This window comes from Triturus cristatus, chromosome 12 (genome assembly GCF_964204655.1).
Source record: "Triturus cristatus chromosome 12, aTriCri1.1, whole genome shotgun sequence".
NCBI lineage: Eukaryota > Metazoa > Chordata > Amphibia > Caudata > Salamandridae > Triturus > Triturus cristatus.
The window spans coordinates 46617371-47194086 of NC_140595.1; the positions used below are offsets into that span (position 1 = coordinate 46617371).

General features: G+C 48.3%; 3 protein-coding genes and 1 long non-coding RNA gene across 7 annotated transcripts; 3 read left to right on the top strand and 1 right to left on the bottom strand.

Annotated features, from left to right (window-relative positions):
- Positions 1-64908: 64908 nt before the first annotated feature.
- On the top strand, positions 64909-365366 carry SEMA6B (semaphorin 6B). The gene is made up of 17 exons (XM_085638458.1): positions 64909-65456; positions 267386-267537; positions 268691-268820; positions 286928-286988; positions 289113-289175; positions 304073-304174; positions 305235-305325; positions 308433-308552; positions 311238-311326; positions 312375-312592; positions 320542-320673; positions 321416-321565; positions 330832-331017; positions 333869-334009; positions 350097-350174; positions 351241-351299; positions 353465-365366. Exons 2-17 carry the CDS (start codon positions 267417-267419, stop codon positions 354466-354468), a joined length of 2745 nt encoding a protein of 914 aa, XP_085494584.1. The 5' UTR covers positions 64909-65456; positions 267386-267416; the 3' UTR covers positions 354469-365366.
- Positions 365367-458353: 92987 nt separating this feature from the next.
- Positions 458354-464246, top strand: LRG1 (leucine rich alpha-2-glycoprotein 1). Its single transcript, XM_085640122.1, has 2 exons — positions 458354-458466; positions 460567-464246. The coding sequence occupies exon 2, from the start codon at positions 460581-460583 to the stop codon at positions 461631-461633; it is 1053 nt and encodes a 350-aa protein (XP_085496248.1). The 5' UTR covers positions 458354-458466; positions 460567-460580; the 3' UTR covers positions 461634-464246.
- A 48212-nt stretch (positions 464247-512458) lies between these two features.
- LOC146772391 (uncharacterized) lies at positions 512459-537151 on the bottom strand. Its single transcript, XR_014972094.1, has 4 exons — positions 536957-537151; positions 530597-530631; positions 520999-521144; positions 512459-513066 (listed from the first exon to the last, which is right to left on the bottom strand). It is a non-coding gene; the product is annotated as an uncharacterized LOC146772391 (long non-coding RNA).
- An 8810-nt stretch (positions 537152-545961) lies between these two features.
- Positions 545962-553881, top strand: LOC146772392 (perilipin-3-like). 4 transcript variants are annotated; one of them, XM_085637992.1, is made up of 8 exons: positions 545962-546088; positions 548569-548673; positions 549318-549513; positions 550087-550169; positions 550638-550935; positions 551636-551772; positions 552151-552267; positions 553162-553881. In XM_085637992.1, exons 2-8 carry the CDS (start codon positions 548608-548610, stop codon positions 553522-553524), a joined length of 1260 nt encoding a protein of 419 aa, XP_085494118.1. In that variant the 5' UTR covers positions 545962-546088; positions 548569-548607; the 3' UTR covers positions 553525-553881. The 4 variants fall into 4 exon arrangements, with proteins under 4 accessions (XP_085494118.1, XP_085494116.1, XP_085494119.1 ...); XM_085637990.1 differs by having other exon boundaries at positions 545963-546088; positions 551636-551835; XM_085637993.1 differs by having other exon boundaries at positions 545976-546084.
- The last annotated feature ends 22835 nt before the right edge of the window (positions 553882-576716 follow it).

Here is a 576716-nt window from a genome sequence, read left to right on the forward strand (position 1 = left end):
CTGCCCCACTCCTCTTTGAGGCTGGCTCACCCCTCCTCTTTGAGGTTACAGTAGCACTCCTCTGGGGGGCTGAGTGTCTCGCCTCTGTGAGGTTACTGCCCCACTCCTCTTTGAGGCTGGATTCCACGTCCTTTTTGAGGTTACTGTCCCACTCCTCTTTGAGGCTGGCTCCCCCCTCCTCTATGAGGTTACAGTAGCACTCCTCTGGGAGGCTGAGTGTCTCGCCTCTATGAGGTTACTGTCCCACTCTTCTTTGAGGATGGCATCCCCCTCCTTTTTGAGGTTACTGTCCCACTCATTTTGAGGCTGGCTCCCCCCTCCTCTATGAGGTTACAGTAGCACTCCTCTGCGAGGCTGAGTGTCTCGCCTCTGTGAGGTTACTGCCCCACTCCTCTTTGAGGCTGGATTCCCCGTCCTTTTTGAGGTTACTGTCCCACTCCTCTTTGAGGCTGGCTCCCCCCTCCTCTATGAGGTTACAGTAGCACTCCTCTGGGAGGCTGAGTGTCTCGCCTCTGTGAGGTTACTGTCCCACTCCTCTTTGAGGCTGGCTCCCCCCCTCCTCTATGAGGTTACAGTAGCACTCCTCTGCAAGGCTGAGTGTCTCGCCTCTGTGAGGTTACTGCCCCACTCCTCTTTGAGGCTGGATTCCCCGTCCTTTTTGAGGTTACTGTCCCACTCCTCTTTGAGGCTGGCTCCCCCTCCTCTATGAGGTTACATTAGCACTCCTCTGGGAGGCTGAGTGTCTCGCCTCTGTGAGGTTACTGTCCCACTCCTCTTTGAGGCTGGCTCCCCCCTCCTCTATGAGGTTACAGTAGCACTCCTCTGCAAGGCTGAGTGTCTCGCCTCTGTGAGGTTACTGCCCCACTCCTCTTTGAGGCTGGATTCCCCGTCCTTTTTGAGGTTACAGTTCCACTCCTCTTTGAGGCTGGCTCCCCCCTCCTCTATGAGGTTACAGTAGCACTCCTCTGCAAGGCTGAGTGTCTCGCCTCTGTGAGGTTACTGCCCCACTCCTCTTTGAGGATGGATTCCCCTCATTTTTAAGGTTACTGTTCCACTTCTCTTTGAGGCTGGCTCCCCCCTCCTCTTTGAGGTTACAGTAGCACTCCTCTGGGAGGCTGAGTGTCTCGCCTCTGTGAGGTTACTGCCCCACTCCTCTTTGAGGCTGGATTCCCCTCATTTTTGAGGTTACTGTCTCACTCCTCTTTGAGGCTGGCTCCCCCCTCCTCTATGAGGTTACAGTAGCACTGCTCTGGGAGGCTGAGTGTCTCGCCTCTATGAGGTTACTGTCCCACTCTTCTTTGAGGATGGATTCCCCCTCCTTTTTGAGGTTACTGTCCCACTCCTCTCTGAGGCTGCCTCCCCCCTCCTCTATGAGGTTACAGTAGCACTCCTCTGGGAGGCTGAGTGTCTCGCCTCTGTGAGGTTACTGCTCCACTCCTCTTTGAGGCTGGATTCCCCGTCCTTTTTGAGGTTACTGTCCCACTCCTCTTTGAGGCTGGCTCTCCCCTCCTCTATGAGGTTACAGTAGCACTCCTCTGGGAGGCTGAGTGTCTCGCCTCTGTGAGGTTACTGCCTCACTCCTCTTTGAGGCTGGATTTCCCTCATTTTTGAGGTTACTGTCCCACTCCTCTTTGAGGCTGGCTCACCCCTCCTCTTTGAGGTTACAGTAGCCCTCCTCTGGGAGGCTGAGTGTCTCGCCTCTGTGAGGTTACTGCCCCACTCCTCTTTGAGGCTGGATTCCCCGTCCTTTTTGAGGTTACTGTCCCACTCCTCTTTGAGGCTGGCTCCCCCCTCCTCTATGAGGTTACAGTAGCACTCCTCTGCGAGGCTGAGTGTCTTGCCTCTATGAGGTTACTGTCCCATCCTTTTTGAGGTTACTGTCCCACTCCTCTTTGAGGCTGGCTCCCCCCTCCTCTATGAGGTTACAGTAGCACTCCTCTGCGAGGCTGAGTGTCTTGCCTCTATGAGGTTACTGTCCCACTCTTCTTTGAGGCTGGATTCCCCTCATTTTTTAGGTTACTGTCCCACTCCTCTTTGAGGCTGGCTCCCCTTCCTCTTTGAGGTTACAGTAGCACTCCTCTGGGAGGCTGAGTGTCTCGCCCCTGTGAGGTTACTGCCCCACTCCTCTTTGAGGCTGGATTCCCCGTCCTTTTTGAGGTTACTGTCCCACTCCTCTTTGAGGCTGGCTCCCCCCTCCTCTATGAGGTTACAGTAGCACTCCTCTGGGAGGCTGAGTGTCTCGCCTCTGTGAGGTTACTGCCCCACTCCTCTTTGAGGCTGGATTCCCCGTCCTTTTTGAGGTTACTGTCCCACTCCTCTTTGAGGCTGGCTCCCCCCTCCTCTATGAGGTTACAGTAGCACTCCTCTGGGAGGCTGAGTGTCTCGCCTCTATGAGGTTACTGTCCCACTCTTCTTTGAGGATGGATTCCCCCACCTTTTTGAGGTTACTGTCCCACTCCTCTTTGAGGCTGGCTCCCCCTCCTCTATGAGGTTACAGTAGCACTCCTCTGCAAGGCTGAGTGTCTCGCCTCTATGAGGTTACTGCCCCACTCCTCTTTGAGGCTGGATTCCCCTCATTTTTGAGGTTACTGTCCGACTCCTCTTTGAGGCTGGCTCCCCCCTCCCCTTTGAGGTTACAGTAGCACTCCTCTGCGAGGCTGAGTGTCTCGCCTCTGTGAGGTTACTGCCCCACTCCTCTTTGAGGCTGGATTCCGCTCATTTTTGAGGTTACTGTCCCACTCCTCTTTGAGGCTGGCTCCCCCCTCCTCTATGAGGTTACAGTAGCACTCCTCTGGGAGGCTGAGTGTCTCGCCTCTGTGAGGTTACTGCCCCACTCCTCTTTGAGGCTGGATTCCACGTCCTTTTTGAGGTTACTGTCCCACTCCTCTTTCAGGCTGGCTCCCCCCTCCTCTATGAGGTTACAGTAGCACTCCTCTGGGAGGCTGAGTGTCTCGCCTCTATGAGGTTACTGTCCCACTCTTCTTTGAGGATGGCATCCCCCTCCTTTTTGAGGTTACTGTCCCACTCATTTTGAGGCTGGCTCCCCCCTCCTCTATGAGGTTACAGTAGCACTCCTCTGCGAGGCTGAGTGTCTCGCCTCTGTGAGGTTACTGCCCCACTCCTCTTTGAGGCTGGATTCCCCGTCCTTTTTGAGGTTACTGTCCCACTCCTCTTTGAGGCTGGCTCCCCCTCCTCTATGAGGTTACAGTAGCACTCCTCTGGGAGGCTGAGTGTCTCGCCTCTGTGAGGTTACTGTCCCACTCCTCTTTGAGGCTGGCTCCCCCCCTCCTCTATGAGGTTACAGTAGCACTCCTCTGCAAGGCTGAGTGTCTCGCCTCTGTGAGGTTACTGCCCCACTCCTCTTTGAGGCTGGATTCCCCGTCATTTTTGAGGTTACTGTCCCACTCCTCTTTGAGGCTGGCTCCCCCTCCTCTATGAGGTTACAGTAGCACTCCTCTGGGAGGCTGAGTGTCTCGCCTCTGTGAGGTTACTGTCCCACTCCTCTTTGAGGCTGGCTCCCCCCTCCTCTATGAGGTTACAGTAACACTCCTCTGCAAGGCTGAGTGTCTCGCCTCTGTGAGGTTACTGCCCCACTCCTCTTTGAGGCTGGATTCCCCGTCCTTTTTGAGGTTACAGTTCCACTCCTCTTTGAGGCTGGCTCCCCCCCTTCTCTATGAGGTTACAGTAGCACTCCTCTGCGAGGCTTAGTGTCTCACCTCTGTGAGGTTACTGCCCCACTCCTCTTTGAGGATGGATTCCCCTCATTTTTAAGGTTACTGTTCCACTTCTCTTTGAGGCTGGCTCCCCCCTCCTCTTTGAGGTTACAGTAGCACTCCTCTGGGAGGCTGAGTGTCTCGCCTCTGTGAGGTTACTGCCCCACTCCTCTTTGAGGCTGGATTCCCCTCATTTTTGAGGTTACTGTCTCACTCCTCTTTGAGGCTGGCTCCCACCTCCTCTATGAGGTTACAGTAGCACTCCTCTGGGAGGCTGAGTGTCTCGCCTCTGTGAGGTTACTGCCCCACTCCTCTTTGAGGCTGGATTCCCCTCATTTTTGAGGTTACTGTCCCACTCCTCTTTGAGGCTGGCTCCCCCCTCCTCTATGAGGTTACAGTAGCACTCCTCTGCGAGGCTGAGTGTCTTGCCTCTATGAGGTTACTGTCCCATCCTTTTTGAGGTTACTGTCCCACTCCTCTTTGAGGCTGGCTCCCCCCTCCTCTATGAGGTTACAGTAGCACTCCTCTGCGAGGCTGAGTGTCTTGCCTCTATGAGGTTACTGTCCCACTCCTCTTTGAGGCTGGCTCCCCCCTCCTCTATGAGGTTACAGTAGCACTCCTCTGGGAGGCTGAGTGTCTCGCCTCTGTGAGGTTACTGCCCCACTCCTCTTTGAGGCTGGATTCCACGTCCTTTTTGAGGTTACTGTCCCACTCCTCTTTGAGGCTGGCTCCCCCCTCCTCTATGAGGTTACAGTAGCACTCCTCTGGGAGGCTGAGTGTCTCGCCTCTATGAGGTTACTGTCCCACTCTTCTTTGAGGATGGCATCCCCCTCCTTTTTGAGGTTACTGTCCCACTCATTTTGAGGCTGGCTCCCCCCTCCTCTATGAGGTTACAGTAGCACTCCTCTGCGAGGCTGAGTGTCTCGCCTCTGTGAGGTTACTGCCCCACTCCTCTTTGAGGCTGGATTCCCCGTCCTTTTTGAGGTTACTGTCCCACTCCTCTTTGAGGCTGGCTCCCCCTCCTCTATGAGGTTACAGTAGCACTCCTCTGGGAGGCTGAGTGTCTCGCCTCTGTGAGGTTACTGTCCCACTCCTCTTTGAGGCTGGCTCCCCCCCTCCTCTATGAGGTTACAGTAGCACTCCTCTGCAAGGCTGAGTGTCTCGCCTCTGTGAGGTTACTGCCCCACTCCTCTTTGAGGCTGGATTCCCCGTCATTTTTGAGGTTACTGTCCCACTCCTCTTTGAGGCTGGCTCCCCCTCCTCTATGAGGTTACAGTAGCACTCCTCTGGGAGGCTGAGTGTCTCGCCTCTGTGAGGTTACTGTCCCACTCCTCTTTGAGGCTGGCTTCCCCCTCCTCTATGAGGTTACAGTAGCACTCCTCTGCAAGGCTGAGTGTCTCGCCTCTGTGAGGTTACTGCCCCACTCCTCTTTGAGGCTGGATTCCCCGTCCTTTTTGAGGTTACAGTTCCACTCCTCTTTGAGGCTGGCTCCCCCCCTTCTCTATGAGGTTACAGTAGCACTCCTCTGCGAGGCTTAGTGTCTCACCTCTGTGAGGTTACTGCCCCACTCCTCTTTGAGGATGGATTCCCCTCATTTTTAAGGTTACTGTTCCACTTCTCTTTGAGGCTGGCTCCCCCCTCCTCTTTGAGGTTACAGTAGCACTCCTCTGGGAGGCTGAGTGTCTCGCCTCTGTGAGGTTCCTGCCCCACTCCTCTTTGAGGCTGGATTCCCCTCATTTTTGAGGTTACTGTCTCACTCCTCTTTGAGGCTGGCTCCCCCCTCCTCTATGAGGTTACAGTAGCACTCCTCTGGGAGGCTGAGTGTCTCGCCTCTGTGAGGTTACTGCCCCACTCCTCTTTGAGGCTGGATTCCCCTCATTTTTGAGGTTACTGTCCCACTCCTCTTTGAGGCTGGCTCCCCCCTCCTCTATGAGGTTACAGTAGCACTCCTCTGCGAGGCTGAGTGTCTTGCCTCTATGAGGTTACTGTCCCATCCTTTTTGAGGTTACTGTCCCACTCCTCTTTGAGGCTGGCTCCCCCCTCCTCTATGAGGTTACAGTAGCACTCCTCTGCGAGGCTGAGTGTCTTGCCTCTATGAGGTTACTGTCCCACTCTTCTTTGAGGCTGGATTCCCCTCATTTTTTAGGTTACTGTCCCACTCCTCTTTGAGGCTGGCTCCCCTTCCTCTTTGAGGTTACAGTAGCACTCCTCTGGGAGGCTGAGTGTCTCGCCTCTGTGAGGTTACTGCCTCACTCCTCTTTGAGGCTGGATTCCCCGTCCTTTTTGAGGTTACTGTCCCACTCCTCTTTGAGGCTGGCTCCCCCCTCCTCTATGAGGTTACAGTAGCACTCCTCTGGGAGGGTGAGTGTCTCGCCCCTGTGAGGTTACTGCCCCACTCCTCTTTGAGGCTGGATTCCCCGTCCTTTTTGAGGTTACTGACCCACTCCTCTTTGAGGCTGGCTCCCCCCTCCTCTATGAGGTTACAGTAGCACTCCTCTGGGAGGCTGAGTGTCTCGCCTCTGTGAGGTTACTGCCCCACTCCTCTTTGAGGCTGGATTCCCCGTCCTTTTTGAGGTTACTGTCCCACTCCTCTTTGAGGCTGGCTCCCCCCTCCTCTATGAGGTTACAGTAGCACTCCTCCGGGAGGCTGAGTGTCTCGCCTCTATGAGGTTACTGTCCCACTCTTCTTTGAGGATGGATTACCCCACCTTTTTGAGGTTACTGTCCCACTCCTCTTTGAGGCTGGCTCCCCCCTCCTCTATGAGGTTACATTAGCACTCCTCTGGGAGGCTGAGTGTCTCGCCTCTATGAGGTTACTGCCCCACTCCTCTTTGAGGCTGGATTCCCCTCATTTTTGAGGTTACTGTCCCACTCCTCTTTGAGGCTGGCTCCCCCCTCCCCTTTGAGGTTACAGTAGCACTCCTCTGCGAGGCTGAGTGTCTCGCCTCTGTGAGGTTACTGCCCCACTCCTCTTTGAGGCTGGATTCCGCTCATTTTTGAGGTTACTGTCCCACTCCTCTTTGAGGTTGGCTCTCTCCACCTCTTTGAGGTTACAGTAGCACTCCTCTGCGAGGCTGAGTGTCTAGCCTCTGTGAGGTTACTGTCCCACTCCTCTTTGAGGCTGGCTCCCCCCTCCTCTTTGAGGTTACAGTAGCACTCCTCTGGGAGGCTGAGTGTCTCGCCTCTATGAGGTTACTTTCCACTCTTCTTTGAGGATGGATTCCCCCTCCTTTTTGAGGTTACTGTCCCACTCCTCTTTGAGGCTGGCTCCCCCCTCCTCTATGAGGTAACAGTAGCACTCCTCTGCGAGGCTGAGTGTCTCGCCTCTATGAGGTTAATGTCCCACTCTTCTTTGAGGATGGATTCCCCCTCCTTTTTGAGGTTACTCTCCCACTCCTCTTTGAGGCTGGCTCCCCCCTCCTCTATGAGGTTACAGTAGCACTCCTCTGCGAGGCTGAGTGTCTCGCCTCTATGAGGTTAGTGTCCCACTCTTCTTTGAGGATGGATTCCCCCTCCTTTTTGAGGTTACTCTCCCACTCTTATTTGAGGCTGGATGTCCCCTCCTCTTTGAGGTTACACTGACACTCCTCTTTGAGGCTGAATTGGCCTCCTTGAGGTTACGCTAGCACTTCTCTCCGAACCTGGACGCCCCTCCCTCCCCACCCCACCCCCACTCCGCCATGGTGCTTAAGTATCACTGGCGACGAGGCTGTTATTTCCATGGGTCGGTTCGACCCCCTCAGCATCCACAGCGCTTGAAGTGTCTGCAGCCGCTTCTAGGCGACCCATCGGCCTCGCTCAGGCAAGCCCTGGCATTGTCCTCGCTTTCCTTCTTCTACACATAAATCGCCCTCTCTACTTTTGTTCCATTTTTTTCCTTTTCTTGCCGAATGTTTAAAAAAAGAATGAAGGCTCAGGCAGAGAAGGCTTTCATGGCCTGACCTCGGTGAAGAATGTAAAAAAAAACTCATTCTTTCAGATCACCTAGCTCTCAGTGCGCTGTGGGGGCCCTTCACTCCCTCCGCCCTCTCCTCTCCATAGAGATAGTTTCTCTCTCCCTCCTCCAGTCCAGCGTCTCTCTAGAACTCCCTACACCTTTCTTCTCCCTGGAGACATCTCATCTCTCCCTCCCCTCCATCCCAGCGTCTCCCTTCACTTCCAGCCCCCATCTCTTCTCCCTGGAGACAGTTTCTCCCTCCTCCGCCAGCCCAGGGTCTCCCTCACTTCCTGCCCCCATCTCTTCTCCCTGGAGACAGTTTCTCCCTTCTCCCCCAGCCCAGGGTCTCCCCAACTTCCAGCCCCCATCTCTCCTCCCTGGTGGCTGAGGGCTCTCGGGCTCCTCTAGCGCTGTCTCCCCATTTGATGCCATTATTTTTATATAGCGCCTTCTAATAGCCGTGTTTTTCTGCGCTTTACTGAATGGAAAGACAACGGCAGAAAAGGGACTGACGGGCCGATGTATCAAAGGGCTTTACCCATTCTGTGTCTATAAGAAAATGCATGGCTACATAAAGAGCCCTGTTTCTCCATTCGGAGAAGTGCAGAGAAGCACGGCGGGTGGTGGGCACTACCATGCAGCAGCTCAGGGAGCCGCAGAGTTCTGTGAGCTGCTGTGACATCCCACCAGTGGAGAGACACTTATTTAGGCAACATATACCTGAACTCTTTCAGTTATCGTACCAGTTTATGAAGTCACAAATCCAGGTGGACTCAAATATGAAGAGGAGTTTTACTTAGGAATGTAGTAATTCTGAAAAAAGGAGATACTCACATCTAACTTATCACTTGTCTGTTTTTATTCCAATATTCAGAGACGAGGGATACTGTGGTATGACTTGATTTTTCACCCATTTTTCTCTTTTTGTCCTCTATGCGCTACCCGTCTCTGTGGGACTGAATTATGATGTAGAATTCATGTACCTAATGCAGCCTTAGAGCCCTCTGTAGCGGGCTCTACCGACCATTAAAGGCCCGTTCCAGCATTTCAACTTGGGCCTTTAATGGCTTGTAGAGCCCGCTATTAGAACATTCAGCCCCTAGAGGGCAGAATGTTCTAAATAGTAAAATAAAGGCCTCATGGAGCTTGAGGCGGTTGAAATCCCCTTGGGATCCATGAGGCCTTTGTTAACAGCAACAGCTGTAAACAAACATTGGAATGTTGGAGCTCCAGGCTTCTACCGGCCATTAGTAGCCCGGAATACTCCATTGTCTTCAATGGAGCTATCAACACTCCAATGTTCTAATTTTCTTTAACTTCTTTGTGTAGTATACTATACACCACGCAGGTGTTGACGTCTGTGTGCCTGCAGGAAATCAAGAACAGCTCACAGCTTACATGTTCTTCTGTCTCCTCTGGATTTCCTGGTCGGGGGTAATTGAAAGCAAAGCCCCCCTGGAAAGCTGCCCATTTGGTGGGACCCAGGACTCTGTGGAAGCTGAGCCAGAGACCAGGGAAGCAGCTATGAGAAGATCTATCAAGCGGACATAGGGAGCCCCAAACTGTCTCACAGAATCAGCGCTGAACTCACAATTCATTCTTTAACTTGTGCCCCCCCCAACCCCGCCGTCATTCTATGTGTAAGCGACATCTTCATGTTAAAGTTATTCAAAGTCACTAGTACCTTTTCTTTGTGCCAATAAGAATCATATTTTCCTGTGATGTGCATTAAAATTTAAAGAGTTCCTCCATCTGTTCGAAGTGTAACTGTCTGCTACAAGCACCATAGATCGATAGATAGATAGATAGATAGATAGATAGATAGATAGATAGATAGATAGATAGATAGATAGATAGATAGATAGATAGATAGATAGATAGATAGATAGATAGATAGATAGATAGATAGATAGATAGATAGATAGATAGATAGATAGATCTGTGTCTTAGCAGCTGATGAAATAGTGAAGTGTTCTCCACAATGTGTTGACTTGTAAATACAGATATATTGGTAGCAGGCGTTCGGTTACATTGGGGCACCATAAATGTTACCAACCACTTCAGGAGTTAAGATACGTGGACTTTTTATTCTATTTTATTTTATTTTTTTCCATGAATTTGATCTCACTTACATCTAACTCTTTAGTGCAGGATACTAAGTAGTGCCCCAGGGGTACTTACCAGTGTTAACTGAGGCAGTCATTGCGAGTGTCACAGAATTGTGTGGGTGTGTCCCCGCGGGGCTGCAATCACGGCTGGTATTCCATTCAAATGCCTGAAAGTACAGGAGTGTTTCCACGAATTGAGGAATAACTGCTCGGTCCTGGTAGTACCAGGTCCTATTCGAGCAGTTTTCACGATGCCAGAGGGAAAACCGCTGACATTTTCTGCCTGCCCTAAAGTGATGGACACTGTCACTGGGTGGGCCAGTGGGGGTTTGCAAAGGGGCGGTGCAGGCAGGGGTACAGGGCAGGCCAGTCCAGAGGGGACAATGAACTCTCCACCCATACCGCTGCAAGGGTTGGGCAGGGCCGGGCAGTCACGCTGCCTACAGCCCCGGTGTCTCTGAACATGGATGTCTAGACCGGATGATTCGGTGCCGCAGACTAGTAAGTGTGTGCGTGTGTGGGGAGGGGTGGTAATTTCACCCGCAGTTCTAGTTCTGGATGAAACACAACTCGTGGTGATGAGCAGAGGCCTCTCTTCACGGTACCCCGGGGGAAACTCGATCCCATGTGATGGTGCACCATTTCAGCACCCCGGACAGCTCCAACCCCATAAAAGGCGCTTAATCGCCAAAGGAACATTCGCCCCTTAGTCCGGACTGAAACCCCCTCTACCTATTCTCAAGCCACAGCCCGCACCCGAGCCGTGTTTTTTCCAACCACACTGAGTCCAGACGAAATGAGTTGTGTTATAATTTCTTAACAGTTAATACCATGACCATCGCATCATAATGTTCCGGAATGTTTACTCTACGGCAATTTCACGGGGTAGCGTCTGAAAGTAGTAACCTTGGCAGGGCATGTCATGGTCGTTTCGAGTGCGATGAGGGGTATACCCTGGGCTAGTCTCACCCGTGAAGTCTCACCCATGGGCGAGGCCTTGAGCGCCCCTCCAAGCTTACCAGAAGGTTAAGCAGACTTCCAAGGTCCAACTTTCCATCTCATCTCAGATCCCCAGCCTCCTGGTTGCTAGGGAACACGCGCCATGTCACCTTTGCTAAGTGGTACCGAGTGGTTAAGGTGGGTAGGAAACGCCAGACACCCTTCGACGAACAGGGGGTGTTTCACCCACACCGGTGCCTACCTGACATGAGAGCACCCTCTCCTAAGATGAGGCTGCCAGTGTGAGCATCGTTTCTCGTGCACTAGCCCTCTCTGCGTCTCCCACACCTGGGACTGGCTGACACCTCTCTCTGCAGGGATGAGAGTGTCAATGGGGAACACGGAGCTGGTGTCCTGGCCTGAGATGAGGGTGTCAGCGGGGCCCACAGAGCTGGTACCCTGGCTGTCTCGGTGATCATCAGGGCCTGCGTCACCTGGAGACCTCCCTCTACACAGATAAGGCTGTCTCTAGGGCCCTCGAGGTATGTCTCTCCGTGACATCAGCCAGGGCGCCTCTAGCGGAGAGCTCAGAAGCAGCCACGGTTCATGTGCCCCAGCCCCTCTAACACCAGGCAGAGTATAATCGCACACACCAGGCCAGGCGGAGCCCTCTCCCCTTCGAGATGTGGCTCTGAGGAGGCGTTTTCTTCTGTACCCGTGTCCTCTCACTGGCCCTACCCCCGCTCTCTGCACCCCCCATACATGAAGGCGTGTGGGGGCATGGGACAGACGTTGTGAGGGAGTTGAAAGAGCGGCCAAAGGTGGCGAGACAACTACAAAGAGACTGCATTTACCGCCGGCGGAGAGGACATGGGCGGAAGAGCTGGAAGCGGGGCGCGTCCTTCACAGGAAAGGTCTGCAGTCCGGCTGTGGCCTCATTATCGAGACCCCCAGGCCCTCCCTCTGATGCCCCGTACGCCTCACTTCAACACTGTATCCCTCCGCCTCACCCCGCATCATCCACCCTCCCACAGAGGCAGGGCCAGACGCACGTATCATGCGATGCAGGATTCTGATCTCAGACAGGCCCATGTGTGTGTTTCATGTGAAGCAGGATTCTGATCTCAGACAGGCCCATTTGTGTGTTTCATGGGCCCTGTGTTTCCTGTGATGCAGGATTCTGATGTCAGACAGGCCCATGTGTGTGTTTCATGTGATGCAGGATTCTGAACTCAGACAGGCCGATGTGCATGTTTCGTGTTTCATGTGATGCAGGATTCTGATCTCAGACAGGCCTATACATGTGTTTCATGTGATGCAGGATTCTGTGTTGGACAGGCCCATGCGTGTGCTTCATGTGATGCAGGATTCTGTCTTAGAGAGCCCATGCGTGTGTTTCATGTGATGCAGGGTTGTAATCTCCGACAGGCCCATGTGCGTGTTTCATGTATTGTATTGTAATTGCATTTATATAGCGCTTAGTACCCCTGAAGAGCCGTCGAAGCGCTTTTTCGGCGAGTAGCACGCTACTCCGGAACCCATAAAGGATTAGTGGTGAAATAGTAGAGTGAAGTGTGACATTTGAGAAGTGGAAATGTTAGTCTGTTATTTTGATTGAAAAGGATAGTGGAGGGATTGAAGAATGAAGGATTTAGGGCCATTTGCATGAACACATTTTCCCATAGACACAGAATGGGCAAAACACTTTGATGCATCTGGCCCTTAGACTTTTCATCTTTTTTTTTGGAGGTCATAGCAGTAGGAAGAGGCTTGGGATGAGTAAAAAGGGATGTGGAGGGAAAGAGTCAGAGGGAAGAGTTTAGAAAGGCTTATTTTGGGGGATCGGTATAGTAAAAGAGGTGTTTGATGATGCAAGGAGGAGTAGAGTAGGGAAGAGTCGAGAAAGGGTTATTTTGGGGATCATAGTACTGGTATGGGGTTTGGGATAAATGAGACAGTGGATGTGGAGGCTATATTGATAGAGGTATAGGGTGAGAAATATGGTAGTGCATTGGATATGGTGAATTAGAAGAAAGTAATAAATATATAGATCCATAAGTACATAGAAAGTTTATAGAAGCATAAAGGAGGTAAGTATATGTAGTTCAAAGATACTGATAGAGGAACAGGACGAGAAATCGGGTAGTGCATTGAATATGCTTTTTTAGGAGAAAAGTAATAAATATATATATCCAAGCACATGGAAGGTATATAGATGAATAAAAGAAGTAACTATATGTAGATTAAAGATGCATCAGATAAACTCTGGTTATCAAGTGTTGTTGTACTTACAAATTTGTTTTAAAAAAGCAGAATTATTCTACATGTTTATATAAAGCAATATACAGAGGGATATGCTGTATATTTCTGTTTGCGTATGGTGCTTATGTGGGGAAGAGCCAATTCTTAAGTAGTTTTCTGAAGATAAGGTGGTTGTCCTTGCATCTTATGTTGGGGGGTGTAAAGAGTTCCTTATTGTTTGGCTGCTTGAACAGAGCAGGATGTGCCACCCATGTTTTTTTTCTAGTATCTTGGGATTTTGAGGCAAGGTGCCACTCTGGAGCGCTGGTTCTTTTGTTGAATGTCCTTGGTGATTTTATTCCTGTTGAAGAGCGGTCCCATTCCATGTATTGCTTTGTGGGTGATACAAAGCAACTTGAACGTGGATCTTCTGGTACCTGGTGATGCAGAATTCTATCTAAGACAGGCCCATGTGCCTGTTTCATGTGATGCAGGAGTCTGTCTCGAATATATGACGATACTTCGCAAACTAAAACAATGCATACTTTTACAATGTTGGTTTTAGTTCGCAAGTACCATTACAGAACAAGTTACTTACCTTCAGTAACGGTATATCTGTAAGAAACATTAGTAGTGATAGATTCCTTACCTTAGAATTACCACAGGCATCTGACTGGATCCGGAAAGTTTTCGTCAGCAGTACCCTTGCGCGTCGGTAGGTGGTGTTGTGCGGCTCCGTGTCCGTCGTTGGTGTTGTGGTCACCCAGATGACGTCGTGGGCACTACTTAGATGCTGCCCACGTGTGCTGACATCAGTTCTGTACACGAATGTCCGCGCCAGGGACACAGAGCCATGCAAGATACTGACCACTGGTGCATTGAAACTAGGGCCCGGAAAGGGATGACCTTAACCCTAGAAATCATTTTGCAGAACGGGGAGGATGGGTGGGGCGGTAAGGAATCTATCACTACTAATGTTTCTTACAGATTTATCGTTACTGAAGGTAAGTAACTTGCTCATCTGAAAGAAACACATAGTGATAAATTCCTTACTTTAGAATAGATGCCCCAGCAATACCAACTCCGGTGGTGGGTCTGCGCAGGAAGTCACGCACATGGGCCTGTCTGAGATCAGATTCAGAGGGAGATAGTCCTCTTGTGTACCGCCCGACCTTTCTTGGTGCCAACGTAGCCAACAAAGAGTTGGTCATCCACTCGGAACTGTTGTGTGCAGTTGAGATAAAATGAGAGCGCGCGTTTTGAGTCAAGACGGTGGAGCCTCTCTTCCTCTCTGGAAGGATGCGGAGGTGGAAAGAAGGTGGACAAGGTAATAGTCTGCCCAATGTGAAAGGCCGCAACAACTTTTGGCAAAAATGAAGGACGGGGCCTGAGCACAACCTTGTCCTGATGGACCGACAGAAAAGGAGGCTTACAAGAAAGAGCCTAGAGCTCACTCACCCACCTAGCAGAGGTGATGGTCACCAGGAAGGCAGTCTTCAAGGTCAAAAGACGAAGAGGACAGTTGTGAAGGGGCTCAAAGGGAGCGCACATCAAGTACGTAAGAACCAGATTCAAGTCCCACTGCGGCATCACAAAAGGAATAGGAGGGAAAAGGTGAGTAATGCCTTTGAGAAATCTATTTACAACAGGGGACTTGAAAAGAGAGGGCTGATCAGGGAGCCTGAGAAAGGCCGAAATGGCAGAAAGATAATCCTTGATAGTGCCCAGAGCAGAGCCCTGCCAGGCTAAAGAAAGAAGGAACAAAAGGACCTCTGACAGAGGGGCAGAAAGGGGATCCACAGCCTTTGTTGTGCACCATGCCACAAACTTGTTCCACCTGCAGGCGTATACCACTTTAGTAGAGGAATGCCAGGCTGCCAGAATGACTTCACAAACTTCAGGAGGCAAGTCGAAAGGAATCAACTGCCGCCGCTCAATCTCCACGCAAAGAGGTGGAGGCTGGACAGGTTCGGGTGGAGGACCGTCCCATGCTGCTGCGACAGAAGATCCTCCCGAAGAGGCAGTCTGATCGGAGGATCAATGCTCATACTGAGTAGCTTGGGATACCATACTCTTCAAGCCCAGTCCGGAGTCACAAGGATAACTTGCGCCCGGTCGCGCCTGATCTTCTTCAGCACTCTGGGTAGAAGTGGTATAGGCGGAAAGGCATACAACAGACCGCAACTTCACTCGCGACGAAAAGCGTAGCTAAGCGAGTGCCGCCTTGGAAATTCCAACGCGTAGAACTGATGACATTGCACGTTCTCTTTGGTGGCGAATAGATCTAGCCAAGGCTCTCCCCACTGCTGAAAGAGACCTTGCACCACCTCCGAGGGAAGACGCCATTCATGATCCATCATGCATCTGCGGCCGAGTTCGCCCTGATGTTCTAACCATGTCCAGAGGCGCAGATCCTCCTGACAGAGGGTCCACAACCCCACCCCGCCTTGCTTGTTGCAGTACCACATGGCGGTGGTGTTGTCTGTGAACACCTGCACTACTCTCCCCTTGACAGAGGGAAGGAATGCCTTCAGTGCAAGTCAGATCACCCGAAGCTACAGAAGGTTGATATGGAGCTTTGACTCCTCCGGAGACCAGAAGCCTCTGATCTCCGCCTCTCCCATGTGGCTGCCCCATCCAAGGAGGAACGCATCCGTCACCACTGTAAACTCCAGTTCGGGAAGGTAGAGGGATCTGCCATCGACCCAATGCCGGTCCGTGAGCCACCACTGCAACTGTCGTGCAGTGCCCTCCAACATCTGGACGTGATTGGACAGGTTTTCCTGATGCGGCGCCCACTGGAACTTCAGGTCCCACTGCAGAGCCCGCATATGCCATCTGGCATGATCGAGCAACAGGATGCAGGAGGCCATGAGACCCAGCAGCCACAGGGTGACTCTGACCGAAACCCAGGACAAGGGCTGAAAGATCGGAATCAGAGTCCAAATATTCCGGACTCACTGTTCGGGAGGATAGACCTGAAACTGCGCTGTGTCCAGAACCGCTCCGAAGAAGAGGAGCTTCTGAGAGGGAATCAGGTGCGACTTCGGCACGCTGATGGAGAACCCCAGCAAATGCAGGAGGTCGGCCATAGTCTGGAGGCGGGAGACGACTGTCTGGGGCGAGCCCGCCTGCAACAACCAGTCGTCGAGATAGGGGAAGACTGAAACCCCTGATCTGCGCAGATGAGCTGCGACCACCGCCATCACTTTCGTGAACACCCGAGGGGCGCTGGTAAGGCCAAAAGGGAGCACAGTGAACTGAAAGTGCTTGTTGCCTAACGTGAACCGCAGGTAATACCGGTGGGCCTGCAGGACTGGGATGTGAAAATAGGCATCCTGCAAGTCTAGCACTACCATCGAATCTTGTGGATCGAGAGTAGACAAGACCTGAGCCAGAGTGAGCATCTTGAACTTCTCTTCGCGTAGGAAGCGATTGAAGTTCCGGAGGTCTAAGATAGGACGTAGACCCTTGTCTTTCTTGGGTACCAGAAAGTAGTGGGAATAGCAACCACGACCTACTTCTGGCGTCGGAACGCGCTCAATGGCCCCCTTGGCCAAGAGGGCCGCAACTTCCTGCTGAAGAAGCACCAAGTGATCCCCCGCCATGCGGTGGTACTGAGGTGGCATGGCTGGAGGGGTAGTCTTGAAGGGGAGGGAGTAGCCCCTTCGGACTATCTCTAAAACCCCCCTGTCCGATGTGATGGAGCGCCAGTGGGGAAGGTGATGGCAAAGACTGCCGCCCACTGGACTAGGAAGGTTTGGAGGCAGTGGTGGCCGGGGTGGAGGTAGACTGACCCGCCCGCTGACCCCTGGTTCCGCCATGGCGGAACCCGTGTCGCAGCCGTGCTGGGATTGCTGCTGTGCAGGTTTGTAGCTCTGTTGCGAATGCTGTGGGGCACCCCTTACGGTGCCACGAAAGGAGCGAAAAGCAGAAGGCGGAGGAGGGCGGACTGCAGAGTCCCAAGGACTTGGCTGTAGTCTGTGAGTCCTTAAACCGCTCCAAGGCGATGTCTGCTTTGTCGCCGAGGAGACGCCCATCAAAAGGCATGTTCATAAGTGTGCTTTGGACATCCCCCGAAAATCCAGTTGTCCTCAACCAGGTGTGGCGTTGGATCGCCACCGTTGTTGCAATCGATCTGCCCAGTGAGTCGGCGGTGTCTAGGCCACAACGAATCATGAACTTAGCTGCATCTCTCCCCTCTGCAACAGCCTGGGAGAGAACTGTCCGGGCCTCCTCCGGACACTGAGGCAGCACTTGTGCCACCGTATCCCACGGAGAGTGGGAATAACGACCCAAGAGGCATGCAGTGTTCATGGACCGCAGCGCACAACTGGCGAAAGAAAAAATCTTCTTTCCAAACTGATCCAGTTTCTTGGATTCCCTATCCGGTGGTGCGGAAGGGAAGGCGGTCGGGGAAGCAGAGGCTTAGACAACCAAGCTCTCATGGGTGGGGTGTTAGGAGAGGAAAATGTGGTCACCCGGAACCGGGCCACGTTCCTATCAACAGGAGCCCCTGTGGTGGGCCAGGACCAGGTGCCCAAAAGAACGTCAGAAAGTGTTTGATTGAAGGGAAGCAGCGGCTCCGCAGAAGTAGCTGCTGGCTGAAGCACTTCTGTCAGGAGGTTAGTCCTGACGACCACAGTAGGGAGCACAAGGTGTAGGGCCTTGGCCGCCATACGCAACACCACAGCATAACTAGCACCCTCCTCCGTAGCCATGGTAGAAGGGGACAGCATGCCAAGGTCTGGTGAGGTATCCAGACCACTGGCTTCCCCCAACTCCTCTGCCCAGTCCTGTTCATACTCTCAATCAGCTGCAAGGAGGTCCTCAGACCCCTCCCAGTCCTCCCCTTCCTCCTCAGGCTGGTCAACAGGCCTAAAATAAGGAGCAGGGACATGGGGATAGAAATCCCCGAGCAACGTTGAGAACGGCATCGATCCACGTAGGCCTGACGCTGCGTCCACTTCGGGGCTGAAACCGGGGTCGACGTTGTCCCGAGGAGCAGGCGACGTCGGAAGTGGTGTCGGTGGGGTTGACGTCAGTGGAGATGTTATAATGTCAGCCGGCATTGACCGGGATCCAGGCCTGGATCCAGAGGGGTCCTGCGGTGCTGAGACCGGAGCCGACAGCGATGCCGGGGCCGGAGCCATCAGCGATGAAAGGCGAGGACCCCAAGTCGGGACCGCGGGGCCTGAAGGCGCACCAGCGGGACCTGACGGCCCAAAAAGGCGAGCCATGGCTGATAGGAATTCCTGTATTTGGGCTGGAGTCGCTGACGGACCTGGGAAGGGCGAGTAGGCCGGCGCCGTCTGCACAGGCTCCACCGGAGCCGTGGGGGAGGCACCACCCGCACCCTCAGCGCGTCGTGGGATGACGTTTCTTCGACTTCTTGTGCTTTGCTTTACCTGACACCGAGTGCGAAGACTTGGATCCCGAAGACCGATGGTGATGACTCCGCGCACGCTCCCTCGACCTCCCACGGGACCGGGACCTCAACGGCTCGGAGCCGACTGCCGGGCCTCCAGCAGCTTTTGGGACCGCTCCCACAAAGACTTTGGCGCCATGGCCTAGCAGTCGGGGCACGACTTGGGGCCGTGGTCGCGCCCCAGGCAGAAAAGACACACACGGTGCGGGTCCGTCACCGACATCATACTGTGACAGTCCTCGCAGAACTTAAAACTAACTGCACCAGGAGTCAAAGACTCAATGAAAAATAGAGACAAAAAGGCCTCAAAAAGTCAGTCAAAAATTGAATGGAGGTTCCTGCTCTTCCCAGACGTGCGCTTGCTGGCGCGGAAAAAGAACTGATGTCAGCGGGCGTGGGAGGCGTCTAAGTAGGGCGACCACGACCTCAACGACGGACGCAGAGCCGCACAACGCCACCTACCGACGCGCAGGGGTAGAGAAGTGTGGCTCACTGGTTAGAGCAGGCAGACCCTGAAGCAGAGGTCAGACCCGGGACCAGGGTTCAATTCCCGACGCGGCAGGGTCTTGAGCTCAAATGTCCATGGACTCGATAATTCTCGCTTCGGTGCCAGACCTAATCATGGGTTCACACTCTGCAACTCTGGGCATTAAGCTTGCTTAATCTCCACAACGGCCCCCCGCGGCGGGATGCCTGGCTTTCACCTTGGGGATGCCCTGTAGGGGCTATCTCACAGGGAAAAGCCAGGACGGGTTCCCAAGGCAAGCGCGGAGATACCCCTTCGGGGGTCGATTCAGGCGCTATATAAGAAACATAATAATAATAATAATACTGCTGAAGGAAACTTTCCGGATCCAGTCTGACGCCTGGGGGTAATTCTAAGGTAAGGAATCTATCATGTGTTTCTTTCAGATACGCATTTTTCTATAATGCATACCATTACTTTGCATTTGCTTAAAAATTCATATGAAATGTCCAAATCCTAATTCCCCGCATAGATTAACAACGCATTTTTTTAAAATAACCCCCAACACTACGCTAATTTCGACATCCATATACACTACCCTACATAACACATACTCCACAACACTACCCTAAAACACTAGCCAACACTACTCTAGCCTAAATCTTAAAACACTACCACCTACACGACCCTCCCCCGATTCCAGTCCCTACACTTAAACACTACCCTGCAGGACCCCCCGACACTACCCTAAACCCTAAAACACTACCCTACACTACAAAAACACTACAACACTACCCTAAACCCTAAAACACTACCCCAAGCACGACCCTGCACCTACCCCTAGTCCACTCCCTACACTGAAACACTACCCTGCACGACCACCCGACACTACCCTAAACCCTAAAACACTACCCCAAGCATGACCCCCATCCCCCACTCCTGTCGCTACACACAAACACTACCCTGCACGACCCACAACAGTACCCTAAATCCAAAAACACTACTTCTCTAACATAAACCCTTTAAAAATGCACAGCCCATCTTACCTCTCTCTCCTCGGTGCACGTCCCTTGTCCCTTGTCCTCGGCTGCCAGCGTTGTCAATCAAAGGAAAGCAGAAGTGCCCAAAAAGACCCCAGCCAGCGCACAGGAGCCTGCAGATCCGCTCTGTCTGCAGCCAGCTTTGCCTTTTGGCACCTGTGAGATCAGCTGCATTTTGACGAGGGTGCTCTGAATTACGGGGCTGCTGAGAAGAGTGCGGGGGTGCCCAGAGCCCTTCGTGCCCCTGCTTCGATGCTGTGGTCACCAGGTCGTCTTCCACCACGCCGTCTTGCAGGTCGAGCACCACTTCCGGTTTTCGCCTGGTGGAGTACATCACAGGGGGACATAGGTTTTGGATAGCACTGCAGGGGCTCTACGCATCTCCATCCGTGGAATGATTTATTTTCCGGGGTTGAGGAAGGGGGGGATCAGAAGTGAGAGCTGTGGGGACATAGGGCTTCAGACCCTGCCCTCACTCCTGGGTTGAGACCCCTCTATGCATCTGTTTACCCCACAGCTGAGGCCGCCTCCGCCCCACTGCCGTCATCGCTGCCTCCTCGTCACTCCATCATCGCTGCCTCCTCGTCACTCCAATTCCGGGCGCAGCCATACACGCATTACAACGCATATGTTGTAACAGCGCATGCGAAGTAATAACATGCGTAGTAAAGGCTACGTATTGTTACAGCGCATGCGTTGTTACGCTTGCGTTGTAATGGTATGCAAACTACAAGTCGCGTACTAATGGTTGGTTACCTTCTGTCTCAGACAAGCCCATGCGTGTGTTTCATGTGATGCCGAATTCTGTCTCAGACAGGCCCATGTGCGTGTTTCATGTGATGCAGGATTCTGAACTCAGACAGGCCCATGTGCATGTTTCGTGTTTCATGTGATGCAGGATTCTGAACTCAGACAGGCCCATGTGCATGTTTCGTGTTTCATGTGATGCAGGATTCTGAACTCAGACAGGCCCATGTGCATGTTTCGTGTTTCATGTGATGCAGGATTCTGTCTCAGACAGACCCATGCGTCACCCCGCCTCCGCGAGACAGTCCTGCCTCATCTTCCATTAAACACGCCCCTCGATTTTTTAGCCTGACTGCCTGGTCCTCACCTGCTCGGACTAGATCTCATCTTGAGGATGCTCCTAGGTGGACGCCCCCTTCTCGAGCGCCCTCACATCCACAATCGTGGGTGTTAGCTCCGTCACTTCCCCCGCGAGGTAGGCCTGGTCCCTTGCCTTTGGGAAGTTGCCTTAAATGCGTACCTGTGAATCCCCCGGGGATAAGCTCCCTCCGCCTGGCGGTCCCAGTGGCCTGGTATCTCAGATCCCAGACATGGTTCTTAGTTACCCACACAAAGAGAGCGACAGTCAACAGCAGAGAAGATCCAAGAGGGATAAGATTGTAATTACCGCCTTCCGCAGCATCCCCGCTCTCATGGATGCGGCTGAATAATGGAACAACTAGAATCAGAGCGGTCTATCTCTGAGCCTGATCCATTCTGGGCAGTTTTCTTTCATTTGAAAGTTCACTTAAGTTGCTGACAGGAAGCCTAGCAGACTCCTTGGAAAGCATTGACGCGGTTACATAGCAGTACCGGTCCTGCTCGTGGGCCTGGTACGTTCTGATGGTGTTGTCGATCCCGCCCTTGCAGGGATACTCCAGTGAATGATGTCACAATACATCTCAAAACCCAAGCAGACATCATCAAACAGGAACGTTCTAGAACACCTGCTTTCGGCAGTGGTACCAGCACAAAACTCAGAGTGGGCGTGCTGCCATCAATATTACATCACGGAAGTCACAGCGACTGTGAAAAATGCAAGCGTCACACAAAGAACAAGTGTAGCAAATGAACCACGTCCACTCAGCAGGAGAGTGGTACGGGTGTACTGTGTGGCTCGTAGTGCCCTTCGGAGCTCACTGTTGCAAATGTATCACTAGAGCATGGTGCAGTCATTTATGGACAGCAACATTTCTATTGAAATGGCCACTACATTTGCAGAGAGTTTTACTGATAAAGCTATAAAGTGCACAAACGATATGTGGAAATCCGGTTTCAGCAAATGTTTATAATTTCCACGTCAACAACAAACTTGTTTTGTATTCGATCGATCCCATTAAAATCTTTGTTTTGATCACAATTTAGAATTACATGAAAATTAAAATATGTGCCTCATGTATGCTTTCCCAATGGCTGATATATTTAGAAATATTTGCACTGTTCATGTACAAGCATTTAAATGTTGTGTGTTAGATTAAAATTGCGCTCCTACAGCCTTTCGCTTCACTCTACTTGTACGCAGCAATATTGTCACATATTTCACTTTACGAAAACCTCTCACTTAGCAGTCAGATAAAGAAAAGTAAACATCAATCATAATGTTAAAAATAATCAGCAATTTGTCAGAGGACATAGTCTGACATTTCACCTGGTATTGAACTCGTAACAAGAACGTGATAAGATAAAAGCAAAATTTAAATGCCTCTTTATTCACCTTCTGAACTCCAGCATGGTTAGTTTAGGGGTGCTCCAGCACCCCTACTTCCAGGGCCTATGATTTTTTGGGCGACAGGCAGGGCTGAGCTTATAGGCGAGCTATAGAAAGCGATGAAGGAAGTGGAGGGGACAAAATGCAGCCTTTTTCCTGCTGGGAAGTAGGGGAAAAGCAGGGATGTGCATCCTGAATCCACATTAATCGGAGCCAGGCCAGGTTTTCAAAATCCCCCCTGGTGAGATCAATTATTCTCAGGCAGATGCATGTTTGCAAATGCATCCGATGCTTGAATTTTAAACATTTGGCAAGGAAACAGTTTTCCTGGAGCTTCATTGGACACTCTTGATGCAGGGAATGTGGCAGAGTCCTATAGGTGAACCCTAAGCTCATGTAGTATCAGTCCCTGTGAGAAGTAGGAGTTTTATACGATGGTGTAGGAAAGATGATAGCATTAGGCCCACTACTAACCAGCCCCGGCTTAACTGACCATCAGACCTAAAAGCTTAGTGATGTAGGGCATTGGTTCTTAACCTGTGGTGCGGGGATCCATGGCGGTCCGAGAGGCCTCCTCTGAGGGTCCGCGACTGAGCTACCAAATTAAATAATAGTAAAACTGATACACTACAAATCATAAAGTGTAGTGAAATAAAGAAGCAAAACTGAAAACGTGAAAACTTTTTCTATATTTGATTGTGAATTAAACAAAATATCTCAATATCTGAGCATTTGTTTGTTGTATGTTTGTTTTTGCACTTTTGTGTATTGGTTTGAAGTTGAAATGAAATATATTGCTCAGGCAGGGGGTTCCCAGCTTCCAATAATGCCTCAATAGGGGTCCCCGCATTCCAGTAACGATTCAGTCGGAGTCCACAGAAGTCAAAAGGCTAAAAACGTTGAAGAAGGCTATCAATAATCCCGGAGATCTGACACCAGTAGCCATGCAGAACACTTCCTAGATCCTGGAAAAACAAATGGAACATCTAGCTGTTCCAGAGGAGGACATGTGTATTGTTCCTTCATCCCGGGAGACAGGGAAATAAGGATGCGGAGGATGACAGGACCCTGTAGCTGCCTTGATTCATCCGGACGAACAGTGGGTGAACAATCGGGGCATAATATCTCCTGGAGGTGGCTAGCGGTCTGTATGAGGTGAAGTATAAGATGAATTCTACTAAAGTCAGTAATGTAATTCACCAGCCAGAGTTATTTACTATTCACGATGAGTGTGTTTATCAATACGCAGATTAATTAAAGTACAGCCGAAGTGAGTCTAGCACAGGAAAGTCTAAGATTCTAACTCTAAATGTTCCAAAATTATGGTCGACTAATTATCTATACAAAAGTTGGGAATGTTTTATGCATGGGACACAATGGTTCCAACGTTATCCTAGGGTGACTAACTTTAAGTCAATGACACAATGTTATTCAACGGGGCTAGTGTTCAGTCAATAACACGTTAATGGCCAACATCAAGTCAGCGACACAATGTTATTATATTGTAGCCAAACTTCAGTCAATGACACGATGTTATACTATGGTGGTCAAAGTTCAGTCAAGGACACAATGTTATTCTACTGTAGCCAAACTTCAGTCAATGAATGACACGATGTTATCCTATGGTGGTCAATGTTCAGTCAAGGACACAATGTTATCCTATGGTGGCCAAACTTCAGTCAGTGACACAATGTTATCCTATTGTGCCAATGGTAAGTCAATGACACAATGTTATCCTATGGTGGCCAATGTTCAATCAATGACACAATGTTATCCTATGGTGGCCAAAGTTCAGTCAATGACACAATGTTACCCTATAGTGGACAATGTTCAGTCAATGACACAATGTTAGCATATGGAGGCCAATGTTCAGTCAATGACACAATGTTACCCTATGGTAAGTCAATGCCATCCAATGTCACAATGGTACCCTGGGTCGGTTCAGCAACTCAAATAGTGAAGTTTATGTTACTTTACTGCGAGTCTTGCCATCATGGGAAAATTCCTTTCAATTTGTGAGGATGGGACCTTTGCAGCGCCTCTTTTTACCTCACTCACCCGCATGCTTCGACACTATGAGCCAACCAGACACCAAGGTTCATGAGCATCAGCAGGGCCATGCCACAACAATCTCATGTTTTAGAGCTTGCCTACCAGCTATGTCCTACTCAACCGGCTGGCCAGATGCCTCCAGTTGGCTGACAAAACCTATGGCCCTTCCTGGCGAAAGTATTTTGAATTTGGGGATGGGTCACTGACGCTTCAGGGCTCCTTCCTCTGGAATTCTCACCCAGGGACCTGACCGTGTGACGTTCAGAAGAGCGTCGGAGGCCCATTTAAAAACCTCATAGAGATGTCAAAACTTCTCCTGCGCCCCCTTGCATGCCCTCCCGTTCTGGACCCTAATGCTCCCATCCAGCACAGAGGTGCCCGAAGATCCGTATAAGGCTTGCAGGAGCCCAACCCACTGAATTGTCTGGACTCTCCTAGAAGTTGTTTTTGATGATGCTGCTGGGCACATCGGAGTACTGGACTAGGACTTTATGTGGGTCGGTTACTGCGCCAAGATCCGCCTATAGGCGCACGTACGGTGGCGGGCTGTGTGCACCTGAGTGAAGGGATGAGTCAGGGAGGCCGCGGAGAGCAGGCCTGGGTCTGGCTAGGTGCTGTTCGGTGCACCGAGGTACATGCCGAGTCAGCCCTCATCAGCTGTGCTTAATTAGGCGTGCTTGATACACAATTACCTGGCCAGCCTCCAGGAATGCTGAGGGGTGCAGGCAATATCTGAGGCTCATTATTGCACAGAAGCAATTAGCCATGTGTTCTGTGCTCGGTGCAGTGCTCAGGTGGGAGCACCTGCAGGGCTGGAGTGCGGCCTGCCAGCCCCTGGTCTCTGGAAGTGGCACAGAGGCTGTGCCAGCCTGCTCAACCTATCAAGGGGCCAGGCTTTTGTATGCCCATCGTGGGAGGAGGCAACCACTGGGTACCCTTCACAGGGACAGAGGCAGACCTTGCGTGCCCATCTCAGGGACAAGGTGGCCATAGGGTGCAAATCATAGGTCAAAAGCCAGACCTTGAATGCTCATCACAGGGACAATGCAGCCCTTAGGTGACCATCACAGTGACAGACCCACACCTCGATGCCCTGATGCTGGCAGTCCCGGCTTTTGAGGAAACACTTCAGGGCAGTGCCAGGCTTTGATGCCCGTCACAGGACTGTTGACCACCTTTTTATTGCAGCCTTTTCATACTCGCCACTGTGTCGTAGAGGTAGGGCCAATTCTTTCATGTTCTTCACAGGGCCAGGGCTGGTATTTGGAAATCTCTCACATCAGAAGGGCCAGCATTTCAATGCCCTGAAAAAATCAAAGAGAAGATGGATGCAACAGAGTTGAACAGAAAAACTGACCATGCAGATGTCTGTTAGGCGTCCGCAGAAGCGGGCAACACTCGTTTCAGACTGCGGATGACAGAGGTTGCCTGCAGCGGCCACACGCGAGCGCTGGACCACGAACTCCCCGCCAGCTGTGCGGATCCAACAGAGGCTGAACCATCGGAGACAGGCTTGTATCTGCAGGTTGTGTGGCTGGAGAGAAGGGCATTTAGCCTTCTTTGAGTCTTGTTGCCACCAGTGGCGGCTGGCTTGTACCGAGGGCGGGGAGCACCAACAAAAAAATAAAAAATGTAATCCACTCATTTCCGCAGCGTGACGTCCTCCTGCCTTGTGTGTCTTCTAGGAAGCTGCTGATGCAGGAAACTGCACTACCCAATCCTGGTGCTGCTTTCACAATCATGTAAGCAGTGCCAGGATGGGCTACAACAGACTCTCCCAGTGCTCCTAAGAGTCCTGGAGGCCTGTGCTTTCTCTAACCCAGCTGTCTAAGACGGCTAGGTAGAGAACTTTAAAATGTGCATGTCTGGCAGACCATTGCAAGACGGCCGGCCAAAGAGACAAATGCATTTTAAAGTGCACAGCTCCCTGCTGCTGCCACTCGTCAGCATAGGCCCCGCCCAGTCCTGACACTTAGTTCGGGACGGGTTGCTGAAAAATAAAATAACAAATAAACATTATTACCGTTTTATTATTCAGCTCTGAGGCATGTGGGGCGACCCTCCCCCGCTCAAATGGAGGAGCAGCCCCAAAATACCACCGAGATGGCCCTCACTGCCACTCTTAGGTGGGGACGCCACCTGAGGAGGGTGGCACGTACAGAACCTTGGCGGATCATCGCGGCTCCACCACTGCCTGCGGATACAGCGGGTGCCGCTGGAGGAACCATTAGAAGGTGATAGAGGAGACATCTGTGTGGATCTACTGAGGAGAGAGGTGAAGCAGCCAATGAGGACCCAGGTACAGCAAAGGTGCTCTTTTTTGCTGCCACACAGAGTTGTTGCTGATTAAAGCATTTCAAGAGCTGGAGACACTGCCTTGTGCTTCAGCTGGAGCATTTCTCTCCAGAGCCAAGGGAACTGTGTTTCCAGGGGAACCACCAGCAGATCTGGCAGGATCCAGCGCCTCTGGTTCCATCCAGGGCCTCAAGGCCCTTAGGTGCTCATGCGGCTGAGATGGAGTCCTTCACCCAGGACACAGGCGTGTTGCTTCTACTCCAGGACTGGCCCACCCTGTGCTCTCCCCGGTGCACTGGACATCAGTGCACCCACCAGAGAGACCCCATGGGTTCTGGGCTCCTTCATCACCAGGGCCCTGCACTAGGGTGCAGCCGAAGTGAAACCACACCTACAGTGCGCGGGTGGGGGGATTGTAAGGAGACGCTGGTGGCATCCGAGATTCACGTGAGGGCCAGGGTCACTGGAATTATGCGGCAGGAGAGGATGAAATAATGGAGCAGGGTTGCCCAAACTATGCTTCAAGAAAAGTGAAATTATGCGGCCTAATGCGGTACATTGTGGCAGTATTATATCCTTATTTTGACATTTTTACCCGTTACCACGGTTTTATCAAATATTTCGCCTGATAAGTACCACTTTCACATTAATACCTAAATACAGCAACAAGCTATGGATGGCGACCGGTCAATCCTTGTGAAGGGCCTTCCACTGCGTTGCAACTCGCGTCACTGCTTTTTCAGTAACTTTGATCCACTTGAGCTAGAAATACAATGTATTTCTGTATTAAAATCTGCAAATTATGCAGCTGATCGTGGATTATGTGGCAAATGCAGCAAATCCATAATTATGCAGAAAGTGGTAAAGCGGCAGAATCGCACAATGCCAGTGGCCCTGGTGGGGGTGCAGGGCTTTTTACATGTACCCATGGGAAAAGGGTCTACAGAGTCACTCCATTCTTTCCGCCCCTTGTTTTAATCCACGCCCGAGTGTACCTTTGCTCTGTTCAATAGGGAGACCACTCCCACTGTAGGAGGACTCCACGGTGGGGGTCTCCGCACAGGGGAACCAAATCCCCTACGCAAATTCACATTTGTTTTGTACCAGTGGGAAACCCCCTTCCTCTACACCCCACCTACCAAATCTGGGGCTGATCCGTTTCCATTCACCCCCTTGGAAAAGGGTTTATACCAAACCTTGAGTGGAGTGGAAACACAGCCATCCATCCATCTGTCTCCCCCACCTTCCCATTTGTACCCCCCCCCTTCCCATAAGTCACAGTCACCCTATAAGACAGATTCACCCTAGATGACTATATTTACTTAAATTGTTTAATATAGCGCGAACAAGACCAGTGAGGGTATCAGAGCGCTTTACAACAGAGAGAGAAAGAGGAGGCATGTAAAGCACACAACAAGGAGTGTATTCGAGATTATTGAGCACAATTTACACGTTTCTGAAATTTAGGCCCTTTAAGAACAAGGGAGCAGGGATTACCCATGAGTTGCGCACCCCAAATCAAAGTGCTTGCACTTAGAAGATGAAACGCGCACTTGTATTGTTGTTACTGTAAAAAAACAATACATATTATGGAAAAAAAATAATTATACAGCCATTTTCAAGCTGGAAAGGAAAATCTGTGGCTGCCCACAATTACAATTGTTTGTAGGTATTCACAAACTTCTACGGCAACTGCCAGCCCTTGAGTGGGGTTTGCTGGTGTAGAGTAGAGATCGCCATGGGGAAAGGGTTCTGCTCGCCAGGAACCTCTCTTAGGTCCATGACCACATTTTCCATAGTTAGGAATCTAGAATTAACGAAAAACACCCGGTGCTTTAAAAAAAAAGAAAAAAACATTCTTTTTGTAAAAGCAAGATATTGTTGCAGCTGTTCTCTGCAAGGTAAAACTACTCAACAATGGGCACTGATTGTAATTAGAATGTTCGGGTTTCTCATAACATTCACCAAAAGAATGTTGATGACACGTCTCAGGTTTCTGGTGTTATTTACAAATCAATCAGCATTTGATTTATGATGTCACCAGAAAAAATGAATATATATATATATATATATATATATATATATATAGAGAGAGAGAGAGAGAGAGAGAGAGAGAGAGAGAGAGAGAGAGAGAGAGAGAGAGAGAGAGAGAGAGAGTGTTAAATGGAACAATATTTCCGTCCAAAGGGTCTGGTGATATAAATCATCTTTTATAATTTCTCTCTCTATATATATAAATATATTCCCTTCTGCCTTCCTACCCCTCTCACATTCCCTTCCATCTTTTTGTCTTTTGTCTCTCTCCACCTGCCTGTTCGCTCCTGTCGTTGCGTCTCTCTCCTCTGTCGCGTCCTTCAGTCTTCTTCTCTCCCCCAGTGCCACCTTCCCCCCCCCCTCCCTCTCCTTCCTGCCACACTCTAGCTGCGGTGTGAGAGCTCAGTCAGGAATGATGTAATTTCAGGGTAATTTATGAGTTTTTGGTTTCTCGGCCTGTTCTAATCCTGCTCGCCCAGCGCCAGCAGTTTATTTACTGTGATGCAGTAAAAATACAGCCGTGAAGGCGAGGCAGAGGCGGCCGCAGTGACAGGCGCCAGCCGAGGAAGAGAGGCGGCGAGGGTTTACAGAGATGGGCACGGGTGCCTAGACAGGGAGTGAGGGCTGGCAGCGAAGGGCACCGGTGCCCGGGCGAGGGCTGGCAGCGCAGGGCACCGGTGTCCAGACAGAGGGTGAGGGTTGACAGCGCAGGGCACCGGTGCCCAGACAGGGAGTGATGGCGAAGGCTGGCAGCGCAGAGCACACCGGTGCCCAGACAGGAGGTGAGGGCTTACAGAGATGGGCAGCGGTGCCCAGACAAGGAGTGAGGGCTGGCAGCGCAGGGCACCAGTGCCTAGACGGGTGGTGAGGGCAAAGGCTGGCAGTGCAGGGCACCGGTGCCTCGACATGGAGTGAGGGTGAGGGCTAGCAGCACAGGGCACCAATGCCCAGAAAGGGAGTGAGGACTGGCAGCGGGGTCACCATGTCCAGACAAGGAGTGACGGTGAGAGCTGGCAGCGCAGGGCACTGGTGCCCAGTCAGGGAGTGAGGGCGAGAACTGGCAGCAGAGGGCACCAGTGCCCAAATGGGAGTAAGGGTGAGGGCTGGCAGCGCAGGGCACTGGTGCCCAGATGGAGTGAGAATGGGGGCTGGCAGCGCAGGGCACTGGTGCCCAGACAGGTAGTGAGGGTGAAGCTGGCAGCGCTGGGCTCCTATGCCTTAATCAGTAGATAAGAACTGGCACATCTGGCAAACTATGCCCAGACAGGGACTAAGGGCAGGGGCTGGCAGAGCTGGGCACAGGTGCTTAGATAGAGAGTTGGGGCATCGACTGGTAGAGCTTGGCACTTATGCCCAGGTTGGTAAAATGCCAAGAACTTGCAGAGATGGGCAGAGGTTTCTCCTCACGAAGAGGAGACAAGGGGTGGCAGAACAAGTGCAGTAAGGCCAAAAATGGTATGAGGACAAAGGCTGGCAGAGCTTGGCACCTGCATTCATATAGTTTGAAAAGACAAGGAGTGGCAGAGCTGGGCACTGGTGCCCAGAGAAGAAGAGGTCACATGGGCTAGAATGGGCACTAGTCCCAGACTGGTAGAGGAGAGAAGAACTGGCAGAACTGGGCACTGGTGCCCAGAGAGGTAGAGGTCACATGGGCTAGAATGGGCACTAGTCCCAGACTGGTAGAGGAGAGAAGAACTGGCAGAGCTGGGCACTGGCGCCCACAGAGGTAGAGGTGGCAAGGGCTAGAATGGGCACCAGTCGCAGACTGGTAGAGGGGAGAAGAACTGGCAGAGCTGGGCACTGGCGCCCACAGAGGTAGAGGTCACAAGGGCTAGAATGGGCACCAGTCGCAGACTGGTAGAGGGGAGAAGAACTGGCAGAGCTGGGCACTGGCGCCCACAGAGGTAGAGGTCACAAGGGCTAGAATGGGCACCAGTCGCAGACTGGTAGAGGGGAGAAGAACTGGCAGAGCTGGGCGCTGGTGCCCAGAGAGGTAGAGGTGAGAAGGCCTGTTAGAGCCAGGAACTCGGGGACGTGCAATAAATAACTTCTGTAAGTTGTGTTGCGAAGAGACACATTTCAGGTTGTGTTTTTTAACATTCCATAGTGACAGTTAGCCCGCATCAAGGGGGAACGGAATCCTGGATCAAGAAGGGACTCTCTGCAAACAATGTACAACGGTTCTTTCTTTTTGAAGCTGGGCTGTTACTGAACGTGCGTGGGCTTTACAAAGTGTGTGTTGGAACATCTGGCCTGCCCCTGGTGCTACATTAAAGAGACTAAAGTGCTGGATTGTGAGAGACTGCCCCGAGCTAAGAGTGTGAAGAGGCGCACACTGTTCCTCCTGCAAACTTCCCAGAATCCTTAGGGACATTCCCAACACCTCTGTACTTTCAAAGTCACAAAGAAAAGTTTTAAATTAACTCACAAGACACTGCAAGCTTCTGAGAAAAGAGAGTCAGTTTGTCTGTAAAACTGCTCCTGGACCTACTTGTAGGAAGGCCTGGACACCACGAACTACCGACAGCCAATCACGACTTTTCTTGTATAATTGAACCTTCGCCCCCACCAATCAGGTAAGCTGTACTCTACTCACCTAGGTGCCCCCAAGCCAGCCAGGACCCACACTTTTACTAAGAACTCCCGAGATTTGGTCTGTAAAAGAGATCTTGCTACCGCAGGCTACGTCGCGAATTGGCGCCAATCCCGCTGGTGAGGTAGAGCCGTGAAAAGCAGGCCTACAGCGCGTACAATACATCGTCGACAACTAACGGCCTGATGGAGATCTTGGCGAATGGGATACTCCGTCACAAACACGAACAAAAACCTGTCCGCCCTATTGCACGCGCCATTGGATATAATGCACTTGTAATACGTCAGACGGGACTTCCGTCACTTTTGTGACGGAGTTTCCCATTCGCCAAGATCCAGATCATGCCCCAAGTCCTTACCAACTACATTATTATTAGTTTTACAACCATATATCATATCACACACCACACGCCATATAAATAACCCTATTAACTATTGTATCCATCTACTATGTGTATATTAACTTGTTATGAAGTGGTTAGGGCGATATGTAGATGCAAAATATTTGTCATGCAATATAATACATGCAATTTAGTTAAGCTGGGCAAAGTTTACATAACACTGGGATAATTTGCATTATTTCTAGAATTTCTCTGTAAGTTTCTTAAGAAAAATCCCTGAAACTATGCCATTTTGCCACTTGGCGTAATTATTTGGCATTTGCAGCTAAAATGTGCTGTGCACGCACGGGAACAACAGAGCATACGCAGCTGTTCTTCGTGATGCTTTTGTTTGAATGCATAGTTGTGCCAAAAATAAACATAAGGACACATTTTGTGCTAACATATAGCGTGAAATGACAGATTTGCATTTTACAGAATTACGCATAATTTTGCATAGGTTTGCTGGGATTTTCTGTAATCACGCAAAAGCAAACTAAGCAAATTTCACACAACCTAACAATTAACCGTGGGCGTAGTGCTCCGCTCCGTCCCGCGGAGTGTGCGTAGTGTTGCCTACTTCGCGGTCTGCGAAGTAGGCGTAGTAGGCAGGCTACGCACACGCCACGGTGGAGCAGAGTTGCCCGCCACCCACATCCCTCCCGCCCTTTTTGAAATGCCCTTACAATCTTTAAAAGCGTTTTAAAAGTAATTAAAATGACTTAACTGAACTGCGGCGTTTGTGAGGAAGAAGTCGGCGATAAAGCAGGAAGTGGGAGCCCCGGGACGCCGCAGCTCAGGTAAGTCATTTTAACTACTTTTAAAACGCTTTTAAAGATTGTAAGGGCATTTAAAAGAGGGCGGGAGGGAGGCGGGCGGTGCTTAGTAGGGCTACGCGGAGTGTGCGTAGATTTCCCCCACTCCGTGATGCTCCGCGTAGCCCCACTACGCCCCACTACGCCCAGGGTTACTAACAATAAGTGAATATGATTCAATAAGCTGAGTGACTGCCCAAGGAGATACAGGTTTGAATATTATCTGCGTAAATCTGGGATTGCAGCTGGTTATTCAGACCAATTGTCTGCTGGAGATGGTGGAAAGTAGCCCAGATACAGGAGAAACTTGAAGGACCCGGCAAGGTTTCACTAACGAGGCTAGTGGTCGATTTTCCATTTGCTGACTGGAGTCTGATAGGAAGCAGTAAAACCATGGACGGGCTCTACCTCCTATCTCGGATTCTGGGGTCCATAATGTTGTAGGCTGCAGATATTCCGGGGAGGATTGGAATTCCTAGTTGACCGGGATCAAGAGAACGGAGCAGCCCTGCTCTGATATTGTGAATTGAAGCTCCCCCCCACCAGTCTAACACCCTATAGTGTATCAAGTGAGATGTCTGATTCAGTAAAGTCCAGTGATTGGCTGGACACAACTCGCCATGATTTTGCACAGGAAAAGCAGGCCTGAGATGAGTCTGTAATTTGCCAATTCTAGGGCATGCGTTGGGGGTTTCTATAACAGCCGACGATGACTGCCTGTTTAGTGAGTCAGGGACTTATATGGTTAATACCAGACCCTCCAACTATCAGGGTTCAAAGAGCCAATACAGCAAGCTAGGATGGACTACTAAAATCAGTTGCCCCATTCAGTCATGAACGGAATGGGGAAATTAGCAGGGGAACGGTGTGAGAAGTTAGCCTGGTATATGCTGTCCACTAATTCAAGTGCACCAGTCCAAACAACCCTTATGGTGATTTAAGAGGTCAAAGATAACCTTAGAAAGCTATCCAAGTGGTAGTTGTGGAGAGCAGCCTTCAGTCATAGTTTTGAAGGAATGTTAAGCAGCTTGTTTTACCAGAATGTAACCTTATTGTATTGGTTAAATGACACGAGAACCACACAGTAGTTATAAACATATGTATTTATTATTATAATATACTCTAAATACCTCACAGTATCTGCTACACGCAGATAAACACAAAGCACACAATACTGTATCACAGAAACAGTCGTAAGTAGCACTAGTACACAGTAGGCTCCAGGGGGAGACCAGACCATATACTAAAATAGTGGTATAACAACCACGACTCGAGTCAAGACAGTGTATAGAGGATATAGAATCGCTGGGACGCCACGGAACCACCCAAGGTGAGTAAGTAGGGATCCCACGGAGGACGGGTGCAGTGTGGAAGCACGACCGCGGGCGCCATACAATTCTATGGGATAGTCATGGTTGCAATTTTAAAGTTTAAGGACTCTTGCCATTAGATTAGGATAAACCCCTTTGGATCAGAGGAGGTTGAGGAACCACCCCACCCGTGGACACCGAAGTACCAGAGTTACCTATCCCAGGGAAGCCGGGTGCATAGGTCTAAAGTGGCGTCGGAAACCGTCATCAATCTCAATGGAGGACTTCAAGAAAATGCCACGGTGGGAAAGAAGAAAACTGTCCGATGGAATCCAAGGGTAGATTTTAGTTGAAGAGTACCTGCTGAAAGCAGAGGGGACAGAGTCTGGGTCACTCAGGAGTGACCAGGGGCTTGGTAGACGAATGCCCACCGATGGCGGGTGCTTCATGTGCGTTGAAGGGGTTCTTGACTCTGCAGCCAGCGGGACCAGGAGACATCGAGGATGACCAGGAGCTGGATACGAGCTGTCCCATGAAGGATGTCGAGTGCTGAGGGGTCGGTGTACAACAGGAGCACCAACAAGCCTTGGCAGCGGCAGACCCGAAGATGGTCAAGAAAGGTTACAGTTCGGACCAGCAAGGTCCAGGAGACTTACCAAACACAGGGGAGTCAGGGAAAGCCTGGAGCAACCAGGGGCACCCAAGAAAAGCAAAGATGACCCTCAAGAGGACCCAGAGGCCAGAGGCACAGGAGTCGCGAGGGGACCTCGAGCAGATTTACAAAACAATGGCCCGCGGAGCACTCAGTGTAAAGAGGCCAAAGTTCTTTGGTGGAAATGATGCCAGAGGTCGGGGCTACTCGGATCCCAGTGCACTTGTTTTGGGAATGCAAACAAGCATATGCACTTGCAAAAGTAAGCAATGCACAGGGGTACGGGTAATGCAGCCCCCACAATGGATTCTGACCTCAAACTGGGTGAGAGGGCAACTCTGACCTCGAGGGAGAACCACTGCCTGTTTTACTGGAGCCTTCAGAGTCCGTAGGAGCTCAGCAGCAGATGTCTTTGGTTGTCCTTAATGCTCCACAGGTCCTACACAGAACCTGTATGGTGGAGTGGGAGACAAAGTTGGGCCCAAACGAAGTCAAGCGAAGTCCAGAGTGTCCAAGTTCATTGGTTTCTGGTTCAGAATCTTGTCCATGTCGAATCTAGGCTTCGACAGCAAGGTAATCCCTTTTTTACCCACGGGAGAGGGTTGGACAGATTCAGGGGACCCTCCCTGGGGAGGGTTTGGACAGTGGGGAGGTTACTCCTATGTCCTTTGTCCAGTTTCGTGCCAGAGCAGGAGCCAACAGCTCCCAGGACAGGTTTGAACTGGACTATGCACAGGGACACCAAATGTGCCCCTCATGCAGTCTTTCGATCGCTGGCAAGCGCACCCACCCAGGCCCAATACACTAAATCCTGTCTGGGAGGTGGTTGCACCTCCCTGTGACAGGATATCTATTGTTCTGCCTTCCCCTGCTCGAGCTTGGCTCAGCAGCAGGAAGGCAGAAAGGTGTCTCTGGTCGGCAGCAACCATTTTAGGCTGCCCGGGACTATAAGGCTGGTACTGGGAACACCAGCGACCTCACAAAGCGGCTACCGGTTTGGGGGTATGATTCCACAATTTTTTATGCCAGACACGGTAGTGTTACTTTCAGCCGTTTTAGAGTTGGTCATCATGCGGTCGCATAATGCCACTCTATATGTCGTAAATGGCAGAATCACTAACAACCCGGGAGAATGGTCTCCGTAGGCTGCAGGGGTGCTCTGCTCATGCAGGGGCACCCTTTCACTTGGAACCAAGCACCCTGCCCTCAGAATTGTTAAGGTCTGCATTAGGGGTGACTTATAGGTTTTAAATGCAGTGACCCTAGATATAGAAAACCTATATCTTAAGTGAGTGGTGCATGCACCAACTTACACAGGCTGCATGGAAGGCCTGTAGATCCACTTTGTATTGCCTCTCATGGGTGGCATAATACATGCTTCAGCCCCTGGAAGGCCTCTGGGGTACCTATGCCCTGGGTACATGGCTACCGTATACTAGGGACTGAAAAGTGCACCCCAGTATCCAATCTGGAGTGTACCTAATTCCTTGACATAACAGTTTAGGGAGAAAGCAGATAGACTGGGGTCCTGATTAGCAGGATCTCAGTCAGACTAGTCAAAAACAGTGTAACATGAAGCAAAAAGTGGGGGTAACCATAAGAAGCAGATCCCACTTTCCTACACACGGTCAAACGTTTCCATTTACGACTGAATGGGACAACTGATTTTAAGAGTCCACCCTGGCTTGCTCTGTTCTCTCCTTCCACGAGGCCCGACAGAGAAGGGCCTCGCCTGATGAAGGGATTTATCCAAAACTTTGTGCAATAAGTCTTGTGTTTGGGGTGGTTAAGTCAGGCTCTTATTTTTCTCCTTCTCTCCTCAAATTTGGGGCCTAGAGCGATGTCCTTGATAAAAAGCCAACCCTTGTGGATGTGTCAAGTCCTGTCCTCGCTGTCTCTTTCTGCCAGTCACCTCTTGTTCTGTGTTCCTGAATAAATGACCCTCTCGACGGTCTCTTAATGTCTTCTTCGAGGTGATGGAGCGAACTCCTTCTCCCCCAAGACCTTGTCTGCTGATCTTGAAATTATGTGTGGTTCATTCCTTTGGAGGCCTGCCCCTAACCTGTGCGATGCCAAGAAGGCCCCATCACTCCTGCGATGGCATCGACCTCCATGTCCGGGTCATTGAGAGAGAGGCCTGGCCCCTGTGGTGATCAGGTCTCTGGTTCTTGGTGAAAGGACGACCTCCTCAATGTTAGTCTGACCTTCTATTCTGGGGGAGACCTTCTTGGGGGATCCTGGTACCCTGCTCCAAATGATGGGGTGACCTCTCCTGTTCCAGGTGATGGATTCAACTTACTCTGTGGGGGCTTGGCTGCATCTGGCTGAGGAGGTCCCCTCTCTCACCACGGCTTTGCCACCAGTTACAGGTGATAAGGTGGTACCCCAGTTGTGACCGGGGCTTCTCTGTCGGTGAAGGCATGTACCCCAGTATCTTACCTCTAGGAGCCTGTCCTTCTATGAAGGGGTGCTCCCTCCCCACCTTAGACCATGGTGGTCTGTTCTTTGGAATCTTAGGGTTGTGCAATTTAAGAAAAATGAAGCGTAATTATATGACCTGGAAATCCAGTTTTTAGCACTATATTTCAATGCAAAATGCTTGGTTGCGTCCATTTTGGAATCAAGGACACATGTTGTGCTAAAACTATATAAAAAAAGAAGTATAAAAGAGCTGCTCGTGGTCAGGTCGTTTCCGTTGTTCTTATTTTCCCACGATATTATTACAAGAATGGCCTTTATTTACGCAACAAGGCCTAATGGCGTAATTTCAGGAATGTTGGGAGATTATGCCGGCGTAATGAACATGTCGCCGTGGCCTACGCTGGATGTCGGTCAAGTGGGGTTGCCCGCTCTTCCCCCTGCTTCCCTCATAATGGTCTGTTCTTCTGTTCCGGGGGAAAGGGGTGCTCCCCTCTCCCCGTCAGTGGTCTGTTCCGCTAAGGGTGAAGGCGTGTTCTTTCCTGTCTCGGTCACTTCCATAACTCTTCCTTCTCAGGTGGGGCGGCTGAGTCTGCAGTCTCGTGGGTCAGTCGACGCTCTGCTGAGGTCAAACTGGAAGTTTTTCGCTGCTCATCATTTTCTTCATATTTCCATCCATCGCATCGACTGGTCACGTGGCTCATTATTGTCAGGCGGGCTAAATTTATCCGAGAGGAAAGTTATACGTGAGCGGGAAAAGGTCGTTTTGATACCAGAGAATGAGCGGAGATAGGGGCCGGCCAGGGTGGGGTGTCTTGGAAGGGAGAGTGTGTGTGTGTGTGTGTGTGTGTGTGTGTGTGTGTGTGTGGGGGGGGGGGAGGGGGGGTTCTTGTCGCCTGCTCAGATCTCTACCATGCAGCCCTCAGACGTAGTTTCCACCTCATATTGTGGAGTCTGAAGTTTTTTTGTTTTTTTTACTGGACTCGCAGCGCTGAGATGATGCCTCAGGATCCTACAGCCGCCATTTTGGAGCGCATGGTTAAGTGAGGACAGGGACGCAGTTGTGCAAATGCCACCATTAGGGTGGTTTGTATTCTAAGGCAAAAGCCACCATTGATTCGGCATGGAATTGTGGGTGCCGCTGGTGATCGGAGTGTAAGAGGTCCAGCCAGTGCAAGCACGGTAACCCTAAAAGAGCGCTCATTGTACTAACAGCCACAATGTATGCCCTGAGGAGGCCAGGAAGGGTTAGGCCGGGGCGAAATACGAATTTTTGCTGGCGCAATTAAGGGAATTTCGATTTAGATCAAGTTCGTAAAAGTACAGTATTACACCCAGGGCTTTAAGTGGGATGAAAAAACGGTGGGGGGCGGGGTCTCTCAAGGGGCGTGGCCAATGTAATTAGGGGCATGACTTAAAAGCACCTAAGCTAAAAATCTGTGCTTAGCATAGTGTGCCGCTCGACTTGTGTTTTGCTGTTTCTGTCATTGCATCCAGATATATGATACAACAAGTAGCATCATACCTACCAGTCAGGACTATTGGCTTTGTCAATGGTTGTTAGTTGCATAGGATAAATAAACAGCAACTATGGCTTGTATATAATATTGAAAAACCTTCCACTTAAAGCCCTGGTGACACCACGACAATGTTGCTGCTCCTGAGTTTCAAAATGAGAAGGGAAATCCAGAGAGAAAATTACTCCCTTTAACCCCTTGAGTGCCCCGCTCTTACCACGCCCTGTGCCGGGCGTTTCATTAGCGGGCGGGGCTCATGACGAGATAGTCTCGTCATGGGCACAGCGCAACCGCAGCCCATGACGAGACCATCTCGTCATGGGCACTCAAGGGGTTAAAGGATTCCCCGTCCCCTACAAGCTCACCTTGCATGACGTCATGCCGTAACTTCTCCACTAGTGAGCAGTGTGAGCACGCGCACATCGATGTGCCGCTGTCACTGCAGTCCGCCTGTGCCAGGGCACAAAACAGAGCCCGACAGTGACCCGTTTCGAGGTTCCCTTTAAAAAAACTGCCGGTGCTCAGACCCGGTGAGACCCGGCCCACTTAAAGGCCTGATTACAGCATACAACTTAAACATTTACCGCAAACACGGAGCAATAGAACATGAGTGACTGCATGTGTGTTTTGCTTTTCTTTCTAAACTTGTTTTAGTGCGAAATGCATCCTCATGTCAAAATTTGGCGTATGGACTCAATTCACAATACAATATAGCACAGAATGACGAGTTTGCATTTCGCATAATTACACTTAATGTCACGTAATTTTGTTCAATTTTCGCATATTTGCATTAAAGCAAATTATGCAAATGTTGCACTCCGCTAGTAAGGAAGGACTAGAGCTGCTGTGATTCCTGGGCTGTGAGTCCCACAGCCCTTCAATGTGGCTGGCGATGAGATGGCCAAAGGGAGGGGGTGCTGTGAGTGGTCCCACGGACGAGATGCATGCAAGTTACCACACAGGAGGCAGGATAATGGTGATAGGTGGGGGTGGATGGGTGGATGCAAAATTCCGCTCTGCTGGCGGAGTTTTGTCCACTCCGCGTTCCACTTGGGACATGGAGTTCCGGCAAAACTCCACCAACCGCCATGTGGCAGAGTTTTTTCTGGTGCCCAGCTCACCAACGTTAAATTGACAAGAGTGAATTTGCATTTCCTAGCACAAATTTCGGGTGCTAAAATGCCTCCCGGTGAGACTTCTCAACACAGACGGTCGCAACAGGTAATGACCGATCACATTGAGAAAGCTGCAGCTCGAGTAGAAAATATACTTACGAGACAGAAAAAAGCAGCGCCCTCCGGTGTACTGCGTGGTGCCGTTCGCAGCGATTCGACCGTGCGTAACAAGCTTGTAGCGCTAAAAGTCAGTGCAACATGCCGAATTCCACCCGCTCACGGAACTCTGCAGAATCTCGCTGAGTTTTTACGTAACTCTGCGAGCTGCGAACCGTCCCAAGATGGAGGTGGGGGGGTCGAGGTGGGCAGGATGAGGGGTAAGTTGGAGCATCAGCTCAGCTGTGAGGGGTAAGCTGCTTTCATTTACCACAACAAACCCCATATTTTAGCAACAAATACAATAATTAAATATGGCGTATTTTAAGTGTGCCTCTGTGTGGTACCTCCTCAGTCAATCAAACAGGATGGACGGAGCGTCCTCCAGCACTGACCTCCAATGGGTAACGGGGCTCCTGCCCTTGTCGCTGCATCACCACAAGCATCCCAGGAAGGTGCAGACCCCGGTGCGCTCACCCGGGTGCTGACGGCTGCACTGTCAGTCATAAGCCTGGTCCATGGTCCTAGCATTGACTTCCCTCCTACCCTGCCCTGGTGCAGATCTGGATGGTGCTGACTCTGTTCTGGTTGTGGCCTGGTCCATTTGTGCTTTTCCCGGTTTGCTGCTGAGCTTGGCATAGTTCAGAACCTGGTCTGCTATGCCCTGCTGGTGCTGACCCTGGCACTGATGACCCTGGTCTGGTGGTGCCAACCGTGGCGTGCTGCTGACCTTAGACCAGTACTGATCCTAGTCTCCTGGTGCTGCCCCTTAGAGTGTGTGGCACTGCCAGGCTAGAGAATGATCAGTGCTGGGAGGGATGTTGTTCTCTAGGTTGGCACCCGTGCCAGCCTAGAGAGTCCTGCTGGCTGCAGCAGCGAGCTCTGGGTGTAGGAATGCCCCTCTACCGTGTGCAGCGCTGGTGTGGAGGGGTGACCAGTGAGGCCTCAGCAGTTGAAGTGTGGCAGTGCCCACACACTCAGAGGGCAGAGTACCAGCTAAGTGTGCAGCAATGCCAACCTAACATGTAGCAGTGCGAGACTAGGGCATTCACGGAACTCTGGACTTTCCAATGCCAACTTAGAGTTTGCAGTAGTGCCAGCATCGAGTGCAGAGTGCCAGCTAAGTGGGCACCACTGCTGCCCTATTGTTAAGCAATGCTATCTTAAAGAATGCAGCAGTGCCAGGTGCCTGCCGGGCATGCAATAGTGCCCACTACGAGGAGAGTACAGCTGAGTGTGAGGCATTGCCAACCCAAAGTTCAGCAATGCCATGGGTTTGCAGCAGTGCCAACTTGGACTTCAGTAGGGCATTTTAGAGCACAGCAGTGCCAGCTCGGGTCGCAACAGTCTAGGCTGAGAGTGCAGCGGTGCAAGATTTGAGCGCAGCATTACCAACGTAGAGTGCAGCAGTGCATATTAAAGACGAGAGGCGCCATCTTAGAGCGCAACACTGTCAGTTGAGAGTGTGGCAGTGCCAATTTAGAGTGCAGAAGTGCAAGCTTTGAGTGCAGAGCTCCCCCTTTAGAGTGCAGCACTGTATACTAGAGATAAGTGCCATCTTAGAGCGCAAGTGTGAGCGGAGAGTGTGACAGTACCCATTTAGAGTGCAGAAGTGCAAGCTTTGAGTGCAGCACTGCCCCTTTAGAGTGCAGCACTGTATATTAGAGAGAAGTGCCACCTTAGAGCGCAAGTGTCAGTTAAGAGTGCGGCAATGATAATTTAGAGTGCAACTGTGCACGCTTTGAGTGCAGCACTGCCACCTTAGGGTGCAATAGTGTATATTAGAGAGAAGTGCCATCTTAGAGCGCAAGTGTCAGTTAAGAGTGCGGCAATGATAATTTAGAGTGCAGTTGTGACCGCTTTGATTGCAGCATCGCCACCTTAGAGTGCAGCAGGGCACCTTGGAGAGAAGCAGCGCTGTGCTAGAGCGCCACAGTGTAAGCTGAGTGTGGCATTGCCCGTTTAAAGTGCAGCATTGCCAACTTAGGGTCAGAAGGGTTACCCACAGCCAGGCAGGGCGAGGAGTCCTGCGTGTGGGCCCAGCAGCATTAGGGGCGCTCGAGGAGGGCGTTGATACGCGAGAAGGATGTTTTCTGAGCATCTTTAACATTTTAAATCCCCGTGGCTCCGCCTTTCACCCGGCTCCCGGCATCACGCTTTATATATAGAATAATATATGTGCAGCTGAATGTTTGCATCTGAACCGGAGAGCAGGCAGGCTGGGGCTCGGAGCCCTGACAGGAGCTCTGGAGCTCGGGCCTGTCTGCCTCGGTGCATAATGCGAGTAATTTTCGGTTTCCTCCCTTCCTTTTTTCTAAAGATTGAACGTGAAGTAGAAGGGGGCGCTGCGGGGGGTCTGGGGTGGCTCAAATGCCCCAGAAATGGGCGTGGGGATTGTATGTCAAAGGGAGTAAGATACGGATCATTGGGTTAAGAGACAGGAGGGGGGGGAGGATATGTCAGAGGGTGGAGGAGAAAGGTCAAAGAGGAAGGGAGCAGAGGACAACGCGATGAGGGAGGGGCTGGGTCGCAGTTTTCATTCGTGCACCAGGTGCAGTGGCACCGGGCTTCGTTGGCCCGATCCCTGCTTTTTGCTGTATTTTGAAATTCGTACAGCAGACGGGTGGGGGGGGGGGCATGGCCTTCTGTGTACTAGGGCCTATGACACACTGGTACGATACTGGTGGAGGGAGGGGACACGATAGATGGGTGGTAGACAGTTCAGCGGGGAAGGGCGTCAAATCGGATGGGTGACAGTTCAAGAGGGGTAAAAAGGGGTCAGAGGGTCAAGAAGACAGGTCTGGGGTGGCATTAAGACAGTGGAAGAGTTGAAAGTGACAGGTCAATGGGAAAGGGTGCGGGTCATCACGAGAGACAGGCCAGAGGGGGTTGAGACAGGTCATGGGGTGATTGGTCTCACTAGGGGTGGGGTGGAGGCTGACGGGGTAGAAGAAAGGTCACGGCGGCCACAGGCGGTGCAGAAACAGAAGGTTAGAGTCCAAGACTTCTCTTCTGTCGTAGCTCGTATCCTGGTGCGTCATTGCAGCTGGTCGAAAAATAATGCAACAAAGACCACAGTTCCCAGAATGCATCTAATTGTCAAACACGGGACTGGATTATGCATAAACTGCGGTGCCCCTAACGCTGACTCTCCTCTCTCTCGGGGGTCTCCCTTTATCCCTCCCTCGAAGGGAGGGGCTGGCAGGTAGGCTATCTCTCAATTAGAGAACGCCCCTTATTGGGGGGAAAGATGGGGGGTTTTAGCAGGAACCCTCCAGCACTGCCTTTTCACAACTGCAGGTTGCACACAGCCCACCATATAAAAGGCCTCAGGCTGTCAGCACCTCGTCACCTCACAAGCCACATACTAGTCGAGTCCAGTGCGCCCCAGGCAAAATGAGAGTTTGCCATTTGGGCACTCTTCCTCTCCTAGAAATTAGGCAATTTCTGAAGCCATTTATTAAAATCTTGCACCCTTTTGTCTCCTCATGTAGTGACAGCGCAAGGCAGCTGGCAACAGAGGACTTAATGTAGCCCTGTCGGCAGGGTTGGAGTGGCCATTTCTCGGACACTCAGGGGAGGGTTAGATGCCTGTTTAAGGCCCCATGATAGCTCCTTTTGTCACTTTCTCCAGCTCATGGTAGTAGGCACAGGGGCCACGAGCAGGGCTTAATTTTAGCCAGTGGTTTGCAGGACTCAGCACCGGCACTTAATTGTCAACACCGGCACTTATGACACTTTGCCACATGGTGGCGCTGCTTGTCTAATTTAGAGATGAGAGCAACAACAGTTGTTTATTAGTTCAACAGACGTTAAACTGATTCATTCCTGCTGCCCAAGCCATTCTTATAGTTTTGGGGGCCTGGAATAGTTTGAATTGTCACAATTCTAGGAGTGTGATGGTTGATAATTGGGTTGGTACTGTCATTGGCAGCGCTGGTATGGGCAACGGGAGGTGCAAGTTGCAGTGGCCTTCTGACGAGGGCCCTGGCACTTATGTTTTTTACAAATTAAGCACTGGCGACGAGGCGAGAGGGAGGATAGAGAGAGAGAGAAAAACTAAGAGAATAAGGCAAGCACAGGGCTGATTTGTACATTTGTGCCAGGACTGTCTTTGGGTCCCAGTCAGGCTCGGCCTGGGCATTTTATTTTGGGGCGCCGTCTCACGGAAAATCCACCTGCGAAGGGCCTAGAAAGTAGGCGCTATAACCAACCCCGGAGAGCGCATAACAAGCAGTGAAATCAAACAATAAAAGTCTATTTTTGCACTCAGCGCACATTAAAAACCCAGCCAGTGGGTTCTACTGGGAGACAACACAAGTCTAGAAAACATTCCACTTTGTGAAATAGTTGCCTTGGCTTCACACAGATTCCACCCTTTGTGCTCTCTGGACACAGTGTGCCAGCTACAATCTGTAGAATGTCTACACTCCCTTTGAAAAAGTGTTGCCCTGTTGCCGGAAGTAGAGGTCGTGTGACTGCTACAGCGCCCTCTGCCGCAGAGGATGGAGGCTGCACCCAGACTGTGCTGGACAAAATAAACGCATGAAAGGGAAAATATATACATATCCGAGTGCGGAATGGTTGAGTTCTGGCGGACATTCTGGTAAGAAACAGGAGCCAATCTGGAGTTTGAGTCAGTGAAATCATTCATAACCTTTGACCCGTTGCCATCATGCCCGTCCTCCTCCAATCAAAGGCAACCATCCTTGGCCTAACTTCGACCCAGCCAATGCATCTGTGGGAGGAACTTGACCTACTGGCGCCCTCTGGCGTAAAAATGCATTTGTATTCGTTTTATCCGAGTTTTTTTTTTTTCCAGTAAATCTACATAGTAAATGGTTAATTGATCTTTTCCCCAGTGTCTCTTGGGTTTGGTTCTTATCTGCATGTTTTTATTCAACCCTCCAGTAACCAATCAACATAAAGTGTTAGCATTCCTGGAAAATCTCTTTTTTCCTTCCCTTCATCAAATATCTGATTCTCCCAGGTGGTGTGTTCATCATTAGCACATCCAATTCAGGAATATGTTCGGAATTGTGGGACTTGTAGTCCTCACTTTCATATTAGATCAACAGGAACACAGATCCCAGAATCCAGACAAAAAACCTGGACCTGCAGTGTGCGCTGGGACTCAAGAGTTCTGAGGAGCCTAGGGTTTGTTTGCAACCGGTTATCCAGGGGAGTAGATTTATTTGTGAATATCATGTATATGTTACATTAAACTATTACAATCTTCTTCTGATAGAAAGTCACTTAGCGCTTTTTTGCTAAATTGCTACGTTTACCAGAGGCACGCCCAACTAGTGGTGCCAGTCCAAGTTTTTCTGTGCTTTCTGGGACATGTAGTCCAGATTATAGCTTGACAAACAAGGACTACACATCCCAGAATGCAGAGTAAAACTTGGACTGGAGTGTTAGCTGCTTACAGTCCTGCGAACATTCGCAAGGCGGTTTCTGTATCACAATATGTGTTAATTTTTGGCTCCACCCCACCCAAGAATTCTACCTTTACTGGCCCAGTGTGCCAGGAGCATGGCACCCAAACTCTCCCAGGTCCATGTGTGAGTAGTTCATCCAGCCCAGTATTTCCTTTGCATGCTGGGACTTGTAGTGCTGATTTTATAATGGGGTAAGAAGTTTTACATTCAAAGAAACTTCCTGGGTTGGATAAACTGTTCAGGCATGGCCTTTTGAGATTAAGGCGCTCTGCAGGATGGCCACCACTGGGTTGCTTTTCTATGTTGACATCAGATCCAGCCCTGTCAGGTTTCCCAGGTCCATGCGTGACTAGCTGGACCAGTTCCAGTTTCTCTTTGAATTGTGGGACTTGTAGTCTTGTTTATTCTGTCATACAACCAGGCCTACAAGTCCCAGCATTCAGCAACTCCTCTTGCATGAACCTTAGAAACTTGGCAGCTTTGCAGATTCCATGGAATACTGGCACGTGACCCTTCTGGTTCAAAGTCACCCAGTACTCAAAATAGAAAATGTAGGCAGTCACGTCTCACAGTCTCAGTCGTGCCATGATTCCCATGTCCAAGCATGACAACTTCTCCATGCCAATGTATTCTGGGACTTGTTTTATTTTATCCTATTATAAAACCAGGACTACAATTCCCAGAATGCAAAGACCAAACGTGCACTGAGCAGCTAGGAATGGCATGCCATTGGCCTCTTGGCAGCTGTGTGGCAGGCATAACTTTCAAGGGATCCCGTCCCACGTGCACACCGCCATCCACTCCTGGTTTTCCAGCCGACCACACTTTGCATTCAGGGACTTGTTAATCTGGTTTTCTTGTTAGAAGCATGGTCTTAAAAATAGTCATTCGAAGGGCAATTTGCTGAAAAGCGAGAAGTAGTTGAAGGTGTCACACGTGACCTGAGCTCTCTTGACAGCTACGTTCAGGTTTATTTTAATTTCCCAATGTATAACAATAAATTGATACTACTCTAATGTAATCACATTTATAGCTCACAACACACACTGAATTATTTATTGGCGCTTCGATAATCAGTGCTCTTTTAATGTGATCCGCGCATACCCCGCTTGTAATCAGCATATTTATAGCGCACAGCACAATCTGAATTATTTATTGGCGCTTAAATTACCAGTGCTCTTATAACCCGACTCTTTGTTTCAAACTAAGGAGAATGAAAGGCTGCGTCAGCCCTGGTGGGACTCAAGCCTGTGATTTACGACGCACACCCACACACGGGTGCTCGCTTGTCTTTGCTGCAGGGGCTCAGCCCACGGAGCTAACTTCGCTTTGACGCCTGGGCACCCCCCACACCGGTCTCACAAGGTCACGACCCCTTATCTAGAGGTAAGGTCGGGTGGGACCCGGGGCCGGTGTCTGCGGCTGTACCGAGGACTGACATTGACAGACGCCAATTACTTCCGAGGAGCTCCCATGATGCACCGCTCCGGATCCAGCCCTGTATTATGCATAATTGATTGATTGCGATAATAATGCAGCAGGAATGTGGTGGGTTCTAAGTTCGGGAGTTATGAGCGTGTAATTACGCGCTTATTTTTTATTATTGTGGATTACAAGGGGCATCAATACACATTACCAGAAATAATTGAATGAGGATAAACCACATTGCATTAAAGCGTGGACCGGAGGCGCGCGGGGACGTGATCCTGGGCCGGGCTCGCGCGGGAGGCGGGGCTTACAGAGGAAGAGCCAGTGTGCTGGAAGTAGGCGTATAGCGCACTCTGGGTGCTGGACAGCTTCTAGGCGCCAGAGCGTAGAGAACACTAAAGCCATCGCTTGCGCCTTCTTCATGTACAAAGGTCTGCAGGCCGACCCTCTCACCCCCGGGGATCAGGGGCGTTTTAAGGATTTTGGGGGCCCTGGGCCAAACGTATCCGGGGGCCCCTGTTCGGAATAGTTTTGAATTTATGATCCAGTTTCAAGTCTTTTATGCCCTCTTTGGCCAGGTCACTGACAGTGCATAAATGTACTGGTCCAAATTCTAAATATGTTTACATCTAATATTCAGGGATAGTGAGGTATTGTTTTTATTATTGTAACAGCAGCAGCTCCCTAATATGACTGCAAATAATTTATCTCTGTTACACTCTCCCATTTCTTATATGTCAGGTCCTGCTATGATCTAAAAGAAGCTTTTTTATGGATGTTACATGAAACATAAAATCAACATTTCTCTGCAAACTATTTGTAATAGAGCTGGCTCTATTAGGGGGCCCCCTCAAAGGTTGGGGCCCTGGGCTAGAGCCCACTTTGCCCATGCCTTAAAACGTCTCTGCCGGGGATCATCCCAGAACAAGACATATGGAAGACACAGGATACAGCGACTCCCCCGGGGAGGGTGTTTACAGGGTGTTAATAGTGCGGTGGAGTAGAAGCAAGCCCCCCACGGGCCACCTCGCCCCCCTGAGGTTTAGTGCACTACGTTTCACAACGGTAGGGGCCCCCTGGTGATCCAAGGTGGGACCTTTGTAGAAAGTGTATAGTCCTTGAGAAATGAGGGGTGTGATTGCAGTTTGGGCCACCATAAGGCGGAGTGCACGGAAGGCTCTGGCCTTGGAACTGGGGAACCAGGTCCAGGTCCGAGTCCCGGCCTCGGCTCGAGCCCCAGTGATCCTGGGCAAAACACTTAATCTCCCCACTGGAATGTTATCTCGTTCTCGGGTAAAGTGCTCGAAAGACATTCGGGTAAATTCGCGATTTATACAAATGCAATAAAAACAAACCTAAAAGATACAGCTAAATTGTGGTTGGTTTGGGGGAGAGGGAGCGGTTTAAAGCAATATACCAGGGGGCCCTGAATGAGAAAAGGTGCATGGCAGACAGAGAAGCAAAGGAGACTCTTCCAGTTGGATCCAAGATTAAACATTAACAGAAACAGCCGGGGAGTGTGAGAAAAGAGTGTGATGGAGGCGCGAGGCCGGGTGCGGCAGACGCCCTCTGCTGGCAGGGTTAAGGATTCTGGGGGATGGCTTCATTGGCTTCTGAGGCTCGCTTCTGAGGCAATCAGGGGTGGGACCGAGCCAGGGCCACTTCAATTATGCAGCACGGACGATCAAATTATGCGGCAGGGTTGCTAAATTATGTGAGTGAAAATATAGTATTCCTTCGCTATTGTGACGTTCTTACACGTGTCTGTGCTAAGATTTCACTTCACTGGTACTAATTTAATTTCTAAATTCAGCAATAACCATCTAGAGGGACCTTTAAGTCTTTGCGAAAGGTCTCCGTTTGCGTGGAAAATAGGTTACTGTGTTTTCAGTAACTTTTGATCCATTCAAGCTGGAAAATGTTTTTTTTGCTAGAAGCTGCAAATGATGCATCTGATGCTGGATCATGTGGCAAATGTGCAAAATCTATAATTGCGCTGAAAACACTGCAGCTGCAGAACCACATAATTCCAGTGGCCCTGGACACAGGCAAGGCTTGCAAACAAGGCGGCAGCCCTCTTGGGGTTCTCACTTCAAGTGCACCAGCAGGAAAGAGAAAGAACGCTTGCCCACGGGGCCCTCGCAGGCCTTCTCTTCCCAGGGGAGCCTTCAGGAGCGGAAGTTTACAAGGCCAGACCTCACCCGCCAATGGAACTCACCTCCAGACCAATGCTGCCTCCTCCTCTCCAGAAGACTGAGATCTGCAAACTCCACCTCTGATCTGGAAGATTCCAGTGAGATCCTCGGACCACAGGTTCAATCCGGAGAAAGCAAATACCCCACCTAGATCCCGCCCAAAATCCAGGTGCCACAGAAGGGAGGTCAGTCCAGAGCGGCAGTCACTCCTCCTCAGTCCCTCTGGAGCAGGTCCTGGGCCTCGGGTGAGGCAAAGGAGAGGTCAGTCCAGAGCGGCAGTCACTCCTCCTCCTGTGTCCCTCGGGAGCTGCTCTAGCGCTTCAGGAGAGCCGAAGGTGAGGTCAGTCCAGAGCAGCAGTCACTCCTCTACCTATGTCCCTCCAGAGAGGCTCCAGTGCTTCAGGTGAGGCGAAGGTGAGGTCAGTCCAGAGCAGCAGACACTCCTCTACCTATGTCCCTCCAGAGAGGCTCCAGTGCTTCAGGTGAGGCGAAGGTGAGGTCAGTCCAGAGCAGCAGTCACTCCTCCACCTCTGTCCCCCCAGAGAGGCTCCAGCGCTTCAGGTGAGGCAAAGGAGAGGTCAGTCCAGAGTGGCAGTCACTCCTCCACCTATGTCCCTCCAGAGAGGCTCCAGCGCTTCAGGTGAGGCGAAGGTGAGATCACTCCAGAGCGGCACTCACTCCTCCACCTCTGTCCCCCCAGAGAGGCTCCAGCGCTTCAGGTGAGGCAAAGGAGAGGTCAGTCCAGAGTGGCAGTCGCTCCTCCACCTCTGTCCCTCCAGAGAGGCTCCAGCGCTTCAGGTGAGGCAAAGGAGAGGTCAGTCCAGAGTGGCAGTCACTCCTCCACCTCTGTCCCCCCCAGAGAGGCTCCAGCGCTTCAGGTGAGGCGAAGGTGAGGTGAGTCCAGAACAGCAGTCACTCCTCCTCCTCTGTACCCCCAGAGAGGCTCCAGAGCTTCAGGTAAGGCAAAGAAGAGGTCAGTCTAGAACAGCAGTCACTCCTCCACCTCTGTCCCCCCAGAGAGGCACCAGCGCTTAAGATGAGGCAAAGGAGAGGTCAGTCCAGAGTGGCAGTCACTCCTCCACCTATGTCCCTCCAGAGAGGCTCCAGCGGAGGCGAAGGTGAGGTCAGTCCAGAGCAGCAGTCACTCCTCCACCTCTGTCCCCCCAGGGAGGCTCCAGCGCTTCAGGTGAGGCAAAGGAGAAGTCAGTCTGGAGCAGTAGTCACTCCTCCTCTGTCCTTCCGGAGTCTGTCCAGAGCGCCAGGTGAGTTTCAGGAGAGGTCACTCCAGAACAGCAGTCATTCCTCCTCCTCTGTCCCTCTGGAGCGGCTTGAGAGCTTCAGGTGAGGCGAAGGTGAGGTCAGTCTGGAGCAGCAGTCACTCCTCCTCCTCTGTCCCCCCAGAGAGGCTCCAGCGCTTCAGGTGAGGCAAAGGAGAGGTCAGTCCAGAACAGCAGTCACTCCTCCTCCTCTGTCCCTCCGGAGTCTGTCAAGAGCGCCAGGTGAGGCAAAGGAGAGGTCACTCCAGAACAGCAGTCATTCCTCCTCCTCTGTCCCTCTGGAGCGGCTCGAGAGCTTCAGGTGAGGCAAAGGAGAGGTCAGTCCAGAGCGGCAGTCACTCCTCCTCAGTCCCTCTGGAGCAGGTCCTGGGCCTCGGGTGAGGCAAAGGAGAGGTCAGTCCAGAGTGGCAGTCACTCCTCCTCCTGTGTCCCTTGGGAGCTGCTCTAGTGCTTCAGGAGAGCCGATGGAGAAGTCAGTCCAGAGCAGCACTCACTCCTCCACCTCTGTCCCCCAGAGAGGCTCCAGCGCTTCAGGTGAGGCAAAGGAGAGGTCACTCCAGAACAGCAGTCACTCCTCCAACTCTGTCCCTCCAGAGAGGCTCCAGTGCTTCAGGTGAGGCAAAGGAGAGGTCAGTCCAGAACAGCAGTCACTCCTCCTCAGTCCCTCTGGAGCAGGTCCTGGGCCTCGGGTGAGGAGAAGGAGAGGTCAGTCTGGAGAGGCAGTCACTCCTCCTCCTGTGTCCCTCGGGAGCTGCTCCAGCACTTCAGGTGAGGCAAAGGAGAAGTCAGTCTGGAGCAGTAGTCTGTAGTCACTCCTCCTCTGTCCCTCCGGAGTCTGTCCAGAGCATCAGGTGAGGCGAAGTAGAGGTCAGTCCAGAGCGGCAGTCACTCCTCCACCTCTGTCCCTCCATAGAGGCTCCAGCGCTTCAGGTGAGGCAAAAGAGGTCAGTCCAGAACAGCAGTCACTCCTCCACCTCTTTACCTCTGGAACGGCTCGAGAGCTTCAGGAGAGCCGAAGGAGAGGTCTGTCCAGAGCCGCAGTCACTCCTCCTCAGTCCCTCAGGAGCAGGTCCTGGGCCTCGGGTGAGGCAAAGGAGAGGTCAGTCCAGAGTGGCAGTCACTCCTCCACCTATGTCCCTCCAGAGAGGCTCCAGCGCTTCAGGTGAGCCGAAGGTGAGGTCAGTCCAGAGCGGCACTCACTCCTCCACCTCTGTCCCCCCAGAGAGGCTCCAGCGCTTCAGGTGAGGCAAAGGAGAGGTCAGTCCAGAACAGCAGTCACTCCTCCTCCTGTGTCCCTCAGGAGCTGCTCCAGTGCTTCAGGCGAGGCACAGGAGAAGTCAGTCTGGAGCAGTAGTCACTCCTCCTCTGTCCTTCCGGAGTCTGTCCAGAGCGTCAGGTGAGTTTCAGGAGAGGTCAGTCCAGAAGAGCAGTCATTTCTCCTCCTCTGTCCCTCTGGAGCGGCTTGAGAGCTTCAGGTGAGGCGAAGGTGAGGTCAGTCCGGAGCAGCAGTCACTCCTCCACCTCTGTCCCCCCAGAGAGGCTCCAGCACTTCAGGTGAGGCAAAGGAGAGGTCAGTCCGGAGCGGCAGTCACTCCTCCTCCTGTGTCCCTCAGGAGCTGCTCCAGTGCTTCAGGTGAGGCAAAGGAGAGGTCAGTCCAGAGTGGCAGTCACTCCTCCTCCTGTGTCCCTCGGAAGCTGCTCTAGCGCTTCAGGAGAACCGAAGGTGAGGTCAGTCCAGAGCAGCAGTCACTCCACCTCCTCTGTCCCTTCAGAGAGGCTCCAGCGCTTCAGGTGAGGCAAAGGAGAGGTCAGTCCAGAGCAGAGGTCAGTCCAGAGCAGAAGTCACTCCTCCACCTCTGTCCCTCCAGAGAGGCTCCAGCGCTTCAGGTGAGGCAAAGGAGAGATCAGTCCAGAACAGCAGTCACTCCTCCACCTCTGTCCCTTCAGAGAGGCTCCAGCGCTTCAGGTGAGGCAAAGGAGAGGTCAGTCCAGAGCAGCAGTCACTCCTCCACCTCTGTCCCTCCAGAGAGGCTCCAGCGCTTCAGGTGAGGCAAAGGAGAGGTCAGTCCAGAGTGGCAGTCACTCCTCCTCAGTCCCTCAGTAGCAGGTCCTGTGCCTCAGGTGAGGCGAAGGAAAGTCAGTCCAGAGCAGCAGTCACTCCTCCACCTCTGTCCCTCCAGAGAGGCTTCAGGTAAGGCAAAGGAGAGGTCAGTCTAGAACAGCAGTCACTTCTCCTCCTCCTGTGTCCCTCGGGAGCTGCTCTAGCGCTTCAGGAGAGCCGAAGGAGAGGTCAGTCCAGAGCAGCAGTCACTCCTCCACCTATGTCCCTCCAGAGAGGCTCGAGCGCTTCAGGTGAGGCGAAGGTGAGGTCAGTCCAGAGCGGCAGTCACTCCTCCACCTCTGTCCCCCCAGAGAGGCTCCAGCCCTTCAGGTGAGGCAAAGGAGAGGTCAGTCCAGAACAGCAGTCACTCCTCCTCCTCTGTCCCCCCAGAGAGGCTCCAGCCCTTCAGGTGAGGCACAGGAGAGGTCAGTCCGGAGCGGCAGTCACTCCTCCTCCTGTGTCCCTCAGGAGCTGCTCCAGTGCTTCAGGTGAGGCAAAGGAGAAGTCAGTCTGGAGCAGTAGTCAATCCTCCTCTGTCCTTCCAGAGTCTGTCCAGAGCGTCAGGTGAGTTTCAGGAGAGGTCACTCCAGAACAGCAGTCATTCCTCCTCCTCTGTCCCTCTGGAGCGGCTTGAGAGCTTCAGGTGAGGCGAAGGTGAGGTCAGTCTGGAGCAGCAGTCACTCCTCCTCCTCTGTCCCCCCAGAGAGGCTCCAGCGCTTCAGGTGAGGCAAAGGAGAGGTCAGTCCAGAACAGCAGTCACTCCTCCTCCTCTGTCCCTCCGGAGTCTGTCAAGAGCGCCAGGTGAGGCAAAGGAGAGGTCACTCCAGAACAGCAGTCATTCCTCCTCCTCTGTCCCACTGAAGCGGCTTGAGAGCTTCAGGTGAGGCGAAGGTGAGGTCAGTCCGGAGCAGCAGTCACTCCTCCACCTCTGTCCCCCCAGAGAGGCTCCAGCGCTTCAGGTGAGGCAAAGGAGAGATCAGTCCGGAGCGGCAGTCACTCCTCCTCCTGTGTCCCTCAGGAGCTGCTCCAGTGCTTCAGGTGAGGCAAAGGAGAAGTCAGTCTGGAGCAGTAGTCACTCCTCCTCTGTCCCTCCGGAGTCTATCCAGAGCTTCAGCTGAGGCGAAGGTGAGGTCAGTCCGGAGCAGCAGTCACTCCTCCTCCTCTGTCCCTCCGGAGCGGCTCCAGAGCTTCAGGCGAGGTAAAGGAGAGGTCAGTCCAGAGTGGCAGTCACTCCTCCTCCTGTGTCCCTCGGAAGCTGCTCTAGCGCTTTAGGAGAACGGAAGGTGCGGTCAGTCCAGAGCAGCAGTCACTCCTCCACCTCTGTCCCTTCAGAGAGGTTCCAGCGCTTCAGGTGAGGCAAAGGAGAGGTCAGTCCAGAAAGCAGTCACTCCTCCACCTCTGTCCCTTCAGAGAGGCTCCAGGTGAGGCAAAGGAGAAGTCAGCCTGGAGCAGTAGTCACTCCTCCTCTGTCCTTCCGGAGTCTGTCCAGAGCGTCAGGTGAGTTTCAGGAGAGGTCAGTCCAGAAGAGCAGTCATTCCTCCTCCTCTGTCCCTCTGGAGCGGCTTGAGAGCTTCAGGTGAGGCGAAGGTGAGGTCATTCCGGAGCAGCAGTCACTCCTTCACCTCTGTCCCTCCAGAGAGGCTCCAGCGCTTCAGGTGAGGCGAAGGTGAGGTCAGTCCAGAGCGGCAGTCACTCCTCCACCTATGTCCCTCCAGAGAGGCTCCAGCGCTTCAGGTGAGGCGAAGGTGAGGTCAGTCCAGAGCGGCACTCACTCCTCCACCTCTGTCCCTCCAGAGAGGCTCCAGCGCTTCAGGTGAGGCGAAGGTGAGGTCAGTCCAGAGCGGCAGTCACTCCTCCTCAGTCCCTCCGGTGCAGGTCCTGGGCCTCGGGTGAGGCGAAGGAGAGCTCCGTCCAGAGCAGCAGTCACTCCTCCTCTGTCCCTCCATTTTGTGATAGTAGAATAGTGCTAAATGCAACAGAACACGAAAAGTAGCAGACAGCAGCTGCTCGCGCTCGCTAAATTCATTGTCCCTGTGCCCCTGCTGTAGAAATTACTCATAATTACAGGAATGGGTGTAATTGCGTAAATTTCAGTCATTTTGCCTCAAAAGAGTAATTCGAAATTACCAAAATTACTCCAATTACTTTTGCGTGATTAAAATTTCAAACAGGCTTAATTAGAGCTGACAGATTGGTGAAATATTGCATCTCCAACTCTAGAGAAGGCCTTTATTCTCTTTAAATTGAATATGTCTGTCTGGAAATGTACTTTGTTGTATTGTGGGCTGTATTGTTTTACAGTTGATCTGAGACCATGCGCCTTACCACCTCCAGGAGTAAACCTCGACCACCTACCTCTGGATAGTTAAGAATACAAAGGGCCCCTTGGATGACCTTTGCAGTAAACGGTGTCCTGTGTCCTTGGGCTGTTGGGAGATACAACAGTACCCATCCTAGCGCTGCTCTTGTGCCCAGGAACTGGACAGAAAGCGTGGCACCGGACATCTTGACTCTCACGCAAGCTCACATCACCTACAGACTTCCATCCATTTCAAGATCATTTCAGAATTTGTATGCAAAAAACTTCCATATAGTCATTAAGATACAGTCAGCATAAATAAAAAATAAAAAAAGAGTTTACTGATTCTCTCGACAATCACAGTTCACCTTAAAAATTAGCAATAAAAGTGTCTAAGCATCAGAAAAAAATCAGTTTAATTCCCACCTTAAGAACCCAGTTGACTGGAACGGAGTTGCTGCACTACTTCTCTTGGACCTCTCGGCTGCCTTTGACACGGTTGACCATGACACTCTGATTCAAAAACTCTACAAAGCCAGCACTGAGTGGACTGCTCTCGACTGGATCACATCCTACCTTCGGGACAGAACTAATGTCATCCATACCCCCCTTTCTCGTCCAAACCGTACTGCACAAAAGCTGGGGTCCCTCAAGGCTCTATTATCTCAGCCAGGCTTTTCAACATCTACATGAAGTCATTATCGGCACTGATCAATCAATTTCGCCTCACGTGCTATAACTATGCAGATGACACGCAAATACTCCTTCAACTGGAAAGCCCCCAAGATATTAGATATGCACCGATTTTCAGTTGTCTCAGAGCCGTGGATCAGTGGATGACACGGAGCCATCTCAAATTGAATGCTTCCAAAACAGAAATACTTACGAGTGGCGATTGGAGACATTATGGCCCACTCGCCGCATGGCCTGATGATCTGGGAACACCGCCTCAAGTATAAAAGGAAGTAAGAACCCTCGGAATGACCATGGACTCCAAGCTATCAATGAATGCCCAAGTGGACAAACTTGAAAGATCAAGTTTTGTCACTATAAAAACTCTGCGACAAATCTCCCCCCACCTAGGATTTCCACACAAGGTCCAGGCTACCATCTCTCTTGTTCTGTCCAAATTCGATTACGCCAATAGCCTCTACCACCGATCACCTTTAACGACTATGAAAATACTAGAACTGATTCAGAACTCCGCTACCGGACTACTCTTACATATAAAGCCGCAAGACCACATCTCCCCTGCCTTGAAAGCCCTGCATTGGTTACCGGTTGCCAGAAGAGTCACATTCAAGCTGCTTTGTATCACCCACAAAGCGATACATGGAATGAGACTGCCCTTCATCAGGAATAAAATCACCAAACACATTAATCATAGAAACCTCTGTTCTAGGGTGGCATCTCGTCTCAAAATCCCAAGATACAAGAAAAAAACCATGGGTGGCACACCCTTCTCTATTCAAGCAGCCAAACTATGGAACTCTTTTACCCAAACATACGATCCACGGATAACCACCTTACTTCAGAAAACTACTCAAGAGTTGGCTTTTCCCCACATAAGCACCGTACGCAAACAGAAATATGCAGCATATCCCTTTGTATATGAGCATTTATTTGCACTCTAGATCTGTGCCTACATATGTGCATTGCTTTGTATAAATGTGTACAACAAATATGTTCTTATATATATATAGATATTCGTTAGTTCTACTTAACAAATGTACATATTACTATTGGTTATATTATTCTATGTTTAACATGTATATAGGTGACTGCATAAATAAATAAATCTTTTATCATAACTATCTACAATTGATTCACCATTGAATAACAAAACAAAAAAAACACTTTAAATAGGGCAACACTTGAAAGTCTGAGTTTATTAAATGCAACTTTAATTTACATATATTACCTTCCTTATACCTTCCATGGACTTCTGTATCTTTATATTTTTTACTCTGCTTCTACTTCAGCATATTCAATGCACTACTCTATACCTCACCCTATTCCTCCCTCAATACATCCTCTACCTCAACTCTCTGACTCATCTCAAACCTCATTCTACTACTCTCTCCAATGCACTACCCTATTTCTCAACCTATACCTCTATCAATACATCTTCTACCTCCACTGTCTCATTCATACCAAACCCCATACCACTACTACGATCTCCAAAATAACCCTTTCTGGACTCTTCCCTCCTCTACCCCTCCTAACATCATCTCATACCTCTTTTACTATTCCGATCTCCCAAACAAGCCTTTCTAAACCCTTTCCTCCGACTCTTCCCCTCCACCTCCCCTTTACTCATCCCAAACCTCCCCCTACTGCTATGAGCTCAATAAATACATTTAAAAATTCTACATCCTTCCCTCTTCTATTCCTCTATTACCCCTTTCAATCCAACTAACAAACTTACATGTCCACCACTCAAATTAATTTCATATTCCCCAATACAAATTCCCCACTAATCCTGTTTGGGTTCCGAAGTAGAGTGCTACCCCCCGAAAAGCGCCTCAACGCCTCATCAGGGGTAGCAAGTGCTATAGGAATAAAAATTAGATTCCCTGAAGTTATCGGGGGCTCCACCTTAGTTCAGTATATAGATGACTTACTGCTAACATCACCATCACATGCAGCCTGTACAGACGACACAGTGACTTTGCTCTGTCACTCGGCACAGAAGGGATAGAAGGTCCCACCAAAGAAATTACAGTTCTGTTTACCAACAGTGAAATATCTGGGATACGAATTATCAGAAGGGACAAGTAAAGTACTACCAGACAGAATAGCTACTATCACGCATTTCCCAAGACCACGCACACAGAAAGAGGTCCGAGCCTTCTTAGGAGTAGCAGGATATTGTATGCTCTGGATCCCTAACTTCTTGATTGCACACCCGCTCCAAGCCCTCACACACAAAGACATGCCCGAAACAGTGCCATGGTCCCCAGACTGTGAAAAAGTATTGGTGTCACTAAAGAATGCTTTGTGTACAGCACCAGCATGAGGCATCCCAGATTACATCAAAGATTTCCGCCTGTTTTGCCACGAGAAGGGAGGTTGTTCACTGGGGATGCTGGCACAAAAGCATGGCTCTTTCTACCGCCCGGTGGCCTGCTTCTCGGTTACTCTATACCCTGTCGCTGCAGCACTGCCGCCATGTTTAAGAGCGTAGCATCAGCTGCCCTGGCAGTAGAACAGTCAGAGAACATAGTCCTAGCACACACCCTGATCCTACATGTTCCACATGCCAAAAGTGCAGCATCTGACAAATGCACGCCTCACTAGATACAAACTCACATTGTTAACACCCCACATCATTATAAAGAGATGCACCACCTTGAACCCCACTTGTCTGCTTCCCTCTGAGTATGCCATCGATGACCCTATAACAGATGATGTTCCCGCCAAAGTCATCGAGAAGATCGTCAACAAACAGCTTGCCGCCTTCCTCGAGACGAACAGATCCCTCGACCCCTCGCAGTCCGGTTTCAGAGCCAACCACAGCACCCAGACTGCCCTCATCGCAGCCACCGACGACATCCGAGCCCTGCTCGACAACGGGGAAACAGCGGCACTCATCCTCCTGGACCTCTCCGCAGCATTCGACACTGTCTGCCACCGCACCCTAGCCCAACGCCTCGACAACACCGGCATCCAAGAGAAGGCACTGAAGTGGATCATCTCATTCCTCGCCGGAAGAACACAGAGAGTCCGCCTCCCCCCGTTTCGATCCGAGGCCACCAAAGTCATCTGTGGAGTCCCGCAAGGATCATCACTCAGCCCCACCCTCTTCAACGTCTACATGAGACCTCTAGCCGCCATCGCACGCCAACACAACCTCAACATCATCTCCTACGCCGACGACACCCAGCTGATCCTCTCCCTCACCAGAGATCCCCGACACCGCCAGAACCAGTCTACACGAAGAGATGAAAAATGTCGCCGAGTGGATGAAGAACAGCCGCCTGAAACTGAACTCAGACAAGACGGAAGTCCTCATCCTGGGACCATCACCCTCCGCCTGGAACGACTCCTGGTGGCCCCCAGCCCTGGGCACCGCCTCCAAGCCAACAGACCATGCACGCAACCTGGGCTTCATCCTGGACTCCTCCCTCTCGATGACCAGACAAGTCAACGCCGTATCCTCATCATGCTTTCACACCCTTCGCATGCTTCGCAAGATCTTCCGATGGATCCCGACCGAAACCAGGAAGACGGTCACCCAGGCCCTCGTCACCAGCCGACTGGACTACGGAAACACCCTCTACGCCGGAACCACAGCCAAGCTACAGAAAAGACTCCAACGCATCCAGAACGCCTCCGCCCGACTCATTCTGGACATCCCCCGACGCAGCCACATCTCCGGCCACCTGAGGGACCTGCACTGGCCAAAAGACTAACAGAGACTTTCTGTTATCTTCATCGTCAGGTGCTTCAGGCCCTTCCTGAAGCAGAGACATCAGCAGCCCACGGCCTCCAGCTAGGGGGTTGGGTTTGGATAAAAGTCCACACCAGACGGCACTGTCTCCAACCTCGGTGGAAGGGGCCATATCAGGTCCTGTTGACAACACAACAGCGGTCAATTGTGAGGGCATGACTTACTGGATCCATGGCTCTCATACAAAAAAAGCAGTAACACCACCGCCACCACAGGAGCCTCCAGTGCCTTCCCCTGCACCACAACAAGGACAGCCTTGTTACAACCTGCGTTCCACAAAAGGTACCAAGTGAGAAAGGCACCCCCAGTTCATCCTGAGGGCTACACTGCTGCACACAGCAGAGAAAGGAAGAGTGTATAAGCGGGCCCCAATGTCTGGAACATCAACGCCCCAACCTCTCAGTCTACAAGCTGTCACAACAAGACATCTGTATTTTATTTCTCATCACTTTGTTTTCGTCATATTAAAGTGCCTGACTAATCGAAGTGCTAGTTAACCTCTCGAATTACTTGAAGACAGGCACCAACGGTTACTTTTCTGTTTACAGGTCTCATCTCTGAAGATCTGCATCCTTCCTCAGCAGACTTTCGAAAAGGGTGATAGTGTAACAGAAGATCAGACATTCTTCCATCTAGCCACACGTACCAACGACCGGAACAATGCCTCAAGATTCTCGGAACACTGAGAGAAAATGGCCATGGGTGCTACTAGAAACATTCACCCCCATTCCTGCCACTGTAATAACGACGCTCCTTATAGTGTATTCTGATCACATTGCGATACCAAGCCCTGACCATGAGACAATGATAAATGACACAGACCTGTTTTTCCAAGGTGAACAAGTAGAGATTGAAGAAGTTGGGGAATCAGAACAAATGATGCGGCAGGATAGCCGTAAAAAAGCAAATTGGGAAAATTATGCAGAGAAGAAATATGTTCAAATAGTAAATTTCTACGCAGAAGCAATGAATGTATCCAACTGTTATGTTTGCACACATCTACCAACATCTGCTGACGAACAAGCTAGATACAATGTTCTGACACTGGGAAAAGCGGTTGCGTGTACTTTGTTCAGAGACATGCTAACAGAGCAATAGAACGTGTCTGCAAAAATTGAAAAAAGATAATGGCAGACTTCATTGAGCAGGCTCAGCGTAAAGATGAAGGGGTAGAGGGTTATGGAAGCAGTGTCCGGAAAACGAAGAAAAATGGCTGCAGAATTGAACACACATGATAATTCACTTTGCCAGAACATGAAACTTGATAAGGGTGACCAGTCACTTATTGACCAGCTTAAGAAAGGTGAAGGAAGAAAAATGGGTGATGGGCCCTACCAGGGAACATGGTCCATTCCAGGGGATAAGAGGGCGGAGGACCTGCCTATCCCCAGTCTTAGGGTACTAACACGATAAGAGCACCCTGGTGTATTAGAAACACCAGGGATAATACCCGAATATCGACGGGTGGAGGAAAACGCAAGACAGTGCAGAAGTCAAGTATTAACATGGGCACCAGCAACTGCTCCTACTAGGCTAATATTGAGGGTTTGAAACAAGGGATTTCACAACTTTCCCCTAGGCTGGTAGGCTATAAAGGTGTGTTCTTTGTATATGAAGAACACACATTCTTTTTCGAGCCAGAGGGATGGTATGGTAGCCGCTATCTATCCCTTGTGATACCCCAGTCGACCCATGTAGTCCAGTTGTCACTCATAAGTCCGAAAGCAAGGGTAAGGGACCGTTTCAAGAGAACTGGGCCATGGGTGGACCGCATGCTAACAGCATTCGGCTTTATGATACCACCCGTGGGACAAATTTACAATCCTGTCAGAATATACCAACTGGCAAATCATATTGAAGACTTAGCAGACTCCACAGCAGCAGCCCCAGGCAACATCACAGAAGAACTTACTGCTATGAGAGAAGTAGTAATACAATATAGAATTGCGTTCGACACCATTCTTGCCAAAGTAGGAGGAGTCTGTCAGGTCATCCATCAATTTTGCAGTGTATTCATACCGGAAAACAGAAACAACATACACCGTGAGGTAGACAACATACACAAGGTGCAGAAAGTGGCAAAGGGAATACACATAGGTGAACTGTGGGGTTCAATTGGAAATTGGTTCTGGGGTGGGGTTCCTGGCTACTAGAAGTCCTATTAATAGGAGTAGTGGGACTCCTCACCTTATGTGTACTGATACAAGTATGCCCACCTGTCTCAATGCAATGATAAACACCTGATGCAACAGAAATGTTAACTCATTGGGTAATGAGACTTATGGCAGGGTGAACAGATGATACCTGAAGGGAGTGCAGGATGAACAAGACAACGAAAAACAGAAAATTTAAAAATGTCTGAATAAGACATCATCATGGTTTATCAAAAGGACGGGAATGTGGAAGCTAAGTTTGAATGATACAGGTGGCATCCATGTTATATAGGTTGACATTGTGATAATTCAATGATGATGGGAATTATATGCAAATGTATATTAATTGCTTGATCTCATGTGCCAGTCCTAATAAGAGTTTGCACTTTGCTTAGTAATCTGGCTGTAACGCGACACATTGCAAGGCCTGCACAACGAGTACATTTCTATCTTGATCCATTCTGCCTGCTTGCATTGGCGACAGGCCCTGTAGGCCCCCAAATAGTATTCATCCACATCAGTAAAAGCACACCATTGTGATTGTATTTGGGCGTAAGTGTAATAGTTAACTGTCTGGGTTTCCAATCTATACTTGTGTAATGATGTACTGAAAGTTTCCGAGCACAAAATGTTCCTTCACCATCTGCCGGGACAGGAAGACCTGTTACTTACGAAAAATTATAATGAAATTGTGTGGTTTGCGACTATAAATGCTTGTGCACGTTAATAAATGGGGTCTTAGAGGTCTTTCCGTTTCTACACCTTTCAATCCAATTAACAAACTTACATGTCCACCTCTCAAATTAATTTTATATTTCCAAATACTAATCCCCACTAATCCTGTTTGGGTTGTGAGTAGCATGCTACCCCTCGGAAAAGCGCTTCAACACCTCATCAGGGGTAGCGAGCGCTACATAAATATAAATGCAAAACCTTCCCTCTTCTATCCCCCCACTATCCTTTTGAATCCAAATAACAGACTAACATGTCCACCGCTCAAATTAATTTCTTGTTTCCCTGTGCTAAAGCACTACTAATCCTTTTCGGGTTCTGGAGTAGAGTGCTACTTGTGGATAAAGCACTTTGACGCCTCGTCAGGGGTAGTTAGTGCTATATAAATGCAATTAAAATAATTGAGTACAACAGCTCCATGTACCTTATGAACAGCAGTGGCTGACAGGGAATGAGGGGGTGGGGGAGTGAGGGGTGGTGGGGGGACAAAATAATTGAAAAAAAAATACCACTTACCTCTTTCGCTGGCTGCATCTCTCCTCTGCTTTTCTGGGAGTCCTGGAACCAAGAAGCACCCAGGCTCCCCATAGCCAATCACAATGCTGCAATGCAGCGTTGTGATTGGTCTGAGTGTCGCAGACCAGCGCTCAGATGGGGACTGGGGGCCTGGGCAGGTTCCCAAGCAGGCCGTGTAATACAGCCTGGTGTGGGAACATGTAAAGTGTGCATGAATGTTTGGCCGGGCCAAGATGCCCGGCCAAGCAGTTATGTGCACTTGGAGTGTGCAAACTGCTCCTCCCCTTGTGCCTTTAGCCGCGCTCGCTCTAGCCCGCCCGAACCTGCGAAACTTATTATCATTTTATTTTTCCTGCTCAAAGAGCAGTGGGGAGACGCTCCTCCACCTTAGCGGAGGAACCACCTCTGTTTATGAATTATATAGTCATAGCAATGTCCAAATTAGCCAGTGATGCCCATTAAATCCTAACAACAAAATGCCTGGCTTGGCAGTTCGGGCTGGACTGTTCCCATGAGGCACAGGGTCAAGACTGATTTGCATATGGCCATGTCTAAACTGGGGTGGTGTAGTGGCCAAAAGATTGATGGATTTAACCCAGATCTCTTGACTGGGGGTGAATGTTTTGATTTGTTCTGCATTCCGTCCAGCAATAGTTCTTTTGCATTTGTCACCCGGAGTGGGACGCGTATGCTCAGACGTGAGTCCCGTGCTCTCCATGCCACTGGAATCAAGCTATTCTGGCTGAAGAGGGGTGAAACCCCGAAACCGGTCCTAGGATGCTTGTTTCCGGTCCAGGGAGGACCTGGCTTGGCAGTTTGGGCTGGACTGTTCCCATGAGGCACAGGGTCAAGGCTGATTTGCATATAGCCAGGTCTAAACTGGGGTGGCATGGTGAGGAAAAGGATGATGGATTTAACCCAGATCTCTTGACTGGGGGTGAATTTTTGATTTATTCAGCATTCCGTCCATCAATTGTGTGTCTCTTGCTTTCTCGTCTGCCTCAGCCCCGGGACTCAGCCAAAGAGCTTCTTCACGCGAACTCGGTGGATACTCAGTAGAGAATGGTTTCTTCCAAGCACCCAGGCATCATATATTTATACCAAGGGCAGATCCTCAAAAAATGCGCCTTGCCAGCGGTGCTGTTAACGGGACAGGTGCATCATGGGAGGTTCTTCAGGTCCACTGCACCGAAAAGGCTCGCGGCAGCAAAGCACCCAATCGGAGATTCAGACGGGCAAAGCTCCAAGGGGGTGGCCAGTGGTGTATCAAGTCCGGGGGGGGCGGGTATGGCACGAATTTTGGGGGCTCTTACCTGCTGTCTCAGGCGGCAATTGAAAGCCCCCCCCGCTCCACAATGCGGCTGCCATGGGGCGGCAAATGCAGGGACCGCCACGGGTGGCCAAAGGGCTAGCTACGCCACTGGGGGTGACCATCAAATCTCCATACCACCTCATTCTGCAAACTGTTTAACAGACACATGGTTAGGGCCCAGCCTGCTTTTGAAAATCATAATAAGGCCTAGATTGACTAAGGGTTGCGCCGAGGTTTGGGCTGCGCCATTTCTGCTGCGCCCACTGCCTTTTATAATGGTAAGTGAATCAATGCAATGTTTTGAGTCACTGCGCCACGCGCGTGCCCACACAAAAAAAGTTTAGTAAATCCCTGCCTAAGTGTCTCACAAGACACATACTCCAGGTAACTCTGCACAGCCCCATTTAGGACATCTCTACATTGTTATTGAATCTGACTAGACTTGGTTTAAATCCATTTTCAAGATACAGACGGAACATGAGAAACCACACGGCTCCCAGGGCATTATTACACGTTTGGGGCCCTCTTAAACTCTGTGGGTATCCTTAGGAGAAGGATTAATGCACACCTTTGTCCGAAAAAGCGTTGGTGCAACATCCTTTACTTCTTAATAAGCATGTTAACCTACAAAGTATATAGGGTAATATTAAGGACAGTGTCTGTTGTTTGTGGGACGGTAATATGTTACGTCAGAGTGTTGTTGGCACTGCAATTATTATCATTAGTAGTAAAATAAACTAAAACAGCAACATATATTCAATGACGTTAAATTCTCCTAAAGGCGCTTGAAAATGCAGCTACAGTACAACACAAGGCAACCCCAAAAATAACAATTGAACTTTTGGGGCCTTAAATTCGAATCCCAGCTTCACCGCCCTCAGCCGCAATGTGCGATCCTGGGCAAATCACTCTGTCTCACAAGGGCACTGATACCTTCACAGATATGGATAAGGACACGTAGAAACCGAACATCCCCGATTAAAATAATATGGATAAAGAAGGCATTTACAGAGAAGTAATTGGCAACTAAAACTGCAACTGTCGGATCTGTGCATGTTGATACCCCCCGCCCCCACCCCGTTGAGTACGTAGATAATTGTATGTAGAAAATGATTGCGACTCGTTGAGGGCTAGGAGAAACCTTTTAATTAATTACCAGGTGATTAAACACCTGATTCCAGGCTGGATCCAGACCGGGTCTTGCTGTCAGCCAGAGGGGGCCGATCCCACATTTGAGGGGTGCTGGTGCGGCATCAGATGCGATCCGTCAGTAAATAAAGCGATAGCAGGGTGTGAAGAGCCGCTCCGCGCGCTCCGGGACGGGTCTTGCCGCCAGCCGCCAGGAGGCTGAGCCTGCACCGGAGGGGGCGCAGCCGGAGCTGCGAGGGCAGACACTGGCACCAGCGGGCTGAGGGCAGCCGGGATGGCAGCCGTGGGGCCCGAGCCCCGGGGGCCTCTGAGGGGCCTGGGAGATGGGACCTGAGGCCAGCGCAGCCAGCCCCCCGGAGAAGAAGGGGCCGTTGTCTTCACAGCAGCCCAGCTGTCCCCCAAGTGTCAGGGGCAGGGGGCAGCGGCTGTCGGGCTGAACCCCCCCAGCTCCCCGAGGGGGGGTCGGCATCTTGGTGTGTGCACAGGGGGCACTCGCGGACCTGCCCTCCTATTGTTTCCCTCTCCTCCGCCCTGTCCCCCACCCCTGTCCACACCCACCCCCTCCGGACAGGCTGCCAGGCAGGGACAGGTGCTGGAGGTCCGCGCAGGAGCCGCGGTGGAGTTCGCAGTCAGACCGGGCTGCTGCTGGACCGAGCGGGGGCTGCTCCGTGGACTTGGAAAGCCCGCTTCTTCCCAAGGTAGGACATGCGTACCCCGATCCTTGCTTGTGCGCCCCGAACCCCTCTGCAAGCTGCGCGCGCCTGCAGGGACCCCGATCTCTGAGTGTGCCAACCCTATAGAATGTGTGCGCGCTACGAAGCCATGTAGAGACTGTGTGCGCTGCAGGGACCCCGATCTCCGAGTCTGCCATCCCTATAGGAGGTGTGTGCGCCACCAACTCATGTGCAGGCTGCGCGCGCCAGCAGGGACCCCGACCTCCGAGTGTGCCATTCCTATAGGAGGTGTGTGCGCCACCAACTCATGTGCAAGCTGCGCGCGCCAGCAGGGACCCCGACCTCCGAGTCTGCCATCCCTATAGGAGGTGTGTGCGCCACCAACTCATGTGCAGGCTGCGTGGCAGGGACCCCGACCTCCGAGTGTGCCATTCCTATAGGAGGTGTGTGCGCCACCAACTCATGTGCAAGCTGCGCGCGCCAGCAGGGACCCCGATTCCCGAGTGTGCCATCCCTATAGGAGGTGTGTGCGCTACGAAGCCCTGTAAAGGCTGTGTGCGCCGCAGGGACCCCGATCTCCGATCGTGCCATCCCTATAGGAGGAGGTGTGCGCCACGAAGCCCTGTAGAGGCTGCGTGCGCCACCAGGAACCCTTATCATCCGCTGGAGCTGCGCACCCCGATCCCCGCGTGTTCCTTCCCTACAGGAGCTGTGCGCCCGAGTCCCGCGCAGGCTGCTGAACCTCTAGGCACCAGATCTCTAAATGTACCGTCCCTACAGGAGCCTTGCACCCCAACCCCTATAGAGGCTGCGTGAGATACCAGGCCCCCGAACACCGAGTGATCCTACAGGAGCTGTGAACCCCGAAGCGCTGTACAGGCTGCGCGAGTCCACCTTCCCCCCCGTCTCCAAGTGTGTTATCCCCACAGGAGCTGTGCGACGCGAACCCTGCACAGCCTGTAGACCCTTCCCTGCACCCCGATTCTCTCCTGTACCACCCCAGCAGATGTGCGCCCCGATCTGCAAGCGCCCCGATTCTCTCCTGTACCATCCCAGCAGTAAATGTGCGCCCCGATGTCAAAGCTCCCTGACTGCCAGGCACCCAAGATTGAACACGCACCCCAGAAACAACATGCATCCAAGAACCAAGCTCCACCCCAAAGCATAACGCATCCTAGGGGGAAAAACAGGGACCCCACATTTGCTCCGCGTGAACACACACCGCAAACGAAATGCGCGGAACGTGCACCCCTAGTCTCAGCCTCCTAGTCACATAGGTGGAACACGCACCCTGGAATTGCAGCACGTGAACAATATTCACCCAGGAAGCTCGCTCCCACCCCCTGCACCCCGGATACACACATGTACTGTACCCGTCCGCCCAGCTGCCCACACGTGAAGCCCCGTAGGTGCAGCCGTTCACCTCCTGCAGAGGGTCGGCTCAGATGGAGCACGCACCATGCGCAGGGCGCACTCAGTGTGCAGAGGGTGGCTTGTGCCGCTACAGTACAGGTACAGTCACCTCGAGCACTCGTGCAGCTACAGTACAGGCCCCTCGTGCACTCCAGGTATAGGCACCTCGAGCACTCGTGCAACCCAGGTAAGGTCACCTCGTGCAGGTGTGCAATCCAGGTGCCGGCGCCTCAAGCACTCATGCAACCCAGGTACAGCACCTCAATCACTCGTGAAACTCAGGTACAGGCACCTCAAGCACTCGTGCAACCCAGGTACAGGCACCTCGTGCACTCCAGGTGCAGGCGCCTCGAGCACTCCAGGTGCAGGCACCTCGTGCACTCATGCAATCCAGGTACAGGCGGCTCATGCATTCGTGCAGCCCAGGTACAGGCACCTCAAGCACTCATGCAACCCAGGTACAGGCACCCAGAGCACTCATGCAACCCAGGTACAGGCACCCCAAGCACTTGTACAACCCAGGTACAGGCACCTTGAGCACTCATGCAACCCAGGTACAGGCACCTTGTGCACTCATGCAACCCAGGTACAGGCACTCATGCAACCCAGGTACAGGCACCTCAGGCACTCCAGGCACAGGCTCCTCAAGCACTAGTGCAGCCCATGTACTAGTACCTCGTGCACTCTAGGTACAGGCACCCAGAGCACTCATGCAAACCAGGTACAGGCACCTTGAGCACTCATGCAACCCAGGTACAGGCAACTTGTGCACTCATGCAACCCAGGTACAGGCACCTCAGGCACTCATGCAACCCAGGTACAGGCACCTCATGCACTTGTGCAATCCAGGTTCAGGTGCGTCAAGCACTCGTGCAACCCAGGTACAGGCAGCTCAATCACTCGTGCAACCCAGGTACAGCCACCTCGAGCACTCATGCAACCCAGGTACAGGCACCTCATGCACTCCAGGTGCAGGCACCTCGAGCAGTCGTGCAGCCCAGGTACAGGCATCTCAAGCACTCATGCAACCCAGGTACATGCACCTCGAGCACTCATGCAACCCAGGTACAGGCACCTCCAGCACTTGTGCAGCTCAGGTACAGGCATCTCGAGCACTCGTGCAACCCAGGTACAGCCACCTCATGCACTCCAGGTACAGGCACCTCGAGCACTCGTGAAGTCACATTACAGGCACCTCCAGCACTTGTGCAGCTCAGGTACTGGCACCTCGAGCACTCGTGCAGCCACAGTACAGGCTCCATGGGCACTCATGCAGCCACAGTATAGGCACCTCATGCAGTTGTGCATCACAGGTACAGGCCCATCGAGCACTCATGCATCCACAGTACAGGCTCCACAGGCACTGGTGCAGCCCAGGTACAGGCATCTCAAGCACTTGTGCAGCCCAGGTATAGACACATTGAGCATTTGTGCAGCCCAGATACAGGCACCTCATTCACTCATTCAGCCCTGGACCAGGCACCCCATACACTCATGCATCCACAGAACAGACACTTCAAGCACCCATGCATCCACAGTACAGGCACCTCATGTACTCATGCAGGCACAGTACAGGCACCTCAAGCACTTGTGCAGTAACAGTACAGGTTCCACATGCACTCATGCAATCCAGGTACAGGCACCTAATGCAACCTATGTGCAGGCACATCATACAAAATATACAGCCCAGAAACCTCGTACAGAACACATGACCAGGTACAGGCACCTCATGTAGGGTAATATGCACATCCCGCACATGCCCCTTTAATGTGTGAACACCATTCTGCAGCTTCTATGCACACCACATATGAATGTCCCCATCATTGATAGCTCCCTGCCCCCACAAGAGGTGCCAGGAATCCGGGGCTCGTGCACCATGGATAGGGCGCAGAGGGCTCCTGCACCATGAATAGGACACACACAGGACTCAAGCACCACGGATAGGGCACACACCGGACTTGTGCACTACTGATAGGGCGCACAGGTCTCGTGCACCATGGATAGGGCACACAGGTCTTGTGCACCATGGATAGGGCACATACAGGGCTTGTGCACCATGGAAAGGGCACACACAGGACTCATGCACTACGAATAGGGCGCACAATAGTCTTGTGCACCACAGATAGGGCACACATGACTGGTGCGCCATGGATAGGGCACACACAGAACTTGTGCACCCCAGATAGGGCACACGCTGGGCTTGTACACCACAGATAGGTACACAGGGCTTGTGCACCACAGATAGGGCACAGGGGGCACAGGCAGGGCTTGTGCACCACAGATAGGGTAAACAGGGCTCATGCATGATGGATAGGACACAGGACTTGTGCACCACAGATAGGGCATACAGTACTCATGCACCACGGATAGGGCACACAGGACTCATGCACCACAGATAGGGCACAACGAGGGCTCATGGACAGGGTTCACAGGGCTTGTGCACCACAGATAGGGCACACAGGTCTCGTGCACCATGGACAGGGCACACAGGACTCGTTCACCATGGATAGGGCACACAGGACTCGTGCACCAAGGATAGGACTCACAGGACTCGTGTACCACGGATAGGACGCACAGGACTCGTGCACCATGGATAGGGCACACAGGACTCGTGCACCATGAATAGGGCACACAGGACTTGTGCACCATGGATAGGGCACACAGGACTCATGCACTACAGATAGGGCACAACGAGGGCTCATGGACCATGGGTAGGGCACGCAGGACTCGTGCACCATGGATAGGACTCACAGGACTCGTGTACCACGGATAGGACGCACAGGACTCGTGCACCATGGATAGGGCACACAGGACTCGTGCACCATGAATAGGGCACACAGGACTCGTGCACCATGGATAGGGCACACAGGACTCGTACACCATGGATAGGGCACACAGGACTCATGCACTACAGATAGGGCACAACGAGGGCTCATGGACCATGGGTAGGGCACGCAGGACTCGTGCACCATGGATAGGACTCACAGGACTCGTGTACCACGGATAGGACGCACAGGACTCGTGCACCATGGATAGGGCACACAGGACTCGTGCACCATGAATAGGGCACACGGGACTCGTGTACCACGGATAGGACGCACAGGACTCGTGCACCATGGATAGACCGCAAAGGGCTCAAGCGCCATGGATAGGGAGCACAAGACATGTGTACCACAGATAGTGCACACAAAGGTCTTGTGCACCACAGATGGGGTACACATAGTTCGTGTACCATTGATAGGGCGCACAGGGCTTGAGCACCACAGACATGGAATACATGGTTCGTGCGCCACGGATAGGGCGCAAAGGGCTTGGGCGCCACGGATAGGGCACCCAGGACTCGTGCGCCACTGATAGGGTTCCAGATCCATGTGCACAGCCCCTGTTAGCGCTTCTACGCCCTCCTACTGCATACAGTCTTGCGGGGTCCTGCCGTGACCTCCAGGTCCCTATGCACAGCCTCAGATGGCGCTTCTATGCCCCTACCACAGCATACAGCCCCGAGGGACCTGCGGCGTCCGCAGGTCACCAGCTATTGAAGCTGCATAGACCCCCCTCCCTCCTTTAACCTGCCGTCAGTGAAGCAGCTACAGCAAAGAGCACTGCCCCGCCCACCCCCTGACCGATGCCCAGGCAGGGGGCACACATTCCCCTTGCTTTCAGATGTCACTCCGTCCTGTTCCCCATGACCTGTAAGAAAGGTCTACCGACCGTGCCCACAGACCCGGCCCACTCTGAGGTGTGCATTGCCGTCCTCTTCTCCATGCCATCCTGACCGGGCGCCTGTACCCACTGTGGCCGATGCCCTCTGGCGTTACGTGCTCTTGAGGTGGGCCACCTCTTGTGTCCAGCACCCCCATGCATACAGTGCCACCCACAAGTCATTCGCAAACTATTGCCAGCACTCACGGTGCGCAAATCCCTTCCCACCTCGTCTATCCCGTGCCAGCCGCAGATATCTGTGCTTAGGTCATGCAGTGCCCGACGTCCCCACTGTCCAGTGCCCGCAGGAGCTGCCAGTAACAGAGACGCAGTACCCGAGGGTTCCACAGTTTAGTGTCGGCGGGAGCTGCCGGTGCCAACGGCGCGCAGTGCCCGTCGTCCCCGCTGCCCTTTGTCCTCTGGAGACTGTACCTAAGGCGCGCTGTGCCCGTCGTTCTTACCGTCCAGTGCCCGCCGGAGCTGCCAGTACGCTGTACCAAGGGCGCGCAGCACCCGACCACCCTCTGCCCTTTGCCAACTCGCCATGCCTCTACCCGGGGTGTGCCCAGTACCCCTGGGGCTACCTATGCCAGAGGTGGGCAGTGTTTTTCTATGGTTTGCCCCAGTGATGTTCCTGTAGTTTACATTGGGGTTATGTCGCCCCCTCTTTACCGACTTTCTGCCACCCTGTCTTTCCACTGCCCAGTGGGCCGCCCTTTCCCGAGATGCGCAGTACCCCTGCCTGCTACCTGGAGCTCGCTGCCCCGAGGCCTTGGCGCCCCTCCCACCACCCTCGCCCTGCTTGGCACCTCACATGATTAAAGGGTGCAATCAGCCTGGCACCCTCCTCCCTGGCAGGGTGCTCCTGTTTCCGGTTGTCGGGGTTGCAGGCAGCGAGGAGCCAGTGCACCCCTTGCCCTCTGCACAGGTCTGCTTCAGCTCTTCAGAGGAGTGAGTCTGGGGGTTCAGAGCCCTCCCCACCCCCAGATAAACCGTAGATTCTGAGCATGAGGGTGGGGTGGGCATCATTATCAGGGCGAAGGGCGGACAGGGCAGGAGGAGGGGGCACACCTTGGTCGGGGCTATATCCTTCCAGGCTGGCAAACTGCGGAGCGCTAGGGCTTGTCTGGTTAGTGGGCACGGTGCCCGGCCTTAGGGGCATGCCTTCTCCTTCTCGTCTAGGGCCCAGGAAGGAAGCAGCGAGCACTGGCATGCGTCTCACAGAAGGGGGCATCCGCAAGACACAGTGCTCACATTACTGGACTGGACAACCAGGGGTGACTGCCCACCGTGCGGGCACGGGGTTGGGAAGGAAGAGCCACTGCCCGTCTTCCGTGCCAGGGGCGAGAATGGGGGAACCCCGCTGACTTTCCAGCGTAGAGGCATGGGCGACAGCAGGGTCACCACTCTTATTTATGGCAGAGGGCACGGATGTAAAATGATGCTGCCCACCCTTCAGGGTTGGAGCAAGATCCCTTTGGTGGCAAAGGCCATCCATGGCCAGGTAGGTGGGCGTTGCCCACAACTCTGAAGCTGTGCCAGTCCTCCGGGGCACTGCTCCGTCTCCAGCCGGCACAGGGCTGCAGCGGGCATCGCTCGGAGGCATTGACTGGCACTGCGTAGCTTCCCCATCGTCGGTGAGGGATACAAGCACGTCTGTTAATCCCTGTGCCCACTGGCAGAGGGCATTTTCTGGCCCCAGTCCCCTTATCTGTCAGCAGGGAGCAGTGTTCGTTATGTCTCTGGCTGGCATCTCTCACCAGGGAACAGTATTTTTTTAACTGGTCTGATGCCAGGGTGCAGAGGGCAGTGCCCACTTTCAGATTGGAATCCTTCATTAAGGTTTATTATTCGTTCACGGGGCTAGTGCCCGGTTACATGGCAGCGGAGGGAAGCTTTCACATTGCCCCTGGGTGCCAAGCAGCATCACTCGGGTTAGGCCGCGGTACATGGCAGGAGCGGCACGTAATTTCTTTTATTCGGTGCCAGGATCTGGGGGGCATGGACCAGTGTCAGACCTGGTACATAGCAGCAGTGAGTCGATGCTTCTCTCGCGCGGTGCCAGACTGTACGGGGTATCGCCCAGTGTCATGCATGGTACATGGCAGCAGTGTCGCTCTCGCGCGCTGCCAGGCTGCAGAGGGCATCGCCCAGTGTAACGCCCGGTGCATGGCAGCAGTGTGTGGATGCTTCTGCTGCTTGGTGCCAGGATGTAGAGGGCATCGCCCAGTGTCATGCCTGGTACATGTCAGCAGTGAGTCGATGCTTCTCTCGCGCGGTGCCAGGCTGCAAAGGGCATCGCCCAGTGTTATGCCCTGTACAAGGCAGCAGTGAGTCGATGCTTCTCTCGCGCGGTGCCAGGCTGCAGAGGGCATCGCCCAGTGTCACGCCCGGTACATGGCAGCAGCGTGTCGATGCCTCTCTCGCGCGGTGCCAGGCTGCAGGTGCAGCACAGTGCATTGTCAGGTGCCCGTGGGCTGGAGGGGGCGTGTGCTTGTTGTGATAACCAGCGGCACGCGGACTTGTGTCTCTGCTTCAGATTTGCATCGCTTGTGTTGAGCCAATATTACCTCGCGGGTCCTCGTCTCCCCTGGCAACCGCTCCAAGTTCCAAGCTGGAAACAGAGCGCCCTCCTCCGAGGACCCGGGTTCTGCCGGAACGCTCATCCGATTGCGGTGTAGGACACCAGCGCGAGCTGTAATGTTCCTAAAGAGTCTGCTGTAATGTTTGTGAGCTTGTGTTAAAGAGCTCCGGAGTCTGCTGTAATGTTGGTTACATTTTGGCAGAGCACTAGACTGAGCTCCAGCCTGGCACTGAGGTACAGAGCTCCAGTCCAGCACTGAGGTACAGAGCTCCAGCCCAGCACTGAGGTACAGAGCTCCAGCCCAGCACTGAGGTACAGAGCTCCAGCCCAGCACTGAGGTACAGAGCTCCATTGCCGCTGTAATGTCGGTTAGATTGAGGTACAGAGCTCCAGTCCAGCTGTAATGTCAGTTAGATTGAGGTACAGAGCTTCAGTCCTGCTGTAATGTTGGTTAGATTGAGCTACAGAGCTCCAGTCCTGCTGTAATGTTGGTTACATTGAGGTACAGAGCTTCAGTCCTGCTGTAATGTTGGTTAGATTGAGCTACAGAGCTTCAGTCCTGCTGTAATGTCCGTTGGATTGAGGTACAGGGCTCCAGTCCTGCTGTAATGTCGGTTAGATTGAGGTACAGGGCTCCAGTCCTGCTGTAATGTCGGTTAGATTGAGGTGCAGAGCTGCAGTCCTGCTGTAATGTCGGTTAGATTGAGGTACAGGGCTCCAGTCCTGCTGTAATGTCGGTTAGATTGAGGTACAGAGCTCCAGTCCTGCTGTAATGTTAGTTAGATTGAGGTACAGAGCTTCAGTCCTGCTGTAATGTCGGTTAGATTGAGGTACAGAGCTCCAGTCCTGCTGTAGTGTGGATTAGATTGAGGTACAGAGCTCCACTGCCGCTGTAATGTCGGTTAGATTGAGGTACAGAGCTCCAGTCCTGCTGTAGTGTGGGTTAGATTGAGGTACAGAGCTCCACTGCCGCTGTAATGTCGGTTAGATTGAGGTACAGAGCTTCAGTCCTGCTGTAATGTCAGTTAGATTGAGGTACAGAGCTTCAGTCCTGCTGTAATGTCCGTTAGATTGAGGTACAGAGCTTCAGTCCTGCTGTAAAGTTGGTTAGATTGAGGTACAGAGCTTCAGTCCTGCTGTAATGTGGGTTAGATTGAGGTGCAGAGCTCCAGTCCTGCTGTAAAGTTGGTTAGATTGAGGTACAGAGCTTCAGTCCTGCTGTAATGTTAGTTAGATTGAGGTACAGAGCTCCAGTGCTGCTGTAGTGTGGCTTAGATTGAGGTACAGAGCTCCACTGCCGCTGTAATGTCGGTTAGATTGAGGTACAGAGCTCCAGTCCTGCTGTAATGTCGGTTAGATTGAGGTACAGAGCTCCAGTGCCCTGTGTAATGTTGGTTAGATTGAGGTACATAGCTCCAATGCTGCTGTAATGTCGGTTGGATTGAGGTACAGAGCTCCAGTGCTGCTGTAATGTCCGTTAGATTGAGGTACAGAGCTGCAGTTTCCGCTGTAATGTCGGTTAGATTGAGGTACAGAGCTCCAGTCCTGCTGCAGTGTGGGTTAGATTGAGGTACAGAGCTGCAGTGCCCGGTGTAATTTCGGTTAGATTGAGGTACAGAGCGCCAGTGCCCTCTGGCGCTGTAATGTTGGTTAGATTGAGGTACAGGGCTCCAGTCCTGCTGTAGTGTAGGTTAGATTGAGGTAGAGCTTTAGTCCTGCTGTAATGTTGGTTAGATTGAGGTACAGAGCTCCATTGCCGCTGTAATGTCGGTTAGATTGAGGTACAGAGCTCCAGTCCTGCTGTAATGTCAGTTAGATTGCGGTACAGAGCTCCAGTCCTGCTGTAGTGTGGGTTAGATTAAGGTACAGAGCTCCACTGCCGCTGTAATGTCGGTTAGATTGAGGTACAGAGCTCCAGTCCTGCTGTAATGTCGGCTAGATTGAGGTACAGAGCTCCAGTCCTGCTGGAATGTCGGCTAGATTGAGGTACAGAGCTTCAGTCCTGCTGTAATATTGGTTAGATTGAGGTACAGAGCTCCAGTCCTGCTGTAATGTTGGTTAGATTGAGGTACAGAGCTTCAGTCCTGCTGTAATGTTGGTTAGATTGAGGTACAGAGCTGCATTGCCGCTGTAATGTCGGTTAGATTGAGGTACAGAGCTCCAGTCCTGCTGTAATGTCGGTTAGATTGAGGTACAGAGCTTCAGTCCTGCTGTAATGTTAGTTAGATTGAGGTACAGAGCTCCAGTGCTGCTGTAGTGTGGCTTAGATTGAGGTACAGAGCTCCACTGCCGCTGTAATGTCGGTTAGATTGAGGTACAGAGCTCCAGTCCTGCTGTAATGTTGGTTAGATTGAGGTACATAGCTCCAATGCTGCTGTAATGTCGGTTGGATTGAGGTACAGAGCTCCAGTGCTGCTGTAATGTCCGTTAGATTGAGGTACAGAGCTGCAGTTTCCGCTGTAATGTCGGTTAGATTGAGGTACAGAGCTCCAGTCCTGCTGCAGTGTGGGTTAGATTGAGGTACAGAGCTGCAGTGCCCGGTGTAATTTCGGTTAGATTGAGGTACAGAGCGCCAGTGCCCTCTGGCGCTGTAATGTTGGTTAGATTGAGGTACAGGGCTCCAGTCCTGCTGTAGTGTAGGTTAGATTGAGGTAGAGCTTTAGTCCTGCTGTAATGTTGGTTAGATTGAGGTACAGAGCTCCATTGCCGCTGTAATGTCGGTTAGATTGAGGTACAGAGGTCCAGTCCTGCTGTAATGTCAGTTAGATTGCGGTACAGAGCTCCAGTCCTGCTGTAGTGTGGGTTAGATTAAGGTACAGAGCTCCACTGCCGCTGTAATGTCGGTTAGATTGAGGTACAGAGCTCCAGTCCTGCTGTAATGTCGGCTAGATTGAGGTACAGAGCTCCAGTCCTGCTGGAATGTCGGCTAGATTGAGGTACAGAGCTTCAGTCCTGCTGTAATATTGGTTAGATTGAGGTACAGAGCTCCAGTCCTGCTGTAATGTTGGTTAGATTGAGGTACAGAGCTTCAGTCCTGCTGTAATGTTGGTTAGATTGAGGTACAGAGCTGCATTCCCGCTGTAATGTCGGTTAGATTGAGGTACAGAGCTCCAGTCCTGCTGTAATGTCGGTTAGATTGAGGTACAGAGCTCCAGTGCCCTGTGTAATGTCGGTTAGATTGAGGTACAGAGCTCCATTGCCGCTGTAATGTCGGTTAGATTGAGGTACAGAGCTCCAGTCCAGCTGTAATGTCAGTTAGATTGAGGTACAGAGCTCCAGTCCTGCTGTAGTGTGGGTTAGATTAAGGTACAGAGCTTCAGTTCTGCTGTAATGTTGGTTAGATTGAGGTACAGAGCTCCACTGCCGCTGTAATGTCCGTTAGATTGAGGTACAGAGCTCCAGTCCTGCTGTAATGTCGGCTAGATTGAGGTACAGAGCTTCAGTCCTGCTGTAATGTTGGTTAGATTGAGGTACAGAGCTTCAGTCCTGCTGTAATGTTGGTTAGATTGAGGTACAGAGCTCCATTGCCGCTGTATGATCGGTTAAATTGAGGTACAGAGCTGCATTGCGGCTGTAATGTTGGTTAGATTGAGGTACAGAGCTCCAGTCCTGCTGTAATGTCAGTTAGATTGAGGTACAGAGCTCCAGTGCTGCTGTAGTGTGGCTTAGATTGAGGTACAGAGCTCCACTGCCGCTGTAATGTCGGTTAGATTGAGGTACAGAGCTTCAGTCCTGCTGTAATGTTGGTTAGATTGAGGTACAGAGCTTCAGTGCCGCTGTACTGTCGGTTAGATTGAGGTACAGAGCTCCAGTCCTGCTGTAATGTCAGTTAGATTGAGGTACAGAGCTCCAGTCCTGCTGTAGTGTGGGTTAGATTAAGGTACAGAGCTCCAATGCCGCTGTAATGTCGGTTAGATTGAGGTACAGAGCTCCAGTCCTGCTGTAGTGTGGGTTAGATTGAGGTACAGAGCTCCACTGCCGCTGCAATGTCGGTTAGATTGAGGTACAGAGCTTCAGTCCTGCTGTAATGTTGGTTAGATTGAGGTGCAGAGCTTCAGTGCTGCTGTAATGTCGGTTAGATTGAGGTACAGAGCTCCAGTCCTGCTGTAATGTCAGTTAGATTGAGGTACAGAGCTCCATTGCCGCTGTAATGTCAGTTAGATTGAGGTACAGAGCTCCAGTCCTGCTGTAATGTCGGCTAGATTGAGGTACAGAGCTCCAGTCCTGCTGTAATGTCAGCTAGATTGAGGTACATAGCTTCAGTCCTGCTGTAATGTTGGTTAGATTGAGGTACAGAGCTTCAGTCCTGCTGTAATGTTGGTTAGATTGAGGTACAGAGCTCCAGTCCTGCTGTAATGTTGGTTAGATTGAGGTTCAGAGCTTCAGTCCTGCTGTAATGTTGGTTAGATTGAGGTTCAGAGCTTCAGTCCTGCTGTAATGTTGGTTAGATTGAGGTACAGAGCTCCAGTCCTGCTGTAATGTTGGTTAGATTGAGGTACAGAGCTCCAGTCCTGCTGTAATGTCGGTTAGATTGAGGTACAGAGCTCCAGTGCCCTGAGTAATGTCGGTTAGATTGAGGTACAGAGCTCCATTGCCGCTGTAATGTCGGTTAGATTGAGGTACAGAGCTCCAGTCCTGCTGTAATGTCAGTTAGATTGAGGTACAGAGCTCCAGTCCTGCTGTAGTGTGGGTTAGATTAAGGTACAGAGCTTCAGTTCTGCTGTAATGTTGGTTAGATTGAGGTACAGAGCTCTACTACTGCTGTAATGTCGGTTAGATTGAGGTACAGAGCTCCAGTCCTGCTGTAATGTCGGCTAGATTGAGGTACAGAGCTTCAGTCTGCTGTAATGTTGGTTAGATTGAGGTACAGAGCTTCAGTCCTGCTGTAATGTTGGTTAGATTGAGGTACAGAGCTCCATTGCCGCTGTAATGTCGGTTAGATTGAGGTACAGAGCTGCATTGCCGCTGTAATGTCGGTTAGATTGAGGTACAGAGCTCCAGTCCTGCTGTAATGTCAGTTAGATTGAGGTACAGAGCTCCAGTCCTGCTGTAGTGTGGGTTAGATTGAGGTACAGAGCTCCAGTGCCGCTGTAATGTTGATTAGATTGAGGTACAGAGCTTCAGTCCTGCTGTAATGTTGGTTAGATTGAGGTACAGAGCTCCAGTCTTGCTGTAGTGTGGGTTAGATTGAGGTACAGAGCTCCACTGCCGCTATAATGTCGGTTAGATTGAGGTACAGAGCTGCATTGCCGCTGTAATGTTGGTTAGATTGAGGTACAGAGCTCCATTCCAGCTGTAATGTCAGTTAGATTGAGGTACAGAGCTCCAGTCCTGCTGTAGTGTGGATTAGATTGAGGTACAGAGCTCCACTGCCGCTGTAATTTCAGTTAGATTGAGGTACAGAGCTCCAGTCCTGCTGTAGTGTGGGTTAGATTGAGGTACAGAGCTCCACTGCCGCTGTAATGTCGGTTAGATTGAGGTACAGAGCTTCAGTCCTGCTGTAATGTCAGTTAGATTGAGGTACAGAGGTCCAGTCCTGCTGTAGTGTGGGTTAGATTAAGGTACAGAGCTCCAGTCCCGCTGTAATGTCCGTTAGATTGAGGTACAGAGCTTCAGTCCTGCTGTAAAGTTGGTTAGATTGAGGTACAGAGCTTCAGTCCTGCTGTAATGTTAGTTAGATTGAGGTACAGAGCTTCAGTCCTGCTGTAATGTCGGTTAGATTGAGGTACAGAGCTCCAGTCCCGCTGTAATGTCCGTTAGATTGAGGTACAGAGCTTCAGTCCTGCTGTAATGTTGGTTACATTGAGGTACAGAGCTTCAGTCCTGCTGTAATGTTAGTTAGATTGAGGTACAGAGCTTCAGTCCTGCTGTAATGTTGGTTAGATTGAGGTACAGAGCTTCAGTCCTGCTGTAGTGTGGGTTATATTGAGGTACAGAGCTCCACTGCCGCTGTAATGTCGGTTAGATTGAGGTACAGAGCTTCCGTCTTGCTGTAATGTCGGTTAGATTGAGGTACAGAGCTCCACTGCCGCTGTAATGTCGGTTAGATTGAGGTACAGAGCTTCAGTCTTGCTGTAATGTTGGTTAGATTGAGGTACAGAGCTTCAGTCCTGCTGTAATGTTGGTTAGATTGAGGTACAGAGCTTCAGTCCTGCTGTAATGTTGGTTAGATTGAGGTACAGAGCTTCAGTCCTGCTGTAATGTTGGTTAGACTGAGGTACAGAGCTCCACTGCCGCTGTAATGTCGGTGAGATTGAGGTACAGAGCTCCATTGCCGCTGTAATGTTGGTTAGATTGAGGTACAGAGCTTCAGTCCTGCTGTAATGTCAGTTAGATTGAGGAACAGAGGTCCAGTCCTGCTGTAGTGTGGGTTAGATTGAGGTACAGAGCTCCAGTCCCGCTGTAATGTTGGTTAGATTGAGGTACAGAGCTTCAGTCCTGCTGTAAAGTTGGTTAGATTGAGGTAAAGAGCTTCAGTCCTGCTGTAATGTTAGTTAGATTGAGGTACAGAGCTCCACTGCCGCTGTAATGTCGGTTAGATTGAGGTACAGAGCTCCAGTCCTGCTGCAATGTCCGTTAGATTGAGGTACAGAGCTTCAGTCCTGCTGTAAAGTTGGTTAGATTGAGGTACAGAGCTTCAGTCCTGCTGTAATGTTAGATTGAGGTACAGAGCTTCAGTCCTGCTGTAATGTCGGTTAGATTGAGGTACAGAGCTCCAGTCCTGCTGTAGTGTGGGAAAGATTGAGGTACAGAGCTCCACTGCTGCTGTAATGTCGGTTAGATTGAGGTACAGAGCTCCACTGCCGCTGTAATGTCGGTTAGATTGAGGTACAGAGCTTCCGTCTTGCTGTAATGTCGGTTAGATTGAGGTACAGAGCTCCACTGCCGCTGTGATGTCGGTTAGATTGAGGTACACAGCTTTAGTCTTGCTGTAATGTCGGTTAGATTGAGGTACAGAGCTCCATTGCCGCTGTAATGGCGGTTAGATTGAGGTACAGAGCTCCAGTCCTGCTGTAATGTTGGTTAGATTGAGGTACAGAGCTCCACTGCCGCTGTGATGTCGGTTAGATTGAGGTACACAGCTTTAGTCTTGCTGTAATGTCGGTTAGATTGAGGTACAGAGCTTCAGTCCTGCTGTAATGTTGGTTAGATTGAGGTACAGAGCTTCAGTCCTGCTGTAATGTTGGTTAGATTGAGGTACAGAGCTTCAGTCCTGCTGTAATGTCGGTTAGATTGAGGTACAGGGCTCCAGTCCTGCTGTAGTGTGGGTTAGATTGAGGTACAGAGCTTCAGTCCTGCTGTAATGTTAGATTGAGGTACAGAGCTTCAGTCCTGCTGTAATGTCGGTTAGATTGAGGTACAGAGCTCCAGTCCTGCTGTAGTGTGGGAAAGATTGAGGTACAGAGCTCCACTGCTGCTGTAATGTCGGTTAGATTGAGGTACAGAGCTCCACTGCCGCTGTAATGTCGGTTAGATTGAGGTACAGAGCTTCCGTCTTGCTGTAATGTCGGTTAGATTGAGGTACAGAGCTCCACTGCCGCTGTGATGTCGGTTAGATTGAGGTACACAGCTTTAGTCTTGCTGTAATGTCGGTTAGATTGAGGTACAGAGCTTCAGTCCTGCTGTAATGTTGGTTAGATTGAGGTGCAGAGCTTCAGTGCTGCTGTAATGTCGGTTAGATTGAGGTACAGAGCTTCAGTCCTGCTGTAATGGCGGTTAGATTGAGGTACAGAGCTCCAGTCCTGCTGTAATGTTGGTTAGATTGAGGTACAGAGCTTCAGTCCTGCTGTAATGTTGGTTAGATTGAGGTACAGAGCTCCAGTCCTGCTGTAATGTTGGTTAGATTGAGGTACAGAGCTTCAGTCCTGCTGTAATGTTGGTTAGATTGAGGTACAGAGCTCCACTGCCGCTGTAATGTCGGTTAGATTGAGGTACAGAGCTCCATTGCCGCTGTAATGGCGGTTAGATTGAGGTACAGAGCTCCAGTCCTGCTGTAATGTTGGTTAGATTGAGGTACAGAGCTCCACTGCCGCTGTGATGTCGGTTAGATTGAGGTACACAGCTTTAGTCTTGCTGTAATGTCGGTTAGATTGAGGTACAGAGCTTCAGTCCTGCTGTAATGTCGGTTAGATTGAGGTACAGAGCTCCAGTCCTGCTGTAATGTTGGTTAGATTGAGGTACAGAGCTCCACTGCCGCTGTAATGTCGGTTAGATTGAGGTACAGAGCTCCAGTCCTGCTGTAATGTTGGTTAGATTGAGGTACAGAGCTTCAGTCCTGCTGTAATGTTGGTTAGATTGAGGTACAGAGCTCCAGTCCTGCTGTAATGTTGGTTAGATTGAGGTACAGAGCTTCAGCCCTGCTGTAATGTCGGTGAGATTGAGGTACAGAGCTTCAGCCCTGCTGTAATGTCGGTGAGATTGAGGTACAGAGCTTCAGTCCTGCTGTAATGTCGGTTAGATTGAGGTACAGAGCTCCAGTCCTGCTGTAGTGTGGGTTAGATTGAGGTACAGAGCTCCAGTCCTGCTGTAATGTTGGTTAGATTGAGGTACAGAGCTCCAGTCCTGCTGTAATGTTGGTTAGATTGAGGTACAGAGCTTCAGTCCTGCTGTAATGTTGGTTAGATTGAGGTACAGAGCTTCAGCCCTGCTGTAATGTCGGTGAGATTGAGGTACAGAGCTTCAGTCCTGCTGTAATGTCGGTTAGATTGAGGTACAGAGCTCCAGTCCTGCTGTAGTGTGGGTTAGATTGAGGTACAGAGCTCCAGTCCTGCTGTAATGTTGGTTAGATTGAGGTACAGAGCTCCAGTCCTGCTGTAATGTTGGTTAGATTGAGGTACAGAGCTCCAGTCCTGCTGTAATGTTGGTTAGATTGAGGTACAGAGCTCCAGTCCTGCTGTAATGTTTGTTACATGTGTTTACGAGCTCCAGTGCAGCTGTAATGCTGGTTACATCTCTCCGCAGCCGCATGGTTAACCCAACGAGCTTTAAAGCTGTTTTTAAAAAACCCTCCTCCTGCTCGAGCGTTGATGCGCTATTGTTATCCGTCTGAGCGCCTTGAAGCCCTATCTCTGAGCTTTGTGAGGAAATTTACTGTCAACGCGAGACTATGACAAAGAGCCAGAAATCATATTTTTTTTTGTGTGTTGAAAAACTGTGTTTTGAATACTGGAGGAGAAAGCTGTGAAAATGTGACACATGGGAGAGAAAAAAGCATAATGCTTTCAAAGCGAAAACAGTGAGACAGCGGCAAGGTGCTGGGTAGGAGATAAGTGTGAAGAACAAGCGGCGAAAGTGATGCAGGCAGCGTTAAAAATGCAAGCATAAGCGGAACGCGTCCTCTTTGAAGTCGGCAAACATATACAGGTCCACATAAACACTTGCACACACACAGCGCTACCGGGATCACTTTACCCGCTCTCAGCGCACCCGCGCCGCTCTCTCTCAGCCCGTGACCTTGCGCCACCGGGGCGGGCCCAGGACCAGGCGCCATCAGCGTGCAGGAGGTAATCGCCAGGTTTGCTCAGTGGGTTCGTGTGTCTGTTGGAGTGATCTGCGTGTAATCTGAAGGTCAAAAGTTTGAATCTGTCAGCAGGGTCATCCTAGACGTTTATCCTTCCGAGGTCGATTCTAGGAGAACTGTTGAATTGGGTCTTTCGTAGCAACTGCTATCAGAGAGAGGTGGTTATGGAGCGCTGTGAGATGTGAACCTCAAATTTATTTTGACAAGAAAAGCCTGAAATGGAACACGTATGTCATGTTAAGTCCGTTTGTATAGCAGAATTTTACTGTTTGTGTGGCCCATGCACTGGAGACTGTAGTTTTGTTTCGTGATAAACTATCATATATTTTATAGACTCCTGCAAGTGCACGATCGACGAAATTTATTGGGAAATGATGGTTTAAAACTTTAAATGAAGGGCCACTGGTTGTATGCTGTTCTGTGTATTTTCTGTGTCAATGTGGATTTGCCACATAATCTATCACCTGCCTCATAATTTGCAGATTTTAACAAAAAAACTGTTTCACGCTCAAACAGATCAAAAGTAACTAAAAACATGGAGTTGCTGTGCAGCGGCAGCGCCTTATGCCGCGGAACTAGCCACTTATCTATTGCTGTATTTAGGTCCTAAAGTGATATTAACGATGGGAAGCCTTTGCCCAGATAGTGTTAATATATGCTCATGACAAAATACTCAAGTAATACTGACACAAAATGGGGCACATTATGCCACACAATTTACCTAATTTATTCCACATAATTCCAGATGCCCTGATTGCACGCAATAGTGGCTCCAACGTCATGATTGTGGTCTGTTTGGAGGATTTTGCACATTGGCCTGGGTGCCAAAAGTTGTTGTGTCCCTAATGTCACTGCATTTGTCAGCAGAGAGCGTGCTACTCACTGAGCCATGCTATTTGCTGTGTTTTATAAAGCAATAACTTGCAGCATCAAACACCATATCAGCATCGTATTAAAGCCCGAACACCATACCAGCATCGTATTAAAGCCCGAACACCATACCAGCATCATATTAAAGCCCGAGACGGCTTAATGATGAAACAGGTATATAATTAGTAGCATTATGCAGCTCAGGCTTTAGAATTGTCTCTGTGAGCTGATTACACGATCAATATATCGATCATGTATATCAATAAATGAAGTTAAACTGTCTTTCGACCCTTAAATAGCGTTCGGTTTGTGCTGCCTGCCCGGTTCAATGGTACTGATTTTATTGACCCCAGAAAAGCGAGGGTCTATTCAACCACTCATACACACCTACCTCACAGTGTAGGCATTAACAAAAATAATAGTGGATTACTTGATGTACAAATGAGCAAATCAATTAATCGGACTGACAGCCTGTTAGATGTCGATATAGCATATACACCAAACAGATTTCAGTCCTTGTACATTCCTTGAACTAAAAGTCCAGACTGCGATTAGTTAACGTCAATTCCAGTAATGACAAATAACAGATGATTCAGCCCGTGTATTGACTGTGTGACTGTATCAGGAAGATGTAAAAACACACCTACTACGCTAAATGAAGTCTATTATTCTTGATATAGTTTGGACTAGGGTTCATGGATTTTTCTGGGATCTTGCCGTAACATGTTGTGGCAACGGATGTGACAATAGTGTGTGAGCACCAAAGTATTGCGATCACTAGGCTTTAAAGGTGGGGATGTGCGACACTTACACCACAGTTGCCCTTCTTTGTTCATGAGTGTATGCATTAACCTCTTGAGCTAACACGCTGTCTCAGGGGGGTCTCATGCAGGTCCTCTGATTAAGGATGCTGGTAAGATGTTATATATAGCTGGTGGCGACCTAGTCAAGGCTTGTCTGAGGGTGAAGGAATTTGGCCATTTCCGAATCAGTTCAGGTTTCCTTTGGCTCTCAGCCTGCACCCCAGAGGTTCTTGAATGTGAGCTGCAGGTGCTATGAAGTCACCCCATTTCGCACATGACCCCTTCAGCCAGCTCGGACTGTTTGGTAAAAAGCATCTAGCACTCTGCGACTTGTAGTTCCATCACTGCGCATTATAAGTAGGGCTCCCGGTTTTATGGTATTTATTTTTTTAACATTTCCATCTGTATTTATCCATATTTATTTGCTGGCTCAGTTCATTGGTATTTTTCCATATTTATTTTGTGTTTTGAGATTAAATGGAGCTGTTAAATGGTATATTTCCACGTTTATTTAACTCTTGGACGTGCACTTCTACATGGATGCCTGTCACGTTTTAGCAAATTAAGCAGCCACTTATAACAAAAGACTACACTCACAGGGACATATTAACGTTATACTACAAATATGTGTTAGCATATTCCTGTATTTAAGGAAATCTCATCCTGTTTTTTTAACTCTCTATGCTGTCTGTCTGCTCAGCTGTTGTCTGAAATTCATGAAAGACAGCATGGAGAGTCTCTCAAAAGAAGCACCATTCTCAGTATTTTTCCATTTTTTTAAATGAATACGGACAAGAAATACATCGTTTTCTGTCTGTATTTATCTGTAAAAATCAGTAAAAACTGAAAATCTGAAGCTTTAATTATAAGCAGGTCCAATGAAAAAACGTGCCTGCTCAACAGCAGCTTTTTTTGTAAATATGGTTTTGTTGCGCACTGCACGTACTGCGCCATCTACTGTCTTTGCATATTGTGCCAAAAATGTTGTTTGTAGCTCAAACAGATCAAAAAAGATTAAACAAATGATGCACAGCGGGTGCTACACGGCGCCACACACTTTGCAAAAGTGATCTGGTCTCCATTTAGTGGCTAATTGTCATCATCAGGCATTAAAAGAGATGACAATAAGTCCCATTTTGTGTAAAACATTGTCATGAGAAGGACCAGGGGAAGGCTCCTATCTGCAGCAGCAAATGAAAACCATGAAGTCGTTCAAACTGAGGGGACATAGCGATTCATTCTTTGACAAAATCATTTTTTTGATGCCATATTCTCAAAGTAGCACTTCTCACTAGTGCCTCGCACACTACCCATGTGCACCAATGGCTTCTTTTTCTTACGGAACGCCAATCGGTGAAGCCATAAGAGCTGCTAAAATCTCGAGCTCTGTCTCACTAAATATTCAACCAAAACGTAATTCACCATTTATAACAAAACTGGAAGGTAATTGAGTTATCTTATCCAGATCGAATCGAGCCGTTCTAGTTTGAGCCAATTCATTATGAGCTCACAGAATGTTCATACCCTAAGGGTCTTCAGTCTACATATATATTTTTGGTCCTGAAGATGGTCTTCCTGATACTTTACAAGACCGAAACGTCGACAAATATAACCCGCTTTCAGCATCATTGTGATTAAGCAGTTGATCATCATATGTTAAATGACAATTTGTTCAAATATATGGAATGGGTTGTTACAAAAATGATTATGAGATCAAATCTTAGTAAAGGCTAATTTTCTCAATTACGTTTGTTTATGTGAACTGACTTTTGTACCCTCATCTTATGCTATTTATTTACATAAATTTGTATAGAAAAATAATACACCAGTTTGTCCTAGTTTGTTTTGACTTCGTTCAATTTTGTTTGTTTGAGCTTGTTTGTTCTGTTTGAGTTTTGTTCTGATTTAGTCCTTTGAATTAATTTTTTTCTAAAACTGAGTTTAAACAATTCAGTTGATTGGGGCCACTGCTTTGGGTTCTCTTAATTGATCTATTAGAAATAAAATAGAACTGTGTATATAAAAAAATCCCTTGTAGGCACCTTCACCTGACAAGAAGTTTTACCCAAGCCTCCAAGGGTTTATAGGGTCACCCAATTTTCAATTATTATATTCTCAAAGTAGCACTTCTCACAAGTGCCTAGCTCGCTACCCATGCGCACCAAGCATGCTTATATAGGATTTGTGGACAGGTAGAGAGGAGGGGAACCCACCCTACTCTCCTGAGCTCCGAGGATACTTTAGAGAAAGTCACCTCAGTTTCCACCCTGCCCAGCAAGTGAGTACTGAAAGCCAAGCCCCTCTTCCTGTTCTCCACACAGTAAGGGGGGGGGGGGGAGACTGTCCCACTCTCCAACCGACCGCAGGGGGTTGGCCCATCTCCCCACCTCCTTGGCCACCCACAATTGTAACAAAGTAACAGCTTGTCCACCCCTGACAGCCTTTGGGGAAAACAGTTATAGCTGCTTCAGTCTGAAGAAGTGCCTCCTGTCGTCTTAAAGGGTCATGAACTGCCCCCTCTGTTTTCCTTCTTTGTGAGCCCACTAAAAAGTGTCGAAGCCACAGCCGCAAAGAACTCTGGGCCTGGTGTATGGAAGGGTTTTACCCATTCTGTGTCTATAGGGCAATGCGTCGGTTCCTAACTTCTGCATTCCTATTTAAGGGGACAATGCTGCTTTTCCATGATGTTCAGGGTTAGTAAAGGGAATGATAAAACAAGCATTTGCAATGCAATAGGTCTCGCATTTACGCGAGTTTGAGCTATTGACATTGCAAATGGCAATGCCTTTTATTCTTGTTTTCGTTTTTAAAACATAAATAAAAGGCATTGTCATTTGCAATGTCAATAGCTCAAACTCGCATAAATGTGAGACCTATTGCATTGCAAATGCTAACGGCTGTCCTGCAGTTCCCCCGGGGCACAAGCAAGCATCCACTTCTGTGAGGACAGCTGATCTCAGCAAAAAGACAGAAGTGGATGCCTGCTTGTGCCCCGGGGGACTGACATTTAAAAAAAAAAAAACACGCGAAACGGCCTTTTTTTTGCTATGTCAACAAAATGGCGTGGGACTGTCCACAGTTCCAGGGACACGCGCATGCTGTTTGCAATGGACAAATGGCTAGAGCAGCCATCTTTGTCCATTGCAGATGCAAGCATGAGGGCCTTGGCAGAATTGATTCCAAAAGGTGCTCTCCTGATTCCAAAAGGTGCTCTCCTGGCTAGGCCAGCGCATGCGCTGCTTTAGCCAGGCGAGACCTAAAAAAAAGTTTGAAATGTGTACTCTCAGGTTTCTAATCTCATATGGGTGTAGATTTCTGACATTTTGGACTTCACAAAACTTCTGCTAAGAGACCTTTGATAGTCGCAGATCACCAAGCAAACACCTGGAAAACTTTGTGATTGCAATTTTTGCCTGTGAGAATGTGCACATGTATATGGTTGCAGGGAGAAACAAGCATTGGTAATGCATCGGTTTCGCCTATGTTATACTGTTTTTATCAAATAACCGTCCGGGACGAAGGAAAGAGCTCCCTGACAAGTGTCACAGAGTGGAGAGAATGTGGCACAGTGGCCAGAGCTGCTGACTCAAGAGCTGGGGATCCCGGTTAGAGTCTCAGCAGAGCAGCATCCTGTGAATCTGGGCAAATCACTTAATCTCTCTGTTGCGCTATATAAATCTGCTGCAAAAACGAAAAGCAGTAAGAAGCAAAACTGTATGAAAATAAAGTTCCACCAAAGCGGATGTGAACAGTATTCTGGGTACGGGAAACTGATAAGAGAAGCAGATGAGGAACAAGCATTGGTAAATGCAGGAAAATATGCCACAGCCAATAGAAAGGGAGGGGAAGTAAATGAAAAGCACACGAACTAATGAAACACCAGGAAAGAGAGGGAGCTGGATGTAATCTCCTTTCAAGTTTAGATTAAAAACAATAGATTTTTCAAGCACAGCGCAAAGCTGTGCAGGTGAAGCCTAAAAAATGAGACAGTGTGAACCCTGACTTCACATCCTCCATCTTTTAAATGTACCCACTTCTTTTTCTCATCCTCAAAAGGGATTTAATCCTGTCATTCACAGAAGTAAATCTCTGGCCGTTTTTAAGTTGGGAAGGTTGTAGAAAAAAAGTTTCTGAATGTTCACAAAAGAATAGTTGTCGGTGTTCACACATTTGCAGGGCATTCCCACCCTAAAATGTCTATTCCCGCCCCATATCTACTGACATAAAAATCTTCTTGCCCTGAAACATGTTAATCTCCAAAAGCCATTCTTGGCTTGAAGGGCTAGTCAAGTAGTCGATTGTCACAAACATAGAAGAAGGACACACGGAACAGCAACACCATTAACCTCAGGATCATGGTTTCAAGTACTGGTACATTAGGCCTTTTAAGGGTGCTTGGCGGCTGCTTCAGCCATTAATAACGTCGGAGTACGCAACATGATTTGTTATTATCTGCTATGCTACGCTATTCTATATTTCTATGTTATGCTATGCTAAGTGTGTTGTTCATGTCCTAAAATGGCCGCCATATTCCAAGCCACCAGGCAGCTCCCTTTGATTCCTGTTTTGAAACTGGCAGCAACAGGCAGTTGGGCTCCTGGCCTCCCCTGATGGGCCACAGTTGTGGACTCAATACAAGGAGCCTGTTATATGGTGTTTTTATTGGCTAAGGGCTGTGAACTGTCTGGGAAAGTTCACCAGAAAGGAATCTGAAAAGGAGACACCTGTTTCTGAGAATCAGAGGGGAAGTTGCTTGGTTCTCAGAGAGAAGTTTCTCTTGTGAGGTGGGACCTCTGGCTGGACTATGACGTCAGAACTCAACTCTGATAAGTTATTAAAAGCTATTTTTGAGTTCACGCAGTAGCCCTATAAAAGCGTAGTCAGGAAGTTATAAGGAAGGGTCCTGGCCTACGAAATCAGCACGCAGGCGGCGGCCTCTAGAGAAGATAAGAAAGGCCGGTTATGTGGCCTCCTAACTGAAGGATACAGTAGTTTATTCTGCTGTAACAAGAACTTATCTGCATTGCTAGTTTCAGGAAGTTTAACATATTAATTAAATGAACGCATCCAGACCAGATCCATATTATCTAGAGAATTGTGGTGATAAGAAAGGTGTTCAACGATAGATTAATTTTTTGTAATGTTTTTACATTTTAATCTGATATTTTATGATAAACGTATTTTAATTAATATCTAAAACATATATCTATAATATACTTTATTATGCTAAATGGTCAACAGTAACCGCAAAAAGTGAGATGAGAGATTGACCAATGGCCTGCAGCCCCTTGACAGTCAAATCTTTTTCCACAAATTCAAAGTTTTTCATTGGGAACCTCTGTACCCTTCCGATGTGCAAACATGTTCACTTCAAGGCGTACATATCGACAATGAAGCGCCCAAACGCGAATTAAAGGCTCACTTATCGGCTGATGTCGCCACAGCACACAGTTACAGGGCCATGGAGTTCTCATCAATGGAGGAAATTGAGAATCTTGGATAAACCAGAGCTCAAGAGATCAAGAAACTGCACCTCACCTACGACTTGTTGACTCTATGAGTAGATGTGCACAAGAAGCCACTGTGTAACTCAAGGGAGGTGTGGGAGGCGAGTCTAGGTACATTACAACACAATTATCACAGTCGACTACGAATATCAAGCTATGGTTGTGCATAACACAAAACGTTTAATAATATCTCATATACCCTAAATATATTTACACTATAAACAGTAATCAGAAAGTAAAAACCACACAAAACACAAATGTAACACAGCGATGATACAGTGTCATGGAAATCCCACAGCGACTGCGGTAATCCCTCGTCGGAATATAGTAACCAGGTAAACTGCTTGTTAAACTCAGTATACAACACCAATATCAGGGGCCCTAGTTAAACACTCAATTTGATGTTCGCTCAGCCCTATGGCTCTTATGTTTTCAAAGCTTGGAACACACCTGGAACAGACAGACATGGACTCATGCAATGCAGAACAAGGACAGAGGCAAAGGTTTAAGAGGAGACCATTGCAACAATGGAGGATTGCAATCTTCCTGACAAATTTGGTTACTTTGATCTCCTAAAGGTTTGCAAACATCTACTTAGCACAGGGCACACCAAAGCACTGGCCACTAAGGTGGCAGGGGATCCCACAAGGAAAGGCGGCCATGTGTTAGAGGTTAGTACAGGCTTTTCCAACAAGTAGCTACCCGGTTACCTAAAACTAGGTCTGGAGCCCATCCTACTAAATTAGATGTTTTTGCTTGGTTGAATTAATATATGGATACCAAAATTAAAAAGTGTGTACTCGAGAGGAAAACATGCAAATTTTTAGAACACGTAAGCTGATGTTTAGAGATAAAAGGTGGAATTTTCAAAATATACTTAAAGCTCATATTTCAGTGATAAATCATGCGCCGTTGGGGAGATTTATTACTAATAATACTACCATGGTGCCGGTGGCATTACAGCCATGGTTGTTATGCATTACCCATGTAAAGACATGCCACGTTAATACTTCTTAGTTTATATCACTGCTGGCGACCCAGCCTGGTACCCTGAGGTGATCACTGCTGGTAATCTTGGATATGGTGGCCACTAACGTAATATTAATTGATGAGGTCACAATTGTACCACTCAAATTATTTGTAGCTCCCGATGATTTCCATTGAATATAAGTAAATCTTATCGAGGAAAAGGTTTGAGCCCCCTATTTTAGGTGCATCACTGGGGTCATAAGGGCTATACAAATGCAATGCAATTTAAACTCCGGGAAGGTACTCGGACCTCAGGATGTCGAGGTGGACTTAGGGCTGCTAACCAGTCGGCAAGAGGACTACCATAGACAGGTTGAAAAGGGTGGAAGTTAATGGATACAATTAGCACAAGTCAGAGCAGAGAGAGGCGTACTACCGCCAGTCGCACCTGCACGTCGCAGCGTACTTCTCGAAGAAAGCCCTCCCACCGTCTTACGTGTGGGCTTCAAGCCGTGTGGTGCAGTAATGGGTGTTCACCAATGGATGTAACATTTTGCATGCATACCTGCCAGACATCGGCCAACGTGCAACTATACACCAGTTTTGAGCATTGATAATAAGAATGATAACTAATGCGTATTCTTTTTCTATATCTCGTTCCAGATAAAAATAGGGCAATTCCCTTTGAATGGTTTGTAGTTATATGCATGTTTTTCTGTTTGTGAGAATGTCACAACTTAACAACGTATTTCAGTAGTGATAAATCATCACTTTGAAACTAGGGATCTAGAGAGAATTAGGTCCTGAAGAAAGCCTATTGACCCTTCTGGGCAGTTAATAAGGCTGAAACATGTCGACCTTGGATGTTTGTGTTCATCATATACCCTAAACAACATCCTCTCATAAGTGTTTTTAATCTTGCCAAAGGTATCCACAATAAACAAATTAACCTAACTAGAACTCGAGAAACCTGCAGGCAATTTTAACCAGAGTTTCTGCAATAAGAGCACAGCTCACAAATGGCGTCGAGCCCTCCCACTCACATTATGTGTAGTAGGTGGGGAGCCGATGATGAAGCATGCCACTGGTGAGACTAGTGGGTGAGGATCCTTTAATATAATCTAAGAGATTCCAGGGTCCTCACTGACCCCTACCACCTGAACTTTGTGGGGACGGGAAAAACACAGGAGAGCCCTCTCATTTTGATCCCACTGCCAATCAGTGCCAAGTTAATCTTTTCAGTTCAAATGTCTAACCAATCAGGATTGGTCTATCTTTCCCTCCTCAGGGAGTGTTTTATGAAGGTCACTTCCATAGAATGCAATGCACCGATGCTCGTCTTCTTGCAGGGGGACAGGTCAACCATCTATGGTGATGCCCAGGCGGAAGACTGTGTCTCTACCCTTCAGGTGGCCCTTTGGCACAGAAGTAACAGGAAGAAGTGAGGTATGGTGTCTCCTGCAGGAAGCACTTACCCTCCATCTCCTGAAGTTATTCTCACACAGTTGCATATGTTGTTAATGACAGGTGCACCGGTAATGGACCCAACGTCATTTACTGTAATGTATTCTTGTTAATGTCACAAAGGGTTACAGCTGTGCGTAATATCCGAGAACATTGCATTTATTGGAAAAAGATAAAACACTGTCTGGCGGGAGCTACTGGAATTAATTTAACATGGGATGGGAAATAGACAAGTTCTCTGCATGCAACTATGCACCTCTAAAACAGCAATCAGATGACACTAGGCTGCGCTTGTGCATGTGTGCGCCGGGGAGGTTCACGGAGGGTAGCCCCCGAGACTACAAGTAGGGGAGACCCATGGGGACTCCACCAGTGGTATAACGACAAATGATGGGCCCCCTGCAGAATGCGAAGAGGGGCCCGTTAGTCTCCCATGTCTCACAGATATTCAAAGGCTGTGGGGGTGAATGGGGGGCCCCTGAAGCGTTTGGGGGCCCCTGAAAGGGGAAGCTGTACTGCAGGGGCACGAGTTACCCCCTGGCTTCTAGCTATTCTTGGGGAATCCCAAGAATGTCCTTGAGAAGCCCTAGAGCTGAAGTTTGAGGGGTCTCTAGCAGTCAGGGGCCACACGGTGGCAAATAACAAAAATTGAGTGCAAAACTTAAAGACGAAGGAAAGGTGGTGGACATGGCAGAGCTACTTTGCCAGTTCTGAACTGGCATGTCCTCCCCAACTCTGGAGAACGCAAATGATCTCGCCACACACAGAGCTCTGTAACACACATCTTTATTATTCGGCATGCAACCGTTAACTGAACGCACTACATCATAAACTTTATTGACCACTCGTTCTGGGGGAAAAACATTCCAAGTCTGTGCTTCCTTCCACTGGAACAAGCTACCCTTGTCCATTTGGACCATCCAGGAGGAACTCCCCTTCCGGAGAGCTCTGAAAACTTTTCTCTTCTGTTGATACTTTTGAGTTCAGACACAGCTTCAGCTCTCACATAAGTGCCGGGACACCCCGTTGGGGTATCTGTGCGCTATACAAGATTCCCAAATAAATAAATAAATAGATACCTCCCAACTGATTATGTAACTGTGTAAGGATCACAAAGGTCCTACTGCACATGATCATCTGACACTACATCTCCCCCTTTGTTAAATAAAAAGTTTGGACAACATATATACATTAGAATCCCTAAATGAGTCGTCGAGGTGCTCGCACCAATATTTCCGATTGAGCTGTACAAGGTGAAGGGGTTGCACTGTCATCTGGCATCGTAGATGTAGACTCAGATGCTTTATTTTTATTCTGAGATGCAGGTGGAAAGCGCCGGGACACTCTTTTCGAGTAGCCGTGCGCTATAAAAGAACGCTGTAACATAACATAACATAACATAACTCAGGTGAGCTTGTCTCACTCGTGATGTCTGGAGCCGACAAACATCTAGGCAGATGCTTGAAATGTGACGATTCTCTCGTAATGGACTTTCTGGGATGTTGAGTGGTCACCATTTATCCTTTACTGGTTATGACTTTTAATGGATCAGCATCAATTCGAACCGTCAAGTCTTGTGTCACCATTTTTGACTCGGAATCCATCTCCTTCTTCGAAAACCGTATCCCGAGTGCATCTGCATAGGCCTTCATCTAGCTTTTGTGAGAAGTGTCCGTGACACGAATCTCATCAGTGTCTGGTAGTCGGCTCGCGGCCTTTTGTGGTAGCTTTGTCCCAATGGCTCTCCCTAACAGAACGGCGGCAGGGCTTTCACCTGTTGTAGAATGGAGAGTTGACTGATAGGCACGTAGGGCTTGTCACAAGGCCGACTTGAGATCGATTCAATCGAGCGAAGCTCACTGAACCACTTTCTTCAGGGTGCCCATAAATTGATTGTTCAACAACTCCATTTGCCTGTGGCCAGATAGGACTGCTTTTATGATGCTTGGCATTCAAGCGAATAAGAAATTCCTTAAACACTCTGCTATTGAAGGGTGGACTGTTGCCAGCATTAAGAATGGCGGGAACACCCCATGTTGCGAAAATATCATCCAGTCTCTCGATTACTTTGTCATGCATGGTTGATGATAAATCTTCTACTAAGGAAAAATGTGAGCACTATAACTACCATGAGAGGAAGGCCATTGTCTAAGGTTTAAAAGAAATCAACTGCAATGTTCTTGCATGTTTGTTTAGGAAGATCAGACATATTTAGAGGATGCTGTGTTGTCTTGGGAGACGTACAGTTACACAGGTGGCGTGTTTTCAGTTCCTTCTTGACTCGTTCATCAAGGCAAGGAAATCATACTCGATCTCTGAGGGCTCTCTTGGTGGCTACAATGTCACGATGTCCTTCGTGTGCCAGTTCATTGACTTAAGCATTCAGGTATGACCATTCTCGAAACTCGTAGGACAATGCCTTCTTGAGTGACAGAAATGTCTTCTTGCACATTTTTACATTTTGGTACTCAACGCCATCTGTGAAAGGTCGAGTATGTTTTCTCCTTGAGTGTGAGCATGTCTCCGTCAGTGTTGGTAACAGCTATGATCTTCTCAATGGGTAGAGCTGCAGGGGTGCCAGACTTTAGTATAAAATTGATATACTCTTCAGCCGCTTTAGACGTTGTACTGTCACAATGTAACAACAATCGTGAGAAGTGATCTGCGGGGTTTTGATCCTTCCCCGAATTATGCTCGATAGTGTAATCATACTCTTGCAATCGAAACCCCCGCCTATCGATGCAAGGGGGCATCTTGGCTTTGAAGTTCCGAAAATGGTGAGCAAAGACTGGTGGTCAGTGGCAAGGATGGAATGCTTTCCGTACAGAAACAAATGAAAATTTTCACAAGCCAACACTACAGCCAGGCTCTCTTTTTCTGTCTGAGAATGAGCACGTTCAGTTGGAGATAGACTTCTGCTAGCATAGGCCACAATGTGCCTCTGAACATTTGGATGTCCATTGTGTTGAGCAAGAATCAAGCCCAACCCCACCGGGCTTGCATCTACTATGATATCAGTATGTAACTTTGTATCAGAATAAGCCATTTCAGTAGCATTTATGATTGCATGTTTATTTTTCTTGAAGCTTCGGTCATGTTTAGAAGACCACTGGAAGGAAATATTCTTCTTTGTCAACTCTCTTAATCGGGAACTCACTGCGGCAAAGTCACAAATGTATCAGGAGCAATAGCTGGCCACGCCTATGAAGGATTGCAGCATGATTACGACTTGCAGAGGACAAGTGGATGACCATGCTTGTACTTTTTCAGGTTCCAGAGCCCTTCCCCCTTCAGGGAAAATATACCCAAAGAATTTGAGTATGGTTTAGTGAAACTCACACTTTTCTGCATTTAAAGTGAGACCTGCATCAGTGAGCAGAGGGCATACTTGTGTAAGATCTTTGTCATGCTCCTTTCGTGTGGCCCTAAACTCCAGTATATCATCACTAGTTAAAGGCATATGTGACAGGTTGAATTACTCTGCGATTTTCTGCAGCCGATGACACACCAAAGCGGAGTCTTTTGTATCTGAACAAACCTACATGAGCTGAAAAAGTAGTTATGTACCTACAGTTCTCTTCCAGCTCCAGTTGATGGTATCCATCGAGACGGAAGAAGACTTTGGCACCATTCAGCTGTGTAATTATGTCCACTGTATGTGAACCTAGATGTCTTTCTCTCTTGATTGCTTTGTTGGCCTGGCGCATATCAACACAAATGCTCACTGCACCTCCTCTGTCCTTTTTTTGGCACTACCACTGTGGGCGAAACCCAGGGAGTCGGACCATTAGAGCTCTTGATGATGTCATGCTTTAATAATGTTTATAGTTCTTTCCCAACCGCCTCCTGTAAATGAAAAGCAATCCGAGGATGTCGCTGAGCAACAGGGCGAATGTCCTCGTTAATGTGAAGTTGCACCTTCATTGCCTTGAGTTTCCCTAGTCCATGGATTTATCCTAGAATTGACTACTATTTCAGAATGTGCATCGAGGTTGTAGTTGATGGATATCAGTCCCATGTCAGCAGCAGTGCTGAAACTGAATAGACATGCACTTGACAAAGTATCATGGAGGACATGAGCTGGTGCTTGTACTGTTGTTTTCTTTTGCCTCATGGTCGCTACAAATGACCCTTGACTTTGCAATGGGATAGAGGCAGCCCGTGTGTACACCTTTGATTTTGATGGCGTTAGATGTGGTATCGGAGATAATTAGTTTTATTTTTCTGCCAGCCTGATACTTATTGATGCACCACGGTCTATAATAAAAGTTTTAGGGCATCCATTCACCTTTAGCATGATCTTGGGGCAATTTCCAAATGAGTTTGGTCGCTTCACATGGGAATATCTCTTTGAATTATGTTCTTCTTCGCAAGCAACCGATCCTACACGTGCACACCATTCTGTGATCGACATCAAGATTGCACATCCATCTTCTTCACTTACTTGTGAAGCTTGCTGTGTCTTGCTTGAGAAAGACTTATAAAGCCGCTGTAGGCCTCGAGTCGTGGCCAACGGGGTAAGTAAGAAAGTGAGCGGGAAGGACTCTATGTGATATTTAAGAAATTGAAGAAATAATACACGCAGAAGAAGACATTAGGAACTTTGTTGAAAAAAAAACAATGTTTTATGTGGCACTGATATACACGAAGAACCATAGGATGAAGAAAAACCCTGACAACTCTCACCCAAATTTCAACCCTATCCCTCATGCTTGCCCCAGCACCATCCTGTACTCAGAGCCACTGGAATTATGTGTCAGGAGAGGGCCAAATTATGTGGCAGAATTGACTAAATCATGCAGAAAGAACAGGCAAATTATGCGGCAATATGCGGCACGTTTTGAGGTGGTATTACTTCCCGAGGCTCTCACCCAGCTGTGTCTGGCTCTGTTGCTGAAGTCGATGGGGGCAGAGGTGCCCGCCAGAGCTCTTGACCATGGCTAGATTTTGGCGGTTTCTCAGTTCTAGTTTTGCAATGGCAACTGCAGAGTTGTTTACTATCGGTGTGGGCCTTTTGGCTTCTGTTCTCATATTTTTAGACTTTAAGAAGGTATCTAACGTTTTTGGAGGACCAATGTTATTCCGACGCTTCACTCATGGCTTGAAGATATGTTTGATGTGGCTAAGTTTGAAAAAAATATTTATAAATTAAACGACAATTTACATCACTTTGATCATATATGGGGCCCTTTTCTAGGTACAGGATGTTTCTGACTTTAAATATATACTTAATGCTGATGGGTTTAAATATATTTACTATATATTGCTTATAAAATATCCTCTTTTTGTTGCAATACATTTACATTTTGATGTGTTGATAGATCAGCTATGCATGTAACTGTAGTACTTGTAACACGTTTTCTTTTGGGTTTTTTTCTCTGTCATCATTTTTGCTTATAACTTTTTTTGCCTAAATCCGTTTATTCGTTTTAAAGGCACAAGACATAATACAGGCACAAGGTATGGGTCGACATTACTGCAGTAATGCTTCTCATACTTATTGCAGCAATACCTGAAAAGGAGCATTTGATATTGATACAGGTGAGAGAAAGTGAGGTGTGTGAGGGGGTAGCATATGATACATTGCCCGTTTGGCCCAAGGTCATAGGGCACCGGAGCCCATAGTAGCCCTTGCAGTGTTGTCAGTGCGAGGTCTAAATAATGTATTGCCGCTTTTGGCTTATAACTTTTTATGCATCATTGGCACTTTATGTTTATATGGAGGCATTTGATTCAAGATCATTATATGTTTAATTTTGAAAAATGTAATAAAGAATTTAGATACAAAAAAAAAAGGAGTTTGGTGCCCTGGCTTGCCTTTAATAGTGGATTATAGACCTGAAAAGCTGGATGTTGTGCCTTCTGGAAGGTGAACAGCCATTTCAGCGCAGTTTTTACCACGCGTTGCAATTACATTGCATGCGTTACAACGCATGCGATGTTACAATGCGTGGTAAAAACCACGCATACCATTACATCGCATGCGCTTTTACAACGCATGCGATGTAATGGCTATCCACGTCATTGTGAGGAAACTGACGCTGTTTCCTCACAACGACATGGACCTCTGACGACGCAGGAAGCGGGAACTGGGAGCAGAGACGGCGACGCTGGAACCACGAGGAAAGATGTAAGGCTGATTGTGCTTGGGGTGGGGGTAGTGGTTTAGTGTAGGTTAGGGTAGTGTAGGGGTGGGGGTAGTGTGGGTAGTGTAGGGGTGGGGGTAGTGTGGGTAGTGTAGGGGTGGGGGTAGTGTGGGTAGTGTAGTAGTGTTTTAGGGTTAGGGGTAGTGTAGGGGTGGGGGTAGTGTGGGTAGTGTAGGGGTGGGGGTAGTGTGGGTAGTGTAGTAGTGTTTTAGGGTTAGGGGTAGTGTAGGGGTGGGGGTAGTGTGGGTAGTGTAGGGGTGGGGGTAGTGTGGGTAGTGTAGTAGTGTTTTAGGGTTAGGGGTAGTGTAGGGGTGGGAGTAGTGTGGGTAGTGTTGTAGTGTTTTAGGGTTTAGGGTAGTGTAGTGGTGGGAGTAGTGTGGGCAGTGTTGTAGTGTAGTAGTGTTTTAGGGTTAGGGGTAGTGTAGGGGTGGGAGAAGTGTGTTGTGTAGGGGTAGGGTTGTCACTTACCTTGCATACTTTTACCACGAGTATAGCTTTACCACGCATGCCTTTGCGTTGTAATGGCATGCGTGGTAAAGGCATACTCGTGGTAAAAGTATGCGAAGTAATGGCATGCAATGTCATTGACATCGCGTAGTAATACCCGCGTTGTAATGGAATGCGTGGTATTAGTATGCGATGTAATGACATACATCCCTTCTGGAAGCACCTTGGTGGGTTCTAGAAAGGGCAGCCAGGGCCGGACTGGCCGTAGCGGGCACCGGGCGTTTCCCCTGCGGGCCGGAAGAACGGGAGCCAGTTTTGGACCGGTGGGGCCATTTTTGTTTCTGAGGCCGGTTTTGCACCAGTGCTAAATAATCGAGCACTTGTAACAAAAGTGCAGCAGCAGCATTCCCGCCAGTACGATACCTCCCCACCCCCCAGCTGGCCGGACATAATTGCCAGAGCTGGTTTGCATCCCAGTCCGGCCTCGGTGCGTACGCCCTAGGAATGTGCAGGGGGCCAAAACAGGCCAACTCCACCCGAAAATAATATTTACCTATTCCCATGGACAGACCATGACGCCCAGTGCTTTAAATGGAAAAATAGAAGTGCAGGTACTCACTCTGACACTACCTGTTTGCTCCTGAGAAGTTCCGGTACTCTCCCTTTTCAAATTAAAGAAGCGTAGTGCCGGACAGTACCAGCCCACTTAAAGCCCTAATTACGTCAGATAAAGCAAGGAGAGCCATGTAAAGGATTGAATCTCTGGAAACAGCATTCAGGTGGTTACAGAGGAACTAATAAGGCACCTCTGTTTCTTAATGTGACTGCCGCATGTGTCCCTGAGTGAAAGTTTCCAGGTCAGAGGTCAAAATCCCAGAAGAGACAGCTTTCGGAGGTGAACACCATGTGTGATAATAGAAACTATTTAATAAGGCTTAATTCGAAGTTAGTAATGGAACTTTGAGACTTTCGTAACTTATAGCGATGTAAAATATAAATTAGCATTAATACTCCAATATGCATAATTGATTGATTGCAATAATAATGCAGCAGGAATGTGGTGGGTTCTAAGTTCGGGAGTTATGAGCGTGTAATTACGTGCTTATTTTTTATTATTGTGGATTACAAGGGGCGTCAATACACATTACCAGAAATAATTGAATGAGGAGAAACCACATTGCATTAAAGCATGGACCGGAGGCACGCGGGGACGTGATCCTGGGCCGGGCTCGCGCGGGAGGCGGGGCTTATAAAAGAAGGGGTGGGTGTGCTGGAATAGCTGTATAACACATATTACAAAGTGGGCAGCTTCTAGGCGCTAGCGAGACTCGGAGCCATCATCTGTGTGCTTCATATAGCAAATGTTTGCAGAGTTAGGGCACTGAGTGGAAAACAGGAACCTCTGCCCTGCTGCTCAGTGGGGATGGCTTTGGCCAAGCCAGGGAGGTACTGGAGTCATGAGTTATTCTTATTTATTTATTTTTGCAACTTTTATAAAGCACGGACACGGCCCGAAGGCACCAGAGCGCTTTACAGCAGTAGCGTGATACAAGGGTACAACAAGTTACAGTTACAATAATTACAGTCAGACATATTGCATCGGTAGCTGCCAGCAGGACACATGCAGCTGTTGGACAAGAGGTGGGTGAAGCCCGCTCTGTACCCCCCACTTCACCCCATTAAGTCAGCCTCTGCTCCTTGTTGACCCCTGACCCCATCGTTCATTGCTCTGCTCCTTAATCCCCACTTCACACACTCACTTCTGCCCCCTCACCATTAGCTCATGACCTCACTTGTGTGAAGTCCCTGCCCTGACGCCTTCCATCACACCACTTCCGGGTTCCCGATCCTGCAGCACGTGACTTCGTCCTTTGAACCCTCAGGCCTCAACTCACCCTTCTCTGACCTCCTCCCTTGACACAGGCCTCGAGTGCCCTCACGTGACTCCAGGGACGCGCACTACCTCACCACCAGCACCCGCTGGTGTGTGCAGGGGTGGGACCCAGCACTGCTCCGAAGGGTTGGTACCCAATGGTCAGGGCCACTGGAATTATGTGATTCAGCGGCCGAGGCCTTTGTCACATAAATATGGATTTGCCGCAATTGCCACTTAATCCAACATCTGCGCCATAATCTACAGATTTTAACATATTTTTTTTTATTTCTAACTCAAAGAGATCAAAAGTTACTAAATTTGCTGTGACATGTTTCTGTGCACTACAAGGCCCTATGCAAATGTAGTTAAACTAGTATTAGTGAGGTGAAAAACCTATGCCCAGACAGTGTTAACATGTGTAAACATTGCAAAATTAGGAAGTAACACGGTCACAAAATATGCAAAATTAAGTCGCTTGATTTGCCTTTTCTTGCCACATAATTTAGTCAATGCGCCTTCTGAGAGCGTCTGTGCCCGCGACTGCAATACAGCGCAGAGGCAAAGCGATTCCCTCATTTGCATGGGGCACATCCCCTGCAAACGCCCTCCGAAGATAGCTTTATGTGCGCCAGCGCTATCGGTATTACAGAAGGGGCCGCACAAGTGTCTGCGGCCCCGTCTGTAATACCAAAGAGCCCCGGGGATGCGCAAAGAGGGAGCAAACGCCCATTGTGCCCCCCGGGCACCTCGGGTAATATGGTCCTTGGTTCGTAAACTATATGCCTACTATATCCAGGTCACGGATCCATCTGGTATCCTAACATATGAGCTCTCACCGCACTCCCAGACTCTCACCACACATTCGAGCTCTCCCGGCCCCGCACCACAGGGTTTGACGTTTTCGGGACCCTAGCCAAGCCCAACGCTCTTTCTTATTTTTGCCCCTGTGCTTGTGGTCTGTTTTCATAACTTTACCTCCCGGTAGGGTTACCACCATTCCCAGAGAAAAATACCAGACATCTGTTCCCATTTTAATATTCTGCAGAGGCCAATGGCCTATTTGCCTTTGTTTACTTTCATAGTCAGTCTGGGGTCATTAAGGCAGCTGTAGAACACATTTTAAAATGGCTTCTTCCTACATTTTCTGTTTAAAGTATGTACTGATAAGGGGGAAATAGTAGGGTTAGGTGATTTTTCCTAATTTTGACACCAATATAGCAGCAGGGACTGTAAAATACTGGTCATATAAAACTGACAAGGTTGCAACCCTACCTCCTGACTCCCGCTGACACACTCTGTCATCGTCAGCATCGCCCACTGTTCTTCCTCTGACTTACTTAAGTCCCCAGAAGCTCAGCCAGTTAACTCACAGGAGGAGCTCAAAGTAAACAGAAATTATGACATTCCTAGCTTAACAAATCCCGTTTGGACATTTTCCAAACCCTTCTGAATTCCACAGAAACCAAACACGAACAATGCAGCACAGAGACAGGGGGAGGGAGGGAGAGAGATTCACAGTCGCAGAGAGATGAACCTGGCCTGGAAACACAGCATTCTTGAAGACACTGCCCCTGCGTTTCATCCTGTTTATAAGTCAGTGTGTCTATAAATGTATCATTATAATGTGGGCTCTGCTGTATCCTGGAGTTGCATGTTGGGGGGGCGTCTGTAGGCATTTCTGGGAGCCTGGACTTATTTTTCATCATCAGATTTTAGGAAGAGAGAGAAAGGGAGAAGGAATGAAGAGGAGGAGGGAAGGAAAACAGAGGTAAACAGAGAAAACACGGATGGAAAATCACTAACAATAAACATTCTAGAATGCTGCTTTGTTTGATGACGTCTGCTTGGGTTTTCACATCTACTGTGATGTCATCATCCGTCACAAGGCGCTCAAAGTAACGAGCCTGCCTTTGCCACAACACCATCCTGGAACAAACAAGCATTTGCAATGCAATAGGTCTCGCATTACTGATAGTTTGGGTTATTGGCGTTGCAAATAATAATACAACGCCAATTGCTCGTACTTTTAGTAATGCGAGACCTAGTGCATTGCAAATGCATGCGTAGTGAGCCAGGAACCGGCATTGTATTTCTCGGTGCAGTACCGCAAGCTGCTCCTAGAGGTCCCTAGTGAGCAAGGCACCAGCACTGCATGTCTAGATGCAGTACTGTAAACTGCTCCTAGAGGTCCCTAGTGAGCAAGTCCTCAGCACTGCTTGTCTAGGTGCAGTACCGCAAACTGCTCCTAGAGGTCCCTAGTAAGCATCATAAACTTTTGGTCACCCTGCAGAAGATATGGTAAATCCACCCGACCCATAATGCATTGCTTGCAAGACAGTACCACAAGTACATTAAAATAGCCATGTCCATATATACAATTAGTAGCTTTGAAATGTGACAAAATAATTATTATATTAATTCCGGATTAAGTTGTACTATATGTGGAGCTGATGAAGGGACATTTATAGACGGTCTAATATAAATGTGAGATGTGCTAGCGAGTGAGTAGAGTAACCACTGTCAACCTAGCTTAGGACCAAGCGTGGGTCCAGCCTGAAGCCTTTAAGATAATAGTGCCTTGAGGCTGTAATTAAAAAAAGCTAGGGTGTAACAACACATGTAACAGGGGTGACCTCATGGGAGGTTACAAGAAGAGACAAGGTGGCACTAAGCAGGGACTACTAAGCCTAATGACCAATGAAAAGCCACCATTTACAAAGGACAGGGACAGGAGCCAATTAAAAATATGGGTGGAAAGTAGGCGGAGATTTATGCACATATCCTGAATACAGCATGTCTCGAAGAAACAGCGGAAGCGCTGCCTAGGTGAGACCCAAAAAAATGAGCCCATGCAGGAGCTGTTGAGAGGCCATGCTTGGCCTGTTCTGAAGTAGCCTAGCCCTGCACGAGGCACTATATAGAGGCCCAATAACTTTACAATATAACACAAGGGCAGTGAGCCAGAAGTCATCCTTGGCACTACATTTTATTAGGTATCAAAAGAAAGTGACAACAAATATATATTCACCTCAAGAATAATGTGGCATTCACCACTGCCGAAACTAAGGTAAACCACCCTATGTGAGCCATCCCAGAGAAAGCTGTAGATTAATTTTAATGACTTTATGCTACCATAAATGAGACAGACAGACAGACAGTGACATCACCACAAAGTAAACATTTACCAAGCATTTGCAAGCCAGTTTGAAGTTTAGAAGGCATGCCATTGACTTCTAATACTTGTAGGGGTTGTAGGGAGCGAGCACAGTCAAATACAGCTGGACGATCTATGTTATTAAAAAGCAAGCATTGGCAAAGCCAATAGATCTCCCTTTCAGCAGAACAGTTGGTTTTGAGCATTTTTTCCAATGCTCTTTAGCATTGGCAAAAGAGTTAAAAACATCATTTTTGTTGATGCTGTGCAGTATTGGCACAAAAAAGAAAGAAGGGGGAATGCGTGCACGCACTTGCATCATCACATACTGCAACCTATATATACATCAATAAGGTATGTCAGCCCAGCCTGATGACGTAGACATATACATGCACTCCACATCCTCGCCATTAAGAGAACCTCTGGGCATATTTCGGCCGAGCATCCCCTCCATCCATCTCCTCCCCCCCCCTCGCCTCAGTGCCCCAGTCTGTGATGCTGGAGGGCTGCTCGCGAGGCCTCCTTCTGCAGGGTGGCCCTCTCCTTTCATTAGCAGCGCCGTTCGTCTCCCCCTTGGGGACATTCAGATCAAGAGCGGCAAATTAATGAGCATTAAAAACCGATCTGGGAGGCGGCGCGCCTCGGGCGCAACGTGTTCGCGTCACGTGTTTGGGCTGTGGTGACAACTGTGAAAGGAGGATGAGGGGGGCTGTGGAGCCTGGTGAAGGGCCAGGTGTGTGTGATGGCTGTGGCTGGTACAGCACCAGGTGTGTGTGTGTGTGTGTGTGTAACGGCTGTGACTGATACAGCACCAGGTGTGTGTGACAGCTGTGGCTGGTACAGCACCAGGTGTGTGTATGATGGCTGTGGCTGGTACAGCACCAGTGTGTATGTGATGGCTGTGGCTGGTACAGCAGAGTGTGTGTATGATGGCTGTGGCTGGTACAGCACCAGTGTGTATGTGATGGCTGTGGCTGGTACAGCAGAGTGTGTGTGTGTCTGTGTGTGTGAGAGAGAGAGAGAGAGAGAGAGAGAGAGAGAGAGACGGCTGTGGCTGGTACAGCGCCAGGTGTGTGTATGATGGCTTCGGCTAGAGCGCCAGATGTGTGTTTGTGGTGGATGGATCAGGTACAGCACCAGGTGTGTGTGTGTGATGGCTGTAGCTGGTACAGCACCAAGTGTGTGTGATGGCTGTGGCAGCAGAGTGTGTGTGCGTGTGTGTGTGTGTGTGTGAGAGAGAGAGATGGCTGTGGCTGGTACAACGCCAGGTGTGTGTATGATAGCTGTGGCTGGAGCGCCAGATGTGTGTTTGTGGTGGATGGATCAGGTACAGCACCAGATGTGTGTGTGTGTGATGGCTGTAGCTGGTACCGCACCGGGTGTGTGTGATGGCTGTGGCTGGTACAGCACCAGGTGTGTGTGATGGCTGTGATTGGTACAGCACCACATGTGTGTATGATGGCTGTGGCTGGTACAGCACCAGATGTGTGTTTGTGGTGGATGGATCACGTACAGCACCAGGTGTGTGTGTGATGGCTGTGGCTGGTACAGCGCCAGGAGTGTGTATGATGGCTGTGGCTAGTACAGCACCAGATGTGTGTTTGTGGTTGATGGATCACGTACAGCACCAGGTGTGTGTGTGTGATGGCTGTTGCGGGTACAGCGCCAGGTGTGTGTATGATGGCTGTGGCTGGTACAGCGACAGGTGTATGTGTGACGGCTGTGGCTGGTACAGCGACAGGTGTATGTGTGACGGCTGTGGCTGGTACAGCGACAGGTGTATGTGTGACGGCTGTGGCTGGTACAGCGACAGGTGTGTGCTGTTTATGGTGCTTCGCGCAGGTACCGCAGCAGCCATGCAGGACGGTGGAAGCTGATAAGGTTTATTATAGTTGCCAAGTGGCCCCATTTAATATAGGCAGGGCCACTGGAATTATGCAATTGTGCGGCCGCGGGGACTTTCGAATAAGTATAGATTTGCTGCATTTGCCACATAATCCATCATCTGCCGCATTATCTACAGATTTGAACAAAAAAATAGTTTGTAGATCAAACGGTTCAAACTTTAGTAAAAACGCAGCGACACGTGTTACCACGCAGAGGAAGGCCCTTTGCAGAGGTTGACTTGTCACCTTTCTGTAGCTTATTGCTTTATTTGGGTGTTAAACTGGTACTAATGAGGTACAACTAATGCCCAGACAGTGTTAACAAGCTTAAAAATTACAAAATTATGAAGTAATACTATCACAAAATGTGCTGCCTAATACTGCATAATTTACCGTCCCTTACCCCTTAATTTACTCATCCTTGCCACATAATTTGACCCTCCCCTGCTCCCTACTTCCAGTGGCCATGAATATAGGACACCTTCAGACTGTAAAGTTCCGTTAGCTATCGGCACTGAGCATTCTGGGAGTTATTGACTCATAGGGACAACATAACTACAAGCCCCAGCAAGTTGTGTGCCCTGGTAAAAAAAACAGAACAAGGACTGAAAGCTGCACCCATGACACATTGACAAAAGGGGTGGGTGAAATTGGCGTAATTTGCTTTCGTATAATTATGTGAAATTTCAGTGAAATTATGCGTAATTACCCACCATGTGAATCCATCATTTCGTGCTATTTTTCCAAAATGCAACAATAGAGGGGTGCTTCAGGGACAAAGGAAAGCAGGCTGGCATTAGACATCCGGATTATCAAGCTGGGTGGGGGCTTTCCTGTCCATGTGGTGAGGCAGTCAGGGTCGTGACCTGGAAGCAATCTCTCCTCCACGGTTAAAGGGATAATCCCAGGAGTCACTGGCAGCCATTACTTCTACCTCGCAGAAAGAATGATGCCAAGGGCACCTCTCAGTAGCCCGCCTGGCTCCGCAGAAAGGCTGGTGGTAGGCGCTCCGGCCCAAGTCACTCTTACATAGAAAAAGCCCTGATGCTCGTCACTACTATCGTTCATGTTGAAATCGGGGCCACCGTAATTATGCGGCATTGGAGGACCTAAATGTGTGGCACAGTTGACATAACTATGCGGCAAAAAAAGGGAAATTGTGCATGTTTTTCACTCAGGCTGTGCAATACGGCCGGGTGGAGAAATGCTAAGTGTGCATGACTGTGTGGCCGGCCCAAGATGGCCGACTAAACTGTCATGCGCACTAAGAAAGTACCCACCACTCCTCCCCTGCTCTGTGGGCAGCACAGCCCGGTCACATCTAAACATAGCCAGTACGGAAAAATAAAATGATATTAACATGGTCTTATTATCAGTTTATTTTTCCTGTAGGGCGAAGCTCCTCCGCCTTAGCGGAGGAACCGCCACTGGTAGTGACTACGGATCTTTTTGAGCTCGAAACAATATTTATTTTTTTATGACATCTGTAAACTAAGCAGCAGATGCTGAGTAATGGGGATATGGGGATAATGTGGAAAAGCAGTAAATCCATAATTATGCGGAAAACAGCCCTGCCACAGAATCAGATAATTCCAGTGGCCCCTGGTAATAATTAAGGCTCCTATCTGCATTTATTTTTAAAAATGGAAAATGTAAACAGCAGGTCCTGTCGTGGATGAGTCTCGAAGCTGTGAGTCGTGACTGCCAGGTCTGTAACGGCGCAGACTGACAGCCCGAGGAGTTAAAACACACATGACGTGTCCTTAAATCCCTGCAGATGGGCTTGTGTTTGGACTATGATACGAATATTTACATAATATGATGCGGGTGCATTATATATGGCTGCCTGTGCTGCAAAAACCGGACAGGTATTTGAGCGAGAGTGCATGTTAATTTTTTTAATAAATGTGAAAGCACATTAGTGGCCATTTATGTTTTCCACAACACAAAATAACTATGGATAATGCTGCTAAGATGAGCAGAAAATAAGCATGACTAAGTAAAGATGTTAACGTTTAAATAATAAATCGTATAAAAGCTGGAGGCCTGGGAACACACGTGTAGCAGTGAATAACGTGCTTACCTTGGCATCTGACCGGAAGTACAAATCCCAGCGTCAGCCCTTCACCAACAGTGTGATTCTGGGCAAATCACTTCATTTCCATGATGGCGCTGGTACCTCCATAGGCAAGGGCGTCACCACTAAATGGAAAGAAAAGGAAGGAAACACAGAATTTGGATGAGTGCACAGGGAGTGCTTAAGGAGCAAAATTTGACTAAATTATGTTACAGAAAAAGGCAAATTGTGCGGTTAAATCCAGCGCATTTAGTCATACTGTGACTTCATTGTGTTGTCACTTTTACACATATTAACACAATCCGGACAAAGGTTTCACCTCACGAGTACCAGTTTATCACCTGAATACAGCAATAAGCAACAGAAAGATGGCCCGTCAACCTTTGCAAAGGGCCTCCCACTGCGCGGCAACACCCCCCTGCGCGGCAACACCCCTCGCTTAGTTTTTAGTACCTTTTGCTCCGTTTGAGCTGGATTTTTTTTTAACTTCAAGTTATAAAGGAAATAATTAATTAAGTGGCAGATGCGAAATAATTAATTAAGTAGCAGATGCGGCCAATCTGTAATTATGCCCAAAAGCAAGCAGTCGGAAAACCACATAATTCCAGTGGCCCTGTTACTAGCAGTCACCTACCACCCCATAGCTGTGTACCCTTTCAGCAGCACCAACATGTTTTTATGTACACCATTTCTGGAAGACGTGCCAAATTCGAAAATAATGATTTAAATGAATAGCAGGTGTTCATTGTAGGGGCTCCGACTTCACGGATGGGTTAGCAATTCATTCGTGCCTTGCAAAGTCCTGGCGCCACCACCCCCCCACCCCCCCCCCACTCTTCGACACTTTCCCTGTTCCGCGCTCCCCACCGCAGAGATGGTCCGCTCCCCCCCCGCTCCCGCAGGCCCCTCCCCCACCCCGGCTCCCACCCGTTCAGCCGTTTCTGATCCAATTCACAACGCTCTCGCAGAGATGTTTAATCTTATTTAAACGCAGCCACGTTTTTCGAAGCGTAGAAATTTCAAATGAAGGGCCGCGATCCCGGGCGCGCGCAATTAAAGTTAACATTTCGCAGAGCGTGGTAAAGGAGCGAGTCAGACTGAGGGGGGGAGAGGGGGGTTAGAGAAGGCCAAGTGTAAAATAAACAGATTATAATCTGCAAGGAGAAATGTTTGTTTTCTGGGATAATATGGGTTGTGAGAGGCAGAGCTGAGAGCCAGGCATGCGCTTGGAAGCATCAGAAATCCGCACGCCCTCTGACCTGCAGGGAAAGCCCTGCCAGGCTGGTGCGCCTACACGACACCCTGTTTTCATTTAGCGCTTCATACCGCACTTTCGTTGTTCTACGAGTGGATAATTACTACAGACGTGGTAAATCCTGTTCTCGCACATGCCGGAGTTAAAAATGTCCTCTTTCTTTTCGCATCCGTTACATACTCGCTGCTTCCATAAATGTTTCATCCTCTTTACATTTAGTTGCAGAAAGAGTCACCGACATTCTGTTACATTTCGTGGCAAAACTCGTAACGGGCGTTAGTCCTGGCATCCAATAAATTGAAAACACCTCGATATTGGAATTTATGGACACAGTTATTAACGTCTCAAACACCAGACTACTCGTAAATAGAAGATGTTTCTATTTTCCAGTATTATGAGCCTCAATGTACAGGATCTCGGGATGAAGAAAAGTTGAGTTGGCATTTTTGAGGCGCAAAATCACAAGTTAAGCTCACTGAAGATGTCAGCAGCGAGCGTTTAACTCGCGTAGCCCTCTTGCAGACTGAAAGCACTGGTGAGGAGCTTGGCCAGGCCAGCCACATATCAGGGCCTCGGCGTCCAGCAAGCGCAGAGTCCCTCCTCGGAGCCTCGGAGGGGCCCCTCTGACGCCTGGCACGCCAGCCCTTTCCCAGGCAGGAGCCTGTCCGCGCCCTGCCCATGCCAGAGCCCTCAGCGCTGCTCCAAAAACAGCAGCAGCCCGGCCAAAAAGGGCTTAGTGTGAACGTTTCCTCACTGGAACCCAGGGTGGAACAGAAGAATGGGAGGAGGCGAGCCCGGGGAAGGGCCTGCAATGAAAGGTGTAGAGTGTTTGAGAGTGAGTCAAGGTCTGTGTGTAGGTGAAGAGGTGCTTAATTTGTGCAGGTGGTTTCCGGGGCTCAGCACCGTCTTTTAATTATCAACACTGGCGCATTTCATGAACACCAGTTAAGGAGACATTCACTTATGGTAGGCACTGGGAGAGATGAAGTGATTTGCCCAGAATCACAAGATGTTGAGTCCACGCCGAGACTCTAACCTGGTTCCCCAGCGCCGAAGTCGACAGCTCTGGCCATTACGCCACATCCTCTCCACACTTTCCTGGATAGTAATTGGTTCTGTTTTGGGCAGTACTAACAGGAGACATGGGTTGGTGCAAGCTGCCTCTTGACGAGAGCCCCGGCACTTATTTTTTACAAATTAGCCACGGAGGTGATGTTAATGGGCGGAATTTGCGTAGTCGCGCTCCACCAAGCTCCGCGAAACTGTAAAAAATCTCTGCGAACACGCAGAAATTCTGCGAACACGCGGAATTGCTTGTTCGCGATGCTTTTTTCCTGTTCGCGATCGCTGTTTGCATGCTCGGGTGTATATATCTCGCGAACACGCATTTTGAGAGCACGAACATGCAAAAAAATCCGCAACGCCGTGGAAGGCTGAATTTTGGGCAATTCCGCGTTCTACATGGAATGCAAATTTACCCAAATTCTGCAAATTCCACGAGCGGAACGGAATTTACCGCCGAGGCCTAGTTATGATGTGGCTGGTCGGGGGTGATTTGTGTTCCATTCTTTAGGAGGCCTCGCCTGGTCGCTCGGGATGAACTTTTGCCATGAGTTGCAGGGCCAGTACCGAGTAGGGTGGCCAGATTTTAAAAATCAATTAATGGGGACATTTAGCCAACATAGAAGAAGGACTACACTGTTACATCAGCCGAGGGGCACCAAAAAAACTTCAAAGACAGCCTGCATCAACATAGAAAAACAGACAACAAAGCACTAAGGAAGTAATTTAAAGGCCACTTTTTTAACCCACCTTCATGGGTGTTATTTGAATTGTGCGCGGATAAGAGCTGCTCACTGGTCCTGCCTTTGAGTGCATAAAAACCTGCCTCCCTATGATTTCAAAGCAAAATCCAAAGGAAATGATGGACGATGTGTTGAACATTGCAAGCACTCACCCCCAGTCAACTGATCTGGGTTTAATCCATCACCGTTCTTTAGCCCACTCTGCCACCCCAGTTCAGACATGGCCATATGCAAATCAGTCTGACCCCGTGCCTCATGGGAACAGTCCAGCCCGAACTGCCAGGCTTGCTTGAATCCAGTGGCAAAGTGAGCAAGGGACTCACGTCTGGGCATACCCTGCCAACTTCTGGCGAACAAAGCGGTACAAAAGGGGGTGGTGATGGACGGAGCATCAGAACCAATCAAACACTCACACCCAGTCAACAGATCTGGGTTTGACCCATTACCGTTCTTTAGCCCACTCTGCCACCCCAGTTCAGACATGGCCATATGCAAATCAGTCTGACCCCGTGCCTCATGGGAACAGTCCAGCCCGAACTGCCAAGCCATGCCTTCCCTGGACCGGAAACAAGCTTCCTAGGACCGGTTTCTGGCATTTCAGCCGTCTTCAGCCAGGCTTGCTTGAATCCAGTGGCAAAGTGAGCATGGGACTCACGTCTGGGCATACCCTGCCAACTTATGGCGAACAAAGCAAAAACCAAAGGAAATGATGGACGGAGTGTTGAACATTGCAAGCACTCACTCCCAGTCAACTGATCTGGGTTTAATCCATCACCGTTCTTTAGCCCACTCTGCCACCCCAGTTCAGACATGGCCATATGCAAATCAGTCTGACCCCGTGCCTCATGGGAACAGTCCAGCCCGAACTGCCAAGCCATGCCTTCCCTGGACCGGAAACAAGCTTCCTAGGACCGGTTTCTGGCATTTCAGCCGTCTTCAGCCAGGCTTGCTTGAATCCAGTGGCAAAGTGAGCAAGGGACCCACGTCTGGGCATACCCTGCCAACTTATGGCGAACAAAGAAAAAACCAAAGGAAATGATGGACGGAGTGTTGAACATTGCAAGCACTCACCCCGTCAACTGATCTGGGTTTAATCCATCACCGTTCTTTAGCACACTCTGCCACCCCAGTTCAAACATGGCCATATGCAAATCAGTCTGACCCCGTGCCTCATGGGAACAGTCCAGCCCGAACTGCCAAGCCATGCCTTCCCTGGACCAGACACAAGCTTCCTAGGACCGGTTTCTGGCATTTCAGCCGTCTTCAGCCAGGCTTGCTTGAATCCAGTGGCAAAGTGAGCAAGGGACTCACGTCTGAGCATACCCTGCCAACTAATGGCGAACAAAGCAAAACCAAAGGAAATGATGGACGGAGTGTTGAACATTGCAAGCACTCACCCCCAGTCCCTATGATTTCAGCCAATCTTCTCTAAAAGAACCGGGACAGGAGCAACATTTCTCAAAGCCTGCTGGGACGGCTGGTGGAAACCTGGGACTGCCCCGGCAAATCTGGGCCACCTGCCCACCCTACTACTGAGTTTTTTTCTTTTTCCCTTGTTTTATATAGCGTGAAATCAACCAGAAGGTATTGAAGCGCTTTACATGAACACTTGTTACGTTACACAAAGACACATTCATTTTTTGGTAGGCACGGGGAGATTAAGTGATTTGCCCAGAATCACAGAATGTTGAGCAGACGCGGAGACTCGAACCTGGTTCCCCAGATCCAAAGTCAGCAGCTCTGGTCCTTAAGTTACATCCTCTTCCTCAAGTTGCATAAGGCAGGTGTGGTATGGTCTTAGCTGAAGTGAGATGGTGGACAAAAACCGATGGACTGGAATGCGGCCCCAGCGATCACCAGAGGGTGCGATGATTTCAAGGATTCCATGACCCTGTTATTTGTTGCAGTGAATGTACTATTAGCATTATTAATGAAGACTTTGTTTTCCAATATATTACTTAGGAGCGGTTTGTATTGTTTATTGGGTGAACTAAAATGTGTCCCGTTTCCTAAGGGATCTTCGTAGTGTACTATGCATATGACTTGAGACAAAAGACCCTTTTATTTTGTTGCTCTGGGGTCAACAGAGGTTCATCGCCCTTTTTGAGTAGACCATTCTCAAGGCAGGTATTGCTAGAAAATAAAATAGCGTTCATGCAATGGGCGTTTATACAGAAGATAGTGAAAGGGAACATTGAGACACAAAATATTGTGTCAAGAATTTCGAAAACAAAAACAAAATGAAGGTAAGTTTCTATAGGTAAGCAAAGTTTTACTATTTATAACTCCACATAAATGTGCCTTGACAATATATATATCTTCAATGTATGTGACATAACATGCATTTGTAAAGCACAGGTTCACCCGTGGGCTTCTTGATGCTGAATAATGGGTGTTTATTGTTACCCAACTCATTGACACTCCTTTTATCGACCGTAGGAGGATGAACGGCTGACTGGACTCACCGAGGTTTGAACTTGTGGATGCATTAGTCCACTAAGCCGCTAGACCCGGCTTATGTAGATGTGGAACTATGGATAGTAAATCTACACTTACCTATTTGCACTTACCTTCTCAATATTTTGGCCCTCTGTATTTTTGTTTCCGATAGTCTGTCAGTGATCCGATGCAATGTGCCTCGGAGAATGTGTTATGCGCAAACTACTTTGTTCAGAATAGTTGTAAAATGTATGTCAGGGTGGTGGAAGAAATGTCACAAGGTTTTGCCACTTAAAGGGCTCTTGAAGGCGCAAAGCTTCACCAGGACGTCGCTCAAGGGCTGTCTGAGGAGGGTGAATTATAAACATAGCTGGACGATACTATGTACCGTTGAATGATAACTGTCAGGAGTTTACTGACCGCCGACGATATGTCAAATCTGAAGTGTATTGGATGTGAGTTGAGGTCTGCTTCATGTGTACTGTGGGTGATTGGGTGTTTTTTCTTGGTGTTGCGTACTGGTGTATTGTGACAAGAGCCTAATAGGTATATCCAGTGCTCAAAATGGAGAAATAGAAGTGCAGGTGTTTCTGAAAAGTGCCGGTACTCTCCAATTAAAAGTATATCATTTCTCTTGAGAAGTGCCGGTACTCTCCAATTAAAAGTATAGCATTTCTCTTGAGAAGTGCCGGTACACTCCCCCTCAAATTAAAAAAGTGTCGGTACTCCGTACCGGACATTACCGGCCCATTAAAAGCAATGGGTATATCCGTTCCATGTTGTATCACCTAAGAGGCATTAACGAGTCCTTTTGAACATTGGGCTGTCCCGTACGATGGAAGCAAACAGTACAAACAATGAAAGCTTTATAATACGTGGAAGCCTGCAATCCTTATTGCAGCCTTATTGTGACGTCTCTAACCACCTGTAATAACGGAATGTCATAGCTACTCAACTGGGATAACTTATTACAGTTCAGTCGTGACATCACAACGCCTGGGCCAGCAGCCAGAGTCACAGAGCAGCTGCAGTTCAAACAACAAAAAAGATAACTAGCTTTACATTCTTATAATCTGTTTTTCTAAAATGAACAGTGACCAGCAGAAAAGATGCGTATGGCAAGACCCTTGTTTTTTTTTAATGCTGTGCTTCGTTACAGCAAAAACAAAATCTCTGCACAAAACCACTAATTCTGGTCTCTAGCCTCTTTAAATCCGATTTACTTTAAAGTGACTAAATTATGTTTTTGAAACAAATTACTCACTACTTTTAGGTGTGTTTAATTTCACACTACAGATTCCACGTTTAGCGTTCACGTCCGCAAATTTATTATCTGAATCCTTTGCAAGGATTTAAGCTTTTTTTTTTAAGGGTGATAGTGTGACCATGTTTTAAAAGGACCGGAATACACTCGGCCGAACTTAAAAAGAATATTGCAGGACACTGCAGAGTTCCATGAACTTCTAAAGGCACTCCGCCGTGGGCCTATGTCCTTTATGTGCCATGGAACTGCTCTGTGACTTGCAGTCTCCCTATAATATACGGGGACTACTTTATCCCATATGGAATTTAGATAATTAGATCATTGCTTTATGAAAATGTAGGGGCTGTGTTGCCAGCCCACACGTCTATGGGAGCAGGAAGGACAGTGGAAAAGACCTCAGACATTGACAGAAAAAAAAAGGATTCAGGAGTGAAGGGTTGCTGTGGGCAGAATAAAGTCAAAATAAACTTGTGGCCTGGACATTCATCTGTTTGATGTCTGCATGATAACAGCAAAACTGCCACATTTCTCAAAGCCAAGCAGGTTAATGCGAGTAGTTCATCTAATCCAGACTTCTTCCTTTGCATTCTGGTACTTGCAGTCTCGGTTATTGCATCACAAATTAAAAAGTTGTGCTAAGCCTCATCTTCAGTCTGGTAAGCTGTCAGAGAAAGACCCGGGGTGCACTCGTTCCAGGCTGGTTAGATGTGGCCAAAAGCCCACAAAAACAATGGGATTTCTTTTTATTTCAAGATCCTTTAGAAGTGTGACTTTTTCTCCATGGTAACATCACAGAATCTTAAATTGCTTATATCCTGCTGCGTTCTCTTCGTGAGGTCATCACTCTGATGTAATATTCCATTTTGTCTGTGATGTCTGTGATGTCATCATACACTGATATTATTCATTGCAGACCATCTAGGCCAGGGGGTCCTCACGCGTAGATTTCGAGAGAGAGGGGACGGTCTCACAATGAGAATAGAAAAGTTCCATTTACGATAACATCACACAGAAGTGGAACATGCAATCCGCGAGTGATGACACAACGTAGATGGTGGATCACTGGTATGCTTTGTCCCGTTTCAGCTTCCTTACAAGGCATCTGTACCTAGACTGGAGTCTTTCGTAGACTTCAGTGCTTAATTTGTAAAACCATAAGTGCCAGGGCTCCCATCAGGAGGCCACTGCAGCTTGAACTACCCATTACGCCTGTCAGCCCTGCCAATAATAGTACTAACACAACTAACTACCACACCCCTACAGGTGTGGCAGTTCCGACTATTCCAGACCCCCAAAGCTATAAGAATGCCTCTGCAGCGGGTATTAATCCTTTTTTAGTTTATCAATTTAATAAATGACTGTTGCTGTGCTCATTTCTAAATTAGACAGACAGCGCCACCATGTGGCAGTCACTCATAAATGCCAGTGTTGACAATTAAGTGCCAGAGCCAAGCACCGGAAACCACCGGCTCAAATTAAGCACTGGCTGGACTGGCACAAGTCGAGCCATTGATTACAATTGAGAGATCAGGAACACACTTTATTTAGAGTTTCAAATAGGTATTTATTCTCACAACCAGATGAATGCTGCCTGATAGAAATCTGAAACAAGCCACCCTGCAACTCCTGCCTAATCCGAGCTTCTCTTGCGGTGCAGACCAGCCAATGGTAGGCCGGGCTCCGCCAGAGAGCCTGTTGTGGGGGTACAGGGCTATGGCTGCAGCGGCACCAAGTAGGCAGAGGGTGCTTGTTCTTTATGCTTCCTGTGGCATAATGTGCTGCATTTAGCTTCTTCCAGGATAAATATAGGGCCTGGAAACTACGAGGGTTGGAAGCATCAGGTAAAACTAGGACTCAAGAATTATGCGGCAACTGAGAACCAGATTACGTGGCAAGGTTGACCAAATTATCCATAAAGAGTAGACAATGTCTGTGGCTGTGTTCTTCATTTTTTTTTTTACATTTCTAACACACATTATCATTATCTGGGCAAGTGTTTCACCATATTAGTGCCAGATTAACACCAGAATACAGGATTCATACTCTGAAAGGTGATCATAGTCCGCTAATCAGGACCAGCTTTAGGGCAGTGCGACTGGTGCGGCCGCACTGGGCGCTGACCTGTGGAGCTGGGCGCTGACCTCATGGGGGGAGGTAGCGCTGTCTTTAGTGATAACTTATGATTGGAGAGATGAGGGGGACTTCTGCCTGGTGGTAGTGAGAGAATCCGAGAAGATGGTCATAGGGTGCGAGGGCACCAAAAATGATTGTCGCACCGGGCACCGCCAGCTCTAAAGCCGGCCCTGCGGCTAATGTGTAGAATCACATAGGGCTCTTTTTAGGAACTTCGATCTCGCTGAGTGAAAAACATTTTGGTGCGAAATTTGCTAATTATGCTGCAGATGGTAGAATATGCGGCAAGTGGGGTTAATTCATATTTTTGCACAAAACGCCAGAGCTGCAGAATTGCATAGTTTTCGTGACCCTGGGAATAAAGGAGGTGGGGGAGAGCACAAGGAGAGGACTCGGCTGCAAAGGAAGCTGACAGGCACCATGGAATGGGACGGAGAGTAGCGTCTGGAAGAGGAAGTGGGCATGAAAAAGCACTATATATGGGGCATGCATCTGCAAACGCTTAGGTTTCCCAGCTGAGCAAAGGAAAATCCCAGTTCCCCAGTCATCCATCCTTCTGAGACGGCGATGCGCCGAGAGTGGGGCTTTTGAACGCCTTCTTTTCAATCTATGCTCAATACTAGGCCTGCACAAAATGTATTTGTTTCCCGCCGTTTTATATAGCACGAACTTGACCCGAAGGTACCAGGCATCAGAGCGTTTTACATGAGCACCAGACTCGAACATGGTTCCCCAGATTTGAGGTCGACCGCCCTAACGTTGGGCCACATCCTCTCCCCCAAATGATGGCGTAATTTGCGTAATTTTGGGAATTTGACATTTGTTTTATAGTGCAAAATCCCTAAAATTACACCACTGTGCATAATTATGTACCATTCGCTTTAAAAGTTTATTGTGAATGGCAAAGTTTGTGGTAAAAATATACCGCGAATAGACGAGAACAATAGAACATGGGCAGCTGTTCGCGCTGCTTTTGTTTAAATCTTTAAAATCTGAAAGAAATTACGGATTTGCATGTGACGTAATTACACATAACTGTGCCATCATTTCTTGTATTTACGTGAATTTCATCCGCCGCTCCCCAATATCTGACTTAGAGCCGTGCACAGGACGGACCGGTTTCAACCCCCGTCCTTCTGACACTGCCCTGCCCCAGGAGCAGGGCGCTGAGACGCCTTCTCGCCCATCTATCTGCCGGGCACCGACGAGGCCCGGTCCTATCGGAGCCCGAGCCTTTCCCTGACGCTGTCTAGCCCCGGAGCTGGGGCCTGGCAGGACTCGCCGGAGCTGCTGCCAATGTCAACTGCCCTCCGCGGCCACAGGGACGCACTTGATGAAAGATAAACAAAAAAGCGTTCCAAGTGCCAACCGCATCGATGAGCCTTTGCTTACGTCAGGAATCCCCGGGGAGGTCGCCTCCCTCCTTGCGGGCGTAGAGCCTCAGACCCGGAGCACAACCACTAAAGAAAATAGTGTGGGAACTAATTATCATATGCTATTTACAATGACGTCATAGGAAGTGACGTCGCAAGAAGCGAAAAAGGTCAAGGACCTATTTTACAAAAATAACACATTTACGTAATCATAAAGAAATGTAAAAATAACAAGTTTAGGTTTTAAATCCCGTATACTTTTTTTTTTTTTACCAATTATCAAAAGTGTCTCTAAGCTCCGAAATGATTGAAAGTGACAATATACTTTAAACAGATCTGTGGAACTTAAATTACATGTTTACATTGTTTTAGTGAGAAAAGGAAACATGAGGAGTGTGTTTTTTGAACATTTACATTTGCTGTTAATGCATGTTTTGTTTTCTGCTGGTGATTTTTTTAAATTAAGATTCAAAGCAAAAATAATGCTTCCCATTTGTAGCTAGTGATAGAAAGGTTAATGGCATGAAGGTCTCTTTTCCTTAATTAAGAGATGAAAACATAACCCCCTCCTGGACCTTTCTCACAAATAAAAGGATGGAGGTTCACGATCATCCCAAGGCCAGGCTGAAAGCATGCCGTGTTTGGAAGTGCAAAGGGCTGTAGTGCAAGGGTACAAGGCCTTGTGCTAAGTGGAACAGAGCAGAGCCGGCTTTAGCGCTGGTGGCGCCCAGTGCGACAATGCTTGTTGGCGACCCCCTCTGTCACGGATTCCCTCCCTATGACCCTTTAACTGTGCCCATCAAGTCTCCATAACCACTCTCTCTCAAATGCATTTAATTAGTTTTATAGTGCCACTCATACCGGTGTAGGGTGTCGGAGCACTTTACATGACACACTACACAGAGACAATCAATCATACGAGTGTAATTCAGCGTATAGGAAATGTTATATAAAACGGAGGAATGCCAGGTGTAGGAGTCGCATGTCATCCCTACTGGTAGGCAGGATAATTTAATAGTGCTTGGTCTGCAGAAGTAAAAATTCAGAATTTAAAACGTGACACCATGTTTGGGGGTTCTCTTTAATAATCAGAATTGATTTCTCTCCAAATGAACCCTTTTTCCAACAGTAGGATGAGGAAAGACTGGGGGAAAAAATCATAACATTCTAATCTATGCCTTGCAGTTTGCATGCAGCTCTTAGAACAGTGAGCTATTAACTGTCATCCATGTGAGGAGAGGATTATAACTTATAAACTGCAATTAACAAAAGCATCTCTCTAACTCCACTAGTAACCCACTGACCTATTTAGGTTATGTGCACTTTGCGATTGAACAGTACACGCTCTTTGCAGCAGGCCTATTAACACTCTGTGCTGCCTTACCATGAGTCTAGGAAGAACATTAATCATTGGAGTTATCTTGACATTTTTATTGTTGCCTCAAAATTGCTGGAGGCCAGTAACGTGGCAGCAGGTGCTTTTAAAACCATAATATACTTCAGCACAACACCCCAACCAGTCGCACCGCCCTAGAGCCGGCCCTGATACGGAGCCCCTGCTCTAAAAATAGTGGGGGAACTCTGGCCACCCATCGCTCAGACCTCAACTCTTGCTTCACAGAGCCAGAAGGTCGCCAGAGCCCTCCTTTGTCCCCGAGGGCTGATTATCTCTTGCTCATTGTGTTATTTTAATATTTTATTAGGGTATTTTAATAGGTCTTGACATGTAAACAGAGGGAGGCCAGGCAGGAAGAGGAAAAAAAACTGGAGATAGGTACACACCACTCAGCGAAACACTGCCCAGTGTAGAGTGGGGGGACTTTAGGGCATTTCAACACCCCATCTAGAGCAGAGAGCGGCCAGGCTTCCACCAATGCAGCACTACTAGCTCTACTGGCTGTAACCGGTGACCCTAAATCACTTCTGCCACAGGACAGCTGGCTCACAGCTGGGCATCTCCCAGCCTATTTGGGCCAGGCATGCGCCACATTTTTTTCGCAACTGGGAGCCCCATGGAAAGTAGGTTGGTCCAGTGGCGTAACAAAACTTGAGGGGCCGCCCTGCAAAGTACATAGAGGGGATCCCATCCCCCCCCCCCCCCCTGTCCGCACCCAGTCAGGAGCTCTCAGCTGCTGCCCATGCACTGTACCGAAAGGGGGCCCCGGAGCTCACCCCGCACTGTGGGGGCCATTGTTACGCCACTGGGTTGGTCCCTGGCAGGAAGGTTGAAAAATATCCCCGATGTGCAGTGGGAAAATGTCCCTGATGCTCATGGGCATTTATTTTGCTTTGCACCAACAAACCTCTGCTTTAATATCTAAAAAGCAAAAAAGATTGCCAAGCAGACCGCATCAACATGGCGGCCCGCTTGGTGTTCATGGACAGATTGCATCTTCCACACTGGTAGATGGTGTTTTCTCACAGAGATCCCTAGCAGGCAGGTGGAGGCGTCTGCATAGCGTGGGTGGTCCACCGCGGAGGGTGGCAGAGGCAAGGGTCTCGGCCAGGGCACAAGTCCTAAAAAAAAAAAAATTTAAGTGGGGGACTAACCAAGTTAGGCAGTATGCATGTGACATCATGGCATGTGACATCACAGCGCGTGACACTGCACGTGGCATCACAGGAAGTGTCATCACAGCCCATGGCCTCAAAGGAAGTGACATCACAATAAGTGACATTAGATCTTAAGACCTTCCACATATGTTCAGCAGGTCTATCATGAGAACATTAAAGCACATTACAGTATTAAACGAGATTTTGCGTGCGGCTTGTGCCAAAAAATGTATGCAGCACCGAGTCAAAATGGGGGCCTCAACTTATACATATATTTTTTTTTAACCCTGTCACAAAGAAATTGGCAACAAGGGGAAATGTGACAGTAAATCTGTTCTGCTTAATTATTTGCAAAGTTTGCATTGTAAAACATCTTTTGGGTAAAATACCTCTGGAGGTTAGAGTATTTGCAGGAGAGGTCTGTGTTTTGCCCAATCCCAGTTTTGAATCAAAGTAGCACAGAGGGTTGATATGACTCCTACAAAGCACATTATGTAACACGCAGATGACAGATTTGTATTTGATGTAAACAGGTGGGTGGGTCACTGCTTTTAAGACAGATCGGTTTGTCACTTGCAGTTCATACATTGTAATCCGTCTAATACAGCTCAGCAAGCAATGAAGAATGTGACACCTACACCTTGTAACTGTCCACAGTAACACATACTGTATACACACGTGATTCTTTGTCAATGCATAGTGTGTACTGTGATGTAAAGCGCTCTGACACCTTGCATCGGAATAAGAAGCACTATAAATGAAATAAAGCAAAAAAGTGGAATTCAAATTGTTATTTGTGTAAATCCTGGGGCCACCAACACCTCTGACATCCTTACAGTGCATCTCCCCTCTATACAGGGTCTGAACAAAGTCAAAAGCGTTTCTCTCTTAAGCACATGTGAAGGGATTAACTGTGAGCCTTTGTTCCCCTCCAATGCATCGAGGTGTGAGGCCCCCCTAGCTCCCAGCCAGGAGACCCCAACACACGGAGACCTGGTGGCCCCACACCATCGCCCTGCCTCACCCCTAGAGTACCATACATTGCTGCAGGCAGTAGGCACCGGTTGGAGGTTCGTGCCCCTGGTGCCCACCGCACAGGAAACCACGCGGATGGGTGCCTGGAGGGCTTGTAGTTAAAACACATTACAATGGTGCGGGCTCCTGAGACATGCTCCGCGGGGGGCACCGGGTGCAGGCCGCTGGCCCAAGCCGCCCCAGCCGCGGTGAGATAGTACCCTCGAGGTCTATGGCTCCAGGAAGGTCTGCCGAGCTGACGAGACATCAACAATCGATGTCAGAGTGACGGAGCGGTGCCGGGCGGCCCGAGGCCTGGGTGGCAGAGCAGTGGCCCTTTCCTCACCGACCGACTGACTGGTAACCAAAGAGGACTCTGCTCCGCAGGATGATCGCCTGGTCACCAACCGGCAAGGCATGCAGGCCAGACCCACCTTTTAAACAGAGCCTAAAGAAATGCGACTTTTAAGTGCCTTTTCTACTGGACTGGGCCATGGGGCAGGTCCACCGATGGCGGCTACACGCGGGCAAGGGAGCCTTGTACAGGTTCGGGGAGAGAATATGAAGCCGTGCACCATACGGGAGGTGTGACGGATAGAAGTGGTACTTGTGAACTGTGAGAGTTTACTCTTCGTGTAGTGCAAGTGAAGCCGGTAGATCAACCCACCTGAAAACACAGAACTTCAGAAAGACCAGGCCTGGAAAGTTGACTTCCTTGTGGCACGAGTCGGACGGTGATGATGTCACACCAGAGCTGCCATGTTTTCCTGGTCTGGCTCACTCTGTTTCCTTTGCATTCTGGGACTTGTAGTCCTATTCATTCCATTTTGGAATCTGGACTACGAGCCCTAGAATGCAAATATAAAATCAAATTCCTTTCCGAAGCTAATCATTAAATGCATCATTTAAATCTGCGGCTTGCACTGTTGTTTTTGAATGTTTGGAAGGCTCCGGGAAGCGATATCTGATCAAAGAATGGCATTTGGAAGGCTGCAGTTTTAACAAGGTGAGCCCGGCTGGTCACGTGAAACCTGGGCTGACTGCACAGAGTGACGGGGACATTTTTAAAGCGACACACGCGCTTGTGGGGACGGTAATCCGGGCCTGCCCTCTGCCCCTCCCCGTAGCACCCCCCAGGCCGCGCTAATTTCACATTAACGAGAAATGACATTTTAATTTCCTCGCGATGACTCCATCACCACGAACACCACTTTTTTTTTAATTCCACCTAATTGCGATCTGGCCTTCGCGGGATTTAATTTCCAACACGTCAAAGACGCTAATTACCATTAATAAGGCCCAGAGCTTTCTGTACAAGTCTGTGCTGCAGATGCGTCTTGAATGATCTACCCCAGGGGTGACCAGCAGGGGCCCAGGATCCACATCAGATTTCACGATAATCTCCAATTATGTATTTGAGCACAATTTAGATTAATTGCATATGTATTTTATGTAGATAGCCTGGACATCCGTCACTGACCTGTCCCTGCGTAGCATATGTTGAGTCTCAGAAACCCGGCTGCCGAGAGGCTCTTAGACATTATGACATTTTAGCTAACAACACTGCACTCTGGGACTTGTAGTTTTGATTTTAACATTATAACTATGCAAAGTGCGCTGGGGCTTGCTGGCAATCTTTGTAAACGGATCATCTTGTCTCCAGTCCTGCTTGTTTTTATCCTAGTGTGAAGAACAAAATATGATAACGACCATAATAAGGGAACCTTTGTTATAAGAAACAAAGGTCCCCAAACGCCAAAATGACAAAAGAACTTGTACTTGGAGAGAAATGGGTCTGGCAGGTGGTAGCGTAGCAAAGATGCCACAGGCCCTGGGGCGGGCAAGGAAAATGGCCACTGTTGGGGAAGTAAAATGCAGCAATTATCAAAGTTCAATGGGCCCCTCAGGGTGGGAGCACTGGTGCCACTGCACCTGCTGCACCCAGGGTGGCTGCACCCCTGCTGGCAGGCCCAAGAACGAGGGGAAGTCAGAATACTGTTTAGAGTGCAGTGCGTCCGTGTGTCTTGTTTTCGCCTGTCAGATTCCATCTGACAGCGGTGAGTTTTTGGATACCGAGGCGATAGCCTCATTACTCCACATTCATTTTGAGTTTTTTCGTCGCTGTTTCGGTTGTCTTATTGATGTGTGACGCTTTGTCACAGTTGAGGTTGGATCACAAGGTCAGCGCTGTGAAAGGCCGCAGGTTGCGGTCAATATGGTTTGTGGAAGTGTCAGCAAGTTTAGTCGCAGAGTCTTGTATTCGTCTGCCAAATGTCGTCTGGCGGTGATGAGCTTTTGATGGCAGAGTGCAGTGCACCCCCTGATGAAGCTTATATGTTGCCGGCATTCCAAGACGAAACACTGACGTGCACTGCTCAGGAAGAAACGTCCCGATCGTAGCAATAGAAATAGGACTACCAGCTAAAAGAGCATAAACCAGACCTGTCAACTCACACGGTGTCACCGCGTGTCACACGATTTCGGCACGCTTGACACGGTCACCAGGTGAGGACCTGCAATCACACTGTGGCAGGGAAAACAAGCCGAAAACCACTTTCAACAGTCAGGGCCAGCTGGGAACATAAACCAGCCCTGGCACATTGCTGCTCCACCGGCCCTGGGAGCGGGGAAGAGGGGTGGCGGAGGGGTGCTAGCAAGAAGCACCGCTCCCGCTTTTGTTACATGGGTCCGATATAGCAGTGCTGCTGCAAAACTGGCCCCCAGTGACAAAACCGGCCCCCACAGGCACTAAACCTGCCACGGCCCACTGGGGAAATGCCCGGTGCCCGCTACAGCCAGTCCAACCCTGTCAACAGTGGATTTCCAGCTTGTTTTCCGAGGCTGTAAGCAACCCATGTCCATAAAAAGCGTGAAAACACCCCAGGACATTGGTGACATCCTGGATCAGCCTTTGATTTATGTTTTTTGGAGAGGGGATGGGAAGGGCTTGGTGAGGGGCAGACTGCCTCTTAGATTGCTCTTGGTACCAGACCCACCCCCACCAGGCCCCGCCCCCTGCTCACAAAGTGAAAATATTTTGTACGTTGGCATGTATGCAACACAGAGGAAGAAGAACAGAAGTATGAATGCCAACTGTCCTCATATCATATATGACCCCCAGCCGGCGCTGGCATTTTAGCCAATAACAATTTGCATGCAGAGATTTTCTAGCCTGCACCTAAAAGTGAAACTTCATCCCAATTATATGTTTTTTTTACTGCCAAACCAGGGTATTGATTCCTCACCTTTTGAGAATAATGATTTTCAGACGATAAAGTGTGTCCCAATTATAATGTCAAACCTCAACTTAACCCCATGTCCAACTATAACTCACCCTATTTGTAACCCTTACTCCAGTGCCAAACACAACTAGTATTTCAGAATACATCATACATTTGCGTTGCCTATTTATTTTTCTTGATAATTAAGTAGCTGGAAATATTCTTTATTCTAAGATCTCTTCCTTTCGGCTCATGGTCCTCTGTGGTTCCATGACCAGTCATCTCCCATGTGCTTGCGGCCTTTGAAAGTTGTCGACGGTGCCACCTGGTAGACCACTCTTCCTGTCCCCTTGGTATGGGTCTGCCTATGGCTGGAGTGGGCATGGTGCCCTTTGCACCAGCCCTGCTAAATTGCCCAGGTCCCTGTGCGAGGAGATGCTCTAGTCTAGGTTTTTCTTTGAATTCTGGGTCTTGTAGTCTTCCTTGTTCCATCATGAGAACCAGGACTATAAGGCCCAGAATTCTAAAACCTGGCCTGGACCATCACATCACACATGGGCCTGGGAAAGATGGCAGCCAAGTTTCACTCCACGAGTGGGTAGCTATAAATGGCATCTGAACAGGGGCCTGGTAACTGGACGCTCCATGCCACGGCTCGCGGAAGCCGCCACTTTAAAGAGTGGAATCCGTAGCTGGCGCGGGGACACTGGATCCCCTCTGCATCCAGTAGAGAGGGTGACACCAGATCCATCCAGCAGCCAGAGTATACCGGCTCCAAGATAAATTCAAGGGCCCCCTCAGGCCGCCTGTCCACGCCGCCGACCGACAGCTGTGTATGTTCAGTGAGGATGAGGTTTAAGAGTGTCCCACTCCAAGGTGTGGAGTGACGGCCCTCCGCGGAGGAAGTTGTTGCAGCTGTTAAATAGAAGAGAGCAAAAGAAACTCTCACCTACAAAGTCTGGAACATTTCAAGCCTTCACATCAGCAAAGTCAGTCTAATTTTACACTTTTCTTCGACTTTGCTGTTTTGAAGTTTCTAACATCTCCGCCTTGCTCCGAGTCCTTATGGACACTGTCTCCAGACCTCAACGTTTCACCTACAAATCATTGTTTTCAGGTGTGTTTGTCTAATTAGTTCAATGGAAGCAAAACAAGACTACAACACCCAGAATGCAGCAGGCTATGTTACAAATGTCCAGGACTGGAAACAATGTCTATATTGACCAGAAAGAAGTTAGTCACCCAAAGATTCCCTACATGTAGAAGTAAAGAATTTGGTATTTTCCCTTCCACAGGATATGATGCACTTGTGGGGAGGGACTTCCTGAGGCTAGGAAATGGCTCTTGGGGTATTTCAAATAAAGCAGGGCAAGTGACAGTGGTGAGTGCACGGTGGCTAGTGGGGTGTTCTCTTGGGCAATGTGTGGGGTTGCAAGAGCCCTGGCCAGCCTCAACTTGGTAGGGAGGGATATGGACATGAGGCAATTGTAATATATATGGCACCCGAGAAAATGGCTCCGATGGGTTTGGGGAGTGAAAGGCATTTGTTGGGGGCTCCAACCCACTCATCTGGTCATTGCAAGAGACACACCCAGCATTGACCCTGGCACATGCCATCAGCATGTCTGAAGCTAAGGTGAGGCGTGGTTGGGCGGGTTGTGTGATGGCTTGATCTGGGCTTGGAGGGCGGTATCAGTGCAGCTCTAAGTTAGGAAGGGTCTGACATGGCTTCTGTTTGGCTGTGGACACAATTAGGTGCTTAGTTTTAGGTCTGGCTCCAGACAGCTTTAAGTCTCTATTAGACCCCATGTTCTCAGTGCTTTACAAAAGTGCAGTGAGAAGTACAGAGAAAGTGTGCGCCTTGGGTCATCCACCCTCCGCCTTTGGCTTTTTCGTGGTTCGCCTTTGCTTGAGCGGACTGTGCAACATGACCGCGCACTCGGCGATGGATTATTGTGTGCCACTTGCGCTCCTGTTTATGGTGATGGGGCGCCAAATAGTGCCTTAGCCGGACTGCAGCTGTGACATCACATGAAGCTTGTAACTCATAGCCACCTAATGCTCCCCAAAGCAATGGCTGTGCTGAAATGATCACAGTGTAATAGCTAATTCATGATTTTTTTTTTGCTCTTTGGGTGTCTGCACCCGTCGTAAATACACAATGCTGTTCACTGATCACCCTTACGAGTTCATTTGTTTTGCTTTGCTGTCATGACAACACCTCCTTTGCGTTGCTTGGCCCCCAACACCCTGACTGCTGTTTTTACACATATTGCACAGCTGTGCGGGGGGGGGGCGGCTCGGATCCTTGTATGGCGAAGAAAATTAATTAAATGGGCGGCGACGAGGGCAGAATACCCATACGAGAAGCCCAAAGAGGCATGGGTACAATGGAAGTAGCCAGGGCATGGGGAGCCCTAGTAGATAGATGATCGAACCCGGAGCCGGACACACCTGTGGGGTCACCTCCACGTTTGCCATGATTGTCCATGATTGGAGATATACTGCCTCCTCCCTGTGCAGCTCGTGCTGCTGTGCAACATGTCTAAAAAAATATTGACAAAGCCAATAGATCTTCCATAGGCGAAACCTATTGATTATACCGATGCTTGTCTTTTAGAGGAGTAGTTTGGGTGCAAGTGGTCGCTGGTAGTTTGTCGTATGACTAGATGCCGGACAGCAAGTCATCTGCCCCCATTCCACCACTGGCTTATTTGAGATATGGGGGAGGTTTTGTCAACGAGTGCTGAGCAAAGGCTCCTGTCTAAGAGCTGCGCACATGTTTGTAAAACTTCACAAGCTTCCAGAAAGGAAAGACTTGCAAAGTTTAGCAAAAAGTTTAGGGAAAAGGCTCTTCAGCGGCCCTCGCTGCAGCAGGAAGCCATTCCGCTGCAGGATAGCGCGGCACGGGGCAGTGCGCGAACTGCCCCTCCCCCTTTAATGGCAACCCCCTTTCTCAGACCCCAATGCCACATTTAGGTTTGCCACCTAGGGCCTGTTGCAAGGTAGTCCATTAAAATGCGATCTGCAATGATTGCCATTACAAGGGGGGCGATGTTTAATTCACCCGGTAATTACCAGGCGCGATAAAGTTTGCATCCTTCGTTAAATTTCAGCAGGTCAAATCTGCAAGAGTTTAACTAGGGCACAAGACTAGATATTTTGCTGTAAAGCACCAAGATCCACGTCATTTATTAAAGAAATTCAGACAAGGCAATGATGATTGGATATGATAAATTCTGAACACCTTGTTGTCAGACTTTATTGGATGCAAACATTTTCGCACCTGACAGGGGCCACTTGTAATCAGGTCACGTGGCAGTATTTTACCAACACATTTGTTTTTTTGTAAATCAAGGCTGGTGAAAAAAACTTTGAAAAACAGCAAATGCCGGCATTTTGTTTTATTTGAAATTTAAACTTAAAATAGTCATTACCTCAAAGATGTTTCTTAGCTTTACAAACTATTTCTAAATAATGATTGAAGCAATTGCCAGGCTAAAAATGAATACAGAGACTTTGACAGTAATTCTTGTACAAGTGCATCTCCAAGCCCCTCTAGAATCTCAAAACAAGAATAAAGTTTGGTGATTTTATCTGAAGAAAGTGGCAACCCTGCTTTTTATATGTCTGCCTTCAGAAGCTCCACCCCTTGACTCTCCCCAGCTGCTGCAATCCCCACGCCTCTTTTCACCCTGCCTACCAGAGTACCTGACATGCCTATTTCCTGTTGACACAGGAAGTCCCGCCCACCAGATGTCCTGCAGCTAGCTAGCACCTCTCCTTCTACCTCTCTACCACACATCTACCTGTCTCTGCCTCTCCCCCTCCCCTCTTGGTGCCAGTGGCCCCTAGCCTGTAGAGTGTCACTACTAACTACTACAAACGTTACAGTAAGTTCAGATACTGCTGTGGCCGCTGATTCCTCACTGACTGACCCACACAGAGACATTTTAAGGCATGGGCAAAGTGGGCCTAGCCCAGGGCCCCATCCTTTCAAGGGCCCCTTGATAGAGCCAGCTCTGTTCTGCAGAGAGTCTTGCCCTGATGACCTTCAATAATTCATAAATAGATTTTAAATAGCGTTTTCCTTTAAGTTCTTTTTATTGCAGGTGATGTGTGCGAGTCAATTGCACACATTTTGCATAGAAACGTTCTTTTTTAATTTCATGCAATATCCATAAAAAAGTTTTTTTAAGATCAAAACAGGACCTCACATATGAGAAATGGGAGGGTGTCACAGAGATTATTTGCAGCAATATCAGTGAGCCGCTGCTGTGTTGCAATAGCGAAAACACAGGTCAGCATCCCTGAATATCAGATGTAAACAGAATAATGTGGAAGAGTGTGCCTGTGCACTGTCAGTAACCTGGCCAAAGGGGGCATGAAAAAGCTGAAATTGGATCATAAATGCAACGTTGTTCCTAACAGGGGCCCCCACAATACGTTTGGCCAAGGGCCCCTAAAATCCTTAAAACACACCTGGACCCACAGATAAAATATTAGGGTTATTGGCCCTTCCATGTTAGGGTTAGTTACCCCTCCTTCTTTCTTAGGACTCTGGCTCTTCCCATGAGCTCAAGGCCACTGGTCACTGACACCTGGTGAGAGGTCCAGTGTGTAACATATTCTTAGAATCACTAACTGCTCACATCTTCTTATTGCCACTGGCCCTTCACGCCTTTAAGGCCATTGCCATCCTCTTCTGCTTAGAGTCACTAGCCCCTGATTTCCTTGGGGTCTGCTTTGCAAGGGCCCTGACTCCTTTACATTTCAAGTGCCCCAGAGACCCTTTGTGCCACTTCCTCTCTCAGGCTCAGCGATGCAGGACCACTGGAATGATGTGCTTTTTCTGCTGCAGAGTTTTCCGCACAATTATGGATTTGCCACATTTGCCACATAGTCCATCACCTGCTGCATAATGTGCAGATTTTAACAAAAAAATGTTGCTTTTAGCTCAAACAGATCAAAAGTTCCCAACATCGCGGTGATGCATGTTGCCGTTGCTTTTAGCTGTACTTGGGTGTTGAACGGATACCAATTAGGTGAAACCTTTAGTCCAGACAGTGTTAACCCATGTAAAATTGACAAAGTAAGGAAGTGATGCTCTTCTAAAATGTGCCGTATTACGCCTCACAATTGACCTTTTCTGGCCACATAATTTAGTCAACACTACCGCATAATTAGGTGCTTCCCTGATGCACAATTCCAATGACCCTGATTACATGCAATACCGCCTCCATTCCAGTGGGATGCGCTGTACACACAGCTAACCAGGGGGGGGGGGGTACCACCCTAGGCAACGATGCAGGCGGTCTGCGACTGACGCGGGGAGTGAGACAGCGCACTCCGGGACACCCCAAGGGGAGGCCGGATTGAAAAGAGCAGACACCAGCTCCTGCCAGTGTAATTACATTTTTAATTGAATCCGTCCCACTTATTTTGCTACTTTTTCATGAAAGACATCAAAATAATTACTTTCATATAATTAAAGTTTTGCCTGGCGGTCACCTGATAGCGTGCACTCGCCCAGCTGTCTAAAGGATGCAGTTGGCAAGGGGGGCACTCTGAGCCTGTTGTGGTAGGTAGGCCCTGGGTGTCCATCGTAGATCTTTGATGGATGTCCACTTGCAGCATAAACGAGTTCTATATCGATCAATTGTGTATATACACTTATCGCAGACGGATAACATGAACATCCAGCTTCGATCCGGTCCTCTTGGACCTATGCTGGACACCCCTGCTGTGCTGGAGAACTCAATGCGAACATCCTGTGATTCTGGGCAAATCACTCAATCTCTCCGTGCCCAACAAAAAAAATGAATGTGTCCTCATGTAATGCAACTGGTGCTATGTAAAGCGCTCTGATACCCGATTCGGGTCAAGTTCGCGGTATATAAAACTCTGAGAAAAAAAAATGTTCGGGGAACCCTAGAAGGAGGAAGATGGTGCCTTACTACTGCCTGCTTCCTTCATCAGAGCGTCTTGCTTGTTCTTGAGCTGTTGGCATCACCAGCTTCTTGGTGGAACCAGTACTTAATTTGAGCCGGTGGTTTCCGGTGCTTGGCACCAGCACTTAATTGTCAGCCCTGGTGCTTGTGACAGTCTGTCAAAAGGTGGCGCTGTCTGGCTAATTTAGAGATTACCATAACGACAGCTAATTATTAATGCAATATACTGTAAAAATGACTACTACCTGACGTCCAAGACATTCTTATAGCTCTGGGGGCAAAGACATTGTCCGAATTGTTACACTTGTAGGAGTGTGATGGTTAGTAGTTGTGTTGTTACTATCATTGGCAGCATAGCAGGGGCTATGCGAGATGCAATCTGTAGTGGCCTCCTGACGAGAGCCCTGGCACTTATGTTTTTTACAAATTAAGCACTGGTGGACCCTGGGAGGTTCAAGTGCTGGGGTTGAATCAGGAGAACAGGCGTGGAATTCGAGCTCGGGCTGCCGTATCCTGGTGGCCACTAGTGTTTGTGTAATCGTTGCCGAGAAGAGCTGCACCACCAACAGGTGACTACTCATCGGCAAGAATCAACCAGAAATAAACTCAGGAGTTGTTGCAACTCATCACCTTTGGATAGGAGTCTTATATTCGATGTAGTTATGTGACACTGGGGAACTGGATTATTAATCGGTTCTAGATCTCAATCCTGGTGCACGCACTCTGAAATCCTGGTTGTTGCAATGCAGGCTTTGGTAAAGAGAAGCAGACCAGTTGGAACAAAAGGCATTCTAAATTTCTTATTGTTGATGTTGCGTAGTAGGGTTAAGAGAACCAGACAAGACAAGGGGACATTCTGCCGAAATGCACACTGTTGGTGATGGTTCATGAGGCAGGATGGTTTAAAGAGAAGAGGACACGTTGAAACAAATTCGTTTTCATCATTAGCGCTGCATGGCATGGAAGACGTCATCAAACAAAGGGACATTCTGGACTCATCGCTGTTGGTGATGCTAAGTTGGGTAAAGAGAACCAGAACAATGAAATAAGAGGACATTCTAGAGTGCCTGTTATTTGTCTTTGTTTGGACTGCAGGAGTTGGTAAAGAGAACCATATTCACCAAAGGGAGATTCTAGAATCCTTGTCGTAAGTGATATTGGGTCATCCAAGGAGAACATTGACAATAAAGTAAAGGGAGATTCTAGAATCCTTGTCGTTAGTGATATTGGGTCGTCTAAGGAGAACGAGATCAATAAAGTAAAGGGAGATTCTAGAATCCTTGTCGTAAGTGATTTTGGGTCGTCTAAGGAGAACGTGATCAATAAAGTAAAGGGAGATTCTAGAATCCTTGTCGTTAGTGATATTGGGTCGTCTAAGGAGAACGTGATCAATAAAGTAAAAGGGAGATTCTAGAATCCTTGTCGTAAGTGATATTGGGTCGTCTAAGGAGAACGTGATCAATAAAGTAAAGGGAGATTCTAGAATCCTTGTCGTTAGTGATATTGGGTCGTCTAAGGAGAACGTGATCAATAAAGTAAAAGGGAGATTCTAGAATCATTGTCGTAAGTGATATTGGGTCGTCTAAGGAGAACATGATCAATAAAGAAAAGGGAGATTCTAGAATCCTTGTCGTTAGTGATATTGGGTCGTCTAAGGAGAACGTGCTCAATAAAGTAAAAGGGAGATTCTAAAATCCTTGTCGTAAGTGATATTGGGTCGTCTAAGGAGAACGTGATCAATAAAGTAAAGGGAGATTCAAGAATCCTTGTCGTTAGTGATATTAGTTTGTGTAAGGAAAACTAGAACAATAGGGTAAAGGGAGATTCTAAAATCCCTGTTGTTAGTGATATTGATTTGTGTAAGAAAAACCAGAACAATAGGGTAAAGGGAGATTCTAGAATCCTATTGGTAGTGATATTGGGTCGTGTAAGGAGAACCAGAACAATAAAGAAAAGAGAGATTCTAGAATCCTTACTGTTAGTGATATTGGTGTGTGTAAGGAAAACCAGAACAATAGGGTAAAGGGAGATTCTAGAATCCTATCGTTAGTGATATTGGATTGTGTAAGGAGAACCAGAACAATAGGGTAAAGGGAGATTCTAGATTCCTATCGTTAGTGATATTGGATTGTGTAAGGAGAACCAGAACAATAGGGTAAAGGGAGATTCTAGAATCCTATCGGTAGGGATATTGGGCTGTGTAAGGAGAACCAGAACAATAAGGTAAAGGGAGATACTAGACGCCTTTTCTTTAGTAATATTAGGTTGTGTAAGGAGAACCAGAACAATAGGGTAAAAGGATATTCTAGAATCCTACCCTTAGTGATACTGGGTCGTGTAAGGAGAACCAGAACAATAAAGTAAAGGGAGATTCTAGAATCCTTCTCAATAGGGATATTGGGTCGTGTAAGGAGAACCAGAACAATAGGGTAAAGGGAGATTCTAGAATCCTATCGGTAGTGATATTAGATTGTGTACGGAGAATCAGAACAATAGGGTAAAAAGAGATTCTAGAGTCCTACCCTTGGTGATACTGGGTTGTGAAAGTAGAGCCAACGCAATAAAACAAAGTGAAATTTTAGAGTCCATGTTGTTGGCGGTTACTTGTGGTGTAACCTTGGTTGGATATAGGAACCAGACATAACAAAGGAGAGAGGCCTTGTACAGTCTGTATTATTGGTGATTGTTGGTCATACATGATTTTGTAAACAAAATCAAACGAAGCGACATTCTATGTTCCGTATTGTTGGTGGTAATGATCATACAAAGAGACATTCTAGAATGCTTGTTGTTGGCGAGATCCAGTTGTGTAAAGAGAACCCGATGAAGGGATAATTCAGAATCCTTGCTTTTGGTGGGACGGAGTCGGTGAAGAGAACCAGACATAATCAAACACGTTCCATTTTGTTATTGAAAATGCATTGGTTCTAAGGAAAAATACATCACCAGACAGAGGAACTTTCCCTACTCCTTATTGTTGGGGACTGTTGATAAATTAAAACTGAGTAAAGAGAACTGACCCTATTAAAACTTTTTTTGTGCTATATTCCAGAAAAGCAAACTAGATTAGAACATGCGCCCAAAGCAAAGACTGATGTCATCTTTTGGCGTTGCTGGAACATGAAGGACAGAAGGGAGATAAATGCCTAACCCCAGGTTAATTCTCAAAGATTCAGTCTGAGAAAATATCCTGGGGCACAGGGGTATGGATTAAATAAAAAGCTAGGATGGGAGAGTAGGTGAAACCATGCTATTATGCTCCTACTGCAATGCCACACGCAGCGCTGCTTCAGCGCCGCCAAATCTCTTTATTGTAATGTAAAGAAGTCTCTGCAAATTGTGTTCTCCTGCATTACAGGCCTTGGTGGCTTTCATAACAGACACAACAAAATTATGAGAACAATTCAGGGCTTCGTCTGGTCCTGAAGCAGGCTCGGGAAGTAATCCCTGGATGCAGAATAACCTCATTTGAAGGCCATATTTTTGCATTACTCTAAAATGAATGGCTCGTAATACTAAAGTTCCAGGCTCTGAGCCACCAGATAGAGTGCAATACTGCTTTTTTCTTAATTATATTGTATTGTATTGCATTTATACATCACAGTGTACATCGATGAGGAGCCGAAACGCATACGTGGACAGGTTGCATGCTACTCTGTAGCACTGCCTTGGATGGAAGACTGGATATATGACATGTGTGTAGTGTTTCAATGTCGCATGTGAGGGACTTTTCTCATGTCTCATTCCCGTACTTATGTTTGAAGCTGAAATGAACAAGCATTTGCAATGCAATAGGTCTCACATTTGCGTGAGTTTAAGCTCTTGGCATTGTAAATGGCAATACATTTTATTTATCTGTTTTGATAATTAACAAATCAATAAAAAGCATTGTCATTTACAATGCCAATAGCTCAGACTCTTGTAAATGTGACAGTTATTTCACTTCAAAGATGCGTCTGCCAGTGTCCCGGGCTACTTGGAAAGTTAAAAGCGCGCATGGAGCGATGAATGTTGCAGGAAAGCATGTCGTGTCTGCAGTAGGAGAAACTCATTAAAGAAAATAGTGCTTACAGACTAAATAAGACGTATCATGTAACAACAGAAGTAAAAGGGCCAGTCCTCATGGGAGGTTACAAATGAAGACAAGGCGGTACTAAGGAGGGACTAACAAGCCAAATAACGAATCAGAAGACAGCATTTACCAAGGACAATGACACAAGCCAATGAAAAATATGGCCAGGGAATGGGCGGAGCTTCAAGTCCATACTCGAATACAGCATGCCTGGCAGAGCAGCGCAAGTGCAGCCCAGGCTCGACCTAAAAAAGAGTGAGGGATAGGATGTGTATGAGTGGGCAGACCAGAAAATTAATTCTGCTGACTTGTCGCTGGGGCAGGGATCTCACTTGGCTTTAAGAGCCAAAAGAGGAGCCGAGCATCAAGTGATTTGAAATTTAAATCAGACAATAAATGCCAGGTAAAAATGTTATCAGTGCACTGAGTGGCATTTATTGAAAACAGTGTCTGACACTTTTGTCAAAAGGCAGCGAAGAAAGATACCAATGTTGTTTTAGCTGGAGCATCCGGATTGCTTACAAAACCATACAGGAGTGACGTTTTGCGTGGCGCACATCCTGAAGTGTTAATTTTAATGCTGCTAGTCTGAAATTGACTTAATCACTCAAAAAATACGAGTATATGTGAAGTAAAATGATTTGCCGAGGGTCACACAGTTTGGCCAAGTGAGAGACTTGGGATCAGAGTTCAGCTTCCGGTTCCATGTCTTCCTCAATCTCCCATTTAACAACAAAGTGTTTTATTCTTTCAGGAGCTAAATTAGTCAACTGTTCAATAAATACAAATACTAGCTAAGTCAATCTTACTCTACAGTACTTTTTTTTTTTGTAAAGGACTTGTTTGAAGATGCAAAAACTTACAATGTTAATTGAAAGGGAAGGCAGGATACTTTATTTTTAATGGAAGTATCTCCGGCTTCCTTACGGGCGCCAACCGGGCTGAGGGGTAGCCACCAACATCCCTTAAATCAAAGCAGTGCCCAATATCAAATATAAATTCCTGGTGAAAAAATAAAAATCACACATGTGTCCATACATTCAAAGGTCTGTCCATTGCTTTCCTTTGTTTCCTCTAGCCAACGCAGGTTTCGTCAGGCTCCTTTTACCAGCACTTCCTCAGGGCTCGAAAATACACAAACAAATATAGAACTAAGTTCCCATAAAAGATATTCACAACCATCACCCAAGGACTCTTGTGTCTCTCTCAAAATCAAATTTCACAACAATTCCAATAGGGCAAAAATCTTTCCCAAAACACCCAGAATATAATGACTGTGTCAGCCAAAATCTTGAATGTACTAGAGTGAAGTACATAGTAGAGTTGAACTTGATATCCATCAGTGGCCAACCATACTATGTCCTATAAGTGTGTAAGAACAACCAAGGCCAACACTTGCTTACACAGTAAATCAACCCACAATGTGAGAAACAACATTGTTGTGTTTCCCTCTTTAGAACCAATAGTGCTAAAGTGACTCCAAACACCTACCTCTATGTTTATTAGCAGTTCCGTATAGTACCGCCAATGTGGTTTGAAGTCAATAATACATCTCCTATGAAAATGAAAAACAAGCCGCTAATGCCCTGGCTGCTGGGGTGTTTGTCCTCTCTCTAGTTTGGGGCCAGTCTCCTTAGAACCATCTCAGAGTCTGAGTGAGGCCTTCAGCTCTGGCTTTTCTTGGCTTGCCACCTCTATCGTTTGAAGGCCTTGTGGGACATGTTTTCATGTGGTGCGTTGACTACTCAAACCATATCGCCACAAGCACGAGGCTTTGCGTACACACATGTTTAGGAGAACTGTGAGAATAGGCGCAGTCACGCAAGCAGGCACACAACGGCCATCTTTAAAGGGGTCTGCATCTTACAGTGTGACCCACTTGAGTAAGACGAGAGGGAGGAGCCAGAGGTCAAAGGTGATGCTCTGGGTGCCCATGCTTCCATTGAATGCAGAGTAACCACTGGGGTCCAATCAGGAGCATCAGAGGAGGAACCCATAGGAAGGGGTACCAAGGAGCCAGCTCAATGTATACTCTGGGGGTCCACTCAGGAGTGACAGAGGAGGAACGCATGTGAAGCGGCATTAACTTAAATTTCACCATACTACCCAGCACTAATCTTTTTTGGGTTCCGGAGTTGCGTGCTACTCGCCAAAAAGTGCTTCGATGCCTCATCAGGGGTAGTAAGTGCAATATAAATTCAATTACAATACAACCAGCCGCAATATATGCTGTTGGGGGTCTACTCGGGAGCAGCAGACAAGAACCCCATAAGAAGGACATAGTGCAGTGAGCCCCTGAAATTCACTTAGGTTGCAATGTATTACTGCTACAATGTGCATATCTACCTTTCTTTGGAAACCTCACACTCTAATTTTCATAACATCAACAAAGCAAGTGTGTCAAGGCCAATAGGCCTGGCATGCATTTTAAGTCCTGACTAACATATTAAAAAAAACAACTTTTGCAGTGAAAAGGCAAAACAAAAAAATGATTACTTTCTGCATACAGTGCATTTCTGGGTAGTAATGTATGTACTTTTAAGATGCAAAAGAGCTCCTCGATCATTGCAATGCAAGCATTCCATAGGAGTCGGAATGATACACCGAACCGCCAATAGCGCAAGAGAAATGCTACTCTGGGCAGAATCGAAGCCCAATCTACATATATTTTGGTACCAAAAGTTTACCCAGGCGGCTGTGCTGCCAAGCCAGGCCTAACAGGAAAGAGGTACAGGACTCATAAAAAGAAGAAGGGTGGGGCGTTTACCAACTCGGGGCCCCAAGCAACACCAGCGACAAGTTGAGATTCACTTGGTGAAAACTATTCCCCTTGCAGACAGCTTTACTCTTGACAATTCTATATGTGCGTTCGTTTCATAGTTTCTCTTAGAGGTTTCTTATCGCCCCTCACTGCATGTACACAAGCTTCCAGTCCACGGTATTACATTGTCATCTGACCCAAATGTGTATGAGAGGGACTTCTTCCACCAAGGAATGCATTGGAGGGTAGTTAGGTCAAAATATTGGCTTATTTCCTATCTGCAGCATACAGCATAAAAAAACAACACAGACTGAAAACAGCATGTTTTGCCTCGATATCATTCACAGTCCGTCATCTGTTTTTAAAAGTTAGCCTACTTTAAGCTGTATTCCAGTCCTCAATTTCTAATATTATGCCACTGGAATAGCCCTGCGCCCCGGTATCCCAGCCGCCCAACTTTTTAGGTCTGGCATTAGCCAAGAACTTTTGATTTTTAGGATTAGCTTTAGCTAAGACCTTTTGAATTTATTAAATTTATATGTATGGTATAATTCATTATAGGGACTTTCAGTCAGCTTTCTTCATCTGTTGGTGTGTTATTGTCTTGTTTACATTTTCTTCCTAAGAACAGCATGGGGCAGGGGGTCAGCCCCCTTCAGCCATTGGCTTACTTCGTGTGAGTGACAGCATCCAGCTGTTTCACAAAGAACAGATCAGTGCACAAAGTATTTGCCTTTGGTGCCAGGGACTTCTATGGCAATTAATATTTTTTCAAACCAAAAAATATTTTTGCTTTTAGCCCAAAAAAGTTTTATATTAACAAGAGGGCGAATCTCCTCCAACATAAAAGTTCTACAAAACCTTGATAAAACAAGCATTGACAAAGTTTAAAGACTGGCTGGCAAAACAGACCTATTGGTTTTGCCAAAGCTTGATATATGATTGCAGATGGGACATTGTAGTAAACCCATGGGAGTGTGTTTCGAGACTCGTTCCACGTGTAGCTTCCTTGCGCATGGCTGGGATGCCCTCCGCCATCTTGAGTTTGCAGTATTCTTATGTGAGGTCAGAAGGGACTGGACACCTCTCACGTTGCCTTTATACAAACTGCTCCTGGGAGAAGGTGAACTTGAGACATTGATTCTCTGCTCAGTTACACTGGCTGCAGGAGCCAATTATTGTCTGCAGAAGAATAGGAATATATTGCAGATAGAGATATCCGAGTACCAAGTGGCTGCACGTCATGCGTCTCACCTTCAGCCAATCACAGCTTTTTGGACACCAGCATGAGACATTGTAGGGCTTGTAATCTCATATTAACATTGTAAGTATGGGCTGAAGGATCTCTACAGGCAAAGTGTTTTTGGTGCATACTTCTAGTTGGGTTTGCAACTACTACAGCTCCTTGCAACCATTTGTCCAGGTACAGGCGGCGACTGCTTAGTGGCGGGGAAATGATGGTCATCATCTTGCCGGTACTGCTACCTCTATGCCCCGTTCTGCTCCAACGGAGTTGGTCCATCCTCAAGCCTGGTGAACCAATGGGATTCCACCCTTCACTTCCATGCAGGTACAGCAGTGCAAGAAGGGGTGGTCCAAGGGGCCCCAGGGCCTAGGCGATAGGGGTAGTCCGAGTTGCTGTCCTCCCTGTAGTGGGTGCGAATATATGACGTTACAACGCAAACAATTACAACGCATGCCTTTACAAAGCGGTTTTTAACATCGCAGCATCCATTACAACGCATGGTTTTACAACCCATGCCATCACAACGCATTTTTAGAAACTACATTTACAACGCATTCCATTACAGCACATACCATTACAACGCATAATACTTTTAGGGCAAGGGTAGGGTAAGTGTTGGATTGTGTAGGGGTAAAAATTACTATTCCAAATGCAGTAAGTGCAACAGTAGGGTAAGTGTTGGATAATGTAGGGGTAAAAAAACTATCCCCATATATCCCAAAACCCATACCCACCCTAAAACTAAACAATCCCCATTACTTACCTTATAATGCGTTGCAATGGCATGCGTTGTAATGGTATTCGGTGTAATGGCATGTGTTGTAGTGACATGCGTTGTGATGGCATGCGTTGCAATGGCATGCAATGTAAAGGCAACTGCGTTATAATGACTGCGTTATACTGGTTGTTTCCCAGTGGGTGCGCACCTCAGGCTATAGGACAACCCCCGGAGGAAGTTAAACCTTTGGTTTGCCCATGTCTCCAGTGGTTCATGAGTGAGGACAACCCTTTCCCACTTTTCAGATGTCAGGAACTAGAGAGGGTTACTACTCAGGAGAATGTTAGGCCAGGTAAGGAGTGAAGGGGGCTATGCAGTAGCGGCTCGCATAGGGCATGCTGCGGGACGGTGAGGGGCACGTGGGGGGGTAGCAAACGTGGAAATTGGACAGAACGGAGGAAAGTAATTATTACATTTCTCCGTTGCGTCGTATGTCCGTGTTTGCTACCCCCACCCTGCCCCACCCCACCTCACTGCCCGCAGCACGCCCTATGCGAGCCGCTACTGGGACTATGCCAGCTCGTTCCTAGTAGGTCATAGGCATACTTCCAGTCCTAGCTACTAAGAGATAGGTGCCTAACTTGTCAGTGAACTGGTGGCCTGTAGGCTGAGTGGAGGTGGCCATTACTAAACAAGTTTGGTGGCACCCAGCCACCCCACCATCTTCCTGTCTTACTTTCGGGATGAGGGAGTTAAGCCAAACGTTGAATATCCTTTCCAAGGACCCTACGGACTCCACCACCTAAGATTAGTACTTTTCAACATTCTGTCAGATGCCCAAACCTGGGCAGATATCTAGTTGCAACCTATAGAATGGAACCTTCATCAAGACACATTTCCAAACTTCGTTCACATTTCAATGCCTGGCAGCTTTTCCTAATATTTCTATCAAAAACAGAGTACGGCCCTGGACTCGGTCTTTTTTAGGACTCCTCAATTCTGGCTTCTACAGCACTAAATGTAAGGGCAATTTCAAAGGGCAGCTCTATCCACACGGTGACTACGGGTGGGCCCCCCTGAATATCGAAGACAGAATATCATGGTATAGGAATATCGATGGTAAAATATTGAAACCAAAATATCGAACGATAATAAGTATACATTTTCAATATCGAAATCCACGTATATGTATCTTGACAATATATATCTTTAATGGCTGTAGATGTGGAGTTAGGAATGGTAAATCTATTCTTCCTCTATGCGCACTGACCTTTCAATATTCTGGTCTTCGATATTTCATCCATTATATTCTTGTATCACGAAATCTATATCCTCAATCTATATATAGTACGATTGTGATTGTGGGATCTTTAAACAAGACTTTTCTGGGAAATTGATCAAACATTTTTCTTCCCCCCTCTCAGTAAATATCCACACTTTCACTATCCTTTGACTGAGCATGGTGTCTGCAACTCTCATTTTTAAGACGTGGAGAGGATGTGGCCTAATGGCTAGAGAGGTCGACCTCGAATCTAGGGAACAGGGTCGTGTTCGATATCCTGTGATTCTGGGAAAATCACTTAATCCCCCCATTCCTAACAAAAATGAATGTGTCTTTGTGTAACACAACTGTTGCTCATGTAAAGCGCTCTGATACCTTCGGGTCAAGTTGGCGCTATATAAAACTCCGGGGGAAAAAAAAGATATTAAACGGTTAACCGATGTGCACAATCTAGGAGTTTTTATGTAACAGAAACGTTTAAAACATTAGTATTATGACTTTGGGACGTGTAAATACCTATGCTAGACCTCAAAATGTCTTGACAATCCACAAAACATTGCTGATTACTGTAAAGTGAACTTAAAAAACGTTTTCACATAAGACCTTGGATCTAGAAAGCCAATCCCTTCCCGACAGAGGAAAGACGCTCGCAGGTTACATCCTGAAGCGCGGCCCGGTTACCTAGCAGCGGAGGCTTGTCTGGAGTGAGGCGTCTTTCATCGCTGTTTACATCTCTTCCCGGTACAGCGTGGGCTCGTCCGCGGAAAAAATAATTGCGCGCTGTCTTTTGAGAAACATCTGGAAACTGTTTCTTTCCCACGGGTTTCTCCTATTTCAGATCTTGTCTGACTCGTGTACTGTTACTGAATATTTTTCTGATTTCTTTTAGATGTATTTTCATGTTTCCTCCTGTATTTTGTCTTTTTTATTTTTTATACGGAACATTTTCAGGGTGTTCAGTGCAGAGAAATGAGAAATAGTGGATTGTAATACATATATTTATTTCAAAGTTCCAAATTTACCTTGTTTGTTCACCATAGAACTGTAAAATAGACAGGACCGAATCACCTCACTCTATGCCATGGACTTATTTGTAAGGAAGGCCCTGAAACACGAACAGGGCACCAGGTTTCCGCTTCAGTCTCCCTCCTGAGGGCACCGGGACTCAGCTTCAGTCTCCCTCCTGAGGGCACTGTGCCTCAGCTTCAGTCTCCCTCCTGAGGCACCGGGACTCAGCTTCAGTCTCCCTCCTGAGGGCACTGTGCCTCAGCTTCAGTCTCCCTCCTGAGGGCAGCGGGCCTCGGCTTCAGTCTCCCTCCTGAGGGCACCGGGCCTCGGCTTCAGTCTCCCTCCTGAGGGCACCGGGCCTCAGCTTCAGTCTCCCTCCTGAGGGCACCAGGCCTCAGCTTCAGTCTCCCTCCTGAGGACACCGGGCCTCAGCTTCCTTCAGTCTCACTCCTGAGGGCACCGGGCCTCAGCTTCAGTCTCCCTCCTGAGGGCACCGGGCCTCGGCTTCAGTCTCCCTCCTGAGGGCAGCGGGCCTCGGCTTCAGTCTCCCTCCTGAGGGCACCGGGCCTCGGCTTCAGTCTCCCTCCTGAGGGCAGCGGGCCTCGGCTTCAGTCTCCCTCCTGAGGGCACCGTGCCTCGGCTTCAGTCTCCCTCCTGAGGGCAGCGGGCCTCGGCTTCAGTCTCCCTCCTGAGGGCACCGGGCCTCGGCTTCAGTCTCCCTCCTGAGGGCAGCGGGCCTCGGCTTCAGTCTCCCTCCTGAGGGCACCGGGCCTCGGCTTCAGTCTCCCTCCTGAGGGCACCGGGACTCAGCTTCAGTCTCCCTCCTGAGGGCAGCGGGCCTCGGCTTCAGTCTCCCTCCTGAGGGCACCAGGCCTCCGCTTCAGTCTCCCTCCTGAGGGCACCGGGACTCAGCTTCAGTCTCCCTCCTGAGGGCACTGTGCCTCAGCTTCAGTCTCCCTCCTGAGGCACCGGGACTCAGCTTCAGTCTCCCTCCTGAGGACACCGGGACTCAGCTTCAGTCTCCCTCCTGAGGGCACTGTGCCTCAGCTTCAGTCTCCCTCCTGAGGGCACCGGGACTCAGCTTCAGTCTCCCTCCTGAGGGCACCGGGACTCAGCTTCAGTCTCCCTCCTGAGGGCACTGTGCCTCAGCTTCAGTCTCCCTCCTGAGGCACCGGGACTCAGCTTCAGTCTCCCTCCTGAGGACACCGGGACTCAGCTTCAGTCTCCCTCCTGAGGGCACTGTGCCTCAGCTTCAGTCTCCCTCCTGAGGGCACCGGGACTCAGCTTTAGTCTCCCTCCTGAGAGCACTGTGCCTCAGCTTCAGTCTCCCTCCTGAGGCACCGGGACTCAGCTTCAGTCTCCCTCCTGAGGACACCGGGACTCAGCTTTAGTCTCCCTCCTGAGGGCACTGTGCCTCAGCTTCAGTCTCCCTCCTGAGGCACCGGGACTCAGCTTCAGTCTCCCTCCTGAGGACACCGGGATTCAGCTTCAGTCTCCCTCCTGAGGGCACTGTGCCTCAGCTTCAGTCTCCCTCCTGAGGGCACCGGGACTCCGCTTCAGTCTCCCTCCTGAGGGCACCGGGACTCAGCTTCAGTCTCCCTCCTGAGGGCACTGTGCCTCAGCTTCAGTCTCCCTCCTGAGGCACCGGGACTCAGCTTCAGTCTCCCTCCTGAGGACACCGGGACTCAGCTTCAGTCTCCCTCCTGAGGCACCGGGACTCAGCTTCAGTCTCCCTCCTGAGGGCACCGGGACTCAGCTTCAGTCTCCCTCCTGAGGGCACCGAGACTCAGCTTCAGTCTCCCTCCTGAGGGCACCGGGCCTCAGCTTCAGTCTCCCTCCTGAGGCACCGGGACTCAGCTTCAGTCTCCCTCCTGAGGCACCGGGACTCAGCTTCAGTCTCCCTCCTGAGGACACCGGGACTCAGCTTCAGTCTCCCTCCTGAGAGCACTGTGCCTCAGCTTCAGTCTCCCTCCTGAGGGCACCGGGACTCAGCTTCAGTCTCCCTCCTGAGGGCACCGGGACTCAGCTTCAGTCTCCTTCCTGAGGGCACTGTGCCTCAGCTTCAGTCTCCCTCCTAAGGCACCGGGACTCAGCTTCAGTCTCCCTCCTGAGGACACCGGGACTCAGCTTCAGTCTCCCTCCTGAGGCACCGGGACTCAGCTTCAGTCTCCCTCCTGAGGGCACCGGGACTCAGCTTCAGTCTCCCTCCTGAGGGCACCGAGACTCAGCTTCAGTCTCCCTCCTGAGGGCACCGGGCCTCAGCTTCAGTCTCCCTCCTGAGGGCACCAGGCCTCAGCTTCAGTCTCCCTCCTGAGGACACCGGGCCTCAGCTTCCTTCAGTCTCCCTCCTGAGGGCACCGGGACTCAGCTTCAGTCTCCCTTCTGAGGGCACCGGGACTCAGCTTCAGTCTCCCTCCTGAGGGCACCGGGACTCAGCTTCAGTCTCCCTCCTGAGGGCACTGTGACTCAGCTTCAGTCTCCCTCCTGAGGCACCGGGACTCAGCTTCAGTCTCCCTCCTGAGGGCACCGGGACTCAGCTTCAGTCTCCCTCCTGAGGGCACCGGGCCTCAGCTTTAGTCTCCCTCCTGAGGACACCGGGCCTCGGCTTCAGTCTCCCTCCTGAGGGCACCAGGCCTCAGCTTCAGTCTCCCTCTTGAGGACACCAGGCCTCAGCTTCAGTCTCCCTCCTGAGGACACCGGGCCTCGGCTTCAGTCTCCCTCCTGAGGGCACCGGGCCTCGGCTTCAGTCTCTCTCCTGATGACACTGGGCCTCAGCTTCAGTCTCCCTCCTGAGGGCAGAGGGCCTCGGCTTCAGTCTCCCTCCTGAGGGCACCAGGCCTCGGCTTCAGTCTCCCTCCTGAGGGCACCGGGACTCAGCTTCCTTCAGTCTCCCTCCTGAGGGCACCGGGACTCAGCTTCAGTCTCCCTCCTGAGGGCACCGGGACTCAGCTTCAGTCTCCCTCCTGAGGGCACCGGGACTCAGCTTCAGTCTCCCTCCTGAGGGCACCGTGCCTCAGCTTCAGTCTCCCTCCTGAGGCACCGGGACTCAGCTTCAGTCTCCCTCCTGAGGGCACCGGGACTCAGCTTCAGTCTCCCTCCTGAGGCACCGGGACTCAGCTTCAGTCTCTCTCCTGATGGCACCGGGACTCAGCTTCAGTCTCCCTCCTGAGGGCACCAGGCTTCAGCTTCAGTCTCCCTCCTGAGGGCACCGGGCCTCAGCTTCAGTCTCCCTCCTGAGGGCACCAGGCCTCAGCTTCAGTCTCCCTCCTGAGGACACCGGGCCTCGGCTTCAGTCTCCCTCCTGAGGGCACCAGGCCTCAGCTTCAGTCTCCCTCCTGAGGACACCGGGCCTCGGCTTTAGTCTCCCTCCTGAGGACACCGGGCCTCGGCTTCAGTCTCTCTCCTGATGACACTGGGCCTCAGCTTCAGTCTCCCTCCTGAGGGCACCGGGCCTCAGCTTCAGTCTCCCTCCTGAGGGCAGCGGGCCTCGGCTTCAGTCTCCCTCCTGAGGGCACCAGGCCTCGGCTTCAGTCTTCCTCCTGAGGGCACCAGGCCTCGGCATCAGTCTCCCTCCTGAGGGCACCGGGCATCGGCTTCAGTCTCCCTCCTGAGGACACCGGGCCTCAGCTTCAGTCTCCCTCCTAAGGGCACTGGGACTCAGCTTCAGTCTCCCTCCTGAGGGCACCGGGTTTCAGCTTCAGTCTCCCTCCTGAGGGCACCGGGCCTTAGCTTCAGTCTCCCTCCTGAGGGCACCGGGCCTCTGCTTCAGTCTCCCACCTGAGGGCACCGTGCCTCGGCTTCAGTCTCTCTCCTGATGGCACCGGGACTCAGCTTCAGTCTCCCTCCTGAGGGCACCGGGTTTCAGCTTCAGTCTCCCTCCTGAGGGCACCGGGACTCAGCTTCAGTCTCCCTCCTGAGGGCACCGGGCCTCAGCTTCAGTCTCCCACCTGAGGGCACAGGGCCTCGGCTTCAGTCTCCCTCCTGAGGGCCCCAGCTTCAGTCTCCCTCCTGAGGGCACCAGGCCTCTGCCGCAGCCTCCCTCGAGTGGGCCCCAGCCCCCCCCCCTGTATCTTTCCCTCGTGAGGGCCCCAGGCCTCACCTCACTGCACCATTAGTCGCTCCGGGCCCTCTGCCCCCAGACCTTGCCTCCATCCTCAGCCCCCAGACCCTGCCTCCATCCTCCGGGCCCTCTGCCCCCAGACCCTGCCTCCATCCCTTGCCCCAGACCCTGCCTCCATCATCTGCCCCCAGAACCTGCCTCCATCCTCCGGACCCTCTGCCCCCCAGACCTTGCCTCCATCCTCAGCCCCCAGACCCTGCCTCCATCCTCCGGGCCCTCTGCCCCCAGACCCTGCCTCCATCCCTTGCCCCAGACCCTGCCTCCATCATCTGCCCCCAGAACCTGCCTCCATCCTCCGGGCCCTCTGCCCCCCAGACCCTGCTTCCATCCCTTGCCCAGACCCTGCCTCCATCATCTGCCCCCAGAGCCTGCCTCCATACTCCGCTGCCCCTCGACCCTGCCTCCATCCTCTGCCCCCAGCTCCATCCTCTGCCCCCAGACCCTGCCTCCATCATCTGCCCCCAGAGCCTGCCTCCATACTCCGCTGCCCCTCGACCCTGCCTCCATCCTCTGCCCCCAGCTCCATCCTCTGCCCCCAGACCCTGCCTCGATCCTCTGCCCCCAGACCCTGCCTCCATCCTCTGCCCCCAGTCAGACCCTGCCTCCATCCTCTGCCCCAGATCCTGCCTCCATCCTCCGGGCCCCCAGGCCCTGCCTCCATCTTCGAGGGGCGCCTCGCCAGGCCTCCAGGCACTCAGCCTGGTGAGTTTGTCCTCGTCGACCTTGCGGTCTCGCGGCCCCGGCGCGTGGCCAGGCGGGGATCACATTAGATTATCAGTGAGCCCCGCAGCAGGTGCGAAAACAGAGTTTGTCAAATCCCGGGCACTTTGCAGCCATTAAAGGCCGCCGGTGGTTTAAGCGCTCTCGCGGGGCCCCTCTAAGGGCAGGGGCTGGCTCTGGTGCTGGGGGGCGGGAGGCCCGAGGTATCAGTGCACGGAGAGGGCGTCACGCGCCTGCAGCCCCCTGAAGATTACTACTGCCCCGGTCGGATTTCACTCCATGGAGTAGGGGGTCACAGACTGCTCCGAATACTGGAAGAGACGTCGACGCTCAGATTTCACTGCACGAGGGGGTGAAAGGGGGGGGCACTTCTTCAATGGCCAGATCACTGCATAGTGCAGGAGTTGCCCACTGTGACACTGCGCAAGAGACTGAATGGAAAAGGCGCAACGTGTGCAGAGGGTCACACGGCGACTAGCGTGGCAGAAGGGACCCTAATCTACAGGGAGTACGCCGTGGGGTGGTGTAGGGTGCAAACAATGTGGTCTGAGTGGTGAAATAGGCAGTAGAGTTACAATCTGTATATCTGCTAAACGAACACGTCTTAGTGTCGGCCGTCAGGTGTAATATATCCGTTTTAACTGGTAATGCGCAACGCCTCGTTTTTACCACATAATGTGCAACACGCCAGATTTCACATCAAGTTTAACTTGTGCCCCCGGTTAACTTTCATTTGTTGTATATATGCAGCACCTCAGTTTCGCCGGTAGTGGCTTTAATTAGTAATGTTCAACAAGTCGAATTTCACTTGTCTAGTTTAACGAATTACGTTTCACCTGTGCTGTGTAACAGGTCAAGGTTCACTAGTGTTGGGTGGCACGGCACGTTTTACCGGCTTCACGTTCCACTTCCGAGTAACACGTCACGTTTCTCTTGTAACCGACATGAGGTCGGGCCTCGGGTACACCCACTAACACCACAAGAAACTATGGCTCTAAGTGAGTCACAAAGATAAATGTACACTTTTGTGCACATTTACTATTTTTTTGGGTGCAAGGTACGAGTTAGATTATACTAAGAAATGTTATGACTGTAGAGTCTGTGCAGTCGGGCGGAGAAGTCTGCACATAAAAAGACAGGACAGGCCTAACTGTTTATATGCTGAGTCTAGGCAGCCCTAAAATTACCCATAGTAAAATTGAGCTCTTCGTTTGTGAATACCAAACAAATAGTAAACTTACGCAAAGTGTACGGTTCGCTTTGTGAATCAGGACGTACGGTATGATAGATAACAAAGGGGGACCACTTACTCCACGTGCCCCATCACACTCCCAGGGTAAATTAATACATTCTGAGGGCAAAAACTCCCCATTGTGGTCAGAATTTTTGCTGACGATGTGTGCAAATGTTCACCCTGCGCAGGAAGTGAATCCATTTGCGCAGCGAGCTGGGAGGTCATGCAGCCGGAAGTGCCCGAAAAGCACACTACAGTTCAGCACTGACACACGGGGAATAAAAGGATGACCAGCCAGCTCGGTGTGTGGGTGAGGGGGACGCTGTGAGCAGCGGGAGGGGGCAGGAGGCCGCTCGCTGGAGCAGGGACTGCGCCTCTTCCCGCTCCGAGGCGCGCAGGCCCGTCCTGCGTGCGCGCTGATGCGCACTGTCCCACAAATGAGATTTCTGAAAGGCCGAGCGCCTTTAATCAGGAGAAGGCCCCTTCAGGTGAATCGCGCCTGTCGGAGTCACTCGACGCCTCGTCCACCCGGGACAGGAGGGCGGTGGGTGCGAGGCCGGCCCGGTAGATGCGCGCGTCGAGGCCACCCGTTGGCGCAGCTGCCAGGGTCCCTCTGCGCCGCCAGGTTCAGCTGAGGCGCCCTCTCTTCATCCAGAGCACGTCCTACAAGCTTCTCTTCCCAAACCCGAGCTGTCTGCGCTAATGGGATCCGCGCTCCGAGGGCGGCCGTGGGGATCGAGGCGCGTGTTCGACGGCGTCCTCTGCCCCAAAGAGGCCACCCAGGGAGGACTTCTCTGAGCAGGGCATGTCCTGAAATATTCACTCTCCCAACGGGAGCCAGGGCGTCCTCTCTCCGACCAGGATATGTGCACTGAATCATTCACTGTCCCAACAGGAGCCAGGGTTAGAGGGCTTCCTCTGTCCAAACCAGGGCATGTTCTGCCTGCTTCCACTGTCCCACCAGGAGCCAGGACACTAGGGAGTCCTCTGTCCGAACCAGGGCATGTTGTGACTGTTTCCACTGTCCCAACAGGAGCGAGGGCATTGACTGTCCAAACCGGGGCATGTACACTGAATCATTCACTGTCCCAACAGGAGCCAGGCTCGAGGGCGTCCTCTGTCCGAACTAGCATGTTCTGACTGCTTTCACTCACTGTCCCAACAGGAGCCAGGGCACTAGGGAGTGTTCTGTCAAAACCAGGGCATGTTGTGACTGTTTCCACTGTCCCAACGGGAGCGAGGGTGTCGTCTGTCCAAACCAGGGCATGCTCTGAAACATTCACTGTCCCAACAGGAGTCAGGGCTCGAGGGCGTCCTCTAGCCAAACCAGAGCATGCGCTGACTGCTTGCACTGTCCCAACACGAGTCAGGGCGCTAACGAGGGTCCTCTGTCCAAACCAGATGCTCTGACTTCCTCCCCTCCCCAGGAGGAGCTTGGCTGTGAAGGCCCCCTCTGTCCAAAGCACAGCGCCCTCTAGAGCAGGGTTGACTCACTGCACATGTAGAGAGCAGCAAACAGGCCTGTGTTCTGTGGATGGAACATGTCTATTAATGAGAGAATTTGTGGTACCTTGACCGCCCCTCCAGCATCCTCACACACACTAGCAGAGACAGAAGTGTGTCACCCTCTCTGGTCCAGGGCACGTCATGCCAGGCTATAAGTGCTCGCACCGCCACCTACGTGGAAATGAAACCGGTTGTAACCAAGCGCCATGAACGTCCTGGAGGAGACGCTATACCCACGCCATCAATAAATGACTACTTTACATGTCATTATATATTCATGTGTCTTATGCATATTCATGTTGGATACCCTGACTGCCAGGAGCCCTTCATGACCAGAATACCACAGCACTGATCTAAAAGCTTCTTCGGTCTGAACCACAGCGCCTTCTGATGTGTGTACTGTGCAAACCACAGCACCTTCTGATGGTTTGAACGGTGTGAACCACAGCGCCTTCTGATGGGTTAAATTGTGTGAACCACAGCATCTTCTGTTGGGTTGTACTGTGCAAACTGCAGCGCCTTCTGATGGAAGATGCTGTGCAAACCACAGCATCTTCTAATAAGTTGTACTATGTGAACCACAGCGCCTTCTGATAAGTTGTACTGTGCAAACTGCAGCGCCTTCTGATGAGCTGTACTGTGCAAACCACAGCATCTTCTAATAAGTTGTACTATGTGAACCACAGCACCTTCTGATAAGTTGTACTGTGCAAACTGCAGCGCCTTCTGATGAGCTGTACTGTGCAAACCACAGCATCTTCTAATAAGTTGTACTGTGTGAACCAAAGCGCCTTCTGATAAGTTGTACAGTGAAAACCACAGCGCCTTCTGATGGTTTGAACTGTGTGAACCACAGCGCCTTCTGATGTGTACTGTGTGAAGTATGAACCACAGCGCCTTCTGATGGGTTGTACTGTGCAAACCACATCATCTTCTGAGGAGTTATACTGTGCAAACCACAGCACCTTCTGATGGGATGTACTGTGGAAACCACAGCATCTTCTAATAAGTTGTACAGTGTGAACCACAGCGCCTTATGATAAGTTGTACTGTGCAAACCACAGCGCCTTCTGATGGGTTGTACTGTGCAAACCACAACATGTTCTGAGGAGTTGTACTGTGTGAACCACAGCGCTTTCTGAAGGGCTGGACAGTGCAAACCACAGCGCCTTCTGATGGGTTGTACTGTGCAAACCACATCATCTTCTGAAGAGTTTTACTGTGTGAACCACAGCGCCTTCGGATCTAAATTCTCAATTCCATATTTGTAAAGTACAACTTATCACCCCTAAGGGTATCCAGGCGTTGGGGGTCGTCCGGGAGATTACGTGAGCTATTGCCCAGAGTCACATGGTGCTGAGCTGAGCTGCTGCCAGGGATTGCACCCCGAGCCCTGCACTCTGGAGTCTGCTGCTCTGGCCGCTGTGCCACACCTCCCACTTTGATGGTGTACTGTGTGAACCACAGCGCCTGCTAATGTGTTCCATTGTGTGAACCACAGCGCCTTCCCATGGGTTCCATTGTGTGAACCACGGCACCATCCCATGGGTTCCAGTGTGTGAACCACAGCACCTTCGCATGGGTTCCGTGTGTGAACCACAGCACCTTCCCATGGGTTCCAGTGTGCACCTGGGCATGTTCTGAGGCTTCGGGTGGGTTCCTTTGTCCGAATGATAGCGCCTTCAGATGGGGTTTGAAGTCCATAGCGAATATTCCTAGACTGTGGGTGTCCAAACGACAGCATGGCCTCGACGCGTCCACGGCCCGTATCATGGCACTTTCTTAAACTTCCTCCCTCCAAACTAAAGCATGCCGTGGAGCAGGGGTCGCCAACCTCTTCTGTGGAAGGAGCTACTTATGTTGAACGGAAATCATCGAGAGCTCCTAATATTATTAGTGTTGTGATAATAACCACATCAAACACGATTGCACTAGTGGCCACCATACGCAAGATACGCGCAGCGAGCCGCTCAGTTCCCAGCAGTAATGCTAAACAAGCATTTGCGATGCATTAGGTCTCGCATTTGCGAGAGTTTAAGCTATTGGCATTGTAAATGACCATTCCTTTTTTTAATTTGTTTTGATAATAAATACATAAGTAAAAGGCATTGTCATTCACAATGCCCATAGCTCAAACTCTTGTAAATGCGAGACCTATTGCATTACAAAGAAGCGGCCGCCATTGTCACGGGCTGCTTGGAAAGTGAAAGGGTGCATGGCACGTTGAATGTTGCAGGAAAGCATGCCGTGCCTGCAGTAGGAGAAACTCATTAAAGAAAATAGTGCTTACAGACTATAGATTAAAGACTGTGTAACAACAGAAGTAAAAGGGCCAGTCCTCATGGGAGGTTACAAATGAAGGAAGACAAGGCGGTACTAAGGAGGGACTAACAAGCCTATTAACGAATCAGAACCTAGCATTTACAAAGGACAATGGCACAAGCCAACGAAAAATATGGACGGAGCTTCAAGTCCATACTCAAATACAGCATGCCTCGCAGAGCAGCGCATGCACTGCCCAGGCTCGACCTAAAAATGCTTTGTCAATGTGGAACGCCTCTACACAGGCAATGCAAACCAGCTGTAGCTGCAGTGCCCCTGGCACCAAGGGCATAATATTAATAATAAATCTCCCCAACACCACGTGGTTTATCACTCAAATATCACCTTTAAATATATTTAAATTGAAATTCAATTATTTTTCTCCAAACGTCAGCTGATAAGTTCTGAGCATGCATTCGTTTTCATCTTGAGTATTTGCTTTTCAGTTTTGGTTTAGATATATTGATTGAACCAAACAACAGCTTCTTATTCCGTTGGCTGCGCGGCACACAAGAGAGCTACTTGTACATAGAGCTCCCATTAGCCCATGAGCTACTCGTTGGAGAAGCCTCTAGGGACCTCCAACATCCACGACAGAGAATCTTCCTTCCTTCCCGATCCAGGCAGCGTTCTGCCCGAATCCGCACGGTTTGGGGCCACAGTGCAGGTTTGAAGGACATTTGGAATCCTTGCATCTACTTCAATCATGTTTGGGGGTCATTCTTTTCTCTCTCTTGCATCTTTAATATTTTTTTATTTATAAAGTTTTAAATAGTGCGAACATGATCCAGAAGGACATCTTTACTTCTCCCTTCTTCTACTATCACTCCCCACACTCACCACACCCTGCCCCCCACACAGAACCATCTCTTCCTGGTTCTGTGGTGGGACTCTGCAGGTCTGGCCTGGACATGTGCAATTAGAAACCAGGCCCTTTCTCAGATTCCCAGGACTTGATGAGGAGTCCATATGGTGGGCATGTTTGTGGGGAGGGGCTTCCCCCCTGAGCCCCCACCACCAAGTGTTTACTGTGATGCAGCCCACCAAACCCCTCCCACCATGTGCCTCACACAAGTCTCCTTATTACTGTCCACACAGGCTCATCAATACACTAAGTGTGACATTCTCTCTCCCTCCTCCCCCCTTATTATCTCTGAATAAGCCACCTCCTCATTAGGAAACCTGCCCAGAGCACGCCCCTCCCACCACCATCCCAGGCAACATTTGACTGGCAGCCTCATTGTTTGATCCTGGCCTTCCCTGGACGGCCCAAGGGCCCTAAAGTGTCATTGCTCTCGAGGGCCCCATCAAATGTCTGTGTCTTCTGACCCCCCCCCCCCCCCCACGCCAAGACCCTCCCAGACACACATAGCTCCTCTCAGAGATTGATTGACAGTCACCCCTATGCTGATTTTCCGAACCTGGCAAATGTCATGAGTGTTTTGTTTTTTTAAGTGCCGAATGGGAACTTGTTAAACTTTTCTTTTGCTCTTACAAATAAAAGAAGAACTCTCCCACAAAAGAACTTTACATACTTGTGGAGTACATATATGTTGTGCCTCGTCAGCGAAAATCTAACTTTTCACTCCCATGTCCTGTTTAGAGAAGGGCTGATTCACATGTGTTCGTTTAAACATGGCCCCTCATTCTTTCCCTAACACACTCCTGCGAGTAAATTTGCTAATTCACATACACCTCCTGCGTACATAAGTACATTTGACTCTGGCTTAAATGGTCATTTAATGTATGTGATGCATAATATAAGAGCAAGCTGGTCACTGGGGTCCCACATGCAAGTCCCACATGGGTCCTACCCTTTGCAAAGGAAATTACTATGGTATTTTTTTCTACAGTTAGAACGCCTCTCTCATCTGAAAAAGTCTACTTTTGCCAATGTAGGGAAAAATAATCTATTTTCAAGATGAAATAAAAAAAAGTCTCAGCTTTCACTCCAGTTACAAACATGAACCTTTTAACAGTTGTCAAGCAAGAATCCGCACTTGTTCGATTTGGCCAAGCAAATTATCGTCTTTTTTTAATGCAATTTTTTCTCCAATCCATAATACATAGAACATTTTTATGTTTAATTATTATAAAAAATTGGTGCTTGTTGGATCAACCTCTGAAGATGAAACGCATCGTGTTTTGCCACAAAACAGGTAGACAACCTTGGCAGTGGGGCGATAAATGAGGGCGAATTCAGGATAGAATTGGTTTGTGGAATTTCATCTCATTCCGGGGCAGGAGTACCTCGTGGTCTAATGAGGGGCTACGGACGCCCATACAGTGAATGTCCAGGGCCTTCCATGGTGGTTCCATCACACGTCCACAGGACTTTTGAATGGATGGTGGCTTCACTGGGGAACCAAGGTATGGCCCAGTTGCCCAGGCCTATTTCCCATTCGGTACTGGGGTGGGGGTCACAGTTTGGGTGGCTCTGGTACGGTAGTTGTCAGACAGATTTCATGCCAGCCTGCGCTCACTCGATCTTGAGGGAACAGGTGAGTTCGCCTTGTAAGCTGCAAGCGTTGTGGTTTCCTACCCTGGATCCTCGTGTCCAGCTGGAGAGCCAAGGCCCAGAGGGGTGGTCAACAAGGACTCCTTGAGAGGAATTTGTTTGGAGATGTGCCGGATATGGTTCTTATGATAAAAACATGTTTTGCAATTGTAAATACAGTTGAAGTGCATTTTGATATTTTGATGTCCTATTGCTTATGCGTTGTCTTGTTTTTTGTTACTAAACCCATCCTGAGAATTGTTTTTGTTCTCAAAACGCAGAAATGACAATGACCTAGTTTCTGGTCTCTCTGGTCCTGTTGGGTCAGGGTACCCTACCAGAAGGGAGAGGGTTCTGTGTCTGGGGTGGGTAATGTGCTAACCCACAAGGTCTTGGTGCAGTCGTCTGCCTGTCGCATGTACTATGTAGTCGTAGTCAGGCTATCCAGTGTCACCTCTGACACTTTCCCTTTACACACTTCACCTCCGGGATGTCTTAATAAAAGTGAGTGTGTAGGTGAAGCTTCAGTTGCCTGGCACTTGGACGTATACAATGGTCTTCAATTCCATTGTGTGGGGATCACTGGTGTGCATAACCAATTTAAATTACCTAAGAACAGATGTCCTGTCTATGTTTTCCTATCCCTCCATGTGAAAAAAGCATCATGGTCCTTGGGTGACTACCTGTACTCTAACACACAGGAGAAATAGGTCCTCTCCTTCTCCAAACAACTATAGGCGACCCACCTTTCATAGGAGCAACAGCAGGTATTGGTGATGTGTCTGTCTCAAGGAACTTGCCCTGGTGTAGTGTCTATCTCTGGTGATCCTCCTGTCTCAGGAGCTATAAGAGACCTGCCTGATATTCCCCTCCAAGAAATGAAGCTGATCTGCCCTTCCCGGGGCCTGTGGTGGCCACTTCAGAGGTAACCTGGGTATCTTAGGTGGCTTGTCTCTCTCAGGAGCTACAGGGCTTCTGCATTTTTCACATAATTGTGAATGTTCCCCATTTGCCACATATTCCATCATCTGCTGAATAATCTGCAAATTTTAACAAAAAGAAATGTTGTTTGTAGCTCAAATGGATCAAAAGTTACTTAAAATGTTGCATCATATGTTTGTGCACTGTGGAAGGCTCTTCGCAAAGGTAAACGGGTCATCTTTCAGTTGCTTATATCTATATTTGGTTGTTAGACTGATACTAATGAGGTCAAATCTTTTCCCAGACATTATATCCACGTGTAAAAATTACAAAATGATGAAGTAATACTTTTAAAAAAACTGCCATATTATGCTGCATAATTTGCCCTTTCTTGCAGCTTAATTTAGTCAACCCTGTCACATAATTTGGTGCTCCCCTGCCGCATAATTCCAGTGGCCCTGGTTGTAGAGTACTTGCCTGTCTCTGGTGACTTTCCTCTCTCAGGAACTATTGTATTGCAGTAGCAGTATTAGTGACGCATAGGGGGCGGGGCCCAGGTAACCAGGGAGGCCTCGTGCAGCAGGAGGGGCTGCTTTGCCACCTCTCCTCCTGCCTTGCATGTCCTCACACCAGAGCCAGCCCCTGGCTGTGCTCTCCGAGGCCTCATTTCCATGAGTTTCATCCGCAGTGAATTGCTGCCTGTTTTACTGTAATGCGAGAGCAGGGAGTGAGCTCTGTCTCTTCCTTCTACCTCCCATCCCCCTTGCCTTTGTTCCCTGCCTCGCTATCTCTTCATCCGAGTCTCTCTGGCTGATTCTCTGCCTGTGGTTTTCATTCATATTCTAATGATCTCTGGTGACTTTGCAAATTACACCAGTGGTCCAAAGATAGCACGTGGGTATAACCAGGGCCACTGGAATTATGCATAATGGAGTACAAAATTGACTATATCATGCGGCAAGAAGAGGCAAATTATGCGGCACATTCTCAGTCAGTCTTTCTTTGCTCGTCTGTCATTTTAACACATTGTTGTAGTGTCTGAGTCCAGGGTTCACTCGTTAGTGCCAGTTTAACACTTGACTACAGCAACTGGTAACCAGGAGGTGAACAGTTAACCTTTAAAAATAATCTTCTAATCTACATGGTGCCACACGTGGTGCTTTTTTTTGGTAACTTTTGATCTCTTTGACTAAGAAACAATATCAGTTTTCGGAATCGGCAAATTGTGCGGTAGATCATGGATTATAAGGTAGGTGTGGCCAATCTACAAATATGCGGACAACACCAGAGCTGCAGAATGGGATAATTCCTATAGATATGGATTTAACCTATGGACAAAGCAGCAAGAGCGTGGCATTGTGACTTACCCGGGTTGACATTGCGGTATGTACACTAACATAATTACATAGTTGAGTAGTAATGCCTTATGCCCTATTTAGTTTCTCTCAAGGATGTACTGATTCTGACAGCTGATTCCACCACTGCTCGAAGTTCTGTTGAACGATACACAGTTCTTCTGATTCATTTTATTTTAAAAAGCCCTTAAGATATTTTCCTTCCAAGACGGCATAAAAAAATATGTTTGTCTCATATCACTGTATCTTGGAGAGTGGATGAGGAAATGTCTTTTCATTCTTCTATGTCACACTGGGTGCAGGGCCAGGCCTCTCCGGATTCCAACTTCAGAGTATGTGTATCTGCAGTGCTTTAAATGGTCCGGTACTGTCCGGTACGGAGTACCAGAACTTTTTTTTTTGGAGAGGGAGAGTTCCGGCACTTCTCAAGAGAAATGCTATACTTTTAATTGGAGAGTACCAGCACTTCTCAGAAACAAGCAGGTACTCTGGTACAGAGCACCTGCACTTCTATTTTTCCATTTAAGGCACTGTGTATATGTGAGGACATGTTTCGGTCTCCAGTTTGTGATTACTAAGCCTTCACCAGGTGAACGTTTGTCTGTGTTGGGGTTTCTTGATTGAGGGAGTCTAGTCTGCTGGGTTGTAGCTCCTGTGCAGAGACCTCAAAGAGTCTATGTCGGTGCTCCTTTCTATCTGCTTTGCCCAGTAAGTGTTTCATCTGCTTTCTGTGACTCACTGCTCTTGCTGGATTCTGACCTCCTCCTGAACTGTGCTAGTGTTCAGATCGACCAGGCTGCTGATGTTCACATACTCAGGCAGGTTTGCTGCTCATTGCTCGTGACTGTAGACTCTAAATGCTTTCTTTTTGATTTGTGGAGTGCATGTCGGCGCTGTGAGTTTGCAGCACATTTCTCTTATGTAGCTAAAATGTAACTGTGTGTGTGGATGCTTCATTTCGCCTAGTGGGTGCCTTCACGTGTGGACTCTGCTGCTGTTGTTTGGGAGTTTCTGTGCACTTGTAGTATGCTTTTGTTGAACTGAAGATGAAGACCGTCTAAAAGAGTTGTGTTCAAGGGTAGGTGATTTTGGGTCAATAATGATCTACATGCCTCATCTCCATGCAACAGAATTAATACAAATATACCGCTAACTGCATGAATCAGTAGTTTTTTTGGGGCCTTATTTTTAAGTCTCGCCCGGGACAGCGTGCATGCCAGGTCACTTGCAAGAGATATTATTCACTACCTGGGGCTTGGAGCCCTCCCATTTCTTAACATTTGTCGGCTTCATTGATAATCTTATTTGCTGCCTCCTAATTGGCCAGTGCAGGCTTGTTTCACTTTCTCTTCTTTCATGTGGAACATGGACCAAGTACTGATTCCTTCATTTTGATTTGTGTCCTGCTGCTGCTGTGATTAAGATACAATTTATCTTTTTATTTCTTCCCATTGTGTTGTTTCTTCCCTCCCACCCCCCCACCCCAGTTGTCTGTGTTGCGGTTTCCCTCCCACACACTTTATCCATGTTGTTTATTCCCTCCCACTTTGTTGTCCACGTTGCTTTACTAGGGTGACCGTGTTGCTTTTATAACCTCCCACCCAAGTTGTTTGTGTTGCTTTAATACCCTCTCATCTCCCTGTTGTCCATGTTACTCCACCCTCCCCTCTTGCTGTACTTCATGGCTAAAAGACTTTGGCAAAGCCAAAAGCTGTGACATAGATGAGACCTATTGGCTATGCCAATGCTTGTTTGCTAAGCCGTGCTTTTTCTTCTAGCAATTCGACGGCCAGTTTAGTGCCCATAGGCGCCTTAAGCAGGAGGCCAGTCTGGGCATCCTATGAAATATGATATATTTCTGTTAGAATGAGAAAACATTCAATTCATGATACTTGCCTTGGGCTCTAAGTTGGAACTCAAAGATCTTAGCATCTTCCAGTCACAGTCACATGCAAACCTATGTTTTGCCCTAGGCAATAGCATCCATTCCCCGATCTCTCGAGGCGCATCTCTCTTTATCTATCTCTCTCGCAATTATTATTTTTATTTCCTCGCTCTCTGTTTCACATCCCACTCCACCTCTTGCTTTTCTTTATATCTTTCTTTCTCCCTCTCGCAATCTCAGTTCTGCTTACCCATCTCTTTCCTCCCCGTCCCACCTCTCTACTTCCTCTTTGTCTCTGCCTCTCCTTCCCCTCTCTATTAGTCCCTCTTCTTCTCACTCCACATCCTTCTCTGCCCCCTCTCTATCAATCTTTCTTTCTCTGCTTCTTTTACTCTCTCTCCCTGTGCTCTCTAACTTCTTTCACCTTCCACTGTCATTCTCCTCTCTTCCCCATCCTGTCCAGCTTTTTCTTTCCCTCTTATTATACCTTCTCTTCTCTGTTATCTCGTTCGGATCCCTCAAAGCTCCTGTACCACACCTGCTCGTCTCTCTCTCTTTATATTTGTGTCTCTCCCACTGTCTCACTCCTCCCTGTGCACTTCTTTGTTATCCCATTTCTCCTTTTGTCTTTTTTCCATCCACCTTTTCCTCTTCTTGTTTCCACTCTCTAATTCATTGCTCCTTTATCCTCTCAATGCAGATAAATATTTTCCCCAGTCCTATTCCCTTTTTCCTCACATTTGTTTACCAACCCAAACAGGCTTCTTTGCCTTTCCCTCTTAAGTCCCCTCTTTGCATTCCCTGACCCCTTGGCCTGGTGCCCATATATCTGCGTCCACTCCTTCTATGGTCAGGCTTTGTCGCCAGAGTAGCCAGACAATTATGTGAGACTCACAAGGAGAGTGGCTTTAGCTCCGCCCACACGTTGCCTGGAGTACATATTTTGATTGGGCACACATTGTGTACTTCAATAAAAAGTGCTTGTTCTCAACACAGCTCTAATCATTTTGTTTATTCATCCGGCTGCCTGAGCTTGAACTTTCAGGGGCACTCACATGACTTTGCAATGCCTTCAAAGTGCCTTAGATAACCAGATAATTTATAGTGTTTTTCCTCTGGCAGCAGCACAGATGGGAGGAGGACAGTCATTCACATACAGTGGATTTTTAGGGTTGGCCTCGCAGTTCAACTCTCACCTGACCTTTTAACCTGCACCAACATTCTTCCAGAGATCTCTGCTTCCACTGTAACACATGTCCATTCCCATGCTGTCTGCTTGTAATGCCTCACGTTACCATGCATCATTCCCTTAAAGCCAGACCTATTAGCATTAATCATTTTAGTCAACATGGTAGTTCTTAAACAGGAAATCTAGCTTTTTGTTTTGTTTAATACCATTATTTTAGTTAAGTTGGCATGAAGTCCAAATGAGAGAGAGTGTGATTATTTGCTTTGAAGAATGTATGCTGTGTGGGAAAATATTGCTCACTACCTCAATTTTGCCTCACTGGAGTACCTACCTTGGTCACATGATCGTAGCAGGCGGTCAGAGAAAGCGGAAGTGGGCAGTATGGGTCACTGTGCTTTCTCCTGCCCTACTCTCTCCTGCCCTTGCTTTCTCTGCCCCTGCTCTCTCCTGCCCCTGCTCTCTCCTATACCCTTTTGCTTCCTGCCCCTACTTCCCTATACCCACTCTCTCCTGCCCGTCCTCTCCTATCCCTGCTTCCCCTGCACCTACTCTACCTATCCCTGCTCTCTCCTGCCCCTGCTCTCTCCTATCTCCTCCTTTCTACTGCCCCTAATCTACCTATCCCATCCTCTCTCCCACCCCTGCTCTCTATTGCCCCCCTACTCCCCTGCTCTCTCCTGCCCCTATTCTCCCTGTCCCCTGCTCCCCCTATCCCCTGCTCTCCTGCCCCTGCTCTCCCTATCCCCTGCTCTCTCATATCCCTGCTCTCTCCTGCCCCTACTCCCCCTATCCCCTGCTCTCTCCTGCCCCTGCTCTCTCCTGCCCCTGCTCTCTCCTGCCCCTACTCCCCCTATCCCCTGCTCTCTCCTGCCCCTGCTCTCTCCTGCCCCTACTCCCCCTATCCCTTGCTCTCTCCTGCCCCTGCTCTCACCTGCCCCTACTCCCCCTATCCCCTGCTCGATCCTGCCCCTGCTCTCTCCTGCCCCTACTCCCCCTATCCCCTGCTCTCTCCTGCCCCTGCTCTCTCCTGCCCCTGCTCTCTCCTGCCCCTACTCCCCCTATCCCCTGCTCTCTCCTGCCCCTGCTCTCTCCTGCCCCTGCTCTCTCCTGCCCCTACTCCCCCTATCCCCTGCTCTCTCCTGCCCCTGCTCTCTCCTGCCCCTACTCCCCTATCCCTTGCTCTCTCCTGCCCCTGCTCTCTCCTGCCCCTACTCCCCCTATCCCCTGCTCCCTCCAGCCCCTGTTCTCTCCTATCCTTGCTCTCTCCTGCCCCTGCTCTCTCCTATCCCCTCCTTTCTCCTGCCCCCACTCTCCATATCCCATTCCATGCTCTCTCCTATCCTGTGTTCTGTCCTGTCCCCTCCTCTCTCCTGCCCCTGCCTTCTCCTGCCCCTACTCTCCCTTTCCCCTGCTGTCCCTATTCTCTGCTCTCTCCTGCCCCTACTCTCTCTGTATCCCCTGTCCCTCCTCTACTGTCCCTTGCCCTCTCCTGTCCCTCGCTCTCCTCCTCCCTGCAGACATCCCAGAGCTCAGGCCCTGATGGCGGCTGCAGCTCGTGTTCCCGCCTCTGAGAGGCCTCCTTTGTCTCGATTGTCAGAGAGGCCTCTGGTGCCTCTCACCCCCACAGCCACCCTTGTGTTCCTGGACACAATATCCCTCTCAGGACCAGAGGGTAATTTCCAGTCCTTCTGATGTTTCACCTCTGCCTCCCTAAATTGCCCCATTTTTTAAAACCCATTGATTTTGATACTAGATCTTGAGGGGGCGTGGCCAAGAGAAAAGATATGGTTGTTCTATACTTAGACATGAGTTAGAGTTTGGTCCAGGCTTAGTCACAGATGTTACAGATATCCCTTCCACCCCATTACAAGTGCATTATACCCAAGGCTGCTGGAGTGATGCGACGGGGGAGGAGCAAACCGTACAGCAGGGTGGACTGAATTATGTGGCAAGAAAAGGCAAATTATACAGCCTAATGCGGCACATTTTGTATCAGTATTACCTTGTTAATGTGGCATTTTTACACATGTAACACCATCCGAGCGAAGATTTCACCTACTTAGCACCACTTTGGCACCCAATTACAGAAATAAGCAACAGAAAGATGGCCAGTCAACCTTTGCGAAGGGCCTTTCACTATGTGGCAACACGCGTAGCGCACTTTTAGTAACTTTTGATCTGTTTGAACAAGAAACACATTTTTGTGCGGAAATCTGCAGATTATGCAGCAGATGGTGGAGTATATGGCAAATGTGGTAAACCCATAATTATGCGGAAAGCGCAGCAGACGCAAAATCGCATAATTCCACTGGCCCGGATTATATCCTAATGCAATTGGAATAAGGCAGACAGGTTATCCGTTATGTTTATAGCCGAGTACCCCTCTGGCAAGCTCTAGGTCAGGGCCTTAATCTTTCTTCACTGCTAATTTCGCAACTGCTCAGCGCTTAGAAGCAACATGTGACTTTTACCGTGCTTTAAAAATATAAGGGGCAAAAAGAACTGGGCTACAAATTTTTAATACAAGTAAAGTTGCTGGTCCACTGTGAGGCAGGTACAATGTCCCAAAGAGATCTCACCTTTTGTTTTGGAGTGGACATTAAGAGACCTGGGGCCATTTTAATCATTGTCATTGTTTGCGCCCGGCGCCCCTTTTAAAAGGTACGCCGGGCACAAACAATGGCAATGCGCCCTATTTCGATGAATGCGCTGCCCCAGGGCAGCCGCAAACGGCAGCTGCTCTGTTTTTTCACAGTGCAGGCGGCATCCACCTGCACTTTTAAAAGGGATTAGAGATCCCCTTGCAGGCGGGTGCAGTCAGTGACTGCACCCGCCTGCAAGGGGATGTCTGGGGGGTCCATAGGACCCCCTTTCTTCCCTCCAAAGGACTGATCTCAGGGGGCGCACTCACGGTGTGCCACCTAGAAGGTGGCTCACCGTGAGTGCACCCACTGAGGACTTTTTTGGCTCTGCGCCCGTGTCTGTAATATGGCGGGGGCGCAGAAACAAAGGAATTCCCTCATTTGCATACGGCACACCCCTATACAATTGAAGGAATGGTAGCGCTGGCGCTTGAAGTGCGCCAGTGCTATTGGTATTACTGAAGGATACGCACAAGCACCTGCACCCCTTCTGTAATACCAAAGTGCCCCAGGGACTTAGTACAGTGGAGAAGTGTCTTTGTTGTTTGTGCTGAAGGTGCACCCTTTCGAGGGACGCTAGCCGTCCACTGAGCAAGGAACACACCAATAGCTGGCTCTCTTTAGGTGCCTCTGCGCACCCCGGTAAGTAACGCAAGTATTGTTTACTGGGCCGCTTCCATTGTTCATTCCATTGCTTTCTAGCTGGGTTTATGCTATATAAATAGATTTACATACATACATCCATGGATACAGTACGGTGGTGTGCAGTGGATTGGGTGCCCATAGACAAAAAAAAATTGCCTTAAATTTTCTAACTTTTGACCACCCTATTAGCAGCGTGTAGAGCTGCCTTTAGAGCCGCAAGGTGGATTCTGGGGATTGCCATGTTCAGTGGTAGCAGACACGGATCAGGGGTGGGGGGCGGGGATGGAGGAGGGGCATGGGAGAAGCCGGTGCAAAAAAAAAAGAAAGTAACTTACCTTCTTGCTGCTTCCTCACCGTGCCTCTCCTCCGTAGTCCCTCGCTCCGGCCGAAACAGGAAGCACACCCAGGCTCTCAGTCAGCCAATCACAAAGCTGCCATATAGCATTCTGATTGGTCAGACACTGACAGGGAGCCTGGGCATGTTCTCCACATAGGCTGTAACGCAGCCTGCGTGGAGAACATGCGAAGTGCGCATGAATGTTTGGACGGCCGAGAGAGCCAGCCAAACATTCATGCGCACTTACAGTGTCCCCACCACTCCTCCCCTGCTGCTGTCATGAGAGCAGCCCCGACCCGCAGAGCTGGCGGACATCAGGACAAAATAAAATTATAATAACGCAAGATATTATTTTATTTTTCCTGAACTTCCCTGCTCAAAAGCAGTGGGGCGACGCTCCTCCGCCTTAGTGGAGGAGCCGCCCCTGCCAGTGTGCAAGGATTTGCCATCACGAAGCCTTTATTGGACCAGTGATTGAACCTCTGAATTCGGGGCCTCAGCTGGATGATTTGATGTTGTGTCCTCCGGTTGGGCATGTGGGCCAGTGTGTAGTGTGAGATGTTCGTCCAGGATGAAGCCTCAGGCTTTAGAACTTTCAATAAAGAAAGTCTTTCCGTAGAGTAGATTTGGTGAATCAAGGTACGATTGTGCGGGTATGGATCACGCGAAAGGTGATAGAATACTTGCAAATATTCCAATCACAGGCAGTCGCTCTGGGTAGCATTCCAACCCATTGTGTTTCAGCCGCTGCACCACTCTAGACCAAGGCCCGTCTTATGCAAATCAGTACTGACTCCACTCCTCATGGGAACAGTCCATCCCAAATTGCTAGGCAGGGCACCATCTAGAAGGCAACGCAAGAAACCCAGGCCAGTTTCAGCCTGGTTAGGCCTCGTCAGTGAGGTATACCTAGGTTCCTATGGCAGGATGAGCATGGAACTGACAACTGGGCGTACAATTGGCCTCGTAGAGCGTTACATCAGTCACACAAAAGATAATGGGAAAAATACTTGCTAATAGTCCTATCACTGGCAATTGCATATTTTGCCCCCTGTGCCACTCTAGACTTTGCAGCTACGGAACAGGACTCATGCCTGTATTTCCCCATCGAGTACTACATGAACTTACAGCCGTTTTCTAAGATTACCACTGCCTGGGGTGCCACTGATCGTGCTACCAGGTCTCTTTCCAGGATTCACTCTGGTCCTTTTAGGGCTGTCCTTCACTTTCCCCCCACCCATTCCAGTCCTGATGAAGACCCGCTCTTGACTACCCAAGGGAGCACAATTGGGTCGAAACGTCGACAACCATACTAGGCCCGGATCATCCAAAGGCGCTGCCTGGGGAAAGAATCATCATCCTGCAGGCCTATTGCATTCCCTGTATTATCTGGCCCATTACCCACTTGTAAAATATTTTCACCACCTTGTAAATGTTGCACACCACTGAACACCGTGCACTAATGTCACCACCACTTATTTTGTAATTTTTTATTGTATTGACAGCTATTAATATTTGTGTAAAGAATGTGAATGCTACTATTTGGATAAAACTTACACATTAGACAGCAATTTGAGTCATGTGCCTTATTGTTTGTGAAATAATTATCCACATCTAGGCATCCTGAGATACGCTTGTGACATGTAAATGCGCTATTGTAATTAATCTGAAACCCGACAGAACCACCTTTGACTATTACTCCAGACAAAGGCTCACCTTATGCAAATCAGTAGTCACCCCCGTTGTACGGGTATGAAGCCATATGGGGGAGGGGGAGGGAGGGGCGAATAGGAACTCCATTTTGGGTTGGCGATCCTTAAGAAACATGGAAGATTGAAGGTCTGCAAGCCCTTTCTGGGCAGAGGCTTTCACGTACAGCTGAGTGGCATCAGAGTTTTCAGGGCCGCCTTACACCCTCCCAGGACTGTTCCTTGTCCTGCTGCAAGCAGCTCATCCATTGGCTGAAAGTTAGACTACAATGTCTGTAGGCGCTCTCTCAGTAAGCTTCTTCCACGTGTATTATTTGAGGGCCACAGTGGGTTTGGACATTGTGTGACCTTTACATGAAAAACCCTAATCCATCATATCACTGACTCCATTCCAACTCTACCGGCCTTTCAGAAGTATGAAATCTCCAGGCCAGTCCAACAATTTCCCCTTTGCATTGGCATGTGCACCATTTTTTTTCATATTGCACTATCACCAACCTGGGCTACCGTTGGATACCACGGAAGGTTGAAAATTCGGAGGACTGTGCTACATGAATGCAGCTATAGGCAGCTGCCTTATGACTCCACCACAGATGGCCACAAGAGGGCCACATTACTAACGGCATTCAGAAATATATGTCAAATTCTGTGAAAATGTAGTAAATCTCTACAGGAAAAAGGGTCAAACTTGCTTTGTAACCTCAAAAAACAGAAGAAGATTGTTACAATGTCATGCATACAATAACCAAATTGCATAAAACTGCACTCACTGTATGCACTTAAAAAAAAAACATTTCCAAGTGTTTAAAAAGCAGGTTAATTGAAATATTCAGGTCACTGCCCCGCTCATCCAATTTCCTCCTCAGAACTGGGCGTCCTGGTGGCAAGGGCTCTGCAGACCCTTGTCGGCACCTCTTCTCAGCCTCCCTGTGTCCTGTCTGAGCCTCCGTACTTCCTGTCCAGTTTCCCTCGTCAGTCATTTCCTTTTTAGGTCTGGCCTTGAGACAGCTTCAGTTATCGCATCGGTCTATTGTTGTTTTACCTAATAATCATGCATAGAGGGGCTTTTGTACAGGCACGTTCATCATAAAAAATGTATGTGATAATAACGATTAAATGCCAATAAAATATATATTTTTTAAAAATGCATAGAGAGGCTTTTGGTCAGCAGGCTTCCTCCATTTGCATGTTATGTTGTCTCTCACAATTTTTATCTTCCGCGCACCACAGCGTACAGTGTGGGGCAGCCCTCTTTTCTCTCTGGCTTCCTTCCTGTGGAGTGACTGCACACAGCCTCTGCACTTTGTTCACATGCATAAAATAGTTCCATTTTACTCCGTCGCAAAGCTGGTCAAAGTGTGCATTTTTTTTTAAATTATCAACTTTAAATATCATCTACTTATTTTGCTAGCTCTCCTTTGTAAAGTAAATGTCATTAAGTCTTTACATGGCATTGTGAAGTCGTAGCGCTCTGTGTTTTGCGGTTAGTTGGTAGTTAATTCTTGACTCCTTTAATAATATTCATCATAATATTAAACATGCACAACTAAAAGGCTTGTCGTTTGAAAAAAATCACTAGAAAAACAGCTGCATCAAGGAATGATTTTTAAATTTAAATTTGTTATTGCAAGCATGAGGCGGTCAATATTTTTTTTCCTTTTTAACTTTGCACCATATGTTGGCAATAGGAAATGAAACAAAAAATTCAATATTGCACCATCTTGTCAGTGCCAGGCCTATTGGCATTGCCAATGATGTTGATGTTTTTGCAGGCAGTTTCTCTGCCTGGAAATGGCAGCAAAATACAAACTCCTCAAGAAATTACCAAAATGTCTGAAATTGTCAAGAAATTTCCAACATTTCTGAAATCCATGGGATTTAATAAATCACTGTTTTCTGCTGACAGGACACTAATGTATATTTTTTGGGGGGGAGGGGGTCTGTTCATTTTACCAGGTGCCAGCTCTGATCACCTGGCAGAAGGTGAGCTTGCAGTTGTAAATCTTTTTGCCCATGCAGAATATGTAACCATGAAGATGTATTAATATGTATGAGTTACTGCCATGCGCAGAAGGCGTGTAGTGTTGGTTCCATATCATGGTTAGCCTTCAGCGTTTCTACACAATAACACATAAGTGAGTTATTTTTTATTTTTGGAAGTATTCCCAAACTCCTCGCCAAGCCATTACCACCCTGTAATAGGTTGGAGATTTACCCCTGTCAAGGGCAAGAATAGATCCCTTTCCATGGTGGGGAGGGAGAGAACAGCCCCAACGTTTGTGAGGGTGTAGTAGAAGGGGTTTCCCGACAAAACAAAATATTTTCCTCGTAGGGCAGGTAAGTGTGTGCCATTGCACGCTGGCCCTGGCATTGCACAATGCGTAATTGTTCAATTACGCATTGTGAATCCTCCAGGGAGGAGAAAAGAAAGTTCTCAAAACTGTTTCAGGATTACCCTTGGAAAAGTACAACTGACACTGCTTTTCAGGCATAAAATGTAAATGTTTGCAAAAAAAAAAAAGAAAATGCATAAAAATATGCCCATGTAGTTGTAAAACTCTCTTTGTGTAGGTTTATAATTTTGTGGGAAATTCGGGCCCATTAACACTTGCCCTGTTGCCTTTCTGTGCATCTGTCGCCATACCGCATTTATGGCTTTGGAGTAAAAATATCATTTGTATTTTTATTCCCTGTACCGTCAATGATGAGTTTCCCTCCTGTCATCAGTCAAGGTGGTTCATTGATTTGCAATCATATTATATATGGGATTGAAATAAAATAACAAGGTATTGTGAGTCCCCAAAGAGTTCTGTGACCATATACCGGAGTAAGTCAAAGGCAGAGTTTATTTATTAACTCACACAACACTGGGGTGATTTGAAATATTCTCATAACATACAGCAGAGGGTATTTTATTCCTTATAATATATAGTCTTCCTGCCCCCTTTAAATCATTGATCCCTTGTTTTCTTCAAAAAGCGACATTATGCTCGCAGAAATACAGAATGGATGTGGAATTTCTAGGGTTAAAATAAATATGCCAATATGCAGCTTCTAATGTTGAGAAAACCTAATTTAATCAGTTTAATGTAAGTCACCTTCAAAACCAGCTGTGCTTCAGGATGTGTGTTAAATGGAAGATAAATTCTTGCTTGCCTGTAATGAACTGCAGCATTGCATACAATAAACACACTGCATCTGCAGTGGATGTCTGCTTCTTCAGCCGCCTAATTTCCAGTAAAAATAGTTAAAAGTAAAAAGCCTGAAAAACGAGTTCTCTGTTCTATTATGTTGGGATTCTCTACTCGATGAACTGCTCTTCACGTTGTCCGCTAGCTCTAGCCGGATGCATTGTAAAGTCACAACTTCACTGTAATAAAACAGTACAATAGAGTAGTGATGTCATTTTCGTATTACAGGCAAACAGTGATGTTATTGGTAGACCACAATGAGGAAATTAGAGGCAGGTTTTTGTTCAGTTGATGTTGACTTCCACGGATTGTAAGAGGTTTACAACAGCTGCATTGTGCAGCCCTTGAGTGTGCATTGCTTTCTTCACAGGTGTCTGGCAGGCCCTGTGTTGTCATGCTTTTGTTTTGCATCTGCTTTCGCTGCTGGTTGGGTTCTGCTTTACCTCTGTTCTTGTTGCACAGGCAGGGAGCTTGTTTCAACCAGTGCTCTGTGCAAATTTGGTGGGTTTTGTTTGAACATAGAGGCGTTTTGTATATTATATCCCTTAGTTTAGATGTTTAATGACACTGAGTTGTGGCAGGGCTGGCAGGGCATGTGATGCCAGGGGGCTCTGCGCCCACTCTATTGCTGTGAGTCCTTTGCACTTAAACCCTCTGTCAATCACTCAGGCCGAGTGCCCTTCCCAGAGTGAGGTGACTTGTTTTTTCCCTTCCTCTCATCCAATCGATGTTCATAAACTGCTTGACCACAGATGTTTTAGGAAGGTTGGTTGGAATAATATTCAGTTATTTTTTGACTTAGGAAATCTAAATACGGGTGTTTTTATCGTTCCATCCTTTGTGTGGTTTATGAGCCACAGGACTTATGCAGCTGGAGATGATCAAATTATGTGGCAGGGTGGCTAAATTATGTGGCAAGAAAAGGTAAATTATGCAGCATAATGCAGCACATTTTGGGTTAGAACTACCTCATTATTTTGGCATTTAACAAGTTGCCGCTATCAGGGCGAAGGTTTTACCTTATTTTGACCACTTTGACACCTAAATACAGACGTAAGCAACCAAAAGGCTACCAGCCACTCTTTGTGACGGGCCTTCCACTGCGCAACGATATGTGGTGCTGCCTTTTTTGTTAACGTTTGATCTATTTGAGCTAGAAATGTTTTTTTTTTAATGTGCAGATTATACAGCAGGTGATGGATTATGTGACAAATACAGCATCTCTATAATTTTGCAGAAAACGCCACGGCTGCAAAATCGCATAATTCCAGTGGCCCTGCTTATGAGTAGATCTGAGGGGAACAATGTTTGTTAGTTGGCCCCGTCAAACCTCCAAGGGGATTGGAAAGAACTGGGAGCTCCTGTGGACCAAACCCCGCAGAGGTGGAACCACCTCCAATTTTAATATTTATGTACTTATACATAGTTTAACCCCAAAGTCTGATTTTTCAACAGTATGTGCAACAGAAGTATTTTTTTTTATGCTTCCACACCTGATGAATCAGATGCAGGGGACAATCCAACTTGAACAGTGAAAAAATTCGAGACTTTGATGAGTTTGTATTCACTTCCAAATTCTTCGGTTTGGAAGCTGCCAGGCTGGTCCTGGGGGTTCCCTTTCTCTTGAGGTTTGCAGGAAGGTGCTTCATGAAAATTTTGTTGAGTAGAACAAACCGTTCGCTAGTAAATTCTACATGTAGGGCCTGGTTACGAGGTGCACGGTTGAGGGGTGCTGAAAATATCATAGAAGGAATCATCGATTCCGAATGGAAAAGCCCCCTGTAATGGTGCAGGAGGGCAGGGATATACTTAGGGCCGGATTACGAGTTTGGTGGTGCGCGAGCGGGGCAGCAGGCCACCGCCCACTCCTGCACCGCCAAACTCGCCTGCCACCCGCCCGCCAGATTAGGAGTTTTCTCCTGGTCTGCGGATGGGCGGTTATTTGGCATCCCCACGGCAGTGCCTTTCAAAAAGGCACTGCAATGGGAACGTACCGCACCACCACCATGGGTTTGGCGGTCCAACTTGTAATCAGGCACTAAGTCCTTTTCCGGATTGTTGTCCCTTATGTGATTCCAATAATGTTTTTGTTTCCTTTGACCATGGGCTCTGGTGAAACCGGCATTACGTTTTTGTAGACCGGACTTATTTTAAATTTTCAGACTTTGATCTAGAGAGAAAGGTAGAGAAGAAAGAGGAGAGGAGATGGAGAAAGATAGGATAACAGCGACCAAGGAAGAAAGCAGAGATGAAGAGAACCTGCAAGAGTGAGGTAAAGGGAGAGGAAGCCTAGGGTGGAAGAAAGAAGCAGGAGGGGGAATCAAGACCAGGCAGCCTCGGTGTACATGAGATAAAGAGACAGGAAGTGTAGGGGTGGAAGAAAGAGGCATGAGGAGGAATCAAGACAAAACAGCCTCGAAATTCATGAGATAAAGAGACAGGAAGTGTAGGGTGGTGGGAGAAAGAGGTATGAGGTGGAATCAAGACCAGGCAGCCTCGGTATTCATGAAATGAAGAGACAGGAAATGTAAATGGTGTAGGAAAGAGGCTTTAGGTGGAATCAAGACCAGGCAGCCTTGGTTTTTGGCAGCCTCCGCACACGCCAGGACTCTATCCTTTAGCATGGGAGAGGGTGGACATGTTTCTTGCTGGAGGTGAGGCCTGGATGCAGCTGCTGCAGCCGAGCACGGCTCATTTGATTAAGAAAGCAGCATTAATACTCCCGCTGAGTATTAATACTCCCAGGCAGCTATTAAATGCCTGCAGGTGATTTTGAGCTTTGTGGCGATCACCCCCAGAGGAAGTGGGAGTAATATCTTCGCACAGGTGGTGGACGCGCACCGGCGAAGAGAGAGGAAAGATTTAATTATTGCAATTAAAACCTTAATAGGTTTTGAAAAAAAAGTGTCAGAAAAAATGATTTCTGGGGATGGTCAGCACAGAGGAGCTTTTATGAAGACTGGCTCTGTTCCCTGGCACAGAGACGGGCGGGGCTAGGGGAGCAGAGCAGCCCAGGGAGACGAGCTTACTGCCACGGGTAGGAACATGCAGCGACGTCATCCGGGTAGGGTGGGAGGTAGACTGGCCTGGTGGATAGGGGGTGTTGATTGCAGTACAGGTCCCGCGAGGATGTCACTGGTCCAAGTGATGTTTTGCTATCTGCAAGGTACATGTTGCTTGCAGCAGGCACAGTAACCCTCTGCGCTACTTTACAATGAATCAAAACTGCCACCAGACAAAACTGGATCTCTCTCCAGGCAGAAACATTCATCACAGGGTTATCTTGCCATTTTTCTTGTTGCCTGAAAACTGCTGGATACACAACGAACTCTGCAGCACATGCTTTTAAACCAGTAAGTTATTTTAAAACAATGCTCCCCCCACCCCCCAAGGTCAGTGCCAGGTTCAGTTGCACCGCTCTCACCACCCTAAAGCCGTCCCTGCTTGCGGAGTTAGAGCAGTAAGCAGGAGGCTCTTACGTGTAGCGGCAGGTCGTTCCATAATTCAAGAGCAAGGTAAGAAAAGGCTCAACCGCCAGAATTGGTTTTCCGCATGCGTGGGATGTGTGAAAGTAAGAGTCCAGACAAGTGGAGGTGTCTGAAAGGTTTGTGAACGCAGATGTGATTGTTGAGGTACGCTGGACCAGTGTTATGTATAAGCCTGGGTGGAGTCCGTGGAGTTTACCTACTTGGAACTTGCGAAGCGACAAAAAAACTCTGCTGCGCGAAGTTCCGCAAGCGGCGGAGTGCATTCGGGTCATGCCATTCGCGGTGATTTTGAGCGCCGGGTGTTTGTTCCGCGATGTAAAATCCTCATGAACTGCACCATGCGCAATGCAAGAGGGCGCGGCTTCCTTTCTGCTGCTCGAGTAGATTTTCTACTCGAGTGGCAGCTATCTCACAATGAACGGAAGGTTTCTCAACGCGAGTGGTCACGATCTGCAGCAACCACTCGTACTGAGAAATCGCCCGTGATGAGAAATCTTGCCAGGAGGTCGATTTTCCTCGCTCGCACTCACCAACTAGACCTTGGTGAGCGTGACCAAGGAAAACTCTCACCGGGAGGTCGATTTTCCTTGCCCGCCTACTTGACGTTGACGAGCGCGAGAGAGGAAAAAAACCTCTGCTCCACAAAGCGGGGTTTTTGGGACCTCCGCGTGCTCTGCGGAGCATAAAAAACTCTGCAAACTCCGCGAACGGAGCAGAGTTCACTGCTTAGGCTTAGTTATGTAGTGTCTTGAAAGTGAGGGTGAGGAGTGTGAATTGTTTTGTTTGTGAACTGGGAACTCCTTCAAGTGTGGTGTGCTGTGAGAGCGACGTGGGAGGTTGAGAGTTATTCTAGCTGTTGAGTTCTGAATGATCTGCAGCATTCAAGTGAGTTTTTTGTTGATAATAACATATATGATGTTCCTGTAGTCCAACCTGCTTATGAACAAGGCATGTATGAGGGTTTTCCGGGTGCTGATTGGGAGCTAATTTAAACTCTTATTCAGGGTATGGAAGCTTGAGGTGGTGATGGCGTTGACTTGGGCGGTCATGTCGAGTTTGCTGTCAATGATCGATCAATCAATCAATCAATCAATCAGGGGTTTATAAAGTGCGCTACTCACCAATAAAGGTCTCAAGGCGCTGGGGGGTGCAGCTCCGGATCAGTCGAAGAGCCAGGTCTTGAGTTCATTTCTGAATATTTGCAGGGTAGGGGAGCGTCGGATGTTCACCGGGAGCGTGTTCCAGGTCTTGGCCACAATGTAGGAGAAGGCTCTCCCGCCTGCTCTGTTTCTGCGGGGGACCTCTGCCAAGGCGAGGTCGGCGGAGTGAAGGTTCCTATTGGGTACGTGGAAGGAAACCCTCTCATTGAGGTATTTGGGACCGATGTTGTTGAAGGATTTGTAGGCATGAGTGAGGAGTTTGAAGGTGACCCTCTTCTTGACGGGGAGCCAGTGGAGGTCTCATAGGTGTTGGGTCATGTGTTTGTGGCGCGGTGTCCCGAGCACGAGTCTGGCTGCAGAGTTCTGGATGGTTTGGAGTTTGTGTAGAAGAGTTCTGTTGATTCCGGCGTAGAGGGCATTGCCGTAGTCCAGTCTGCTGGTTATCAGTGCGTGGGTGACGGTCCTTCTGCAGTCGAGGTGGGGATCCATTTGAAGGTCATGTAGATGTTGAAAAGCGCTGGGCTGAGCGATGATCCTTGGGGTACTCCACAGTTGATATCTGTGGGTTCGGAGAGGAAGCGAGGGAGTCTGATCCTCTGTGTTCTGCCGGAGAGGAAAGATTGGATCCAGTCGAGGGCGGCTCCTTGTATCCCCGCAACTTGAAGTCTGGCTGGTAGCGTGCCGTGTGAAACGGTGTCGAAGGCTGCGGAGAGGTCTAGTAGGATGAGGGCAGCAGTGTGTCCCTGGTCTAGTAGCATGCGGATGTCGTCAGTGGCGGCGAGGAGGACGGTCTCGGTGCTGTGATTGCTGCGGAATCCTGTCTGGGAGGCGTCTAGGATGGAATTCTCTTCAATAAAGTCGGTCAGCTGAGCGTTTACGAGCCTCTCAGTGACTTTGGCCATGAAGGGGAGGAGAGAGATGGGCCGGTAATTTTTCAGGTCCATCGGGTCAGCCATAGGTTTCTTGAAGAGGGGTTTAACCTCTGCCCGTTTCCAGTCATCTGGGAAAATGCCGGCTCTGAAGGAGGCATTGATGGTTCGTGCTAGTTCGGGTGTGATGGTGGCGGCAGCCCTGTGGAATATGTGTGGTGGGCAGGGGTCCGTCGAGGCTCCTGAGAGGGTTTTCTTCATGGTCGCTTTGATGTGTTCGATGGTGGCGGGATTCCAGTACGTGATGGTAGGCTTGTCGGCGGCGGTGGGGAGGGAGGTGGTGTCCGGCGTCTGTTCGCTGAAGTTGTCATAGAGGACCTTGATCTTCTGATGGAAGTAGGAGCAGAGCTTGTTGCAGAGTTCCTGGGAAGGTGTGACGTTCGTGGCTTCGCTGGGGGGTTTGGTGAAATGCTGTATGACGTTGAACAGTTCTTTGGCTTTGGTCGTGTTGGTGTGCACTTTGTCTCTGATGAAGGTCCATTTGGTGTCTCTTATGCACTGGTGGTATTCCTTCCGGGCGCTCCTGTGGTTGTTCCGTGCTTCTGTGGTTTTCTGGTTTTGCCAGGTTTTCTCTAGGCGCCTGCAGAAGTGCCTGGCTTCTTGAAGTTCAGTGGTGAACCAGGCGGTCTTTAGAGGTCGTTGTTTGGCAGGGTGGCGGAGGGGAGCGAGCTTGTCGGCGCAGCAGGAGATCCAGTGGTGAAATTCTATGGCTGCAGCGTTGGTGTCGGTCGTGGCGCTGGGGGGGTCTTGGAGGAGGGTGGTGTTGATGGTCCAGAGGTTCTTGGTGTTGGTGGCAGGGGTGGTTGTCGGTCCTAGCTCTGTGGACCACTACGTGCCTCAGGCTTTTTGAATTTCATTATGGGGGTTCTCTAACTGTGAAAATGCTAAAAGCTTGCGGCACTGTCCAGCACTAATGCAGTTTTTTTATTGTTGTTGCAGTTTTATGTAGCGCGAACTCGACCCAAAGGTATTGGAGCGCTTTACATGAGCTCCAGTTACGTTACACAAGGACACATTCATGTTTTGGTAGGCATAGGTAGATTACGTGATTTGCCCAGAATCACAGGATGTTGAGCCAACGCAGAGACTTGAACCTGGTTCCCCAGCTCCAAAGTCGGCAGCTCTGGCGGTTACACCACACCCTCTCCTTCCTATGAACTCTCTGTACTGCAAGTCTCTAGGGCCTGGAAGTCCAGGGGTGACTGTTAGGGATACAAGTTTAGAGATGGGAGACAATTGGGTAATTGAGGGGCACAGGGCGATAATTGGGGGGTGAGGAGGGTAATTGTGATGAGCGCCGGTGATGACTTAGAGCTAGCGAGGTGTCCTGGGGGCATTGGGGAATGGCCGGGTGACTATAAAGGACACGAGGGGTGGGATGAAAGGGGACAGTACTCTCATTGAGGGAGCACAGGTTCAGGGGGAGAGTGGAGTGACTGTAAGACACGTTCATATGAGATGAGAGTGGTCCCTCCCGGCTGAGGGAAGTTGAGGGCCAGGTACGTGGTACCGGGGCCTCTCTGCAAGGACCCCCAGCTACCAGTAGCATTGGATTGGTAACGCGGGCACTTGGGCAATGCCCGAGGGGTTGGTATCCGAATTTCAGCTGTGGGCTGCATTTTTAAGCAGCCTGGGGGGCCAATTTGGGCGGTTTCTGCGATGTTCGATGCCGCCAGAGGCCCAGTGGGTGCCTGAGTGGCATTTCTGGAAGGAGATGGGCATCCATTACCTCCCTTTTATCAACGGGCAGAGGTGTCACTCTCTTTCTCTCGCTGGGCCGGCCCATTAATATATGCATATTGAGCGGGGGTGGGGGGCCTGAGCAAAAGTGGCTTCACTTGTTTTCAGGTGTGTTTCAACAGTGTAAACTAAACTGTGCTTTTTTTTTATCCCCCCCCCCCCCACCCTTTTTTCAAATAAAATGTTGCTGAAGCAGTGTTTTGCGGAAAGGCAATATGCAAATGTGGATCACTTTTTTTAGTGTGCCCGGGCCGATTTTTAATCCCAATCCAACCCTGGCTGCCAGTACCCGATTACTCCCAACCCAGGCTCCATCAAGGCTTCTTTTGTTTTTGTAAAATAATGGCCAGTCTTCGCTGCCCTCTGGTGCAGTTGCACTCGCCAATCAATGCTCATTAGCTTCATCCAGAACCACTCTCCCTCCAGGCCGATCAATTCCCTCCGCGACCCATGAGATCCATCCCTCTGCTCGCCACAAGCGATGGGCTCCTCTGTCCTGTAGCAAGCGCACCTTTTTGGGCACTATACTACTAGGAGCTATACAGAGGAGACAACTTCTTATTCCCTCATATGCGGTTTGGAGGCCTCAGAATATCGAGGGTGGCGATAAAAATAAAAACATCCCCCAGCCTGGCTTGTTTTGTGATCCCAAAAATGGCTATTGGAGGGCAAAATGATTTGACGCCCTTCCTCCGCCTTCTGGTTGGAAGAGAACCAGAGAGTGAAGAAAACACCTTTCTGCAGCTGCCCTAGCACATTTTCAGGGGGCACAGGGCTCCACAGCAGGGGTCCTCGAACCTGGGCCTACCCCAGCGCACTGGGAGGTGACCTGGTTGCACAGATTTAACCCTTCGCTGAACAGATTTGTATAGGCAGCGCTGTATGTGGCATCAACGTGCAAGGTGAATTTCTTCTCACCTGGGACAGTGAAAGGGAGAATGGAAACAAGATAGGAGAGGAATCATTAAAAAAAATCATAATAAATAAAACAAAGATGGGGGAAAGCGAATTTTGGAAAATAGAAAGATAAAAAGCAAAAAAGGAAATGGCATCTTGATATGTTTCATTGTGGTGTGTCACTTTAAGCTGTCTTGCATTGTTTTGTTTCATTATGTCATGGACGAATAGGACACATTACAACGCATGCATTTACAACGCCTGCCATTACAACGCAAAATCCATTACAACCTATGTCATTACAAAGCAATCCATTACAACACATAATCCATTACAACGCAAATTACTAGTCTAACTTCGCCGGTGTAATGGCATGTGTTGTAATGACATGCGTTGCAATGGATTTTACGTTGTAAAAATTGCGTTGTAATGGCACACGTTGTAACGTGTGCACTGTAAACAATGTGTCCTGTTATGGACATTTGCATAGCGCACTCTCTGACATCACTATGGCTTCATAACACCGTCATCTTGCTAGAAGGCGGGGGCTGCATACATGTTTCTGTGGTTTTCACTAGAGAGCAGTCTGGGTCTTCCTCTGGTGATGTGTTCTGGATACTGTGTTACTGTTTCTGTCTGGTTTGGTTTTGCTGTCAGGGTCAATTAGCTGTGGATGGGTGATTTTGGTGTCACAGACTTCTGCTGAAGGGCTTTTACCGATCACTCTCGCTCTGAGGATGGTAACATGCCCTCTGCTCAGAGATTAGACATAGACCAGGTCTGGTGTTGCTGGAATGCTGATATTTTGAGCTGTGTAGGTGTCTGTGGGATGTTCTGTGTCACATTCTGTTGTTGTTTTGTGACTGTGTATCTTAGAGACAAGGGCTGGTTATTTTACATTATTTTCTCCAACATTTCTAGTCTCATTACTGCTATTTTTTTTTTTATAAACACACAAGGTGTGCCATTTTCAACAGCCCTTTGGTTCCTAAGTGGAAATGGCCTTGTGTGCCTTAGATCAATACGTGTCTTGATATTGCCACCCCTGTGGAGGAGATCAAACGAGAGGGCAATTAAGGAGGAAAGTTTAAAAAGAGAAGAAGATAAAATAACACATCTCAAACTAAAAAAGTGTGGGAGAAAGAAAAGAGATGCTAAAAGCATCTAGAACGAGGGAGTGCACAACATGCGGGAACGAGGAATCAGTGCAGAAATGCTGATGCTCACTAGTGTTCACCACTCTCCAGGGCGGGGCTACCGGGAATGGGTCCATATCCCCTATGTCTGGAAGCACCTCTCTAGGCCCTTAAACAAATCTGGAGTGTGTTAACCTTTGGGTAGCCTTGTGAATGTTACCTTTCTCCTGTTTATCTAAAGGTGACCGAGGCGCGAGCCAGTTTTGTGTAAAATATCTGGTTCTGGTTCGGCTCAAGGTCTTCTCGGGCCAATCTTTCATGTTGTGGTAAATAATTTAATTACCGGGACTTAATTTGATGCGGAAAATCTATAATAATAGCTCAGTAAAATAAGAGGCAGAATCCGTGGTATTAGAGGTTCAGAACGGGTTTTATTCCTATACAAAGGAACATAATTCGAATTATGGGCCTTCTATTCCATCACCACGAGAGTTCAGGAAGGAAGGAACATATATTATTGACAGATAAGCAGTTTTATAGAAAATACATTACAATGAAACAGATGCAAGAGGCGTAACAGCTGATAAGAGGTGCATACGTAGCTAATAGAGGGCGTAATTTAATAAACGTCATCATACATGATGTAATATGTGGGTGGATCCATAAGAGAATCCTGCAATGTCAGCAGAAATAGTTGGCAGAGATGCGCGCGCAGCCGTATGACGTGTGATTGACGTGCAACTAGAGGGAGAATGGGACTTGACATTTAGCTCTATATGTGGAGACAGAAGTCTGGGGTTATGTCAACCTAATCCCAAATCATATCTAATATCCTATGTTTAAAGAACAGTGTTATCCAAAAAGAGAGGTCTCTTAGGATAGAATCTTATTCTATACTGACTATACTGACTGTTAGTGCGTGTACAAGCGTCTAAGTGTCTACACTAGATGCGAGGGGGTAGGAATATTCCATGGTAACAGGGCTATGAATTACTTGCATGAGGGCAGCGAGGCCTGGCCCTTTGCACGGTAGCTGGAGGAATGTTTACCTAAACTACCAGACAGGAATGCATCGGATGAGGAGCGGAGCAGAGCAGATAATCTTGAAGGTGAAATACAGTTTTTGGCAGGCAGATAGGCCGACAGGCCGAGTCAGGCACCGTTAGCCGCGCAGGGAGTAGGACAAAGTTCATGGATACAGATGCGAGCTCAGACTGGAGCTTTCAGAGGCAGAAGGCAGGAAAAGGCTTAATGGCAGAATCAGGGCCTACTCGCCTGGACTGTAAAATGGGATAAATGAACCATATAAAGCCGGTGGCCTTTCATACTTAGGAATAGAATATCCGGCCCATTCATGGCGGATCTGAAAGAGGACATGTTGACGGTGGACGCACATGTGTTTGCGTCTTCATAACTGGAACTGGAGGGAACATACATGTACTTGTGATTTATACATGAAACCGTTGGGGTCCAAGATAGGGGACATAACCGACCATAAAAATCCATATTTCCACATTCCCTCCTTGTCCCCTACTTGCCCTTAGGAGATATCAATCTTCATCAATCCATCGATCTGTTCATATAACATCATTTGTTCTTCTTTCTTCTTCCGGGATCTTGAACGAAAACTTGGATGTGGGATACACGAGGTGGCACATAGACCACAAATCGCTGGCCCACATTGTAGACATAAGCAGCAACTGAATAGTATGAGAAAGCCAATACCTAGGAAGGATAGGACCCTCCATCCCCAGGCTGACAATACACCCCAGAACCAACCGGACCAAGTCCAGGTGCCTGGATTCTGGTGTATCTGGCTTACAATCTTATGAAGGCGGGTTATGGCTTTATATACTGACGGCGAATTTTCTGGTATGAAAATGCAACAACTTGATCCGATGACCCTACAAGCTCCGCCCCTGTCGGCCAGGATGACGTCAAGGACAAGACGATTTTGAAGCACAACAATCCGCATAGCAGACTGCTCTTCTGTTAAATTGCCTAAGGCGGAAATAGTTTCGTTCACTATTGCTTCAAGGGTTCTTGTTAATCTACGTATCAGCTTACTATTAGTGACTGTACCTATATAAGGGAAGAAACCTTTATTGAAATCTGTGTATTTTTCCCATGCTGTTTCAGTGTAATCGACAATTGGGAGATCTCTCTGCTGTCTATTGTGTACTAAATGAGTATTTCTATGATAATCAGGAGGAGCTAGGAAAACAGGTGGTAGAAGGAATGCTATGTAACAGGTACCATCCCAATCTAAAGGTAGGCGTATATATGCGGTCTGGCCACATATAAAGTAGGAATGACGAGAAGCTCTAAATGTAGACTTGCCTTGATCACTGAATTTTATCACAGTGGTGCATTTACTATGGCCCATGTGTATGGAGCCATTCTTTCTTATGCATAGTTCCCCTTTAACTGGGAATACGGACATGGCGGGCAAGATTGGTGTAGCTTCAGATTCAACGTTCAGGATCATGAGGTTAAGTGTAAAATTACCTAATCCATATACTTCATTTTCTAGATCAGTTCCTGTTCTTTTGGGAAGTCCCTCCTTGTTAGGGTAGCAGACTTTAAGCAAAACTAAGTTCAGGTTTCCCCATACCCAGTTGTCTTGATAAACTGCTGAGTTTGAATCTAAGGAATTAATTAAACTAAACCATGCTCCACAGGAGCCATTGTGTGTGAACGGATATGGAAAGAGGGGCAAAACTCCCTTATTGTTCTGATAGGGAGGGAGTCGGCCACATATCCAACAATTTGTAGCATTGCTAGTCTGATGGGAATGATGTAACATACTAATAAAAGTGTTGTTGCGCAGCGCAAATCTATAGGACAACTCATGCGGGGGTAATTCACTAAAAGAATGTTCAGCAGTAACATTGTAAACATGTTTAGAAATAGGATAATATATGTGCAACAATATACTTGCAGCGATTATTAAAAGACATAAGAAAAACAAAATTAATAACGTCACTGTGCAATGACTACGCAGTGATTTACAGTACGCATGTTTTTTCAACTGCATTTGATTATTTCTTTCTCTATTCCGGTCCAGAGGATACATGTCAGAGACAAATTCAACCGATTCACCTTGGAGAGGACTTAAACAATCAAATTGTCTGACTGACTGGACCTTAATTTTAGTCTGTATAGATCTGAGTTCGATTTCTCGACCAAGGGGAGCTTTGAGTCTGTCTTTGAGGCAATACAGGGTTTAGTCTCTATATCGGATGGTAGTCCATGAAATATCTTGATATGACTCGAGTGTATCCAACCTTTGCGACCTTCGATCTTCACGGCTGTCCTCGTGGTGAGCAGTACAAGTTGAGGCGATTTCCACCTAGGATCCAGCTGAGTCTTCCGGTCAAAATTACGCACTAACACCAAGTCCCCGGGAACTACGTCATGGGGTTTCACCTCGGTGTTGTCGAGAAAGGCTGCAGCTACCTGTGAACGACAAGATTGTAGTGCAGACATCAAGGAAGCCAGGTAATCTGTCAGCATATTACAGTCAACGTCAGTTATTTTACGAGGTATAGGCGTCCCCCACATATTTGGTGGTCTACCGAAGATCACCTCATACGGGGATAGCCCTGTTCGAGAATGTGCTACCATTCTCATGTAAAAGAGTGCAACTGGTAAGGCTACTACCCAATCGACACCTTAATGTCTACATATTTTGGACAATCTAATTTTCAGAGTTTGATTATGTCGTTCCACGAGACCTGCTGCCTCGGGGTGTCGGACACAGTGAAATCTCCATTGATAACCTAACAAAAGTGAAACGTGTTTCATTAGTTCGGATGAGAACGACTGGCCGTTATCTGAGTAGACAGCACGTGGTAAACCGTACCGTGGGAAGAATTCTCGAACTAACTGTTTGGCAGTAGTCGGGGCAGTGTAATCTGAAACCGGGTATGCTTCTGTCCAACGGGAAAGAGCACAAACAACTACAAGAACATATTTGAATCCTCGACATCGTTCCATCTGGATATAATCCATCTGGAGGACTTCAAAAGGGTGATCAGGAGGCTGAAATCCACCCTGTTCTACGGGAATGCTTTTACCTGGGTTAAACTGACAACAGATCATACAGGTACGAACTTTTTGTTTAGCTGCTGCTCGTAAATGTTTGTTGAACCAAATGTGTTGAATGCTGTCTAGCATAGCCTTTTCTCCTAGGTGCGCTGGACTATGTATTGTATTAATGATAACTTGGACCATTGAGTCGGGAAGAAACCATATAGATTTTTCCTTCGTCATCCATCCCTGATCAGTTTGGATCCCTCCTAATTCAGTCCATTTCTTTATTTCTTCTGGTGTAGCATGTGTCTGTATGTCAATTACGTCAAGAGCGGGATCCTTAACCGTCATGCAATGTGTTGGTGTCAGAACTATTGTCTTTGTCATGTCAGATGTGTGAGTTTTATTCTGAGCAGTCTGTTTAGCTGTTCTGTCAGCTAGGTCATTGCCTTGGGAAATGATATCAGTAACTTTCGTATGAGCTTTACATTTCATAATTGATATTGCAGTGGGTAGATGTATTGCATCTAATAAGGCATGAATGAGGGGTCCGTGCTGAATGTGGGCACCGTGAGAAGTTAAATAACCTCTCTCTCGCCACAGTACGCCGAAGTCATGTACAACTCCGAATGCATAACGCGAATCTGTGTATATGTTGACTTTCTTATTTGTGGCTTGAACACAGGCTTGTGTCAGAGCGATGAGCTCTGCTGCTTGAGCTGACAAGGTATTAATACAATTTGTTTCAATGACTTCAGTGTCTGTTGTGACTGCATACGCGGCCACTAGCTCTCCTGTACTTGTTCTCATACATGAACCATCTACATACAACGTCAGGTCTGGATCTGTCAATGGGACGTCTGTCAAGTCTTGTCTGGGTTTCGTCGTGATAGTAATAACTTCAATACAATCATGTGCTAGTGGGTCTGTTCCGTTTACTGTCAAAAGTGTGGCAGGATTCAATGTACTACAACGTCTGATTTCTATGTGTGGCTGAAACAATGTTAGTTCGTAACCGGTGAGTCTTGCTATAGTCAAGTGTTGTGTTTGCGTGCGGTTCAAGAGAACCTCTACTGCGTGTGGTACTTGTACTGTCAATGGATGTCCTAACACTATGGCATCGCTTTGTCTGATTGCTAAAGCTGTCGCTGCCACTGACTTCAGGCACGCAGGCAGAGCCTGAGCTACGGGATCTAGTGTACTAGAAAAATAAGCACATGGTTTGTGTGATCCTGCTTGTTCCTGTGTGAGTACTGACAAAGCAGTACCTTCGCGTTCTGTAACAAAGAGTGTAAACTGTTTACTGTAACATGGTGTTGCTAGGACAGGTGCTTGACATAAAGCTTTCTTTAAACTTTCAAAGGCGTGTGTATGTTCTTGAGTCCAAGGGAGGACAGTCGATGTGGCCGCCTCCTGTGTTGTCAACTGAATAAGTGGTTTTGCTAGAAATGCATACTGAGGGATCCACTGCCTACAATATGAAGTGAGGCCTATAAAAGCCCGCACCTCCTTTTGTGTCTTGGGTACTGACATGTTATCAATTAACTGTATGCGGTCGGGTGTAAGCTGCCTTCCCTCCTTGGACAGCGAGTGACCAAGGTAAACAACTCGCTGGACACATAATTGCAGCTTAGAAGGGGACACCTTGTGCCCCTTTTCGGCCAAAAATTGTAAAACCGTCAGTGAGGCTTTTTCACATTCAGGTTCGCTTCTAGCGGTGATCACCAGATCATCGACATATTGAAGCAGGGCAGTGTTGACTGGCATGTGGATACTGTCAAGTTCTCGTTTCAGTGCTTGGCTATAGATGCTGGGGCTTTCTGTGAATCCTTGAGGTGCGCGTGTGAATTTAAAGCTTCGTCCATTTAAACTAAATCCGAACAAGTATTGGCTTTCCGGATCTATTGGGACGCTGAAAAAGGCATTCTTGAGATCAATTACAGTAAAGAATGTTGCTTCGGAATCAATGGCTGTCAGTAATGAAGAAATGTCTGGAACTACGGGGTATTGTGGTACAATACATTTATTTAATTCGCGCAGATCAATAACCAATCGATATACTGGCGGGGCTTTTGGATCAGTTAGTTTAAGAATCGGAATTATCGGGGAATTACATACATTGGAGTCGGTTTCCACAACCACTCCTTGGGTAATAAGCTCGTCAATGATTTGCAGTAAAGCCACTACAGCATCTGGTGGTAACTTGTATTGTCGCATTCGTGGTAATACCACTCCTGTCTTTAGTGTGACTCGATATGGTGTAATGTTCATGCAACCAACATCTGTAGGGCCTTGCGCCCATAAATGTGCGGGTAAAGTCTGCAGTCGGTGATCCATGTCTCGGAACACATAGTGCCCTTTGAAATCACGTAAAAACAATCTTACTCCTTCCGGAGAACAACATATTATAGCTCCTAGAGCTTTCAATGTTTTTATACCTAACAGGTTTTCTGGACATGATTTAGTAAGCAATAAATCTGTAGTTCGTGTCAAGGGACCAATCGTAAGTGGAAGAGGCTGTGACACTTCGTTAATGATAGGTTTTCCTGAAAAACCAAGGGAAATATTCTGTGAGCCTGAGAGGGGTGCCCCTGGAACTTCACTACGTTTTATGGTTGTTCGGCTTGCCCCTGTATCAAGTAAAAATTTTCTATCTTGGCCTAATAGTTCACTGTGTACATAAGGTCCTTCTTGATCTACAGGGACCTCGATAAGGGGTAAGCCAACTTCCCTCTCTAGGCTGTTTCATGAGTATCGTTGATAATCAGGATAGTCATACTGTGCAGTCTGGTACATCTGTCGTGTCGTTGTTGGTAGGCTGCGGTGGTGGAGCTGGCATAGACTGTTGCGGAGCTGGCATGGCCTGTGCATGCTGCGGTGCTCCTTGTTGGTTCTGATCCTGTCTAAGTGGCCGTGGTCTTTCTTTTGTATTACCTATGGCGATATTATGTTTTAAAACTGGACAATCGTGTACATAATGACCTGGCTGTTTACAATAGTTGCATGTCCCTTTTACAGAAACAGCTGAAACACTGGACTGTATCATACCCTTTTTATGACCGTCAGCTGGAACTGTCTGGGAAACTAGCATTTTCATTTTCGTGTCTTTCATGCGTCTTTGTTCATGTTCTTGTTCCTCTCTAATTCTATTGTGATGGTACTGTAGCATTTGTAACATTTGTGACGGAGTGTTACCTTGCCAGGTACTCTCGAATTTCAATACTCTATTCTTAACTTGGGGCAGGGCATTTTCAACTAATTTTGTCACAAACAGATGTGGATAAGATTCGCTACTTGCTTTTATTCCACTATTTATACAAAAACATTTTTCGAATCGGGCATAAAAGTCACTAGTGTCTTCATCTTGCTTTTGTTTACAGGCTGAGATTGCACCCCAGTCTTCCTTTTTCGTAGTTAATAAACGTGGCAGTACCTGTACTAGTAAACCTGGTAGTATTTTGGTCTTATCCCCAAGCCCTAAACCTGGACCTCGGGCTGTTTCTTCGTTTTCTAATGCTGTCCAATCTATCTTTTGGTCTCCCACCTCCCAATCCTTTTCTTTGAGTTTTTCATAAATGCCCGCAGGCATTAATACCTTTAATATTTTCATAATGTCGGGATAGGTATACTCTCCCATGAGCAACATGTCTTTAATTTCACGGTGGAAACCCGCTGGATCTTTGTCATGACTGGGTACCACTTTCTTCATTTCTAATAGTTCCATTTTAGATATGGGTGTGTATACAAACACACGTTTAAACTGATTGTCATCACCTTTTATCGGGTGGACTTCGCGTAAAGGATTCTGTCTATCCATATAATACGTCGTTCTTTCCTTGATGGGCAGTGAGACATGTTCGGGGCATACAAAAAGAATGTACTGCTTTCTGGATTCTAGTATTTCTCTAATTAACTCAGTACCTGAACCTCTCCATTTATTCGTGAGTAATTCAGTTAATATATCAGGTAAGGGACCAGGATCGGAGTGTTGGCTTTTATATAATATAAGGAGTTGTTGAATCATGTAGATACCAGCTAAACGCTGTTCATCTGGGGTGAGGTTCAAAAACGTGTGTGCTAGTGTATCATCACTATATTTTCCGGGACTGTCAACCCAGTGAACGGCTGACCTGGCTAATTCTTGTTCGTCCATAGAATCGAGTATATGATAACCCCTTCGTTCTCGGAGTAATTTGTCAGCGGCTTGGAACGCATGTTCGGGGGACCTTATATTTATTATAGGTGTTTGGAAATTTCTGTTATTATCTGGACGTATCGGACGTATCGGATCAGTAAAGCATCTAGTATTATTACAAGATCTTCCTCTACCTACATAGGCCATAGTTTCTAACTGTCCTGTGGGCAGTTCTAATTCTTCCTCCTCTTCGGTTTGTTCAGGCTGGTCTACTGCTAATCTTTCTTCGTGTATTCGTTCTACTTCTTTGCGTATTTTTCGGCACATAGCTATTATACTTAATCGTTTATCATGTCTCCCTTCTGATATATTCCGACTCCATGTGGTAAGAATTTGCATTTCTTCCGGATTTACCCCTGGTCGGTCTTGATTTCTGACCACACAATTTATGAGGAAACGTAATAGTTCCCCCTGTATCTCCACTTTCTGGTACTCCATGGCTCTATTAATACTTTCAGAATCTCGCCCTGACTGGACAAAATGATATATATTTTCTAAATGTGTAGTCATTCCTGGTAGCCTCCCTAAATATATTGCAGCTCGTCGGATACGTAATGAGGCCAGCAGCATTTCATCCTTTTTGCCGGGCACAGGATCATATCTACAATCTATTAGAAGTTCCTTAAGCGTGTCAGGAGTTACTAGTTTGGGCGTACGTTGGTGGGCTAATTCTTGAAAGGAAAGTTTATTTACTCTGGGTGGCGTGGAAAAAATGTTTGTTGTACCTCCTGTAGCACCGCCTGGGGTGCTGGGTGTGAAAGGATTCGTTGAACGTGATATAGCAACCATAGGTGTGGGTACAGCTGTAGAAACAGATGTGCTGGCCGGAACTTGTGTCGGAGTTTGTTGTTGCGGAGGTACAGACGGAGGGTCTTGGCGTTGAACCCCCTCGGCAGGCGGTCTATGTGGTGCAGTATTAGCATACTCGGGAGCTGCGTCGTCTAAATAAGAGGAAAGGAACACGTCTTCTGCGGTTCTGGGATGCCCTTTGGGATGTGATTTTATCGGAAACAACGGAGGTGGCAAGTCTTTTGGTATCTCCAGAGTAGCCTTAGGTAACCCTTCGGCCAGAAGAGGATACATACCATTCATAAGGGCATTTCTTTGTCTGTCTACTTGTTCTGCTTTTGCTCGGGTACCTTCTTCAATTAATAGATTTTCTCGGACTTTATTTGAATTCTCCTTACTCTTCTCTTCCTGTCTGCGTGCTTTTTCTGTACGTCTATACGATTCTTTACGCCATAATTCAATGGCATCTTTCTGTGATTGTCTAGCTTTCTTTTTCCATAATTCTTCCTCCACTTTCATGATGCAATCTGCATCCCAGGTCCCAGTTGCGGGCCACCTCTGACTTTCTGGTAATTCCTTGGTGTAGTCTACCCATAAATCAAGAAATAATATGGCGTCTAGGCCATGTTTATGATACATGAAGTACCCTGGAGTGTCCCTAGGAGGAATGGGAACAGCTTCTTCGAGTACCCCTTTTCTAGTTTTGATCTGTCTTAATTTCGAAAAGAGCGGCATATTGAGAACTGATCTGATACCTAATTTTGAACACGTTTAATACAACAAAACACAATAATGAACAGTCATTCACACCACAATATGCAGAACGTATTTAAAACATTTAACATTTAATATTTAATGAACAACAATGATGGCCATTTAGGGATCTAGTCACTAAGCATAATACTCGACACTAACTAGGTAATTCTGAATTATATACTAGACATACTTGATATACTGCTGAACAGTACAGATACACTGCTGAAACAGTGCAGACCGGATTTGTGTACCCAAACCCGTCTTGACCGGCACAACCTATGTGCACGTCAGAACGCCTCCCCGATAATGGTACTCACCGGGTAGCTCGGAACGGAAGGCCTCGGAACTGAACTGAACTGGACTCGGACTCGGACCGGACTGGACTCGACTCGAAACTTCGGAACTTCGGAACCTGGTGGGCCTCTGTATACCTCGGATCTTGCTCTCTCAGCTAGGCTCTGGTCGGGATACTTCGCACTTCTCACCGCCTCGTCTGGGTGTTGATCGCAGCCTCAGTTACCCCCGCTCGGCAGGAGGGAGATACAGGAAATCCTGTGGGTACGCGTTGTTGTCCGTCCAGCTGTGACAGGAGACCGGGCCTGCAACGCACCTCCGGCGCGTGAGATGAGAAAGTGTCCCTGTTCGGGCGCCATTTATGTGGTAAATAATTTAATTACCGGGACTTAATTTGATGCGGAAAATCTATAATAATAGCTCAGTAAAATAAGAGGCAGAATCCGTGGTATTAGAGGTTCAGAACGGGTTTTATTCCTATACAAAGGAACATAATTCGAATTATGGGCCTTCTATTCCATCACCACGAGAGTTCAGGAAGGAAGGAACATATATTATTGACAGATAAGCAGTTTTATAGAAAATACATTACAATGAAACAGATGCAAGAGGCGTAACAGCTGATAAGAGGTGCATACGTAGCTAATAGAGGGCGTAATTTAATAAACGTCATCATACATGATGTAATATGTGGGTGGATCCATAAGAGAATCCTGCAATGTCAGCAGAAATAGTTGGCAGAGATGCGCGCGCAGCCGTATGACGTGTGATTGACGTGCAACTAGAGGGAGAATGGGACTTGACATTTAGCTCTATATGTGGAGACAGAAGTCTGGGGTTATGTCAACCTAATCCCAAATCATATCTAATATCCTATGTTTAAAGAACAGTGTTATCCAAAAAGAGAGGTCTCTTAGGATAGAATCTTATTCTATACTGACTATACTGACTGTTAGTGCGTGTACAAGCGTCTAAGTGTCTACACTAGATGCGAGGGGGTAGGAATATTCCATGGTAACAGGGCTATGAATTACTTGCATGAGGGCAGCGAGGCCTGGCCCTTTGCACGGTAGCTGGAGGAATGTTTACCTAAACTACCAGACAGGAATGCATCGGATGAGGAGCGGAGCAGAGCAGATAATCTTGAAGGTGAAATACAGTTTTTGGCAGGCAGATAGGCCGACAGGCCGAGTCAGGCACCGTTAGCCGCGCAAGGAGTAGGACAAAGTTCATGGATACAGATGCGAGCTCAGACTGGAGCTTTCAGAGGCAGAAGGCAGGAAAAGGCTTAATGGCAGAATCAGGGCCTACTCGCCTGGACTGTAAAATGGGATAAATGAACCATATAAAGCCGGTGGCCTTTCATACTTAGGAATAGAATATCCGGCCCATTCATGGCGGATCTGAAAGAGGACATGTTGACGGTGGACGCACATGTGTTTGCGTCTTCATAACTGGAACTGGAGGGAACATACATGTACTTGTGATTTATACATGAAACCGTTGGGGTCCAAGATAGGGGACATAACCGACCATAAAAATCCATATTTCCACAATGTGGCTCCCGCCTGCCACCCACACTCTACCCCATGTGCCAAGAATAAAACTCAAAACCAACAAGGCGCTGGATGGAACGCTTAAATTAATCTCAGGCAATGGCTGCGGCCGCATCCCAATCCATAATTTATTTGCCCACCATGCCACCTCAACTGGTAAACACAAGCATTAACTTTTGATCAGTGGTTAATTTGTAAACAAATAAGTGCCGGGCCCTAGCCAGGAGGCTGTTGTAGCTTGCACCGCCCATTGACCTAAACATTGCCGTCAATGACAGCACCTACACAACCTCTAACCATCATACTCCTACCAGTATGATAATTCAGACTATTTCAGGCACCCAAAGCTATTGAAATAGCTCGGACGTAGGCATTAGTCATTTTGAATGTATTTTGTGTTATTAAACAACTGCTGTTGTGCTGATCTGTAAATTAGGCAAACAGCGCCAGCCTGTGGCAAATTGTCATAAGTGCTGATGCGGACAAGTAAGTGCTGGTGCCGAGCACCCAAACCCACCGGCTCAAATTAAGCACGGCTTTTGAGCCAAACCAGGAGAGGGAAAGAGATACCCATCTAGTGGCTCAATTGCATTAATAAACCAGAAAACCTGGGATTCATCCTGGCTTCTCTGCTTGACCAAACTGTATGATTCTAGGCAAATATTTTATTTTATCGAGCCTTCTTTTTCTTTATTATAACATATCAGACCACTTTCAAACACTTGACTTCAGAACAAGAACTGCTCAAACGTCTCGTATTTGATTCAATAGACTATAATGTTGCTCTGTGTATAATAGGAATCTAGGACACACAAACTGATTAAGAAGAGGGTAGGAATGAGTCGAAGTTCATGTACAATAACAGTTTTTTTAAATAAAGTCCTGTCAGTTCAGTGATTTATTCTGGTGTAGAGGGTGAAATACTTCCACACCTTCACCACACTGTTTCGAATTTTAAAGAGCCTTTATTATATTTTTACTAGGCCTGGGCGGTAAATTCTGAACCGCTCGTGGAATTTGCAGAATTTGGGTAATTCCGCGCTCCGCGGAATTGCCAAAAATTCCGGGAGCCGCGACTTCGTGGAATTTTTTGCTTGTTCGCGCTTTCAAAATGCGTGTTCGTGGGATATTACGCCCCCGAGCACGCAAACAGCGTTCGCGCATAGGAAAAAAGCATTGCGAATGGGAAGAACAAGCAATTCCGCGTGTTCACGGAACTCTGTGTGCTCGCAGAGATTTTTTACCGTTTCGCTGAGCTTTGCGTAGCATGACTACGCAAATTTCGCCCACCCCTAATTTTTTACGTGGTTTGTTTCACCGTCTACATGTCAAACATTCCCATGGCTCGGCTCGTGCAAGGGCATTTAGAGCCAAGCCAGACCCCTGGCCCTGGCCCTGGCTCGGTTCTCCATGTTAATCTGTTGGCTCGCCCACATCTGTGTATACCCGATCTCTGTCCTTTCGATCTGTTTGGATAGGATTGTGTTTGCACTGAGTCCGGTGTGATGTTAAGCGCCTTGACTCCCTTCGTGTGGGATGTTCGCGCTTTAAATACACGGATGGCCTCTACAGAGGGCAGAATGTTCTTTCGATCGGTTTGGATAGGGTTGTGTTTGCACTTAGTCCGGTGTGATGTTGAGCGCCTTGACTCCCTTCTTGTGGGATGTTCGCGCTATAAATACACGGATGGCCTGTACAGGGGCCAGGAGGCTGCCTCTGGAGTGGCTCAGGTGCGATGCACGCATGGCCAGGCCCTTGACAGGACACGGGCTCCATGTCACAGCGCCTGGAGCCGGGTCCTCTGGGAGCTCTGCCGGCAGCGGAGCCTCACCCCCCCAGGCTCCTGGGGGGGCGTTTATTAGCGAGCTTGGAGGACGGCCTGATTGGGAGCAGCTATCTCCCAGCTCAGCTGTTCCCGCGGCTCTGCACCTGCTGGGTCCGTGGTGGGGGGAGGGGAGGGGGGGGGGGGCTGTCAGGTGACCTGGCTGTCCTTCCAGGAGGGTAATGAGATACAGCATCAAACAACAGCCACCGGCGCTCAGTGTCACTGTCTCACCGCGGCCTCTGGTGCCACCCCGCCGTCTCCTCTCCTTTCACAAGCCTCTCCCCTCTCGCAAGCTCCAATTTCCTTTCGCTGGTCTCTTCCAGCCCGTCTCCTCCCTAGCTCTTTCAGCTCAGTATATTTCCTTCCCTCCATCCCCTGCTCTGCCCCTCCTGTCTCTGCCCCTCTCTCTTCTTTCCTGCATCCTTGCCTGGCTTTCTCCTCTTCCTCCGCACTGGGAGAGGGGTAAGTCCACAAGCAAGCGCTTGTGAGTGGTTTGCTGTCACAAGCAGGCGCTACATACAGCGATTAAATGCGGAATTAAATACACTTCAACTGTAGCGCTTCGAGGAATGAAGCTCTCAATAGCGACCTATTGTCCCGCAGCACTATAAAGAGGAGCAGTCTAAACAAACATCCCTCAAACCATCATGTTCCCTCTTTCATCACTCCTTACACTCCCCTTTAGTGCTCCTGTCCCCTCTTCAAGCCCTACTCCTCTCTGCTCCTGTCCGCTTGTAGTGCTTTGAAACACCTTAAGTGTGTCACATGCGCTAGAGTCTAGACAAACATCTTCCACTTATATATGTGTTCCCCTTACATCCTTCATTTATTTTTAGCGCCAGGGCCTGTTCTAGGATTTGTGGGGCCCTGGGCAGAAGGGGAATGTGGGAGGCCCCTCTAATTTGCATAGACCTGACCCATTCAGGGCTGTTTGCATCTCAATAGAAGCCCTCTGCTCCTGAAGTTGCTGCCTCTCCCTGTCAGCCACCTACAGGCACCACTCAACAGCTCATAAAGGGCTGGAGGTGTGAGGGGTGCTTATCTCCAGAGCTAAACAGCAGCGCCATCCCGCTGTGCCTCTGCGTAGTTGGGGGGGGGGGGGGTGGACTAATTGCCAGAGAAATCTGTGTTTGCAACTGGGAATGGGGAGGGCCCTCGGGTTCCCCTTGCTACACCATAGCAGCCCCAAGGTGGCGCACTTGCAAGGTAGCACCTTTCTTACCGTGCCCTGACTCTGTCGCATTGGTGCGGCGCCCCACGTTGGAGGGCTTACTACAGGGCTCTGGGCAGCTGCCCATACTGCCCATGCCTAGTGCCGGCCATGTCTAGCGCCCCCACCTTCCCTCGCATGTCCCCAGCGACGCTTTGAGCTCACTTAAGACCGACAAAGGCGCTATAAAAAGCAAACACCATATCTCACGTCGCGACCTATCGTGACATGAATCGAGATGTGTTGCCCACCTTTCTTCGCCACTTCTCACCTACTTTGCAGGCTGACGCAGAGCCCCGCCCGGTGGCCGCAGCTTCTGAGACGCCATCAGTCGAGCAACAGTCACTTTTCCTCCCTCTGTGCGCTTCAAAAGTTGTCTGGCCTCGCTGGCTGTCCAGCCATGTGATAACCCCTATGGAAGATACATATATTATCACCACAGTTGTTATGGATCAAGTGCGTAACTGGGCGGGGCTATACACCTGGAAGGGTTCCCCGAACAGAGATCCACCCGTCCCAAGGCGCCAGGTGCTTTCGAGACATTTGCCGGAGTCTCTCCGGTTTGTAAACTTTGTCCTCTGTCTCTGCAGTTCGAGGCACGTGCCTAGCGCAGAGAGGAGTCTGTCGATTTCTGTTGATGGACTAGATTTTCTGTATCCATGGAACTGTTGCAATACACATATGAGTCGACCAGATGCCTTCACCACACTGAGATATGTGGGTGCTTTCATGACCCCCTATAGTTTTGGGGTGCATTTGCAACCAGTCCAGATGTTAGGGTGAGCACCTAACTTTAGATCATGACAGACACTATAAATCACTGATTACAGATGTGTTAGTCTAATGAGTGCAATGAAAGCAAAACTAGACTACAACTCCCAGAATGCGTTTGCCGATCATGGAAAAGTCGGGAACTGGAATCCAGAATGTCCAGGAGGGAGGTAGTCAGCGTACCAGCTATTGAAACAAGCGTTTGCAATTCAATAGGTCTTGCATTACCGAAAGTTCGAGCTATTGGCGTTGCTAATAATAATGCAACGCCAATAGCTCAAACTTTCAGTAATGTGAGAGCTATTGCATTTGCAAATCAATTGCGGTACTTGCGCTTTAGCTTTAAACATTTTAAGTTTACGGGCGGGTGCTGTGATTGCTTCAAAAGTAAAGAATTAGACAAAAACATTTTTTTTCTGTTTCATTACTTTTGAGGCAATTGCTGGGCCTGTGCTTCAGCTTAAGATGTTTAAAGCGAAAGCGCGGGTGTGGCCATTCTAAAAAAAAAAAAAAAAAAAAAATAGAAAAGAAGGCCAATTAGCCAAGTTCGACAACTAACAAAAGAAAGGTGTGGCCACCATTATTCCAGCTGAGGTGTGCCACGCTGGTTAAATAAAAAATAAAAGCGTTGCAGTAGAGCGTGTCCAGGCAGGCGAATGCGGTTTAAGAAAATAGTGCTCCAAGGCTATAATTAAAACATACTGAGTAACAACACATGTAACTGGGTTGTCCTTATGGGAGGTTACAGGAAGAAAAAAGGCGGTACTAAGAAGGGACTACTAAGCCTATTGACCAATGAAATGCCACCATTTACAAAGGACAGTGACAGGAGCCAATTAAAAAGATGGGCGGAAGGTGGGCAGAGCTGAATACAGCATGTCTCGAAGAGAAAGCGTAAACGCTGCCTAGGCGAGAGCTAAAAAACCGGAATAAGCATCAGGAGCCTCATCGTCTGAAGTTATTGTCCCATCTCCTGAAGCCGTCTCTGTGAATTTGAAAACTTAAGAGCGCCACCATCTAAGAGTACGATTTTTGGGTAGCCGAATAAAATATATCAAAGCCTATTGTTTCTGGATATGTAAAACAGCTGCACGTGATTTTAAAGAACAGTTTACTTAATGAAATTTAGTTTGGAAAAACTTTCTCCACCACCTATAAGCAAATCGGGATACATCAAGTATTTTATGACATGCAATACTCTTACGATGGTCGTAAGTGAAGTACCGATGGGACGAAATCCTTTGTCAGTCAGGCATGTAAGTCATAAAGTACTTTCATATGTAAGAGGATGCTACACTCATCAGAATTTGTGACTTTCTTTCTGAATTGGGCCCGCACAGACCCTGCCTAGATGCCTCCTGAATTTAATGTCAGGAGATAAAACAAAGGGACTCTGATCACCTTTATGGCACGGCAAAGCACTCGGCACCGAGGGGAAAAAATACATCCGTGCCATTCTTTTATGCAAAAAATATTTACGTTCAATTTTCTTTACAAGGAGGATGACATAAATTGTTAGTAGCATCCTCTGGATGTAATTATGGATTGGACACATGGCTTTGCCTGCCTGGCACCGAGACCATAGATCACTGAACATTGCTCAGAGTGTGGAACACCAAAAGCAGGGACGGGGCAAGGGAGAAATGAAAATGCCAAATCGCAGATTAATAGGGAGAGCTTTTCTCAGAAAGCCTCGGTTCCATGGAGATACATCTTTGCCGTTACAAGTCACTGCTTAAAGCAGGCATTGTGGCTCAAAAAATTATTCCCAGACTACGCATGTTAGCACATTTCCCGGAGAAAGAGCACATTAACTGAACTGATTTTTTTGAAGTGAGCTGATCACCTGGGCTTCAAATGTGATAAAAGGGGGATATTTCAAATGAAATAGACTCCAGACTATGAGCAATTCCAGTGCACAAAGATCGACACACATCCGGGATCACCCATAGTTCTTCCAGGTATGGGTCTGTGAATGGGTATGCGAGTAGTTGTGTGGGTGTCTGAGTACTGGTATGGGTGTGTGAATAAGTATGTGAGTGGTTGTGCGGGTGTGTGAGTGGGCGAACGAGTGCTTGTATGGGGGTATGAGTGTGTGTGTGTGAGTGGTTCTGTGGATTATGTCAGGAAAGATGTCATCAGTGATAGCATCAGTGATGTCACTGACCATGTCATGAGAGATGTAATATGTGATGTCATAAGCAGTGCATTGCGGGGGTGTAAGTTATAGTTAGCTTAGGCTACTATAACTACTGAATTTCTATGGTTTTGTACGAGTGAAATCTGAGCCTAACTATAACGTTCCTGTAACCATGTCTGTTTTCTTTCTCAAATGGCAAAAGTGGTCGCGTAGGGTTAAAAAAGGTTTATCCCTGCTGCAGTGGAAAACCTCTTGCCCGGTTGCACTGGTCTGGAATTAGCCGGTGAGCAGCCACTGACTGTGGTTGTCAAGCATCACCCCCATACCTCTCAGCTCCTTGCTACCGGAAGTCCCAGAGCTGCACTTCTAGAATCAGCAGAAGACAATGCACTGTCAAACAACAGCTATTGTGTTTCCCCACTACTAGTCCGCATCAGCGGGGAAGTGCAGTTTCTTCACACCTCAGTGATGGAAAACCACACTTTTGGTAGAGTCAAAGAAACAGGTCTAGCTACTCACTTGGCCCGACCCCAAAAAGCAAGTTAACAATTAGTGGCCCTGTAGTGTAGTGCATGGCCACTGCTCGAAGAAACCAGATATTCAGAAGTACTTTTCAATAAATGCATGCAAGAGTCCAAAATCGATTATGAAAACTAATACAAAATTATGTCTGTGCTGCTTTTTGCACAATATATCCAATAGGTGAAAATTGTGAGTGAGTGGGCCGAAAGGCTAAAGGCCTTTGAGATAGGGTAGATAGATATCTTACAAAAAGTTGTTAACATCAATGAATATTATTGCCTTTGTGTTTCCTAACAATTATACTCAACAACTCAAACTTTGCAAAATAAGATTTCCATTTTGAAAAAGAAAAATTTGCCAAAACACTAATGATTTTCAAAGACACACACGAATGGTCTTAACAAGCCTCATTCTTTCTTCTTGCCGAAGCTTCCACCCCTCCTACCTTTGGCAATCCTTTGTGTCTATCATGGAACCCTCCCCCCAGCAAACAGTTTGAAGTTCCCAGAGTTAAAGGGATTTGTCTCGAATCACATAAAGTGGTTCAATGGGAATATCAGGGTTACAAATTCCATATTTGGTAACCGCACCTCTAAATCATATCATTGTCTTCGCAAGTTCACTCCACAGAAAGTAATGCGCTAATAATGAGCGAAGACATTGGTAGTGAGAATATTGTATCCGGTTAAAGACTAGTTTTTTTATTGCCAGGAACCTCACTGGATAAAATCTTACACGACTAAAGACAGTTTGTAATATTTATATATTTTGGGGGGTTTATAGAACAAAAACGGCTTCACAAATTTATCACATTGCAATTTCCAAAACAAATGTAAATTTTTCAGCTAAATGTCAAGGCATTAGATATGACTCGGAAATCCTTGCTGGCTGTAAAGGATGCAAGTGTCGGAATTAATTCTTTAAGCGAATGAATCCATTAACATCTATTGCTTTTGCCCTTGGTCGCAAACTTTCGTTGTGTGAATTCTGCTTAGGTCATCAATTAAATGTATGACTTAACTCCAATTGCACATCGTCATAAGCTCAGAGAATTAAACCTGACAACATTATAAAGTTATAGACTGTGCAACGCCGTGAATATCAATTATTATCAAGAGATTGCTTTCCAGTAGCGAATACCAATAAAAAGTTATTAATCACATGAAATGATCCATGGAGTTGAGCGATTGTTTATTGGGATTTCTCATAAGATCAAATATATTAAAAAAGAAATCAAATAAAATTAGCTTGTCGTTCTCTCTCGGCCCCTCCGTGTCGCGCTCATATCTAATGTGCCTGTAATTAGTGTTTTCGTTATCTTTCGGAAAACAATATTGAGTAGGTGTGCTAGTCACGCAAACCGTCCTCCTCGCCGGTTGGCATATTGGCAATTATTCCCCCTTGAGGGCACATTACCGGTGTGGCTGAACCATCCTGCTCTCAAGAGGGCACGTTGCCCACGTGGATTCGTGTCCCAAGCCTTTCTCTGCCTCAGTACCCTCCCGCCCCGGGTTCTAAGGACCCACTGAAAGATTTCCGGGCCCCCCATTCAACATTTGTTGGATTAATGTCTGTAGGCCCTAGCTTATTGTCTGGGCTCGCGGAGCCCGGTCGTGTCTCGCTGTGCACTGCCCTCCCACCCTCTCAACCTCCCACCGACTCTGGCATATATGATGGGCCTTCTATATGGCTTTCTGGCACTCTTAATAATTCATTCCCAATGCCTCTCGTGGCTGGATTGTTTTCACACCCATTTCTTAGTATTTAATACACTGCAAGATCAGTGGTTCTTAATTGCTAATATTTCCTGGCAAATTATAATGTATATATTGGGGCGTGGCCAAGATGGCAGCTGGGTAGCAGCAAAATTCATGACATAAATGATAAAGAGGGGAGCGCACACTCTGAACTGAGGCAACTTCGGTCTAAATCTGCCCTAAGTTGGTTCCATCACAGACCACAGAGGGTGGCAATAAGCCAGAGGGACTTCCAGAGAAGGACTGTCGCACAGACGAACCTGGAGCAGTCTTTTGGTCAACAATGAAAGCCGAAAGGTATACAGAGCCTGCGCAGGCCCAGGTATGGACAGGGAACGCCTCCGCTGAATACCAAGAGATCTGCTAATAAGCACTGTCACATATTGCCCAAAAGGCATGAACACCACCATATGAGAAGGACAAAACAGAAAGAGATACACCTATGTCGGAATATAGCGCCAAAAGGCCATGTAATTCGCAAACACTGAGCTGTACCAATACCTAGTGACATCACATAGCATAACATAACATTAAAAGAGGATGAAAAGGGACTCTATGAATTTGGTTATAACACAATAGACCTTCCCATGTTAATTGCGTTTTTTGAGGAAAAGGGAATGGATCAAATTTAGGTGATGAGTTTGGTAGTTGATGGATCCTGTAAGACAATATCTTTCGGATGCTCGCCTCTGAGTGTGAGCAGGAACAACGCTTACTATCATGGTGGAAACTGAGCAACACCCTCTTCTCCTCCTCTTCTGTGTTTTTCAGATATCTGTTGCTGGCACAGGTGCCCAGCGGTGATTGACTCCACCGAGCGTGTAATGTAAGCTCCTGGCTTACTCATTCCCCCTGAGAGAGTACGGTGGCGCGCCCTGCGTGGAAATTCCAGGCATATATCACTGCACAGTATAAAACAATGCAGAGTACGTCTTTGACGTGCCAAGTCACAAAAGACACTGCTTACTGAAAAATAATACTTCAATTACAACTGTGTACAACGCAGTTTCCATTCCATGAGCGATTTTGCATTTTATGTTGCGTATCATGTCTGATGACAGCCGTCGGCAGGTTTCCCAGCCCTCCCTTGTGCTTTCTGATTACTGGGTAGAGATTTTCCACTTCTGTCTTACTCAATCCATTATTTAGGTTTTTTACAAATTCAAAACACACCACACTCCACAAGCAAAAAATGCATTTTATTATCGCCATTGTAGGGTGTTTACGGGCACATGAGTATTGGGAGAAACAAGGTATCAACCTGGAGATATAATGTACAACTAACAGGAAGCAAGAGGGTGTTGTAGGCTGGGAATATCGAACCCGAAATATCAATGGGACAGAATATTGTTACAACAATCGAAAAAAACATCGAAAGGTAAGTTTCTATACATTCTCTTTACCTAACTCCACATATACGTACGTACCTTGGCGATATATATATATCCCCAAGGTACGTAGATGTGGAGTTAAGAATAGGAAATCCTTACCTCCCTTTGTGCACTCACCTTTCAATATTTTGTCCGTTAAGATCGTTGTTAACGATATTGTGTCCGGTCGATATGCGGGATTCGTTATTCCCTACTACGATCAAGGGGGCTAGGTAAAGAAAAAAAAGACTTACTGTTAAAAGAATAAGGCGGCCTACGAGTCTCAGACTTTAGTGGATTTTCTCACTTTGGAATTTTCACACATTCTTAGGAGCATGATGAGAAATTCACAAAAATGGTACATTTCAGGCACGGTCTTAGTTCCTGTAGCCATAGCCATGTGGGCTATACACAGTCAAAAAATCTACAGATTTAGCAGAACTTTCTCCTGTCTTTTTCAACTTCATGGAAAACTTTTTTTTCATGTGGAGAAATTCCACCTCCTAATCTCTCTGAAAATATGGGGTAATTTGGTAAACTTTTATATCCTGAATACAAATCTACTATAATTTACTTTCCTTGAAGTAATTGAAGTCTATTAAAGCGTGAGGAACGTTCATGAACACGCTCAAACTTCAGACTTTGTAGGTTTTTCCAACATTCCCAATAACCAGTTGCTTAACTCCCTCATGGGACCTCCCATCTTCACACTTCTTTTCCAAAACTACGACAGCAGAAATTCAAGGTACCTGGCATATTTTACACAGCCATAAGTTCCATCTGTGAGCATAAATACCCAGAGATCCTTTTTCTGTGAATCAAAATTTGCCATTTACAACCACAGCGAATAATTTTTGTACCCCTAACGCTTTTTAAGTGAATATAAAATGTGAACAATTGAACCATGGTTGAGGGATGTTGTTCAGAAGTATGGAGGGAACCTCATCTGTTGAGGTGCCAAATAACAGGGTTTATCGATTGTGGGGATTAATGATAAACATTATTTGTCCTCAAATGGATAAAAGGATTAGTCATTGCCTGCAGATATCAAATTTGCGACCTGCAGTTCATACAAAGATATCAACCGCATGCTCTTAACTCCTGGAAACACCATGCCGGACAAGTATTACTGCACAAATTAGCCTAGTAAGAGATTAGTGCTTCCTGGAAAGACAGGATATTCAATCCATGGTATCTTAACCTGTTGGTAACTTAAGTGTGCTTTGTTTTGGTGCAGTGAGAGGATAAAGAGACTAGGACGGCATCATCCTCTGGCAAGGGAGGGGCGCAGTGGGCACGAAAAGTGACAGACGGGTTTGCTTACAATTGATGACGTCTCAATCAATAATGTGATTTAATCATACAATTGATCCTAGGGTTTTGGCCTGATTAAGAGGTTTGAGTTGTAGCTGTTGAACACAAATGATGGGTGTAGTGTAACACTGGGATGCGTGCCAGGCAGTAGCGTGCTTTTCACAGGCATTTTACATGTTCAGCATAATTCTTAAAAGGATATCGAATGCTGATGATATCACTGTGTACTGTACGGTGTATGATCGAGTTAGACAGAATCAATAAGCTGACCTTGACTCAGTGCATGTACGCTTGGCGTCTCTAATGTGGATTTAAAAAGTGTTCATTTTGTCTAGAAAATAATTCAGTGGGACCGGGGAAAAAAATCTCTTTTGAGCTGATTTTCTTCAATGCCTGAAGATAGAATAATAGTTGCGAACGTCGGCTCAAGCTGTTCTCATTCGGCTCTGTGTGCTCGTCTCATTTCATACACCTCTCTTTGAAGAGAAGATTGAAACTAAATTGGTACACAATCATTCCTCCAAAATATTTATGCCAAATTATGAAACTGTTGCTGGTACAATAATAGGGATTTTTCATAAGAGATTAGGAAAGGTAAAAATTTCTTCACCGTCCACCCCTAACAGCACTGTCGGATACTGGAAAATTGACCAGCTCCATGGTTGGTAAAATTAATTTCTAGAGTGTGGTGTTGGTTACCTAATTCTAATAGAAGCATCAATACCCTTTTCTCTTCTACTCTAGTTTAATTTTGTCTCAATAAAGTTTGAAATACTTATTCGCTGGAAGCATGAATATTTTTGTTAACTTTTGTACTACTTCAAGTTTTCCGTTAATAAAGTTTCAAAAATGTCTCTGTTATCCACTGTTTTAGAATTATTAATGGGATTAAAAGAACCTTTGTTGTTCAAGGTGTATGGTTTAAGTAGCGTGTCACCCCATAGAGATACGGGTGGTTGCGTCCGCAGAATCCAATATCGGGTGTTTTTTCTTTCTAAACTCATGTAAAACACAACATACTCTCTGATACAATGCCTAGCCAAATAGTCCTGATGGCTAACGACAGGCTTCTAAAGAGATTGATGCTTCTTAAGTCTCAAATGTGATGTAGGACAAAATGTTAACTCTCCTAAACTCCTATGTGTTTTTTGACTTGGAATACACGGTATCCAGCAAAATTAGTCCGGAAGATGGTGTGATTAATAGTTGGAGACATTTGTACCCCACTTGTCCGTATTTCTCTTTGGTTTATCTTGTAACCAGAAAGCTTGACCACTGGATTGTCTTTACATCTGAGTACTGTGCGATCAGTGTAAATCCCTTAGGAGCATGTCTGCTGGGAGCCCAGTCATCCGCCTCGTTGTCCAGCGGCTCCCTCGCCATGTGTGACTCTATCAGCAAGTTCTGGTTTTTACCCAAGAAACTTTGCATGAAGGACACCTGATGTCACTTTTCACATTCTAGTGTGGACTGAAATCCTGTGATGCCAACTAGATTTGCGAGCGCATCAGAGCATCATTGGTGTCTGGGAGGCTGGAGAAATGACACTAACCCTGAGAGGGAGGAACCAGGGTAGTGTCTGGAGTAGTAGCAATGGTGGTGTCTGAGCGGCCGAGCTAGGGTGGTGCCTAGGAGGCCAAAGCTGGGATGGAGTTTGGGAGGCAGGAGCTATTACGGTGGAGGTCAGAGCAATGGTAGTGCCTAGGAGGTACAAACTAAGGTAGTGTCTGGGAGGCAGGAACCAGAGTAGTAACTGGGGTCTGGAGCAATGCTGGTGTCCAGGAGGTCAGAGCCAGGTCGCTGTTCGGGAGGCCAGAGCCATTACGGTGTCTGGGAGGCAAGAACCAGCGCGGTGCCTGTGATGGCAGATCTGTGGTGGTGTCTCGAAGGTGGGAGTTTGTAAGGCAAGTAAGCAAAGAGAGTACGAAGTTCCTCTGTGTATGGAAGGTAGAAGACCAGGAGGAGGGCAAAGCGTAGTGAGTCCAACGAGATCACTCCATGTGTGCAGAGAAAAGGGAAGGGGGGATTCCCTTGTCGGAACTAGGGCTCTCACACACCCAGCAAGCTAGGTGTCATGCTTCACCATATGAGCCTCCCCCTCGTCAGGTCGGCGCTGCAATACCTGACGGGCACCCAAACCGGGGCTCTTTGTCGAGGATCTTTTGTTCCTGCCGGTGGGTGCAGTGGGAGTAAGAGGCCTAGTGTGTAGATGTGGGGTGTAGGTGGATGTAAAATAGGTCAGTTAGTCCTAAACAACTTTATTGGGGGTGGTAAACTGCCTAGTTAAAAGAGTGAGAGGGGCACAGGACTAGTAATGATGTATCTAGTAGTGTATGTCAAGCTCACAAGTGATCGACATGTTTCGTGCCATTGTTGTCCTATAGATCAGGGCACTTCCTCAGGATGGAATAAAACGCTATCTACACTACAGAGGTAAGTACATTTCTACGTACCCAGAACACAGGTAGTTGACCTGGTCTGTATGTGAGATATACTCGCTACAGTGAGTCGGCGGTATGAAAAAGGACACCAATTGGGTCCGGCGTGTTAACGCTTCTTGCCTTAAGACCTACCCTGCCGCCGACACCGGGATGGTAAGGCAAACCATTGTGCCTATCAATGTGAAGCGAGACACGGTCCAGTACCGGGGGTGGATGTGTTTGGTTCTATGGTGGGGCATCTGATAGCACCACCTGGGGTTTTTTCAAGCAGTTCTGGAAGGCGATCACTGCTCTAAAGCACTGTACATCCTCCGTGGGAGACATCCTGCCTTGAAAAATCACATGACCGGTACCAGTGCTCTCTGAAGGGATTGCACAGTTTTTTAATATCCATTTCTTATTTATTGTCCTCAATTTCCCTGTACAAGGCAATAAGATATGGATCATAAATCAGACAGAAACCTGCATTACAAAGTCATTTTCCCAGCTGTTCGTTCTCAACGCCTCTATTTGGATAATTGCACAGTACATTCTTCTGACACATATTAGAGATTTCGATTCTGAGTTTTCAGCGGACTCCAAACAGGACACGAAACCGTTCACCGCGGTCACAATGCCTGCCCTATCTTCGGAGGAGGAGCATCCTGCCTCATTTTAGGTCAAGCCTACTAGATAGCTCATTCGCTGTTTGTTGCAAGGCATATTGTGGTTTACCAGAAACACAGAAGGGCTTGGACCCCGCCCATTGCTTACAATTGGTTGGCTTTCGTGTCATTCTCATTTGCCTGCTTCTTATTCATGTCTCAGCTTGTCAATCTTTTGGTTGTTCCTCCCATGGGAAACAACTTTTACAACGCACTACCTTTACAACGCAGTCATTACATCGCAACATCCTTTACATTGCATGCCATTACAATGCAGCCATTACAACGCATGTCACTACAATGCATGCCATTACAACGCATACCATTACAACGCATAGTTTTTACACCTACACTATCCCACACTTACTCTACTGTTGCACTCACTGGAGTGGGAATAGTAATTTTTACCCCTACACTATCCAACACTTACCCTACTGTTACCCCCAAAAATTATGCGATGTAATGGTATGCGTTGTAATGGTGTGCGTTGTAATGGCATACGTTGTAAAAACATGCATTGTAATTGATGTTGCGATGTAAAAACTGTGTTGTAAAGGCATGCGTTGTAAATGTTTGCGTTGTAACATCATACATTCCCCTCGTATGGAGCATTGCCTCTTTACTGACACTTTTAATACCTGGCATTTTCGCTTACACTGCTTGATTTTTAAGCATTACTTTTTTTCTGTTAAGCAATCCACAGAAGTGCATGTGTTTTTTTGAACTGCCTCCCTCCCTGTTGTACTCACCCATGTGCTTCTCCCCTTTCTCTTCAGGCACCCTCCATGCTGCTTCCCCCATCCACCTCTGTGTTGCTTTCCTGTCCTTCCCGCTCTGCTCAGTGTTGCTTTGGCTTTCCCGTCCCTCCCACCTCCCCGTGTTGCTTTGGCTCACCTTCCCGCCCTGTATTTGCTTTGGCTTCACCACCCACCCTCCCCGTGTTGCTTCCGCATTCCCAATCTTTTTTTTTTTTTAATACTATTTTATTTTTAATTAGTGACCCAACCAGGATCTGCAACTACAAAGAAAACAAAAGCTCCTGCGCCATTTTGTAGGCATGCGCATGCTTGGTGCGCGTGTCTAAACATACCACAGTGCTCATGTCAAAGGCTTTCTTAAAAAAAAATCGATTTTTAAAACCATTGCGTCCAGGCCGCTGCTACTGTACAGCGTGCCAGGTAAATAAATTAAAAATAAATCACTACTGCCACCCAGTGCAATGTCCAGGAGACTCATCACACCTTGTGGCTCCTTCTGTCTCTTCCTGCCATCAGGGTGCTGGGACCAAGCTTACAACTCAAAATGCAAGTCAAACCTACTGGCTTTGGCAATGCTTATTTTAAGTGAATAGGCTCAAATTTAGGTCCAGCAGGACTTGATCCTTGCCATGTTTTTGGGATCACCAATGACTATGTAATAAGTTCCTTTTAGATTCATTGCAGCTAATTGATTGAATTTGGATGTCTTTAAACTCTGGCATGGACCTAGCTCTCAGGGACATATGTTGGGCACCTCTGGCTTTAAATTTCTCAGAGTTTCCGAACTGACTGTAAGGCCGCCTATAAGTACCATGTACATCAACAAAACTGAAATATGATGACAGCTACAGTTTCCGATCGGGCAAGTGTGGATATTAGACGGGATGCTCACCGTGGAGTGCAAACCAGGCTTGCAAAGATGTTTTCTAGAAACAGGATGTAGCTCATTGAGAAGAATCCGTTTGGCTATTGATGGCGGGCGGAAGAGAGTGGGTGTATACAGGAAGCTGAACTACAGCTTCCTGTGCCGTGCATAAACCATACCTTTGCCGTGTCGAAACCTCAACTTGCTACAAGACTTTGGCCTCTCAAGCACAGAAGCGCAATGGTCATGAAAAAGGGAAACATCTACTTCTGCACCTGATTGGCGAGGCAAAACTGCGCAAGCGATTGTTCTGGTGAGACCGGAAGCTGGGTAAGAGGATCAAATAAACCCTGAGACCCTTCATTAAATTTGTATTCAATGCACCCTTTAAAATAGCAATCCAGGCTAGAACCCAAAGTTCAGGCGGGGAAGTAGGAACTGCACATGTTCTAGAGCTGCGTTCAAAACCTGTGGTCTGCAGATCCCTGGGGTCTGCAAGGCCAACTCAGGGGGTCCACAACTGTTTTACAAAAATTAAATAATATTAAAATGAAACAATTAAAATCAAGCAAGTATATACAAATGAGAAAGCGACATTGAAAATTTGAAAACTTTTTCTATATTTGTTTATGAGTTACACAAAATATTTCAATAGGTCAGCATTTGTTTGGTGCATACTTGTTTTTGTATTTGTGTGTATTGTTTTGAGGTTCAAATCATAGAATTTGCTTAGGCTGGGGATCCCCAATCTCCAATAAGTCAAAAGATTAAGAACCGCTGTTCTAGAGTTTAACCTGCTGACATTTCAATAAGGGAGACCAGGATTTAGTCCCAATTTCAGCACTTATATATTATATACTAATAATTTATGATTCCAGGCAAATCACTTTTCTCTTTACCTCCTCTCTGTGTCTTGCATTTATTATTTATATAGTGGGTTGCTATCACCTGTATGACCACCAAGCAATGTGTGTTCCTTGCCTTCTTGGCCACACGACAGCCTTATAGGCACGATTAGTACAGTTTGTTTAGAACGTAACCTATGTAGGAAGTGTTGGCGCTGCCCGCGAGGGCCAGAGGGCTGCCTCCATCTTGTCTCTGTGGGCAGTTCCTACATCCTATATTATGTTATCCTTCGGAGAGCTATATGCTACAACTTCCTCTATTTCCAATATCAACTTGGTGCTGTTTCGGCTGATATGTTAGTGGCCAAACTAAAGGGTCTTCTCCTGGAGGTCCTGTGCGTGATCCTCATCTCATTGCTTTGTGTTCTTTCCTCGTAATAAGTTGTGCTTTCCTCGCCCGAGTGTGGTGATCTGAACTTATTTTGTATACTTCTTACACCTTTTGTTGAGGTTCCATTCGTAGACTGACCATTAACTCAATCTTGATAATGCAGGATTGTATTTAAGGCGTTGGGGCTGGCCCCCTACTGGTTTAAGGTATTTCCTTTGCTGTATCAGAACGACTTCCCTGTAGATGTGTGGGAATGTATTTGGAAAGCTGTGCATAGCTGCAGGTGTGGGGACTCATTTTTTTGTCATCAGACTTTGACTTATAGCAAGGGGGATAAAGACAGGATGAGTAGAAAATTGGGTAAGCGAAAGATGAGAAAACTGTGACAAACAGAGAAAGAAATTAAAAAGAACTTGGAAGAGTGAGATAAAGAGACAGGAAGTGTAGAGTGATGGAAAAAAGAGACACAGTGGAATCGAGACTAGGCAGCGTTGGTATTTGTGAGATAAAGAGACAGAGTGTAGGGGGTGGAAGAAAGAGGCATGAGGTGGAATCAAGACTAGGGAGCCTCGGTATTCACGAGATAAAGAGACAGGAAGTGTAGGGGTGGAAGAAAGAGGAATGAGGTGGAATCAAGACTAGGCTGCCTCTGTATTCATGAGATAAAGAGACAGAAGTGTAGGGTGGAGGAAATAGGAATGAGGTGGAATCAAGACCAGGCAGCCTCGGTATTCATGAGATAAAGTGACAGGAAGTGTAGAGGGTGGAAGAAAGAGGCATGAGGTGGAATCAAGACCAGGCAGCCTCGGTATTCATGAGATAAAGCGACAGGAAGTGTAGGGTGGTGGAAGAAAGAGGCATGAGGTGGAATCAAGACCAGGCAGCCTCGGTATTAATGAGATAAAGCGACAGGAAGTGTAGGGGTGGAAGAAAGAGGCATGGGATGGAATCAAGACCAGGCAGCCTCGGTATTCATGAGATAAAGCGACAGGAAGTGTAGGGTGGTGGAAGAAAGAGGCGTGAGGTGGAATCAAGACCAGGCAGCCTCGGTATTCATGAGATAAAGCGACAGGAAGTGTAGAGGGTGGAAGAAAGAGGCATGAGGTGGAATCAAGCCCAGGCAGCCTCGGTATTCATGAGATAAAGCGACAGGAAGTGTAGGGGGGAAAGGGAGAGAGATATGAGGCGGAATCAAGACCAGGCAGCCTCGGTATTCATGAGATAAAGCGACAGGAAGTGTAGGGGGGAAAGGGAGAGAGGTATGAGGCGGAATCAAGACCAGGCAGCCTCGGTATTCATGAGATAAAGCGACAGGAAGTGTAGGGTGGTAGAAGAAAGAGGCATGAGGTGGAGGTAGGCATCCTTGATGTTTGACATTGGTGGCATTCAGCAGTTGCCTCCTGAGGAAATCTTTGGACCTTTGCACTTAATATTTTTTTCGATTATAATGTAAATGCCACACCTGTGCTGTGGCTAATCCTTCCCTGTCACTTCCTATTCAAATGCTGACCACCCGCAGCCTCGCGGTCACAGTGTGCAAGCTCGCAGGAGGGGCTTCCTGTCACGTGCTCATGACTTCCTGGGGGGTCGCTGGATGCTTCCGAGCCCACCCCGTGCCATTGGTAGTCGTGTTTTCTTGTCTCTCTCACCAAATACTTTCTGTCCACCCACTGCCCCCGCTCATACATGTTTATCACCATGGAAACCTGCAGTAGAGGGCTAGCCACGCGACATACGAACACCTCGTGTGAGTGTGTGGCACTGAGGGACGTGTGCTGTGCCTTGGGGAGGGGGAGGGGGTGCTGGTGTGCCCTTTCGTATTAATGATGGTGCATATCTAAGTGTAAAGTACACAAGTAATTTAAACAGTGCAGTGTGCTGCCTGGTACTGCCCCAAATACACGTTTCCTCCACACCACCTCCTCTCGCATGACTCGAGCCCCACACCACACCACACTGCCCTATGCACCAACCCTCATGGCCAGCACACTCCTGCTACAACAAAAATGTTCCCTGCGCACTTGTCGGTGTGCCACCGTCTGACAGGATTTCCAGGGGCGGCTGCACGGCTGGCAGAGCCCAGAGAGGGCAGGTTTGTTTGGACTCTTCCAGCTGTTCCGGAAGGCCCGCCCCGCTCCCAGGAACCCTTTCAAGGCCGCAGCATCTGACAACAGAGCCCGAGTACCTTTCACCGCTGCTGAGTTTGAGAAAACGTTGCTTCACAGATAATTACTCTGCCGCTGTGAAATTGTATTCTTGCCTGCGTACCGTTTTTACTCCGTTCATTCCGGCGCGCTGCTTGTTACAGTGCACTCTGTAATATAAGGATATTTCAATGCCTGTCAATCTCCCAGTTGGGGTAGACTAAACGGTCTCCATGGGAACCCAGATAATTTCATTTTGTTTTAAGCGAAGCGTTTTCTGTTGGCAACCAAGGTTCGATAGCCCCACCCACAACATTCCAGCGAGAATTCCCCCAAAGTGCATGTATGAATGGGGTCAGGCAAGGTCGCAGGACAGGGTCGTCCCAGGCGGGATCTGTTTGCAGGGTTCGGGGGTCCTGGTGTTTCTAGGATTGACTTACATCCGTCTGTGGTATGCACTCACTGTTTGTTGTAGACCCCAGACTTCTCTCCCACACACTAGGAGTATTGAAATGATGAAAGGGGGAGCCCATTGTTAGTTTAACTGTCTGGTTAAAGCGTTGTCAGTTATTTAATAAGTGATGATATTTAAAGTGTTTTTGTATAGCGCCACGTTGGCCAGTTCTTGGCCTCTTGGCGATATATGCACTATGGCGGCGATTGTGGGTTTGCGGAAACCTCATTTGGAGGATGTCGCGAGCATCCTTCCCCTGGTCCATATGAGTGTGCGTGACGTGGTTTGCCGTATGTTTGCCACTGCACAGAGGGGGTTAACTTGCAGCGGTTTTAGAATGTGTTTTATGTAGGGGTGGGCGGAATTTGCGAAAGCGACTTTCGCAAATTATCGCGAAAATGTTTAAAATCTCCGCAAACACGCAGAAATATCGCGAAGATGCGGAAGTTTTTTTCCCGCCCGTTCGCGGTATTTTCTGCGTGTTCGCGGCTCGCCAACTTACCCATGCGGTTGCTTGCGGGCGCGGCCATCTTGTTTTCACTCTTCTTGCGGTGCATGATCGCGAGAAGAAAGACGGGATCGCGCGACGCATGACGTCACTGCGGGCGCGAACTGTCGCGAGACAGCGCAAATGGCTAAAACAATACAACATCTCATGGAGAACGCGACCGGATCGGGAAAACTTGTCGGCGAACGTGGGGATTCAGGTAAGGCGATCGCGCGGGCGCGAGAATGTATTATTTTACAGCGCGAGCAAGAACCAAATTATCGCAAAGCTGCGGAATGCGGAAATTTTGACATTCCCGCGCTCTCCGCGGAACGCGGAAATGCCAAATTATCGCAAATTCCGCGAACGGAACGGAAATTTTGCCCAGGCCTAGTTTTATGCCTCCAGAGAGGTTGATGTGAACCCAGAGTGAGAGGGGTCTGTGGTTCCGTCTGTTTTTCATCATTGGAAAACGATGATATCCCATAGTGTTAACAGTGCACGTGAAGCACTCATTGAAGGCTGGTGGATGCCAGTGTTTGGGTGAAAAAGTGAAAAAGTTTGGGTTGAGCTCGGCTGGAGGCGTGTCATAACATTTGACTCTGGTAGGTGGTTGCTTTTTCCTGCAATTTTCATGGAATTCTGTTGCCCTTGTCTGTGATTTAGCAGCATTTTTGGGGGATTCTGTACAGGACTACATAACACAAAACAACACAACAATGACAAAACAATACTGAAATGAAATGAATTTATATAGCGCTTATGACCCCTGATGAGGCACTGAAACTCTTTTTCAGCGAGTAGCACGCTACTCAGGTACCCAAGGTTAGTAGCTTGTAGGTTAGTACAGATTTGTGTTTTTTTCTGGTGCATTAGTTGTGTTAGGTTTGTGCTTTTGATTTCAGTACAGATTTTTGTTTTTTTCTGGTGCATTAGCTGTGTTAGGTTTGTGCTCTTGATTTCATGCATGTTTAGTTGTTTATTAGAGTTTGGAGTAGGCCACAGAGTGAATACACTGGATTGAAAAGGGTAAGTACTTTTTTTTTTGTAAGTAGTGGTCGTGTGTGCCTGTTAGTCAGGATGAGCGGGCTAAAAAGGAACAGTGAGAGCAGTGCCAGGGCTCTCGTCATGAGGCCACAGCAACTTGCACCACACATTGCCCACCCCATCCCGGCACCGCCAATGACAGTAACAACACAACTGCTAACCATCACACTCCTACAAGTGTGAGTGACTATTTCAGGTCCCCAAAGCTATAAGAATGGCTTGGGCGGCTGGTAATTGTCATTTTCAATGTATATGGAATGAATGATTCACTGTTGTTGTGGTCATCTCTAAATTAGCCAGACAGCTCCCTCTTGTGGCAGACTATCACAAGAGCTGAAAATTAAGTGCCGATGCCGAGCACCAGAAACCACTGGCTCAAATTAAGCACTGGGTGAAAGTTTGAGAAGGATGTTTGGGAGTTCATAGTAGTCAAAAAAGTTAGGTACGAGAGAGAGAGGAGAGATGGGAAGGATGGAAGGAATTGTTTTTTAATAGCATGATGTAAATAATGTATATATTATATATAAATATATATTTCTTTCTCAATCTCTCTCTATATATATATGTGTGTGTGTGTATATATATATATGTTTATTTATACACACACACACACACATACACATGATCTTGTTAAAGTTATGTTGCTTGATTAAATTCCTCTTTATAAATACCCATATGTACATTGAAGCAGCAATATATACATACATAAAAATAGCAAAACCTATTATGTCAAACAACCTCAACTTATGTATATATGTCATAGAAGTTGTATAGAACAGGAGTGCAACAGAGCCCTGAAAACATAACAACAATACAACCATAGCACAACACATTAACAGTGCAATACGCCACAACATGACACAATTATTCACTACTAAATACAAGAGTGTAGACACAACCGCAACACAACTACATGCAACAGATCCACAACAAAATACCACCACACCCATTCAATGCAACCTAACTCAGCAACAAAACAGAACACAGCAACCCTGTAAGCACCAAAACCCCCATTTTCTGGTATTTACAAGTAATTTTCCCCAATGAATAACAGGCTGGATCCTTTGAAACATATCTTGGGAAATTTGTGGGTGTCCAGTGTTTGATGAAAAACTCTTAATTCTGATATGTGTTTTACTACGAATTATCTTAGATAAGGGGGGGCACGAATTTGAGTCCAAAGAGTTTCAGAATCGTTTAATCCTGTGTGCAAAATCGGTGCTCGAAAACCCTAATGACAACCACATTTGTACCAGGCGTGCTACAAGTGTTTGTGCAGAATTTACATTATGCGTGCACAGAAACGATATTTGCACCCCTGGCACATTTTTTTTCTCCCATTTCCCCCAGTTGGTTCTTGTAGTTAACCCAATGATAAACTGGTGGTAAGTGTGAACATGCAATGGCATTGAGAACAACATTTGCACTCTGCTTTTAAGATGTGTTAGTGGTAAAAAGAAAACACACCATTTGCCCCTGTTTTAGCACTATCACAAGGGTCTAAATAAACTGATTTTGGTCACAGGGCTCTTCCAGTTTATAGTGTGTTATGTTGTGGTATATTTGGGTGTGTTGCACTATGTTATATTATATGCAATGGTGCCTTATAAGGTTGTAGCACACACGTTATTAACCAAATAATTTCTAGGTGCGCAGTAGGTTCATCCTCATGTCCTGGTTATGTTATGTTATTTGGGTTTGTTGACCGCGACGTATCACCTGCAGGGCCTCCCGGTGCTGGAGCTGGCGTATATGTCGTCTGTTGAGGGTTAGTTGAAGACTCAGGTCTTCTGCTTCTTGAGGAACCCAAGAAGCGAGGAGGAGGCCCTTATGTGTGGAGGGAGGCTGTTCCGTGTTTGGGGTGCGATGTAGGAGAAGGCGAGGCCACCTGTTCTCTTTTTGCGGATACAAGGGGTGTGAAAGATAGAGTGAGGCAGAGCGGAGGTGTCAGGTGGGTTGGTGGAAGTGAAGTTGGTAATTGAGGTATGCTGGTCCAGTGTTGTGTAGTGCCTTGTATGCATGTGTGTGGAGTTTGAATTGGCAGTGCTTGTGAATCGGTAACCAGTGGAGTTCTCTGAGGTGTGGCATGATGTGTGTGTGCTGTGGAAGGTCCAGGATGAGTCGAGCTGTGGCGTGCTGGATGGCCTGAAATCGGTGGAGGATGAGGTTGGAGATTCTGTCATACTCTAGTCTGTTTCTAGCTAGTGCTTAAGTAATGATGCGCCTGGTACACCTGGGGATCCACTTGAAGATTTTAATGAGGATGCAAAGTAGGCAGATACAGGAGGAGCTGACTGCGCTCACCGGTGAGACCATTTCGAGTTTGCCATCTAAGATGATTCCTAGGATTCTTGCATGGTTGGAGGGTGTAGGTATTGGGCTGAACTCCGACAGCCACATGGTGGAGTCCCAGGGGTGCTCTTGTTCCCAAAGATCAACATTTCTGTCTTGTCTGAGTTGGGTTTCAGGCAGGTGGTGTTCATCCAGTCTGCTTCGCAGATCATGCATTTGGTGAAGTTCGATCTGGGTGTGGAGGACGGGTCAGTCATTGAGAGGATGAGCTGGGTGCGATCGGCATAGGAGTGAATGGCGATGCTGTGAGCTCTGACGACGTCGGTGAGTGGTGTCATGTAAATGTTGAACAGGGTAGGGCTGACACATGATCCTTGAGGGACTCCGCAGATCTAGTCCTTGGGTTCTGATGTGTAGGGAGGGAATCTGACTCTGTGTTCTCTCTGTAAGGAAGAAGCAAATTCATTTGAGGGCTGGACCTCGGATGTCTTTAACGTGTAGTCTTTCGATGAAGCTGGCACGTGACACAGTGCTGAATGCAGCAGAAAGGTCCATCATTAAGAGGGAAGCTGTTTCTCCTCTGTCCAGTAAGGTGCGGATCTCATCTGTGCCAATGCTGATGATAATGAGTGCTGTCTCTGTGCTGCGGTTGCTGCAAAAGACAAATTGAGAAGATTGTAGAGTTCAAGGTGGTTGGTGAGTTGAAGGTTGTTTACCTTATACATTCATTTTTATGGGTACAGTAGACGGGAGATAAGGTTGTGTTTGTTGGAATGAGGCAAACACTTTCTTTGAAAAGTCCATGAAGAAGCAAACATATCCCCTCTGTTTGTGCTCTTCACTTGCTACAGAGTCTGCAGGGTGAAGATGTAGTCCAAATTCAATTTCCGAGAGGAAATCTATTTGTTTCTTATGCAAACTGCTCATTCCAAGTATGTAAAGTCAATAGACTCTGGGTTGCCAGACTGCTGCCATGTTTGCTGATGTCACTGTCAAGCTAGACAGCCATGACATATTTGGGTCAAGGGCATCTCTGTAGACTAGTGCAATAAACATGACTGATGATTAATTGGTCCGTAGACTGGAGGTGAATGTTGGACCCGGAACTCCTGCATTTCACCATAGCTGGATTTCCAATATTTATTTAGGAAGTGGGATTTTTATGGAATACATTTTTTCCTTCCATTGGTAGTGACTAGTTTCTGGGGTCCGGTGAGGGTTAAAGATTATTTTTCTACGCCATGAATGTGTTTTAAAAAATATATTTTTGTGGCTATCCAATGGGGATGCACATGCAGGGTTTTTGGAAATAGATAGCCAGGTGTTGGCATCATACATAAGTTGACCAAGTTTCCTGGCTGGATAAAAATAGTTTCAAACAGAATAAGAAGAATTGTTATCATGTTCAATATATGTTCTGATAAGCTTGTTGTTTAGTCATTTTTATGTAGAGTGATTTGTGACATCTTAGCTCTTGTTGGTATTTAGTGCTTAAATCAACATCTCAACATTTTGGTAAGATGTTCGACTAACATCCCCTGTTTCTTGCAGCTTCTATGTCGCTCCTGGCTCAGTTTTATATATGTAAATTTTCATGTTTTTTTTTTTTAAAATTAGTGAACTGTTTCTATTTTGGAATACCAATCAAAGGGCACATCTTAACATCTTACATACAAAAGCGTATAAAATAGTATAAATTTCGTAGAACAGTGTTGATTTTGCACAAAATTCTTGGGGAGGGTGTACGAAGGGGTGGATATGGCGAAGCCCTATGTATATCAAAATTAAAATTACATTTCATTTGACAAGTCACTTTCACAGCAAATATGAAGCGTGCCAAAATCAGAGAAGAGGGTCAGGAGAATGAATTTGGGGATTTTAGGCTTCTCCAAATGGACTGCGATCTCCTCAGCATAATGAAAGATTAACATCCTTGAGTCAGGAAAGGAATAAAACTTTCTTTTTTTACAGTGGAAGGGCTAAACGCCTATATTTTTTTGATTAGAGAGATGTATCCCATCAGAGTTGGTGATTATGATATAAAGTCCTGTTTCAGTCCATGAGATGCAAAAATCAGAGCCGCCCCTCCAATAATAGAGTCTGGCCAATACAAGATGCTATGACATCTAAGTAGAAACTAGGGACAGTCCCAGTTAGTGATATGTTATGCTCCCAGTTCTTACATTTTATACATTTTACCCCTTTTTTTCCACACAAGTATGTGACTACAGGAATGGTTCCTCCCCAGTGTGACTGCTTGCTTTACAACCCGACAATATTAGTGTAAATTGGTGCACTAGTCGTGCATGCTCGCCAGTGTGCTTTTCACGTCTGTCTGGCGGGCTGTGAAAAAGCACTTTTGCACTTATCACGGACCACCTCAGCAGAAATCGTTGTTAACTTGATTGGTGAAATGTTTTCATAAATTGTCATCTTTTACTTTTTACTCTTGTGTGTTTTTGAATTTTTTTTGTCTTTTTATACGCAATAAGTGAATCAGACAGAACCACTTTGTCTGATGCAGTGTTTAGAGCCAAGTTTCTGAGGAACACAGGGTAGCCACCTAATTGATAGCAGCCTTGTAAGAACTGTTACCACATACATTCCTTGGCTGGCTACAATGAGCATTAAGTACTTAGCAGCAACTGTCAATTACATTAGTTGTGATGACAAGAGGTAATGTTAACACATTTATTGCATTGTGTCCCCTGGTTACAACGACTCCAAACATTGAATGTCTTAGTGACGATGTAATCTGTTGATGAATAAAAAATGCATTTTAATAGATTGCTTTAAAGTAATAGCCGGCCATTTGAGGCAGAAGGCTATAATTAAAATGCCATTATGTTTTCAAAACATTCTATGTGGTTATGTTTGGAAAGACGTTCTATTTCGACTACGCATCTCATTAAGTATGTTGAGTTCCTATGTCGTATATGGCACAATTTGTGTATTAGACCTGGGCGTAATTTTAATGACACCCGGGTAATTTCGTTAATTTCGCGTTACTCTTACGCTACAGCAAATTACGCGAGTTATGCCCACCCCATGTGTATATGGACTTCATTTTTAAAGTACGCACAATGAAGCGCTCCGTGTGTTTTTTTTTTTTTTTTGCAGAGTTTTATATAGCGCGAACTTGACTCAAATCCAATCAGGTATCAGAGCGCTTTACATAGCACCAGTTACGTTACATGAGGACACACATTCATTTTTGTTAGGCACCGGAGAGATTAAGTGATTTGCCCAGAATCACATGAAGTTCAGTGTCATTACCGAGACTCGAACCCAATTCCCCAGGTCCGAGGTCTAGCGCCCTAGCCGTTAGGCCAACTCCTCTCCCCAACCCCATAGGCTAGTGGGATTTTGGGGAGAGCCAATAGGTCACTGGGAGAAAGGGGTGGGGAAGTGGAATGGCTGGCGAGTTTGAATTTAAGGGTTTTTCTCTCTTTTTAGCAATCACCGAAGTATTACAGACAGCCACCAATATAGTTTACCAAAGCCTTTTCTGTTCTAAGCAAGGCCCAAGTATACAGTTTTTATTTAGCACTAATGTCCCAAAAAGTATTACTGTGATTTACGTGACACCAATAAACACAGAGAAAAGGCCTATGTTTTAAGCAGGGGCAGCTGCTGTCAATCTGAGGTGGGGGGCGGGAAAGGAAAAAACACAATAATAAAAATAGAAACTTCCTTTCCTGCCAGCCGCTGCGATCTCCTCCCGCGCCGCGCTGCTCCACTGCTTCCCTGCTCCCGTTCCAACCGCATACAATTCCCATGGGCACAGGCTCCCAAACCCCACCCAATCCTAGCGCTTCTCCCAGCATGAGACAAACGCTGGGATTGGGCGGAGCGGGCCCGGTCTGCGCTCCAGCAGGGTCTTGGAGCCTATGCCCCTGAGCACTAGGATATCTCCAAGGGAACAGCCTGGAGACATCCAAGTGGCACATGGGTTTGGCCGGCGGGGGACGGCCAACCAAACCCACATGCGCACTTTTACTGCCTGCCTACCACCACTCCCCCTGCTGTGTGGCGCTGCTGCCGGGCCCCGCCACAAGTCGGTGGGCTGGAAGTAAAAATAAAATGAGAATAAAATAGTTTTATTGTCATTTTATTTTCCTTCTTACTGCTACGTTTTAGCGGTGAGGCGACGCTCCTTCGCCATAAAGGAGGAGCCACCCCTGGCTTTAAGACAGGAAACATACCTTAGTTTAAATGTAAAGGATAACACACTGGACTGAGAGTAGTGAGGGTGTTTAGTATGTTTGTTGCAGGATTTCTTATTTTAATCAAGTTTAGGAACATCAGGAGAATGAGGAGGTAAACTGCAGTTTCCTTAGTTAACTAACTTAAACAACTAACTTAGTTAAGCTAAGAGGTCAATGTAGTTGTGGAAGTTCCAGAGGCAGACAGTTACTTGGTTCCTAGAAAACTAGATGTGAAATGTACCACAATGTGTTTTACAAGGAATGTAGAGAGATGCTCAGGACCTAAGACAAGTTGAAGGGAGTGGTCCAACCAGCTGCAATGCACCATGAGCATAGATACTCTGTTCCTAAGTATAGTGAACGTGAGGCCCACACTAAAGCGCATTACAAGAATCGTACATATTTACCTGTGGGGTCTAGTGAAAAGCGAATTAACCAGGAGTGAGTCGTTTTCAGCCCCTAAGAAGAGTGTTTGAGTGGTCCGCCCAGAAGCAATTTAGAAGGGGTGTAGCAAGTTGCTCAGTCCCTAGGAAAACAAACATTGGAAAAGTCGATAGGCCTGCCATTGGCCACCCTGCATTTTTTTCCTTTAAGAAAAAAAGATACATATATATATTCAATAGATATTAAGGGCCTTATTACGATGCCGGTCAGACCGGCTTCCGCGGTCCTGTTGGAGGTGGTCAGACCGCCGCGATCTCATCAGAAGCAGTTGGTCCAACCGCCGGATTACTATGCATGCCTCTTGTACTCCAACTGACTGCTGAAAGACCACCGACTCCGACAGCCTTTCTCTGACCGCCAAAATGGCAGTCGGGGAGAGAACAGCAGTATAGAGATCTCCGACCACCGTCCGGATTGCGATGTGGGTTTCCGACGACCCAACCATGGTGGTCCGACTGCCTGTCTCGAGTCATCTGAAGCGATAGATTTGGGGTGCATACTCACCCAATCAGCTTCTCCCCGACAGTCTCTGGCGTGGATCTCTTCCTCCAGGTCTCCCCTACACCGCAGCACTGAACCCTGAAGACTACGATCCTGTGAGCGCCGGAATGCAGGTAAGTCCGAAGGTGGCATGTATCTCCATTGACTGGACTGCGCACAGATCACCACACTCCAGCAATGAGGTACATGGTGCAGAAGGCATATCCCCGCATATGTGGTGCATGTGTGTACATATCACATGTTTCAGTGAGTTTGCACGCACTTGTAGCATTGTATGTGGGGGTATGTGCACCGCAGTAGATGAGCCCTCCAGAGTAGCAGTGGATGCATCGTAATACAGCGGCGGGGACTTTCCCTGGCCCCGGTGGCCGGAATTGGATCACAGCCGCAGCAGTCAGATGGTCAGTCCAACTAGCTTTGTGATAAGGCCCTAAATGTGAATCAATAATAACAAGCATTGGCATAGCCAATAGGTCTCGCCTTTGGGACCTTATAAGTGTTTAGCCATGCAACAGTTGCATAACTAAATATTTATAAGGTCCCAAAAGCGAGACCTATTGGCTATGCAAAGCGGCCGTGCGGCCGCGAAAGTGAAAGTAATCGCGATCACACACCAAAGCAACCGCCGTGCGGCCGCAAAACCGAAAGTAATCGCGGTAAAGCGCGGTAAAGCGCGCCCGCACACATGCACTGTGGCTCTAGGTTGGCCTGGTAGCACTTTTTGGAGCCCTCTCAATAAGTCTCGCCAGACCAGCACATGCGCTGGGTCAGGCGAGACCTAAAAAGTCGGACTGTCACCACCTGACCGTGATGTGCACATATGTGCAGAAAAAAATGGTAAACAATGAGTATTTCCAAAATTAAATTAAAAAAACAAGAAATTAAAGCCCAGATTGGCCTACCAGACCAGACACTAAAGTACACTACTTTCCAGGTGTATTTGCAGATGTGCAAGAGCAAAATGTTGCCATTCACTGTGAAGAAAACCAATGGCTAGAGTGGGCTGCCCAACTGGCCCCTGCTGTAGGCTGTAGTGGGTGAAACCAACATGCAAACAACACTAGTATAGTGTGGAAATGTGGATTTTCCTGGTCAGTTATGTCCCCTATCTTGGACCCCAACGGTTCTATGTGCATGTCACAAGTACATGTATGTTCCCTCCAGTTCCAGTTATGAAGACGCAAATACATGTGCGTCCACCGTCAACATGTCCTCTGTCAGATCCGCCATGAATATGTCGGATATTCCATTCCTAAATATGAAAGGCCACCGGCTTTATATGGTTCACTTATGCCATTTTACCGTCCAAGGCAAGTAGGCCCTGATTCTGTCATCAAACTCCTTTTGCCTTCTGCCTCTGAAAGCTCCAGTCTGAGCCTGCATCCGTGACCATGAACTCTGTCTCATTCTCTGCGCGGCTCACGAAGCCTGACATCAGCCTATTCTCTGCCAAGAGCTGTATTTCACCTTCGAATTATCTGCTTCCCCCTCAGCCGATGCATTCCTGCCTAGTAGCTTAAGTAAACATTCCTCCAGTTACCAAGCAAAAGGCCCGGTTTCTCTGCCCTCATGCAAGTAATTCATAGCCCTGTCACCATGGAATATTCCCATCCCCTCGCATTTAGTGTAGACACTTAGACGCTTGTACACGCACACACAGTCAGTATAGAATAGATTCTGTCCGAGAGTCCTTCTTTATGGATAACATAGTTCTTTAAACATAGGATGTTAGATATGATTTGGGATTAGGTTGATCTGACCCCCAGACTTTTCGTCTCCACATGTAGAGCTAATGTCAAGTTCCCTTCACCCCCTAGTTACACGTCAATTACACGTCATGCTGCTGCGCGCGCATCTATGTCAAGTATTATCTTATAGATCCACCTATGTATGATAATCATAGCCAATCATGTTTCTTTTTACTCCTTATTACGCCCAGTTTCGGTTACGCAGGTACCACGTCAAGTTCCTTATCAATTATTACGCCTACTGTATTTGCTTCATTATAACGTATGCACTATAAAAGTTACTTTCTTGTCAATAAAGTATGTACTTCACTTCCTGAACCCCGTGGTGCTGGAACATGAAGCATCCGATTATAATCGATTATTGGAATAAAGCCCATTCAGAAACTCTAATATCACGGATTCTGCCTCTCATTTTACTGAGCTATTTTATTAAGATTATGTATCAAATTCAGTCCCGGTAAAGGAATTTTTATTTACCACATGATGGCGCCCGAACAGGGACACTTTCTCATCTCACGCGCCGGCGGTGAGTTGTAGGCCCGGTCTCCTGCCACAGCTGGACGGACAATTACGCGTACCAGCAGGATTTCCTGTATCTCCCTCCGGTCAAGCGGGGGCGACTGAGACTACGATCAACACCCAGACGAGGCGGTGAGAAGTGCGAAGTATCCCGACCAGAGCCTAGCTGAGAGAGCAAGATCCGAGGTATATCGAGACCCACCAGTTCGAAGTCTAGCCCAGTTCCCGACGAGTCGAGTCGAGTCCAGTCCGGTTCAAGTTCAAGTTACTGAGGCCTTCCGTTTCCGAAGCTACCCGGTGAGTACCATTTCTGGGGAGGCATTTCTGACGTGCACATAGGTTGTGCCGGTCAAGACGGGTTTGGGTACACAAATCCGGTCTGCACTGTTTTAGCAGTGTATCTGTACTGTTTAGCAGTATATCAAGTATTCCGAAGTATCTAGTAAGTGTCAAGAATTAAGCATGGTGATTTAGTTATGCAGACGATCATCAGTGTTGTTTCAGTTAAAGGTTTAATGTTTTAATGTTAAATGTGTTAAACGTTTCGCATATTGTGGTATGAATGGTTGTTCATTAGTGTGCTTTTTGTATTAAGTGTGTTCAAAATTAAGTATCGGATCAGTTGTCAATATGCCGTTTTTTTCGAAATTAAGACAGATCACTACTAGGAAAGGGGTACTTGAAGAAGCCGTCCCTATTCCTCCTAGGGATACTCCAGGGCACTTTATGTATCAGAAGCATGGCTTAGATGCCATATTATTTCTTGATTTATGGGTAGATTATACCAAGGGATTGCCGGAAAGTCAGAGGTGGCCCACAGCGGGAACCTGGGATGCAGAGTGCATCATGAAAGTCGAGGAAGAATTATGGAAGAGAAAAGTCAGACAGTCACAGAAAGACGCTGTTGAGTTATGGCGTAAAGAATCTCATAGACGTACAGAAAAAGCACGTAGACAGGAAGAGAAGAGTAAAGAAAGTTCAAATAAAGTTCAAGGAAGTCTATTAATTGAGGAAGGTATCCGAGTGAAAACGGAACAAGTAGATAGACAAAGAAATGCCCTTATGAATGGTATGTATCCTCTTCTAGCCGAAGGATTACCTAAGGCTGCTCCAGAGATGCCAAAAGACTTGCCACCCCCATTATTTCCAATTAAGGTACATCCTAAAGGACATCCCAGAACCGCAGAAGATGTTTTTCTTTCCTCATATCTAGATGACGCAGCTCCCGAGTATACTAACCCCGCACCACATAGACCGTCTGGCGGGGGGGTTCAACGTCAGGATCAGGTATCTGTCCCTGTGCAACAGCAAGTCCCAACACTAGCTTCGGCAAGCACATCTGTTTCCGCATCTGTCTCCACAGTCGATTCTACAGTGGTGTCCACACCTATAGTTGCTGTGTCACGTTCAACGAATCCTTTCACACCCGACGCCCCAGATGGGGCCACGGGAGGTGCTAGCAATACTTTTACGCCACCTAGAATAAATAAACTTGTTTTTCAAGAGTCAGCGCATTCACGTACACCCAAATTCGTAAGTGAACGTGCGCTTAAGGAACTTCTTATAGATTGTAGATATGACCCGGTGGTCGGTAAAGAGGACGAAATGGTCCTGGCATCATTACGTATCAGACGAGCCGCAGAGTATTTAGCGAGGTTACCAGGAATGACTGCGCATCTAGATAAAATATATCATTTTGTTCAAACAGGGCGAGATCCAGAATGTATTAACAGAGCTATGGAATTCCAGAAAGTAGAGATACAAGGGGAACTGCTACGTTTCCTCATAAACTGTGTGATCAGAAATCAAGACCGACCGGGGGTAGACCCGGATGCAATGCATATTCTTACAAAATGGAGCCAGAATATATCAGAAGGAAGACACGATAAGCAAAATTGTATAATAGCCATGTGCCGAAAGATCCGTAAAGAAATAGAACGGATACACGAAGAGAGATTACAGACCGACGAGTTCGAACAAAGCGAGGAAGAAGGGTCAGGACCACCCGCAGGACAGTCGGACACCATAGCCTATGTAGGTAGAGGAAGATCTTGTCATAGGGATCAGACTAGATGTCATATTGACTCAATACGTCCGATATGTCCAGATAATAACAGGAATTTCCAAATACCTATAATTAATATAAGGTCTAACGAGCATTCGTTCCAAACTGCTGACAAACTACTCCGAGAACGAAGGGGTTATCATTTTCTCGATTCTATGGATGAACAAGATTTAGCCAGGGCAGCTGTCCACTGGGTGGACAGTCCCGGAAAATATAGTGATGCTACAGTAGTACGCACATTTTTGAATCTCACCCCAGATGAACAGAGGTTGGCTGGGATTTAGATGATTCAACAACTCATTATACTATATCGGAGTCAGCATTCGGACCCTGGTCCGTTACCTGACATATTGACTGAATTGCTTACAAATAAATGGAGAGGTCCAGGTACTGAATTAATTAAAGAAATTCTAATGTCAAGAAAACAGTATATTCTTTTTATATGCTCAGAGCATACCTCATTGCCCAGCAAGGAAAGAACAACGTATCACATGGATAGACAGAATCCCTTACGAGAAGTACACCCAATAAAAGGCGAGGGCGACGAGTTTAGGCGCGTATTTGTATATACGCCCATATCAAAAATAGAACTGTTAGAAATTAAGAAAGTGGTACCTAGTCATGACAAAGACCCAGCGGGTTTTCACCGAGAAATTAAAGACATGTTACTCATGGGAGAGTATACCTATCCCGACATTATGACGATATTAAAGGTGTTGATGCCTGCTGGCATTTATGAGAAACTCAAGGAAAAAGAGTGGGAGGTAGGAGACCAAAAGATAGAATGGTCAGTGTTAGAAGCGGAAGAAAAGGCCCGAACTGCAGGAGCAGGACTCGGGGATAAAACTAAAGCACTACCAGGTTTGCTAGTACAGGTACTGCCACGTTTATTAACTACGAAAAAGGAAGATTGGGGTACAATTTCAGCCTGTAAGCAGAAGCAAGATGAAGACACTAGTGATTACTATGCCCGATTTGAAAAATGTTTTGGTATAAATAGTGGCATAAAAGCAAGTAGCGAATCATACCCGCATCTGTTTGTAACAAAATTAGTAGAAAATGCTCTGTCCCCGGTAAAGAATAGAGTATTAAAATTCGAGAGTACCTGGCAAGGTAACACTCCAACACAAATGTTACAAATGTTACAGTACCATCACAATAGAATTAAAGAGGAACAGGAACATGAACACAGACGCATGAAAGACACAAAAATGAAAATGCTAGTTGCCCAGACAGTACCAGCTGAAGGACATAAAAAGGGTATGACACATTCCGATCCAGCAGGACCGGTAAAAGGGACATGCAATTATTGTAAGAAGCCAGGTCATTACGTACACGATTGCCCAGTTTTAAAACATAATATCGCCATAGGTAAAACACAAGAAAGACCACGGCCACTCAGACAGGATCAGAATGAACAAGGAGCTATGCAGCATGCCCAGGCCATGCCAGCCGCACAACAGCCAATACAGTTTGTGCCAGCTGCACCACCGTTGCCTGCTGCTGCCACACAGACCACAACACGACAAATGTATCAGACTGCACAGTATGAATATCCTGAGTATCAGCGTTACGCATGAACCAGCCTAGAGAGGGAAGTTGACTTACCCCTTATCGAGATTCCTGTAGATCAAGAAGGACCTTATGTACATAGTGAATTATTAGGTCAAGATAGAAAATTCTTACTCGATACAGGGGCAAGTCGAACAACTATAAAACGTAGTGAAGTTCCAGGGGCACCCCTCTCAGGCTCTCAGAATATCTCCCTGGGTTTTTCAGGAAAACCTATTGTTAATGAAGTATCACAGCCTCTTCCACTTACGATAGGACCTTTGACACGAACTACAGATTTATTGCTTACTAAATCATGCCCAGAAAATCTTTTAGGAATTAAAACTCTGAAAGCCCTAGGAGCCATAATATGTTGTTCTCCGGAAGGAGTAAGGTTGTTTTTACGTGATTTTAAAGGTCACTATGTGTCTAGAGACATGGATCCCCGACTACAGACTTTACCTACACGTCTATGGGCACAAGGCCCTACTGATGTTGGTTGCATGAATATTACACCATATCGAGTCACACTCAAGGCAGGAGTGGTGCTACCACGAATGCGACAATACAAGTTACCACCAGATGCTGTAGTGGCTTTACTACAAATCATTGACGAGCTAATTGCCCAAGGAGTAGTTGTAGAAACAGACTCCAATGTATGTAATTCACCGATAATTCCGATTCTTAAACGAACAGATCCTACAGCCCCGCCAGTATATCGATTGGTTATTGATCTGCGCGAGTTAAACAAATGCATTGTGCCACAATTCCCTGTGGTCCCAGATATCTCGTCATTATTGACAGCTATTGATTCCGAAGCAACATTCTTTACTGTAATTGATCTCAAAAATGCCTTTTTCAGCGTCCCAATAGATCCGGAAAGTCAATATTTGTTCGGATTCAGTTTAAATGGGCGTAGCTTTAAATTCTCACGCGCACCTCAAGGATTTACAGAAAGCCCCAGCATCTATAGCCAAGCACTGAAACGAGAACTTGACAGTATCCACATGCCAGTTAACACCGCTCTGCTTCAATACGTCGATGATCTGCTGATCACCGCAAGAAGCGAACCTGAATGTGAAAAAGCATCACTGACAGTTTTACAATTCCTAGCCGAAAAGGGGCACAAGGTGTCCCCTTCTAAGCTGCAATTCTGTGTCCAGCGAGTTATTTATCTTGGACACTCGCTGTCCAAGGAGGGAAGGCAGCTTACACCCGACCGCATTCAGTTAATAGCTAACATGCCAATACCCAAGACACAAAAGGAAGTACGAGCTTTCATAGGCCTCACGTCATATTGCAGGCAGTGGATCCCTCAGTACGCATTTCTAGCAAAACCACTCATTCAGTTAACCACACAGGAGGCAGCCACACCGACTGTTCTCCCTTGGACTCAGGAACACACACAAGCTTTTGAAAGCTTAAAGAAAGCTTTATGTCAAGCACCCGTTTTAGCAACGCCATGTTACAGAAAACAGTTTACACTCTTTGTTACAGAACGCGAAGGTACTGCCTTGTCAGTACTCACACAGGAACAAGCAGGAGCACACAAACCATGTGCTTATTTTTCTAGTACATTAGATCCCGTAGCTCAGGCTTTGCCTGCATGCCTGAAATCAGTAGCAGCGACAGCTTTGGCAATCAGACAAAGCGATGCTATAGTGTTAGGACATCCATTGACAGTTCAAGTACCACATGCAGTAGAGGTTCTTGTGAATAGAACGCAAACACAACACCTGACCATAGCAAGACTTACAGGATATGAACTTACATTGTTTCAGCCACATATAGAAATCAGACGCTGTAACACATTGAATCCTGCCACACTTCTACCTGTAATAGGAACAGACCCACTAGCCCATGACTGTATTGAAGTTATTACGATAACAACGAAACCCAGACAAGACTTAACCGATGTCCCATTATCAGACCCAGACCTGACATTGTATGTAGACGGTTCATGCATGAGAACAAGTACAGGAGAGTTAGTGGCCGCTTACGCAGTCACAACAGATACTGAAGTCATTGAAACTAATCGTATAAATACTTTGTCAGCTCAAGCCGCAGAGCTCATCGCTCTGACACAAGCCTGTATTCAAGCCACGAATAAAAAAGTCAACATATACACTGACTCACGTTATGCATTCGGAGTTGTACATGACTTCGGCGTGCTGTGGCGAGAGAGAGGTTATTTAACTTCTCACGGTGCCCACATTCAGCACGGACCTCTCATTCATGCCTTATTAGATGCGATACATCTACCCACTGCAATATCAATCATGAAATGTAAGGCTCATACGAAGGTTACTGATATCATTTCTCAAGGCAATGATCTAGCCGACAGAACAGCTAAACAGACTGCTCAAACTCAAACCCCCGACATGACAAAGACAATGGTCCCGACACATTGCATGACAGTTAAAGATCCTACTCTTGACGTAATTGACATACAGACACATGCTACACCAGATGAAATAAAGAAATGGACTGAATTAGGGGGGATCCAAACGGACCAAGGATGGATGATGAAGGAAAAGTCTGTATGGTTCCTTCCTGACTCAATGGTCCAAGTTATAATCAACACTATACATAGTCCAGCACATCTAGGAGAAAAAGCTATGCTAGACAGCATTCAACACATTTGGTTCAATAAACATTTACGAGCAGCAGCAAAACAAAAGGTCCGTACCTGTATGATCTGTTGTCAGTTTAACCCAGGAAAAAGCGTTCCCGTAGAACAGGGTGGATTTCATACTCCTAACCATCCTTTTGAAGTACTCCAGATGGACTATATCCAGATGGAACGATGTCGAGGATTCAAATATGTTCTTGTAGTTGTCTGCGCTCTGTCCCGTTGGACAGAGGCATACCCGGTTTCAGATTACACTGCCCCGACTACTGCCAAACAGTTGGTTCGAGAATTCTTCCCACGATACGGTTTACCACGTGCTGTTTACTCAGATAACGGCCAGCCGTTCTCATCCGAATTAATGAGACACGTTTCACTTCTGTTAGGATATCAGTGGAAATTCCACTGTGTCCGACACCCCGAGGCAGCAGGCCTCGTAGAAAGACATAACCAGATCCTGAAAATCAGAATGTCCAAAATATGCAGAGAAAAAGGTGTCGACTGGGTAGTAGCGCTACCCGTTGCACTCTTTTACATGAGAATGGTAGCACACTCTCGAACAGGGCTATCCCCGTATGAGGTGATCTTCGGCAGACCACCGAATATGTGGGGGACGCCTATACCTCGCAAAATAACTGATGTTGACTGTAATATGCTGACAGATTACTTGGCTTCCTTGATGTCTGCACTACAATCTTGTCGTTCACAGGTAGCTGCAGCTTTTCCCGACAACACCGAGGTGAAACCCCATGACGTTGTTCCGGGTGATTTGGTGTTTGTGAGGAATTTCGACCGAAAGACCCAGCTGGAGCCCAGGTGGAGAGCGCCCAAGTTGGTCCTGTTGACCACGAGGACAGCCGTGAAGATCGAGGGCCGTAAGGGCTGGATTCATTCAAGCCACGTCAAGAAATTTCATGGACTACCCTCGGATATAGACATTGTGCCTTGCACTCCCTCACAGACTGATTCAGAACTTCCCTTTGTTGAACAAAGTGACTCTAAGAACTATAAACTAAAGCTTAGGCCCAAACAGTCGAGCAATTTGATTGTTTAAGTCCTCTCCAAGGTGAAGCGGTTGAATTGTCTCTGACATGTATCCCTTGGACCTGAGTAGAGAAAATACCCGGAAAATGTTGAAACGACAGGCGTATTGTAAATCACTGCGTAGCTACTGTATGGGGACATTATTAATTCTGTTTTTATTGAGTCTTTTAATAATTATTACGAGTATGTTGTTGCACATATATTACCCTATTTCTAGACATGTTTATAATGTTACTACTGAACATTCTTTCAGTGACTTACCTCCGCATGAATTATCTTATAGACTTGCGCTGCGCAATAACACATTCATTAGTATGTTACATCATTCCCATCAGACTAGTAATGCCACCAATTGTTGGGTGTGTGGCCGACTCCCTCCCTATCAGAATTATGAAGGAGTCCTGCCTTTCTTTCCACATCCATTCACACATAATGGCTCCTGTGGAGCATGGTTTAGTTTAATCAATTCCATAGACTCAGACACAGCAGTTTACCAAGATCATTGGATATGGGGAAACCTGAACCTAGTCTTACTCAAGGTCTGCTACCCTGACAAGGAGGGTCGCCCCAAAAGAACAGGAACTGATCTAGAAAATGAAGTATATGGATTAGGTAATTTTACACCTAATCTCATGATTCTAAATGTCGTATCCGAAGTTGAACTAGTCTTGCCCACCATGTCAGTATTCCCAGCGAAGGGTGAATTGTGTGTAAGAAAGGTTGGTTCCATACCTATGGGCCATAGTAAATGCAATACTATAGTAGAATTCCGTGATCAAGGCAAATCTTCATTTAGAGCTTCTCGCCACTCCTACTTCATATGTGGTCAGACTGCATATATGCGTCTACCTCCAGATTGGGATGGTACCTGCTACATTGCATTCCTTTTGCCACCTGTTTTTCTAGCTCCTCCTGATTACTACAGAAATATTCATTTAGTACACAACAGAAAGCGGAGAGATCTCCCCATTGTCGATTACACTGAAACGGCATGGGACAAGTATGTAGATTTTAATAAAGGCATCTTTCCCTATATAGGTACTGTTACTAATAGTAAGCTGATACGTAGATTAACCAGAACCCTTGAAGCAGTAGTGAATGAGACTATTTCCGCCTTAGGCAATTTAACAGAAGAGCAGTCTGCCATGCGGATTGTTGTGCTTCAAAATCGTCTTGTCCTTGACGTCATCCTGGCTGATAGGGGCGGAGCTTGTAGGGTCATCGGATCAAGTTGCTGCGTATTCATACCAGAAAATTCGCCATCTGTATATAAAGCCATCACTCGCCTTCATAAGATTGTAAACCAGATACACCAGAACCCAGGCACTTGGACTTGGTCCAGTTGGTTTTGGAGTGTGATATCAGCCTGGGGATGGAGAGTTTTATCCTTCCTAGGTATTGGCCTTCTCATGCTATTCAGTTGCTGTCTATGTCTACAATGTGGACCAGCGATCTGTGGTCTGTGTGCCACATCGTGTATTCCACCACCAAGATTTCATTCAAGATCCCGGAAGAAGAAAGAAGAACAAATGATGCTATATGAACAGATCGATGGATTGATGAAGATCGATATCTCTTGAAGGGCAAGTAGGGGACAAGGAGGGAATGTGGAAATGTGGATTTTCCTGGTCAGTTATGTCCCCTATCTTGGACCCCAACGGTTCTATGTGCATGTCACAAGTACATGTATGTTCCCTCCAGTTCCAGTTATGAAGACGCAAATACATGTGCGTCCACCGTCAACATGTCCTCTGTCAGATCCGCCATGAATATGTCGGATATTCCATTCCTAAATATGAAAGGCCACCGGCTTTATATGGTTCACTTATGCCATTTTACCGTCCAAGGCAAGTAGGCCCTGATTCTGTCATCAAACTCCTTTTGCCTTCTGCCTCTGAAAGCTCCAGTCTGAGCCTGCATCCGTGACCATGAACTCTGTCTCATTCTCTGCGCGGCTCACGAAGCCTGACATCAGCCTATTCTCTGCCAAGAGCTGTATTTCACCTTCGAATTATCTGCTTCCCCCTCAGCCGATGCATTCCTGCCTAGTAGCTTAAGTAAACATTCCTCCAGTTACCAAGCAAAAGGCCCGGTTTCTCTGCCCTCATGCAAGTAATTCATAGCCCTGTCACCATGGAATATTCCCATCCCCTCGCATTTAGTGTAGACACTTAGACGCTTGTACACGCACACACAGTCAGTATAGAATAGATTCTGTCCGAGAGTCCTTCTTTATGGATAACATAGTTCTTTAAACATAGGATGTTAGATATGATTTGGGATTAGGTTGATCTGACCCCCAGACTTTTCGTCTCCACATGTAGAGCTAATGTCAAGTTCCCTTCACCCCCTAGTTACACGTCAATTACACGTCATGCTGCTGCGCGCGCATCTATGTCAAGTATTATCTTATAGATCCACCTATGTATGATAATCATAGCCAATCATGTTTCTTTTTACTCCTTATTACGCCCAGTTTCGGTTACGCAGGTACCACGTCAAGTTCCTTATCAATTATTACGCCTACTGTATTTGCTTCATTATAACGTATGCACTATAAAAGTTACTTTCTTGTCAATAAAGTATGTACTTCACTTCCTGAACCCCGTGGTGATGGAACATGAAGCATCCGATTATAATCGATTATTGGAATAAAGCCCATTCAGAAACTCTAATATCACGGATTCTGCCTCTCATTTTACTGAGCTATTTTATTAAGATTATGTATCAAATTCAGTCCCGGTAAAGGAATTTTTATTTACCACAATAGAATAATGGTTAAAAAGGCACTCTGTGTATATACATTTTAAAAATGATATGGAGGCACATGCATCATGCCTGCATTTTGCGATTCCCAAATAGCGAATTTTACCGATTCGCTATTTGGGAATTGCAAAATAATATGCATGTAGGAATCAAAACAATTTCCGATTCCTTAACCCCTTCAGCGCTGCGCGGATTCCCCCGCGGTGCTGAAGGGTTCGAGCGCGGGCGGGGCCATGACGGAACGGTTCCGTCATGAGCACAGCTCAACCGATGCTCATGACGGAATCGTTCCGTCATGAGCATAGAAGGGGTTAACAGTACCTAATAGCATTTCGGAAATTGCGAATCGCTATTAGGTAATGTGACTCCATTGCATTCGCTAATTGCCATGACCAAATTTGTAATCGTAAATAGCGAATGCAAATCCAAGGGTGCCCGGGGGGCCTGAGGTCCCCCTGAAGCACCCCACAGAAAAGGTAAGTCTGCACATGTAAAGCACACATTCCTGCTACATGGCACTTTGAAAAATGCATTTTTCTGCATTTTTCAAAGCATGCACATTTTACCATCAACTTGAAGTTGATGGTAATTAGCATTTCCTAAATGCACAGTTCCCATTTAGGAAAGGCTACATACATTGGCATTAGGGAATAGCAAATTGCGATTTCCTAAATGCATTCACAATTTAGGGAATCGCAAACAATTGTGATTACCTAAATTGCAAATGCCAAAACCTACATGCAAAGGAAAAGGCCTTTATTCTGCGAATCGGCCCATTTGCGAACGGGAAAAGGCTTGATGCATGTGCCCCATAATGATTTTTTTTTTTCCTGGCTTCTGCCTTGCCCCCATTTCCTGCTAATTGTTGAATATCTTATCTGTATTTGGGGTGACCGCCTCCTTCCAGGTCATTACGAGCGCTGAATCCAGCTCTGGACTTTGTATTGTAACCTAATGCATTCTGGGTGCTGTAGACTTATTTTGCTTTCATTAGAAAACATCCAAAATGAATGATTTGTAGGTGAAAAGTTCTGGACTGGAGAGACTACCTCTAAAGACCTGGCGAGAGGTGGTCACCCTTCCTGCACTTCTGTTCCTTTCATGTCCCGGGCTCCTGTCGTCCACCTAGAGCCATACAGCGTCTCACTCCGGCAGATTCCAAGTTCCAGCGGTGTCTCCAGCGCCTGCCTGGTCCCAAGCACCTGCAGTCTGTGCACTTCCTGCAGTATTCATGTTCTTTCCGTGTCCCTGCATAGTCGTTTTTAGGTTCCTGCCATGTCCCCTACCATGACTCCTGCCCTGGCCTTGTCCACAGCTCTTGTCGTATACATCCATGGAAAAGAAAGAAAGAGAGAGAGAGAGAGAGAGAACCCACTTCCTGTAGTGTGTAGTGCCTACATGCCCCTTGGTCCTGCCTTTTCTCCTCTCCAGTCCCCAGCGCCCCCACCCCCGCCTCTAGTTCAGTTCCCACAGGGTGCACAGCTCCTGCTAAGCCCTGCAGCTCCTGCGGATGCAGCTCGTGCAGGACTCTCTCTACGTCATGCGGCGACGGCGAGCTGTTGCTGGGGCGATGCCTTCACCGACTGCATGCATGAGCCATCGCGCGCAGCTCAGACAGGAAGGGAGGAGGAAGCCATTGCATGCTTGGCAGAGGGGAGCAGCGGGGCTCCTGGAGCGGGGCCAGCATGTTTCAGTCACTTTGCGACACCTATTCAGCGTCCTCTGGCTGTCACATACAGACCTCTCTCTAACGACTGACCAATCAGAGACTTCATCCCCGGAGCATGGCTCTCAGTCCTCCCTTGTTACTTGCCCCCCTCACCTCCTCCCCGCTGAACCCTCTTGCCCATAGTGTGCCCTAAAGGAACTGCCCAAGAGAGTGGCACACACAGCAGCATCCTACCAGTGTCTGGCTCTCCTTACCCTGCCAGTGTCCCAGGTGGCTGGCGCTGGAGGCCACAACCTTACCCTGCCTGTTGGCCAAGTGAGTGGCACTGGGCAGAATACCCTTTTTGAGGACCAGTGCCTCCCTGCAACAATCTCTCTATCCTCCCTAAGACTCACGAGACTGGCACTGAAAGTGTCACCCTGCTGTGCTCCAGGCTGGTGGGTAGCCCTTCCTGCCTGACCTCTCCATGACTACTCTGTGTGCACCCAGTACTCTGGACAATATCCCTAAAACCCAAGTGTCACTCATTTGGGGTGAGACTCACTCTTTTTAACGGCGATTTCACTCCAGGCTAGTTTCAAGTGTCACAGAGAAAAACAAATGACTCCCTTACCTGTGTTTACTATTTTCTTACAAAATATCACATTTTTGGCTGCAAACCTACAATTTTGCGCGTGCGGTCCATGGCCCCTGAGCTCTCTCAGCTCACTCTGCTCCCACCGCGAAGCCTCCTGTCTCCCTCCGCCATCACCAGCCCATGTAAGAAGCAGCATTTAATTGTAAATTATGATCATTTCAGCCGAATGCCTGTCATGGCGACATGTATTATTAACAGTGCAAACGCTGTATGGGGGCGGCTTGGAGGGGGACATGAAAGCTGCACAGCACTGGCAAAATAATGAGATGATGCTCTTTGTGTGGGAGGGGGTCAGTGGGGGGGATTAATCTGCTCAACATCCGGTTGAAGTCTGAATAAAGAGCAGGGGGGGCGGTTGCATTTTTACCCCAGATGCGCCAGTGTAATGGGGGGTAAAGCCGCCATTGAGAGAGGCGTCTCCTCGACGCTGTGCACTTGGAGCACAGACTATCACTTTCCAGAAGCAATCTGTCACAAATTACTGAAGCAGTGTGTGCATTACTTAGACATTATTGACTGCTAAATCAAGGCATTAATCAGAAGGGCGGCGGCATCTCTTGGTGACTGTGCAGTGCACCCGGCTGCAGGGCCAAATGCAAGAGAGGGGGGTCTGAGCCCGAAATAAAGGGGTACAGCACAAGTGATCTGGCAAAACCCAAAACAAGCTCAACTGAATAGACAGGGCATCATAGGGGTAAGCTCTAACTTGACCGGAAATAACTGGGCACAGAACTGTACTGGAATTTGCTGGGCACAATAAACACAAAGTCTCAACAGTACATGAATTCACTGAACACAAAAAACAAGAAGCCACAACTGTACTGGAAATCACTGGGCTCGTTAAACAAGAAGCTGCAACTGTACTGGAATTTACAGGGCACAATAAACCAAAAAACGCAACAGTACTGGAATTCACTGGGCACAATGACACAACACCTCAACAGTACCGGAATCCACTGGGCGCAATAAACAAGAAACTGCAACTGCACTGGAATTTATGGGGTACAATAAACAAGAAACTGCCACTTTACGGGGATTCACTGGGTCCAAAAAGAACAAACTACAGCCTTACTAGAGTCCTCTAGCTCCAATAAAGAACAAGTTAAAACTTCAGTGGCATTCGCTTGAAAACTTTTTTAATGCCGCGATTAAAGTTAGGTGGTAGTAGGGACAGTCAAGCAATGAACTGAATGTGGTTGCTGCACAGTGTATGTTACAAGTGCGCGGCCAGTGAAGGACACTGGCTGACGGAAGTAGTACTTGGTCCCACCTCCACAGCAAGGACAAAGAAGTGAAGCCGAGCACGAAGCTCAAGGTAGGAGGAGGAGCTGACCAACAGGAAGAAAGGAAACAAGAGTGACATGGGAGCCAACCAATGGTAAGTTAAGGTAAGTAATGGGCAGGTTCTAAGCCCCTTTTAAGATTATTTTTTCCTTTACAAGAAATTTTGCAAGCATGGCGCAAGTGCCGTGTAGACAAAACCTAAAAAAGGTGGTGTAGCGATTGTACAGAGGAGGTGATACAGAAACAGTAGGCTGTCTGTAGAGTGACCACCTCACTCCAGGTCATTGCAGACACGGTTTCAAATCCTAAACTTTTCAACTACAAATAATTAAGTTCAAGTGAGTTTATCTAATTAGGACCATGGAAGCAAAACAGGACTGTAACACCCAGAATGCATTAGGCTATCACACAAAAGTGCATGACTCAAATCTGTCCTCGTAATGACCTGGAGGTAGATAGTCACGATAGCAGATTGCACAGACGCTGCTGTGGAAGCTTATTATATTGTAATTGCATTTATATAGCGCTTACTACCTCTGACGAGGCGTCGAAGCGCTTTTAGCGCACTACAGTAGTGTGAGATCCTCAGTAATGAGCTAAGAGAGTAAATCATGAGCAGACATGTCGAGCAGGTTACAGAAAAGTACTTGGAGTCGCAGTGCTGCATGCAAAATAGTGCCTTTCCTGCTGAAGTGTTTTCCAGGCGCTGAGAAAAAAAAGTGTTTTCAGGCCTTCTGTAGTAATTTGGTGCCCAGACTCGATGGCGCCCTAAGCCTCGTACCTTAACTGGCATTATGGAACCACTGACCCTGTCAAGATACAAGTGAATGGGTTTATAGGGCAAACAAGACCCTTCAAAGCATTGTCACTTCGGTAAGCAACTAAACGAGAGGTGTCTATTCTTGGCAGGACCACTGGAATTATGTGATTTTGCAGTTTTCGCATAAATATGGATTTGCCACCTAATCTATCATCTCCTGCTAAAGCTGCAGATTCTAACAAAAGTGATTGTTTCAAAATTAAATTACTAAAAAGCAGCAAAGCATGTTGCCATGTAGTGGAAGGCCCTTCGCAAAGGTTGGCTGGTCACCTTTCTGTTGCGTTGCTGTATTGGTTGCCAGACTGGTGTTAATGAGGTGGAAGCTTTCCTCAGACACTGTTAACATGTGTAATAATGACAAAATAATTAAGTAATATTATAATAAAATATGCTGCATTACACTGCATGATTTTGCTTTATTGCCACATAATTTAGTCCATCGTGCCGCATATTTAGTCCTTCTCTGCCGCATAACAGTGTTTAAGAAAACCACAAGCCATTTCTGTTTATATTAATTGTATGTACAATCATCGGGGAAACTTTGAAATCTGTCATGGACCCGACGCTCCTGGCCCTCCATACACGGGTTTAAACACACCCAGGGAAATGAATATTTTAAAATGTGAAACAGTTCACCTGTGTTAAACACCATAAGCTGTGAACTTGAACCTCGCGAGTTACAAAATGAAAAATGTTTTGAACGTTCAGAGTACATAAGTCTCAACTCAGAAACATTTGTCGAAGATCTGTTAAGAAAGCCTCAGAGAGCATTTTAAATTTTCATGCAGTGACAGCGATAACCACTTAGCAAAGATTCTTACGAAAACAGGAGGAAAAGATTTATGGCGGGCCTTCCGTCATTTCGAGTTTAGTGGGAAAATGTTGATGGTTCGGGTCTAAATTCTGGATGGTAAAAAAAAGAAAAGATTGCTGTAGGAATGATTAGAGTGAGGAAAAACAAAGTACACGCATTATCACAAAGTCTTTTGTGCTACGCGAGTGAAGTGATACGCAGCTTATGTTTTAGCGGTTACGGATACTTTCGTTATGGTAGATTTTAGCTCAGTGCAAGCTACGGGCTCATTCATACGATTTTTTTTTGCCATTTTGGCAGAATTGCATTTTGCATATGCGCTAAACATCCGAAAAAATTTCAGCAATTACATTTATTTTCTTTTAGTTTAGTTAGGTTTGGTTTAGTTTAGTTTACTAATTTTTAGTGGTCTTTCAGTCTACTTAATCTAGTGGCCTTTCACAAATTCAAAGGCCTTCCTCTACCCCCTCCAGGTGCTGGGAATATGATAGTCATACGGAATAATTAACAGGAATTTCTTTCACGTCAAATTTACGTTTTCATTCATTCTGAGAAGTGTTTTTTAGTGGCGAGCATCTCAAAGCTCTTTTGCATGCTCACGTCTCCTAAATTCTATGTCTGCGTTAGGCCTGGGAGTAAAATTCGACCTCACTTGCAGAGTTTTGCCCGCTCCGCATAGAGCATGGTGTTCCGAACAACTCCGCATAGCGACGTGAAGCGGAGTTTTTCCTCTCGCACGGCTCACTAACGTTAAGTTGGCGAGCGCAAGCCTGGGAAATCATATGCTGTGCCACCTTCCGGCGAGATTTCTCAACCCGGGCGGATGCGACAAGTTGCAACCGCTAGTGTTGAGAAACCTGCCACTCGCATAAAGGAAGCTACCACTCGAATAGAACATCTACTCGAGAGGCAGAAAGAAGCTGCGCGTGGTGTTGTTTGCGCTGATTATACAGCGTGGGACAAACTCCTGGTACTAAAAATCAGCGCGACTTACCTTATTCCGCCGCTTGCGGAGCACGGCAAAGTTTTTCCGGTACTTCGAAGAGTCCCGGTAGCAGAACTCCGCAAACTCTGCCCAGGCCTTGCCTGCAAGCATTTGTTGTAATCATAAATATAGAAAGATAGATAGATAGATAGATAGATAGATAGATAGATAGATAGATAGATAGATAGATAGATAGATAGATAGATAGATAGATAGATAGATAGATAGATAGATAGATAGATAGATAGATAGATAGATAGATAGATAGATAGATAGATAGATAGATAGATAGATAGAATTGTTGTCATGGATGCATGTTCTAGGAACTAATCTGATTGGTGGCTCCTCGGTCCTACAATTGTGCATGGTGTGGGCTAATCTGATTGAGGGCCTCTTGCTGCCATAGATGTCTATGGCTTGGACAAGTCAGAGTGAGGGCTGCTTGGAATCAGTGGTGTGTGTGTGATGTGGACTAGCCTTGTTGAGTGTATCATTGCTGTCAGAGCTGCTTGCCACCTTTGGTGCACCTGTGTGTGATATGGACTAGCCTGATTGAGGGCATCTTTGCTGTCAAAGCTGCTTACCACCTTTGGTGCACCTGCGTGTGATGTGGACTAGCCCTATAGAGGGCATCTTTGCTGTCAGAGCTGCTTGCCACCATTAGCACGCCTGTGTGTGATGTGGACTAGCCTTGTTGAGTGTATCATTGCTGTCAGAGCTGCTTTCCACCAGTGGTGTACATATGTGTTGGATTGTGGACTAGCCTGGTTGGGTGCGTCCTTGCTGTCAGAGCTGCTTGGCATCACTGCCGTATCTTGTGTGATTTTGAGCCTGAGGGCTGTGTTGCTGCATGGAGGAGTATCATGATGGGACTACTTGAGTGATGGTGTGTGTGTGAGGCGTGGGGGAGTAGAAGCCTAATTGAAATAATAGCAATCAGCACATATGATAAAGAAAATGTATTATAGAAGGCAAGATAATGCAAATATGTGCAGCACGGAGACAGCCAGCACAGCCACTGAGTGTCCGAAGAGGGGAGGATTCTGACACCTTTTATTGATGCAAACCACAAGAGGAAAGCAAATGCAAATATATTCAGTAAAAGTACAGGATGATGACACTTCTTCTTCTGCCCATCCGTAGCCTCTGCAAGTTACACAAGTGTAGAATACGAGGCCAATCAGAAGAGGCCAACACTGCGCGATACCTGCATGGTCTGAGGTGGTGTGACTTGTTGCTACCCACGTGATCTCTGTCCGTGACATTTTGGGACTGTCTAAGCTAATGCAATGTACCAGTAACGCCAATTTCTACAGAAGTGACTTTGCAACATCTGGTCTAGTGAAGGGCACGTAGACTGTGCTATTTCCATATATGGTGTGTGTGCTCAAGCGCTTGTGGCTAGGCTGGCATCATGTACTGTCTGAATGTGGTTCTTGAGCAAGCCATGCATACAAAAGCACCTTTACTTTCAGCAGCTTCAGAAACATTTAATTAATTATTTTGTGCCAACGTTCTACACGCCTTTAAAGTAGATATTTGGTATCACATTATAAAGGTGGCTTCTACGGGGGGGGGGCAGTCTGATTGACAGCTGCTATGCTGCACCAATATGTGTTCTGTATTGTGATGCATCGTAGGCTTGTCTCGTCGAGGGCTGCTCGGCGGCTACGGGGTGTGTGGTGTGGACCTGCTCTGTTGCGACTGATGTGTGTCATTTATTGTTTTGTATTGTTTGAATTATCTGGTCGAGGGCTGCTAGGCTGCCATAGGGGTGTGGCATGGATCGGTCAGAGTAGGATGCTCCTGGTTGGCCAACAAGAATGGCGGCTGACTGTGGCTGTGACATTATGAGAAACACAGACGTATAAAGCCATCCAAGGGGTTAAGTGCTGAGCCCTTCAGCTCCCAGGTCTGGCACCCTTTCCTCCTGGAGTGATGTGTTGTTGTGTAATTTCACACTTGACAGCTTCCTCGGTGTGGGAAGAGGGGAGGAGAGCTCGCGCTCTTCGTTTAAACTAAGCCCCAGCTCGTCGATTGCGGTAAATTAGCTAATTAATAACTACAGTGGACATTGATGGGTTGGGATGGCTGGGCAGGTTCCAGGGATCCCTGGTTCTGCAGTAAATCTTCACAAGCTGCGTGCTTTAAATGGGTCGGTGCTGTCCAGTACTGAGTACCTGCACTTCTCAGCACTGCCACAATACATTTAAATGGGAGAGTACCGGCACTTCTCAGCACGGCAACAACACATTAAAATGGGACAGTACCGGCACTTCTCAGGAGCAAACATGTATTCTAAAGAGTGAGGACCTGCACTTCTATGTTTCCATGTAAAGCACTGCGAATATACAATGTCAGTCCGTGGCCTTCCAAGAAGGTATTTCCATCACTGCACTCTGTCAAACAAAGGGAGTACACACCTGTTATGCTCGACATTTCCAGAGTTCACCTTTTCCATAGAGCATCGGTGTTCTGTCCAACCCATGAGCCAGGTTTTCAGAATACCTGCATGAAATAACATATGTGATGTTTAAGCCATCAACAGAATGCACAATTCAAGGCTGTGGTTACACAGCAACACAATTGATCTTTTCAAGAGTGTTGGCACACGGACACAAGCCATCTTTCCCACAGGGTGCGGATATTTCCACAATTATTTCTTACCTTACAGCATACACATTGCCACTGCACAATAACACAAAGCAGTCTTCCCACTGAGGATACACATAGCCCCGCTGCAGCATTCCGTTAGAGTATACACATTGCCGCCACACCTTGACACACTGCAGCATTTATATAACGGAGTAACATTGCCACATTGCAGCATTTTTATAGGGTATACACACTGACACAATGCATCTTCCTCATAGAGAGAACACATTGCCACTACACATTACCACACTAAAGCATTCACACAGATAGTACACATTGCCATGCTGCACCATTACCATAGAGTGTACACATCGCCACACTGCACAATTACCATAAAGTGTACACATTGCCACACTGCACAATTACCATAGAGTGTACACATTTCCATGCTGCGCCATTACCATCGATATACACATTGCCACACTGCACAATTACCATAGAGTATCATATTACCACACTGCACAATTACCATACAGTGTACACATTGCTGTGCTGCCTATTGCCATGGAGTACACACATTGCTATGCTGCACCATCTCCAAACAGTATACATATTGCCAAACTGCACCATTATCATAGAGTGTACACATTGCCATGCTGCGCCATTATAATAGATTGTACACATTGCCACGCTGCACCATTACACATTACTGTGCTGCACAATACCACACTGCACAATTACCATAGAGTATCACATTGCCACACTGCACAATTACAACACTGCACAATTACCATAGAGAGTATCACATTGCCACACTGCACAATTACCATAGAGTATCACATTGTCACCCTGCACAATTACCATAGAGTATCACATTTCCACACTGCACGGTTACCATAGAGTATCACATTGCTGCGTTGCAGCGTTTATCATGACATTAAGTTCCTGCAGTGAACCACCCCAGATAAATGTTAGATCCTCATTTAGATCTTGCTAGAGCGCTATCTGCAAACATCTAAAGTTGCCAAGCTGTCTATCCTCAGACTGATAGTCCCACAGATGCACAGCTGTGGTACAGCAGTCGCGCTGAGTCACAATTAGGTAAAAACTTTCATTTGATTGATACTTGAAGGAAATTAATTTTTTATGTTGCTTTAAATCCCAGAGTGGTAGGGAGGTATCTCAGTTCTCAAATCAATCTTCATTTCATTGTTTTATTAAATCCTCTTTCTTCCCATGATCCGCGGTGCAAATGCTTTCGCGGGACCGCTGTCTCCTGGCCTGCGGCACTCTCTCCCCCAATTTCACGCACTCCCGTCTCCTAGCCAGTGATACTCTCTTCCCAAGCCTCAGACTCTCTCTCCCCCAGCCTCGGACACTCTCTTCTGCAGGTTCGGGCACTCCCATCCCCTGGTTGGCAGCACTCTCTCTCCCCCAGCCTGGGGCACTCCCATGCCCTGGCCAGCAGCCCTCTCCCCGCCAGCCTCGGGCACTCCTGTTCCCTGGTTGGCGGCACTCTCTCTCCCAGATTCAGGCACTCCCGTTCCCTGGTCAGCAGCTCTCTCCCCCAGCCTCAGGCATAACGTTCCCTTGCCAGCATTACTTTCTCTCCCAGGTTTGGGCACCCCCGTTCCCTGGTTTGTGGCACTCTCTCCCAGGTTCAGGCACTCCTGTTCCCTTTTTGATGGCTCTCTCTCTCCCAGGTGCGGGCACTCCCGTTCCCTGGTTGGCGGCTCTCTCTCCCAGGTGCGGGCACTCCTGTTCCCTGGTTGTCAGCACTCTCTCTCCCAGGTTCGGGCTCTCTCGTTCCCTGGCCAGTGGCACTCTCTCCCCCAGATGTGGGCACTCCCGTTCCCTGGTCAGCAGCTCTCTCTCCCCCAGCCTCGGGCATAACGTTCCCTTGCCAGCATTACTTTCTCCCCCAGGTTTGGGCACTCCCATTCTCTGGTTGGTGGCACTATCTCTCCCAGGTTTGGGCACCCCCGTTCCCTGGTTGGCGGCTCTCTCTCCCAGGTGCGGGCACTCCTGTTCCCTGGTTGTCAGCACTCTCTCTCCCAGGTTCGGGCTCTCTCGTTCCCTGGCCAGTGGCACTCTCTCCCCCAGATGTGGGCACTCCCGTTTCCTGGCTGGCAGCACTCTCTACCCCAGGATCGGGCACTCCCGTTCCGTTCCCTAGTTGGGGGCACCCAGGCCTGAGGTCCTCTATCTCTCCGAGTCCTAGGCAGGCGGCACTCTCTGCCATATTCGGGCACTCCCGTTCCCTGGTTGGAGGCACTCCCCCCCAGTCTTCCCCCCCTTAAGCTGGCTACACTCTCTCCATCAGGCTGGCAGTACTCTCACCCTCTGCCTACCGGTCGTGTTCTCTCATCAGATGAGGCCTCACCTGCTGATCTCCTGCTTCAAAAGCTCTGTTCCCCACACTAGGGGCACTCTCCTCTCCTTGCTGGTGGAACTCTCTCTTCAGGCGCCCATCTCTTCCGTCCCATGGCGCTGTTTTGCAGTTGACAGCACTCTCTTTGTCAGGCTGGCAAGCACTCTGTCCCTCAGACTGGCGGCACACTCAACCCGCAGGTTCACAGCACTCCTGCCCGCTGGCTGCTGGCCCTCTCTCAGTGTTTAATTTGTAAAAAATAAGTGTTAGGGTCCTCGTCAGAAGGCCACTGCAGCTTGCTCCACTAATTGCCCCTGCCAGCGCTGCCAATGACAGTAACAATACAACTACTTACCATCACACTCCTACAACTGTGACAATGCAGGCTATTCCAGGCCTCCAAAGCTATGAGAATGGCTTGGGTGGGAGGTATTTGTCATTTTTAATGTATTGAATTCATAAACAGCTGTTGTTGTGTTTATCTCTAAATAAGACAAACAGTGCCACCATGTGGCAGTCTGTCATAACGGCCGGTGTTGGCAAGTAAGTGCCGGTGCCAAGCACTGGAAACCACTGGCTCAAATTAAGCATTGCACTCTCTCCCCTGGCTGACAGCACTCTCTTCCCCAGGCTTTCAGCATGCCTACCCACAAGCTGGAGGCACCCTCCAGAATTACAGACTTTCCCTCCCCAGTCTGGCGGCACCAGTTTTGTCACTAGGGAGCCTGGTGGGTCCAGTGCCCCACCTGTAACTGTCCTGCCCACTCCACTTGTGCCCCACCACTGGGCCACTCCTGAAGCAAGCAAAGGCACACTGGCTTCTCAAGCTGCGAACAGCCATGTTGTTCCTGTTTACATTTCATTACAGAATCATGAATGCCCTGAGAGTGTGTTTATGTAGATTTTTGCTTACACCATATCACTCGTGTAGAGCGAGCTGCTTATATATATATATATATATATGTGTGAGTTCAGGTTGTGGGTGGATGTTTATCACAGACCGCGGTTAACAGCTGTGGAAATTAGGCTGTTGGTAGAGCAAATATCTCACAGTGCCCGTCCTAGCTCATGAAGGGGTTCAGAATACATGCTCATCCAATCCCTGGCCTTTCTGCAGGGCGTGTGGGGCGATGGTGCGGTGTGCCAATTGTAAATTTGATTCTATATGAAAGTATGTGAATGAGGTGCACAACAGTCGAAAGGTTGCCAGGGCGAAGGTGAAGACAACGATGTGCTTACCAGTGAGTGAGTCAGCGTGTTGGGGAGGTGAGGGAAAGAGATGCTAGGAAGTATGTTGAGTAAAGAGTGAAAAGAGTGCTGATGAGGAAAGAGAGACGGTATGAGCTATGCAGATTAAGGATTTCAGAAAGATTTCAGAGAAAAAGGGTATTAAATTCTAACTGAGAGACTGCAGGAAAAAAGTGATGTGGCGAGGACAACTGGAGTGATTGAGGCTCTCTGGAAACCACTACTCATTCCTCAAACCTAAATAATGTTTAATCCATAGTCGGCATAAAATTGTTAAATGACTGTGAGTGTGTAAATATCTTTTTATATTTTGACCCTTAATATTTCAAAAACTACTGATCGGATTTACACCAAATCACAAAAGGCACAGGCTCCGTGCCAAGATCTAGCTCCCTGCCCGATTTGGTGTAATTCGGTTCAGCAGTTTTTGCTGCAGCCATGTCTAAAGAAGTCTGTGGAAAATGCATGAGGATTTTGTGTTTTGGGACCCCCTTTTTTTTCTTGGCTACCTCTCGATGGATCACCCCAAAACATTCCAGGAAGGAGCTGAGGTAGATGAACTTTTTCTGGGAAACCTTTGGGAATATTAATCAACTCTATATTGTGTGTGTGTGTGTATATATATATATATATATATATATATATATATATATATATATATATATATATATATATATATATATACACACACATACATATGTATGTATGTATATATGAAGAAATCTCGCTCTTCAACGCTCTCATCCACGGGAGACAAATATATACACACACACACACATATATACACACACACACACACGCATATATATCAGCAGTGGAGCACAAAAACGAATACCACCTACAGTAGTCCAAGAATTGGGTTTTTTACGCATAGAAAGAACTATGAGCCTACGACCTCGACCTCCCCGCCAGGAAAACAAAAATACAAGCAGGGGCCAACAAAGGGAAGGCGGAGAAAAGACAGACGATGGGGCAAGCACCACGCAAAAAACAAACAAACAACCTTACAGAAGAAACAGACGGAGGTAAACAGAAATAAAGACAGTGAAAACACAGTAATTAATTTAACCAATATGGCGCTGACCGAAGAAGAACAGAGAATCCTTGCCCTTGGCCTCTGATTCTGTGATAAGACTAACTTTGATTGCACACAGACCAGAATAGATCTGTTTCAATTCGTAAGAAAACGAAAACTTCAAAAATATTTTTTCAACATATCGAACAAAGACAATGACAACACAATGAGTGTTGAAAGCAACAGTGGTCTCAATGTGGAGGATATGTCTCTTTTACAGGATCTAGTCCAGATGGAATGTGAGGAATTCAATAGCCAAGGAACATCAATGGAAGGAACGACAGATATTGGCCTCGACACATGTGAGAGTGTGCGGACACCGTTCAGACCAAAATCGGTATTCACCCCTATGATGCCGAAAGATGGGCTCGACGTTTTCGCTGAGAACGTGATAAAAGACCTCAAAATGTTGGCTCATACCAGCAGCAAAGAGTTCAACAAAGAGCATAACAAAAACAGGACTGACTACAACAATTTAATCAACAAGATTAAACAACATCAAGATGTAGTGGTCCGATGGTCAGATAAGGGCGGAAATGTGGTCCTTTGGCCACTAGAAAAATACAACGCAGAGGTAAGATAGAGATTGTTATAGCCGCATAGCCCCAGCCAGCATCATGGGAATTAAAGAAAAATACCACAGAGCACTCTATGAATGGAGAGGAACTGGGCTCTTCACCAAACCTGAATTTGAATATCTGAAAACAGACTACCCAATAACACCACAATTGTATTTAATGCCTAAAATACACAAGAATGCCCTTGAGCCACCAGGAAGGCCAATCATTGCAGCAATAGGTGGTTTAAACTCTTCAAGATTTATCGATCACTTTTTACAACCACTAGTGTGTGAATTACCTTCACACATAAGAGACACAGGTGACTTTCTGACCAAAATTTATGATGTAACTTGGAATGATGATTGTGTATTAATGACACTTGACGTTAATAGGTTATACACAAGTATCAGACATAGGGATGGACTGTCTGCATTGAAATACTACCTGGGAAAAAGACCAATACATCTTCATCAACATACTTTGATGTTGCTGAATATGGTAGAGTGGTGCTTGGAAAATAATATCTTTATCTTTGACAAGCTGTATTATAAACAACTGCAGGGCACTGCCATGGGTACTTGCTTCGCTCCCAGCTATGCTAATTTGCATATGGGCTGGTGGGAGGAGCAAGTACTCATGAAGACACAGGAAAAAGCAATGACGGAAAATGTGGCGCTTTATGTCAGGTACATAGACAATATATTCGTTCTATGGCATGGGACACAGGAAAGTGCAGAGACCTTTGCTAAGGAGCTTAATAACATCACTCTAAACCTTTCTATTACTAGCAACACCAGTCGAGAATGCATACAATTCCTGGATCTAGAAATATTTGCAGAGAATAACAGACTCCAATCCAGAACATATAGAAAACCTACTGCTGGGAATCCTATTCTGCATGCAAGCAGTTTTCACCACAATAGTGTCAAAGAGGGTATCCCCTATGCAGAGTGTCTGCGCATGAAGCGTAACTGTAGTACGCAAGAGGGTTTAGAAAAATCTTCTGATGACCTTTTCAATAGATTGCAAAGGAGAGGGTACAAGACAGAAACCCTAGTTAAAGCTAAAGCCAGGAGTGCGAAACTCACAAGAGAAGATCTGCTTTTTAACAACAAAAACAAGAACAATAGCAGTAAAAGTTAAATTGATACCCCGCAATTGATAACAGGCTTTAATGCTTACCACGCTTCCCTGCGCAAAATCCTATAGAAACATTGGGGCGCAGTACGTAATGACCTCATTCTGGGCCCCACCTGTGCGAAAATTCCATCAATAAGCATTACAAGAACAAAATACATGCGCCAAGAATTAGTGCGTAACGCACCAGCAATTGTTAAAACACCAAACTGGTTGCAAACTCAAAAGGGATTTACCAAATGTATCAAATGTAAAGCCTGTAAACATGGCGCCAACACCAAAACAGTCCAAATACCCTTCAGACAAACAGCATATGAAATTCGTGGCAGCTACATCTGCAAAACGGACTTCGCTGTATATGTCCTGCAATGCACATGTAACAAAAGGTACGAGGGGAGCACCATCCACCCTGTGCATGTCCGCATCCTTCAGCATCTTAGGGCCATCTCCAATAATGACCAATCATACCCGGTGGCGAGACATATTATCTCATGCCATGGGTGAAAAGCCCTAGACCTTTCCTATTATGTCATTGATGCAGTCCCCAAAAATCCAAGAGGAGGCAATAGACAATTGACATTAAGGAGATTAGAGAATTCTCATATATACACATAGTATGCCCAGCTGGGGCCCGACTCCTAATATTGTGCGCTGTAACCCTAGCTTCATGTTAATACTGTTTTTAATTACCAATTTGCCACCACATCTCTGTTTACATATATGGTGCTGATACACATTTTTCTATTAAGAAGGCAGAGGAAATATACATGTAGCTTTGTGGGAACTGTGACAGCGAGTGATAGTACATACAAGAACATTTACACGCACAGTTATTCTCTTGACACAATACGAGACTTTAACAGTTTCTAGATAGGACACCGCAAGGTGAATCCGTAATATTGAGCCCGCACTCACATTATATAACTCCCGTTGATACTTAAGGCGGTGCCACACCTCACACATGCTTAGATATCCAATTAGTGCCCAGGTTGATGGTTTTATATACACGCACCTTTTGTTACATTTATGTTGATTGCCACTGTGATTTGTTTTAACATTAGCAATCATTTTCCTTATTTGTATAATTGCCGGTTAAACCTTTTCATTTAATGTTGTCCGACTGTTTTCTGCATTGTCATTTGTATAACGGCGTAGATCTCAGTCTGTCTATTGCTGAATGCTGGTTGCTGTGACAACCTTTGAGAGTAACGCACACACACATATATTTGCAACTAATGACAGAGTACCCGATGTAGTGAACAAGGTGGTTCGGCGCCGAAACGCGTCTGGGGTCGTTGTATGAATAAATATTCTCTTTGTCAAAGTCTCACGGAGTCGGTGCCTGTGTTGATCTCGCCAGGATTGGAACTATATATATATATATATTATATATATACACACACACATTATGAATTATGATTGCCCATTGTAGATGGGTCCTACCATTTTTATCTGTGGCCACCCCTAAAAATCGCTCCTAGAGTCTCCACTGAGTGGCCCTCTCTTCCAGCACTCGAACAGCCTGGTCGCATGGTGCTATCGCTCATTATATGAGGCCACAGTGCTGATTTGCAGGTGACAGGTCTCCACCAGGGATGGCGCGTTTCCCCGGTTGGTTTCGTCAGACTGGAGGGGGTGGATTTTCTTATCTGTCTGCTTGGGTCTGCAACGCATTCCCATTGATTTTCTTACACTCTGTACACCACCGCTTGATTGCATTTCAGACAAGAAACAAGTTAAAAGCTGCCAAGTGGCGGGGAGCTTAGCTCTCTCTAACTTCGGATGAGGGTGATACCTCCCCTCCGTACGTTTAGCGCCTTGGCGCCTGCTCTTCGGAAGATGTCTGAGCGGAGAAAATCGAAAATCGACCAGCGACTCTTCTTAGAAGGTCGGAGATATGGATTACGTCTCTGCTGTTGTCCCTACAGGCTTCCGTAATTGTACCGCCGAATGTCTGTTTTTGGACTTCTCGTGTTAAAAATGAGCAATGAACTGCCGGATACATTTGTGTTTTATTATGCGTCGTGTTATGTTGCATTTTATTGTAAAGTGCACCATCCTCTGCCCTTTGGCGCACAGATCCTGCTGCAGGCCCTCATTACTACGTTTTCACCCCTCTGGGTCTTGTATGCGTATCAGTATTTGTATAGCACAAACCTAGCCAAAAGTCCCAGAGTGCTGCACAGGATAGAGTCGATGAGTCGTCGGAAAGGGAGCTGGTTTCTGAGAGCAGAAGTGGACTGTTACCTCATCATGATGCAGTGTTCTTTAAAGAGATTCATCTTCAACTTTTTCCTGAACTAGAGCAGGGTTGGGCGGTCTGATGGATATGGGGATGTTGGTGCAGATCCTGGCTCAATCTATATATTGATAACCTGTCGCTGGATATAGGCGTTGAGAGCATTCTTGAAAACCAATTGTATATGCCGCACGAGAGTTTAGCTGGCAAGGTGCGTTACGGTCCAGCCGTTGAAACCGCTGATGTTTTTCCTTTAGCCCGTGGGGTGCGTCATAGGTGCATTTTGGCACCGCGTTTGTTAATTTTATATGTCAACAATTTATGCCCTCACCTGGGAGCTGCTAATGATGACTTCCCCAAAACTGCTAACATTTCGGGTCTGGTGGCTTAGTGGACTAATGCATCCACCGCAGGGGCCTGTGTTCGACCTCGTGGTCACAGGTTCAAATCCCGGTAGGTCCACTCAGCGTTTCATCCATCTGAGGTCGATAAAATGAGTACCATTGAGTTGGGTAACAATAAACATCTGTTATTCAGCGCCTTGAGACCCATGGGTGAAAAGTGCGCTTTACAAATACACGTGTTATGTTATGTTATTTCGGTCCCAGCATTACTTTAAGCCGATCATGCCGTCTTGATGGCTAGGACCCTGAGAGCCTTGCGTAGCCTAGTGGAATTTTTTGTCTCATTTATGGCCAGCCTGGATTAGCAACACACTTTGGTAAATCCCGTATTATGGTGTGAGACGTATGTTCATTCTGACAGTCAGGGATATGTCCTTGACTTGTGTGAGCAATTTCTTTTACCTTGGGGTTACCTTTAATTCAGGTGGTTCTTGGCAGCCACAGATTTACATCTCACGTATGAAACTAAGCAGGGCGGCTCGGGCCATTTTGAATCTTCCACAGACCACACTTAACGTCTCAGTTTTGCCATGTCTTAAAATATATCATCAGAAATGTGCCGTAGTGTCCCTGTATGGCGCTCGGTTTATCAAAACCCTTCCACTCTGCATATCGAAGAAAATCGTATTTAAAATTCTCTGCCTTCAAGTCCTCATTTTATTTTGCACTGGGAACTGAACCTGACCTGTGTTTCCGAAAGGATAAGGTTGGCCCCCCTTTTGTCATGGGTTAGAGTCTGAACCAACAAGGTTGGTTTTAATAAGGAGGTAATCCTAGACTGTCTGGAAAAAGGCCTCTCTATCCCTTGATTGAACTACATATACAGGACTCTTAACAAAATAGGTTTTCCTGATTTATTCAGTGCACGGCTCACTTTAGTCAAATTAGATTTAGGACAGGTACCGTGTGGAGATTACATTGTTTTTAGGCAGAAGCTTACCAACGGGGGGGACTAGCATTTCCTCCTGAACTTGTGATGAGACTTCCTCGCGATCATTGCTACACTTCCTGTTTTATTTGTAAATTTTAAAGGTATTATTTTATCTTGTTTCTTAAACCAATTTTAAAGCATACAGGAATTAAGAAGTGTGACGAAGCCTTACTGTGCATCCAGCTTTTAGGAGGCCCTGATGTGTGTTTCAGTGTTTGTTTGTTCCTTTCTTAAATCAGCAGTTAAGAGTAGAAACCAATGGAGGTTGTTAAACTGGATATGCTGATGAGTAGAGAAGATTTAATTGGGCTTGGGATCTGCTTTTCTAGCCTTTTTGTTTGTGATTATTGTAATTAATGCACTTTATGGAGAGACGTATTTTTAATGCTTGGTATTTAATAATGGTTTATTATCTTAGCATTCTGATATTAGTGTCATTGTGTTGCACTTGATTTATCTTTTATGGTTAGCTGTAAACCGAATAAAGATTGATTGATTCTGATAACCTGTCTTTAAATATTCCAAGTCCAGAAATCCATTATTTACTATACAAATTAATCTTTATACACAACAATTTGTTTTTTAATTTCATCACAAGAATCATCAATGTTATCAAAAACCTTAAAATAGCATAACAGTGACTCTTCTAATAAAAGACCTAAACCTAAACCAAGTAGACCATTTATTAATGCTCTAAATACTTTAAAGTACTTGGAGGAGGAAGTCTTTCTGGATGTAGAGCAATTCTTTAGTTGAGAGTCTTTTCCACCTTTCTCTATGTGTATTCACCGCCTCCTCTCTATACCGTCCTATTAATCCTTTTCCATCACCGACTACCAACTCATAGTTTCGGCTGGTCAATTTCAGGCCTCCATCAGGATGTTAACAACTTACGTTGCTATATACAGTGTCAAATATCATACACAGATGTATCCAAAAATTCATAAATCTATAGAAACATTGCTGATTTTTAAACTTTGGCTCGATCTATATGAAAACCTAAAATTCACAATGAAATGTAGTTCTGGTTGTGTATGTGTATATATATATATATATATATATATATATATATATATATATATATATATATATATATATATATATATATATATATATATATATATATATATATATGTCTTTACAAGGATGAAATCTGAGAGTTCCCAGAAAATAATCCAGCAGCACACCCAGGACAAAACAATACATTTTTTATTGCTTTAAACGAACAGAACTACGCGTTTCGGCGAAGCCTTTGTCAAGTTAGTGACCTGTGCCCCAATTCCCTTAGAAATACAGGTCATGGTTGATAGACAGTGAAGAAATATTATCGCCGCCAAAATTTCATTTGTTGAAATTTCGTAACATCATTAATATTGCTTGTAGGTCAGTCAATAATGTTAATAATCACAAAATATGATTGTTTACACGGCCCAATGAAAATTCAAAGGGAAAGAAATGAAAATCACATTTCCGCCTATGGATGCCAATGTGCAATATCTCATGGATACAACGACAATTCATATTCCGTATCCTTGTTAAATAACAAAAGGGTACTAAGAGTGCAGGGGTAATGTACCCACATTGCGACATGTGAATGCTCCACTCTATTCATATTCCAATTATGAAAGTGCCATTTGTTCGAATTCAGTCACATCATTAATATTGCTTGTAGGCCAGCCAATAATGTTAATAATCACATAAATATACGATTATTTACATACCCCAATGGTAAACGAAATGAAAAGAAATAAGAGTCACATTTCCGCCTATCAATGCCAAAGTGCAATATCTCCTGGATACAACGACAATTCATATTCCGTATCCTTGTTAAATAACAAAAGGGTACTAAGAGTGCTCGGGTAATGTACCCACATTGCGACATGTAAATGTTCCACTCTATTTATAGTACAATTATGATAATTCAAATCGTCACCGGGTAATGTACCCGAACTCTATTCATATAGCAACACAGAGCATTTAAGGAGACCAACCGGCGTTCAGAAATTTGAGTCCTGTTACGTCAACTTTATGTTAGAGGCTGAAATATGTAAAGTACTCAATATTACTTGGCCTTAGATAGACCATAGGAACTATAGACCTAAAAGCGTAATATTTGGGATTTTTGTGCCCATGCGGCAAAGTCTATCTAGGCAAGACCAAGAGAAAAAGGAAAAACTAGAATCATGGAAGACAGGGAAGCTATAAGATCGAAAAGGATATTGCATTCATAGTTTTTACATTTTACTAATGTGAACCACTGGGAAGATGACTTAAATGGTTAATTATAGTGAAGGTCACCATTAATATCAGGAAACAAATGACATAGCAGACAGATCCACTTATACAGAATAGAAATACATTTTTAACAAGCATGTGAGAGAGGCCTTAAGGAGAAAATAGACTGGCCCTCATTGGGCTTATGTAAATATCAGCACATGAGATACTTATGAGATTATTCAAAATCATAATTTTAATAAAGTAACTAGGTTATAATATTGAAAGCAGAATATAGTTTGATAAGACTCACATATATTTTAAAACATATAGATTAAAGTGACCTTTTGGATGCCCCAGCAAACAATAATGGATAGCTACCTCTGTTTATGTACACAGTGCGTTGGTTATTTAAAAGAAAAAAAAACTATCATATTCTTGGGACTGGTTTGTGTAGGACTGATCAATTTGATAATCTCAGTAGCACTCCTACATAAATGGAACTTGAGCTGACCCTAGAAGAGATCTAAGCCTTCAACCTTTGTGCGGAATACTAGTCCTTAAAACATGCGCATTGAAGCGCTGGTGGAGAATAGGATCAGCGCCTTCACGGCCGCTGAATATAAATATCGAAGAGCTATGTCGGGATTTTTTTATTGCTTCTTGAAGATGACTTGTAGCACATGCTGACTCGAGGTGAGTGAGAAAGAAAAGTGCTCAATAAAAATAAAAAATAGAATGCTTTATAGAAGGAATGATATTATTTAACTTCCTTTATTTGTAGGATTACGATACGCTCAAGGCCTAAATTTTAAGTTTTCCTGTTTTGTCCTTATTTGTATGCATGCACTACGCTGAAGGCTTGGTTTTCAAGTCGTTTGGAGATTTAAGTCAAAAGATGGTACCTTTCAGACGTTCAGAAAGAAACTTGGTGGCATTTAGATCAACCAAAAACTAAATTGAACAACTTATTCGAAGAAATTGAGTGGTTTATATTTTAGTAGATATTACACATGGATAAGCATTAACAAAAGGTGACGTATTATGTTTATTATCAAGCTCGTCTTTCTAGGAATAACCATATTAATGTAATCTTTTACTTACAATTTTAAACTGTTGACGCCCAAACAAAATGTGTTTTCTGTCGGTGTATTTAGTTGGTGGCATTACCGTTATTTTAGAAAGGAGTGATGATGACTAATTAATTAGGCAATTGCAATAGAGCTATGGTATAAATGGAACTAAGCGGACTCTAGAAGCGATCTAAATCATTGTCTGCTATCGGGTGAACACGTTCCTAGAACTTGAACTCTTAGACCCCAGTTAGGGATAGGATTGATGGCCTTGGGATGCTGAATTCACCTTTTTGATTAAAATTGCCAGAACACGGTTATTCTGCTGGCTCTTGAGGAGAGTGATATAGTAATGGAGAGCGCTAACGTTTACTTTCCTGTATTTGCAAGATTGTGCTATCCTAAAGGTCTGGTTCTGAAAAATTATAATAAGCATATATAGTTTTCAAAGCTAATGTAAAAAAATACGAATAAAGGTAGAAAATAAATTACAACTACTGAGAATGAAGAATGGAAACGATCCAAAAGGATGTGGTAACTAGTCTCCATCTACATTAAATAAAAAAAAAATGCAAACTAGATACAAATGATAAGGACAATAGAAAGAGCCCTAAATATAACCCTGGTTAATAATGAGATTATTTAGGAATTAATAGGGATTGCCCATAAAAGATCCATTATATTCTGACAAATTACATAATATAAGAAAATAAGTCAAGACAGTGGATGAGGCATTGATAACTTGTTCTTCTATTATAAAATATTTAAGGACAGGCATTAATATATAGATCGGGTACCTACATACCCTCCTTGATTTGGGCCGACCCAATATATTTTACATTCAACTTCCGGACATATAGGGCCATATGTAGGTAAATTACATTTACCGATTCTTAAATACCGAATTTTACCGATTCGGTATTTATGAATCGGTAAATGTAATGTAGGTAAAAAAATACCGAATCGGTAAGTGTCGGTATTTTAGAATCGGTATTTACCGATTCGGTAATGGCAACTCGCTTCCCATTCATTCCTATGGGCCTGGAATGGGAAGCCAGTTGCCAGTACCGAATCGGTAAATACCGAATCGGTAATGGGGGAGGCATCATCATGGGTGGCAGGGTGTCACATTGACACCCTGTTGCACCCCTGATTCGTCCATGTGTGCACATGTGGCGCACATACATGCCCTAAGGGCATGTATGTCTGCCACATTGCACACTTCAAAGTGCACAAAAATGCTTTTTTACACCTATTCGTCATTTACCACCAACTTTTAGTTGGTGGTAAATAACGAATCCCCACACCCACGACACACTCCCCCTACATCTCATTTCAGGATTCGGTATTTACCGAATCGGTAAAATTACCGATTCGGTAATTTTACCGATTCGGTAAATTACCGAATCCTGAAATGATCCCCCTACATAGCAAAAGCCTAAATACCGGTCGGTAACGGTATATTTACCGAAAATCGGCCGTTACCGACCGGTATTAGGCTTCCTACATATGGCCCATAGATAGAAAAGGCCTGCTGCCTTGTTTTTTCTTTTTTACACTTCTTAGTCTGCAATGGGATGGTTTCCTGGCTGTGGTGTGCTGAGAACCACCAGAGATGCTGAATTGTCAGCAAGAAAAGTTGGGGTGCTGGTCATCGTGGCTTTGTAGATGATGGAACTGGTTTTGAAGATGGTGTGGTCCAGTTTGGGGAGACAATGAAGTTCCACCAGGATGGGGGTGGTGTTCGTCCAATTTTATTTTCCTAGTGACTTGGTTCCAGAATCAGCTTCTTGCTGTGTGTGCGGCCAAACCTCCCTGCCAACCTCTGTGCCTGTCCCTGTGTCCATGCCTCCCTGTCTCTATGCTCTTGTAGTCAGCTTGCCCCTTCGCCTCACTTTTCCTGTGTCAATGCCCGGCACACTGTCCATGTCTTGCTTTAGCATTTTTGATGTCCACAGAAATGTTAATGTAACATTATTCAGGTCTTAAGAAAGCATAATGTAGCATTGTTTGGGTATAGAGAAAGCATAATGTAGTGATGCTTGGTTATAGGGATAGCTTAATGTAGCATTGTTTGGCTTTGGGAAAGCATAATGCAGCATTGTTTGGGAATAGAGAAAGCATAATGTAGTATTGAGTATAGTGAAAGGTAAATGTAGCATTGTTTGGGTATCGAGAAAGCTAAATGTAGAGTTGTTTGGGTATGGAGAAAGCTAAATGTAGCATTGTTTGGGTATAGAAAAAGCATAATGTAGTATTGAATATAGTGAAAGGTACATGTAGCATTGTTTGGGTATCGAGAAAGCTAAATGTAGCAGTGGTGGGTATAGAGAAAGCTAAATGTAGAGTTGTTTGGGTAGGGAGAAGACTACATGTAGCGTTGTTTGGGTATGGAGAAAGCTAAATGTAGCATTGTTTGGGTATAGAAATAGCATAATGTAGCATTGAGTATAGAGAAAGGTACATGTAGCATTGTTTGGGTATCGAGAAAGCTAAATGTAGCAGTGGTGGGTATAGAGAAAGCTAAATGTAGAGTTGTTTGGGTATGGAGAAGACTAAATGTAGCGTTGTTTGGGTATGGAGAAAGCTAAATGTAGCATTGTTTGGGTATACAAAAAGCATAATGTAGCATTGAGTATAGAGAAAGGTAAATGTAGCATTGTTCAGGTATAGAGAAAGCATAATGTAGTGTTGTTTGGCTCTTGAGAAAGATTACTGTAGCATTGTCTGTAGAAAGCATAATGTTGCATTGTGTGTGTATAGAGAAAACTAAACGTAGCGCTGTTGGGTATAGAGAAAGCATAAGGTTAGCAATGTTTGGGTATAGAGAAAGTTTATTGTAGCATTGTTGGACACAGAGAAAGGTAGATGTAGCATTGCTTTGGCATAGAGAAGGCTCAGTGTATCATTGCTTGGGTCTGGAAATCGTTTAATTTAACAGTGTTTTAGTGTGGCGGATGCTTAATGGAGTCTTTTCCGGCAAAGGTTTTAGGTTATTCTAGGTAGCATTGTTGGAACCTAAAGAAAACTTAATGCAGCCTTGTTGGGTGTTGAGAAAATGTAATGCAACATTGTATGGTTTGCAGAAAGCTTAATTCAGCAACGGTTGGGGAAAACTTAATGTAACATTGTTTGAGTCTGTAGAAAGTTTAATGTGACATTGTTAGGGTCTATAGAAAGTTTAATTGTAACATTGTTTGGAAAACTTAATGTAACATTGTTTTTGTTTGGAGAAAACTTATTGTAGCATTGTTTGGTCTGTAGAAGGTTTAATGTAAAATTGTTTGGGTCTATAGAAGGTTTAATGTAACATTGTTTTGGGTCTTTAGAAAGTTTAATGTAACATGGTTTATGTCTGTCCCACCAGGCATTGGTGCTACCACGAATAAAAGCTAAGAGGCCTTACTGGCCGGTTCCTAATTTCTCCCAGTTTGGGCTGAGAGGGGGTGCCAGGCCTGACCTGCAGTTCTGAGTCATACAGGTGGATACATGTTGAAGTTCTGCCTGGACACTTGGTGGGCAGTGTTCAGTTGTGAGACGCTTATATTTCCCCATATTTAAGGCAGCGTTTTCTCACAAATCGATGCAGGCACTGGGCTCTGGGACTCACCCGAAGAGACAGGGTGAGCTGAGACTGGATGTTATGCGCCTCTGATTTATGGTGACGTTAGAGGGCGAGTTTCATGGCTTAAGGTTGGAAGAAAGTCACGATTTTATGATGGCAAGAAGGAGAGAGGAAGGCGCCATAACTCCTCTTTATTGTTCCCCGGAGCGGAAAATAATGAAAGTTTAAAGGAAAAAATGCAAAGGTGTGTGAGGCCCAGTTACTGTTCATTAAGGAGGAGTCCCTGGCCATGGTATATCATGTTGAAACTGAGTCCGCAGGAAAGGGAGCTATACTTGGGGCCCGTGTTATGTTATGTTATATAATGTCATGTTATGTTATGCACTGTCAAGTTATATGTTATGCTACACCATGTTATGTTATGCAATATCATATTATGTTTTACAATGTCATGTTATATGTTACGTTATACAATGTTATGTTATGCAATGGCATGTTATGTCATACAATGTCATGTTATATGTTACGTTATACAATGTAATGTTATGTTATGCAATGTCATACTATGTTATACAATGTCATGTTATATGTTATGTTATACAATGTAATGTTATATGTCATGTTATGCAATGTCATGTTATACAATGTCATGTTATATGTTATGTTATGCAATGTCATGTTATGTTATACAGTGTCATGTCATATGTTATGTTATACCTGGAATGTTATATGTTATGTTATGCAATGTCATGTTATGAGAGGTGACAAGATAAAGTGCACGAGGCAGCAGACCCGTGCATGGGGTTACACTCTCCCCCCTCCCCCACCCCCCGCACGCCAGCTTCTCGCGGGAAGGAGTAGAGGTGCCATCTAAGCAGGCAGCCTTACGCCTACATCTGGTTGGCAGAGGGGTACCAAGGGTGACAGAAGGAGCAGCCTTAAAGGGGGAGGAGAGGGAAGGAGGTGGATCCTTTGAGGTGGGATAGTGCAGTGAAAAGAAGAGACGTGTTCATCCTCATCTTCCTTGCGTTGCCTCTTTGTGGGACCAAGTTCTTTCACTTCTCTTAGCTTCAGCCACCAGATCTGCCTCTGGTACACGAATGTTCCTCTAAGTAACTACCTAAATGTCTTCTAAGGGGTTGTTTTTTTTTAAATACAATTTCTTCTTGAGGTTACAAATATAGAGCAGAAGGATAATTTCTGATAAAATTGTAGGCAAAAGATACGACTTTTCTTGATTATCTCTGAAAATACGCAAATAGGTTTCCGTCATTTCAAAATTTACACGCAGATCATAGTTAGCTTTGAATTCCTGCCACACTTGGTAAAGTTCTAGTCGACGGTTTTTGGAGTCCTTAACTCTAGCTGGCCCCTATTTGAACAGCAACCTCACTATGTGGACCACCTACAAATTATAACCCTTCGATCATCCTCGAAGATGGCAAAAAAAAGTCACTTGCGCAAATTGTTGTTCAAATTTGGTGTGAATCCGCTCCAAAGAAAACTCCAGGTTGAGTTATAAGCCACTAATAAATCCGTAGTAACCTAGAATGTTAGTTGCACCTTTAATCTGTATTTCAGTCCTGTAAAGCCCACACCCCTTGACCGAGCGTCTTTGGGATACAGCCTTCGACTGGGTCTGGACTTCTGAGTATGTAGGAGAACACTGACTATCCTTCTCGTTCAACCGTGACACTTGACTAAGGGTAGACATCTTGAGACCGCATCCCTTAACTGGTGGAGACATCATTGACCCATACACATTGACTGGGTAGAGACATCTTTAACCAACTTCCCTTGACTGAAGGCTGACCTCTTGCGTCTGTGCTTCTTGACGGGAACGAGAGCTCTTCGATCCACACTCCATGAGTAGCTACAGCGCTCGGCTGCTTGTTGGCCTGATTCAGGCGCTACAAATATTACACACATACATGGGTGTGGGGCCCTCTGAAGCATTCTGGAGCCTTCTTGGGAGATGTAGATTCCTTTTAACTGTACCCCTCACTGTGACTAGATCAGTGCTTAATTTGAGCCAGTGGTTTCCAGTGCTCGGCACCGGCACTTAAATGTCAACAGCGGCACTTGTGACAGTCTGCCACAAGGTGGCACTGGCTGGCTAATTTAGAAATGACCACAACAATAGTTCATTATGAAATCAATATACATTAAAAACGACTATTACCTGCTGCCCAAGCCATTCTTATAGCTTTGGGGACTGAAATAGTCCGATTTGCCACACTTGTAGGAGTGTGATTGTTAGTAGTTATGTTGTTACTATCATATGTGGTGCAAGCTGCAGTGGCCTCCTGATGAGGGCGTTGACACTTATCTTTTTACAAATTAAGTACTGGACTAGATCAATTTGAACCACACCCCTCACTGAACTGGGCTCTTTCAACCATCCCCCTTACTGGGAGTGGCCTCTTTATACCCGGCCCCTTACTTGGAGGAGGGCTCTTTCAACCATACCCCCTACTAAAAGTAGGGATCTTTATAGCCGAACCTTAGTCTGAGTAGACTTCTTTTTTTTAGACTTCTTTGAAACCTTACCCTTTGCTGAATTGGTGAAAGAAGCTGAAACAGAAAATAGAAACCTTCTTGGCCCAAACCACAGCTTCTTACACTTTTCTGTAAACATGATCAGCTGTTGTAAAGGCAGTGCTGACAAAAAAAAAACACTTTTACACTGTATTATTGCATTTGTATAGCTCTTACTAGCCCTTTGTGCGGCACTGAGAGCTGAGTCACACGGGTAGCAGGCTACACCATGCGGGTTTGTTGTTGAAAGAGTGTTGTCTTTGCTTTGAGCCTATGTGGGAAGTGTTTCCATGTCCTGTGTAACCTTAATTCCAAAGTACGTCAAATACCAACAATTTTCCTCTGTGGCCATCCTAAGGAATTTTCTGTTCAAGTGTAAAGCGTAGACTGCGTCTGCAGATCAGCGACCGTCCTCTCAACCTTCACAGTTATAGGACCTATGAAATGGTCGTTCTGGAAAAGCAACTCCAATCTCCACATTTTATAAGGGCACCGTTTGAGCTCCCCCCTCATTTAAAGCGTAAAGCTGACATTGAACTGTCATTTTACAAGAATCTGCATTTTTTTGTCAGATTTTGCGAGGTGCATTAACTACCACAGCAATGTTTTATAGCATCTCCTGGGGAGAAAAGCAATAAAAGAACACTGTATTTAGAAACAAGTTTACCAGACTCCCTCTGAAGAAATTACTAGTTTGAGAAACCACAAGGCACACACAGAGGAAGCATTACATCAAACTGCTGATCCGTTTGTGTAAAGTAAAAACCTTCATGCAGGAATTTGTGTACGTCAGACCATGAATTTCACAGGTGAAGCCACCTGTACTTTATTTGTTTCCCAGATAAGTCCCAAATTTCCAAGATACCTTTTTTTTACACAATGGCAGTAACTTTGAACTTGGCACGCAAGTTTGCGATGTTGTGTTATCTGGCGACGGTCAAAGGGCCAGCAGTTTTTACACGTGTTGAAATATTCCTGGTTTTCATAACCGGAACATAATCCGATTGCCGGATAAAGATTGTTCGGAAGGTGATTCTGTCTAGACGGATCCCAGTCAGGTTGGGACATCCATGCGGAGGGTGTCCCCGCTGGAATGAGAAGTAGGCGAATAAGAGAGACCATCTAAGATTGGGAGCCTCTGGTTGGAGGCAAAGGTATTTCATTCTGGGTAACATTGGGTTCCTACAGAAATCCCATAAACTCTAGTGACACTCTTTAACAGAAGCTCACATCTTCAATCTCGCATCTTATCACTCCTTCCCAGTGTCTCTTAACATGACTGTTAAAATATTATCCATGGCCTATGCGAAGTGCACGCTGTACAAGAGGCAATAAAATAACTTTAACATATCAAGAATTAGTCTAGAACCGTCAATGTCCAATCTTGTGTTCTTGGGAACCCTACCCTACTGTTTTGTCACTTGAGGTTTCTTCCTTAATGTTGGGGCTTAAGCCCAATATCACCTAAAGCTTTGCTCCTAAGTTTAGGGTGCCCTTTACTTTTTGGGGTGTTACTGAGAAGCCAATGCCCTGAAATAGACATGTCGTCTTGTGGCTAATTGATGACTGTGGAGCTTGAAGACCAGGGATCTAATCTCGACTGAAGCACTTGAACAAAAAGAGACTAAATGTTTGATTCTGGGCAAATTACTTAGGGCTTGAAGCTTTTTCCAAGAGTTCTAAGTGGAAAACTGTGCGTACAAAGTTCAAACCTGAGTCACAAAGGCAGGATCAATGAAGATTTTTTGGGCAAGCTGTAACTTGTGTGTGCAGACATTCCACCATGTATGAATAATTTTCTGCCTTGTATGCAGATTGTATTACTAAACCCATTAATGGAGTATTGGTATTTGCTGGGAAGTCACACATGCAGGAAAGGAGAATTTCCAAATATAAATATGCTCAAAGAGATTTGTCCACCCCCACCCACACTTTCCAGTCTATTATGGGGATCCCCAAAGACTATTGTTTTATTAAGTGTATTAGCAGATTTAAATAGAATGACCTTCAATACTTCTATGTGAACTCCCGGAGAAGACTTGTTCTAGCATTTTCTATTCTTAAAAGTCATAGTTCCCAGAAAGAGAATGTCCAAACTCGGCAGAGAGTATCGAACATGTGAGATGTTCAGTTTTACTTGTGAGATACTTTACAGTTCCAAAGTGGAGAGCTTAGTGGGTGATGCAGGCTAGCTTGAAAAGCCGTCTTCTACTGGGAGCCATTTGAGTATGAACCCTGCACTAATGAGTTTCAATCTACTAATTGAGTAAAAAGGTGCCCTCCCGACTGAGCAGAACGTTGATTGACAAAACACTCTATGATAAGCAACTGCGCCTCAAAGTATCATAAGCACCAAAACATCCAGTGCCGAAGACATTGTCTGGAAAGCATTCAATTGTGGATGACTGCCGTCTATGGCAATCACTACCTGAGAAAGAATGAATTCATTCTCTTCAGTACTGCCTGCCGTCAATCTCAGATCGAAGGGTGGCTGACTTCAATCTTAGATCGAAGGGTGGTGACTTCAATCTTAGATCGAAGAGGGGCTGACTTCAATCTCAGATTGAAGGGTGGCTGACTTCAATCTTAGATCGAAGGGTGGCTGACTTCAATTTCAGATCGAAGGGGGGCTGACTTCAATCTCAGATCGAAGGGGGGCTGACTTCAATCTTAGATCGAAGGGTGGCTGACTTCAATCTCAGATCGAAGGGGGGCTGACTTCAATCTTAGATCGAAGGGTGGCTGACTTCAATCTCAGATCGAAGGCTAGATGACTTCAATCTCAGATCGAAGGGTGGCTGACTTCAATCTTAGATTGAAGGGTGGCTGACTTCAATCTTAGATCGAAGGGGGACTGACTTCAATCTTAGATCGAAGGGGGGCTGACTTCAATCTTAGATCGAAGGGTGGCTGACTTCAATCTCAGATCGAAGGCTAGATGACTTCAATCTTAGATCAGGGGGTGGCTGACTTCAATCTTAGATCGAAGGCTAGATGACTTCAATCTCAGATCAGGGGGTGGCTGACTTCAATCTCAGATCGAAGAGTGGCTGACTTCAATCTCAGATCAAAGGGTGGCTGACTTCAATCTCAGATCGAAGGGTGGCTTACTTCAATCTCAGATCAAAGGGGGGCTGACTTCAATCTCAGATCAAAGGGAGGCTGACTTCAATCTTAGATTAAAAGGGTAGCTGAATTCAATCTTAGATCGAAGGGTGGCTGACTTCAATCTCAGATCGAAGGGTGGCTGACTTCAATCTCAGATCAAAGGGTGGCTGACTTCAATCTCAGATCGAAGGGTGGCTGACTATAATCTTAGATCGAAGGGTGGCAGACTTCAATCTTAGATCGAAGGGTGGCTGACTTCAATCTTAGATCGAAGCGGGGCTGACTTCAATCTTAGATCGAAGGGGGTCTGACTTCAATCTTAGATCGAAGGGTGGCTGACTTCAACGAAGGCTAGATGACTTCAATCTCAGATCGAAGAGTGGCTGACTTCAATCTTAAATCAAAGGGTGGCTGATTTAGATCTCAGATCGAAGGGTGGCTGATTTAGATCTCAGATCGAAGGGTGGCTGACTTCAATCTTAGATCGAAGGGTGGCCGACTTCAATCGTAGATTGAAGGGTGGATGACTTCAGTCTAGGATCGAAGGGTGGCTGACTTCAGTCTTGGATCGAAGGGTGGCTGACTTCAATTTCAGATCGAAGGGTGGCTGACTTCGGTCTTACATCAAAGGGTGGCGGACTTCAATCTTAGATCGAAGGGTGGGTGACTCCACGCCTCTCATCGGCATCTCCCATGCTCCCCACTCCAAATCTCTGGGATTCATTATGAACGAGTACCTTTTTTACTAGGGTTACCTAAAACTCAAATACCAGAAAGCTTGGTGTCACATCAGACTCACATACATGATACAAATGTGTCCTGGTCCATACCTTTCAAACCACCATTCAAGTGTGTCTCCCACATACATGTGGAATGATAAAATGGATCTCATTGATAGATAGTAATTAAAATTGATGACTAAGTTCCAATATCAATTCTATTTGTATTGTGTACTATATAAATTGTTATTGTGAGAAGTTGGCCTGGCATATGCTGTCCACTAGTTATATGGGACACCTTGCACCAGTCCAATTCGACTCTTAAGGTGATAGGTTAAAAGACAACCTTTAAAGAAAGCTATCCTAGTGGTAGCTGTGGAGAGCAGCCTTCAGGCTAAGTCTTGAAGGAGTGTTAAGCTTATTGTTTTACCATGGATAACCTCTTGAATGACCAAATGAAAGAGTAGTCCACACAGGTATATATTCAAAATATATGTATTTATTCTAAGAACAAATCCCACTAGTCTCTTGTGAGGCTGGAGGTAAAGAGACAATTCAATAAAGCATTTAAACAACAATAAATAGCACTGGAATCACACACACCATAGCGCCAAGACACCTTTGGTATTCGAGCGCTCTATAAGCCTTTTTTATACTTATACTTATAATCACAGGGCCCCAGGGGGGGGGCCAAACCATATATTAAAAAAGTGGTATAAGAACCACGACAGTTCTGCAGACAGTGCCTAAGGCACTTAGGATCGCTGGCCCCTTACGAAACCACCCAAGGTAGTGAGAAAGGGGACCCACGGGAAGCGTGTGCAGTGTTTAAACTACAGTCGGGATCCCTATTAAACCCTATGGGAAATGTCGCGGTTGGAAATTACAAGAATCTGGACACTTCTAGCAGGAGTTCAAGTTCAGGAGTTTAGAGTTAAGCTCTTGAAGGGCCCACACCCACGAGAGTACCGAAGTACCCCTGTTACCTGCCCCAGGGAAGCCGGGTGCATAGGTCGTTTTTGGTGTCGGGTCGATGTCTCGTTTTCAATGGAAAAACGTGAAGAACTGCTACTGGCGTGAAGCGTCGTCGATGTCGTGCAGATTGAAGATATAGATCTTAAAGGTAAGGACCTGAAAGCAGAGGGGACAGAGTCTGGGTCACTAGCCAGTGACCAGGGGCCTTTGGAGAAAGAGCCCTTCAATGTCGGGTGTTTTCAGGTTGAAGACGGGTAGCTTGGATCAGCAGCCACGGGATCCAGGAGGCTTCAAGGAAGGCCAGCTTCTGGAGGGCGAATGTCCCACAAAGGATGAAGGCCGCTGCAGTGTTAGTGTCTGGATTGGATCCACTAAGCCTTGGCAACTGCAACCCACGCAAGAATCAGAAAACAGCTACGGTGCAGACCCACGAGGTCTGAGCGAGGTCTCCAGCAAGGAGACTGTAGAGCAGGCCTGGAGCAACCAGGGGAGCCCTTTAAAGTAAAGATTGACCTCCGCTAGGGCCCACCAGTCGAGAGACAAGGGACCGCGGGAGGCAGCAATTTGGAGTGCGTAAAGATGAGCCCACGAGTTGCTGGAGCGGGCTGGAGCGTCTTCCTTTGGCACAAGTAATGCTGAGAGGTTGGCTCAATGATGGGCCAAAGCACAACTTCCCCACTGGTCGGGGTCGTGTGCTGTGCAAGAGGTGGCCGGTGTCCTGGGGTATTGGGTATTGGGTATCTCGGCACCCACGGGGTCCACGGTGCTGAGCTTTGCTGTGCACACTCACTGGCCTCTGGGATGCTTGGAAACCCACCTCAGGGTAGGCAGAAGTCTTTGATGTCCGTAGGAGCAGCGGAGTTCCAACCGGGTCACTTACAGTGTTTCAGGTGCCTGCCAAGCAGGGGGGTAACTCCTTTACCCCAAGGGAGATTTCTTCATTCAGCTGTGCGGCAGCTCGTCGAAGGTTCAAGTCTTTGAAGTCCAAGATTAATCTGAGGCTCTGGGGACCCTGCACCCACCTCTATCCAGAGATTAGGGGAGTGTCTGAATCACAGCCCACCAATGAGAGTTCAGGCGGGAAAGGGTGGCTACACCCTCTCCCCTTTGTGTGTTTTCCCGCCTGGGCAGGGGACAGGATGCCCCTGAACCGGTTTGAGGCGGTGTATGCAGAAGTAGGCACTGGAGAAGCCTACGTACAAGTTTGAAAGGCATCCTATGGTGCACCCACCCAGTTCCAATCCACATAGTCTGTCTGGGGAGGTTGGAACACCTCCCTGCAACAAGATCCCTATTGTCGAGCTGCCGTGGCTGGAGTTCTGCCCAGCAACAGGCAGCCAGAGTCGTGTGGGTGGAGGGTAGCATCCATTTTGTACTACGTGTGCACTTTTAAATTGGTGTCTAAAATCTGCCGCTTTTACCATATCACCCCTCTAGCAGGGGGAATCATGCCCTCACTCCCATGGCTGGATTGGGGGTATGATTCCACGATGTTTGACACCAAACATGACATGGTTCTGTGCAGCCACTCTCAAGTTATCACGCTATCGCGATTACTTATAATGCGGTTAAGAGTATATGGTATGGCTGCACTACAAACAACCCAGCAATAGTTTTAACGAAGGTTGCAGAGGGGCCCTACTCAGGTAGGGGTTCCCCCTCACACATATCTCAGTACCCTGCCTTGTAGGATTAGCAAGGCCTGCCTTGGGGGTGACCTATGAGGATATATGTGTTGTATTTAAGTGGGATACAGGATACCTATATCACTGTAAGGGGTGCAAGCATCACCTTACCCAGACTACAGTAGTGGTCTGGTGGTGTCAATTTGTATGGCTGTCCCAGGGGTGGCACAATAAGTGCTGCAGCCCCTGGTAGGCCTCTGAGGGTCCCATGCCCTGGGTACCTAGGGTTCCATCTACAAGGGGCTGATAGGGTGACCTCAGTATCCAATTGGTATGTACCTAGGGTACTCACATCGGTTTAGAAAGGAAGCAGATAGGCTGGGGTCCTGGATAGCAGGGCCACAGCCTGGCTAGAGTCAGAAAACAGTCAAAGCGTCAGCAAAAAGTTGGGGGCAACTATGCAGTCGATGCCAATCTCCTACAGTTATTATCATGGATTTTCATACATAAACTTCTACTCATTCCGTAGATATACAGCACAGATACACCTGCATAGGTGGCGCACAGTTAAAGGCATATCCATGTTTATTGATTGGCGTCTTTGAAGTCAACGTGAAATGAAGAAAGTGTCTTTGTTTTCTTGATGGGTGGCTGAGTCTGGAGGCAGCGTTCAGCCATGATGCCTTGAAGTGCAACATTGGAGCCAGGCGCTGTAACTCTGGAGCCAGACCCTCCAGCCCCTCGTCTGGTTCTCTGCAGGCTGCAGATCAACACAGCACTGTACACAATGATTGCGTGCCGGTGTTGACACAACGTGCAGGGGCACAGTGGGGGTATTTGTGGGAAAAGAGCCTGAAACAGGTCTGGATATGAGAATAGCTGATGTGACCGAAACCCAGCTTGTCTGTCCCCCATGCCCGCATTGGGCAGCCAGAGGACAGGTCGAGACATGGAAAGGTGCCAAATAGAATGCTGGTTTGATAGGGAATGAAGTCACAGGTTCTAAGCGAGAATAGGGCGAGTAGGGGAGTCAAAACTTGACACCTGGGAAAAGAAAATGCATGGTAAGCACGGGCAGAACAAAACTCAAGCAAGAGCGAAGAGATACAGAACCAGTCAGGTCCATCAATCTCTGAACGAGGTCAGCTTTCTGTGGCCACAGCTCCTCCCCCAAAGGCCATTCCCTCTTTATCAGCCAATTACCTAATAGCTTCACCTCTGGTACTCAATCCTCTTCGCACTATGCCAGTGTTCTGTGGCTGCAGCCCCTCCCCAAAGACCACCCCTTCATTAACAGCCAATCATATAATAGCTTTGCATGTGTTACCCAATGTACGGGCTGCGGTTCCAGCACAGTAACGCCCCATTTAAATGTCCCTTGATGAAGGACCATACAACGCTGAAAGTATTGATGCATTTGCACATCTCTCTACTGTGATGTTTCTGGATGGGACGGTGATTGTGAACCATAATGATCTCTAAAGGTAGAGCACTCCTGGGGCCGTATGACACAAAGTGCCCCGGGGACACAACAGTCGTTTGCGCCCACTCTATGCGCCCCCAGGGCACTTTTGTATTACAGAAGGGGCCGCAGACGCTTGTCATACTGAAGGGGGCCCCTTCTGTCATACCGATTGCGCTTGCGCACATAAAGCACCAACGCTATCTTCAGGGTGTGTGTCCTCATTTGCATGGTGCCGTGCCCGATACAAATGAGTGAATCCCTTTGCCTCTGCACGCGCGCCATGTTACAGAGGCGGATGTAGAGGTAAAGAAGCTCTCAGGAGGCACACTGACAGTGCACCACCTAAAAGGTGCCGCACTGTCAGTGCCTCCCCTGAGAGCAGCCCTCTGGAGTGGTCCTATTTTTATTTATTTTTAGAGTATTATATAGCGCGTACTAGAGCCGAGACATCGGGTATCAGAGCGCTTTACATGAACACCAGTTTCATTATAAATGAACGCATTCATTTTTGTTAGGCACGGGGAGATTAAGTAATCACAGGATGTTGAGCCTCATTGCAGAGACTTGAACCCGGTTCCCCTGGTCCGAGATCGACCGCTCTAGCCGTAAGGCTACATCCTCTCTGGACCTCCCAGACGTCCCCTTGCTGGCGGGTGCAGTCACTGACTGCACTCGCCTGCAAGGGGATCTCTAATCCCCTTTGAAGGTGCAGGCAGGTGCCGCCTGCACTGTAAAAACACGGAGCGGCTTCAAATCAGCCGCTCAATGTTTCACATGAATGTGCTGTCCACAGGGCAGCAGAAGTTCACGGCTGCTCCCGAGGGCAGCGCATTCATCCTAATACGGAGCATTTTCCTTCATTGCGCTGGGTGCACCTTTTAAAATATATAATGTGGCCCCTGGTCCCGTAATAGAAGCTGGTGCTCTACCATAAGAACAAATAAGCAAAAAAGTAACCAATACTGCCATTCTAAGTACAGCGTGTTCAGAGGAGGGCTGTTCCTCTACTGCACCGAATGGACGCGTCCATGTCCATGCAAAGCAATGGAAGCATTTTACGTCTCTGGCTGTGTGTAGATACGTGAAGGGATGTGTTGAACCTATCAGCGTCTTGGTACCGAGGAGTCCATTTCTTGAAGGATACACTTCAATAGTTTCCCCCTAGTGGCGCTAAGGGATAACAGCACTATAATGTGAAAATAAATAACTATGTGCCCAATCACTCAGTCTTCTAACTGTTCTTGAATATTTGGAATTAAAAGTGACTTTAATATGCACATACATATTCTTGTTGATGAAGTGACTTTTACTATAAACGGACTTGTGAGCCTTCGCCTAAGTGTCCATCCTCGCCTCTGAGCTCACCATGTTTCCTCGTCCTCGTTGCAGGTGGCGATCCCGAGCTCGCTGTCCGGAGACCATGAGCCCCTGCGCTCTGCTGCCACTGCTGCTGCCGCCGCTTCTTCTCGTCCTGCTGGATGGAGCAGTGGAGGCCTCGTTCCCTGAGGAGCCGGGGCCGCTCAGCGTGGCACCCGCAGAGAGTAAGCGAGCCATAGGATGGAGGCGGGGTGGTGCAAAGGGACCGCTAAAGGAGATATGGGTTGGAGAGAGTCCCTTACACTGAGAGTCAGAGCACCTGCCTGTTTCTCAACCTCCCATCACCTTTATCGAGGTTCTACCAAAAAATTGAGGTTTTTTACATCAACCTGCATTTGCATTGGCTCCATAATGTCAACTACCAAATTAGTGTCATAGACAGTTGATGTGGAGTTAAGAATAGTAAATCTATCCTTCCCTATACAATTACCTTGATAATATGTTGGTACTCAAAATTCTGGAGAGGTTACAAGTGCAGGTGGAGAAGTGTAGCTCACTGGTTAGAGGAGGCATACCCTGAAGCAGAGGTCAGACCAGGGTTCGATTCCCGACGCGGCAGGCTCCGGAGCCCAATTGTCCACGGACTCGATAATTCTCGCTTTGGTGCCCACTCTAAGCACGAGTTCACACTATGCAGCTCTGGGCAACAAGCTTGCTTAATCTCCACAACGGCCCCCACGCAGCGGGATGCCTGGCTTTCACCTTGGGGATGCCCAGTACGGGTTATCTCACAGGGAAAAACCAGGATGGGTTCCCAATGCAAGCGCCGAGATGCCCAAGGGTAAGTCGAGCGCTATATAAGAACACACATACATACATACAGGTCAATACTGTAGAACTCATATTGAGACATACAACTCTTGCGCCACCGTGGCTTATGTCTCGGAGTTATGTCTACACAGACTAATACAATGAGGTGACGGCACCAACTAGGAATAAAGATATACACACATACCCTCCCAGATACCTTACTTCTTGGTTTTTAGCACAAGCAACACACTCAGTCACGGATTGTAATCTTCAACCATTTATGAGCAAAGAAGTCTCAGAGTCAATAACAAAAACATAAATTTAACCATCTCAAGAATCTTCCACACACATTTATATCTAACAAATCTCGTGCAAAAATGTAATCTAATTTTTAATTACACTGCAAAAAATTAAGGATCACTCTGGCCCTCTTAAGTGTACTCAGAACAGTCATCTCAAGTCTGTCTGAAAGGCTGGAGGCAGCGCTCCATGCTTGTCCCTCTTTTGTGTTCATGTCTCATGTCCTCTTTTGTGTTCATGTCTCATGCCCTTCTCCTGTCTCTGCAGGTGTGAGGGATTACCCAGTGTTTGTGGGCAGAGGGTCTGCCAGGGCTTCTTTTCCTGATGGTGATCACAACGAGAGACTCAACATTCAGAGGATGCTCAGGGTGAACCGGACGCTGTACATCGGAGACAGGTAAGTGCGGGGGTGCTGGGGGTACTCGCCTAAACATCAGATAATGGTCCGGCTCACTTAACAGGTGAGAGATGTCTCACTCATCTAAACACCACAGAGAGGCCAGACTCGCCTAAACACCACAGAAAGGTCATACTCGCCTTAACAAGAGAGAGAGGCCTGACTCATCTAAACATCCAATAGAGGTCAGGCTCGCCTAAACACGAGAGAGAGGTCTGACTCACTTAAACATTAGATAAAGGTCAGACTCACCTAAACACGAGAGGGAGGTCTGACTCGCCTAAACATCAGATAGAGTTCAGACTCACCTAAACACGAGAGAGAAGCCTGATTCACCTGAACATAAGATAGAGGTCAGGTTCGCCTCAACACAAGAGAGAGGCCTGACTCGCCTAAACATCAGATAGAGGTCAGACTCGCCGAAAAACGAGAGAGAGGCCTGACTCACCTAAACAGAAGAGAGAGGTGTGACTCACCTAAATACAAGAGAGAGGCCTGACTCAACTAAACATCAGATAGAGGTCAGGCTCACCTAAACACGAGAGAAAGGCGTGACTCACCTAAACATCAGATAGAGGTCAGGCTCGCCTAAAAACAAGAGAGGCCTGACTCACCTAAACAGAAGAGAGAGGCCTGACTCACCTAAACATCAGATAGAGGTCAGAGTCGCCTAAACACCACAGAAATTCAGACTCGCCTAAACATCAGATAGAGTTCAGACTCGCCTAAAAACGAGAGAGGCCTGACTCACCTTAACAGAAGAGAGAGGCGTGACTCACCTAAACACGAGAGAGAGGCCTGACTCACCTAAACACGAGAGAGAGACCTGACTCACCTAAACATCAGATAGAGGTCAGACTCACCTAAACACGAGAGAGAGGCCTGACTCACCTAAACACGAGAGAGAGACCTGACTCACCTAAACATCAGATAGAGGTCAGACTCACCCAAACACGAGAGAGAGACCTGACTCACCTAAACATCAGATAGAGGGCAGAGTCGCCTAAACACCACAGAAGGTCAGACTCGCCTAAACATCAGATAGAGTTCAGACTCGCCTAAAAAGGAGAGAGGCCTGACTCGCCTAAAAACGAGAGCGAGACCTGCCTCACCTAAACATCAGATAGAGATCAGACTCACCTAAACACGAGAGAGAGGCCTGACTCACCTAAACATCAGATAGAGTTCAGACTCACCTAAACACGTGAGAGAGGCCTGACTCCCCTAAACACGAGAGAAAGGCCTGACTCACCTAAACATCAGATAGAGATCAGACTCACCTAAACACGAGAGAAAGGCCTGACTCACCTAAACATCAGATAGAGGTCAGACTTGCCTAAGAACGAGAGAGAGGCCTAACTCACCTAAACACGAGGAAGAGACCTGACTCACCTAAACATCAGATAGATGGAAGAGTCGCCTAAACACGAGAGAGAGGCCTGACTCACCTAAACACGAGGGCGAGACCTGACTCACCTAAACATCAGATAGAGGTCAGACTCACCTAAACACGAGAGAGGGGCCTGACTCACCTAAACACGAGAGAGAGACATGACTCACTTAAACATCACATAGAGGGCAGAGTCGCCTAAACACCACAGAAGGTCAAACTCGCCTAAACATCAGATAGAGTTCAGACTCGCCTAAAAACGAGAGAGGCCTGACTCGCCTAAAAACGAGAGCGAGACCTGCCTCACCTAAACATCAGATAGAGATCAGACTCACCTAAACACGAGAGAGAGGCCTGACTCACCTAAGCATCAGATAGAGGTCAGACTCACCGAAACACCAGAGAGAGAGGCCTGACTCACCTAAACATCCGATAGAGGTCAGACTCACCGAAACACCAGAGAGAGAGGCCTGACTCCCCTAAACACGAGAGAGAGGCCTGACTCACCGAAACACCAGAGAGAGAGGCCTGACTCACCTAAACACGAGAGAGAGGCCTGACTCACCGAAACACCAGAGAGAGAGGCCTGACTCACCGAAACACCAGAGAGAGAGGCCTGATTCACCTAAACACGAGAGAGAGGCCTGACTCACCGAAACACCAGCGAGAGAGGCCTGACTCGCCTACACATCAGATGGAGGTCAGACTCACCTAAACACGAGAAAGAGGTTGAGACTTACCTAAACCCCAGAAGATGTCACACTCGCCTTAACACGAGAGAGAGGCCTGACTCGCCTAAACACGAGAGAGAGGCCTGACTCACAAAAACATCAGAGAGAGTAGGTTGGACATTGGCCAGATCCTCATTGGTGGTTGCCTGGGATATGGTGTGTTGAGTGCTCGAAGGTTTGGGGTTCCGTGTGATCCCGTAAATTGTGGTTCGTTGAGCGGGTTTGGGGGCAGGAATGTATCTTCAATAGGGGTGCATGGGATGGAAGAGCCCCAGATAATCTCCCTGTCGGGTCCCAGCCCTGCAGTGACAGTAGGGTGTAGCTAGACACCCTCTTCTCACAACTGGGAGGGTTTCCTAGCCTGTGTAGTGCCTGCAGCATCCCTTTAAGTGGGGCAGGTGTAAACCAACTTAGAACCTTGCCCCTTTCAGGCCTCGTATTCATGTCCTTCACTTTACCAGAAAACACAGATGGATTGCGCAACAATGAATGTAAAACCCCCAAATATTTTCCCTGCCAGCAAAGCAGTCTCTGTTTACATTTTGGTTGTTTTCGTTTAGCATTCCCTAAGATTATTTGTCTTTGTGATACTATGTGTATGTAATTTATTTCATGTGACATATGACTCGTGTGTAGGGCAATGAGTCGCCTCCAGGTGTCTCAGTGAGTGCAGGTTGTGGGTGGGTGTTTATGATGGGGGATGAGGCGTGATCCCAAATGCAGAGTGAGTCTCTCACAGTGCCTGCCAATGGGTCCTAAAGGTGTTCAGATTACATGCACATTCAGTCCTAGGCCTCTCAGCAGAGAGTACAGAGCGTTGTTCACGTGCATTCCAAATGTAACTGTGGGAAACTTTGTGGAGAAGGGACAGAGCTGTTGAAATATGGTCAGCAGAACAGAAAAGAGAATGCAGTACTCACAGGAGAGTGAGTGAGCTGAGTGCTTGGGGTGGGGGAGAGGAGGGGATTTAAGTAAATATGTGCGGCAGAGATTGAAAAACAGTGCTAAAGAGAAAAGATGAGGTGTGAGGTGCGCATGGAGAATTTACAAACAAAAGTGGAGAGAAAAAAGAGTGTAAGTGTCTAACAGAGTGAGAGACTGCAGAAAAATGAGGCGTGAAGGGGAGAACGGAAGTGATTGAGGTACTCAGAAGACTAGCACTTCCACCACAGACCTTTGTAATGTTTAAATCACAGCCTCATTTTTTCAGAATTTAAACATTCCCAATTCTAATTATTCAGCACATAATCATAGCTTCCACTCATTTATTCCATTTAGCTGACAAGAATCCGCAAAGCCAACAGGTCAGTCTTGTTCAAGGCATGTTGCACCATATGTCTGGATGCAATAATGGAAACTCAGAGATGAAACATCAGCCAAATGGGCCACTTTGTGAAGTACAGGATGTTAGTTTACATTGGGTAAGCCAAGTACCAAGTACCTAAGAGGCCACGCCTCTTGGAAAGGATTCCTGGTCATGCTTCCGTGGCCACGCCCTTTTAGAAAACCCCACCTTTTCCATCCCACTTCAAGTATTTGAAAGGTTAGGAAAGGTCATGGTGGCCGTCGAGATATCGCTTCCACTTATATTTGTGTGTATTTATTTATTTGAAAGTGTTATATAGCGCAAACTTGGCCCGTGTGGGTATCAGAGCGCTTTGCCTCTGGCTGCTGCAGAAGGGGACATTCGCCTTTTCCCATCAGCTGACAGTGCCCCTTGGACCCTCCCCACCTCCTGTCCTGCGGCCCCCCATCTCCTGGAGAGGAGGCGAGCGCCAACTTTGGCAGGGAGGCCAGTCTGAAACCATCGCTCTTCCAGTAAGGGCCTCGCCGACAGCCTCCATTGTGCGCCCCCTCGGGTGCCAGGGCCGCCGGGCAGGCCACGAGCCTCGAGGGCTGGGAAGAAAGATGCCAGGCGCGGGCGCGGGCCGCGGGGGGTCGGTTCCCAGCGCTTTTTCGCCGCGCGCCATCTTCCCACGCTGTGTGTTTTTTTTTTCATCTGGAGGTTGGCAGGTGAGAGGGTGGAAAGATGCGCTCTATTTTCACGTCCAAATTCTTCTAGAAGATGGTAGCGGTTAGGGGGAGGGGTCTTCCTCCTTGACTTAGCGGGAAATGCTAAGTGATACCCGTGTACAATCTGAATTAAACGTGGCACAGCTCCAAGGGCGGCGCAAGTGGGGAGAGGCAGAAGGGTAGGAGCGGAGAGAACACTTATCGTTGCGGGTGGGGGGTGGCTTCCAAATAATTTAGGGGTGGATAGGTGGGTAACCCACTGAGCGTCACCCGTCCGCATGCCCCCACTTGTCTGATGCTACAGACCGCTCTTCTGTACAGAGGGCCATCTCTCCTTTAGAGTCAGAAAGTTGTACGGGGTTGGGCATGGAAGCACTGAGGGTCCTCTGTGTTTTTGTGCCGGTGGGGGCGGCGAAGGTGGGGGGTGACGGTGGAAGCTGCAGCAAAAATCCTTATTCATCTGAAACCCAAGAGCTTCAGACAAGATGTGTCACCATGGCAACCTGCATCCCAGCGAGGCAGCCTTCCCGCTGCACATTACCGGCGGAGCGGCAGCCCCGAGGACACTGGTGTCGATGGCTGGTGGGGGAGCTGGGTTTCACTGCACCCCTCTCTCGTGACCTACACACGGACCACTGGCCCCTAGGAAGGCCCTTCAGCTATGTGCCATGCTGTAGCGTCCGCTGTGCTGGTGGGGCTGGCAAACATAGCGCCTAGAGGTGCCCTCAGCCATCCTGCCAAAGAGTGGAACACAGGGCGGAGTGGGCATGTACCATGGTGGATCACCTTTTATACCCCTCCCCAAGTCCATAACCACTCTCCCCCCCATTCCCACTCCCATCTGCATGACCACCATAGAGGCTGCAACGAAGGACGGCCGGATTCACCTACCGCAACCTACCCTCAGACCCACCACACTCCCCCGTGTTAAATAACAATGGGGGTGTCGGCCAACTTTTATAAACAGCTGCTGATGCCGTCCAATCAGGCCCACCCTGTAATATCGTGGGTGACTAGGCCAAACTGCGCTAAGGACCACTCGGACACACAGGTGTGGCGTTGGTGGTTAGCCAAAAAACAAAACCACGCCCAGCACCCTGGGCTTTTTATTAGCACACTCACGTGGTCTCGACCCTCGTCGATCCCACCTACAAAGTCCTCTTTTAGGGGGGTGCTTACTGGCAACGCTTCCCCTGTCGTTGCGAGTGGCGTGGGCTGCCCCACCGTCTTTCGCGATACTACCTTCCTCCTTAACCAGGAGGCAAATTGAAATAACCATAAACAGGATAAACATAAACTTTCAGTCCTGACCGTTGGCTGCCGGTCGAGTTATAACATAATGAAACTTGGGAGTTTGCGGCAACCGCTCACCCTGGCTGCGACCCGACATCCGATCGCCGATTAGCCACTGGTTACGTAGTCCTTGTACCTCTGGGAGGTTTTGGGGAAGGGCCGGAGGTGGTACCGGCTTTGAATGCCCCGCAGCTGCGAGTCTGGAGACTGGTCAACTGGATCGTAGATGGAAGTCCAACTTTGATCTCCTTCCGACTCCCGGGCCGATGGCGGCAAAAATGGCAGGTTGGTAGAGCAGTCTGTGGGGCTTGACTGCACCTGTTCAGTCCTTCTGTTCCTCGGGTTTTCAGGTCTACTTTGGGGCGTCTCGTCCTGATGGGGGGTTTCCGCTGGGTCGCATTCTTCTGCGGGTGGGACCTTTTAAAGAATGACACATTGCGGTTAACTGTCTCGGAATCCCTCTGGGCGGTCATCATGGTACCGTTGATGGCAATGATAGTCCATGGATGTCGTTCGAACGGTGTCCAGAACTTTCCTCCGGGATGTCGATCTTGCACAAGTACCTGGTCGCCCACGGCGATTGGGCTCTCCATGGCACGTCTCTTCTGAGATGCCGCGTCGTTGGTTTTTTGTCGCCTGAGGTCTGATAGATTCGGAGGACTCACGGCTCTCTCCCGTGTGGAGTGATAGGGAATGGTGTCAGTGACTTTTTGGCCAAAACACAGGCGGCTCGGGGATACACCTGTGGTACAGTGGGGTGTGAGCCGGTACTCCCGGAGAAGTTGATATACAGCTCGTTCTAGGTTGAGTCCTTCTGACAACGCGATCTCTATGGTCTTGTTCAGAGTTCGCATCAGCCGCTCTACTTCGCCGTTGGCCTGGGGCCACCTAGGCATAATTTTCCGGTGCTTTATTCGATGAGACGCTAGGTATTCAGCGATTTCCATGCTGGTGAACGGTGGTCCGTTGTCAGTCCGGAGTTCTCCAAACAGCCCATGAGTGGCTATCACCTTTTCCAGTTTAGGGATTACTTCTTCCGCGGACGTGGAGGAAACAAACTCTACTTCCGGATACCTAGAAAAGACATCAACAATTACCAGCATGTGTCGCCCTCATGGAAGACCGCGGAAATCCACGCTGACTCTATCCCATGGGCTGCGGGGGCTTGCCTCGGTGATCACCGGTGCTGGTCTGCTCGGGAGACTCGTGGCGAGGCATGCGGGCAGTGTTGTATGAGTGATTCAATTTGATTGTCCAGGCCGGGAAACCACACTTTGCTCCGAAGCCGGTTCTTGGACTTGACGATCCCTTGATGTGCTCCATGGGCAAGGAGCGCCGCTTGTCTGGTGAGGCTTGCAGGTAGAACCAGGCGCGGGCCACGCAGTAGACATCCTTCTGCCGATACCGACAACTCATGACGGACTTGGTGTAGCAGTTTTAGCGTAGCTTGGGCTGCTGCTGTGCGCATGGGCGACGGGTTTTGGAGAGGCTGCCAGTCTCCGGAGCCAACTGCTTGTATCGCCATTTGGAGGCAGTCATCATCTTGGGTGGCGGCTATGACTTCTTGCAGTGACATCGGGAGGGGTCGGGACCGCTTGACAACCATCCACACATAATCTTCTGTGGCCGCTGCTTCCTTGGCTTCGGGAGGGGTGACTGGCCGGGCATGCCGCGACAGGAAATCGGCAGGGTTCCGTGTGCCAGGTCGGTATTCTACCTTCAGCTGGAACTCCTGTAGCTGCAGTATCCACTCCTCAAGCCGTGGAGAGGGCCGGGACGACGAGCCTTGGAATAGCGGAATTAGTGGCTTGTGATAAGTAATGACCGTGAACGGATGGCCGTACAGATAAATGTGGAAATGGCGGCATCCCCATAGAATGGCTATGGCCTCTCTTTCAATTTGCGAGTAGTGCTGTTTGGTAGGCGTTAGAGTTCTGCTTGCAAAGGCTACTGGCGCCCAGTCTCCGCACCTCTGGCGTTGTGCTAAGACGGCACCAAGACCGGTGGGGCTGGTGCCTACAACGAGTTGGAAGTCATGTCGCGGGTCAAAGTATACGAGAGTTATGTCGGCGGACAACGTGGCCTTGGTCGGCTGGAATGCTTGCTCCTGTGCTGGGCCCCCGGTCCAGTGGGTGGTGGTCTTTGTGAGTTCTCGCAGTGGACCTGTCAGATCCGATAGGTTCTTGATGAACCGGCCACAATATGTGACCATGCCCAGAAAGCTGCGGACTCCGGTCACCGATGTGGGGGCTGGCGCTTCTTGGACGTCCTTTACTTTAGCGGGATCAGGCCCCATGCCTTTGACTGAGAAGTGATATCCGGAGAAGCTTATGTCCCGGTGTAGGAACTCGCATTTTTCCTTGTGGAGTGTTAGGCCGCAGTCTCTCAGGCGTGTGAACACTGCGTTGAGGCGGATGATGTGTTCTTCTAGAGAAGGGGCGTGGACCAAGATGTCATCGCTCACGTTGAGCACCCCTTCTAGCCCCTGCAGGACAGTTTTGATGATATTTTGGAACACTTCGGCTGCACTGGAGATTCCGAAATTAAGGCGTTTGTAGCGTCACAGGCCGGCGTGGGTGTTGAAGGTCGTGATTGGACGCGAGTACGGGTGGAGCGCGACCTGATGACACCCCGACCGGAGGTCCATCTTCGAGAACCACTTTGACCCTGCAAGCTCGCCTATGATGTCATCAACCGTGGGTGTCAGGTGGTGTTCTCGTTTGATGGCGAGGTTTGGAATCCGCATGTCAATGCATATGCGGACACCGTGCGGCTGCTTCGGTTTCTTCGTGACCACGATGGGGGACACCCACGGGGTGGGACCTCTCACCCGTTCAATGATTCCGGCCGCTTCCAGCATGCAGAGTTCCGCCTCTACTTTCGGTCGGAGGTGGAAAGCAATCCTCCTGTGCCTGAGAGCCACGGGGGCTACCGACTTGTCGATGTGCAGACGAACTGCTGCGCCCTTGAGGCACCTGATCCCATCGAAGAGGGGTGCGAACTCCGATAGTAACCTGTCCAGATCATGTGCTTGTACCGCAAAGGCAAAGTGTATAAGGCGCAGTTCTTGGGCAGTGCGGCAGCCGAGCAGAAATCCTGACCCTTCTCTGGAGACATAGATCTTGGCCGACTGACGGATGTCGTTGTGCAAGATCTCAGCTTGGAATACTCCGCACATTCGGAGGGGGGTGTGGGTCCCAAAAGCGTACACTTGGACGTTGGTGCTACGGAGCGCAGGCGGGTTGGGCAGCAGTCTGTAGGCACAGACGGCCATGAGGTTGATTGTGGCGCCGGTGTAGATGAGTGTTGTCACTGGATGCCCCTGCACGTTGACAGTGCACATGGGTGCTGCTTGCGGTGATGCCGAGAGGGCATGTAGCATGTGCACCACGTGTACAGTGGCGGCTTCATCATCGTCCATGTCCCCGCTCGAGGAGTCACCAGGGACAGGCTCCAGTGTGCGTACTGGACGAGTTGGGCCTTGCGACCGCCGTGAAGGCCTTGAGCGACAGACTTTTGAGAAGTGATTGATTTTTCCACATGCGCTGCATGTTTTCCCCTGAGCTGGGCAAGCGCCGTCGTGTGGGAGCGGGCCTCTGCACCATCCGCAGAGGCGGGCTTTGGGATTCTGTCCGGGTCCTTGGGCCGAGGGCTTTCTGGGTCTCTGCCGCGGGCCTCGCGAATTGGGCTGAATAACGCAGACTGGCTCTTCTTTGATGGCTACCGCAGCTTTGAGTTCCATATGGGCCGCCCTGGCCTTGGACAGTTCTTTGGAGCGTCCTAGGGTCAGTATGTCCTTCATTGCCATGTTGTGCTCTTCGAGAATGCGCTCGCGCAGTTTTGAGGAAGCGCACCCTTGGATGAATTGTGCTTGCACCTCATCGTCTTCATCAGGCAGGGTGCACGTGCTTGCTAACTCTTTGAGGCGAGCGTAGAATACGTTGACAGATTCTTCTGGGAGCTGTTTCGCTTGGCGGAGAAGGAACCGTTCGTAGTCTGGGTTGGCATATGGCTCGAAATGCACAGCAATGGCATCACGCTACGTGGCGTAGGTCTTCAGGGGCCCGGCCTCATGGACGGTCTTAGCGATTTTATGAATGTCCGCGCCGCCCAGGTGAAGGAGCATGGACCGCTGTCGTCGCTATTTTATCTCCGCAGCTTCGAAGAACGTCTCCAGCCGCTCCACCCACTCCTTCCATCGTGCAGCTTGGGAAGGCGGCGGACCAGTTACGGCGAAGGGCTCCAGAGGCGGGACGGTGGTCATGGTGGCACCGCTGTGGACGACTCCTGGGGTGCAGGAAGGCTATGCAGCGGCGTCTGTGGGGCACTGGAGCGTCGACGGCAGGAGAAGGAGCCAGAGAGATGCCAGGCGGTGGTGTATCAACTGGTGGCTGACAAGCAGGAGGTGGCGGCTTGGGCCTTGATGGGGGCGTGCACACCACAGGCAGCTGGGGCCGTCCCACAGCCGGGTGTCATGTACTCGTGGCGCTTATCAGTTCCTGTGCCAGTGAGGGGGTGTGACTCCGATGTGAGGCCGCATAGCACCATGGAGCACAGTAGTGGCAGTTGCACTTGGAGGGGTGTGCTCCCTTGAAGTGTCTGACAGTCACTCTCGTGGGTAAACAGTGGTGGTTGGTGGCCAGAGATGCGAGGAAGAAGGCTCTACCCAGTCGCCTGCAGCACGCGACTCCCGGGGCAGGGTCACCCACAGGTTTTGCTGGGGGAAGGCCGTAGCGGGTGCGATGTCGTCACACGGCCAGAGGGGGCAGCAGAGAGGCCGCGAGCGCTTACCGCTTTGACGACGTTCAGCGGGCACCGGCACACGCACTCCAGCGCTTCCGCCCACAACGTGCTTCAGGTGAGCACCGACGGTCCGGCAGGGCTGCTGTGAGGCCTCAGAGACAGGCGGGGACCCAGGCGACGCTCACGCTGAGCGAGGCACTCCAGCGGGAGGGGCTGCACAGCGGCAGGCAAGTGCGCGGCGGCAGGCAGGCAGGCAGGCAGCACGGCGGGTCAGAGGTATGGCAGCAGCTTGCTTGACACCACCTCGTCGCCAGTGTAATATCGTGGGTGACTAGGCCAAACTGCGCTAAGGACCACTCGGACACACAGGTGTGGCATTGGTGGTTAGCCAAAAAACAAAACCACGCCCAGCGCCCTGGGCTTTTTATTAGCACACTCACGTGGTCTCGACTTTCGTCGAGCCCACTTACAAAGTCCTCTTTTAGGGGGGTGCTTACTGGCAACGCTTCCCCTGTCGTTGCGAGAGGCGTGGGCTGCCCTACCGTCTTTCGCGATACTACACACCCCACGTGTTGGCCCTGCCTCCGCGGGTGGTGAGGGCTACCAATACGTACACAGGGGTGTGGAATTCACAGAACCTTCTGCCTTAAGATCCCTAACGTACGGATCATGTTTTTATAGAACGAGTATATCAGTTTAAAGGTAGCAGAAAAGTTGTACAGAACTCATTCGACTAGAGTGGCTGCTTCCAGGTTATTAATGGCATTGTTTCCGGTTCTAGACTTTTGTGAGCTGGCCTAATGCATTATGGGTGATGTACTCTTGTTTGACTTCCTTTGAACTAGTTAGATCAGCAAATCTTGAATCAATTATTTGTAGGTGAAAAGTTCAGGACTGGAGGCCGATATATGTAATTCCCTCGAGTGAGTTGGTCACCCTACGTTCAACAATTCGCACCATCCACTAATTTATTTCTGTGTCACAAACAATCACCATAAGCCCATAGACCCTGGAATCATTTTGCTTAGTGCAAATTGACCGTTATCCATATTTTTCTCTGCAGGTATTTTGTTCTGAGGGTTGCTTCCTGCAGCAACTCCTTGGCTATAGGGACATTTTAGAATTTCTCTATAGTCTGTCCCCACTAGGCCAGTAAGGCTGGGACATACCAGTCAAGCAGTGCTTAATTTGAGCCAGTTGTCTCCAGTGCTGGACACCGGCCCTTTAATCTCAGCACCGGCACTAATGACAGACCGCCACACGGTGGTGCTGTTTGTCTAATTTTCAGATGAACACAACAGCAGCATTTAATAATTCAATATATACTAGAAATGATAATTCAAACTATTCCACGCCATGGAAAGCACCACTCCTGTCTCATCACCGCAAGTGGAAAGCACCACTCTAGTCTCACCGCTGCCGCTTTTGTTACAGGGGGGCGATATTGCAGCTACGCTGCAAAACCGGCCCCCTTGGTCCAAAACAGGCCCCAATCCTGGCAGACCACCGGAGAAACGCCCGGTGCCCGCTACCGCCAGTCTGACCCTGGTTGGAAAAGTGGTGTTAGAAAAGAAAGAAATGGGGTAATGTTGGAACACGTGGACTGGGGAATTCTGGGAAAGACATTTAGTAAGTCACAGGTGGGAGAGTCAACACTGAGTGTATTGTATGATTCATGGCTGGAAAAAAAATATTTGTAACTCTACAACATCATGCAATAAAATTATAGGTTTTCCCGGTCTTGCCTCCACCAGTATTTTCCAATTTTGTAAAGTAAATTACGGTCATTCATTCGTTTCTATCTTGAAATCATATCGTGAATGCAGATAAGATGTACAAAAAGAAACGCTCCCCGTGTATTACTTTCTTTTGGTTGTTTGCATCTGCCTCCACCCCTCTGGGTAAACTGGGTAACCGCTTTTTGAAGTGCAACATAGACCAGGGGCATCCACCTAAGGCACATTCGAGCCGGCATCTCACTCCAGTACCCTCCTTCCCTGGCCAACGCACCGTGTCTCTGTTTACGTCGTGCTGTGTAGCGCAGAGTAGGCCGCTGGTGGCGTCAAAGCGCTGTACGTGAATGGGCGTGGCCCCAGAGGGATTCATCTATGAAAATAGGATTCTGACGTCATGGAGACGGGCATAACAATGTGCAGTGTATTCCACCCCCTCCCCTCTCGTGCTGTGAGTGACGCACATGCGCGTCCTTTCTCCTTTCCTGGAGCCCGCCGCCCCCTCGAGCCTCGGGTTCCCTCACTCTTTTCAAGGGGACATCTCGCCGCGAGGAGTTTTCCATCGATTTTCTTTCGTGCTCCACAGGCCTGGTGGCTCTGTTCACGCTCCCCCGGGTACCGAGCGCGCCCCGGCACGGGGTGCACGTGGGCCAGAGGGGGCCTGCGCCCTGGCTCTGTGGGCCCTGCCCACCCAGTTCTGGATTACCAAATAGGCAAAGTAGACACCGGCCTATGGGCCCAACTCCTTTTACGGGGCCCGGGACAACGGATTAAAATAATATTGATTTGATCTTGGAAGAAAATTATAATCAAGCTTTCTTAAATTGTTTCCACCTAATAGCAAAAAATGAATCAAGGGGCCTCCACAGGGTTTAATCCAGTTCTGTGCCCATCCCATTGCCCCCCCCCCCCCCACAGCTCCTGAATGTTCCCGTAGGTGATACAGAGAAAAAAAGACACCACACCTTGCCACACACATTCATTTGTCCCAATAAACTGGTTTAAACAAAAAAAAATAAGAGTTGTGTGGTTCCTCACAGTTGCAGTGTGTGCATGTGGTTCCTCACAGTTGCAGTGTGTGCTTGCAAGAGTGAATGTGGTTTTCCTGGGACTGGCTTCTCGGGGGAGAACTCCAAAAGCAGTAACTCTGATAGGAAGGAGAGGGCGTGTGAAAGGCAGAGCTCTCTTACAGGGGCCCCAAGCCTTTGAAGATTACCATCCCCCTTTGAAGATTACCATCCCCCCTTTGAAGATTACCATCCCCCTTTGAAGATTACCATCCTTGGGGACTCCCCCCTCCAGATTCACACAAAGGGTGTCTTGTTGGGAGAGTAGCCGTGGTGGGGGGCACATGATCTAATATTCCCGCTAACACGCACACTGTGAGCCTGGGGCCACTCCCCACAGGCCACTGGTGCAGTCACCAGAGAACAGGGGTTCCTGGCTGGGAAACTCTCACCCACTGGCATAACTCAAGAGCCAACAGAGCGTTCACAGTCTGACAGTCGTGGGGTCGTGCACTTTGTAATAAAGAAGGGGTACCCCTAATAACGTTTCCTGTATCAGGGTCTACAAAACATATATGAAGAAAACATACAGGAAACCAAATGACGAGTGGCTAATTAATAAATGAACATGTACACACCCATGGACTAATATAATTCAAAAATTCATTTTTTTATTCAATTTCCTGTATGTTTTCTTCATATAAGTCGTGGGGTCGTGACCAGAACTCCAGTTACCTGAGGTGGCCACCGGTATGGTCCTACGTTACTACACCACGGTGCTTCACCATGAGTGAGCTACATCCGAGTTACTACTTTGACCATCACTACTTCAACAACATAACTAGTTAATGGCATTTACCTGCAACTTCGACTCTACCTCGGTCCCACATCAGCAGTACCTCTTACCACTGAGGTTGGCGGAATTCAGCGGCATACAGCAGAGTTTTTCTGTAACTCTACGAGTTCCTACCACACTTAATGAAACCTTAACTGGAGAGGGCTTAGTAGATTGTGTGAAGAGAGATCTAGTGTGTTTTGGAAAAAGACAGGTGTTGAGACTATAAGCCACCGTTAGAGTGTGAAGAGAGTCCTCGGTGAGTTGTTTGAGTAGTGGTAAAACAGCTGCTAACTTAAACTTTTGGGGTAGGTGCCTAAACTGAACGAGCGATTAAACAACAAAATCATAGAGGATAGATTTTTGAGGCGAGATCTAAAGGTTTGAAGGCGGAAGGTTTTGGGTGTCGAGAACTGTTTTGCAGACCTGAGCTTTGGAATTCGCTAGGAATTGGAGCAAAAAAGGCTAATTAGATAGAGTGAGCAGCTGGGATACTATGGCATTTGGGGGTCATTGAGGATCAATGCTAGGGCGGGTCTAATATAGACTGTTGTAGAACAGTAGGAGAAAAAGCTGGTGGCAGAGAGTCCAGGGTGGTTTTTGACTGAGCGGGGGCATTGGCGGTGCTGGTGTCGCTGGGGGTTAGATTGCTGGTAGGTGGTCAGGTACTGCTTTGCTGTATTTAAATCTGATGTAGAAGCACTGATGGCCTGTCCGTAGGCAAAGAGGTGCAGGCGTTGGCGATTGTTGAAACTTGCAGAGAAGTGTGGCTACCTGTGTCTTTAAGGAGGCGATGGGTAGAGGTGGGCGGAAATGGCGGAATCTGACTCAGCGGAAAGCTGTGGAGTTAAATAAAAACTCCATGAGATTCTGCAGCGTTTCTTCCATGGGTGGACATAGGCACGTCACGCTGCTCGCTCTGTGATTTAGCACCAGTAGTGCGTTCCATGCTGAAAAATCAGCACGAACAACACCACGCAGTGCGCCAGAGGGTGCAGAGATGGTTTTGCTGCAGCTCAGTGATTTTCTACTCAAGGGGCAGCCCTCTGACCGCGAACAGTTGTGACCGCCCGTGTTGGAAAAATGTCACCAGATGTCCTCCTAGTGACTGGAAATTGCACTTGGCGACACCAAATCTTGCTCGTGCTCACCAACTTACCGTTCTGGAGCCTGGCGTGAGAAGACACACAGGGCCAGGCGGAATTTGGCCGGTATTCCGCATTACAAGAGTAGCACTAGATCACCAAAATTCTACCAATTCTGCGGGTGGAACAGACTATTACACCCACCCCTAGTGATGTGGAGGCATAACCTAAGTTTAGGGGTGCAAGGTAGCTGTACCAAAGTTGTGGAGAGGATAGGAAGAGGTGAATTGCAGTTTCTGGGTGTCATTGAACGAGGTCAAACGGGGCATAGTCCAGGTGTTGACCACGGTTCTCTCAGAGTTAATCTATGAACAGTGTGCTAGAGTTGGGTAAATGCGACCACCGCACGGTTAGGCCTCACTCTTACTGATTGGTGCAGCAATGTTATGTGCATGCACAGGGAGGGAGTTTGTGACTCCTTCCTCCAATGCACCTCTTCAAATAGGAGAGGTAGTAATCAGCATTTAGGTGGACCAGTGTAGGAGCGGTATCATGTCGGCTCATCTTGACCATCAGAACGGCCTTCAACATTCAATCCTGCAAGTGATGCCTGGAATTGAAGATGGACAGTCCGGAACTTCTCTCCCGTTAACTGGCATCTCACTACAGACCGAGAGACAATCCTCCACACTAAGTTTCCGATGATTTCTGAACCAGACTTCAAAGTGCCTACAAGTCACAAGCCAGTGCTTTACAAAACATAAAAGTCAGGAATCTGGGATTCCGGTTTGACAATGAGTTATCCTGTAAATCTCAAATCAACCAGGTTTCCTCGGCGTGTGTCGGTAAATTGCACATGATCCGTAGAATTCTCCCTTTCCTTCCTCTGGAGTCGTGCCGGACCATTATCCATGCCCTGATCACCTCACATCTGGACTATGCAAATAGTCTGTACGCTGGGGCTCCTGCCTACCTGATCAAACGCCTGCAGATTGTTCAGAACGTGGCGGCAAGGCTGATCTGTAACATCCCATATCGCCCCTCGGTCTCGCCCCACCTGAAGAAGCTCCACTGACTTCCAGTGATTAAACGCATTCAGTTTACGTCACTGGTTTTAGCTTTCACAGCAATTCAGGGTCAGGGTCCAGTCTACCTAAGAACTCGACTTAAGCTTGCTCAATCCAACCGCTCGCTCAGATCGAACCATCTCCGCCTTATGATGACTCCCCGTTTTCGCCGCTCCAGAATCGGTGGCAGAACTTTCACATGGATTACTGCCAACACCTGGAATAGCCTGCCACTGTCCTTGCATATGGCTGAATCTGAATCCACTTTCTGACGTGACTTGAAGACCTGGCTGTTCTCCAACTCTTAGCCCTCTTTTGGTACCTGCAACTGCCGCCCTTCTTAGCGCCGGGACACCCCCGTTGGGGGTAGCTGAGCGCTTTATAAGTCTCAAAAATAAATAAATAAAAATAAATAAATACATATAAATAAATAATCCTCTCTAGATGGCACCTTCCTCAAAATCATCACACCCTGCCACCACCTCCGCTCAAACACCTTCATGCTCTACTTGAAGGGATGGGGAATTTCCCATAATGCCCACGCTATTCAGGACTAACCTTACCATTGCAGCAATATAATTACATAATTGTGAGTGCTTCCAGCCAGTAAACTGTGGAGCTGCCCAGTCCACAAAGATGTCTGTACTTTAGGTGACTGCCTTCAGCTGACATACTCCGCCTTTTTGCTGCGCATCTTGGCAAAACTAAATCAGACTCTGATCTGCGATGGACAGTTATTTAAGGCCACCCGAAAGGCTCTGTGATGCAACTCCAATGGTAGATAAGGTATACAATAACATAGTGTTTCAGATGGAAGAAATTCATCAAAGCTGAACCAGTCTCTGGGAACCGTCCGCTCCTATAGACTGGACTCTTCGGGGACCTTCGTTGAGGCAGGAAATGAGGAGATCTTGTTTCGTGCACAGAGACGCCTCACCGCAGGTTGGACAGGGTGGATCAAAGCGATGGTGCAGAAATTGACACCTAGTGCAAGCTGTCCTTAGGGACGTCTTTGTTCTATGAAGGGAACCTTCATCACATTTCAGGTACATGGCACGCAATGGAACACTGGATTTTTTGGTCGACTGTGACTTTCCATCGCAAATGGGTCAAAAGACAGGTACGGTGAGATCTTGCAACTCAAGCAAAGGTAGCCTACTTCTTTCTGGAATCTGATTCGAAAGAAGCAGACTTTGTTTATTTATTCTCAATATGAAACTTGTTCAATTGGATTAACCTCTAAGCTGAGTGAGATGATTGGTTTTTGAGATGGTTTGAATATGAAGAAAGTACCCAGAAAAATAATTTCAGAATTGTAATTGATCATGCAGGTCCTGTCGGTCAGCGTGTAGGTGGTACTTTTATGTTGTTTTGCGTCGCAGTGAGCTGTTAATGTTGCTTTCCTCTACAATGGAATTTGTATACCACCACCATGGCACTGGACAGACACTGGCACTGTCTTGTAATAGTTTCTACGAGATGGAAGGATAATATCTAGCCATGCTTGGATGTCTCCCAGTTGCGTTGGTCCCCTTAGATCCTAAGTGGCTGTGTTGAGAGTGAAGAATCTTTCTCAGAAGACATATTAATGGTTGAACGACTAAGGGTGTGAAATGCAAATCCAAAATATCTAAAAGTAAGTACAAATTTTCGAAATCTTACTCCACATATATGTACCTTGGTGATGTATATCTTCCAGGCATGTAGATGTGGAGTTGGGTATAGTAAATCTTGACTTCCCTATATGTACTTACCTTCTGATATTTTTCCCTTGACATTCTGTCCACAAAAGTCTTGCATCTCGATATTCAGTTGTACATAAAACGACTGAGCTTAATTGATGGGCCGCACAAGGAGATATACAAATATGTCAGAAATTATTGTTTTCTGAGCCAAAACTTTACTTGAATCAGCAGATGCGGGCCGATATGTTTGCACCATATACAATAAGTTAACAAATATGATATTCCAGAGCATCTAGTTGTCAGTTGTTGCGTACGCATCGCATTGAAAAAAGCATAATCCCACCACCTTCCTTTGTGAACCTGATTGCTTTATAAGATATTCGTTTTTCATCATCTTCACTTTCCTTGAATAACCCAACTTTATGTGTTTACATCTTTGGTGAAGTCCACCAGGTTCACACTCGTATGAAGATGTGTCTTTGCACTTAGGGCACTCATTACACCTACTCTTTTTCTCCCCTTCAGGGACAAGCTGTTCCGGGTGGATCTGAACCCCCCTTCCTATAGTGAGCTGTTTTACAGCAAGGTAAGGACCCAAGATGCAACTCTATTCTCTTTGCAGGACAACAGGTGCTTTCTGCTAACTCCTAAAGGTAGAGCCTGTCACATACGCATGTACAATCTACTCTTGTTTGCTACCATGAGATTACTACAGGAGAAAAAAGCTGGGCACCTGTAGTTTTGCCAACCTCATGAAGTTTTTTTTTTTAATTGCAATCTTCATAATGACAGGCAGTGGCTTAAGGTTTTTAGGCAAGAACTACTTTGAGATAATTCCCACCATTAAAAAAATGGAAATTCTCCTGTGATATTGTGCAAAATCCACAAAGTGCATTTTAGTGAAGTTTTCAAATTTCACACGACTTTACCAGTAAAAAATTTAGATTCGGAACAGATAAGATATCTGTATCTGAAACACTTCTTCCTTATTTGACAGCGTCAAGGCACCTATGTACGTCAAAAACTCCCTTTCTGCAGGGATAGGATATCAATGCACCAGAGTGACCAGCATGTCAAGCCGCCTCCTGAATCTTCTTCAGGCAGCTGACTAACCCTCCAGTGACCATATGTTAATTTGTGCATTACAGTATGAGAATACATCAGTGGTGACCCAGCATTTGGATAACCATCACCCTTGAGTCCTACTTCCATGTCTGCTAAAATGCAGTTGAATATAGAAGATCTAGTTGGGCAATCTCTGATCCCAGTTTGTTCGTTCACTATTAAACTGATCTGTCCTTGTCTTTTTCAATTTAGGGATTATATGTACCATTTTGGTCATGAATCAACCAACTGCCAATACCCAAAAATACCACACAATCACTCAACCGTACTTGTTAGGTATACCATATCAGGTACCGCTAACTCAGAGCTAAAATGCTGTACGTTTGGTTGTTATGGAATACTCAGTAGCCCTTTAAATCCAACTATACATATTTTTAGTTCATATAGAAATTGGCTTAATATTTGCCTGACTCCAGAATGACGCATTCAGTTGACCTCCTCACACCATCATGCTTACCGCATACCACAAAAGTCACATAGTTGCTCACTTAATGGCACATTACTACCCTTGCACCGACATATTTATTAGAACGTTCAGAAGATAACCTACACATAGAGAAGCCTCCTGTGCACAGCTTTGCATTGTAGTTCTGTAATTGACTAGCCATGCCTGTCTCGAGAACAATCTGCCCAGGCTGGAAAATGGACTACCGCTCACCCCAGTGGAAAGAAGTGATGTGAAATCCTTCAGCACACATGTCCAACACATAATATACAATTGTGATCCATGACCTGATCAGACACCTTCATTTTGCACAGTAGCTTACTGAAAAAGGAATGTCTCATGTGACGAGAATTTAGACCAGGCTTCTCCAACGATTAGCTCGTGAGCTACCAGTAGCTCACTAGCCACCTGTAAGTAGCTCGCCTGTGTGCAGCCTGGCCTACTAAATTAGAAGTATTTACTTGGTTGAATTAATATGTGTATAACAACATTGAAAAGTGTGTATTTAAGATGAAATTGAACTGTGTATATTTTAAGAAATCAAAAGCTGATGATTGGAGAAAAATGGTCGCCTCTATTAGAACACTTATAATATTAGTAGTTCAGGATAATTTTCATTGAACATAAGTAGCTCTTTTTATTGAAAAGGTTGGAGACCCCTGATTTAGACAGTCAGTGAGTGAAATTCACAAGAGTGCTAATCTCCTGAAACTTTCTGGATCTTTTCTGGAGCAATCCCTCACGGGATGAGTGTGTTTATGGTGCGATATCTTGGTCAGGGCGAATCTTTTCAAGTGTGACATACCAGATAATATAGGTCTTAACATAGTCTTTAATTCAACATAGGGTGAGAGCTCTCATGCCAAGATGTATCGGAGAGAGTAACCATTCGCATGGTGTGATATCCCTCAAGGAATGAGCTTTCTTAGGGGTTGAAATGCTAGATAGTGTTATATGTCCCTGATAGGTTGAGAGTTTTCACGGGTGTAACCCCAAAAAGTGAGACTTCTTAAAGTCTTGACTTTCAAGCCGGGGTAAGACTACTGGAGCCCGCAACATTTCTTACTAAAACCCCTTCTGCTGAGAGAGTTGGTTTGTTCCTAAACTGTGATGCTTTAATGAGTTTTATTCATTCTGCAGAAATTGACCTGGACTTCAAATCAGGTGGACATCAAAACCTGTCGCATGAAAGGGAAACACGAGGTGAGCAAGCCAGGCCTTGACGGGGGAGGGGTGATGGAGGGGGCTATGATTGTGTCACATGTTGTCACACTAGGACCGGAAGAGACCTAGAGTAAGTCCCCATACATGGCATATTATTCACCTCTGGTTGAACAGTCCATGCTAAAAGACCACCTGGCTCCATCTCATCATGCACACAGTGTCCAGTTCTGGGATTTTCACCTGCAAATAAGTGTTATCAGGTGTGTTAGTGGAATTATTTCAGTGGGCACAAACAAATACTACAATGCCCAGAATGCATTTGGTTGTCACACGAACTCCCAGAGATGGAAATAGTGTCCAAGTGGTCATCCTGTGTGTAGGTTCTTTTATTACATTAAGAGATTGCTGTTATGCTGAAGGGTGTGCACCCGTTTTCTCTGTTCCTAACTTCAAGCACTCAATTACAGATCCTCCTGGTCAAGTGCACGTGCAACATCCCAGGCACAAAAGGGGTTAATGTTCGCCAGGTCATTTGTTTGCATCACCCTAATGCGTGGTGTCTTGTGATGTGTGTAATTTGCCGCCTGCTCGTTGACTTCTTGTTACAAATTCAAGAAAGTGTATACACAGCTTCTCAAGCGGGTTCCATTCCAAACTCCCCTCTCCACTTCCTATTCCTCTTTGATACTTTTTTGTGATCATCTGATCTTCTGTTCCAGGTCATGATGCTTCCATCCCCAGCTCTCCCACAATTCTCTCATCGTGGCATGGCCCTTCCTGCTCCCTCCCACCCTCTTCCGGTGAATCTGCTGTTGACTTTCCTTGAGTCTCTCAGCTCCACCTCCATTTCCATTATGATTTGAACTTTTTCTCTGAATCCCATCTCCCCCATAATCCTTGCGTCCCCTCACTCCTTCCTTCTCCCCTCCTCATCCTTGATTCTCCCATCTCCACTGCAGTGCCCTGGTCTTTCTCTTGTGTGCCCCTGCAGCGGAGCAGTCAGGGGCCCGGGTGCTCTCACGAGAACCTGGAGTGGAGCAGTCAGGGGCCCTGGTGCTCTTAAGAGAACCTGGAGTGGAGCAGTCAGGGGCCCTGGTGCTCTTAAGAGAACCTGGAGTGGAGCAGTCAGGGGCCCTGGTGCTCTTAAGAGAACCTAGAGTGGAGCAGTCAGGGGCCCTGGTGCTCTTAAGAGAACCTAGAGTGGAGCAGTCAGGGGCCCTGGTGCTCTTACGAAAACCTGGAGTGGAGCAGTCAGGGGCCCTGGTGCTCTTACGAGAACCTAGAGTGGAGCAGTCAGGGGCCCTGGTGCTCTTACGAGAACCTGGAGTGGAGCAGTCTGGTGCCCTGGTGCTCTTACGAGAACCTAAAGTGGAGCAGTCAGGGGCCCTGGTGCTCTTACGAGAACGTGGAGGGGAGCATTCTGGAGCCCTGGTGCTCTTAGGAGAACCTGGAGTGATGCAGTCAGGGGCTCCTGTGCTCTTGTGTGCCCCTGGAGTGGAGCAGTCAGGGGCCCTGGTGCTCTTACAAAAACCTGGAGTGGCGCAGTCAGGGGCCCTGGTGCTCTTACGAAAACCTGGAGTGGAGCAGTCAGGGGCCCTGGTGCTCTTATGAGAACATGGAGTGGAGCAGTCTGGGGCCCAGGTGCTCTTAAGAGAACCTATAGTGGAGCAGTCAGAGGCCCTGGTGCTCTCACGAGAACCTGGAGTGGAGAAGTCAGGGGCCCTGGTGCTCTCACGAGAACCTGGAGTGGAGCAGTCAGGGGCCCTGGTGCTCTTACGAAAACCTGGAGTGGAGCAGTCAGGGGCCCTGGTGCTCTTACGAGAACCTAGAGTGGAGCAGTCAGGGGCCCTGGTGCTCTTACGAGAACCTGGAGTGGAGCAGTCAGGGGCCCTGGTGCTCTTACGAGAACCTGGAGTGGAGCAGTCAGGGGCCCTGGTGCTCTTACGAAAACCTGGAGTGGAGCAGTCAGGGGCCCTGGTGCTCTTAAGAGAACCTGGAGTGGAGCAGTCAGGGGCCCTGGTGCTCTTACGAAAACCTGGAGTGGAGCAGTCAGGGGCCCTGGTGCTCTTACGAGAACCTAGAGTGGAGCAGTCAGGGGCCCTGGTGCTCTTACGAGAACCTGGAGTGGAGCAGTCTGGTGCCCTGGTGCTCTTACGAGAACCTAAAGTGGAGCAGTCAGGGGCCCTGGTGCTCTTACGAGAACGTGGAGGGGAGCATTCTGGAGCCCTGGTGCTCTTAGGAGAACCTGGAGTGATGCAGTCAGGGGCTCCTGTGCTCTTGTGTGCCCCTGGAGTGGAGCAGTCAGGGGCCCTGGTGCTCTTACGAGAACCTAGAGTGGAGCAGTCAGGGGCCCTGGTGCTCTTAAGAGAACCTAGAGTGGAGCAGTCAGGGACCCTGGTGCTCTTACGAGAACCTGGAGTGGAGCAGTCAGGGACCCTGGTGCTCTTACGAGAACCTGGAGTGGAGCAGTCAGGGGCCCTGGTGCTCTTAAGAGAACCTGGAGTGGAGCAGTCAGGGGCCCTGGTGCTCTTACGAAAACCTGGAGTGGAGCAGTCAGGGGCCCTGGTGCTCTTACGAGAACCTAGAGTGGAGCAGTCAGGGGCCCTGGTGCTCTTACGAGAACCTGGAGTGGAGCAGTCTGGTGCCCTGGTGCTCTTACGAGAACCTAAAGTGGAGCAGTCAGGGGCCCTGGTGCTCTTACGAGAACGTGGAGGGGAGCATTCTGGAGCCCTGGTGCTCTTAGGAGAACCTGGAGTGATGCAGTCAGGGGCTCCTGTGCTCTTGTGTGCCCCTGGAGTGGAGCAGTCAGGGGCCCTGGTGCTCTTACGAGAACCTAGAGTGGAGCAGTCAGGGGCCCTGGTGCTCTTAAGAGAACCTAGAGTGGAGCAGTCAGGGACCCTGGTGCTCTTACGAGAACCTGGAGTGGAGCAGTCAGGGGCCCTGGTGCTCTTACGAGAACCTGGAGTGGAGCAGTCAGGGGCCCTGGTGCTCTTACGAAAACCTGGAGTGGAGCAGTCAGGGGCCCTGGTGCTCTTAAGAGAACCTGGAGTGGAGCAGTCAGGGGCCCTGGTGCTCTTACGAAAACCTGGAGTGGAGCAGTCAGGGGCCCTGGTGCTCTTACGAGAACCTAGAGTGGAGCAGTCAGGGGCCCTGGTGCTCTTACGAGAACCTGGAGTGGAGCAGTCTGGTGCCCTGGTGCTCTTACGAGAACCTAAAGTGGAGCAGTCAGGGGCCCTGGTGCTCTTACGAGAACGTGGAGGGGAGCATTCTGGAGCCCTGGTGCTCTTAGGAGAACCTGGAGTGATGCAGTCAGGGGCTCCTGTGCTCTTGTGTGCCCCTGGAGTGGAGCAGTCAGGGGCCCTGGTGCTCTTACAAAAACCTGGAGTGGCGCAGTCAGGGGCCCTGGTGCTCTTACGAGAACCTGGAGTGGAGCAGTCAGGGGCCCTGGTGCTCTTATGAGAACATGGAGTGGAGCAGTCAGGGGCCCTGGTGCTCTTACGAGAACCTGGAGTGGAGCAGTCTGGGGCCCTGGTGCTCTTACGAGAACCTAGAGTGGAGCAGTCAGAGGCCCTGGTGCTCTCACGAGAACCTGGAGTGGAGCAGTCAGGGGCCCTGGTGCTCTTACGAGAACCTGGAGTGGAGCAGTCGGGGGCCCTGGTGCTCTTACGAGAACCTGGAGTGGAGCAGTCAGGGGCCCTGGTGCTCTTACGAAAACCTGGAGTGGAGCAGTCAGGGGCCCTGGTGCTCTTACGAGAACCTAGAGTGGAGCAGTCAGGGGCCCTGGTGCTCTTAAGAGAACCTAGAGTGGAGCAGTCAGGGACCCTGGTGCTCTTACGAGAACCTGGAGTGGAGCAGTCAAGGGCCCTGGTGCTCTTACGAGAACCTGGAGTGGAGCAGTCAGGGGCCCTGGTGCTCTTACGAGAACCTAGAGTGGAGCAGTCAGGGGCCCTGGTGCTCTTACGAGAACCTGGAGTGGAGCAGTCTGGTGCCCTGGTGCTCTTACGAGAACCTAAAGTGGAGCAGTCAGGGGCCCTGGTGCTCTTACGAGAACGTGGAGTGATGCAGTCAGGGGCTCCTGTGCTCTTGTGAGCCCCTGGAGTAGAGCGGTCATGGGCCCTGGCACTCTTACGAGCCCCTGGAGTGGGGGACTCAGGGGCCCTGGGGTCATGGGCCCTGGCACTCTTAAGAGACCCTGGAGTGGAGCAGTCAGGGACCCTGACATTCTTGCGAGATTCTGGGGCTGAGGCAGCCAGAGGCCCTAGTGTTCTCGCAAGTCCATGGGACTGAACCGGCCAGGGGCTTCAGCACTCTTGCTAACCCCTGGAGCTGCAGCAGTGAGGGGCCCTGTCTTTTTTATGAGTCCCTGGAGTGGAGATGTCAGGGGCCCTGGCACTCTTACGAACTCCTGTAGTGGAACAATCATGGGACGGGGCACTCTAACAAGCCCCTGGAATTGAGCAGTTAGGGGCCATGGCACTCTTACGACTCACTAGAGTGGAGAAATCAGGAGCTGTGGCACTCTAGTGAGCCCCTAGAGTGGAGAAGTCAGGAGCCCTGAGTAGGAAAGTAGGATCTGCATCTTATGGTTACCCCCACTTTTTGCTGAATGCACCACTGTTTTTGACTAGTCTGGCTGGGATCCTGCTAATCAGGACCCCAGCCTATCTGCTTTCTCCCTAAAACTGTTATGATATGTACTAGGTACACTTCAGATTGGATACTGGGGTACCCTTGTCAGTGCCTAGTATATGGTACCCATGTACCCAGGGCATAGATACCCCAGAGGTCTCCCAGGGGCTGCAGCATGTATTATGCCACCCATGAGAGGCCATGCAAAATGGAACTACAGGCCTGCTGTTGCAGCCTGTGTAAGCTGGTGCTTGCACCACTTACGAAAGATATAGGTTTACTATATCTACAGGCCACTACACTTAAAACCTATAAGTCACCCCTATAGCAGGCCTTAACAATCCTGAAGGCAGGGTGCTGAGTTTTACGTGAGAGGGTGCCCCTGACTGAGCAGAGCACCCCTGCAACCTTCGGAGACCATTCTCCAGGGTTGTCTGTGATGCAGCCAGAGATATAGGTAGAGGTGCATTATATGCGCGTGTAAAATGCTACCTTGAAAACGGATGCAACAAAACATGTTGTGTTTGGTATCAAACACCTTAGAATCATACCTCCACACTGGTAACCAGTGTGGGAGGTATTATTCCACCCTTTTGAAGCAAGCTTTGTGGGGTCCCTAGTCTTCCCGGTACCAGCCTTCTCGAACCGGACAGCACAAAATGGTTGCTGCCAACCAGAGACACATTTCTGCCCTCCTGCTGCTGACCCAAGCTCAAGCAAGGGAAGGCAGAAGAATAGGCATCTTGTCACAGGGAGGTGTGAGCACCTCCCAGACATGATTTAGTGTATTGGGGCTGGGTGGGTGCACTTCCAAAATGCCTGAAAGTCTGCACGAGGGGCACACTTGTTGTCCCTGTGCATAATCCAGCTCAAATCAGTTTGGGGAGGCGTTGGCTCCTGCTCTGGCACAAAACTGGACAGAGGACATGGGAGTATCCTCCCCACTGTCCAAACCCTCCCCTGGGAGGGTCCCCTGAATCTGTCCAACCCTCTCCCGTGGGTACTTAAGGGCTTACCTGGCTGTAGGACCCTAGATACGACGTGGACAAGATTCTGAACCAGAAACCACTGACCTTCAACCGTCTGGACATTCTGGACTTTGCTGGACTTCGACTGGGCCCGACTTTGTCTCCCTCTCCGTCTAAAGCATTGTCTGTGCCCGTGCACCATAGAGGCTCCATGCAGGACCTGTGGGGCGTCAAAGGAGAACTGAAGTATCTCCCTTAGGGTGAAGGAGTCACTACCCTGCATTCGCAGGCACTAACACAACTGACCAGTCTGCTGATCCTGAGCTCCTGCAGACTCCAAAGGCTCCAGCAACACAGGAGGTGGGTTCCTATGTTTTTTGAGGTCGAGTTGCCCTCTCACCAAGTTTGAGGCCAGTATCCCATGTGGGGACCGCATAACTTGAACCCCTGTGCATCACATACTTTTGCAAGTGCAGATGCTTGTTGGCACTTCCCAACTAAGTGCATTGGGCTATCGATAGCATCAAACCTATGCGCACATTTCACACAAAATACTTCAGCCTCCTCACACGGAGTGCCCTGCAAGCTGCTACATTGTGAAACTGCTTGAGGTCCCCTCGCGACTCCTGTGCCTCTGGCCTGTGGGTCCACTTGAGGTTCAACACTACTTTTCTTGGGCTCCCCTGGTTGCTCCAGGCCTGCCCTGACTCCCCTTGCTGTGGTGAGTCCCCTGGTCCTTGCTGGGCCCGACCGTAACATTCCTTGACCTTCTTCATGGGTTGCCGCTACCAAGGCTTATTGGTGCTCCCGCTGGGCACTGACCCCTCAGCACTCAACATCCTTTGTGGGACGGCTTCTATCCAGCTCCTGCTCATCCTCAACGTCTCCTGGTCCCCGTGGCTGCAGAGTCAAGGTCCCCGTCAACACACCTGAAGCACCCGACATCGGTGGGCATTCATCTATTGTGCCCCTGGTCACTCTGAATTGACCCAGACTCTGTCCCCTCTGCTTTCAAGTTCCTTCCATCAAGAATCCACCTGTGGGTTCCACCGGACATTCTTCTTCTTTCCAGCAGTGGCATGTCTTTGAAGTCTCCCATTGAGATCAACGACGGTTTCCGACACCACTTCAGCCCTATGCACCCGGCTTCCCTGGGATAGGTAACTCTGGTACTACAGTATCCACGGGTGGGGAGGCTCTCCAACCTTCTATGATCCTCAGGGTTACCTCGTAATCCACTGGGAAGGGTCCTTAAACAGTAAAACTTCAAACGCGACTCTCGCATAGAGTTGTACCGAGCACGCGGTTGTGTTCCCACACTGCACCCGTCCTCCTACTCACCCTGGGTGGTTCCTTGGGGTCCCAGCTATTCTACACATTCTAGACACTGTCTTCACTCGAGTCGTGGTTCTTATACCACTATTTTAGTATATGGTTCGGCCCCCCCCTGAGGCCCTCTGTGTATTATTGCTATTTACTGATGATTCTTTGCTACAGTATTGTGTGATTGCCTCAGTGTAGGTGACACTGTGATGTGCTAGACAGTATTGTATTAATAAATACATATTTTTATAACTACTGTGTGGTTCTCCTTTCATTTAACCAATACTAAAAGGTTGCATTCTGATAAAACAAGCCGCTTAACATTCCTTCAAGACTCGGCCTGAAGGCTGCTCTCCACAACTACCACTTCGATAGCTTTCTAAGGTTATCTTTGACCTCTTGAATCACCATAAGGGTTGTTTGGACTGGTGCAAGGGGCCCACTTTAATTAGTGGACAGCATATACCAGGCCAACTTCTCACACCCTGGTACTCACTGGGGTGGAGCATTCAGGGGCCCTGAGACTCTCGCAAGTCTCGGGCCTGGAGCAGTCACAGGCCCCTGGCGCTCTTTCTTACAAACGCCTGGACAAGAGCAGTCAGGGGCCCTGTCCCCTTACATGCCCCTGGAGTGGAGCAATCAGGGGCACTAGCCTGTAGTGAGCCCCTGGAGTGGAGCAGTCAGGGGCCCTGGCCTCTAGGCCCTGTCACTCTAGCGAACCCCTGGAGTGGAGCAGTCAGGGGCCCTGGCAGTCTAGCGAACCCCTGGAGTGGAGCAGTCAAGGGCCCTGGACCTCTTAGAAATCCCTGGAGTGGAGCAGTCAGGAGCCTTGGCACTTTTACAAACTCCTGGAGCGGAGCAGTCAGGAGCTCTGGCCTCTATTAAACCCCTGGAGTGGAGCAGTCAGGGTCCCTGGCACTCTGGCAAACCCTTGAAGGGGAGCAGTCAGGGACCTTGGCACTCTAGCCAACCTCTGGAGTGAAGTAGTCAAGGGCTCTGGCACTCTTATGAACCCCTGGAGGGAAGAAGTCAGGGGCCCTGGCCTCTAGCGAACCCCTGGAGTGGAGCAGTCGGGGCCCTGGCACTCTTTCGAACCCCTGGAGTGGAGCAGTCAAGGGCCCCGGCACTCTTGCGAACCCCTGGATTGGGGCAGTCAGGGGCCCTGGCACTCTTGCAAACCCCTGGAGTGGAACAGTCGGGGCCCTGGCACTCTTTCGAACCCCTGGAGTGGAGCAGTCAAGGGCCCCGGCACTCTTGCGAACCCCTGGATTGGGGCAGTCAGGGGCCCTGGCACTCTTGCAAACCCCTGGAGTGGAGCAGTCAAGGGCCCCAGCACTCTTGCAAACCCCTGGATTGGAGCAGTCAGGGGCCCTGGCACTCTTGCGAACCCCTGGCGTGGAGCAATCAAGGGCCCCGGCACTCTTGCGAACCCCTGGATTGGAGCAGTCAAGGGCCCCGGCACTCTTGCGAACCCCTGGATTGGGGCAGTCAGGGGCCCTGGCACTCTTGCAAACCCCTGGAGTGGAGCAGTCAAGGGCCCCAGCACTCTTGCAAACCCCTGGATTGGAGCAGTCAGGGGCCCTGGCACTCTTGCGAACCCCTGGCGTGGAGCAGTCAAGGGCCCCGGCACTCTTGCGAACCCCTGGATTAAGGCAGTCAGGGGCCCTGGCACTCTTGCAAACCCCTGGAGTGGAGCAGTCAAGGGCCCCGGCACTCTTGCGAACCCCTGGATTGGAGCAGTCAGGGGCCCTGGCACTCTTGCGAACCCCTGGAGTGGAGCAGTCAAGGGCCAGTTCATTTTCCCCCTGAGTGCGCTGGAACCTGTCCGCACTGCGCGCCGCCAGCACTCTCCGGCATGTTATGTCCCTGCAAACATTTGTGTCAAATGTGATTTATTAGACGCCTGTGTAATTGGTTTTGTAATTAATTATTTCTGGTCTGTTGATCAGAACAGACACATCTCATAATCTACGTGAAATCCAATTTCCAGATTCTGTGAACGCTCTTCTCCGGCTGACAAGGACTACAGCTCCGGGACAGCGATTCAGGGTGTCTCCGGGGGGCCGCGGGCGCGCGACGACTGGAAGATGGCTCCCTGGGGGGCAGGTACGAGGACCCCCGCCATCATGCGTAAGGCGCCCTGCTTACAGGATACCCGATGAATGCCGGGGACTTGAGAAGCACTTAAGACAGTGGATATTAGGAATTCACACTATCTCACGAAAGAGCTGCTGGTTTCCTCCGACGCACCAGAGCATCGTCATCGGGGCGTATAGCGCAGCGTACATCACGGTGGGTTTCTTGACGCTTCACTGAACCAGAGCGCAAGAGTTTACAGCGTGTCCAAAGTGAATGCCTCATTCTGCATGCGAGCAGTCTGGAAAAACCTATTCAACCTGTAGATCGAGTCACTTGGAGTCCTGCTGAAGAAAGAAGCGGTTTTCTACCACCAAGTGCAGATGACACACAACTGTATCTATAGGTCTCCTCGCCAAATGACCCCTCGCACCTCTCCATCACCCTACAATCTGTTCAAAACTGGATGACATCTCATCGCCTACAACGAACTCTCCCAAAACTGGAGTCCTCCTCCTCTCCCCTTCAAAGTCAACGCTTCAGTTGCAATCTTGGATGGACGCATTCTACATCCTCCGCAGTAAACCCACCACGGCTTCCAGGGCCATATTCCAAGAAGTCATCCCAGACAAGAAACTCAACTTACAGCCTCCAAGCAGCACCATGGCCAGAAACGCGCTCTATCAACCCCGCCTTCTCTGGGGAACGTCCTGCAACTTTCCAGAGGAAGATCTGAAATCTCTCCCTCACAGGCTGGTGCTCCCCAGAATTGACTATAGTAACTCTCTCTTGACTGCTCTCCCCAAAACTCATCTCACCCCCCTGAAATCCATCCTACACTGGGCAGCACGCGTCACCTACGAGGCCAAAAGGAATGACCACATCACACCTACGCCGGTCTCTTTCGGTGGTTGCCCGTTTAAGCCAGGGCTGTATACAAGACTGCTTGCATCACCCAGAAGGCCCCCCACACATCCACTTCCTGGTACCCTGCAGACAAACTCCAGCTTCCAGGAGGTTCCAGACCATCTTAAAACTCCTAGATTCTCACCTAGAACCCTGACCAGTCAAAAGGAACGGCTCCTGGCACAATCCTTCTCTGGGAGCGCAACCAGAATCTGGAACTCATGACCTTCAGACTTACACATTAGCACCTCGCTGGCGACCTTCAAACTGGGACTGAAAGCCCTCCTCCTTCGACGATACTTCAGCTAACTCTGCAGCTAACCCTCTCCAGCGAGAACATGTCCACTCACCTCTTGGCACGGAACTGGACCACCCCCACTACATCAGGCGCCCACAACTTTTCCACTGCTGTATATACTTTTTGTACACTTTTCTGTTTCTGTAGTGATCTACCATTATGCAATTCGTGGCCTTATATAACCATATTTGGTAATATTTGGTCCTTTTGAACCCTCTGTAACTATCCATGTAACTACCTATGTCTACTAGAAACCGCTCTGGCACCTTTGGGTAACGTAAGCGCTATATAAAAACGCATTAACAAATACATAAATACACAAATAAGTAAATACATAAATAAATAAACAAATAAAATGGCGAGCCCTAGAACAAGGCGTCTCAGCGCTCTACTAAAGGACAATAATTCGGAGAGTCTCGCTCTCAGGGGCTCACTGGGAAGAGAGGAGATTTTGGGGGCGTCTTGGGATTCTCAGGGTGGGGCTAGAATCCAGGGTGTTATCGGAGCCGGAAGCTGCAGAAGATCTGATTTTCTGATTGGCTGATGATGTGAGGTTGATGCTGGACTAGACCACACAGGGCATCCAGCAAGGTGCAGGGATGCAGGATGCTGCCAAGAGCATAGCAACAGGGGTATCCGAGATGCTGGTGTCCTAGCAACGCATCACTAGTTCTCTGCAATGGAAAGTCTTGATGAACTCCAAACCCAGGCCATACTGAATTGTTTTATATTTTATTTACATTTTATTATAATTTCTTTGAGATGCCTTTTGTGTTCTGTGTGAAATATGGAACTGAAATATAATGTGTCTTCGATATTATTCTATTTCCTGCAACATATTATGCGTGTTTTGTTATTGGAAGATAATACTATTGACAGACCAAATTGGTACAATTATGTTCCTGGCACAATCCAAAGTATCTTTGTATCCTTGTTTTTAATGATTTTTTACTTATCAACAATAAAGTGTTACACATGAATTGTTTTATAATAGCATACATACATACTTCTTCCAAAACCCGCCATGTTTGGATATAAGGAAGAAGAGGAAAAAATAGGTTTTTTTTTAGAAAAACTGTGGGTGCAGCAATGAGGTCGGGGTGAAACCCTTGGTCTCCAAATCCCAGGGTTGCCAGGTGCACCCGTAGCGCTTCCTACAGTGGCCTCAAGAGGGCGCTATTTCGCACGGATGTGTTGACTCTTTTCATTAAAGGCCTCCTGTTCCTACTGGTCCCTGTGATGAAACCTCCAAACAGTCACTGCTGCATTTTACGTTTTCTTGTACTTTTATGAATTATATTCCAAAAGGTTTTTAATTCCTCTCTTAAAACAAAACCAATTTAGATTCATTCCAACCCTACAGTTTCCACAGCTACTTGGTTCTGATGAGGTCTGTTCTATGGAAGTCTTTTCTCGAATGCGTTGCACTTCTGTGAGTGATTAACTATTTATGGGAAGATGAGTTTTATTCCGTTTTATTGTGCTACTGCTCGTGCGGTTATGATTATTAGATTTATAGTGGAATAAAGTTTTTGAATTGGATCTTTGTTTCATATTCAGATGTATTAAAAAAAGAACGAGGGCCGCTTAAATTTGAATTTGGGGAAAAGTAATCACTAATGAGCTTGGCAAATCCTGGTCCTGTTTTCCTTATAATAGCCCTATTTTAAGGATTCGCCAATTGCCCTTGACTATCTGTCAGGACTCGGCTAACTCCACGTCTTTTCAAGCGAAAAAGTGTTTTAATATGCAAGCCCTTCACGCTTCCCTAGTTAGAGATATAATTGCACAGCAAACACACTGTGACATTTTATAGGGCAACAGGCAGCCATATATTAACTCGAACACACCAGCATGCGTAAAACAGGATTCCGCGAGTTAAATCATGTTACAGGCCAAATTTGCAATTTGTAACCAACTGGCAGGTTTATTCAGAGTACAAAGCGCTCCATCGGCTGTGTAAAGAAGGGGGAAAAACAAGCGAACGTATATCTTTTTCATCCATTACATTTATTTAGGGTCAAATATTTACAGTCGTTGTTTAATCGAGCCAGTCCGCTTTTACTGAGCTCTAAGAGGATTTTGAACGAGAATATAAATTGGGCTAGCAACCAATGACACGGCCGATTGCTTGGCTCTGGCTCGACCCTTGTCCCCCTGGTACTGTCGAGTCAAAACAGAGCCGGGTCGAGCATCCCACAAACTTCCATTCTTTCCTCCCAAACACCACATTAAAAAGACAACAAGCATTTGCAATGCAATAGGTCTCGCATTTGCGAGACTTTAATCTATTGGCATTGTAAATGACAATGCCTTTTATTTATCTGTTTTGATAATTAAGTTATTAACACATAAATATAAGGCATTGTCAGTTACAATGCCCATAGCTCAAACTCTTGTAAATGTGAGACCTATTGCATTGCAAAGAAGCGGCCGCCATTGTCAAGGGCTGCTTGGAAAGCGAAAGCGTGCATGGAGCGATGAATGTTGCAGGAAAGCATGTCCTGCCTGCAGTAGGAGAAACTCATTAAAGAAAATAGTGCTTACAGACTAAATAAGAAGTACGTGTAACAACCGAAGTAAAAGGGCCAGTCCCCATGGGAGGTTACAAATGAAAACAAGGCTTAAGGAGGGCCTAACAAGCCTATTAACGAATCAGAAGCCAGCATTTACGAAGGACAATAACACAAGCCAATGAAAAATATGGGGGGGAGAGTGGGCGGGGCTTCAAATCCATACTCGAATACAGCATGCCTCACAGAGCAGCGCATGTGCTGCCCAGGCTCGACCTAAAAACCAATAGATGCAGATCAACTGAGTGCACAAAATTTAAAAAAGTGTCTTTCCATTGCGTGTATGTCTGCAGCTGAGCTGCAATTTATGTGTGTCTCACTAAACACTTGTAATCGGACAACAATGGAGACAGGATGGGGGCGCTAGCTCCTAAGCTGTTGACTTTGGAACTGAGAAACCAGGTTTGAGTCCCAGAGTCGTCTCAACATCGAGTGATTCTGGGCAAATCACAAAATTTCCCCTTGCAAAATCAAACCTGACCTGGTTTAATGTAACTGGTGCGTATGTAAAGTGCTCCAATCACCATGAGCTGCGTTTGTGCTTTATAAAAATGTCAAAAGTAAGCCCTCTGGGTGATCAGATCGTTTTTACTAAATCTATGTAACTATCATCCTCGACTTCTTGACATTGTCCTTCTTCACTGTTTATTGTTAGGGACATGCAGTGATAGTGGCATAAAATCAGTTTCCTTCTGTCACTCACACTTACATTTATACTTTTATAAGAAATACATTTTGACTTTCATGCACATATTGCGTCAGAATGAATTAACCTGTGGAATTTCGACTGTATTTGTTCAACACAATTTACTCATATGATCGTGGAATTATTGAATATAACGCATTGTCTTTTGTTTGTAAAAGTGAACAAGAAGGAGCGATTTATTCAGTGGCTCAACTGCATAATCAGTAACAGGAAACCTGGGTACATATTACAGATTCCCCACTTGACCAAATTGTGTGACCTTGTGCAAACCACTCTACCTCACTGTGCCTCATCTTGATTTAGTGCCAAATCTCAGACCTTCTTCTAGGAACCCAGTTCAAAAACCTCACTTAGGTATGGTTTAATACACAATAATGCTTCTCTACATATACAGTGCACACGACAAACTGAAATCTGTGGTTTATTCATGGCTGTGTTACCAGAGCATAGAGGCAGAGGAAATGTTTGTGTTTTAAAAAAGATTCCTTCGAACAGATGCCAATGTAGTAATATGATCTAATGCACTAAAGTGAAACACGAACTTGCAATAAATAACCTATGCTTGATTTGAAGGTATCTTTACCATATGTGCACATGAAGTTTCCTGTGTCACTTTCATGGTGAATTCTTCCATGTCTCTTGCTTTGGGTCTAAGAGCCAGACCAGGCCCTGGCTCAGCTTCTTCTCTTCTCTCTCTATGAATTTGCTGCCTGGCCCACCTCTAATAAATTGTAAAATGAAATTTGTGGCTCTGGGTATAAACAACCTGTCAAAATGATCAAGGCAGAGTTTACTTTAAGGGAATAAATCATGAGCGATGTTTAGTATCTTTACAGTCGAGATTAACTGTACTTTAGTTTATGTACAAAAGGGCCGCCATGTTCACGCATTATGCGAGCCACTCAATTACTGGTCTCGGTTTTAAAGGGACTATTCGCGGTTAATCTTTTTTTCTCATCTTTGGTGTATATTGCTTGTCCTTTACTTCTAAGGATGTACTTTAATTGTATATTATAAATAATGTTATCATTATATACAAATGTTATTCTTACTACAGGGTGGCGGGGGGTATGTATGGAAAGAGAAGTCCACAAGAGTGGAACATTTCACAGGGTTCCTGGTGTCCTAAAATGCCCAGTGACATGTTTTCTGTATGGAGTCCATGTGCTCTGGATTTTCACAAGCACTTCGTGCCGGGCCTGGGTCACTGGTGTCTGCTGCTGGTGATTCCCCTCGTGTCTTTACACGAGGCCAGCGCGCGACCCCCCTCACTGTGGTTCTTTGCGCGCTTGCACCAGTGCTTGCACCAGTTCTTGCACCAGGGCTTGCACCATTCCTTGCACCAGAGCTTGCACCATTCCTTGCACCAGTCCTTGCACCATTCCTTGCACCAGTGCTTGCACCATTCCTTGCACCAGTGCTTGCACTCACGTCTCTTGTGTGTGTTCCTTTCACAGGCAGAGTGTAGGAACTTTGTCAAAGTGCTCCTGGTGCGGAACGAGGGGACCCTCTTCGTGTGCGGAACCAACGCCTTCAACCCTGTCTGTGCCAACTACAGCGTGAGTAGAGTGTGCTGTGTGCTTAGACACTAGTGCAAGAACAGTGCTTCGAGGAGACTGCGGAGTGGCATGTAGCACTTTGTAAATACTTTCATAAACAGAAGCGCGTGGGATACTCTACCAGTATGTGGTGGTTGAATGTTGTTGTTGTCACTGTGCCCTTCTAACACTAATTGTCCCAGTGCTGCAGTGTTAATGCCCCTATAGCCGGTAGACATTATGTGAAATGTGGTGTTGATGTCAACGATTATACTGAACATTTGAAGGGACAGATTCTAATTAATATAAATGAGCCTGTTTGGGGTGTAATAGCCCTCGTCAAACGAGCCTGTTGAGTTAATTTAACTCAGTAAGCAAAACTATTGATCCAGAAGATAGGGTGGCTAGACTATACTAGGATGCTGCAAAGAAATAAAAAAAAGTAATTTTTTATATTTCATCAAATGGGAATTGGTCATTAAAACGAGGGATGAATACCTAATAATGGGGGGTGTATCCTGGGACTGTATATTAAAGGCCTGGATGCAAGAAATTATGGAATAAACCTATATTTGCAATGAGATTATATATGCGTATGTTCCCTGGGATTATATGGTGAATGTATATGCGCCCTCTGCTTGTAGATAGAGGCCTGAATCCCCTGAGACTACAGAGTAAGGGCCTCTGTGCTTTATGACTGCGGAATAAAGGCCTCCGTGTCTTGAAATTATAGCATAAGGGCCTCTGTGCCTTGGGATTATAAGGGCCTCAGTGCTTTTATGAGCCTCCATATTATAGAATAGATTGCAGATAAAGCCCTTTGTGCCTTGAAATTACAGATTAAAGGCCCATGCCCCATCATATTATAGAATACACCCCCCTGTGCCCATCGGGCGTAGTTTGAAGATGTGTGTGCGCCCAGAGATTCAAGGTCCGGTGTTTGTGCATGCCTGAGAGTACACCGACCCTGCGTCTGTACCCCAAACCTGCACTGTGAGCCTGCTGCTTTCACCCCTTCCTGCCCCCCGCACCTCCCTCGCCACCCCCTCCTGATTGCCCGTCTCTGTGCGTCTCTCTTCAGATGGACACTCTCGACCCTCTGGGCGACAACATCAGTGGCATGGCCCGAAGCCCCTTTGACCCCAAGCATGCCAACATCGCACTCCTTGCAGGTAATATGTGTGTGGGTGCAGTTGTCTCTGTGGATGTGTGTGGCTGACCGTGGATGTGTGTGAGTGTGTGTCTGTGTGTGGTTGACTTTATGGATATATGTGTTGTCTTTGTGGTTGTGTGTGTGAGTGTGTGTCTGTCTATGTTTGTAATTGTGGATGTGCGTGTGTCTGAGTGCGACGAAGAGGACTAAGGAACCATTAGAACTATTGAGTGACGCCCTTCAGCACTTGACCCCCACTTCTGTCCATCACTCACGTATTCATGCACCCCTCACTCCCTCTACCCCGCTATGTGCCTCATATCACACAGTGTGACGTGCCACTTGTGCCCATTGCTTATCTGTCCCATATCACACAATGTGCTGTGCCGCCTGTGCCCATGGCATATATGTCACGTATCAAACTGTGCTGTGCCACGTGTATCCATGGGATTTGTGCCCCATATCACACAGTGCGAATTACTCCTGCTCCCTTAGAGTGCCTGTGAAACATGCACCTGCCCCAGAGCATATGTGTCCCACATCACACAGTGTGCGGTGCCACCTTTGCCCCGTAGCGTCTTTCCACCATCCGAGTGTGCGGTGCCACGTGTGCGCAATAAATGCTGCCCAACATCACACAGAGTGCTGCGCCAGAAGCCCTTTACAAGCCATCACGTGTGCTCCGTCCTGAGCTCATATCAGGGCTGTCCCACGTCACCCTGAGCTCTGCCAGGGGTCCGTACAGACCTGTCCCACATCACCCTGAGCTCTGCCAGGGGTCCGTACAGACCTGTCCCACATCACCCTGAGCTCTGCCAGGGGTCCGTACAGACCTGCCCCACATCACACAGGCTGCGCCGGGAGCCTGCGCAGACCTGCCCCACATCACACAGGCTGCGCCAGGAGCCTATACAGACCTGCCCCACATCACCCAGCCTGTGCCAGAAGCCTGTACAGACCTGCCCCAAATCACCCAGGCTGCGCCGGGAGCCTGAACAGACCTGCCCCAAATCACCCAGGCTGCGCCGGGAGCCTGTACAGACCTGCCCCACATCACACAGACTATGCCAGGAGCCTACACAGACCTGCCCCACATCACCCAGCCTGTGCCAGGAGCGGGTACAGACCTGCCCCACATCGCACAGTCTGTGCCAGGAGCCTATACAGACCTGCCCCACACTACACAGTCTGTGCCAGGAGCCTATACAGACCTGCCCCACATTACACAGTCTGTGCAAGGAGCCCGCACAGACCAGCCCCACATCACACAGTCTGTGCCAGGAAACCGCACAGACTAGCCCCACATCACACAATCTGTGCCAGGGGTCGGTACAGCCTGCCCCTCATCACACAGTCTGCGCCGGGAGCCTACACAGACCGGTCCCACATCACCCAGAGCTCTGCCAGGAGCGCAGCCCGTACAGACATGCCTCACATCACACAATCTCTACCAGAAGCCCTTAACAAGCCTGTCCCCCATCGCAAAGGTTTGTGGCCCGAGTCCGTATCATGACTGCCCCAGATCACACAATAGGCTGTACCCGGTGCCATACAGACCTGTCCCACACCACCCAGTCTGTGCCAGGAGCCCGTACAGATGTACCCACGTCACCCAGCCTGTGCCAGTAGCCTGTACGGATCTACCCACATCACCCAGTCTGTGCCAGGAGCCCGTACAGATCTACCCACATCACCCAGTCTGTGCCAGTAGCCCGTACGGATCTACCCCACATCACCCAGTCTGTGCCAGGAGCCTGTACAGACCTGCCCCACATCACCCAGTCTGTGCCAGGAGTCCAACAGACCTGCCCCACATTACACAGTGCTCTGATACCTGCATCCACAGGACACGTTTCCCAAATCAGAATGTGTCCTGTGCATTAATAAGAGCAGAGGCAGTCAATAACAGCCGTTATCGGCCCTCAAGCTATTTATGGACGGGCCTTCAGGAGAAGGCACGCAAAGAATTTAACGAATAATACATGGCGTTATTGACTGGCTCCAAGTTCAACAGTGTCATCACCACACGGATACACCGTCTCGTCCCCTGTCCATCTAAAATGGCCCTGAGCTCTTCTGAGGTTTGCAGCCGAGGCTGGGTACTAGTAATTAGGGACTGCATTCTGAGAAATCTGATTGGCTCTTCCGCTTGCAACACTCCAGTCAATAAGCTACTTACACATTAATACCCTCTGCTGAGGGCAATAACAGCTGCAAAATGTCCACCGTACAGTCATGAACCACAGCCAAAGGCGATGTCCTTAATGTGGGAGGAGGGCAATTAACAGCTGTTAACAGGCCAAAGAATGTGGCCAGTAAGGATTCCTGGCTGGCTAAGCCAATCTCTGTAGTCCACACAGGGTGCTAATAGGGAATTGAAGGCACTAATGTTTGTATTAATCAGTTTTTCTCTCTTTGTTCCTTCCCTACCCCTTATGTCTCCCTTTTACCATATCTTTGATCACCTTAATTTCTGGCACATCTTCCACTTTTCACCTTCTCAATCCTTTTCTCTTTCTTTCTCCTTTCTCCATATATTCTAAATCTGCCCCAAATTCTTCCTTTTTGACACCTCTATTCTTCTGCACACCGTTTCTCCTAAATTCTTTAATCCCCATGTGATTTTTTGATTCTCTCTAACCCATCTCATCCCACTCTTCATTTTCATGTCTCCCCTTTTGTTGACATTCCTTCTTCTTCTGCTCCTGTGTTACTCTTTCCCACCATGTCTCGCCTTAATTTTTCTTTCTCCTCCCCCTTCTCTCTCTTGTTCTTTTCCCTTTTGCTCTCCTCTTATATGTAACCCCTCTGTCCCTTTTCTCTTCTATTCATCTCTTTCTGTGCTCATGACTCTTATCTCCTCCCTTTCCCTTTCCTCCTTTCTCCACTCTCTGCCATCCCTCTATATCCCCTTCATCTCTTCTTCTCCATGTGTCCCTCCTCTCTTTCCATTATCTTCCCTCCCCTCATTTCGCTGCTCCCTCTCTCATCTCCACTCTTTCCTCCTTTCTGCGCTCCACCTTTCTTCTCCTGTTCTTTTCTTCTCTGTTCTCCTTCCTCTCTCTCCATCTCTTCTCTATATCTCCTCTTCCCTGCTCCACTTTCTTCCCCCATCTTCTCCCTCAGATGGCATGCTCTTCACTGCCACCGTGACAGATTTCTTGGCCATCGACGCGGTCATTTATCGGAGCCTAGGGGACAGCCCCACACTGCGCACTGTTAAATTTGACTCCAAGTGGTTTAAAGGTGAGTTCTAAATTTTCTCCTTCTATTGAGCAATTTTTCATTCCAATGTTTTTTTCGCTTGTCTGTGTTGTTACAGAAATCGGGACACACATGCACATCTGTCGTTGATTGGGTTACAGATAAGAAACTTCTAATCTCAAAACTCCCCAGACCACACATTTCCTGCCTCTTTAAATTGGATGAAAGATAAAAACGTCTAGGAAGACCCTCAGATCAGAACATCTCCTGAATCTTACATTGAATTGTAAATGAGTGTCCTTCCTTTGAAGAGTTTCCAGACAAGGACTCTACTATCTTTTTGAGTTGGGTTACAGATAAAGATCTGATCTACAAAAACTCCTCGGACCAGGGAATACACTCGTGCCTTAAAACTGGATTACAGACAAATACCCCCTATCTAAAGTCTCCTTGTATAAAACAAGCATTTCCAATGCAATAGGTCTCGCATTTATAAAAGTTTAAGCTATAGGCATTATAACATTACAATGCCTTTTATTTATGTTTTGGTTTTAAAACAAATAAAAGGCATTTTCATTTACAATGTCAGTAGCATAAACTCGCATAAAAGCAGTGTGTGGAGTGCAGCAGTGTGCAGGGTGCAGCAGTGTGCGGCATGCAGCAGTGTGTGGCGTGCAGCAGTGTGTGGCGTGCAGCAGTGTGTGGCGTGCAGCAGTGTGTGGCGTGCAGCAGTGTTTCGTGTAGCAGTGTGAGGCATGCAGCACTGTGTGGCGTGCAGCAGTGTGCGGCGTGCAGCAGTGTGAGGCGTGCAGCAGTGTGTGGCGTGCAGCAGTGTGTGGCGTGCAGCAGTGTGTGGCGTGCAGCAGTGTTTCGTGTAGCAGTGTGAGGCATGCAGCACTGTGTGGCGTGCAGCAGTGTGCGGCGTGCAGCAGTGTGCTGCGTGCAGCAGTGTCATGCAGCATGCAGCAGTGAGTAATGCAGCAGTGTGCAGCAGTGTGTGGCTTGCAGCATTGTGCGGCGTGCAGCAGTGTGTGGCGTGTAGCAGTGTGTGGTGTGCAGCAGTGTTTCGTGTAGCAGTGTGTGGCGTGCAGCAGTGTGTGGCGTGCAGCAGTATGCTGCGTGCAGCAGTGTCGTGCAGCATGCAGCAGTGAGTAATGCAGCAGTGTGCAGCAGTGTGTGGCTTGCAGCAGTGTGCGGCGTGCAGCAGTGTGTGCCGTGCAGCAGTGTGTGCCGTGCAGCAGTGTTTCGTGTAGCATTGTGCGGTGTGCAGCAGTGTGTGGCGTGCAGCAGTGTGTGGCGTGCAGCAGTGTTTCGTGTAGCAGTGTGCGGCGTGCAGCAGTGTGCGGCGTGCGGCGTGCAGCAGTGTGTGGCGTGCAGCAGTGTGTGGCGTGCAGCAGCATGCAGCAGTGTGTGGTATGCAGCAGTGTGCGGCCTGCAGCAGTGTGCGGCCTGCAGCAGTGTGCGGCCTGCAGCAGTGTGAGGCATGCAGCAGTGTGAGGCGTGCAGCAGTGTGAGGCGTGCAGCAGTGTGAGGCGTGCAGCAGTGTGTAATGCAGCAGTGTGCGCAGCAGTGCGTGGCGTGCGGTAGTGTGCGGCGCGCAGCAGTGTGTGGCGTGCAGCAGTGTGTGGCGTGGTTTGTAAACAACAAGAAAAGCGGAAATCAAAGGAAGGGTGGGAGGGAACGAGCATATGGGGTGTGAGTTATAACGAAAGTTAATTGTTGTAAGAGGGGATGCAGGAAGTGAGGCCGGGCGCGCGCTGGCGAAAGCAGTCTGCTGCTTTCAAGTCCGATGCCAGATGCCAGCTTCGCGCTTGAATGCCTCACATGCACTGGCCATAAACCGCATTCCTAAAGTCTTGTGCCCCTTACTAAATCTCTCTGAATGCGTGAGGCGGCGCACGCGCAGGAAGTAGCTGGTGGCAAATGGAATGCGCGTGGTTGTGCGCGTAACCGCCACCCGAGCCGCCTGGGAAGCCTTTGGGAGCATTTTCTGAAGCCCCTACTCGCTGGGCGATCGCTTACGCGATAGCCAGGCGAGACCTAAACATCTCCTGCCTCCTTAAATGGGGTTACATATGAGAACAAGCATTGGCATAGCCAATAGGTCTCGCCTTTGGGACCTTATAAGTGTTTAGCCATGCAATAGTTGCATAACTAAATACTTATAAGGTCCCAAAAGAGAGACCTATTGGCTATGCCAAGCGACCGTGCTGCAGCGAAAGTGAAAGTAATCGCGGTCAAGCGCGGCGCGCGCGCCTGCGCTCATGCACTGTAGCTCTAGGCTGGCCTGGTAGCACTTTTTAGAGCCCTCTCAATAAGTCTCGCCAGACCAGCGCATGCGCTGGGTCAGGCGAGACCTAAAAATACACCTTGTCCTTCCTTAACTTCTATTACAGATAAGTAGCCTTTTACTGAAAAATCCATAGATCAGGACACCCCCTGTCTCATTTCACTATTCTAGAATTGGCGCTGCCTCCTCAGACCCCTTAAACAAGGACATTGTCACCCTGTTTACATTGAGTTCAGAAAAAGCTCCACTCTTCCAATAAATCCAGACCAAGATGGCTGCCAGTTCATCAGATCGCAAGGCTACCTTCAGCTGTCACTGGGTTACTGCTGAACGCTATCTCATCTTCTGAGCCTGCATAAGAGATCAGAAGAGATTAGTAGAACGTTGACCGTGTGCTGTTGCACTGATCCTGCGCTTTCTTGCTTCTGTCCTGCTAGAGCCTTTCTTTGTGCACGCGGTGTCCTGGCGCACTCACATCTACTTCTTCTTCAGGGAGATCGCCGTGGAGTACAACTACCTGGAAAAGGTAAGCGTGAACCTTTCACCTTGTGGAGTAAAGAGTGGGAGAGCATGTGGGATGCTTTAGAGCCCAGCTGCACAGTAAATCGCTTCTAGGCACTTTCTTGGCTGATATTGGGTTAGCGGCCAGACGGAATATCACCATTGATACCTTCAGCTTCTTTCAGTGCCGAGTCCCATGGCCTGGTGTGCTTCTGTTCCTCAGGGTTTTGTCTTCTGTAAGCCTTTGTGTTGTGGGTTAATTTTATACCTCAATATCTGATCTATGGTTTTTCCTCTACCTGGCGTTTGTTTTTTTCACTACAAATCAGGTTTTCTATTATTCCACATGTTCTGATTTGATTTATTCCCCCAGCCAATTCATCTTTGGTTCTTCTCCATGATCTGGTTTGATAATATTCCTCAAGATCTAGTGTTTGATGGCTTCGCATTGACTTGTTTGTACTTCCTTCCTCCTGAAATGATCTTTGATTGCTGCCCTTGATCTGGTTTCGCATTATTACCCAGGATTAGCTCTTTGGTTATTAACAAATCTTTTGTTTTTTGTTTATTCCTCCTAATCATCAGCTACCTTTTTAAACAGATCTGATGTGGTTTCCCAAAGTCTCATCAATTAATTTCCCTGAGATTACTTCTACAGTGATTTAGTGTGATACAGTCTCTATCAATGATTGCATTGATCACCTAGTTTAGGTGACCCTACGTCGGTCCCCAACCTGGCACCTCTGGTTGTTCCTCAAGTTTAAATCTCTGATTTCTCCCATATCTATGAAGCTGCCATCCCACCATGACCCGGATTGTATTATTCCAAGTCATGCAGTTTCTGGTTTCCATTTTCGATGGTCCAGTTTTTGTTATCCCTTCGTCCTCTTCAACGTCCTGGCCTCATGTTGCTTTCCAAAGCTAGCTTTGCTAAGTCTGGTCTCACTAAACTTGACAGATGGTCACTTCTCATGATGTGCTTGCTTGTCCCATAATCTGCTTTTTGCTTTCTACCCTCCAAAGTTTGTTCTTTGGTGGCCCCCATTTTCTGATCCGTGTTTGTCTTGTTGCAGATGGTGGTATCCCGTGTAGCCCGTGTGTGCAAAAATGACCTCGGCGGATCACAACGTGTCCTGGAGAAACAGTGGACCTCGTTTCTCAAGGCGCGGCTCAACTGCTCTGTTCCAGGGGAATCGCATTTTTACTTCAACTTCATCCAAGCCGTGACGGACATCGTCTACATGAATGGGCGGCCTATGGTCCTGGCTGTCTTTTCCACACCCACCAACAGGTAAGTAGTGACTTCTCAGGGCGAAAAGAGTATGTGACTAGACATGGAAGAGAGACTACTGTGGCAGTCTGATTTTTGCCATAAACTCCTCTCTTTCTTGAATGAGATGGTAAATGAGGAGCTTGTATAGCTCATGCCTACTGCCTTATCCACACTTGGCACTGTATGGCTCCTTGTGACTCATGGCACGATTTAAAGAGATATTTTTTGTAAAATACTTTTTATTTCCAGACATAAACTATTATCTAACCCTAATCAGCCAGGACTTACGAAATATGTAGCACTTAAAATTAATACGGTTGCCCTTACTGTTAATGTATTACATTTTGTCAGAATTAGAAATCAGCAATTACTTCCATCTATCTTATTTTTTTCCCCAAGTATATTTCTTCATCTGTGTTCCTTTTGGGAAAGGTCCGAAGCTTTTGAAACAGGAAGTGACATCAAAGGAAGGCAGGAAATGCAGTCTGTAGATGTTTTAGAGCATCCTAGGGGCTACAAACAAGAAAGACCCTGGCTTTATGCAGTTGTTTCTGGAATGGATGTTTATGTGCACTTCTTCTCCCTTTGTCTTACTTACGGTATCTGATAGAGACTGCTAGCCGCAGATTCCTTCACGTAGAATTATCACCAGACGTGAGACTGGATCCGGAAACTTCTTTGCCTAAGCATCCCTGCGTGCTGGGGGTGGGGCGACATCACGCGACTCCGCCCAGCCGTCATCCGCGCACGTGACGTCAGCGAGGTCACATAAGACCCGCCCCGGCGCGCCCACATCAGTTTTTTCCTTTTTTCGTATGCAACGCGGATCCGCTCCTTGCTATGGGCCTGTTAGGGCCCCCTTTTTTCTTCCATTTTCTTAGTGGAACAGTGTGCGAATGCCTTCGGGCTTTAAGACTTGCACGTCGTTGGCATAGCACAGAATATGAAGTGGATTCCAAGTAAGAAAACTACTTACAAAAACAGAAAAAAAATAGAATAACGATTTGATTGAGAAGTCGAGCAGAAGTCAAAACACTAATAGTAAATCTATTTTTAAAAAAACATTTAAGAGGTAGGAAGGAGGGATTATTAGAATGCTCAATGCCAGGTGTTCTTGATGTCCAGAAATAGCCATGGTCAATGCATAGCTTCTGAAGGTGACCTGCAGTCGACCATCGTAGACACCTCTGACTGAGGCAAGTGGACAGGCGCCCACCAGGTGTTTTGTGCGTTCTCTGCCCCTGTGGTCCACCCTATGATCCAAAGGAGGAGTCACAAACCTCGTGACTTCCAAAGACTTTCCAAGACAAAAACAAGCGCAAACATCCGGGCCCAACACCAGATGGCGATCTATGCACACTGTGTAGATCTGCAGCTCTACATGCCAAGAACAGATGCAACGAGTAAGTAGCATATTCCTTACTAGGGGTGTGCAACATTCTAATTCAACCAGGAAAGCTATGAAAGTTATAAAGCTGCAAAGTTTGTCACTTCAGCAATACTTTATTTGCAGGCAAGATAATTTATTTAATTATTTATAAATTTGGCGATTTGTAAAGTGTTAAAACATGTAGTGCTGCAGTTATTATGGCGCAATAAAAGGAAACAAACGTTTTCACAACAACTTTGGTTGAAAAGATAGAGTTTAGCCGAATGCACCACAAAGCGTCTTCGTTCAGTATTATTTTTGTTGGCCCAAAGACCAGAGGAACGCTTGTCGAAAGAGTCCATGGTTCATGATATTTCTGAACAGAAGGTGGTTAGGCTCAGCTCTCAGGCTGAGGTCCAAGATATCCCAGTGTGGAACCCTGGACAGCCAGGGCCCGCCACCAGTCTTTTGTCATTTCAGTGATTGTTGTTGCGTGAGGTGAAGATTCAGTGATGGAAGGTCCCTGGCCAGAATCGAACGTGGGGCTAGGATCAAAGGCCACTCACTCTTGTGTTTCCATAGGCCTTGTGGATGGTGCAAAGGGTTTTAATTTAATGTCAGATTTTGCTGGACGCCAGTGGATGGAGTTTAATTCCAGCTTTGATTGGTCCTGTTTACGAAGGCTAGTAAGGAATGTACTTGCAAAACCTTTTGAGTGTCCTGGTTTCCCTAAACTCATTTTGCCGTAACATTTTTCCACAATAAATTAAAAGTTTTGCATATTTTTTTCCTTTCTTAAAATGTACTTTTTTGACGTCTTATTACCTACAGTTTGTTTCCCATGTCTACTGGTTGTTTAACTGCCTGGGATAGAGGCGTTGTACGACATACTCGTATTAGGTGAAAATGGTACTGGTCACCCACATGTGCCTGGGCATTAATTTCCTGCTGACATTAAACAAAATAAGATTTTTGGCTTTTATAAGAAAATTATGTTTTTTTGTATAAAAGGCATTTTCTTAAATGTGTTTATATTGGCTTGACTACACCACATGGGAAACAGTAGACAAAATATGCACCAATCTCAAATGAGATACGCAAGCTCCACTGGCTGCCAGTGAGGAAGCGCACCCAGTTTAAAGCCCTGTGTCTGGTCCACAAAGCCCTTCATGGTGCAGGACCAGCGTATTTAAGAGAGCGGCTGTATTGGTATAAACCAAATAGATCACTGCGCTCATCTGATGCAAAACTGGTGTACGTGCCATTTGTGAAAAAGGCCACCTGGGGGTGGCAGAAGTTTTGTAGTGGGTGCAGCTGAAGCGTGGAATGATCTCCCACTTTACCTTAGAAGCATGACCAACTTATAGGCCTTCGGAAAAGCGGTAAAAACTTGGCCGTTCACAAGACAACGGACTACTTCCTGTTCTGAGCTTTGGGTAAGACCTCACACAGCGCTAGGACACCTTCGGGTAACAGTTAGCGCTTAATAAATGTTTATAACATAACAAGAGACAATATGATAATATAGTTGCATGACTCCCAACCCTAGGAAGCCATCATGTTTTACCCGCACCTTCCCAGGAAGACGCCAGTTTGTGCGGTTGAATGTCAAAAGTTGTAATTTCATATACAGAAATATTGTCTGACATAAATATGATAACCTAAATATTATTTACAAAAATGTATGTTGGGTGTAGATTTTTTGATTATGATTATATTATATTATATCGGTGACTCAATATTAAAGGCAGATGAAACATTATTCTGGTAGTAGAGGTTCTACCTTATGCCTTTCTGCTGCTCGCAAAAGACTCATACGGTGGATAACATCCAATCGAGATAGTTCTAGCAACGTATCAAGAGTATATCAGGTAGATCGCTACCCAGCACATGCCATGGTAATGCTAGAAGAGCTCGCTCATGGACTAAGACGTGAACGGGATTGGTTTGCTTGGGTCTTATAGGATCACCTCAGTTTGTTCTCCTTCTGCGTACGGCTGATGTTGGGTGACTTTGGTACGGTGCTTCATTACGCATCTGCTGATCTTGAGTTCTCGAGCAGATAAACCTCATCCCGAAGGGGCACGCATCACCATTGAATTTCCAAATAAGGCTTGAATACCACCGGGATCCATCCTGAGATAAGAACCCTTTTAACACAAGATTGCCTATTCAGATCCTGCCTTGGTTAAGTGATCAAAGGTAATTATCATTCCCATCGGCAGCTCTTTAATGCCTCCCAGTAATTAGGTAATGGCGTGATTACGTGGGTGTCTCCATCACAGAAAGACTTTGACAATTGACCCCTGACAGCGCAGTAATAGGTCTGGCTGCGGGCTAAGCGCGCCTTCCACCCGTAGACATGATCCATCTAAGGAGTCGAGAATTGATTTGGTGATTGGCCGAAACAATATGATCGTTGATTAGATCCCATGATCTGTTCTCTGGCTATTCCCCCGCTGGGGAGTCAAGAATTGATTACGGTTTGTATCTACTCTGAACATTGATTGAAGAACTTGTAGCCCCTTGTTGTTGTCATTTAAAACAATGTGGTCTGGGCTGACAGACTGCCTGCTGTAGATGCCAATATGTACATTAGCCGTTTTATAAACTCTGTGCTATTGGGATAATATACACCAGATAGTACATAAAAAAGAATTGTCAGGTAATCAGAATGAATGTGTTTGGTGAAAGGTGATTATTTAAGTGTCGAGTGGCGGTGCACTGTGGAAGGGGGTTCGGAGGAGACCACGCTGTGGTGGGATGGGGCATCGTTGCCCTGGTGGAGCGCACCCTGCTGGATGGAGGCATCACAGCCCACAATCGCATACTAGGGGCTTGTTCTAGTGATGGGAGGGACAATGAACTTGCACTGCTGGAAGTGGGGAGCAAGGTTTTAGTCTGGACACTGGGTGAACCCCGATCGAAGTGGGGAGCAGGGCATTAGTGTGGACAAGTGGTGAACCCCACTGGAAGTGGGGAGCAGGGAATTAGTCGGGACAAGTCGTGATCTCCATTGGAAGTGGGGAGCAAGACATTAGTGTCGACAAGGAGCGCACCCCGCTGGAAGTGGGGAGCAGAGCACTAGTGTGGACAAGGGTTGAACCCCGCTGGAAGTGGGGAGCTGGGCATTAGTCTGGACATGGGGTGCACCATGCTGAATGGAGAACTCAGAGGGGGTATGTCCTAGCAGTTCAGGCATGACAGTGTCATTTGGGTTGGGGCGAGCACTGATTTGCTTTTGTTTGTAAATGGTTTGTAATGCTATAGGTGAGTTGAAAATGGTGGGAAGGAACGGCTACCCCAAGAAGGTACCAGTGGTTAAAAATTACAAAGCATTTCCGAGCACAATCATTTTTGCTGTCTACGTGGGGTGCATCAGTGTAACCCCGAGTTCACCCAGATGGATGGAGGGTCCATTTCCACAGACATCCCAAATGCCCAATGAATCCTGGGGCGTCAAGAGGCATCGAACCTCTCAAAAGATGCGTACTATGGGAAACGGACATCCTAGAGTCATAGCCCGGCTACGGACATGGATATGAACAATCTACCGACATGGCACCCGACAAACATGGTGCTCTACCTACACTCACTCCACACACTTTGGGGGTAATTTAGCCTTTGGTGGACAGAGCGCCCTGCTACAAATCTGGCAGAATATCCTTTCCACAAGGTGACAGTCTACCCGCTCTGTAGAGAGTAGGGTGAACCGCCATGTTTCCGCTGGCGGTGTGTCCACTGGCTCGCAGTCGGCGGAAACCTTACACCAACAGCTCCATATTGGACCATCTGTCTGAGTACCTCAGCTCAGGCCATCCACCGTATTTACCATGAACATTCAAGACATATTTTTCCCTGTTTGTGGCTGCCAGTAAAAGTCTGGCCGTCCAGAACAAATAAAAATGAAATTGACTCCCACACCCCGGGGGGAAAACTCCAAGGGTTTCAAGGCCATTATTTTTTGTGTATTTAAAAAAATCTCCTTTTGAGTTTGCTTTTGAAATACAAAAAGGTGTGCTGCCCGGCCCCCTGGAAAATAACAGCTATTGTGTAAACGCGCAGTGCCTTCAGAGGAGCCAACGTGGCGTCGGCCATCTCTAAATATGGTGGGTGGCAGTTCACCAGAGCAACAAGGTACATGCTTCCCCTGCCCTTGCAGAATGGCATTACAGCCCACCAGACCCCAAATCACCCCTTTTGCCATTCAAAGAACATCATCCCTCCAGAGATAAATTCACTCTGGGGACATCAACTCTATGGAAATTTACGGAAAATGCCTTTAATGGCTACCTTGTCCTCAGCCCCTGTTGTTTCTGAGCGTTTATAAATAAGGGGAAAAAAACAACCTTTCTGCTGGTTCTGGGCAGACAATGCCAGCAGTATTTTTCAACCAATTACTCAGAGGAAGCCCCCTGCGGCCAAGATTGATTTGTAATCGCTGGCAGGTGGCAGTGTGGGCTGGGGGAGTGAAGAACCCCAATCTCTAAGTATTGTGCTCAGTGTGAGCTTGTTCCATGAGTAAGCAGCCTGGACACATGATACCGCCTCACTGGCAGCCCCCCACAGTGGCACAGCGCCCTCTGTAACATGCATCACCCTCCCATCCAACACACGTGCCCTCCTACCAACCCGCAGCGCATCCTCCAGCGCGCTTGCCATTACCCAGCACACATCACCTCTCCAGCCCTGCATTCACCAACCCACGCTTGCCTAATTTTCCAATTACTTTCAGAAATAGAGCACCCTTCAGCGTATGGAGCCCCGAAGCCACCACGACAGAGCTGTGAGGTCTCAGGTGACATGGGTTCTGGGGTCATGAGGAATGAGCCAGTCCATCTCTCAGTCTTGACTGTTGGGATCTGTGGATACCAAGGACTGGGCCAGGCTTCCTCCGGCGACCCAGTACTGGGCCAGGTTATACGAGCGCTTCTGAGTCCCCCATGACAGGGCCAGGCTGTCTCTCTCATCAGGACCTCTGCGAGTACCCAGGTCTCAGGTTGTACTAGTGACATGGGCATCTAAGAAAGAGACCGCATCAGGCTTTCTGTGATCACAGGATAACCTGTGGTCTCCCAGGAAAGAGATTAGTTGTATCTTGCAATCTGTGCTTTAGGTGGCCAAGAACAGTGCCAGGTTGTGTTTAGTGACTTGGTTACCAGGGGTCCTCCGTCTGAGCCAGGGTCTCTCTACTGACCTGGTGAATGATGTTCACGCAGGATTGAGCAAGCGGTCTCTTGTGTGCCAGACTTCTGGCCTCACCCAGGAGTGAGCCGGCGGACATTTACAGACCTGATGATCCCTTGTCGCCCAGGACCAAGCTGTCTGATGGGACCTGATCTTCTAATGGCTCCAACGACTGAACCAGGTTATCCCTAGTTAACTTGGCATCCGTGTTTACACAGGATCTAGCCAGATTAACTCTAGTCATCTGTGCCGGTCCTTCTCTGTTCACCTGGGTTTCTAAGGGTACCCGTGCCCAAGCCTGGCTTTCTCTGGTGACCTCAGTGTCTGAAGCCACCTCAGACTGAAACAGGTTGTACCTGTGGCCTAGACTTCTGGGGCCACCATGGACAGAGCCAGGTCCTCTCCTCAGGCCTGAGGGCCGAGCCTTGTGGCCTAGAGTGACTTGGTTTTCTAATGTCATGAATGTTTGAGCCATGTTGTCCCTAGTGACCTTGGCTTCTGAGATGAACGAGGACAAAGCCAGGCTATCTCTAGTGACCTGGGCTTGTCCCCAAGTGGCTTGTTTCTAAGGACTGCTAAGACACGTGTCCTCGTTCTGTGCTGGACTTGAGAATGACAAGGTGAGTTTTCTCCTGGCGGCCTCGATCAGAGGAGAAGTGGGCTGAAAATAAATAAAACCAGAGTCGCTTCTAGGTAGCGGCTATAGTCTGAAGTTGACCAGACAATGTTTTCAACAATAGCCTGGTTCTGAGGTGGCCAGACTAGGATCCTGGTGGAGATATAATCCTAACTTGGGATGGACAATCCTCCGCAGAGCCGGTCAGTTTGGATGGGGACCAGATAAGCTTTCCCACAGAGGAATGAGTCTGAGTAGCCTTGCACAAGCCTCCATATAGTGGACTGATTTGCAGGTTCCTGGGCCTTAGACCTACTTCTGCATAGGGGGTGGGTCTGAGCAGCAAAGTGTAGCCTTCCTTTCAGTCGTGTGGCTCTGAAGGGCCGAGACCAGCTTTGCCATTTTGGTATTGTTCTATATGGGGCTACACTGGCTCCCATTTCGGTGTCTGGCGCTGAAAGGAACTAGTCGCTCTTCCTAATAGTATTGACCAGATAAATTTCTCTTCGTGCAAAGGTCCTCGGAAGCAAGGGTGCAGCCCCGCTAATCGGCTGGTCCTAAGGGGTGGACGAGCTTCCCCATAGTGGACTGATCTGGGGTTGTGTGATTGGTTAAACAGGTTAAGTATGCGGTCTGAAAGGGGCCTCTGTTGTTCTTTGAGAGTGACTGGTGTACACAGAATGCACAGAGCCTTCGGTGTTGTTGCCGCCCTGCTGGTGTCTTGCTTCTTCTCATCTCTCTACATTGTGAAGCGCTGCTCTCTCATTCATCCTTATCTTTCTTCTCGTTGAGCAGTATCCCTGGATCGGCGGTCTGCGCCTTCGACATGGACCAGGTTGCATCGGTCTTTGAGGGTCGCTTCAGGGAGCAGAAGTCCCCTGAGTCCATCTGGACTCCGGTCCCGGAGGACCTGGTCCCCAAGCCAAGGTGAGTAAGATGGGCGTGGATCCCGGGGATCGATGCAGGTGCAATGTCCAGAAGGGTACTGTTGTGTTTTTGGTGATGGTGGGAGGAGAGAGCCACTACCTCTAAATCCTCGTATGAGGAAGAAAGACCATCATCATAGGCAGATGTAGACCACAGCAAAAGCCCTCGGCAGATCTACCCACGAACATAAAACGATACAAGGATCTCCCAAGATCAGACTCAACCCACCTTCACACTAATCTTCACGACCCAGTTCTAAGCTAAACATTGAACAAACTGCTGACCACACACAACCAAACACCAGCAAAGCCACAGACACTATTGAACGACGGTTCCTGCAGTTCAGTGGATCACTCTCCGAGATCTGCATTGAAAGGAAGCTCAGCTATAGAATGAGCTACAAGGTCATAGTATAACAAAGCAGGTTGGTCCTGAAATTCTTGTTGGTTCATGAAGTTCCCTTCATGATGAAAACAAGCAAAAGCAGCTGACCTCCGACCTTGCTGGCCAGACGATACTGGAGCCCCATTCGTCCATCTGTGGGGTCACCAGTAGTCCTGCATTGAACAGGCAGCTACCTGGCCTGAGGAGGTCTTGTATTGTGGAGGACGTACCACAGCGGAGTTGGGACCCTGGTAGCCGGATCCACATTTCTCAGTCTTAACCTGTAGATAGCGGTGTTACCACAGTGTTCGTTGGCGTGAGGGATGCTCACCACCACCTCTTTCTCCTCGTCCTCCAGGCCTGGGTGTTGTGCCCACCCCGGGGCTCGTTTCAACGCTTCCAGCGGCTTCCCCGACGAGATGCTGAACTTTGTGAAGACTCACCCTCTGATGGACGAGTCGGTACCTTCCGTCGGCAACACTCCATGGATTACAAGGACCATGACCAGGTAAAAGGGTCTCCCTGCTTTCGTTGCTGGTTCTCCCTACCTCCCTTGGAGAGTCTCTGTGCCTCCAATGGAGGATCTCCATACCACTCCTCCAGGGTCTCCCTACCTCTCCTGGAGGATCTCCCTGCCTCTGATGGAAGGTCTTCCTGCTACTCCTTTAGGGTCTCTTTGCCTCCCTTGGAGGGTCTCACTGCTTCCACAGTAGATGCTTTCTGAATATATGACGTTACAACGCAAACAATTACAACGCATGCTTTTACAACATGGTTTTTAAAACGTACCTACTTTTACATCGCATGATTTTACAATGCATTTTTAAAAACTACCATTACAACGCATTCCATTACAACCCATACCATTACAACGCATAATACTTTTAGGGCAACAGTAGGGTAAGTGTTGGATAGTGTAGGGGTAAAAATTACAATTCCCACTCCAGAGAGTGCAACAGTAGGGAAAGTGTTGGATAGTGCAGGGGTAAAAATTACTATTACCGTCTACCCCAAAACCCATACCCACCCTAAAACAAAAAAATCTCTATTACTTACCTTATAATGCATTGTAATGGCATGCGTTGTAATGGTATGCGTTGTAATGGCATGTGATGTAAAGGCAGTTGCGTTGTAACAGCTGCGTTGTACAAGCAGTGCGATGTAATGACTGCATAGTAATGGATGTTTCCCATGTTTTCTGCTTCTCTCATAGATACTATTTTTCCCTTGTATCCACCTCTCCTGCGACTCCTTCCCGTATCTCCTGGGGGGTTTCCCTGCTTCCCCAGCAGACGCACCTTGCTTCCAGCATCGGACTGGGAAGGCGGGCAGTTGGGCTTTGGGCGATGGGCCAGTGCCTACGGGTCAACAGTGGGACGGTTTTTGTCAACCAGCGCACAGAGCCTTACTGTCTTCCCCTCCAGGCCACTGCAATGTGGGCTGTACATCATGGGCAGGGAGGCTCTTATGGGGTGGCTTGCAGCATTGTTCTGGCCACTGGAGACTTCAGCTTGGCTCGTATGGGGACAGTGCAGATACCCAGAAACACCGTCCCACTCCCCTGCCATGATGTTAATGTGAGGTGGGGTGCTGAGGGTGCAGCACCCTGGCTGGGGGCAGGTGAGGGGACCGTTGGGCCATCATCACCTCAGCTCCCATGGAGCATCAGCAGTTCTATGCTTTTCTGCACCCCTCCTTTGCCGATTGGGGAGCTATAGAAATAGGTTTGAGTCCAGGGCCGGACTGGCTGCAGCGGGCACTGGGCATTTCCCCGGTGGGCCGCCATGGTGGGGGCCGGTTTTGGTCCCCTGGAGGGACACTTTTGTTACCCGGGGCCGGCAGTATCGGGCCCCTGTAACAAAATGGGCCGATATCGGCCCTTTCAAACAGCTCGCCGCAGCCACCCTGTCCCCCAGGGAGGCTGGTCGAGCAGTTTACCAGGGCCAATTTCGGCTCCCAGTCCGGCCCTGTTAGAGTCCCAGCCTCCGCTCAAAATCCTGTGATCCTGGGAAATTGACTTAATTGCCCATGGCCTAAAATAAAAATGAATTTGATCTTCTGTAAAGTAACTGGTGATAATCGCTGTCCTTGAGCAGAGTTCATGCTATATAAAACTACAATAAAAAAAAAAAACCTTCTGTTTGCTTATGTTTTAAGAGTCTGCAAAGGCTGGAACATAATAATGAAAGAGGATTCTTTATACAATAATAAAAAAAATTGTATTCCTCTTTAGCATGGCTTTTCTGCCTTTGTTTAGTTTTAACTATCAGTCATGGATCATTAAGGCAGCTTTAGACCACATTTTCAACTGCTTTCACCTTACATTTACTGTTTTAACTTTAAACTATATAGTGATCAGAGGAGAAAATGCCAGCATTAGGGGATTCTCTTCATTTTCATACCGGCAAGGACATTAAAATACTGGTAATGCCGGATTAAAAAAGGAGTTGTGGCCTTTGGGACACCTTATTTCACCTCGCCTGCCTGGCCAAAGAGTAGTGCTTCTAGTTTTCACCAATGTTTCTGGCTCTATGAGCTTTAAAATACATAATTTATCAAACATTTCTCTAATAATGAGCCCAATGACACTAGTCAAATGCTGTTTCATGAACGGGAGGGATCCGGGGAGGTGGGCCACTATTTGGGGGGTACCCAGGCCGAACTGTGATCCCAATCAGCTTGCTTCCCATGTATCCCTTCTCTGCCTCTCCAGCGAGCCCTCCCGCCTCCCCCGGAGACTCCCCGTGCTTCTCCAGCACATACTTTCTGCCTCTCTTGGAGATGTTATTTCCTTCCCCTGTAGCCCCTCACTGCCTCAACAACAAGTCCTCCCTGGAGGTCTCCTTGCCTCTCTGCCTCCCTGGAGACCTCTCTGCCTCCCTGGAGGGTCTAGCTGCCTCCCTGAAGGGTCTCTCTGTCTCCCTACAGGGTTTCCCTGTCTCCCACCTCTGCCTCCCTCGAGAGTCTTCCTGTAGTCCCTGGAGGTCTCCCTGCCTCCCTTGAGGGTCTCCCTGCCTCCCGAAGGTCTTCCTGCCTCCCTGGAGGTCTCTCTGCCTCCCCGGTGGTCTCTGTGCCTCCCTGGTGGGTCTCCCTGAAGGGTCGCCCTGTCTCCCACCTCTTCCTCCCATGAGGTCTCCCTGGAGGGTCGCCCTGTCTCCCACCTCTGCATCCCTGGAGGGTTTCCCTGCCTCCTGGAGAGTCTCCCTGGAGGGTCTCCCACCTCTGCCTCCTTGGAGGGTCTCCCTTCCATCCCTGGAGGCCTCCCTTCCTCCCTAGTTGGTCTTACTTCCTCCCTTAAGGGTCTCCCTGTCTCCCTGGAGGGTCTCCCTGGTGGGGTCTCTGCCTCCCTAGTGGGCTCCCTGCCTCCCTAGAGGTATCTTTGGAGGGTCTCCCTGCCTCCCTGGAGGGCTCGTTGCCTCCCTAGAGATCTCTTTGGAGGGTATCCCTGCCTCCCTGGAGGGCTCGCTGCCTCCCTAGTGGTCTCTCTGCCTCCCTGGAGGTCTTTCTTCCGTCTCTGGAGGCCTCCCTGCCTCCCTAGTGGGTCTCCCTGGAAGGTCTCCCTGCCTCCCTGGAGGTCTCCCTAAGATCTGCAGCAGGTCACTCCTGGCTCCCCTCTTCCCTCCTCCTCTGTCCTTGTATGCTCCTGCAGCCTCGCCTGGTTCCCGGTGCTGATGTGCACCGGGTACCAGTTGGGGGGGGGGGGGGGAGGGGGGGCGCATATAGATGCGCACCCCGCGCCTGCCAGGCCGGGAGTGACAGCGCCTGACAGAGAGACAGAAGGAGGCCTCTGCCTGGCACCAGCATCCATCTCAGTGATAGGCATCAGGGCCGCGGTCAGGGAGGGGTTAATCAGCCTTCACAGAACAATGCCTCGCCTCGTGCGCGCCTCACCACGGAGTGACGGCAGCTCATCCCGCCGGGGGACACTTAATTACATTTGTCATGCTGTCTGGCGCAGGTGTGCTGTGCTGCGCTGCTTGTCAGCGCCGGCCTGCGTGGGCCTCTGTGCGCTTGTGTGCACGTCTGCAAAGCCCCGTGTCTGTCTCTCCCTCGTGTGTATACTTTTACGTGTGTGTGCGCATTCCTATGCATTGCACTGTGTGCATGTTATGTTTCTGTTCTGTATACATGAATGTATACGTGTTAGCTGTGTTTTGCATGTGTGGTGTATGTTTGTGAATATAAAGGTGTAAACAGCGTGTTGTGTGTGTGCAATCTACTTGCAGTGTCCCTGTCTCTCTGTCTATTTACTTGCGTGTGGATTCGTGCGCACACCGTTGCATATCTACTAGACTATGGGATACATGTAGGAATTGATGTGTACGTTTCTGTGTGTATCATTCTTCCTGTGTGTGTGTGTGTGTATCATTCTTCCTGTGTGTGTGAGCATGCGCGCACACGCATACGTGTGTGTGAGCGCGTATCGGGCTTGGACATTTCCCCAAAGTTGTCGTGAATATTATCTTTCTAATTAAATCTGCTTGACTTAATTGTTGTTTTATGAAACATTAATCAAGCAGCCCAGGCAGTGTGCATTTCCAGGCGGGGTGCATGAGGCTGGTGGTGATGGAATGTGCGCCTTGATGCCACCTCATTACGACCCTGACATTGTGGTGTCCGGCATTAAGGGAGGTAGGTGGGCCTTTGGGTCTTGAGAGTAGAGCCATCATGGGTTACTCAGCCTTACCTACAGTAACTCCCTTCACACTTGAAATGGTCATCACTCCCGCAGGTTTTCCAAATGGTTGCTAGATGTTTTCCGAATGTTTGCTGTATGTTTGCAGGATATTTGCAGGAAGTTTGCAGGATATTTGCAGAAAGTTTGCAGGATGTTTGCAGGACGTTTGCAGGACGTTTGCAGGACGTCTGCAGCATGTTTGCGAGTGTTGACAACATAAGGTCTTTTAGTACCACCCCACCAACATTTGTGGAATACCCAATTCTGTCTACTTTTAAGCCGGCACAAGATTTGCTGTGGTAAAGGCACAAAGGCGAGGTAACAGTGTAATATTTGACCCTTGTTATTTATTGACACATTGGTGCTTTCTTACATGTTCTTCATGTTTGTGATCATGGAGCCGGCAATTTGCTTTTAACCAATCTTTCTCTTAAGCACCTCTGAGACAACCAGAGGCAGTCTAAACCTTGACTGAATGATGTTGAGTGTTCACGAGACTGTCAAGTAATTGATTGATTAATTCATGGACAGATTGATCATATATATAGATATATAGTCCAGTTAATGGACTCAATCGTCTCCAAGTGCTAATAAGGCACATTCTTTAACCATGCTGTGAAATCACTGCATGGATCGCGGCTTGCCACAAGCTTGCTTTTATAAGACCCAGACATACTTTGCAAGTATCCTGCTGAAATGCGGGCCACTCCCAGTAAAAGGGGTGACCACTATTGATCCGAAAGGGTCAGATCCATGCCAGATATTCAGAATATCCTTGTGAGATCCATGTACATGCAAAGGTCCTTAAAGGGACTCATCTACTTAGTCGGTAACTATCCCGAACATCTGTCTGCCATTTGATTATGATGGAGAGGGAGGTGGGTTAGGACTATCATTGGTCAGGAATGTTGATATCAACAAGAGACTCTTGTTAGAATGCCTTTCTGGACTCCATGGTCTGCCATACAGCAACTGTTGAGGACATTACAATGTTTACGCCTACGGTCAATGTCCAAAGATAACAATGTCGCTACAAACAAATACGATTCCTGACTGAGGCACTGGATGGTTGAATTAAGCACCGCGTGTGATCCAGAAAGGTTTCAAGCTGCAAAACTATTTTTACAGACAAGCAACTCGTTTTTAACTCCCTGGTTTTTAGTCCTGTTTATGGTTTCTAATAGGAATGGGCAAGTGACTAAGGGATGCCTGTGAAAAGGCAATCACCTCTTCTTCATGGCTGTTGTGGCTGCGCCATTTAAGCAGTAGCGGCTGCTATCGAACGGGCGTGGGGGGGGCGGGACAGAGGTTGGGGAGCGGAGGGGGGAAGGAATTAAAATACATTTTTTTTTAAACCACTTACCTGGATGTGTCCGGCCGCCGCCTCTCCGTCCTCCTCCTGGCTTCGGAAGCACCCAGGCTCCCCTGAGCCAACCTCAACGCTGCAATGCAGCGTTGTGATTTGGTCTGAGCACCATGAGTCATGCTCAGACCGGGAATGGGACCCTGGGCATGTTCTCCACCCAGGCTGTACGGCAGCCTCGGTGAAGAACATGAAAGAGGAGGTAATCTTTCCTCATTTTGGCCGGCCCGAGACAGCCGGCCAAAATGCCATGCGCACTAAGACTAGCCTATCACTCCTCCCCGGCCTCAAAACAGCCCAGCATCGCTTCGCCCCCAACCAACGGAGCCAGTACGTTTGAATAAAATGATAACGTGAAGTTATTATAATGTTTTCATTTTAATTCCTCAATCAGTGAGCAGTGGGGCGACGCTCCTCCACCTTAGCAACTGCATTTAAGGAAATTATTGGCCCTTCGTTAGCAACGAATGCTTCAGTCGCAACAGAGATTCCCAAGAGACTCTTCAAGAGACCATCTCCAAAATGCTGTGAATAAAACTGAAGAGGCGGTGACCCTCCTCCTACCTGTTCGGTTCACGTCGGCATTTATTCCCGTACAGACGGTTAACGCTCTCCCCAGGGTAATAGCTTACTCTTCTTACCTGGGGGGAATAAGATGGGCCAAAATCATTATTATTTCTCGCCAGTTCTTTGATGTGCAAAGAAAAGAGGGATCAGTCTATTCTAGTTCCGATTTGTTTTACTTCTCCACGTCTGAGGAAAAAGTGCATTAATATTTCGTTTACCCAGCTCAGGACCTTGGTAAATTGAGGTTCCACCTCGGTGAGGATTAATGCACTCACGAGCTACCTGTCTCTCGCGCCCTCTTCGCTTGCGCGAATTCTCAGTGGACTCTGTCGACATTGCGGACTCCGACGAGCCTGGTTTGTCTCTTTCCCATTTAAAATCCTGTTGGCTTCGGTCGTATCGCCCGTCCATCTTTGTTCGAGGCAAAACATGTCCAGAGGAGGTAATCTTTCCTCATAACTTCTACTCGACAACCCATCCATCATGTTAGTTGCTTTGCGGTGGATGCTTTCAGCTTCTCTTATGTTTGCCTTGCGAGGAGGGCGCGAGACCTCGCCGCAGTTATCGCAGTCTGTACCCACCAATGGCTCGTGCAGTCTCGCCTCATTGGGCGCGACACCCCTCCACCCACTGATGCAAGATGGTGTCTTAGCTTTTTTTTTATTCTTTGGTGTTTCATCTGTCCTGATAGCCAGGAGCTCTTTCTAATATTGCATAGCAATCAATACACATGGAATGTATGCAGAGGTATAGAGTGTGGGGGGGAGGCCATGACTCACGAGAGGTGAAATCTCAAGTAAGGCATGGTGCCCCCCCCTCAAAAATAATAATAAATAGCATATTACGTCTGTGTATAAATGGTTCATGCCGGGGAACGTTTCAATTGTATTTGTTCTAAGGAAAGATGTGTGACCAGCCCAAGATGCAAGGGGTTTTTGCACTTTTTGAAAAGGTAAAATCACACTGAAGAGGCCTTGTGTTATTTTGTCCACCAGTGTTACTTAAAATACAGTTTTCACAATTGCCTTGGGTATTTTGAGCATTCATAGATTGAGAACATCTTGCCTCTTTTTTAAAAAAATATTTAAATTTAATTATAATGTGCTACACAGCAAATAGTATCGATCAATGTGTGAAAACCCATCATTGTAATTCATCCCTCGAGTTGGAAGAGAGACTACAGAATTAGAAAGGATTTTCAAGCCTCTTGAAAGTTTTGGTGGTAAACATTTGAGACAATTTAGAAATAGATCCCACACTGGCCCTGCTTTTAAATTTGTTTTTTTACGTTACATACAATGATTAGATGTTGTCTTTTAAGTGGTCATTCCACGTCGATATTGAAATCCGAGGCATAGCACTCTGCACCAGACTGTCTGCTAGAGATGGAGTCTCTTATAAATGCACCACAACATCCTGTGACCTCTCTTCTTTAGGCCATAGGTGAAGTGGGCCACAGCCTCCTGGGTGCCCTGTGACTGTGAGGGTTGTATCTTGTTGGGGGCAGTGTCTGTGCATACGCCCTTACCTGGCTGGGTTACATAAACTACTTTCCTATGCTTTGGGTACATTGTTTTGGCTTTCGTTACCCTCCTCTGGTATGGGCACACAGTGTGGCTACCACTCCTCTCTTCTTGCTTGGGTACATTCATTTTTGTTTACTGTAATCTTTTCTCACCAGGGTATACTATTTTGGCTTCCACAACTCTCTCAGCATGGGCACACTGTGTTGGCTACTATACTCTCTCCTGCTGGGTACATCCTTAACTCCCTTCCACCTTAGATATGTTGTGTTGGCTTCCACCACTTTCTTTGGCATGAGTACACTATATTTTCTTCCGCTACTCTCTTCTGGTCAGGTTACACTAAGTTTAGCCTTCTAATAGTCCATCTCAGCTCTGGTGCATGTTGTCTGTTAGTTTAAACGAGATTCTTGTGGGCGAGGTATGCCAGCTACTCTTTTCTGGAATGGGTACACTGTGTTGGCCTCTACTACTTCCTTTTGGCTTGAGTACTCTAGGTAGGCCTTCACTGCCCTCTTCCAGCTTGGTTACACTCTTTCTACTGGTTCTGGTACACTAAGTTGTCTTTCACCACTTTCTTCCTGCTCGGTCGCAATAGTTATTGGCTCCCAAACATCTCCCAACTCTGGTAGACTATCCTGGCTTCCACTCCTCTCTTCTGGCTTGAGTACACTGTGTTGACCGCCACATCTTTCTCTGTGTCAGTGCTCGTTAGCATCTTCCTTACACTAAAGTGAACTGGTGAGCACAAGCGAGCCGCGGAAGCAGATCAACTAGTGTCATGTGCCCGATACGAGTTCTAATTGGCTGCGTTCACGTAACTTGATGTAACCATTACCAGGCCGCGTCACCACGCTGTTTGTAAATGACCCAGTGCTGTTGCCCATTCAAGGGCCCAATCTTAACATTTTCCTTTTGAAGAATGAGAGTTGCCGTCGGCTCTTAGCTTTGCTGGTTGTGCTTTAGCTTCTGAGTTTGTCGTACTTTGGAATGTAAGGCCAAATTTAGAGCTTGGTAGACACATGTGATGGGGTATCCAGTACACCAAACCCTTGGCGCACCAGCCGTGCGAGGAAAGGCATTACACCACATGCTCATGGGGGGGGGGGGGGGGGGGGGGGGTGATGTCCTATTTTTCTGCCTGGCACTGCCAGGTAAGACTTGGTAGTTAGGGCCAGAAAAAAAAAAATAATGACCCTTTCCCACCCCCTAGGGAAAAGACTCCTTGGGTGCGGGGTTCCTGAGTTACATGTTCTTTCAATAACAAACTCTCACTTTGGGAATTTGTCTTTGAAAACTAAAAACTTTGTTAAAGTTTGGTGGACGGCCAGCAAAATGGCCGGTGGGAGTGCACTAAACTGTTTGTACTTTGATCTGAACCGTCATGATGGAGGGGCTCCTATGAAGGTACAGAGATCACCACCGGGCCAGCAGCAATCTCTAAATTTGTCGGATGATAGTCTGTCAGGGTGTTGAAAGTAATGTTCTCCGCCACCTTGACAGACTCCGAGATGTGTTAACTTTCGGCATGTCATGGACAATTCGAAGAAAGTTCATAGCTGAATCAACGGCAGCTGGGCTAATATCTTATGTCTTTGTGGAGCCTACATTTACCCATTACAACTTTGTCCCCCCCTCTGCAGGTACCAGATGACTAAGATTATGGTCGACACAGCAGCAGGACCCTTCAAGAACTATACTGTTGTCTTCTTGGGTTCCGACACTGGGTCTATCCAGAAGTTCCTAATCAAGATGAACGTCACTGGTTCTGGACAGACCATCACCCAGAGCCTGCTGCTGGAGGAGTTTGAGACGTATAACACAGAAAGGTACAGCTGAGGATTCCAAGCTCTCTTCCCCCATGGGTAGTGTTTGATTGTGGTGAGAAAGGTGAAGTGATAGCTTTAGGCGACAGATCTTTGTAAGGATGGAGCCTGGTTATGCGGGTGGGAAGGGAGCAGATGTCAACAATGGCGCTGAACAGCTTACCAGGAGAACTCAGACTTTAGAGCCATTCGTTCTGAAAGTTCTCCCTTCAAAATCTCTTATCGCTAAACCAGTTGACCCAAAACTTTTCCCAGCAACCTTTATTCCCTAATCATTCTGTTTATGTTCCTTAGCCTTTTAAATATGAAGCTAATGTCCTGTAGGTGTGACACCACAGCTTGCAGAACCTAAAACCTGTAGGAATCTTCTTGTCCCCCCCACCTTGTAGAAATAAGTCTGGGAGTTGTTGCTGACATTGAAATAAAAAGTGTCGACTTAATTAGATCCCGCAACTTATAAAATTTATGATAATACCTTGAACCTCCAGACAGAGGTTTATCCTTGACATGTTGGGCAAAGACGAATGAGATACGAGGGGTCCTCCCCATTTCAGTTCAACCAATCACAAAAAGCCACACAGTTGTCATAAACATTGATAAAAGAGCTTCTGTCACCTGTAGACTCATTCCAGGACATCAAGGAAAAAGTTAGTTTTCCAGCCAGACTCTGTGTAACGCCCTGAACGTCTCAGGATCGTTTAACAGACACGACAATGAGGACGCAACCACTTGTGAAGGGTTAGTTCTTTTAATGAAGGCAAATAAAATACAAAGAACAAACAAAAGTTATAGTCACTGGAATCCTCCAGGCTAAGTACGTTACCAGCCCACAGCACGGATGGTCCTAACCGTCCTCTGCATATACGCCGATCCCGGCGTATGCCAACAGAGGGCAGAAATGAAATGGCCGACAATGCCAATCGGTAGGCTGTGAGGGGCACGAAGAGTGTTGGGGAGAATCGAGGAGTCAGGGAAACACCCAGCCGGGGTCTCTACCTGAAGCGAGCAGCCGCTCAACCTCTTCCTCAGACTGCACCGGGACGCGGAGTCACCTCCTGGTGATGCGTCACCGATACCCCAATCACAAGCAAGAAGACTGAACCGAGAGCAGCCGCTCAATCGATCCTGTGGACTTCCGAGTCTGTAACGCGGCAAACACCTCCTGGTGTGCGTTACAGCTGGCAGTCCCTGTGTCTCTGGTCGGGCTGGGAGTTACGACTCCAACCAGCAAAAGCGCCACTGCGCTTGGACTCAGCCGAGTCAAAAAGCGAAGCTCAATGGTTGACCGGTAGAGCTTCCGGGTCCTTCACAGGTGACGATGGGGCAAGACACGGCCCAGGGAGTAACGACTCGACCTACCTCCGTTCTTGCCTTACTGGAGCACCACTCCGGAACACTGCTCTTCACGAAGCAGGTACGTCGGTGTAAACACAATATCCGACAGCCTTGTACCTCCCGGTTCCTCCCTTTATAGGGCGTGTTTTCCTTGAGTTATGTAACAGCTCTCCTGTTTACATAAGGGCGTGTTTCCCTTGAGCTATGTAACAGCTCTCCTGTTTACATAAGGGCGTGTTTCCCTTGAGTTATGTAACAGCTCTCCTGTTTACATAAGGGCGTGTTTCCCTTGAGTTATGTAACAGCTCTCCTGTTTACATAAGGGTGTGTTTCCCTTGAGTTATGTAACAGCTCTCCTGTTTACATAACCTCTCAACCGCTAAGCATCCTGGGAGATGTAGTCCGTTTTCGCTGGTTACCGTTTTCCTCCCCTCGTATGACAGGAATTCTTGACACTCTGCCAGTGGTAGAACCATGCTTGGACATAATCCACATCAGTGGCACCAGAGGGCCACCAACTATCTCCTTCAGTGCTGTCCTGGTCAGTCCCATCAACCGCCTGGTACAGTACGTTGGTACAGACTGGAAACACACTGTCGCATTTTTCCCCCTGAAGCCCACAGATATTCCTTGCCTCCGATTCTACTCTTCAAGACATGCCCTGTAATCCCTTCAGTGGAAACACTCTTCCCACCAGGTACTTCCCGCTACATCAGGTTAGTCACTGGCTGGCTCGCCCACTCTGATTCGCTGAGTGAACCTGTATCATTTCACCCACGATGTTTCCTCTGTAAACGAATCACAACACAACCGTGAAGAAGCTGCGTTCATCGTTAGATGGTGTCTTACGACAAGGATGCTGCTCAAAGTCTTTTTTTAACGGGATGAAATGTCAGTGGTACATTTAAGTGTCCTTAGACTGACCGCTCCTCTTGTCAAGAGGAAAGTGGGTCATTCACGGTTTCACATTGTGATGGACCAAAGTCACTCAGCACTGACATCACTTAAACTTAAATCACTTGTCTTAATGTCTTAATAGTGTGGTCCTTACTGAAACATGTTCATGGTTTTATCAGGCTTGCCTGTACTCCAACAAGAGCACACCTTCATCAGCTCGGCCTCTAGTCCAGCAAGATCACAACTTTATCAGTCAACTTTTAGTCCAACAACATCACATCTTTATTTAACCAACCCAGCCTTTAGTACAACTAAGTCACATATTAACCAACCCAACCTTTAGACCAAAGAGATTGGTTGAACGAGTACTCCTCTATATCAACCTGGTCATTAGTAAAATGCTTTCGCTGCTTGATCTACTCGCCTAAATTCCAAATGAGTTAGCATCTTCAGCAACATTCATCAAAATGACTCTTAGTCCAAATCATTCATAAGATTGACATCTTGGCCCTTAGCCCAACACAGTCACGGTTTTGACATCCGGGTCTGCAGTCTCTCTCTTTCTTTAGCATCTCCACTGAACATGCATACGGCTTTGATCCGAATGTCGTTTTCTTTGCAGGTGTGGACAGGACAGCGAGGAGGACAGAAGAATCCTGGCCATGGAGCTGGACAAGTCTTCCGGATCACTGCTCCTGGCCTTCTCGTCCTGTGTCGTGAAGGTGCCCATCGCACGGTGCCCTCAGCACAGCAGCTGCCTAAAGTGAGTCTCCCGTTCTGAGCCACCTTTGCTCTGGAGGGCCAGATAGTGGTAGGTGGAATGTGGCACCAAGGAAGAGAGGCAATATGGAACAAAATGGGTGGAATGCTCGAATTAATCTCAGACACTGGTGACTACCTTATGCCGCATTTCAGTCTATTGTTTTTTGCTCACATTTCCAATACAGACAGGGGTGAATCACATGACAATATAAGGGACCATCCAGCCTGAACAGCTAGGAGACATACCTCCTGCAAAGGATCAGAAACTCCCCCAGATAAGTTGCGTCTCATCAGTGGTCAAGCACAGGGCCCACATATAAGCATGCGCACGTCACTTCAAGTGACGCCCTGAGAAATACAAAAAGTGATGGCTGGAATGACTGAATTCATTTCACCAGGGAGCGGAAGTCTGGTCAAACTGCAAAATCCCTAATTGTCTATTACCATAATTGCATGCTGTACAAACATCTAAGTCAACCAAGCAAAGTAGGGCGGCAGCATTTTATGGCTATGTAGAACCTTCAGACAACCTGAGCTATATAACTGTTATAACATAACCTGATCAGTGATCTAAACAGGCCCGTCCCATGAAGTTCAGAATACCTGCACCAGCTTTGAGTGCTTTTGAGAGCCCCAGCACTTCTAAGTAAGGATGTTTTACCACTAGGGGTTGGTAAATCTTTTATTCTGCCCACGTAGGCAGTGATATTGGTAAATTCCAGGTTTCAAGAAGTTGCCCAAAGTTCACTCAATTTGTTGTGAGGTATAGTGAATCTCTCAGATCACCTGCCTATGATAATTTTCTGGTGCCAAATGCCTTTTGGGTGGGACATTTGGAGCAGTAGCTCGTCCGAGATCATCGCAGCCTGTATCCCTATCACGGTCACAAGGTAAGATGTAGACGAGGGGTCTGATCAAGCTTCAGGCAATGGTACACACCTGAGGTTGCTTAAAAGGGCCATTTTTAGGTCAGGCGCTCGCCAAGACTTTTCAATTTTACTAATGTGTATAATATGATGGTAAGTGCTTTATTCCAGCTTTTGTCATTCACTGGTCTGTTTTTATGTCACATTTATTTGTGCCCAATACAGCAAGGGGCAACGGGTCAGTCCATTTAGCCATTGGCTAACCTGACTAGCAGTGAATGCATCCTGAAGGTTCACAACAAACGCATCTAGACACAAAGTAGTTCCCTTCAGTGCCAGAGACTACTACAGTAATGTGCGCTTTTTGAGACCAAAACAGATATTTGTTTAGCCATGTTTTTTTTCAGATCGCAAAGGCCTGGCCAGCTTCTCCAACAATACAGTTGTGCAACAACCAAGACAAAACAAAAAAAAGCCCTGACAAATCAGACTTACTGGTTTTGCCAATTGTTTTTGTTTTTAAACCTCACAAGCTTTGCACTTTACCTAGCTCGCAGAAGTATAAAAAAAAATTGCAAAGTTGTGATTTTTGGAACTTTGCCCGTTTCTAATTTCCACCAGTGTTAAAATACACACAATTTTCCATAGGAAGCAGGTGTGTTCAGGTGCTGTGTACAATAAGAGACCGCAGCCGGAAGCCGAGCGTATTCCCTCACGCTCAAAGCCCCTCCCAGCCAAAGTGGACGCCGGCTCGCGCAGGAGCTTGGTTTGGCCACAGGGACCCAGTGCTGATGGATGGGATCTGGTAATGAAATGCTCAGCTTGCTAAGCACCTTGGGTCGGCACTTTCCCTGGCAGCTCTCAAATGATTTGCTTGAAACATGGGCTGTTTGCTTGGCAGCCGGCAGTAACCATAGAGGGCCGGTCACGCGTTTGTGGTGACGCACTGTACTTGAGCTCTTCGCTGCCTGCTGAGCTAATGCCACAGATAATGGCTGTGGTGTAGATATGTGAACGTCTGTGATCTGATGAATGATTAGATTCTCTGAGAGTAGGGTGACCAGATATAAAACAAGCATTTGTAATGCAATAGGTCTCGCATTTGTGAGAGTTTAAGCTATTGGCATGGTAAATACCAATGCCTTTTATATATGTGTTGTTTTGAAAAACAACACATACATAAAAGGTATTGTCATTTACAATGCCAATGGCTTATACTCTTGCAAATGCGAGACCTATTGCATTGCAAATGCTTTGGCAACTCTGTTTCTTTAAACAAGCTGTGTCTAAAGAAAGGTGCGCTTTAGCCACTAAAGTGAAAACGTGGTATGGAGCGCTTTTACAAAAAAAGCATTTGCTTCTTTCTTTAGACACGGCTTGTTTAAAGAAAGTGGCGTGGCCGCCTTTAAATTGAAAGCGCGGCATGGGGCGCTTTCACAAAAAAATAAGTAGCCTCTAAAGAAATAAAGACCTCCAGTGTAAGGAAACTGTAGTTGACCAATGCTCCTGGCTTAAAAAGGGAAGTGATGTATCAGGAGCACCAGCCAATAAGGAGCCAGGAAATAAGAGTGTTGGAGTTATGAACCAGTGGCAGCAGCAAGTGTAATAACACTCCATAAAGTGATAACAGCAGGTCTTGCAGCGGCGCATGCGCGCTGATGCTCGACCTAAAAACTAAAACCGAGACATTTCATTAAAATAGAACAAGGACTACATTTTTTTTTATCAGCCAAGGGGCACACAATTACAGTAAGCATCAACCTAGAAAAACAGACGAGGCACTAAGGAAATAAATACACTGCATTTTGTAAGCCCACTGTCACACCGGTTAATTAAATTGCTTTCTGAGAACAGCTGCTAACTAGTCCTGCTTTGGAACTGATTTCAGGCCCGGAGAACCCATTAACGGAGCCAGTGCACATTTTAAGGAGAGGGAGGCACGTGGCCCTCTTCCCGAGCGGAGTTTGGCCCAGGGGACCCCATCCCCCGGGGTCCGGTGCAATTTTGAAGGGTGACGGGTGTAGGAAAGTGCCTCTTTTTGACATGGTCACTCCCACTTTCTGCTCACTGGTACTGATGCTTTCGATTGGAAGTGCACTGGGTTCCCTGATAACCTGGCTCCAGTGCTCTTTCCCTAAAACCAGACAAATGTTATTTGTAGCCCAATTGGCAAGGACTTTAGCACCCTTGTAAGTCCCTGGTAAATGTACCCAGGGCATGGGTACCAAAAGAGGGTGCAGCATGTGTTATGCCATCCTAAGGGACCCACACACAAACTGCATGCAGACTGCCATTGCAGGATGAGTTAAATGGTGCAAATATTTCTGAAAACACAACATTGCCCACTGCCTGTGGGCAACCCCAAAGTACACTGCATGTGCTATATTTAAGTCACCCCTAACAACAGGCCTTAGAGCCCTAAGGCAGGGTGCATTATAGTACATGGGAGGGCACACCTGTAGGAGCAGTTATGCCCCCTGTACTGCCTAGTTCCATTGCTAGGCATTGCCAGTGATCAGGAAGCCATTTCAAAAGTACGTACTGGGCACTGGTTATCACTATTTACCCAGCTACAAAATGGCTTAATTGAAGATAATGGTGTTTGGTATCAAACACCTCGTCTTAATAAATCCATACTGATGCCAGTATCAGATTTATGAAGACATGTACCCAGAGGGCACCTTAGTGGTGCACCCCCTGTAATCCTACTAGTCTCTTACTGTATTGGTTGACCGATATCTTCCAGCCTGCCACCACAGATAAGTTTCTGACCCCCTGCAAGGGAGAGCCTATGCACTCAGAGGTCTGGAACATTTCCTGCTCCGGCGACAGGTGTTCACACCTCCCCCAGCAGCATGGCTAGTAAATCAGAATACTAAGCCAAGAGTCTTCAAAGCTTTTACCGCCTTTGATATGCAACCCCGGCTTCTCCCCAGACCTGGGGAATGCCACCCTTTTCCCTAAGGCCCATTTGGAACTAGAGCAGGTGGGAAATCGATATTTAGGAGGTCTGTTACACTCACAGGCTAGTCACACCCCTAAGGTGGGCTACCTGGAGTGGACAGCCAAAGAAGGGTTTTGCTATCTTGTTTTTGGTGTTAATAGAGAATTTTGGGTCAGGGTTATGCCCACTCCCTACAAGAAGTGGTCATACAGGGGGTGTAGTCACCTTAGTGGTAGGTAGCCCATTGGCTACTATCATATACTCTCCTAAACGCCCCTAAATTGACTATTTAGGGGACTCCCAATACCAGACAGGCAGATTTGACTTCCTGGGAACCGAAGAGGACAAAGAAGATCTGACACCGCGAGAACCAAGCACCGAAATTGATGCCAAACCCTGCCTGGCTAATTGCATTTGGACAATTGCAAAGACCCGACTCGTCCTGCAGCTGTGCACTTGGAGGACTGCCCAGCACTTCGACAACCAGCGATCATCTCCTTTGGGGAGGAGGAGCCATCTCCCTGCATCTGCAGGCACCGACCGCATCTGCCCGGTTCACTGTGTTAGTCAACGGGCCCACCGAGGGAGCAAAACTTCAAAAGGGCATTTTCATGGCTCTAGGAGGTCAACCCCATCTCTCTGCTGACATGCCCATGTACACTGCATGTACTATATGTAAGTCACTCCTACAGCAGGCCTTAGAGCTCTATGGCAGGGTGCATTATATTACATGAAAGGGTACACCTACATGAGCCGATGTGTCCCTGTAATGCCTAGTTCCCTTGCTAGACATTGCAAGTGCACATGAAGCCATCTTAAGGACATGTACTGGGCACTGGTCATTACGAGTTACCCGGCAACATGATGGCTTCACTGAAAATAATGATGTTTGGTATCAAACACCTTGTCTTAATAAATGTATACTGATGTCAGTATCAGATTTATTATGACATGCACCCAGAGGGCACCTTAGAGGTGCCCCTGAAAACCTACTTGTCCTCCAGTGTATTGGATGTCTGGTATCTCCCAGTCTGCCACCACAGACATGTTTCTGACCCCCTGAAAGGGAGAGCCCACAGTCTCGGAGGTCAGAAACAATGCCTGCTCCAGTGGAAGGTGTCCACACCTCCTCAGCTGGATGGCTAGCAGATTAGCATCTCAAAGCCAGAGGCACCAGAGCAGGCGGGAAATTAAATAGTTAGAAGGTGTGTCACACTTACAAGCTAGATTACTGCTCCATCTCAATAACTGTGCAATGGTTTGGCAACTTTTCTTTTAGACTAAACTCTCGGATATCCAGAGTTCATTGCCTGCTCTCCAGGAAGATATCCCTCCTCCTGTCCTGACTTCGGACAGCCTTAGTAGCAGATTGACTCAAATTCAATCAATCTCCCTAGAACAATCGAGAGAAGCAATCCTCAAATGCAAATCAGGCCCCCCTTCGATGCTAGCCTAAGCAGTAGATGTCATCAACCCAGTGATCAAGTCCATTTTCAATCAGTCTTTCACTCTAGGGGTCCTGCCTGCCACGGGAAAACTAGCCAAAGTGGGTCAGCAGGTATGAAAGCTGGCTTTAGGCCCAAACACAGTTTGTAATTACAGGTCAATATCACTTCTTCCTGCCTTTACTAACATGCTTGAAAAATTGGCCAATTTGCAGCTCTCTGAGAACCTTGAATGGGGATTTGAACCTTCTTGACTTGTCCGCCGCCTTTGACACCGTCCCACACTCCATCCTCCTTCACTGATTGTCTGCCTTAAGTGTGGTGGTTGTGTGGGATTGGGGTAAGTCCTTCCTGGACTCCAGAGGCCAGTCGGTCTGTCTTGCCACTTTTTTCTCAAAATTTAAGGCAGCCAAGCAAGGGGTGCTGTAGGGCTCTGCGCTCAGCCCCTCCCTCTTTAATATTTTTATATCTCCGCTGGCCTTTGTGGTGAAGCCGTTCAGATGTCAAATTATCTCATATACGTTCAATGGTTCCCATGCATCGATTGGAACCTCTTTCAGGGAATGCATGCATGCCGTCTTTGATTGCATGCAGGGCAGCCAACTTAAATGCAATCCTGGAAAAGACAGAAATTATCCTGATTGGTTCTCACCTGTTTAATTGGTGGGACGATCTCTGGCCTCCTGCACTGCCGGTCCCTCACCCTCCAGTTGCTGTAGTTAAAAACATTAGGGGTGAAGCTTGACGCTACTCTTTCTATGCTGCAGCCGATCACAGCAGTAGTGGGCCAATATTTTGCCATGCTCTGCAACATAAACAAATTCCTTACTCTCCTCCCTTTGGAAGTGAGGAGATTGGTGGTGCACGAGTTGATCACCTCACAACTTGATTACGCTAACACTGTCTATCTGGGGGTTGCGGAGGCTTTGGGGAACTGCCTTCATGTGGTCCAAAACGCGGCCGCTAGGCTTCTTTTGAATCTACCCAGATGCTCGTCCGTTTCATCGGCTCTGAAAGCTCTCTAGTGGTTTCCTATCAGGAAACTGATTGTATTCAAGGCCTTGGTCTTGTTTTGAAGGGCAGTGTTCCTGTCCAGCCCGAGTTATCTGGCAAAGAGATTTGTACAGTATCATACTTCTGGGGTCCTACTCTGCTTCTCTCTTGTCAATTCCCCGCTTTACACGTGTCCGTAAGGGAGGCAAAGACTTCTTCTTTCAGGCAGCCAAAGCCTGGAATTAACTCCCACTGGCCCTGCGGCTGATTCCGCTTCAGACTGGCTTCCGTAAAAACGTAAATCCTGGCTTTTTTCTCAGTGAGACTGTGAGGTCTGGAGTATTAGTTGTGCGCCTCAGGGGTTTTCTCCCCCTCTTTAGCACTGGGGACACTCCTCGGAGCAGCCCCACACCCTATAAATTCCATCATTCGTTCAAGGTGGGCCACCTGTAGTGGAGAGTCAAAGAAGGGTTTCACCATCATGGTTCTGGTGAAACTAGGAACTCTGGGTCAGGATTTTGCCCACTCCTGGAAGGAAGTGGTTATATGGGGGTGTGTGTGGACACCCCAGGGGTAGGTAGTCCATTGGCTACTGTCCTACACTCACCTAAATGCCCCTAAAGTGTTTAGGGGTCCCTGACACCAGAGGGACAGGTTTGTCTACCTGGGAACAGAAGAAGGACAAAGAACAGCTGTCACCGTGAGAACGTAGGACCAACACTTAACTTGGCCCCAAACACTGCCTGGCTGCTGGCACCTCGACAATTGCAAAGACCCGACTCATCCAAAAGCTGTGCATCCTCCCAAGGTCTTGGAGGCCTGTCCAGTGCTTCAACAACCAATTAGCATCTCCCTTAGAATGGAGGAGCCACCCCCCTGCATCAGCAGGCACCGAATGCACTTGCCGGGTATACCTTTTTGCTGGCCATCGGGCCCACCAAGGGAGCATCATGTCAGGAAGAGGTTTTCGTGGTTCCAAGAGCTCAGCCCCATCTCTCCACCAAGTTTTGAGTCCGTAGACCCCCCAGGAGCCCCCCTACCTTGATATCCTGGGTACCAGAGCACTTGCAGCAACCATGGCTTGTTGAGTATCCAGCCCTGACACCACCGCCGTCGAAGCGACCTGCACAATGAGGGACTTCAGGACAAAGAGGCTTACACCAAGAGTGGCCCTACTGTCTTGCTTTCCTCCCCTCTACTGGTCTAACCGAGAATCGTGAAAGCCTCCAACGCAAGTGGTCAGCCAGCCAAACACCTCTGCACCCAAGCACCACAACCTGGGTTCACGACAACCGACTGCGCCCCGTGCTCCAAAAACCTTCACAAGCCGAGGCCACATTTGGGTTCTACCAGACTTGTCCACAAGTCCCCCCTTGCAGCCTTGGTTTTTAGGTGTCTATTGACTTCAATAGTATAGCGCACGAGGCTACCCACCCATCCAGCACCTCTGCACCCGGGCACACCAGGGCAGGTAAACTAAAACTGCTGGTGATTCTTTGAACCTTGGCTACCTTAAGTTCCAAAAGGCACCCCCGAACTTCGGCTACAAGTATATGTTTGCAGTATATGGCTTTCCTCCTATAGGATAACATTACTGTGTTCCAGGCTCAGACCTCAAAAACTGTTATCTGTGTATTTTAGTGTTTTCTTGTAACATTCATAATTCCGAAAGTACTTGCCTGATTCCGATGCTCTTGGTGTCTAAAATCATATAAAAATCTATGTTATCTTTTATAAATTGGTCTCAGATTTCTTCTAGAGTGTGTGTACCATTTATTGACTCTGCGTGTAACACTCTCCTCTGATAAGCCTAAGCTGCCCGACCACACTACCACAAATATAGCACTTGGGATTATTAAAGTAAGCCCTGTAAACCAATAAGACCAATAAGGGTCATCTGGACTTTTTCCATGGTGTACCCTTACATTGGCCGACTACATAACATGCCAGCTTCCTACAGCCTCCCTTTGGGTTAATCCGGACTTGCCCTCAAGTCCCCCCTTACAGCCTTTGTTTGCAGGTCCCCATTGACTTCTACGGTGTAGCGCTCGAGGCTGCCATCCCGACCAGCACCTCTGTACCCAGACATCCTAAGGCAAGTAACCCAAAACTGCTGGTGGTTCTTTGGACCTTGGCCCCCTAACACCTTAAGTCTAACAGGGCACCCCCAAACTCTGACTGCAAGTATGATTGGTGTGTATGTTTTTCCTCCCATAGGATAGAATTACCACATTCGAGGCTTCTGCTTCAAAAACTGTTATTCGAGTATTTTTGCTATTTATTTGAAAGATCAATATCTCTGAAAGTACAAAAAATATTCTGAAAGATCTTGGTGTCTAAAACCATATACAAATCTATGTTATTTTTTTAGATTAGTCTCGGATTTCTTATTGAGCATCATTTATTGATTGTGAGTGTGCAACAAATGCTTTAAACTCCTCTCTGATAAGGCTAAAGTGCTCGATCACACTACCACAAATAGAGCACTCGGGATTATTAAATAAAGCCCTGTAAAACACATAAGGGTCGTTTCGACTTTTTGCATGATGTGCCCTTAAATAAACAACACTAGATAAAAAGCCAGCTTCCTACTGAGGGACACGCGTCCCCCTGGACTGATTTCGGGCCCAGGGACCCCATCCCACGGGGCCAACCGCAATTTTTATGGGGAGGGGGACACGTGACCATCCCTCCCTGGACCAATTCCGGTCTTGGGGAACCCATCCCTGGGGTCAACTGCAATGTTTATGGGGAGGAGTCACAGGCGCCCCCTCCAGGACCGATTACGGTTCTGGGGATTCCATCCACCAGGGAGAGCCACAATTTTTATGGGGAGGCGGGCATGCTGCTCACCTTCTTGGGTCAATTTTGGCCCCCAGTGATCCCATCCCCAGAGGCCCAGCTCGCTTGTTCGGGGAGGGGACATGCAGCCCCCCGTCCATGGACTGATTTTGGCCCTGGGGGACCCACCCCGGGGCCAGCACCAATTTTAAGGAGAGGGGGCTTTAGCCCCCCAGGCTGATGTTATGGGGAGATGTCATGTGGCCACCCTCACATGCCAATTTCGGCCCCAGGATACCTCATCCCCAGGGCTCAGCATGCGTTTTTGGAGAGGGGACACCTGGCCCTCCTCCCCAGGCCCATTTTGGTCTTGGAGACCCCATTCCCCGGGGCCTGGTGCAATTTTGAAGGGGGACGGTGGCAAGTGGCCTCCCTCCACAAGCCGATTATGGTCCCGGGGACCCCATCCCCCAGGGCCTGTGCTTGTTTGTGGAGGGAGCAAGTGGCCCCCTCCCCAGACAAATTTTGGCCTGGGGGCCAGCTGCAATGTTTATGGGAAGGACGGCAGGCGTTCCTTGTCCTTGGGCTGATTTCCGCGCTGGGGACCCCATCCCCTAGTGCCAGGTGATATTTGTAATAGGAGAGGGCACGTGCCCTACCTCCTCCAGCCGATTTTGGCCCTGAGGACCTCATCGCTGGTGCAATTTTGAAGGGAGAGGGGGACACACAGCCTCACTGCCCCACGCTGATTTTGGCCCTGGTGACCCCATCCCCCGGGGCCCGTGCAGTTTTGAAGGGGTGGGGGCATGAAGCCACCTTCCCCGGTCCGGCACTTGGCCAACCTCCACCGATCGATTTTGGCCCAGGGACTCCATCCCCTGGGGCCAGCTGCAATATCTATAGGGATGAGGGCAAGCATCCCTCCTCCCTAGACCAATTGTGACCCCGGAGACATAGCAATATTTGTAGGGGGTCACGCTGCCCCCCCTCCCGGGGATCGCACTCCCTGGAGCCCAGGTCACATTTTATGGGGAGGGGAGCACACAGCTCCCCTTTCCCCAGACGATTTCACCCCTGGGTACCCCCATCCCCTGGTGCAATTTTAAAGGGGGTGGGGACACGTGGCCCCACTCTCCAGACTGATTTTGGCCCCGGGGACCCCATCCCCTGGGGCGTGCCCAAATTTGTTTGTGGGAGGGAGGCACGATGCCCCCCTCCCCGGACTGATTACAGCCCTGGGACCAGATGCAATTTCTATGGGGAGGAGGGCACGCATACCTCCTCTCGGGCAGATTTAGGCCCCGAGATCCCCATCCCCCAGAGCCCGCTGCAATTTTTATGTTAAAGGGGCACGTTGCCTCCTTCCCCAGGTCGATTTTGGCCCGGGGAACCATTTCTCCTCGGACTCTGCATAATTTTTATGGGAAGGGGGCACATAGCGCCCTTTCTTGGGCTGATTTCGGTCCTGGAGCCCGCAAGCCTCAGCGTGCTTGTTTGGGGAGAGGGCACATAGTCCCCCTCGCGGACCGATTTTGGCCACGGGGACCCCCAGCCAGCCACAATTTATATGGGGAGTAGGACACGCATTCCCCCTCCCAGGCAGATTTAGGCCCCAGGGACCTCATCCCTCGGGCCGGCTGCAATTTTTATAGGAAGGACACACGTGGCCCCCTTCCTCAGGTCAATTTAAGCCCAGAGACCACATCCCCAGGATCCGGCACAATTTATATGGGGGGGGGGGTCACGTGGCCCCCTCCCCTGACAAATTTTGGACTGGGGACCCCATCCCCTGGAAAGCCGCAATTTTTATGAGAAGAGGACTTCCTGGGGCCGATTTTATGGGGCGGGGTATACGGTCCCTCTCCCGAGACCCATTTCAGCCCTGGGGAACTTATCCCTTGGGCTGGCATACAATTTGTATGGGGGAGGGGGCATGGGGCCCCCCTCCCCGGGCCGGTTTCGACCCAGGGACCCCATCCCCTGGGGCCTAGTGCAATTTTGAAGGGAAGGGGGACACGTGGTTCCTGTCCCCGGACTGGTTTTGGCAATGGGGACTGCATTCCTCGGGGCTAGTTGTAATTTGTATCAGGGAGGAGGGCATGCAACCCCCTCCCCAGGCTGATTTCGGCCGCGGGGACCCCATCCCCCAGGTCAACTGCAATTTATATGTGGAAGGGGCACTGAGAGACCCAATCCCAAGGGGCCAAGTGATATTTGTAAGGAGAGGGGGCACTTTTGGCCCCGGGGACCCCGGGGCCAGTGCAATATTTAAGGGAGGGGCACATGGCTCCCTTCCTTAGGCCGATTTCGGTCCCAGGGACCCCAAGCCCTGGCGTGCTTGTTTGGTGAGGGGGGCATGTGGCCCACCTCCCTGACCGATTTCGGCCCTGTGGACCCCATCCCTCAGGGGCCAGCCACAATTTCTATAGGGATGGAGGCACGCGGCCCTCCTCCCAGGGCCAATTTGGTCCCCAGGGACCCAGTTATATTTGTAGGGCAAGGGGGGCACGGTGCTCCCCTTCCCAAGCCAATTTCGGCCCTGGAGAACCCATTCCCAGGGGCACAGGTGCTTGATTGGGGACGGGGGCATGCACCCCCCTCCTCGACCAATTTCTGACACAGGCGCCCCATCCCTCGGGGCCAGCCGCAATGTTTATGGGGTGGGTGGCTCGTGGCCCCCCTCCCTGTGCTCATTTTATGGGAAAAGGGCACGTAGCTCCTCTCCCCAGGCCGATTTTGGCCCTGGGGAACCCATCCCAGGTGCAGCTGCAAATTTGGGTGGAAACGTGGCTCCCCTCCCCAGACTGATTGCCATCCCAGGGGCCCAGCATCCTTGTCTGGGGAGGGGGCAAGCGGCCCCCATTTCCCGTGGCCAGCCACAATTTTTATGGGGAGGGGGCCTTGTGCCCCCCACCTCCCCAGGTTGATTTTATGGGGAAGAGACTCGCGGCCCCCCTCCCTGGGCCAATTTCGGCCCTGGGAAACCCATCCCTGGGGCCAACAGCAAATGTTATGAGGGGGCACGTGGTTCCCCCTCCCCGGGCTGAGCGATTATGATCCCAGTGACCCTATCCTCCAGGGCAAGCCACAATTTTTATGGGGAGGGAGGCAAGTGACCCAGACCAATTTTGGCCACAGGGACCCCATTCCCTGGGGCCTGGCAACATATTCAAGGGGGAGGGGGGCATGTTGCCCCCATCCCTGGCTGATTTCGGCCCAGGGACCCCATCCCCTTTGGCCCGCTGCAAGAATTGGTGGGTGTCCTGGTCCCTATCCAGGACACCCACCACGCTATCATTGAGGGCCGTGGGAGGAGCTAACAGGCCCCCGTGGCTCCAGCCAGCTCTCCGCATCCAGCAGAAGCTGGTATTGCTCCCACCACAGGGAGCAGCTAATTATGCAGCTACCTGCTGGCGGGAGCAATATTTAGATCTATTTCCCTGCCTGCATCACTGCGGGCAGGGAAACAAATCTAAGGTCCACTCCCAGAGGGCGGGAGCATATTTGAAGCTTCCGCCAGCTGGGGGCGGACTTGGTGTTTGGTCCTGCTTGGCAGGAGATTTAAAAATTCTCCTGCCACAGGAGAGCAAACACAGGTTCCCCTGTCCGCATTGTAGCTATGTCCTGGGGTTGAGCTCCCTGGGACACAGCATGCAAGCGGGCTCTGGGGGATGAGGTCCCCAGGCCCATTAATGGTTCAGGGAGGGGGCTGCACTATTTATAAAGTGGCCGGGTCCTGGGGGTAGGGTCCCCAGAGCCGAAATCGGAGGGGTGTTGCGTGCTCCCGCGCCCTTTATACATTGGCCGGGCCTCAGGGCATAAGGTCCATGGGGCCGATGTCAACCCAGGGAGGAAGGGCTGCACGCCCCTCCCCATTTAAATAGGTGCTGGGACCCTGGGGATGAGGCTCCTGGGGCTGAAATTGGCCCGGAAAGTGGGGCACATGCCCCCCTCCCTATTAAATATTAGGCCAGGGTCCCTGGGGATGAGGTCCCAGGGACATTAATGGTTATGGGAGGAGGACTGTGCCATTTAAACATCAGCCGGGCCTGGGGGATGGGGACTCGGGGGCCAAAATCGACCCTTGTAAGGAGGCTGCATGCCCCCTCCCCTTTCAGACATTGGCCAGGCCCCGGGGGATGGAGTCACCTGGGTCATTGTACTGTTAATTACTTCACACATTACATCAGTCATGACATCTTCAATAACCTAATTGATAATATCACTGCAACATTTGCAATAAAATTATTGATGAGAAAACTGTGCACGGCGGGGATGCAAGTTATAATTACCTTAGGACATGAGCTATAGTTTTCTTAAGAGAACTAGAACTGTATCTTCTGAAATTCTATGGTTTTGTGTGTGCAACATTTGAACCTAACTATAACCACCCTGTAACGTTTGGTATTTCAGTGAATTTTTGAGTTGAAAAAAAATAAATATATATATATATATATGGGTATCACTTACCTTATATATACTTACAATTTCGCTGAAAAGGCAGGCGTGATAAAGGCATTGAGTAGTAAAGGATGGGTGGTAAAGCTATTGAATGAAAAATTATGTGTTGTAAAGGGTGTTTCCCCCTCCACACTACTCTCATCTCACCTGTACCCAACTGGCCCTCACCCTACACAGCTCCCACCAGGCGCGCAACCAACACCCATTGGGCTTTGTTGTGTTTTCACCCCTTCTTATAGCCCCTACATCTCCACTTTGCCTATTGCTGGAAGAATTAGGCCCCCCCCCCCCCCAAAAAAAATATTTATTAACCCCCACCCCAGAAATGTGGCTCTAGTTGCGCCTCTGGCTCCCACCCCACCTGTACTCTACCGGCACCCACACTACCCTCCTGGCCCTCACACTACAATCCTTCTGCCTCACCTGGACCCTACCGCCCTTACCCCACACACCTGCCCTCTGCCCATGCTCTCCCAGCCCTTTCTGGTTGGAGCCGGCCTCCTGTTTTCCAGCTAGCCTCAGTCCGCCCCAGAGCTCGTGGTAATGACGTCTCCGTGGGGCCTCGCGCTCCTCCCTGTAGAACATTCTGGAAATATTCCAGGAGCTTATTAAAGGCATTTCTCAAACTTGGGGCCCAGAGTGATCTCGGCTTCTCCTGCAGCCGCCGACAGTTCTCTGCCCAATTAGGGGGCCTGGAGACTCAATTATTTACAGGCTGGTGTCAGCCTGGCCCTGGGGAAGCGGATGAAAGTGCGCCGCTGCAGAGGGCAGGCGCGGAGCATTCTGGGAGCGGGGAGCCCTCGAGAAGGATAAGGCAAGGTCCGAGCATCGCCTTCATCTGCTACATGACAGAGAGGGGCTATGGGGGTGAGCCCCACTGTCCAACCTACCAAAAACATGCCCACGTTTACCTCTGTGCTTGGTGTGTGTGTGTGCAGCTGCAATTTAAACATCTGCATCGCCCCATACGTCGTTTTCCCCCTCTGTGCTTGTTTGCGCTTTCCTCTCTCTCTCTCTCTCTTATCTTTTTCAATCTCCCCACGTCGCTTTCTGTCTTTTTTTTTACCATCCTTAACCATCACTCTAACTCTCCCATTCGTTCCCTATACTTTTCTACTTGACTGTCCTTGTCTTTCTTTCCCACCCCTCGTTCTCTTCTCTACTGCTTTTATCTGTCTAGCTATCTATCTATCTATCTATCTATCTATCTATCTATCTATCTATCTATCTATCTATCTATCTGTCTGTCTGTCTGTCTGTCTGTCTGTCTGTCTGTCTGTCTGTCTGTCTGTCTGTCTGTCTGTCTGTCTACATTTGTATCTATGCGTCTAATCTCTCGACTTTCACTTTGCCATTGGTCTCTGGTTATGTTTGACTCCGTTTGCTCTTCCTCTGTATCTCTTCTCCTGTCTTCATCTGTCCGTCTCACTCATTCTCGCTCACTTACTTTCCTGATCTCTCTTCCTTCACCACTCTGCACTTCATTTCTCACTCTCTGTCTTTCTTAGCCTCCCTCTTTTCGCTCCATCTCTTGGTAACAACTACACTGTTTGTTATTTTCTTTTGATAACTCTGTCTCCAGCTCTCTCCCACTGACCTCTCTGGACCTGTCTTCCAGTCTGTCTCTCACACACACTCTTTTTCTTTCTCTCTATCCTGTTCCCTGGCTCTCTCGCTCTTTCCCTCCTGGAATTCATACTCTCCTCACCCCGTTGTCTCTCACCCTCTCCTACACAGTCTCTCACGCTCTCTTTACCCCGTCTCCTCCTCTCGAGTCCTCCTCATCCTCTCTTCCTCTCTCTCCTGTCTTACTGTAGGTAGTGCCTATTTAGGCGTGTAGCGCTGCGAACCTTTCTCAGTATAGTAGGCCTTTACCTCTGGAGGCCTACCACATGCTGGTGCAGAGGACTTTCAAACAGATCCTGGCCAAGCCAGTGAGAAAGCTCTCAAAACTGACCTCATGTGCTGGGACATAATATTATCTCGTGGAATAACTAGTGTTGGTTTTGTGTTGGTGCTGGGGACCAGGACTTATTTTTCATCATCAGATTTTGGCGAAGAGACAGAAAATTAGAACAAGGAGACAATTAAGTGAAAGGCTGGAACACAGAGACAAAGGGAGAAAGCAGGGATGACAAAGAACCTGCATGAGTGAGATAAAGAGACCAGAAGTGTAGGGGGTGGGGGATAGGCATGAGGTGGAATCCAGAGCAGGCAGCCTAGGTATTCATGAGATAAAGAGACAGGAAGTGCAGGGTGGACGAAAGAGGCATGAGGTGGAATCAAGACCAGGCAGCCTCTGTATTCATGAGATAATGAGGCAGGAAGTGTAGGGGGTGGAAGAAAGAGACATGAGGTGGAATCAAGACCAGGCAGCCTCTGTATTCATGAGATAAAGAGACGGAAAGTGTAGGGTGGAAGAAAGAGGCGTGAGGTGGAATCAAGACCAGGCAACCTCGGTATTCATGAGATAAAGAGACAGGAAGTGTAGGGTGGTGAAAGATAGAGGCAGGAGGTGGAATCAAGACTAGACAAAGTTCTATGCTCCTCAGAATGATGAATATTTTCTCTCTTCATTGTTTGTTGTTTTCATTCTAGGAACTGTCTCAGTATTCGGGACCCTTACTGCGGCTGGACTCCTGACGGGACCTGCTCGTATTTGGAACCGGGTACAAGGTAACTGTTCAAGTGGATCACTGAGAGCAAGGGATATATATATATATAAGAGGGCCCGAGAGGGGAGAGGGGGGTACAGAGGGAGAAGAACAGTAAACAATGGAATGAGAGTTGCAGAAGCCGGAGGTGTATCTGCCAATGGTGCGGTAGGTGCAGTGACACCGGGGCCCAGAGGGCCAAAAGGCCCACTGAACTCTGATCATTTAAATTTTTTGCTTCCCAACCAGCAGTAAAGGGACCCATTTTCCTGGCTTACACTGGAGCCCAAACAGCTCTTACTAAGCCATCGATAGAAGCGATGCTGCGTTGGTGAATGTAGGAACCAAGGAAAGGAAAACACAAACATGTGTGAAGCGAGGGCAAAAAATAAAGGTTTAATTAGAAGGCCACAATGAGGTTGAGGAAGCCACTGATCAGTGAATGTGGAAGGCAATCGCCAAGTAAAGACCCGCAACTTACTGCCTGCGCATGTGCCACACACAGCAGTGGGTCCCACCCAAGTACCATTGCAGGGCACTGCTTGTGCACACGTCAGGGTCTTCAGGGTACTGCTAAAGAGGTCCACCTCACAGAGTACAGCCCTGAGGCCCTGCCTATCCATGGGGCTAGTGCCTTGTTGTGCACTGCTAGGGAGACCTACCTGTAATTGTGCCAAGTCCCTCAATGCCTATCACTGCATGTGTCACACCATTTCATGTACTACTGGACAGCACTACCTGTGTGAGGGCCACGCCCCTCTGTGTATACTGCTCAAGGGTCCTACCTATTCATATGCTATGACCACTCACCGTGTTCACGCATGATGGCCTACCCTACCTGTGCGTATCACTACAGTGCATTACTACCTCTTTATGCACTACTGGACAGCACTACCTGTGCAAGGGCCACACCTCTCTTTGAATAATGCTAAAGGGCCCTCCTCCTTCATGTGCCAAACCCACTCAAGCTCACCAGCGGGTCCTGCCAGTGCCATTGTGTGTGTTCCGCTAGACAGCCCTACCTGTGCTGCTGCTACACCGCCCAACATGTAACTGTAAATCTAACCAATGACCTTGATTTGTTTCAGGGTCAGCTTTGAACAGGATATCGCTGGGGTCAACACTGCGCACCTAGGGGACTGCGACGGTAAGTGAGATTATACTCACCGCTTAAGTGAGATTTACTCAATGCTTAGGTGAGATTTACTCAATACTTAGGTGAGACTATACTCACTGCTTAGGTGAGATTATACTCACTGCTTAAGTGAGATTTACCAATGCGTAGGTGAGATTTACTCAATGCTTAGGTGGGATTATACTCAGTGCTTAGGTGAGATTTACTTTATGCTGAGGTGAGACTATACTCACTGCTTGAGGTGAGATTATACTCACTGCTTAAGTGAGATTTACTCAATGTTTAGGTGAGATTATACTTACTGTTTAGGTGAGATTTACTCAATGCTTAGGTGAGATTTAACTCACTGCTTAGTTGAGATTTACTCAATGCTTAGGGGAGATTTACTCAATGCTTAGGTGAGATTTACCCAATGTTTAGGTGGGACTATACTCACTGCTTAGGTGAGATTTAATTTATGCTTAAGTGAGACTATACTCACTGCTTGAGGTGAGATTATACTCACTGTTTAAGTGAGATTTACTCAATGCTTAGGTGAGATTGTGTTCACTACTTAGGTGAGATTTACTCACTGCTTAAATGAGATTTACTCAATGCTTAGGTGAGATTGTGCTCACTACTTAGGTGAGATTTACTCACTGCTTAGGTGAGATTTACTCAATACTTAGGTGAGATTTACTCAATCCTTAGGTGAGATTATACTCACTGCTTAGGTGAGATTTACTCAATGCTTAGGCGAGAATAGACTCTGTTTAGGTGAGATTTACTCAATGCTTAGGTGAGATTTACTCAATGCTTAGGTGAGATTTTACTTACTGCTAAAGTGAGTTTGTACTCGCAGCGTACATGTCTCTGTGGCTGCAGTTTGAGTGAGGTTATTCCTGTCACTTAAGTAACATTTTTCTCGGATGTTCAGGAGAGATTTTATTTGCGGTTTAAGAGAGACTGTGATTACTGCTTGAATGAGAAGCCACTACTCAAGGGAGGTCGCACTCAGAGCTTAAGGTAGATTGTAATTTAGTGAAATTGTCTAGCGGCATAATTGTAATTTTGCTCACTGATTCTATGAGATTCTACCATCTTAAGTGAGATAGCCTTGTGGATTAAGTGAATTTGTCTTGCTACTTAAAAGACGTACTGGCTGCTCGCGTCTGACTGTTCCCGCTGCCTACGTGATATGTTACTCACCATGCAGGTGACATTGTACTTGCTTCCTGGGTTATATGGATGTGCTACTTAAGTGGGACTGAGCTTGCTGTATAGGCGAGATTGTGATGTTGTCACCGTTTACTAGAGATTGTACCAACTGTGTACCTGATGTTGTCACAGTTTAGATGAGGTAGAACCAACCTAAGAGATATGGTCACTGTTTAGGAAACCTTATACACAAGGCTAGGGGTCCCGAATGGGAACCCTAGAAGGGTAGAGAGGTCCTCAAATGGAGAGGATGGAAGAGATACGTCCTCCCTGTCGTAGACTCAGCAAACAAATTAGTATCTCCTCAGGAACCGAGAGGACCCATGTTGGAGTTGTGTTGTGCCAGAGAGGGCCTCTGGTGGAGTTGCATTGTGCCAGACAGAGCCTATGGTGGAGTTGCGTTTTGCCAGAGAGGGCCTATGGTGGAGCTGAGTTGTGCCAGAGAGGGCCTCTGGTGGAGTTGCGTTGTGCCAGAGAGGGCCTCTGGTGGAGAAGCTAGGGAGGTCCTCTGATGGAGATGCTGGGGGAGGGCATCTGGTGGGTTCTGTTGTGCGTAGGTTCCATTTCAGCTCGCTACATGAATTTTTCCCTTTGTGTTCAGAATAAGATATTTTGTGGACCAAGTGGTGGTTTTGCGAATGGGGAGGCAGAGCAATCATCCTCGATCCAGCCTGCAAACAACCTTGAGTAAACATACACAATTGTCTTGTAGACATGCATATAATTTGCTCTCCCAAATCTTCCCGGAGATACTTGAACTCTCTTGCTGCAACCCCTCTGTACACCAGGGAGCTGGTATTAACACATTTACTATGGTTGCCTTTAGCATCCAGGCCACCACTATTGGGGTGAAGTGAACTAGCTCCTCATTTGGCTTTTGCCGAGAGTAGAACCCATAACCTGAAGACAGGATGCTGTGACTCGTTTGACTTGGTTGCAAACCTTTCTCTCAATGTTTTCTTGTCCTTTCTTCCATTTAGGTCTTTTGACAGAGAGCTTCATAGAAGAGCCAGATGGTTTGGTTTCAGTGAACCTGCTGGTGATGTCTTGCGTGGCTGCCTTCGTCATTGGTGCAGCTGTCTCCGGGCTCGGTGTGTTTTGCTTCATTGGCCGCCGAGACAGAAGAGAGATGGCCCGGCGCAAGGACAAGGAGAACATCTTGTCTCACAGCGAGTCAGTGGCCAGCGTTAGCCGACTGGACGACATGACAGAGCGTCGATCCAGAGATCCATCTGGTAACTTGCTGGAGCCTCTCTGGCAGAATGGCTGGCACAAGGGTCTGGAAGTCCACCAGCATGACCCCCATGCTGGTGTGCTGCCCACCCCAGAGCAGACGCCCCAGCAACAAAAGCGTTGTCCGATCAGCTTGAAAAATGGAAACTGGGAGCAGAGCCAACACTTGAACTCTTCATTCCGGGATCCGGGAAGCTCCACTGCCATGATGATGCACGGCGGGCACCCCCAAATCCTGCATCATGTTGGCAGCAGCGGGCAGATCATCCCAATCAACTACCACAAGGTCCACTTGAAGCAGGCGTCAATGGACGAGGGAAGTGATTCTCCATTGGACATGCTCTATTTGCCAGCGGGAGGCCGGGACCACGCGGAGGGCAATGGTCGCCTGCAGCACAGGCCTGCGGTCAACCTGGGCAGGAGCTCATACCCAGTCACGCCCAGCGACAGCCCTGACCGCCGACGGGTTGTCTCGGCACCCACCAGTAACCTGGATTATTCAGACCCACTTCTCTGGAACATGGACCGGCTGAACTGCAGCAATAGCAACAATGCGGCCAGGGCGACTCATCTCAAGCGGAACCACACATTTAACAGCACAGAGAGCCGCCCACCGCAGGCTGCAGACCCTCCATACCTCAGGCACATGCCCCACCCACAGAGAGTTCCAACCCCACTGGGCGGGCCACATGCGCTCACGGACTACAGCCTCTTCTTCCAGTACGTCACGGAGCGGACACACCTAAAATAACAGCGGGCAATGTGTCTCTCTCGACCACGCTGCCCAACGCGTCAAGTGGCTCTGACACACACACAGATATATAAATATATATAGCTATATATGTGTATGTCCGGAGAGACGCAGGATTCAGAGGAACCGGAAGTAGCTGGGGAACGGGCTTCCACTCCTCCAGGCGGCTCCCCGGAGGGTCTGAATCCTGGGGGGGGAGGGGATTGGAGCATCTCATCACAGAAAAGGGGTTACCAGACGTTTACAGACTCCAAGCGTTCCCCTGAACTCTGAATGCTTCAGCGGTCAGTCTGGGCATATTGTTGCGCTAGTACTGGTCAGAAGGGGCAGTACAAGGAGCATGAAAGGTGCTGAACGTTGGCAGCTAAGCTGCGCTAGTGAACTCACCCAGAGGGCTAATCTTAAACACCCTGTGCTCGGAGCTGGCCATGAACCTCTGTGCCCAAGCGTCCCCTGCACCCCTCCAAAGGCGGGCACTAACATAGTTATTTACCCCCAACTGGGAGATCTTTTGCCCAGAGGTCCCATGTGCGCAATACATATATAATGGCCTAGTATGCCCAGGTACCCCACCTTTGATAGGTAGTGACAGGGTTACCCCTCGCCCACACCAAGGTTCTCTTTCCTAGAGTCCTCATGCACTCCATACTACCTAGATAATCACCCACTCAGCCCTGTGCCCCACCATATGCTTGTGCTGGCCCCAGGCGCCCATAACTCCACAATGAGTTGAAATGTCACACGTGCACAAGTCCCTTATTGTCCATTGCTCTCTGTACCCATGCTCTGGAGGGGCACTGCGTCAGTCGTCTCTGCCCCCTACAATTAGTAGTCATTGAAACAGAGTGTTTGCCTTCCCACAGTCCATCCGCATACTGCTGCTGCTGGCTCACAGCTCTCTGCGCATTCATTTGCCAGGGTGCTTGGTGGCCCAGAAGCTTTCCGACACACACAGGACAGTCTCACTGTCTCAAATTGGAGGAGTCATTGATATGGGCTTCTTGTTACTTCCTGGAGCTAGCTCACATCCTCTAGGTCTCATTGAACCCCTGAGACACATGCAGCCTTGCCACCCGTTTGTGCATCAAACATTTCAGCCATTACGCCATACATCTCGGTCAGTCCCACTTTATTCGGAAGCCCCAGAGTTCATTGTAGGGGACTATCGATTTTCTAGATGTCTTACACAGAGGCGTCAGATTTACTCCAAGACTCTATGGCCCACCTTGGGCAGAGCACCAAAACAGAACTCTGTTAATTAATATGAGAGTTACTCAAGTGTTCCCTCTCTGTCACAGTCTAAAGTTGAGGGAGCGGCAATTACCCTGGCAACTTTTCGCTCGAGGGAGGGAGGCGTACCCAACTGTTGTCTGTCCCACACTTTGAGTGGTTGCCCTAGAGTTCTCTCTGTTCCTCAATAAAATGGGTGTCTTCAAGTTTATTCTCCTTATTTTGGCGGAAGGGTTGTCCCAACACGGTTACGTATCACTCTTTGATGTTACCAAAAGAACTCTGTACTCCGTATGGAGGGTATATCGCATTCGAAAATGAAGCATGTCCCAGTGATTACACATCATTCCTTCTGTCCCTACTGTGCTGACCCAAGTGTCCCTTTATGGGAGAGTCCAGGAGCTACCCCAGTGATTTCTAAACTCTCACTCGAAGGTTTTAGCACATGGGTTTCTTTCTTGTATCTTCTCGTCCTTGGCGGGATACCCAACAGTTTAATTCGCTGCTCTGGGACGGGTTGCTTTCAGTTCTCTCGTTTCTTTGTAGGGCAGGGTTATCCAAGAGTACTCTTTCTCCCACACTTCGGGTGGTGACCCCAGACTCTGTCTGTCCTCACTTTGAATACTTCCCGGTAGGAGCTGCTTAGGGAACATGGTGCTGAAAGTAGGGAGTTTGGCTCTTCTGTCATCTCAATCCATGTTTCCGCCAACAACAAACCTTGAAGCCCACAGCTAGAAAGAATCAATGCTCTTGTATCAAACAGACTCTTTGCTGAGGGAATCAAAACGTCGCTTCATCCAGGGGGTCCAAGAAACTTCCAATTTAGGCCAGACTTCTAGAACTTGAAAGAATCCCTCAATCCAATGGAGGTAATTAGAATATCAAAGGGCTATCTCAATCCATTGTAAAATCCACAGCCACAAAGAACTCTTCCAAGCCAAGTGGCCTCATCTAGAATGGCCACCCTACTGTTAACCCAAAATGTTTGGAGACTCTAGCGCCTCTAAAACCCAGTAACGGGGAGTTCTTATAGTAAAAGTCAGGTTCAGCACTAAATCTTCGAACATCCAGAAACATCCTTTGTGACTCTTGATGTCCATCCTTTCAAACTTTCTGAGAATGTCTGAAGCCAAGGCAGAATCCAGAAAAAGCTCAAAAAGGTTTGGGAGGTACCGTAGTACTTGGAAAAGGGATGGGTATAAATACTGAAACAAACACAAAGTTCCCTTCTCCTTCTACTCTGAAAACATGAGGATTCAATCCTCTAATTGGATTGGTTACCTTAGTTATAGTAAGGCCATACACTGAGATATAATAAGACAAATTTTACCAGGTTGCAAAATTTACAGACAAAAAGGTAAGGGAACAGTTACACTGAAAATCCCAGTTTTGAGTCCATTCCTCATGCACAGGATCCACCAAGGGACGCATGAGTCACTAAACATTTCCTGGAAGAGGTGTTTTTCTTTCCCTTTGCTTCTTTGATTTTGTTTGGCTACAGAAAAAAAAATCCCCTCTCTCTCTTCCATGTGTGTGGGTAAATGCTGGCTTCCGGCAATGCACACAGTGCAGTGATTTGTTCTCCGCAATGGATCCACTCAAACTTTGCATGTCCTGCTTGCGGAAAGGTTATCTGTTTTTTTCCCCTGACATTCTGTGCAGGAATCCGAGAGCGGTCATGAAGAATGAGCCTTCTGCAAACGTTGAAGTTAGGATTAGAAAACAATCGGCCGCACGGGCAGGATATCAGTCGTTGCATCTTCATGAGAGCAATTCCTGGTTTTCCACCCACAAGCGTTCCTTCTTCTGTGTATCAGAAAAATCTCAACACCAAGGGCAAAAAAGGGAGAGAGAGAGATGGTTAGGAAAGAGCGGGGGTTCTGAACTATTGTTTGCATCATCAAGTACTTCCCCTTACCTGGATGATCGTTAATCTTTATAGTAAATCGCCTCCATTGAACCTTTGGGTTCTCCCTGGAGACAAGACCTTGAGCTTTCGCAGTAATTTTCAGCTCCACCGAAGAGCTGTTCCCAGCTCCTCAAAAGTGCCCTGAACTCAATTCCTTTGTTGCTTGTCAATGGATTACATTGCCACAACATTTTTAGTTGACTCCTCCTCCGTCTTGTACAACCTGTTTGGCCAATTTACAGGTCCGTGGGTCTGTAGTGTTTAACATTCATAACACTACGAATGTTGATCGTCTTCACCTCCCTGACCAGCTGTGTCTATTGCAACCAGAAGGGCTATTTCAACATTGCACGGGTCACCTGAGGAGGATATTATTCCAGACCCCCCACGGACCCCGCAACCTATATAGTAAACAAGATACCAGACTAGATTATGGTGTCCAAGCTATCTGATCCCTTTGTAGGTGGCTTGGGCAAAGAAATCGGAACAAGACGAGGGAAACTTCAGCCTAACACGGTCCTTCCACTGCGATGCTCCTCTTTCTCAAATAAAGGAGCAACCGACCAATCCAGATGCAACACCAACCAAAAATCCCAAGGTGGATCCAGACACTGCACATGGTCAGACGGCCACCAGGATCAGCTTCACCTGACTAAGCAGTTTCATGCAGTTTTGGAAAAGCCTATAGGAATGCTTGATTTGAGACTTCCACCCATGCTTGCTGTCACAAGTCTTTTACCAGACTCACCTCATCGGCACTGCTAAAGCCACGTTTGGCAATGGAGAGGCGTGTCTTTAGGCAGTCAGCACCCACATGGACTCAACCTCATCCCAAACTTACAGCACTCAAAACTTTGGATACGAAGCATGGTAACTTGAGATATGAGCCTGGTGTGATGATGGGGAAGCTCTCAGTGCAGTCTGATGTAGGCACCATAGGAGGGCAACTGGAGGAATGTGCAAAATGTGGCCTCCCCCCCCCCATTCTAGTCTTCCAGCCTAGACCTCTTTCTCCCTCTGCTGAGGAAACTCTGCACAAACTGGATTTTTACAGGGTGGTCTTTACCCTTCACGCAGGCGACTGGCCCGCAAAGGCTACTATTGCCAAGTGGACCGTCTAATCGACATTCAAATCATTTGACACAAGATGGATTCAACCTCCTCTGTGACATCACGCTTACTCCACCAGTCGGTATGTGCCCATGACTGAGATTTGTAAAGCAGCCAGGTGGGCTACCTTAAATACCCTTTGTAGGCATTACTACCTGGATGCATTGAGCAGCAAATACGATTGGCCAGAAAGTTCAGTGCAACCTATTTGTTTGAAGCCCAGCGTTTGGGGGTTTTAGAATCATGTTCCCAAATAGTGGGGTAGGATTAACTGTAGGATTAACACAGTAAGGAAGCAGTATTTCTTGGTGATTCTGGTAATCTTAATCATCTTCTCCCACCTGCAGAACATCGTCCGAGCATCCCTCATATATATATATCTTGCCCTCCAACTAAACATGGCTGAATACATATAGATGAACCCTGGGGGCAGAAGGTGATGCTTGCATATGAGAGGGCCAGCACACAAGGGTGGTTGCTCAAGCCGTGGTCTCCCACATACCATGTTTTGAAAGGGACGGCATGTTTACAGGTGCTTTTTCAAGCCCTTCATGCGGTACGTATATTCCCAATGAGTTTTAAAGGAAGAAGAGCAGGTACTATGAGTGCCGCAATCCCCATTAACGCAACTTTTTCAGATTCAATGCCCCAAAATATTTGAAAGGACACTTGATCCCCAGCGTCCTAAAGGACACTAAATCCCTTTAGCCCCATGCATGCTACTAGGATCATACACCCCAACCAGGACTCCAGCTCTCAAAAACTCAGAAGGACCTACCTCCTCTATAACTGAGGAAGCCGCGACCCCCTGCTTAATTTGAGTCAGTGGTTTCTGGTGCTCAGCACTTTAATTGTTAACATCCGAACATATAAAAGTCTGCCACATGGTGGCGCTGTTTATCCAATTTAGAGATCAGCACAACAACAGTAGTTTATTAATTCAAAGTACATTAAAAGTGACCCATACCTGTCACCCAAGCCATTCTTATAGCTTTGGGGGCCTGGAATAGATTAAAATGTCACACTTGTAGGTGTGTGATGGTTAGTAGTTGTGTTGGTAGGGGCAATGCGTGGTGCAGGCTGCAGTGGTCTCCTTACGAAAGTCCTGGCACTTATTTATTTACTAATTAAGCACTGCCACTTCCTCTGATAAAACTGTAAATTGCCCTACCAATTCCAGAAGGGCCCTACATGCTCCAAAACCCTGGAGGTCCCCGTATCCTCAGAAACTGAGAAGGAAATTATGTCCTGCAACAGCCAACAGAACCCTACATTCGCCGAAACGTATCACCAATCATCGCAAAGGCTCAATCTGAATCCAAACTCAGTGACAATCTACCTCCTCCAAAATACAGATGGGCCTTTCATTCCCCAAAACCCAAAAGAAGTCTACAGTCCCCAAAATACACAAGAACTCCACTTAAAATAACCAGTGGGGCCCCTCCCTCCCCTAATCAAGAACCCCAAGAAGCTGGACTTCCTGGAGTTCCTTGTTCATTGGGGCGGAGCATATTCTCTTCCAGGCGCTAAGACACAGAATCAAGACCCCCCTGTCCTAGATCTGACCATGTGTGTGATGATCAGGCATGGCCATGCGCAAGAGGCACCGGCTGGCCATGGGAGCGATTGTGTAGCAGTGTAGGTATGTGTGCAGCTGAGTTTGTGAGGAACACCCAGAGATTGTGTGTTAATGGCAGAGGGCTAGCAGAGGTGTGCGAAAAGAGACATTCATGCTTGTACAGCACAGCAGACGCCGCTCTCTTCTGAACCGGAAGCCAAGGCCGCTTTACTCTGTAACCCGGAAGCACAACCGTTTGATATGATTTCTTGGCAGCTGGCGTTAAGATTTCAAGTTTTGGGGAAGATGCGGGAGATTTTTGAAGCACCCGAATGTTTATTTCTACTGTACTACGTTTTTCTCTGCTTTGATTTTCAGGAGACTGTGAATGTTCAGGTTTTTTTTTATCACCTTGTTTTCCGTTTCTATCGATTGCACAAAGCCTTGGCGTTTCTTTTTGTTTTTCTAAGTGCCGCTCCCAGAAAGGAGGATTTTCCCAGACAGAGTCTGCTGGGAGAGTAACCAGGATGTGGTCTTGTGTTTGCTTTCGAAACCAGAGCCTCCCTCCCTCTTACTCGCCCTAAGCGGCTGCAGCTGCCAGCCCTCGGCCCTGATCAGCGCAATTTTGCCCTCATAGATACATTGGGCCTCAGATGCTTTTCCAAGACGCCATTTCCCTAGGTCAGGGGTGTCCAGTATCAGTCCAGGATGGCTGGTTCCATGCCAGATTATCAGGTTAACCAATACAGTACATGAGGCAGCACCTGGATACCCCCTGTGGTGATTAGTGCGCTTTACAAATACTGATTGATTGATTGAGTTCCCGCAAAGTGCACAAATTCCAATAGGAAACACTGCAGGTAATAAATGTATCATTTGTTATTGTCCTAAAAATCTGGCATGGATCCGGCCTTCATCGACCTGCTTTGGACAGCTCCAGCGTAGATCTAGCACCATAGCTGTGATTGTCACCGCCATAGAAGTGTTTGAGTAACGGCTGGGCAGGGGCGGGTTGATCTTAATGTATTTGCCCAAAACAGGGGACATACACTAGAAAGTAAGCCAATACATATAGCATTTCTCACATGTCCACAGGCACACTTACCATGGAACACCAGCTAGCGGGTTTACAAAACTGCAAAGAACCCAGGGGAGAAAAACAATACTGCAGAGCTGTACGGGTCATCGGGTGACCGAGAAGGTTGTCTCCGACCTGTGCCCTGAGACGCGAATTGATTGAGACTTGAGGGAACCTAGGCACGCCCCGCAACCCAAGAGTTGGCTCCAGGATTAGTGCATCATAGCCTGAAGACTTTACCCTTTATATGACTAGTAGTGTCCGAAGTGGTCTTCTGGATAATTGATGGAGGGTCTTTGAGATGTTCTCAGACCAGCAAGCAGTGTAGTTCCTTCCACTTCCTTGCCATTGTTTGGCCCCGATGATGTCAAGCTCTGCAGAGACTTCATGGAGTGCGCGTGCTTGGGTTCCGAAGTGTCTGTAGCCGCGGAAGCCCTTGGTGGACACTTTTGGGACAGTTCGCTCTGAGGCAAAGGACTGCCTTCAGTCCCTCAACATTCTCCAGCACTAAGTTTGCATGTGTCATGTTTTATCCTTATTGCGCTGTACACATATATGCGGCAGTTCCATTGTCATTCCTTACACCTGACTCTTACCCCTTTGTCCCTTTCACTCTGTTCCACACTTCCAAGTAACCTTCTCTTGCACTTCGCAGCCTTCCTCCTCATTCTCACTTTGGTGCCCACCTCCGTCCTCGTTAATCAGCAGGTTTGCTTGTGGAATAACATCAACTTTATTAAATAACCTCTCAACAGTGATTCAGCTACGCTCGGTAAAGTATACCCCGCTACACACTGCCTCCGCCAAATGCTCGTATGTGAATACGCTGTCCAGACGACTCCTCAACGACTCACTGTATGCCCCCCCAGATGGCTGCACGGCCTTTGGGCGATGCCATCCTACCATACTTCTTCTAGTCCTGGTCATTAAACTACACACTCCTGCTTTAGTCCTATGTGTAGGGCGAGTGTGTGCTTCCATCTTCATGGATAGAAGTGTAGGGAGCATAGAGTAGGCATTTTGGGGAAAAACCCTCCAGTGCCTAATTTGAGCCGGTGGTTTCCAGTACTCGGCACGGGCACTTAATTGTCAACACCGGCACTTATGACAGCCTGCAAGATGGTGGCGCTGTTTGTCTAATTTACAGATAAGAACAACAACAGTTGTTTATTAATACAATATACATTAGACAAGACTAATACCTGCTTCCAAGCTATTATTATGGCTTTGCGTTTCTTGAATATTCTGAATTGTCTCACTTCTAGGAATGTGATGGTCTGTAGTTGTGTCAGTGCTGTCATTGGCAGTGACGTCAGGGGCAATGGATGGTGCAAGTTGCAGCGTCTCCTGACAAGGGCTGTGGCACTTATTTTGTTTCTTCTCAAATTAAGCACTGGAACTCTCCTGGTCAGTGCAGAGACGACGTGTGGCCATCTAATAAACCTGGAGGGTGCTAAACCACCAATGGCCAATGGCAGGGTTTTGAAACTCTATATAAATGATGCATATGGAGCAGCTACTTACTCGACAATCCAGAGAGCATTTCTTGACCTCCAAGAGGTAGAAATGTGATATTCAATTACATATAATGCAATGTATCTGACTCTTTTCCTGTTGACCTAGTGGCTGTTCCCTGTGGTGCCAGAGAGTGGATCCATCCCGGTGCAATGAACACCAGCCGCTCATAGGTTTGGGAATTAAATCCCTTTACCAACCATTATCTACCCGTTTATGGGATAATTAATGGCCCCACAGGCATTTTATGCAGGCTGAGAAAAAATGTCTCTTCGAGTGACACATGTCCTGAAATCCTTTCATGCTGTGAGAGGTTTACCTCTTGAATCCTCCCCTCCTCAGTCAATGACAGCAGAACTCATACCTTTTGCAACCTCTCACTCAGTGCTTAATTTTTTTTTTAAAGAAAGGAAACGGAAATAAGAACAGGGTCCCAAAATTTGTCTTGGGAGACAGGTGAATACTCTGTCAAATGCCAGGGTTTCCAAATATCAAGTCGTGTTTCCACCTCATGTCTCTTTCTTCCATCTCTTACATGTCCTCTTTATCTCATGAATACCGAGGCTGCCTGGTCTTGATTCCACCTCATGCCACTTTCTTCCACCCCTACAGTTCCTGTCTCTTTATCTTGTGATTACAGAGGCTGCCTGGTCTTGATTCCACCTCACGCCTCTTTCCTCCAAACCCTACAATTCCTGTCTCTTTATCTCATGAATACCGAGGCTATCTACTCTTGATTCCACCTCACTCACGCCTCTTTCTTCCACCACCCTACACTTCCTGTCTCTTTATCTCATGGACACCGAGGCTGCCTGGTCTTGATTCCACATCATGCTTCTTTCTTTCACCACCCTACACTGAATCTACAGTTGCTGAATCTGGATTCCATATTATACCTCTTTTTTCCACCATCCCACACTTTCTATTTCTTTGCCTCACTCTTGTGGGCCCTGCTTTCTCCCTTTCTTGTTGTTTTTCTGTCTTTTCTCCTTATCCTCCTTTCTCTTGCTTCGGGTTAAATTCGGATGATGAATACTAAATCCCTGTCTGCAGAAATGAGTGATAGTGCCCAGCACCTGCACACACTGGCACAAATTAAGCACTGCTCGCATATCCCCAGTGCAGTGAGAGGATAACGCATACTTAATGCACTCTGCTCACATCCCCTGGTGCAGTGCACAGTTCACTCAAACACCTTGCACCCTCCAACATCTTCAGCACTGTGAGTGGTTGACTACTACCTTTTGTAACCTCTAAAATTCATAGTGCATCTGCTAATGACCTCTCAATATCTGCAGCATGAGATGCAAACTTTACTCTCCACCCCCTCCTACTTAGTGCAGTGGCAGGTGTAGTCATACCTGTGGCAGACATGTTACTATATCACAAACATCTGGCTTGCCTCATTACAAGTGCGAAAGGATGTAATGCATTTGTAACTGGACGGAAGGGATATCTGTCACTTTTGTCTCCAAACTCTAAGTCAGGCCCCAAGTCTTGCTCACTGCATCTACTGCTTTGCTTTCCAGCTACACTGAGAGGTCAAGTCCTGCCTCTTGAATCCTTCCTTTTCATTACTACAGTAAGCGGTTAGGTTTCTCTCTTGGAATCTCTTACTCGCGCTCTCTCAGTGCACTAAGTCATTGGCACACTCTTCAGACCCTACATCTTGACCTCAAACAAATAACTCTGGAGGGTCCACTCTGTGGCCGTGTATCTATTCCTGTTCTAGGGCTTTGACAAGCGCACACTTGGGGCTGTAGGGCTAGTAAAGTTCTGGGGAGTATGGAACATTCACACTGGGTCCATAGTGCCAGCCCTGTTCTAGGTCTCAGGTGCAACTAGGCACTGTTTGGTGGTTAGAGTGTCTGCATACCCCAGAACACGGCCATTGGGGCCATGTCACCGTTTCTGGGACCAGGTGCTATGGGGGTGGTCCGATGGTGTGAGCGCCTGCAGAGTATGGCAAATTCAATCCAGGGCCATTACTCCAGTCTTGTTCTAGATCCGGAGTGCTAGGATCTGTCCAGTGGTTAGAGCAGCTGCAGACCCCCCACTGGTGCACTCTGGGGCCATTCCACTATTCCTGTACTAGGACCAGGGTGCTATGGGGGCTGTGCGTCTACAGACTATGGCACGTTCACTCCAGGGCCTTTTCTCCAGTACCGTTCTAGATCCCAGACACTAGGAACTGTTCTGTTGTTAAAGTGCCCGAAGACTCTTGCAGGTGACACTGGGGCCTCATCTTCAATCCTGTAACCAGGGCCAGGGTGCCATGGGAGCTGCAGCCGCCCCTTCTTCCTCTGGTCCAGAAGGCGAGGAGATGCTGTTGGGCGAGGATGGCCGGAGGAGACTGTTCAGTAAAAGTACATCATCATTTTTAGAAACACAAGACTGAAATCTTGAAACGCGTTGTCCGGTTGGACCCTGTTTTTTTGTGTGATCTGACCCGCTGCATGCTGCAACTGCAGAGGCTCGCGCCAATAAACTTCTTTTTTATAAGATGATGTTTCTGTTGTGTTTATCGCCTCTGTGGAGAACCTGCCTGTGCTTCTGTCCTGTGTGTGTGGAAGATGTTAATAGTCAGGGTTGGGGCACCTAGAAGGCCAGGTAAGAGAGCTGCTCAATGGCGCCACCAGCAGGGGGCAGCAGTGACCATCAAAAAGCAGCAGAGAACTTCTAATACAACACATTTGCTGGGGAGGGCGCTATAGACCAAAAAATCTTTTTTAGCTGTGGCATCCATAATCTTCAAACTACTGCTCAGAGTACCTGTTTACAGAGAATGGAGCTTTCTGTGTCCTCTGAGGAAGGTTCTGTGTCTATCCCATGAGGAGAGGTCTGTGTCTGTGAAACTTGTTTGTAATTGGTTACACACAACACCTACATGCTAGGGACGGGAGAGCCGAGCCAAGGGTCAGGCTTGGCTTTAAGAGATGGTACCCGAGCCCACGCATAGAAATGTTTTGATATGTACATCGTGCAACAAACATCATAAAAAATGATAACATTACTTCAAAATTCAAAAAAGTGTATTTATTTAACATGCAGAAGCGTTTCAACTTAGTTCATCAGATTACATCACTGCATTGAGAGGCATTTATTAAAAGTGAAGTTTTTTAAACATGAACTTAGAAAGGTTCACGACCGCACCGCCCTGACGTAATGCATTAGTGATCTAAGAAGCAAGACAGTTGTCATGTGCACCGTATATGTGGTCTCGATTCTTATAATAAGTAAAGCAAAATGACAGTCTATTAATTCAAACACAAGAGGTTTTTGTGCAGCACAGTGGGTGAACTCCCATAGGAACAGAGGGTGAACTCCCGTAGGAACAGAGGGTGAACTCCCGTAGGAACAGAGGGTGAACTCCCATAGGAACAGAGGGTGAGCTCCCGTATGTCCATGTGCTCCTAAGGAATAATGAGTCAAAAGATGGGACAGTACCTTAAAAGCAGCTGTTTGCGCTATACCGATGGCAATCCATTCATTCATTCATGGTGAAATTAAATATATGCCTAGGATCGCACAATTTGGTCAAGCGGAGAAGTCGGGATTAATCCCAGGTTTTTTATTTCCTTATTGCGCAATTCAGCGACTAGATGGGTATCTCTTTCTCTCTCCTGTTTTACATCAAAGTTTAATGCTTCGTCTTTAATTCTTGGCGCACGAGGTTAGACCCTGGCGGTAGGAAGAAGCCTCATGAAAGATCGGCTGGTTTTGGCCACGAGTGTCCAAGAGGACCTCGAGCTGAGCCAGGCATCTGGTTCGAGCCGTCAGAGGCTAGCCCACCTCTACCACATATGTCTTTGAGGACTTCCTTATTGCTCAGGCCAGGCTACCGATGGTGAGTCAAGATTATACTTACTGAAGCCATATAGTGCTCTGTGGCAGTATCCTAGCTCAGTCAAAGCTCAAAGAAAGGCTCTGCTCTCTCTCTCTCTCTCTTTCCTTGCCAGTGCAATTTTCCTACAGATTGCAATTAGGAATGTAAAACACTAAACATTTAAATTGCAAGCATGTTCGTGCCATTCTGTAATTGCAGTTGAGCGTTAAATGGCTTGGGGTGAAATTCACACATTCAGAATCAGTCTGAGAGCTGCAGCAGCCAATGGGTCCCTAGAGAGAGTGATCAACAAATCAGATGTGAATGTCTGTGGCTGGGTTCTTGCTGCCGTGACACTTTCTAGGTGGTCTCTTTGGGGTTTTCTGTTCTTTATCTGGGGAGTGCTGGTGCTGCAGAGGCATGCTGTGAAGAATATTAGGAGAGAGAGAGAGGAGTAATGCAGCCTGTGCCTTCTGGAGGCTGCTTGAGGGCTTGTGAGGACAACCGAAAACACAACAAGGCATGTTCATGTTTCAGCCAATGCCAGACACAGGCATTTAAGATATGAGCAAAGACAACAAACCTATCTAATTTCATTTACTTGGGAGTTTTATAAAGTGATGCACATTACTTGAGCCACTTCAGAGCACTGAGCAGAAAAGTCAATGAAAACAGTAAACACAGGGGGAGGTAGGGTCTTGCCAGATGCATAAGAAGAAGAAGACGAATAGGTCATTCTTTGATCTCCGCTGTCAACATAACTGGAGGTCCGGTTGAAGAGTTTGGCTTTCAGGATTTTTCTGAGCTGAACGTAATGAGATTTGAGGCCTAATTTAGAGTTTGGCGGGGTTGTGAGTTCCTTATGATATAACGCACTTGTGATAAGGCGGACAGGATATCCATTACATTTGTGACAGAGTTCCCATCTGCCAAACTTTAAAATGTGTTCTAAATTAGGAGGTGGGTGCTGAGGCAGTTCTGAAATTTCCGTGACAGCACCCCAGGATCTTACACTGTGTTTTATTCTCTTGTAAAGCTGTTATTTCATTAAATGGGTTGGTAGTAAACAAAGGGTTACAGCAGGAGCAATGATGTATGACAGTTCTTGAAATCGTTGGAGCCTGTGCTCAAGTATGCTTTGGGTTTGATGCATAGTGTTTTGAGTTTGTTTTTCTGATGTTTGATGTGTAGTGTTTTAAGTTTGATTGGCTGGTGTTTGATGCATAGTGATTTGAGTTTGATTATCCGGTGTTTGATACATAGTGTTTTGAGTGTAATTGTCCGGTGTTTGATGCATAGTGTTTTGAGTTTGATTGTCCGGTGTTTAATGCATATTGTTTTGAGTTTGATTGTCCGGTGTTTGATGTACAGTGTTTTCAGTTTATGTTTCTGGTGTTTGCTGTATAGTGTTTTGAGTTAAATTTTCTGGTGTGTGATACATAGTGTTTTGAGTTTGATTGTCTGGTGGCTGAGGCACAGTGTTATGAGGTTGAGTATCTGGTGTATGGTGAATAGTGTTTGGAGGTTGACAGTCCGGTGGTCGATGGAATTTATTTTGAGTTTGATGTATAGTTTTTTTTATGTTTTATTGGTGGTGTTTGATGTGTAGTGTTTTGAGTTTGATTGGCTGGTGTTTGATGCATAGTGGTTTGAGTTTGATTGTCTGGTATTTTGATGCTAAGTGTTTTGAGCTTGATTGTCTGGTGTTTGATGCATAGTGTTTCTAGTTTGATTGTCTGGTGTTTGTTTGATGCATGGTGTTTTGAAGTTGAGTATCTGGTGTTTGGTGAATAGTGTCCTGAGTTTTATTGTCTGGTGGCTGAAGCACAGTGTTTTGAGATTATCTGCTGAATGGTGTCTTGAGTCGATTGTCTGGTGGCAGAGGCATAGTGTTTTGAGATTGAGTATCTGATGGATGGTGAATAGAGTCTTGAGTTTTCTTGTCCGGTGGTTGATGAATATGTTTATAGTTTGATTGTCTGGTATTTTGATGCTTAGTGTTTTGAGTTTGGTTGTCTGGTATTTGATACATAACCTTTTGAGTTTGATTGTCCGGTGGTTGATGCATAGGGTTTTGAGTTTTATTGTTGGTGTTTGATGCATAGTGTTTTGAGGTTGAGTATCTGGTGTATGGTGAATAGTGTCTTGAGTTTGATAGTCAGGTGTTTGATGCATGGTGTTTTGAGGTTTATTGTTGGTATCTGATAGAGACATCTAGCCCCAGATTCCTTAACTTAGAATATCCCCAGGCGTCAGACTGGATCCGGAAACTTTTTTGCAGCAGCACCTCTGCACGCCGGGGGAAGGCGCCACACGACCCCGCCCTGACGTTGTTTAGTCAGTGAAGTCACATAAGTCCCTCCCGGCGCGCTGACGTCAGTTTCCTTCTTTTCCGTGTGCAACGCGGATCCGGAGTAAGCAGTTCCTCTGGCCTGATTTCAGGCCCTTTTTCGACGCTTCGCATCTGGAACAGTGTGCGATGCCTTCAGGCTTTAAATCTTGTATTTCCTGTTCGCGGCAAATGTCCGCGACAGACCCACATTTTATCTGTATGTGGTGTCTGGGCGAGCACCACGACTCCACGGACTGCGACGCCTGGCAACACCTCAAGCCGCAGTCCCGGCGGGAGTGCCGGATGAAGCTTCTTTCGGCACGGCTGTCCTTGTCGGAGTCGTCTTGTCCCCCGGCCTCTTCAACGCAGTTCCGCCGTTGATCGCCCTCTGGGGCCCGGGGCCGTCGTTCACCACTTCTTGGTAAGTCGCGGCGCATGTTGCCGAGGTCCTCAACCTCACTTTCATCTGTTGTCAGGGGCACTGGTTCCCGGAACATTCCGGACGTACGCCCCGACAGTCGTCCCCCCTCTATCCACCCTATCTGGGTGTGGGGCGACTTGGGCCCAGATAAAGGCCTATGCCGTGGCTCTGCAGGCCTCCCTTGGGTCCTTTCCTGTCCCTGGGGCGTCCTCGGGGTCTCGGCTACCTGTGGGGTCCCCGATGGACTCGCCGGTGGGTTGGACCCCGGCGTCAAATGAGCCCTTGCCCTCCAGGGACATCGGAGATGTGCTATCGTCAGGGCGCAGCCCGGCTGGGTACCCTTCTACGATCCATATGGCGTCGTCAGGGTGCGGCCCGGCTAGGTCCCCCTCTACGACCCATTGCACCCCTGCCGCACCGCATAGTCCCGTGGGGCTCCATGTGGCGTCACAAGTGGTTACTGGTGCTCAAAGCCTCACTTTGTGCACGCCTCGGCCTTCTGGGCAGGCGGTCACCTGTCCGGAGCCGGGGTCGGCGCAGTTCCACCGCCGTAGACTCGCCTCCCCGGCTCTGCCTCTGCTTCTTCCTTCAGAGACGGAGATGGTTGGGGTTGACGCTGTGTCGGCGCTGGTACGGCGCCGGAGGCTTGCATCCCCGGCTCCGGCGCATTCTTCTTCGGAAGGGGATCTTGTCGTGGATTCGGCGCCGGACGAGGCCGACTCGACGCCGGATGGAGTCGAGTTGGCGCCGGACGAGGCTCGATCGGCACTGACTAAAGTGGTTTTGGCACCGCATCGACGCCGGGTTGTTGACTCTTCTCCGGAAGCGTCTGGAGAGAGTTTGGCATCGGCCTCACGCCCGACGACACCGGATGTATTCCTGCCTGTGCCTCCCTTAAAATATGTGGATCCGGCAGGATCCCCGCTTACTCAGGAGCACCCGCACCCGGCAGGCTCCTCGCCTCCTCAAGAGCCTCATCAGGACCCCCATTCGTCAATGGGGCTCCCCTCAATTGGGCATTGGTCGCACCCTCACTGTCTTGGGAGGGTTAGCTTACAGCCCTCACCTACTGATAAGCTACTATCCCCACCACGGAGAGCTAATGAAGCTGGTGCAGCTTTTCTCAGAGTGGTCTCCTTGGCCACTCGAATTTTGAACATACAACCCCCTTCGGCGCCCTGGTCTGTGGACCCTTTACTTGATGTCCTTCACCGTGGGTCAGGGAATGTGGAGCCGCTTCTGCCCTTTGAAGCTTCTCTTTATGATGCCATTTTAGGTACCTGGGTTCGGCCAGCTTCCGGTGATCCGGTGGCTCGTTCAGTCTTGCACCGCCACCGTCCTGCTCCACATGATCCGGTCTGCTTATTTGTGCACCCAGACGTGCAGGGGTTTGTTTTGCAACTGCCTTGCCCCGGCTAATGCTTCCTCCCTCTCGGAAGTCCAGATGGCTTGAGTCATGGGGTCGGAACATCTTTGCCTCCACTAGTGCTGCACTACGGTCACTAAATACAGTGTGTCCTGGCTCGGGCTACCTCTGCCCTGTGGGACTCTGCTGAGTCTTTGCTCTCCACCAGCACTGAAGGCGCTCGTGTTAACCTCCTTCATCTTCTCCGGGATGGCCGTGACCTTGCTGAGTTTACGATCCGCTCCGCCTTGGATACTGCTGATTCCTTAGGCCAGGCTATGGCTGATTCAGTCGCTTTGTGGCACCCTGCTTGGTTACGGGATAGCGTCTTCCCGGAAAATATCCGGGATAGACTTGTTGATTTACCCTTTGATGGGGTTTTATTGTTTGATGTACACGCCGACTCGGCTGTTCAGCGCCTCCTTGTGGGCTTTCGCCCCCCCCCCTCCCCCCCTCCCAGGCCTGTGTTCCTCAGGCGTTTGTTCTGGGATGGTACCTTTTCAATTAGCATCCTTTTGATGCGTTATGTGTCTTAGGCTGGTAGTAAGCCTCAGGTCTTCCTTTCGCATGGTCGGGGGTGATTACCCTTTCATTTAGCATCCTTTGGATGCATTATGCGTTTTCAACTGGTAGTTAACCTACTGTGGCAGTGTTCCACAGATTGTTCTCTCAGCTGGGCCTAAGAGTTCCCTTGGCCTCTATGCGTCCTCTGGTGCTTATCTGCCGTTGTACGGTGCTCAATGTTGTGCCTTGGTGTAATCTTCTATATGCCATGGGTCATCTTGCTTATTTGCTTCATTCTCCTCCTTGGGAGATTTTCGGGGTGTTTATCACGCTTTAACGGCAGCTTCCGTCTGCCATTACTGCACCAGGTGTGTTCCTCTACACCATGTTGCATAGTCGTGGCTAGTTTACCTGTTTTTGCTATATATATATGTATTATGTATATATACATACAGGTTCCATGGGTACTCGTCTTCCTAACTCTTCACCTCTCTTCGAAGCTGCAAGGTCTGGTCCGAAGTTTCCATGTTTCAGGGAGCTTTTCAGTGATGCATGTGGCATTGCCAATAAGGCCCATTTTTGCGTTCCACTTACTGGCGTGGTTCCCTGGTTTTACACTGCTCCCTTCTTCGTGTTCAGTTACTGAACGATTCTCTCTTCTGGACAAGGGTTACTTTCCTTCCAGTCAGAGGGTGTGGTCTGAAATTCTGCGATTCTTCCTCCATTTCTACGCCTTAGTACGTTGGTGCCTCTGCTGTACCTTCCTTTGGATGTGCCTCCTTCTTTAAGTTTACCCTATATTATATCAGCTGGGCATGCGGGATGGCTCTAATGTCAGTCGTCCTAGGTCTACACCCTGCATATCTGTATTTCGTGTGTTGGTTCTCACCTTGGTCTTCCAGCTGCCTGGTCAAGCAGCCTTATGCTTATTTTAGCTACGCCACCTTATGGTCTCTGTGGCTGTTTGCTCTGTGCATGTTTCTGTGGTGGAAAGCATCAGCGTGCTTACGATTGTTACTGTTCGCCTCTGTTCCCCCTTTTGGGACTGGGTGTGCACTTGGCGTGTTTCTTGTCTCCGGCTGCAATTCTAAAAACATTGCTGATTTCTACCTCTTGACCTTTGGTTCTTGGCTGTAGCCTCTCCAGCCTTCCTTCCATGGGCTAGTCTGGTAGGCTCTGGTTGTATCTCTTCATGTTTCTTCTCAACCTTTGGTCGGTGTTCACATAGTGCGCCATTACGCTGAGAGTGGTCCTTCTTCCTCTCTCTTTCTTTTGTTCTGATATATGGCTGGTGCCGTTTTTACCTCTCATGCTTATACAGGTATGGTGTAGCACCATTCTGGCATTTTTGGGCTGTCTTGCATCCCATTAACTTTTGCTCTTCCGAGCTATTTGGGTTACTGTCTGGCTGTTTCGCCACAGCCTTCCCCATTGTCCATCACTCTGTTGCTGGCTGAAGTGCTCGGCGCTTTCTGTTGTTCTGTCGCAGACCCACCTCCCCTTTGGGGTATGGCTGTGGTATCTAATCTAAGTTAAGGGATCTGCGGCTAGATGTCTCTATCTGATACGTAAAGGAAAACGCGCCTGACAGTGGAACCCTCTACTCGACAGCACCTAAGCTGCTATCCCTCTGTTATTCTAACCCCTCTATACTTGCTGGGGTTTGTGTGCACACTGGATCGCACCCACAGTCACAATGCAAGTCCCAATAGGAACCTAACAATTTAAAACATAAGCACAGGTGCACCACACATCAATGTCAAGGAAGAACAATTATAAAGTCTGTATCCAACACGGATGTTCTTCCAAATTTCCTTTTTATTCCAAATTCAATAGCTTTTTAAAACAAGGTCATAAGCATCACTGTTCACAATGGTACAGCCGACGCGTTTCGTCCTTGAAACGGACTTCTTCAGGGCACTGAATATTTGAATAGATCAATCTCATCAGGGAAGGAGCCAGGAAATAGCCAGATCCGTAGTCTATGAGTCGTTTCCCATCAAAAATAGGGTTATTCCATGTCAAAAATACACACCGACTTCCTCTTGATGATGAGGAAGCAAGAAGATATAAAATTCTAGAGTATCGAATAGGTCCAATGATAAGTCACAGATAACTGTGAAAATGTATGCAAAAGCTCACGTCAGGATTGGTCCATATTATAATTGGATATTAGCCAAAATATACAGATTCCTTATCATGAAGGGAATATGCCAAAGATATACAAAGAATCCCAACGGCTTGGGTAGGCATCAACGTATGGCTCTTATAAGCCAGATTATTGTCCCCGTGTGGAATAACATGTAGAGCAGTATCATAGGTCACCACAGTTTGAATGGCCGACCCAATCTGTATCCCTTAACGTTTATTAAGTTAGATGCTCAAATTCAATACCTGCAGCCAAAATCAGACTGTCATGATAACTTCGACATACAAACGTCACGGCAGGAGGAAGAAAAGACGGGATGTACGAGCTACATACCTTTGGTAACAATGTATCTGGTAGAGACGTTGTCTAGCCGCAGATTCCTTAACGCCCACCCAGCCTCCCCGTTCTGCGAGGACCTTGCCAAGTGGGGTTCTCCGCTGGCCTCTCTCAGTTGCCATTGGTATTTCTCTCACGGGTGCTCACATTGTTGCGTCCCTTTGAGAATTGCTATAATACAGCTGACTCCCTCTCAGGGGTTTCTTACCTGTAAAATGATGCCTTTTGATTAACCTTCACTAGGAGATTCATCTTCATTTTCTTTTCTTCTCCTGCTGCCTTCCCTCCCTCCCGCCTTCTCTATTGGCTCAGGGTTCTGGTCTCCTCTACAGTCGTCTTCTTTGGGGATCTGTTGACCTCTGTTTCAGACCTCCATTACTATAGGGGCAGTGCCAGTCTTTTCATACCTTCCTGCGGTGGACTGTTGTTCTCTCTGTGCTCCGTTCTTGCCAGATGACACAGTTTTACATGGTAATGACAGTCTATTTCTGTCTGTTGTTCTACATGGTAATAAAAGTCTATTTCTGTCTGTTGAGATATTCTTCCCTTGTTGCACTTGGGAAGGGTCTTCGCTTAGATTGCGGGGTTCTTTCTCACAGCTTTTTCACTTGTCGGTAGTGTCTAATTCTGTCTTTTACGATGGTGTCTTGCACCATCCTCCTTCTTTATTCACATATTTTTCATCCCTCGCACACTGTTCCCATACTTTCACAGTTTGTTGTTAGTGTCTCCGCGTTGTACCACGGAAAAGTTTCTCCGAAGAAAACTGAAGTCAGCGCGTCGGGAGGGACTTGTATGACCTCGCTGACGACGTCAGGGCGGGGTCATGTGGCCCCGTCCCCCGACGCGCAGAGGTGCTGCTGCATTAAAAATTCCGGATCCAGTCTTACGCCTGGGGATATTCTAAGTTTAGGAATCTGTGGCTAGACAATGTCTCTACCAGATGCATCGTTACCGAAGGTAAGTAACTCGTACGTTTGATGCGTAGTGTTTTGAGTTTTATTGTCTAAGCCCATCAAGTCCTAGACCAGAGCAGGTGTGAGCTCCTTTCAGGGGCAGCTTTACGGAAGAAAGAGTTGACATGTGGTTCCCTTTATCACTATGTTGATTTGTGGGTGCAGTTAAGGTCAGAATAGAAAATGAACCCATGATTTTTTACCTGTTAGTAAGAGGTGACATAGGGTGCCCGGGTAAGAACACTGGTGATAGGAGCTGACTCTGAACCAGCCTCTCCCACTGTAAGGACTTCAGTCTTTAATACCTTCAGACAAAGACATTTTTCCTTCACGGCAGGATTCCTGTGCCCCTGTGTCTCGCTGCACATAAATGTTTCTTAGGAAAACTTACTAAGAAGGATGATTGGGGTGGGTGAGACCACTGGTGGAAGGGTGTGGGAGAGGGGGAGACACCTAATGGAAGGATGTGGGGGAGGGTGAGACCACTGGTGGAAGGGTGTGGGGGAGGGGGAGACAGCTGATGGAAGGTTGTGGGGGAGGGGGGAGACAACTGATGGAAGGGTGTGGGGTGGGTGAGACCACTGATAGAAGGGTGGGGGAGATCATTGATGGAAGGGTGTGGGGGTGGGGGAGACCACTGGTGGAAGGGGGAGGGGGAGACAACTGATGGAAGGGTGTGGGGGAGGGTGAGACCACTGATGGAAGGGTGTGGGGGAGGGTGAGACCACTGTTAGACGGGTGGGGGAGACCACTGGTGGAAGGGTGTGGGAGACCACTGTTGGAAGGGTGTGGGGGAAGGGGAGACAACTGATGGAAGGGTGTGGGGTGGGTGAGACCACTGATAGAAGGGTGGGGAGATCACTGATGGAAGGGTGTGGGGGAGGGGGAGACCACTGATGGAAGGATGTGGGGGAGGGGGAGACCACTGATGGAAGGGTGTGGGGTGGGTGAGACCACCGATGGAAGGGTGTGGGGTGGGTGAGACCACTGATAGAAGGGTGGGGAGACCGCTGATGGAAGGGTGTGGGGGAGGGGAAGACCACTGATGGAAGGGTGTGGGGTGGGTGAGACCACTGATAGAAGGGTGGGGGAGACCACTGATGGAAGGGTGTGGGGGAGGGGGGAGACCACTGATGGAAGGGTGTGGGGTGGGTGAGACCACTGATAGAAGAGTGGGGGAAACCACTGATAGAAGGGTGTGAGGGAGGGGGAGACACCCGATGGGTGTGGGGATGGAGAGAGGGGTGGGGAAGAGGTGGCAGATGTATGGTAGCAAAGCATTGGAGGAAGAGGAAGGGAACTTGGGAGGGAGAGGGGTGAGGGTATATGGGCAAGAGGCGATGATAGAGCAGAACAGAAGGGAGGAAGGACATGATTGAGGATGAATGGGGTGAGGTGGATGAGGTAGAGGGTGAAATATTGGAAGGTAGAGGGGTGAGAGGGAAGGGGACGGGTGGATGATGGAGCGGAACAGAACGTGGGAGGGAGAGGGGTGAGAGAGATTCTGAAGAAGTGGATGATGGAGGAACAAAACATGGGGGCGAGGGGGAGGTGAGGGGAAACAGGAGGGTGGTAAGAGAAAGGAGCAGCGTGCTGGAGGGAGGGGGAGAGAGAGATGAGGAAGAGACAGAGGAAGGAAGAACAACAAAGGGAGGGGAGAGAGCAGGGGAGAGGGAGGACAGAGCAGATGGAGGGTAAGAAAGAGAGAGAGGGGTGAGAGGGACGTGTAAGAGGAAGGCAGAAGAGGATAGGAGGGAGAAAGAACAAGAATGGAGCAGGAGACATAGTGAGGGGGCGGCGCAGGGGGTGGGGGGCTCCCCAGTGAGCCATCAGCCGGTTCTGCAGATGGCCTCCGGGTTTGCTGGCTACACACTGTGCAGGCTGGAGGGCGGGGGGGGGGGGGTGTAAGGAGTGCCCTCCTCACAAAGGCACCCCGCGCCCAGCATCAGGCTCCCTCTCCGTGGGCGCTAGGAAAGGGCCCGGTGGGCAACCTTAAGCTGCACTAGCAGATGGCAACGAACAATAAGAAATAATGTATTCATGCGGCAGGCTGGGCTTTAATGGAACCTCGGTGGGCGGGGTCTCTTCTCTCCCTCTCCAAGTCTGCCCCATCTCTCTCTCTCTCTCTCTCTCTTTCTCATCTATTTGAAACAATGTGCTGTACTTTTCACTGTTTGGACCCATTCTTCATTTTTTAAATTCTTTGGGATGATCTTTTTAATTCCCCCACGAACTTGTAGGAGAGTGCAGGGCCGGACTGGTCGTAGCGGGGAGCAGGCATTTCCCTGGTGAGCCAGAGGTGTGGGGCCCAGTTTAGTGCCAGTGGGCAGGGCCGGACTGGCCATAGCGGGCACCTGGCATTTCCCCGGCTGTGGGGGGTGGTTTTATCACTGGGGGCCAGTTATGCAGCAGTGTTGCAATATCGGACCCCGGTAACAAAAGTGGGAGCGGCACTTGGGGTAGAGTGTAGTAGATTGGAGTGGGGGAATTGGGTAGATTAGTGTGGCTGATTGGAGTGGGGTAGAGTGGGGGAAGTGGGGTAGATTGAAGTGGGGTTGAGTGGGGTATATTAGAGTGGGGTAGATTGGGATAGAGTGGAGTGGGGAAGAGTGGAGTGGATTGGGGTACATTTAAGTGGAGTGGGGTAGACTGGAGTGCAGTGGGGTACAGTGGAGTAGAGTAGATTGGGTGGAAATGGAATGAAGTGAGGTAGATGGGGTGGTTTTGAGTGGGATAGATTGGAGTAGTGTGGAGTAGATTTAAATTGGGTAGGGTAGATTGGAGTGGGGTAGATTAAATTGGGGTAGACTGGGATGGAGTGTGGTAGATTGGGGTGGAGTGGGGTAGAGTGAAGTGGGATAGATTGGGGTAGACTTGGGAAGAGTGGAGTGCAGTGGATTAAGGTACATTGAGTAGAGTTGGGTAGATTGGAGTGGAGAGGAGTAGATTGGAGTGAAGTGGGGTAGATTAGGGTGGACTAGGATGGAGTCGAGTTGGGTAGATTGCAACAGGATAGATTGGTTGGATTATGGTAGGGTAGAATGGAGTGAAGTAGGATTGAGTGGAGTGGGGTAGAATAGAGTGGAGCTGGATAGAGTGGTGTGGGATAAATTGTGATGGTTGGAGTAGATTGAGTGAGGGTGGGAGAGATTGGAGTGGAGTAGATTTGGAGTAGATGTAGATTGGGACAGATTGGAGAGGGGTAGACTTGGGTGGCATGTGGTAGATTGGAGAGAAATGGAGTGGGGTAGATTGGAAAGGAGTGTGGTACATTAGTGGTAGAGTGGAGTGAGGTAGATTGGGTGGGTGGTTTGAGTGGGTGGAGTGAAGTTCAGATGGATAGATTGGAGAGGAGTGAGATAGATTGGCGAAGAGTGGAGTTGAGTTGGGTAGAGTGTAGTGGGGTAGATTAGGGTGGGGTGGAGTTGGGTAGAGTGGGTGGAACAGAGTAGGGTAGGTCAGAGTGGGGTAGATTGGAGTGGGTTAGAGTGGAGTGGCATAGTTTGAGTGGAGTAGGTAGGGGTAGATTGGAGTGGGGTAGATTGGTGTGGGGTAGATTGGGGAGTGGTATATTGGGAAGGGGTATATTGGGGAGGGGTAGATTGCAGAGGAGTGGGGTGTAGTAGCTTAGATTTGAGTGGGCTAGATTTGAGTGGAGTGTGATGGATTGGAGTGGGGTAGATTGTGGCAGATTGGAGTGGGGTACATTGGAGAGGAGAGGATTTGGATAGATTGCAGTGGAATTTGGAGTTTGGTAAATTGAAATGGAGCTGGGTAAATTGGACTGGGGTACATTGGAACAGATTAGAGTGGGGCAGATTGGAGTGGAGTGGGCTGGACTGAGGTACATTGGAGTTGTGCAGATTGGGGTGGAGAGGGGTAGACTGGGGTAGATTTGAGTGGGCTGCTGTAGATTTGGGTGGAGTGGGGTAGATTGAAGTTGGGCGGGGTTGATTGGGTTAGATTGAGTGGAGTGGGTGGAGTAGACAGAGGAGGAGTGGGCTAGATTGGAGTGGGCTAGATTGGAGTGGGCTAGATGTGGGTAGGATGGAGTGGGGTAGGTTGTAGTGGGGTAGATTATAGTGGAGTGGGGTAGATTAGATCATAGTGGAGTGTATTGGGGTAGATTGGGTAAAATGGGGTAGATTGAAGTGGTTTAGATTAGCGTGGGGTGGGTTAGGGGTTGGGTGGGGTGGTTTGGAGTGTGAATCATTGGAGTAAACTGAGGTAGTTTGGAGTAGAGTAGACTACGGTAGATTGTAGCAAAGTGGGGTGGGGTAGACTAGGGTGCATTGGAGTGGTGTGGGGTGGAGTGGGGTAGATTGCAGTGCAGTAGAGTGGAGTGCGGTAAGTGATGTGGAGGGGTTAGGTGTGAGTGGCGAAGATTGGAGTGGCGTGGAGTCGAGTGTCATGGCGTAGAATGGTGTGTCATAAAGTGGAGTGGAGTGACGAGGCATAGAGTGGAAGGACGTGGAGTGGAGTATGCATGGTGTGGTAGCGCACTGCCATTACAGACAACACATCTTCAATTGAAATGACCCCTACATTTGCAACGAAATACAGTTCACTGCACTCAAACAATAATGTGTGCAAAATGTCATCACCTAGTGTATTGCTGTGTTTTGATCGCATTCAATTATTTGTTTCCACCACACTTCAGAATTACAAAAAAAAGTGCTTAATTTGTACTGATTCTGATATATTCTGAAACATCAGCACAGTTTTTTGGGGAGGCGGGGGTTGTGCTAGGAAGAGAAAACATCTTACACCCTCTCCTCTTACATGGATACTCAGCAGGATTGTCACGTAAATTCTTCACTTTGAAGTCAGAGAAAGAAAAGTAAACATCAAGCTCCCTTTGAAGAGAGAGCTTGACATACCTCTGCGTTTGAATGTACAGCAAATGTGGCAAGATAAGAACAAGATTTAAAGGCCTGTTTACAGAAAGCAAGTTTGTGGAAGAATACGGTAAACAAGATTTGGGCAACAGGAGGGATGTACTCAAGCTCTGACAGCCTAAAGCAAATAAAGCCATCAAACAGAAAGCCAGAAAATGGAAGTTGCAATCTACAAGCCCAGAGGTAAGCAGCAGACGGAATGCTTTCCTAAGTCAGCTTTCTGAATGTCCTCAAGATGTCTTTAGCGCAGCTGTCTAGTGTAGGCTTTGACCTAAAAAAGAAAATGGCTAATGATGACTGGTTGGGTACCCTCACGCCACTGGGCCCTGGAGCCACAATGGGTAACTATGCCCCTGTACCTACTCACATTATCCTTCTCTTTCACCCCATGTCTAAAACCCCATCAGTTATGCAGAGCACTAACACCAGGAAAGGTGTGAGGATTTTTGCACACCTGGTAATGCTGCATTTTGACTCTGGAGCACACCCTTTTGCCTAATAAAAAGGCAGTTTTATTGGCCTTTAGTAGTAATTTGCCATGATTGCCCAGTGATGGCACCCCACAGGGCTCCAAACTTGCCTCGCCGTATAACTGCTGGTTCAGGATAACACACTATAGGCCTGCACCACAATGTAGCCGCAATGTGTAATTTTTTTTTTTATGTTTATTTTATTTTGAGTTTCTATAACCCACTAAATATCCCCTTTCAGAGCCTCAGATTTCTTTGGCCACGATCGCCCTCAAATCTCACATGCCCGCTCTACCGCGCCCTGCGCACTGCCAGCTCTGCTGAGAAATAGAAAGATTTAAGCATACCTACAATTTGTAGTTACTTATTCTAGATTAACACAGCTTGTCTTCTAAACTACACAGGCCTCTTATTGGTGTATCAAAGTACATAAAACCACTGCGTTCCACTCCATTCAATAGGTACTTCTGGAGCGCTTTAGACTTTGGCGGCCATCCAAGCGCTAAACAGAAAATTACCAAAGCCGGCCCAAGTGTCACCGACCAATCAGCCAATGAAAACAGACGAGATTTACACAAGGAAGGAAAGGCGTCACATTAACAGTAACCAGGATACCGGGTGGTAAATTAACTCAATTACAGCGTGTGGATGGGAAAACGCCTTGCGTCCGATAGTGCCCACTTCCGCCTTGAGATCGACGCAAACCCTTTCCTTGGGAGAGCAGGAAAGCACCATATCTACTAACACATGAGGCTGCAGCTCTCCTCCCAAGCGCGGGTTCACTTTCTGGCTGCCTAGCGCCACGCAGGCACCTTTGCACCGTAGGGTAAAGGTGTGCGCATGAATATAGTATTCGTTAGTACAAAATACTATGCTTAGACTAACTTTTAAACTTCACACCCAGAAAAGGTTCAAGGTGATAGTTAGCCACCCAGGAAAAGATGCAAGCCAATATCTTGCCACCCCAGAAAATATGTAAGTGACTATCTAGCCATGGCATATAGCCTGGCACCTCCATCAAGGGCATCTGGTGATCGAGGGGGTCGATGACGGAAAATATATACAAATAATAATCCACATTTGTAAAGCGCGAACAATCACCCGTAAGGATCTCTAGGCGCTGGGGCTGTCGGGAAGATTAAGCAAGCTATTGCCCAGAGTCACATGGTGCTTGGCTAATCTGCCGCCAGCGCCGGGGATCGAACCGTGATCCCTAGATTGCGGAGTCAGTCACCCTGGCCGCGGCATCACACCTCTTCCTACAAAGGAATCACCAATACTGCCTCACTCTAATCTACCCCGGTGAAAGCCGGACTAACAAACTTCCAACACCACCCTCCTTGCAAGGGAGCCTTGGAATTCGGCGCAAGGGAGGCTTGCAATTTGAATTTGAATTTGAATTTAAAAGCATTTATTGAGCGCACTTATACCATACGGTTTCATGGCGCTTTGGATAATGCGGCGGCCGTCAGCAGAGAGAGACTAGACATTGTAGGCGCGCAGGAATAAGAAGGTTTTGAGGTCCTTCCGAAACTGTACATAGGAGGGAGAAGTGCGAAGGGCAGCAGGAAGGGAATTCCAAAAGAGCGGGGCGAGAACAGCGAACTTTGCTCCGCCAGACTTCTGTTTCTTAAAGCGAGGAATGGCCAACAAGGCCATATGGGTGGAACGAAGTTCACGGCTTGGAAGGTAAGATTTTATAGCAGAGCATATGAACTCAGGGGCGGTTCCCGACCTAGCCTGGAAAGTGAGGCAGCCCAGTTTAAAGAGAGCACGCTCTCTCACCGGGAGCCAGTGCAGTGCTTTAAGCAATGGAGTGGCTCGATGATGTTTGGGTAGGCCGTGGATCAAGCGGGCCGCTTGATTCTGTACAAGTTGCAAACGGTGAAAAGCATAAGCAGGGGCCCCATTATAAATGATGTTGCCATAGTCGATTCGAGATAGTACCATGGCCAACACAATGATCTTTAGGGCAGATAGAGAGAAAAAGCGAGAGACTTTCCTGATTACTCTTAATGAGAAGAAGCAAGCAGAGACAACTGATCCAACGTGTGAGTGAACGGAAAGTTGTGAATTTAAAAAAATCCCCAACGTTTTAACTTTGGGGACAGGGAGAGGGGGAACACCAAGTGACAAAGGCCAATGGGAAGGGGCCCACGGACTGCAACCACCTCCGGTCAGGACTAACTCGGTCTTGTCCGGATTGAGTTTGAGGTGGTTGCAGTTCATCCAGTCCTGGATGAATGTCATGACTGATTGGACGTTGAGGGCAGATGAGGAAGGATTTGAGAGATTGAAAATAAGCTGGAGGTCGTTGGCGTAATTAAACACCGTGACCTCCATCTGCTGTAACGAAAAAATGAGGGGGTAAATGTATAAATTAAATAGGAGGGGGGAGAGTGATGAGCCCTGAGGAACCCCACACTCCACCTTGTAGGAGGCAGCGGTGAAATCCGCCAAGTGGACGGCTTGGGCCCTCCCAGTCAGGAAGGACTCAATCCATGAGAAGGCCAGGCCTTCTATGCCCGCCGCCCTGACACGGCTAAGGAGAATGGAATGATCAACCGTGTCAAAGGCGGCGGACAGGTCTAATAGGATCAGAGCTTGGGGAGAGTTGGTGTCAATTCCTTCGCGCAGCACGTCCATTACCGAGATCACCACCTTCTCGGTGGAGTGCAGGGGGCGGAAACCAGCTTGACAAGAGGAGAGGCAGTGGTTGGTTTCTACATGAGTGCTCAAGGTGGTTGTGACATGAGTTTCCAGGACTTTTGCTAGATAAGGCAGAAGGGAGATGGGGCGATAACTAGAAGGGGAAGATGGATCGGCGTCAGGTTTTTTGATAATGGGAATTACAACTGCTGATTTGTGTGAACTGGGAACGAATCCTTTGCTTAGTGAGTCATTGAGAAGGGTCAAAGGTGGGATAGGGCAGGTGGAGTAGATTTCCCTAAGAATGTGAGCTGGAGCAAAATCTAGGGGTGAACCCGATTTAACTCGACTAAGTAATGAAAGGAGTGTATCAGTAGTTAGCAAGGGGATAAGGCTAAGTTTGGGGGCTGTGGGTGGGGGTGAAGGGTTGACAAAAGTAGGGGAAGGAGGGGGGATGTTAAGCTTGATTTTGACCACTTTGTCAATAAAAAACTCGTTGAGCGAGTCACAGAGGGACTGAGAGGGGGGAATGGTAGCCGTAGTTCTACTGGATGATGCTAGTTCGTGGACCGTGGAGAAGATTTCCTTCGAGCAGGACTCAGCTGCCATTATCCTGTGAGTGTAAAAATCGGTTTTAGCTTCGAGAATGCCCTTTTTGTAAGTTTTTAGGACAGACAAATAAATTGTCTTAAGCTCAGGACTGTAAGTTTTCCTCCAGGCTCGCTCGGCTCTCCTAGCAGCCAATTTCTTTACTTTTAAGTCAGACGTGAACCATCGGTTGGCTGCATGGGTCCGCTTGACTGTAAGTCGCCTCAAGGGGGCGAACTCGTCGCCAGCCCGGGTCAGCCAGTTGTTGATGATGGCTAGTTGGGAGGAGGTGGCGAGATCTGCGAGGTCAGGACTGGTTTTGGCCAGAGTTGAGCAGAGAGAGGGCATGTCTATTTTACCCCATTTCCTAACCCAAACATTTTTGGGGAGTGAGGGTTTGGCCATCACGGTCAAGGCAAAGGAAAAGGTAATGGTAAAGTGATCTGACCAGGGACACGGAAGTATTATAGGGGATGTCGATGGAATGTTTAGTGCCCAGACTTGATCCAACATGTGGCCATGTATGTGCGTAGGGTTTTGAGTGAGCCGTAGAAAATTCAGAGAAATCATAAGGTCAGTGAATTCTTTGGATTGAGCACTCTCGGCGCAAAGTGGATAGAATTTTTGGGGGGGAAATGGAGTGATCCAAGTTTCCTTAAGGCATTCTGGCGCCCTGATCTCATAAAATAAGCAATCACTAGCAAACAACTAAATTAATCCCACAGTGATTTCAGATACTCCGTTCTGTGAGTCAAACTATGGAACAAACTCCTATTCGTCATTCGGTGGCACGAGCCATTGTTTACTTTCTGGAAAGCCGTAAAAATTGACTTTTCCTGTTTGTCAACTTTTAAGATGGCTGCTGCCGTCATCGACCCCTAAAGTGTCTGAATATGGTTTGGTCCATGGCGGGCAGTATACAAATATAGATAAAATACAGATCCATAAGTCAACACCCTCCCTCATAGATGTGCCACCCATCTGCTGCATAAGACGTGGATTTGTTGATTAAAATTTTTTAACGCAGCTTTGGTACTGGTGGCAAGCACCCAAGGATGTCAGAAGTTTTTGCAGGGCCCGGGTCAAAAAAGTCATCCCGTGCCCACATGTCACAAGCGGCTGTTTCTAAGTTTAAAAAATGTTGTCAGGGAAGAGAAGACGGGCAGTGCCAGCATTTGGTGGCATCTACGAGTAAGGTTGTGTTAGCTGCTCTGAGTGAACAGGGCAGGCTTGCTTCAAAAAGCGATAAATACATTTTGCAGCGCGGGGCCTGCAAGTGTGAGGTCTGGGGAATTATGTCCCCTTCAGACTGCACTGCATACACCATGTGAGGAGTAACACTCTCTATATTAGGGGTCTCCAACCTTTTCTGTAATAAGAGCTACTTATGGTCAATGAAAATCATCGGGAGCTAATAATATTAAAGTGTTGTAATAGTGACCACATCAGACAAGATTACATTACTGGCCACCATATGCAAGATTACTAGAAGGGATCACCTCGGTGCAGCAGGCACGGTTGCCAGCAGTAACGTACAAAAGGGTAATGACATTATTCATAAGTCTCCCCAACATTGCATGTATTTTCAGTCAAATATCATGTATCATGCATGTATCATGCATGTATTTTCAGTCAAATATCAGCTGTAAATATATTTTGAAAATTCAGCCATTTTTCTCCAAAAACAAGCTCATGATTTCTCAAAAATATACACATTTTCATCTCATATACACATTTTCCAATGTTAGTTTACATATATTAATTCAACCAAACAAAAGCTTCTTAACTAATAGGCTGGGCTTCACACAGGAGAGCTACTCACAGGTAGCTGGTGAGCTACCAGTAGCACACCAGCCACTTGTTGGAGAAGCCTGCAGTCTACACAGACCTTGTTGTCGCAGGGGAAGAATTCAGCAGCTGACCATATTTATGCAGTATTATGTGACCAATAAGAGGTCTGTTTACCCAGCCCTCTATAGCCAGCAACAAGGCAAGGCTTTAGACGTTGCGTCAAAATCTTAAAATATTTTTATATCCCTTGTTTCTATCAATTATTCTAAAAATATCCAGATTTTGCCTGATTAATTCATTTACAGTATGTCTAATGCCAGTAAGTTCCACTAGGAGGCAGGAGTTTTAAGCTGTGCATATTAAGCTATCTCCAGTTCCGTTTTGCTGTTTAAGGTCTGCATTTTACCAAAAAAGTATATTTTAACCGTTATTACTTTCCATTTTAAATGGCCAGACAACTTGTTGCTTGGATTGGAGGATGGACAACTTCTTTTCGGACCATTGCAGACAGTTTTTCCAGTCCTTTTTCTGTGTTAGCCTAATCCATCTTGGGGGTTGTAGTCATCTTTTGCATCCATTGAACTACTTTTTTTTTTCTTTGCAGTTTCATATAGCGGGGCATTGGATCAAGGGCATTAGAGCACTTTACAAGAGAAGCTGACTCATATATATATAGTTTTTTTTACACAATGGCAGGTTAAGTGATTTGCCCAGAATCACAGGATGCTGAGTCAAGCCCGGGATTTGAACCTGCTTCCTCAGTTCCAAAGTCAGCAGCTCTTGCCACTGGGCCACATCTCCTACCCAGTCAGACTAACACACATGCAATCAATGTTTTGTAGGTGAAAAGTTCAGGACTAGAGACTGTGTCTGTAATGACATGGCGCGAGGTGGTCGCCCCAGGCAGGCGGTGGGCAATCGGCAAGCAATTACCTCCTCTGAGAACTCGTTGGCACAAATTGAACTGCACTGCCTAGATGATGAAACAATATGGTACTATGTTCTATCGGATGGCAGTAACCATCAAAATAGACACTTAACAATCCAACTCTTGATGTGACCCGTCTCAAGGGTAGCTGCACTCATTCTACCAGCCAGCGCTTGAGTACAGAGTTGCCTCCAGTTACCAACTCCCCTCCTCTTTACAACGAAATTTCAGTAGAAAGAGAGATATTAGTCAATTTAGTTTTTGTTTCATTTTAACTGCAAGAGGCAAGTCTTTCCAAATTGTTTATTCTTGTGATTTCTTTCTGTCTTTTGTTAGAGGTTTCCATACTTGTGTCCAACATTCAATTCCTGATGTTAATTTAACTGAGAAAATTCAAGCATTGTAGATTTTCTGGATAGGGTAGTTCATCGACTTGGGTTGAGGGCAGGATAACTGGTCACATGCATGCTTATATTTTTTCCTTTCAACATATGCATGAAGGACGCCCTTCAGAGCAGTCCTACATCATGTGTGAGCTCATGTACCAGTCATGGGTTTGTACTCACAAACTTTGCATTCTGGGACTTGTAGTTTCACTTTTAACACTAAGTATGGAAATGTTCCAGCAGGGAAAGGGCTGTTTGCTGTGAAGCCAGGGTCAACTCAAGATATCACACAAGGCATGTCACCCTAGGCAGATATTTAAGTATTGAGCTAACCCCCATGGTTACCAGATGACTCCATGTCACAAAGACCCCTTGTTTCCAGTCCTCGGATTTTAATTTCATTGCATTCTGGGAGTTGTAGTCTTGGTTCGGCTCGATCAGAGCAATGTTACTATCACTCCATATACAAATGGTTTGTTAAAGGGACTTCCAAGAATGAAAAGTTTTGAGTTAGTGGCACTAATTCATCTGGCAACCCGAGGCAAGAATAGAATTTCGCTATATATTCTGTCTAGCTACAGTTTTAATGGGTTCCCAAAAATAGCTGCTCCTTTAATGCTAATTACACTGCCTGAATGTGTGAAATGTTTTTGCTAGAATGAAGCTGGAATGAGGGAATCTGGGCACAGCAGACATCAAACACTTAAATGTGCCCTGGCAGTGCTGCCACGAGGCTCAGGGGGCCTTCTGCTGAGTGACACCACAGACATATTTAGCCAGAAGAGATGATTTTGAAACGACATAAAAATACCCACTCCATCCACTATTGTAAAATGACTTACTGCCAGGCTCAGAACAGTTTAAACACCAGCTCTAGGGCAGAACCGCTTGGGTAACAGGGCCATGCCATGTGGTTTGCTTTACCAGTGGAAATGGGGTGCCTGTCAGTATAAGCCTCGTCCGACTACCCCCATCTCAAAATAGGGGTCTGATTGTAAGAATGAAAGGGGAAATTCAGGTGCTATAAGAGAAAATGATTGTTCACTGAAACGGTAGTGAGACTATGTGTGCCCGTCTCTCACACTTCACCATCCCGGTAGTGAGACTATGTGTGCCCGTCTCTCACACTTCATCACCCAACACACTGCTAAGCGCTGCGTCCCATAACACGATAACCGCACCTCGATTTGATAATTTGGTGTGTGAGCCGATTAACGGGGGACACCCGGAGAAGGATTGCTTTGAGTCCTTTCCTTCTTCAGCGCTGGAATTTCCAGGAACAGGGGGCTAGTGCTTCTCCGGAAGGGTTGCCCACTGAGATGGCCAGGTTCTGGTTCTAGTAGTTCAGAGTTCCAGTGTGTAAAGCTTTGCATGTGATGCAGGCAAGTTTGAGGGAGCATCTGGCTTCCATTGGTAGCCAGTTGAGTGAGACCAATAATGGAGTCATGTAGCCAAATGTACTTGCCCCAGCAATAAGCCCCTGGCACCGCCACAGAGAGTTGCATTTTTGGGTACTTGGGGATTTTGGGACTACTGCACAGAGTAGACTTGTCATAGTCCAGATCTTCAGAAGATCTTCCCATGGACCATTACTCCTGCTCGCTGGAAAAGGCCCTCTTTTTGGCACAACATCAGAGTACCAACCTTTAGACTAATTCATTTATGGCAACACCAGATTCTACAGTCGTCTCCCGACAATGCTCAGTACTGAAGAAAGTCGTCTCACCCCAAAGGTTTGCTAACTCCCAACCTTCTCTGCAGACCCCATGGGTGTTGGTTGGTAATAGGCAGTCAGATGTTAGTTGTGGTCACTTCTGATAGGCTGCCCATTAGGTGGGGTTTATCCACATGCCCAGAAGTGGCTCACTAGAAACAAGATGACCAGGCCCTACAAAAAACAAAGTAGGAAGGGCATCTCGACTCGAATCCTTAGACAAGGATTGGATTAAGAAGCCAATAATCCACCGATCAAACTAAAAATTATAGCATTTGCACAACTCAGAAATGAACACAGCCAAAGATCCAATCATTACACAATATTCAGACACCCACAACATCCCCACATTAGATGGTGCCTACCATGTGCTTCACTCAAGAAGTAGAGCACAGCAGCATACATAAAACCCCCAAAGAACCATACCCATGGGGTCATTCATACAACTCAGGAGTACAGCACCCCAGTATCCATATTGTTCCAACCATGGACGCTTGTCACACCTTGGTATTCTACCTGCCTCAACTGTGAAGCGCTCTGATACCCCCCTGGGTCTTGTTCACGCTATACAAACTTTGTAAATAAATAAATGGACAAGTCCTAGACTGTCAATCACACCAGTTCAATGGTACAGAAGGACAACACCCAGAAAATACCATCAAAAGATAGGACCTGGAAGCTCATTCAAGGTGCATAACAGGAGCACCACACCAGCCTCATTAACACCCTGAAAATAACCAGAACCACAGATTAATTTAAAAAAGGTTTGGGATGTATCACAAACCAACATTTGTAACACCCAACAGTAAACTGGGCCCAATACTGAAACCAATAAGCCAGTCAATCACCTCAAGAGAGCAGAAAACCAAAAGCATAGTACCCGGCGAGTAGACGGGACCCAGAGGGTCATTCTAACACCTCAAGCGTACATCGCACCCAAACCCACCACCATTCTCCACTGTAAACAGATCTCAGTGGATCTTTGAAGACACACAGAGTAAAGAAAACTAACACCTCAACAATGAAGACCCCTCAAAAGTGTATCAACCAACATCTACCACAAAGTATCTGGAATAAATGCATGAGATGGTCTCCTCGAGAGCACAAGATGGACCCCAATACACAACAACCACTGGATTAACAACTAATCTTGAGTTCCGGAGTTACGTGTGACTCACCGTAAAGTGCTTCAACGCATCGTATGGGGAAGTAAGTGCTGTATAAATGTAGTCACATTACAATACAATCTATGGAACACTCCCCACAGGGTAGACAAGGTCAGGGGGACTGTTAGAAAAGGTAGGCGGACCGGGAGGGTCGGCCGGGGTCAGGAGGAGAGGTCTCCGGGGAGAGCCGTCTCCAGTGATCGTACAGACAAGTAACTTCCCCCCCACAGACAGATATCACACACGGATAAGGTTTAGGGTTCTTTATAAGCACTTATTTAAGGTACGGTTGAATGGTACAAGGAGGTCTGGACTCCGGGGTCCCCTCGATTATAGTGTCGCACGGTAGGGAAGGGGGTAGCGGGACAGTCTATTTACCAATCAGGTAGTTCGGATGAGATGATGATGAGCTCACAATCCTCGAGCTTGGTGGTACAGGCCGCGGCAGCGCCAGCAGGTCCTGGTATGGATGGTCGATACAACGGGCCGCGGCAGCGCCAGCAGGTCCCCAGAGGATATACGGTCCGCGGCAGCGCCAGCAGGTCCCGGTGAGGATGGTCGTTACAACGGGCCGCGGCAGCGCCAGCAGGTCCCAGGAAGATGACTGTTGCAGAAGGCCGCGGCAGCGCCAGCAGGTCCCGGTGAGGATGGTCGTTACAACGGGCCGCGGCAGCGCCAGCAGGTCCCAGGGAGATGAATGTTGCAGAAGGCCGCGGCAGCGCCAGCAGGCAGGACGATGGTTCACAAGAGCGGGCTACGGCAGCGCCAGTAGACCGTCAGGGTTGAGTTCACTCGGTGTCTCTCGACTCCAGGATACAACTGCCTTCCTGCTCCGGAGCTGCCTCAGTTATAGGGCTGGTGCCCTTTGATGTCCGGACCCTCGCACTTGGAGGTCGGAGGGTCCGGGATGAAGGTGTCCAGACACCCAGCAGGGGGTGGAGCCAGCGCCTGGGGGAGCTGGGGGCGATCGGCACCTGGCGGGGGAGAGCCCTTGACACTTCGTTCTCCTATTGACCTGCCAAGTGGTCCGCTCACCTCCTGGGTGGATGGTGGTGCCGGGATGTCGGGGCCGGCCAGGCCCGGGGTTAGGGTCGAGGGGAGGCCAGGCGGCCGCGTGGTGCAGGGCCCAAGATGGCGGCTTGGCCCGGCCGGGGAAGCCGGTGGGGCTGGACCCCGTGATGAGTAAGGGTCCGAGGGCAAAGGGTCCGTCGGGAGACGGAGTACAGGTGCTTGTCGCGGGGTTATGCCAGGTGGGCCGGAGTCCGGGCCCTGTCGAGCGGGGAGGGAGCAAGCCGTCTGTGAGGCCTGTCCAACATGCGTCCCCCCCAGCTGAAGGCGGGGAGAGTCACCCATCTCCTTGGGGACTCTCTTCGTCGAGGCGGAAAAAGCGGGACAGGCCATCCGCGTTGGCGTGGTCTTGGCCTGGTCGGTGCTCCACGGTGAAGTCCATTCCCTGCAGGGAGATGGACCAGCGCAAGAGTTTTGGGTTCTCCCCCCGCATCTGCATCAGCCATTGCAGGGGTCGATGGTCGGTTTGTACCCGGAAGTGGGTACCGAAGAGATAGGGTCGGAGCTTTTTGAGGGCCCACACTACTGCAAATGCCTCCCTCTCGATGGTGCTCCAACGCTGTTCTCGGGCCAGGAGACGTCGACTGATGAAGGCCACCGGCTGGTCATGACCTTCGGGGTTCAACTGAGAGAGGACGGCTCCGATGCCGTGGGCGGAGGCGTCGGTCTGCACCACAAATTCCCGACTGTAATCGGGGGCCTGGAGCACCGGGGCGGTGCACAGGGCGGCCTTCAGCTCCTCGAAGGCTGCTTGACAATCAGGAGTCCAGTTGACCCGCTTTGGTTGATTCTTGGATGTGAGACCCGTGAGGGGCCCCACGATGCTGCCGTAGTCCTTCACGAACCGCCGGTAGTAGCCGGTGAGCCCCAAGAAGGCTCGGACCTCGGTCTGGGTGACGGGGGGCTGCCAGGACTGGATGGCAGCAATCTTAAGTTGTAGTGGGGCCACCAGCCCGCTCCCCACTTGGTGCCCAAGGTAGGTCACAGACCCTTGGCCAATCTGGCACTTGCCGGCCTTAATGGTGAGGCCGGCCCGCTGGAGGGCTTGTAGGACCTCTTGGAGGTGACGGAGGTGGTCGGACCAGTGGCGGCTGTATACAGCGATATCGTCCAGGTAGGCAGCGCTGAATTCTTCAAGCCCCGCCAAGACCTGGTTCACAAGGCGTTGGAACGTGGCGGGGGCATTCTTCATGCCAAAGGGCATGACCTTAAATTGATAGTGGCCATCGGGGGTAGAGAAGGCTGACCGTTCCTGAGCCCTGGGTGTGAGGCCGATCTGCCAGTAGCCCGCCGTTAGGTCGAAGATACTAAGGTAGCGGGCGGCCCCCAGCCGGTCGATCAGCTCGTCTGCCCGGGGGATGGGATGAGCGTCGGTCCGGGTGACAGCGTTCAAGCCCCGGTAGTCGACGCAGAATCGCAGTTCAGGTGCGGTGCCGGGGGCAGCGGCTTTGGGAACCAGTACAACCGGACTGGCCCAGGGACTGTCCGAGGGCTCGATGACCCCGATCGTGAGCATCTTGGCCACTTCCTCCTGTATGCAGGCCCGTACCCGATCTGGTACGCGGTAGGCCCGGTGCCGGACGGGGGGACTGTCCCCGGTGTCTACGTCGTGCAAACACCAGGGGGTGACCCCGGGGGTGAGGGAGAACAGGGCAGCGAACTGCAGCAGGAGGTCCCGGCAGTCCTGGCGTTGCTCCGAAGTGAGGGCATCAGAGAGCCGGACCCCGTCCACGGAGCCGTCCTTTTCCTGAGTCTTCAGGAGATCCGGGAGGGGCTCGGAGTCTCCTTCTGTGCCACTGTCTGTAGCCATCAAGAGGCTCAGTTCGGAGCGCACAAAGTGTGGTTTGAGCCGGTTGGTGTGGAGGACCCGAAGGGGGTTCCGGGAGGACCCCATGTCGATGAGGTAAGTGACGGGGCTTTTGCGCTCGACCACTTTGAAGGGCCCCGTCCACTTATCTTGCAGGGCACATGGTTCGGTGGGGGACATCACCCATACTTGCTGCCCAGGCTCGAATTCAACGGAGGAGGCATTGTGATCATACCACCTCTTCATGTCCTCCTGGCTGGCCTCGAGGTTCGTCTTGGCCATCTCCCTGAAGCGCCGGGTCTGGTTTCGTAAGGCCAGGATGTATTTGAAGACGTCTGGAGGGGTCGTTAGGGGGGCCATCTCCCAACCTTCCTTGACTAGGCTGAGGGGCCCCCGCACAGGGTGCCCGTATAGGAGTTCGAAGGGGCTAAAACCGAGGGACTTCTGGGGAACTTCCCGGTAGGCGAAGAGGAGGCACGGGAGCAGTACATCCCACTGGCGACGGAGAGGCTCTTCCAATCCCCCAATCATCCCTTTGAGAGTGCGGTTAAAACGCTCCACTAGTCCGTTCCCTTGGGGGTGATAGGGGGTCGTGAATCTGTAGGTGACCCCGCATTGTTGCCAGAGGGACTTCATGTATTTGGATATGAAATTCGTGCCCCGGTCGCTGACGACTTCTCGGGGGAAGCCTACCCGGGAGAAGATCCCCATCAGGGCCCGGCCAACCACCGGAGCGGTCACTGTCCGTAGGGGCACCGCCTCGGGGTAGCGGGTGGCATGGTCCACTAGTACCAAGATGAACCTGTGTCCTTGGGCTGTGCGGGGGTCCAGAGGTCCCACAATGTCTATCCCCACCCTCTCGAACAGGGTGGTGACCACAGGGAAGGGTTGCAGAGGGGCCTTCAGCTTCCGGCCACTCTTCCCGCTGGCTTGGCATGTGGGGCAAGATCGGCAGTGGTTCAGGACGTCATTCCTCATTTTCGGCCAAAAAAAATGGGTCACCAGGCGACTGTACGTTTTGTCCTGGCCCAGGTGTCCAGCCAGGGGGACATCGTGGGCCAGGTTGAGCAGAAAGTCTCGGAAGCGGAGCGGTACCACCAGAACTCGACCGGCCCCCAGCTCGGCGATTCTTTGCTCGCTGTAGAGCAGGTCGTTATCCCAGTAGACCCAGTGGGTTCCGGTGGTGTCCCCGGCGTTTTGGGTGCTGGCTTGTTGGCGGAGTCCCTCGAGGGAGGGACAGGTCTTTTGTTCCTGGCGGAACTGTTCTTGGGTGGGCCCCCCTTCTTGCCGCCACTGAGCCAGATCCGGAAGGTCCTGGTGTGGCGCGTCTTCTTTGGTAGTCGGGTCCAGTGGGTCGGACTCGCCGTTGTCCTCTACAGGGGCAACCGGGGGCGGAGGTGCTGGCCATTCGGTTTCTTCTGATCGGGGGGCGGCACGGGCGGCCATGGATCGGGTGGTTATGCAGGCCCAGTCCGGGAGGCCCAGCATCCCCAAGTGCTCTCTTCTCTCGACGGTGGCCCACGGGGAACTCTCGAGGTCATTCCCCAGGAGGCAGTCCACGGGGGCATCGTCCCGGACCGTCACCTTCAGTAGGCCGGAGACCCCTCCCCATTCAAACGGGACGCAGGCCATCTTACACATGCTCTCCGAGTTGTCTGCCGAGCGGACGGGGCAGAGAATGTTCGGCAGGATCTGCTCGGGCTTCACCAGGTGACAGCGGACGGCCGTCACGCTGGCGCCGGTGTCACGCAAGGCCTCGGCTCTCTGTCCATTAATGGTCACCCACTGACCGTATTTTCTGGTGTTGGCGGGTAGGGGGGCCCGCGGAACCATGTCTCTTCCCCCTAAGCATGCCAGGACCATGGCGGCCGGTTCCCACCCTTGCTGGGCCGGCTCATATTCTTCGGGTCCCTCCGATGATTGCTCTTCCCCTAGGGCAGCGGCAGCTACCTGGCGGGGCTTGGGTGTCTGGTTTAGCGGGCAGTTCGGATCATTGGCGTAGTGGCCTAGTCGCTGGCACCGGTGGCACGTGACGTTGGCTCGGTACCCAGGCCGCAACGGGGGGTTGCCCCGGCCGGCCGGAGCCGGGGTGCTGGCCACGGGTGTTGTGGGCAAGGCGTCTCTCCCTCGCCCCTGGCCCCCTCCTCCTCCCCGAGGACGGTGCTGGCCTTGGTTGTTTCTGTTCTGTTCGTGTGGCCCCCTCCGGCCCACTCGGGTGCTTTCCCATCGGTCAGCTTCGGCGGCGAGCTGCCGGGGGTCAGTCAGCTTACTGTCGAGTAGGTGCTGCCTGAGCTCGACGAAACAGTTGTTTGACAGGTGCTCCCATACCATAAGGTTGAAGAGTTGTTCGTAGGTGGTGACCTGACTTCCCTTGATCCAACCCTCGAAGGCCCGGCTGAAATAGTTCACGTACTCTACCCAAGTTGTACCTGGGATCCGGGTGCAATCTCTGAACCTCTGGCGGTACATCTCGGGCGTGAGGCCGTAGCGGGTGAGGAGGGCAGCCTTCATGTGGTCGTAGGACGACATTTGGTGATCGGGGAGCTGCAGCAGGGCATCGCGACCCTCGTTGATAAATCTCCCCCAAAGTCCGGCTCCCCAATCACTCCGGTCGATCCGGTGGGAGGTCATTGCGATCTCATAGGCTTTAAACCACTGTTGTATGTCGTCTTCTCGGACATACTCGCGTACCACATCCTTGGGGATGTGAACTTTTTTCTCAATTGGCCCCGGGGTGTGTGGTCGCTCAGGCACCCCCAGTTCCTTATTCTGTTTGCGCAGTTCTATTTCCGCCAGTCGGCGCTCGTGCTCGAGCGTTATTTTTTTCTCTTCCAGCTCTCTCTGTCTCTGCTTTTCCTCTCGTTCCTCTCGAAGCCGCATATGCTCGAGGTTGAGTTTCTGTTCAGCTAACTTGAGTTCCCCATCCATCTTGAGTCGTGCCATCTCTAATTCGTGTAATCTGACTCTGTCTCTTTCTCGTATCTCCTCCTGCGAGAGGCCCGTTCCCCGCTCCTCGGGAGCCGTGGCGTTCCCCTCTGGTGTGATGCTGTTTTGGTCTGGGGGTCCTGCGACCCCAGTTTCTGTCCATGACTCAAGAGCGCGCTTTAGATCATCCTTGGTACTCAGGCCGGTGGTAGCAATGCCAAGTTCTATGCAAAATTGTCTCAGTTCGCGGTGGTTGTATTCTTCTAATTTCTCCATTTGGAACTTCTCGGTGGAGCTGCTATCTTTGGTCGACATCGTGCTTTGTCGTGGGGTGAGCTACTCTCTGTACGATTACGCGTTGATTCGGATCGCGCCGCTGGCCACCAATGTTAGAAAAGGTAGGCGGACCGGGAGGGTCGGCCGGGGTCAGGAGGAGAGGTCTCCGGGGAGAGCCGTCTCCAGTGATCGTACAGACAAGTAACTTCCCCCCCACAGACAGATATCACACACGGATAAGGTTTAGGGTTCTTTATAAGCACTTATTTAAGGTACGGTTGAATGGTACAAGGAGGTCTGGACTCCGGGGTCCCCTCGATTATAGTGTCGCACGGTAGGGAAGGGGGTAGCGGGACAGTCTATTTACCAATCAGGTAGTTCGGATGAGATGATGATGAGCTCACAATCCTCGAGCTTGGTGGTATGGGCCGCGGCAGCGCCAGCAGGTCCTGGTATGGATGGTCGATACAACGGGCCGCGGCAGCGCCAGCAGGTCCCCGGAGGATATACGGTCCGCGGCAGCGCCAGCAGGTCCCGGTGAGGATGGTCGTTACAACGGGCCGCGGCAGCGCCAGCAGGTCCCAGGAAGATGACTGTTGCAGAAGGCCGCGGCAGCGCCAGCAGGTCCCGGTGAGGATGGTCGTTACAACGGGCCGCGGCAGCGCCAGCAGGTCCCAGGGAGATGAATGTTGCAGAAGGCCGCGGCAGCGCCAGCAGGCAGGACGATGGTTCACAAGAGCGGGCTACGGCAGCGCCAGTAGACCGTCAGGGTTGAGTTCACTCGGTGTCTCTCGACTCCAGGATACAACTGCCTTCCTGCTCCGGAGCTGCCTCAGTTATAGGGCTGGTGCCCTTTGATGTCCGGACCCTCGCACTTGGAGGTCGGAGGGTCCGGGATGAAGGTGTCCAGACACCCAGCAGGGGGTGGAGCCAGCGCCTGGGGGAGCTGGGGGCGATCGGCACCTGGCGGGGGAGAGCCCTTGACACTTCGTTCTCCTATTGACCTGCCAAGTGGTCCGCTCACCTCCTGGGTGGATGGTGGTGCCGGGATGTCGGGGCCGGCCAGGCCCGGGGTTAGGGTCGAGGGGAGGCCAGGCGGCCGCGTGGTGCAGGGCCCAAGATGGCGGCTTGGCCCGGCCGGGGAAGCCGGTGGGGCTGGACCCCGTGATGAGTAAGGGTCCGAGGGCAAAGGGTCCGTCGGGAGACGGAGTACAGGTGCTTGTCGCGGGGTTATGCCAGGTGGGCCGGAGTCCGGGCCCTGTCGAGCGGGGAGGGAGCAAGCCGTCTGTGAGGCCTGTCCAACAAGGACAGTCAGTACACCTAGAGTACATCATGTAACGCCCATAGCATCAAGTTATTAGTAGAACCTACAGCTCGAGTACTCACACTCCACTAACTTAACACGCGTACAACAACTACTCCACAAGGAAACAAAAGAAAAAAAAAAATCAAAAATACTTAGTACTGATCTAGTAGCTTCTTACCACTAACCTCGAGTTTCTGAGTAGGGTGCTACTCAAAGCAAAGTGCTTCAACGCTTCGCAACGCTGGGGTAGTAAGCGCTATATAAATACAACTTATAATTACAATGAACATCAGTCGCAAAGTAACTTTCGAGAACTGAAATGTACATGCACATCACAAACAACGCACCATCAAACACTGACCCCACCCACTCCTTCAACGCACGGTGATCCCACAACTTTCCTGGTTAGGTGATTGGTCGCCAGCCATGAGAAGTGGCTGCTGTACGACTTCATTGGGAATGTCTTTCTCTTAGCTCAACGTGTAGTGCCTGCTTTTTAGGTCTCACCTGAGACAGCGCTTTAGCGCTGCTCTGGCGAGACTTATAGTAAGCACTTTTGGAAGTGCAAACGAGTGCTTTCAGGCCGCCAACTACAGTGCATGTGCTCCGGGCGCGCGCACCATTTGGCAGCCTGAAAGCACTCGTCTTTCACTTTCGCGGCCGCTCGGCCGCTTTGATGTTTGATCACTTTCACTTTCGCGGCCGCACTTTAACAAGCTCCCGTTATGCAATTTGGCAAGATTCTGTCACTTCGCGGTTAACTTCCTTGTTTTTTTAGCGTATACGTTATGTACATATTTCTTCGCTTCTATATGACTTGTTCTTCCTTGGACCTCTGTTTTGGCATGAGTTTCTCTTTTTTTCTTAGCCAGCTGGGGTGGATCCCTAGTTCCAGCTTCCCTCTGCTGCATGTCGCAGCTGTGCCCTGCTGCATTTTCAGCGAGGTCCTGATCGTGGCGTAGTGGTAGGAGTCTCTGTTTTTGTAACACAGAATATTTATTTAAATTATTGCCAGATATCACTCGCTGTTGGTGCAGCAGTGTTGTAAGAACAGTATTAAAGTTTGGCAGACCTCTGCTATTCTAGTTTTTCCCATTCTTGTTCATGTTGGTGGAATTCACTATCTGATTGTATCTTCCTGTTCGACCCTACGTGATGCAAGAGGTATTCTTGCTTGTATATACGTGCTAAAATAAAATCTAGGGAATGTATTTTCCCCATTGACGTATACTGAAGCAAACAAAGGCAAGTTAAGGCAGGAGACACCTAAAATAAAGCCATTTGTGGCTTCAAAAATGTTAAGTGAACTTGTCACAATGTATACTTACATCACGCCATTGCCTTGCGTGGGAGCCTCACTGCTGTCACTGCTGTTACTGCCAGGGTGATCTCAGATTGAGATCCATGGAGCTCTGTTTGCCGATGGGTCTGATCTACTGCTGGTCTCCTCTTCAACTAGGTGCTGTTCCACGATTTCAAGGTCTGCAGTGTGGTCGTGTACTCGTCCATGCTCCCCCGACCCCAATTTGGGACCTCTGCCTGTCTTGCCAGCGCCATTCCAGGCACCATCTCCCTTGCTTTCTTCTAGAGTGCCTCTTTTTTCGATGAAGGGGTGCTCAGGGTGGTGAGGTTGGTTACCGGTCTCCATCCTCTTGCTGCCTTTATAGAGTGATGATGTTTGATTCCGTTTTAGGGGACATCAATGTCTGTCCTGGGAAAGAACAAAGGTCTCGTCTGCTGCTTCTTCAGTTGCCTTCATGTTTTTTAGGTCTCGCCTGACCCAGCGCATGCGCTTGAGAGGGCTCCAAAAAGTGCTACCAGGCCAGCCTAGAGCTACAGTGCATGTGCGCGCGTGCGCACATGCTTGTCCGCGATTATTTTCACTTTTGCGGCCGCTTGTTGTATTTGCAGCGCGCTGCTGCACGCCACACACTGCTGCACGCGGCACACTGCTGCACTCCACACACTGCTTTTATGCGAGTTTATGCTACTGACATTGTAAATGACAATGCCTTTTATTTGTTTTAAAACCAAAACATAAATAAAAGGCATTGTAATTTTACAATGCCAATAGCTCAAACTCTTATAAATGCGAGACCTATTGCATTGCAAATGCTTTTTTCACTTTTACTTTAGACGCTGTACCTAAGGTGACCACCTCACTCCATGTCATCACAGACACAGTTGCCGGTCCCGGGATTTCCTGTAACAGCGTTGAGCATTCTGGGTGTTGTAGTCTTTCTTTGTTTCAACTGGATTAACAAGACCCACATCTCTGAGAGTAATGATTCGTGAGTGACAAGTTTAGGACTAGAAAAGTGTCCGTCTTGACCTGGAGTTAGGTGGCCACCCTACAACTTGTACCGCTGCCCGCCGTGGAGGACTCGGGGGATTTCATCCCTTCTAATCATAAGGGGCCAGGTCCCTGCGGGTTCCTTCTGCATGATGCGTTCCTATCATGGTTTGTGTCCACTCCCCCGTGCCCCCCCCCCTCATACTGTGCTAGTAAGCAATGGTTTGTTTATTCGATCTTTTGCAGTATGGGTTAGCTTTAATGTCATGTTACATCTTTTTACTTGTAATCGTGTAGCTCCTTTCCTCCTCCGCAGCATGGTCCAAATAAGGCCCATTTTCCACCCTTGTAGCCATGCATGCGTTTGGAGCTCGTGGGTGGCACGTAACAGAACATTTGCAGACTCCACTTCTGCTCCAGATGTGACACTCGTTTCTAGGAACCCATCTTTCGGCTGCTGGAAGACGTCATCGGGTCAGTAGCGGAATGTGCTTCTTGGCACTATGCTGGGTTCACTGGAGATCATCAGAAGTGCGTCGATTCTCCAGATATTTATGTTGCTAGAAGCACATCTGCAGCCTGACGGAGCTTTTCAGTACAGCGCGCTCGGCCCAGAGAGGTGCACGTCTCCTAGAGATCATCTTCACGAACGCATGAGGTCAGCACAAAGACAGAGCAGGAGACTGCGTAGAAGGGCGGCAGCAGTACATGAGCAGCAGTGTTTGGAAGGGGCAGCAATGCATGAGCAGCAGTGTGTGGAAGGGGCAGCAGTGCATGAGCAGCAGTGTTTGGAAGGGGCAGCAATGCATGAGCAGCAGTGTGTGGAAGGGGCAGCAGTGCATGAGCAGCAGTGTTTGGAAGGGGCAGCAATGCATGAGCAGCAGTGTGTGGAAGGGGCAGCAGTGCATGAGCAGCAGTGTGTGGAAGGGGCAGCAGTACATGAGCAGCAGTGTGTGGAAGGGGCAGCAATGCATGAGCAGCAGTGTGTGGAAGGAGCAGCAGTGCATGAGCAGCAGTGTGTGGAAGGGGCAGCAGTGCATGAGCAGCAGTGTGTGGAAGGGGCAGCAGTGCATGAGCAGCAGTGTGTGGAAGGAGCAGCAGTGCATGAGCAGCAGTGTGTGGAAGGGGCAGCAGTGCATGAGCAGCAGTGTGTGGAAGGGGCAGCAGTGCATGAGCCACAGTGTGCAGAAGGGTCAGCAGTGCATGAGCAGCAGTGTGTGGAAGGGGCAGCAGTGCATGAGCCACAGTGTGCAGAAGGGTCAGCAGTGCACGAGCAGCAGTGTGTGGAAGGGGCAACAGTGCATGAGCAGCAGTGTGTGGAAGGGGCAGCAATGCATGAGCAGCAGTGTGTGGAAGGAGCAGCAGTGCATGAGCAGCAGTGTGTGGAAGGGGCAGCAGTGCATGAGCAGCAGTGTGTGGAAGGGGCAGCAGTGCATGAGCAGCAGTGTGTGGAAGGAGCAGCAGTGCATGAGCAGCACTGTGTGGAAGGGTCAGCAGTGCATGAGCAGCAGTGTGTGGAAGGGGCAGCAGTGCATGAGCCACAGTGTGCAGAAGGGGCAGCAGTGCATGAGCAGCAGTGTGTGGAAGGGGCAACAGTGCATGAGCAGCAGTGTGTGGAAGGGGCAGCAATGCATGAGCAGCAGTGTGTGGAAGGGGCAGCAGTGCATGAGCAGCAGTGTGTGGAAGGGGCAGCAGTGCATGAGCAGCAGTGTGTGGAAGGAGCAGCAGTGCATGAGCAGCAGTGTGTGGAAGGGGCAGCAGTGCATGAGCAGCAGTGTGTGGAAGGGGCAGCAGTGCATGAGCCACAGTGTGCAAAAGGGGCAGCAGTGCATGAGCAGCAGTGTGTGGAAGGGCCAGCAATGCATGAGCAGCAGTGTGTGGAAGGGCCAGCAATGCATGAGCAGCAGTGTGTGGAAGGGGCAGCAGTGCATGAGTAGCAGTGTGTAGAAGGGCGGCAGTACATGAGCAGCAGTGTGTAGAAGGGCGGCAGTGCATGAGCAGCAGTGTGTGGAAGGGGCAGCAGTGCATGAGCCACAGTGTGCGGAAGGGGCAGCAGTGCATGAGCAGCAGTGTGTGGAAGGGGCAGCAGTGTGTGGAAGGGCCAGCAATGCATGAGCAGCAGTGTGTGGAAGGGGAAGCGGCGCATGCGCAGCAGTGTGTGGAAAGGCAGCAGTGCATGAGCCACAGTGTGTGGAAGGGGCAGCAGTGTGTGAGCTGCAGTGTGTGGAAGGGCCAGCAATGCATGAGCAGCAGTGTGTGGAAGGGGCAGCAGTGCATGAGCAGCAGTGTGTAGAAGGGAGGCAGTACATGAGCAGCAGTGTGTGGAAGGGGCAGCAGTGCATGAGCAGCAGTGTGTGGAAGGGGCAGCAGTGCATGAGCCACAGTGTGCGGAAGGGGCAGCAGTGCATGAGCAGCAGTGTGTGGAAGAGGCAGCAGTGTGTGGAAGGGCCAGCAATGCATGAGCAGCTGTGTGTGGAAGTGGCAACAGTGCATGAGCAGCAGTGTGTAGAAGGGCAGCAGTACATGAGCAGCAGTGTGTGGAAGGGGCAGCAGTGCATGAGCAGCAGTGTGTGGAAGGGGCAGCAGTGCACGAGCCACAGTTTGCGGAAGGGGCAGCAGTGCATGAGCAGCAGTGTGTGGAAGGGGCAGCAGTGTGTGGAAGGGCAGCAGTGCATGAGCCACAGTGTGTGGAAGGGGCAGCAGTGTGTGAGCTGCAGTGTGTGGAAGGGCCAGCAATGCATGAGCAGCAGTGTGTGGAAGGGGAAGCAGTGCACGAGCAGCAGTATGTGGAAGGAGCAGCAGTGGGTGAGCAGCAGTGTGAGGAAGGAGCAGCAGTGCATGAGCCACAGTGTGTAAAAGGGCAGCAGTCAGGGAGCACCTGTGTGTGGAAGGGGGAGCAGTGCATGAGCCACAGTGTGTGGAAGGGCAAGCAGTGCATGAGCAGGAGTGTGAGGAAGGGACAGCAGTGTGTGGAAGGGGCAGCAGTACATGAGCAGCAGTGTGTGGAAGGGGCAGCAGTGTATGAGCAGCAGTGTGTGGAAGGGGCAGCAGTGAATGAGCCGCAGTGTATGGAAGGGGCAGAAGGCATGAGCATCAGTGTGTAGAAGGGCAGCAGTACATGAGCAGCAGTGTGTAGAAGGGCGGCAGTACATGAGCAGAAGTGTAGAAGGGCGGCAGTACATGAGAAGCAGTGTGTAGAAGGGCGGCAGTACATGAGCAGCAGTGTGTAGAAGGGCGGCAGTACATGAGCAGCAGTGTGTGGAAGGGGCAGTGTGCATGAGCAGCAGTGTGTGGAAGGAGCAGCAGTACATGAGCAGCAGTGTGTGGAAGGGACAGCAGTGCATGAGCAGCAGTGTGTGGAAGGGGCAGCAGTGCATGAGCCACAGTGTGCGGAAGGGGCAGCAGTGCATGAGCAGCAGTGTGTGGAAGGGGCAGCAGTGTGTGGAAGGGCCAGCAATGCATGAGCAGCAGTGTGTGGAAGGGGCAGCAGTGCATGAGCAGCAGTGTGTAGAAGGGCAGCAGTACATGAGCAGCAGTGTGTGGAAGGGGCAGCAGTGCATGAGCAGCAGTGTGTGGAAGGGGCAGCAGTGCATGAGCCACAGTGTGCGGAAGGGGCAGCAGTGCATGAGCAGCAGTGTGTGGAAGGGGCAGCAGTGTGTGGAAGGGCCAGCAATGCATGAGCAGCAGTGTGTGGAAGTGGCAACAGTGCATGAGCAGCAGTGTGTAGAAGGGCAGCAGTACATGAGCAGCAGTGTGTGGAAGGGGCAGCAGTGCATGAGCAGCAGTGTGTGGAAGGGGCAGCAGTGCATGAGCCACAGTTTGCGGAAGGGGCAGCAGTGCATGAGCAGCAGTGTGTGGAAGGGGCAGCAGTGTGTGGAAGGGCAGCAGTGCATGAGCCACAGTGTGTGGAAGGGGCAGCAATGTGTGAGCTGCAGTGTGTGGAAGGGCCAGCAATGCATGAGCAGCAGTGTGTGGAAGGGGAAGCAGTGCATGAGCAGCAGTATGTGGAAGGAGCAGCAGTGGATGAGCAGCAGTGTGAGGAAGGAGCAGCAGTGCATGAGCCACAGTGTGTAAAAGGGCAGCAGTCAGGGAGCACCTGTGTGTGGAAGGGGGAGCAGTGCATGAGCCACAGTGTGTGGAAGGGCAAGCAGTGCATGAGCAGGAGTGTGAGGAAGGGACAGCAGTGTGTGGAAGGGGCAGCAGTACATGAGCAGCAGTGTGTGGAATGGGCAGCAGTGCATGAGCAGCAGTGTGTGGAAGGGGCAGCAGTGAATGAGCCGCAGTGTATGGAAGGGGCAGAAGGCATGAGCATCAGTGTGTAGAAGGGCAGCAGTACATGAGCAGCAGTGTGTAGAAGGGCGGCAGTACATGAGCAGAAGTGTAGAAGGGCGGCAGTACATGAGAAGCAGTGTGTAGAAGGGCGGCAGTACATGAGCAGCAGTGTGTAGAAGGGCGGCAGTACATGAGCAGCAGTGTGCATGAGCAGCAGTGTGTGGAAGGAGCAGCAGTACATGAGCAGCAGTGTGTGGAAGGGGCAGCAGTGCATGAGCAGCAGTGTGTGGAAGGGGCAGCAGTGCATGAGCCACAGTGTGCGGAAGGGGCAGCAGTGCATGAGCAGCAGTGTGTGGAAGGGGCAGCAGTGTGTGGAAGGGCCAGCAATGCATGAGCAGCAGTGTGTGGAAGGGGCAGCAGTGCATGAGCAGCAGTGTGTAGAAGGGCAGCAGTACATGAGCAGCAGTGTGTGGAAGGGGCAGCAGTGCATGAGCAGCAGTGTGTGGAAGGGACAGCAGTGCATGAGCCACAGTGTGCGGAAGGGGCAGCAGTGCATGAGCAGCAGTGTGTGGAAGGGACAGCAGTGCATGAGCCACAGTGTGCGGAAGGGGCAGCAGTGCATGAGCAGCAGTGTGTGGAAGGGGCAGCAGTGTGTGGAAGGGCCAGCAATGCATGAGCAGCAGTGTGTGGAAGGGGAAGTGGCGCATGAGCAGCAGTGTGTGGAAAGGCAGCAGTGCATGAGCCACAGTGTGTGGAAGGCGCAGCAGTGCATGAGCAGCAGTGTGTGGAAGGGGCAGCAGTGCATGAGCAGCAGTGTGTGGAAGGGGCAGCAGTGCATGAGCAGCAGTGTGTGGAAGGGGCAGCAGTGCATGAGCAGCAGTGTGTGGAAGGAGCAGCAGTGCATGAGCAGCAGTGTGTGGAAGGGGCAGCAGTGCATGAGCAGCAGTGTGTGGAAGGGGCAGCAGTGCATGAGCCACAGTGTGCAGAATGGGCAGCAGTGCATGAGCAGCAGTGTGTGGAAGGGGCAACAGTGCATGAGCAGCAGTGTGTGGAAGGGGCAGCAATGCATGAGCAGCAGTGTGTGGAAGGGGCAGCAGTGCATGAGCAGCAGTGTGTGGAAGGGGCAGCAGTGCATGAGCAGCAGTGTGTGGAAGGAGCAGCAGTGCATGAGCAGCAGTGTGTGGAAGGGGCAGCAGTGCATGAGCAGCAGTGTGTGGAAGGGGCAGCAGTGCATGAGCCACAGTGTGCAGAAGGGGCAGCAGTGCATGAGCAGCAGTGTGTGGAAGGGGCAGCAGTGTGTGGAAGGGCCAGCAATGCATGAGCAGCAGTGTGTGGAAGGGGCAGCAGTGCATGAGCAGCAGTGTGTAGAAGGGCGGCAGTACATGAGCAGCAGTGTGTAGAAGGGCGGCAGTGCATGAGCAGCAGTGTGTGGAAGGGGCAGCAGTGCATGAGCCACAGTGTGCGGAAGGGGCAGCAGTGCATGAGCAGCAGTGTGTGGAAGGGGCAGCAGCGTGTGGAAGGGCCAGCAATGCATGAGCAGCAGTGTGTGGAAGGGGAAGCGGCGCATGCGCAGCAGTGTGTGGAAAGGCAGCAGTGCATGAGCCACAGTGTGTGGAAGGGGCAGCAGTGTGTGAGCTGCAGTGTGTGAAAGGGCCAGCAATGCATGAGCAGCAGTGTGTGGAAGGGGCAGCAGTGCATGAGCAGCAGTGTGTAGAAGGGAGGCAGTACATGAGCAGCAGTGTGTGGAAGGGGCAGCAGTGCATGAGCAGCAGTGTGTGGAAGGGGCAGCAGTGCATGAGCCACAGTGTGCGGAAGGGGCAGCAGTGCATGAGCAGCAGTGTGTGGAAGGGCCAGCAATGCATGAGCAGCAGTGTGTAGAAGGGCAGCAGTACATGAGCAGCAGTGTGTGGAAGGGGCAGCAGTGCATGAGCAGCAGTGTGTGGAAGGGGCAGCAGTGCATGAGCCACAGTTTGCGGAAGGGGCAGCAGTGCATGAGCAGCAGTGTGTGGAAGGGGCAGCAGTGTGTGGAAGGGCAGCAGTGCATGAGCCACAGTGTGTGGAAGGGGCAGCAGTGTGTGAGCTGCAGTGTGTGGAAGGGCCAGTGTTAGACGGACCGGGAGGGTCGGCCGAGGACAAGGGGAGAGGTCTCCGGGGAGAGCCGTCTCCAGCGATCGTACAGATAAATAACTTCCCCCCCACAGACAGACACCACACAAGGAGAAGATTTAGCGTTCTTTATAGGCAATTTCTTACGGTACGATGGAAGGTACAAGGAGGTCTGGACTCAGGGGTCCCCTCGATTCAAGTCTCTCAAGATGGGGAAAGGGGGTAGCGGGACAGTCTGGTTACCAGTCTGGTAGTTGAGGTGGTATGGTGGATAGCTCACAATCCTCGAGCTCGGTGTTCTAGCTGGGACGGGCCGCGGCAGCGCCAGCAGGTCCCGGTGGAGATGGTTGATACACGGTCCGCGGCAGCGCCAGCAGGTCCCGGAGAGATGGTCGATGCACGGTCCGCGGCAGCGCCAGCAGGTCCCGGTGAGGATGGTCGTTACAACGGGCCGCGGCAGCGCCAGCAGGTCCCGACGAGGATGGATGTTGCAGAAGGCCGCGGCAGCGCCAGCAGGCAGGACGATAGTTCACAAGATAGGGCTACGGCAGCGCCAGTAGTCCGTCAAGGCTGAGTTCTCTCGGTGTCTCTCGACTCCAGGATACAACTACCGTCCTGCTCCGGAGCTGCCCTAGTTATAGGTCTGGCGCCCTTTGATGTCCGGACCCTCGCACTTGGAGGTCGGAGGGTCCGGGATGAAGGTGTCCAGATACCCAGCAGGGGGTGGAGCCAGCGCCTGGGGGAGCTGGAGGCGATCGGCACCTGGCGGGGGAGAGCCCTTGACGCTTCGTTCTCCCATTGACCTGCCAAGTGGTCCGCTCACCTCCTGGGTGGATGGTGGTGCCGGGATGCCGGGGCCGGTCAGGCCCAGGGTTAGGGTCGGGTGGAGGCCACGCGGCCTCGTGGCGCAGGGCCCAAGATGGCGGCTTGATCCGGCCGGGGGAGCCGGTGGTGGCTCGGTCCCGTGATACATGGAGGTCCGGGGGCAGGAGTTCCGTCGGGAGACGGAGTGCGGGTGATTCGTGTGGGTCACGCCTGGCGGGCCGGGGCTTAGGCCCTGTCATGCGGGGGGGGAACAAGCCCTTCGTGTGGCCTGTCCAACATGCGTCCCCCCCAGCTGAAGGCGGGGAGAGTCACCCATCTTCCTGGGGACTCTCCTCGTCGAGGCGGGAGAAGCGTGACAGGCCATCTGCGTTTGCGTGGTCTTGGCCCGGTCGGTGTTCCACGGTGAAGTCCATTCCCTGCAGGGAGATGGACCAGCGCAATAGTTTTGGTGTTAGACGGACCGGGCGGGTCGGCCGAGGACAAGGGGAGAGGTCTCCGGGGAGAGCCGTCTCCAGCGATCGTACAGACAAATAACTTCCCCCCCACAGACAGATACCACACAAGGAGATGAGTTAGCGTTCTTTATAAGCACTTCTTAAGGTACGATGACAAGGTACAAGGAGGTCTGGACTCAGGGGTCCCCTCGATTCAAGTCTCTCAAGATGGGGAAAGGGGGTAGCGGGACAGTCTGGTTACCAGTCTGGTAGTTGAGGTGGTGTGGTGGGTAGCTCACAATCCTCGAGCTTAGGTGGTCTCGCTGGTACGGGCCGCGGCAGCGCCAGCAGGTTCCAGTGAAGATGGTCGATACACGGGCCGCGGCAGCGCCAGCAGGTCCCAGAGAAGATGGTCGATGTACGGTCCGCGGCAGCGCCAGCAGGTCCCGGTGAAGATGGTCGATACATGGGCCGCGGCAGCGCCAGCAGGTCCCGACGAGGATGGATGTTGCAGAAGGCCGCGGCAGCGCCAGCAGGCAGGACGATAGATCACAAGATAGGGCTACGGCAGCGCCAGTAGTCCGTCAAGGCTGAGTTCTCTCGGTGTCTCTCGACTCCAGGATACAACTGCCTTCCTGCTCCGCAGCTGCCCCAGTTATAGGGCAGGTGCCCTTTGATGTCCGGACCCTCGCACTTGGGGGTCGGAGGGTCCGGGATGAAGGTGTCCAGACACCCAGCGGGGGGTGGAGCCGGTGCCTGGGGGGAGCTGGAGGCGATCGTCACCTGGCGGGGGAGAGTCCTTGGCACTTCGTCCTCCCATTGACCTGCCAAGTGATCCGCTCACCTCCTGGGTGGATGGTGGTGCCGGGATGTCGGGGCCGGCCAGGCCCAGGGTTAGGGTCGGGGGGAGGCCACGCGGCCTCGTGGCGCAGGGCCCAAGATGGCGGCTTGACCCGGCCGAGGGAGCCGGTGGTGGCTTGGGCCCGTGCTATAGGGAGATCCAAGGGCAGGAGTTCCGTCGGGCGACGGGGTGCGAGTGAGTCTCGTGGGCCGCGCCTGGGGGGCCGGGGCCTGGGCCCTGTCATGCGGGGAGGGCGCAAGCCCCTCGTGTGGCCTGTGCAACATGCGTCCCCCCCAGCTGAAGGCGGGGAGAGTCACCCATCTCCTTGGGGACTCTCTTCGTCGAGGCGGAAGAAGCGGGACAGGCCATCTGCGTTGGCGTGGTCTTGGCCCGGTCGGTGCTCCACGGTGAAGTCCATTCCCTGCAGGGAGATGGACCAGCGCAGTAGTTTGGGGTTTTCCCCCCGCATCTGCATCAGCCACTGCAGGGGTCTATGGTCGGTTTGTACCCGGAAGTGGGTCCCGAAGAGATAGGGCCGGAGCTTTTTGAGGGCCCACACCACTGCGAAGGCCTCCCTCTCGATGGTGCTCCAGCGCTGCTCTCGGCCCAGGAGACGTCGGCTGATGAAGGCCACCGGCTGGTCATGACCCTCGGGGTTCACTTGGGAAAGAACCGCTCCGATGCCGTGGTCGGAGGCGTCTGTCTGTACTACGAATTCTCGACTGTAATCGGGGGCCTGGAGCACAGGGGCGGTGCACAGGGCGGCCTTCAGCTTTTCGAAGGCCGCTTGACAATCGGGGGTCCAGTTAATCCGCTTTGGTTGGTTCTTGGACGTGAGACCCGTGAGGGGCCCCACAATACTGCCGTAGTCCCTCACGAACCGCCGGTAGTAGCCGGTGAGCCCCAAGAAGGCTCGGACTTCGGTCTGAGTGACGGGGGGCTGCCAGGACTGGATGGCAGCAATCTTAAGTTGCAGTGGGGCCACCAGCCCGCTCCCCACCTGGTGCCCCAGGTAGGTCACGGACCCTTGACCAATTTGGCATTTGCCGGCCTTAATCGTGAGGCCGGCCCGCTGGAGGGCCTGTAGGACCTCCTGGAGGTGGAGGAGGTGGTCGGACCAGTGGCGGCTGTATACAGCGATATCGTCCAGGTAGGCAGCGCTGAACTCTTCGAGCCCCGCCAAGACCTGGTTCACAAGACGTTGAAATGTAGCGGGGGCGTTCTTCATGCCGAAGGGCATGACCTTGAAGTGGTAGTGGCCATCGGGGGTAGAGAAGGCGGATCGTTCCTGAGCTCGGGGTGTGAGACCGATCTGCCAGTAGCCCGCTGTTAGGTCGAAGATACTGAGGTAGCGGGCGGCCCCCAGTCGGTCGATCAATTCATCCGCTCTGGGGATAGGATGAGCGTCGGTTCGGGTGACAGCGTTCAAGCCCCGGTAGTCGACGCAGAATCTCAGTTCAGGTGTGGTGCCGGGGGCAGCGGCTTTGGGGACCAATACAACTGGACTGGCCCAGGGACTGTCCGAGGGCTCGATGACCCCGATCGTGAGCATTTTGGCCACTTCCTCTTGTATGCAGGCCCGTACCCGATCTGGTACGCGGTAGGCCCGGTGCCGGACAGGGGGACTGTCCCCGGTGTCTACGTCGTGCAAGCACCAAGGGGTGACCCCGGGAGTGAGGGAGAACAGTGAAGCGAACCGCAGCAGGAGGTCCCGGCAGCCCTGGCGTTGCTCCGGGGTGAGGGCCTCGGAAAGCCGGACCCCGTCCACGGAACCGTCTCTCTCCTGAGTCTTCAGGAGATCAGGGAGAGGCTCGGAGTCTTCTTCCGCCCCACTGTCTGTAGCCATCAGGAGGCTGAGTTCTGAGCGCACAAAGTGTGGTTTGAGTCTGTTGGTGTGGAGGACCCGAAGGGGGTTCCGGGTGGTCCCCATGTCGATGAGGTAAGTGACGGGGCTTTTGCGCTCGACCACCTTGAAGGGCCCCATCCACTTATCTTGCAAGGCATATGGTTCGGTGGGGGACATCACCCACACTTGTTGTCCCGGTTCGAACTCGACGGAGGAGGCATTGTGATCATACCATCTCTTCATGTCTTCCTGGCTGGCCTCGAGGTTCGCCTTGGCCATCTCCCTGAAGCGCCTGGTCTGATTACGTAGGGCCAGGAGGTACTTGAAGACGTCTGGAGGGGTCTTTAGGGGGGCCATCTCCCAACCTTCTTTGACTAGGCTGAGGGGCCCTCGCACAGGGTGTCCGTACAGGAGTTCGAAGGGGCTAAAACCGAGGGACTTCTGGGGAACTTCCCGGTAGGCGAAGAGGAGGCACGGGAGTAGTACATCCCACTGGCGACGGAGGGGCTCTTCCAATCCCCCAATCATCCCCTTGAGAGTGCGGTTGAATCGCTCCACTAGTCCGTTCCCTTGGGGGTGATAGGGGGTCGTGAATCGGTAGGTGACCCCGCACTGTTGCCAGAGGGACTTCATGTATTTGGAGATGAAGTTCGTGCCTCGGTCGCTGACGACTTCTCGGGGGAAGCCCACCCGGGAGAAGATCCCCATTAGGGCCCGGCCAACCACCGGAGCTGTTACTGTTCGGAGAGGCACCGCCTCGGGGTAGCGGGTGGCATGATCCACCAGTACTAGGATGAACCTATGTCCTTGTGCCGTGCGGGGGTCCAGGGGCCCCACAATGTCTATTCCTACCCTCTCGAACGGGGTGGTGACCACCGGGAAGGGTTGTAGAGGGGCCTTCAGCTTACGGCCACTTTTCCCGCTGGCCTGGCACGTGGAGCAGGACCGGCAGTGGTTCAGGACGTCGTTCCGCATTTTCGGCCAGAAAAAGTGGGTCACTAGGCGACTGTAAGTTTTGTCTTGGCCCAGGTGTCCAGCCAGGGGGACATCGTGGGCCAGGTTGAGCAGAAAGTCTCTGAAGCGGAGAGGTACCACCAGTACTCGACCGGCCCCTAGCTCTGCGATCCTCTGTTCGCTGTATAGCAGGTCGTTCTCCCAGTAGACCCAATGAGTTCCGGTGGAGTCCCCTGCGCTCTGGGCGCTGGCTTGTTGGCGGAGTCCCTCGAGGGAGGGGCAGGTCTTTTGCTCCTGGCGGAACTGTTCTTGGGTGGGCCCCCCTTCTTGACGCCACTGAGCCAGGCCGGGGACGTCCTGGAGGTGCGCGTCCCCTTCGGTCGTTGGCTCCGGGGGGTTGGCCTCATCGTTGTCTTCTACTGGGGCGACCGGGGGCGGAGGTGCTGGCCATTCCGGTTCTTCTGGTCGGGGAACGGTACGGGCTGCCCTGGACTGGGTGGTTACGCAGGCCCAGTCCGGGAGGCCCAGCATCCCCAGGTGCTCTCTTCTCTCGACGGTGGCCCATTGGGAACTCTCAAGGTCATTCCCCAGGAGGCAGTCCACGGGGGCATCATCCCGGACCGTCACTTTCAACAGGCCGGAGACCCCTCCCCATTCGAAGGGGACGCAGGCCATTTGACACAGACTTTCAGAATTGTCAGCTGAGCGGACGGGGCAGAGAATGTTTGGTAGGATCTGCTCTGGTTTCACCAGGTGACAGCGGACGGCCGTCACACTGGCGCCTGTGTCACGTAAGGCCTCGGCCCGATGCCCATTAATGGTCACCCACTGACCGTATTTCCTGGTGTTGGCGGGTAGGGGAGCCCGCGGGATTATGTCTTTTCCCCCTAGGCACGCTAGAACCATGGCGGCCGGTTCCCACTCTTGCTGGGCCGGCTCATACTCCTCCTGTTCCTCTGACAGTCGTTCTTCCCCCAGGGCGGCGGCAGCTACCTGGCGGGGCTTGGGCGTCTGGTTTTGCGGGCAGCTCGGGTCATTGGCGTAATGGCCGACTCGCTGGCATCGGTGGCACGTGACATTGGCTCGGAACCCTGGACGCATCGGGGGGTTTCCCCGGCCGGCCGGGGGTGGGGTGCTGGCCACGGGTGTTGCCGGGAGGGTGTCTCTCCCTCGCCCCTGGCCTCCTCCTCCTCCCCGAGGACGGTGCTGGCCTTGGTTGCTTCGGTTCTGCTCGTGCGGTCCCCTCCGGCCCACTCGGGTGCTCTCCCATCGGTCAGCTTCAGCGGCGAGCTGCCGGGGGTCGGTCAATTTACTGTCGAGGAGGTGCTGCCTGAGCTCGACGAAGCAGTTGTTCGACAGGTGTTCCCATACCATGAGGTTAAAGAGTTGTTCGTAGGTCGTTACATGGCTCCCCTTGATCCACCCCTCGAAGGCTCTGCTGAAATAGTTTACGTACTCCACCCAAGTTGTACCTGGGATCCGGGTGCAATCTCTGAACCTCTGGCGGTACATCTCGGGTGTGAGGCCGTAGCGGGTGAGGAGGGCAGCCTTCATGTGGTCGTAGGACGACATTTGGTGATCTGGGAGCTGCAACAGGGCATCGCGACCTTCGTTGACGAACCTCCCCCATAGTCCAGCTCCCCAATCACTCCGGTCGATTCGGTGGGAGGTCATGGCGATCTCGTAGGCTTTGAACCACTGCTGTATGTCGTCTTCTCGGACATACTCTCGGACAACATCCTTGGGGATGTGGACTTTTTTCTCGGTTGCCCCTGGGGTGTGCGGTCGCTCAGGCACCCCCGTCTCTTTATTCTGTTTCCGAAGTTCTATTTCCGCCAGTTTGCGTTCGTGTTCGAGTGTTATTCTTTTTTCCTCAAGCTCTCTCTGTCTCTGTTTTTCTTCTCGCTCCTCTCGGAGCCGCAGATGCTCTAGATTTAGTTTCTGCTCGGCTAACTTTAGTTCACCGTCCATCTTGAGTCGTGCCATTTCCAACTCGTGTAATCTGGTCCTTTCTCTTTCCTGGATCTCCTCCTGCGAGAGGCCCGTTCCCCTCTCCTCGGGAGCCGTGGCGTTCCCCTCTGGTGCGACACTGTTTTGGTCGGAGGATCCGGTGATCCCAGTTTCTGCCCACGACTCAAGGGCGCGCTTCAAATCCTCTTTGGTACTCAGGCCGGTGGTAGCAATGCCTAGTTCCATGCAGAATTGTTTAAGTTCGCGGTGGTTATACTCTTCCAACTTATCCATTTGGAACTTTTCAGTGGAACCGCTATCTTTAGCTGACATCGTGTTTTTGTCGTGGGGTGAGCTACTCTCTGTACGATTACGCGTTGATTCAGATCGCGCCGCTGGCCACCAATGTTAGACGGACCGGGCGGGTCGGCCGAGGACAAGGGGAGAGGTCTCCGGGGAGAGGTCTCCGGGGAGAGCCGTCTCCAGCGATCGTACAGACAAATAACTTCCCCCCCACAGACAGATACCACACAAGGAGATGAGTTAGCGTTCTTTATAAGCACTTCTTAAGGTACGATGACAAGGTACAAGGAGGTCTGGACTCAGGGGTCCCCTCGATTCAAGTCTCTCAAGATGGGGAAAGGGGGTAGCGGGACAGTCTGGTTACCAGTCTGGTAGTTGAGGTGGTGTGGTGGGTAGCTCACAATCCTCGAGCTTAGGTGGTCTCGCTGGTACGGGCCGCGGCAGCGCCAGCAGGTCCCAGTGAAGATGGTCGATACACGGGCCGCGGCAGCGCCAGCAGGTCCCAGAGAAGATGGTCGATGTACGGTCCGCGGCAGCGCCAGCAAGTCCCGGTGAAGATGGTCGATACACGGGCCGCGGCAGCGCCAGCAGGTCCCGACGAGGATGGATGTTGCAGAAGGCCGTGGCAGCGCCAGCAGGCAGGACGATAGATCACAAGATAGGGCTACGGCAGCGCCAGTAGTCGGTCAAGGCTGAGTTCTCTCAGTGTCTCTCGACTCCAGGATACAACTGCCTTCCTGCTCCGCAGCTGCCCCAGTTATAGGGCAGGTGCCCTTTGATGTCCGGACCCTCGCACTTGGGGGTCGGAGGGTCCGGGATGAAGGTGTCCAGACACCCAGCGGGGGGTGGAGCCGGTGCCTGGGGGGAGCTGGAGGCGATCGTCACCTGGCGGGGGAGAGTCCTTGGCACTTCGTCCTCCCATTGACCTGCCAAGTGATCCGCTCACCTCCTGGGTGGATGGTGGTGCCGGGATGTCGGGGCCGGCCAGGCCCAGGGTTAGGGTCGGGGGGAGGCCACGCGGCCTCGTGGCGCAGGGCCCAAGATGGCGGCTTGACCCGGCCGAGGGAGCCGGTGGTGGCTTGGGCCCGTGCTATAGGGAGATCCAAGGGCAGGAGTTCCGTCGGGCGACGGGGTGCGAGTGAGTCTCGTGGGCCGCGCCTGGGGGGCCGGGGCCTGGGCCCTGTCATGCGGGGAGGGCGCAAGCCCCTCGTGTGGCCTGTCCAACATTTGGGTTCTCCCCCCGCATCTGCATCAGCCACTGCAGGGGTCGATGGTCGGTTTGTACCCGGAAGTGGGTACCGAAGAGATAGGGCCGGAGCTTTTTGAGGGCCCACACCACTGCGAAGGCCTCCCTCTCGATTGTGCTCCGCGCTGTTCTCGGGCCAGGAGACGTCTGCTGATGAAGGCCACCGGCTGGTCATGGCCCTCGGGGTTCAGTTGGGAAAGAACCGCTCCGATGCCGTGGTCGGAGGCGTCTGTCTGTACAATGAATTCCCGACTGTAATCGGGGGCCTGGAGCACAGGGGCGGTGCCAGGGCGGCCTTCAGCTTGTCGAAGGCCGCTTGACAGTCGGTGGTCCAGTTAATCCGCTTCGGCTGGTTCTTGGACGTGAGACCCGTGAGGGGCCCCACAATGCTGCCGTAGTCCCTCACGAACCGCCGGTAGTAGCCGGTGAGTCCCAAGAAGGCTCGGACCTCGGTCTGGGTGACGGGGGGCTGCCAGGACTGGATGGCAGCAATTTTAGGTTGCAGCGGGGCCACCAGCCCGCTTCCCACCTGGTGCCCGAGGTAGGTCACGGACCCTTGACCAATTTGGCATTTGCCAGCCTTAATCGTGAGGCCGGCCCGCTGGAGGGCCTGTAGGATCTCTTGGAGGTGGAGGAGGTGGTCGGACCAGTGGCGGCTGTACACCGCGATATCGTCCAGGTAGGCAGCGCTGAACTCCTCGAGCCCCGCCAAGACCTGGTTCACTAGACGTTGAAAAGTAGCGGGGGCATTCTTCATGCCGAAGGGCATGACCTTGAAGTGGTAGTGGCCATCGGGGGTAGAGAAGGCAGACCGTTCCTGAGCCCGGGGTGTGAGACCGATCTGCCAGTAGCCCGCTGTTAGGTCGAAGATGCTGAGATAGCGGGCGGCCCCCAGCCGGTTGATCAATTCATCTGCTCGGGGGATAGGATGAGCGTCGGTCCGGGTGACAGCGTTCAAGCCCCGGTAGTCGACGCAGAATCTCAGTTCAGGCGTGGTGCCGGGGGCAGCGGCTTTGGGGACCAGTACAACTGGGCTGGCCCAGGGGCTGTCCGAGGGCTCGATGACCCCGATCGTGAGCATTTTGGCCACTTCCTCTTGGATGCAGGCCCGTACCCGATCTGGCACGCGGTAGGCCCGGTGTCGGACAGGGGGACTGTCCCCGGTGTCCACGTCGTGCAAGCACCAAGGGGTGATCCCGGGGGTGAGGGAGAACAATGTAGCGAACCGCAGTAGGAGGTCCCGGCAGCCCTGGCGTTGCTCTGGGGTGAGGGCATCGGAGAGCCGGACCCCGTCCACGGAACCGTCGTTCTCCTGAGTCTTCAGGAGATCCGGGAGGGGTTCGGAGTCTTCCTCCGCCCCACTGTCCGTAGCCATCAGGAGGCTGAGTTCTGAGCGCACAAAGTGGGGTTTGAGTCTGTTGGTGTGGAGGACCCGAAGGGGGTTCCGGGGGGTCCCCATGTCGATGAGGTAAGTGACGGGGCTTTTGCGCTCGACCACTTTGAAGGGCCCCGTCCACTTATCTTGCAAGGCACATGGTTCGGTGGGGGACATCACCCACACTTGTTGACCAGGTTCGAACTCGACGGAGGAGGCATTGCGTTCGTACCATTTTTTCATGTCCTCCTGACTGGCCTCGAGGTTCGCTTTTGCCATCTCCCTGAAGCGTCGGGTCTGGTTGCGGAGGGCCAGGAGGTACTTGAAGACGTCTGGAGGGGTCTTTAGGGGGGCCATCTCCCAACCTTCTTTGACTAGGCTGAGGGGCCCTCGCACAGGGTGCCCGTACAGGAGTTCGAAAGGGCTAAAGCCGAGGGACTTCTGGGGAACTTCTCGATAGGCGAAGAGGAGGCACGGGAGTAGTACATCCCACTGGCGACGGAGGGGCTCTTCCAATCCCCCAATCATCCCCTTGAGGGTGCGGTTGAATCGCTCCACTAGTCCGTTCCCTTGTGGGTGATAGGGGGTCGTGAATCGGTAGGTGACCCCGCACTGTTGCCAGAGGGACTTCATATATTTTGAGATAAAGTTCGTGCCTCGGTCGCTGACGACTTCTCGGGGGAAGCCCACTCGGGAGAAGATCCCCATTAGGGCCCGGCCAACCACCGGAGCTGTTACAGTTCGCAGGGGCACCGCCTCGGGGTAGCGGGTGGCGTGGTCCACCAGTACCAGGATGAACCTATGTCCTTGTGCCGTGCGGGGGTCCAGGGGCCCCACAATGTCTATTCCTACCCTCTCGAACGGGGTGGTGACCACTGGGAAGGGTTGCAGTGGGGCTTTCAGCTTACGGCCGCTCTTCCCACTGGCTTGGCACGTGGGGCAGGACCGGCAGTGGTTAAGGACGTCGTTCCGCATCTTCGGCCAGAAAAAGTGAGTCACTAGGCGACTGTAGGTTTTGTCCTGGCCCAGGTGTCCAGCCAGGGGGACATCGTGGGCCAGAGTTAGTAGGAAGTCTCTGAAGCGGAGAGGCACCACCAGCACTCGACTGGCCCCTAGTTCTGCGATTCTTTGTTCGCTGTATAGCAGGTCGTTATCCCAATAGACCCAATGAGTTCCGGTGGAGTCCCCTGCGCTCTGGGCGCTGGCTTGCTGGCGGAGCCCCTCGAGGGAGGGGCAGGTCTTTTGCTCCTGGCGGAACTGCTCTTGGGTGGGCCCCCCTTCTTGACGCCACTGAGCCAGGCCGGGAAGGTCCTGGGGTTGCGCGACCCCTTCGGCCGTTGGTTCTGGGGGGTTGATCTCGTCGTGGTCCTCTACTGGGGCGACCGGGGGCGGAGGTGCTGGCCATTCTGGATCTTCTGATCGGGGGACGGCACGGGCGGCCATGGACCGGGTGGTTACGCAGGCCCAGTCCGGGAGGCCCAGCATCCCCAGGTGCTCTCTTCTTTCGACGGTGGCCCACGGGGAACTCTCAAGGTCATTCCCCAGGAGGCAGTCCACGGGCGCATCATCCCGGACCGTCACCTTCAACAGGCCGGAGACCCCTCCCCATTCGAAGGGGACGCAGGCCATTTGACACAGACTCTCGGAATTGTCGGCTGAGCGGACGGGGCAGAGAATGTTCGGCAGGATCTGCTCGGGCTTCACCAGGTGACAGCGGACGGCCGTCACACTGGCGCCTGTGTCACGTAAGGCCTCGGCCCGACGTCCATTAATGGTCACCCATTGGCCATATTTCCGGGTGTTGGCGGGTAGGGGGGCCCGCGGAACCATGTCCTTTCCCCCTAGGCATGCTAGAACCATGGCGGCCGGTTCCCACTCTTGCTGGGCCGGCTCATATTCTTCCTGTTCCTCTGATAGTCGTTCTTCCCCCAGGGCGGTGGCCGCTACCTGGCGGGGCTTTGGTGTTTGGTTCTGCGGGCAGCTCGGGTCATTGGCGTAGTGGCCGACTCGCTGGCATCGGTGGCACGTGACGTTGGCTCGGAACCCCGGGCGCATCGGGGGGTTGCCCCGCCCGGCCGGGGGCGGGGTGCTGGCCACGGGTGTTGCCGGGATGGTGTCTCTCCCTCGCCCCTGGCCTCCTCCTCCTCCCCGGGGACGGTGCTGGCCTTGGTTGTTTCGGTTTTGCTCGTGCGGTCCTCTCCGGCCCACTCGGGTGCTTTCCCATCGGTCAGCTTCGGCGGCGAGTTGCCGGGGGTCAGTCAATTTACTGTCGAGGAGGTGCTGCCTGAGCTCGACGAAACAGTTGTTCGACAGGTGCTCCCATACCATAAGGTTAAAGAGTTGCTCGTAGGTCGTTACATGGCTCCCCTTGATCCAACCCTCGAAGGCTCGGCTGAAATAGTTGACGTACTCCACCCAAGTTGTACCCGGGATCCGGGTGCAGTCTCTGAACCTCTGGCGGTACATCTCAGGCGTGAGGCCGTAGCGGGTGAGGAGGGCAGCCTTCATGTGGTCGTAGGACGACATCTGGTGATCTGGGAGCTGCAATAGGGCATCGCGGCCTTCGTTGACGAACCTCCCCCATAGTCCGGCTCCCCAATCACTCCGGTCGATCCGGTGGGAGGTCATGGCGATCTCGTAGGCTTTGAACCACTGTTGTATGTCGTCCTCTCGGACATATTCTCGGACAACATCCTTGGGGATGTGGACTTTTCTCTCGGTTGCTCCCGGGGTGTGCGGTCGCTCAGGTACCCCCGGTTCTTTATTCTGTTTCCGGAGTTCTATTTCCGCCAGTTTGCGCTCGTGTTCGAGTGTTATTCTTTTTCCTCGAGCTCTCTCTGTCTCTGTTTTTCTTCTCGCTCTTCTCGGAGCCGCAGATGTTCTAGATTTAGTTTCTGCTCGGCTAACTTTAGTTCACCGTCCATCTTGAGTCGTGCCATTTCCAACTCATGTAATCTGGTTCTTTCTCTTTCTTGGATCTCCTGCGAGAGGCCCGTTCCCCGCTCCTCGGGAGCCGTGGCGTTCCCCTCTGGTGCGACACTGTTTTGGTCGGGGGATCCGGTGACCCCAGTTTCCGCCCACGACTCAAGGGCGCGCTTTAAATCGTCTTTGGTACTCAGGCCGGTGGTAGCAATGCCTAGTTCCATGCAGAATTGTTTAAGTTCGCGGTGGCTATATTCTTCCAACTTATCCATTTGGAACTTTTCAGTGGAACCGCTATCTTTGGCTGACATCGTGGTTTTGTCGTGGGGTGAGCTATTCTCTGTACGATTACGCGTTGATTCGGATCGCGCCGCTGGCCACCAATGTTAGACGGACCGGGAGGGTCGGCCGAGGACAAGGGGAGAGGTCTCCGGGGAGAGCCGTCTCCAGCGATCGTACAGATAAATAACTTCCCCCCCACAGACAGACACCACACAAGGAGAAGATTTAGCGTTCTTTATAGGCAATTTCTTACGGTACGATGGAAGGTACAAGGAGGTCTGGACTCAGGGGTCCCCTCGATTCAAGTCTCTCAAGATGGGGAAAGGGGGTAGCGGGACAGTCTGGTTACCAGTCTGGTAGTTGAGGTGGTATGGTGGATAGCTCACAATCCTCGAGCTCGGTGTTCTAGCTGGGACGGGCCGCGGCAGCGCCAGCAGGTCCCAGTGGAGATGGTTGATACACGGTCCGCGGCAGCGCCAGCAGGTCCCGGAGAGATGGTCGATGCACGGTCCGCGGCAGCGCCAGCAGGTCCCGGTGAGGATGGTCGTTACAACGGGCCGCGGCAGCGCCAGCAGGTCCCGACGAGGATGGATGTTGCAGAAGGCCGCGGCAGCGCCAGCAGGCAGGACGATAGTTCACAAGATAGGGCTACGGCAGCGCCAGTAGTCCGTCAAGGCTGAGTTCTCTCGGTGTCTCTCGACTCCAGGATACAACTACCGTCCTGCTCCGGAGCTGCCCTAGTTATAGGTCTGGCGCCCTTTGATGTCCGGACCCTCGCACTTGGAGGTCGGAGGGTCCGGGATGAAGGTGTCCAGACACCCAGCAGGGGGTGGAGCCAGCGCCTGGGGGAGCTGGAGGCGATCGGCACCTGGCGGGGGAGAGCCCTTGACGCTTCGTTCTCCCATTGACCTGCCAAGTGGTCCGCTCACCTCCTGGGTGGATGGTGGTGCCGGGATGCCGGGGCCGGTCAGGCCCAGGGTTAGGGTCGGGTGGAGGCCACGCGGCCTCGTGGCGCAGGGCCCAAGATGGCGGCTTGATCCGGCCGGGGGAGCCGGTGGTGGCTCGGTCCCGTGATACATGGAGGTCCGGGGGCAGGAGTTCCGTCGGGAGACGGAGTGCGGGTGATTTGTGTGGGTCACGCCTGGCGGGCCGGGGCTTAGGCCCTGTCATGCGGGGGGGGAGCAAGCCCTTCGTGTGGCCTGTCCAACAGCCAGCAATGCATGAGCAGCAGTGTGTGGAAGGGGAAGCAGTGCATAAGCAGCAGTATGTGGAAGGAGCAGCAGTGGGTGAGCAGCAGTGTGAGGAAGGAGCAGCAGTGCATGAGCCACAGTGTGTAAAAGGGCAGCAGTCAGGGAGCACCTGTGTGTGGAAGGGGGAGCAGTGCATGAGCCACAGTGTGTGGAAGGGCAAGCAGTGCATGAGCAGGAGTGTGAGGAAGGGACAGCAGTGTGTGGAAGGGGCAGCAGTACATGAGCAGCAGTGTGTGGAAGGGGCAGCAGTGCATGAGCAGCAGTGTGTGGAAGGGGCAGCAGTGAATGAGCCGCAGTGTATGGAAGGGGCAGAAGGCATGAGCATCAGTGTGTAGAAGGGCAGCAGTACATGAGCAGCAGTGTGTAGAAGGGCGGCAGTACATGAGCAGAAGTGTAGAAGGGCGGCAGTACATGAGCAGCAGTGTGTAGAAGGGCAGCAGTACATGAGCAGCATTGTGTAGAAGGGCGGCAGTACATGAGCAGCAGTGTGTGGAAGGGGCAGTGTGCATGAGCAGCAGTGTGTGGAAGGAGCAGCAGTACATGAGCAGCAGTGTGTGGAAGGGGCAGCAGTGCATGAGCAGCAGTGTGTGGAAGGGGCAGCAGTGCATGAGCCACAGTGTGCGGAAGGGGCAGCAGTGCATGAGCAGCAGTGTGTGGAAGGGGCAGCAGTGTGTGGAAGGGCCAGCAATGCATGAGCAGCAGTGTGTGGAAGGGGCAGCAGTGCATGAGCAGCAGTGTGTAGAAGGGCAGCAGTACATGAGCAGCAGTGTGTGGAAGGGGCAGCAGTGCATGAGCAGCAGTGTGTGGAAGGGACAGCAGTGCATGAGCCACAGTGTGTGGAAGGGACAGCAGTGCATGAGCCACAGTGTGCGGAAGGGGCAGCAGTGCATGAGCAGCAGTGTGTGGAAGGGGCAGCAGTGTGTGGAAGGGCCAGCAATGCATGAGCAGCAGTGTGTGGAAGGGGAAGTGGCGCATGAGCAGCAGTGTGTGGAAAGGCAGCAGTGCATGAGCCACAGTGTGCGGAAGGGGCAGCAGTGCATGAGCAGCAGTGTGTGGAAGGGGCAGCAGTGTGTGGAAGGGCCAGCAATGCATGAGCAGCAGTGTGTGGAAGGGGAAGTGGCGCATGAGCAGCAGTGTGTGGAAAGGCAGCAGTGCATGAGCCACAGTGTGTGGAAGGGCCAGCAATGCATGAGCAGCAGTGTGTGGAAGGGGAAGTGGCGCATGAGCAGCAGTGTGTGGAAAGGCAGCAGTGCATGAGCCACAGTGTGTGGAAGGGGCAGCAGTGCATGAGCCACAGTGTCTGGGAGGGCAGCAGTGCATGAGCAGGAGTGTGAGGAAGGGGCAGCAGTGAATGAGCCGCAGTGTGTGGAAGGGGCAGAAGGCATGAGCATCAGTGTGCAGAAGGGGCATCCGTGAGGGGCAGCTGCGCACGGTCAGCCGTGTGTAAACGGTGCAGCCGTGAGCATAAGCACAACAGAGGCCCTTATAACGGAATATATAGAGTAACAGGAGCCTGTATAGCAGTGCACGGAACACCAGTAGCCTGAGCTGTATATAGGACGCAGCGGGGCCTCTCCAGTAGCCCCGAGGGGCGGGATAAGGGGGCTGCGGAGCAGCGGGGGCCCGAGTAGCTGTCTGGTGTGTTCATTCCTGGCTCTGAGATCCCCCGCCATGCCCTGCCCCCGCACATCCATGTCACACATCTGGTTCTGCTAAGGGGCAGGGTTGCACGTGGGTCGATGCTGCTGAGATGCGCTGAATTCAGGAATGCTGGCTGGATTCCATCCGCGCAGTTAATTATTTGTGGATCTATGAATTATGGCACGTAAATGAAGCGCCCGCTGAACCTCCAGCTGCGAGGCAGGGCAGGAGGGAGCCAGCCAAGAACACTCCCCGGGCACCAGCAGGAGCCGTGCGCAATGCAATGCTGCCCTCTCGTGGCCATGGTTCAGCACTGCACTCTGCTAGAACTTGCGGTGCTGATGGAGTCAAAGTCATACGAGTTTAGAGACGACCATGGCGTTGACCAGCTGTTATTATATGTTATTTTATTGCCGTTTCTACCTCATAGTATGCCATTGGCAAGCCTGCGAAATATTACGGGCACTAAGGTATGTGTCCATCTGATTCCAAGGTTATTATAGCTGACCACCGTCCTGGGTCGAACTGGCCTATAGGTAGTGGTGGGCGAGCCAAAAATTAACAGGGAGAGCCGAGCCAAGGGTCTGGCTCGACTCTTAAAGTCCGGGCACGAGCCGAGCCCTGAAAATGTTTGCTATGTAAATCACACATCAAACATCACGTAAAATGTGATTACGTCTTTTGAACATTCAAAAAGGTGTATTTCTTTAACATATGGAAGCCTTGACATTAATACATGACATTATAGCACTGCTCTAAGAGGTACTTATTAAAAGTGATGGTTTTTATGTGCCGTTAGTGAACGAAAAGGCATGACTGCGGTCATGGGAACCCTGTGCGCGGTCCAGACTATTATGGAACAACACTGTAGTCTATTAAATCAGACACAATAGGTTTTTGTACAACTGGTATTCTGAACTCGCATATTTAAAAGTGTTTTCAAACGCGAACTTGAAGAAAAAGGAGGTTTGAGAACACACAATTTAGGTGAGGAAGCTGCGATCTATCCCAGTTTTCTGGTTTCACTTTGTACATATTAGCCACTAAATAGCTATTTGTCTTTCCTTTTTCATGTTAATACTTTACTCTTAACTCTTTTTGTACTTTTCTGCAGTTTTCTATATAGCAAAAACTCAACCCGAAGATATTGGAGCGCTTTACATGAGCACAAAGTTACTTTACACAAGGACGCATTCATTTTTGGTAGGCACAGGGAGATTATGTGATTTGTCCAGCATCACAGGATGTTGAGCGACACCGAGACTCGAACATGGTTCCCCAGGTCCACAGTCGGCAGCTCTGGCCACTATGCCACATCCTCTCCTGGGTAGCGGGAGGGTGGCAGGCAGAAGCCACATGACAACTTGGCTCATTCTGGGCTCGAGGTTCCAACAGGACCACAAGGTGAGCCAGGTTTCAGGATTTAACCTGGGCCAACCTTTCTGAGGCTCGCCCACCTCTACCTATAAGGCAATCAGAGAGTACCTGTTGGGGGCGGTCTGGCCGGACAGTGCGGGAACCTGTCTTTGGGTTGTTTGTGGACCTGTTTTATGGTCTTCTGAGCCAGTTTTACTGTTAATTTCCCTGATATTAAAACAAAAATTGCCTTCAGCAAGCTCAAATCCATGTAGTCTCCCATGTCTTGCAAAACACTTACACAACATGTCCAAAACCGCTGCAATTTGCAAACATAGCTCTCTTTGTCAGCGGTGTAATTCTCTAATGGGGCCACTTTTATTTTGGTGCCCGGGAATATTTTCTGTCCCAATCTGACCCAGCCAGTCATATTTCACATGTGACGGGTAAGACGTTGCGACCACGGTATCTTGAGTAGGCCACGTCCTAGTCATTGTTAGGGTATATGACCAGAGACCTTTGCACGTTGCTTCCACAGTTTCCAGAATAGTAGACAAACCAATTGCCTGTGGAAAAGAGAGGCGCTTCTGGACTGTCTTTAGACACGATTCAAAAATAAAAGTAAAACCTTTTCACCAGTATTAGTACTACAAACAGATGCAGGTTTACTACTTATGGGAATTCACAAACTTGTCCAATAATTTGTTGAGAAGCTGTGTAAGGCTCACTAACAAAAGCAGTAATAATAGTTAATTTATTAAAAACTACATAACTAATAATTAAAATAAAATGTAATTGCAGATTAATTTAAAATATGTATTACTAACCTACAAATAATATAATAAAATGTTACAGTACATTAACAAAAAGTAAATTTTTCTTGAATATTTAAATAAGTAAAATATATTCATTTATTTTATAAATATATTTTTAACTAAATATAAAAATAACACGCCCACACTAGCACATTATTATTTAATTAATACTTATAAACGTTAGTTAAAATCTCTTTGTACAATTATTGTAAGAAGTGTATTAAAGTATAAAGTATAAAAGATGAATGTACATTTTTTTTTAAAGGTAATTATTCATTTAAAAAATATGAATTCTGTTTTAACACCTGCTTCAAAATGGGGTTATTCTTTGTCGCAAAACCGTGTCTACTATTATTAGTAGATTGTGGTTTGCGTCAAAAACCACGGGTGGCTGCGTGGGAATGCCCATGTACCACCCATGGAACGCCCCCTTGACACAGAGTAAAGCCAAGCAGCGCTACACGCCGCGTTGCGTTACTGTCGAGGGAACATCCCAGAGCCAAAAAAGTTTTACAATTGAAAGTAAATTAAAGAAAACCATCTTGTGCAGGTTTGTGTTACTTTTGTGACACAAACCCCGTGCAAAATGTTTGTTATTCTGGGCTGGCATCTGCTGGGGTAGAATATTCCCGGTCAGTGTAAAATAAATGGGCATGTGACTACAGGCCCTGCCCCCCTGCGGGATTCATGTCGTCTATAGTGGATACACAATAGTAAGCATTACCTTATTGATAGAAGCCATACACCCTGCCTGCCGCATTTTAGCCGCTGCTGAACTATTTACACAATAGCGCATACAAACCCATTTATAAAACGCGATGCACGCATGGGTCTAACATACTGTCACCACCATATATAGATCAACTAAAGATCGAATTTGACACTGCGTGTGGCACACATGACTGCATGGTCCGCTCATGTTTAAAGTAACTATATGTTTTTTGTTTATATATTTGCGTTTTGTCCCATTTTTCCTTACATATAGCAACGACATTGAAGGATATACAAGGAGGATACAACCAGTTCTCCAATTTCTCCTGCACCTTAGCGAGTGCGGCACTTTTTCATGTAACCTAACAGTTACAAACACTTTTAAATACACTTTTTTCTCACACTGGTCCTGACGAAAGCCGGCATATTAAAGAGACTGGCTGAAACATGTAGATCAACCCTTAGGTTATTGGAGTCTAAACCTAACCTCTACACATACCCGTATCTCCTGATTTTTAATCCTGTCATAGGGCCCACTATCAAATTCAATTTATAAAAGGGACCCTATAGAGAGTTTTAACATCACATCCACTGCACCACACTGCACAAAATAAAAACTCGCTCCTCTGTAATTCAGGCGTCGCAGCACACCCTGGGGTGCACTCGGCACCTTGGGTGGGACCGATGATGAAGCATGCCACCAGCTAGGTTGGTGGGTGAGGGTTTTCTAGAGAAACCTACTGGTTTCCCACAAACATAACCCCGAGGCTTCCAACTGTGAGCCAGTTCTTCTTGTTTACATTTGATGCACACAGGGGAAGTGAAGTAGCTCCTGATAAAAGTTTTTTCCTCTCTCTCTTATTGATTTATAGACACCCTTCAAATACCCTACTAGGGTCACTGAGCCAGATGTTCATACATCCGTTCACTAATCAGGACGTACCAATTGCCCACTTAGTGCTTTAGGAATGACTGTCAATTTGCAATACGACCCATTTACAAAAAGTTTGCCTTGCAAATTATGCATTCAAAGGGGGCCACAGAACAACCTACCTAATGAATATTAATTAGGCTGGTCACAAGTTGCAATCCTCTTCGAGTGGCAGCAAAGGCAAAGATGGAGGCCTGCAAGGGACAGGAGACCTCCATCTCTGAATGTGCATTCCCAAAGGGCAAGTATTTTTGAAAGCAGCACCTGTCTGTTAAAGGGACAGGTTCTGCATTTTGCTTTTTAAATCCTGTTTTAGAGGACTTCTGAGGGAGCAGACAGTTATCCCCTGGACCACAGGGCGGGCAACAATGATAAGACAGCACGACGGCCTGGCCGTGACACGCCGTGGAATGATGCAGAAGATGGAGTGATTTTCTTCATGCAAATTCTGGTGCAAATTCAGGTTCATGAAGCGCTCTCTGGTAAATCTTCAGTTCAGACTGAGTCTAAATATCAAATTTTAATACATTTTAGTAACGTGAAGCACATTAGGCCCCATAGGGAAGACAGAGTTAAGTTTCAAACCATAATTTATTAAAGGATTAGCAAAGTTACAAATTCAAATCATCAAATTAGTTATAAATCAATAATCAGTACATGGATGCATTAGTCAATGTATAGTTCGAAGCAATTCAATGTCATAAAAGCAAAGACAAACTATTTCATAAAGTTGTCTGATTAGGAACGTCAGGTAAAATCATTTCTCCCATAGAGAGAGCACCCTACTCTGCTAAATTGGGGGAAAGGATCTGCTAGTAAGCCAGGAAAGAGTAGTTTCTCACTGAGAGTCGGGCAAGAAGGTTTCTAAAGAATCTCCCGAGTTGTCGACTACATTGCATTAGCTTCAATCATGCAATTCAAACATTTGATACACATAGTTCCCATACCAGTGAGGTCAAAGCGCATACTGATAATATAACATTACATTTTCTCAAGCTACTACAATGAGGCTACTCCCTTCAAACTCACAGTTATCTGCAACATAATGAGATACATTGGACCAAGCCGTACTCTGCAGGAGCATCGCAACCGCACGATAATACATTCCACAAGGATTGCGCGAAAGAAAACGTTTCAGATGAGAACCAAAAAATCCAAGGGCACTTCGAGAAAATATATGTGGAGTCGACTTCTTTTGAAATAAAAGCCCTTTTAGGATAACAAGATGGCAACCAGACATTTGTTATCTTTATAATACAGGCCACTCTAGCTATGGTTATTCTGGAAGTAAAAATACACCCGCCAGTACATGTGCATGTTACATGTTAATGCTGATATGAATATAAAACATTTCAATTCAAAAAACGTCATCAAAGGTATGGAGAGAAATTGAAAAAGTTTTGGGAAATTCTCAACTCTTTTTAGGTCTCGCCTGACCCAGCGCATGCGCTGGTCTGGCGAGACTTATTGAGAGGGCTCCAAAAAGTGCTGCCACGCCAGCCTAGAGCTACAGTGCATGTGCGCGGGCGCGCGCGCCGCTCTTTACCGCGATTACTTTCACGGCAGTGCGGCCACTTTGCATAGCCAATAGGTCTCGCTTTTGGAACCTTATAAGTATTTAGTTATGCAACTGTTGCATAACTAAACACTTATAAGGTCCCAAAGGCGAGACCTATTGGCTATGCCAATGCTTGTTTGTTTAGAGGTGAACTTGTTTGAAGAAATGGTGGCTGTGCACTTGCAGTTCCAATAGATGCTGGCTCACAGACTCAGGATTTGCAGATTGCGACACTGGAATAACAGGATGAGAACATAGATGTTCAAAGAGGAGGGCTGGTGGTCGCCACAGGGAATATTTGGTGCACCCGCAATGTCAGAACTATGTTATGATTCGCCAATATTGCAAATGCATGGTCTCATCTAAGAAGCACACACCAAATTATTTTAACAACAAGCTGGAGTATAGGTGCATTTCGGATGCGAATATTTCCCATACATTTCCTCATTTTTAGGAGGGGAAGGGGTTTATTTGTACACCTCACAATTTAAGATTTGTGTACATTTCGAAGAGACTCTATATAATGTTCTGAACTTTTGTTTTAGAGAGGGTTTTTTTATTGGTTAAAATGAGCTCAGACATAATGCCACTTTATTTCAGTGCTTCATTTTAGCCGGTGGGTTCCGGTGCTCAGCGCCGGCACTTAATTATCAACACCGGCGATTGTGACAGTCTGCCACAAGGTGGCGCTGTCTTGCTAATTTAGAGATGACCACAACAACAGGAAATAATTACTTTAATATACATTAAAATGCCTACTATCTGCCACCCAAGCCATTCTTACAGCTTTAGAGGCCTGAAAGAGTCTAAATTGTCACCCTTGTAGGAGTGTGATGGTTAGTAGTTGTGTTGTTGCTATCATAGACAGCGTGGGAGGGGCAATATGCGGTACAAGCTGCAGTGGCCTCCTGACAAGGGCCCTGGCACTTATTTTTTTTACAAATTAAGCTCTGCTTTATTTTGAGCGTTCTGTCTACTTCAGCAAAAGGAAGTGAAAACTCACAGCACAGGTTTGATCCAACCTTTAGCAATAACATTTCAAGGACCTAGAGCTACTGTCTGAGCGCACTCTCTTGACTGCAGTCACACCGGTTAGCACAGCAGCTACAACAGCAACCAGAGGTGTATTCAGAACTACCCGGAAACGGAAAACTGCAACTAAAGAGCCATTGCAATCCCAAAGGGGGTGACTGACAGCGAAAAGTGCAAAGTCACGAAGCAAGTAGGTGAGCACCAACCTCACCCATGCTGCAAAGATGGCAGTTTCCTGCATAAGAGGATGTGGCATAAAGACCAGAGCTGCCAACTTTGGAAATGGGGGACCGGGGCCAAGTCTCAGAGCTGGCTCAAAATCCTGTGATTCTGGGCGAATCACTTAATCTCCTAGTGCCGAAAAAACAAGCATTGGCAAAGCAAATAGTATGCAACAGCTATTGGTTTTGCCAGTGTGCTGTAGTCATGTTGTACGCCAGCGTGGCTGCGTTTCAGCATGGCTAAACATTTATGGGGTACAGCAGAGTGGCTGTTGGACCTGGCATCCTTAGGGTGGTCTACCCCCAATTGTTTTGCTTTTTACCTCCACGTTTTGCTGATTTCTTTTGCTGGTTTGAGTAATCTGAGCACTTTACCACTGCTGACCAGTGCTAAAGGGCATGCGCTTCTTCCCTAAACGTGTGTAATTGGTGTATACATGACTGACATATTTAATTTACTTATAAGTCCCTTGTAAAGTGGTATACCATATACCCAGGGCCTGCAAGTTAAATGCTACTAGTGGGCTGCAGCTCTGCTTGTGCCACCCACAGTAGTAGCCATTCGAACCTGTCTTAGGCCTGCTACTGCAGTGCCTGTGTGTGCAGACCTACTGCCACTTCAACTTTGCATTTAAAACTATGCGACAAGCATTAAAACTCCCATAGGTAGCCCTAATTGCAAGGTGCTACGTAAGTAAAAGGTACGACATGTACTGTTATGTTTTGTGTGTTCTAGCAGTGACAAACCGCTAAATTCGTTTTTCACTACTGTGAGGCCTACCCCTCTCATTGGTTAGCAATGGGAATTCCCTTATACCTGTTTAAGTGGTAATTCTTGATCAGAGAGGAGTAACGTTTTAATGTTTTATATCTTTGGATTAGTAATATTAAATCCTCCTTACTGGTGAAGTTGGATTTAACCTTACTGATTTAGAAAGACCACTTTTAGACAAGTGGGCAATTCTCTGCACTTGCTGCTCTATGTGCCTGACAGACTGTCTCCAATACACGTCTGGGCTGTGCTGGGTGACAGCTACATTTGTGCATTCCCTGTAGACAGCCACAACACAGGACACTGAACTGCATCTGCATTCATCTGCATTCTGATGGGTCTTCATGGGCTGGGAGGAATGGGAGGGGTGAGCACTTGCACTTCAATAAGTAGTGTCTTATCCACACACAAAGGGTTAATTACCCCCCACCAGTAGCCTGCAAACAGGACTGTGTTGGAAGGGATCCTTGTGCACTTCAGAGAGCTCCTTTGAAGCCACCCCCTACATCAAAGCCACTTTGAGGCTCGCAATTCTCGCGGGTGGTGGGGTCGCGCAGGGGTTTATCGTGCATTTGTTACCGCGGGGGCGGGTGGGTAAATTAAAACAAAGTCTTACCTGATCCCGGTCCTGCGCTGCCTCTGCTCCTGGGCCAGTCCTGAACAGGAACAGGAACAGACATGCTCCCTCCCCTCCTGTAGCCAATCACAATGCTGCCATGGCAGTGTTGTGATTGGTGCGAAGTCCCTTACAGCGCCCAGCCAGGCACCTGTAGGGAGGCCATTTTCTCTATGTCATAGAGAAAATGTAGAGTGCGCATGACTGCTTTGGTAGGCCCCAGGGCCGACCAAACAGTCAGGGTACTCAGAGTGGTGCAAGACACTCCTCCCCGACCCGCCCGCCCGCCTCCAACCAGGCATATCTTCCCACCTGCCCCCAACCAGGCATACCCCTGCCTTCTGCTTTCTTGCAGCGCGAGAATCAGAAAATAAAATGCTATTTAAAATACCATTTTATTTTCTGCTTCTCGCACTGCGAGAAAGCAGTGGGGCAGCGCTCTTCCACCCTAATGGAGGAGCCGCCCCTGGGTATAAGTACTAAGGTTCTGACCCCTTCAAAACAGACACTTTTTGGACCTGTAACCAGATACTGCTGGCTCTACATCTGCACATTGAAATACTGTGCTGCCAGGAGGGACTGCCACTCTACTAACTGCTCTGCTGTGTTGGCCTTGCAGGAGACACTGCCACTTTGCTACCTGCCTTGCTGTGCTGGCCTGCTGCCTGTTAACATTTGCGGTGCTAACCAAAGTGTTCTCCAAGGACTTGCAGGCTTGCCCCCTGTTCATGAAATCTCAGGGCCTTCAAAGATTTCACTTGCTTGCCGTTGCTGAAGGACTCGGTCACTCGTGAATCCAGCAGTGATATCTTTAACAAGCAATCAGAGCGTGCCTGATAGGCAGTGTCCCTTGTAAAAAGAATGAGCGCTTCACTAGAGAGAAACTGACCACCTTGGTTCTATTACAAACGCTGCCGTGCTAAAGGAAAGCCATTCAGCGCGGCCCTGCTTGACTATTGGGATCAAGATTGAGCGCTTTCCTCTGTTTATAACAGAGCGCCCTGCCTCCTCACAAGACGCCACACTTCTACGCTTATTCTCTACGGTGGCAGGCAACGGGCTGCCTTGGAAACCCCAGGACTTGCATCTAAGACCCTCCCCTACGGGGTTCCCTCACGATGCTGAGCCTCGCTCCTCCGGGTGCGCGACACCGCATCACAACCACCTCTCTGGGGCTAGGTGACACGGGGGACTGTTGATGGAGTACTCCCCCTCGAGATCGTCGCCTTTCCCCCCGGGTACTGTGTGTGATCCACTGGATCTGCAAGGTCCTTAAAAGCTGAGCAGCATGCTCACAGTCAGCAGAGAACTGGAAACTAAGCTGGTCCCGAGGGACCCATAGAGCGCATTCATCTAGGCACCTGCTTTAAATCCTTTTTTGCTGGGGGCCGTCGGGAAGATTAAGCGATCTATTGCCCAGAGTCACATGGTGCTGGGCTAACCTGCCGCCGGGGATCAAACCGTGAACCCCATGGTCTGGAGTCAGGCACCCTGGCCGCTATGCCACACCTCTTCCCCACATCCCAAGGGCTACATCCAAAACATTTCACAATAATAAACTGAGATGTGGGGAAGAATACATGCACTGCAAATTCATCAAAATGATTACTTCAATTAATCCTCCATCAGTAGATTAAATTCATACATTATTTTATTCAATCATATCAGGTTGTATTCATCAATTCTTCTATACAAAAATGCACATGTTGCTGTATGGTGTCATATGGTAAAACGTTAAGACTAACCAATAAACGAAAAACTGTACAACAATTCATCAAATGAGACACACAAACATCAATATTAAACAATTGTAAAAAGAACTCCTCTTCTTTCTTTAAATATACAATGGAGGCTGTGCTGTGGCCTCCATTGCTGCCGTCAGTCCACTTCAAACCCCTGTCCAGCAATACCGGATCCGGTACTACCCGGCGGGCTGCTAATGCTGCCTCGCCCGGCAGAGGCACATCTCTTTCAGGTTCACAGTGGGTTCGCTTGTATCTGCACAAAAATCCGACATTCAGGGTTATCTGATCCACCAGCTCCAGGACAGGCAGCCAGCCGGTGGCTGAGAGGCACGATTTTTTACCCTGCGTACTCCTTCTTTCATCGGACCTGAAGAGGCCAAAAATTATTTGTCCGAAACGCGTCGACATCTCCTTTAAGAAGTCTCCACTAATATAACAGCCATGTATTCAACATCAAGAACACATCATTAAGAAATTGAAGAGAACATTTACACTTCCTGTATGTGTACTAATATAAAAAACTATCTTCAATTGTGATTTTTACAGCACAGCCTCCATTGAGAGGTGTGCTAGGTTGGGGCTGTGCTCCAAAAACATCAAATTCTAACCTCCGTCACTCTGGCTTTCACGCTAAGCTTATTAGTAAAAACCTCAGCCCTCCGAAGTCACCTCACAGCAACTGTGCATAGGTCAACAGAGAGACCACATAAATAAATAAATATATTAAAAAATAAATAAATAAAATCAGAATCAATAAATAAGTAAAGACCCAATCAATAGATTTAAAAAAAAAAATGTAAACACAACAATTAATAAATTACATTAAAAAGAAAACGAACGAATACATAGAGACCTGATAAATACAGAAACAAAAAAATAAATACACACATCAATAAATAAGTAACTAAAAACGGTATGAATGAATAAATAGAAACTCAAGAAATAAATACATAAGTAAATACAGACATTCATATTACTGCTTAAAAACTCCTATGTGAGCCTGAAGTTGGGCCAATCCTGTACAGATATAAGTTCTGCAGGACTCTGGTCAATTTCAAACTGTTACTTTTTCTGCGCTAGAAAGGGATTTTTTTTTTCTAAGCGTCGCGCATATATTCGCATGGTGCTGTGCAATTTTTATGTGTGTCTGCAGGCCTCTATAACCGCGAGAAAATTGGCGCAATCTTTCGCGTCGCTTTGCGCCACATGCAAATCATTAGTAAATAGCCGCCAAGTACACCCATTCTGCACTTTTTACTCTGTGGGCTGCCTTACGTAGCAGTAGAACGCCCAAGTATGCATTTCTTGGCTCACTATGTCAAGCACCTCGAAGCTGCATTTCACCATTGGTCCCCAGCAAGGCCTAAACACATCAAGGGTTGCTTAGGGGACATAGCCCAGCACCGAAGAGTGGAATGCCCCTTTTGCACCAGGGTAAGGTTGACTTGTAATTGGTTGGTTGTCTTCTCTGAGCCCAAAAAATGGAATGGAATGCTACTCAGAATAATTACCAGTGGTTTAGATTTGTTCAAGCGTTTCCATCTTTCATTTGTTGTTTTTAGGTCTCGCCTAGGCAGCGCGCATGCGCTGATCCAGGAGATGACCTTTAGAAATCGGTCAGCTCTTTTCAGGGTGGCATCCACCTTGCGGGAGAGAGCAACGTGCGCGTGCGTTCTTTTTCCATTTCCCTGCTCGCGTCACTTTCATCACTTTCACTTTCTAGTTGGCTCGGGCGTTTGGAAGCAGCGGCGCACGCAGGGATCATTTTTTTTTCTTTCTTTCTAATGAGCTTTCACGCGCGCGCTTGTTCGAAGTTTCCGCTCTCTCTGCATTCCGTCAGCACAGCTGTGGGATAAAAGTGTCCCAGAGTGGTGCGCGCACTCCTCGCTGAATAAATAACAGTATTAAGGTGTGTGTTTGAAGGCGGAGTGACAGAACAAAGTTCTGTGGGCACCTCAGGGGTTATACTGTAATACGCTGTGATTTATTCTGCCATTATTTGCATGCAGCAATTCTAGATACAACCATGGCAGCCGCGCATCTTGTTTACATGATGGCCTTAGGTTTGTGTGTCTTCAGCAGATACAGGTATAACATGACTGACACTCATAGAAATATGCCACATTTAGGATTCTTTCACCCAGAGTCGAGACTGAACAGCACTGGCCCCTACGCTACATCCTGCCCCCTAACTCAACACATTCCCTTGCCCTCAAGTAACACGCAACCGTTGGCCATCCCACGGTCACTGCACATTAACCCCCGAGCAGTCAGAAATCAGCGCACAAGACAACAGCCCAAAGCCTCGCCAAATGTGTTACCCAGGAAAGACAAATAACTGACCATTACTCTGCATCAGCTAACGACGCAGGAATCCCGCATTATGAACTGTGCCCGTTTGAGTGATTAGCAATATATTCCAAGCTGGGGGGCGTGGCTAGCAGCCGATGATGGCGGACGTCTGTTAGACGAGCTCCGGGCCGGGGGCTCCAGTATCCTGCACGCTGCCGCATTTCTCTGGGCTGTGTCAGTGTCCAACTCCCAGGCGCTGTTTCTGGAGGCCGGTGAGCTGATTTGGTGTTCCCGCAGCTGCTACGCGGGTAGCCGCCTCCGGCTGTGGTGCTGTCACCGGCTTCGCGCCAATCCAGGCCTAGCAGAGTGGAGGTGAGCTGCAGCCGCGGCGCTGTGGTGCGGCGGGGGCCCGCCGACGTGCAGAGACGTGCGGCATTAGAGCGCACTTGACCTCCCGGCTGCGGCCTGGTGGAGGACGGCTGGCGATCGGTCCCGGGTGACCCGGGCCCCCCTACGGGGTGACTCTGCTGTGCCCTCCTGCTGATTATCTGCAGATTCCTGGGTGTGCTTCCCCGGGTGCCGGCTGGTGTGCCCGGTGAGCCTGCGCCCGCCCTGGGCCTCATCCTGCCGTGACGCGACGTTCAGCCTGACTGGCCCGCCCGGACCGATGTGCCCACGAGCGCGCTGAGTACCTGGACAAGCGTGCTGGGCGGCGGCGGCACTGGAGGAGTGCTGGCCCTGGAGCCTCTTCGCGCCACGGTTCGGTGGCGGAGGGCCGGAGGCCCTGGGTGAGCCCGTGGTGACTGGGGGTTAGATATGGAGGGCTGCTGTGGCTGAGTGGCCCGCGGGGAGGGCCCCCCGGGCTCCGCTGCTCGCCCGCATGCGGATGTGACTGCTGGTTTCCCCCTGGTGATACTGGAGGTGCCTGGGGCTAGCCACCTGCCGGGTGGCTACTGGCAGCGGTGGAGGCTGCCGTGGCGGCCCTGAAATCCGTGGGTAGACACCCACTTGGCCGACAATGCTGTGCTGAGTGTCGGAGCGGTGCTGCAGTGGGAGGTGACGCGTAGTGACGGCGCCAGCGGCAGCAGGCCTCGAATCGATGGCTTTCTTCGCGCCACATACCGGTGGCGGGCCGACGGACCAGTATTGGGGAGCTGCTTGCTGGGACATTCGTCTGTGGTTGGCGCCTGCGACCCTGCCTGGGGGAGAGCAGTATTGGTGGTGCCATAGAGAAGCCCTAACATCAGTGAAACTTTGGGGACCCTTGATGGACTAGCATTCTGCTGAGCGGCCCTTCCCCTACCTTTCCCTACGTACTAGAGCACCGTGTCGGCTTGTTGGCCTGCTCGCCTTGTGGTGACTTGTGCCTGATCTGGGGGCGGCTGCGGAGGTGCGCATTGGGGGCAGTGCTCTTCCCTCTGCCTATCGGGGGGCATAGCTCCTGGGGCGGGACTCCTCACGAATACGCCCGGCCTTCCCAGATTGTTGCCTCCTTCCCACCTTGGCAACGAAATAAGTAGGGTCAGACCCAAGATACCTGTGCGGCCGCCTGGTGAGAGCACTGTGTCACCTCCCCCGGACTGTGCAGGTGACCGCCCGGACCCGTCAACAACCATGGGGCCGCCTACTCCATCCCCGGACAAATTGGATGTGATCCTCAAAGAGATCAGAGACACTCGTTCGGCGTTGGAAGGCCAACTGGGAGTGATCTCTGTAGACCTAAACCTCCTGAAAGACGACCACAAGAAGCTGGCAGACAAGGGGCGGCACACAAACCAGACGGTGGAGCCATTGATATCCCAGGTAGCGACTCATACCGAACAGCTTACCCTCATGCGCCAGCATATCGATGCCCTACAGGCGCGGGCTGACGATGCGGAAGGGCGTGCGCGCTGCAACAATCACCGGATAGTGGGATACCCGTAGGGCGTGGAAGGCCCGAACCCCACGACTCACATTGAAAACTGCCTGAGAATGGTGGTGGCCCCTACTGGTCTCTCCCCCCACTTTACTGTGGAAAGAGCGCATCGCGTCCCTGCGAGACGACCTCCGCCGGGAACCAACCCCCGCCCTATTCTAGCACGTATCCTCAATTATAGGGATCGCGATCACCTACTACAAGCTGCCCGAGACAGGGGCCCACTCAGTGCACACAACGCCACCGTCCTCATTTTCCCAGACTATACACAGGCAGTCCAGCGAAAGCGCTTCTCCTTCATGGAGGTGAAGGCGCGGGTCCGAGCTGCGGGCCTCCCCTTTGCACTCCTTTTCCCGGCCAAATTGAAGGTGATCCATCAACAGAGGACTATCTTTTTCGACACACCGGACAGTGCATGGGACTGGATGGACAGAAACTTCCCGGAGGTTCTCCCGGCTCGGAGGCTGGACTCTTCAGTGCCGCAATCGCATCGACTCCCACGAAGGCGAAAAAAGACTATGCTGACGCAGAGCATGTCCTCCGGCGCCCTGCCGCAGCACCAAATCCGTGAGGACCAGCGCGAGGCACTGTGCTCGGCCTCCTCCTTTCGCTCCACCCGGTCTCCGATCAGCACTAGCCCCTCCTTGGGTACTTCCCTAGACTCTGACACAGATGGAAGCGTGGCACTATTCCCGTCGGATTCCACTCACCTGAGCAAAGACCCCCTAGAGAGCCTCCCGGACTGACATACAGACTTCTTCTCTTTATTGTGGGGCTTGTTCTCCGGAGGGGTGCTCGGGAGTGTACACCCCCTCACCGTTTGGCGGTGGGATCTCCTATGTATTTTGTTCGCCTTAGTGGGCCATTGGACCATAGTGTGTAATCCTTTCATGTATGGGTAGTCCCCCGGCCTGCCCTGTCTTGGGCGCTTCCACGATTTGTACATGCTACTGATAACTCAGTGAGACGATAACCTTCTCTCCCACTAGGCGATAGCACTGGTTCACGTTCTGTAGTTATGATTCGTTTACAGTTTGGTCGAACGCAGTTGGGGGGTTGGACCCAGTATTGGGTAGCAAAGTTTTTGTTTATAGGTTTGCCACACGGTCTGAGAGGTAGGGGGTTGGGGGAGGGGCAGGGGGATGGGGGTGGGGTGAGGGGGGGTGGGGGGCTGGTGGGGAGGGGTGACTTTCTCCTGACATGATGACAGTCCCAAGGTCATATGTCTTCATATCCTGGAATGTGAGGGGCATGGGCTCCATTCAGAAACGCCACCGGGTAGTGGCCCAGTTGCACCGCCGTAAGGCTCAAATAGTATGTTTTCAAGAAACTCACCTGATCCATGCCGAATCCCTGAATTGCAAAAACGTTGTAGGGGTGAATTCTATTCCACCTCATACTCCGCCTTTTCTAGAGGGGCTGGAATATGGCTCCGGGCGAGAGTCCCCTTTTCCTTATTGGAGAGCCGGATTGATGATATGGGTAGGTATGTGCTGTTGCAGGGCCTATTAGATGGCTCGCCGGTAGTGCTGGGCTCTTTGTACGCCCCTAATGTGGATCACGCACAATTCCTCTCCCGGGTTTCCGTGGCCTTGTCTGACTGGAGTGATTGTCCATGGTTGCTTGGTGGAGATTTGAATGCTGTTTTCGATGTTGAGCTAGATCGATCTCACCCTCCCTTGGCTGGTACTGCTGCGCAGACCCGAGCCGCGGCCTTGGGTCAGTGGGCACGGGGTTGGGGTTTGCTAGATCTTTGGAGATCGCAGCATCCGACTGATAGGGAATATTCCTTTTATTCTTATCCCCATCACTTGCACACACGCCTGGATTACTTCTTAGGCTCGCCGTCTTTGTCCTATGCGGTCTCCCACTGCACTTACTTGGACAAAACCCTATCCGATCACAACCCTATCGAATTATGCCTTCAGTGGGGCCGATCCCCAGCACCGATACCGACTTGGAGGATGCAGCCCCTTCAATTGGAGGACCAGGTCTTCCGTGACACCTTGCAAAAGGCGATCAATACATACTTTACTGACAACGAAGGCACTGCCTCGACACGTTCCATAGAATGGGAAGCCTTAAAGGTGTCTATGCGGGGGGTGTCCCTGAGCTCCGTGCTGGGCGCCCGTAGGGAAGTGATCCGGGACTTAACGGAACTGGAGGCTACGCTGCAGGAACATGAAGTGGAGGCCCAACTGGACGAGCAGGCTGAGGACTCCTTACAGACGGCCAGAGTAAAGGATGCGGAGGCTCTAGAGCGGCTCCGCTTATTGGATTACAGGGCGTACACTCAGCGCACGCACTCGGAGGCAGATAGGGCGGGCCCATTACTGGCGCAGCTAATAGCCCCCCCCAACCTGTCCTACTCCCATCCTGGCTATTAATACCGCACAACACGGACAAGTCCAGACCCAATTGGGAATAAACTTGGCGTTTCGGACCCATTACGAGACGCTCTATGGGGCGCCTCCATCGCCAGACGTGGATGCTGTGGCTGAGTTTCTGGCACAGGCGAACTTGCCGGTGCTCTCTGCAGCAGAAATCCACGACTTAAAAGCGCCGATTACTTCGGCCAAGATCAGAGTAGCTATTAAGTCCTTAGCCCGCGGGAAGACCCCTGGCTCTGATGGACTGCCCATCGAATTTTACTCCACTTTCTCTCCTCTATTGATCCCCAAACTACTTCAACTCTATATGACATCACTCGCTGAGGGGTGGCTGCCCCCTACCACTCGGGAGGCGATTGTCACATCCCTCTTAAAGCCAGATAAAGATCCTTTAGATGTATCATCCTACCGGCCTCTATCGATCCTTAATACAGAATATAAAATTCTTAGTAAACTTCTTGCTAACCGCCTTCTCCCGTTCCTTTCGCGGTTGATCCATACGGACCAAAGCGGCTTTGTCCCACGGTGGAGTACATCGCTGAATCTTCGGCGCTTTCCCGCCATCTTGCACGCCTCCGGGCCCCGGCCGGCGGGAGCAGGGTGTCTATCCTTGGATATATTGCAGGCCTTCGATACTCTAAGTTGGTCTTATATGCTGGAAGTGTTGGCTAAAATGGGCGTTCCCCCAGAACTATGTGCCTGGATTCAGCTGCTCTACACCGCCCCCACGGCCAGGGTGAAGACAGGCTCGATAATCTCTTCAGCCTACCCCATCTTTCGAGGTACACGCCAGGGCTGCCCATTATCGCCTATATTGTTTGTTTTGGCGCTTGAGCCGTTGGCCCAAAACCTTAGGCGGGCCATGGTCCCTCATGGCATTCCGATGGAGGGTTCCCTGCATTCAGTCTCGCTTTACGCAGACGACATGCTGCTGTACTTTCGTGATCTCCAGGCCGACATGAGGGAAGTGGCAGCTCTTTTTCTTCAGTTCGGGGAGATATCCGGATTGCACCTCAATGCTTCCAAATCCGTGGCCTATTCCTTCGGTGGCGCGCTTATGGCTCAGGAGCTCCGTTTTGGGCCCTTGTCCTTCAGGGTGGCACCGGTTACTTTTAGGTACTTGGGAATTAATATCTTTTGATCCGTGCCGGATGTCATAGCAGGCAATCTAGTGCGCACAATCTCTTCTATACGTTCCCAAATTTCGGTTTGGAATACCTTGCCTATTACCGTCACGGGACGGGTAGCGATATCTAAAATGGTGATGCTGCCTCGCTTGCTTTACCATTTCGTCAACATCCCGGTGGTATACCCCGCTTGGATCTTTCGAGAGTTGGATGCACTGCTGGTCTCGCTGGTCTGGGGTCCGGGGAGGTATAGGGTGGCATTAGCTAAGCTGCGGCTGCCGAGTGATGCCGGTGGTATGGGAGCGCCAGACTTTAGGGCATACTGCTTTGCTGGCCAGCTGCAGTGGTTGGCCTACTGGCTGGCCGGGAAAAACCTGTTTGAAATCGGCTACACCCGACCCAACTAGCACGTGGTACCTTGCAGTCGTTGTTGTGCCCCGGTGCCCCTAAGCCATGGGATCCCCCGGCCCTACTAAAGGTAGCGCTTCATTATTGGACAAGGGCATGTAAGTATGCTAAAATCCAAAATCCGTATGCTCCCAACATACCGTTGTGTGGTCTCCCTACGAGGCAGGGAATTCTGAGTGCCGGACAAGTACGGCCTTGGACACAACAGGGGGAAGAAACAATAGGAGACTTTTTTCAGGAAGGCAGTTTGCTGCCCCACGGGGACTTTGCGAGGTTAAACGTGGTACCCGACACCCAGTTTCTACTCCATGCGGCGATCTCCCGGTATATCCGGGCACATTGGCAGGAGACACCTGTAGAACCCTCAACATTCCACCTCCTGCGCTCCCTTCACATAATGGGCCATGGGCGGTTCCTGGTTCGTTGGCTTTACCGGGGCCTCCGGGAACACACGCAGATCTCCTTGGCTCCTCTCAGGTTGCGGTGGGAAACAGATTTGTCCCGGGCATTTAGTGATAGAGAGTGGACCTATATACTGGAATACCCTAAGAAAGTGTCCCGCAATTCTAGGTTGAAAGCTATTCAATTGTTTGTCCTCCACAGGGCTTACCTTACACCCCATACACTAAGTAAGATGTACAACACAGCGGTATCGGCCTGTCCTCGTTGTCCGGCACCGGATGCCGACCTGACGCATATGCTGTGGCTCTGTCCGGCTGTTACGCTCTTCCCTCTCCGTGCCTTACCTGACCCGCGGCCTCCCCTGAATGGGTCACGAGAAGTCAAGGCAAAGGCGCTGTTGGGGTGGCTAGCCGGATGGTGGAAGCGGAACGAGAACGAAGCGGGTGTTAGAACTTCAATTACCCATGATCCCCGCGCTTCCGCCACCAATCCGGTCACGTGGGAAGAACCCGGAAGAAGGAAAACATTGAAAACGCCGCTCGGCATCTCACTCGCTGCTGATTATTCTCCTGTAGCCGCCGAGAAACCCGACGTCAGCTGTTCGCCCGTGTAGGGTAAGGGTGCACATGCACCACCCGGATCCTTGAGAGCCGCTGCTCTTGATATTGTTATCGCGGAAGCTCCGCGCTCTTGCCTAGACCTTTCAGGTGCAGCGAGGGAAAACCCCCTCGCCTTTCTGTTACTTGCTGAGTATTCTTGCTACTTGCTATGCAACGTTTTGGTGTACCTTTATTTTCGCTATCCCTGTGTGCAACTTCCTGGGTGCTATTAGGTGTTTAGTCGTACCTGAACAATACAGATGCACTAAGACCTTTACAAACTGTTTGACATTCAATGTAATGCTACGGAGTTAAAAGAAGCATTTTGACTCCTGATCCTTGTATATTAACAGGGGGCCATGAGGTGGCAGTCTGCTCATCCCCTGTGAAGCGAAGCTCGACAAACTATATGGTGTGTATGGTAACGTGCATGAGATAAAGTGTTTGCTGCCTGCCTGGCCACAGAGTGTGAGGAGCGTGTTGTTCATGTTGCCTTCCTTTCATTTATAGAAAACCTATATCATTAAGAACAGGGTATTGCTTGTGTGAGGATCCAGGATGAGTACACCTGGAGACAACATGGTTTTGTTTATTTACAGGTACGCCTCCCTCATCTAGATTGAGTTGAACCTGACATACTATAGGAGAGGCTAATGTATTGAGTGTCCTTCCTTTTCAGATCTCCCTCCCTGCTGTTCCCATCCTTTCCTTCCCCCCGCTTGACCATTCCACTCTCCTGTGCTTTTACAGCATTCAGGGTTGGGGCTGTCGAGAGGTGGACCCCTTTTGGCATCGATCCGCTCCCGAGGAATCTTCGAGTCAACAGAATAATCAGCCCACGAATTGACTTCCTCCTGGGCGGGTCGATACAAAACATGGCCACATTAGAGGACGTTTTAAGTGCCTTATCTGTAGTGCAGCATGAGCTAGCCACCTCTCGAGAAGAAACAGCAGCTTTAAAGCAGAGAATAGAAGGAATGCAACGCAATCCCTTTGATGCAGGTATGGGGCGGTTTCCCTCAGGGAGTTTTTCAGCCTCAGCCGCTCCAGTCAGTGTAGAACTGCCCACGCCTATTCCTCTTGCAGCGCCTGAACGGTTTTCAGGAGATGCCCATAAGGTACAAGTATTTCTCACACAAATCCTTCTGCATTTTTCATGTAAACCCAAGGCCTTTCCTTCCAACCAGTCCAGAGTAGCCTTCACCATTTCCTATTTGAACGGTGATGCCGCACAATGGGCTTTTCCCTTGGTGTGGCGTGACGATCCTCTTTTGTATGACTGGGATGCATTTCGTGAAGAATTTGAGCGTGTGTTTGACCGCAGAGCAGCCACCTTTTCAGCCGACCGTGAACTGCTAGAACTAAGACAAGGGAATAGAGATCTAGTTGTTTATGTCAACACCTTCCAACGATTGATTGCAGAGACAGAGTGGCCCGAGAGTAAACAATGCGCATTGTTTTATCAGGGCCTTAAGGATGGACTAAAGGACGTAGTAGCAACTATAGACCCTCAACCCACCTCTTGCAAGGCGCTCATTGAATTAACCCAGAGGTTAGACCACCGATTAGCAGAACGTAGGGTAGATAAAAGGCGAGGGGAGAAAACCTCTTTTCGGTTCGACCGAGCTAGACCGGTCGCAGGAGGATATAACACCGCCCCGGAACCTATGGAAATAGGGTCAGTGCGAGCCTCTCTGACCACAGAAGAAAAGGAGCAGAGACGCAGGAATGGGCTGTGCCTATACTGCGGAAAGAAGGGGCATTTTGTGAAGGAGTGTTTAGCTAAACCCAAAGGACGGGAGAGAGAGGTCTCGTCTCGTGTGAGTGGGGAAAACCTGAAGACGGAAAACATCAAGGCTCAAGAAGACAAGAAGGGAGGTTCTTGGGCATAAAAATGATCCCTTCAGTGCAAAGCGTCGATGAAGGTTCGACGTCACATTTACATGTGTTCTTACACATCCATCTAGGTGAACAGAAACGCCCCCTCAAGGCTATGGTGGATTCAGGAGCAACAGGTCTTTTTATAGATAAAGAACTCTAGCTCACTCCTTGAGCTTAAGACTTATACCCAAGGCCGAACCAGAAATAGTAATGACGGTGGATGGGCGACAATTGGTTTCTGGCCCCATCCGGTACTGTACGGAAAACCTTGAGATATCTTGGGAAGAACAACATTGGGAAACACTTTGTTTCAATGTGATAAAGGCACCCCAATATGGAGTCATATTGGGTCTCCCCTGGCTTCGGAAACACAACCCAACTATTGATTGGGAGAAGGAGACGATCGAATTCACTTCGCCCTATTGTATAGAACACTGCAGTTCTAAACGACAGAGTCCAACGAAAGAGTCCTCTCAAACGCATGTGATAGCCACAGCTGAGGAAAAAGACGTTCTTTTACCTACACCATACCACGACCTCAGGGACGTGTTCGACGAAGACCAAGCCAATATTTTACCACCGCATCGTAGCTACGACTGCCAAATAGATCTGGTACCCGGGGCTGTGGTGCCATGTGGAAGAATCTACGCTCTCACGGAACCAGAAAACGAGCATTTACGCCTCTATTTAGATACCTACTTGAACAACGGGTTCATACGACCGTCCAAATCACCCGCAGCCTCGCCCTTCTTTTTCATACCAAAGGCCAATCGGGAACTCAGAGCCTGTGTGGACTTTAGGGCATTGAATAACATCACCATTAAGAATCGCTACCCCCTGCCACTCATTCCAGTGCTACTAGACCAAGTGCGTCGAGCAGTAATCAATACCCGCTTGGATTTGAAGGGAGCTTACCATCTGGTAAGAATGCGGGCAGGTGATGAGTGGAAGACAGCCTTCCGCACCAGGTACGGCTTGTTCGAGTACTGTGTGATGCCATACGGCCTTTGCAACGCCCCAGCCGCGTTTCAGTTTTTCTTAACCGATGTCCTGCGGGAATTCCTTGATGTTACGGTTATCATTTATATTGATGACATTTTAATATACTCAGAGAAAGAAGAAGATCACATAGGACACGTTCGAGCTGTTCTGCTCACACTACGGAAACATCACTTATTCTGTAAAATAAGTAAATGTGAGTTTCACGTGAGAAAAGTAGAATTTCTGGGAATAATCCTATCGGCTGATGGACAAGAAATGGCGTCGCGCAAAATACAAGCTGTTTTGGATTGGTTACCCCCAAAAAACGTAAAAGAAATGCAATGTTTTCTGGGATTTGCCAATTTTTACAGGCGTTTTATTCAACAGTTCTCACAAGTGGCGGCCCCCCTGACCAGACTACTTAAGAAGAACGTCTCTTATGAATGGAATGAAGACGCCCAGAAGGCATTCACGGTGTTAAAAACCGCCTTCACCAGTGCCCCTATTCTTGCTCACCCAGACAGTGACATACCATACGTAGTGGAGGCAGATGCTTCGGATGTGGCCATTGGAGCCATCCTATCACAAAGGAATAAAAAGAATGGGCAATTGCATCCGGTGGCCTACATGTCCCGTAAATTAAACACGGCGGAAACCCACTACACCATAGCAGAAAAAGAACTCCTTGCTATTAAAGACGCCTTTACAGAATGGAGGCATCATCTGATGGGGGCAAGGCATACCGTAATGGTATATACGGACCATCGAAACCTGCAATTTATGAAATCAGCTCGGTTACTCACCCCTCGTCAACTAAGGTGGATGTTGTTCTTTGCCAAGTTCAACTTCGTGGTTACTTACAGACCAGGGGTGGAGAATAGGAAGGCAGACGCCTTATCTCGTCGTGACAATTCCCTTGCTGAGAACAAACAGGAGCTACAGGCCATCATTCCCTCCACAAAAATTGTGTGTGTACTACAAACAGATGAATTCTTGGACCAAGTAAAACAGGCCGTTAAAAGTCCATCTTGGAAGACCTGGATGAAAAGAAATACTGAATGGCACTTAAAGGACGGACTTCCCATACGCAAGCATCAGTTGTTGATCCCTGTCACTGCCTTAAGAAAAACAGTCTTCACTTGGTGCCACGAGGATCCATGCGCTGGACATGCAGGCTTGGAGAAAACAATGGAGAAAATTCTGCGTCACTTTTGGTGGCCCAATGTTAAACAAGACATAGCCAAAAGAATCCAAGAATGTGTTGTGTGCTGTCAGGCCAAATCAGACCATAGAAAGCCTCAAGGACTACTCCAACCTTTACCCACTCCCGAAGAACCTTGGGAATACGTGTCAATGGACTGTATCGTCAGTTTACCTAAGGATAAAGGATGTACGACCATTTTAGTGGTCGTGGATAACCTCACTAAGTTGGGTCATTTCATTGCCTGCGCCGACCTACCCTCCTCATCCCAGTTGGCCACGTTACTACTCACTAATGTCGTGCGTCTTCATGGTTTACCCAAGGTCATCATCACAGATAGGGGCCCTCAATTTACCAGCAAATTTTGGAAAACTTGGTGCTCAACTCTTCATATAGCGAACAACACGTCCACAGCCTTCCACCCCCAAACAGACGGTCAGACCGAACGTCTAAACCAACACCCTAAAGAAATACCTACGCTGCTACGTGGATCAAACCACGGACGAATGGGTGGACCTTCTGTGGTTAGCGGAGGTTGCATATAACGACGCTCAGCATTGTTCAAATAAGATGACACCCTTTTTCTGTACTTATGGATTTCATCCACGCTTTCTCCCCATAGTAAAACCTCAGTATGATGAAAAAATACCTGATGTACAAGAAAGGGTTACAATGATTCAAGAAACCTTGAAAACTGCCAGAACAAACCTACAGAAAACCAAGGAACAATACAAAAAACAGGCCGACAAGCATTGTAGACCAGGTCCAACATATGAGAAGGGCGACTATGTATGGTTGTCGACGAGGAATTTCAGATTTCGCAAATACAGCATTTTCAATCCTCGGTACGTGGGCCCGTATCGCATACTAAAACAGATTAATCCAGTGGCGTTCAAACTCGCCTTACCCTCACACATGAGGATCCATCCGGTTTTTCATGTTTCTCTCCTGAAACCGTCTACCAAACCACCACGACAACCAACCTCTCCTATACTAATAGATGGAAAACCAGAGTATGAGGTGAAGAGAATACTCGACTCCAAGTGGAGACGCAAATCCTTATGGTATCTTTTAGCTTGGAAAAATTATGGACCTGAAGAAAACTCGTGGGAGCCAGCTGCCAACGTACATGCCCCTCGTCTGGTACAGCTGTTTCATACAAAAAATCCTAGTAAGCCCGGCCCACAAAAAGGGGCCCCAAAGAGAGGATGTGCTGTTACGCTCCTCCCTCTCCGTGCCTTACCTGACCCGCGGCCTCCCCTGAATGGGTCACGAGAAGTCAAGGCAAAGGCGCTGTTGGGGTGGCTAGCCGGATGGTGGAAGCGGAACGAGAGCGAAGCGGGTGTTAGAACTTCAATTCCCATGATCCCCGCGCTTCCGCCACCAATCCGGTCACGTGGGAAGAACCCGGAAGAAGGAAAACATTGAAAACGCCGCTCGGCGTCTCACTCGCTGCTGATTATTCTCCTGTAGCCGCCGAGAAACCCGACGTCAGCTGTTCGCCCGTGTAGGGTAAGGGTGCACATGCACCACCCGGATCCTTGAGAGCCGCTGCTCTTGATATTGTTATCGCGGAAGCTCCGCGCTCTTGCCTAGACCTTTCAGGTGCAGCGAGGGAAAACCCCCTCGCCTTTCTGTTACTTGCTGAGTATTCTTGCTACTTGCTATGCAACGTTTTGGTGTACCTTTATTTTCGCTATCCCTGTGTGCAACTTCCTGGGTGCTATTAGGTGTTTAGTCGTACCTGAACAATACAGATGCACTAAGACCTTTACAAACTGTTTGACATTCAATGTAATGCTACGGAGTTAAAAGAAGCATTTTGACTCCTGATCCTTGTATATTAACAGGGGGCCATGAGGCGGCAGTCTGCTCATCCCCTGTGAAGCGAAGCTCGACAAACTATATGGTGTGTATGGTAACGTGCATGAGATAAAGTGTTTGCTGCCTGCCTGGCCACAGAGTGTGAGGAGCGTGTTGTTCATGTTGCCTTCCTTTCATTTATAGAAAACCTATATCATTAAGAACAGGGTATTGCTTGTGTGAGGATCCAGGATGAGTACACCTGGAGACAACATGGTTTTGTTTATTTACAGGTACGCCTCCCTCATCTAGATTGAGTTGAACCTGACATACTATAGGAGAGGCTAATGTATTGAGTGTCCTTCCTTTTCAGATCTCCCTCCCTGCTGTTCCCATCCTTTCCTTCCCCCGCTTGACCATTCCACTCTCCTGTGCTTTTACAGCATTCAGGGTTGGGGCTGTCGAGAGGTGGACCCCTTTTGGCATCGATCCGCTCCCGAGGAATCTTCGAGTCAACACCGGCGCTGCGGGGATACTGGGGTAGGATAACGCACGTCTTAAATACAATTACCGAACGCCCCTCCTGGGACACAGCAGAGGCGTGTTTGTTGGGTCTTTTACCGCCCCCCCTTAAAGCGACCTTGCTGCGTCATTTTGCCAATCTGGCATTAATGCTAGCAAAGCGCCTGATAACACAATGTTGGAAGTCCCGTGCCCCACCGTGGGTAGAGGCCTGGGGAGAGGAGGTGTTGAGATGGTCGGTGGCAGAGCGAGAGGCGCTGCATCGGGAAGAGAGTCGGGGGCTGCGCAAGCATCCTATATCCATAGAATGGGCACACCTGACTGAGCTGTTTAAGAGTGAAATGGAGGAGAGGGAGGGCTACAGGGACCACTCCCCAAAGTACCCCTGTACGAGCCGGGGTACATGTCAGCGGATGTGCTGGATGAATGCTAGACCCTGTCCCCTGACATTGAGTGACGTAATGTCCCGATTGATTGAAGCCACTTCCGGCTGAGGGGGTTTACGCCTTTTCCCCTTATTCCACTTGTCCTCATTTATCCAGATCCCCCCTCTTGTTGTACTGCTCGACCTCCCCCCTTCCCCTACCGCGCGCTTAGGGTGTGGTTTCCTCCCCATCTTTCCCCCCCCCCAGGGGAATGCTCTATGGCCCTCAGACTGTATTTTTGTGGCATGGTTTGGCAAGGTGGGTGGGTTCAGGGTGGGATTGGGAGTTTGGGGATTGTTGGGCGGGCACCGCTCCCCATAGGTATAGTATCTTGGTGGATGGGAATGTAGCACATAACAATGTACATGGCGGGTGTCCTTCCAAGTCGTCATGTGACATTTTCGGAGTGTATCAACGACTATACTACATGATTTGCTGGTCCACACAGGATACCTGCTTTGTCTCCTCTGCCCTATATATACGTAAAGTGATTGATGCAGTGTATTTATAATTGCTCCTCCTCATGCCAAATCTTAATAAAGTTTGTTTAAAAAAAAAAAAAAAGCAATATATTCCAAGCTACACCAAGCATTCAAAGCCAAGGAATCCATAAAAATAAATCGACTTGTAACAAAAAGAGACTGATGACAAATTACAATCAGAACCTGGTGATGAAATTTGCCTTCAATATTACCACCTCAGCGATAAGCAGGGTGGCAAACGTGCAACGATAGGACTATGTTCACGGAATGATTCCACTGTTTCCAAAAAAATACCGTTCCCCGTTGTGAGAGCGATGCTGATTGGCTCAGAGGGCAGGGCAGGTCTCTTTCAAAGGTTTTCTTAAGGAGAGCAATGCTTTCTTCAGCGTGCCCAGGTACCCTTTAGCATTACAAATGAACTATAGGGCATGGTAATATTTCTTATGAACACGGTGAAACTTCGTTTCGGTGAAGGGTATTTCAGATTTACTTTCAATTAATTAAAATCTTAATATCTGCGGTAATTTTAAGGAAGTGGGCCTATAAAACCGCAAATCTGGCAGGCTCACGGTACTTAAAGGCACGTCATAATTACAGTCGAATTCCAGTAAAAACATAAACAGTAGTGAACAGTGCTAAGTGTGCATGAATAGAATAGTAAATAGGTGGTTTTACAATCTGTGTATATATATATATATATATATATATATATATATATATATATATATATATATATATATATATATATTACCTACTGGCGGTCGCCAGTAGGTAGTTATAGTTAGGACCCCTTTTCCATAGGAAATCCGCAACATTCTATTTTGAATAACTTTGGCGCCGGTCGATGAATCCTCGCGAATTTCTCAAAATAGGTGGGGCGCTACGCTCCGCTCCTACCCTGAAAGTCTCGGGGGGATTCGTCAAGCGGGGGCTGAGATAAAAGGGGTGTCCCAAAACGCGTTTTTCCCATGCATTTTTCCATAGGACCTTTAGAACGAGCTACAGCCCGAACGGCTGAACAGAATTACTAGAAATTTGGCAGAGAGGTAGTCCCTATGTCAAGGAAGTGCCTTTTGTAGGTTTGGTGTAAATCTGTTCAGTAGATTCTGAGAAAATAGCCTTTAAATCAATATATATATCTGAGCCCGCTTACGGTACGCTTACCGTACGCTTACCGTACGCGTACGGTGGCGTGCGCGAGCGCGATTCTGATTGGCTCTTAGATCTTAGTAAACATTCGAATCGGCCGAAACCAGGAAGCGGCGTCCGCCATTTTGTCTCTCGCACTGAGTGTTATTTATCAAACATGATGCCCAAAAACATGTTACGGGGCTGTTTTGACAACTCCCTCCCACATAGTCATGTTGAGGGAGTCCCCAAACATCCCCCAAGAGCAAAAACGGTTTTATTTTTTTTTCGGCAATTTCGCCGAGTACGCTTACCGTACGCTTACCGTAAGCGTACGGTAAAAAATAGAAATAAAAAAAACACTATCCACACTTACCCCACCCCCTGTGCTTTTGGTGGCCGTAGGCCACCAAATGTACAGGGCTTATTACATCAGTAAAAAAACTATATTTTGGCAACATGAAATTATAAAATCGAAATAAAAAAAACACTATCCACATTGACCCCACCCCCTGTGCTTTTGGTGGCCGAAGGCCACCAAATGTACAGGGCTTATTAAAGTTGATAAAAACCGTGCACGGAACGCACTGCGTTAAGTGGGCACGCACGCCTCGAATGGCGTAAAGTAACTTAGCATTTAAAAAACCGTACAAATTCACTGAAAAAACCATAGGTTTCACACACGTTATAGTTAGGAATTAGCATTTAAAAAACCTTGCAAATTCACTGAAAAAACCATAGGTTTCACACATGTTATAGTTAGCGGAAATTTTACTGATAAAAAACCAATGAAATTGCCCCGTTATAGTTAGTGCTGGCAACTATAACTCACGCGACCGCAATCTTCTGCTGATGACATATGTGTCTTTATAAAAAAAAATATTTGTAATATATGTATAGCTAAAAATGTATGGAAGAAGACATGGGCAAATAAGTGTCTAAATACAGTATTAGCATCAGCAGAAGATTGCGGTCGCGTGAGTTATAGTTGCCAGCACTAACTATAACGGGGCAATTTCATTGGTTTTTTATCAGTAAAATTTCCGCTAACTATAACATGTGTGAAACCTATGGTTTTTTCAGTGAATTTGCAAGGTTTTTTAAATGCTAATTCCTAACTATAACGTGTGTGAAACCTATGGTTTTTTCAGTGAATATATATATATATATATATATATATATATATATAGAGTGTACTGTGGCGAGAAGAAATGTTTGGAAAGACATGCCTTCGGAGTCAAAAGACGTTCTGATGCGCTGGTAGAATAACTAAGTTGTCGTGCCACCACTAACAGTAATGTAGTCTAGGTGTCTTATGGAAGCCTTACAATTTGTGTTTTTTATTTTGGGGGCTGGAGAGACGCAAGTGCGTTTAGGGTAGAGTGCCCTGTATAGGATGGTGCCGAGCGCGAGTTATCAGTTTATTTGGTGACCGCGTGGAGTGTAATGTGAAACACTGTTAGTGTGATCCTGCTTCTATTCTCCGGTCTGTCCACTCCCGATGCCACACTGACGACTAACGACACGGGAAGAAGGGGGCACTGCAGAGCTGCTGGCTGGCCTCTGATCAACAGGCAGTGCACCTCGTGTATACAGAGAGCATTCCAGGTGCTCCTTCAATATCCCCGAGCTCTGTGTCTACCTGCTCCCCGACTCCCAGCGAGCCTTGCATGAGGCAGGCACCGCCCCAGTGCCATCAGGACCCCTCAATACTGAGCTCGCATCTTCCTGACACTAACAGTGCAATGAACGAGACCAATCCCTCTAGCGCTCACGAGCCAGTCGATTCCCGAGGCGCTCTGTACAAATGCATCAATTCTCTCTGGTGCATGCTAGTACCAAACAAGTACATGGGAAGCATGCAGTATGTGTTTGCCTGTTTGTTTCACACCAACCACCCTTCATTGTTAACCCGTAGTGCTTGGAATCTCTTGCGTTTTGGAGCTATGTGATTCCTACAAATGGCCCCTGTCAGGTTTGTCTCACATCGCCTTGTTGCATATTATTTGTTCTTTTCTTGGGATCCTGTGTTTATGCAATATATCACCTCTGTTCTTTAATTGTTACGCTTTCTTTTCTCATCACCGCACATTATTTCATTGTCCCCCTCTTGTTTAACCGGTCTCTTTGCATCTCTTCCTGTTAAAGATTTGTTATTGAGAATCTTTCGGAGAAAGGAACATAAAAAATCACACCATTCACAAATTATCAATTTGCCGTTGTTTTCTCCTGCATACCCCTTCCCTCTTTCAAAGTCATCCCTTGTTTTTTCTTTTGCCTTTTAATTTACATTTAGCTTCTATCTGACACTAATGTGTGTCTCTGGTGAGTGGCATTCTAAAGGAGTTGTTTCATACAGCTGGGGGGTGTATTGAGGTGTAAGACAATCGTGGGAAGAGCCTTGGAACACACTGGGTTCTGTCCATCTTGCAGCAAGGACTCTGGGCTCCATTTTCTCCTTCAGTCTGTAGTAGTGCAGCCCGAGAGCTGAAGTCAGGCTCTCTAGGGACCTCTAGTAATGACATGTGGTATTGCAACATAGTGCACCCAGCGCTGTATATTCCTATCCAGGAACCTCTAGTGACCACCTGTGTTATTGCACCATAGCTCAGCCTGCACCGACACTGCCTGATAATGTGTTGCATGGCTATACACTTATAAGGTCCCAAAGGCGAGACCTATTGGCTATGCCAATGCTTGTTATTCAGTTAGTCACTTTTCAGTGGCACACAGGTGCCCAGATGTCAAGTGTGTAACTCACTGCACCTATGGGCACTTCACCTACCTCACCGCGGAGAGCGGATAGGGTTCAAAAGTGGCCGGGGCTCAAAGGGTCTCCTTACAGACCGGTTCTTGCCTGCCAGTTAGGAAAAGACTGTTCATTTTGGAGTGGGCCATGACGATGTGGATATTCACTTCTGACATGGACAAATGAGAAGAAAAAACAATGGAATGGAATGTCGCCCATTGAAATGAACAATACTTTCGATACATTCACACCCATCACGTGTTGTTCTTTCCTCGCATCAGACAATGTAGCTTGGTTCAAATTCCCAAATATACATACTCGGGAGCAAACTTCAATCACTTTTCTGCAGGGCAGCTCAACTTAACACAAAGAGATGCACACATCCGGTCTCTACAGGACAGACCTGCATGATACAGAGATGCGCACATCCGGTCTCTACAGGACAGACATACAGAGATGTGCACATACGGTCTCTACAGGACAGACCTGCATGATACAGAGATGCGCACATACGGTCTCTACAGGACAGACCTGCATGATACAGAGATGCGCACATATGGTCTCTAAAGGACAGACCTGCATGACACAGAGATGCACATATCCTATCTCTATATGACAGACCTGCATGATATAGAGAGATAGGTATATCCCTGTCTACAGGACAGACCTGCATGACACAAAGAGATGCACATATCCGGTCGCTACAGGACAGACCTGCATGACACATTGAGATGGGCACATCCTGTCTCTCTACAGGACAGACCTGCATGACACATACAGGACAGACCTGCATGACAAAGAGCGATGGACACATCCTGTCTCTCTACCGGAGACTTGCATGACACAGAGAGATAGACACATCCTGTCTCTACGGGAAAGACCTGCATGACAAAGAGACATGGACACATCCTGTCTCTACAGGACAGACCTGCATGACACAGATGTAAATATCCTGTCTCTACAGGACAGACCTGCATGACACAGAGATGCACACATCCTGTCTCTGCAGGACAGACCTGCTTGACACAGAGATGCACACATCCTGTCTCTACAGGAGGGACCTGCACAGCATAGAGAGCTATGCAAAAAGAGCAACTGATGGACAGAATGCAGAACAATGTCATACATTCATCCCAGTACAGAGATCTGGGCCTAAATCCATCGTTTTTTTGCTCACCATGCTATTCCAGTTTGGACCCAGCCATATGCAAATCAGTCTTGACCCTGTGCCCAATGGGAACAGTCCAGCCCGAACTGCCAGGCCAGGTCCTCCCTGGACTGGAAACAAGCATCCTAGGACCCGTTTCGGGCTTTCAGCCCTCATCAGCCAGGATAACTTGACTCCAGTGGCATGGAGAGCCACGTCTGGGCATACCCGTCCCACTAGGGGTGACAAATGCAAAAAGAACAATTGATGGACAGAATGCAGTACAATGTCATACATTCACCCCAGTACAGAGATCTGGGCTAAATCCATTGTTTTTTTGCTCACCATGCCATTCCAGTCCATCAATTGAGTTTCTTATGCTTTCTCGCCCTATGTGTGCCAGGACATTACAGGACAGACCTGCATGACACAGAGATGGACACATCCTGTCTCTACGGGACAGACCTGCATGACACATAGAGATGGGCACATCCTGTCTCTACAGGACAGACCTGCATGACACAGAGATGGGCACATCCTGTCTCTACAGGACAGACCTGCATGAAACAGAGATGTACATAGCCTGTCTCTAAAGGACAGACCTGCATGACACAGAGATGTACATATCCTGTCTTTACAGGACAGACCTGTATGACACAAAGATGTACATATCCTGTCTCTACAGGACAGACCTGCATGACACAGAGATGCACACATCCTGTATCTGCAGGACAGACCTGCATAACACAGATGCACACATCCTGTCTCTGCAGGACAGACCTGCATGACACAGAGATGCGCACACATCCTGTCTCTGCAGGACAGACCTGCATGACACAGAGATGCACACATCCTGTCTCTGCAGGACAGACCTGCATGACACAGAGATGCACACATCTTGTCTCTACAGGACAGACCTGCATAACATAGAGAGCTAGACACATCCCTATCTATAGGACGGATCCGCATTATACATAGACACACATCATGGCTCTACAGGACAGATCTGCATGTCACATAGAGATCTGCATATTCTATCCCTATAGTGCAGGCCTGCATGACTGAGCAAGCTCGACATATCCTAACTCTATAGGAGGGATCTGCAAGACACATAGAGACACACATCATTATTCTTTAGGATTGCTCTGCATTGCACATAGAGATACACACATCCTGTCGCTATGGACGGATCTGCATGAAACATAGAGATGCACAAATCCTGTCTCTTCAGGACAGACCTGCATTACACATAGAGATCGGCACATCCTGTCTCTACAGAACAGAGCTGCATGACATAGAGATGGACACATCCTGTCTTTACATGACAGACCTGCATGACACAGATGTACACATCCTGTCTCTACAGGACAGACCTGCATGACACAGAGATGGACATCCTGTCTCTACAGGGCAGACTTGCATGTCACAGAGATGGGCAAATTCTGTCTCTACAGGACAGACCTGCATGACACAGAGATGGACACATCGTGTCTCTACAGGACAGACCTGCATGACACAGAGATGGGCACATCCTGTCTCTACAGGACAGACCTGCATGACACAGAGATGGACACATCCTGTCTCTACAGGACAGACCTGCATGACACAGAGATGGACACATCCTGTCTCTACAGGACAGACCTGAATGAAACAGAGATGTACATATCCGGAATCTACAGGACAGACCTGCATGACACAGAGATGGGCACATCCTGTCTCTACAGGACAGACCTGCATGACACAGAGATGGACAAATCCTGTCTCTACAGGACAGACTTGCATGACAAGGAGATCTACATATCCTGTCTCTACAGGACAGACTGCATTACACATAGAGATGGACACATCCTGTCTCTTCAGGACAGACATGCATAACACAGAGATGTACATATCCTGTCTCTACAGGACAGACCTGCATGACACAGAGAGGTAGACATATCCCTATCTATAGGACGGATCTGCACGACACAGAGAGATGGACACATCCAGTCTCTACAGGGCAGACCTGCAGTACCCCTAGAGATGCACATAATCTATAGGCGAGTTCACGACAGTTCCCACTCGTTTCTGCTCTCGATTAGACGATGCAGGCAGGGAAATACCAACCACTTGTGTAAATTTCACTTCTAGTCCAGGAGCAAGAGCCCTAAGCAGAGTCAGGACCAAGACCAAGGGAATATGCGACAAAGGGAAACCAAATTATGCAGCATGTTTATTTAAATTATGCAGCAAGAAAAGTGAAATTATATGGCGTAAAACGGCACATTTGTTTATAGTATTATTTAATTATTTTGTCATTTTGCACATATTAACTCTGTTGTGCAAAAGTTTCACCTTTTAGTACCAGTTTAAACACCTAGATAAAGCGATCAGAAACTGGAAGGTGACCAGTCAGTCTTTTCAACAGGTGTGACTGCATTTTCGTTACTTTTGAGATACAAGCAAAAGGTTTTGTTAAAATCTGGAAATTATGCTGCAGACAATAGATTGTGTGGCAAATGCAGCAAATCCATAACTCTGCAGAGAACACCACACCTGCATAATCCCAGCGGCACTGGTCCTGACTCATGCAGTGTAAGGGAAGCCACAGAAGAGCGCGGTGCCTGCCACACCCACCGTCATGGCCTCCAGCACAGATTTTGCACAGAGGCAAACACGTGCGTAAACTTCAGTTTGCACACACAGCAGGTTCTGAGTTGACTGCATGGCCCTTGGTGGTGTGCTGCTTGCTTAAGCCTTTGGCTTGATGCATCTAGTTTAGGGGTCTCCAACGAGTAGCTCGGGAGTCACTGGTAACTCGCCAGCACCCGCGAAGTACCTCTCAGAGAGCAAAGGTGAAGCCAAGCCAATCTCAGAGTCTGTGCATAATAAAGAAAGCAGCACTGCTCATTTCAAGGCCTTTAGATTGACAGCCAGCCAAACCAATAACAGGGCCTCATGATAACACTCAACCACACTCTGTGTTGGCTTATGGGGTCTGCCACATTACCAACTGTATCTACACTGAATCTAACTAAGTCACAAAGAGATTGGCCATGTTATATGTACTGCTCTGTCAGCAGCACCGCATGGGTGAACAAAGAAGAGTGGCAGCAGTTACCAGCGCTCAATAGCAAAATAATGCCTATTCTTGACTATTTGGGGCATTTTCGGTCTAGTTGTGCCATTCTGGCTGCCATCTTTGGCATATTAAGACTACGACTGGCCTACCTTTAAGCCACCCCTGGCAGAATGGCGACCGGTTCTCGCATAATAGTGACCACGAGTGTTAAAGGGTGGGGAGTCTGAATGTCCTCGCGTCCAGCCTTAGCACAGTGGTCACCCTGGTATAATTGTGGGTTTAATATTAACCGTACACAGGCATCCTTTGTGCTACGGTGAGCATCCATGGCCTATGATTGTAATACCTGGGTATTCGAAGCAGAATCTGTCCATGTGAGGCATCGATTAAAACCACAGATTGATGTTTTAGGCATCGTGTATTTTCTAAAAACAAAAACTGTTTTTAAATACAAAAATTATCTTTTTCAGTAAAAGTTTTTATTCCGAAAAATTACGTTTTCTTGTCCAAAAGTTGAAAGTGGTATTTGATTTTAAAAATTTGCATTTTCAAAAAGTAATATGTTGACTAAGACAGAATTTTGCAATTCTCTAACACATCTGCTGTAGGTGTTAAGATTTTCAGGATGTGTTTAATGCTGTTAGGGAGTGACCCCCTTGTCAGCGGTAAGCTCCATGGCACTAGTCATACAAGAGTTTGGTGTTGGTGGGTGTAGTGCTTTCTGTGGAGTTTGGGATTTGCTTTTGCAGACTGACACATGGTCATCTGCTTGGTGTAGTGATGGTTGCATTCGATTGTGACGCTGGAGCATCAAGTGGATTCTGATGTGTTTGTGGTTTCAGTTGTTGAGATGTAGGGTCCGCAAGCTCCAGAATGTCCAGAACGCCACAGCCAGACTGGCCCGCGACCTCCCCCGGCACAGCCACATCACTCAACGCCTCCGCGAACTCCACTGGCTCACTGGAGACAGAAGAATCACCTTCAAACTCCTCACCCACGCTTACAAGGCCCTCTACAACGCTGGACCAGCAGATCTGAACAGCCGCCTCTCCTTTCCCGCACCCAAAAGACACCTCCCCTCCGCCCACCTCGCCCTGGCCACCGTCCTATGGATCTGCGAGACGAGAACCGGAGGAAAGTCCTTCTCCTTCCTCGCTGCCAAGATCTGGAACACCCGTCCCTCCACCTCAGACTATCTCCGATGCTTCCCCAGTTCAGGAAGGACCTCAAGACCTGGCCCTTCGAATGACCCCAACACTTAGACGAATCTGCTACCCACCTTCCCCCAGCACCTTGAGACCCTCACCAACCCTTGATTGATTTATTGATAGGGTTGGTGCTTTGAGGTCCAGGTTGTGCATAGTTTTGGGCTGTTACCTTGCATTTTATGCCTTTGGGTTCTGAGTTTTTAGTACATTTGTAGATGGAACTGCTGATATAACTCAGGAGCTGTGCTGGTTGCATGAGACTTGTTTTGGTGCACGCAGCTGGTTCTGATGTGTTCATGGTTTTGTCTGTTGAGATTTCAGGTTGGTGCTCTCAGATTTTGGCTGTATTCTCTGCTGGGTTGCTATATTACTGCATTTTGTCTGTTTAGTTCTGCTGTGTCTGGTGAGTTGTTCGGCATGTGTTTAGAGCAGTTGGAGAACGACTCCTTCCCATATGTCAGGTGCCGGGTTGGTTGCATGAGACTGTTGAGTTGGTGCCTCTAGATGTTTCTGTTGTATTGGTGGTTTTCGATTGCTGAGATTGAGGGTTAGTGGTTCACATTCTGGTTGTGTTCAGTGTTTTGTTGGTGGTATTTTGTGCTTTTGGCATCTGCTTAGGTCTAGTAATGTTGTTGTGGGACCTGTTCCCACGTGAAAGGCTTTCGGTTCTGTGTTGATCTCATTAGACTATTGCATCGGCGCAGAAGTGGTGGTTTTAGTGGTTGAGATGTCAGGTTGATGGTTTCATGTCCTGAATGTATTTGGTTCTGGGTTGGTATATTGCTGCGTTTTGTGCCTTTAGGTTGAGCTGTCCGTGGGTTGGCTATTGCTGTTGGAGGGTGCCCTGTCAGCATCTATATGACCTCTGGTGTTAGGTTGTTTATATGTGAAAGCTGTTGATAAGTGGGGTCCTCTCTATATGTCAGTGCTGGGTGCAGAGATGTGGGGTTCAAGGGCTCATATGCCTTAAAAGTTGTGATACATTTGTTATATTGTCTGTATTTAAGACATGTATTTCATTTCAGTGTGTTAAATCATTAACGTTCCCCGTAATATATTGCTGTAGGTGGTTTTGCGCATGTGACTGCCTTGGTATTGGCAGGTTCTAGGTGTTTGCCCTTTGCAGGGGCAGGTTCTAGGTGTCTGCCCTGGTATTGACAGGTTCTTGGTGTCTGCCCTTACAGTGGCAGGTTCTAGGTGTCTGCCCTGGCAGAAGCAGGTTCTAGGTGTCTAGCCTGGTAGTGGCAGATTCTAGGTGTCTGCTCTGGCAGACGCAGGTTCTAGGTGTCTGCCCCGGAAGTGTAAGGTTCTAGGTGTCTGCTCTGGCAGTGGCAGGTTCTAGGTGTCAGCAGACCTTTCAAAAGCAGAGCAGACCGTTCACCACCACCCCCACCTCATTAAATCAATGCATCAACTCAAAAGATACGCGCATTTTCCCAAAAAGAGTTGCACAATTTACAAAAAAAGTGGCTGGTGCTGTTTGCGTTGCCAGGACCTGTCGGAAAACCCCAGCCCTGTAGGTACAGGACGCCAACCCGAGGCCAAGTGTGTTGTAATCCACCCCCGCCCGTTCCTGCCTCGGAGGGCACGCTCGGGTGCGCGGAGCCCCGCTGTATAAAGCACGCAGCGCCGAGGAGGAGAGGCGCTAGGAACCGAGCGAGCCGGCCCGACAACAGGTAAGAGACGGCTCTGGGAGCCAGCATCACAGCACCCATCAACCACTTCAGCTCAGCGCAGTCCCGGCCGCCATCACTCCCCACACAACACGGCACACACACCCTGAATCCACTGGCAGTGAGACCACCTACGTCAGCACTACTCTCAGAAGAACAGCACCACCCACACCACCTGCACCATCCGGACCACCGACAACATGGATAAACAACAAACAACCCCACACTCGCAGCCAGACACCAACACCCTCACCACGATTACCACTACTGCCACGATCAATACCCTCTCTGTCTTGACCACCGATATAGATAAAACAACCAACAACCCCACCACAACACACTACCACCGTCACCACCAGCAGCACAACACACCACGATTACAACTCCCATGCATACCTGTTCCCTCACCTCATACCCGCAGGCGCATGTGCCCCATCTGCTCTTGTAAGTGCAGACACACTGGCCCCACGTTCACACCTGCTAATACATCTGTCCTCCGGTTCTCACACCTGCAGACATACCAGTCAACCTGCCCTCATACCTGTTCCCTCACCTCACCTCACACCCGCAGGCGCATGTGCCCCATCTGCTCTTGTAAGTGCAGACACACTGGCCCCACGTTCACACCTGCTAATACATCTGTCCTCCGGTTCTCACACCTGCAGACATACCAGTCAACCTGCCCTCATACCTGTTCTCCTGCTCTTGCACCTGCAGACATGCATGGTCTCCTTAACTCACAGCTGGAGACATACATGTTCTCCATCCCTCACACCTGCAGACATACCAGTCCACCTACCCTCACAGCTGCAGACATATCTGTTCTCCTTCCCTCACACCTGCAGACATAGCCTCCCGCTCTCATGTCTGCTTCATGTGTTGTTCCCTCATACTTGCAGACATTTCGTCTCCCGGTCTGCTCACGCACCTTCAGTCACGCACATCCCTTTCTCTCACTCCTGCAGTTTTCTCTCCTCCCGTTCTCACACCAGCATTTAAACCTCCTCCTTACTCTATCACTTCTCACTCACATCTGCCCCTTCGGCTCACACATGCAGATATGCCTGCGCCCCTTTGCTCTCACACCCATCCCCTACTCTCACACATGCAGACATGCCTGCACCCCTCTGCTCTCACACCTGCTCCCCTCTGCTCTCACACCCATCCCCTACTCTCACACATGCAGACATGCCTGCGCCCCTCTGCTCTCACACCTGCACCCCTCTGCTCTCACACCCATCCCCTACTCTCACACATAGACATGCCTGCACCCCTCTGCTTTCACACCCATCCCCTACTCTCACACCTGCACCCCTCTGCTCTCACACCCATTCCCTACTCTCACACATGCAGACATGCCTGCGCCCCTCTGCTCTCACACCTGCACCCCTCTGCTCACACCCATCCCCTACTCTCACACATGCAGACATGCCTGCACCCCTCTGATTTCACACCCATCCCCTACTATCACACCTGCACCCCTCTGCTCTCACACCCATTCCCTACTCTCACCCATGCAGACACGCCTGCGCCCCTCTGCTCTCACACCTGCACCCCTCTGCTCTCACACCCATCCCCTACTCTCACACATGCAGACATGCCTGCACCCCTCTGCTTTCACACCCATCCCCTACTCTCACACCTGCACCCCTCTGCTCTCATACCCATTCCCTACTCTCACACATGCAGACATGCCTGCGCCCCTCTGCTCTCACACCCATCCCCTACTCTCACACCTGCACCCTTCTGCTCTCACACCCATTCCCTACTCTCACACCTGCACCCCTCTGCTCTCACACCCATCCCCTACTCTTACACTTGCAACCACATCTTCCCCCACCCTCACACCTGCAGACACACTTCCTGGGGTTGGCATGGGATGGTAGTGCCAACAGGGAGCAGTGAATTTGGAATCTGGAATGGGAAAATATATAAGATGACAGAAGAGGGGAGGAGCAAGGAACAATAGGAGACAGAGGAGGGCAGGAGACCTAGTGTTCGAGCAGAGTGGGGTGTCGGGGGACATGGCCATCGGGTTTAAGGGGTACTTAGGACTCCTAGGTGAAAGTCGTTGCTTGATACGTCTTCTATTTGTTTCAACAGCGAACCCGCCACCAATGGAGCTGAAGAAGTCTGTCTTGGTGACCCTCGGGTTACTGCTCCCCTTGTGCTTTGGGGCTCAGTGCCCAGATCTTTGCTCCTGCTCCACAGAAAGCACCAACATAACCGTGCTCTGCAGTTCGGAGAACATTACCACCTTTCCTGCCAACCTCCCTCGCCAAACCCTCGCTGTAACCCTTACCTTCACCGGCGTCGCTAGCATCGAACCAAATGCTTTTGTTGGCCTTATCCAGCTTGAGGGCCTTGACTTGTCCAACAACAAGCTCACAGGTCTTCCGAGCGGAGTCTTCACGGACCTTCCACGGCTGACCTCACTGGATCTCACCAACAACATCCTTGAAGACCTCCCAGCGGGTATCTTCAACTCTACCATGGCCTTGAAGTCTCTGGTACTCAATGGCAACCGCTTGACCACCTTGAATCCAAGTTGGTTTGGGAACCTTGAGAAGCTGGAGTCCTTGGATGTCTCCAACAACAGATTCCAAAGTGTCCCACAAGACTGCTTCCTGAACTTGCAGTCTCTGGTGACCCTTGACCTCTCCCACAATGACCTTCAGGTTTTGCCTGAGGGGCTATTCTTAGGCCTAACAAACCTGGAGAGACTGAACCTGGAGAGCACCAGCCTCCGTTCCATTTATGCGTGCACCTTTGCCAAGACACCCAACTTGAGGTTCCTTTTCTTGCAACACAACAACCTGAAGAACCTCCCGGCGACGCTCTTCCACTCACTGGCACTTCTCGACACTCTGGATCTATCTCAAAATAGCCTGACTTCAGTGCCCAGCGGTTTATTCTCCAAGAATGTCAAGCTTGGGAGTGAGTTTCAGCAAGGTGTGGACCTGTCCGAGAACCCTTGGCGCTGCGACTGCTGCCTGGCCTACCTGCGCCAGTGGGTGGGAGACCACGCAGGTACCCTCTATTCACTAAACGACACCCTCTGCGCCCAACCAAAGGAGCTGGAAGGTCAACGCCTCATTTCGGCTGAGATATCCGACATCAAAAAATCCTGCGGCGACGAGGCTTGCTCTCAAGACAACTTGCTCAGGTAGTGAACCAGAGACTAACCCTGTGAGGTGAAAGTTCAAGCCAGACATCCAAATGACCAGAAAGCGAGAAACCCTAATATATTGTTCCCTTAAAGAACATTTCAGAATTTGTGAGATACTTCCTAAATATTTCAAGGATAGCAAGCACATGTTCATATTTTTTGTGTGTGAAAAAGTATATTTCTGTGAGCATATGTCTCCATAGTACCATTAGCTTAATACCAAGAAACAGGGGCATCTCCAACATCAAATAGGACAAAATCACCGAGGCGCCATACAGGCCTGACTGTCCACTCTACCACTCTGGAATTTCCCTGGTGTGCTGAAGGCCAGTGGCTGCCTTCAGATCTGGATGGACTGCCATGACCCAACCATTATAGGCTAAATTCTATTAGTGGCTTCCTAATGTGTGAGCTGGTGTGAACACTTTAGCCAGGTCTGGTTGTGGTTTCCATTCCAGATCTGCTGTTTAAGTCTACAAGACAGGCCCACTTCTGCCTGCATGCAGCCTTCTAGGAACAGGCTCTGGGTGGAGGGTAGATGGGCAGACAAGACTAAGAAACAGGACAAAACAACCTAGGACAAAATTCACAGGGGAATTTATAGGGGTGCAAATAGGAAGTTGCACCTCGTGTGCAACCCAAACACAGTTGCACAAGTTCCATAATTTGCCAAGTAGACTTGAGCAACTGGAGGGAGCACAGAACAATGCACACATCCAGGACCCCTCCCTCGCTAATGAATATACAGCAACTGAAGATGGCCCCAGAGGCTGCATTGTTTGTTATCCTCCACTGCAAAGGAAACAAGCATTAGCAAAGCCAAAAGGTCTGGTGTTGGTCTACCAACCATTTGGCACTGTGAATGTTAGTTGTTTGGTTATGCTTTTGGAAAAGTTTATTCTCGAGGGAGCTGTCAGGCCAAGGCAAAAAGAAAAAAAAATGGCTAAAAACTAAAATATTTTGTATTCCCAAAACTACTCTTTACCACAGTAGTGCCTGGCATTGAAGGGAACTACTTTGTGAGCAGATGTGCTCCTCGTGAAAGAGCAGAAAGCCACCATTCACAGTGAAGTTAGCTGATAGTTGAAGTTGGCCAACCCAGTGCCCCATGCTATGGTGGGCGGGAGAAAACTGTGACTGACAGAACAACAGACCAATGGATGTAGAATGATAGCCGAAAGACCCCATAACTATAATATATAAATATAATTTTAGTAAGGACAAAACGCCTTGGCTAATACAAGACCCAAAAAGAAAACAGGAGGACTAGCTTAACTGGATCAACCATGCCTATTTAAGCTGAGTTAGTCAAACATATTCGTAAACCTCTAGAGAGGTGAAACAATAGGTAATGGATGAAGGGGTTCAGGAAGAAAATGAGGGTAGCTTAACAGGGTATGCAGCAGAGCACATGGCTAAAATTGATTCATATCTGATGTACACATGCACGTGTGGGTCAGCACGTGCAAAGTGCTTGGAGGCATGTCAGAGTTATTGCAGGGCCTGGGTCAACAAACTGAAGCAGGGCGCTTCATATGAAAGGGTCATTTTTCAAGCATTAACAAGTGTCCTGAAGGGAAAGAGAAAACACGACAGATCAAACATTGGGCAGCGTCTGTAGCATTAGCTGTGTTAGCAGCCTCTTCATTAACAAGCATTGGCATAGCCAATAGGTCTCACCTTTCGGACCTTATAGTGTTTAGCCATGCAACAGCTGCATAACTAAATACTTCTAAGGTCCCAAAAGCGAAACCTATTGGCTATGCGATCAAACATCAAAGTAATCGCGGTCAAGTGCGGCACGTGCGCCCGCGCACATGCACTGTAGCTCTAGGCTGGCCTGGTGGCACTTTTTGGAGCCCTCTCAAAAAGTCTCGCCAGACCAGCGCATGCGCTGGGTCAGGCAAGACCTAATAAAAAAAGGGAACGGTTTGCTTTAAAGTTTTGAAAAAAATATTGCTGCACAAAAGCGGGGCCCTGAAAGGGCCTGTGGAATAATGATCCGTCCGCCCTCTCTCTTCTAATGGCTCTTGTCTTGGTCATGCAATTAGGGCACATATCATTGGCAGAAATGGATACAGCACAACTGAGACAGAAAATTCCCACTTCCTCACCTTGTTGCTACTACACAAAGGCATATTTCGGCATCTGTACCTAGAGATGTACATGCAAAAACGTATTTAGTAAATTTGCCCGGCTCCTTGTACATCTACAACTGTTGTCTGAATTTCGCCACACTAGTTGCCTAGCATTTTGGTTATATCTTGGAGAAGGGTGGTTTATGTATTCTTTACTTAGAGTGTACTGTTTACTTGCAGTTGATGGTGCATAAAATCTTACGTTCTTCTTAATTGCAAATGGCCGGGTTTATCATTGGGTGGGAATGCAAAGTCCTCGGGTGTTTAGCGGACCTGACCAACCCTCTTTTGGAGGCTTCTCCACCAGGGTGAACCATCCAGGGAAGTTTATGCCATCTGTTACACTAAAATGCCATGCTATTGTCTTTCTTTGGTTGCATAGTGCATGTAACTTAGTATAAAGCGGTGTTGTTGACTACAAGGTTCAACCTTCTATTGGTAAGAAGTATAAAATATAGTCCTTTTGTTAAACAGTGCACCGTGTTTTTGCTTTTATTTATATATTTTTCTGGTGTGTACTTTACTCCTTCAGGTACATTGTGCATTATGCATATCTTTAGTCACAAAGGGCTTTATTCGGATGTTGCCCTGCCCTCCAGTGTCTCAGTTCCTCAAGTCATTTAGAGCTGAAGGAACTCCCTGGTGCCCATTGGTTAAAGCCAGTGAGAACGTCACAAGCAAGGCTGTGCACCAAAGTGTGAGACTCTCACTTCAGGAGCGAGAACGTATTCTTCAAAGTGAAAGACGCACAACACATACGTGATATGATACTCATGCTGAATGAGTCAGTCTGGCCTCCAGGTGATAAAACCTATACTCGGTGAGTGACATTGCACTCGAGGAAGTGAAGTGTGCACCCAGTGACAGAGACTGTGCTCCAAGGAGTGAGATTCAGAGGCAGTGAAAGGAGTTGTGCCCTAGAGTGTGAGATTCACCCATTACATGTGAAACTGTGCTCCAAGGAATGGAATGTACATAAACTGAGTGGCACTGTGCTTCACGGAGTGAGACTCACACCAGATGAGTGACACTGCGCACCAAGGATTGGGACTTGAATCAATCAACTGAGGCTTTGGTCCAAGAATTTTTATTTTCCAAAAATGAATGAGACTTTGGTCCGAGAAGTGAGAATTCCATCCAGTAAGAGGGATTATGCAGCATTCCTCAAAGGCATGCGTTCACCCATTAAACTCTAGAATAACACCGGAACACCACAGACCAACTGCACAATAAAGGGATTTTTGGGGGGCAAGGAGGAAAGTTTGCTATAAAGCCAGACTGGTTAGAAAGAGTGGCCATTCCATTCCCAAGAGGAGTCGTAGTACGACACTTGCTGCCTTACGATGATCCTTATAAACACCTCTTCTCTTTAAAGAGAGTACAAGTCCCCTTCTCCTGTAGGGCTTCTTGCATGGAGCTCATAGTAAACCCTTTTTACACTATAAACCAAGGTTTGTCATACTTTCCAATAACTTGAACCCACTTTCCTTTACTAAACCAAATTGAACAGTGACAGGACCCTGTTGGTAGAGGCATCACTTCTGCCATACCTGCCAAAGCCAAGCCGGCTAATTCCTTCTCTAAGTTTCTTGGGGCAGTGACGCGTTTTAAATCGGCTCAGACAGGAGGAAAATGGTTCACAGCGCTAGCAGCCAGAGCCTGGAATCAGCTTGCTTCCTCCGGGCAATCTATTGAGGATCACAATACTTTTTTACAGGAAGTTTAAAACTTTCCTTTTTGTGTAAGCCAGCTTTCTGATTTATTTTTTAGTCCTGCAGCTTGGCACTTTGTGTATTCCCTGTTTTCTACTGTGTAGAGTATTCTCTCAGCACCAAGATACCAATTTCAAAAAGACTTTTAGCTTTACAAATACCTTCATTCATTATTTATTCATTCATTGAGAGAACACGCACTATCTTCTTTTTTTAACTAATGTCCCTTTTTCATCTTCCTCTAAATGAGATTTTATGGGGTCATGTCTTTCAATTGACAAAATGCTCAAATATACATCTTCTCCCAATGTTGTTGTGCGTTGTGTACTATTGGTACGATCCAACCCGTCAGCCATCTTGGAACGGCAAAGCAATTTTTCATGATAGACAATATCAATCCTCGGTTTTGCCGTTTTTCGAAACAGTGGTAGTGCAGTAAGTAGCCGACAGCAGATCAAATGAGTGGCAATCAAGTGGCCAGGAAGCACTGGCCGGAGAGCTGCTAGCGGCTCCAAAAAAACATGGATGGAAAGAACTGAAAAGTGATCTATAAAGGGGGAAATAGAAAAGTAAAGGACTTGCCCACCAGCCATGGCACTGAAGTGCGCTCAATTTCAGGCTGATGAGCAAATGCCATCACTCACAGGGTAAAAGAGCTCATTGCTGAAGTGGGGTGAATCATGGAGCCCATGCTATATGCTGTCATGGGTGAAAGCAAACTATGAATGACACTTGAACTAACCAATGGCTGAAGAGGGTTGACCCAAAGCCTCTTTATGTATGTATGTATGTATGTATGTAGGTTTTATGATTGGTTTGTATTACAAGAGCATGGCAGACAGCTAAAGTTGCCAGGCCAAATTTAACAAGCATTAACAAAGCCAACAGGTCTGGCATTGGCTGACAGCCCTCTGGGTTTGTCAATTCTTGTTTTGTCATTGTTTTTGTAATACTATATTGTCAGGGAAGTTGCTCAGCCTGCATCAATCTAAGAAACAAAACATTGGTTAAAGGGAAAAAAAAGCATTAATTCCAGTGGTAGACGCTGGCACTGAAAGGAACTACTTTGTGTGTGGAAGTGCTCCTTGTGAAAGGGCCGAATATTGTCACGCACCTTGAAGTTAACCAATGGCTGAAGTGGGATAACCCACTGGCCCATGTTGCATGCTGGAAGGAGCAGAAGAAAAATGTGAATGACATTATAACAGACCAATAAATGAAGAGGTCTGATTAAAGCCCCTATAAGTAAGTAAATGATACATATAATTTTACCCAAATAAAAGGTTTTGGCTAACGTTTGTTTTAAAATGTATGCCAATACACACACACTTAAATACTATGCTTAGTGTTACAAATGTGCAATATTAAGAATGGCAAAACGAAATAGAACTTCTACAAGGAGGGTCTAGTAGGGATCATTACAGTGCAAAATTCTACCCCCAAGGTTTATCAGAGAGGTAACCAACAGCAAACAAGCATTGGCTAAGTCAAACCAGCTAGCACAGGCTGCCAGCTTTTTGCCTTTGTCAGAGCTTGTGTTTTTTAAATGTTATTGTTGTTGAAGCTCATATGCCCTTTCAATCTAAAAAAATAATCACTTAAAGTAAAAATATTTTCGGTCTCAAAAGCACACATCGGCAAAGTTGTCCCTGGCAGCGAGAACTTCTTGAGTGGATGTGTTCTTTGTAAAAGGGCAGACTGTCGTCACTCACAGTTAAGTTAGCCAATGACTGAAGTGGGCGGAGCCATTTCCGGCTTGCTGTATGCCACAGTGGGTAGAAGAAAAATAAAAGAGAAAATGTGAATGATGCAATCACGGACCAATAGAAGAAGCGGGCTTGCAGAGAGCTCCTATAAGCAGTGGACTATAAATATAATTTTAGTTAAATCAAGCGTCTTGGCTAATGTCAGAACTAACAGGCACATGCATCAAAGCAAAAACCGGTCGCAAACGGGCAGATTCTCAGAATCTGCCCCTTTGCGACCGGTATTTTTGCATTTGGGATGCATCATCCCAAATGCAAAAATCGCAATTTAAGTAATCTCTAAATTGCGATTACTTAAATTGCGATTGCATTTAAGGAATCCCAAATTGAGATTCCTTAAATGCAATGCATTAAACTAAAAAACAATTAGCGATTTCGCTAATAGGGGGAGCAAATTACCATGAAGGTGAACTTCATGGTAATTTGCAAAAACTTTGAAAAATGCACAAAAGTGCATTTTTCAAAGTTTCATGTTGCGCACACACATGCCTTTAAGGCATGTGTGTGTGCAAGATGTACTCATATGCAGATTTCAGGGGTGCAACAGGGTGTCCTTTTGACACCCTGGCACCCTTGAAATTGCATGAGCAATTTGCGATTCTCTAATTGAGAAAGTCTTCCCATTCATTCCTATGGGCCTCTAGGCCCATAGGAATAAATGGGGAGGTATTCCTTAATTGCGACTTGCAATTTGCGAGTCGCAATTAAGGAATGTTTAGAAATCGCTATTTTGTAAGCGATTTCTACATGCATAGCCTTTTGCTATTCCTTATTAGCGAATCCTTATTTTTCGCTAATAAGGAATCGCAAATGGCATTGTTGATGCATGTGCCAGTAAGCCTCTCTCTTAATACCAGTGGTGTTTCTTCAAGCTCTTTTTCTGGTGATCACACAAAGTCACACAGCAGTTGCGCTGTCAGGCCGGACCCAGTAATCGGTGTGGGGCCTGGTAGCCGAGGTAATCCAAATATATTGCCCGGTCAGACACCAGCCCAGGATTTAGTGGAAGGACCTTGACAGCACACACTGCGAATTAGGGTTTACAACAAAAAATAAATAAAAGGTTCCTACAAACACTGCCCTCTTCTCGTCTCCTTGCTTAACCCTACACGCCTCCCATGTCAGGCCCGCCTCGCCTCCCCTTCCCCAGCTTGTCTCGCTGTTTTCCTCCTTTAATTGGGTCCTGGCTGCATAACTTTGCATGTTAATGCGCCGCCTGTGAATTGATGGCGGCGACCCAGGTCCCCGGAAAGGTTTCCATTAATGTGAATCGTTCAAACGCCGCTGAGCAATTTACTCTGATTTATATCAGCAATCGGGGATAAATAAAAAAACAAGTGTCTGGTCTCAGCGAGGAGCTTTACGTGGGCTTTTAAATGTTTCATGGACGAGGGTGAAGGAGGGTGCCTGCCAGCACGGAGAGGGTGGGCGTGGGGGGGGGGGGGGGGGGAGGTGGCCGAGCTGTACACAGACGACAGGACGGGCAGCACTGCCAGAAATGAACTATGGGGAAACCAAGAGAAACCTCCAATCCGCCAACCTCGCGCATCCGCAGAGCCAGATCGGGGGAAGAACCTTCTCCTACATCGCAGCCAAGACTTGGAACGAGCTGCCGCTCAACATCAGACGCGCCCCCGCCCTGAACATCTTCAGGAAGACGCTCAAGACCTGGCTTTTCAACTGAACGGAGCTGCTTATCCCCCCCCACTCCCCTCCCCCAGCGCCTTCAGACCCTGACGGATGAGTAGCACACTTACAATTCCCCTGATTGATTGATTGATTGAATGGGCCTGTTGGTGTCTCTCAAGACAAGATGCCAGCTGAAGGAGGAGGAGCCACCAGACCCGGAGTGCAAAACTGAACTGTGCGTGTCTATCAGGACAAGGTGGCGGCTGAAGGAGAGAGAGGACCACCAGACCAGGAGTGAGTGCATTGGCACAACTGAACTGTATGTGAGTTTAGAAGGACAAGATGGTGGCTGAATGCGCACTGCACCACTAGACCAGAAGTGAGCGCAGAACTGAACTGTGGGTGTCTATCAGGACAAGATGGTGGCTGAAGGGGGGAGGAGCCACCAGATCAGCATAGACCGCAGTGGCACAACTGAGCCGTGTGTGTCTACCAGATCAAGATGGCGGCTGAAGGGGCAGCAGTGAAAGCATTGGCACAAGAGTGTGCACTAATAAGGACAGCATGGAGCAAGAAATGTTAATTTTTTTTTTTTTAAGAAAAAGATATGAAACTTGATATCTATTTTAAATTTTATGGTGTATTTATTACTCTGAATCAATGTGAAGTTGTTCCATAACCTCTCAATGCTTCCTGTCAAGGACGGAGGAAGGTGTGCTCTTAACCAGGGAATAGTTACTATAGCCTAGGGCAGCATCTACGTTGAAGTGTTGTCACTTCCGTTCTCTTGCTGTTGCAGTTCCTGCAGACTGTGGTTCAGGACCACACAGTTCAGCACTGGTAGAGCCAGGCATCGGCCCCACAGCTCACTGACCTCCGGCTGTGGCAAGACGTGGCAGCCAGAGGTTGGTAAAGAAGGAAGGCGGAGGAAGGACAACGAACTACACACCAGGGCAGCCAATCAGATACCCTATCCACAGCGGCAACCTCTGAAGCGAGGCACTAGATCCTCACCGAAAAGCTGGGTACACAACAATGACACACCAACAGGTACTCGGTTGTCATGCAGACACGGGTCGCCAGAGAAAGGGGGTGCACTTCGAGAATGCAAAACAGTCACAGGGGTCTCACAACAATATTAAGTTGAGTAAGAAAGAGGAGAGCAGTGGTGATGTAAGGAAAGGCACACAGGCCTTACATGGGCATCGAGGCACTGAAGAAAGAAGGTTACGCACTTATGATGCAACAACAGACACACAGAAGTTGTGCAGAAAAGTGGGTTTCTGTTGCAGTAACCCCCACACACTTTAGGCCAGATTTCTGATGCACTTTGATTGATGTACACTGGCTCCCTGCAAACCAGGCTCCCAGTCCGTGTTCTTTCCAAAAATGTAACCTTAGTTTCCACAATTGGCACACTTGTGGCCCACATATAAGTCCACTGTAAAAGGTACCAATGGTACCAAGGGCCTTCTGACCAGAGAGGGTCTCTAAGGGCTGCAGCATGTATTGTGCCACCCTCACATACCCCTCACCTAACACACACACACTGCCATTGCAGACTGTGTGTTTTGGTGCAGACAAAACTTAGGAGTACACATGGAACACATCACTGTGTGCCATGCCCACAAATACCGCCTGTGGCATAGCTAAGCTAGCCTTCTAGCAGGTCTCACAGCCCTAAGGCAGGGTGCACTATACCACAGGTTAGGGCATAGCTGCATGAGCAATATGCCCCTTCCGTGTCTAAGTCCATTCTTAGATATTGTAAGTGCCGTGAAGCCATACTGAGTACATGGTCTTGGAGTTTATCATAACGAACTCCACAGCTCCATGATAACTTTACTGAATGCCAAGAAGTTTGGTATCAAACTTCTCAGCATAATAAACCCACACTGATGCCAGTGTTTGATTTAATGAAAAATACATTCAGAGGACATCTTAGATATTGCCCCCTGAAAAACGACCAACTCGCTAGTTTGCATCTGACTGGTCTGCACCAGCCTGCCACACTCAGACATGCTTCTGACCCCATGAGGTGGGAGCCCTTGTGCTCACGTGGGTCAGAAACAAAGCCTGCTTGGGGTGGAGGTGCTGCTCACCTACCCCCAAGCAGGAACAGCATTCAGGGCGGTGAGCCTCAAAGGCTGGTGGAGATGCCCAACCCCCTGATCAAGCCCCACTTTAGGCAGTAACGACGGCGGGAAAATTAGTAGCCAGGAGAGGTGTGTTCCCTCTCTGCCTGGACCACCACTAAGGTGTCCTGGACCAAGGTGACCCCCTCCTTAGGAAATCCTCCATCTTGAATGGAAGGATTCTACCCAATTAGGTTATGGGATGCCCTCTCCCCCAAAGTGAGGGGACATACAAAGGGTGTAGTCACCCTAAAGGCAAGTAGCTCAGTGACTTCCATCTGCCAGTACCTGTAACGCCCCTAAATTCAGTATTTAGGGGCACCCCTGAACCTTGATCCTCAGATTCCTGCAACCTACGAAAAAGAAGGATGAAGTAGACACCGTGCAGCAAAGCCTGAAGACAACTATTGACTTGGCCCCAGCCCTACTAGCCTGTCTCCAGCTTAAAGACTCTGCAAAGAAGTTGACACCTTTCCTGTGACCAGAAACCTGAAGAACATTGCCCACTCTTCAACAAAGTGGAAGAAAACAATGGTTCGGGATGGCCTAAGAAGGTCCAGTGCAAAGAGAAACCCTTAGGAGGGTGGATGATTTTGTATAGGTTCAAAGACTCATACGGGAGAATAATACTTAATATAGAGAAACAGGGGACAGGAAAGGTCAATATATGACATTTATTTATTGTACATAGGTTGAATTCAAGTGCTCACATATTTAGTGACAAAAAGCGTGACATGCAGGTGAGGGTGGACTTTTTAAAAAGGAACATCGCATTGGCAACAATAGAGAACCATTTTTTCTTGGTTAAATCAGTACAAAAAAGGTTCAAGTTGCGTAAGGTCGACGACGTTTCGAACTCAATTATTTGAGTTCATCTTCAGGACAAATGTGAGCATATGAACTCTAAATGTGGAAAATGCAAAAATAAACAAGTATAAATAACTCATAAATAAGTCCCTGAACTGTAAATAGCATCACAATCAAGTAAATGTAAGGTACATAGTGTTCTCCAAATAGTGATGCAAGTAGGAAGATTCATTTAGGTGATAATTGAGAAACTGGAATAATAAATCATGAAGACGAAAATTGAACTGTCTATTGCCCAGACAATTGGAAGCATTAAGCAAATTCAAAGTTATTTTCAAGAGACACGAGGGTTACAAGGGCGAATTAGCTATTAGAATTGCTGGCAAGGAAAGGAGGGGGCGTCAGGACGCGCGAAGAAAATGGATCACTTACTGAGCATATGGGAGGTTAAGTAATGGGGTCATTTAAGGAAGATGCAACGGTGTGCTCGCCACAGCAGTGAATGTCTCGATAGGAACCAGTGGCCTGGGGAAACGGAGTGATTTGCAGTTAACAGGACATAGTTCGGTGTGGTTTAAGCGAGAATACAGGGTTGTGCCAGAATAAGGGAAGACACTTACTGGAGTTACAGACTTAGTCCAACCTGCTCAATGTATGGAGGCGGGGTTCCGGTGCCGAGAAATTAATCTGCAGTGAATGTCTCGATAGAAACCAGTTGCCTGGGGAAACGGAGTGAATTGCGGTTAACACGACGTAGTCCGGTGTGGTTAAACGAGAATACGGGGTTGTGCCAGAATAAGGGGAAGACACTTACTGGAGTAACGGACTTAGTCCAACCTGCTCAATGTATGGAGGCGGGGTTCCGGTGCCGGGAAATTAATCTGTAATGGAGGGGGAGTAAGAGATTACCGTCAGGCGGATATTAAGGCCGCGAGAGAGGGGAGGGTGAATAAGGTAATCGCCGAAGTACTTACTCATTACAGGCGGCACACGGTTCAGTCAATGGGGTTCTCGCGGGGGGTGGAGCGGGTCCTGGATGCGTGCAGGTACGCGCAGCGACTGGTGGTGTAGTGGGAGGTGGAGGGTATTTGAGGAAAAGGGTTGCTAATGGTTACGTAAAGCGAATGCAGCTGCGTGAGTTGGAACGCACGAGGGCCCAGCATCGAGAGTAGGCTCATGAGATGCCTGTTTACAAGCGATAGCAAGTGGGAAAGGAAACATGCGAGGATGTGCTCGATTGTTAAGTACTGGGACAGTGCATGATTCCAGAACGCTGGACAAGACAATTTTGAGACTTGCTAAGTCTTAGACGGAATCAAGAAAATATAAAAATTAAAAATAAAGGAATATTAATTAAATAAATTATTATTATTATTAGAATGCAACAACAGTTAATAAACAATCAGCGTTGGGGTTCTAGTAATTGCGGGATCAGTCTTCATTCAAGTGTGTAAATATAGTACAATTGGATTGCAGTACATAAGCGATTACATTGCAGAAAAAAAGGACAAGAATGCATACACGTGGTCTTGGGGTAAGCAAGAAATTAGACTGGAGTTTCAAAAGTTAGTGGCACATGGGGCCACGGAAGGTGGTTACAGAATGGTTCTGTATTCGTCCAGAGTGTTAAGCCCATGTTCGATAGAGCGGCACTTGAAGATCCATTTGCATTCCATGCGGTTAAGGATTTGCTGTTGATTTCCTCCTCTGTGGTTGTGGTGTAGACTGTCAATCACTTGCCATGTGAAATCAGTTTCAGAGTGTCCTTTGGCCAAAAAATGTTCCACCAGTGGTGCCGTTTGTATTTTGCAGCGGATCCTACTCCTATGTTGAGAGATCCTGGTCTTGATTTTTTGCGTGGTTTGTCCGATATAAAGCAATTGGCAGGGACATTTAATACAGTAAACCACATTTTGTGAATTGCAATTAGAGAAAAATTGTAAAGTGTGTTTAGTGCCATTATATTCAAAAGACTGGATGTTACAGGTAGAATCACATGACATATAGTTGTTACACTTATAGTGGCCTTGTAGAGGAGGGAGGCCAAGGAAAGAATGAAGAGTATTGTCCTTGTGCACTGGTTTTTGGGCTCTAACTAGGTGGTCCTTAATATTACGTCCTCTTTTGAAGGCAAAGAGTGGGGTGCCTGTATTAAGTTCCAAGGGGCCTAGTACTGACCAATGTTTCTTTATCATTTTGGTAAGTTTGTTGCTGACTGGGCAAAAGGTAGTGACGCATGTGATCTTGTTGAGGGATGCCTTTTCTTTGGGTTGCAGCAGGAATTCACGGTGTGAATACCATGCTCGTTTCATTGAGCGCTTTACTAGACGTCTAGGGTAGCCCCGGTTGGTGAGTTTCTTGCACAGGATTTGACCCTTGTCCTTCAAAAACACTCTTCAACAAAGACCAGATCTCCGGAGGACAGTGGCCCTGTCCAGAAGAACCAAACTACAAGGACTCCGAATCCAGCTGTAACCTCGATTCCTGCCCCGAAACCCACGGCCCAAGTCTGAGTGGCTCACCTGTCCAGTGAAGTCTCCCCAGCGATCCTGACTTTGACACCATTGGTGGCTGACCTCTCCTGGACCCCACAAAGATGCCTGCAGCCTCAACATGAAGGGACCCCTGACCGCGACCGGCAAAGAAAAAACAACACCAAAAGGCACCCCTGCATCCTCGGCACCCCTGCATCCTCAGCCCCCCGACTTTGTGGAGCCCAGCCAATGGTCCCCAGGCGTTCATTGACACCTCAACTTACCTGCCCAGCTGCTGGTTACCTTCGACCAGCCACTGGTGGTGTATGTTTGGTGCTGCCTTGTGGCCCCCCTTACCTTGCTTTAACCCCCGGGGCCCGTGCCCTGAAACCGCGGGTACTTACCTGCAACCAACACCTCATGTGGGTGTACCCAGTCTCCACTGACTAACAATGGGCACAGTGACCTCTGCACCCGGCCTCCCCAGTGCAGCGGGTGGTGTTTGGTTAGAGCTGCCTTGTGGGCACCCCTGTGATTGCTTTAACCCCCAGGGTCTGTGTCCTGAACCAAGGGTACCTACCTGCAATCAGCACCTCTTGTGGGTGACCTCCATTCTCAATTGACTAACTTTGGGCCCAGTGACCTCTGCATCCGGCCGCCCCAGTGCAGCTGGTGGTGTAGTACCTACATTTGTCTGACCCTTCCCCCAGTGTTGGTCTAAGACTGGATGTGTAAGTCGAGTACTTACCTGTAAAAGCACATAACTGTTTTCCTTTCATAGGATTGCATTGCATTTCCGCCTCCTGCACTAAATGTCTATCTCTTACACTTGCTAAGGTTGTTACTGTTTGATTGACATTACCAAAGTATACTTTTCACTCCTGTAAAGTATTTCTATGCCTTTACAACACAATACCTACTGTATTTGAAAAGTATTGCTATTCGTGAAACTGTTACTTACTTACAACAGAGTTCCTCTTGGTTTTAAAATAAAATACCAAGTAATAACTTTTTATAAAAAACAATTGGCCTTGGATTCAGTCTTTGAGTTTGTGTAATCATTTCTTGCCTGAGTGTGTACAACAAATGCTTAACACGGTCCTCTGATAAGCCTGACTGCTCGTCCACACTACCACAAAAGAGAATCAGGTATTATCTACTTTAGCCTCTGTAAAACCTCTGGGGATCCACTGGGCTGTGCACCCTATGCCTTACTTTGGCATAGTATGTACAGAGCTAGCGTCTTACAAGCTGCTGAAGAGAAAAGGGTACAATGTGTTCTATAATGGCATCAGGCCTACTAGCAAGGGTATTCGCGGGTTGGGCAGGTAGCGATTTCAGGCTCCTGGTCTGGGTAGGCTCAGGCTCTACGGCCTTCTCAAGGATAGGTTCTATACCCCACTGCCTCTGTTGGAAGCCACACCAGCATCATACTTGGGCTAACACCCCTACCCCTCAAAGGGAGACAGACAAGTGATCTGCCTTGGGTCCTCACCTCATCGACATGGAAGAGTGCAGCGCTCCTTGATTAAAAGGTGGACACTGGAGGAACTAAAGGGGTCCCCTTATGTCCAGTACAGTGGCTGTTGGGCAAACCCTATGTCCTTCCGGGGAAACGAATCGCGATAAACTACATTTTCCTTTCCATGATGGCCCAGTTCCACTGCAAACAGAAGGGAGATGGAACTCTCAAGTGAGTACTGACCTCCAGACACCCTTCTGACCCCTCAGATTAGGCATCTGGCGACTTCTCTCCACAGAAGACAAGATGAGGAGAATACGTAACTTTTCCATCTCTTGGAATAAGATATATAGTTTTGGCTGCCCCTTTGGTCACATTTATTGTCCAGAAGTGGCTCCTGTCAGGACACAGGCTGTCCTGCTGGACTGGCTCACTCCAGGCACAGAAGCAACAATACATCATGGCTTCCCCTTTCATTTGGATGCAAGTCCAACCCTCCCACGTCTACTTGTATTTACAAATATTTCGACAGGGAGGAAGGAATCCGGGCAGTACTGCAAGGGGTGTGCGGGGAGACGAAGAGGCAGGCTGACTACCACTACACCCTATTGAGGGCCCTACAACCTCTGGGGCTACATAAAACTAGGGGCTCCGCGCCTCGGGCTACCCTACCTTTTATCTACCCAGGCATTATCGAATACACAACATACAATCAGGGAGAATGGGGTGCCCTGTGATGACATACCACTGCTGTGCAGGTAAAACAGTCAGTGCCCCATTGCTATAATTAGCTACGACCAAACGTAGGTAGTGTCATGGCCTGGTCACGGGGGCATTAATCCCCTATGTTGAAAGGAGTACCACCTTAGGTGGAATCCAATCACTCAACAGAGTCTAGCACTCTATTGGTGAGCACCATTCTGAAATCATGACGAGCACTTGTCATGATACTCTTGGCACCGATCTTCTTCAAAAGACAATGACACACCCGACAGAGGATGAAATAGGGTGGGGCTTGTTGAATAGACACCGCACCTAAATGCGTAACTCCAAACTGAGGAGGGAGGTGAGAAGGTGTGTGTGGAGGGATGAGAGTGTGTGTGAGAGTCAAAGGAGATCACCTGGAAAAACAGAAGCCACCAGAGGCAGAGTACAAATGTAAAAGCACCAAGATGTGACCTACACAGCCAATGACAAGGTTGTTGAGGTCTGGGAAAAACAACAGAAGCCAGTGGCTCCAGAGGAAACCAAGAAACCACCATTGCGCCTCAGGAGGCATCAGAGGTCTGTGGTCTGGGAATGTGTTGATGGTAGTACGTCTGTTCCAGAAAAAGAAACAGCAATCAGTAAATCTTTGTCCTGGCCTAGTTCTGGCCACAGCAACAGACCGAATGTGCCTCTAACCTAACCGCGATATCACCCAGGAGCTGTGACGGTGACCACACATGGTGAATTCTTGCCGACGTTCATAAGTTGAAAGCCTCCTGATATAGAACAGCGATATATTACCCGGCGTCAAGGAGCTACATGCAAACTGTAAGACGTGGGTTTAGAGCCTTATTGTTTTTTTCAATCTGTTGTTATTCTAAGATTGCAAAGAAGGGCACCTTTGGGAAGTAATAAAGTCTTGTTAGTACGTAATAAAATTATGTTTTATATCCCGAGTCTGTGTTTCTCCCGACCATTCACTCTTAGCATATAAAGTCTACAAATATGGTTGATATGAGATTCCTACACCTTATAACCTTAATTGCCTTATGTAACATTTCTTTAGATTGATTTACACACTTTGCTTCTATGTGTGATGTAAAGCGCTCTCTGACACCCCACACCGGGATGAGTAGAACTATAAAACAATGAAATAAAAATGGTAGGTGCCATTAAAATCAATATTTGTGTAATAAATCATACAGACACATAAATCCTGAATTCTTAGAGTGCAAGCACATCTGTTACATAGGGAGTTGAACAAAGTTAAGAACCTGCCTCCAATAGTTTCTTTTAAGTACTTGTGAAATGGCAACAAGCTGGGAGCCTTTGTTTTCTTCCATTGCATTGGCAGCTATGTGTTAGGCTCCAGGTGGCTCGCAGCCAGGTTAATACTGGGAGAAAAGGAGGGCTGATGGCCCTTTAAATCAGGCCTTTGTTTTGAGCACAGCTGGATGTTAAAATAAGAATGCCCCCTCACTGCCTGCAAGTTGCTGTTTGGAATACAGATGTGTGACACCAGGACATATTCAGCATGTTTCCCTGGGTTGGCTAGATCTCAGATCTAACCCGGGCATAGCTGCTGGAACCGGGATCTGGTGGGATCCCCCTACTTTCCAGCATTGCACCCAGTAGTGTCCACGGCTGAAGTTTATTATAGACTTTCTCCCAAACAAAACAGCCAAGAACAAGACTGTTATGAATACATAGCCACCAGAGGGCAGCAGGAAACTAAGAATGTTTATCTTCAAGCTGTCCAGCTCCTATTTTAAGTGGTAGGGCTTGAGAACCAGCCTAGTAGTGGACATAAGGCAAATTCCTGTAGGTTATTTCCTTTAAGAATGGTTTCTAAGACATCTGCTCAGCCACACTAAAGCTTCAAGAGGGTTCTCTCCTTGAAAGCAGCAAACATGGTGATTTCACCCAGCAGACTCCATGAGCTCCCTACCTGATTCCTCATGAGAAGTTCTTCTCTGCTTCTGGACACTGAGAAGACAGGGCCCAGTGTTGGTGACAACTCCAGTCAACTGTGAATCACTCCATGACCAGAGCTCTTCCTTCGATGCAAGATCTTCTCAGATCCCAGCCCTTCCGGCTTCTCAAATGTCAGCGATGAGCTGGAAACAGATGTTCGTAGGATTGCAGAATTCAACCAATGCAGGAAGTGACCAGAGTCAATCCTACAAAATCTCTGAAGAACAACAGATTCATTGCAGCCAGATATAAAAACTTTCTCTCTTCTTCCGCGGAACTCTCCTCTCTCGCTTCAAGTGTCGCGCTCTTATGACTCTGGCTAACCCCTTCTTTCATCTCCACAGTTCACACCCGCCAAGTCGTAACTGGGCCCGGATGAGATTTCACTTACGCCAGCGTAATTTGTGTTAATTTGGAAATTTCATGTTACGCTTCTTACATGAAATTCCTAAAATTATGCTATTACACCATTCTGCATAATTACGCCGGGTTTGGGACAAAACTATAGCAAGGGAACGCAAGAACAACGCGAATGACCCGAACAAGAGTGGCTATCATCCAGCAATACTTATCTTTTTGACACTTTCTTATGTTTAAAATGCATCCTTACATCCAAAAAGAATGCAAGGACGCATTCTGTGCTAAAATATACCAGTAAATGCCATATTTGCATTTAGAGTAAATACGCACAACAGCGTGTAGTTTATTCAAAATTTCACATAATTACACAAAAGCAAAGTAAATGAATTTCACACACACCCCTGATCATAACTCTTGTTACTAGAGCCACATTCCTGTACTGCTTTGTGTCTGTCTCTGCAAAAACACTTCTTAAGAGTCATAGGGCCAAAGGGGTCTGCAATCCAACCATCTCCTTTACAAAGGTGACTGTGATTAGGGTCTATGATTTTGGTGCCAGACTCTTAGAGCCAGTTGTTTACGCATTTTCACAGCAGCTGGGAGACAAGCCCATTGCTCGACCGATGGGGGTGTATGTGTGGTGTTTCTTGGTGGCAAGTGCTGTTGGGCACTGTGGCAGCAGTCAACATGTTAGTATGTAAGGCGTTCCTTCCAGTGTGACTGCTGGGTGTTACATGGTGGTATGTCATGCGGGAAAGTGTTGGGTGAACGGTGATGCTAAGTATATGTCCCTGTGGGATATATGTGAGGTGTTACATCTAATGTATCCCTTTCGATGATTTAATGTGGTACATTTATTACTGAAAGTGCTGTTGGACATCAAGTGATGGCTTTGTAGACCTACCTGGGCACAATGGTGGATGTACCAAAGGTGTTCTATCTACGGCAGCAGGTCTTAACCTAGGGTCCGTGATACCTAATCAAGGGGTCCGCAACAGTTTACAAAAGTAAACAATAGTAGCAAATTCATAAAGTACATATACATAAAAAAAGCAAATTGTAACATCAACATTTTTTTAAATGCTCCGTAAAAAAGATTTGAAAATGGAGTCTAAGAATTAAGTTGGTACCCACAGCTTGATTGATGGAAGAAGAGCGTGATCAGCAAACATAATCTAGTTGGAATGACCGGTCGTCTCAGTTGAAGCACTTATATGCACTGACAAAAGAGAGCATGCATTTGGAGTAAAAAAGACAAAGTGGTTTGCTAGAATCCAGTATATCGCTCCGTCTTTTAGAATTAATGCCAAATTTTGAAAAGCTCCAAACTACTCATTAAAAATGTTGAATATTGTATTTGTGAATTAAATAAAATAGTTCATAATTTGTGTATTTGTTTGATTAATACTTGCTTCTGTACCGCTAAGTCTTGTTTTGAGGTTCCAGTCATGGTAATTGCTCAGGACAGATGTTTGTGTCTATTATTTATAAGTGTGATGTGGGATTTGAGAGTGTCTAAGTATAGCAGGCCTCGAAGAATCATAAAAATGTTACCAGACCTACAGGTCTAGTTACTTGAACAATCTACTCAACCTAACTGCAATGTACTTGACCCCTCAACCGGCCTCAAATTGTGTGATCCTGAGAAAATATTTTATTTTACAGAGCTGCCTTTTTAATCATTGTAACTGTAGGAAAGTGGGTTTCTGCAGCAGTAACTCTCCCCCCACACTTTATGCCAGATCTCTGATGCACTTTGACTGCATGTGCCCTGATCCCTGCCAATCAGGGTCCCAGGGCCGGTGTTCTTTCCTAAAACTGTACTTTTGTTTCCACAATTGGCACACCTCTGGCCCACATATAAATCCCTTGTAAAAGGTCCACTGGTACCAAGGGCGTTGTGACCAGAGAGGATCTTTAAGGGCAGCAGCACGTATAATGCCACCCTCAGAGACCCCTCACCAAACACATACCCACTGCCATTAAAGACTGTGTATTTTGGTGCAGACAAAATTTAAGAGTTTACATGGCACACATCCCTGCATGCTATGTCCACAAACTACTGCCTGTGGCATAGGTAAGTCACCCCTCTGGCAGGCCTTACAGCCCTAAGGCAGGGAGCACCATACCCAGGTGATGGCATAGCTGCATGAGCCATATGCCCCTACAGTGTCTGTGCCATTCACAGACATTATAAGTGCAGTGGAGCCATATTGAGTACATGGGCTGGGAATTCGTCAGTACAAACGTCACAGCTCCATTATGGCTTTACTTAATGCTAGGGAATTTGGTTTCAAACTCCTCAGCATAATAAACCCACACTGATGCCAGTGTTGGATTTATTACAAAATGCACTCAAAGGGCATCTTAGAGATGCGCCCTGAAAAAGGACCAACTTCCTCATGCCTAGCTGACTGATCTGCACTAGCCTGTAACAAACAGACATGCTTCTGACCCCCCGAGGTGTGAGTGTGCTCTCATGGGTCAAGGACAAAAGGCTGCTTGGGGTGGAGGTGCTTCAAACCTACCCCCAAGCAGGAACAGCATTCAGGGTGGTGAGCCTCAAAGGCTTCCGACCCTTTGATATGCTCACCAGGGCCTCCCCAGCTAGAGGAGATGCGCCCCCCCCCCAACCAAGCCCCAAGTTTGTCGGCAAGGTCAGCAGGAAAATTAGTAGTAAGGAGAGGTGTGTCCCCCACAACTAAGGTGCCCTAGACCGAGGTGACCCCCCTCCTTAGGAAATCATACATCTTGAATGGAAGGATTCTACCCAATCAGGTTAGGGGATGCCCCCTCCCCAAAGAGAGGGGGAATACAAAGGGTGTAACCACCCTAAAGACAAGTAGCCCATTAGCTACCAGCTACCAGTAGCTGTAATGGCCCTAACCTCAGTATTTAGGGGCGCCCCTGAACTTTGATCCTCAGATTCCTGCAACCTACAAAGAAGGACGAAGAAGATGCCGTGCAGCAAAGCTTGAAGACGATGAATGACTTGGCCTCAGCCCTACTGACTTGTCTCCAGGTTGAAGAGCCTGCAACGAAGACGCTTGTCCCGTGGCTAGCGACTTCCAAGAACCACAGGAAGACTGCTACTTCTCAACAAAGACCAGATCTCCTGAGGACAGCAGCCCTGTCCCGAAAACTCCAACTTAAAGGGCTCCAGATCCAGGCGGATCCGTAACCCCTGCCCTCTCTGCACCTGAAACCCATGGCCCAGGTCTGAGTGGCTCCCCTGTCCAGTGAAGTCTCCCCAGTGATCCAGACCTCAACTCCATTGGTGGCTGACCTCTTCTGGATCCCACAAAGTCGCCTGTAGCCTCAACACGAACAGTCCCCCTGACTGCGACCGGCTCTGGTAAAGAAAATCCAACATCAAACGGCACCCCTGCATCCTCAGCCCCCGACCTTGGAGAGACCAGCCAATGGTGCCCAGACCTTGCCCTGCATCTCAATTTACCTGCCCAGCTGGTGGTCACCTTCACTCAGCCTCTTGGCCCGAGTCTGCAGCATCTTTGTGCGACAAGATCCTCCATTCATTTGCATTGGGCACCAAACGCTGATTTGCACGCTGCACCCGGCCACCCCTGTGCCGCTGGTGGTTTAGCTTTGTTGCTGCCTTGTGGCCCCTCCCTGTGCTTACCTTAACCCCGGGGCCTGTGCCCTGAAACCGCGGGTACTTACCTGCAAACCGCACCTTTTGTGGGTGCCCCAGTCTCCATTGACCAACATTGGGCCCAGTGACCTCTGCACCTGACCGCCCCAGTGCCGCTGGTGGTGCAGTACCAACCTTAAACTGACCCTTGCCAAGTGTTGGTCTAAACGGAGGAATGGAGGTGTAAGTTGTAAACTTACCTGTTAATGCATAACCCTGTTTTCCTTTCATAGGATTGCATTGCATTTCGCCTATTGCATTCAAATGTATTAATTGTATTTATTTAGAAATGTATGTAGCGTGAAGCTGCCTCCCACGGCGCTAAGGCAGTCAAATCGCACAGGGCACACACAGGATTGGCAACGGTTGAAGAGCCAGGTTTTTAGAGCTCACCTGAAGGCTGGTTCTGGTTCAGTCAAATGGAGAGGGAGTGGCATGGCATCAGGTTGGTAGTGTTTGAGTCTGACTCTCGGGTATGCTGGGCCTCGGCCCCTGGTGGCTCTGTAAGCCAGGGTAAGTGCCTTAAATTCTATTCTCCTGATGACGGGCAGCCAGTGAAGGCTTCTCAGGTGGGGAGTGATGGAGCGACGGTAAGGCACCTTGCAAATCAATCTGGCCGCAGCATTCTGAATCATTTGCAATCTGCGGATCAGATATGCGGGAAGCCCCAAGTAGAGACCATTGGCGTAGTCCAGGTGAGATGTAATTAAGGTATGAACTACCGTCCTCCTGCAGTCCATCGGGAAGAAGTGGAGGAACTTCCTCAGGGTTCGCAGTTTCCCGAAGCAGGAGGAGAAGTCTTGCCGAATCTGGGCAGTGGCGTAGCAAGGTCAGGTGGCACCCGGAGCGGAAAATTTCTTGTCACTCCCGGCTTGACAAAATGGCAAAAACATGTGTTTAAAATACATATTTTTGCCATTTTGTCACCCGCCTCAGTGATGACACGGGCGGCCCGCACCCACCGTACCCCCCTTGCTACACCACTAAATTAGGGACTTACAAGAAACGTCATTATCAAATCTGAATCCCAAATTTCTCACCGAGTCTACTGGCTTAGGCGGGGGATTCAGTTCTTGTGGCCACCAGAGCTTACAGGGTGGAGAGGCCCATTGGTTAAAGACGAGCACCTTGGTTTTCTCCGAGTTCAGCTCTAGGCAATTTTGGGTCATCCAAGCCGAGATATTACTCAGACACCTTCTAAAGTTGACAAAAGAAGCCTCTGATTGCTCTTTAAAAAGAGAACAGAAGCTGGGTGTCATCAGCGTAGGAGATCACCTTCACCCCGAGGGATTCGACCAAGGCTGCAAGCGGAGAAAGGTATACATTGAAAATGAGTGGACTCAATGCTGATCCTTGGGGAACCCCACTAACAAGGGGTTTCTGGGAAGACACGAAGGGAGGTAGAAAAACTTGTTGTGACCGGTTCTCAAGGAAGGACCGGATCCACGACAGGGCCGTGCCCTGAATTCCCAAGTGTTTTAGTCTCTCCAGGAGAATTGGATGGGCCACAGTGTCGAAGGCCGCAGACAGGTCCAGCAGCACAAGCATTGCTGCGTTGCCCTGGTCAATAGTCTCACAAACACTCTCAGGCACTTCTAAGAGTGCCGTCTCCCTACTATAGCCTGCTCTAAAGCCGATTGGGAGTCGTGGAATCGATTGTTAGATTCCAGGAATCCCGAAAGTTGACTCTGGACTATCTGTTTGGGAATTTTTACCAGAGCCAGCAGAAAAGAGATAGGTCTGAAGTTTTTATACTCTGCAGGCTTGGCGTCCGGTTTCTTGAGGGTTGGCAGTAGGAAAGCCTGTTTCCATGCTGCTGGAAAAATGCCTGAACTCAAAGAAGAGTTCCAGATCTGGTTCAGGGGGGCATTAAAACAGGGGGGGGGGGGGGGATCACCCAGCGAGCCAGATTTACATTCCAATAGTTTTTTTTAAGGAAGCCTCAGGAGAAAGAGGACGGAATTAGGTCCATGACTCAGTTCTGCCCAAAGTAGCGTTATGCTCGGACAGAGTCAAATTGGACGGGAAATTGGCGTAGATAGATTTAATTTTGACCTGGAAAAGTTCGACATCCAGCACAGAGGGAAGGGGAGGGAATCACGGTACAATCAAGAGCTGCTGGTTTGGTAAAGCCTTGAACAATTTTAAACAATGCTTTTGCTGAGTTTTCAGCTAATTTTATCCTGTGGGTGAAGTAGTCCCACATAGTATTACGCTTAAGTTTGTGAACGTTTTTTAGGGCCTTTCTGTAGGAGAGCTTGGCGGCAGGGTCGTATGATTGTCTCCAGGTGCGCTCCAATTTTTTACATAGACTTTTCTCAGCTGGAAGCTCTGAGGAAAGCCAAGGGGCTGACGGTCTCTTCCTGGAGGAGGTGACTAATCTTGGGGGGGGGTGGGAGGGGGGGGCTAACTATGTCTAGGGCACTGACAACCCAGCTATTGAAGCTTGCTTTATCTTCATCAGGATTCCCTGACAACTTAAGGGGGACCATTAGGAGTGCAGGTGTTATACTATCACTAGTGACTTTGCTCCCGTTTGTCCTTCTCTCTGGGCAGTGCTGAGGTCTAATACTGCAGTGAGCAAGTTTGAATCTGAATGGTATTAGTAGATGGTCCACCCATGTTTGTGGTAGGGGAGCCTCTACCATCAGGTTGGGGTCATTAGAGAAAATGAGGTCCAGTATGTGGCCAGCAGCATGTGTGGGGGCCGTGACACGTCGTGTCAAGTTGAGTCCGTCCAACGTTTCTGCTAGTTGGTTAGCTTTCGTGCATTTGTCAATGTCCATATATACCATAAAGTCACCTAGAATGGTGAAGATTTAAAGAGAGGTCTGCTGCTATGTCGCAGAGTTCTGCTAGATGGCAGACCGGAATGTTGGGGGGTCTGTATACTAGGATCCCGGCCAATGATAGAGTGGACACACTCTTTACACAAAAAGACATTGCCGCCAAGATCCCCATTTGTTCAATCCTTCTGCAGGAGATTTCCCAAGCCTCCCTTAGAATAATAGCCACCCCACCTCCGATCTTGTTGCCACCTCTATTGACACCCGCCATCCGAAGCCCGCTGGAATGGCCAGCGTCAGGTATGGATTTGAGCTCTTCTTGAGCCAAGTTTCGGTGAGAAAGATTAAAACCCATGAGGAAGCCTCCAAGGAGAGCCAGATGTCAGCTGCGTGTTTGGGGAGGGACCTGCAGTTAATCAGGCAGGCCCTGATAGGAGTAATTTCTCCCTGAGCATAAGTAGCAAGGGGAGAGTTAGGAGAAGAGTTGTCCTTGTGTTTCACTGAACCTGCCTCTAATAAAAAAGGACAGGAGCTGCAGATAATTTGCTGGTTAACCACCACCCGGTCTTGCTCGAATGTAAACTCACAGGCCAAATGTCTATCTTTTACTACTGCTAAGTTCTATTGTTTTTTATTGACAATACAAACGTATTTCTATTACTGTAAAGCACTTTTACTGCCTTGCAAAAGAATTCCTACTGCGTTTCTGAAAGCATTACACGGCTTGAAACTGTTACCTGCAACAGAGTTCTTATTGGTTCTAAAAACAGAATACCAAAGCAATAACTTTTTATACAAAACAATAGGTCTTGGATTCAGTCTTTGAATGCATGTAATCATTTCTTGCTGTTTTTACAGCTAGGAAAAGCGGACCAGCAAAATGACGAAGGGATGATTCCAGAGTATCACAGCTGGGTGAGACTGATATGACCCAGGATCGTGGGGTTTCCTTCTGTCATTATTTTTTAATTGTGCTTGTTTATATTTGAAGGCGTTTTGAATACAACCTTTCATTATTATTATTAGCCCTGATGAAGTTCTTATGGAACGAAACGCGTAAGTCGATGTCCAAACTTTGATTATTGTGAAGAATAAAATAAACTTTATGGACTAATTTTTGTGATTCCGACTTCTTCTCTGGTGCGCCCTCTACAACGGAAATATCTTTTGCTCTGGATGCCAGTGGGGCTTCATTGCGGCAAGCTCCGGAGGTGTATTGCACAGAACTTTCGATATATATTGAATAGAGATTGATGTGCGGAACTTATGGTCAGCCGCTTATTGGTGTTTTTGTATATATATTTCTTGCTTGAGTGTGTACAACCAATGCTTAACACAGCCCTCTGATAAGCCTAACTGCTCGACCACACTATCACAAATAGAGCTTTCAGTACTATCCACTTAACCCTCTATAAGCCTCGGGGAATCCACTGGACTATGTGCACACTATACTTTACTCTGGTATAGTATATACAGAGACAGTTTTCTAGAGTAACATATGAGAGCACTTTCAAAAATGCAAATTCAGTACTTCTGCTGTTAGAAAACTTTTTTGTTTGATTTAAAAGACTAAGTGTTTGCTCGAAGAATCTAGCACCCATACAGGGGACACATGACCCATGAATTGCCTCTTAGTTCACCAAAACATTGTCATCAGGGCTAGGCAGGAATATTTCTCAGTTCATGTTTAAAAACTCACTTTTATTAAATTTACTACTAAAGCATGATGTGGTAGTGCACTGTCATGTACAGACAGCACATTTTCCATTGAAATATCAAAAGACTTTCCCAATGACATGCAATTTTACTAATAAAACTATTTGGCATGTATAAAATAATCTGTGGAAAGTGGGTTTCAGCAAAAATATTTATAATTTGCACATCACAAGTAAAGTGTTCTGATTTTTTTTATACTAATAAAATATTTTTTTCATCACACAGAATTACAAAAAGTGATTTCATAACTATTGAAATATATTTTTAAATGTTTGTACAGTTATTTTACTATGTACTGGGCATCCTACAGCCTTTCATTTCACACGCTTTGTACAGCACGACTGTCAGACAGTTCACTTTACAAAGTCCTCTAACTTCGCAGTCAGAGAGAGAAAAGCAAACATCAACTTCCTGGTTAAAATAAGCAGCAAATTGCAAGGAGACCTAAGCTGACATGTGACCGCTGTCTCTAAAGGCAGGGAAAAGGTGACAAGAAAAAACACAAGATGTAAAGACATCTTTTTTACACATTCACTTTCTGAGTAAACAGAACAGCTGTTCTTTGGCAGCTCACCAGAGGGGGCCAGTAGGCCCTAAAAATAGCTTGCCCTGATAAAATCCTAACTCACCCCTTCTTGCCCCTCAAGGGCCCCAGTCTCATGGGACCTCCACATGCTATATACCTAGGGCCATATGTAGGTAGCCCAATACCGGTCGGTAACGGCCGATTTTCGGTAAATATACCGTTACCGACCGGTATTTAGGCTTTTGATATGTAGGGGGATCATTTCTGTATTCCGTAATTTACCGAATCGTTAAAATTACCGAATCAGTAATTTTACCGATTCTGTAAATACCGAATACAGAAATGAGATGTAGGGGGAGTGTGTGGTGGGTGTGGGGATTCGTTATTTACCACCAACTGAAAGTTGGTGGTAAATGACGAATGTCTCTGTTAATGCATTATTTGGCCCTTAGATGTGTGCAATGTGGCAGACACACATGCCCTTAGGGCATGTATGTGTGCCACATGTGCACACATGCAGGAATCAGGGGTACAACAGGGTGTCAATGTGACACCCTGCCACCCTTGATTGAGCTCCCCCCATTACCGATTCGGTATTTACCGATTCGGTAATGGTAACTGGCTTCCCATTGAATCCTATGGGCCTCCTGGCCCATAGGAATCAATGAGATACAGGTTACCATTACCGAATCGGTAAATACCGATTTTAAAATACCGACACTTACCGAATCGGTATTTTTTTACCTACATTACATTTACCGATTCATAAATACCGAATCGGTAAAATTCGGTATTTAAGAATCGGTAAATGTAATTTACCTACATATGGCCCCTAGTGCTATGATCCATTTTGCACTGTGTTTTTCATACGTTATTATTGTTTCACAAATCATGCCTTCTGTTCCCCCTCCTTTTCCTTATACATTGTTTTATCGTACTCTTCAAAAAAATAATTGTGAAACAGAAAATCCTGACTCGCCATAGCGTGTGGGCAAGTAGATTTTTTGAGGACCTGTATAGGTGGTGAATGAGAGCAGGTTCTTTTCCAATCTTCTTAACATAATTCGCCTGCGACTAGTTGTATAAATATTGGTTGATAGGTAGCAGGCCATCCTCGAGTGAGATATTAACACTGCTGGTGTTAAAGTCCAATCATACCAGATTTTTATTACTCTCATAAACTTAACAAATTGACTTGAGTAACCCACTGAGGTGCCAGGCGGTGATAAACACAGAGAGGGCTCTCTTGTATTCTTGTCGATGAGGCTCGCATAGGACCCAGCTCTACAACAATCTGACAATTTCTCCCAACTGTTTACTTCTACATTTGGAGTACATATATGTTTTGGGAAATCACAGGGGAGTCCAGGAATACTTCGGTGACAGCTGTGACAGTCAACGTTTCTCTGAAGTAGTTCTAGAATTCTTCTGTGAATACCAACGTACTCACATGCCAAGTCCTTTTCACATTCACAACTGTACATATTGTATATTTAAATATGTATAAACTTCTAGCAATTGTGCAACTACACCGCAACATATCTGCATTGTTTCACAGGGAACAAAAGTTTTCCTTGTTGAGAACCCCTTCACTTACGCCCCACAAAATATGGTGGTGTCTCTGCACTTTCCCCATCCGTGGTGTGGATTTAGACCTGCCCTTGGCAAGAGAACATTTCTGACTTTGTGGGGATATGAATGGGTTGTGAAAAGGTTTGTGAACACCCACAAACCTGTACATTTGTGGGTGTTTCTTAAACTCCCAAGTTCATTCTCGCCTTGGATGCCCACTGCCAAGATGAGATTTCGTCACATCTATAAAATGTGCAGCGTAAATACACGTTTTGTTAATTTAGACTCCTGAAACTGACCCTTAGTGCACCTCAGTTCAACTTAGATCTGCAAATGGTTTTGAGAACAAGGCACATAGCTCAAGGCTGACAAGGGGTGCAGCCTCGCGCACATTTACGGGGCCGGGGCCAATTTGGCAACCATCCAGGCTCAGGGGTTTTGCAATGCGCCAACGTGTTGCCTACCAGTTATTTCACAGCGCTGAGTCAGTGAGCACTGGAGCAGAGTCTGGGCATGCCATGAACCTGGCTGTTTACTGAAACATAACACCAACCCCATGTATCTCACCAGAACTCACTGCTATGTGTGTGCACTTCTGACGGCCCTCCACAACCATGACATCAATCTGCGGTGTGACATACCTGCTTCAAGATGAGTGGCGCACACGTGCAAGCCCTACGTATGAAACTAAGACAGGTCTTTTTTTTTTTTTAAATCTTTTTATTATTATCAGGACAAGAGGTCATTTCGTCAGTTCAAGATACATAGTAAATTATAAAATAACAAGTCAAATTACATTGGATCGGGAACGGCGGAAATACAAGATTGAAAATTTAACATCGAAAATAATTATTCAAAAATTGCAGGTACATTTTAAAGTAAGAAAAAAACAGTAAACGAAAGGAGATTTAGGTTTCCTTTTTTTCCCCTTCCCCTTTCTTCCCTCTTCTCTCCTTCTTTTTTCCCCCCTTTTTCACATAAACGATGATCCCCAAATTCTTTCTATCTTCTGTAGAGATTTAGCACCTCTAATCTTGGCGAGAGAAGATTCCATAATATATGTTTCTTTAACAAGAATCCACTACTCCATAACATGGGGCTGATTACTTAAAATCCAAGTTCTAGCTATTATCAATCTAGCACATCCAATTAAAATATTGATAAGGTCTTCTTGTGGATTATTTGAAATCTGTATACCAAGCAATACACTTGTTGCATTAGGGGTTATTGGTTGAGGAAGTATCTGGGCTAGACCCTGGCTCACTTTCGACCAGAATTCAGTAAGTCCAGGGCACGTAAACAGCATGTGTTCCAAACTTGCGGCTAAAAATTCACATTTGGGACATCTAGTCCGTTCACTACTCACATTGTTACTGGACCACTTTGAAATTCTTTCTGGAGTATAGTATAGTTGACAAATGGTTTTATATTGTTGGATCCTCAAGCTAGAAGAGTGAATAGAGCGATTGAAGCTGCAGAGAGAGGCAGAGATCTGATTAGCAGTGATGTTTATACCTAATCTTGCTCTCCATTTCTCCGCTATTTTCCCACAGTCATCTAATTTATAAGAAATTAAACTTCTGTATCCCACACTAATAAGTGATCTAGCCTTAATAGAATAGAAGCATTTCCAAATATCAGAGTCTAAGATGTTTAACAGCTTCATTTTGCGTATGAGATAATCATAAATTTGGATGTATTTGAAACGTGAAGTTTCAGGTAATTTATAGAGTGTTTTTAATGTCTCAAATGCCATAAAGCCGTCATTACTGTATAAATCACCAAGTGTTTCTATTCCAGCCATATTCCAAGCTTTAAATGTCCCATCATGAAATATTCCTGGCAAGCCAGGGTTCGCCCATAAAGTTAGTTGAGGATGAAAAAACGTAGGGTTACATTTAGTTAAGATAAGTTGCCAGATTTTAACACTGTCTCTAATAGTCTTAAATTTCACTAGCTTGAAGTAGTTTGGATCGTTCACTTTAGCTAGAAACATATTAGAATCCTCACCCAACAGAAACTAAGACAGGTCTTAACACGATGCACCACCACCAACACCCTTGCAACCACACATGAGAAACAGAGGAGAAGTGTATTCGTCCACCCGGAAAGCGCTTTATTTGATTTATTTTACTTATTTGTATTGCACAGCGAATCACCCCCGAGGGGATCTCTGGGCGCCTGAGAAGAGGTCACCTAAAGAGCAGAAGTATCTTAGAACAGCCAGGTCTTGAGCAATTTCTTAAAGTGAAACAGATTGGAGCATGCACGGAAACCTCATCAGGGAGACTGTTCCAATGAATGGGGGATAGATGGGAAAAAGCCTGACCGCCTATTTTGGCATTCTTAATTCTCCGCATGCACAGAAGCTTGCGATTGCTAGATCTCAGCTGACGCACGGGTAGATAAAGAGCTTTAAGCCCTATTAAGTCTAAGATAGCACTATATAGGTTTCAATGCTATACAAAACATGTCCAGACAGTCCCTCTAGGTGGGTGGATAAGCCTAAGGTTACTTGTGAGACTAACTCAGTGGACAAAGTGTGGAAGAGTCCGCTCAGCGAGGGGGACGGGGCAATCTTGTAGCTTCTGAATAACGCATGAGAGCTCTCAAGTTTCCCAGGTCCATGCATGAGTAGCTCAGACAGTCCAGGTGTTCTTCTTTGTAGCCTCAGAATTGTTCCTCTGTTTAGGCCATGATTTAGTTAAACAGGACCACAAGTCACAGAATGCAAACAAAACCTGGCCTGGAAGAGCTACTCACACATGGATTTAGAAAAACAGAGCTCCGATCCTACTAACAGATCAGCCCTAATAGAGCACATATATCCAATGTGGATCCATGCTAGAAGGATCCTTGCCAGATTTTTAGGATATCCATGTTGTTAGATAGATTAACATAAAATTAAACTAGATAAGAATCATTCGAAACGTTTGTAGTTATCCTGAAAATCTGGCATGGATGAGGCCCTTGTGGACCAGCAATGGATATTGCTGAATCTTAGCCATTGGTTGGATGGGAGTTCAGGTTTGTGGGGTAGATTCTGACACTCTTACTCTGTAACAGCTGCTGTGCATAATATACTAACCATAAGCCTACCCTTTCCTGGCACTTATCCTAATCCCACCCCAGAGGTTCACATTAAGTCTGCCTCTATTTTGTACCTCTGTACTCCAATGTTTTAGGTCTCGACTGAAATATTGCATGCGCTGTCGCTTGCAAGACATTTTGTTAGCTTATAGGCGGCTCGGATGGAGGGACGTGCAACAAGGAGAGTGAAGATGCCTCACACTCCGCCCTCCCTCCAACAAATTTTTTAAAGTGCTGTGATGCGGACAAAGCTTTTAGCTACATTTTCAGCCATGTTGCACAGCAGCCGTGCTGCTGTGCACCATGGTTAAAAACATTGGCAAAGCCAAAGGCTTGATTAGGTGAGACCTATTGGCTTTGCCAATGCTTGTTTTCAGTTGAGCTATTTTTACCTACAAGGTGTATGAGTCATTATAATTAAGGCTAACAGTTTTCAGTTTTGGCTAATTTCACACATGAATACAAACTGAAAACAATGTTTGTCTGCCTGTATTTATTTATGAAGACTGAAAAATACAGAAATTGTATTTTCTTTTGAGTGTCTCTCTGCTGTAAATCGAGACAAGTAGTTCAGCAGGTGCATTTACTCGCAGTGTAGGAAGATTAAAAAGGAACAACCAATTCCTAATGAAGCTGAAGTTGTGGGATATGTGATAGTACCACGATGCTAATGTTTTCAGTGAGAATATGGATTTATTATATATGGCTACTTAGTGCATGAAAAGTCCAACAGGCATTGAATTGTGAGTGTACATTTATCAGTTAAATAAACGTGAAAATATACAAGTTTCATCTTCATTTTTCAGTGACAAAAAAAAAAGAAAAATTACAAAAATATAGAGAAATAATTACTATATATAAATAGAGCTGGAGATGCTGTAAAACCAGCACACCTGTAAGGCGTTGGCAGCGTCATGATTTACCCGACGGCAGGGTTTCTCCACATATTGCTGTTTCATGGCCCCGCCCAGACTGGCAGCGCCATCGCCACCACCAGGGTGATGTCATCTCTGCGTTATCTCAGTCCTTGGACTCTACATCACCTGTAAGTCCCCTGTAAGCGGTAATATTGTGAAACAAGGCGCATCTTGCGGTTATTTTCAGTAGATCACAGGGTCACCTGTAAGGCTGCACCGGATGTAACATGGTCATAAACGTGTGAATTACCTACCAGTGGCAGCTGGTGATGTTTGAAAATGGTAAGGCGTAACACTTGCTTCGAATTTCAGTGCGCATGTGCATTGTGCGAACCCGACTTCATCTAGGTGGGTTCAGCAGGGTTAACGCCCAAGAACATTTGGAAACACAATGTAGTAAAAGTAGTAGAGGTATGGTTCCCGCAGAGATACTTCTTTTTTCATATAATTTTTATTAAAGTTTGTAAGGACATATATCACATAGGCATATAAATATCATATCAATTGCTCACAGTCATGGATTGTCCTACAATTTTGTTGAAGGCAGTCCCCGAACATCCCCCCTCCCTCTGCTCTTGCCAGTGTTCGCAAACGACAATCAAACATTATATTCTCCAGAGTGTCACCCCAACCCTACCCAATTCTGGTTTCCCCATCCATATTTGCCCTATTGGTGACTTTTGGGCGGGCAGGTCCATCTCATGAGGCCCCACACACTCCCCCTGTCCGGGCCTCAGTCGGACTCCCAGCTACCGGAGGCATCCCCTGCAGATTGGCAGCCACACTTGCACTGCTTGTGAACTCTCTACAGTGGGCCATCAGCTGGAGGCTCCCTCAGGTCAGTCAGCATGGCTGCCCACACCCTCAAATCATCCTCAACTTTTCTTTCCCTTCTGATGTGCTTCATGCGTTTCTCCTCTGCCACTGCCCACTCAGGCATATCCCTGTGCCAGTCCCCATATATCGGGGGCTCTGCTGCTAACCACTTTTTAGCTATATGGCAATTCGCCAGCAGCAGGCTGAGTAATATGAATTTCCTGCTAACTTTCCTGTTTGTAGCAGAAGGAAGCAAGCCCAGCAGAACATGCTTAAGTGTGTGCTGGACTGCCCACCCAGCGGCCCTTTTGAGTTACTCTATTAACTCCCACCAGCAGGATGCCAGCAAAGGACAAAACCAGACTACGTGTAGGAAGTTCACCTCAGGTTCCCTACATCGGGTGCAACAAGCCACACATGTGTGATATATAGTGTGCAACGTTCAGGCTACAGGTAGGTCTGACGTATATAGTTGTACTGTATCAATTTAAACTGAGCATTGGTACTAACCATCCCCACCCCTCCATGCACTCGTTCCCAGCCTCTAACAGTCATGGGCTCGTCGAGTACTTTTTTCCCATTTTGAGTGTTTTCGGAGTTGCGTCACTGGAAAGTCACCACGCAACGCCCGGTAGACGTTGGATATCAGTAGTCGACCCCGCCATGGCTAGGAGCACAGTCAGCGCTTGGGAGTGTGGCGGCACCTCCAGGAAGCACGGCCAGAGCTCGAGTGCTGTGGCAAAAATCTTTGTGTACTGAAGGTATTGACCAGGCCCCAGTGCAGAGGATACGATGGCCTCCTCTCACGTGACAACCTTGTCATAAGGGTGCAGGTCGCCCAGATTGTTGCAACCCCCATCTTTCCATTGTTGTACTGACATAGCCCCCGCTATCTTGAGAAATGGCTGCAGGGACCACAGCGGCATACCCAGCGCGTGCGGGCTCGAGTATCACTCTTGTTACCGCCATCTTCCAGATCCTACAGACTTGATGTATGATATACGGTGTGTTCGGAGGCACCCTCGCTATACCCATCAGCAAGAGGGGCAGCAACGTCACACTATGGGAGCCTCGCAGTAGCCCTTTCTGCCAATTGTCATCAGAGTCTAGCCACTGAATAGCACGCTGGAGGTGTGCCGCAAAGTAGAATATCCACATTTGGGACTTCTAACACCTCTTGTCCCCAGGTCCTCTTAAGCGTGGCCAGTCTGACTCACTTCCGCCTACTGGTTCATAGCAGATCTAAAATATGACTGTCTATTTCAGTAACATAATGCTGGGGAATCTCGTAAAAACTGCCTAGCAAAGTGTGCATGCGCCAGGGGGGCATGGCCATTTTTACTAGCGCAGTTCTACCCATCAAGGACAGGGGGAGATACCTCCAGAACCATACTGAGGCCAGCAGCCCATCCACAACTCTGCCGACGTGAAGGTTCAAGAATGTCTTCTCTGTGGTTCTCACAGAGGTACTTGTTATTTTTAAAGAAATACAAATGTCTGACCTTACACCCACAGAGGTTGCCCCACAGATAGGCCTCACGAGTAAAATAACACTGAATACTCTAACCGGGAAAACCAGCAAAATTGACAGTATATATCGACATGCATGACTCCAGCCACTTTTACACTATTCTCTATCACTGGCTTGCTCAAGAACAGAACCAAGTTCACATATATATGACTGGAGAAACCTCTGGACCTCACGCACAATGCCCAATCCTTCCAACATAGTTCTCAAAACTCTTTCTTTAGTCTCTCCAAAGTTCTAAAGAATAGTGGCCTATAATTGCGGAAACAAGCACAGTAAATGGGTTGATAGTTTGGTGGTGTCACACAATACATTATAATAAAAAAATCCTCACAGTGGACCGGTAGAATAACTCACAGCAGCCAAATATAGAAACCGCTTCGATCTATCTCTCACTCGTCACTCTTACTGCCACCCAATTTTAAGAGCCACAGGATAAAAGCACCACTCTGCTCACTTATGACAGACACTCAAAATGCAAGGCCACACCACAACTGCAACATACTTCCACCCAAGCTCTTCCCTACGGTGTAGCATGCTACTCTCCAGAAGGGGTATGACGTGAAGTCTTTACTGATGTGGCATGCCTGGTTTGTCGTGGGTGTAAAGAAAGAGGATGATGTAGTGATGTGTCTGTGTGCTGTGCAGGTTGAGTGGGCGTGCTGTAGAATGTTGAGTGTGGATGCTGAGATAATGGGACGATGCATAGAACGTTGGGGCCAGTTTTCCGGATGAAACCGAGCAGTTCATTACTGCTAGAGGGAGGGCGGAGCCCCAACAGGAGCTATCAGGCTGTGGCTGTAACCTAAGGGTCTAACATGAAACGAATAACACAGCTCCTATCTAAGTGGCTCCAGACTCTCTTGTGAAGATCCTGCAACAAACTCCAACATTCAGACAACTAGTTGTGAATCCAAATAGCGTGAAGATATAGAAGGACTCTGGCAGCAGTGTGCAGTTATAGAAGAAAGAAATGATGCCCAGCAGGGAACTAGACCAAGTCCCTGGGACATGGATGGATTAGTTTGGAGCCACCTACACTCAAATCTGCCCACAAGTGGCGTCACCAGGTGCTACTGGGTTTCAGAACCCAGTAAGAAGGGTGGGCAGAATACAGGTGCTATGCTGATGTGAAAGAAGGGGTGAAGGCGGTCATCAGCTATCAGGCTGTCAATATAATTGAAAGGTGTAACATGAAATAAAAAACATACTTCTTACCAGAGTTTCCTCAGACTCTTGTGTGGAGACCATACCATTCAGCTGCAACGAATGCCATATGAAAGCAAATAGAATTACAATAGGTCACCCAACAGACAGGCTATTTCCCAACCATACATACCAGAGTATCTCCTCATGTGATATGTCATTTTCACACTCTTCTGTATCACCATCATGCCAAAGCACAGCATCAGGTCTTCAGAAATATGACTGCAGCCCCCTACCACCCTTTATACACTACGCCCATCACTTCCCACAAAGGTCACACTAAATGCTCTCTACCAACCACACAAAGTATTATCCTCACACACTTCTGCATCACCGCCATGCCTCAGCGCAGCACCCAGTCGGCTGCTACATGACTGAAGCACCATGCAAAGGACTTCACACCCCAGACCTTATGCTTCCGACATAAGTCAGGCTCAAAAAATATACTGTCCAAGTTGGGCCGCCTCTTATGCAACAGTACTGGAGAGTGCTTGAGGGACACAACAATGGTGTGAAGGATTATACAAATGCTACAACACAATAGACTTGGTGTGCCCAACCCAGCATCCACCCATCCATCTTCTAGATTACCATTTGTATGTCATAGGTACCACTTTGACTGAAAATGTATAAGATCTATCAACTGTTTGGGAGTCTGCTATGGGAAGCCGTTCATGTCAAAATTACAGATCCCCATATAACACATCTCGTGAAATGCATGGAGTGCTGCTAAATGAAATTGACACACACCAGGATGAATGTAACATGTGCCAAAACAAATAAGAAACATGGCAAAATGAATATACTACCTAGTGGACAATTGAAATAAAACACACTCTGAATTGGATAAAAGATATACCGAGATGTATAGCAACTGCGTTGAAAGGAATATGGCTGTTGCTGAAAAGAATACAACGAAAATGCAAGTGAATAAAACCCTTATTGAAATTATATAGACTGGTGCTGAAATTAATATGACCCTCATTGGAACGAATATAGCACATATTGAATTGAATTTGACACTCTTTAAAATGACTGTGACACACATGAAGTAAATGTCAGACATACCTCAATGAATACAAGCCATGTTCAAATGAATATGAAACATGTTTAAATGAATATAAGGTATGTTGAAATAAATATGACTAGTGTCAAAATGAATATGACTAACACTGAACTGAATATGAAACATGTTCACATGAATATGATTGCAGGTAAATTGATTTGATGTGCATTATGATGAATATGGCCCACACTTAAATGAATATGAAAAGCTTTGAACTGAATACAACATCCATTGGAATCAATATGATACATATTAAATTGAGTGCAACACTTTTTCATAGGACAGTGGTCCACATGAAATGAATGCCAGATAATCAGCAATGACTACAAGCCATGTTCAAATGAATATGGCACATGTTCAAACACATGTAAGATAAGTTGAAATAAATATGACTAGTGTCAAAATGAACATAACCTACACTGAACTAAATATGACATACGTTCATATGAAGATGATTACAGTTGAAATTAATTTGCCATGCCTTAAAATGAATATGGCCCACTCTTACATTCATATAAGAAGCTTTGAATTAAATACAACATCCATTGAAATGAATATTGCACATCTTGCCGTATGTTAAATGAATGTAATACACAATTGAATAAGTATGGCATGCACTGAAATTAATCTAACTAGTGTTAAAATGATAATGGCCTACATTGAACTTAATCTAACATATTTTATATTCATAAAAAGTTGTAGCTACCTGCATTTATGGTTGGTTGGTTGGTTGGAGAGAAGGGTGGGAGATCATCGACCAGACCTTGATCTTAGCCCTCAACCGACCTGGATCCTGCACACCCTTCGTTCATTTACACTGTGAACTTTCCCTCGACCGCTGAGACCTTGCTACCTGACCGATGCCCGGTGGAGCGACCCCGATAGCTATAGGGGAGATGGACTGTGAATTCCCTCCTAGGCCGTCACCTACCCAGCCGAACATTGGGCAGACCTTCCTTCGTCTCACCTGCCATTATCTTCCCCCTTCCCTCTAGACCCTACACCCTTCCCTCTTACCCCTATCCGACCTGGATCCTGCACACCCTTCATGACATTTACACTGTGAACTTTCCCTCGACCGCTGAGACCTTGCTACTTGACCGTTGCCAGGTGGAGCTACCCTGATAGCTATAGGGGAGATGGGCTGTGAATTCCCTCCTTGGCCATCACCTACCCAGCCGGACATTGCCTTCATCTCTCCTGCCATTATCTCCCCCCTTCCACCTACACCCTTCCCCCTTCCCCCTATCCACCCTATTTATCTTTCCTCCATACTATTTAAATGTGTTTCGTACAACCGATGTAACCTGTAACTGTTTTTAACTGTGTAATAATGTGATTCCTAATGTAAAGCGCTCTGATACCCACGGGTATAGCCAGCGCTTCTAGTAACTTCTAGTAACTGACGTAACGTGTAACTGATGTAATTTTGTAATTTCTGTGGAACCTTATGTAAAGCGCTCTGATACCTCCGGGTCTAGCCAGCGCTATATAAAACTCTCAAAATAAATAAATAAATAAACATATGTTGATATGAATATGACAGCAGTTGAAATTAATTTTTATGCCTTAAAATGAACATGCAAAAGAAACAATTGAATGCAAACATTCACCCCAGTCACAAGGATATGGGTTAAATACATCATTCTTTTGCTCACCACACCACCCTAGCTTGGACCCAGCCATATGCAAATCAATCTTGACCCTGTTCCTTGTGGGAACAGTCCAGCCCGAACTGCCAAACCAGGTCCTCCCTGGACCAGAAACCAGCATCCTGGGACCGGTTGCAGAGTATGTCACCCTTCATCAGCCAGGCTAGCTTGAATCCAGTGGTGCAGTGAGCACAGGACCCACATCTTGGCGTACCCTTCCCACTTAGGGTGACATTTGATGGACGGAATACTGGATTTAGGTGCAGAACTCTATACTGGGGTGAATGTATGACATTGTTCTGCATTCTGTCCATCAATTGTTGTTTTTGCATTTGTCACCCCGAGTGGGACGGGTATGCCCAGACGTGGGTCCCGTGCTCTCCATGCCACTGGAGTCAAGCTATCGTGGCTGATGAGGGGTGAACCCCCCAAACCGGTCCTAGGATGCTTGTTTCCAGTCCAAGGAGGACCTGGCCTGGCAGTTCGGGCTGGACTGTTCCCATTGGGCACAGAGTCAAGACTGATTTGCGTATGGCTGGGTTCAAACTAAAATGGCATGGTGAGGAAAAAAACGATGGATTTAGGCCCAGATAGCTGTACTGGGGTGAATGTATGACATTGTTCTGCATTCTGTCCATCAATTTTTGTTTTTGCATTTAAAATTAATATAGTCAACGTTTAAGTGAATATGAGAAGCTTTCAGCTGAAGTGGTATCCATTGTAATGAATGTGGCATGTTTTGAAATAAATCTGAAACATGATGAAATCCTCATTTTGCTGCAAGACAAACTCTTGTTTAAAATAATAAAGTGGGCATGAGGAATTGCTCCTTTTTACATGCTCAACCTCTTTTGTTTGCGGAATTTATTGCTGTTTTAGACTGCACACTATGGCAATGTTGTTAGTGCCCAGTGTATGTGCTCTGAACCCTAAAACCTTTAGACATTGACTAATAATTGAGTGGCATGCTAAGTCCATAGTGTATGATGTAGAAACTACACCCAAGGCATGGTAATGAAAAAATGAAACAAGAACCACAGCACTTATTGTACACTCCACTCAGTATAACAAAGGAAACATGACATCAGGGCTACCATTGTAGCCTGACAGCTGCAGTGTAAAGTTTGCCCAGTGAACTGTTAAAATAAAAAATTGTAATAGCTAAAAACCTCCCTTTTAAATATTAGTAATTCACCCCTATGTAAGGGTTGTAGCCAACAAGCTTGGGTAGATGGTATTTAAAAGTGTCAAATGTTGAAAATTAATATGATAACGTCCATAAAGCAATAAGTCCCTAAAAGTTATTTTCGGTTTGGCAGGTCTTGCTGTCCTATATAAAACCAGAGTGTTTTTCTATTTTTATTAAATAGAAATAATAAATAGAAAACTACCATTAATCTAGTCTAAATGGTATTAGCTTTTGCCAACTCCCAGCCTGTACTCAAGCCTGGTAAAAGGTGTGCAAAATGTGTGAACTGCATCCCAGGAGCAAACAATAGGCTGACCTGAATGGGCAGAGATGACCCCTCAGAATTCTACAGAATATTCAGAGGGGTGGCTGTGGGCATCCTCTTGACACTGTAATGTCCAATCCCGCTTAACAGGTCTGCTGACCCACATCTAACAATTGACAGGGAGAGAACAGGATGCCAAGACAATTCTTGTGTATATAATGCCTTTTACTGAAAGACCGTGCTTGTGACCTACACGGCACCTGTCTCTGGGTTTGTTGTGGGTACAGTGAGTGCTTCAAACTGCATTTTAGGTTTAGATGTGGCACGGCACTAGGATTACCATGTTACACTCCCCATTCACACCCCCAGCGTCCAAGTTAAGTGTGGCCAAAGACCTTTGCCATCATGTATTTGCTCTGACACATTGCATTTTTGGCCTGTTAACAGTAAGGCAAATAGGAACTGCTGCAAAGATAGGTCGTTCACGGCCTGGGAGCCTTTACTCCATTGGTAATAGAGGAACTAGTAATGTCATAGGATGTCGCTCCCCCACAGGCTGGTGAAGCTTACAAGTCTGGACCCTCATCCAGCCTTTCTCAGAAAAATGCTGGACTTGTGACCAGCAAGAAGGACCCGAGGAGTATTGACCCCCTCCTTCTTGAAACTCAAGGACAGAAAGTTCTCCAAAGATCATGAGGCTGATCCCCTAGGTTGCTCTAGGAACCTAAAAAAGCTGAAGAGGACATTCCTGTGAAAAATGCCAGTTGACCAGTGGCAACTGGACCTGGACTGGACTTTGCTGTTTCCCTCTGCCAGTCACCCTGAGGGGCAGATTTATCATTATTTCATACAGAACAGTGCAGCAAGCCACCTTGCTGTGTGAAAGGGCAGGATTGCACCCTATTTAACATAATATGGCACAACCTAAAAGAAAAACCCGCTGCTGGGTGCATATAATTAAAAGACAGTGCTGCAGAAAGTAGTGCACATTCATTCAGGGTCCTCTAGAGATATTTTCCTTCAGGAGCAACTTAGTGGAAACAATGGCATTCACTTGCAAAGGCCTGTGACACTCCAGTGGTGCCAGGCAGCAGTCTGAGTGGTACTCGTACATCCAGTGTGCCTCCAAAGGATAAACGCCTGATGCTTGGAGGCCAGAAAATTATAGCAAGGTTAGAGAGGGCTAGTAAACAGCTTTGCAGAGAGAGTGTAGGTGGCAGATATGTGCCAACTCTCCGGCCAGCAGTGAAAAAGATTTGGCCCGTATCCAAAGACAGGAGTCATGGTGGCCACACTAGCATAATCCTGTGCTGAGAGATTCCAGCGGATAAGGTGAACAAGCAATGTGGAGTGCATACTATCAAAGCACTCGCATACATACATACCATTATTTTGGAAGAGGAAAGTGGGAAGTTTAAAAAAAATAATCAGGAGAATATTTTGCTCCCATTGACTTCTTTGAGGCCTGATTTGGAATTGTATGTCGGAATTATGCATGCGTTTTGAACGCCTGCCTTTAAAACGCTGTCATTAGTATGAACGTGTTTACTGTTCACCACATTTTAAAAATATTTTATGGTTGGAGTGGAACTATTTATTTCTTTGTTTACTGTCCAGCACCTTCCCAGAATTCATTCATTTAGTGGCGATAGTAATTTTTTTTTTGTGTCCAGCATCTTTGCTGATTTAGGTTATATTGGAGTGGGAAAAGTTAATTTCGTATTTTTAGGGGCCGAATACGATGTGGCTCGTAAAGACTCAGACCCATGATCAGAGCCTTTACAGCCACATCGTAATCAGCCGCTCGGTTTCCTTTCTGACCGCCTCATTACAATTAAGGTGGTTGGAAAGGAAACTGACCAGTCCTACCGGCTGGCTCTCCTAGCCCGGCTGGCTTCCGACGGCTACGGAAAGCCTGTCTGTCAGTCGGAAGTAGTGTTGTAATCTCAAGGGCAGGCCTTTCTGCCCTTGAGAACACGATGACGGTTTTCAACATGGTTTCCATACTGGCTTGTACGACATGAAAACCATGTCGGAAAGCATCTTTGGGATCCCCCAGCAGGGCCCCCTTGGGTGCATGGCCTCCGGTTAGAGGCAAAGGTGCCCCCCTGTTGATCCCTGCACCGTGTGGCAGGCACCTTGAGGCTGTCACGGGTGCAGGGATGAACTGCACCTCCCATTTTACTATGGGAGCATGCATTACAGCCAGATTACGGCCAGAATGCATGCTCCCAGTAAAATGTAGGAATGGGACCGAACAGTGTTCTGTTGCATCCTAATGAGGCAGTCGGGACTGCCGACCGGGTATCAGTCGGTCCCATGATGATGCGGTGTCGAGCTGAAGTGATTCCGCCCAACATCGTAATGACCCCCATAGGGTCCAGCGCTTTCCTTAAATTAATTGGCGTGAGAATAGTTTTTTTTTATTTTACTATGCGGCACCCTTCATGATTTTAGTTATATTGGAGTGGGAATAGTAAATTATGTTTGTTTAATGTCCAGCACTTTCTCTGAATTAATTTATGTTTAGAGCAGTATCAATTATTTTTTTTTGTTTACTGTACAGCACCTTCCTGGAATAAAGCCACATTGGAGTGGGATCTATACATTTATTATGTTTAGTGTTAAAGACTTTCCCTGAATTCATTTATATTTGGAGTGGGAATAGTGTATTTTGTATGTTTAGTATTTAATGCAAGTTTTAGAAGTTGTACATTTTTTACTAATGACTAAACATTTATTTCACATTATTATCACATCGGGTATTTCGTCTAAGCAATGGGAAACCCTTTGGTGAGACGCTCCGAAAACTTACCGCAGCTTATACCACAGGTAAATGACTTATAAAATCATGGTTCAATGGTATTCTACACCAGCTTACTTGTCCAGCATATATCCCTCCAAATCTTCCCTCTGCCATCAGTGTGTACTAGTAGTGGGATATACTTATCACATATTGAAAAGCGATCCTGGAACAAGGTCATCATAGGGAAATCACTCCCTGCGTCTTAACTCACAGTTATACTAGGTGTGCAACTCCTTGCCTTGGAAGCAATCAGGGCCGGACTAGCCATAGCGGGCACCGGGCGTTTTTCCGGTGGGCCGCCAGGGTGGGTGATGATTTTGGGCCCCTGGAGGGCCATTTTCGTTACCGGTGGCCAGCAATATCGGCCCCCTGTAACAAAATCGGCCAAAACCAGCCCCTGCAAACAGCTCGGCCGCACCCCCCCTCCCTCCTCAGGGGGGCAGGCTGAGCAGTTTGCCAGGTCCGGTTTCTGGTCCCAGTCCGGCCCTGGTAGCAATGACTCACGCTGACTGGAAGCTTATCAGCCACATACTGAATGCTGCACAATAATGTAGTGGAAAAAGACAACTGCCCCCCAATTTCCTTATGTTTCTCTCGCCCGTGGGATGTGATGGTGATGCAACAACTTTCCCACAACTTACCTCACACAGAAACTAAATTTCATCAGGTTTGGCACCGTCTGATCCGCTATCTTACTCGCTTGGAGTTCACCTGCTTCAACCCAGCAAATCTTGGAGTATTTCAGCTTTTTAATAACTTTTCATCTATGCTTAGCTTCAATAGCATGCAAATGTCCCCCATCCGCCGTAAGTGTCACCCCTACATGCACTATTGCACGACTTTGCTCATACCGTGGAACTGTAGGTTGACAACATTGACCTGCGAACCTAAGATGCTCCCCCCACTGAAAGGGAACCAGAGACACTGGTAGCTGGTTCTTGCGGCTGCCGGCAATTAGGACTTGTTGGAATGTGTGTGTTAGAAACTGCTCAGCAGACAACAGCTGACACTTGTCAGTTTCCATGCTGGCTTCTGTGTCTCACAGAGCCTCCACCCGTTGCCCATTAATGGTGGCCCACAGTCTGTATCTGGAAGCATTGGAAGGCATGTGGGCTTTTGGCGCTATTTCTCTATCAGCCAGGGAAACTTGGGTCACCTCTGCCTGTCCCACAAAAGTAACTGGGACTACCTACTTCCCGAGCACTACATTCGACAACCCAGGTGTCTGCCCACAGGTAAAGGGGTGTGTCCTTAAGGGACATTTGCGTTTGCCCTTGTTGTGCACACATTTGCAGCACTCTGTACATTGGGGTGGAACCATCCCTGTCTATGGTTAAGGAACCCATTTTTAGGCTCTGCCTGGGAGTGGTTACCACTACTCCCATGGGAATTATTTGTGGGGCCTTTTGAGTAATCATAACATTTAGGTGTTTCTCCTACCTCTTTTTTTTGTTGGAAACCCTGAGCACCTATGTGGCTGTCACCCCCATATACTTTCTTGGACACTCTGGTGGTAGCTCAGAAGGCCTGCCTCCTCTGCAAGCTTTCTGAGGTCAGTCAACTTACTGTCAACTAGTTGCTGTTGCAACAATGAAAAACTGTTGGAAACTGGGTTTTTGATGCAGTAGCAGTCCCTCCAACTCCCTTTGCCTGGTATTTGATGGAACGTTGACTGAAGTGTACAGTTTTCCTGCTAACTAGGTTCCCAGTACCAGTGTCCTTTCCCTAAAAATGTACAATTGTCTTCCCAATTGGCAAAACCTTTAGCACCCTCTGTAAGTCCCTAGTAAGGGGTACCGGGGGTACCTAGGGCCTGAGGTACTAAAGAGGGCTTCAGCACGCATTGTGCCACCCTAAGAAACACTTCACCTAGCAAATGCAAGTCTGCCATTGCAGGCTGCGTGTCTTGGTGTAGACAAAAGTGTAAGTAGGGTTGTATATAAATACTCGGGTTTTAGTTACTGGGCATTGAAAAATATTGAAAATTACTTTTATCATTACACTTAAATAACATTTTAAAAGTACTGTTACACCCACCTTTAGGGACAGGATGCAAGGGATATAGGTGTAACGGGTGGGGTAATGTATTAATGCACTGGTATTAATTGTAATACCTGTGCATAAATTAATTGGCTTTAAAATGTATTTTAATATAAAATTATCATTAAACAAACATTTTTTAAAGTACTGCTACATTCACCTTTAGGGCCTGATTACGATATCGGTTGGAAAGGCTCCGAATGGCATTCGGAAACTCAGTTGGTAGAAGCTGAAACGTGCAGCTCTACAGACCGCGTTTCCGACCGACGTATTACAATATTGGATTCAGACAGCCTTTCCAACATGGACCGTCTGACACGAAAAGGCTGTCGGAAACTGACTATGGGGGTGCCCTTAGCAGGCCCCACTTCATCCTGAGGCCCCCGGATAGGGCCATGGTGGTACCCAACGGAACCCTCTGTGTAATCAAGCCCAGTGTGACAGGCACCCTGGGGTGCCGCCACAGGGTGCAAGGTTTTCTGCAACCATCCCTTTTTAGGTCTCGCCTGAGCCAGTGCATGCGTTGCAAGATATTTAGTAAGTGGGTGTTGCCGGTGCGCACTCGCGTGCGCACCCCTGCTTTAAATTTTGCTGTCTTTTTTTTTTTTTTACTTCTCGCTCTTCAAATGCAAAGCACCTTGAAGAGATCTTGTTATTTTTTATTTTGAGCGCTCACATACACTTGGTTCTAGGAGTAGCTCACCTTCTATCCAATGTGTAGTGCCTAAGAATAGTTCACTTCCCGCTGCTGTGGTATGTAAGTGTTCTCACAGTTGCAAGAGGAGTTGAAAATGCTAATTGCGGCTTCCTCTTTACACAAAAGGGCACCGTTGTTGCAGTGACAGCCCCTGGTGGCAGGCAGGGTGAAAACAGTGACCAATGAAATCTGTACCCGTTTCACTCTACCAATGTGAATAACTGAGCACAACCTACGCACACATTTACCACCGGCTTTAGTCTGACAGAGGAGCTCATAACGCACACAAATATTGTGCCTAAAATGGGCACTTATACACTTTGCGCAATATAGACCATGTGTTTTTTTGCCAGACTTAATCGGATACATAAACTCGCCCAACATACCTTGCTCATTTTTTGAGCCAGGATGCTTTGCGTCATTTATCCACCTGCAGATTTAAATGTGACCCTATTCTGTTCTCACCGTCGCGTGATTTTCCTCTTCTTCAAGCAGTCTGCAATATTTAACACCACACACACCTTGGAGGGTCTCTGGAATAGTTGAGGCACTCAGAAGTAGTGGCACATCAGCAAGATTACAACGCTGGACAGTCACAATGTAAAAGTAAAGTACATGCAACAGTAAGAATGATGCAACTGTTTAAACTAACTCCAATGGGAATTAACATTTTAGCTCGTCTTTTGTAGATTAAACCTTTAACCTACTTTTCCCGCTTGAAGGTGCAGTTTAGCTATAACCACTTGTCCACGTGCTCGCTGTAGGAGACAACTAGCAACAAGGAGATGACAAGTTATTCCCCTTTAGGACCTGTAAAAGTCGGATTCGAGAGGTAAAGCTGCTTGGGATATATCACACTCATTAGGCCTTTAAGTCGGGTGAGAAATTGGGGGGGTCTCTCAAAGGGGTGTGGCCGATATAATTAAGGGCATGGCTTAAAAACTTGTAAGCTATAAATCTGTGCTTAGCATAGTGTACTGCCCATCTTGTATTTTGCTGTTTCTGTCATTGCATCCAGATATATGATACAACAAGTAACATCATTCCTACAACAAGTTAGGACTATTGGCTTTGTCAATGGTTGTTAGTTGCATAAGATAAATAAGCGGCAACAATGGCTTGTTGTATATGATATTGAAAATGCTTCCACTTAAAGTCCGGATGACACCACGACAATGTCGCTGCTCCCGAGTTTCAAAAACAGAAGGATATCCAGAGAAAAAATTAGTCTCTTTAAAGGATTTCCCTTCCCCTACAAGGCTCACCTGGCATGACGTCATGCTGTAACTTTTCCACTAATGAGACGTGTGAGCACGTGCATATCGATGTGCCTTCTGTCACTGCAGTCTAGGAAAAAACGGACCGCCTGTGCCAGGGCGCAAAACAGAGCCCGATAGAGTCCCGTTTCGAGGCCTCCTTTAAACAAGCATTGGCCTAGTCAATAGGTGTCGCTTTTGGGACCTTATAAAGTATTTAGTTATGCAGCAAAATATCCTTGGTGCAACAACATCAACTGTTGCATAGCTAAACACTTATAAGGTCCCAAAGGCGCGACCTGTTGGCTATGCCAATGCTTGCTTCAATGGGAGCCTCTGTTAGTCAGAACACAGGCTCCCATTGAAGTCAATCTGAGACTTTCCGAATGGCGTTCAGAAGCATCATAATCGGTCGGTCGGAACCTCTGACCGCGAGTCTGTTGGAACCGAATTCGACAAGGAGTCAGGAGGTTTAGTTTCCAACCAGCATCGTAATCAGGCCCTTAATTGTGATACCTGTGTATTAATTAATAGGTGTTTTTATATATTATTGAATTTTATAATTTAACTTACATTTCTTTTTTTAAAGTACTGCAACACATTTTTAGGGATGGATGCAAGGGAAATAGGGGTAATGGGTTGGGAAGTGGATCAATAGCCAGGTTTTAATTTAAATACCTGGGTATTAATTACTGGGGGTTAAATATATTATAATGTTATTTTATATATTTAAACATATTTTTTTTACGTCTTGCAAAACTAACGCTTAGGGAGGGGATTCAAGGGTACTAGGAAATATGAGTGGTGAACTTTATTAATACCTGGGTATTACTTTTACTCCCTGTGCATTAATAGGCTTTAAACTGTATTTTTAAATTTAAATATTTTGTTTTACACTCACCATTTGGGACCAAATCCAAGTAACATATGTGGTAATGCTTGGAGCAGTGTATTAACACCAAGGTATTAATTTAAAAACCAGAGAATAAATATTACTACAGGGCTCATTACGATGTTGGGTGGAAAGCCTCTGCCCGACACAGACTTGGAATCGGGACCGATCGACTTGCGGTCGCTGGTTCCGACCGCCAGAGTCCCATTGTTTCCTATGGAAGCTTGTGCTCTGCCCGACGACCGGCCAGAAGACAGGCTCCAATGGGGAAAGGGGGTGCTTGCGGAAAACCCTGCACCCTTCGCAGGCACCCCATGGTGCCTGCCACACAGTGCAGGGTTTTACAGGTGGGTCCTTAGGTACCTCCTCGGCCATCAACAGTAGGCTGCAGAGACCTAGGGGGCTCTGCCAGGGGCCCCCAAAGTCACTTTCCAACAGCCTTTTCGTGTCAGACAGGGCGATGCAGAAAGGCAGTTGGAAATCAACATCCCAATCCAGAGGGCGGAAACACTGTCCATAGGGGTGTACGATGTGGTTCTGACCAACAGGAATTCTCCGCGAGTCACTCGGAACCGACTCGGAATGACAGCATAACAGTTAGAACGTAAACTGAACGAGTCGGTCGGGAGGGCCCCGACATGGTCGAGGAGATTCTGACTGTCAGGAGGAGGCTTTTCTACCGGCATCATAATAAGCCCCTAGGTGTTTAAGTGTATTTAATTAGCTTTTATCATTCAAAAATAATTTTACAAAAGTACTTGTACACTCACCTTTAGGTACCTGATGCAAGGGATGCAGGGGTAATGGGTAGGGTAGTGTACTAATACCCGGGCATTAATTTTAATATTGGTGTATTAATTTCTGAAATATATCTAAATTAAATATTATATATAAATATTGCTTGAAACTGCGCCAAAACTCACCTTTTGGGACGGGATGTAAGGTATATAGGAATAATGGACAGTAAAGTGTATTAATACCAAGGTATTCATTTTAATACCAGAGAACATATTAGTAGGAGTTAACATTTACTTAAATTTCATTTTATCTCTAAACTTACGTTTTTTTAAAACCAACTGTAGCACTCACATTTAGGCAGGGAATTCATCTCAATGCCTGCGCAATCATTTTTGGAAATTAAAATATATTTAAATACAATATATATATATATAAATATACACAATATATTTTGAACCGGCTCCAACACTCACCATTAGGGATTTGATGAAAGGTATATATAGGTAATGGGCAGTGTGATGGATTAATACTCAGGTATTAATTGTAATTCCAGCAAATCAATTATCAGCTGTTAACAAGGATTTAAATGTAATTTTAACAATATTATTTTAAAACTACTCCTACACTCACCATTAGGGACGGGATGCAAGGCATAGAGGGGTAATGGATGGGGAAGTGGATTAATAACCAGGTATTCATTTTAGTTCCAGTGTATACATTTTTGGAAATAAAATATATTTAAATCTAATATTATATATAAATGTAGATATACTTGAAACCTATTCCAACACTCACTTGATGGGATGTAAGGTATATCTCGGTAATGGGCAGTACAGTGCATTGATACAAAGGATATTTATTTTAATACCCAAGCATTGATTACTAGCTGTTGAAATATATTTAAATATACTTTTATCATTGAACTTAAATAATTTTTAAAAGATCTGCTACACTCACCTTTACGACAGGCTGCAAGGGAAATGGGGGCAATGGGTGGGGGAGTGTATTAATACACAGGTATTATATTTTAAGTACTGTTTATTTTTGGTAATTAAAATATATTTAATTGTAATATTACATATATTAATATTTTTAACCTGCTCTAACACTCACCTTTAGGGATGGAATGTAAGGCATATGCGGTAATGGATGGGGAAGTGCCGTAATCCCCAGGTATTAATTTTGATACTTGTGTATTAATTTTTGCAATTAAAATATATTTAAATGTAACATTATATATAAATATGTTTGAACTTACGACAAACTTCTCCTTCAGGGATGTGATGTAAAGCATATAGAGGTGATGGGTGGGGTAGCGTAGTAATACCCAAGAATGAATCTTAACACCTGATTATTTTTTAGTAGGTGTTAAATATAAATATTATCAATAAACTTAAATCATTTTTAAAAGAACTGCTACACATCTTTAGTGACAGAATGTAAGGGATACAGGGGTAATGGATCCTGGTGCATTAGTACCGAAGCATTGTTTTTAATTGATTTTGGTGAAATTTATTTAAGTTTAATTTTATCTTTAAACAAATATATTTGTGAACTAATGTAACACTCACCTTTAGGGACAGGAAACAAGGGAATAGGGGTAGGGAAGATATTAAAATTAATACTTGTGTATTAATAAACATCTGTGTACTAATAGACTTTGAACTGTAGTTTTACATTTTAAATAATTCAAAGTACATTTTTTTAAACCCAACTGTAATATCTCTTGGGACGGAGTCCAAGGAATATAAGGGTAACATGAGGTGGAATTGTATTAATACCCAGGTGTTACTTTTAATACCAGAGTACTAATTACTAGGGGCTCAAGTACGAGGTCGGGTGGACTTGAGCCCGCTCGACACCGTCGAGGTCTCGGGACAGCTATTACGATGCAACCGCACCATGTGCTGTCGCATTCCTCCATTTCTACATGGGAGCTTATATTAAGGCCGTAAACAAGCTGTAACACAAGCTCCCATAGAGAAATGGGAGATTGTGTTAATCCCTGCACCCTGTGGTAGGCACCTCAGGTGCAGACATTAACGGGGGCACCATAGGTGCCCCCTCGACTCCCAAACGGAGACTGCAAGGACAAGGGAGCTCCAATAGGGGGCCCCCAAACTTCCTTTCTGACAGCCTTTCCATGTCGGAAAGCCTGCCGTGGAAGGCCTGTGAGAAACCGAGCATCGTAAATCCTGAAGGCAGAAACGCCTTCCCATGGGATTACGGGCCAGTCTCTTACTGGCCGACAGACTACTAGAGCCCATCGGAAGCAGGCTGGAATGACAGGCCAGTTCCAATTCCGACCGGCTGTATTGTAATCAGTCGGTCGTAATTGAAACAGACAATTTTGTTCGTAAAGCCTGAGGTCGGAGGCTTTACGACGGAGATCGTAATAGGTCCCTTGGTGTTTAAATAAATTAAATGTTATCATTCAACTTAAATAATGTTGAAAACTACTGCTACTCTCACCTTTAGTGACAGGATGTAAGAGATATAGGGTTAATGAGCGTAGTAGTGTATTAATACCCAGGTAATACTTAGGGCCTGATTACGATGACTGGCGGTATCACTGCCATCCTAAGCATGTTTACCACCCACCATATTACAATGGCGGGCGTATGGTTGGCAGTCGGAAAGCCTGCCCGCCATGCATCCGATGGGTTGAAGGCAGCCAAAATACCTACAAGGATTATTATGATGTCCCTCCCCGCCAGCCGTTTCATGGCGCTTTACATGCCAAGAAAAGGCTGGCAGAAAGGGACATTGGGGGCCATATCAGGCCCCCTTAGTTTTGGGCGTTTTACATATCCCTGCACCATATGGCAGGCACCCCAAGGTGCCTGCCACGTAGTGCAGGGATATGCGTTCTAATTTTTGTACTGCAGCGCGTGCTGCAGCACGCAGCACCCGCCACCATACAAAACATAGGCATTGCGACCACCCTGGAGGCAGTCGCATTGTAATTTCATTGGCGGGACCTCTGCCAGCAAGTCGAGCCGTCCCGTCTCCGGTATGATGTCTGTCGGACGTAAGTCCAACCGCCATCATAATGAGGCCCCTATTTTAACAAACAAACTGAAATTTATTTTAAATAGAAAAATAAATACAATAGTTAGATATTAGTAGACATTTCAATTTTAAACAACAATTATTATGAATAAATAATAGTTCCAGTGATGCACTTTATTTTAGAGTAAGCTACAGGAAACAAACACCATGTTTTTTCATTTTAAAATTTATTTGCAAAAAGTTGAAAAATTGACAATTTGCAAATATATAATATATATATATACTTATTTGTTTCGAAAAAGCAAGACTTTATTGCGATTAAAAACATTTTCTAAAAAATATGTTTGAAAGTACTTTCCCATGCCTTTACATTAGTTTCAATGGTGGAAACTGTTCTTTTTCAGTTGGTACGCAATGTCAGGCTCTCTTTCTCAGTGATGACGAGGAAATGGACCTTGGCCTTGCATATACATTATGATACACCCAAGACAGTATAAAGGAAAACCACAATAATTCACTTTACAAATGTTTACTGTAATCTGTTCACTGTTGTACAAAAAGGGTGCTACAATTGGAAGATAAATATGAAATAAAATGTGTACTAATGAAACCAGAATAATGAGCACCGCAAATATTTATATTATTGTAAACACATTAAGATTCTACCTCCTACGTATCACAATATTCGTATTCGGTCCTCGGAGAGTATAATGGGGTTACACCTCTGCATTTAATACTCAAAAGATTATTAATAACTACATTGACAGCCGTATTGCTCTAGTAAGGCTGCCTCTTCTATTTGAATGCATTGTAAATGTACCCATCTGAAAAATTCATGACATAGTACCTGTTGGAAAAGGGAACAAATTAAAAAAAATATGTTAATCAGTTTGCTTAATACGCAGAACAATAGTTTAGCTTTGCTAACTTAGGGCCTGATTACAAGTCTGACGGTCTTGCGGTGGCACAGGGGTGGTGGTCCACAGTATTGCCGATTACAACTCAGTCATATCGGCAGTGGACCGCCTGCTGTGCCGGGGAACAGTCATTTCTTGGCGGTGACACAAGAGTGCCACAACGCAATATGGTGAGCAGGGACTGGCGCAGTCCCGCTCAGCATATTTTGAGTTTTTGCACCACCAGTATTTTCATGGCGAGGCCCTGCCATGAAGAAGCTGGTGGTCCTTACATCCTTACATCCTTACCTGGCATTAAAGTCAGTGCCCACTCCGTAGTCTGCTGCCTTGCCAGTAGAAGCCTCCTGCCCGCCAACCTGGTGTCAGTGGATCTGGATGGTACTGTGTCTTAAGCCTGTGGACACTGATTAACAAACCCAGCCCCATCACCCACAGACCTTCGTGCTCCTTGCTGTCACCACCTCTGCTATGCCTTATCAATCACATCACTGCCCAAGACCTCACCCTCCTCCAGCCAATCCTCCTCATAGTCTAAGTCCATTGAACCAACCAATTCATCTGCCCCGCCCACTCAGTGCGTGTTGGTACTGTCATCAGATATTGAACATTATACACCACCTCGGGTTAAATGTTGACCTTCTCCTGAGGGTGGCAGTCATCAGCCCTCCCAAATCCTCTATAGTTGTGGGCTGTTTTGACCTGTATGTCCTTCCTCCTGAAGATGCTCTGCGCATGTCCTCTGATTGACATGATGAGAGTCCTCAGTGGGCCCTGTGTCAGAATACACCATGTCCCAAAACACCATCCGGCTGTCCCGAAAACTGCAAGAAAGAGAATAGGTCTGGAGTGTATACCCCGTGCTACCCTACATTCCTCCCCATCTATTCTGTCTCCACTGACTTCCATCCTTCTGCTATCCCACCTCAGAGCCCTAGACGCCACACCCAAGATGCCTACCAGCCCGCTAGAGGCAAAATATGAATGCTGAACCACTAAACTCCTATACCCTCGCTACGCCCATGCCCTGTCCTCGCTGCGCCTGTGCCCCCCTTGACCTCTGTGAGAATACACCCTTTTGGGTCCCTTACTTTGCTCTTCCTGCTGCCCTAGACTAGTAGGTGCCCACGGTTAAGGCTCCATTTCCTCCTGGCCTTCATCCTTTTTCCACTTCAACCTTGCCACCTCTGCACCCAGCATAGGCTCAGCAGATGGGCACCGGGCCAAGGTCTTGCTTCAGGCACCTTGATCTCCCTCTGCTCCCTTTCCCCGCAGCATCTCCCCTCCCCGCCCTCAATCACCTCCACTGGCCATTGTATTTGCAGACCTTGTAGCACTCTTTCCAGCCATTCTTGCATCCTCAGAGATGTAACCTCCAACCCCTGCTCTTCACCTCCTACTTTCCCTTTTCAGTTATCCCAATACTCTTCGGAAGGCCATTCCACTACCTCACATCTCTCATCTGACATCGCTACAACCGGTGCCTAAAACAAGGATCACCAGTTCCCCTACTGCTGCTTGCTTCTGAATCACTATAAATCAAAGGGGGAAAAGGGAGCAGATATAATAGGTCCAGCACCTAAGCTCCTAAATGGACAATCCAGCACAAAAGGAAAGTGCAGTTCCTCATGGGGATGGATGATAAGGATGTCAGAAGGAACTGGCTGGTAGAACAGAGGTATTTGGGGGGAGTTGGGGGCCCAAGTGATCAGATCTGAATGCTCTCACACACTCAGAAGGGTGTCATGCTTCATCATTGGGCTGCCCCTCGTTGGGCGGGCGCTGCAATGCCCGATGAGGCTCTTCAGTGAGTGCTTTTTAGCAGAGATCTGTTCATCTTAGGCATATTAATGAATGCAAGTTTGGGGGGGTACAAGTGTAGGGTGGTGTAGGTGACTGTACGTCTGAAAAATGGCATCAATACTTGGTAGACATAGGTTTAGCCTCTCCTGCGTAGTTTGGGGGAAAAGGCTAACCATTTGATCAAGAGTAGGGTGACCCAATTATCTCAGTGTGGGGGTGCGCAAAAGAAAGGGTTTGCTATTCTCCCCCACTGGAAAGATTTGGAAAAGTCTAAGGAAAAAAGTTAAAGAGTCTTCTAAAATCCCACAGAAACCTGTTCAGGAGGGTGGGGCCAGAGGCACTTCACAATCCAAGGGTGGGTACCAGGGTAAGAACTTGGCTACTTGGCTAGTTGCCTACTTCTACTGCCCAAGCAAGTCCCAAAAAGTGAAGGAGTTTGCAACTCCTCTGTTACCTATCAAGTCAGTGGCAAAACAGCTCACCACCAAAAGCCCCCTTAATTCCACTTCCAGTGGTGGGGGTTCCCTATGAAAATGTGAAACATCAGGAAACAAATGTATACTGTTGGTAGTGGATAATACCACTAGCTATCCTGAAGCAATTCATCTTAGCGCTGTTACTCCTCCTGCTGGTGTCAGGGCCCCAATCATTATCTTTACTGGAGTGGAATTTCCTAATGAGGTGGTGTCATACAGAGATAGTAACTTCATCACCTGGCTAACTAAAAGCCATGTTGGCTGAGTTTACCACCCCATATCACCCACAAACCAATGGTCTAGTTGAGCGATTCAACAAAACCATGAAAGGTATGATCATGAGACTCCCTGAAGAACTCAGAAGACGGGTTGTCCTTTTGCCATGCCTGATTTTCACCTACAGAGAAGTGCCACAGAAATTAATGGGATTTAGTCCCTTTGAGCTTCTGTTTGGTCATCCTTTGAGGGGACCACTTGGTCTAGTGAAGGCTCGGAGAGACATCTCAAAGAGCCCAAGCTAGATATTGTGGGCTATGGCCTACATCAGATGACCCCCACGTAACTCTTTTTGAAGCTATCTTGGTATAGCATTACCTGTGACAGCTCCCTTGTTTTTACATTGTCATGGGGACCACTTTAATAAAAAGTCTCCTCGGTACTACTTAGGCTATTTTCGATCACCTAGACACCACCCTACACTTACACCCCCTCACTTGCATTCATCAATACGGCTAAGATCAAAAGATCTCCGCTATAGAGCCCCCCACTGAGGGACCAGTCGCGCATTGCAGCATCGGCCCGATGAGGAGCAGCCCAATGATGAAGCATGACACCCTTCTGGGTGTGTGAAGGCATTCAGATCCGATCACTTGGATCCCCCCAAATCCTTCTGGTACACCCGCCTGTTCCGTCTGACAGCCTTATCAACCCCCACTGCCTATTAGAAACTGTACCCTTGTTTTGTGCTGTATTGCCGGTGAATTACCTCAGCCTGCTTTATTCTGCGGCCACACCACTCTGTCTGTCTTTCTTTGTTCACTACCTTGGGCAGGAAGCCTCGGCGCCTGGGCCTTCTCACCATGTATTTTGCCCCACCCCCACGTGCTCTTCATTATGCTAGCTATCTCTGTTCCCCTGCAGGCCGCAAGTCCAAGTGGGGAAGTGTTTTGCGCTACACATGTATTGACAGTTATGCTGCTTATCCTGCCTCATCTTGACCTCACTCTGACATCTCCCCGATTTCAGGGCCCCTCGCTGAACCCACAAGTGGCCCCAGCTGCCTACCTGGGCTTCATAATGTTCACTGGCTCTGCCTTGGGGTGGAGAGCACGCCAATACTGCGGCGGCTACCTCACCTGACACATGCCTTGCCGGACAAACTGGCACAGAGACCGCGCCCCTGTACAGCAGTAAATCAAGGCACCCTGCTTCTCGCTAGAAGAAGAGCAACTCCTGCACTTTTCTTCTGCCATGAAGTCGGAAGAGGTCATGTGACTGAGACTACAGTCAAACAAATGTGTATTAATAATCAACAATAAATAACACCAAGTTCAGTTTTCAATCAATAAATCTTCAAAAAACATAAATGTAAATTGCATTTTCTCAAACTGGAAGGAAAAACACTGGGTGAAGGGAGAGTAAGGGTCTGTCCTTCATTTCAAAAGGTAGCTCTTTTATTCGGAAGGAATCACTGGTCAAAGGAGGCTTGAGCACATCTGTGGAACCCTATGGGACTGAGAAGATCAATGTCACGGGTAACCATTTAAACCACACGTCACTGATGAGAACATCAAGGTGGCCTGTGTTGGGGGCTCTCAAATTTGGAGACTGTCCTTCAGTGATAGATTATCAACTACAGTAAGTGTAATAAGATGTGGGCATTTCCAAGTAGGCCCCCCATTACATGAATCAAAAGCAGAGACACAAAATCCAACACTTTGTTTGGAAAATGTTTATGAAAGAGGAGGCTTGAGACAAACATTTTGTCAAATGAAGCTGATCGTCAGCATGTAAGAACTCAACAAGAGTTCAGCCTGTTGCAATTTGGATTGTGACCCAGAGGGTCGCCCAGTCTCCCATGCTTGCTGAGGAAACATCACCCAAGAGGATCAAGACTTCTCACCTGGAACACAGCCTTCTACCTAACCCAAGACCAGTGAACTCTGTGACGTTCAGAAGAGATCTAGGAGATAGCAAGGTCTAGAAGTCCAGATGCAAGAGTCTGAGAGGCAGAGTATAAGATTAGGGTGCATCGGGACCGCTGCACCGATCGTACTACCTGTCCGTGTGAGAGATATGACCCCTGTATTAGAAAAGGGGGGCACTGAAATGTAAGGGCCTTCGCGTTATAACAAAGCTTCAGAGACTATAGGGCTGCCTTAAATGAGAGAGGCAACGACTGCATAACAATATTGAGCAACAGGAACTTAAGAACAGTCATGCTGGTGCAACAATGTGGAAATAATAGGGCCGTAACTGAGACCCCCCCAAGCGGGTTGTCTCCTTAGGCGAGTAACAACCCCTGTATACCAGGAAAGGCCCCTGGGGATTCAAGGGCCATCGCCTTTGTACACTGTTGCTGGAGAAGACAGGTTTGTCACCCTAGGCAGTAATCTGACCAGAATTCGGACCTCGTATCGAGTGTGTGAAAGCGACCTCAGATTTGCAAGAGGAGGCCCTGAACACCAGCGTGGATACAGACTCACACGGTAAGTGCAACTGCTACATCAACTTTATAAAAACTGACGCACCCAAAATCTGCATTAGAACCCAAAGGAACTTACCGTCAACTCTGAGGAGCAGCGTGAAGATCCAATTCCTGAGATGGTTGCAAATAGGCAGCTATTCCTTGCCACCATCAGTCGCTGCAGATTTGTAAGCCAAACTACCAAATGTTTCTGGGGCTGCCGCTAGGTTTCCCATGGTGTGGGTAAGATCAAACTTTGTGGTGCACATCCCATGGGTGACAGCTGCTTTAACATTAGCACTATGGGCACTAGGAAACATTGTCCTTATCCAGGTAACTGTGGGACTTTAAAGCATCAAATTCTTTTTTGATACCCAAGTTCTCAGATTTCGGCATTTCCCACAAACAATGCTACAAGACTCCATAAAAATGCATTGGAGATATAACCATAGTAAATACATCATCTTCAATATCATTACACATTCGACCCATGATGCATCCACCATCCCCTCCATATCTTATCATTCTTTTGGTGGCATGACTGGGCCCCATAGATCAGATTCTCATAGCGGGAACACCAGTCCACCCCCTCCTCCACCCCTCCAATGAGGGGCGATTCCAGTGACTTCCAGTTACGGACGATATCTTGTTGGCCAACAATGTGGCCATGCTGATAAATATTCTCTCCAGTCTCAGTCCCCCAACCTCCTCCAAGAGGCACAACAGGGCTGTCCTCAGGGGATTGAGTGATGCAAGTTTACAATAACATGCAAGTGCAGGAGGCACATCATATTAATTAAGGCTACCCACCCCATAGCGCTTAGGAGGCAGGGGGCCCCTTTTCCAGAGGTCCCTAGTCAAGGTGTTCATAATGGGCTGAAAATTAAGAGTCCAGGCCAGATCTGGGAGGTAGAGAATATAGCTTTCTAAATATCTGAAGGAGCGGCAGCATATCGGGATCGTAGGGCACCAAGAATGTACTCCAGTATTTTCCTCAACAGGTACCAACAGCGACTTGTTTATCTGCAGACCAGAGGCTTCTTCATACAGGGGTAGTATTTAGAGGCATCTGGGGCCGGAATGCTGCGGGTCATCCAGAAATAATAGGATGTCATTCACATACAGTGATATGTGATCTTCAGGATCCTCCTCTTAAAGCCATCCCCGAATTTGGGCTTTACATCTGATAAGACTTGCCAAGAGTTCGATCACTAGGGCAAATAATGGGGACAGGGGACAGCCCTGGTGCCAGCCTCTAAAAACTGGGAAGGGCAGGCATAGGACTCCGTTTACCTGGACATGGGATGCAGGGCATTGTATGGCAGGCTGATGGGTCTGCGGAAGTCCCAAAACCTGCATGCTTCAGCACAGCTTCCAAGAAGGTTCATGCGACAGTGTCAAAGGCCTTTTCAAAGTCAATTGGAAGTAAGGCCAGGGAGACGCTCAACTGGCACTGCTGGGACAGGGTGAATTGCTCCTCACAGGCATGAACCAACATTTGGTCTGGATGGATTAGTTAACTCAGTGTGTGACTTAATGTATTCACTAGGACCTTCGCAAACAAGTTTATGAGAGGCATAGGCATATAAGAGGCGCAATGTTCTGCAGGCTTGTGGGCCTTGGAAAACACAATAGTGGCAGTGTCTAGGTCTGGGGGGGAGGACGGGGATGACGATCCACGCTCTGCCAGCTCAGTGTAGAAGGCCAGTAGGTGAGGGAGCAAATGGGTCAGGTAGCTTTTAAGGAATTCAATGGGGAACCCATCTGTGCCAGGGGTCTTGCCTGAATTGAGATCTGAAATGGGCAAGTTTATCTCCTCAGTGGTGATCGGTTAGTCAAGTCCTCGGGCCACAGAAGGCAGGGATCGAGTGCAGGGGAAATCTCCTTTAGCAGTGGGAATGCACGCTCCTGTAGGGGTACAGGGAGTTGCCACATAGAAGTTTTGATAAGCCGCAAAGACCTGAGCAACCTCGGGCATACTTTCACGAAGGGTTCCATGAGAATCGCGAATGGCCGGTACTGTCCTAGTCGCAGTGGCATGAGCTGCCAACCAATATAAGAGCTTGCAAGATTTGTCTCTATGTTCATAGACCAGCTGGGTCAATGCTCTCCAGCACTGTCTAGCATCCTCTAGGGAGATCGGTTTCAGGGTGGGCCTCACTAGCCACAGCAATCCAGATCCTCTTCCTGGAGTGATGGGCCTGTGGCTGGCTCTCAATGTCGCAGAGGCCCAGCCACAGTTCCACCACTCCAGGGAGAGGTTCTGGGCTTCTAAATCCATTACCTGTACCAGTTGGCGTGTTTCCTTTCCCCTTACATATCCTTTGATCAGACCCCTCAGGGTGTGTTTACTGGACGCCCATAGGGGTTCCAGCAGAGGATACAGCATTACAGTTGAGCTTAAATAAGATCTGGGGTTCCTCCTCTATAACGTCAATGCAGTCTTTGTCTACTAGAAATATCCAGACTGGGGTCTGGGACCGCGTTAAAATCACCCCCCATCAGGTAGTCCCTGGGGAGGGTGGGGGGTCACCACAAGGTCCTGGAGTACCTGCAGTGTCGAGTGCAACATCGGTTGGGGAACATAGGCCAATATGAAGTTCTGGTGTCTAGTCTCTAGAGGGCCCTCCATCCCTATGTACCTCCCCTGTGGGTCAATGTATGAGGAGGACACCGACATTGGGAAGGCATTGAGCAGCAGTACAGCGGCTCCGTGTGAACCTCTGAAGAAGCCAGCATGAAAAACTGTGTCATAGCCAAACCCGACGAGGAAGGGACAGTGGGAGCCTAAAAGATGCGTTTCTTGAAGCATGACCACATCCAGGCGAAACCGCTTTATATAGAGAAGTACCACCGATTTCTTATCGGTTGAGGAGATAGTTTACAATCAAGGAAATTACCTTAATCAGTTGGAGCGGGAGTGTTAAATGGTGGGCTGGATCCTCTCCCCACGAGAAGCCTCCTGGTCCACAGGGGATAGACTCAGTGGAGCCGTAGAGCATGATGTTTGTGAGTGCACGCAGTGGATGAAGTTTGTTGTAGGTGCCTGCAAAAGAATGTCAGAACAATAAAGCAAAACAAAACAGTAACCCATACCACCCAACAGCCCCCACCCCATACTTCCAACCCTGAAGAATCTCTCGCCCAACATTCAAACATAAAGAAACTAGAAGGTTGTCTCAGGAGCCGTCTGAGGCTCCCGGTTGCCCAATGAAAAGTTGACGCTAGCTGACAGCAATTTCTGATTATCAAAATAAAACCGAAGAACATAATACCGGAAAACACTCCCTTCACCCCACTCCACAGCCAAAAAGATTATATGCAATACAGCAATAGAGAAGTTCACAGCATCTGCAGCAATGGTTGGCTATTCATGACCGAGTCATTCTGCACCTCACTGCCAACCAGGGTTCAAGTGAGTGGCTCAGGATCACCGTCTTGAGTCTGGAAGAGAGTGGGGGTGCCAGAGAGCGATGTATCTGGGTCCAGAGCTCCCAGTGCACTCCTAGCACAAGATGGGCTCAATAACCCTTATCTCCTATGCTGGTTTGGTCAGTCCATCCTTTAGGGGGTTCTCTTTCTCCGGCGTACCTGAGAGGGGGGCTAACGGAGATCCAGTTGTCCTCATGTTTGCTGCCTCCCCAACTCTGGTGGGCCAGAGTGCCTGTTGCGCCATTGCCCACACCCATGCTTGTTGTGGAGCATCAAAGAAATAGGTGGAGCAGTTGAAAAGGAGCATATATTGGATCGGAAGGGCCCGGATTTTCTGTTTAACATCCTCAAACAAGCATCTGCGCTGCTGGATCGCCCGGGTGTAGTCTGAGAAGATCATGAGCTTGGTGTTGAAGTGCAGATATTGCTGATACGAGCCTCCTGGAAGATGACATCCCTATCCTGGTGGTTGAAGATGCAGCCTATCATGAGGCGAGAAAACCCCTGGGGGTGGTCAATTAGCAAGGGCCCGATGCACCCTCTCCTGCACGAAAACCAGATCAATCAATCAAGGGTTTGTAAAGCACAACTACAGAAAGGGTCCCAAGGCGCTGGGGTGGGGGGGGGGGGGGGGAGGAGGGGGGGGGATGCTCGGCTCCAGGATGTTACGGTGCTTCGTCGAAGAGCCAGGCCCTGAATACCATCATGAACTTGGCGAGGGAAGGTGTCTGTCGGAGGTGGAGAGGGAGGGTGTTCCATGGCTTGGGCGCAAGGAAAGAGAAGGATCTTCCTTCTGTTCTGGTCTTCTTGATGTGGGGTTCCTTTGTAAGAGAAAGCTGAGCTGAGGGATCTTTGGGGTGCGTGGAACGAGAGGCGCTAGTTCATGTAGGCTGGTCCGGTGTTGGAGGGCTTTGTGGCCGTGGGTGAGGAGCTTGAAGGTGATTATCTTCTCGCCAGGGAGCCGGTGTAGTGTCCGTAGGTGTTGGCTGATGTGGCAGTGGCACAGTAGGTTGAGGACTAGTATGGTGGCTGCGTTCTGGAGTTTGTAGGTGAGGTCTTTCGGAGGAGGTGGAGGGAGTGGTAGCAGGAAGAGGTGGCAGCATTGATCTGGTGGTCCATTTTGAGTTTGGAGCCCAGGATGATTCTGTGGTTGCAAGCGTGGTCCGTTGGTGGGTTCCTGAGGGCGGGGGGGGGGGGGCCACCAGGTGTTGTTCCAGAGGTCAAGGTGCGCGCACATGAGGAGTACTTCGGTTTTGTCTGTGTTTAGTTGTAGGCAGCTGTTCTTCATCCACTTGGCAACTGCTTCCATTCCTTCTTGAAAGTTGTGTTTGGAGATGTTGGGTTCGTTGGATAGGGAGAGGATGAGTTGGTTGTCGTCAGCGTATGATATGATGTTGAGTCCATATGATCCGACAATTAATGCGAGCTGGACTATGTAGACGTTGAACAGGGTAGGGCAGATGGAGGATCCTTGCGGGACTCCGCAGGTGGTTGCTGTGGGTTCTAAGGGGAAAGGAGGGAGTCTGACCAGCTGTGTTCTGCCAGAGAGGAATGAGTGAATCCAGTCGAGAGCCTTGTTCCAGATACCTGCGTCTTGGAGTCTGCGGGCTAGGGTGTGGTGTGAGACTGGCGAAAGCAGTGGAGAGGTCCATGAGAATGAGGGCCACAGTCTCTCCTCTGTCGAAGACGGAGCGGATGTTGTCTGTCGCAGCTATAAGGGTGGTTTCAGTGCTGTGATTCTTTCTGAAGCTTGATTGGGAGGAGTCGAGGCTGCTGTTTTCTTCTATGAAGGAGGCAAGTTGACTGTGGACGGCTTTGTCCATGACTTTTGCCAGGTAAGAGAGTAAGGAGATGGTTCTATAGTTCGTGAGGTCAGTGGTGTCCGCCAAGGGATTTGCCAGGAGAGGGTTGATCTCGGCGTGTTTCCAGTCATTGGGGAACAAGGTCTCGAGGGAGCGGTTGAGGATTCGAAGCTCGGGGGCGATGATGTCTGCAGCCCTGTGGTATATGTGGTGGGGGTCCGTGGCGGGCCCCGGAGTGAGTTGACTTCACAGTCTTCAGGATGTCTTCAATGCTGCGGCCGGTCCAGCTGTCAAGTGTCGGCTGCGTGTTGTAGGGGATGGCGAGTGTGGGTTCCGCGTGGAGGTTGTTGTCTAAGTGGTCATAGATGGCCTGATTTTGAGATAGAAGAAGGCGCAGAGTCTGTCGCAGAGGTCCTGGGAGGTTGGAATGTCAGTAGTCTCACTGTTGGGTGGGGCAAACTCTTTCATGATGCTGAATAGTTCCCTGCTGTTGTGTGCATGGGTGGTGATTCTGTCCTGGAGTTTTTTCTTCATTGAGTATCTGATGAGTTTGTAGCTGTTTTGAAGCTGTCAAAGTCTGCTGTAGTTTTGGAGTTCCTCCATAGCTTTTCGAGGCGTCTGCAGGTTTGTTCAGATTCTCACAGTTTGGTGGAGAACAATCTGACCTTCTTGGCATGAGGGTTGGAAGTTTTCTTGAGGGGGCGATAGTGTTGGTGCAGTCGGTGATCCATTTGTGTAGAGCACAAGCTGCAGTGGTAGGGTCGTCGTCTGTAGTGGTGGGAGTGGAGCTGCTGAGGGAGGCGGTGAGGTGGTTGTCGGAGATCTTGTTCCAGGTGCTGCACTGGAGAGGACGTTTGCGGGTGATGTTAGTCTTGATGGTGAACTGGACACAGCAATGGCCTGTCCATGGAAGTTCTGAGGTGTGGGTGAAGGTGATGGAGTTTCCTGCTGTGAAGATGGGGTTGAGGGTGTGTCCTGCTGGATACGATGCATCTGGTATGATCCGAGTGTGTTGTTGTGGAAGTTGTCCAGGAGGGAGGCGGAGTTGGGGTCTTGGAGGTTCTTGAGGTGGAAGTTAGGTCTCCCAGCAGGGTGTAGTCTGTGGAGGTGATGGCTTGCGGGGTGATGATGTTGGTGATTGAGTCGGAGAGAGGTGTGCGGGGACCGGGGGGGGGTCTGTAGAGGAGGGTGTCTCGGAGAGTGGTGGACAGGTTGGGCTGTACCTTGAAATGGAGGTGTTCCATCAGGTCTGTGGGCCCGTCGGTGTAGGTGCTCAGACGAAGATTAGACTTGTGGGTGATGGCGATGCCTCCACCGGGGGGGTCCTTCCACGTGATCTTGTAGCCTTCGGGGATGGCGATCACGATGCCCGGTCCCAAGGCGCCGTTCGTCCAGGTTTCGGTGAGGAAGGCGACGCCAGTGGTGGTTCTGTCGAGGAGGTCCCAGATTTCCGTTGCGTGTCTGTGGAGGGAGCGGATGTTGAGCAGGATGCATTGCAGGGTTTGGGGTGTGATGGCATTGTTGCTGGAGGGTGGAGGAGTGTCCAGGGTCCTGGGTCTCGGCGAAGGTGAAGCAGTGGCGGCAGGTGAAATGTCCGTGGGTGTCGAGAGGTGAATAGAGTTACAGTAGTTGTCCTTGGCGATGTTGAGTGCGTAGAGAGCCAAGGAGCTGTAGCACTGGCGGGTCGGAAGACTAGGGTTCCTGACGCTGGTTGCGGTCAGGCTTGGCTTTGACGTGCAAGAGACGTGCCCGCTGCACAGCCGCACAGGGGCCTCCATTAAGTAGGTGTCGGGGGAGGGTGGGTCAGCTAAGAGGCGGGAGTGGGAACTCTCGGGAGGGGCCGCAGCAGTGGGAAGGAGGCAAGGGATAAAAAAGGAAAAGGAAATAGAGGAGGTCAAAAATGAAGGAAGTAAAAAGGAAAACAGGCAGGAACGGAGAGGGCAAAAAAGGCAGCAGAGAAGCCAGAAGAAGCAGGCTAGATCAGTAGAGGATGCAGTTGGCAGAGGTGGAGCTGCACGCCGGGAGAGCAATAGCCTGACCAGAGGGTCAGGGTTCTTGCTCCCTTGAGACAGCTTATCGGATGGGACAAAAGAATGGGACAATTCCTCCAGAAAGAAGTCTAACCCGGAGGCCTCAACCCCCTCTGGGCACAGATTGTATCCCAGGAAACTGTTTACAGCACCCTCTGCTCATTCTTTCAGGGTAGCCATTGTGGAGAGCAACTTGGGAGACCTGGAGTGTAAGGGTTGTCACTTCATCTTCAACTGTGGAGACCCTGGCCTCAGCCTCAGTCTCCCTGTCTGCTACTTTGCGAATATCTTGGCGCAGGAGGGAGACATCCACCCGGACCTCATCCACTTTTGTCTCTAATGCTCTTTGAATTGCTTTGAGGATGATAGGCATGTCTGTTTATTGTGATCGATGGGGGAGCTGCTCTGCGGTCCACTGGATATCTACAGTAGGTTTGGTGTACTGGTCCATTTTGGTTTGGGCCAGCTTTGGCTGTGGGGGCTTGTCACGCCCCATCTCCAACTACCGAGCCACATTCGCCTTGGGGGGGTATAGGCACACTCCAACAGGTCCGCTTGCTCCAGGGATCACAGAGAATTGTTGCCGGGGCGCAAGGCCTCAAGTAGGTAAAGTGCAAGATTCAGGCTTCCGCAGTTCCCCACACTCATCCAGATACCACAGAGCCACAGAGCAATTGAGTGGGGCGGTCTACGACCTCTTAATCAATTAAGGATATATCAAGTGCAGTATATCACCTGTGAGGGTCTAAAGGCACTGGAGTTGCTTAACTGCTTCATGGTGCTCTGTACATTCAACCAGCCAGGACTTGAGTCCTTTCTTGAATTGCCCGAGCAATGGGGCAGTCGGGAGGTGCAGAGGAAGGTCGTTCCAAGCTTTGGCCACCAGGTTTGAGAAGGAGTATCCCCTGCCGTCAACTCAGCTGATCTGGGGGCGGTGGGGGGGGGGGGGGGTTCTGCGAGGATGGGGGAAGCAAATCACAGGTGTTTTGACAGTTGGTGGAAGGGTATACTTTTGTTGATATATGCTGGTCCTTCGTTGTGCAGGGCTTTGTATGAGTGGGTCAGCATCTTGAACTGGAATCTCTTCTGGATCAGGAGCCAATACAGCTTCCTGAGGTGGAGTGTGATGTTGTTCCGTCTGGGGAGATCGAGGATGTACCTTGCCACCGAGTTTGGTATTGTCTGTAGTTTCTTCAGATGTGCAGTGACTTCTATGTAGAATGTGCTCCCATCGTCCAGCCTGCCGGTGACGAGGGCCTGCATGACGATCCTTCTAGTGTTGACTGGGAGCCAAGTGAAGATCTTGCGGAGCATGTGTATGTTATTGAAGCAAGCGAATGAGACTGTGTTTACCTGATTCTTCGTAGATTATTTGCTGTTCAAGATGACGCAGAGGTTGCGGGAGTGGTCGGTCTGTCAGGGCGGGGATGGGCCAAGTTAAGCAGGCCACCATGCGTCGTTCCATGGTGAGGTGTTGTTCCCAAAGATGAGGACTTCTATCCTGTCCATGCCGAGCTTGGGTCAGTTGTCCTTCATCCAGTTCATCATACATCTGTGGAAGTTGGCTCTGGTAATGGAGGGGTCTTCTAACAGCGAGAGGGTGATCTGGGTCTCGTTGGCATAGGAGATGATTTTGAGTCCATGCGATCAGACGGTGTTGGCCAGGGGGTTATGTGCATCTTGAAGAGGGAGGGGCTGAGGGACAATCCATGTGGAATGCTGCAGATCTTCTCGGATTCGGAGGTGAATGGTGGGAGAAGGGATCTGAGTTCTTCTGTGTGAGGTGATCCATTTGAGGGGGGTCTCAATACGGATGATTCATGGCAGAGCCTTCTTACCTTCCCTGAGCTGACAGTGACAAATGTGTAGTGTCTGAGTTGGCCATCTGTGAGGGGCAGAGATCAGTGACCTCTAGGGGGAGTCCCAACCCCACATCAACCTTCTGGAGTGGAGGGCCATCCGCTTGGTGGATGAACTCAGCAGTCAGCGCCTAGCAGATCACGAGTGGCAATTATACCTGGAGGCAGGGCAGTTTCTCCTACACGAATAGGGAGATCCGTGGCTCGATCTGTTTGCCACCACCAAAAAGGAGCAATGTAAGCACTTCTGCAGACTGGTGTTTCCAAGGCATCTCTCACTCAGGAACGCGGTCCACCTTAAGTGGAATATGGGAATCCTCTAGGTCTTCCTGTCGATACCACTCCTGCCTCATTTTCTCAAGAATATTAGGACCAACTGGGGCAAAGTTATCCAAGAGGATCAAGATTGGGCACAGAGAGTATGGTATCCAGATTTCCTGGGCTTGAGTAGCTACGCCCTCGTGAGTACATGCTATTACAATAGAAGGGCTGGGCTCTCCGCCCAGGCATTTGCAAAATCCATGTCCATGCATGGAGATTAAGCGGTGACAGCTGAACAAGTTTGATCTTACTCTAAAGGTGGTTGCTATCCTCTCACTGAATTCGGGTGTGGAGGAGTCTGTTGATCAATATGTAATGGGAGACTGTGTTGAAGGCGGCTGATAGGTCCATAAGGATGAGGGCTGCCGTTTTGCAAAGGTCCGGGAGGGTCCTGATTTCGGCGGTTTCGATGAGGGCTGTGTCGGTGCTGTGGTTGATTAGGCAACCAGATTGATAGGAGTCCAGGAGATTGTTGTGTTCTAGGTGTCTGGCGAGTTGCTGGCTGAATGCCTTCTCGTGAATCTTTGCTGGAAAGGGGAGCAGGGAGATGGGCAGGTAGATCTTCAGTTCTGCTCTGCTGGGTCAGCGGATGTTTTTTCAGTAGGGGCCCCACTTCACCATGTTTCCAGTTTTCAGGGAAGTATGCCGAGATGATGGTGTTCAGGACTTTCTTGAGCTCGTAGCCAATCGTCTTGCTCCCGAGATTGAAGAAGGGGTGGGGACAGTGGTCTATGGGTGAACCAGAGTGCACAGAGTTCATAATGGAGATTGTGGATTGAATTGTGAGAGGCTCCCAATTGGTGAGCAGCTGTTGGGGGTTTGCGTTTGTGGGTGTGAGCAGGCTGATGCTGTAAGTGGCAGGGGGTTAGGGTTTTGAAGTTTTCGTAGTTGACAGATCTTGTCGTAGAAAAAGATAGTCAAGGTGTGTCACAGTTCTAGGGAAGGGGTGGTGTCGTTCTCGGTGGCTGCAGGGTTGGGGGACTCCACAATGGCGAAGAGCTTCTTGCTGTGGTTTGTGCTGGCTTCTATGCCATCTGCTAGAGCATTCTTCTTTCTTTCTTTCAGGAGGGAGTGGTACTGGTTTGTGCTGTCTTAAAGGTGGTATGGGTGCCTGTCTCTTTGCTGGTGCGCGACTTCCTTTCTACTTGCAGGCAGTTGCATTTGGTGGATTTCAGCTCCGTGATGAACCAGCTGGCTCTTCTGGCAAGTCATCTGGATTTGGCGGGTTTGGCTGGGGCAAATGTGTCGGCGCATTCTATGCTCCACTTGGAGAAGTTCTTCATAGTCTGTTCTGTGTCTGAGAGGTGAGAGTTGAGAGCATTGTTTTACTGTTCTTCTTATATCTTTTACCAGTTTCTGCACATGGTGTTGGTGGCATGGTGCCAGTGTTGGTAAGACTTGAGATGGTGAAGTGGATGCTGTAGTGGTTGGGCCAGGTGAGCTGTGAGACGTGGTTATACTGGACTAGGTCTGTGGATGTGAAAATGGGGTAGAGCGAGTGTCCTGCGATGCGGGTAGGGTCGGTGACAAGTTGGTTGAGGCTGATGTTCAGGCTTGCCTTCGGTAGCGGGCCGCTCTGCAGCCTCCTTTGAGTAGGTCCTGACAAGGGAGCTGGATGGGAAGAGGAAAAAACAGGGGCATTGGCGGGAAGAAAATGAGAGGGCAAAACAGGAAAGAGGGAGCGAGAGAGAACAAGCAATAGTGAGGGAACACGATGTACCACATTTTTTACAATCACAGTCTAACAATAAGCAGTGGAGGGACCATGGCGGAATGAATGGGCCGACAACAGTATTATTGTAGGGGCAGTAGGAAGAACATGGCACACTAGGAGATCTAATAATCAGGCACGAGAGAATGCGGCACACTAATAACAGCAGTGGGGGGGGGGGGGGCACCAAAACCATCCCCAAAGGAGAGTGCTATTGGTGATGGACGATTGGAGGCAGGAGGTCTCTGGCCGCCAGACAGCCTCCCTTCAAAATGGGCATGAAGGGGGGGGGGGGGGGGGGGGGCTGATCACACCACAAGGCCTGTGCCGGCGCCTGCACCACACAGGACACCGCGCTGGGAGACCGTCACACAGGCAGATCGCCCCAAGTGTAAAAAAATGTGGCATCCACTCTACCCGGGTCACGACAGCCATGCATGCGGTCCCGCATAGCAGGTCTCGGTGACGGAGATGCCAAACAACAGATGCTTAACTAGGTGCCCCAATCAGTATCTCACCTCAATCTCAAGGTCACTCCCGGCATGGGTCTATCCTCACGCAGCGCCAGGGGAATCAAAGGGTGAAGCGGACATTATGCCGCTGCTTCGGTCACTGGTGGGAAGGCGGCAGCTATCTTGTATTCGTCTCTTCCCTGTCCATGTCAGGCTTAACAGGAAACTATATTGCTTTGTCATCAATAATTATGCTGCTCAAAAAAAAAGGACGCAAGTCTGGCGAAGAGTCAGTCACAAAATGTTGAACAGATAACAGCCCAGACCCTTCTAGGCAAACCCATTTCACTGCGTGGTACCTGGCATTTAAAACATACTCTGAAATTCTGTTTTTGCACCTACATAGATAAAACATCACCTGTGTCTCCCCCAACCGTCCTTGGATCCTAACACTAATAACCAAAGTTAAACAGATTTGACACACAAGAGAAAAAAAATGGTGAGAAGGACGACAATGGGATAGTGATTTAAGAGTGGACATTATTTGGAATAAATGGAATTCGGAGTCATATATATCGGGGGGGTGGTCATGGATGAAGCAATAACATAAGCCTTGAGGCAAGCAATAGAAATAGGTCACCATGCACTGGTTGGGTAGCAGAAGACAGTATTTGATACAATATTACTCATGGTGCACGGTGCCACTCCACCATCTGCTTCTGCTTGTCACGCTCAGATCTCATACACTAAGAACTACAAAGCAGCAACACAAAGTAAAACAGGCAAGACACAAATCATCAACTCTTGTATAATGGGCAAGAGAAAATCTAATGTACAAAGTTGAAAATACGCATGTTTAAAAAAATGAAGTTGTGCGAAGAGATACTTCACCTGTTTCATGTGGATTCTGCCAGTCATGCTCAACCCTAAAAAAGGAGCAACCCCATGTATAATGGGTGGGGGAAATCATAAGTAATAAGGTGAAAATCTATCACAAGTTAAAGAAATGCAGAGAGAAATATCAAAAACACTAAATTATTTGCCAAACTCCACGTGGACACAAAGCAGCAACCTTTAATATAAAACAGGAGAAGAAAAATCTGATGAACAAAATACATAATAATACGCATGTTTAAGAAATACGGTTGTGTGAATTTTGAAGACATTTCAATCTGCTTCACGAGGCTTCTGCCAGACACACTCAAGCTTCACAAAGTAGAAACCCTCAATGTAAAACAGGCGACAGAAAATAAAATGTACTAAAATGAAAACATTATGCATGTGAAAGAAATTCAGTTATGTAAATTTTGAAGAGATTTCACCGTCTTCACTGTGGCTTCTGCCTGCCACACAAACCCACACGAGGAGGAGGGAAAACCTGGGGTCATATGTACAAAGAAGTGGCGGAGTGAGGTGTTAGCCATCATGGCTTAACGCCTCACTCCGCCACTTCAGATACGCAAGGCTGCACCATATTTACAAGGATATGGTGCAGCCTTGCGTTTCTCCCTGAGCGGCGCTATAATCAATCGATGAGGGATTCTTTAAGCGTGCTACTCACCCATGAGGGTCTCAAGTCGCTAGCAGTAGGGGGGGCAACTCCGGTCCGTCGGCGAGCTAGGTCTTCAGGGTCTTCCTGAAGATGTGCAGGGCGGGGGTGCATCTGATGTCGATCAGGAGGTTTTGGCAGCAATGTAGGAGAAGGTTCTGCCACCTGTTCTTGCTCTGCAGATGCGCAGGGGTTCAGCGACGGTGGCCGATCGGAGGTTCCTCTTGGGTATGTGGAAGGAGATTCTATTGTTGAGCTATTGTGGAGGCATTTGTAGGCATGGGTGAGTATCTTGAAATGTACTCTCTTCTCAATGGCGAGATAGTGGTAGTTGCGCAGGTGTTGGGTGATGTGTTCGTGTCGAGGGATGCCAAGTACGAATCTGGCTGTGGTGTTCAGTATGGTCCGGAGTATGCAGACTTGTTGATCCCGGTGTAGAGGGGGTTTCCGTAGTCCAATCTGCTGGTTATGAGTGCATGGGTGGCGGTCTTCCTTGATTCAGGGTGGGAGCGTGCATTTGAAGGTCTTTTGGAACATCCGGAGGGTGTTGAAGCAGGTGGAGGCAACAGCGTGGACCTGTCGAGTCATGCAGATGGAGGAGTCGAGTACCATTCTGAGATTTCTGGCTTGGTCCGTGGGGGTGGGAGGGCTGCTGAGGGCGGTGAGCCACCAGGTGTTGTCCCATGCAAAGGACGAGGGTCCGAGGACGAGGACCTCTGTCTTCTCCGAGTTGAGCTTCAGGCAGCTGCTGCTCATCCAGGATGTGACGTCCTTCATTCCTTCCTGGAAGTGGAGTCTGGTGGTGATGGGGGGTCCTTGGTGAGGGAGAGGATGAGCTGGCTGCCGTCGGTATAGGATACTATGCTGAGTCTGTGCTGTCTGCCAATGGTGGTGAGGGAGGCCATATAGATGTTGAAGAGTGCTGGGCTGAGCGACGACCCTTGGGGTACTCCGCAGTTGATTTCCGTGTGTTCGGAGAGGAAGGATGGCAGTCTGATTCTTTGGGTTCGGAGAGGAAGGATGGCAGTCTGATTTTTTCGGTTCTGCCGGTGAGGAAGGAGCGGAGACAGTCGAGGACGCCTCCCTGTATGCCGGCGTTGTGGAGTCTGGCGGTGAGTGCTCGGTGGGAGACGGTGTCGAAGGCTGCAGAGAGGTCGAGTAGGATCAGGGCTGCGTTGTGTCCTTGGTCGAGGAGGGTGCGTGCGGATGTCGTGTGTGACAGCAAGTAGAATGGTGTCGGTGCTGTGGTTGCTGCGGAATCCATATTGGAAGGGGTCGAGGATGGCGTTTTCTTCGATGAATTTTGTTAGTTGGAAGTTGAAGATCTTCTCAGTGACTTTGGACGGGAAGGGGTGGAGGGAGATGAGTTGGTAGTTCTTGAGGTCGGTGGGATCTGCTGTGGGCTTCTTTAGTAGGGGTCTAACTTCTGCACGTTTCAAGTCATCGGGAAAGATGCCAGTTTTGAAGGTGGTGTTGCTGGTGAGTTGTAGTTCCTGAGTGATGGCAGCAGCTCTGTGGAAGATGTGCAGGGGACAGGGGTCCGTGTGGGCTCCTGAGTAAATACCTTTCATGGTCGATGCGGTGTCTTCGGTGGGGACTGGGGTCCAGGAGGAGATGCTGGGCTGGCTGGCGTTGCTGGGTTTCGGAGTCCGGTGTCTAGTCGTTTAAATTGTTGTAGAGGCCCTTGATTTTAAGATGGAAGTAGGAGCTGAGCTTGTTGCAGAGGTCCTGGAAGGGTGTGATGTCCGCGGTTTCGCTGGGGGTTTTGGTGAATTCCTGGAGGACGCTGAAAAGTTCCTTGGAGTTGGTGAGGATCTTGTTGTGGATGAAGGTCATTTTTGTGGATCTGATGTGTTGGTGGTATTCCATCATGGCGTTCCGGTAGGTGGTGCGGTCTTCTAAGGATTTGCTGTTTCTCCAGTTCTTCTCAAGACGTCTGCAGGTGCATCTGGCTTCTTGGAGGTCAGTGGTGAACCAGGTGGCATTTCTTAGGCGCTGTCTGTCGGGGTTACGCAGGGGTGCAAGCTCCTCTGCGCAGTTGGTGATCCATATTTGGAGTTCTTTAGCTGCGAGTTTGGCGTCAGTCGAGGTCGTGGGGGCATCGCGGTTGAGGGTGGAGTTGAGCTGCTCCTCAGTGACCTTGCTCCAGTTTCTTCCATGAGGGCGGGGTGCAGGTTTGGGCGGCGTGGGTTTGTTGATGTGGAAGTGTACGCAGTGGTCTGTCCATGGGGGTTGGGTGGTCTGGCTGAAGTGCATGTTGTTACTTCCCACAAAGATGGGGGTCGAGGGTGTGTCCTGGCTTTTGGGTGGTGGTGGTGACTAGTTGTTTCAGTCCGAGGTTGACAAGGTTGTCCAGGAGGGTGGCAGAGTTGGGGTTGCTGAGGTTGTCCATATGGAAGTTGAGATCTCCGATGAGCATGTAGTCTATGGATGCTATGGCATGGGGCGCAATGAGGACGGCGAATGTAGTGGTGAACACAGTTCCAGGTCCGGGAGATCTGTAGGCAAGGGTGCCTCTTAGGGTCATTCTGGGGCTGGTCTGGATCTGGAAATGGAGGTGTCCGGTGGCGGGCGGGCTATCGCCTGAGGTCGTGAGTCGGAGGGAGCGTTTTTGTGCGATTGATAGCCCTCCTCTTGGGCGGTCCTTCCTCTGGATCTTGTATCCGTCGGGGATGGCGGTGGTGATGTCGGGGGCTGAGGTGGAGTTGGTCCAAGTTTTTGTGAAGAAGGCGACATCTGGCGAGTGGGTGTCAAGGTGGTCCCAGATCTCTACAGCGTGCCTGTGCAGGGATCGAACGTTGAGGAGGATGCACCTCAGGGCTTCGGTGGTGTTGGCGTCCAGCGTGGTGCAGAGGGTGGTGAAGGTTTGGCGGCAGTGACGGCTGGAAAACTGTCCGTGGGTGGTATTCGGCGTGGACAGTTGGACTTTGTTGTTCCTTCCGGGGTGGAGTGAGAGGAGGGCAGCTGAGTGGTAGCGTTGGGTGGTCGGGGATCCAGGGTTCCTGGCGCTGGTCACGGTCAGCTCGCAAATGGGCTTGCCTTTGGTGCGCACGCTGCGCTCAGCCACCATTAAATAGGGAAGGGTGTAGGAAAGCGCAGCTGGAAGTTGGGAGAGGGAACCAGCAGGGGTGAGGGGTCACTGGGGCAGCAGCGGCGGGAAGGGAAAAGGGCAGAAACAAACAAAACAAAACAGAGAATGACAAAAGAACAAATAACAGATCACAAGTAAAAATACAGAGGCACAATGACAGCAAGATAGAAAAAACGGGCACAATAACAAAGGACAGAAAAACAGGCACACAACAACACAGACAGCAGCGGAACCAGCAAAGAAGCAAGGCTCTCCCACTGGACCACCAGGGATGAGGTGCAGGCAGGAGCCTGCGCGTGGAGGAGGGCCTCGAACACCTACCAGCTCAGAGGTAAGCGGGGTAAGTGGCACAACAGCGGAGCTGCTGGGGGAGAGAGCAGGTCTCTGTCTAGGAGGTCAGAGGCCGTGTGTGGAGAGAAGACATGAGGGGGCATTGATTGGGAGAGATAACGTGCAGGAGCAAGATGAACAGAACACCAAAACAGCATCCATATTAATAAAATAATGTATCTGCTAAAATGTGGCAGACCTAAACTTCATTAATAAGCACACTTCTAAATTTCTAATCAATATTGTTTCAAGTGCAATACCAATAATTCATCAATTACCATATTTATCATAAAAATCATTCAAAATATTTTTTTTCCTATAATTGCACATTTAGAAAGAGCTTTGACCCTATTAAGGGGGCTAATGGGCTGTTATCAATAACTTATGAGAGATGGTGGGCACGACAGCTGCTGGAGCAGAGGGAAGGTTGCTGCCGCTGGAGCACTTTCATAGGCGGGGGCCTCGGGAAGGTGATGGTGATCAGGGCTACTGCACGGAGCGACCGCCCTAGGGGATGGCATTGAATAATGCAGGCCTGTGGGGCTGGGACTGATTGAGCAAGGAGTGGCAGCAGTTGCTGCAGCAAGGACTAAGTGCACTGTTGCAGAGGTAAATCGTGTTAATTGCAGTAGGTGGTGGCGGGTGCTGGATATGTTGATGATAACTATTGGGGCAGGCAGAGACTGCTTCTCCAGTCAACACTGGCGACTACTTTGTCAGCAGAGGAGGATAGTGAACGTTCCAATAGTGTGTTGCAGGGAACAAAAAGGGGTTACTACTGGGTACAGGATGTATGCAAAAAGAAGGAGACCCCACTCGCCCGCTACTTACATGGAGCATCTATAAATTCCGCCTTATAGTTGCCTCCGTTGTTGATCTTTTAAAGGCATGTCATTTGTCCGTAATGTGGCCACTTCCAGGTCTCAAATAATTACACAGCAAATATAAAAAATGTCACACACAGCTATCTGAAACCTTGGCAGCTATGCGACTGCTAGTGAAGGCAGATACAGGGTGTCTTGCAAACTCATGCACGCAGGCGGTACCTGCACCAGCCTCACCCGTACTCTAGCTTCTAGCCCAGGGCCGGCCTTAGTGCTGGTGGCGCCCTGTGCAACAATGTTTGTTGGCGCCCCCCCCAATGACCACCTCCACCACGTATTCTCTCACTAGCACCCTTTAACAGTGACCAAGTCTCCATAACCACACTCTCTCAGATGCATTGAATAAGTTATATAGCGCCACACATACCAGTGTAGGGTGTCCGAGCACTTTGCATCACACACATATTACACAGAGACAATCAATCATACCTGTGTAAATCAGTGTATAGGAAATGTTACATAAGCCAAAGGACTAAAAGTGTAGGAGTCACGTCATCTATACTGGTAGGCAGTATAGTTTAAGAGTGCTTGGTGTGGAGAAGCACAAACTCAGAGTCGAAAAAGAAACAGCATAGTTGGGAGTTTTCTTTAATGATAAGAATTGATTTCTAGCCAAATTAACCCTTTTTGCAACATTAATCAATGTTCTAATAATGTATACTTTGCAGAGTGTATGCAGCTCAAGATGAAACGTAATAGCTCACTATTCTATATTAGGACTTTAAATTATAAATTGCAAGTAAAATAAAAAAAGGATGCCTCTTTGAAAGCAGTAACCTGCTGATCTTTTTACATCATACGCATTCTGTAATCTACTTGGTACACGTTCTTTGCAGCAGGCATATTAACCCTCTGCACTAACTTCACCGAAGTCAAAACCTCAACTATACAAAATGCTGATCTCTCGCCAGGAAGATCATTAGTCACACGAGTTATCTTGACATTTATGTGAGGCCTGGTAATTGCTGGGGAAAGAAACGCTGCAGCAGGTGCTTCAAAAGCATAATTAACTTTCAAACACGACGCCCCCAGGAAGCCAGCACCCGGTGCGGTGGCACCGGTCGCACCGACCTAAAGCCGGCCTTTGTCTCGCCCTTCTGAGACCTACGGTGGCACACTCCTAGTACTCGATCGCCTAACTAACGCTCTCCCAGGACCCCAAGGAAAGGTCGAAAAAGTACTGCAAGTACTGTTGCCTCGGAGAGCTTCAAAATGAATGACAAATTGCATAGTACGCTGAGTACACGCATGCGCACTAGATCGGCAGCACACAAGGGAAGCTTAAAATATCTATTCTATGACAAATTCCATAGTTGGCATGCAAGGGGGAGCGCATACAGACAGGGAGTGGAAAACGACGGAACACCGGAATCTTAGTCACGCCGTATCAGGCTTACTTATCACTGTTCCGACAGGAATTTTCTCCGCCGTAGTTCCAGCCCAGCGTCAGACGGCGCTGCAGGGATCAGGAGTCAGGCTGTACCTCAGCTTGCTGACTGAAGTGGCTGTTTGGCACTGGCAGACAGTCAATCCATGCCAGAGCCACTGCCCACCGGTATTAGCGAATCCTTATGGCTTGATGCACTTCAGCAGGCAAGCACGTGGTGCCCGTGACCGCGGGGGCAGGCCAAATTACAGGGCTGTCATTGGTAGACGTTTGCGCTCTACCAGATTGACGGCCCTGTAAACCAAACTGAACAGCAGAGAGGGGTGTGATCGGACTCTGTGCTGCCTGTTTCTGCACGTTTTACAAGTGCTCCTCTCCACAACCCCTCCTTTTCCTTAGCTGCCCTGTTCAGTGTCCAAAGTGAGCTCTGCAACTTGCATTGAACTCCACTGTGATTGGCTGTCAATGTCATGTGCTTTTCAGTATGTTATACACACAATTCACCATATCCAATTCATTCACATTGTTATACAGTTCATTCAGTATTCTTTGCAACGCAATGTGATTCATATCCAATTTCAGTGATGTCCATATTCATTTCAAGAACAGTGTTATCTGCCTCACTTATTTATATCAATTTCAAGGGTTCTCATATTTAAACGATTCTGTAATGCCATTATTTTAATTAATTTTTAAATTAACGTTTGTATTATATTAACTCTATCCAAAACAGTATAGTTACCTGCAGTAAATGACAGCACCTTAACACACGAGGCAGCATATTTTTTAATACATTAACAGTCCTGCAGTATCCCTATTTTCTCAGAATTGTTGTTTCACACATCAGTATGGAACCTCCAAAGCATAGTGGCATTCATCAAAGCTGAAATGGGGCCAAGAGGACTCTTCGGGTACTAATAAATTTGGACCGTTTGTACAGGAATCAGTGTGTATATACATTCCCATCAAGCCTCCATCCTTCCCCTAATTCTATTCTTTGGACTTACACTACTGTTTGGGGACGCCACGTCCCAGATGCCATCGCGCCAGGAGGCACGCACCTGCATCTACGGCCAGGGAGAGGAGCCTTTTAGCGCTTAAAGCGCTCCCTGAACTCCGGCAGCGCAGGTTACTCTTTGAACTTATGACACTTTCTGGGGACTCCACATCCAGCTGGCATCGTGCCAGGAGGTGCACACCTGCATCTACGACAGGGGAAGGAGCCTAGCTAGTGCTTAAAGCATTCCTCCAACTACCGCAAAGCGGGACATGTGTGGGCCGTGGCTGGGCATGTCCTCCACCGGTCAGAGCCCGGAGGAAACTTAACCTGGGCCCACCCTCTGACATCGTGATCCTGGGGTAAGTGCTCTCTATTTTTGTACTGGAGAGCTGAATAATATCGTGGCTGGGTTAACGTGTTTGGGTATAACTCTGTGGTTGCTATTCTGTGGATACTGACTCTCGTGATCTTAAGGTTTCTAATCTGCCAAATTACAATTGGCAAACACAAATCCCCAGGAGGTTCAACAAGACGACCTTCTCGCCCTAAGACTACCAGCATCGACAAAATGTTGCAGAGGGCTATGTGGATAATTTCCACAGAAATAGCCCTGACTGAGAGGAGATTATTTCTGGGAGTCCCAAATGATTCAGGCTTGGATGGCTCCTTATCATACAGCCCAACTGGTACAAACAGTGCAGTGGACCATTTGGGGCTGGCTAACAACCAAGCCAGTGATGAGAAGGCAAATTTGGTCCCTAATCTAATGGGGACACACCTGAAAGTTACATCTTGACCTTCTCCACCGCCAAACAGCATAAACAGCGGCTCTCGTCTCAGTCCCCTCTAGCCCCTGCTAGCTTATGTGCTGACTCAAACATTTCTTACCCTTATAATTCCAGCCTTGCGGGGACCATGCATACACCTCATTGGGCTGTGGACCTCATGGAGTCCTATTTTGGAAAAATTAAAGACTATCTGCATAAAGAACTGTCCTCATTGACATTGGGGTTGGAGGCCGTCCAAAGGGGTCTCGATTGCGTTATATCCCCAGCAAAAGCAAGTTGTATGTTCAATACTGGTAGCAGAGGATAGTGCCCAGGTTATGACCTCAACTGCCAACACAAACTGGTTAAGGACTCTAGCTCCCTGCAACATAGTATAACAACCACTCTACCTAGAGATGCTGTAATTAGCCATGGTGAAGGGACAGAGGTTGTGGGTATTTTGCACACATCAAAAGCATTAGGAGTTCTTGAGGCCTCATTGTCCTTTAACACTGGATCTGCGGGGACACCTCGGCCTATGCTAAATAAACAAAGGCAACCAACGATCGATCTCCCCCCAGTATCTTGCCCCTACATGCTTGTTTTAGTAGCAATCCCTGAGTTGAATGTGAATCAAAAGGAGGGCCAGGACGAGCTGACTAATAAATGTTTAAATTAGCTGGTCCAACAGAGGAAGTTCCCTAATTATATGACTAATGAGATTTTGTTCACACCGAGAGTGGGATGACTGGGGTCAGGCCCAAGGATCGTTGTGGTGATCGTATAATTATAAACTTCAGATCGCCCAGGTAGTGCAAAGGTTATTATTTGGCCCACTTCCCCAACCAAGGAGAGAGTCTAAGGTTGAGTTATTTCCACTGGGGTATTTATATAGACCGTCTTGTTTTAGGGAATGTGATCATTTTGAAAAAAAAAGCTCATGTCTTCGCATTGGCCCTGTAAGGACTCCCATTGAGCATGTGAGGAGGCCTGTTGGTTTTACAGTTCCCAACTCGAATCATTTTGATGCCCTAAATGGGGTGGAGTGACTATCCCCTGACAGGAAAGGTTCTCCCAGGTTGTGCTCTCCATTAGAGAAGGGCAGGGGAACTATCCAAGGTGGTAGGGCACACAACGATGACAAGGGCAAGTGGCGGTTTGACGTCACCGGGTTGGCTCTCAACTAAAGGTCAGTCAAGTTATGGACATTTTTTACAAAAATGCTCCAAATGCTCTCAAACTTCTGAATCTTTTTCGAGAATGTCCCTTTGGGGCTCAAAGTTCCCATAACAACAATCCAAGGTTGCTAAAGCTCTGGAACCCTGGAGCCTAATCCTTCTTCCCTCACGCTCCATTCATTCTTCTTCACCTTTTACTCCTAAACGCTTGTTCTGTATCCCTTGGATTTCACATTTTCTTTACGCTTTGCGTGATAAAGTGAAGTTAACAAACGATTATGTCCTAAAATATTCATCACTCTGTCCATTTTAGGGCAGTCTAATACCTCAGGCCTCATGCCTCCGTTTTTATTCCTCATTCCTTATCACTCATCCCAATCTCCAATTTACTTTGTCTTCGTGACTCAGTGATCACCCCTCACTCATCAAACCTCCCTCTTTAACCCTTATTCTCCACTTATCACTCTTCAATTCTTATTTATCAATTCTAATTCCTCACTCCTAATAATTTATCCCACGCTCTTCTACTTTCACACCTCATACCTCACTCTTTATCTCTCATTCCTCATCTCTCACTTCACATTCTTTTCCATTTCACCTCATTATTGTTTATCTCTTAGTTCAGATTTCCCATCGCCTCAATCATCATTTCCCGTTCCTCATTTCTCATTCTGCCCTCATTGTTCTTCATTCCTTGCTTCCTGTCCCTAACCCCTCATTTCTCATTTTTAACTTCTCATTCTTCATCCCGCAGCCTTCAGCTCACTTCTTTCCTTCCTAATACCTCATCGTACAAGCCTCACTGCTTACTTCTCGAGCCAGATTTCTTGTCCCTCACTCTTCACATTTTTCACTGCTCAGGCCTCAACCCTTGGTAATCATCCCTCACCTCTCAACCCTCCCACCTCATTCTTTACCCCTCTTCTCTCACTGCTTGTCCTACAGTTCTCCTGTCTTACTCTTCATTCTTTAATCCTCACTCATTACCCCTTGTCCCTCAATAACCTTTCAAACCTCTGTCTTAATCTCTCACTCACCATTTGTTACTCTTTAACCCTCGCCCCTTACTCCTCATTCCTCTTCCCTCACCCTTCTTCCTTGCTTTTGCATGTTTACTCCTCATTCTTAATTTCTCAGCCTTCACTCTTAATCAGTCATCCCTCACTTCCCATCTTTCACTACTCATCTCTTGCTCCTCATACCTCATGAAACACTCCTCATCTCTAACTACTTACTCTTCATGCCTTATGTTCATGTCCTTATCCCCATCCTTCACCCCTTCATTTCTTATCTCTATCCTCACTGATATATCTTTTACTACTCTTCCCTAACATTTCATCCCCGCACTGTGCATATAGGTACAGTGATGAATTATTGAGTGTTGTATTCCTTCTAACATTTATTTGATGGTTGTTAGACATTACAATCCATGCAAATAGAACACATGTCTTTATCACAAATATAATACAACGTGCTGATCTTTACAAGCAGGGCATGGTATTACATAATGGCCCCAACCACACATTTTTGTGGCATGTATATCTGTGTGTGTGTATGTATGTATGTATGTATATATGTATATATATATATATATATATATATATATATATATATATATATATATATATATAAACATAAAGATATATACATATGTGTGCACACACTCATATATGTATATATTTATTTATATTTGCATATATGTGTGTGTGTGTGAGTTTGTGTGTGAGAGAGAGAGTGTGAGAGAGACCTGTACTGGGTGCTTCCTTGTGTCTGGACAGTTATGCCTCTCTGGAGAGCTCTAATAACAGCTAAATATGTGTCAAGGGTTGCTTTTACTCAATTCAAAGCTGTGATGCAGTGCCTGGAGTGGTAAAACGCTTCTGTTATTTTTTAGCACTGCATAAATGGCACTAGCTAATCCTATATCTAAAGACTTTGCTGTAAAAATGGCAAAAGACTAAGGGCCTGATTATGAGTTTGGCTAGTGGATGTACCACCAAACCTGCGGTGGCGGTGCAGCTACCGGCGGTCCGACTGCCGTATTACAATATTGGCATAGGATCACCATAGGACCGCTGCTACTGCCAGGAGTCCGTGATCCCTGGTGGTCCTGCAGCAGTAGGAGGCCTGCAATATGCTGGTGCCACTGAGGCACCGCCAAGCATATTACGAGTTTCCTCACCACTACAGTTTTGATGGCAGCTAGCCCACTGTGAAAAGTGTGGTGGTGAGGAAATTGAGGAGGATCTACAGTGCCCCATGTTGCCTCTGGGCCAGGTGATACATGCAGGGGGGCACATAGTGTGCCTCCACTGTCTGTATGCATCCCCTGTTCCAGCACCGCATGGACTTCACAGTACATGCCATGCTGGAACACGCTGTGGCGGTCCCACAGCGCTGGTTTTCTAAGAGCCTTTGAAAAGCACTGCTGTGGGCCAGCCGCCGCAGGACCGCCCAACCTGTATTCCAATCGGAATACGGCAGGTGGCCAGACTACGGGTTTGGCAATCTTGGACGGGGGCACTGGCATGGCGGTCCACTACAAAATGCCAAATTCGTAACGGATCCTTAGTCACTCTCTAGCTTGGAGTGGATGGAACTGTACAAATCCTATGCTTAAAAACTTTGCTAGAAAAATGGACATTTAAGGTGAGCAGATTTGGTGGTGTTGTAGAGTGCTCCATAGAAGGGAGCTGCTCTCCACGTAAACTTGGGAACTACCCAGAGTTCCTTGCTTTCTTCTTCGCATAATTTAGATGACACTCTAATCCTGAAACGATAAATATATATATATACATACGTGCTTACATACACACACATATATATATATACATATAAATATATGTTTGTGAGTTTTTATTTTGTAATTGAGAACACCCTTTCTTTATTCCTTACCTCCCTTTACCTCTACCCACTTCCTAAACCCTGAAATCACCCTTACCTCTCTTTACCTCTACCCACCTCTAATCAAAAATAATTCTTACCTCAACCCACCTTTAAACACTAAAATCATCCTTACCTCCCTGTATCTCTACGTGCACATAAACAATTATCTTATTTACAAAAATTATTTCCTGTTTGATAAAGTACTGTGTGACAAATGTAGAAATTCTTACCTGCATTGCAAATGGATGCGTGGTAAAGCCTGGTTCCTTGTTTTATATTCTGTTAAATGTGTGTTATATTATTTTAGTTAATTGATTTTAGTCCATATCATATCCTTTCAGAATATGTAATATTCATTTCAATATGTAATATTAATTTTAAAGCAAATCAACATATGTTCGATGCAAGCAATATTAATTTAAACAGGGGTCATATTCATTTAAAACATGGCTTGTGTTCATTTCGATATGTGCTTTATTCATTTCAAAGCATGCTACATTTTTCTCACATAGTTTCATATTCATTTAAAAAAGTGCCATATTCATTTTAATGAATATCATATTAATTTTGATGTGGCTATATTAATTTCAACAGGTGTCATATTCATTTCAAAGTGGTTCATATTTATCTAAACATGCACCATATTCCTTTCAATGAATGTCATATTCATTTCAATAGATGTCATAATCACCTTAACACCTGTCATAATAATTTTTACATGCGTCGTATCTATTTCAGCATAGGTCATATTCATTACAATACATGCAGTTCTCATTTTGATGTATATTATATTGATTTCAAAGCATAACAAATTCATTTTGACAAGCTTCATTTTAATTTCAGTATTGGTCATATTCGTTTTAAGGCATGCAGGATCAATTTCAATGGGGTTCATAGTCATTTCAATGCATGTCATATTTATCTTAGCATATGTCATATTCCTTTCAATGGATGTCTCATTCATATTAACACATCTTATATTAATTTTAACATGAATCATATCCATTTCAACACGTATCATAATCATGTCAATGTGTATCAAATTACTTTCAAACAAAGTTGTATTCATTTTGATAAATGTCATGTTCTTTTTAGCGTTACTTGTATTAATTTTAAAACATGTCAATTTCCTTTCAATGAAGCTCATATTCATTTAAACTCTTTTCAATCAATGTTATATTCATTTCAATGGATGTCATATTCATATTAACACTTGCCATATTCATTTTATGATGTAACATATTCATTTTAACATATATCATATTGATTTCAATGCATGCCATATTCATTTTGACAAATGTCATGAGCATTTCAGCTTTGTTCATACCCATTTTAAGGCATGTCAAATTCATTTCAATGGAGCTTATATTCATTTCAACATAAGCCATATTCATTTAAAATCATCTCCTACTCATTTCTGTATATCTCATATTCATTGCAATCTAGGTAATATTAATTTCAACGCTATTTATATTCATTGCACCATGTGTAAGCTTCATTTCATTGTATTATATATTATTTTCAATGTGCATTATATTCTTTTCAGAATATAATATATTTATTTCAGTAACTTATATTCATTTCAATCTGTCATATTAATTTCAATGTATGTCATATTCCTCTTGGCATATGTCAGTCATTCCAAGGAATTTCCCATTCTTTTTGAAACATATTCTATTTGTTTCACTGATTGCTATATTTTTTTATAGTGAGTGCCATATTCATTTCGGTATCTTTGATAAATATTTCAGTATTTCTCTTATTTAATTCGGAGTGTGTGTTATTCATATTAATCACTAAGTAGTATAGTCAATCTGCCAGGTTTCATATTTGTTTTGGTTCAAGGCAGATTCACTCTGTCAGGTATCATATCTATCTTGACACACATTACATTCATTTTTGTGTGTGTCAAATTCATTTAGCAGCACTCCATGCATTTCAAAAGGTGTCCTATATGGGGATCTGTAATTTTGACATGAACGGCTTCCCATAGTCTGCCCCAATATCAAATATGCCAGGTTAGGCATTTGATAGAGTTGTCCAAATGATGGGGTGCTGTCCTTGGCAATCTGGATACACATGATGTTGATAAAGCTAACCATCAGACCCGAGGAAGGGCAAAACATAGAGGCCAGGACTCTTGCTTTAGAAAGGGGACTCATTGTTTTTTTAGTTAAAAAAAAAAGCCCTTGTAGTGTACTGCAATCTTCAAATGATTTGAAATGTTCTGTGTTCGGTGCAAGCTGTGCGTTCGTGCTCAGTTCTGTCATATGTAATAATGCCTTTGTTATTGTTGAAACCTGTTCTTACACGAGAACACTATGGATGTGAGCAGGGATCCCGTTACATTTTATTTTTCTCCCACTTAAATGTCCGCATCTCCAAATCAAGAAATTGTGGAAACGAATGCCATCGAATTCACTATTAAACCTCCCTCATAGAAGTTTACAAATGTTGGCATGTGCAAGAAAATGCCCATGCTAAGAATCTTGGCAGTCCACAAATAGTTCGGATCAGTTGAACTTGACCCCGAGTTCAATCTCCACTTGCACTTGCTACTTAACTGATAACCATCCAAATAATGCACACCAGCTCGTTACTGCCACTCACAACCCACGAAACACATCCCATGCTACACGCGTGGCTTATGCTGCCTATAAGTTGCATCAGTCCACGACCTTCGAACCCTAACGACAGTCCGTGGATCTCTTACTCAAGTCAGGTCATTTACAAGCACACACTCCTGCAATCTATGGCTAATCTGACGTATGTTTAGGATGGATGTGTACAATACGACCATTTCTTTAGGGGGGGGTGCATAACAAAGGTGATTAGTGGGCGACAAGTAGGCTACGGTTGTACAAGACTGACCAGACTCTTTTAGAGCACATATTACATATGGAATTAAAAACATTTCTGGTCAGGAGCCTCTCTGCCACAGACATACCTCTGCGACGCTGGATATTCAATCATAAAATCCCATTCCAAGATGGCGGAAAATTGAGCAGGCGTAGCCTACCATACGGAGCAAGCGGCGCCCACGCCTACACGTAAACCCACGTGCTAACATAAACACTAGAATGCGCATCCCATTAGAGAGAGGGGCAGGGTAAGATGCCCGCCATGTCATACCCACACCCAACAGGTCTGTCGCTGTGCTGTGATCCGTCAGGTGACCAGTGAGTCAGCGCTGACCTGCAGTCCGAGATGTGTGACTGGAAGTAACGCCCACCAGTGACGTCATGCAAGGCATTTAAAAGGAGTGTGCTTGGGCAAGAGGCATACAAGCTGCGTTAAGGCGAAGCAGGTGGGTGAGTAAATGTAGTGCTTAAGCTGTCTTTTGCTTCTACTCTTTTATGCTTCTGGGTCAGTTATTAGAGCGGCTGCCTTTTTCTCGTGGTCCATTCTAGACTTTCCTCGTGTGCTGTTTTTGGGTGAGTCGGGGCGGCGGTAGACTTGAGTTCCCCTTTCGGTTTTTTCTCATTTCTGGTGTTTACATCATATGTACTCACTCCTACGACTACTCTTCGTTTTCTCCCATTTGGTCTGGTGGACTGAAATGCAAGGGTTTCTGGCTTCTTTGGATGTATTGTTTGTTTTTGGGTTGTCTTCTTTTATCCTCGAAACTATTTTTTTTAACTGTTCCTTGAAGGTCTCCTGCTGGTTACTGTTGCCTCTTTTTAAGCGTTTGGCTTGCCGTGTGTTGGTCTTCTCAAACCTCTCAGTCCTTTTCGCATGGTTTCTAAGACCCCAATGTTACTGCATCTCTTTAGACTTTTAGGATGTCACGTGCTGGTTCTTCTCTTCTTCTCTTCCCCCTCGCTGGATGTCTTTTGTTGAGAACCCCTAAAAACACACACGCGCTACATTCTCTTGCCTGTTTAGTTTGACTTCCTTGTCTCTAACTATTGTTTTGGGCTTTTGTGAAGCGCTGATAATTGCCCCACAGTGGCCTCAGAGCGCTTTGAAAGTGATGGCGTGTATAAGAAGGGGTGGTGAGTTTCTTTTTAATAAAATGTATCGAACAGTTGGTGGGGAAGGAGTCTTTCATAGATCAGAGATGGAATCTTCACGGATATGGGCCACAACAGGTGTGACCTTCAACTTTTGTAATCTTTGGAGGAGGCCCAAATGTGGTTATCTCAGTTAAGTTTCTGGGTCCTTGCTGTCTGTGATGGTCTTTATACCTCTTATGTAGATTTCAGGATTGTCTTCTCTCCAGCTTAAATGACTCTTGGTGTTTGCTTCTGGTTCTTGAGTTCGTGGGTCCTCCATCAGTCTGCCACAAGCAGGCTTCCCAGGTGTGGCATTTGAGCGTTGACCCTCCCCTTTAGCCCTGTGACTGCAATTCAACCCCAGAGGATTTGGTGCTTCTGCACTTTTTTGCCTCTGCACTAATCTCACATGGCTAAGATGCTCATTCCCTTCTAACTTTCTATCTTTTGGTGGTCTTCTTCACTGGACTTTAGCACTAACGTTCTGTTTGTTTTAGGGTATGCTTCCCCCTTCCTGCTAAAGTTTGAGTGCATTTATTTCAGGAGGCTCCTGTGCTGCTTGCAGTGGTCCTTGACACTTGCAGCCGCCCCCCCCCCCCCCACCCACCGTTTTTTCTTGGAGTTATTGCCATTGTTGTCATTCACTCCTGTTTTGAACTTTAGATTATCCCTCTGCGGCAAACAGTATAGTATACCATAAAGATGTATACAAACCAATAACCTGATACAGTTGGATTTTTACTGTATCTTGCCCCCTTTTTTCTGGGTTCTTTGAGTTGTTTCTTTAGTGCTCCCCCTCGAGCTGGTAGGACATGCCTTCTGTTTACTGCAGTGAGCTTGCCGTACTGACCCCTCAGAGCATATAGTGACAAGGCTTTTTTTTTTTTTTTGCATCGCCCAAAAAAATAAACTTAAGAAGCAATATTGGACTCTTCTTCATGCAATCCTGTCCTATGGGTACAGGGGGGGGGGGGGGGGTCTGTAGATTATACCAGGTAGCCTCGTGTGGCAGTGAGATCAGGACTCTAGGATATAGGTGCCATCGGGCAAGCTGAATTGGTATATTTGGCCATATGTTGTAACATCCCTCAATTCTTAGCAGGGCATTACTCTTAACCAGACTCATTCGGTTTGGTCTTGGTATGGGCCCTCTAATTCAGATCCTACCTGCTTAGATTGGTAATCCAGTATCGTTGACAGATCTCGAGAAATTTATTTTTTGGGACAAAAGCCACGTTCTCCAGGCATGCTGGGCACAGACATCCCTGGACCTTGGTACTCCTTGGGACGCTGTCAGCCACCTTATCTGAAAGCAGATGATCTCAGCCCAGTGTTTTTGTTCCTGATAATAGTAATCGCATTTATCCACGTGATCAGTTAATGAGTGAGTTTTAATTGGCCTGTGTGCTAAGTAGGCCTCTGGTCTTATTTCATTTTTTTTTCCACACACGAATCTGTCAAACTTCATGACTGAGTTAAGTCCCATCTGTGGATGCTGGATATCAATCTCTGCTGCTTCCTGAGTGGGTTAGCAGATATTCAGACCGGCTGTGTTGCAATGTGGACAGTCTCTGGTCAGCAGTCTGTCTGGGATGTTAAAATCTGGCAATGGCCCAGCTGGACTCAGCAGTAGCATGATGAGGGCAAAAGTTGCCTTTGACTTGTGATCTTGACATGAGGTGATGGAGGGTGGGTACCGGTTAGGTCAGCAAGGAAAAAGTGGGTGTGCACCTTTGTTGTGACTGATTAGCTCTCGTCTCGTGGCACTGCACTTTACCCTTTGGTTTCTATTGCAGATAACAGATTAATCGTACCTGCTAGCACCTCGCTTCACCATGTCTACCAACGAAAATGAGAGCCCTGCCTCCACAGAGCAAGGGACTGCTCCAGAAGAGCCACAGGTAAGGCCTGCCTATGTTACCGTTGGCTAATGGGGCTCCCCTAGGATTGAGGGTGTGGAGGGTATATGTCAGAATTCTGTATAAGAACTTTTCTTGCTCCTCGTACTTTGGTTTGTGTAAAGATGCTTGATTGGATGACCATGTGCCTTAGTGCCATCAAAAAGCTCCCTGTCCTCTTACAGAGAAGTGAATTTAAACTAGCTCAATGGCATTTTAAAGAAAGCCATAACGGTCTACAGAATTGGCGCTTCAACTGGCCACAGACAAATGTAACCCAAGGGCCCATCAGGAGTGTCGTATCAAAGTACTCTGGTTGGTAGCATATTTTCAGTACTCGCTACACCTTCTCAATCCAGGACCCTTGAGTTTTCATAGTTTATTGGATTTAAACTTTATTCTGTGCACCCTTCGTGTTAACTGGGGGAGGCAGGGTCGTGGAGGAAGCATAGGATAGGCCTACCCAAGATTATTACTGCATGAAGTGTTTTCAGCTGAAGTAGTTTCCTCCCTGGGTGCTTCGGCGCTTGCTGTGCTGCTGGCCTGGCTGTAACTGAACAACGCACAGCCCCAGGTTTACAAGTGAAGTGTCTGGGCCTGACTTTCAGCCAGGCTTCCACCTAATGGCCATCTTTCATCTTTTTTAGAGTGTGGTGAACCGGATGGTGAACCTTCCCTTGGTCAACTCTGCCTATGACATGATGTCCAGCGCCTACACTGCCACGAAGGAGAACCACCCGTACCTAAAAACAGTCTGCGAGATGGCTGAACAGGGAGCCAAGACTATCTCCGCGGTGGCCTACACCAGTGCGCAGCCAATCCTCAACAAACTGGAGCCTCAGAGTAAGATACTGCCAGGAGAATTTCTTGAATCTTATTCCAGCAACACTCTCTACTCCAGGCCATAGCTTAGCTGTCACTGATAGAAATGCGAATCCTCTTCCCTCTTGCATCAGTCCATTGCTTGCATTATGACTCTGCCCCCACTATAGTTTCTTGGCAGCACTGACAGAAGCTGACTTTGTAACTGGTTCCTCTCCCTGAGCTTGCAGTCTGACCTTGAAGAATGCAGGCTCTCGTCCAGTGAATGTCCAGCCGGCCTTTGTCCCAGATACACTGCAAGGACATTAGCAGCTGGCTCTGTCGACATGAGCAGTTGGACCAGAACTGAAGTGTTGCATGTTTAGTTCAGTCTGAACATTTGGTGTAGTTTGGACACTGCTGAACTTTCCCTTTTAGGCTAAAGTGTATTTACCGCCACCCCCTCCTGCCACTTACTAAGCTTTTTCTTAGCTGGTCCTGTTTCTCACCATGTCATAGGGTGCTGCTCCTTTCATGCTTTGTGCTGGTTGCTGGAAGTCCCCAATAAACTGGAGCCTAGAGTTGAAGGGTTTAACACTACATTTTCTTTCTTAGTTGCAACTGCAAACGAGTACGCCTGCAAAGGTTTGGACCGACTTGAAGAGAAGCTGCCAATCCTTCAACAGCCCACTGAGAAGGTAAATGCGCCTCTTTAACTGTCCCTATAGGAAATGGTGTCTGCATGGGCCTTTTGTTTGGGGGGTTTCTGCTCACTGTTGCAAAGTGGTCCAAGTATGGCATGAGCTAGTTTCAGCCCAATACTGAATTGGCGAACTAAGATATGCTGCAGTCAGACATGTTACCAGGCACCAACCAAAGCTGGTTCTAGAATTGTCTCTTGTATTTCTTGTTGATTGATTATTTTTTTTCCTGGGGTATTGTGCTTTCCTTCAGCCTCTTGCGTCCAGTTGGTGAGGCAAAAAATTCCTTAAGGTATATCTGCAGTTTTTTCACTTTTTGGAAGACTCGGTTGAATGCAATAGTTGCTTTTGCTTTCACTTACAATCCACATTTTCCAACTGGGCAGAAGTTCGAAAGAGCTCATTAGGCCCACTTCCCACGCTTCCTTGTCCTCCCTCTGTTTCAGTTTCCTTTCTTTGTTGTAGGTGGTGGCGGATACCAAGGAGCTTGTGACCTCCACAGTGACTGGTGCCAAAGATGCCGTCTCCAGCACAGTGAATGGAGCCAAGGATGCAGTGACAACGAGGGTGACCGGTGTGGTGGATGCCGCAAAGGGTGCTGTCCAGGGCAGTGTTGATATGACCAAAGCTGTGGTGTCCAGCAGTGTGAACACGGTCATGGCCTCAAGAGTTGGACAACTGGTGTCCAGTAGTGTGGACACTGTGCTGGGGAAATCTGAAGAACTGGTTGACCATTACCTTCCCATGACCGATGAAGAACTGGGTAAACATTAGTTAATTGCTCGAAATCAACAAGTTTGTTTAATGACTGGAAGAGCCAGTAACTTGTTCAAATGTCCAGATCTAAAGTCTTAAGTTCGTGTTTGTCTCTTGCACCTTGTAAGAACTAGAATCCCTGGTTTGCTGCCATCCCTCATGCAGACTACAGGATTGAATGTGAACTGAGCCTTCTACTAGCACTTCCCTGTGGTAGTGAAGGGTCAAGCTTCCTGTAGAACACTAGATTATGTGCTGGGGAGGGGCTTTGGAGATTAGTATTGGCTTACGGTACAACTTTTCATGAGTAACTTGAGGACTCGAACTTAAATTGCCAATTGTAGTCCCTTAACTAGCTTAGTTTCCTCCATAACAGTGAGGACAAGTTATTTGTTCAGTGGAGGGCTGGTCTGCTAGTTTGAGGCTTCATTCATTTACTGCCTCCAAGCAGCAGTGGACCTCCCCTTGCAGGCGCTATAGAATGCTAGTCTCCAGCAGCAGCCCACCATGCAATTACCACTGACCTTAAAGTTTGGAGCTCACCACCTTCTGCCTCTGCTCTCGCCTCACACGCATGCTTTACACATGACCTGCAGTAGTGTCAATTGTTCTGCAGGGGTTGTTTAACTAGTGTGACTGGTGCTGATGGTTGAAATGTACATGTCCCTGCTTAAACATGGCAGTCACTTCCTGTCTCCTCCCTTCAGCTCAGCTTGCTGCATCCGTGGAGGGCTTCGAGGTGGCAACTCTACAGCAGCAGAAGGAACAGCAGAGCTACTTTGTGCGTCTAGGCTCTCTATCCACCAAACTGCGCCATCGTGCATACCAGCATTCCCTGGGCAAGGTGAGGAATGCCAGGCAGAATACCCAGGAGGCCCTGTCCCAGCTGCAGCAAACCGTGGACCTGGTAGGCACACGATGTCTCCATATGCACGTCACCCCCATGATTGCTGTCGCATTCTCTGGCCCTTGCTGGATCAAGGCCTGCATCTTTCTGCTTCTGCACACTGCTCAGTAGCATGAATGTTAACACTTCTGTCCACTCTGGGGTATCGGTAAGTGCCCCAAAGTCAATTCTGTCTCAGCTTTATTCTCCCATGTGGCTGTCATGCACTGCCCACATCTGCTTCTTCTAATCTGGCTTCACTTGTAATCAGTTCTTGAGCATCACTATGGGTGCCTCCTGTCTCAAGTAAGGTCTGAGCCTGTGACTTGTTTGTAGATTGATCTTGCGAAGCAGAGTGTGCATGGAGGCCAGGAGAAGCTGCACCAGCTCTGGGTGGAGTGGAGCCGCAGGCAGCCGGGAACCTGTGAGAAAGATTCTTCTGACCAACCAGAGGTAACCGAAGGATTACTTGTCCTACAGCATCAGTCCTCTCCTGTCTGATGCCTGCATGGAGGACTTCTTGTAGACGGTTTTGGATACCCCAGTGTGGCATAAAGGGGGAGGGAGTCACCCACCACTGCACTTGGCAGCAGGGACTTGCCCTACATGGGATAAAGTTAACCAGAACTTGGCTTTGCTAAACAATATCTTCAGCATTCAAACTTTAGTTTCCAGGTTAACCGGCTGTCCAGTTACTGCATGACTTTAGTCTCTACCCAGTGGATGTTGTCATGAGATGTTTGGGAGCAGTGATTACACCCTTCAGGAATGGCTGCTGGCCTCATGCTGGGCCTACCTTCAGGGTTCCAGATCTGCTGCTGGTGTCAATGTGTAGACTATCCTTGGAAAAGTCTCTGGGCCTGGGTTTATTGTGACAACACCTGTAAACACTAGCAAGTGCTAGTTAACCATTTTTATCCAACTGCACACTTACTGTTGAGCTTACCCCTTTTGACCTTGATAATGCTGGGTTGTACCATTGTTGGTCACAAAGGGCTTTCTGTATGGAATGCATGCCAGCGATACCAAACTAATGAGATTTCCTGGAGATTAGGTTTACTTCTGATGTAAATTGGCTCACTTGCTGTGTTCTTTGTGGGGCCCCAGAGGTGGCCTTATTGTAGGCTTAATTTGTGCACTACCTATGCTGGGAAGGGGGTGTCCACCCACACTTCCATAGCCGTCTTCGGCAAAATTCTTATTCGTGGGAATATCCTGCTGTTAAAAGTGGTGCTGTTTTGCTCTCGTTCAGTGATTTGAAGAAATGTTTGTCTTGGACATAGACTGAAAATTAGATATGACTTAATTTTTTTTTTCTTTTTTCTCCCCTGTCTTTGTGATACCTAGCAAGTGGAGTCCCGTGCCTTGGCCATGACCCGTAGCCTTGCCCAGCAACTGCAGACTACATGCCTGACCCTGGTATCCAGCATGCAAGGTCTTCCCACCAACATGCAAGATCGCGTGCAGCAGCTGCGACAGAACGCAGAGGAGCTGCACAACTCCTTCTCAGCAGCTCGCTCCTTCCAAGACCTGTCGAGCAGTGTCCTGTCCCGAAGCCGCGACACCATGGGGAAGGCCCGGCAACATATTGATGAGCTGGTAGACTATGTGGTTGTGCACACGCCTCTTACCTGGCTGGTGGGACCCTTTGCACCTCAGCTGGTGGAGCACCCGGAGACCCTTGAAATTGAAATGCAGCCCACTCAGTGAATTGTGTGTGCACATAATGGTTTGCCTGTCAGTTATTAAGCTGATTCCCAGCACTTTGTAGAAGCCAGATTCTAAGGCTGGGGGATTCTGCGACCTGTAACTAGCATGGTGCACTTGTCTGTTTTTGTCTGTGCCTTATGTCCATAGTTTCATATTGGGCAGTTTGCGATCATCGCACTATTGTCTAACTGCCTATACCAGTGCACTGTTCACTAGGATACCTGGCTACATCCACGCACCATGGTCCTGTTCACATGCACAAAATGCTTCTGGTCTGCAGATTTTGTAACTTTCATAAATTTGTGGGTTTTGTATTGCGGTTCATCACTTTTCACAAAGAATAAATCATGTACTATACTCCCGCCTCCTCGTGTTATTCTGCGCGGCCCTCATTTGGGAGATTGGGGTCTTGTTGGTGGGTTGAATGCAGGTTTGTGGTTCGAGGGTGCTTTTTACATTTGGTTTGGCTTCGCTCCTTGTAGGGAGGGGGTGTTGCTTAGTAGGGTTTGCTTAAATTCTCCCCCCCCCCCCCCCCCCCCCCCCCCATGGAGGGATTGGTCTAATGTAACATTTGTGTTGATTTCAATTCTGAGCACTTTAGTCTCTCTTGCCCACTATCTCCCACCCCTTTCATTCACCCCAAATCCACGGGTCTCATTCTAATGTAACTAGCAACCTCACCTGCTAACCAAAATATTAAATTTGTGGTTTGATTAAGAGGCAGTTTCATGCCACTAGGTGAGTTTATTGGTTTGAGCAAGAATCTGGGTCACGTGGCTATAGTAATAAACAGCACTGCCCTTGCTTTGCTGTCCAGCTTGGTGAGCAGCCATGTTGGTGTGGTATAGGATCATGCTTGATCCAAAACTGGCACTCTTGTAACAGTGTCCAGGACTGGCTCCAAATGTTGTGCCCCCTTAAACCTGCAGCAGTGTGCAGGCTCTGCACCGACCTCTCGCGACATTGTCGGGCTGTGCATGGGCCGTCCCTTCCTTGACCTCATGGGTGCCATGTATGTGCAGTAGTAGGCTGAGCCCCCTTGCATGTCTCATCTCTACACCCTCTGCGTAGACCTGCTTGTCCCTTGGTCCTAAACGTGACTCAGCCGGTGAGATGTGTACTCCATTCAATACTGCACCAAGCTGTGTGGTTCGTGGAACAAGTCGCTGAAGCGGAGGTCAGGTTTGTAAACCCCTGTGATTCAAGGAGAGGTGCTTTTCCACGAGGGAAGGGTCTCTAAAGCTTTGACAGCCACTCAGTGAGTGGCTGTGCTGCAAAGGTAACCATGCATGCTTCGAGACTCTTCTTGAACCCCGAAGCTAGCTACCTCCCTTCTCAAGACTGCGCCCATGTCCTGTCTGCCCCCCGCGGGTGCACGTAGCCTTTCTGTGCCCCAACCGCTCCTGAGAGCAGCTCTGAGTGGGACTGGCCTCTTGGGAGGCCATCTGGCCGTGCCATAATGGCTTGCCTTAAACAGGGCAGTGTGGCCAGGTTTCTTTTTTGGGTGGGCTGTTTATTGGCTCGTTTCACGGTCTGGCCAGTTGATTTCATTGAACTTCCCATTAGCACTTTCTGCAGGAAGCGCTCATGAAGTTTCCCGTAATTTGCCAAGAACAGCCTGGCTTTAAAAGTCTAACTACCCTGATTTGCAAGTGTTGGGTGGGGTAAATTCTAGTGATTGGGCGAGATTGGAGTGGGGTAGACTGGAGTGTAGCTATGGCCGTTAACCTACATCTCTTGCACCGAAGTACCTATCAATAGAGCACCTGGAAGTGCTTTCAGTTGGAATATATGAGAATGAGGGCATGGGCACATTTTTTAAGGAAAAGTAGTTGCTGCACCACCAACAGAAGCGCTTTAAACAGACCAGCTTTGTATGCACAAAGGTGGAATACTTGATTGAGGACACTGGTATTAAGGGGAAATGGATTAACTGCAGTTCTGCCCAAAATGGAGGCACATTAAAAAAAATGTGTGTGCTGTAAAAGGAAGCGACAAATACTAGCAGGATGGAAGTTAGCCTCACAGCTTCTTTTGTTCCCCCCCCCTCTTTCGTGCCAACCTACTTTAACATCGGGGGATTCTAAAGGTAACCATGGTTGTGGTCTTCCCTTGGAAGAAACTGAGAAAATAAGATGTGTGTGTATATATATATATATATATATAGCTATTTTTTTAAGTTTTAAAAATATATATATTTTGGGGAGTGAATAGGAAAGTGAAATGCTAGATCCATATTGTCTTAGCATGGCATCAACAAAACATTTGCTGTGCTAAAGGCGCCATCTTTCTTTTTTCACGAAGGTGTAGAACTGAATACAACTTTTGTTTCCAACCTACTTCCAGTTTGTGGGGAACCTGTGGGGGTTGTGATCCCAGAGAAATATATATTTCTGAAATTTAGATAAATCTTCAGCAGTGGGTCATTTGAGTAGATCCCTCAAGGTTTTTACCAAAGAAACAAACAAATAGAAAAATTGGTATGAAAAACATCAGGAGGGGTGCAAAACTACAACAAATTGCTTACAAACCTTATGGGAAATACTGTGACAAATCGTAAAGTGTAATTTTGCATAGGGCCGGACTATGCTTGCATCGCAGCCGATTTGTAGAATCCAAACTGCTGTTGGCAAAAAAAAAACAGGACTCTGCAAGGCTCAACTGGGGCCGCTTGGCAGCAAATTGCAAGGACACTTGGTGGTCAGCAGTTGTACCCTGTAAGACCTTGCGCGCACACACTCTTACCCCCTGCTTATTTGCATTAATGGTTGTTTTTGTCTAGTTCTCTGGGTGTTTCTCTGCCTTCTAGAAAGAATCTCAGCAAAGATGGCATCACCTGGACCTTGAACAACAGAGGTTACTTCAGAATTTAACCTTTTTGATGCAACCCATAATTTGTACAACTGGAGTGACTCTGTGGCTGCAATCTGAAGGGAACAGCGTGGGTTAAAGTTTCTGGATATTATGTTCTGAGTCACTAATATTCCCTTCTGGTGGGTGTTCAACCCACCCATGTTTCCTCAACCTGCCACGGTTTCAAATGTATGACCAGCCTGGGGAACTTGAGTTTCAACCAACTTTCGACCGCTGGCCCTAGTGCCTGTGACCAATCAAACCAAGGTCAATGAGTGTCTTTGCAAGGACTCCCTTGGACCTTAGTTTGATTTGTTGTAACAGGCACCAGGCCCAGCCACACAAGCGGGGCAGCATTTCTATCGTGACAAGTGGGGGAACGCTGGGTGGTAGAATGGACAAATGTTAAAAGTGTATTGCAAGAGGGGCACTTTTTGGGGGGGGCAATATTAAGGTTTGCAGGGCATTGCAGATAAACATTGTGGGATCCACAAGAGGCCCACCACCTTAGACTTGCCTGGGTATCTTGTTTTCAGAAATGTGTGGGTTTGATAGGTTTTTCAAGTGTGGCTGCTGGGCTCAAACTGCAGCTACTCTTGTTGCTTTTGCCAAATTGCGAGTTGGACCCAGTGCTTTTGCAGGTGCTAGGCCCACCCACACAGGCTAAGTATCACTTTTCTTGGTGGCAAGAAAAATTTGCAGCTCCCTGTAGATTCAAGTACTATGAGGCACAGAAATAGGAAGAGAATGAGTGTTTTAGCCAATGTTTGAGGATTGCAAGGGCTTTTGGGTAGGAAAACGTTGTGGGATCCCTGCAAGACACCACCCTGCGGTATTCCCATGTCTAGTTTATGAACATATCTGGGGCTTGTGGATTTTCCCTAGAAATAATTCACACCCTGGCAGAGAGAAATCACTGCCCCGCCATCTCCTGCTCCAGTACACCTACAAGTTGTAGGAAAGTGTCCCTTTTTGTATGGTTACACCCTAACGTTTTGTCACATACCTGATGCTAACCTAACTGAGTTTGTGGGACCCTGCTAACCAGGCCAGAGCACCTGTGTTCTTTCCCAAAACTGTACCTTTGTTTCCACAATTGGCACAGCTCTAGGCCATATGTAAGTCCCTTGAAAAACCCAAGGGTCTTGTGACCACAGAGGGCCTCTGAGGGCGGTTACTTGTATTGTGCCAACCTTGGAGACTCCTCACTTAAACACCCACTGCTATTGCAGGCTGCATGTTTTGGTGCAGACCAAGCTGAAAAGCAGACATGGCCATGTCCACCATCACTGCCTGTGGCATGGTTAACACCCCCCTCCCCCCTAGCAGGCTTCAGTCCTAAGGCAGGGTGCACCATATCACACGTGATAGCATAGCTGCATGAGCCATATACCCCTACGGTGTCTGACTTTCACTGTCGTAAGTGCAGTGAAGCTATTTTGAGTACATGGGCTGGGAGGTTATCAACAAACTCCACAGCTCCATGATGGCTGTCCTGAAGTTTGGTATCCAACTTCTCAGCATTATAAACCCACAATGATGGATTTATTATGAAAATGCACTCAGATGCCCCCTGACAAATGACAAGTTTAGTGTATTGGCTGATTGGTCACCGCCACCAGACAGGATTTTGACCTCTGGGTGAGAGCCTTTGTGCTCGTGGAGGTCAGAAACCAAGTGTGCTCTGGGTAGAGGTGCTTCACATCTCCCCTGTCAGGAACAGCAACACTTTGGGCAGTTCCAGCCAGTGGATATGCCTGCTCCCCTTTAGCGGCTGGTCAGGCAGGAACATTATCAAGCAGAGGGTTGCCAGGAGTGGAGGAGAACCCTCTCTTGGAAACTTTCCATCTTGAATTGGAGAACTAGGCCCAATAGGAACGGGGGTGTTCCCCCCCCCCCCCCCCTCTCCCCAAAGGGAGGGGCACCCCAAGGGTGTAAACACCCTAGGGAACAGCCACCATTGGCTACTGCCCTGACCCCAGTAATGCCCTTAAATTCATTATTTAAAGGGTCCCCCATATCTTTTTCCTCATATTCGATGACCTACGAAGGAGGATGAAGAGCCATGCAGTAGTGAAGACGACTGAATTGGCCCTACTGGCTTGTATTCTCAATCGACCTTGCTCCAAGAAACTGGCATGGGCCACAGCCAGAAACCAACACCAGGGGACTTGTGCGGTCTTCAACAAAGACTCTTATATCCTGTGGATAACGGATTTGCCCAGCAAAGAAACACAAGGACTCTGGACCCAGGTGGATCTGTGACACTTGCACCACACGCTCACGGCCTGAGTCCAGGTGGCCCACTGAAGTCTCTCTGGTGATCCTGACTTGGGATCTGGCATTGGATGACCTCTCCTGATCCCCCCCCCCCACCCCCCCCACGATGCCTGCAGCCTCAACTTGAAGGGTCATAACAATACCCAGCACGTTAAATTTAGACAAAAATGACAGCAGTAGCAATTGTAAGTCAAAATGAATATACAACAAATTCCAATAGGTTCCTTGTTTCTTTTCATCTGGCTCCTTTTTAACAAATCTTAGCCAGCCTCCTCTGCCCGTGCAACCAGTAGGTCTGTATCAAGATTGTACGTTGGTATGATTTGGGATCGAAGACCCCTCGGTATTCTTTGTACTTTGATATATTGTCGTAAAGTGGCTCCGTCCCACCATTTGGACATCTCATTTTACGTAACCTCTCTCAGCAGATGAATTTTTCTCTCAGACCTTGTCTTTGAGCATTACCACCTTGAATCATAGCGGTGGATGCTCTGTTGCTGGATAGGTTATTAAATAGCTCCTCAGCCTCTCTGGCTCTATTGTTCCTCTCCTTATCGAATAAAGTCATAGTGCACCTTGGCTGCCCCCTATTTCACTAGACTTAATACAACAGAAAGGTGGTATACTATATAGGGAAATCAGTGCCATAAAGAGTGAATCCAACTAATATCTCAATCTGATCATGGTGCTGAAGGGTCCCCCTGACTAGATCTGGTGAGAGAGACCACTTGCACCGCAGCCCCAGGCATAGGCGTGCCCAACCAATGGTGTCTGCATCCCCCCCCCCCACCTATACAACTTGGCTCTCCAGCGGTGGCATTTCTTCTGCCAGCCTTCGGAACCAAGCCCGCAGTTTCTCTCCCCCCCCCCCCCCATGAGGATTTTTTTTGGTTTTATGGGGCCCTCCTAGTGCCTCTTTTGCACTCTCCACCCGGCCATCCCTGCACTCCTGGTGGTGTAGCCTCTGTGCTCTTTGGTGTCCACTCGAGTGCTGATCTTAACCTCCAGGGCCTGTGTCTCTGAACCTGAAGTACTTACCTGTAACCAATGCCTCTTCGAGGGGACCCCCCCCCCTGCCTCTGTAAGATAAGTGGGCCCAGTGACCTCTGCACCAGGCTGCCCCGGTGCCCCTGTAGACTCATCATGGTTTACTTACCTCTTTTCCCCCATAAGATTGCATTGGTCTCTCATTGCACTGTACAAAGTGTGATACTAAATAGAATATCTTTGTACTGAAAAACAGTTCATGCACATGTTGAGTATTATTTGATGCTACCAAACCTATTGCAAGAAATTTGAAAGTATTGTATAAAAGTCTACTTACCGGTAACGGAGTTCAACTTGGTTCCTAGAAAGAAAGAAAAAACAAAGTAATATTTTTCTACCAACCTTGGCCTGGTGTCCGTCATTGTGTTCCATGTTCCTGCCTTTCAAAAGTGTGTACACCAAATGCATTAACACTACCCTGTAATAAGCCTAACTGCTCAGCCACCACTAAATTGAGATTAAGGTATTTTAACCTCTGCCATACCTTTGGGGATCCACTGGACTCTGTGCACACTACTTTTTGGCATAGTATTTATAGAGCCAGATTCTTACACAAGTTGGATTTGACACAAGGGTGAGTGAAAAGAAAAAAATGTAAATTTTGTTAACAAAAGATTTGCTGAAAATTAAAACATAGAAATCACTATTTCTAAGAATTTTAATTTTCTAATACTGAGACTCACAGCTTGTTAGTTGTAAAACCACAAGGTGCCAACTGCCATACAGGCCGTTCACACACCTTTCATGCATTATACACAAAAAAAACATTCACACCACCAGCTGGTAGTCCAGCACATTACAACACTTGGATCAACAAACCGTGCCACTCAAGAGCCCATTCCGTTCATACGCCCACAGGAGTGATAGCAATCGCATTGCCTGGAGCCTGTGAACTGGTGTTTGGCTGTTAGTATGTGTGTAGTGACCAGCAAGTTACTACACACACCCCGCCAGCCAAACTTCAGTGCTCACACACTGCCAGCCTGGCACCAGCCAGATGCCAGTTTGCACACAGCAGTGTGGACTGGTGTTCCAGTGTGTAGTGACTTGCAGCTGGTCACTACACACAAAAAAAACTAGGTTGGAGGTCTCCTCAGTGAAACAAGTTTTCTCAGACGTATTTTGAATCTCCAAAAGTTTGTTTATTTTATTAGCAAATAAAGCGACGGGCCAAAACGTGTTTCACAGCGCATATCGGTTCATCAGGGCAATTTTCAACAATACCATACATTTTTAAAAGAAGCACATCACATATAAAAAGTATTTATGCCATATGTGCAGAGCATTTTATATAAACCATGAATGAGGGCATGAAAAAGAGGAGTTTTAGGTAACAAATTGGAAAAAATTAAATTCAATTAGTCACTTATATGGCAATTATACATACAAATTGTTTACTATATTGAAAGACAAGAGACAAAAGTGAAAACAAGAAGAAATGAAAGAGCCATATCTGTGATCAAAAAAGTGGTGTCATAAATCCCCCAAAATGAAGAAATTACTATAAAGACCCCCCATCTTGTGATTGAAGAATGCAAAGACAGAACCATATTGAAAAGCCTTAAACCGTTTGAAATTGGAACGTAGATATTGGGTGAGGGCCTTTGTTTCCCTATTGACTGCAATATTATACCAATGAGGTATTTGAAGTACGTAAACAGTAGAATGATATTCAAACTAGTACAAGATTTCTTGATATGACCAGTCTCAAATACAGAAATATGAAAAAAACACATTATATTGTTATACGACTTAAAAACAAGCTGATACACGATCACACAGTCCTATACCTTAAAATGTTTATCAGTTATACAATGCTGATGAGGTATTATGATCCAAGTATTACTAAAAGAAAAAGTGCCTGACATGTATGAATAAGGAGCTTTTGTAACTAAAAATAATACAATGTCTACAAGAAAGAGAAAACGACTGTAAGAAAGTGGCCTCTTTCTGCATGGTTGCCCCCACCTTTTGCTTAACTGCTGATGTACTTTGACTGAGTGTGCCCTGGGCTCCTGCCAATCAGGTACCCAGGGCCTACATTCTTTCCCTAAAGCTGCATTGAAAACAAAACAAAAAAAACAATTGGCCCTCTTTGGCCACAGGTCAGTCCTGTGTAAATGGTACCATAGGTACCTGTGGCCAGGGAAGGCCTCTATGCCCCCCCCCCCCCCCCCCCCATTGCAGGCTGCGTGTTTTGGTGCAGAGAAAGGTGAAGTCAACATGGCACACATCCCTGTGTGCCATGCCTACAACCCACTGCCCTGGCATAGGTCAGCCACCCCTCTAGCTGGGTGCACTATACCAGTGGTGAGGGTACAGGTGCATACGCCCTGTACCCCTACAGTGTCTAAGCCAATTCTTAGACATTGTAAGTGCAGTACTGCCATTAAGAGTATATAGTGCTTGGAGTTTCATTACGAACTCCACAGCATCATAACTGTGTGAGAAAGTGGCTCTGTATATACTGTTCCCAAATAGGTACAGTGTGTACAGAGTCCACAGTCCCCAGAGGTTTGGCAGAGGGTAAAGTTAGATATAACCTTACTCTCTAAAGTGGTAGCTTGGTCGAGCAGTAAGGCAGTATCAGAGGACAGTGTAAAGCATCTGTTGTACACACTGTCAGCAAATGGTCTCACAAATCAAGAACTGAACTCTAGGCCAATGGTTTATATAAAAAATATATGGTTGTTTTATTTTAGAACCAACAATAGGTATCAAAATATACTTTCTCAGAATGAGATGCTTTAGTTAAATACTTTTGCAATATGCAATTGACTTTTGTAGGTAATAGTTACAGGTTGTTGCAATAGGCAACACAATTTCAAACACAATAATACATTGAGCTCAATAGGAATTTTAAGTTATGTGCACTTGATTACTTTCAGGAATACTTTTCTAACTCCAGGACTGGATCCTAGATTCAGTTTTGGGGCAGTTCTTGGAAACAAGTGAGTAAATTCGGTTAAGTTACTGTTGTGATTTTTAAACAATATTTTGCTATTTTAAAAGTTGACACTTAGAAACTTTTACTGATCAAATTACCAATGTTATCCTATGGAAGGAAATTCACTTAGCAGGTAAGTGGGGTTACGGGTACTTTTTCTAGGTCAGTGTTGGATTCTGGATCCAGCACTAGTGTACCACCTGTAAGCAGTTGAGAAACTGCGTTTAAGTTATATAGGCGATTTTTAAGGAATATTTATAAGTTTGCAAAATTGACAGAAGAAATTTCATAGAAAAACAGTCAATGATTCATCCGAGAGGCAAGATGGAGGCCGTGGCGTGGGCTGTGTGAGCAGCTCTACACTCCAGCTTCGCGTTCCTGAGAGAAGGCATGTTGGATACGGACTGAATCGCTGTCTAACATCGGATTTGTTCTCTGAATTTGCCCATTATCATCCTGGCTTGACCCGACTGTAACCGGAGGGGAGAAAAAGCTACAACACGCAGAGAGAGAAAAGTGTATCGCAACCCGTGCAGCAGCGGTATACCGGACTGTGCAGACCCGGAGCAGACTCGAGTTTAGGACCCGGGATCCAGGACCTGTGGCTGTGGGCGTGGAAGCCTTTGAAGGTTTTGTTTAGCATGGACGCCGTCTTTTTAGCGGCGTTACTCCGAGTTCACTGACGGATGCTGCTTGACATTCTCCGACCCCGAAAGCGTTTCCCGCTGTGGCGTTTTTCTGGGTTTTTCACAGGATTCCAGTGCTCAGTTGTGCGTGGGAGCGGCGGGTCTCGGAGGAGGAAGAAGATGCCTCCAAAAGTTCAGACGAAGGCTCAGACCCGGAGTGTTAAGACGAAGCAGCCAGCTGAGGGAAAGCTGGCCCAGGCTAAAGATACCGTAAGTGAATCTCTGCTTCCACCAGAAATTGAGACTATTGATAGAGCGGAGAACGTTATGGGTGCTGACTTGCTCGAAAAAGCTCCTCTGCCTCAACGTAATTCTAAACAAGGCACTCTTCCACTCCACGGTTTTTTTTTAAAAGAAAGCATCAAAACACAAGGATACTGTATCCTTAAACTCTGTTACATCTACGGCGGACATACTCGAGCCTGTAACTGATGCTAGTCTTGCAGTAGCAGAGGGGGCAACAGACATAACAGAAGCTATTATGGATTCAGATTCACGGGCTCGTGGCCCGCAAGGGAGTATGGGAGATAGAGTCCAAACTGATCTACCACAGTGTGCAGGGACCGTTGAGACTCTTTTGAGTATTGATTCTAACCTTTTGGAAGTGGCACTAATTCTTCAAGAAGGCGGTGAAAACTTCTACTCCATGTCTGATCACACTTCTGACGAAAGTCTAAACCGAAGTAAGGACTGGGTGGACTATACTGCAGAGTAGCTCCCTAGGAGAGGACGAAGATGATGGGGACATAAGAGCCATCTCAGTTTCACCTAATGCAAGTGTTGCTACAGTTAAGAGACGTAAAAAGAGGGGGTCTCATAACCGTACCCTCACCAAACCTATTGTAGAAGGCTCAGAGAATACTGCGCTAGATTACGTAATCAGGCCTGATATTCGTTTAGAAAACAATCTAGTGGCAGAAACTGGGACTGCAATTGCAGAGACTTCAGCTAATTCTGAAGGTGGAAATAATCTTGTTGAAACCCCCACTGAAATTACTTTAACTATCATCTATAACACCATGATGGCGCATCGGGCAGAAAGTAAATCTGAAAATCTTCGTACTCAAGCCACCTGTACCAAAATGAAAAATGCTATTCGTCGAGCAATTAAAATTTCTGCTGAGACTGCTGATAGAGTATCTGAAGCTGAGGCACGCATTCTGGCTCTGGAGGAAGAGTCTATGTCCCAGAAGCAAGAACTCAAGAATGTTAAAGCCCATAGGGACGACCTTTCCTACAAGTTAACGGGCCTAGAAAATCAGGCCCGCAGAATTAACTTACGATTTCTTGGAATACCTGAAGAGAAGGAAGGGACTGATGTTAGACAATTTGTTATTGGACTTTTAAATGAGGCTTTTCCTGACTTAAAATCATGGGACTGGGCAAAAGAAGTCCAAAGAGCGCATCGTCTCCCCTTTTCTATTAAGAAACCTCGTCAGGGTGAGACAGATTATCCCCGGGCAATCCTTGTCAGCTTTAACAACTTCCTCGCTAGAGAGGAAATTTCAGCCTTAGCCAGACCCGAGAAAAGAGCAATTGCAAAAGGATGCACATTTTTTTGTGCGGCCGGACTTTTGTCAGGCAACGGTGGCCCAGCGCTGGCATCTTAGACAATTAATACCTGATTTCCAGAAAAAAGGGGCCACTGTTTACCTCCAAAACCCAGCCAAACTAAAAATCTTGTGGAAAGGGCAAACAAAATTCTTCTTATCAGAGATTAAGGCTAAGGAGTTTCTACATACATTATAAAATTTAGATCGTTATTAGGCGGGATATTATGTTCTTATTTAGCTTGTAATATCACTATACCAAATTCAATTCTTAAGTCGCTAGGGTTATATTGGATTCTAATTTTTTGTCTGCTTCTCCTTTTTACCTCTTGGGGTGTGCGGAGCTGGAGGGACGTGGCACTCCATACTTTACAGGAACTGAGAGTTCCTGAGCCTCATGTGTGGGGGAGGGGGGTGGGTGGCTGGTCTTGGACCAGGGGGTGGAGGTGGTGGGGTGTAATGCAGCAACAATAGTTAACCCGGGCATTATAAAACAGATTAGTTGGACTTTTATAAGCCATAAGAGTATTATGAATCAATTAAAAAGATTATTGTTCATCGTGTTTTTCAAAATTCTAAAATGGGGAGAAAAATTAAAATCTGTTCGTTAAATATCAATGGCCTGAATGATTTTAAAAAGTTAGTGATTTTGCGGCATTTGATTCAATTTTTGCAATTTGATATTCTGTGCCTACAAGAGACACATATTCCATGGTCTAAGAGGAGTTTGTTGAAAAATGTGGGTCTTGAGCTTCTAATCTGTTCCAAACAAACGGGTGTCACAAGAGGAGCTGCTGTTCTCATAAAACAAAGGATTGGGAAATGTGTTAGAACTTTAGGCGACAAATGGGGGAGATGGGGACTAGCGGAAATTGTTATTGAAGGGACTACATTTACTGTTGGCTCTATATATGGTCCAAACCTAGACGACAAGGAAGTATTTAATCTAATTAATTCTGAGCTAGCTGATTGGAATCAACCTTTAATTCTGTGTGGAGATTTTAATATCAACATTGATGCTAATTGGGGGAGGAGCCTAGCACGCAACCAAGATGGCCGCGTAGGTGCGAGGCTCCCGAGGACCTCCGCGACCTCCTGAATTAATCCTGGCGATATCCTGTCCTTGTTAAGGGGACTGTGTTGGGGAACCGGAGCTGAGGCGCCACCCGTTTTTTGGGCTCGAATCGGACCCCGGACGCCGGTGGGAGCATCGATCGAAGGTCGTGGCCTTCCCCTCGCCGGCCCCCCGGATTGGAGTAGTGGGGCGATCCGGGGACAAAGTGAATAACAGCGGCGAACGGGGCTGGGCGACTGGCGTACCCCACGCTTTCGCTTTTGCGCCCTCCTAGCTCTCAAGCGGGGTCGGACTGCGGAGCGGGGTGTGGTGGTGTGGCCTTGTCCAGGAGCCCGGCTGACCCGCCGGCGGTGGGTTGACCCGCGGTTCGGTGGTCGCCCCTGCCCCCCCCTTGGCACCCGTGACTTGGTATAGTGGCCCGTCTGGGGTGCTTGGCACGACGGTGAAGGAGCCAGCATGTCCACCAAACAAGATGGCGACCGGGCGAAGGTGAAGACGACCCGCCGTGGCACGGCGCACCAGGCCAATAGTATGGACCGCTACACGCTCCAGAAGGGTTCTCCGGAGACATCGCGCACATCCCCGGTGGGCCCGACGGAGGCATCCGCTCATCCGGTGGATCTGACCCTCCGGGACGTCATGGGCGCCATCGCAGAGATGAAGGCCTCGGTGGACCAGCGTTTCGACACCTTGGCGCAAAAAATAGACTCGGTCCTGGTGGATGTGAGCCTTGTGAGGGCAGACTTGTCCAAAACAAACGACCGAGTCGACTCCCTGGCCCACACCACAACGAGCCTCACGACAGACGTGGTGGCCCTCCAGAAGGAGGTGCGCCGGCTTGGCCAGGCGAGCGCCCTGATGGACCGGCGACTGGAGGACTCCGAGGGTCGGGCCCGGAGGAATAATGTCCGTATTGTGGGGGTGCCGGAGGGACGAGAGGCGGAGGCGGCGGATCTCTTCGTGGAAGAGTTGATCCTGACCCATCTCCAGCCCCGGGGGCTGAGTAAGCTATTTGCGGTGGAGCGTGCTCACCGGGTCCCCGGGGGCAGACCTAAGACTGGTGCCCCGCCGCGGCCTCTCATTGCCCGGATTTTTAATTTCCGGGACAGAGATGCTATCCTCCAGACCTCCAGACAACAGGGACCGGTCAAGCTTGACAACATGGAGGTACATTTCTACCCAGACTTTACCCCGGCGGTCCAGAAGCAGCGGCAGAGCTTTCTTGGTGTTAAACGTCGCCTAAGGGACCTGAACCTCAAGTACTCAATGCTCTTTCCAGCTAAGCTGAGGGTGGAGGTGGATGGTCGCACGCACTTCTTCGACCGGCCCGAGGCGGCTGGGGACTGGCTGGACACTCTGCCGGGAGATCGGGGCCGGGGGGGCGGGGGGGACGCGGCTGGCGAGGAGGGCCCGCCGGAGCAGAATTGAGGGGTGACTGCATAGGCCGTGCTCTGGACGTTGTTCCTTCACCATTTATTGATTGCGCATTTTCCCCTCCTATGGAGGTCGTGCGGGGTCTGTTGGGGGCTTCCCTCCTCCTCTGGGGGACTAGTTAGTATTTTAGCTATGGGGCGACAGGCACACTGCACTTTGGGGGGGCTGTCTGGGCTCATGCAGGGGTGCAGGGAGGGGGGAGTTTTGTTGGGACCGGGGGGTGGGGGGGGTGTGTTGTTTGTTAGCACCGCAGGGCAAACCCGCTACTATATTGTTGTTTTTAGGATGCTCGATGGGGGACGACCGATTGTTTCGACGTATGATGGGGGGTAGGGATTTGGCTGTGTTGTCATGGAATGTTAACGGCCTGGGGGATAGGATTAAGCGTGGTGTGGTCCTGCAGTACTTAAAACGTATTTCGCCAGATGTTGTCTTCCTGCAGGAGACGCACCTTATAGGTAACTCCTTTCATGCAATGAACCGGCGGGGATATCGTTTGGCGGCCCATTCTGGCTTCACCTCGGGCTCGCGGGGGGTGGGTATTATGATCAAGAACTCGCTCCCGTTGGAGATTGATGAGGTGCGCCATGATGAGAGGGGACGTTTCACTGTTCTGGTGGGAAGAATGGAGGGTAGAGTGTTTATTTTTATATCAGTGTACGTCCCGCCTGGGTTACAAGCCACCACATTTGCGGACCTGGGGCGCCTCCTTCTGGACCTTCCGAGTGGCCTGCTGGTGGTTGGAGGGGATTTTAATGCGGTAGCCTCTGGGTCTATGGATCGCCATCCCCCTAGGGACCTCCCCCGGGCACAGGCGTGGCTGCCCGGCCTTCTGGACACGCTGGGCCTGGTGGATTGCTGGCGATTAAAGCATCCTGCATTGCGACAGTACACCTTCCACTCGGGTGCCCATGGTAGCCTCTCGCGGCTTGATTACATCCTTGTCCCGGCGGCCCACGCAGGGAGGGTGGGGGAGGTGCGCCATCTAGCGCGGGGTATCTCAGACCACTCCCCATTGTTGTTGCATCTCGATGTCTTCCCGAGGGGGGATGGCAGGGTGGCCCCAATCAATGCATGGTATTTGCGCGACCCCACCATTCGTGCTGATTTGATCAAATCCCTACAGCGATACTTCGATGAGAATGTGGGGTCGGTCTCTTCGGCCATCTCCCTGTGGGAGGCTTTCAAGGTAGTCCTTAGAGGGGAGGCCCTCTCCTTTATCTCCCATGCCCGGCGGCGCGAGCGGGAGGAGGTGACCCGGGTGGAGGCCGAGATTGCAGACCTGGAGGGTGACCTGGGAAGCGGGGTAACAGACGACAAGTTGCATGTTCTACACCTAAAGCAGGCGGCCTATCGGGCCCTCGTCACGGAGGCGGCCAGGGGCCTCAGTAGAGAGCAGCAGGGGCGATTGTATGATGTGGGTGATAAGGCTGGCAAATTGATTGCGTGGTTGGATAAGAGGGAGAGAGCGAGCCGTGTGGTGCCTTTGATTGAGAGTGTTGATGGTGCGTGTGTCACTGAGCCGGAAGCCATTGTCTCCTGCTTCACGGATTATTTCCGCGAAGTCTACTCCCCGGTTTCCCCCTGCTCGGAGGCAGACTCCCATGCCCTGCTTCGGGACATCGTACTGCCCTCCCTAACGGTGGAGGACAGGGATTCGCTGGACGCCCCTCCCACCTCGGACGAAATTGCCCTGGCTATTCGCTCGGTTGCATCCGGCAAGGCCATGGGCCCCAATGGTATTCCCATCGAGCTCTACAAGCTACGCCCGGATGTGTTGGCGCCCCACCTGCGCGCGATGTTCCTGGCGGCCCACTCGCGGGGTTCCCTCCCGCCGGACCAGCGTCTAGCCACAATTGTGGTGATCCACAAGGAGGGGAGGCCCCGTGAACGGGTCACATCCTATCGGCCGATTTCGCTTTTGAACGCGGAGCCCAAAATCCTCGCCAAGGTGTTGGCCAACAGGTTGGTTGGCGTGGTGGGCGATTTGGTCCACCAAGACCAATCTGGCTTTATACCGCACCGCAACACGGCGCTCAATCTGCGGCGCTTGCACGGGGTGCTCGCGCGTGTCCCATTTGTGCGGGAGCCGGCCATCTTGGCGTCCTTGGACGCCACCATGGCGTTTTATACGCTTGAATGGCCATACATCTGGGCGATGCTGGCAAAATTTGGGTTTGGCCCGGGTTTCATTAGCTGGGTCAAATTGCTATATTCGGGCCCATTGGCGCAGGTGGTAGTGAATGGGCGAGTCTCGGCCCCATTCGCGCTGGGGAGGGGTACGCGACAGGGCTGCCCCCTGTCGCCTCTCCTGTTTGCCCTGGCCCTGGAGCCCCTGGCGGAGTGGCTGCGGTGGCACCCTTCTATCCGTGGTCTCCGCTGGACCCCCGAGCATGAGGACCGTGTGTCCCTCTATGCTGACGATATCCTTCTGTATCTCGCCTCCCCGCGTAAATCACTGATCGTCCTGGTTGATGTTTTGCGTTCATTCGGTCGCAACTCAGGCCTGGTCATCAACTGGGCGAAATCCTGTGTGTATGTGCTTTCCGGGGAGGCTCCGGCCCTACCACGGGACTGTCCGATCCAGATTGCCTCCCAAGGTTTTCGGTACCTGGGTATCTATATCACTCTTGACCCGGAGGCCCGCTACGAGCGGAATTTGTTGCCCCCCCTCCGGCGTTTGAGGGAGGACGTGGTGCGCTGGCGGCGTCTGCCGCTCTCGCCGCTCGGCCGAGCGGCCTTGTTTAAAATGATGTCCCTGCCACGCTTCCTCTACGCCCTCCAGAATACTATGGACTTGGTCCCGGCACGCTATTTCCGTGAGGTGGAGGGCCTCCAGCGGCGCCTGTTCTGGGACGGGAGGCCGCGCATTGCTCTGGCTAAATTGACGCTCCCGTGGTACGATGGGGGGGTCGCCCTCCCTGACATTAAACGGTATTACTGGGCCTCCCAACTAGCTGCAATTAATCATGGCCTTTACGGGCCCGCCTTGAACCCGGCATTCGAGATGGATAAGATGCTCCTGCCCGGTGGCGATTACAATCGAGCGCTCTACGCTGGCGCGCCCGACTCCCGTTTGACGGGACCGACGCGTGTCATGGTGCGTGTCTGGCACGCGGCTAATGCAGCTATGGGGTGGAAGGACCGTTTGACCCGGGCGTCACCGCTGTATGCGTCTGAGAGGTTGGGCTCCCTGTGGACGTCGAAGGGCTTCGAGAAGTGGGACACGATCGGAATCAGCACGGTGGGAGATCTCTGGACGAGGGGGGGATTCAAAACTTTTGAGACGCTGCAGGCGGAGTTCCAGCTGCAGGGCAGTGAGTACTTTCGGTACCTACAGGTTCGCCATGCGCTGAGCTCCGTCTTCCCGGATGTCGCATCCATTCCGGAGTCTTCCCCCCTGGAGGACAGAGTCCTAGATGGCCATGTCCCGGACAGCACGATCTCCCTCATATACAAAAAACTGATCAACGATAGATCGTGCCTGCTGACTAGTCTCCGCGAGGCTTGGGTTGCCGACGGGCTGGAGCTGGACGATGAGGATTGGATTTCCGCGGTGGCCTCTCCGAAAGAGGTGGCCATCCCGGCTCGCCTTCGTTTCGTCCAGCTCAAGATCCTTCACCGGGTTTACGTGACGGGGCCAAGGCTTCTGCGTATGGGCTTTGCTGGTGACGGAATGTGTAAGCGTGGCTGTGGTGCGTTGGCGACTTTCATGCATATACTGTGGGAGTGCCCGAAGGTGGAGCGATTCTGGCGTGGTGTGCATGAGGTCCTGCGTGTGGTGACGCGTGTTGCGCTGCTGCCTGAAGCGAGGAGATGCTTGCTGAATGTATGGGAACCGAATGACTATTCGGTCCCGCAGACGCGGTGGGTGACTCTGGGATACATGATAGCCAAGCGCGACATTGCCCAATTGTGGGGATCCCAGAGGCCCCCGGCGGTGTCGGACTGGAAAGAGCATATGGATTGGTGTATGTTTCGTGAAAAGGTGGTGTATGTGGCGAGAGGTAAGCCTGGGGCGTGGGTGAAAATCTGGGGCCCCTGGAACGTCTACCGCGGGGGTATTTGTGAGCCACCACTGCTACCGGCTGCCTCGCCTGCTCCGTCTCCCTAGACGGCCCCCCCTCCCTCAGCCGCGGGCGCGCAGTCCCCCAGTCCCTGATCTATTCCCATTCCCCTCTCCAGAGTTCTGCTGCTGGTTTGGATCCCCCACTTATGGAGCACGTGCTGTTATTTTGGATCGCGGGTTGCCTTGCGGGTGTGGTTTTTTGGTGTTGTTTTGTTTCAAGAAAAGGGAACCGCACTGTGGGCTTGGAGCTGTGTGGCCTGCACCATTGACTACTCCTGTTTTCACTGCTCTACACTGCCTAGAGACTTTTACTGTATGTGTGTAATATGTTTTTTGTCATTCTAGCGGCCGGCCGGATGGTTGTAGGCCCATACTTGTAACTTCTACGAACTGCAATAAACGGTTTCAAAAAAAAAAAAAAAAACATTGATGCTAATTGTAATATCAGGAATACTTGGAATTACAAAGGTCGTAAGATCCAAACCTTTAGAGCCCTCAGGGAACTAATCTTAGGGAACGGACTGATAGATGCGTGGAACAACCTAAGACCCACGGAGCCAGGCTTTACTTATTTTTCAGCTCCACACCAAAAATTTGTTCGTTTAGATTATTTTTTTATTTCTGCAAAGTTTACTGAAAATATAAGTATAGATGTTCTACCACAAATCGTCTCCGATCATAACCCTATTGTACTAGAATTATTACTTTCTCCTCAGGATTATTTTCAAAAAAGGCAATGGTCATTTCAAAGAAATCTACTGTTAGATCAGGACTATCTAGCTCATATGGATATGACTATAAAGGAATTCTTTTTGAACAATAATAATACGGCTTCGATCCAGACAGTTTGGGACACTTTTAAATCGATTATAAGAGGTGAGACCCTGAGCTATTCGAAATACCGTTTTAAAAAAAAAACAAGTCGAATTTAAGGCCGCCTTGGACAAAGTAATTCAGGCGGAATTAAAGCTAGCCTCTTGTATCAGATTCGGTTCTGGTGTACAGGAAGCTCAAAAAGCTCTGTCCTCTGAGCGGTCAGCCGTCTATTCACTCCTGGCTCAGCAGGTAGCATTCACTCCTGGCTGAGCAGGTAGCAGTGAAGTACAAATTATTTAAAAAAGAATGCTGTGAATTAAGTGAGCAGACGGGCAGAATACTAGCGCAAAGATTGAGGCAGAAAGCAGCTATCACTGAAATAATTAAAATTACTGATCAAGATGGTGTAGGTCAAGAGTCTAGGTCTGGTATATTGAAGGCATTCTGGGATTTTTATCAATCTCTGTATAATAAATCGAATGATGGTACTAGTGTAAGGAGCGATGCGTCCAGTTATTTTTTTCAAACTTAGATTGTTCCTCTTCTCTTACTGAAGATCAAAGAGCAGTGCTATCCGCCCCAATCACTTGGGAAGAGATAGAAGGGGCTATTCTTGGACTAGCTCTTGGTAAAGCAATGGGTCCGGACAATATCCCCTTGGAATTTTACCGTATGTTCCGTAATGTTCTGAAACCAGAGTTGCTAAAAAATTTTCAAGAAGCATTTCATTGCCGGTCTCCTCCCTCATGGTCATTAGCAACTATAGTTGTATTTAAAAAAAAAAGGAAAGGTTCTATGGATCTTGGGTCATATAGACCAATTTCTTTAATAACTCCAGACAGCAAGATCTTTTCTAAAATGTTAGCAAATAGGCTAAACGATCTGATGCCTAATTTAGTAGCTAAATTTCAACACGGCTTTATAAAAAAGACACAACGGATCACATAAGAAGAATTATTGCCCTCTTGGATTGGGCGCAGGCCTCGGGATCCCCAGTCGGAGTGGACCTACTGGACGCCGAGAAGGCGTTTGATAGGGTCGACTGGGGGTTCCTTTGGCGTGTTCTGGCTTGGAAGTGCTTCCCCATGGAATTTAGAACGGCCTTGAATGCTTTATATAACGAACCCAAAGCCGTAATCCGAATAGCTACCGATACTTCTACCACACTTTCAATAACAAGGGGGACAGGCAAGGGTGCCCCTGTTCCCCCTTGTTATTTGCGCTTTACATAGAACCATACCTGCAAAAACTCACAAATGAGGATAGCATCCCCCCGGTTATAATCCATCAAATAGGATATAAAATCTTAGCCTACGCTGACGATGTTGCGATCGTCACATCGGATATCAGTTTGGCATTCCCTAAGATCATAGAACTAGCTCGTGAATTTGGACTCCGGTTACAAATTAAACATTGCAAAAACACAGATAATCCACCCTGCTGCCGGTTCACCAGCCGGTTTGACACTATCAACTACGGCTCTTTACCTAGGTGTGAAACTGTCCGCTAAGGTAGAAGATATTCTAGGGCTTAACCTTGATCCATTACTTGCTTCCACTAATAGGTCTCTTGAAAGGTTAAACAATTTACATCTCTCTCTTTATGGCCGTATTAATGCTGTCAAGATGCTTTTTTTTCCTAAATTTCTTTATTTTTTTCGGACTATACCTTTATTGATCCCCTCTAGTTTTTTTATAAAACTAGATAGAATAATCTCAAGATTCTTATGGGGATACAAAAGAGCTAGGAGGTCTCTCAACTGGTGTACCCTACCTATGCTTAGAGGAGGTTGGGGAATGCCGAATTTCCGTATATACTATCTGGCCGTATCGCTTAGGCTCATGAGTGTTCTAATCTTTCAAGGGATAACTTTAGATGAGCCCACATATCCATCAAATTATGTAATGATCCTTGGTACTCAAGCACGACAATGTCTAGTACGCTTTACCGAACCAAGCTATTACAAAAAAAACAAGATTTAAAGTCATGCTAACGGCTTTCCAGATATGGAAGCATTTTAAGATAAGATTTTGTTTGAATAGCAATTTTAGCTACTACACACCACTATTTGATAATCCGATGTTGCCAACAATATTCACAGATTATATTGTGCAGCGCTGGCAAAGTTCTAACATATCCCGGTTAGGGGATCTTTATCAGGAAGAACAATTCGCAACATTCACGTACTTACAACAACAGTATAATTTGCCCAAAGCCGATTTTTTTAAATATCTGCAAGTACGCAGTTTTCCAAATACAAAAAATTTATTGAACACTAATAAAATTAAGAAAATTGATGTATTGGAATGCTACTGGAAACAAAATAGAATCGGGGTGATCTATCAGACGATGATAAACCGACTAGAAGACAATCTTGAACTATTTAACATAAAATGGCAAAGGGATTTGGGTATAGAGAGTATTAATGTATCTGATGCATTGGCATTGTCCGATCAAGTCTTGTGTAATGGATCTTTAAAAAGCCAATTCTTTATGAGCATATTCGACCTATACTATACCCCTGCTAAATTATTGAAGTGGATTTCTTGGTGCAAATTCTATTCACATGTTTTTTCTTTGTCCTAATGTAACCAAATTTATTTCTGAAATTCAAAAGTTTTTAAATAACATTATGAACCCACCAGTAATACTTTCTGCCGAACTCGTAATACTTGGTATCCAATCAAATCCTGATAGGCTGCAGACAGGTGCTGAAGAAGGTTTTTAATTTATATCTATGTCTATTTTTAGATATTGTATAACCTCTCATTGGCTTGATGCTGATCCTCCTTCATTTTCTCAGTGGCAATGTAAATTGTTAAACAATTTATCAGCTAGAGAAAGCTGTGTATTGTCTAAAGGGGAAGAAAAAGAAAACTTTTGGTTTAAAAATTTGGCCCCCTATTTATAATTGGATTCAATGCTAAAAGTCTAATCTGTTTACCCATGTCAATGCTGTTAAAGTGATGCTCAGGTCTGTTTATTCTTTATTTTTATCATTTCTCTGATCTGTAATGCTCGGCTAACTATTTATCTGCTGCTATACAAAATAAAAAAATAAAATAAAATAAAATAACAAAAAAGAAAAACAGTTAATGATTCCCTATGGAAGAAAATTCAAGTTACGGGTAAAATATGTTCTCGTTACTTTTGTAATCCAGTACTGGGCTCCTACGCTCAGGGCTGGACCCTCTATCTAACACAGGTAAGCATTTATGTTTCCACAGTAGGTACGATTTTGAAAGAATATTTGTAGTTTTCAAAAATCGACACTTAGAAGAAATTTTACAGAAAAACAGTCAATGGTTTCCTATGGGAGAAAATTGAGTTAGTGGTAAGTACGGTCGTAAGTACTTTTCAGGGTCAGTGCTGGGCACCAAGATCCAGCACTGGTATCTCTCCTAATAGCAGGTGAGTATTTCTGTTTTCGTTACTCGGTTAATTTTAGGTGAATATTTTAAAGTTTAGAAAATCCACACAGAAGAAATTTCAGAGAAAACCAGTCAATGTTACCCAATGGAAGAAAAGTGAGTTATTGGCTTTTAGGTAGGTACTCGACTGGCAGAGTTAAGGTTCTGGGCACAGACTCCGGGGACTCCCAGGGTCAGGTAAGTACAGTTGTTACACCCTCAGTGGCACAGAGGCAGCCGGGTGCAGAGTGAGTTAGGTCCAATGTTATCCTATGGGAGGCAGGGGGGCCTTGGTTGGTGGCTGCTGACTAGCAGGCCACGCGGCTGTGGGAGCCGGGCTCCTGGTCACTTGCTCAGGGCAAATGGGGAAGTAGGTAGGAGTAGAAGTTGCACTGCCAGGGCCACTCGGGCAGCTGGGTGCAGGGTGCTTTTGAGCCTTCGGGCGCTCAATGGATTTCAATGGGAAAGCTCAAGGACGAACAAAGGCTGCAAGCTCGGGGACGAAGATTCTTCAGGTGCCACCACCACTTCGAGAGGTAAGTTGGGTAGCTGGAGGATAGGTAGGTACCCAGGAGTCGGGCACAGGGGGCCGCCGGGTGCAGGGGTGCCTTTTGATGTCAGGAAATCTTACCCTCTGTTGATCGCGGTTGGGGGGGGGCTGGTTCTGAGGCTGCAGGCATCGTCAGGAGCGTCTAAGTTGGTCCTTGGGTGCCGGATTTGGGGTCACAGTTGCCGGGGGGACGTCCTCGGGGTCTTTGTTCACTCCGGCACAGGCCAGGCTTGGCGGGTGCAGAGTGTGCAGGGTTTGCGGTTCCAGGCTGATGCCAGGGGTTAGAAACTTGCTTTGAGCAGAGCCACTGCTCATGGGAGTCCCAGATGCTCAGAGTCACAAGGCAGCCAGGTCCTCCGGGGTTTGTGAGGTTGCTGGCCACAGGAGGTACCGGGATTTAGCAGGAGCAGGTTTGAGGGTCGACCGGCCGGTAGGACTGGGGCCAAAGCAGTTGGTGTCTTCCTCTTCTTAGCAG

Coding starts and splice junctions, on each gene's coding strand:
- LOC146772392 (XM_085637990.1), top strand. CDS start 548,608: ATGTCTACCAACGAAAATGAGAGCCCTGCCTCCACAGAGCAAGGGACT. Junction 549,514..550,086: donor CAACAAACTGGAGCCTCAGA/GTAAGATACTGC, acceptor TTTCTTTCTTAG/TTGCAACTGCAAACGAGTAC. Junction 552,268..553,161: donor ATTCTTCTGACCAACCAGAG/GTAACCGAAGGA, acceptor TGTGATACCTAG/CAAGTGGAGTCCCGTGCCTT.
- LRG1 (XM_085640122.1), top strand. CDS start 460,581: ATGGAGCTGAAGAAGTCTGTCTTGGTGACCCTCGGGTTACTGCTCCCC.
- SEMA6B (XM_085638458.1), top strand. CDS start 267,417: ATGAGCCCCTGCGCTCTGCTGCCACTGCTGCTGCCGCCGCTTCTTCTC. Junction 286,989..289,112: donor GTGAGCTGTTTTACAGCAAG/GTAAGGACCCAA, acceptor TTCATTCTGCAG/AAATTGACCTGGACTTCAAA. Junction 289,176..304,072: donor GCATGAAAGGGAAACACGAG/GTGAGCAAGCCA, acceptor TTCCTTTCACAG/GCAGAGTGTAGGAACTTTGT.